Source organism: Cyclopterus lumpus, chromosome 21, assembly GCF_009769545.1.
Source record: "Cyclopterus lumpus isolate fCycLum1 chromosome 21, fCycLum1.pri, whole genome shotgun sequence".
Classification (NCBI taxonomy): domain Eukaryota; kingdom Metazoa; phylum Chordata; class Actinopteri; order Perciformes; family Cyclopteridae; genus Cyclopterus; species Cyclopterus lumpus.
In genome coordinates, this window is record NC_046986.1 from 12,527,031 (window position 1) to 12,979,455 (window position 452,425).

Consider the following 452,425-nt stretch of genomic DNA (forward strand, 5'->3'; position numbering starts at 1 on the left):
CACACAGATGTTGACACTTTAAGAGATAAAAGACAGAAATATGTGTACTAAGGGAGGAATTGTTGCAAATGTCAGGTCAGTTTTTGCAGCATACTGAATTCACTCCCAGTTATCCAAGTATGTGTGTGTGCTATAGACTGAGGAGTCCTTATTTTTGACTTCCTCCTTTGGGAAAGATAAACTGAGAAGGAAGAGGAAGACATGCCATTTTTGTCAAATATGTTTATCAAGTGCTGTGGTTCCCAGAGAGTCGGTTCATGTTTTGTTTTTATATAAATGCTATGCTATACATACATTTTGCGATAAAGGCTGAACGTTTTGAGACTGGTCCGATAGACGGGACACTGCCTGGGGTATTGTACTTAAATATGGTTCTAGCACCCAAGTACGCTATCAAATTGCCAAGTACTGGCAGATGGCATTAAATGCTTGGTGACAGATTTTTTACTAATTCATAAAAAATGTCAAACAATAGCCACCGCTAATCTTTGCAAACACAACATAGTAGTTTTGTACCGATAATACAAATTGACTATAGCTGGTGCGAAAACTGGGATTTCATTATGGTGTGGTCATGAATTTAAACTCCAAGAACTGACTGGAAAATAGCCCAATTCTGCAGCTGTTAGCTTTTAGCCATTTTTAGCCCATTCTGTTTTATTTTATTTATGTATTTGTTTATTTGCGAAGGACAAGTACAGGAAACCATAACAGTTGCAGAAGCAGTGTCCAATGTACTATATAACCAAATATAATGTCCAACACCAGTCCCTTAATGGGTATTTATAGTTTAAGTAATTATTACAATTTCCCACGACAGTTAAAATCAGTTAAAATCTTAAAATCAGTGCAGTAATCAAAATTACGTACGGCCATTCATGTCAACACACAAACAAACATTCAAAAAGACAAATGAGACAAACTAAACGCAAAACCTTTTTAGCATTGACTCAAGTACATAAAATGAATACATGCACAGTATCTTTGAGTCTAGTGGCTCATATAAAGACATACACAGCAGTTTCACGAGCTCACACAATAATATACAACATTTAACAGGAACAAAGAGAAAGAGATTTCAGCACCTAGGAAGCTAAAAAAGACCAAAACGGAGCTAAATAGAGAGGAAAGATTGGTCTCACATCTGTTGGGTCAAGGAGGCTGAGCACAACGTGCAAATTAAACTGGTGGACTATTGTGCAGTTTGCCTCAAGCAGTCAACGTATCATACTTTTGTTGAAGCTTGCTCAAGATTGACACATCAACTGGTGGAGAGTGGCCGTGTCTGAGACTAAATAAAAAACGTATGTGACTTTTGATTTTTTAAATAATATATCTAGTGAGGGTAATTGCATTGTAGCAAACAGTCGCGTTGGGGCATATAGATATTTGTGCACAAGCTAAACTAAACCGAGCTTTATTATTATTGTACGCGTTCCCCACAGTCACCAGATGGAATCTTACTGGTTGTCTTTTAAGCTTACAATCAATTCAGAGAAGAAAAAAAACACAAGCTTTTTAATCTGCACACTTATGCCAGTAAGATCAGCCACCCACTCATGACCTGGGGATAACAGTGGATAGACCGACACAAATTAATCTATATGCAATAGTCATGCAAGAAATCAGATTGGCAAATTGTGTCGCGTCCGTTATGTAATCACTGTTGATTGTGTGACAGCTAATAAAAGTGACATGGCAGAGTGCAGTCTCTGGAATTCCTTTGGTAAAGTTGGTTAGAGCTCCCAAAGCTCTTAGTGGCTTTTTTTGCATTTTGTTCTCCCATCTGGATAGTATTTTAAAACAGAAATGCTTCTTCTTCTCTTCTCCTCTATCAACTAGGTTGAAGTTCTTGGGATTTGTCTTCTGGGTGTATTGTAAAATGTGGGGATGTAGTTGTGTGGCTGTATTAACTATGGTTAGTGGCAGCTTTAATAAGAACAATACAATCATTGTTCTGTGTTCTTGTAAGGACTTTCAGAAAACAATATTTGAAACTACTTTTTCCATTGCCGAAGCTCAGTGACTGTTCGACTGTACTGAAAGGGGTCTTGTGCAGTCTATTTCAAAGAGTTTATACATGTTTGTTAGAAGGAAATTGTGTGGAGTGTTTTTTATTTGTAGTTACTATCTTCACAAGGGCTTAACGTTAGTTTTATTTATATATATTTATATTTTAGTTTCTTTTAACTTGTCTTGTTCTGTGTTTTTTGTTTGTAACTATCTGTTTCTTATGCTGCTGCCTGTCTTGGCCCGGTAACCCTTGAAAAAGAGATTTTTAATCTCAATGGGACTCACCTGGTTGAACAAAGATTTAAATAAAAAAAATAAAAAACCCACAACAGTTGATTACCGAAAGCATCCAGTGTGCTTAGAGAAAGTTGTAGGATGTGTGAGTGGTACTGTATTGAGCAGCATTAGTGTACTAAATAAACATTGTGGAGGAACTGTTTAATTAAATTATGTCTCAGGTGATTTATTGTTAATCATGAAATCGGGATGAATGTCAGCTGTGAGTGAGTCGTCAGACTGCTATTCAGGGTGGCATTATCCATTACACATTTGCCAAAACCAAACAATAGTGACAGAAGTGCTCTTTGAGTGAGTGACTAATTTCACCCCTGAATGTGAAAATGAGTAGATTTCGAGCAAAGGCTTTCTTTCACTCTACCTGAGAGGACAAAGAGAGCAAGAACAAAACATCCATTTGGTCATCAAGATCCCCAGAGGGACCGGGGGAGGGACGGGGATCATAAGACCTGCTGTCCTTGAGTCCTGCTATAGTTTTAAACCGGTCAACATTTGCTGGTTTTGTCTTTTGAGGAGATTAACTGTGGAGGTGAACAATATTCAATATTCAAAAACACGTGTGGACCATCGCAGCAGGACAATGTATCCCTACGTTAAAGAGGGAAACAACCTCATTTTGCTCACACAAGCACAACAGCAATAAACACTAAATAACATGTGTCTTTCCATCTACATAATTGTATTACATTGCGATCAGTGTCAGGGAGGAATTTTGAAAAGTGCATATGGAAAAGTGTATTTTTGCATTACGTTTAGCAACATGAGAATGTCAGGTCTGCAGGGTTGATACTGAACATTTGTGTTCAGCGTGAAATTGAAAATCATGAGCAGATGTGCTTTCATAATGGTTATCAGTCCTTCATCCTGCAGGAGCGACAAATGCAATAAGGAGGTCACATTTATATGAAGGGAAAAACAAGATATCGGAAGATGGAGTTGTAAGGCATATTTAATGGTTGTAGGAGCTATTTATTTAATGTTAGCATACCATTGTTTAATATTCTAGATGTTTGCTTTTTTAGGTTAGATTTGTCTTTTGATAGTTTTTAGTTTAGTTTAATGTTGTTGTTGTTGTCTTGGTATACTTAGTCTTTTGGTTGTTCCTTTGTTTAATAATTGGGTAATGCTGTGGGCACCTGGGGTTATATGTAGGAGTAGGCAGGTACAGGACCAGCATGCACCTGTGTTTTTTTTTTAACAGAGCATGAGAGGCAGCATTAGGAGTTTTTTTGTTCTTTTGTTTGTTTGCTTGTTTTGTTTAGTTAAATAAATCATGAGAAAAACGGAATCCTGTATGTAAAATGCATTATTTTACCTGCGTAAACCACAAACCATGGTGTGTCAGTGGGCCTTTGAATTATGTTTTTATTTTTTATTTATCTGACAAATTACCACTACAACGGTATCAAAATGTTGTTAAAAGCTTTCGAATGTTGCAATTTGTAAGCTGTAAAAGTAAGAGGCAGCACTAATATGGATCTAATTTACAATCGCTGCCCCCACTTTCTGCCCTTACAGCATGCAGTACATTTGTGAAAAGATCTGTGGCTCCAGAAATGGTCTCTGTGCCCACATGAAATGGCACCAACAAACAGAGCCAGGTGCTATATATGTTGATGGTCTACTCCAACCGAGGTACCAAGCCAGGGTTATGTGACCGTTTCAGATTAATTAAGCATGAATACAGAACACAAATTGTGTATGTGGAGGGCTGATGGAGTCTGTGATGACCCTCGTGTTAGCAGACAAGACCTCAGGCAAAGTCATTCGGGTCGGGTCTGCTTCAACACATGTGCTGGAGGTCCCACTGGCTGAGAGTGACTGTTTGATAAGTCGCTACACAGCCAAGAGCTGTTAGTCACATCCAGACCATGATAATCACTTAACTGGAGGTTTGATTATGTAAAAAAAATCCATGTATTGCTGGAACTCTGAGTGCCCTCTGAACAACCAGCACAAACATTGATCTATGCTCAGTTATATCATTATATCAGCGCCTGCTTTTAATGACATATGCTTCATGCAAAGTCAGTGGCAACATGTCAAATTCAATAAAGTACTGAAAATCCATACACACTTTCTTTGTATTTACAGTAGCTGAAAATATCAAATGTGTGATATGTCCGACCTGAAAATAATGGAGGTTGTGTTAACTAAGACAATGTTTGACATCTGTGACATGGACACAGTTAATCTGGAACACGAATGAATGTTTTGCAATATTGGAGTTGTCATTTCAATGACAGAGCTATTACTGTAATACAAATCTTGAAAACCCATTTCCTACCAAGACATTATATTTACCATTTGTTTGTTATATAGCAAAAAATCACAGAGGGCTTTACAATCTGTTCAACACACAACACCACTAACTAACCTTATATTCTCAATTCAGATAAGGAAAATTGCACAAAATTACCTTTAAATAGGAAAAGAATTAGAAACCTCAAGAGAATTAAATGACAATATTATGTAAATAAAGTAGATATATAATATGATATCTAACAAGTGTACAAAGATCATGCGTGAAGGTGAAGCTACACATTACACGTTTAGTCAAGCCATGATGAGAGTTTTTATGGAATGATATATTGTTGAATTACATTAATGAAATCGATGTTGTCATTGCTTATTCATCTTTTAGGATGGGGACCGCTGTGTCAGGGGAGCAGTGGTTTATTGGACACGCCCAGGAAACAAAGCAAACAAAGAAGAAGGGAGGGAGAGGGTATAACATTAATTGAAATAAATCTCGTTTATCTAAGATGGATGGCAAGAGAAGAGAAGAGAACGTGAACATTGAGATAAAAATGGAACATCTGACAATATCATTAGACAAAGGCGATTCAATCTTTATTGGATCACTCTCGCTGGCAGCATCACGTTAATGTGTAAATATGGTCGATGACAAATCCTGGTGCCACATTTATTAAATTACGTGGCTGATCCTGGAACACCAAAGAGCCAACAGGTCGCCAACTGAAAGCATTACTCACACCTTTGTCAACAATGTCTGCTGTTTCCATGATGGAGGCAACGAAAATATTCCATAAGTTTTAACGATTCAGTGGATTCAATTATAAGTGTTTTTATTTTTTTTAAATAAAATGTTGTTGTTTTCTCCATTTTTTTTCAGTTGCATATAACAGAAAATAAATTCCAGTTATTATTGAAAGCAAAACATCTAAATCTAATCTATAAAATCAAAACAAACTTTTATTTTGCTAAATAAAAATGTTAAAGACTAAAAGAAAAAAAGGAAATGATGATTATGTACATATAGCTATATTATTATTCTTTATTCTGTACTGCATAAATATATCAACAAAAAACAACTCTGCAATACATGTATTTGATTTAAGGTAACAGGAAAGCAAACACACATAATAAAATGATCTAAACAAATAAAATAACACGTGGACATGCTACAGCTCTGTGAGGCTGTTCTCATGAACAGTGGAAATTATTGTCAATACAGAATTCAACATTAACACACTTTAGAGTCCTGCTGCTGGTATGTAAAAATAAAGCTGCAAATAACTGAGAAAGTTTATGGATTGACAGATCAATTTATGACAAGGAAGGGAAAACATGGATAAGAAATACGTTCATCACTGTGACTAATTTGGCCTAATAAGCCTCTCCCTCAGCTTTGACAGGGAGCAACATTTCACAATATATCTCACCACGAACATTCCTCCTCAGACATGCTTGCACCCCAAATACATACCATACCTTCCTCGAGGCTGAGGAATGAGGCCCAGCTCACACGCTTCCCATGCTCCCCCACACTGTCAACTTCCTGTTTGTTTATAGAGCTTCATACGTATGTCTGTGCTCCCACAGTAAGATTGTATTTTACTCCCTATATCGGTTCCTATATGTGGATTAATTGCTTTTCAAAACCAGGAAAATTAAGCCAAGGATGCACACAACTGCTGAGTTAAATCTGTTATAAAATTTAAACACGCCACTGGGCCTTTGTCATGTTGCCGGGATGTTATTGTTTATTGTTTAGTTTCTTAGAACAATTTTCTCTCAGCGTTCAGAGTATCAGCATGAATGAGGCCAGCAGTGATTCACTGGCCATTCAGAGCCTGAGAAAACAGACAGGGTACATTCCTCGTTGTATCCTGAGCTCATGATTGATATGGAGAACGGTGGGGAATTCTGCAGCTCTGTCTCATATCATATGATTCAACTGTGTGAATCACATAACTTAACTACTATCACTTATTTGTCAGGATTGGCAAAGACAGATATTGATGTTCAACAGGTATATACATATCTCTAAAGGCCAAGACCTTGCATTGCATCTCTGCCACCGTCGATGAGTGCCCTTTTGACAGACCTTTGAGCAATTCCAAACAAACTGTATTTCCGAGAGGTGGAAGTATGTGGGAAATACACCTGCTTCCATCCGAAACAACAAAGGGGGCTTATCTCAGAGGTCGTGGGGGGAGGCTTCAATCTAATTACAGACTCTGGCTAGATGACCTCATTGAGGTGACTCCTGACCCTAGGGTTAGTGTTTTTCCGGGTCTCCCATCATATTAGGGACAGGTCTCTCCAAGTACTGTAGGCAAGACTGGTCCGTACCTTTACACAGTAATTAAAAGGCTAACAACAAGGTTTTGCAAGTCAAATAAGAAGTTGTTAAGCCATATGTAGTTCAGGGGCTCCAACCTGATCTTATCTCCCAGTGTCTGTGACTGTCTGTGACTGCAGCAATGAGAGTTAAGTAGTCACTGTGGTGTTTGTAATAGTCTCAGTCACTTCCTTTAGACTTCCAGTATTGCTATTGTATTTCAGTAAGTAGTATTGCCCTCAGTGCATTATTCAATTGGGTTTTGTGGTTTTTACATCCATTTTCCACAAGCTCAGGGGCTTCAAAGACAGGATACTAAAAAGCTATCCTCGGGCACTAACATGCTCATAACCAAATTACAAGCCCATGTATGTCGTTTATCCTCTCATTCCCAGGACAATTAACTCCGTCTGACAGTGGGTTAATGAGTCAAAGAGCCATAGCATTTGTCCTATCTGCAGTTGAGATCAGTTGCCATTAGCAATTGTGAGCACTCCTTTCAGTCTTCTTAAAGTAGAGATTGGCGAATAAAGAGGCAGTGTGCAGGAAATGACCTTATTGTATGGACAATCATTACTGTGAGTGGGTGAGAGTGGAAAAAGAGTAAACTAACAGGGAACAGTATGTGTACATATGACCACAATGACAGGCCAGCAGGCTAATACAGTCATTATTAACCCAAATTAACAAGATCAACTGTTTTTAGTTTACATGACAGAGATAAACTTGTTCCTATTCAACATCAGCCACTTCACTATCACTTAGGAGCTTTCTGCCATAAGTATGTGCCATGCAGCATAACATGTGTCCTGAAGCATGTTTCATTTTCTATGAATGGGTCATCACAGTCAGGACTTTTGAACATAAATGACTGCAACAGATGTAGTGAAAAGGTAGATTTGTTTGGGGTGGAAAGATGCAATGAAACAGGCTCAATACTTACCTTCAACAACACTTAAGTGAAGAAACAGTTTGACTGCTTAAGGATCACTACTCATTAATTCATAGCAGTTAGACATAAATCATTAGACATAAAAGGCATTTTGAAAATAAAGCTGAATATATACAACTCTACCTAAGAAACTATGAAATTGTCTCATCTCAATCAGGACTCACTTTAGTTCTCATGAAGGTATTGAAGCGCCATCTAGTGCTCTATGTGAAGTTATTACACATAGTTATTGTCATCAGAAGTCTAACTGCAAATGTTCTGAAACCATTACACCAACATTACCATCTCTTCACACAATTAGAGTTCTAGTATTAAGTGCCTTGAACCTTTGAATAAATATGCAAGTTTTATGATGAAAGGTTGCCATTTAACCATCATTCAAACAACATGTAAAGAAGGACGAGATAGAGCCATGTCCTGCAGCTTTGATAAAGCAAAAGCATTCCTGAACTGGCTGCTTTGTTATCTTGTCATGCCAAACACAATGGAAATGTTCTAAACCTACATAATGCATAGCTTGTTGTGACAGCATTACATCACTTGTTGGCTCTCCTTTTTTTCCTAACCCTATACAGTTACCTACTTTAATTTGATTTAATCTATTCATCATTATTTATTTGAAGTTGTTGACATGTATGGATACTCCATCCATCTTTAAACCATGTCTATACAATGCTGAACATATGCTGAACATAATCTAGTTTAAATTGATTGTGTCTCATAAAATGAACAGTTTAGCTTGAACAGTGACATCTAATAATCAAACTGTAAACACATTATTTTCATAGATTGGAGTCAAATTATTTTAATTATTATATTTCTTTGTTGTTTCTTTCTAAAATAGGGGACTATCTATGAAACTTATGTCTGGAATGGGGTCAACCATGCAGAGCAATGGGACCTTTTACAAGCAGCCAGGACAAGTCTGGAGGTGAACTTGTCAACCTTTAGGACCCTGCGGATGCCCAGTGACAATCACGTGATAGTGTTTGCCGCTTCCGCCTGCACTTAAGTGAATACTGGCTGCAACCTAACTTCACTAACAGACATGAAACTGGACGAGCGTGATGCTAATTGGTGATGTACTAGTTTAAGGTGAGGTCCTCTCGGGAAGTCAGCGGACATGGCTGCTGGGGTCTTACTCTTCGTTGCAGTGAACCTCGCTTGTTTATCTGTCAGTGGAAACTTGGTAAGGAAGAAACTAATAGTTACATTCATTATAGAAAAAGTCACCTGATCACCTCCGTATTTCCTGGAACATTTTTAATAAAAGTAAAGAAGAAACAGTTCTCCATTTCATCTGGGTTTTGAACTCGAGGCTGACCGATATAAAGTGTACAATCCTTTATAGTGCTAATATTATCCCATCATAGTGATAAATACCACCATATTTTACTTGAGTACAAAAAGCAATACCAGTGTACAAGTGCAATTCCTGCATTCAAAAGTGCCTACGTATTGGCATCAAATATATATATACTAGCTAGTACCAAAAGGAGACATTTCAGGATAATATATATAGCATACATCTGGATTGCATGGTCAATGTAAAGGGCTAATTTTAAATAATGTACTTAACCTACAATAATATACCATTGTTTATTGGTTGATTTTATATTTGGTATTAATAATCTAAATCTGCAAAGTAAGTCGTCACTAAAGCGTGAAAAGAAATGTAGTGGAGTAAAAAGTAGTACTTCCAAAATGTAGATGTGTATATAATACAATAAAATGGAACTACTATAGTAATATTATGTACACTTCAAGTGCCTCAACGTTTTACATTTGTACAGTACTACAGTAGTTACATTCCTTTACTGATTGAATGTAATAGAGATTACAGTGTTCAAGCTTCTAGAAACCATGGCATCTCTTGCAGGTCTCTGGAGAAAGATCATTCTCTATAGACCACAAAAACGACTGTTTCCTCAAAGATGGGAAGCCTTTTCAGTACATCTCAGGCAGTATTCACTACGCCAGAATCCCACGGTACTACTGGAAGGACCGCCTCGTAAAGATGTACATGACTGGACTCAATGCTATCCAAGTGTAAGTTCAAAACATTGCATATTTTGCATTAGGGATGCTCTTTTCTTTACAGGACATGTATTCTGCCTCCACACAGATATGTGCCCTGGAACTTCCATGAAGCAGTACAAGGGGTCCACAACTTCACAGGGGACCAAGATCTGGGGCACTTTTTGGATCTGGCCAATCAGACGGGTCTTCTGGTCATTCTGCGACCAGGACCGTACATCTGTGCAGAGTGGGAAATGGTGAGACATTGAGTTACAGTTATAGTAACAAGATTAGTTCATACAATCCCAGCCTACAGCACATAAGTGAAGAACGTGTCTTAAACCAAGAATTACAATGTGGAAATTGAGAAAATAACACTGGATATTACAGATTAAATCAAGAAATTTCCAAATGAAATGTTTACATTCTGTGACATGTAAGTTGAGATTTACAATCAAAGTGAGCATTACTGTTGTTGTTGAACAGTATTTGCTGCAGTCTTTCATTGATGTTTGGTCTTTCTACCCAGGGTGGATTGCCAGCGTGGCTACTTCAGAAACCAAGCATCATACTTCGCTCAGCTGACACAGGTATGACTACTGCTCCTACTGTATGTGTCTTTGGTTTAGTTTTTTTTTTAATACTATTATGCCATTGATTTGTTTTCCTCTGTTCCAGATTATATCCAAGCAGTCAGCAACTGGCTCGCTGTTCTTCTTCCCAAAATGAAGCCTTGGCTGTATATCAACGGGGGCAACATCATCACCGTCCAGGTAGAGCATGATGTAAGTTTGGGAAAAATGACTATTATAAAATTGGTTTTAATTATTCATCTTCTTGGCTACAGGTGGAGAATGAATATGGAAGTTACTTTGCTTGTGACTACAACTACATGCGTCACCTGCGGACTCTGTTCCGCCTCTTTCTGGGGGAAGACACAGTCTTGTTCACCACTGATGGAAACACAGACAAGGAAATGACGTGCGGGACTCTGGAGGGACTATATGCCACAGTGGACTTTGGCACAGGTTGGTATTGTATGAAAATTATTAACAAGAAAGCACCCTGTACTTTGTTATTTATACAGAGAGTTGCAATTTCTCCAAATTATCCCTTAATACAGACACCAACATAACTCAAGCCTTCAGCCGGCAAAGACAGTTTGAACCTCGAGGGCCCCTGGTTAGTCATATATTAATTCACTTTTCTTAAGAAGCAGTTATTACCGACTCCTTAAACCAAACATATGGTGGTAAAATGTTTTACATGATGTTATAGGTGAACTCTGAGTTCTACACTGGCTGGTTGGACCACTGGGGAGATCCGCATGCTGTGGTTGATGCTCAGAAGGTCAGCAGAGTGCTAGAAGAAATGCTAATCATGGGGGCCAACGTCAACATGTATGTCTCCCTGAACACTCGCAGACTCGCAAACATTTCCTGGCATTGCTCTAGATTTTCTTATCAACAAATCCCATGAATATAGAATATTGCCAGCTTTTTCTTTAGGACGCATCAACTGCCGGTTTGAGATGAAACTGCTCTTACAAGGTGAACAGCACCTGTTTACGTGATGAACAGTAAGTTTCCCCACTAAACAGCACATTCTTCCCCTCTCTTCTCAGGTACATGTTTGAAGGAGGCACTAACTTTGGCTACTGGAATGGTAAAGTCATTGGTTTCATCATTGGTACCTCAGTTGTAGATAAAGATAGACGCTCAGCTCATCGCACACTCGTTCCTTTAACTCCCCAAAGGTGCCGATCATGACACACGGTTCCGCTCAGTGGTGACTAGTTATGATTACGACGCCCCGCTGTCTGAGGCAGGAGACCCCACGGAGAAGCTGTTGGCCATCAGAGATGTCATTAAGCAGGTAGCATTGATTTAACTACCACCCACTGAGCCTGATGTCCTGATTACACTTGCTCGTATGTCTATGACATGATTAATGGGACACATGTTTCTCTACAGTTTAGAGATATTCCCTCTGGCCCCATGCCACCAGCAACTCCCAAGTTTGCCTATGGCTTTGTAACCCTGAAAAAGGTAAGATTATCTCAGCTTTTGAAGTATAAAGAGCCAGAGGTTTGACTGATGCCAATAAGGGACACTTTTTCAGGTTGGCGACATCAGCGGTCTGTTGAACACGCTCTCACCCCTCGGGCCGGTGAAATCCCAGTATCCTCTGACGTTTGAAGAGATGAAACAGGTATAGTGTGTCTGTCCAAAAGGCAACCACAGGGGAGGGGAACGTTGTTGTCGTGGAATTAATCCTTTTGAAACGTGGAGAACTTCTAGCCTGTTGTGTCTGCAACCTGTCATATCTATTGTGTTCAGTACTATGGATACATGCTTTATCGGACCACGTTGCCCCGGGACCTCTCGGAGCCTACGCCACTTATCTCGCCACTGAATGGGGTTCATGACCGTGCATATGTGTGCGTCAATGGGGTAAGCCTTCACAATGAACTGTTGTTGTCACACAAATCAGAGTTGTCATGTCAGGTATAGGGAAAACATCACAGGCATGATAGTTTCTAAAATGTCAGGTTGTGAAAATTCAAATTCTTCCTCAGTTATTTTTTTTAATGTCCATACTCATTGAGCGCGTCTGCGTGAACAGCTTTTCCAGGGTCTGTTGGAGAGAGACACTGTGCTGGTGATTAACGTGACTGGACAGCAGGGGGACACTGTGGACATCCTCGTTGAGAACATGGGCAGGGTGAACTTTGGCAGCAAGATCAACGACTACAAGGCAAGAGAACAAAGTCCAATCCTGTAGACAGTAAATTACTTCATTTTATACACACACAATCACATCTACAACTGCAAAGACATATATTCACATAAGAAAACTCATCTGTTCAATTACTTGTCCGATGGCAAAACTATGTATTATAACAAATATTGGCAAATCTTCTTTGGCTTTTTAAAAATGACCGTAAATATTGATAGAGCCATAGTTTCAGGGCCTGACAAACCACACACCCTGAAATGATTACAACAAATGAAGACTATTCCCATTGCTTGATTGCTACTGTGTGTATCCTGACCTACTCGCAAAGTATACGCTATAATTGAATGTATGTACTGTACCTCAGGGCCTCTTGAGCAACTTGATCCTGGGTAAAGATGTACTGTCTGACTGGACGATCTACCCTTTGGACATTGATGGAGCCATCGCGGGAGGATGGCCTCATTCAGACAGTCGAAAGTCGTTCCCCGTCCCTCAGAAAGACCCATCAGTTGGACCAGTCTTGTACATGGGGACCTTACAGCCCAATGGGCTGGCCTGGGACACCTTTCTCAAGCTCCATGAATGGACAAAGGTAATGTTAATTGTATTTTATCCGTTAATTCCTATGTGGGTTTACCTCATGATTTCAGGGGGTGGGGAATAATTGTAACCTCATCTTTTTTTTTTATATCAGGGTCAGATTTGGATTAATGGTATGAATCTGGGACGATACTGGCCAGCAAGGGGCCCTCAACAGACTCTTTATATCCCTGGACCCCTGCTCAGCACTACCCTACCCAACAACATCACAGTGCTTGAGCTGGAGAGGGCCCCAGCACACCTACGGGTTCTTTTCATGGACCGGCCTCAGCTCAATGTCATTGCTGAAAAGTCTTAACGGAGCTCACTGAGTTTTGTAGCACAACATTTTCCCAACATTCAGCTGAAATAATGTCACATGCCAATATCTGAGTAAAGCAAGTTTAACTGAAGCCACGTCGAAGCAGTCCTCTGAACAATTCACCCGACATGAGAAAATGGATTTTCCCAGCATTATTTCGGTGTCAACCTTATTCTTATTGTCTCATTTCATTTGTAGCCAATTCATAATCATAGCAATCCAATGTCAACCGCTTTAAAAAAAGCAGCCAATTAGTTAAACTGATTCAAATATGGTTTTGTCTTTAAAGGTTTAACATACACTGACACCTGTTGATTAAATAACATAACAATATTAGTTTTTTTTTTATTGCTTATTAACCATTTCCATTGTTGCAGATACTGTGAATAAATACATTTAATATGGTTTATTCTCCAAGTTGTCATTATCTGACATGATACAAATTATATTTCAGATCCATGTTTTGTGTTGAAAATGAAACTAGCACATTGGCAAGACAGCCATATTGGATCTATCAAGACTGCCCAATTTCACTTTAGTTTTAATGAGGTAGCTTCCTTTCAACCAAGATTTCCCACATGGAGTCAGACAAGAGAAATATATAAATCTATATATTGGTGTTAAGTCTTGCCTGGAAGAGTGTGGGTTTTTCGATGTGCTTGGACACAGCTAGGGGTGCAGAACGAATAATCCAGGTACTGAAATGGGATCTTCCCAAGCAGAGACTCTCCACACAACCAGCACCTCCTGGAGACGCACACAAAAAGCATTGTATTTCTGCATTAAAATAATAAAAAAGCATTTACATTATTCCCTGACCCCAAAGTCTTAAGTTACATTATGACTGCACTCAATGAGAGGATGACTCTTTGGGACTTACGTGACATTAGATAGGCCAACTCCTGTTGCAGCTACTTGCTCTGCTAACCTCCTCTCTGCTGCCAGAGCTCTCTTTAACAGAAAACAGTGAACATGTTCAAGATGTTTTAAAAAAACAAACATAACCTAATAGAGCTTAAATGCACATTAACTCACCTTTTCACGATCCGTCAGAGATGCAAACCTCTTCTTTTCCTCTGCATCCGACTCTCGTTTCCTCTTTTCCTCCCTCTGCTCTTTTTCTCGCTGTTTTCTTAATGCATTTTGCGCCCTTTTCTTCTCCGTCTTTTTGGCTTCAATCTCTGCCGTTAGGGGTCCAGGGATCTAGAAGTGCACAAGTGTAAACAATAAGTGCTGTGCTTGTATTTAATGACATACATGTAAAAGTTAGATTACAATCTTACCTGTGCCTTGATGTAGTCATATTTGTCAGGATTCTCGCCCATGTATTTACGAAAGACATTCCTTGTGTCTTTGTCAGGGCAGACAATATATGGCGTCTGTCTTTTGTTATCCCTGTAAAGGAATATTTCAGAGATAATGTTTAAGAGAGAGAATAGAATCGCTGCAAATTATCATTCTGAAATGTTGACCTTTACTACACTTGAATACATAATTTGTATACCTGCAGGCTGGGTCTGCTCCTGCATCCAGGAGAAACCTGACCACTGCCTTTTGTGCAGCAGCCGAGGCAACATGCAGCAAAGTGAACCCCGACGAGTCTATGGGCTGATTGAGGAGGATTAGAGGACTTGGGGCATCAGAAGGGTTGCTCTGCCACTGGTCCTGACTCTGTGACGTTTCTGCAGGTGGCTGAAGGAGTCCACGTAGAGCGTCCACATCCCCAACCTTACAGGCTGTGAACACTTCATCCCTCAGGCCATAACCTGACGACTCATCAACAATTCCTAGAGACACAGAAAGCTAAATAATAAGCATCTTAAACATTATATATCACAGGAAGTGAAGTTGCATGATTGAGTAACAGGTGCAACATAATGATCAATAGTGAGAAAGAAGCACTTCCTCACCTTCCAGTTGCTTCTTACTCTGTGCTTTCCTCTTCCTCTTGTGCTTTGATTGTGTCTCTTGAGGGGCATCTTCTGCTGGTGTAGCCTCTAGCACTTCTTCTTGATTGTCTGCTTCTGTGGGACTCAATTCTGTCGCACATGGATGGGACATTTCATAAATCTTGCACAACCTTTATGTGATAAATAAGCATTCCTTGGGGTTCTGTAATGTAGCTATAGCCACCTATGTGGCAACACCCTGGACCCGACCTACCCTCATTTTGCAGTTTGGATTCCTCCTCCTTTCTCCTCCTCCTTCTCCTGGGCCTAGAGGGATAGATTTCAAACTCCCTGAGGTCCAGAGTTCCTATGGTCATCTCCACCATCTCCAGCTGGATGTCTCCGCCTTCTTCACCAGAGCTATCATGGTTTTCATCTGCTGATGCCAAAAATAAAGAAAGTGGGCTGAAATACCAGAATTTACAGTAAATAAACGTAGTGTTGAACCAGCAATAATATGAACTCCTAAGTTTAGTCATTATATTTGACCCACATTGAGCTCAATATAATGTTAGCCCATAGTGTCCACACTGCATGATAACCTCTTAAGCTTACCTTTCTCTTGATCTGTATTTATTAGTGCTGCTGCTTTGACAGATTTTTTCCAGGCCTTCTTCGATGGAGCATAGATTGCAGACATGTCTGTGTCTTTCCCTGCAACAAGACATTTTGCACACAGTATTGATTATACCCTGGCTATACAACAATGATAACATGTCATTATTCCATGGATATATAATTCAGCTTACCGTAAACATGGACAGTGGAAAGCACCTCATGTGCCCTGCGTGCCTCCCGAAAGGTTGCCCTGCGTGTGGCAAAGGGAATTGTGTGGATCCTGGGATCTTTTCTGTCAAACGGAGCTGACTGGCCACCAAAAAGGATGCTTTTATTATAGCTGGGAGCTCGTACAAATATTGCAGAGGCTTCCTTTAAGTGCTCAGCCCAGCTGGCCAGAAGATCCTGAATCTCCTGCAAAACAGTATACAAGTGTTTTGAAAAACAAGCTACCTCGCCTTATAGTTGAATTGTTGAACATGTTTCACTTTGCATACCCCAACAGAAACCTATTTGGTACAAGAGAAACATGGATCATCTTTTGCCATGTGACAGTAGGTCGTAGCGAAATTAGTTTGTATTTGGTAACTACAAATTTGAAAAAGTACATCTAACTCATTGTAAAGGAAGAAATGACAATGAACTGAAACCTTGCCTTGACTAGCGCCGCCTCGTTGTGTCGCCTCAGAGCAGCTCCTGCGGACTTAGGAGTGTGACTGCGGTTCTGAGAGTCTTTGAGTCCTTGAGCCGTGCCGCGCTTCGCTCGCACCGTGTATCGGTGGAAGGTCTTGTGCTGAAGCACTTCTTTTCTGTAATTCAGCACATTGTGTCGGGCAGATGGCTTTTACAGGGTCGCCACACATTTGTATGGACAATATTTCTCTACATGACCGATTGCACTACCAGTGTATTCTTTATGCATTAAAGTAGTGCGATACAAAAATAGCTGTCAATAGTTACAGAGAATGTTTTCCATTATGTTCCAGAAAGTTATCCACAGAAGACTACTGTAATACTTATTATACAATATTTAATTCTTACTTATTCCATGACCAAACCAAAATACTGTTCCCTCACACTCACCCTTGAAATACAGCGCCAGCAAAGTGGCCTCCACCTGTCATGAGAACAACCCACACAGTCTTCTGACTTAAGGCTCTCAGGAAGGATCCTACTTCGAGCTCCTCGTCTGACTGAAATATTACAGGAACATGTAACAGAACGTAGAATAAAATACATGACATGTCCGTGAACATACACATCTCACACACACACACACACACACACACACACACACACACACACACACACACACACACACACACACACACACACACACACACACACACACACACACACACACACACACACACACACACACACACACACACACACACACACACACACACACACACACACACACACACACACACACACACACACACACACACACACACACACACACACACACACACACACACACAGCTGAGCCTCACCTGTCCCTGTAGAATGCAGCGGTACACAGATATATATTGGGCGGCTGAGTTCTGGAAAAACACCTTGTTGGAATGCCGGCCAGTAAATAAACTGCTTTCCACTGAGCTGTCATTATCAGTGCCAGTGACATTGCTGCTTGTTCCACCACTCTCACTCTCCGAGTCGTGGTCTTCTGAATCCGACTCCGAGCCCGAGATACTCGACATGTCTCCTGTGAAGCAATAAATGAAAATCAAAAACAAGTGTTACAAACTTTACAAATCTCTCGTGTTCAGTGTGCAGGACTCTGGGTTTCCTCACCGGCTCCAGTCTTCCTTTCAAACTCCTCAGCTGTGACGGGTGGCATCCCCGAAATCTTTAGTCTCAAGTTGAAGCGATGCCAGTCAAGCTTGTAGTGCTCCATCTGAAATGTAAAAGACAGCGTTTTACTCGACCCATGCTCGTGTACAGTCTTCAGCACATTAACAGATTTTATTTTATTAATAGAGCCACGTTTGAAGTTGTTTTGTCACCTGTTCCTCACGACTAACAAAGGTGCATCTGCAGGCTGAGCAGACCATCTTGTCTGACACCTCTCGAACCAGGCTGGACTCCCTCTGTCTGTCATTTTCTGAGGATTTGTCTTCCAACTCTATGAGGAAGGCTTTTATGGTCATCTTCAAATAGACAGAACATGACGGTATTTGCTACAGAAACCACAGCTACAATTCATACATACCGTCTGAGACTGGGTCAGTGTTTACAGCTTGCCCCGAGACGGGGTTTACTCCTCTCAGTCCGTGCAGAGCCTCATCGTTTGGGCACAAATGAAAGATGGAGCGGTACTCGACACCGGTCGTCATATTCTGGATCTCATTGGCCTGCCAAGTTAGGACATAAGAAACATAGAAGCCTACTGTAAGTTTTGATCGGAGTTATCCAACACAATACGTTATCGTTTCGGATATTGCCACAATAATTAACGCCTAGTCTGCAGTTAACAGCTTAGTCTAGCTCTTACAACATTGTTGTCACGAGCTGGCAACAGACTGCAAACCAATTGGACCCTTTTGTTAAAGCTAGCGTTATCTCAGCTGATGTAACATTCACTGCTCTTTGGACGCCACATGTAGCAGTGACGAATAGCCATTATCTTTAAATAAAAAGGTGTGCAGTCCATCGTTTTCTCAGACGTCATTTAGTATATTACAGCTAGTGTAAGTTACAATTAACTAACTTACAAATAGTAATCAACTTACCATACAAATATGTTTCGAAAAGCAGTGCTAACGTTGCATTACCTCGTTTCCGCATACTATATCTACGGAAGCCCGAAGGTGAAAATAACGCGTCAACGAGAGGGCGTCCACAGCAGTCTGTGTACTGCAAGGCGCAATGTAGAAGTACATTTACTTTGTAAGTAGGGGACAACTTTATCGTACTTTTACTCTTGAGTATTTCCATTACCCCACTACAATTCTGAACCAGATATTGTATACTGCATTACATTAAGTTGATCACTTTTAGCTATTTTACAGATTTTGATTATTATTTATTTTCTGGCCAATAAGACAGGGCACATTATGCACATATATTTTAACACTAACGATTCAGGCAAACCAACCAGGTGCATCAGTGACCCAATTATCCTTTTAGATGAAGGATATTCATATTTTTCAGTATTCAAGCCCCTTTTAATGCATTTACTTGGGTTGACAGTCACTGGGAGAGTTGAGTACCACCACTTGCTTTTTATTTATAACAAACCAAATATTCATATGCATATCCAAATATATATCCTGCTGGGCTATTAAATACAAGAGCTTCTGGGACAAGATCATTTTATTAGGTTAAACTGAAAATAGACAAAGATTTGTGAATATGAAATGCATTGAAAAATAAAACAAATACGCTTGTAATCTTTGAAAACAAACGTAACATTTTTGATTCACTTGGGTTTGCGTCGATGTCTCTTTGATTTGATAGTTGGTGCTTGGATCAAAGCTTGTGCTGTTGGCAAAGAAAGACAACCGATTACAAACTACTGTATTTAAAATCCAAGTTTATTATGCTCTAAGCTCCCCTTACCAGCCACAGTACGAGCCTTCATTTGTGCCAGATGCTCCTTCACCACCAGAATTTCAGCAGCAAGACTTCTAGCTTTGTTTGTGATGCTCTCACTCCTTTCCTGCAAATCATTCCTTTGTTTTCTGAAAGACAATAAGTATAGTGAAATAATTCTGAACGGGGCAACAAGTTTGGTTTATGCAAGGTTACACTCGCTCTCTATGCACGTAGCACAGCACAATAACCTGTCCACAGCGCCTTGTCCTTTCAGTTGTTCAGAAAAGTGCTTTTCCTCTTGCAGCAGATGACCCAGTTGCACCAATGCATCCAAAACGTCACCTTTTCCCATTATCAGATCCACTCTCCGCACAGTTTCTACTTCACTGCAAATGAGAATGGGACTCGTAAGACAAATAAGAATTGAAAAGTATTTCAGTCACAACTGTATGATATGATAGTCTATTATAGTAGTGTTTGGTCAACCTTGAGTGAAGCTACAAACTGTTGAGTAACAGGACACTAAGCAACATGGTTGATCATGTAAAAAGGAGCTATGGTCCGTTCGTTTAAGCATGAAACATTTCCAAAACATAATAAAATTGACATGCATCTGTGTCTTTACATTTGGTAAGCATGCTGCATTGTACCAGAGATAAGCACTAGAGCATGGGACTCACTCCTATCACACCAATTAGGCCACGGTTGTTCGTATGAACAAACTTAAATGTGTAATGTTTAACCTACATGCACCCATGGGCCAAACCAATTACTGCATAACGAAAAACTGAACATGAAAGCTAGAGTCAATAGTGTGTGTGTTATTTAAAGATGGAACAACGTTTTAATACCCATACGAATGACCATATGCAACAACGTCACAGAGAAGGCACAGATGGAGACAAAGCCGTGCTTCCACCCCCCCGCCCATTTTCATCCCAAGTTACTAAATCCAATACACCATAACCATACGCTAAATACGTGGACAAGAAAAGGTAAAAGTACCATTGACTTATCTCTTCTTCAATATGTAGTCTTCTTTGCTTGACCTCGGCCAGTTCATGAATGCGTTCTTCGATGGCATGCTGAAGCTCTTTGATCTGCTCTTGCAATTAAATGAGAGGGGAGTCACAGTGTTTCGTTACATACCGTAAATGAGTTTTCTGAGAAAGAGGGAACTAACACTAACACTCGCTATAATGTTGGCAAGTTGCCAAAGCTGCTCCTTTAGCTGTTACACGACTGTAATCTTCCTTGGTTCATTTGTAACTTTCACTTTAACGTATGTCGCTGTAGTCATGTACATCAAACAAATGTAACGATAAATGAGCTACGTTATCATTAACCTGTGCAAGTTACGTAGCTCACAGTCAACAAACATTTGCAACAACCTACCGTAGAATCACAATGCTGTGACTGAAATGTATGACCAAAAAAAGCGGGCATGATGTCATTGGCTACGTAAGTGATTCCTAAAATCTCTGCCACTATTTATAGACCTGTGGAACCTGTCTTTCTACTTTACTCACTTCATATCGAGTACTTCCGGATAAAATGACAGAGCCCGGATAGCTCAGTCGGTAGAGCATCAGACTTTTAATCTGAGGGTCCAGGGTTCAAGTCCCTGTTCGGGCGGTAATTTTTTCTTTTTATAACCTATTCAGAATGATGATATGTTATTAACTGGTGTGTTTTTGCAATAGCAATTTATCATCTGAAATTAGCAGCGCAGCATAGCACGTAAATGTTAGGGAGCTTAGCTTCAGTAGAGAGAACAGCTCTCCAGTAGACGTTAAGATACCCAAAGCCTAAAATTGCCCAAAAACCTGTGCCAAACATTAAACCATTTAATTTTAAGCTAGTCATTGAAGTGGAGCTGTAATTACCCACAGGGAGACCTTGCATTACCCTACTGTTGGAGTTGTATTTATGAAAGAATCAATCTAATATGGGGATTAAACTCACTCACAAACAAATAACAGTAACCTAGTAATTTAGCTGATATAATCATGGGTATTATCTCTGGACAGTGATTTGGAACACCTATAAAGCGTAGGTCTTTGTGCAGGTAAAATAGCAACACTGAAGACATATCTGACTGGCAAAGATGGAGCAGATTATCCTTTTGTGCCTGGTTTCCACCTTTCTATCGGCCGTTCATGCTCAGGTAAATATTCATGGGACTGCGATTTTAACAAGTTCAACAGCAGACTGCAACAGAATTGGAAACAACTTTGTCCGTCTTTTTGCAGAAATTTTTGTTCAGCCCAAAATGGGGTCCTGTTGGTTATAAAGGTAAATGCAATTTGGATTTGATCTTAATGTTTATCTGGATAGCAGTAAAAAACGACTTGCTGATTAAAAGCTTCTTTTTTTTAAAGAACGGGAAGAGAATGATAGGACAGCAATGGATGAAATCATTAAAGCTAATGAGTTCCAAGGTAAGTTTCACACAATGTACTTGAATTCTTTTGCAGTTTACACAATAAATGAGCTCCTGTTGTCAAGTCTAGAATTATTACACTTTCACTGATGTTTGTCTCAGCAACCCGAATTATAGACGGCACTACCAGTCTCAGAGAGGGAGACATTGCTGTTTCTTCTGGACGGCGCTCCAAAGTCTGCTTTGCTCGTAGCTGCCTTTGGAATAAGTCAGTGGATGGACACGTCTATGTCGCATATAGGCTCTCACCTGATTACTGTATGCTATTTAACTTTTCTACATGTAAACACATGTAACACATTGCAGTCTGATACATTTGTTTTATCTGATGATTTATAAATGTTCTGTTCCATACCACTCTGTCTATACAAATATACAGCTGAAATGGAGACAAAGCTCATAAAGAAAGGGATGGAAAGTGTAGAGAAAGGTACCTGTGTGCGATTTGTTCCTTGGACTCACCAACGAGACTACGTCGACATCCAGCCAAAGTCCGGGTGAGAGTCTTTGCTTGGAAAGTCTTTATTTTGCAAAATTAAGCAAAAAAAATGTTCTGTGAACTATAAGCTATAACCTTCAGTTAATATGGACTTCCCTGTTCTACGGTGCAGCACTAAACTCACTCCTTGAAGTTGATCAAATTGTGTGTGTGTGTGTGTGTGTGTTAATCCAGCTGTTGGTCCTACCTTGGTGCGCGTGGTGGAAGACAGACCGTGTCTCTTCAGAGTCCTGACTGCCTCCGTGTTGGAGTGATCTCCCATGAGTTCATGCATGCCCTGGGCTTTGTGCACGAGCAATCTCGCTTTGACCGGGACAACTATGTCACCATCATGTGGCCAAACATTTGGAGGGGTAATTTCAAAGAGGGCAGAAAGAGGGAGGGGGGGCGCTGGGGAATGAGATCTCCACAAATGGTAAAGTTAAGAACAATTGTGATCAACTGTATTTCTATAACAATTTTAAAAAACAAAATGAGGAATTGACATCGACAACAAAAAAAGATATCCAAATGAATGCTCACAAATATGAATTATGAAATATTTAACAACTTTCAACAGATCGGTTGAGGAACTTTGAGAAATTCAAGACTGACAGTCTGGACCTACCATATGACTATGGCTCAATCATGCACTTTGGGATGTAAGTAATAATTTGATGTAGCTCACTCAATATTATATTCCACTGTGGTGTATGTATTATGATGTAACACATGATATGTTTAGGTATGCCTACTCTCAGGACGGGCAGCCAACCATCATTCCAAAGAACAACCAAAACAGCAAGGACATCAGGCTGGGCAAGGGATCAGCTCTCAGCCGCATCGACAAGATGAAAATCAACAAGCTTTATAAATGTGGTTAGTAACAAACATCCTGAACTAACCTCAAGTAACTATTTCAGAGCCAATATTCATTTTGCAAAATGGACATATGATACCAACCATGTCATTTTTTTCTGTCTCTCTCTCTCCACAGGTGGCAAGGATGATTACTAACCGAACTGAGAGTTGAAACAGTAATTTGCTCAAAGCTCATACAATAAAACAATTCTAAATCATAGACCACTTCAATAAATATTAATTCAAGCTTTGCATTGGCATTTAACCTGTGCATGCAGTCGTGTGTGTTGAAACGAGACATGTCGCTGATGTTTAGAAGGCTGAGAAAGTGAGCGGGGGTGTAAACTATTGTTTTAGTATAGAGAGAGATAGTCATCCAAATGTCCATAAAATAATATATAGTATACAGCATGTCATTTCATGAATCAGTAACAGATGAATGTGAAGAAAATGTAATTCTACTTGCATTTGTAATACTGCAGTAAAATAAACTTTTTGAAAGCATAAAGCATGAGTCATGTGAAAAGGATCAAATGGAAGTGCATTTTAGTTTGAGGAAGACTGGAAAACAGATGCCTGGATTAATAAAGAACCAATTTGTGGGTTTCCAAGACACAAATACTTGAAACCACGCACTCTTAACTCAGATCCAGATATATTATAGTACCATAATGTTCTGCAGTGACGTATGATAAACGTCTCAGTCACTGCCTTTCGAATTGGCCACCTTGATTAAAAAAGAAACACTATTTGGAGATGGATAAGGGTTTGTTCTTATATATTTACCCAAAATGATTGTTGTCAAGACCGTTATCAAGTGATAGTTTATCGCTAAATCACTAGTTGCTGGTACAGTCAGACACAAATTGCTGGTCTGTTGGACTGGGTGGACAGTTATTCTCTGGATAGCAACTGCTGAGTTCAGTTGTAGCACATCCAACAGCAAAACACCTTTAAAGTATCTTCATTTCTGAAAGTGCTGAATCGTACATGCACTAAGTACAGAAGTACAGGGCACGAGTCAAGGTCAGCATCAGGACCACCTTTTAAGGATCAGCAGTGGACTTGAGTAAATTACACACACTGGATGATAAGGGGTCTTAATCATGCTTCATCACAGAACATTTGCCCAATCAGTACAGAGCAGAGGAGGAGAAGTGCCTATATAGATTCAGTGGAGGGGAGGAGTTCATTTAGCGCTCGCATCGGAAGACTGCAGACTGAAACTGGTCCACCAGTCTGAAACACAATAATGCATTCTACCATGATCCTTCTGGGTGCTTTGTTTGGCTTGCTGAGCCAGGCGTACACTCTACCCGTTAAGGTCAGTACTAGGTTTTAGAGCAAAAAAACCCTTTTAATCTCATCATGCTTTGCAACCAGAATGTACTATAATGCACCTTTGCATTACAGAATTCTACTGGAGTGCATGAGGGAAAAGTGAGGTTGAAAAGGAAATACTCAGGTGAGCTCTTTTGAAAAAGTTTTACATTCACGGTCATAGTAAATATAAATAATAACACTCTACATATTAGAAAACCGAGTAAGACTGTAAGATCTGTCTGTTTTTGTGTTCAGATGAAATTACAGACCGCGATGACATGAATGCAATGGATCAAATCCTGGAAGTCAACAGGAGTAAGTAAGCTGTGTATTGGGTAAAAGTTGTTTGGTACACCCTGGACTAATTCAATGCAATCTTTTCCCATCAGGATTGCGAGCCCCCCGAGGACTTTCCTTCAGAGACGGAGATATTGCCAGCTCATATGTACGGAGTGCCATAACCTGCCCAGGCAATGCCTGTCTGTGGCCAAAATCAGTTGATGGATTTGTTTATGTTCCCTTCATGCTCTCTCCAATATATGGTACGAATACACAGATCTAAAGAGGTGTTGAAAAGGCATTGGGAGTTCAAATCTTTCTGTTTAACTTTGGGTTTTTTTTTTTTTTTTTGCGGTAGACGACATGGACAGAATCACCATAGAAACTGGGATGCAAGACATTGCCTCTGGAACATGTGTTAAATTTGTTCCACGGACTCATGAAGCCAGCTTCCTCGACGTTCAGCCCAGATATGGGTGAGCACAACTGCTACGTGTGGCTTTTTCAAACGTGTATATGATTCTTACGTAGAGTGTGAGATGATGACACGTTTTGTTTTTTTGATTATGTACCCCAAGCTGTTGGTCGTTTCTGGGGCAGACTGGAGGAAGTCAGGTCCTGTCACTGCAATCTCCTGGGTGCATGTGGTCAGGAGTGGCTGCCCACGAGTTCATGCACGCCCTGGGCTTTGTACATGAGCAGTCTCGCTCGGACCGAGACCAGTACGTCTCAATTGTATGGAGAAACATCATGACAGGTTTGGATGAATGATAACCTCAACATTATGTTGTTACATTCATAAAGTCTCCTCTTTATCTACTTATTCATTTTCTTGGATCTTTTATCTTTTGACAGACCACATTCATAACTTCAGGAAACAGGTGACAAACAATCTCAATAGTCCATATGACTACAACTCTGTCATGCATTATGGAAGGTGAGCTGGTCTTTGAGGCAATGTAGTTATTGATTTGTGCATGTTTTGCTGCAGGGCATCGCAATATCATATACTTTATGTGTCCTTCATACAGATATGCCTTCTCTGAAGATGGTGGACCAACAATAATCCCCAGACCAGATCCTTACATTCCCATTGGCCAGCGAGATGGACCCAGTAACCTAGATCTTCATAAAATAAATGTCCTATATAACTGTGGTAGGTAAACTCACACATATTCTGACCGAAAGAAAACATTTCTTCCATTCAAAATGATTGATTGCATTTTCTCTCTACTCCCAACTCCAGGTGTCAATGAGTAACTGGATCCAGAGCGTTACATTCTGTAATATTCTGTTGTCAGATGTGTGAAGTGGTTCAATGTAACTTCTGGCCTTGAGTAGATAAGATGGGCAATATTACTTTCTAGCAATTACATTTTTCTATAATTTAATTATTATCATAATTATCAGTCTATACTTTTAGACTGCCTGTAGTCAGCTCTGAAGACAATCTACTAACCTGTGATAAAGATATGGATGAATAAAAGGAGCAATTAAGAATTGAAAGCTGCTTTTCTCTGACATATCAGCACTGTGATGTGCCTGCTGCTGCCAATTAGATCACTGCATCTGATCTTTAAATCCATGTGTTCCGTTGTCTGCCTCTTTCCCAGCATCTGCTTACCTAAAATAAAGAAAGTGCAACTGTCATGGAGTAAATGTCTGTTTTAGACATCTTTGGTCACTTCTCTTCTGTTCTCAATAAAGTTGTAGTGGAAGAGAAAAAAAAAGAAAATCAAAGATACACTAGCAGGAATAGACAGTGAGCAGTCTGATGCTAATGGTATGCATACCTTAGTGCAACAAATGTGAGAAAAACATTTTATTTTAGAAAACATGGTATTTTTAACTCCTGTGTGATATAACATTACATAATAACATATACCATTAGCTAAATGAACATTCAGTTAGATTCTCTTTGAAATAGTGCACATCAACATGGTCAATATGCTTGTTTTCATATGGTTTAATAAACCAGTACATTTCCTACTGAGTTTTAACAGTATACTAGCATTTAATGTTTTTATTTAGAAATTCCTCAAGGTAAAATATTTTGTACATTTCAATTTCCAGTACATTGCAATCTAAAAAAGAAATCCTTGTAACTATTATTCCCCAACAATGTTTTAGTAGTTTGCTATGTTATTAGATACACAGAGTCAAATAGGAAATATGGATATGACTCTTTAAGAGGCTGAAATTAGTTAAAGGAACTACAAGAGTATATTTAGGATGAAAGTAGCTTAATTGCTTATTATAGTCATGTGAATCCACCAGAGCTGCTCAGGAAGGGGAGGCAGTCGTTGCTGCAGCGCACACACACTCGCGCGCACACACAGGCGGCTGTAGCTAGCTGCTGGTTAGCACCGCGGCATAAAAACCTAGCATTGTAATATATTCAGCGGCACTAAAAAAAAAAAATGAGCGAAAACGACAAAGGTTACGCCGAGCGGGTACGTATGAAGACTTCCTGCCGTTTCGTTAATAACACGTCGCGTGGAACTGGTCACGTTAACAGTCTCCACATTGTGTGAACTTACGCTAGCTCACGAGCTCGTGGATCGACATCAGCTAGGCCTCAGACCACGCGTTACAATGCCAACCAAGCTAGTAAAATCCCAACCTGCGGGTTTGAGAGGGGTTCAATGTTACTCGTTCAGCATTAATAATTTGTAACCACGGATTTAACGTTACGTTGGCAAATGGCGTTATATAAGCAGTCGGACGCGTGAGCTGAATATCTTGACTAGCTAACGTTAATTATACAATGTGCAGGAATTGTAACGTCAAGGAATAATATGTTATATATTCTTCATCTCAAACTTGAATTGTGGGTTCACTCTCATTTCCGGCAGTATAAATATCTGTAAATCCAAATACATTTGAACCGTCTTCGACGAAAACAAACGGCCTCAAGATGTCTTCCTATTCGTTTGCATTAACTCGCACGTTCAGCTCTCGTCCAGTTGCAGTTGCATAATAATTGTCTTCATTTAATGTTTTAGTTAAAGTAAAGTAAATGGTCAATACGAGGTCACAATGTTGCGTTATGTGTTTTGTGTGTTTAACTGAAGCAGTTTATCTTGCAAGAAAATGTATGTTTACTGTGTTACTCCCAAGATGTCTGTCATATGTCTGTGCTGATGACGCAAGTTAACACATTTGCTTTGCAGAAGCATCTTGAGGTCGTTAGGGCTAACTTAAACCGAAATGTATTTATTTATTTGTGTTAAAGGAAATCACTGTTGGTGGGGTTTGATGTTTAGGAGGTATTATGCACATTCAGTGGTTTGATGTACACTTGATGTCTTGGAGTCCAGGTTAACGTTAAGAAATATGAGATAATCACAGCACACATTAATCTACAGGACAATGTTTGTTCTGTTTTGCTTGTTTGACTTAAAATCAAAACACCAAGATGCCTCTTAGAGTTCTGAATGAAAGTGGCCGATATGACTTGTGAGTAAACATAGAACCACTGCATGTGAAATATGTCTTTAACTTTACATTAAACGATTGTATTGTGTGATCTTAAACATTTCCATGCTTGTCACGAGATATAATAACACTAAGTTGAATGAGGGTGCCATTTTAATTGGAGTCCTATATTCTTCATCCTTTTCTTTTTCATAAAGGTGAAGAAGAAAGTGCGGAAGAAGTCCACTTAATTTTCAATAATATGAAGCTGTGATGTGTGAAGCTGAAATTGTTGAATGCATGCTAAAACAGGAGGAGGGAAGAAGTATGGGCAATGTGTGAGAGATGGGGGAAGTAAGAAGAAGTAAAACAATTGAAGAAAGAAGAATAATGTGAAGTAATGAAGTTACAGAAATGAAGTTAAGGAAGTAATCTGGATAAGGCCACAGCGCTAAGTAATTTTCTGGTCTGTTTGTCAAATGCGTGCATGTTTTTATTATTAAATACAACCAACAGTTTTAATCATTGCAATTTTTACACAACTGACAAATTCCTGTTATTTCACCATGTTGCCAATATAATTATATTGATTAATGTAATCCTGTTGATGTCATATTATCCACGACAACTAAATTACATTTACCAGCATTCCTAATCCACTATCCTAAATTCTGTATTTTTCACACAGGATAGTCTTAATTATTGCATAGAATGATTTAGGCACATTTCTCAGTTTGTCCTCTCATTGATGCTGATAAGAGGTGTGTTGGTGTGTGTGGTTCGTTCAGGAGTCTCGCTCTGCATCCCGGAGTGTGAGTCCAAGGGGCTCTGGGAAGTCGGCAAGTCGCTCCCCAGCCCGGTCACCTGCCCGTTCTAAAGAAGGCTCCCGCTCTAAGTCTCGGTCTCAGTCCAGGTCAAAATCAGGGTCAGTGACTTTTTTTCTTTTTTTTTTACGCACTCCACATGCATCTCTGTATCCTCTCTCTATGTCCATTTGATAAATTTGATCAAAACAGTAGATGCATGTCTGTCTTTTAAAGCAGCTGTAGGGAAATTAGATATGAATAACCACAGAACCAGTATGAATGTTGGAAGTGATTCTATCTACATAGGTCTCACTCCCATCGTGGCTCAAGGAGACACTATAGCCGATCTCGCTCCCGCTCAAGGTCCTATCGCCGCCGATCTCACAGTAGGTCCTACAGTGGAGAGCGCCGGCGCAGGAGTCATAGCCGCTCACCGATGTCCAACCGCCGCAGACATTGTGGCAATCGCGTAAGTGCTCAATATACCTTTTTTAAAGTCAGCGTTGTGCTCTTTTTGCATACTGTCTGACTATATTCATCTTGAATTCTAAACACGACTATGTATTAATTAAAGAAAGAAAAGAAACTCTAAAGGAGTTTAAAGAACTCCTCAGAATCTTAATATCTTTAAAATTGCAGGCTAATCCAGACCCAAACGGTTGCGTGGGAGTGTTTGGTCTGAGCTTGTACACCACAGAGAGGGATCTGAGGGACGTCTTCTCTAAATACGGCCCCCTGGCGGATGTCTCTATTGTGTATGACCAGCAGTCGAGGCGCTCTCGGGGCTTTGCTTTCGTCTACTTCGAGACCAAAGATGACGCTAATGAGGTATAAGAACATGAGTTGGCGAAAAGTCCCCTGGCTAACCTGTTCCTGGAAATATCTTCTGGGTTTAAAGAGGCAAATATGTTTGTTCACGGTCAGGCAAAGGAACGAGCTAATGGCATGGAGCTGGATGGTCGTAGGATCAGGGTGGACTTCTCCATTACGAAAAGACCTCACACACCAACCCCTGGAATCTACATGGGTCGGCCCACATAGTAAGGCATCTTAGTGTTTGTGTGGATTGATTTTATATATATATATATACATATATACACACACACACACACACACACACACACACACACACACACTTTTATTTACCAGTTAAGATATTGAGATCAGCCATCTCAAGGTACAAATATTTACAGAAAGACAAAGAATATTGTAAAGGTTTATATTGTGCCATATTGGAAGTGTATCATCAGAGGTGAGTAATCACTTCCTCAAGAACTGCATGTGACATGCCATAAACAAAATTAATTAATCTAAATCAAAGTTACAAAATAGACACAGACTACTGCCCATACAACCATATTTATAGAACTTCCGGCTGTATTGTTAGTTTGCTAAAACTACCAGATGCAGAGCTCGGTCAGGAAGAAATAACAGATTATGTGAAAAACGAGCACTTTAAATTTAGTTTATAAAAATTAAAATACACATTAGAATAACCTGAATGTACAATCTGACACTGAGTACCTGTCTTTTTAAATTTAAATGATATTGTATAGATAAAATATAAGTAGGAAATGGAATCTTATCTTTGCATTGTCTTCTGTATAGTGGTGGTGGTGGTGGCGGCGGCGGCAGCGGCAGCAGCAGTGGCGGCGGTGGAGGAGGAGGAGGAGGAGGCGGGGGTGGTGGCGGCGGCAGTAGCAGCAGCGGTGGAGGTGGCGGGAGTGGTCCAAGTGGTCCTCGCCGCAATTCTCGGGACTATGACCGTGGATACGACCGCGGGTACGACCGTGGATATGATAGAGGTGGCTGTGATCGCTATGATGACAGGGACCACTACAGATCATACAGGTGAATGTCAGGTTTTGAAAGATGGTCCCTCAGAATGACAATAGGAAATTAATTGTGTTTTTTTATTTTTTTTAATATATATATATATATATATATATATATATATATATATATATATATATATATATATATATATATATATATATATATTTTTTTTTTTTTCTACACCCTCTTAAAATGTCTTAATTTCTTGTTCATTTTGTCTTGTTCCAGAAGGCGCTCTCCGTCCCCTTACTACAGAGGGGCATACAGGTCTCGTTCCAGATCGCGATCCTATTCTCCTCGTGAGTCCTTTTTATTAAATGATCCACTCTTTTATTCAGGCATTAAACGGGTTGCAATGGGTCTAATCACTTTTTTGTTTCACAGGTCGCTATTGAACGTTGCTGTGAAGCCCGTCCAACTCCCACACAGGAACAAGAAATGTTTCTGAGTGGAATGACTGATTTCAGTATCCATCTTCTTTCTTAAGGGGATCTTCATACTTCTATTTGCTAACGTATATGAACAGTAAATGTATACTGGGATCAGTTTCTAAGCCGTGTCATTTGACATGACTAAGCTCTCCCCTCATGTTTCTAATTTTAAATGTAAAGGCAACAACTGCCATGAAAAATATATTAATGTTCTTATTAATGTATTTTTTGTATACAAGATCGAGTGAACGTTCATCTTTGAACAGATTAAAAGGACTCTTTTTTTTTTTTTTTTCACTTTGACTCATTTGACTCGTCCTTTCTTACAGCTTTTACTACACACCTGGAACGTTTTGTCACAGCATCTTGTTTGGTTGTGACACTCGGTGGCATAAACACCTGGCAAAGTTCCTGCTACAATAGGGGTCTCCAGAACCACATTTTTCCATGATTGCACGCATTAGACGACTACATATTCCATATCTTTGAATCTTTGCATGCATCTCAAATGATTTCAATAAGTCAAGTAATAATGAAGGGAAATGTAATGGCATTTTCTTCTAATTTTCAGACTAATACTCCTCGATCAGAAACTGTAAATCTGTTTTACTAAATGTCACTGCGTATCAGTAAGGGAATGCCCAAGTTAAAACTATATGTGGGTTCATTTATTGTCCCTTTTTTTATAGTCATTGATTATAGTTATTAGGAAGAGTAATCCATAAGTAAATGCAGCTAAACAAGTTAATTTCACCAAGTACAGTGTTTAAACTGCGGTCTCACGTCTACCCCTACTGGTCACACAGTGTACATGATACACTGACGGACTTGTTGACATCTCAGTTTATTGTAGTCTCTTGCTATAGTTAAAGGGTCTATTCAAAATAGTCATTAAAAGAAATATAATTTTTTATATAGTTTCATTTGTCCATGTGTTGAAATATTCAGACATTCTGCCACAACATAGAGGTGAATGGATTGTATTTGCGGCGCTCACAGTGAGCTAACACTAAAAGTCTGATATCTGCATTTTAAAATGAAAGAGGTATCCTGTAGTACACTAATGCACTAAGATGCCGTTCCAAGTCTCAATTATTCTTTTTCTGTTGTACTTTATAAGGTTTTAGCATATGTTTTGCATGTAACTTTCCTCCTGAAATACAGGCAAGGAAAGAAAGGTAACTGATAGTTCTGTTCAGTTTTGAGAACAGTTATTGTGTGCAATATGTGACTAAAGCCAGTAAATAGCTACTTTACATATTATATTGCACAACGAAGGAATGGACCTTTGAGACAGTCTAGCTATTAAAAGGAATGTGTAAACCGTTATTGCACCATGTTTTATCTCTCGGGATACCATAGTACAACCAGAAACATGTCAGGAAGATGTACACTGTAATATTAATTCCATTTCAATCCTAGTTATGGTGCTGTTCGGATTGTTCTTTTATCCAATCCACCCCCTCTTTTTTTTTAAACCATGTTTATGAATGTAACTGTTCTAGCAATTATTTTATTAATTGACATTTATGTCCTATGTTGTGGTTATCAGCATTGATTGATTAGAATGGGAGTTTTTTTCTGTTAAGACAGGAAAAGGTAGTTACATCATTAACACATGAAATGTAACACAGGGGTATGACAGAGGTCACACCTTTGAAACAGCATCAGCTCATTTCTTTCCCTCTAGTACCTTATGTCTAGACTACAGGTGTGCTATTTGTTTTGGTCAGCTGGTCGCTTTGTGTTATCGAATGTCACATCCTCTTCAGTTCTGGTTAATTTTCCTTTCTGGGTGGAAAACAATTTTAGGTGGTTGCAGGAGGAAAAGGGAAATGTTCAATGCAACTGTGTTTATTCATTTAGAAAACAATGAGTAACATGTAAATGCTATATAAATGGTTATGCAAAGGCAGGTATAGTTTAAATGTAAATATAACTAGACATTGTTTCATTTACAAATCATACATAAATATGGACATTTTAGGTGCAGTAAAGAAAATGATCGGGTCATTTATCTGAACTGAGTGAATCTCAGCTGACAGCAGAGAGGCCTGCAACAACTGTGTTAGCAGGTCATCGGGAAAGTAACTAAAGAGCTGTTTTGTAAATAGTTCACAGCTTGAACATTCCTCTGTTCACACACTGACGTAAACAAGGCGAGGAACGGTCACTCCTGCTGCTGGCACTCTCTCCACTACAGTCGGGTGGCAGTAATGTTCCAGGCAGGCCAGTCACATGTAGAAACACTCAAGCGCTGTCGGCAGAGGCTCCTCCCCTCGGTAACTGGTGAAGGTACACATCCATGCATGAGCACTGCAGCCTGTCCCCCGTCGCCATGCAGCTCCACAGCCCTTCCTCTTCCATTTCAGCTTCTCTTTTGAAATCCACCTTACTTACGTAGTAGCTGAGGTGCTTTGTTCCTTTCCCAAACACACACACACACACACATGCACACACCTATATCACAGAAAAAGAAGAAGAAGAAGAAAAAAAGATGCTATCCCATGTCTGTAGCCTGGAGTATGAGCTCAGACTGACTTAGTGACACTGCATAGAGGGCGCCTCCCCCATGCAAAGATAAAACTGAGGGCCAGGAATCCCCCCCCCCCATGTCTGCTTATCTGCATTTAAGGTAAATATTTGCTTAGTTTTACACTTCGCCATTGGAGCCATTATCACTATTCATAGGCTAAACGCAAAGCGAAAGTGGCATCATCTTTAATAACAGTGTGTAAAGATGCAGGTCGGAGGCCTTAATCCGTGGCCCCCGAAAAGCATGCAAAACAATATTGTTTATTTCACTGTTGTTTCTGCACGAGGACAGAATGTACAAGATTGTCTGGTTCAAGGTTTCACTTTCTGTATTGTTTTTAAAAGGATAGCCGTAATTGTCTGTTGTTATTTTTACAGTGTTATATATGTAGTACAATCCGAGAAGATCATACATATTTTCTCAGATGTTTTTATTCTAGGAGACTATCTCATGCAGGCATCCATGGCGAGGTTTGGACCTCCTGCGTTCATAGCGTCATAAATCTATATTTCTGTGTCTCTCATAAATAAATAAAAGGCAAACTGTGGGGATCAGTGACACTGTTTGGGTCGACAAGTACAGTGACAACGACTTGCTTTTCCACACAGTAGTCTTTTTTCAATCCCCCAGCCTGGAGGAACCCAAGGCACTGCCCTTATTATGATTTGATGAAATAACCCCTCTGCCTCCTTTAAGCCCATCCCTTCGCTGAATGTACCCAGTGATCATCATGCCACTTCCATACCCCAATGTAGGCTGCTTTCTATGCTGGAGAACCCGGAGTGATCCCACATGCACCTCCAAACATTTTTTCTTGTGATTTTTAAGGGAGATTTTATTTAGAGGCGGTGCTTGTTGGCTCCAGAGTAGCGTCGTAACGACACTTTTTTCCCCCCAGTCCCTGTTAAAAGAGTTAGACCGGGGCCAGAGTTGGTGCTGGGGGGTCGCCTATAGTTTAGTAATTTCCTGGGGGGTAATTGCTGCGTGTTTTGTTTTTTTATCCCATCAGATTTTCTATTTTATTTTTGTTTTTTTATTTTTCTACTTCTCTCAAATATCGCCACCTTCTCACTCTCAAGATCTGATACCCCTTCGAGAATTGTTCCTTTCAGATCATGAACAAACTATATGTTGGGAATTTAAGTCCTTCGGTTACTGTCGAGGACTTGAAGGAGCTCTTTGGGGAGAGGAAGCTGCCAGTGGCCGACCAGGTCCTGCTCAAATCCGGCTATGCTTTTGTGGACTTTCCCGACCAGAACTCGGCCATAAAGGCAATAGAGACTCTTTCTGGTAAGTGTAGATTTGATAAGTGATGCTTGGTGGTAACAGAAAAAAATTCACAGCGAGTCAAACTGCGAGATCGGGTTAAAAACACTAGCTCAGAGTGTCCACAATGTGAAATAGTGATCATAGATTGTGTTAATATCTTTTTTGTTGTTGCTCGGTACAGTGTTTGCGATCACATCCGTGTGCCATCAGAGTTTAGATGAACGCTCAGCCATGCACGCTCCAACAAAAAAATGGATAATGTATCGATCACTTGGGGCTTTAGTGCCCGTTTGCCTAAAGAAAACACGAGCCGTCGTAACGCTATAAACGCGCACAATAATCTATATTTTGGAGATTCCGATAGTCTGGTGCGCTACTTTGCAATCACCCGCTGGAATGTATGGGATGGTCTGATGGTTCGGGTAGGCATAATTATTTTTCACTTATTTTTTATCTTGATTTTATTGAGGAAAGCAGAGCGAAGCGACCGCGGAAAACTTGTCAGATCCATGTTCCTCTGATGTCTGGGTATGTTTTTACGAGGTGTCTTGGAGGTGGGTCATGGGGGTCCGGAGGAAAGAGCTAATAAACAGGTAGCTGAGGGGGGACGAGGTGAGACGCTAATTCCGTGCTGCGCCAGGCCACTCATAATAACGAAAACCCGTGTTCAAGCTCCGCCGAAGAGCGCTTCAAATTCACACCCGACTGGATCAACACGGAGAATTAAGAAGCACCTACCTAGAATAGAAAGAGTAGTACAAGTCATTCTCCTTTCAAATCATCGCTTCTTTGATGTTGCATTTTTTTTTATATATACAGAGAGCAGAAACAAATACCCCTCATTGCACTGTGAGGGTTGTGGGAGTGGAAAGCATGGCTGCCCATTTCCCCCTCATACTATATAAGCTTATCATGCTTCATTTTGGCGCCGATTCCCCTAAATTGTGACGCTCGTAATGTCCCTGTGTGGTGTTTTTAATGCAAACATACAGTTGACCAGATAGTACTTTTTCTTTTAGGGGTTAGCGGTTTGAATGGGGACGCACCTACTTGGTGAAGTGATTCAAAGTGTTGCTGTGTAGGCTAACCAGTTTGCATTGTGGCACACAGATAATGTTACACTGTCATTTTCGTCCCTACAGGTAAAGTTGAATTACACGGAAAGGTGATAGAGGTAGACTACTCAGTTCCCAAAAAACTAAGGTAGGCCTACAATCTCTCTCTCTCTCTCCCTCTGTCTCTCTCTCTCTCTCTCTCTCTCACACACACACACACACACACACACACACACACACACGCAAACACAAGCAAGTACACGTTGTGTCATACGTCTATACTGTGCCCCCATGGCAGGTTGTGTGACCTGTATGCTTCCGCTGTGAAATATAGCACGCGGATTTCCCTCTTCTCTCGGCTTCCATGTGTGCTTTTCAACCGGGCTGTTGTTGTTTGATTCCCGGGCGATGTAAACGTCAGTGCATGGCGATTGAACAAAAGAAAGACGGCGACAAAGAAACAATTTAGTCCCAACTATCGCAGAAAACACGGTTGCTGCTGCAGTATCGCGTGATCTGCAGAAAGGCCTATCCCACTGTAAAAACACACACACACACACACACACGCACACACACACACACACACACACATGTAATAACTGCATGTTAATTGAATCTCTCATACATATTTTGGTTTCCCCGTCATGTGAGCGATAAAGTTGGATTTCATTACTGACTGCAACACTGCAATGCACGATGAGTTGCATACCAATCAGCTGAGGCTCCTCTATGGATACTATGTGCACGCTTGTGTACGTGTGTGGGCGTGCGAGGAAAGACAAGAGTTTTTCTCGGAGTCAATCTGTCGGTCAACACTGAACTCCACGCCACCACTGTCACCTTGTTGTATCAGCTTGTCCACGCAGTGTGCACACAAAAGAAATCCACAAGCTTTTTAATTGCATGGAAATAATAATGAAACATGCCTCCCTCCCCCCACCGGCGCAATGCGTAATAAACTCCTCACGTTCGTGGCAGTTTGTGCAGCCTACACACTCAACACGTATAGTGGTTGTCAAAACAATGGCTTTGGCTTTAAGGAAAGACTACATTGCGTGACAGAAAGGTAAATATTCAAGCCCCTCGTGGAGGAACACGTGACCCATACTTTATGCGCCACCAGCACGGTTCCCCCCCCCCCCTTCAGTGCAAGCTACGCTTTCCTGCCTCGCAGCGTTCGCCTTCTTTCGCTGTGTTAAAGACTCTGTACGCCTGACGTGTTGAATGGTGGAGCCGCTGTGCAGTATTCTCCTTGAGTGGCTCGAGTTGAAGGCGTTTTTGTGAGCTGCAACATGCTATATGAGCTCGCGCCACTCCCCACAGTGAGCGTGCACGTAGGCCGTGGCAATGTTGAGCCTCATAATGGCTGCCATGATGGCCCTGCACTCTGCACACGGCTATAGGCGGAACCAGATGGAGCAAATGTCCATACATGTGCCCGCATGTGTCCAATCGGCAGCGCGTGTCTGCGAGGTGGACGTGAATGCAGCGTGTGCGCGTATCACGTACATACAGGTGCTCATTTTGAATCTGGAAACTGGGCGAAGTCACGTGGCGGTGGAACTCCATGTTATGATAAGGCTTTCCACCGTGATCATTTAATTGAATGCCATAGCCTCCCTACAGTTTTCAAGTCATTATCAGACATTATCAGAGACTGTGTCTAATATTTCAGAAATATTGACATTGATTTCAACTCTAAAGCTGTATATGCAAATTTGTTTGCTCCTGTAGTTAATACAATATTTACTAATTAGTCGTAGTTTATAGAGGTCGACCTGATTTGTGGAACATTTTCAATCTTAGTGATAAATAATTTAAATCTATTGGTTGTCTCAGGCATATTGATAAATCACTTTTATATTGAATAATACAGGTTTAGAATACCCTGTGGCTGTATTTCGTTTATTTAGATAATAATATAATAATTACATTGAGACTTTATTTTTTAATATAGTATGCATGGTTACTAGAGTGACTTTAGTGAACCAATCATACATTTTTGTTTGGTCATTTAGGAAGCAGTTTGGGAGTTCATCTTCAGGCCTAGTTATAGTTTTGTGAGATTGCTTAGTTTTAGCTGCTGTTTGCTGTGATTACTCTTTGTTTATATATCTGTGCTGTGTTTGGTTGTTTAATATTTGCTAATAGGCATACAGGATTAACTCTTCAATTATGTCTATTTTAAAGGCAAAACACGTGTGATTGTTTATTATACTTTATTTGTAATAACATTAAATTGGTTAGTGGGTTTATGAGAATATCGGGCCTTTTTAAATACAACTTGGAATTGTTGAAGTTTTGTTGTCCTATATGTTTTTTGAATGTTATTTCATTTAAATACATCTTATATTTTGATATTCCAAATTGGTTCAAAAGTGTCAGCTTTCATATTATTTCGATACAAGTATTAAAGCCGAAGTAAACTATCTTTTGGATTTTATTTAGTAAAACTTCTTGTTATGGAAATTAGTTGTACTTTTATAAAATAGTAATAATAGTAATATATTAAATAGATTCTTAGAAATTATCAGGGATATTTTTTATTAAAATTATTGTTTTGATAGTTATTGATAATAATAATGTAGGCTACTTAATGTTAAATGATTTTGTACTTCAGTGCTGAGACAACTGTTATCTAACATGAATAAAACATGTTATTTAATTATTGTAATTATTATAAGAACTTAAATTATTTGATGGTGAAATAACCAATACAATAAAACTCTTGAAACATTAAAGAAAATGAGTAGTTTCATGTCAAATTTAGATAACGTAGATAATATATGTAGATCATGAATACTACTCTAATTTATATAGTCTATGTTTAATTGTAATAATGACTTAGTTTAATAAGATAATTACATTTGTTTGCTCAAACCTAAACATCTTTTTGTTCAAGTAAAAAAAAAAGGTAGCTTATTTTAATATCAGAATGATTCTCACCCTTGTTAAGCTTCCTTGTTAAAGTAGCAGAGTCTCTGCAACACCAGGAAACGTGAGTGTGAGAGTGTGACTTGGTGCTTTATTCATACTGGTGCTATATAAATGATATGCAATGTTGTTTGACTAATAGACAAGGTGTTGAAGGTGTGGACAAAGCGACTAACATGATCCCTCTGTGAGCCTGATCAATGAGTAATATCAAGCATGTGAAGACAGCCTTGTTGTTGTGGGGTTAACGCATTTAAAGCTGTCTTCCTGAAAAGTATACACGTTTGTTTACTTGCTTGTTTAGCCCTTGATAGTAACACCACCAGAGCTTTCTGCTTCTAATTCTATATCTACAGCTTTGACTTAACCTGGATTCATAATTTGTTCAAAGAAACAGGTGATGGATACATTTGAGATTGAGTGCTAACGCGTGTGTTACTCTCGGATCGGCGGCATCCCAATAAACGCAGGTTGAACTCTCTGTGTTCTTCATATAAATACAAGTTTTGCAGCCTAACAGTGTTTGAGGAAGAGAAATTGATTACAAGATCCCTTTTTTCGCAAAAAGGACAGAAACCAAGACATGGGTGTAAACATCTGCAATGCACCACAGTGGCACACATGCACATGTGTGAGGTGGGTCATCAGTGCACATTGAGTCAAAACGGCGAAATACGTTAATCATCAGTCGATCCACTCTGAATCCATTAATACTCCCAGTTGATCCTGGGTGTAGGAAAAGCTCTCCAATTCATACTCTGGTTTGGTTCGGACTGATAGCAGGAGGCACTGCGCTGCTCCCCTCCAAAGCCACATCCGCTGCATCCTCCTCCTAACTCCTAACTCCTCATGCCTCCCCTCACCTGTCAGCGAGGAGGGATCGCGCAAAGCAATCTGTTCCGTGGAGTGAGGGGAGCTTATCCCCGAGTATCCCCCTCTCGCCACGATGTTATGCCTCAAAGAGCATTGTTGGTGTCTCTTTAACTTACGGTTTGTCTGACTCATTTAGAGTGAAGCAGACTTTCTGTTGCAGAACAAATTATCTTTGACTGAGCCCATGTTGTGTTAAATAATGCTCATGAGGTGTGAACAGAAAAGAAGCCAAATGAGAAAGTTCTTCCAGAAATAGTGAATATCTACTTCTCTGGTATTTTGGGTTTGTTCAAGCTGCTGAATTTAAATGTTAGTCCTTCTCCATAACGCTGCTAGATTTTTATAGCAATTATTCACTTTTTCATGAAAGTGGAGTAGTATATTTTCCCCCTGAATTGGGAAAAGACTTGAGCACATAGCTTAAGGGAGCGGCAAGAAAAGATGTGAGAGCATTGTAAATGTATTGTGTGTCTATCAGACCTGTGGGATCGCTGTTTTAGCTCCACGAGAGTTGGAATCTCCTGAACAGACACTTGCATGTGCATCACGGCAGCAACTGGAGAGACCATTTTCTCAATTATATTGAAGATATTCCCCTCCAACCTGTTGCACGAGTAATATCTTACTGCAGTTAAGTAGTCATCAAGAGGACTCATAGGAGCAGCAGCGAGATGTGGAAGGCGTGGTCGAGATGAGGAGGGTTTCTCCTGCTGACCGTTCCAAGTCTCGCATTTTTCTGTTAATACTAAATCCCGAAATGGAGGCGATGCTTCCTCTGTATGTTTTTATTTGTGACCTTACCTCTCAGTATTGAATTATGAGGGTAAAAAAGAGGCCCAAGAGATAAAATAAACACTCAATGATTAAAGATGAGAACGTGAATTGAACCACTGAGGCCATTCTTCATTCTCATTGACTTGTTGAAGTCAGCTTCTGTTAGTAGAAAATAAGATATAAAGTTTCCAATTCTGCACACATTTTGGTGACTTTCAGTGCTTCGTACATACCTGTCTGTGACAACCGTCCCGATCTTCCACCAAAAGGACCGACATTTGATTTGAGCAGATGTTTGACGATGCTGTTTGAGCTAAGCAGGGTTTGATGAATTCCTGGAATCTTAAATGTGCCTCATGTGAATATTTAATTAATTATAAATAATGATTATGCGTGTCGTCGCAGTTTGTACCCAAGTTCTTATTGAGGGAAGTCATTTAAAAATGTAACAGCTGTTCTGTCTCCTTTCTTTTTCTACATCCCTCTGTTGCTCACTCTGTCTGTGTGTGTGTGTGTGTGTGTGTATCTGTGTGTGTTTACGTGTGTCTGTGTGTGTTTGGGGGGGCACTAAAGAAACCGAAAAAACTGTAATATCCAACCTGAATGCTAAATGCTGGATGTGGACTTTAGTGTTACTCCCCTCTCAGTGTGCCAGTGCTCCCTATGGGCACTCATGGGTGTGGTTTCCATGGAAGGATGGGCAGCTGAGGCGGACAGCAGGTGGCATTTCTCACACAGCCAGACCCCGTCCTTGTCCCATATCAACACCATATAACCCTGCTGGAACATTATAGCTCTGATGGGTCTTGAGCAGGTGAAATGAATATGGCGAAAGCTTCCAATAGCCAATCAGAGTGAGCCACGGGCCGCAATGCTTACATGCAGCCAATCGTATGCAAGCAGGTTGAGTGGTATGGATCGAGGCCCATGAAGAGGCTCTGTTACACTGGCTTAGAGCCTCAAGCTGGGAATGCTGTTGGCCTGGATCTTCACCCAGGACCCTGCTTGACCTCATAGTTGTAATTTAACAAAGTAACTTGAATTTTTGCTATTTAACTGAGCTTCATTAATGTAACTTTCCAAAGTGAGATTTAAGGGTACCTACACCCTTACATTCCACAATAACCTTCTCTTACTGCATATTATTAAATATTTTATTTATATATATATATATATATATATATATATATATATTAGGGCTGGGCACGTTAACACGTTATAAATACGTTAACTCAGCAATCCATTAACGCCGACAATGATTCTATCATGCGTTAACAGCATTTTATTTTTACATTGGGAGGGGCTTCACACTGCTGCACACATTAACCGAGAACATGGAGAAAGGTACTTTTAAATGAACATTTCCATTTTAAATCTCTACCAGACGGCGTAGTTGATAAAAGCAAAGTTATTTGTAACCACTCAAACTGGAGTTATCTTATCACCAAAGTACTACGAGCATGAAGTACGTCTTAAAGGCGTTACACACCATTGATGCCAACCAAGACCCAAACAACCAGTGGAGCGAAACTTGGTCAGACTACTTTGCATGCGGCGTGCGGGAGAACTGTCGATAAACCAACGCAGGAACAATTAACAAATGCCTCGGCCAAGTGGAGAGCAACGGACTGCAGGCCGATTACTGCAGTGGAAGATGTTGGTCTGAGGCGCGTCCTTCGAATCGTAACGAAAGACGTATGAGCCTCAAGACGCACCGTTGATTTGTATGAAACGGAGTGGACTACAAACATGGCGGCGGGGTCAGTGTAACTGCTCAACCTGCATCACTGAAAGTGTTTATTTTTTGAGATGCTTTACAGACTAAAAAGTCCTCTGCATAGTAAATTCCAGCTGTGCTTTTTATTTTTTTTGCTAGACCTGTTCAGAATCTTTTTTTTTTAAAGATTTAAATACTGTATGTTAACTTGCTGTTGCTCTGAGAGGACCTGTTATTTTGTTCTGATAACATTACTTTAAAATAAAAGCGTGTAATACACTAGTTTTTAATTCATTCTTGATTTCTTGCGCATAATGTGATTACTCGCTGTTAATCATTTTGTTCATCTTTGCCCAGCACTAATATATATATATATATATATATATATATATATATATATATATATATATATATGATATATTATATCACGGTCAGCGAGGGGCCAACTAATTTGGCTGAACCAAACTTTGAAAAGCTGTTTGTATGTTTGTACACAGTATGAATTTGTTGGAAACAAATCACCTGTAATAATTAACATCATATGCCAACAAGAATCTATGTGATCATGTGTACAGTGAGATCATTTAACGTGTAATAGGCCCAACGGCAACATGCTCAAAGGGATTTGTTGCAAAGCAAAGCCCTATTCACAGAACTGTCACTTTTCTTATTCCACTGGAGTTTGCTGGCCTGACATTTCGACTCCTTTTACAAATGGGCCCTCCTTCTTTAAAACAATGCTTCAGTCTGGCTCCCCATTCAAATCTTGTTCAAGCTTCCCCTGGTTCCAGGAACATCTGGATATGGTGTAATAATATAAAATAATATGTATGCATGTATTGTTTTGTATACACCATTTCTTCCATATAGAGGTTTTTGCTCTCTGTGAAGTAGCAAATGTCCAAATAGATACAACAGAAAATGACACAGACATCTGACATTTACAGCACCTTGATTTTGGAGCAAAACTGCGGCATAGTTCTCGTGAATATGTGTGTCCTTGTGTGTTTACAGGTAGAACTGTATTCAGTTCCCCGACTGTTCCAGGTTAGGTTCTCCATGTTGCCATGGGAACCCGTTTTGAGTGTTTTGCTTGGTTATAGGAGGAGCGCTCTAATGATGAAGGTTTCAGAAATGAACCCAAAGACCTCCAGTGTACAGAACACCAAACAAAAGTTGAGTTTACTGCATGCAACACCCTAAGTGATCATTATAAAATCTTTTGATATGCCTGTCAGAATCCCACGATTACAGCTTAAATTTGCTATGAACTGCTGTCAGTTTTGGGACCCTGTAATTTTCACCCATTTCCCAAAGAGAGTGGCAATCGCCTACCGGTCATAACGGCAATTCAGCTGTGTGTTGGTGGCCGACGCTATGGGTCGGGCAGTGGTTAGAGGGCCTATTTTATATGACAGTAAATAAAGCTGTGCACAGCTATTGCTTCACAGGAACCTTCACATGATCCTTTTTTCCCCACAAGTGCTGCAGGGAAAACTGCTGAGTGGGCTGTCCATCTATGTCACCGCCGCAGCCCATTTGTGACCTTTCTTATTCATAAACCCACTTGGAGCCACCATTTTCATCCTTTTCCATATGTATGCAACGGAAGCTGGGAAAATCCCCCATCCCCCCTCCCTCTAACAGAACAGAACAATCTTCTACAGTATGGTCCACACACAGCTGAGCCTCCAACACAACCTGGAGCACAGTCTGACCATTGTGTTTCCTCTATTTCACACTGTCTCTGACGGAAGAGGAAGACACGGACAAGACTTCCGAGTGAAAGACGTGTGCATGACCCACACGCATGCTTTCCTCTCAGTGTGTGTGTGTGTGTGTGTGTGTGCGCGCTCCTGCGTGGGGGAGACATGAGCACTGCTGATAGAGGGCAGTATTTCTCCCCTGCCAGTGAGGCTGGCTGGATGGCTGTGTGAGGCTGCTTTTGTTCCCTCAATGAGTTTGTAGCCTAACTTTTATCCAGCCACCTGCTGGTAGTTTGTTTTAATATAACTTATGGATATTTCAACATTGTCCAGTCCCATTTAACTTTACTCTGTCTTGAAACTGTCGTGGTGAAGCTTTGTCTTAGTTTTAGACAAATACATTTTTTGTCAGGTGTCAGGTTCACTGCATTAAATCACAGGTCTGTCAGCAACGTCTTGCTATAAAATGTAAATATTACGCTAAAATAGGAAACAGGAAAGTTCAACATGCAAAAAAGATAAATACAAATGTATTTGTTTGATGTTACTATCATAAAACATGTGGGGCAGTCTCTTAAAATTGTCTTGTCAAGATTCAATAATGTATTACCTTATCAATCACAGAAAATTAGGAATATGTTTTGGTGTGCTTAACAATAAAACATATAATGACAAAATCACAACCCCCCCTGCCACAATTACTATACAGTAACCATACAATAATTGCAATGGCACATCAAGATGGTTCATGCTCTTGAAGTAACAAGCTAAATTGCATGTGCTCTTTCATATAACCGTTAAGGATAAATGATTGGAGGGACATCTTAATAATGCCTATTCTTTTACTTGAAAGTAGAAGACTGAAGAAGTCATTCCCAAAGTCCAGAATTGCAGGAGATTGTATTAGGGTTGCCAAATAAATTCACAAAATGTCTTCCATAGTCTTTTATTAACAATTTATATCTGCAGTACACACTTGAGGCTGAATGTTCCTATTGTTCTGATAACTGTAGCTAAGTATAACATTGAATCTAACATTAAAAACTTCACCTAATTAATTTATTTGTCTCAGGTATTTAACATGTGTTGTAAAAATACGCAGGAACATTGAATTACGCACACATTCCCTCTTCTCATTATTTGTAGATAAGGCCTGTTGGGAATTGGTTCGTCATATCATATTTTTTTAATATATTCTTCCTGCTCAGATGAGTTACTTGAGTATACTACTCTCAAATGTTTTTAGAATACAAATATGAGAGGGCTGTTGATTTTCTCATCTAACTCACGGCAATAAAGATAATTAGTGTACCATAACTGAGCTAATCTTAAAAAACATGTAAATCACTTTTTAAATTAAGTTGTTAGCATTTCTTTGAATCCTTGATTACATTTCCGTCTATTAGTGCACATTTCTGAACATCCAGCCAGCCCTTAAGTTTCATAGAACTGAGCTGTGGCAGTTTAGTTTCAGCAGAAGTAGTTTTCACATTGTGATATGCCGTAAAAGCCTGTTGTTTTACACAGCTGTGCTTGATCCCGCTATGATTTGCTGAGCCAGAGATGAGTTGGGTAATGTGGGCCAGGCAGGTGCTAGAGAGCAGAGAGTACAGCTCCATCTGCATCCCTGCCAAGTGACCCAGTACATGCCAATATCCAGTCAGTCGTGGTGTGAGAGAGAAAGCTATAGTGAGAGAGGGATGGACGGGCAGAAAGGGAAGAACATAGTTGCAGGGTAAAAAAGGCAAGACCTCATGGGAGTCCCTTCGATTGTCTCACACCAAACGTCAGGTTGCAGAGCGGAATGTTCTCAGACATCCGCTGCACACAGGGGCAGAATAAGGAAACAACCGTTTGTAAATAGTTGTTGTCTTAATGACCCTAATATTTCCTTGGAGGCGCAGAATGTTTTATCGTGAAGGGTTCAATCTGTGTGCATCTCACTAGACAGTCTATACTCGGGGGTTCCCGTGGGTGCAGTAGCTGCTGCGGTTAATTCTACTACAGCCTACACGAGGAGTGCGATGGCAAGCCTGAGGTTTTTAAAAGGGTCCCATTTTAAATGAGTAAATCAGCACGAATGAAACTGACACAATGTACATGAGCGCATATGTGTTTATCAATGAGTATTTTTTATTTTTGTTACCATCTGTCTTCAGCTGTTGCCTACACACTGGTTGCCCAGCCAGAAATGCAGGACCTCTGTCTCCCGCAAACAACATCATGACACTGACTGATGAATTGCCATCCCTGTCAGGTTAAATGAAGCACACGCGGACACAAATCCAATTGAAATTGATGAGTGCCCCTATATCCTTTCGGGTCGGCGTAGCTCATGGGGAGAGTTGTCGTCCCGCAACCACAAGGTACCCGGTTTGATCCCCGCTCTCCCCTTAGTTGCATGTCGAAGTGTCCTTGAGCAAGACACTGAACCCCCGCCCTACCCAGCTGCTCCCTGGGCACTTCCCTGCAGCCGACTGCTCCTTACGTAATAACTAAGGATGGGTCAAATGCAGAGAAGAATTTCCGCACTGTAGGATCAATAAAGTGTACATTATTATTATTATTATTAGCACGATCTTAATACAAAAATAAATACAAAATACCCACGGCAACAGCACAGATCTTCAGCTCACCAGGATTTTAAATATTTAATGTCAATGCAGCCATGCATGCATGAGTTCTTGTCGGATGGTTGCAAATGTTAATGGGGTCTTGTAAGATTGCTCTTTTCCCCCCATGTTTACTGAACATCAACATGCTCGTTCTGTGCATGTTCAGGTGATTTCTTTTTTAATTATTGCTGAATTACACAAGATGCAGCTGTCGTTTGCCTCCTTGCTCCAGGGAGTGTCACACTCTCTGCAGCATTTAGCGCTCGTCCATCGTCCTCCTCCTCCCAGCATGCGCATGTTTTGTGTCTGCGTACCATGTCATGTGAACCACCTAGAGTGCGTGCATTGTCTCTCAGCGCTTCCTTCCAGCTCACAATGTCACAGCTCCCGTGGCACATTGTAGCGGCGCAGAATGACGCCGGCTGTGTTCGAGCATGGCCGGGTGTTAGTAGCATAGCCTACAACTCTGTTATGTACTGTAAACTGAATGTGAGCCACCCTATCAGGGAGTGTAACAGACAGGCAGTTTATTCTGAGTAGAGTTACCACTGGAGGAATTATTTGACAGTAGAAGTTGTGTGTGTGTCTCTGTCATTGCATAATGTGTGTGTGTGTTTGTACAGTGCCTTTTTGTTCCTGCCATTCCCCTGAGTGGGAGGCACCAGTTCATTTCAGAGATGGTTGCTGAGATGATTTTGTTTTAAGTGGTGTGAGAAGTGACTCCAGGCAGGTCGCTTTCCGAACGCTCCGACGTTGCGGGAGAATAAATTATAGAGACATAGAATGACAGGCTTCAAAGGCAAGTTTGATGTCAAAGAGACAGCGGTTTGGATGTGGAGACGCTGAAGATGAGAGATTAGATATGCTGCACTTAAAGAATAGTAACCGTTAACAGGACTTGTGTTTGCTCTCCCTGTTTCAAGTGTAGTTGTTGCGCCCTTTGATGGATGCCCAGCCACCTCAGGCATTTGAGGAGCGTTTACAGTATTGCTTCTTTCTCCCCATCACCGCACATCATGGTAGGCTCAAGGCAGATGATTCCCCCCCTCACACACACACACACACACACAGATGGGCTCTGAATTGATCACAAAATGTCAGTGCAAATAACAGAAATGCCACCAGACACAACGCAGCTCTGATTTGCCTTTCAGAGCAGTTGTCTCATGCACAGGTTTTTAGGTCGCCCTCACTCCTTATAGCCCCTTTAATTTAGCGGAACCAGGAGGGGAATGAGCCTTGTATGTTTTCTGCCATGAATGATGAAAGCAGCCGACCTGTAAATGCTTACAGATTTGTTTCGGCGTTTCTGTATGGAGGAGAGTTGCAAGCCCAAGTAGGGCTGGACATAGTTATTAAATTAGTGAACTGCCCCCCTTGAATATCCTGTCTAGCAAAACAAAGACCGTCTCTAATTGTTATTAATCCTTTGATATTGAGCCTCAGGTGGTACACTGACATGTGTTTGGTTAGTTTTTAACCTCACTACTGTAATTGTGTAGTGTTGCATTCATACTGTTGGATTTTGTTCGAAAATCAAACCTGGAAGACAGACAATAAACAAACATAACCCCCGTCATGGCTTTTGTGAGTAGAAGAATCGCTCCGGCTCGTCAGACGTTTACCGAGTGCCTTATAGTCACATACAAGAGGTACGAACAACACACCTTTCCCACAATCACAAAGAATTCTCCCTCGCCTTCTCTGTCTCACTTTAAATGCTGCCCACACAACAGGCCGTTCCACCCGCTCCTCTCCTCAGTGGAGCTCAGGCTTCCTAACTTAAGATGTCGATGTGAACTCTAGATATTTACTCAATTATTTATCGCATATTGATCAGGGCTTTGAAACCCTTTGAGTGTGTCTCCGATAATGGAATTAGTCTACATATTACTTTCCCACACAGCATACAGGCGTCCTCCAAACTTGTCACCGAAACACACACACTGTGGCACCCCGGGGGACTGGGAGGCAAGATTCAGAACAAAATCAGGAGATTCAGAGACAGCGGTAGCGTAACAAAAAGTGTCCTTTAATAAATCGGAACGGGGTGATGGGGGTCCAACGTCAACAAATGATTCCTCCCGGTCGGGGCCTTTGTCCTTCGGTCTCACGCCTGTGAGGCGGTTCCTTAATCCTGTGTGGGCAGGGCAGGGCAGGGCCCTGAAGATGTTAAAGAAAATACTGGAAAAAAATGAAAAGTAAGGTTTCAAAGTTTTAAAAAATACTTTTATTAAATAAATAATTACAAACACAAACAGGCTAAAACAACTGTAACACACTCCATAATAGTATTGACAATGTGATTCAATAAAATAAAACAATAAACCAACTGAAACCAAATGAACTTAAATGATCAAAAGTGAACACACAGCTATAATTGAACTCATGCTCCACCACACACCCGTGTCAGCCTATGTCACCCGGCCTGGCACCGGTCCTCGACCCTGTGTTTGAGAAACAGTGTGTGTTTCGCTGTTTACAAAAGCTCTGTTCCTCCGCTGTTTGGAGAACGAGAACTCCTCAGTGACAGCAGCTCTGTCTGGCAGGACTGTTTAAAAAAATGCTGCTTATTGACCGGGTTTGTCAGTGTTTCTGATTCTCAGTGGATGAATCTTTGGCGGGGGGTAGTGCGTTCATGTGTGTGTGAACAACTAAAGCTTGCTAGCAGGAGGCATGCAGGGAAACAGTTTGAGGGCTTTCTTAATGTTGAGTAGTTTGCATGCGGTATTGATTCTGGTTAACCCTGCCGGGACCTACACCTATGGCGGGCGGGCTCATCCTCCCAGCTCCAGTATAATACCTCATGGCCGGCAGATTAAAGGATGAGACCTAAGAAGCAAGCTGCACAACTGAACATAAAGCAATGGAAGCAGCCATGAGGAGCAGCTAACAGCGGACCCACACTGCACCGACGCAGTATGAGCTGGTATCCCCCTGTCAGTAGCTCTTAGCACTGAGGTGTGTGAGAGAGACACAGAAAATGCATCAGTGTGTGCATGTGTGTGTGTGTGTGTGTGTGTGTGTGTTCGTGTTAGATGTGTGCGGTTGCGTGTCAGCTGTGTCCCTGTGGGCTCCTTGCGTGCCTGTCAGTGACAGTGCTGACTATGGGCTTTGTGACGGGGGACTCAGAGGAGTCCTCAGTTAGTGAAGGAGCAGTGTGAAGGAGCAGGCAAGTGTTTGATGTGCGCAGGACAGAGCAGCGTGGCACATGACTCTTGAATCATCTTTCTGCTTGTTTATTTATTTATTTAGTTTGACGCTTGTGGCTCAGTGGCGAGAGAAGTGGTTTTAGCACCAGTAAATTGAACCAAATGCCGTAATTGAAGCTCATTGAATGTTTGCTGTATTGTACATGGTTAACAGAAATGACTTCTGGACAGGAATGCACATGATGTTTCCTGTCCATCACATTTATGAGCTTGTGTTTTTTGAGGGCTGTTGGAACGTTGGTTGTTGGTGTATACATATATATATATATATATATATATATATATATATATGTATGTATATAGTCCCCTTCAACTCAAATATGTATTTTTCTTATTGTTTCTTCACTTCACTATTTGTTTTGCCAGAATGATTTATGTACAGTTTGACATAAGAAGGCTGTTTTCACACCTTAAATGTGAGTTTGAAAACCAATCACAACCCAATATGAAACTTAACACACACTTGATGTGGAAACCTCCAGTGCACGTATACTGATACACTGAGAATGGACTTTTGTGTGCAGTACACACTTTAAGTTGTTGTGGAAGAAATATATCAGACACAGACTAATTTTACCTTTGACTTTTAAATATTTTAACTGGACAAAGATCTGACTAGGATCAACATGTTTTAAATAGAAATCAGCTTCTTTTGACACAGTTGATAATGAGCAAAGAGGGTCTGCTTCTGAGTAAAACCGTGTCGTTGAACATCTATTGAGTCACTTGTAGGAACAACAGGAAGGCTGTGGCCTCCATTAGAGCAGCATGTGCCTCCCTGCCTCGGTGCCACAGAGAAAACTAATGTGTGAAGAGAAACAGGCAGGCAGGTGAGCCTGCTGAATTCTGATGAGTTCTCTCCCGCTGAGGGCTGGAAGGGGAAACAGAAGCAGGTACCTGAGCGCTACACATGCTGAGATGAGATGGTTAGCGGCACCGTGGAGCGGCAGCTTTGTTCATTCTGCAGTATCGGTGTGAACAATGTGAGGTTGGGGAACAATGAAGTAGAGCAGATACAATGGCTGTTTTCTCAGTTAGAGGATGGAGAGAGAGATCCTTGATTCATGCTAATGAAGGCCTGGAGGAATGAAAGGATTTAATGAGAATGAATGGAAGGAAACTGACCAGTGACAATTATTATTACTTTGGAAATATCGATAGGGTATATATATTTTTTATGCAATTTGAAGGAGCCGTGTGAAGGATTAAGGGGGATTTGTTTATTGGCAGAAATGGAATACAATATTCATACTTAAGCTTTATTTCATGTCTAATCACCTGAAACTGACCATCTGTTTGCTTTCGAGACCTTAGAATGAGTCTTTTATTTCTAAATAAAGAGCATAGAATACCTCAGAAGTCTGCCATATTGCACTGCCATGTTTCTACAGTAGCCCAGCATGGACAAACCAAATACTGGCTCTAGAGAAGGCCTTTATCTTATGTATGTCACCTTGAGGCCACCGTAGTACTCTGACATGCTTGGAAAGGGAGCGTACTTGTATTCAGTTGGATGCAATCTGCAACTTTACCACTAGATGCCACTAACTCTTAAACACTGCTCTTTTAAGAAGAAATAAGCAATTTTCTGTCTCTGAAGATTTGCATTCACCCTCAAATACAACCAATATGATGTGATATGTTTTGTTGTAGTAATTAGGGAGATCATTAATTCAGTTAGTTAAAGCTGCTATAATCAGTAATTTTTTACATTCAACGGTGGCTACATGTATGTGAAAGGTGTCGCTTGTTGTGATAAACCCACAGATAATTATCACCAGTCCTTTTAGCTTTAAGGAGCGTTTAGCGTTCTGGAGCTCCAGCCACCAATGTTTTCTCAAAAACCCAAAATCTTCTAGGTTTTTATAAAACCTTAAACGTTTTGTAATTTCCCCTCAGTTTTCTCTTGCGGGACCTGCAACTGAATAGAACAAAAGTTTTCAAGATTAATAATGGCGTTTTTGCTAAATTCCTACCCTACCTATGTATATTATGTAACTTAAACTTAATAGTAACATCCAACCTTGTTATCCTCTTTAGGTGACAGTAGAGAACATTAGTCACCCTCAACATTTGTTGTTCTATGGTTTCAGTATGATGTAGACAGAGAATAATTAGATCCAAAATAGGACTATAAAATAAGACTCTACATTTGTTTCTTTAACATCAACCAAATTGTTCTCAAACTATGTTTAAAAAAAAATCTAGCAAATGAAAATAGTGCATATAACTGCATGGTTCCTGCTGCTGGATCCTCCAGAGATCTTGAAGCACCGTCCTTGAATGAAAAGCTCTATTGAAACCCAGGTTACTAATACTTTATTATTGGAATAGTTATTTCAGAATGATTTACACTTTTGCAATTAATCAGAAGTGTAGAAATTGTACACTGTCCTAATGGTGCTTCATCAGTACCAAATGAGAGCATCTCTAAAGTAGAACTAAAATATAACATCATCTATAATACAATGATAAATTGTTTATATATGTTTAAATATAGATGTAGAGTCTCACTAGATCAACTACACTTCTCTCACTCAAGATGTGGGAAGTCTCAACATCTCAACAGACTCTGTCGGGTGCAGTATGTATAATAAATGAAATGCAACTTTACAAACAGCCACTGGTAACATGTGAGCTAAGGAATCGCTTCAGGGTTTGTTTGTCCTTCAAACAAACAGCAACACATCTTTGTGGCTGAAGGATGCACAGACACTTCTCTCATACGCATTCCTGTGATCTCTGCTCCACAACAATTGGATGGGCCTTAGAGAAGTGCTCATAGGAGCGCCACAAAGAAATGGCCTGAGCTTGTCTTAATCTAACAACACTATGGGGACACTGTGGGAGCGCCGCCAGAATTTGAAAAGAGGAGCAGAGGGACATCTCCCACCCAGTAGGGTCTACAGAATATTGTTGACTTGTTGCTTCCTCTCTGAGATTTCAGGGCATTTAAGCGCTTAAGAGCTTTACGGGTCAAAGCTAGAAATTGATTTAATTCAGATTAGATGAGGTTGTGGCTTGCGTATAAGGACCACCAGACTATTTCAAACAGAACCATATAAGATAGTGCTTTTTCACATCTAGACTAGCTATAAATTAGACCTTTTATCAGCACTAGTTGCAGTAAGATATAACATTGGTAAGATGTAGTAAGAGGAATAAGAACAGTGCTGACTTATTTGTCAGCTCTGAGCTTTACAGTCTTTACTATACTGATGGTGTCAGAGCTCACGTACATACACATGTAGCTGTAAATGCTGCTGATTGTCAGACAATCATATTATACTGCAGAAGCGGATACATGAGTACTTGGACAGTGCATTACACAGAATTTGTAATATGATCATGTAATAGGTGCATAATCACATGCCTCCAGTGTGATTTATGACCGCAGAGGTTTTCATTTCCTATTTTATCTTCACATAAATGGCTGTGATGAATGCCAGATCATCTTTGAGTTTGAAAGTCATCAATTATCTTGCATGTGATATCGAGTTTGATGTGGACTTCCTGTGTCTGTCATCCGCCAAAACGCTTTGGTGATATTGCTCACCATTTTATCACAAGGAATAAATAATGCGTTAAGCAGCAAATATGTGGCTGGTGTGAAACAACGGCGAGACAGGTTTTAATCTAAGACTTTTGCCGAGTCAGTCGGGGAGAGCAGTCAGTGACAGTTAAATGGACACAGGAGAAAGGAGAATTGAAGTTAAATGGAGAAAAAATATCATCAGTCAGGTGCATTTTCCATGTAGAAACAATTAGGTGTGAGTTTTCTACTGAAGGAGACTGTGTGTGCAGAAGTGTTTGTGAGGAAGTGTGCTCCACACTGCAAGGCCATTTAGGATGCCTTTTTTATTCGTCCAGAGATAGCGCTTCCCCGCTGGGCACAGGACAGCGTAGCGGGCCTCATGAGCCGATCTCCGACCGCATGGGTATCCGCACAGAGCAGGGAGAGAAATGTAAACAAGGCTTTTAAAAGGCCTCATTAGACCGAATTCTTGAGCGGAGAAGGAAATGTTTAATCATTCACTCCTGTGAGTTTCTATTAAAAATGAAAAAGATTTTGTCCTCAATCCAGGCACTCTAAAAGGTATCCGAAAAAGTGCTCTGACCTTTATGTGTTACAATTCCTCATGATGTGAGAGTTTATTATCTAAATAATAAATCAAGCGAGAAGTAGGATTATTATATCATAGACTTCTCTACAATCTGACTTATTTTTGCAACCAGAAGAGTCGATCTCAACTGGCCATTAGAAAGAATGCAAGGTGAAGGCACTTCTTCATTGGCTTCACTTCAGAGGTTGCTCATTAATATTATATAGCCCTCTAGTATCTCTAGTATCATTCTAAAGTAATTATAGATAATTGGGAACCGTATGTGTATACAATGTAAGCACAAATATTTTTACTAGCTTTTAACCGCAACTCGTCTTTTTTCGCAAATGGTTTCATCACATGGCTTAAGTTGTAGTATAAATTAACCACGTATATTTATACATAGAACATTATTTTATTAAAGGGCTATATTTTATAATATTCTGCACTTTTACTTGAGTCAGATTTTAAATGCAGGACTTTTAGTTGCATATTTTTTATAATATTGTTACTTCAATTCAAGTAACATATCTTAATATATCTTCTGCTGCTCATATGTGGTAGTTTGTAGTCTACATTTGATGGATCATGTCTCCCAAAACCTCACAGTATTTTGTAAATGCGTCCTATATTTTAGATTGGGTTATGTTTTATGTCTATCATTTGTGGTAGAATTCTTCCCAGACTGTCCTTAGCTGTGACGTCTCATCCCTCTACTTTTCTTTGCCTCCACCAAAGATAGTTTGCTTTCAAAGACAGACACACACTCTTTATTTAATCATCTCTCTCCACATCCCTCTGTGACTCATGTATGATGGACTGCAGTTGTAGATCATGTGGAAATGATTCAAAACTTTTGAAGTTGCTAATTCTTTCAGGCCATATGAATATGGAGAGATCATTGTTCCTTACGATAGGGTTGCAACTATAGCAATTTATTTACTAACTGATTAATCAGCTGTTAATTTACTTTCATTGTTTGAAAATAATATTAAAGCACAGTGAAAAAAAAAAGGCTAACACAATATCCTAGATCCCAAAGCGACGCCGTCAAACATTACACTTTATCCAACCAGCAATTCAAACCCAAAGACATAATTTTGCTTAATGGTAAGACCAAGAAAAGCAACATTGACCATCATAGCCCATTGGCCTTGAATTATGGTGACCAATCAAGTAAACATTCAAACTTGCTATGAGGCGACAGGGCTTACTACTGCGCCACTATGCTGCCCGGCTGAGACACTCATTTTTGTGGCTAAATATGTTTAATGTTTAAAGTAAAAACACTGCAGAAAACAAAAGTTTAGGAAAATGTTTTTTCAATGTATAATTCAGCACTTATGATGATCAGATGTTCATTTTTAGGAGCATTGCTAAATTCTGGCGAGGGATGAATACCCTCTTTCTCACCCCTCTGTCCGCCCGCCCTCTCAGAGGTTAAATTCCTATTACTTATGCATGTGTGTGTATTAGTGAGATTATTGAGACGCTTTCTCTTTTTTTCCTTTTCTTGGCTGGCTGCTCCAAATCAACAGCAGACAGCTCGGTCACATTAAACAAACATTAAGTAACCGTTGACTTCAATCTTTTACTGCAGCTCAGTTTTGACTTTGGGAAAGGAGGAGCTGAGAAAGGGCGCTGGGTTCACCTTGAATACAAACAAACAAATATTAGCAGAAGCCTGCTGCTTCATATAATGCTATAGGGTTATTCCCAGATTATAAAGCAATGCACATAACCTGAGAACAGCTGATGTATGTGGCTAGACCTAAACACTGCAGGCAGACAATAGTATATCTGCAGGGTGACATATATCATGGGCCTCTCCCTATCCTGGAGACAGACGGTGACGGAAAGCAGTGATCTTATGGTTAGCCTGCAGCCCCAGGCATGCTGAAAATGAGACCTTGAAGAACTGTCGGGAGAGACTGTCACTTTTTCCAAGGGATGTCCATTCAGGGAGCTCGCCATATTTCACGATGATATAAACATGTTTAAACATGTTCAAGCTACAGAGAAGAAACTACACACAAAGGTCTTGCTGATAGATAGTAGATAGATAGATGAGACAATATTGATAAAAAATCAAAATAACTCCCCGACAGCAAACCTTCTAACTTTCTTTACGAATCCAGAGGAGGTCATCACTGTGCTGCATTTCAGTGTCTAACGTCTAACGTTACATCAATTGGCAAATCAATTAGTAAAAACATAATAGAGAGCTGGGCCAAAAGAATCCAAGGGGCTATTGAAGCAGAGGATGCTGAATGAAAGGATCTTTTAGTTTCTTTATTCGGCGGCTTGGGGATGCCAGAGTTTAGGCTGTTTTGAGGTTTTGGAGTTGGCCAAATGCTTTTCAGCTACTGGCTGCTTTTGGACAGCAGGAGGTTGTTTACTATGTTTAAAAAAAAGGTGGTGTGTTTTTGTGGTACAGGCTGATTTTTATTGGTTCAGCCTTGTTTGGATACCGGTTGCCAAGAGAGATCTTTCATCGAGCCACTCGCTTTAAACCACCACCAGTGACAGAAAGCTTGCAGGCCACCGTACACTCAGGGAATAGTTTTGGTTTTCTGGGCTTTTGTGTCCGCTGTTAGTTTCTGTTGTAGGAGACACACGACGGAGGAAAAAACAGACTTATTTATTGAAGCGTTAACCTATTAGACACTGATACAGATGTCCAGAATCATTAATATAAATTCCATTTACATGTGGAATTGAACATTTTCCACTAGTTGTGTCTGACTTTTTTTGTGATTGCTTACCTTTTAATCAATATATATCATTTGAATATTATAACAGTCTATTCTTTTACTCAATGTTTTAACAATAGTTGGATGGTTAGTTTATGAGAGGAGAGAAGAGGTTATAAATCTTTGTGACTGTGTTTCTCTTTGTGTCTTTTTGTCCTCAAGCAGCACAATGAGAAAGAGTCATTCGTGTCCAGCTGCTGGCTCGGTCCTCTCGGCGGTTAGACGTAGTAATGCGTGTTAGTGTGTGAGCACGTGCATTTAATGCAGAGCGAAGATGCAGGAGCTAACTCAAAGTTTTATGCTTGCATCCGTGCGTTTATGTCTCCGTTAGAGAATCTTGCTGAACTCAGATCCACCTCCCTTTATCATTTTATTATGACCTTTTCTCTTCCACTTTATTTTTATTTCTGTACTCCGTCCTCCAGTCTTGCTCCTGTAATTCCGCCTAATTGTCCTTAAATCCGGGGGATACGGTTGCTCAGCAGTGTGACTTTTTCTCCGCCAGCCTCTCTGCTCTCTTAAATCAGCAGCTCTCATTGCGGAGCTGGACTCTCTCCCGTTAATGTAGTTGTTAACAGCCTGTGGTCAGCAGGCGGTTTGTGTGGCTGCGCTGTTTGAGCTGACACGCTCACAAGAGAGAGTGGAAGCCTGTGTGGAAGCTCCGGATTCCCAGAATGACTGGCCGGAGAGTGACGCTGTCGCATTTGTACGCCCATATTTCTGCCTTCTATCGCTGGCGTGTTTTAATAAATAAGTAATAATTGTTTTCATCTCGACAACTCAGGGTTTGATCATCTTTGTTGTCAATCACATATCAAATTCACTCAGTTGACAGGCTACAGAAAAGTAAGGTTTCATGGAAATTGATGTTATTTTGATTTTTAAGAAAATAAATGAAAATCTTGTTTATTTGTTGATATGAATATTTTTTCTTTTTTTTCTTTTGTTGCCTAATCTAAACACAAAATAATCAACTGAGACTTCATCTTCAGTTGATTATTCATCATGTAAAATTCCAGCATTTTTAATATATCTGTGAATTGTATGACTTCATTTTGGTGTTTGTTTTTGGACTTTGGTAACACTTATTATGACTTATATGTCTATAATGCATTATACACATTATGATCTGCTGATATCATTTATAATTATTATTATACAAACTTATACACATTCATAATGCTTTATAACAATAATCATTACTTCTAAGGTCAAGTATAACAATACTTAATTGCTTGTTGACTTTTTTTTGCAATGTTTTATAATTCCCATAGTTATCTTTTTTGTAATGGATCATAATCACTCTTATAATGTGATTATAGGATACTCTACGTGGTAATTGTTTCCTTTCAGTAACATAAAGATAATTTTTGTATTGATTATGATGCCATATAGAAATATTATAATGTATTATTACTATGAAGAATATACATATATAATAAACTATGATCTCAGAATTATTATGTCGTTTTTTTAATTGTTGAATTACCGATTGGGCCAATACATTATCAAACTTGCTGTTAAAAAAACTCTTGAAATTGGTTTTGATTTATGAAATTATGCTTCATCATTCTTGTTGTATTAATTACGACATATTTGATTAAAATCTGCTTATTCGCGTTTTGTGTGTAACTTCAACATCTCGTAGTGAGAGACTGATTAGCACAAGTAGGAGGGTGTTGCTGAGAGTCTAGCTGCAGAAAGAAACATCTTCACCTACACACCTACACACCTACACATCTACACGCCTACACGTCTACACGCCTACACATCTACACATCTACACATCTACACGCCTACACGTCTACACACCTACACATCTACACGCCTACACATCTACAAACCTACACATCTACAAATCTACAAACCTACGCACCTACAAGCCTACACATCTACACATCTACAAACCTACACATCTACAAATCTACAAACCTACGCACCTACAAGCCTACACATCTACACATCTACAAACCTACACATCTACACATCTACAAACCTACACATCTACAAACCTACACATCTACACGCCTACACACCTACACGCCTACACATCTACACATCTACAAACCTACACATCTACACATCTACAAACCTACACATCTACACGCCTACACACCTACACGCCTACACATCTACAAACCTACACATCTACACATCTACAAACCTACACACCTACACGCCTACACATCTACACATCTACAAACCTACACATCTATACGCCTACACATCTACACGCCTACACACCTACACGCCTACACACCTACACGCCTACACGTCTACAAACCTACACATCTACACATCTACAAACCTACACATCTACAAACCTACGCACCTACAAGCCTACACATCTACACATCTACATACCTACACATCTACACATCTACAAACCTACACATCTACACATCTACAAACCTACACATCTACACACCTACACACCTACACGCCTACACATCTACACATCTACACATCTATACGCCTACACATCTACAAACCTACTCATCTACAAACCTACACATCTACACGCCTACACATCTACACATCTACAAACCTACACACCTACACGCCTACACATCTACACATCTACAAACCTACACATCTATACGCCTACACATCTATACGCCTACACATCTACACGCCTACACATCTACAAACCTACACATCTACACACCTACACGCCTACACGTCTACACACCTACACACCTACACACCTACACGTCTACACGCCTACACATCTACAAACCTACACATCTACACATCTACAAACCTACACACCTACACATCTACACACCTACACATCTACAAACCTACACATCTACACACCTACACATCTACAAACCTACACATCTACAAATCTACAAACCTACACATCTACAAACCTACACATCTACAAACCTACACGCCTACACATCTACAAACCTACACATCTACACATCTATACGCCTACACATCTACAAACCTACTCATCTACAAACCTACACATCTACACGCCTACACATCTACACATCTACAAACCTACACACCTACACGCCTACACATCTACACATCTACAAACCTACACATCTATACGCCTACACATCTATACGCCTACACATCTACACATCTACAAACCTACACATCTACACACCTACACGCCTACACGTCTACACACCTACACACCTACACACCTACACGTCTACACGCCTACACATCTACAAACCTACACATCTACACATCTACAAACCTACACACCTACACATCTACACATCTACACACCTACACATCTACAAACCTACACATCTACAAATCTACAAACCTACACATCTACAAACCTACACATCTACAAACCTACAAACCTACACATCTACAAACCTACACATCTACAAACCTACACATCTACAAACCTACAAACCTACACATCTACAAACCTACAAACCTACACATCTACAAACCTACACATCTACAAACCTACACATCTACAAACCTACAAACCTACACATCTACAAACCTACAAACCTACACATCTACAAACCTACACATCTACAAACCTACACATCTACAAATCTACAAACCTACACATCTACAAACCTACACATCTACAAACCTACACGCCTACACATCTACAAACCTACACGCCTACACATCTACAAACCTACACATCTACAAACCTACACATCTACAAACCTACAAACCTACACATCTACACACCTACACATCTACACGCCTACACACCTACACGCCTACACACCTACACGCCTACACATCTACAAACCTACAAACCTACACATCTACAAACCTACACATCTACACGCCTACACATCTACACACATACATACCTACACACATATATATCTACACACATACATACCTACACATCTGCATATCTACATACCTACACACCTACACACCCACACACCTACACACCTACACACCTACACACCTACACACACACACACCCACACACCTACACACCTACACACCCACATACCTACACGCCTACATACCCACACACCTACATACCCACACACTTACACACCTACCTAAAGATGACACCGTTCTGACTGCACTTCTGCCCTCGTCACTGAAATATCTGCTTCTCAGCTGTTGAATGTCTATACTGTATATGAGTTTGGCTTTTCTGTATCCAACACAACCGATGACTGTAACTCTCAAACTTAAGAGTGTGTGGTTCAGGTCTGTTAAATCAACTTTGTCTATGTCTCTCATCTCTGCAGGAGTCGGAAGATCCAGATCCGGAACATTCCCCCTCATCTACAGTGGGAGGTCAGTAGTGTGTGTGTGTGTGTGTGTGTGTGTGTGATGCCCACTGAAGCACCAGGTAGCACATAAACTAGTCTCCCCACATGAGTCGACAGCTTTTATACTGTGTTCTCTGTAGCCTTGAGCATTTAGGTGCATTTTCGCTTCTACTTCAGTGTTTGTTACTTTTTGAATGAGACTGTGTCTGTCAATCAATATCTGCAACCTTGCTTGGTTTTTTTTCAGTGCGAATGTCTCTGTCGTCATGGATCGCTTACTCTTTGTGTGACAGATATAAAACGTTGTCATATATATGTATGTGTAGAAAATGGGGAGTAAACCCTTCCCTAATTCCAGATACTCTATCCAGGCAGATCTTTATAGATGAATGGATGGACCTATCTATATCTATCTATCTATCTATCTATCTATCTATCTATCTATCTATCTCAAATATAAGGTTTTATAAATGTACATAATTTCTCAGTTAGTAAAATCCAAGTTTGTGTAAATTGGTTGCTCGGAAACACCGCTAGAGACATCCAATCACAAGCAAGCAACTGTATTATATTATTATTTATTATTTTTCATCACAAATTTCAAAGGGATTTTGAACGAGTCTCTTAAGTTCTGTTTGCTTCCACTTGCTACATTGTTACTTGATGGGGTTGGCTGTAGCTCATGGGAATGAGTGGGCGTCCCGTAACCACAAGGTACCGATGCCCGCTCTCCTCATAGTTGCATGTTGTAGTGTCCTTGAGCAAGACACTGAACCCCCAGTTGCTCCCTGGGCGCTTCACTGCAGCCCACTGCTAATTAATAACTAAGGATGGGTCAAATGCAGAGACGAATTTCCCCACTGTGGGATTAATAAAAGTGTACATTATTATATTATGTTTGATCATTGGCCCACAAAAGCACCAGACGTGTGTCTGTGTTTGTGTGTATATGTATCCACGTGTGTTTTCAGTGGCTGTAGTTGTGTTTCTAACACACACTCTCATTTCTCCCTCAGGTTTTGGACAGCCTTCTAGCTCAGTATGGTACTGTAGAAAATGTGGAACAAGGTACAGAAAACTCTTCTTCTTGTTTTCTTCACATCATCATCTGGTTCCAGCTTTTCAATGCACATGTGTCTATTTAGCAACTTAAACACACGCGCACACACACACACACACACACACACACACACACACACACACACACACACACACACACACACACACACACACACACACACACACACACAAACAAACAAACACAGACCTCCCAGTGAGTCAAGTCTCCTGTGTGACTTGACTTCCTCGTTACCACCATCCCACACACCCATTAACTAAACATAACCCATCTTTGCATATAAACTCGCCTTTATGATCTTGTCTGTCTGTTAGAACATGTGTCATATTCGTTTGACGTAGGGGGAGCAGTGTTTGAATTACAGGCAGCATCTTTAATAAGCACTGTGTATTGTCACCGGTCCTTGGTCTCAGTGTATGGATTAAAGTGGGCAGACGTTCAGCATTAAAGTATATATATATATATATATATATATGTGTGTGTGTGTGTGTGTGTGTGTGTGTGTGTGTGTGTGTGTGCTTGCGTGTGTTTATGTCCGTACATGTTAGCATGAGCATCTGTTTTGTTTTCACACACACACACACACACACACACACACACACACACACACACACACACACACACACACACACACACACACACACACACACACACACACACACACACACACACACACACACACACACACACACACACTGTCTCTCTCTGTGTGTCAAAGCAGCCAACTCCAACTACCACCCACTGTAGTCATGACAGGTGCTAAAAGAAAACCCAGCAGAGAAATTACTCCACTCAGAGTTTCCCAGACGTCGCTGTAAAACATCCCCCTTCATCTGCACCGTAGCGGACACTAGCGCAGCATTTCATGCTTTCTTTTGAGTCCAGCGCCAGCACAGTAGCAATGTATGATCGACGCTTACAGAGAGCCAGCTCGTTCATGTATCTGTCCCCGTGGTTGTCGCTTTCTGTGTCTGTCCAACTTCCTGTCTGTCTGTCACTTTTTCTCTGCCCACGTCCGCGCGCTCTGGTTACGAGGAGAGGTTTTGGAGGAGTCCCATGGTCTTGTGTGGCAATTGTGAAGGCCGCCTGCGGCGGGGCAGGGCGGATGGGGCGGGGCAGAGCTGGCTGTGAACGATGGGGCCGGGCACCATGCCAGGCTCTGCCCACTCGCCCTCTCTAAGCCAGCTGGGCACTCTCACTGATTTTAACCCTTCAAAACCTGCTGCCCACCAGCACGCTCAAAGGTTTGGAAGTTTTTTTTTCACTGCGAGGGAGACTCGATCTGATTTTGATTATGATTTCCGGCACTTTTCAAAAAAAAATTCCACTTTTAAAACACACATTTCTATGGCTCGCGTGTCTCTTTTCTGAGAAATCTAAAGCATCGGCTGTGGATGTTTTTTCGAGCAGGCTGTGGTATCATTCCTGACCATCAAAGAACAGTGGCTTCTTTGTCGACTCATTTTACATTTTACAGTTACACAAACAGAAATTCTTCATTGACGTAGTAGAAATGTCGGTGTCTCCTCTGACAGAGGACTTGGAAGACCAAAAGGCATCTCTTCAATAAGACATACTGTGTTGGTGATGTGCTTATTTTTACCACACTACCCAGCGTTTAGTTATTGGCAGTCAACAGTCTAATTATATAATATTTACCATATCATAAGGGTGACAAAAAGGTGGAAATCCCTCTAATTGAGGAGCTGAAACTGGGAAATGTTTGTCATTTTGGCTTGAAAATGTATTTAAATTATTAATTGATTAATATGATTGCCAATAAATAATCTGTCAATCAATTAATGAATTAATTGACTCATTGCAAGCTTGTTCTAACATTGCATGTGCTGTACTGTGGACGCATAAGTCAAAGTCAACCCACAGTATAATCATTTACAGCATGTGTGGTCGCAGTAGGAATCAAACCCGTAACCGCAGCAGTGCAGAGCCACACGTCTTCCCAAGGTGTGACCCAGTGGTTAACCTTTATCACCGATAACTGGCTTTGTTTAGGCTGTCGTGTCTAACTTAAGTCTGTTATTGTGCAAGTGGCAGAGAGGCTATTGTGTTTAGCAGCTCCTGTCCATAGAGGCAGCTGCTCGGTCTGGAGGGAAGCCAGTGGGGTGATGGCTGTAATGGATTCACACAGAGAAGAGACTCTTTGGGTCACCGCGGGAACCTGGACACGTGTCTGACTCACCTATACAGCAACAACAAAGACCTACTGTTGGCATGTGTGAATGTGGCCCAAACGTTTTGTTAACTTCCTCTTGTGCTTTTCTCTCTCTCTCTCTCTCTGTCTTGTTTCACAGTGAACACGGACACAGAAACAGCGGTGGTGAATGTTACGTACGCAACCAAGGAGGAAGCTAAAGAGTAAGCAGCACAAATAAAGACTCTAATTCAGCCAGCCACTAAGAGCGAGGCTTGTGATGTGCCTGTGTGTGCACAGACAAGCAGCATTGTTTACCTACTTGTTTGTGTACTCTGTGTGTACCTGGAGAATGAAAAAGAACATCCACAAGGAGCAGGGTCAAGTCATTCAGAACTAATCAAACACGGTGACACCCAAAGGAAGTTGCTTCTTTGTTTATGGTTAAATGACGGCAGAAAGAATACAGCAGTGGCAACAACTTCTATTAGAGCGTACATCCACATGAAGCTGAATGTAACTTGTCCTCTCCATGCCAGTCCTCTGTTCTCTTTTCATCACCGAAGAACTCTTTTATAAGACAGTCGACGAATCTTAAAAATTGGGCTTTGCGTTTCAGTGTGTGAAGGTCAAATATATGTCAGAGAGAACAAATAGATGGTGAGTATGTCTGTATTAAAACACAGTATAGGTGATCACAAAGAGCAGCAAGAGACGTTATTCAATTAAAATCGATAACATTAACACTGCATGTCCCAGTAAGCTATTCCAGTGAGCCACAGCTACCATTTTTGTTATTTAATACAATTTTTCCAACTATGACAAGTCAAAATGTCAATAGCGAAAAGAAAAAGGTCTAACGAGCTGAGACTCAGAAGACAAACTGGGCTGCATCAGTGCCATTCCTTACCAGATGTTTTGCTGTCATGTGCTGTTTAATTATTTGACGAAAAAGAGAGTCGAAGAGGAAGAGTTTGAGCTGTTTTCCTCTTGTTAGGATGTTTCAGTGTCAATGCAAAACTTGAGAGAATTCCCTGAAACGCTAGTTATTTTTTACATGTGAGTTTTATTGAGTTGCGGAGTCTTTCTTTCTCTTCCACCTTTGCATCTTGCAGGTGGCTAGCGCAAAGGAAGGAGGTAGCATCATGTACACGTGTAGTTAAAAGCAAGTTTATCTTAAGAAGTTAGATTTCAGCATATTACATTTTTAAATATAGTAATGAACTTTTGCAAACTCAATATTGACAATGAGACCCACCGTTTTATTGTTATTTCCTCATCCCTCCGGCCCCCCCCCCCCCCCCCTAGAGCTATTGAGAAGTTAACGGGACACCAGTTCGAAGACTACTCTTTCAAGGTGTCATATATTGTGGACATGGATGCTGCTCCGCCCGACCAGGCTCCGCGCACGAGACGCGGGGGGCGGTCGTCCCGGGACCAGGGAAACTCTCAGCCCGGGCCCTCTGGAGACTTTGGCGCTCCACGCACCAGACAGCACGACTTTCCTTTGCGCATGCTCGTGCCTACACAGTTTGTGGGAGCCATCATTGGCAAGGAGGGCCTCACCATCAAGAATGTCACCAAACAGACACAGTCCAAGTAAGCGTATGAATTGGCATGGTTGCTGCTATTTCTTTGGCTTCCCTGTTTTTTATATATGATTTTTTTAACTTCTCAAACAGCTCTGCTCTTATTTTGCTTGGGCCTTGAATGAATTGGGCATTTTGGCACTGTTTATTAAAGTTTGCATTTGAAAACCAATAGTCTGAGATGTTATGCAAGATAGCACACAATAAAATAAAAGCTTTTAAGTTGTCAGATTTTGGAAATGGGAAGCCCAAATTATTCATGGCATGTTTACGGTCACCGTATATTTTTCTTTTGTGAATCAAACAACAATTCTTCAATTGTTTCCCTTCTTTATAACACCTGAAATTGTTTTTTTTATCTTCTTTTTATCGCATTCATCGCCAACATAATTAATTATAATTTATACACAATGCAAGCCAATTTGACTCCGATTGTCTGTCTCTCCCTGTCTCAGAGTGGACATCCATCGGAAGGAAAATGCAGGCGCGGCAGAGAAGCCCATCACCATCCACTCAACTCCCGATGGCTGCTCCTCCGCCTGTCGCATGATCCTGGACATCATGCAGAAGGAAGCCAGCGAGACCAAGACGTGAGTCTGCCATTTGACATACACAAACATGCATGAACACACGTAGATGTTGCTTATGCAGAGCATGTATACGCTCCGGCAGAGAGATTAGCCATAATGTCTGCAGGGCTGTAATCTTATCCTTTAACCTGCCTGTACACCTTTTAATCTCACTGTTTATTCTCTGGCTTGGACTAGTAACACAGTAAACACAGTGCACACAACACACTCACTTAGGCTAACACGTGATCACAGCTTAGCATTGAAGAAACAAGGCCAACTTGTCTAATTGAGCTTGACACTTTGAACAAGACACTGCACCTTTCAAACTATTGGATCTTAGTATCAACACACAGCTTGTGGTTGTCCATATTTGTTTTGAAGTGCGCTTTACATTGACCCCTGTGTTTGAAATGTAAGGACTAGATCTTACATTCAGAAAAATAAATGTTGCACTCATTTGAATACCAACATGTTGCCACAGACTTGCATTTCTAGGAAACGTTATGCTTGAGTCAACAGCTATTTATTTTGTAGGTTGTTTCCTGTGCCCAGTGTTTTTCTATCCTATTGAATCAGAATATTTGAGCATTGAGCATAGACACATATTTCATACTTCCTGCCAATCTCCTGACATCTAGAGGAAGTTAGGTCTTAAATCTTCTCCTTCTTTCGATTGCTAGGAAGACATCCAAGCTAGGTTTCATACTGTCAGAGGAACAGTTTGACATTTTGGGAAATATAAGGGGGAACACTTGGGGAAACAGCTAGTCTGCCTATATCTCTTGTTTCATCTGCAGAAAACTGAAATACAATTCACTGTTTTAATTAGCCAAGCCGAGTTAGCTGTGTTTCCCTGTTTCCAGCCTTTGTAAACTAATCGGATGCTGGCTATAGCTCCCTATTTAGTGCACAGTGCTATCGATCTTCGCATTTAATTTTCAGCAACACATTTAGAAATGAACACTTCACCTCGACTGCCTCACGCTCTATAATTGTGCGTGTAAGAAGTCCCAACACCCAGTGAAACCCGAACCACTAAACCTGATCTCTAAACGCACAACATTGTCATCTCTCCTTACTTGCCCCTCAGCTCATCCTAATTCCACTTTACAGAAAAGATCAACGTTTACAGATTATTACATGCCCTGGCCTGCCACCCCCTTCTCCTAAACACACACACACACACACACACACACACACATGCACGCACAAACCGCCATGAAAGAAAGCCCTTACCCTCCACAACCTAAATTCACACTCACATCTCACAATTGTCCCACAGAACAGAAATATAGATCATACAGAAAGTAAGCTCCTCCTGTCCCAATATTACACACACAGACACACTCATGTTTTATTTTCTGAGTCTGTTATTTTCTTTTAAACTCTTGAAAGTATCTTTGCGAGAAACATGTAATGTAATAAGGTATGAGAGCTGACGTGCTTTAGTTAGTTGTATTGCGTTTTAAAGCATTTCCAGAGAAATTCATTCGAAAATAAAGGCTACATTTATCCCAATTACAGTCAGAATTATTATTTCACAAACAAATCTTCAGGCCTTTCAGTGTCTACAAAACAATTCACAAATGACTGGAAACAAAACATTTACTATATAATAATGGAGAAATCTGAATCAATATTAGTCCAGGCTTCTGATACAAAATTAGAGACTTCTATTCGATTATCCAAACCGCTTATCCATCAAAATGAAACAACCGTTACAATATTTGCCTATGTGTGGACCAAAGAAATAAATATGTTTTTTTTCGAGCCATTTCATAGAAAATAAACTATGGTAAATCATTATAATTTGTGCAACATAATTACACTAAATTACACAGTTTACCTCCTGCATATTGTTTTTAATCTACCAACCTCAACAGTAAGAGGAATTTCTTAACTGTGACTTTGAAGATAAACCTTTGATACTCCATTAAGTGCTTAATATTGGATTTGACAAGCGGCATTATCTTTTATAAAACTTTATTATTCATTATGTTAAATTGCATGCTTGCCTAGAGTTAAAACTTCAATTTATTGAAAGTACATCAATTGAACACTGTCACAATGTAAGCAATATTTACTGGTTCTTTGCAGGAAACTTCCTCAGAATTAAACTAAATTATTCATCAGTTGATGAAATACAGATTAAAATTGAATAAAAACAACAAACAATACATCTGTAGCCTTGCTGTTTTCACATGCGTAGAGGGACTGCAGCACATTATCAGCAGATCATTTGGTTTCTGGTCTGTTCTTTTCTTTTCCTCCTATTACCAGAAGCTGTGGTTGTTGCAACAGTAGTTTGTTTAATTAACTGCAGTGAACACTGTCTTCTTGCAGTGATCTTCTTGCAGTGATCTTAAAAGCTACATTTAGTGATCTTCTTTCTTGTAAAAGCAAATCTTTAAAAGACATAAAGGAATAATTGCTCACTTCTTAACATAGTGCCTCATACCTTCACCAGCTGGTCAGCTGTCCAGATTCCTGTTTATCCTCATCACATCAAGACACATCTCACACCACATCAGTGACACTCAGCGACACTTATCTTCTATTATCTAACCTGATTGTCTGTGTGTGTGTGTTTTTTAATTTATTTTTATGTGTAGGACGGAGGACATCCCTCTGAAGATCCTCGCCCACAACAGCCTCGTGGGCCGACTGATTGGAAAGGAGGGCCGCAACCTGAAGAAGATCGAGGAGGAGACAGGGACCAAGATTGCCATCTCCTCGTAAGTCGCCTCTCTCGCTGCTCCCGCCCTCTGCTTTCACACACGCCTAGTGTGCTCTCTCACACACACACACACACACACACACACACACACTGGAGTGTTTGAACACTTTGTAGTGAGAGCTTGTGTGATTGTGGCATTTTGGCACAGCAGCAATTTCTGACTGCTATCAAAGCACACATTACAGGCAGCGATTCCAACTTCTTGGCGCCACACCTTTCTACAATCGTGCTAATTAGCCACTTGGCATGTGATTTCACTGAACTGATTTGTTAGAGACCAAATGTGAAGATTGCTTACACTCCAGATCATATTAGAGAGGCGGTGATTACACCCCATTTAACAGGCCGTGCTCACCGACCTCTGTTCATTTAGGGCTAATGAATTGCTCAGTCTCTGTGAGCTCTGAGGACCTAATGAGCCCACGAGAAGGAGAGATGAAGAGAGAAGGAGAGGGCCCTTTTAAAAAGAGGCAAACGGCACATTCAAGAGAATCGGTGATGTTATTGTTAGCTTCCTCCACGTCCACACCGATGAGATGTTTCCGAGGCACAAAGTCGTTATTGTTCACACAACCTCCAGGCTTTACGGAGCAGTCGCCTATTTGATTAATCTAACAATGGATTAAGTTTTGCTGCGCTATTTTCTCAGTTGTGATGCGGTCCGCTCACATGCTGTATAAGTGTCTTGTAAAGATGAGAAAAAGAAAACTTGGTAAGATGTTACCAGATAGTAATAGTTTCTCAATCAAACTTTTTCGGACCTAAATGATGGATGACTGGTTTAATTTCAGCCAGATTGGTCATTATTTGGCACAACACGTTACGATTAAATTAAATATCTTGCCGCAGTGCAGGGATAGATGAATCCATTTCATCTGTTCTCACGTGTGTCACTGTGCTAATATCCACATCCTGACCTTGAGAGGGTCAAAGTAGTTTGAAAGGGCGATCCACCAAGCCTTCACATAAAGATGTGTTTAATCAGGACTACAGTACTAAAACTGTGAAGAGAGTTGTATTATGTATTCTGTCTATCTGTGTCTTTGGAGGAGTATTGTCATCTTAGTCTGGAGAAGGACACTACAAATTGATGAGATAGGGTTCAAAAGATGTCTGTGTTTCCCAGACAGTAAACATATTTATATAATTAAGGGGACTTGTAAGTTGTGCTAACATCTAAGTTGTTAATTACGGCTGTGATAGTCAGATTGTTCTGAATGCTCTGATGATGATGTGACGTGGATGAACTCTATCGAGATGCATGATGGGAATTTGCTGCTTGACCCACACTAGGAAACTTAAAGTCAGACTATGATACTATCTCTGCTGCTTCAGTTTTTGTCATTCTTTTGTCTTCTTCGGTGTCCTCCAACTTTATGGAAATGCAACACTAAATTGCTTGTTAACTCGCAAAGAATGTACATTTTTTGTGGTGGTGACACAGCCTTCAACAACACTGAAGTTAGATAAACACAAAGACAGGAAATGCAATTAAAATCAGCTCAGTCAACTCTGAGGAAATGGTGAGCAGATTGTGAGTGTTCCTGTCCTCTGAATTTTTTGTTCCAAATACATATTGTTCAATTCAATTCAATTCAGTTTATTTTGTAAAGCCCAATATCAAACAATTTGCCTCAGAGGGCTTTACAATCTGTACACATACGACATCCCTGTCCCAGGACCTCACATCGGATCAGGAAAATATTCTTATGTTTATGTGTGTGTGATACTCTCTTGCAGGTTACAAGACTTAACCATTTACAACCCTGAGAGGACCATCATGGTGAAGGGCAGCTTGGAGGCGAGTTGTAAAGCCGAGGTGGAGATCATGAAGAAACTGAGGGAAGCCTACGAGAATGACATTGCTGCTATAAACGTAAGCCAAGCTTAAAGGTTACCATCTGCCGGCCTTCACTGTTTGTGTGTGTGTACGTGTGTGGTTATGATCTCAGGTTGAATCACATAGACTGACAGGTGAACAGCGTAGTGATGATATACAGCAGGACCATGTCGCCTCCCCTTTCAGTACATGTTACCAGCTTTAGTAACACCAGTTGGTAAATGGATACCAGTGAACGATAGCGGAATAGCTCATCAGTGAGTGTTTGACGACAGCGTACTGTGTGTGTGTGCCTGCCTATTCCATGCAGCCTCTGACTCACGCTCACCTCCCTGCTGTGTGTGTCTGTGTTCCTGCTGTAACACACTGCTTTTCCCAGCATCCATCTGATATCTGTAGGCTGCTCTCTCACCTTGCTCCTCTCTCGCACTGCCCCGATGACACCACCAGTGCTGCAGCCGGACGAAGAGGTCAACCTCTGAGGAGGAGAGATCGTGATGATATCTCATGCTGAACACTCCCTATAACACAAAGATGAGAGCTGTATTCACTGTGATGATGCTCTTCATGATGAGCAGCAGTTGCTCAGAATTGATGTCAAAGTATCTGCTTCTGGTCTCCGACGTTTTTGATCGGACAATTATTGGCTCAGAAATAACCATCAAGAAGTATCACGCTGCATGTGGTTGAATTGTACTGGCAGGGGAGAAAAGATCTGGCACCTGTCATTCTGAGCATGGACTCCAGTAATCGGTGAGGGCCATCTAGTGAGACACTGTGGATATTACACAAAGCGCACTCGGAACAAGGAAGTGAAAGCAGGCCGCGTGGAATGGACATGAAAACCAAAAGCATGCAACCCTGTTTTTTCGATGTTGTGACAATGCATTCTTCAGTCGTAGTCAAGTGGCTTTTAAAATGTTTTTTTCATCTTAAGAAGTGGGGCTATTTTTTTCCCACCCATTAAAGACCACTTTATCTGATACATGGTTTTTCCAGGACAGTGACAAAATACACAAATAAAATACACTTGATGGGTGTATATATATATATATAAATAAAAATAGGTGAGTTAGTAGAAGTAAAGAAACAGTTCACAAAACAAACAATTAGCTGTTGTTATTAACTTCATTAATCCGCTGATTATTTTCTCTTTATCAATTGAAAATATGAGCTTGTTTTGTCAATCAAAGCCCAATAATACATTTAATTTAATGTAACAGAAAACAAAGAAAAGCAGCATTTGCTTATATTTAAGAAACTATAAACCATTTTTGCTTCAGAAATAACTTAAATATTATTTGGTACATAATGAAGAGAAAACACATGAACAATAACAGTTGTTAACAATTTTTTGATTTCAAATAAATGTACTTACTTAAGAGATTTCCTCCTTATTTTTCTCTTACCATTTATTAGCAGTAGAAGTTGTGCTCACTGTAGAAGGATTTTCTTTTTCTGTTACCTGTATTAGTCGGTTTCCTCTCAGAGAAGGAAACAAAACTAAGTTTAAATTGATCTGCTCGTCATATCAGCATGCTTTTCTTGCCTTAATTTAATTCTACTTTGTTGTCTTTCTTCTAGCTTTCAACTTGTGGTTACAATTCTTCTTCTGCACAGCAACAGGCCAACCTTATCCCAGGCTTGAACCTGAATGCTCTGGGCATCTTCTCCTCTGGTCTGCCGGTTCTGCCCCATTCTGCTGGACCACGTGGTTTAGTGCCCCCTATGGCACCAGCTGGATACAACCCATTCATGGTGAGCTCTTTTTAACCTCTGCACACAGACATAAAAGGTGGTGAAAAAAGCTTTGTAAATGCTTCTTTTAGAATGACTTTACAACTGTTGGGTTTTACCCGCCCAGCTCAGCGATGCACAGCTCCTGCAGGGATACTTTTTGACTTGATAAAGCAATTGGTTTCCAACACATGGTAAACCAGGTTCTTCCTGGAGTGTTTTTTATAAAAATAACACAGTGTTGTTGACCGGAGTCAGTGTTGACTCAGGTCCTGCATGATGTTGTACACAACACGGTCAGAAACAACCAGAATCCCCCCATCTTTCCAGCGATGAGTCAGTTTGTCTGTAAAACAAAGTCTCCACTCATTGCCTGGTGGGGTTGAGTCAAAGTGGTGTGAGACAGAGTGTGAGAATGTATTTGCGTGCTTAGTAGTCTAGAAGCTTAATGTCTGAGTCACTGCGAGTTAATGCCTTAAAATTCCCCCTTAGAAAAGCTTGAGTAGAATATGAGCATGTGTCTGTAAATGTGAGTGTTTGTGTGCCATCTGACCGGTCTGCTTGTCACTTCACTTTCAGAGTCACTCTTCACATTTCAGTGGCCTGTACGGGGTTCCTCCAGCAAGTGCCATCACCCACCAGCACTCAGTATGTTCCTTAAAATCTGCACTACAGTGATCAGAGACTTAACCACTAATTTCTCATTTTTTGTGAAGCTAGATCAATATTTTAATGCACACAGAAAGCTTTTTAAAAAGCCTCAAGCTTAGCATGTTTTCTATAAAGTCTCTCTTTGCAAGTGACTTCTGGTATACATGAGAAGGACTGCTCCACAGTATGAAGAAAAAGAGGAAGGTATAAGACTAATGGGCAGGGGGACATAAATAAGAAACCATGACAACCTCTCAGTCAGCAGCTATGTTCAGTCTGGCATTCCTGCGCGCCATCACCACAAATATTTCTGGAAGGGGACTTTTCCCAGAGTTGTTCTGTGGCTCATAAATAAAAATCACTTAATAAACCTTGAGTACATGAGTGTTACCATGCTAAGAAAAACAAAAACATAGGGCAACCCTCGGCCCCAATAGGAAATATTCCGCTTAGACGCAGAGGGATGTTTACCCGAAGAGAAAACCCTCAAAGAGCGCTCAGTTTAGCTTTCCTTGCATGTGGTGTCATCGCTTTCAGTATTAAATAAAAAACACTTTGTAACAGTTTGAAGCGGTTTTGAAATGTTTTTCTCTGTCACAATCAGCAGCAGAGTTTAGTAAACATGTAGTGAAATTGATTTTTCTGTGTGGTTTTCAGCAACAGGCTCCAGAACAGGAGGTCGTCTACCTCTTTATTCCAACTCAGGCAGTCGGGGCCTTGATCGGCAAGAAGGGCCAGCACATCAAACAACTCGCCCACTTCGCTGGAGCTTCCATCAAGGTGGGTTTGTTTGTCAGCGTCAAATCGAGCACCGACTGTGATTCGGGGTCAAACCGTGTCTGATCAACATGCAACGCATTCTTAGAAGCGTTAGGGTGAAGTTGGCAGTCAGTGCTGGCTGAGTCAGCAGCATGTCATGGACCACAGCTGAGGATGTTAGTTAATTATGGTCAAAGAAGGAGATGACTAGTACGCTGAGCATCTCGGCCTGGAGACGTTGAACAGCTGGTCAATGAATGTCATAACGTAATACACAGCGAGAGATAGAGATAGAGAGATATATATATATATATATATATATATATATATATATATATATATATATATATATATATATATATATATATAGAGAGAGAGTGCAGACTTCTCAGATGATTCAGTGGTTACATGCATTGATGGCGTAAGATCACCAGCTTTTGGACACATTTTCCCCTGTTTGTCATAACAAATGTGTGTTTCTCAGATTGCCCCAGCGGAGAGCCCAGATGTTACTGAAAGGATGGTTATCATTACTGGAACCCCAGAGGCTCAGTTTAAGGTAAGAGCACAATAAATATGTATATGAATATGCATCACAATGTAATAATTTAACACTGGAATCTCCAGGATAAAATAGCTACTTTTACCGATTATTGAAATGGTCCTGTATCCTCGTTTCCCCCAGTTTCTCCTTGCCTCATTCCCTCCTCTGTATTCCAGGCCCAGGGTCGAATATTTGGGAAGCTGAAAGAGGAGAACTTCTTCTCAGCGAAGGAGGAGGTCAAACTGGAGACGCACATCAAGGTTCCCTCAACTGCAGCTGGAAGGGTCATCGGTAAAGGCGGCAAAACAGTGAGTTGCTTGAACTGAGTTAAATTATGGATGAGGATGGAAAGAAAAGTTGCATCTACTTACGTTACTTTAACATAAGCATCAAATAGCACCTGATTTGCTTGATTTTCTTAAAGGGTGTTTCAGTTTACTTCAGTGAGTAATGTGTGTAAGTGAGGCTAGAAGTGAAATTCAAAGCAAGATAACATAAAATAATCCTTTAATAATCCTGCTGTCGGGAAATGTACGGGATTACAGCAGCATAGACAACAAGACATGGTAAAAAAGAAACAAGATGCAAATAAGTATTATAAATAAGCAATAAAAGAATTTTTTTTTAAAAAGGTCACTGGAGTGTGTTTTTCTCTCTCAGGTAAACGAGCTGCAGAACCTTACGAGTGCTGAGGTCATCGTACCTCGGGACCAAACTCCAGACGAGAACGACGAGGTCTTTGTGAAAATCAGCGGTCATTTCTTTGCCAGCCAGGTACGTACCACAAGGTTTAAGAAGGCCCTGTAATCTGACACAGGTGTTGTTAGTCAATTGGACTGATTAATTAGCTAATGTCAATCACCTGTTACAAAAGAATGGCTGCTGTTATGTATCATGTAGGTGGCTCTTGCAGAGAGACGGTCCCTTATAAAGTGCAAAAGGCATCATGTAATCTTCAATAAACAAAGGAAGCAATGAAGTCATGCATGTGCTGATTAAACGTATGGTAGTCAAAGAATGTGAGTTTAGCTTGAGTAGAAAAGTCTTGATAAATTAAAGTAAATGGGGGCCACATTTAACAACAGCAAAACTATATGAAAACATCTTATTACAAACTAGTATAACAATTATAATCCAAGTCTCATTTATCCAGTCGTACACTACAATACAATTAATTCAACATTACAACCTGCCTATTTTGATGCTTTGCAATTCATAGAAATGTGATCTGTATATCAACAGTATCTCAGGTTTAACTAACTCATAATTACATATAGGTAATAATTAAGTCAGTCTTTTTTTAATTTCTCTTTTTTTTTGGAACGTAGAATGTACACCTAGTCAGGTATCAATTAACGCCTCGTCCTGCATGTGGTGTCTCTCCAACAGACTGCACAGAGAAAGATCCGGGAGATCATTCTGCAGGTCAAACAGCAGGAACAGAAGCACCAGCAGGCCGGCACTGTGTCACCGCACCACTCCAAGTGACCAGCGGGGTGGCTCCAGCGGGCGCCAGCCAATGAATGTAGCCCTCCCAAACAGACAGAGAACTACCCAGACAAAGGCCGAGGCCAAGGGGGACATGCAGGGCAGACCAGCAGCACCGGGATCAAAACCAAAGAACTTCACTAGGGTGGGAAACAAGGGAGAGCCAAAGGCTGAGGGCATTGTGTGCACTGCCAGCCCTGTGAGAGCAGATAGAGTGGGAGAAACCATACTGATAGAATATAATAATAAAAGACCAAAAAAAAAAAGAAAAGGTAGAAATGGCAGAGAATTTGGCACCTGTTGTTCTTACAGTTAAACAGGAAATAGTATGTTGCCCTGCATAACGTTATCTCTTTAGTTGGACTAACATAGGCCTAACAAACTGATAAAAGCATCGGTATTAACATGAGCATATCCGAGGCATTATGATTATTATTTTGGGTTAGAATGAAAGCGAGTGACAATGGACACCTTCTCTCACACGAGTTTGAGATATTCAGATTGCAAAATTAAATATCCTTAGCAGTATTAACACAGCGTAGATAAGTATATTGATACACACTGAGAGTATGCACTGTTATTTTGTGATTTTGCAGTGCAACTTGGTGTAGTTTTTAATATTTGTACTTGTTCTAGAGATTGATTAGGCTGTGACAGCCACATAGAGCAGTTTCCCTGGTTTGATCACATTATAGGCCACTGAAATCAAAAAGAAAAAATCCCTCTATAAGTAAATATGGTGAATGGGTCTTTGTAACAAGCCTGTGTGTGCCAACGTAAAAGATAACGTCCCTTTGAAATGTCTCTCACCATTCATATCTGATGCTTTACTTCTTTTTTTGTTTACTTTCTTTTCTGCTAATTTTTGCTTCACTTTCTAATCACTCTCTCTTTCATTTGGCATGTTTTTTTTTTAATAGGATGAAAATATTTGTTGTCAAGAAACAATTTTTTTTTTTTTACCCCATAGCCTTTTGATAACATTGAACTGACTGCCACTTTCACTCAGAGGTGACATACAACAGAGGGATTTGTATCACTCTTCCATAATGTGCAGTAGATTACATCTACATTCATGCTTGTTGTCCTGATGAATCTCTGAAGGCATTCTCCTCAGTGATCAGGGCAGAAAGTCTTTAAAAGAAATGGTATGCAACTTTGCTTGTTAACAGGTGACCAGTCATTTTGAATGTGTACTCCCACCCACCCTGCCTTATAAGGATGTCTCGAGGGCCGACACAAAATATGAACTGAGGGCCCAGAGAGGAGACGTGGGCTTAAGGGGGGCTGGGATGGCAGTGTGCAGACTCGGGGTGTGTGGAGTGGCAGTGAGGAAACGGTTTTGGCTAGAGGATGGGTGGTGGGTGGGGTTGGGGAGGCCCCGGGAGGAACTGTACGACCTGTGGTACACACACGGCCGCAAACGTGACCGTGGCCGCGTTTGGCTTCAACCCTCTCTCGTCAGGGAGCTTTCTAAAACGGCGTGACAGCTGTGAATGTACCATGCGCAGCCTTTTTAGAAGCATCACCCCTGCCGTGTCCAGAGGCACAGATTGTCATTGTCCTCATCACTCTCGCTATTTTTTGTTAACTTTTCTTTTGTGTTTCTTCTCTTTTGGCGAGCTGGAGCTGGACACGCAGGTCTTGGTGTCCCTTTGTGCTTTACTTTGGAGACCATGGAAGCTTGTTGCCTTATTTTGTCACCTTTCAGACATCACCCATCAGCTTCATCTTCCAGACGCAAGGTTATTGCCAATACGCACAGCTTCCTCTGTGTGTGTGCGTGTGTGCATGTGTGTGCGTGTGTGTGTATATATATATAAAAAGAGAGAGTAATATTTATGAATCTATTTTTTTCCTATTTTGTGATGAGAGCTATTGATAAGAAACAAAAAGAAAACAAAGTCCTTTTCTTTTTTTCCTCAGTGGGACACTGCCATATTATTTTGAAGGGAAGTGTTTATTTTCTTGAAAACTAGACTATGAATAATAATATAAATAAAAACCTGAAAAAATAGAACAGTGAAGTGAACCACCGCATTAACTTTGGTCAGGATGTGAACAGTGCGCATGTCAGTATTGTGATCTACCTCAGGCTTCAGGGTACCTCAGTCCAATCTTTCATTTCCCCCTTTTCCACATTTTGTATGCCTTGTTAACTGATCATTTGAGCGTTTTTAAATTTTCTTTTTTAATGAAAAAAAAAAAGAACGAGACAAAAGATCTACAGTAGGCTAATCACTAAACTCTTCAGGTCCAGCCAACTAGTAAAGCTTTGTAAACCGTAGTCAACTCTGTTGGACTGTCTTTGCCTGGACACCCTACAACCTCTTAATGATACACGTCAAAAGGATTTCCAAGTAAATCTTTGCTAGAAAGGAATGAAGAGCAGGATGTAAGGGCTTGCCCGAAGTGGTTCTGAATGTGGATGTTGTGTACTGATTTCACCATCAAAGAAAAACAAAAAAAGATACAAATCAGTTGATAGAAACAGAGACTAACCAACTGTACCTCCATGTTTTTTTTTTAGACATTTAAAAAAAAAGAATAATAAAAAAAAAAAGAAGTGTGTTCACTTGTGAAAAATAAATATTTTTTTTTAACAACCCAATTCAATCTTACCAGCTCTTTTTGATAACAGCATACTCTGGGGTTGATTTGACTAAAACATGACGCTGCAGAAATACACTGACTCTTAGTCTTCTGTGTAGAATGTAGAACAACTCTCGTCGTTATTATGTCACTGTGTACGACAAGATAACTGTATATCTGTAAACATGTACAATAGAGTCCCACATAAATGCATAATTTTCTGTCTCTCTATAACACTTATCAGTCTGCACCTGTGTTGTGAGAGATGACGGGAGAATTTTAAGAGCGTCACAGCTTCCCTCAAAACTGACCTCTAAATGGTTTTTCAACCTACGGAGTAGATGTTTTGTTGTGCTGTACATTTCAGAATTACCTCTCAGAATCCAAGGCTGACTTTAGTTACTAAAACCAATGTAGGGCAACATAATTAAATAAATGAATGATATAGTGAAATTTAGTGTTTGTCTTTGAAGTCCTTTTACCTGTTGAGAGCTGATTTAAAAATTTTCAAGGGCAGACTTTTGTCATCAGATGAGTTGGACCCTTTTCGTCCCAGTGAACACAAACTAGCAGTGCTGAAATAAACACAAAAGGTTCATCAACCTCACACAATGCCTCCGCCACAGCCGGGCACAGTACCTCATGCTGATGACGATAGCTCCCCAGACCTGGTTCAAATACCTGGACCGTAGCCACGCGAATGCAATACGGTGCTTCTACTGGAATGCGTGACTCCTGTGGTGGTCTGGTTGACTGGAGTAGGGCATGTCGAGGAGAAAACGGCTTTTCACGGTAGCACTGGAAATTGTAGTTTGTCCCTCGTAGCTTGTTTGACTTGTCGGGAGTAACTCTTTAGAGCAGTTTTGAAGTCGAGGCGCTTTTCTTGCATCGCAGAGGACTCTTCAGACCTCTGTCGCTCCTGTGTTTTTGGCTCTTTACACAGCAAGTGCAGGTTTTCCTCCAGCTGGTTTGGTTTCACTGTGGTGCTGTCAGCACAGCGTCCTAGTTGGTGAGACATCTGCAGGCCGATCGCAATCTGAGGAAACTTGTCAAAATGATAGTAACCTTTTTTTTTTTTTTTTTCTCCTCTTCTTTCATTTTACTTCCAAGGATTGGTATTTCTAGGTTTTGTGGGGTGTTGCTAGACATTAATATTCAGTACCAGTAAATCACAAATACACGCATCACTGTACTGTGTTGTTAGTCCTATCACATGGTGGTTTGATAGTTTAGTTTTTTTTCTCCTGTTGATCTGGTTTTCTCGTCATTTACACTGATTTAATAATATAGTCCGGAGCAGGAGCTGCGATTCTTTGATTTAATATTCATTCCTTTTAGATCTCTACCAATAATACTAGCTGTTAAAATGTGGTTGGAACATTTCCTAGCTGGGAGTTTTAACAGATTAGCAATTCAGAATGGCAAAATAAATTAATCTGTAAAATGCAAAGAAGGAAGGTTGAAATAGTATCCAAGTCTGATTATATTGGTAAAAAGCTGATAAAATCTTGTTCTGCAACTGAACAGAAAAAGAGGGCATTCAACAGCCATCTAAAAGTCACAGCTTTAGGGAGGAATTGAGTAAAGTCTGGTTGGATGTATGCAGAACCACAGCAGTGTTTTTGTACTGTCTTGTTGTTAAATGGGAAAACACAAAGCATTGCATGAAACTGTTGTAGGTGATCTAGTACGTACACTTCACATAGCACTAGACTTTCAGTAGTGGTTTTACATGGATCCATTTCTTAACTGCATTTCACCATTTGGGAGATTCCTTTTGTTACAACCCCTCAAGTCCTACATTTCCCACGGGCCTGAAGGTCCCAAACACCTCAAGGTAATTGGTGGCTGTGTGCTGGACAGACATATGATCCATTTTTTAATCCATCTTGTGGATCCATGCCTTTCTGCTAACAGCCATACTGTTGTTTTGAGTTGTGAGTGAACTGTATTGCTGAGCAACCTGGATCTGAGGAATAAAGAATATTTGAAAAAAAAGAAAATGCAGTTTCTTCATGTTTACCATTTAATTCTTTCAAAGTTTTTTCACCTGTAAAATAAAAGATGGCACGTCTTTTGTGATCTGAGACGCTATAAATGGCATTACATAAAAAATAAATGGACATCTTTGAATTTACAGAAGGCTGACATAACATTTTACCCAACACAAAGACATAATTTACAGTACTGTACAAATGACACACAGGCTGTGAAAAGAGGCAGCAAAGAGAAGCGATATTAAAGCTTGATTCAACAGAGGCCTCGCACGGCCTGAACTAACTGCAAATTAATTTTCAGAAGAATCCTGCTCGTTAGATATCATGACATTTAGTCACAATGAAGTAATTCAATTGCTTACTTAAAAAGACTGAGGCCAAATTACACAATTTACAAAACTTTGCGTTCATAGTTTAAAAAGAATAAAAATGGTCCAACACTGAATTATAATTTGTGCTGAAATTGCTAAATGTGATTGTCAAACAAGAAAAATACAAACCTCCAGTTGTATAATTTCTTCAACATGTTCTGTTATGAATAACATTATTCACACAAATATTTCGATGTTGTCGTCCATGTTGGAGGTAGAAGTTTGAAACTATCACTGCACAACAGGCACTTAAAACGTTAGCCGTTTACACTGAAACAGTATAATAATAGAGCAAGAGCAAAGTCTTCTTCAAATTCTTCCCTTTCTCCACATAACTGTACATTCATACATATAATGTGCCCATAAAAGTTGTGGCAGAGAAACACAAACATTTGGTTATACAAAATACTTGGCTTCAAATTCCAATGCGCCAGTCTTATTTTCCCAAAAGCTCTCCTGCTCCATAAACGTAAAGCACTCCAGATAAAAGAAAACTTTACGTGTTTGTGTATGTGGGCCACGTTTTTCTGAACACCCAACACTTCAAATACATTCACCCTTGAGGGTAAAGGGCCTCAAGGCACCAGGCAACAAACTCATTCCCATGAAAAGAAAATGTTTTTTTAAAAAAAATCACTGGACCTTCTTATCCGTGATGAGCCCATTCTGCGGTTGGACGTCCAGTTTGAGACGCTTCTGACTGAGCCGACGGATAAGAGCGCCGGGCAGCAGAGCCATGCAGGCGATGGCCAGCAGCTGAAGTAGTCTCTCCCAGCAGAACAAGTCATCCAACGACGCCACTTCAGACAGCATGACGCCCGTCTGGACACAGATGAAGTTGTACGGCAGGAGGCCTACGAAAGCAGACAGCAGAACGAAACTGTTGTTAGACAAAGCTTTATATCAGAACTTGCAGTTGCAGAAATGCTCAATGAATACTTTAAATCTGAAAGGCACGTAATAAAAACATGTCTTACAATCTGCATTTGAAGCATTAATTGTCAACTGTTGCTATGAAATTTATTAACAAACATTTGAAACATGACATTTTTAAACTAATAATTTGAAAGAGGGCATGTAACCTAATATGAACAAGTATTAAAGTGGCCTTTAGGTGTTAGATTTTAGCTGAGTGTTTACATTATTTATCTGTAGAAAAATAGAAACTGGTCGGTGTGGTTTTACTTTAGTGTGTGAGCTTCATGACGTACAGTATGATGAATATGTCGTCACATTGTTTAATAGTCAGGTGATACTGAGTGCTTACCAATGAAGACTGAGCAGAAGAAGAAGGTGATGGGGATGTTGACAATCGGGGCAGACATGTTCAGAAACCAGTTGGGAGTCATGGGAAAGAATCTCAGGAAGAGCAGAAAGAAAAACAAACAATCCCGGTTCTCCTCAATCTGGGAGATAAAGATGAGACGAGAGGTTGTAAGATGATGTAAGAGTCTATGAAGGGACAGCAGATACATGTGATTTGTTGTGTTATGCCACACTACAATCTGACACTGTAATTATCAAAGAAAATGGTATATACACACATTTGTAAATACTTGTTATTGTAGAATCAGATTTATTATTGTCAATATCAACACTGCATACCTGCATATTTACTTACACGTAACAATTACATGTGTAAGTAGAGCTCTCAGGTCAGGAACATATAACTTAATATTGTGGTTAACACAACATATCCTAAAAGGGATTTTAGAAGGATAATTGCATTTACCTTCCCTTGGAGCAAGGAGACTTTATCGGGGAAGAGGGTAGTGATGTAGCGCTTTCCGAAGGCCTTGGACAGGAGGTAGCACATGGTGGAGCCCACAGTGGTGAGCACAGAGACTAGCAGCAGTCCTTGATATGGTCCAAATATAGCTCCTGCTAAAATGTTCTGCACAATGACATGTGGATAGGGCCTGAGTTACTAGACATTCTCAATATGCATGTGTAATGATCAGCTCTGACACACACAGCTACTGTATTTCTTCCTGTGAAGGGAGAGAAATACTAACAGTGTTTTTTTTTTTAAGTGTAAGAAGTTGAGTTTCACGTTAACCAGCAGTGTGGTTGAGTTCTCCTTACTGTGCTGCACAGGAGGATTTAACTAATGCAAGTGGGGAAGAAAAGCGGTCACAAAAAGCCTCAGATTGCAGACACAAAAAGGAAGTCTGGCATCTCTTTGTTGTTTGAGCTAGCAGGATATTTTTATCTTCAGAGGAGAGACCCAGCCTTTTCATTTTTCCTTAAAATGGGCCTTCTATGCAAGCCTACTCTCTTTTAAACCTACCAGACATGGCATTTTTATGGCTAATTTTAAACCATGCGTCATATTTTCTGTCAACATGTAAAAAATAATAATACTATGACTAATTTGCATCCATGAAGATCAAATAAATTGCTTTAATCATATTTTATCTAACATAAGAAAGGTCAACGTCAACTGTTTTTGCCTTGTTCAGATTGTCTGCCTTATTAAACCAGCATCAGAGAGCATTTTAAACTGTTTGTATTTAGACCTTACCAGGAATGAGGATCCAGGAATGGCAAAGGACTGCTTGTAGAGATATGCACTGCAGAAGAGTAGCAGAACATATCCAGTGTGCTCGGTCTTGTAAAACTGCAGCAGCTCAGACAGTTCCCTCAGCTCCTCCAAGTCGGAGGGGAACTTCAACCTGCAGGAACAAGTTAGGCACATCATCCCCTTTTCTTCATTGACAGACAGGGTTGGGAAATATGCACACAAGCTATAATAGGAATCAACAGGTATTCAATGAATATCTCTTAACAAATACAAGGTTGTGTATCAAATAGTGATCATTTTAAAAACAGGTACACTAAGTTTTAAACTATTTCACACATATTGATTTAGATCCCATTGTTTACTGGCGATAAGACGAGTAGTTGATTAATCAATAGACAATAAATGGTCCGTAAGAGCCATTTTGTAATGATCTAGTTATCCGAGAGTGTGTGAAGGAGCTACCGGAAGAGACGGGAGCATGCGTACATTAGCTAACATAGCTAGTGAAAGTGTAAACCTCTTTTAATGAGAATAAAATAACTAATAACCTAGAGATGTACACTATCTTCTCTGGCTGAAAGCTACTAACGCGTCACTCGCCCGCTGGGTTCTCCGGAGCTGTCAGCGCGCTGCTGCTCGGACTCCGCCGTCTCCACATGTTTGCTCTCGGCAGAGTGAGGATGTCGCCGCGGGGCCGCAGGCAGGTACAACGACAACGAGTACAGGTACAAGCTGGCCGCAGCAACAACAGCGAGGAGTCCGACAAGTGAGCGCATGTTCCTCACTTTGTCAGCAGGAAACCCGAATTCGCTTCCTTGTTGACAGCGAGTCACAACCACTGCTTTTTCTTCTTCTTCTTCTTCTTTTTTTACGGCAACTGGCATCCCTGGTGTTGCGTCACTGCCCTCTTCTGGACGTAATAAGTGCCCAGCTCCTACGGTCTCCGGGTAACGGCTAATATTATAATATTTTAATTGAAATGTATTGTCCTATTGATCAATGATAACATACTAAATATAAAAAGGCAAGTTCACCGAATATTAGAAAAACAAGGGAATAATAAATAGACATAATTTAGTTTTCTGGTTAACTCCAGGCCAGATGGGGGCGGTAATGGTCCGAGTCGAATCCCATCAACGGCCAGTAGAAACCAGAAAAAGATACAACGAAGAAGACCGTGAGTCTCATGAAAGACCACAGGAAGAGCGCAGGTTTGTAAACACTTTATTAAAGACAATATAATATACAATACATATAGGGCACAAAAAGACACCCAATAAACAACACCAACAAATAAGCACAGGAGTACAGGCAAAAGTAACCAAGTGCAACAAAGCTCTTTTATTCAAAAGTCAACATCCTTGTACCAATGTCAGTCAAAGTCAATCAGTCCTGCGAAGTTTGACTATTTTATGGCATATAGCCATAGTTAACTCTTAAAAATGGAAAAGAACGTGTTGGAACCATTGCATTTAAATGTATTGATGTGCTACAAGATGTGTCAAACAACACAGACTTCTGATGATATAACTGTACAATGGCAGATTGAGTCTATACACGAGTTGTATGTTGCATCACAATATGTATCTGTGTGTTAATTGCTAAAAGTGTAGGACATTTTATATGGTATTCAAACAGTGGAATTACCATTATTCACGTGATGCCATGGGGCCCACACATACTTTCCCTCATCGACTTACATTGGGAACACTTTTAAGGTAAAATCAACTTCCCAGTACGAACACTTAAATGGTACTTATTTAAATCACAAGGTCCTAAAAGTTGTTCAATGTTATTCTCCTTCCTCCGTTTATGTGGAATAAGTCCGAGGGCGAGGCTGGGCCCCTGGACCCGCGGCTGGGAGGAATTAGGCTTAAGGGGAACGTTAGTGCGCGTTAGTCTTAAAGGGAACACTCGTGCGCGTTAGGTTTAAGGGGAACGCTAGTGCGCGTAAGTCTTAAGGGGAACGCTAGTGCGCGTAAGTCTTAAAGGGAACACTCGTGCGCGTTAGGCTTAAGGGGAACGCTAGTGCGCGTAAGTCTTAAGGGTAACGCTCGTGCGCGTAAGTCTTAAGGGGAACGCTCGTGCGCGTTAGGCTTAAGGGGAACCCTAGTGCGCTTGCTCTCTGGGTCCAGTGATCCGGGTATTTTCAAATGACTAATTACATTCACGGAAGTCCAACTTGTTTTGCATTAGGCGGCATTGAGCAACTTAATGTACGTGGCGCCGCCTCTGACGCTGTAAATAGTTCTGATGATGCGTCTCGTGGGCTAAACGTTTGTCAAAGTTAATGCAGCCTTGTCATCGGGGGTGGAGTTACAAAGTTCAGTCTCTGCACACCTAAAAGAAGTGCGATAGCTTGTAGTATTTGGTCGACAGGATCGATGGCTCAATATACTCGTGTTTCGGGGATTGTTGGCTTAATTACTCTCCAGAATCCGCCTGTCAACGCACTCAGGTGAGCTGAAGTCAACAACAAGGCTGCAGAGCCAGTTACACAAGATATTTATTTTGTTTTTATCGTGTTCGAAGAAAATGTGCCGCAAATCCATATGTTGGGTGTTAGAGATGCAATAACATTTCCAGACTTGCGCAACATTTGCACATATAACTGTCTGTGAAAGACAATAACTTAATTTGTCAAGACGAGAAAAAGATCAATATTGTGTCAGAGGGTGGCGTCAGAGGAAAGACCTTTCTTAAATAAATGGTGGAATGTAACTACATTTTGTGAAGCTCTGTATTCAATATTTGTCATAATGATAATGAGTACTTTAACCTTTAATACTTTAAGTATACTTTGCAGAGAATGTGTACTATGATATACGAGCAAAGTCTGATTTCCTGGTCAATGATCTACTGCAGCAGTTTAGGGTTTAAAGTTGTCCAAGGGCACCTAAGTTGTGTTTCCTCAGACAAATGTAAGGAAACATATTCCATATCAAATGTGTGCCATCTTCTAGATAATGCACATTATTAATAGGAGGAAAGGCTGTAGCAGAAAGCTCTGTCTTAAGCCGAGCTAAAAACAATTTAAAGGGTAACAAACAAAAAGGTACACTTCAGTATCATGTCAAAATGTGCCTCTTTTTTTTGCATACAGTGCAGCGGTGAGGCAGGGCATTGTTGACAAGGTGGAGACCGCACTCAGTGACCCAAAGGTGAAGTCTGTGGTCATCTGTGGCCAGAATGGAATCTTCTGTGGAGGTATGTGTTGTCTTTCTTTTCTATTTCCTGTAACTTCACAACTCTAATTCATGCTTATTGATACTGCCAGATGTCAGTGTGCTCTTATAGATTAAGAGAGAGAGTTTTTGAACATCTTTTCAAATGACAAAACTCCATGACATTTTGTTGTTTGGATGACTGTCATTGGTCTCAGACCACATACTTGATATCTTCCCTTCACTGATTTGTATCATCTACAATAAGCAAGCTAACAAGAGCTGTTGAATATATAATCAAATTGTTTTCTCAAGAAATACAAAAAAAGTATGCTATTGCAGGTAAAACCTTGAATTAGATTGAACTTTAATATCAGCTTCTATTACATTTGAAACACATTATTATTTTGGGAGCTTAAAATATGTTACGGCTGTGTTTTTCTTTACTACTTTTAATTGCTGTATAACAGATGTCACTAATTAAGCTAATGCAAATGCTTGAGGGCTTTTGTTTGGACTACAACTACCGATTTGTGAGGTGATTTATGGGATACGCTTCAGCCTGGATGCAACCATGGAGGGGAGAAACAAGAGAGGATATTACTATTGTTTCACATACACAGGATTTAATCAAAAACATGCAAGCACAGCATTCACAAACACCTTCACGGGTGCTGTTTAGAGCAAGAACCATATGACAAATATCACTAGATGTAAATAATCAGTTAAAAAAAAAACTTTAAAAAAACTACAACAGTTTGTGTTCATTAAATAAAAAGTGCACCTGTGTGTTATTTACCAAACTCGATAAACATGAACTAATGAAGACATTTTCGATGCGCCTCCTGATGATTCCCTCAAAGACGACATGCAGAAGCAAACATCTCTGTGGAATCAGATGCACTTCTTATTGCAATACTTTGTTTACATCATAACGTTTGAACCCCTGGTAACGACATTAATTAAATTGTGTCCAACAGGGGCGGACATCAAGGAGTTTGGGCCAAAAATGTCCGGACCTCCACTGATACCGATGATACACGCCATCGAGGCTGCGAACAAGCCGGTGGTGGCAGCCATAGAGGGGAGCGCTTTAGGCGGAGGCCTTGAGCTGGCACTTGGCTGTCATTATCGAATCGCGCACTCTAAAGTTAGTCCATGCTTCATATCTCTGTCTGTCTTTTCAGGTCAATATCGAGTTGCATCAGAACTGACAGTGTTGTCTTTCACTTTACTGAGTGACTTGTAATTGAATTGTTATGTTTCCAGTGTGTAGAAATAAGATCAGTTCAAAACACACCCCTGCTTAAGCATGACATCTTTTTTAGATGGTTTATTATTGTGACGTAAAAAAAAATAATTTCCATGTAATAACCAATGTAATGTACTTACTAAAGCTGTCTCTATGAATGTCATACAAAGCCCACACTGATCAGCACCTCCTATTCATCAAATGTTGTGTCCTTTCAGGCCAGACTGGGTCTTCCAGAGGTGACTCTGGGTCTGCTGCCAGCTGCAGGAGGATCCCAACGGCTGCCAAGGCTCATCGGGGTCCCAGCTGCCTTAGACCTCATCACCACAGGTAGAACAAACAGGTTCACCTTGCTGTTATAGAAGTTTAGACCATCTTTAAAGTACCAAACCAGGTACAAGGAAGTATCAATAAATATAAAGAAGGCATCATATAACTTGGTCTGTTTCTTCAAGGGTTCTGTTTGTGCACCCACATTTTTGTTGTATTTTAGTCGTGCTTGGTGCAGATGACACTGCAATTTATAGTTCAGAAAATCAATTATTGACATTAACTGCTCTGTTGGTTGCAGATGAGAGTACACCAGAGTTCAGCTGCTAATATGTAGAGATTGATAGTTTACTCTGATGACCAGCAGAGGTCAGCATGTGTTTAGTTTTACACCGCTCCACTGCTAGGTTCTGAAATGTTCTTAACAAATTATTTCAGATTTCTTCATCATTTTTAAGACTATTTTTGTGTTATCGTTTGATAAATGTCAGGCTAACAGGGGATTTGACAGTGCCTGGATGGCTTGTTATTACTTATCTAATCATTTGAAATGTCACCCTGATAGACCTTTGATGCCCTTCCTATCTCCCACAGGCCGTCATGTGACGGCTGCTGAGGCGCTGCAACTCGGCATCGTGGATCAGGTTACCGATAACAACACCGTTGACGCAGCTGTGAAGTTTGCCCTGAGTGTTGCAGGTGAGACGCAGGAAACAAATCGCACAAGGTATAAAATCCACTCCCTCTTCACGGGTTTAAAAATGTACTTGTGAAAAGGAAGAACAAATCTTCCCAGTGCAGTTATTTGGGGTAAGGCCGACATCAAGAAGTGTCAACGTGAGGATTTGTGGAAGTCAAAGGAATCATTACAAAGAAAATGTCTTTGTGCACGAGAATCTGACTCATTTACCCACTGAATGGATCTCTAAAGTGTGCCACATCTCTACAGTTTACCAGGAAACTGTGTAAAGGCTAACTCATTCAGATGTGCTACATGCTACGTCATAACACTGACAGATAACACTATTGGGCTCAACTGAAATGCAACCTTATTTTTTTATTACACTTTTTTATTTATCTTTTAGTTTCCTATTTAACCTACAGATATGAGAGTGCTTTTGACCATCTCATCCAACCCGTGGCAAGAAAATGAATACGCGTATTGCCCAAAATGTCAACTATTCCAGTAAGTGGTATTGTGAACTAATACACATCCCACCCACTCTGGTGTGATATGTTTACATGGTCAGATTAGGAGAGTAGTAGTAACTTGCTTACTCTTGTTTTAGCAGAGCCGTGGTTGTACAGACATGCATGACATGAACATGAGAGGATGTTTTTATACTATATTATATATAGTTAGCTTACTTGACAATGACGGCTCATTCCTAAGACATTTAAGTTATAATAAGACCTGTGAGCTTGTGCCTAATAGCAAATGATCGTACTACGTCTGTGCAAAATGTCAACAGTGAGCCTCCAGGATTGCCATTTCACAATCAAATGCTTTTTTCCCCCTACTCAACACTGCCAAGATGCCTTGAGTGGGTGAGCAAGTAAGTGTTTGTAACGCTGAGGCTTAGAGTGAGTTACACAGAGAAGCCAACAGTTTACACAATGGGAGATTTGAGGAGATGGGACTGAAATATGTCGAGACTTTACGGATACTCCGATACTGATTAGCAGGCGTGTTGAATTGGGAAGCGAAATGTGTCTGAATACACAAAATAAATGTGTGAAAGTTAGTGTCATTGAGATGCACGGCTGGTGAGTCAGCCAGCGCAGAATCATTTAGTCTGTCACATCGATACATGCAAACATAAAACACTACACAGTAGTAAAGCTGGCACATTGGTGTATGTAGGCAACAAGCATTTGGACGCATGCACGTGCAGGCTGATGCATGCACGCACCCCACACATTGACAGATTCAAGTCTCTGCTGATGACGAGATTAACGTTTATGCCCCAGTAGTTGCAACATCTGCCCGCTACATCTGTCAGGACGACCAGGCTTTCCACCCGCTGCACAACAAATCCATCGACACGGCTCAACCATTTACAGATTAACCGCTGCAATAATGCCCTCCTGAAGTATGTTGGTATCACATTGCTCTGCCACACAGCATCTTATTGACTTTTCGCAAATTAACTTTTAACTGACCATTCATTCTTCTTTCGGATATATTGATACTGACTTCTTTTGGCTAAATGATAAGTAATTGGACTAAGTAGAGACAACCGATCAGATGTGGCTGCTGTCCCCTTTAAGCTTTGCCATGGTGACCCAGATACTGGCCTAGACCCTCAGCTGAGTGTAATTCAGTGGAGCTGTGAAGGATTCTGACTACTGTCTCATGTAATCATGTCAGAGGAGACGGAAATGGTTATTAAGATGCGTTTAACAAGGTTTTAGCAGAGTGGCCTTCTTCATTCTCATTGTTTGCTGGCTTGAATCCCAGCAAGCAGGACGTTTGTGTTTGTTTTTAGGCTCTGATATTAATTCCCCTAATGTAGGTTCACTTAGAAAATTGCTCCAGTACTGTACCGATGCTCACAAATATCCAATACCCCGCCACCCCCCTCCCCCATTTGGTCTCAGAGTTAAAAATGGACCCGGAACCAAATTGTTTTTTAAGTTTCAGATCGGTGTTATTCAAAGTGAACTGTAACGGTGTAACTGTAGTTCCTCCAATTATGCTGGAAATGGTCTTTTGAATGATTTTGCTCTTATAAGCTACTGTGTATTTTGTGATTGAGTGACCCATTATACCCAGAGTGCTGGCTGACAAATTGGAAAAAAGCTATTTACTACTGGTAAACTAAGAAGCGCTTTTCAGTTTAGAAAATAAAATGATGCAGGTGAGCATGTAGAGAAAATGTTGTGATTTACTCCTTTTTGGAGTCACGTTTCTTCCACGTTTCTATTTCAGGTCAGTCACTGGATGCCCGTCGTATAAGCACTTATCCGTGTCCACAGCCGTCTCACTTGGATGCTCTGTTTGAGGAGGTCATGCAGAAGGTGCGTCAGAGTGCCCGTGGAGCTATGGCGCCAGTTGCATGTGTCCAGGCGGTGCGGGCGGCTGCCACCCTGCCGTACACTCAGGGCTTAGAGCGGGAGAAAGAGCTGATGGCCACTCTCTTCACTTCAGGCCAGGCCCGTGCCCTGCAGTACATATTCTTTGCTCAGAGAGCCGTTGGCAGGTGGAGGATGCCCAGTGGAGCCGGCTGGGACACAAGCAAGCACAGGCCTGTAAATAAAGCAGCTGTCATTGGTAAGAGCTTTGGACTTTTAATCTCTGTTTGTCCGAGCTTTCAAAAAGGACGAGCACATACACTCATCGAGCTATCTGTGTGGCTTTTCCAAATTCATGTTGCCTATGGAAACTAAGCCCTCGTTTATAGTTCAGCTGAGTGTAAATGGATGAACCCGCTCTTCCCTGCAGGGAGGATTGGCTGCATGACAATCTGGATATGTGAAGCTCTGCAGCTTGTGCATTAGTATTGCATGCTTTGGAAAAACTTTGTGCTCCCAGGCTAAAACTATTTACATTACAATAGCATAGCATTTTGCACTAAAGGTATAATTTCTGTAAGATAAACTTGTATATACTGTAATTTGCCTTGGTCAGACATGTCTGTTATATGTGCAACTGGTCATTCTGAGGTAATATTTCTGTCGTCGCCATGTGATTTTGTCTTCAAAGGTCTCGGCACCATGGGGCAAGGCATAACAGTGGCCCTGGCTCAGACAGGGTTGTCGGTGGTTGCCATTGAGACCCAGGAGAAGCAGTTGATGAAGGCAAAGCAGGCCGTATCTAGCACGTTGGAGCGAGGAGCTAAGAGACGTGGGGTGGCTCCTCCACTTGATAGGATCAGTTACAGCCAGAACATCCAGGCTGTAGCAGACGTCGACCTGGTCATCGAGGCTGTGTTTGAGGACATGGGCCTGAAGATGGAAGTATTCCAGCAGCTGTCTGCTGTATGTAAACCAGGAACTGTCCTGTGCACCAACACTTCTGCTCTAGACATGGACCAACTAGCTTCTGAAACTCCTAACCCGGAGCTAGTGGTCGGGATGCACTTCTTTTCCCCAGCCCATGTCATGAAGCTGCTGGAGGTGGTGTATGGACCCCGGTCCTCTCCTCAGGCCGTGGCCACTGCCATGCAATTGGGAAAGAAAATGGGCAAAGCCAGTGTGGTAGTTGGCAACTGCAGGGGCTTTGTGGGGAACCGCATGCTGATGCCATACAGCGAACAAGCTTTCTTCCTGTTGGAGGAGGGAGCTACACCTGAGTTGGTAGATCGAGCACTGGAGGAGTTTGGTTTTTCCATGGGTTTGTTCAGAATGTCCGACCTCGCTGGGCTCGACGTGGGCTGGAGAGTCAGGAAGAGTGCCGGGCTAGCGGAGCCTAGAGAGGCGTCCGGGCAATCGGCTAGAATCCGAAAAGGCTACAGGTACAGCCCCATTGCAGACCTGATCTGTGAGCAGGGACGGTTTGGCCAAAAAACAGGCAGTGGATGGTACCAGTATGATAAACCCGGCAGTCGGGTGGCCAGGTCGGACCCCTGGCTGCACAGCTTTCTGGAGCAGTACCGAGCCCGGCACGGCTTGGTGGCACGCAGCATAGACCACCAGGAGGTGCTGGAGCGCTGCCTCTATGCCATGATCAACGAGGGCTTCCGCATCCTGGAGGACGGAATAGCTGCAGGACCCGAAGACATCGATGTCATCTATGTGTTTGGCTACGGCTGGCCTCGGCACCGCGGAGGTCCCATGTTCTACGCCAGCATGGTGGGGCTGGCAAAGGTCCTGGAGAGGCTGGAGCACTACCACCAGGCTCACCCTGATGTGCCCTACCTGCAGCCCTGCAGCCTCCTCAAGAGGCTGGTGGCCAGTGGCAGCCCACCTGTCCACAGGTGGAGGGAAGTCATCAAGAAACTCCATAGCCAGCTTTAAATCTCTTTATTCACTTTAATAATAGGGGTCTTATACTGTGATGAGTGGTTAATGAACTGCACTTGTATTGTGTTTTATAATAATTCAGATATCTTTCTTGTATATGATGTGATTATGGATGCAATTGTCGCATCTGCCTTATCTGTTTAATTTTGTATCCTCCTGTATGTAAATAGTTGGTCCAAATAATGACACACCTTACAATAATTAATATACTTCAACATAAGCTTTACAACAATTAGATGTGTTGCATTATATTGGAATGAATTAGATTGTACAGATGTATCTAATAATCTGGAAATGCAGAGTGATTTAAAAAAACTACTGAAAGACAATGATGTAAATATATTTTCTAACTCTGAAATGACTGATCTGTTTAAAGATCCCTAAATGCGCTGAAATGTAGTCGCCATGACATTTCTCGATTAGGCTTGATTGGTTATTAATTAATCATGTTTAATAAATGTTGGTACAATATGTAATAATAATCTCAATCTACCTTGTGTGCCTCAATAAACACCTGTTATGGCCTCATGTATGTGTTGTGATTTAAACTGTCCTAATTGTGTAAATCTGGTACACATAAATTGGCTGGTTATTCAGGCACGTGTTTTTTCTTCTGTAATTTAAACTTTATCTTCATGTGGTGTGTGTCTCAGATTCCTGTTTTTTTTCTACTGACTCAACTGAAGTGGTGACACACAACAGCGTAACTGCTTTCATATAAATGAATGGCTCTCTATATATAAATCTCACACCTCAGCAATGAGTAGATGTTGGGGTTGCCATCTAGCGGCAGAAGGCCTCAAACTCAGCAGCTGGATTAAACATTATGATGCTCCATTTTATCTGAAAATACACTATTTCTGAACCTTTCGTTGTTTATAAGCAGGTCCGTGCATGAGCCGAACAAAGGATTTACGAATCGATATGATTATCAAATATGACCAAGATATATATATTATATATATAATAAGCCCCTATTTAGAAAATGTAACCTATTTGAGAATCGCATTCAGGTGAACTGGAGTCTTTCTTTCAGATAAAGCCCTTGCTGTTTTGAAGTTGCAAAGGGGCCGATGAAAGCCTGGGTGTGTGTTTGAAGTGCGCAGAGCAGCTAGGTTGGTGGACTCCTCCCGTTGTGCGATGAAGTTCAGATGCGCGCCGTAGTTCCGTACGCGCGTCACCAGCTTTGCATAGAGGAGCTTCCCGACGCGAGGGGGAGGATGGATAGATGCGTGGCTCACGACCACGGGAGTCTTTGAACGTCACATTACACGAAGCTAATTGACGCTCTTTTACTTTGACATGCGCTCCAACGCTTTTGCATGAGCGGTAACCCAGCTGCTCTGGATTCAGGGCTCCAGCGCCGCCTTTTCTCGTCTGTCCCCCCAGTGGAGAGAGGCTTCCTGGGCTGCGTGGACCGTAACGCCTCGACTCGGTTCCTTTGCAGTAATGTTGTAGTTTACTCGGACGAAGCCTTTTTTTTCAGGAGAGGGGGGGAGATACAGGAAATGTTGGCATGGCCGCCTCGCGAGCACGGAAGAGTCCGAAGAGTGAGAAGTTGGACGAGGCGCAGGCTTTGGCCAAGAGCTGCGCGGGGAGACCAGACTTCCTGCCCTGCGATGGGCTCTCCATCTGCGCGACCCACAGCCACGGGAAGTGCTTCAAGCTGCACTGGTGCTGCCACTTGGGCTGGTGTCACTGTGAGTTCGTTTACGTGCTTTCATAGCTGTCTGTATCGCCGACAATCTCACGGTCAGCGTGCTGGTTGACATTGCAGTGTTTCTAAAAAAAAAAGAAGAAGACTAAATGTAAAAAACATTTCACTTGATATAACTTCCAATGATCATTTACAGTCGTGTTTGTATTCTTTGCAATAATATCGAGGTCACACTTTTAGAGTCCCCATTATCCCTAATCAGAGACCTTCAAAGAGACGCCCTAGGATTTAATAGTTTATATAGTCTAAAACAGTGGAGGCTGCAACATTCAGAAGCAGGGCGTCAGAAGTAAACACCACAACCTTTACTTCTATTCCACTGGATTTGTTTTGACTATTTTATTTGTGTTTATTTGTGTATGCTGTAGTTCAGGGCAGGCCATTATAATATGATTAAAACCTTCCCCCTGTATCTATATTGTTTGCATATTTGGATTTAGTCAGCTGTAATGTTGTGTTAAAGTAAAAAAGCACAGATTATTATAAGTATCATGATGTTGAGTTTAATTATCTCTCTGGAAGTGCATGTATCTGCTGCCATTTATTTATGGCAAACACTTGAACAACTAAAATAATCGTACATTTTGATATTCCAGTGTCTTCCAATTAACTTTCTATTGTACTCCAACTAGGCCTACGGCTCTTACTGTAGCATATGCATGCCTGTTATGAATGGCTCTGTCTGTCTTGCGTCCTACATATAAGAGGGTATATTATGTAAAACCATCAAAAGGAGTGCACAGTGCCTTCCTTTACTTCACTGTGAATAGAGATACTTAGAAAAATGCACAGTGACATCACACTTTCATTTCTGCTTTTAAGAATGTCTTGTGATATCCTTCTTAATGTCTCAAACCCAGTAAAAGACCACAAAGCAACTATGACGTTATACTACTATAAGTGTTGCTTGTGTTGCCAAACCCTGATGTATCATATTCCTCTTGTATTTCAAACATAACTATGAACATGTAGTTTATTATGAGCAAATCCCACATACACAATCCAAGTACAGTGAACACACGCACCACATGTATTGATCCACAGCTGAATATACTCTCCAACAAATGCAATATGTATTCCTGTTTGAGTCATTTTTGCTAAAAACTACACTGCCCAGCTGTTTTAGTAAAATATTTTGTATGTATGTTTACAAATAATACTGCATAGTAGGGACCCAAATTTAAAGATTTACGAGTTCCGTATGAAGGACTGGGCTGGGGTGTTGACTGCTGCAGATAGTGTAGCAATGTTAGACTGAAAGGTTAACAAACATCCTGCTTTGGTCTTCTGATGGGACTTTGTCAACAAGAAAAGAAAAAGAATATCATCAGCATCATCCTTGAAAGTAAAATCATCCCATGTTCAGACAAAGTCAAGCCGTTAGTCAAGTTCATCAGCTGAGATGCTTCAGTTTCAGGACAAATATTTGATAATGTTAACTTAACTCAATAATATTACCATATTGTAATCAATATCATTTATATTGACTGTTGAATTGACTACTGACTACAGTAAACATGGCAGCAGCTCCACTCAAACAGAGAATTTTCTTTTCTCTCTGTGAAGTGTTAGTGGCATTTCTTCACCACCTATTAGACACTTTCTCTCCATTTGAGCCTTTCCCCGACCTGCCACTACCACACCACCGCAGAACCACAATAGCTGTGCCTGAACGTGACAGGATGTCCGTCTCTTTGTGCTGCCCTAATTTATCCCATATCTGGCTGCTCTGGAAATCCTCAGATCAGTGTGAAACACAATCACCCTCCACTCTGCACCGCTCAGTCGGGGCTTATAGTGTGCAACTGCACAAGTCACATTGTAATCTTTGCCATGTAATCATTGGATTTAGATGCCTGCCTCCGTCCAGAATGAGCCAAGTGATGTGAAATATCTGATGAGGCAGAAAAACCATGAATTCTTTCTGGTGTTTAGGATGAGCCACAACTGGGATTTATGTTTCTCAGCAAAGCCACTGTAGTGTTACGTCATTTGTAAACATTTAGTCTTGCGCCTCCTTTCTGCTTTGCAATATTCATCTCTCAAGTTGATAGTGTGCTGCACAATGGACATGGAGCACTTTGTCTCCATTATTTGACTCAGGCTTGTTATGAGGAAAATGCCAGCCACGCCATAAAGGAGAGTTTCACCTTCACATCTCTTTCCACTGTAATTAGCAGGTTCCCCTCACAGGACACCCATGAACCACAGTGAGAATAAACCAGCTTAGACTGCTGAATCAGGAAGAAACAGGGCACCCAGTGAGAAAAGTATAGCAGCATGAAATGCCCGCCCGCTCTCCTGAGCTCACACCCTTCTTTCTAGCTAATACATAATAACGCTAGATGCTAAAGAGTGAAATGTTTTAACGCCCCTTATCTTGTCAGTTTTTCATTTTATACGTTCCTATGATTGTCGTCTGGAGTATATACTTGTTCTGAGGCTAATAATTGTGCATTCACCACAGGGAGCCTCGCTAGACTGTTTTTTAAATTACATTTTTAATAGGTTTCCAGGCAAACAAATACAAAAGGTCAATGTGTCGAAAGACTTTGGCTCAGCCTTTGAATTCTCCAACACAAATTATTTCCATTATCGTACCTGTGGACTAGTGATTAACTGTGACTTAATTTCTGGTTTCTCCTTTTTTCTACGTGCCGTCGCAAGCGAAACACTTTCAGGTTGCCTCCCTCTCATTTTCTGCTCCCAGACGGCACTTATCGTCTTTACGGGCTATGGCAAGAAAGTGGTGCTTTGACGGCCTTCCAGTAGTTTCCACTCAGTTGTCGCTTTGGGAAACCTTTGGCAAAGGAAACTGGGAAAACTGGAATTGGATGTATGTGGAAGCAGCGTTCCCAGCTGGTGACAACATCAGTCCAAGCCTCTAAGTAGTAATTAGCTGTGTTTAGAGTCACCGCCAATATGTCATGTCTGATGAGAGCTTCTGCTCACAGCAACACTGGGAACCACCTGGTCTGAATATTTGTTTCTCTCTTTTTATCCTCAACTAACTGATTACAATTACCAGGCAGAGCAATGAATTACTCATTAAGAAAGTCTCACAGTCCAATGCGTCCTGAACAGTCTTGTCAGTCTGCTTGTTCTCTGCCAGCTCCAATTTTGTACATTACAATGTGTATTTCTCTCGGAGATGCAAGAAATAGGGATCGTTCTCTCTGACTTCTTCATTTCATCTGTCTCATTGAGCAGCTGTAGCTTGCAAATATTTCTACAGGGAATATGGAGGGTTATTGGGTAACGCTCTGCCTTACATTGATTGATTTGCTGACCAATTCAAAAATTGCTGCAGTGTTGAATCATAAAAAGCTTTAGCTATTATTAAAGGGTCGATACATTGTCGGCCCAGGCCAGGGGGGATGTTTTTTGATTGGTTGTTCATGTTTAGGAATCACTTTAACTGCTGGTCTGTCAATGTAGGAAACAGGGCAGCCCTAAACTAAAGTTCAACATGTTTTAAAGGATTATTGCAGAGTATTTCGGGTCTGTCTTAATACAAAATAATGTATTTGTTTGTGTTACAATCTCCTCATTGCGACTTGGCAAAAGGAAGCACACAAAGTGGAAGTAATGTAAAACTTAAAAGATACCCACTTGATTTCTTGAACATAAAGCCTCACAGTTTCCTTGAGTAGAGCTGTAGAATGCATATTCTCATTGCAACAAGGTATATTGATCTTATGGGTCTATTGATTTGAATATGAAACCCACGTCGCCTAATTATTGTTTTGTAAATCTTGGTGACTGCTAATATGAAACCCACGTCGCCTAATTATTGTTTTGTAAATCCTGGTGACTGCTACCTCACTGTGACACACTAACGGGTGACCAAGATCTTGTTGTTGTGGTCATGTCTTTGAAAAGGCAGCAAACAACTTCACCTTTATCCACAATTCTCTCTCTCTCTCTCTCTCTCTCTCTCTCTCTACATGCATGGTGTTGAATCCAAATGGTTTGGTGTATATGCTCACCCATTAATAATTTTCACAGGAGGACATTTTTTTTGACATGTCACAGTGTGTAAATGATAACAATGATGGTTGAATTACATTTAGCTGCCTCAGTTTCAGGGTCTTTTGTGCCTGCTGGCTCTCTGTCAGGGAAATTTGGGACACAATCAGAACAGAGCTATCAATGATGTTATTATTAACCCCTGTGCTTTTTTTACGATAAGTCAAAATGTCTGCCTTTTATGGAGTTGATTGATGTTGTAGATCCATAGAGCAGATCCCTGTGAAGGAAGTATACATTCTTTAAAAATACACGTGGCCATGTGAATATGGTATTGAGGCTTTAGGAAGTCCAATCTTTTAAGGCCTTTCCAGGAGCTGAAGCCTGCTCACTCTGCACAGGAGAAATCATCCACAGACTTGCATTTCTTCACCATGATGACATATATAACTGTGAATTCAAAGCTGGCTGCATGTCAGGAACAGCTTTTTTTGCCTCTGGATGCAGGAAACGGGAAACGGGAAAGGAGTTTCACATGATGCTGGGTCAGACCATCCCCTTCGCTGAAACCTGAAACTTATGTTGTTGCCTCGGCTGTAGGCTCTTGGACAGATTTAAACGCAAAGAGCTGCGGATGTGTGAGCGAACCGTATCCACCGGCCAAATGGGTGCAGCAGCTGTTGATGAATGAAAACAATCTGCTGAAATGATTTTGTTCACCTGCTTTTGCCAAGACGTTGCTTTGAACTGGTGTGTTGCATTTATAGTAGAAGATGTGCTCAGACTGCACATAAAGACTTCTGGCTTCCGCTCAAACACACCAACAATCTAATTGAGGGGGTTGTTCATGACTGAGTTACTACTAAGGCTTTGATATAAAATTATATTAACATGAAATAATCTCAGTGTCATGTTAATTCATCTTCACTATATGTTGGATTTGTCTACAATAAAAAAAAAACGTAAGTATTTTCCTTTCAGCTGCAATAGACAGTAGAGCTGAAATTTAGACAGAATGATGTTGAAGCTCTGTGTGAGAGAGAGATATTGATGAGCTGCACGCTGCATTATTCAGAGAGATTATCTCCTGTATTAAAGTAGACTGCAGCCATCGGCCAGCCACAGTCCAGAGAGAGAGCCGAGAAGGCAATTGTAAACGTTCAGAGAATCTCGAGCTACCTGGTGCTTGGAAGAAGAAGCTCCGAAGCCAGAGATATCCATCCATCCATCCATTATCACCCGCTTATCCGGGGTCGGGTCGCGGTGGCAGCAGGTTCAGCAGGCCGACCTAGGCCTCCCTCTCACCCGCAGCACTTTCCAGCTCATTCTGGGGGATCCCGAGGCGTTCCAAGGCCAGCCGGGAGATATAATCCCTCCAGCGTGTCCTCGGTCTTCCCCGGGGCCTCCTACCAGTTGGACGTGCCCGGAAAACCTCTAATGGGAGGCGTCCAGGAGGCATCCTAACTAGATGCCCGAACCACCTCAGCTGACTCCTTTCGACACGAAGGAGCAGCGACTCGACTCCAAGCTCCCCCCTGATGTCCGAGCTCCTTACCCTATCTCTAAGGCTGAGCCCGGCCACCCTACGGAGGAAGCTCATTTCGGCCGCTTGTATCCGAGATCTCGTTCTTTCGGTCACGACCCAGAGTTCGTGACCATAGGTGAGGGTTGGAACGTAGACCGACCAGTAAATGGAGAGCTTTGCCTTCCGGCTCAGCTCCCTCTTCACTAAGACGGACCGGTACAGCGCCTGTTTTACTGCTGCAGCCGCACCGATCCGCCTATCGATCTCCCGCTCCACCTTACCCTCACTCGTGAACAAGACCCCGAGATACTTGAACTCCTTCGCTTGGGGTAGGCAGTTTGCCCCCACCTGGAGGGAGCAATCCGCCGGTTTCCGGCAGAGCACCATGGCCTCAGATTTGGAGGTGCTAACTCTCATCCCTGCCGCTTCGCACTCGGCTGCAAAACGCCCCAGTGAATGCTGGAGGTCACGGTCCGAGGAGGCAAACAGGACCACATCATCCGCAAACAGCAGAGAGGCGATCCCGAGACTCCTGAACCGGATCCTCTCCGCCCCCTGGCTGCGCCTAGATATCCTGTCCGTGAAGGTCACGAACAGGACCGGTGATAAAGGGCAGCCCTGGCGGAGGCCAACACCCACCGAGAACGTGTCTGACTTACTACCGAGGAGACGAACACAGCTCCTACTGCAGGCATACAGAGACCGGATGGCCCGTGCCAACGGGTCCGGCACCCCATACTCCCGCAGCACCCCCCACAAAAACCCCCGAGGGACCCGGTCGAAAGCCTTCTCCAGGTCTACAAAGCACATGTAAACTGGTTGGGCAAACTCCCAGGACCCCTCCAGTAATCTTGCGAGGGTAAAGAGCTGGTCCACTGTTCCACGACCGGGACGGAATCCGCACTGTTCGTCCTGAATCTGAGGTTCGACAAGCGGTCGGAGCCTCCTCTCCAGCACCCTGGCATAAGCTTTTCCCGGGAGGCTGAGCAGTGTGATACCACGATAGTTCGAGCACACTCTCCGGTCCCCCTTCTTGAAGATGGGAACCACCACCCCGGTCTGCCAGTCCATGGGCACTGTTCCCGACCCCCATGCGACACTGAAAAGGCGTGTCAACCAAGACAGCCCAACAATGTCCAGCGCTTTCAGCATCTCAGGGCGGATCTCATCCACCCCTGGCGCCTTGCCGCCAAGGAGCTTTTTGACTACCTTAGCGACCTCTGCCAGGGATATGGGTGAATCCACCCCAAAGTCTTCCGGCGCTGCCCCCTCTCCGGGGGACATGTTGGCCGGGTTTAGGAGTTCCTCAAAGTGCTCTTTCCACCGCCCGACGATGTCCCCAGTCCGGGTCAGCAATTCCCCCCCCCTGCTGAGAACAGCCTGGGGTAGACCCTGCTTTCCCTTCCTGAGCCGTCGGATGGTTTGCCAGAACTTCCTTGAGGCCAACCGAAAGTCCTTCTCCATGGCCTCCCCGAACTCCTCCCATGCCCGAGTTTTAGCCTCCGCGACCATCGTCGCTGCAGCCCTTTTGGCCCGCCGGTACCCGTCAGCTGCTTCAGGAGACCCCTGGGCCAGCCAGGCCCGAAAGGCCTCCTTCTTCAGTTTGACGGCTACCCTCACCCCCGGTGTCCACCACCGGGTTCTAGGGTTGCCGCCACGACAGGCACCGATGACCTTCCGGCCACAGCCCCGAGCAGCCGCGTCCACAATAGAGGCTTTGAACAAGGTCCACTCGGATTCCATGTCCCCAGCCTCCCTCGGGATTTGTGAGAAGTTCTTCCGGAGGTGGGAGTTGAAGACCTCCCGGACAGGATCCTCTGCCAGACGTTCCCAGTTCACCCTCACTACACGTTTGGGCTTGCCAGGTCTCTCTAGCCGAGTCCCCCGCCATCTGATCCAACTCACCACCAGGTGGTGATCAGTTGACAGCTCTGCTCCTCTCTTCACCCGAGTGTCCAAGACATACGGCCGCAGATCAGATGATACGATTACAAAGTCGATCATTGATCTCCGGCCTAAGGTGTTCTGGTATCAGGTACACTTATGAGCCACCTTATGTTCGAACATGGTGTTCGTTATGGACAAACTGTGGCTAGCACAGAAGTCCAACAACAAAACACCATTCGGGTTCAGATCGGGCAAGCCGTTGCTCCCAATCACGCCCCGCCAGGTTTCTCTGTCATTGCCCACGTGAGCGTTGAAGTCTCCCAGGAGAACTATGGAGTCGGCAGGCGGCGCCCTTTCCAGGACCCCTCCCACCGACTCCAAGAAGGCCGGATACTCTGAAATGCTGTTCGGTGCATAAGCACAAACAACAGTCAGAGCCTTACTCTCCGCAACCCGTAGGCGCAGGGAGGCGACCCTCTCGTTCCCCGGGGAAAACTCCAACACAGCGGCGCTCAGCCGGGGGCTCGTGAGTATCCCCACTCCCGCCCGGCGCCTCTCACCCTGGGCAACTCCAGAAAAGGACAAAGTCCAACCCTTCTCCAGGAGCTTGGTTCCAGAGCCCATGCTGTGCGTGGAGGTGAGCCCAACTATATCTAGCTGGTACCGCTCCACCTCCTGCACCAGCTCCGGCTCTTTCCCCGCTAGTGAGGTGACGTTCCACGTCCCTAGAGCTAGTCTATGCTGCCGGCGATCGGCCCGCCCAGGTCTCCCGCCTGGCCCGCCGCCCGGTCTACATAGCACCCGACCCCGATAATTCTCCCTGCGGGTGGTGGGTCCACAGGGTGACTGCTGCTCCATGTTGTTCTTTCGGGCTGAGCCCCGACCGGGCCCCATGGGCGAAAGCCCGGCCACCAGACGCTCGCCGACGAGCTCCCCTCCTGGGTCTGGCTCCGGGAGGGTGCCCCGGTTTCCCTTGTCCGGGCAAGGTGGCTACAATCCGTGGGCTGCTTATCATCAGGGTTTGTTGAACCGCTCTTAGTCTGGGCTCTCCCCCGAGACCTGTTTGCCTTGGGAGACCCTACCAGGGGCTGACGCCCCGGACAACATAGCTCCCAGGATCACTGAGCCACTCAAACTCCTCCACCACGTTAAGGTGGCGATTCATAGGAAGAGCCAGAGATATATCATAATAATTATTTAATCATAACAAACAAGAGTCATCTGTATACATACATGGTCCAGGCCCGGACGCGCTCACATGGCTTCGCTTCCACAGTCTCCTGACGTAGCCAGCAGTTTCTGTCTGGCGTCACCGCGTAAGAGACCAAATTCGCGTCTTACAATTAGTTTTATTCGCAGTCCATTCACTGAGCTAAGCTCCAATTGGTTAGTGGAGGTATTCATGCAAATACCTTTCAGAGACACAGCATGCTACGCTGACCAGCGAATAAGACATAAGGTTCACACCTGAGGGTTAGTTCCATTGGCCACTTCAAAGAATGCCTCAAATCGATAAGCTAGCGGGGTCAAAGGTCACTCTTCCGGCCAAGGACAGGAAGTTCCTCTTCAGAATAAAACCCTATTATCCTGCCTTCAGAATAAAAGCAACATCTCAGGTTTCAATCGGCATCCCTTTTAACTATTGTCTAAACAATAAAACATCCATTCATTCTCATGCATCATACAATTAATCATTACATTTGTCATTAACAAACAGAACAATAAAACAGTGAGCCTCTCTTATGCTTCATAATACATTCCTCAGAATATTCCTCAAATGAATTATCATAACTTTCTTTATGTATTAATTTAAAACATAACCTCTCTTATCTACATGTGCAAATATATATAAAATCCACTACAACTCAACACATTCAAGATGGAGGCAGGTTGGAGCAGAGGAGTTGGAGCTACTCATACTTCAGCTTCTCCACTCCACCCGCTGTCTCATTAACCTGTTGAACTCTTGATGTTTACTAATTTACTTATTTATGAAACCCCTTTGGCTGTATATAACATTATCTAGCTTCTTGATTAATGAATCCAATATTTTGATTATAGACATTTTATGATATTTTGCTATTTTTAAACAATTTTCTTTGTATTTCCACTGACAACATTCACTCCTTAACTGTAAAAATAGGGGAAAGTGTCACCTCCACTGCTTTTAAAGGCACCTGGAATTATAATTACATTGTTGTTGCTGCCTCATTTACATATTGTCTAGTCCGTGATCTCCTACATCCACCAGAATGCCTTTCATCAGTCTCCAGTGAACTTGTTGCTTTCAGCGGCTCTGAATTATAATGTGATGAAAGACTTTCCAGTCAAGAAAACAAGTGCGGAGACATTTGCTTTACTCTAAGTGCAAAACACCCCGGGTCTGCATATTATTCTGGTCTATCGATACTGTCAGTGGAAAACAGTGTGCCTGTGTTTCCTCTGCAGTTGATTTTTCACAGTAAGATTGCAGGTGTAAAGTAGGTCTGCTTTTGATTCTGAAGCACTGACTCAAAAGCTCAGTGTTGATGGTTTCTTTCTTCTTTTCCTGTGCTGTGATATCGCTTTTCAATCTGTGCTATAGACCTCCATTGCTGTCCAGAAACTAATATATACACACTTCTTCACCGTGTGACATATTCCTTCATTGACATGAACATGGACATAGTAGTTTATTTTTTATTCAATCCCACACACACTGTCCTACTGCCATACATCACCAGCCCACTAAAGGTGTATTAATCCACAGAAAATGGTCCCCTACAATTCCGCCATCGACGGTTGCTGAACTAACATTTGCTGAAAGCCAAATTGCCCAGCTGTTTTAGAAAATAATTTAGCTGCTTTTTCTTTTATTTAATTGTGCTCAACAATTTACATCTTAGAAAATCCAATGAGAGGGTGGCTGAAAACCACGGACAGGGGAAGGAAGTCAGAAAGTGAGAAGAAAGAGGTAAAATACGTTGTTGCTTTTAGATTTTTATAGAATAATATAACTCCAGCCTCACCTTTTCATGTCTTGAACCTAAACTAAGTGAAGGGGTGGACAAATGTCCTCAGTATTGGTGAGGACATCTGGTCTTTGTTGGTATGGAAATACAAACGCACACAGAGAGGGCAGAGGCCACTTAACGACATTGTGATGCGAGGTTCCAGCACTGGAAAACACAGAAGGATGGAGTATAACTGAATATCAATAAAGCTGCATAGACAGTGTTCACTGGCTCTCAGTCAGTGTTTGTATATTTCTAGCAACAGTTTGACAGGAATTTTAAATAAAAGGTGCCCTTTTGAGTTTACTTGTAAACAAACCATCACAACTCACCAATAACTATTGTACATATGGTGTTACGGCCTGACATTTTCTTCCTCATACAACATTTGCAAAGTGTAAATTGTGCACCTTGTTCATTAATGTGCGCTGGCTTGTAGTCTTCATCTCTGCCGCTGTGGTAGCTTTGTTCCCGTTAGCGTGCATGTGAGCCTGATGCTAACAAAACCGGAACAAAATATCGCTCTGTAGGGCTACTAGTGTTCAAAACGTCACACAGTACCTTTTTAAATTATCAGTCAAAGAACGTGAAAGGAAATAATCCTATTAGGGCTAAAACAAACACATGTTTTTAATATTGATTAATCTTCCAAACATTCCCTTGATTAATCTTTGAATCATTTTGTCCATCATTTCTCAGAAAATGATAAAAGCGACATCCGTAAAATGTAATAATTGATTATCAAAATAGTCGCTGATTCATTTCCTGTCAATCGACTTAATTGTTGTAGTTCTACATGCCACTATTTGTTTTACTAATAATATTTATTAATGTACAGTATTTGTAATAATCCAACTCTGTGTATCTTAGAGCATGCAGTTCAAGTATTTGGAATCAGAAAGTTAATATTTATTTTGAACATTATGACTCTCCACTTCTCCTTTTCGCCAGACTAAGTAAGATTAGTCTCAAACATAAAAGTCTTCTGGGACTGATGGAAACAGTTATATTTCCGATTTATTGCAAACTAATTCTGCATTCTACACACAGCCTATAAATCTACAGACGGGCCGTGTTCCTTCTGTTAAGGACAACCAGTGTTGTGTTGCCCCATATGTCTGTTTTGATGTCTGCCCATGCATTTCTCTGTCCCCTAGTATTGCTCTCGGTATTTGCAACTCCAGATGGATGAATGCAATAAGTTGTAATATGCTAAAAACGGAATGCCAACACATTGCCGTCTAGAGCGTCAGCTCTCATTTGTTGCCGCTATCGTGTCTGCCTGAATGGCCTCATCTCAGTCTGAACATGGACCATTGAGTTTCTCTCATTAAATAGAGGCCTGCTACTGTTCCCCCTTTTGTCTGTATTGTTATAAGCTCCTGTGTTTTGTGTTTACAATGTTTACAAAGAATACAGATATTAAGCCTCTTTTAATTGTTTCCCATGGGTGGATGATGCAATTTTGTGTCCTTAATAAAGATGTGGTCACTTAAATTAAATTAACCATTCTTGTGGACAGTAAATAAAGATTTAAGTGGCAATCTTGAAGATTTTAATTTAAATAAATGTCTAAGTCACTGTCTATAGCTGAAAGAAATAACCCAATGATAATTGAACCGATGGCCCACTGATGAAAGTATTGCAATATTTATATATTTGCACTATAACGAAATTGAGTGTCTGTAGTAATATTGCTTGAAAAAATGCTGCATCAGTTTTTTCTCTATTTTCCCCAAAATATGAAAATATAAACAATTCTAAAAATAGCTTTTTAGTTTTCAGACGCAGCGCAAGACTCGACTGCTCAAAGCACAATTCCTTTGTTTTCACTCAAATTTAACTTCTGCATTAACGAGGATTGCCACTTTAATTAAACATAATATATTTTGTGTGCTACAATGTCTCCTCCTCTCGCCTCTCAAAACAAAGACATTTCAATAAAATGTAAGAAGTTTTCAATGTAACCTGGGGAAAGAGTTTGATTGAATGGTTCCCACCAGCCAGTGAGACAAAAGACAAGGACACAGAGTGAGAGGAAGTGATGCGTAGGCCTGTCATCTTCTGTAGTTCCTCTCTCTTCAGGGAGCAAGTTAAACACACATCGGAGCTGCATTATTCAGGCAGCACGGCTCAGAGTCAGAGGCAGTGGGCTGCAAACAATGAGTAACATTTAGGAGCAGTCATTTTGCACAATAACCACCAGTATATGGGTTGCCAAGATGGGAGGCATAACTCGCATGCAAGGAAGATTTTTTTTTTTATAAAAGTGGACAGTTTCCAGAAAGAAATTAGGGCCTTTATCTCTTCTAGGATTTATGTGGCACTATATTCCACCATTATAAGCCATTATGTTAGTAATACAGATGTAGATTAAGAACCACATTGTTGTGTATGTACAGTATATGGCCTTAATCCTACACACTATTTTTTTTAAGCCTTGTATCAGCTTCTTAGTAAAAAATGATCCTTCCCTGCAATTTAAATGATGTTACACTCTGGCTGCAGCTTCATTTCAGTAGTGGTGGCAAGGCAGGTAGTTTTGCCTTTGGCAGCACAGAATCCTTTGTGATGATAATTGCTGCTCCTATACCACTTAAAGAAAGCACAAATGATACGTTATCACAGACACACTATTCACTTGTGCCTCCCACACTTCTTGGCATCAAAAACGTTGTCCTTGTTTGAGACTGACTGAAAACACATGTTTATTAACGACTAATTTTACAATTATTGTTACTTCTTTGCGAGCTACAACGAACGATGTATGAGCAAAGGGTGAAGTGCAGTTCAATGTGATGGGAAGGCTTTACACTTGATTAGATGGATAATGTAGACGCTATCAAGTGTCATCTTTTTGGCCGATCCGTTTCCAGATGACTGGAGGAAAAAAGATAGAGATTTGATATGTAAATGCTCAAAAATGCGTTGTTTGTGACATGTATTTGGTGCAGTGAACAGAACAATTGAGGCTGAGGCACAAGATAACAAGTTTTGTATTTCCCTGTGTCTTCAGAAGCAAAGCTTGCATTAATTACAGTTCTCATAGTGCATTTCATGTTGCTGTTGGGATTCCTGCCAAATGTCTCCACAGTTGCCAGTTTGGAGTTTACTATTGTATTGATTTAAACCTGCTTTAAGTGTTTTTTAGTTGCCTTGAGGTGGTGGAAAACATCACTGACATATAATCACCCTTAAGTTGATGTGGTGAACATATTAGTAGGCAGTAATATATCCACTATTCATTCTTCTTTTACCTTTGTTTTGGTGTCTAAAACTCCAATAATATACGTCTATTGAGCTGCTAAATGCTAAAGTGCTCACTGTGTCAGTTTTCTGTAGCGTTCAGTAAATTAATCAAAGCATTTCATTTTTTCCCCTCCTTTAGGCAAGTATGTGTACCAGCCCATGACCAATGTGTGCAAGCTGCCCAGTACAACCGTGCCAGCTGTTGAGACAGAGTACAGTAACACCATGGACCTGTCCGTCTCTCTGGCTGAGCGCTTCCTGAAAGTCGCTCCCTGCTTCCAGTCCCCGCCTCACCTGGAGTCGCCCAAGTACTGCGTGATTGCGGATCTGTTTGTGGATGACTACATTGTCAAACGCATCAACGGAAAGATGTGCTACGTGCAGCGCCCCGCGCCTCCCTTACCAGAACCTCCTCATCCTCCCACCCCTCGCCCACCTGCTCCCTGTACACCTCAGATGCCCCAAAAGCCCGCTCAGCCTCGGCAACCAGTGAAGCCTGCACCGCCAACCCAACACGGACCTGCGCCTTTGCAGCAGGTCCAGCAAGTGTACAGTGAACACAAACATCCTACCCCTGTGGATAAGATAAAAGGCCCCAAAATGGACCACTGCTCCTCTCCGTCCAGCTCCGAGGACTCCGGCATCAACGCACTGGGTCTGCACTACGTGGAGTCCTGCGAGGAGGAGACAGAGGAGGAGGAGGACGACGAGTTGAGCACAGATGGGAACTCAAGCCCCGGCAGCCTCTGGGATCAGGACGACTGTTCTCTGCTCTCCCCCTCCAAGTCAATGATAGAGATCATCGAAAAGATTGAAACAACTGTGTAACTGACACAGCATCGACATGGACACCAGCTGTGAGGGAGTGTGAGCTACAGAGCAGAATTAATGAGAATACACAGAAGACCACTTGAGGATTTATTCTACATAGACTAATAGGACACAAACCCCTCTCTGACGCTTCAGCAGAGCTTTGCCTGGTTGTTTGGTTGAATTTGTTTTCCGGCAGGTGGGCGAGGACTGTGAGTCTGCGCTCGCACACATCATCTAATCTGTCCACATCCCCTGCATGGAGTGAATTTCTAGAATTTATTTCAATACAGAAGAAAGCCACAAGCACAATAATATTAAGCACATGCACAGTGGACCAAATAGACATCCTGTATGTCGTACTTCCGCACTGAAAAAAAAAAGAAATACAAAAGGACTCAAAAATAGATGCACTTCAGTCAGAGGAAAGTAAGAGAAAAAGTGAGACTTTCTTCTGCGATTTCACTTTAGGGATATATTACTGGAGCAAACATGTTCTATGAACAAAAGTTGTATAAGTAGGTTTCCTGATGATAATGAGCAGTTAGGCAATTCTTAGTGTTCTCCAGTCGTCAATCTGCCAGACAGACTTTATTCTAATTCAGCTTTTAACTGGCAGATCGTAAGTGTGCCAGTTCTTGTTTCTCTGATCAATGGCTCCACCCACACACATTAGTAATTCTGACACTTCAGCATAATAACTACAAGGCCTGCTTCTTTCACGTTAATGAAAAGATTCCCAGCATACAGTTTGTATGCACCTTACTGACACCAACACACGCCGTGTTGGTTGGTTGGTTGGTTGGTTGGTAGGTAGGTAGGTAGGTAGGTTAGTTGGTTGGTAGGTAAATTGCTTGGTAGGTAGGTAGGTCAGTGTTGGACAATCAAGGATTACACAGAAGCACATTCCTATACTGTTCCTGCCAGCGAGGGCTCTTATAAAACTAGTTATCAGACATTAACACATTGTTCTGACTACATATTCTAGTCATCCTGGTCTGAACTGCTGTGCTGTCCGAGGTTAAATGGGGCGCTAAGCAAAACATGACTTGTATTGACCTCTATTAGCAGCCAAGAAATTAAAAAGCACGGACGTGTCTCTGGCAGAGCTACAGTGACAAAGGTAGGAGTCGCGTTGTTAAAGCAGAAACTAGCACCTATGGAAGACGGAATATATCTAATATATACATATACATATAAACTTATATAACAATAAAATATGAATTGTTATTTGCTTTTTGGGCTTAAAAAATGTCCTGTGATGCCAGCTCAAAGGGGAGTCTGGTAAAGGTGTGCAGGTTAGACTTGTATGTACAGCTATTTTGTGTTATGGGGCAAAACAATGTCACTTAATGCGCCTTTAAAGGAGATTAAAGTATGGCATAGGATGCTGAGTATGTTTTGATGTTATAAGAAATGCACTCAAATATAATATTTGTGAGACAGCCCCTTATTAGTCACTTAGTAAAATGAAGATGGGCTGGGTCTTTACTTTTTTTTTTATGTTTCAAGGTTTATTTTCTGGAGAGTTAATTGCAAAAATCACTAAAATCTTCACTAATATGTATTGCCACAATGATACGCTAGATGTAAAATAATAATAATAATAATTTTGCATGGCTGCATTCATTTACAGAAGTACCTCAAGAAAAAAAACAATTTAACAAATGTGTGTTTCAAAGTGTTCAAAAAGTGAACTAATCCTATATCTGTTCTTCTTATTCAGGAACAGCCCTTGACATTACACTGAACACAGTCCCTCTTAATGCAGTTAAGACATGTTATGTTCTTATTATTGTTATATTATTTTCATATGAATAAATCCAAATGACACTCACACTTTCTCTCCCTCAATTTGTCTTCTGTAGTCAGTGTAAAGCATTTTCTGGAAAAAGAGTGTTTAAATCTTCTTTGAATAACTTTCTTCTCCTGTCACACATATGACTAATGCACTCCGGAGATTGAGTGGAAAATCAAAGTGAGAGATATAGTCAAATGTAGTCATTACTTTATCTGTGGTTGTTTTTTCTCCTCTGAAATGTCTTTACAAATGGTCTTTTGTTTTTGTTTCTTACATTCCGTCTTCTGTAACCTTTACTTTCTTTCACTGCGCCAGCGTGGCAAAATCACATTAGAGCAAAAGAAAAACAAAACTGAAGTGAGAGAAAGAGACGAGCTGGTAGAGTTATGATAACCTGTGCCTCAATATTATGGTGTATACTATGGTGTAAGAAATACAGTGCAGGTTAGAGTCGAGCCCCTCCACCTCTGACCCACATGCTTCCTGTTATTGATCCACACCAGGGATAGAGACAGTCCAGCCATGTCCTCTGCACCAGACAGTCTTCACCTAGCAGCTGGTTTTATGATGCAAGTACCTCTCTCACCTTGACTTTGAGCCCAGATTGATTTTTCCATACTTCTCTTTCCCGGTCTATCGATTATTTATACTTTGCCAGTGCAAAGAGAAAACTAAGGGATGAAATGTTCATCTTTTCTTATATTATGTATATACATTCATTAACCTGCTGGGTGATGAAAAAGAGGAGTGTGCTACTGGCTGGACGACAACACAGAGAGCAGAGGAGAAGTGGAGTGCATGGATGGAGTGCAGCGAGAGGCAGAGGAAGCTCAATTTAAAGGATGATGATGATGCAACCACATGTAAAGTCTTTGCATGGACTTGTGTGCGTGTGTGCCTGTGTGTGTGTGTGTGTGTGTGTGTGCGTGTGCCTGTGTGCGTGTGCGTGTGTGTGCGTGCGTGCGTGCGGGCAAACAGGGTGGCATGTAGTACAACATCTTGAAATATTTTTTTTCATGAGCTACAGACAGATTTCATGAAGAGATAGATCGCTGTTACTGTTAATCCCTCGCAGCAAAGTCATTCAATTGGCAGGCACCTTGAGCATTGGAGAACTTACAGACTCTCTCTCACACGCACATACACACACACACACACACACGCACAGTGATATACACGCCAAATCAAAAACGCCCTTGCTCAAGGACTGCTTTGGAAGCAGGGTTGGCACAGCATGAGTCACACAAGCAGTAGAGAGATGTTGTCAGCTTCACGTTTTCTTTTATTGTTTTCCTTTTGATGTGCTTACCAACAGATTACCTTCCTCAAGAGATTTCCTTTTAATTTCATATAATTGCGCTTTCTCTCCAGTGGCCGCTTATTAGACAAGCAGGAACCAAAATACTCAGAGGAGAATTAAGTGACAAAATCAAAACATGGAGCGCCAGCAGTGCATTACCTGAGTAAGAGGAGACGCTTTTATGTGAATTTGTTTTGTCGATATGTTACTTCTGAAATCTTTTCAGTTTCATTATGTTATTGGACTTTTTGTAATTTTAGGCTGCCTTTTAAAAGAATCTTGCCAGGGACAGCAGATGCAAATTAGCCTCTCTGGCTAACACAGTTTTAATGTTGATTGGTGTGCTTTGTCCCTGCAAAATATTCATTCAGTTTAAGTCCCTCTCTATTCCTTAAACTATATGTTTTTTAAATGTTATGGGATAGGCTCCAGCGCCCCCGCGACCCTAATGAGGATAAGCGGTATTGAAAATGGATGGATGGATGGATGGATGGATGGATGTTGTTAAAAATGATTCAATAACATTTCTTCTTACGCTTCTCTAAAGATTGGGTTTTACACAACAAAGGTATTTCAGAGAATATCATGCAGTTAGCAGATGACAGTCATCTTGGATTACTGTACTGACTAATTGTGTTTGATAGTGCATTAATTGAGAACATTACATTTTGTGTAAATATAATAACCTATGCTTACATATAATGTACATCTACTGTCAACTATATGCCAAATACTGTAAGTGTTAAAAATAAATGACCAAAACTTATTTTTACCCCAAGTATATATAGGCATAATGTTTTGTTAAAATCAACGGCACTTTATTTGGAATTCACAGTTTTTGGGGAAATCACAAGTTCATAAAACGGCGCACACAATATTCCATTAACATCACGTGAACGTCATGCAGCTTCAAAGAAGAGCTGGAATAAGCTGATACAGAAACAGAATGTAAATATGTCAAACAGGGCAATGTCAAAAAATAATTTCATTAACTTCAAAGTCACTCCAGGGAAAGTTAAACGCGGAAACCAGAAGTGAAGGGGTTCACATAATTTCTAATTTGAAAGTGCACCTCGTGAAAATCCATATCAGCTCCCTTCAGGGGACCTACACTATATTGCAGACATACAGCTTCCTCATACAGCCGCATCTCATTCAGAGCCGAACTTCAACAGCAGCACTCAATCAAATGGGTCATTTATATGTCCAATTTATACCATAGTGTCCCTGTGATTGGCCTGATGCAGGCAGTAAGCAGGTACCATGGGACCACCAACAGGCTGCTGATAAACAATCAGACACATGGCTTTGCCTTGGTCGTGCTCGATGGGCGATGGGTTTCTGATAAGCTCTATAAACGCGAGAGTGTCACCTGGAGTGCAGCTCCGCACTCCCTGCCTGTAAAATATTCATTACTTTCTTTCGTCACTGTCTGCCCTCGTCTTTGAAATGGATTTAGAGCACTTTTTCCTTTTACACACAGAGCGTGACTTTCTCCCTACAAACTCCAAACAACTGATTCAAGTTCTTGTGAGGATAGACAGGGCTGTGTTTGAAAGTATTCCACTTTTGTTGCTTAAAGCTACTTGGTGATTCATCCTTTCTGCTGAAGAGCCTGCACGTGTTTTTGTGAGAAGGCAGAATGGCTCACAGTGATATACCGTAATGCATTGATTAGTTGGCTTTGTTGCTGTGGATTAGTCCCTATTAGATGGTGATTCTGAAGTTAGAGCAAGTGCTTTATGAATGATCACATTTGCACATATAATTTTCAACAGCTTTACGTTTAAAATGGACAACTTTTCTGCAGGTTGCATTGATTTAATAGCTGCCATTGTCAGAGCAAATGTGTGTGTTTTTTTTAACACTGAGGGAAAGTCTGAATCCATCTTAATCTCATCAAAGAGTCAGAGGATGTCGACAAGGTCTACACTGGCTTTCAACTTGAAAGTGAGTGAAGTCAATATGGCCGCCTTCTATCGTGCCTACTTTTCAGTTTGTTCAATCTTTTCTCCCATAACATTTATTCTTTTTTGTGCTTTGGATTTGTAGAAACAGGAAAAAGGGAAAGTTAACTACCATCGTTACGAGTGGGCAGATGTATCTACTCTCTGTGCGCACTTATTTTACTCCCTTATCTGATTAATTTTATATGAACATTAAACATGATGACAAGAGACTCATTTTCTATCTTTTCATCCTCACACGGCACTGAAATAAAACACAAAGTACTTGTGGAGAGACCGTGTCCTCAATTCAAAGGTCAGTACAGCTAAACCCACTTGAGGAATTAATCAAAGCAGGTTGCCTGAGTGTGCAATGGGGGGCTTGCAATCACTTGAACTATGAGGACACAAAACTGCAGTATTTAATCATGTCAATTCAACCCTCATGCACACACAAAAAACTTTACATTCAGGAAATGATGGATTTACAGAGAAATTACAGATGTGACATCAACACACTGTAACATCATATAACTATTTCCTCTCAGTCTTCACCGGTTAAAGGTTGATTAGCATCACAGTTTACATTCACACGGTTGATGTTGCTCCAGTCCTCTCCCACAACACTTTGGACAGATGTTTCCCTCATCTGCGAGAGTATTTTATAATGCTGTCGCTCAAACATTGCATTGTTCTCCACTGTTTAATACTTTCTAAAAGGTTGCCCAGAATAGAGGGACAGAACTAGGCCAGCACTGGACCCAGATTGCTTCTAGCAGATATGACTGAAATAATATGGGAAGAAAGCTTTCTAAATCTAAATGCCTAGTGCCTGTCAACCTTAAAACACATTGGCTTCGGGGAAATTATTGCATTATGAGATCTTAGCCATTATAGCGCCCCAGGTTTGTGGATCCATTAATGTCCGTGGAGATCTTGAAGGAAAATCTTCTCAAAAATCCTCAAAAACACATCATCCTGTAACTCAAGTATGAAAAGCAATGATGACAGTTATAGAAACTTGAACAGGTTATTTATGTGTCTAAAATGTGTGTAACTTTCCAACTAACCACACGCAATAATCTGTTGTTTCCCAGCTGATTGGCGCTGATCAATGATTTTAGGAGTCTGTTCTTGCTTTAGGTGGTTTGAGTTACAGTACACCCACATCAACACATTTTTCCACACTGGCTGTAGACATTTGATCACATTATTTCATATTCTTCTTTCAGTCAACAGCTGCCCATATTGGTTTTGAAGAGTTATACAGAAATACAAAAAAGATAAGCACTAATCTCACAAATGAACACGTTTATATCTCACTGTTACGTGCTACACCCTTTCTTGCAAAGCAAAGCTAACCTGCTACTGCCTTTATATTTAGCCTACATGTGAGAGCTGTTTGGTGTGGTTACCAGTCCACTGCAATCATGGCTCTACTGTAGGAGGCTATTCTTGGGCTTTTTCATTTTTCTTTGGATGGCTTAAGTTGCAGTACACCCACATCAACCTTTGAATTGCATCTAAATAGAGGACATTACACCTACACCACACAGTGAGAGTGTGGGCGAAAAAATAAAGGTTGCTTGAATCCTGCTGTCAGTCACACAATATGTTCATGAAGACCTAGGTATATTACATAGAGGCAGAATTGCTGTATATTTCAACTCAAAACACACATGAATGTCCACAAAGAATAGCATATAGCTCAATGCTAACAATGAAAACAGACTTCTCTAAACTGCGAGACATTTAATGGTGGCCAAAGCCAGGTGCACAATGAGCAGTAGGAAATAAGACCGACTAATTTGTGTTTGAAAGAGGGCCGGGCAGTGTCTGTGTGCCAGGGAGAGAAGAGGAGGAGGCACATCTGATTAAGCAGTGTGTAAATGCACCTGCTGGCTGGACCAGATGAGGACCAGCAGATGGTTTTCCACACCACGGGTTTGTATCTGCTGGGCTGAGCTTTTTTGAATCAGGGCCCCTCAAAAAACGCCTCAACTTGCAGCACAGCGTGGCCCCCTGCCCCGGCCCCATTCTCATCGCCGCCACTAACACCATTAGCATGTAAATGAGAGCTGAGCCCCTACGCCTGTGGGTGCTGAGAGGCTCAACCAGACTTCCAGCTTCTCGGTGCATTAATATCATTTTCTTCATTGTTGTGGGATTATGTGTGGTTGGGTGTTAAATGGTCAGTTTGGCTTGATGCTTGAATATAAAAGGTTGTTGTGTTGTAGAGATTCACACCACTTCTAATGGATAAAGAGGCAGCAGTGTTGCTCCTTCAAGGAAAGCAGTTCTGGGCTGTCACTGGAAGACAAACAGTTAAAACAAAGACAGCTTCCTAAATGGGGTGCACACAAAAAAAAGAAAAGGAGTCAAAAAAGGCAGACATTTACACATACACATTATAATGTCTGATGTCTGATAGGTGTGCTTAATATAAGTGTATCTTAAATAAATAGTTTGACACACATATTTGCTGTATTGACGAGAGTTAGAGTGATACCACTCATACCATGTCTGTGCACTAAATAAGGACAGTCATCAACCGGTTAGCTTAGTTTAGCATGAGGAGTGGAAGCCGGGACAAAAGTTAAATATTCTGCTCTCCAGCTCCTCTTAAACACAAAATGTAACATGTTAGATCTTGTTGGTTTTTCTATGTTCATAAACAGAAATGTAAAATTATTATTAAGTGGTGGCTGTAACTTTATATCTACCGTACAGATGTGTCTTGGCATAGAATAAGCATACATCCCACAATATCAAACTATATTTTTGAGCAGTTCAAATAAACAGAAGGCTTACATTAAGCGAATCTTTGAGTGACACATCAATCAACATGCATTAGAGTCCTTGTCCTTTTGGATAAAATCAGTAAATCCAGTTTCCATTTTGCAGAAAGGTCAATGAGTAGGTTTATGCTTTATTATACTGCCATTTCAGTGATACGTTAAATAACAGTGACAGTAATTTCAAGTTTAGCCTAGATTATGCTTTAACTGAAATCCATTTTCTTGACGTAAAGATCCTTAAAGATGACACTAATCTACACTAATTAAGTGACCAAATTGTCCAAACTGATCATGTGACAACTTGTATAAAACCAGTATTAAGGCAACCACTTTGTTCTTGCCCTGATGAAGGTCTTAAAGGTTGAAGCTTGTATGCATGCTTTAACTGCCACTGTGACTAATCAGCATAGAAGGCCTTTGAAACACTACCGTGCCTCAACAACTTTTTGGATCCCCAAACTGAAGAGCACCAGGGAAACCTTGGTCACACACAAGCAGCTGCCTTTTTTTTATGACAAAGTCATACATCTTCACCATGCACCTATTGTTGATTCCTCTGCCTTCAATGTTGCTACTTTGTGTTTTTTCCCCCGCTCCATTTCCTGGCTTTGTTTCCCTCATTTTTGTGCAGCAGATTGAGGCTTGTGAACACAATTACAATCATTTTTGATTAATTGCCGACTGTTAGGCTGGTATTTTTAGCCGAAATAAAAGACATGGGGCTACTGAGGCGTATGCAAACATCCTACAGAGAACATCACATCCTGCTTCAACCCACCCCCATTAAATAAAAAAAACATTCACAAACACATAAAGTATTTAGAGCTGTACAGTAGTAAGTTACAGCTTCTTTTGATCAACTTCCTTTTTTATTGTCTCATCCTGACTGCTGCAGGAGTGCAGTTGCACCCTATCCTGTTGCCTGACTTCAGTCTGGCTTGTACATCTTAAACAAACCTTTAATTTGTCCAAGGTTAAAATAACTTGTACTCTCTATGAATTATCTTAGCATCCTGATCTGAATGTTTTTGCAGTCTGCATTCTTTGCTTTGGGAAACTGCCGGTGTTGACACAAAGTTACTTCAGTAAACTAAAGTAGACAATATCTCACCTTTGCTGTGCTTTCATTTGTTGTGATGTCTGCATATTTCAAGGTATAGTTCTTCAGCACTTTACTCACACAAACACACACAGATGTATGAAACGCCTCTTCCTTGCTGTAACAACACAATGCCAGTGGGTTTATATAGCTTCTATATACATAAGTTAGTGAATGCATGTGTCCTTCACTGCTCTGAGCTTTCTGTGGCAGCACTAAATTATTTAAGACTCAGCAGCCATCTCTGAGGAAAGCCAATAGCCTCTCCTCTGCGTCCCATGAGCCCAAGAAGAGGCAGACGGGTAGCTGGGGCACCGAAGCCGGAAATAACATGGCAGAGAAATTTGTCTGCAGTGGCTTTATCACAGGGCTAGAATCTGGTTCAGAGACTCCTGCTGCAAATGGATAGAGTCAAGGTTTCCAAGCAGATGTGTCGATGCCAGGCAGGAACAAATGCCTATTCTTTCAGAGGGTGCAGGATCACAGTGGAGAGGATGGCTGTGTGTCTAAAGACCATTTCAGTGGGGTGGGTGCAGCCAGGTCCAAACAAAAGCGGCTCAGTCCTCAACTCAACCTCTGCTGCCTTTTGTCTCTCTGCCAGCACCCCCACCTCCCCACACTGAGTCGCCTTTCTGAAAGTGACAGTCCATCTCTCCTCATCCTCATGCGTGACTAATCAACCCTGAGAAGGGTGATGGATGATAACGGAGTCCTCTCACTCCCAGCACCTCACCACTTCAATATTTTGTTACACCTACCACCCTGCAAAACCCTGCAATTTTTTTTCCTGCACTTACCTGGGGAAATACTACAGTGCATATTCAGATATTTGTACTTTAAATTGTTTAAATTGCTGCCCACACACAAACAGTAATGGCAAAGTGACAGTCACTAGACACTAGTAACAGACACTAGAAACAAACTAATGGTTTCCTGGTTTCCATTGCAACATTAGCTTCAGAGAAAAAATGTCAAGAGAGGACGCTCTTGATTCTACTTTCTTCAGCCCCCACTTGAAACCCATCCCAAGTACAAAATCTGCATGCTGCTCTGTATTTATCAGCACGCCTGACTCTGTTTCACACTTTGTCAAAGCTGTCTGCAGTTACATGCTGTGGTAAAGGCAGACAAGAACGCAAATAGTTTGAATTAATTTGGTATAATTAGATTTTTATTCAAAATGACAATGTGTAAGGTTTTACTCACCCTCGCACCTCCACATGCACATAACAACACACATACATAAAGTGTTGGCAGTGTGTCCTTTTAAACTGACAAAATGCCAAGTCAGGAGATGTCTGGTGATTGTCTGGGGCCTGCTGTCATCCTTCTCACTCCAGATAATCATCACCCATATCTCCTTCATGGTTTGGATCCATCCTGTCAAACCGTCTGTATTTCCATCACGCTCACCGTCTCAAGCTGCATCAATGCATGTTGCAAAGGTCACTGTGAAGCAATAATGTTAAGCAGCAGATATTGCCTCAGAATCGCTTCTGGCTGAAAAAAAGCACACAAAATGAAAACAAAACTGTTTCAGTCGTTGTTAAATGTCTTGAGAGTGTTTTATTGTCACTCTTTGCTTCCTCACATGGCCCAAGACACAGCTGCACTGGGAAGGAAACCTTTCGGACAAGAAAAAGAACTCACTGATTTTACGTTTCAATAATTTGACTTTTAATAAAACAACAGTAAGTTACTCTGCACATACATGCTGTGTTATTTCATTTCCTGAATACGGTCTTGATATTTGCTATCTTTACCCTCACACATCTTAACCTATTTACCAGAGATTGCAGTGAGGCTATTTTTTAAGATGTCAGGATCATTTTTAGACATCATGTGCTGACCAGAACTCCTTATACTATAGAAACAGGCGCAAAAGAATGTCATAAATGCCTAAAAACGTCTAAAAACTGAATTACATAATCAGATGAGGTAGTTCATCTGTAACATGATGCCCTTCCTTTTTATTCAAAAGACAAGGCAGGAGACTCAGAGATGAACATTTCAGACTCACAGCTGGACTTCTGTTGTTATTGTCATAGTTCTGCATGCATTTGATGCAAGCTTAATAGTTTATTCCTACACTCCATTACCCAATGTAATTTCCCATTGTCTTAAGCTGGATGTCTCTTTGATTTATGCTCCATTCTCCTCCATCCTAGACCATTACAGATGATGTTTTAAACCTCCAAGCATTGTCCTGCCTTGTATTTACTATCACATTTGTGGATTGTAAAAATATAAGTTTTTATCTTGTGCTGTTGACATTTTGAGCAAGACCAGCTGTTACTTTCTTACTTTCCTATGCGACCCACAGCTGTTTTTAATGCCCACTTACAAGAGAAAAAGAGACAAGGAGTAAACAAGGAGGTTCTAAAAGTGATGAGTCTCCGGGCTACTTTACCTTCAGCCTCTAATCTTGACACCTATACATGTGTGGGTGTGTGCTCCAATACTGTAAAAGTAATATATAAAGAAAGAAAGGAAAGAAATGTAAAATGTTATTGATCCCCGTGGGGAAATTCTTCTCTGCATTTAACCCATCCTTAGTTATTAATGAGCAGTGGGCTGCAGTGAAGCACCCAGGGAGCAACTGGGGGTTCAGTGTCATTATGGGACGACCACTCATCCCCATGAGCTACAGCTGACCCCAAACATCTGAACATGTAAACATGTGAACATGTAAGGAATTCAGAGAATATCTATGATTATGGGATTGCCTCCACACGTCTCTCAACATGCAGACGGCTGAGCCAGCAGCCATCTGCTAGCGGTGCTGACAAAACTAACAATGTTTGACTGAGAGGAAACCGGAGGGTGGGTGACAACATGACCGGTTCTCACTCATAGCCGTCAAGTTACACAGCTTGGTCAGTGCGTATTTTCACACATACACATTTGGTGTGTATGCGACTCACCCATTATGGGCAGAGTAACTGACGTAGTAAAGAGTGATATATTCCACCAAAGGTGGGAAATCAGGAGACAGGTGTTAATTTGCTGTGCTAAACTAACATTAAACATAGCCATTGTTGTCACATCAGTCCTTAGTTACCGAACAGTTGTCACGTGTCAGTTGACATCAACAACGTTCTGTTACTAAACCTAACTAAGAGGCTGTGTTGCCTAAACTGAACTTCCTGTGAAGGCAGAAGTTTAGCGCCATAGTTTGAAGCTTAATGCCACTGACCGTGGTGCGTTATCTGACGCAGCGGTCTGAGAATGTGTTGGATAACGGCATCAGTCGGGAAGAGCGTGATCAGTGATAACCGCCATATGAGTGCATGAGCTATTTGGGGCACACAAACAGGGACTCACACACATTAACAGGCACGCATGGCTGGACCTGCAATGCAAACAAAGCACAATGTGTTCAATATTTAAAAAGTCCTCAGGGCATGTTTACTTTATTAACATTTAACTGGAACTTTTTCCCTTTCTAAGACTCATCATAGTGGGTCTCCACTGTCAAATATTTCCTCTAACACAACTTCAGGAGAGAACATTTGAATAGTGCAAAGTCTTTGGCGATTGGATTCTATCTAGTTAGGATAAACAAGGGGCAGTGATGCTGAGTTCTGATAAGGCAGAATCCCCCTGGAGTCCAGACACTGGAGGTGAGGGTGAAGAAGGGAGGAGCAGGACTAAATGCTGACTGGCGGTGCCTGGGGGGGAGGAGGGACGCATCTGGTTTCGAGTTGAAATGACAACTGACAGCAGCAGAGCGGAGGACCTGTTTAAAAGTTTGACAGCAATGATATGATTGGAAACTGTGCAGCATATGGTTGGTTAATTTAAAGTGGACGCAGCCCCATCAGCTGTTAAGAGTAATCACAGGGAGAAATAGAGTCTGAGAGATTTATCAATGAAAAGGAGTGTAAAGAGAGTCTTTTTTTCTGAACTACCGCTTAAGCTTGATTTTTGAACTTCAAACATGTTATTTCAATTCCTGTCACCATTCCTTCAATATTTGGGATGTCAAATTCTCGAAAAAAGCACTACTGGCAACAGTTTGTTGGATGGAAATTCCTAGTTTAAAGATGCTGAGCACAGACACAGCTACAGTTCACTTTCTGTCATAACCTTCCTAATTCCTCCCTTGGGGAGTTGTAAATTGGCACGTCATTATAGCTTAGGTGTCAAGTGCTCCTATTCCTCCCTGGACAGACAGGTAAGGATTATGTTCTTCAACTTCTCCAGTGCCTTTAATATCATCCCGCCTAGACTGCTGAAGGACAAACTAAACTGGAGGATATGCAGGTGGATGCCTCCATGGTCTAATGGATCAAGGACTACCCGATAGGCAGTCTGTAGATTGTAAAGCTACAGAGCTGTGTGCCTGCACAGATTGTGAGTCACACTGGGACCCCCAGGGTACGGTGTTATCTCCCTCCTGTTCACCATCTACATGTCAAACTTAACGTACATCTCCGAATTGCGTCACCTGCAGAGGTTTTCGGTTGACACTGCCATTGTAGGGTTTGTGGAGGGTGGCCTGGAGGAGGAGTACATGGGCCTGGTGGACTGCTTTGATAAGTGGTGTTGGGAAGACCACTTACAGCTGAATGTGATAAAAAACGAAAGAGATCCTGGTAGATTTCAGGAAGAATAAAGTCCTACCTCCTCCAGTCCGCATCCGGTCTTTCAACGTCTGCAACAGGATGCTCCACATTTTTATCAGTCTGTTGTTGTGAGCACCATCTCCTATGTGTGCTGGGGAGAGTGCATCAAAACCAACACCCCAACAGGCTGAAGCAACTCATTAAGAAGGCTGGGTGTGTCATTGGCTCCAAGCTGCCCAGACTGGAGGAGGTGGCAAAACTGCTGATCATCATGGATAACACCTCCCACCCACAGGATGACAGCTGAGCCAAAGAGCACTTTAAGCAGCAGACTTATTGTGGAAAGGAGCGTTACAAAAAATTATTCATGCAGGATGCTATCAGTCTCTGCTTATTGCAAATCCAGAACACAACGCAATATTGTTCTTATTGGCCGGCTTAATATTTATGAACTTGTTTGTTTTATTGTTTGGTATTTTAATGTGTCTGGCTGCTTTGACATTAATAAAGTCAACTATCTATCTCTTTTCCTCTCGCTGGCTCGATCCAGGTGAAAACAGCCACAAAAAAAATAAAAATAAACTGAGCTGTCCTTCGGCAGAGGAATGACACATTTTTGCTGCTGAAGCTCTGCTCCCTGCCTCTTTGGAAGTTGCAAGTGACTAATCTTCACGTGTCAAAAAGACAGGCTGACTTGTTTAAAGCTAACACTTTGAAGGTCTCAACTCTCAGACTTTTTTCCTGCAGAGTTCGGATGTTGCTGATTTATCCTGTCCCCTGTAGAGAAAATAACTACCGTATGATTCTTGTACTTTAAAAGCAGGGCTCTGCCTTAAGGGACAACCGTCTCTGAGTCACAGACTAATCAAATTCTTGGAAGGATATTATTAGTTGCTGCTGCAAATGCCAGGATAAGATTGACATTGTGAGAAAAGACAGGGAAGCAGTTGATACAATGTCATGTACTGCAATGAAACTTTGTAAATAATAATATAATATGTGGTACTGTATATTTCAAAAATAATCAAATGTATATGACTTTTTACCTGTTGCATGTGATTTCTGCATGTGTTTTTCGGCACACAAGTTATTTGAAACGCACGAAAGTCATTCACTCAAGTTTGCTTCATTAACCCTTTCACCTCACACCACCTCTCCTCCATTACATCATCAAACAGTCCAAACACAAGGCTGACATTTTGGGGTGTGCAGAGAAGAACAGAAGAATGCAGATGAATTGGCCCAGAGGAACAGCAGGTCCCACACACCCCAGGCCCCTCAAATGGCTTTGTTCCTGCATCTTCTTTGCAACACTTTAAAAGCAGCTTGCACAAATTAGACCCACGGGAAGAGAGAACAGTCCAACGTGCAGCAAACTACTGTCACTCAGACAGCCTTCTGCTGAGGAGAGCGAGGAAGGGGACACTGGATACGCAACGTGCTCAAGCAGACGAATTGGCCACGAGGGACCAGATGTTTCTCTACAGTGTAGCTTTGTTTCTAACTAATATATACCTTTGGAATTTCACTGCAGCATATACCTACATCTTTTTGTCTTCCCTTCCAACCTTATTAATTTATAGGCGTGGTGGCCGAATCTATTGTGGAGCAGAGGAAGCCTTTATATGGAATAGATGCATTGTTTTCTGCTCCCGGCACCCACTCTCGGTGTCCTTTACACACACACACACACACACACACACACACACGCACACACACACACACACGCACACGCAGACACACACACACACACACACACACACACACACAGTTACAGATGGTGACAAATGATGACATAAAAGACACAGGAAGAAAGAGAGTAAGACGTGCAGAGAGAGAGAAACATCTCACCATGGGAGGAACTTGGCAGCTCCCTCAACTTTAGAGCGCAGGTGTTACGTTCACGATCGTGATCGAGTTTGGAAAGCCACACATCAGTGCAGGCTGGCAAGACGAGCTGGCAGGTGTTGTCTATGGAGAGATGCGCTGGGAAGCACAAGGTGTCATATGTGGAGTGGATTGTTGGAACAGAATAAACCCTTATTCTGTCAAAGCCAGACTTGTGATATTCATCATGGTTAGATCTGCTGAACTCATTCACCCACCATCTACAAGAAAGCTGCACAAGAGCGCCAGAAGACTGTGTTTAAGTGTGTGTGTGTGTGTGTGTGTGTGTGTGTGTGTGTGTGTGTGTGTGTGTGTGTGTGTGTGTGTGTGTGTACGTGTGTGTGTGTGTGTACATTACTTCCATGCAGCTTCAGCATGTTATTGCTTGAATTGGATTCTCCACACGGATTAGTGACATATTGTATTTTATCCAATTGAGGGAATTAAACATACTTACTTCAGCAATGCTGCCCAATATTATGGATGTGAAAACCCATGAAATTCTCAAGTAAAAATTTCTTTTTTTAAAGTGAACTAGAAGGATTTTGTATAACATTTTTACTGAAGAATTAAGTAGGCCTACAAACAGAATTAGATCAATGTTTTTAGACAGTAGCAGAAATTGTGCAATTGAATAAAGCAAACACCACATTAGAACCATGCTTATTTTCCTTTGCTCTTTGGAAGTTACGACGTTTCAAAAGATGGTAGAGGGAACATGTTTCTTTCATTTCTTTTCACTGCTATTGTCAAGGATGGCGTACATTTTGTAATAGCTGCCAATTACAGAAGCTTTTCATCCAGGAGGCAGCATCAAACGATTCAACTGTCAGCTTTTGTTGCTGGAGGCAGACAGGCAGACCAGCCTGGGGAGAAACTGAAGCACACAGCAGCACTTTCTTCAAGGCTAATCTCTACGTGAGAAACGGCGTTCCGAGTGATCGGTCAAACTTTGCAGCAATTACGACCTCTCACAGGTGAAATAGATGAACATACTTGCATTAAATAAGACAGACATTTTAGTTCCAGCTTCATCATCGGTAGAGCAAAAAATAAGCATGTGCTATTTAAAACTGAACAGGCATGAGTGTTTTGATTTGAGAGGACCTCACTTAACACTACCTGTTTGTCAGTCTACTGTATCACCCCGTTGCCACCTAAGGGGACTTTCCTGAGCACTGTAGCTGCCTCCCTCCTGGGACCTAATAGACATAACAGATGCAGTATCAGAGCAATAAAAAAGCTCTCAGTTCACACACACACACACACACACACACACACACACACACACACAATGTATGCATACACACACACGCTCACGCTCACACAATGCATGTATACACACAGACAGAGCACAGACGTGAAGGCAGCGAGGGACAAACGATTCCTGCCTGGGTGGGGGTATATTTAGAGTATTGCGTAATGTGCTTTTAACACAACACAGAGTGGATGAATTTTTAATGCCAGGCAAGAGAGAGGGTGGGAGAGAGAGAAAAAAATGAATAAAGTTAAGTATTTAATCTGTGCTGTTGCTTAGGGGTGAGACAGAGATCTGAGAGCAGCCTATAAGCATCGGGCATGGCACACAGGATAGCCACCAATGTACCAGCTACGGATGAATGGGTCCTCAAGAGAGGGGATGGAAAGCAGGAAAGAGAGCAACGTGAGGGAGGCAGAGAGCGAGAGTGAGAGAGAGAGGAATATTGTCAGATATGTAAGGCAAGAGGAAGAGAGAGCTTGCATGAATGAGCGAGCAGGAATAACTACGAGCCATGTCAACACTGTGCTGGGTAACCCGGGGGAAACAAAGAAGTGCACAGCCCTGTGGTTTCTCTGCAAAGCCCTTATGCTCGGATGTGAATGTTTACAATGCAAAGACATGTGCAGACATGTCTACCACACTGTTTAGCTGGCAGGGATACTCATCACCATGATTAAATAAAAGATAAATCATTGGCTAATAAAAATACATTTCTTCAGCTATTTCTATCTTTTATGTCTATTTCATTCTTTTATGTCATATTCATAACACAGTCTCCCATCACTATGAAGTGTAAATAAATCTGAATAAATCAGCTTCAGATAGTAGTGGTGGTCAACTTTTCCAATATTACAAAAAGGCCACCGAATGCGATACCAGAGATGACATTTTATACATAAAGGGCAGCGATAAGGTGGTGCGCAGTGCAGATCGCTCCCCCAATCCCCCCAGCTTGCAAAATTATTTAAATCTGAACCACAGTTTTTGCCCACCCAATGTTTCGAAACCATATGCTCCCAACCAAGTGATTAGCTAAACAGATGTTCAGTGTTAATGTGTTTTACAAATACATAATACTTTTGTGGAACTAAAGTTGTGATCCACCGTCGTCGGCAAGGAACACAGATTTTCTTATAGTGGTTTCCATCAATAGGCTTTCTTAAAATTGTCTATATTTTTCCTATTGTCAACAAATCAACCATTCACTCAAACCATTATTCTGTGTTTCTGAGACTTCTTTTTTATCCTACTGTAAGATGTAAAAATGTACAGCGTACATCGTGCTGGCTCTGCTTCTAACCGGAGGAGGAGACGCCGCTGGTGCAGGTCAAAGGCGGCAGCGAAGGTGGATCTTGATCTGTCAGCGGCGGGCTGTTCACTCCTGGAGGCATCGCTATAGAGCTGACGGAGTTTCTGCATAATTTCATCTGATTTTGCCAGAATCGGACCTGGTGGCACTGATGACAAGGAGTAAGAATAACTATACAGAAAACGCCATTCTTCTCGCTGATGGTCTTGTTTACTCATGTAGGTCATGTGGCATCACTATGAGACTGTTCCATAACTAGTTAAAAGTTCCTCATAGTAACTTAAAAGTCAACCATAAGCAGGCCACTGCTTCATACTTGAATTCAATTTTCATACCAGAGAGCTGCCTCATTTCCTTTAGCTGAACTTTTCCTGCAATGACAGGCTTTCAAATTGCTTGAGTTACAAGCTCCAGAGACGCAGCATGCAATTACACAAAACACTTCATCAGGGTTGGACTACCTGATTGACATAATGACTCACTTTACATACAGTATTTCATACTCTGTAACCAAAATAGATCAACATTTCAGACATACATTTGCAACACCTTTCCTTTTCTGCTGTCTTGAAAACCCAAAAAGAACATACAAAATATTTGAAACATTTTGAGATGTCTTGGAAACACCTGCTGTTAAAACCAGCTGGCTAGGCTAGTCCCACTGGGAGCTTCATCGCCTTCTGCTCGACTCACTACATGATTTTACTCTCAGCCGTACTGCTTTCTTTGCCTGAATACTACTTGAGAGACAACAAGATGACAGAAAACATACCACAGAGACTGCTTGGCCTTTGCTAGTCTTTGCCTAAAAACATTATGTCACTGAAATGCATGTGAAATAGCTTCTATATTCTCCACGAGCCCAGAGTGTTTGGTGTTGATGGCATCTGGAAATGACAGATGGCCCATGAGAAACTGAACAAGGAAATCTTTAATGGCAGAGGATTGGAAAACAACCAGGATCAGCTGACGTGTAGGATCACTGCTGCTAATCCTGCCTGTATGCTCAAAGAGGAAGAAGAATGGTGATCGTCAGATTGCATCAGCTATGGGTGACAGGGAAATAACCTCAGCGCATGCTGCAGCAATGCATAGGGAAAAGGTCAAACGAGGTGCACCACATTCAATCATTCTTTCAGGTCCACTGTATAATAGTTACCCTTTTTTCACCTCTTATATCGCTGTTTGTCATTAAGGTTTTCGCTCTCTCAATAACAGTTTATTAACCTGCAGCTCGTGGCCAAAAAAACATATTTTTAAACTGTTTTCACGCAGTGGAAAATAATGGTCTTCATCTAAAGATAGTATGTTAGAAAAATCCCTCAGAGGGTTTTTGCGCCTTATTGATATTCTGATTCTGACTTTCTGTCCTAATTAACTAATTTATTAATTATTAATTATTTCATCTCACATTTAATTGTGTGGCACAATAAACTGATAATTAGGTCAAACCGAGAAGTGGACCGTGTGGCAAAATCTCTTTCTGAAGCGTTGTTTTAAAGGTCAAGAATGAACGTTGAACTTCAGCTTGGCAAACTGGATGAGAAATTGTCCAACTCCCTATGTTAATGAAGATCATGTGATGTGATCAAAAGCTCCAGAACAGCTTTTAAGTAAGATTGTTTTCAAAACTCTTTCTTCCCAAGTGAATTAATCACATGTGGAGCACCATTTCACTGTTACGTAATTTAACTTCAAATATTTTCAATAACATATGTGTATTTTATTATGCTCTCTTTCTACTGGGACTATACTGGGACCAATACTTGTGCACAATTAATCCACTAAACAATAATTGCCATTCTCCTCATCTTCAGGCCTGCTCAAATGATCATTTTCATTATGAATTAATCTGCTGATATAAATATTCCCAATTAAGATATAACCGAGAGAAAGGGCCTAACAAAGATTTAAATATATATAATCATACAATCTTGAGAGGCTCAAAGCACAGAATGTAGCGTCAAACTCTTAAGTGAATGTTAAAAAAGAGCTGAATAACATTTCCATTCCATACTACATATGTTTATTCTTAAAAAAGGTTCCACCATCCTTTTCTCGCTGTCCCATTCGGCTGTGGCAGCATTATCCTGCAGCATCAAACATGTTTGTGTACACACTCAGGGGGCATCTCTTCATGCTGACTTTGCTGATAGCAGATATAAATTCAGAGGTCCATCAGTCAGAGAGGTAGGAGTGATCTCTCTTCCTCCACAGTTTCTCACTGAGGCTATAAACTGATCTCTGAACAAAGCAGCCGAAACAGACAGTACATAAGCAGCTGCAGCATATACAGGAGCAGGATTATTGCCACAGTGGAACTTTCTATTTGGATCTTATTCTGTCAGTATACTCAAAGCTGAAGCACCAGATGTGCTGGTGTGATTTCCTATTGGTTTTCCAATCCCTGTAATGTTTCATAAGATGGAGATAGAGAGAGAGAAGAGGAAAGAACAACACAGTATAAACATATACGACTGTTGGCTCAATACCATACATGATACTAGGTGCTATAGCTTACTGTCACATGGTCAAATTGACCTCCCACATTGATAAAAGGAAACATCAAAGTCATCCTTAAACAGCAGCAGCCTCTTAACTTTGTCCCTTCCTCTCTCTTACAGATAAGTTGTGATTGATGGAGCCCAGAGGTTTGTGAGCTGCCATCTGGGCTCATCTGGCCCATGACGGCCCTGAGGCGGTGGCTGTCACCGACAGAGCAGACCTCCTGCTCCCGGTCGTGGTTTCCGTTGGGCGAAGGCCGGCTAATGAGGAAGTTATCAGATCAGTGTCTTCAGCCTGACACAAGCCTGGCCGCAAGCACAACTGATTTGACCTTTTGCTTCCTACTCTCAAGATGAACAACCAGGAGCTTCACGCAATATAGTCACAGGAGGTGGGGGGTCATATAGATAACATGTATCATATCCAGGAAGTGAATAACTTTGGGGATGAATAAGAGAAGCAAATGTGATTTATGTGACACAATTCAATTTAAAAGTATCCGGATCATAGTGTTCACCTTAGTTTACTTCTGAATTTTAAATGGTCAAAGTCCCCACATCAACACACTCATTACAAAACTTTGCTTTTGTCATTTTGTTATTATTTTCATACATGTACATTAAAAGGGCAATATATGTGTAATGAATGACTATTTAAGCATGCTGATGTTCAGCATATATAAGGTGTATTTTGGTAGGGCCATCCAATCAATTTCAGCAAACATCCCAGTATGATTCAATGCAAAAAAAGTATCAAACACGCATTTCTACTTTGTAGTTAAATATTTAACATTTATTCCAACACTGACATATTAAGGACATCTTATTCATACAATTCACTATTAGGGCTGGCCACGTTAACCCGTTAAAAATATGTTAACGCACTAATTAATCATATATCATATTATACTGCATATTATTATATGATATATATATGATATAATAATATGCAGTATAATATGATATATAAATACCATATATCGATTAATCGCATGATTTTTCTGTGATTAACAGCGATTAATCGCATTATGCGCAAAATTCAATAATGAATTAAAAAGTAGTGTATTACACACTTTTATTTTAAAGTAATGTTATCAGAACAATATAACAGGTACTCTCGGAGCAACAGCAAGTTAACATACAGTATATACATTTGTTTTCTTTTTTTTCTGAAGGTACCAGAAGAAACAGTCTTTTATCAGGGAACAGCATTAACAGTGTATGTTCAGTAGTTAGGGTCCCTGTTAGAGTGACGTTAAGTGGTCTAGCACAAAAGAAAGTACACAGCTGGAATTTACTGTGCAGGGGACCCTTTAGTCTGTACAGCCTGTGGATTTCCTTTGTAGAATCTCAGTCAAAGAAAGAAAATTGCAGGTTGAGCAGTTACCCACAATTAGTTTAAGTGGCCCACAACCTTTCTGCATTTGGCCAGGATATTGTCAAACGCACTGCAATCATATTTCTTGCACTACTAAGTGTGCTGACTTTATTGTAAACGTTCCACTGCTGTGCAACTTGAATAAAATGTTCCGCCCACATCTCTGCTAAATGTCTGTCTTCTGTTGTCATGAAAGTCAAAGCACATGAATGCAGCTCCCACAGTTCATCAATATAATGAACTGTAACTCAGAGATAACTGTGTTACCCAGAGATGTCCAGTTGTCTCCAGTGAGAGCAACAGTTCGTGAACGTTGTAACACCGTCATTTGTGTAGTCCGCTCCGTCTCATACAAATCGACAGTGCGTCTTGAGACTCATACGCGCCTCATTCGTTGCAATTCTAAGGACGCTCCTCAGACGGTCATCTTCCACTACAGGAATCGGCCTGCAGTCCGTTGCTCTCCACTTGCTAAGGCATTTGTTTATTTTTCTTGCGTTGGCTTATCGACAGTTCTCCCGCACGCCGCATGCAAAGTAGTCTGCCGAGGTTTCACTCCACTGGTTGTTTGGGTAGCTATTGGCTGGTATCAATGGTGTGTAACGCCTTTAAGACGTACTTCATGCTCGTAGTACTTCGGTGATAAGATAACTCCAGTTTGAGTGGTTACAAATAACTTTGCTTTTATCAACTACGCCGTCTGGTAGAGATTTAAAATGAAAATGTCCATTTAAAAGTACCTTTCTACATGTGCTCGGTTAATGTGTGCTGCAGCATTAATCCCTCCCAATGCAAAACCAAAACTCTGTTAACGCATGAAAAAAATCATTGTCGGCATTAAGGTATTGCTACGTTAACGTATTTATAACGCGTTAACGTGCCCAGCCCTATTAAAGATATAAATGAGTGACATTACAATTTAGCCAATCAGCGTCCTAAAATAGATTCAGCTTTTGGGCCAGACTTCTGGCCCAAAAGCTGCGCGTTCTCGTCAGGCGCTTTTTTAACGGCATGACAATGGCCACTGCGAGCATGAGCACTTCTCTTCCAAGAAGACCCGACCCAGTATAATCTCTCCTCCAAGACCCGTTGAGAGAAGAACTTTGGCGAAGAAACTACAGGTAAAACAACTGGGCCCAGATCAACCAGACTTAATAAGATAACAGACTGGCTGAAAGGGAAGCAGCACAGGAAGCTTCTGTAGAGACCGGTGCACCTGGAAGGTTTGGCTAGCTGGATGCTGTCAAGCTAATGCCGTATTTTGCTTTATAAATCAACGGGAGTAAGGGACATAAAAACAGGCACACTTTAACCCTAACAAGGTTCATAATATATAAACATATTCTATTAGATTTTATATATATATATATGTGATTTATATTATACAATATTTATATTTTATTATAGGGCTGCACGGTGGTGTAGTGGCTAGCACTGTCGCCTCACAGCAAGAGGGCCGCGGGTTCAATTCCCGGTCGGAGCGGTCCTTCTGTGTGGAGTTTGCATGTTCTCCCCGTGGCAGCGTGGGTTCTCTCCGGGCTCTCCGGCTTCCTCCCACAGTCCAAAGACATGCTGCAGGTTAATTGATCTCTAAATGTCCCATAGGTGTGAATGTGAGAGTGAATGGTTGTATGTCCCTACATGTGCCCTCGATGGACTGGCAGCCTGTCCAGGGTGTCCCCTGCCTTCGCCCTATGTCAGCTGGGATAGGCTCCAGCGCCCCCGCGACCCTAATGAGGATAAGCGGTATTGAAAATGGATGGATGGATGGATGGATATTTTATTATAATATATTTATGATATTTATATTGTATATTTAATCAGTAATTGGCTAAACTGCTTCTTAGACCTGTCTCTTCTAGGCAAAATCAATTTGGCCCCAGCACTGCTGAGGCATGCAGACAGGCAGAGAGGACTGCAGGAAAAGCATATATTGTGCGCAGATATCCTATTTTACAAATATTACTGGGTATATTCCATATTTCCAAAATACAAATATTGACAATTTGTATAATTTATTAATATTATTAAATAAAGTATTGAACACATTAGAATTTGACCTGATGAGGATGTTTGTACAAAATGTCATTTCAAACCATTTAATAGTTGATGAGACATTTAGTCTGGACTAAAGATCGCCATCTTAATATATAAACACTAAACTAAAGACCAACATCGCCATCCCCTAAAACCTACATACTGCTGTGGCTAACAAGAGCTTTTTGTTGTTGAAATAGGTCATTTAATAGAACAATGCCTGAGATGAAGGCTTTATCAGATTTGCACATTTATGAACTCTTTCCTTAATAGAAAGGTGTTAATGTGGCACATAGTGTGAAGTGATTAAATAAGTGCTGCTGTTGTTTGAAAAACCTGCTCTGAATCCGAGCCACTTAGGCACTGCCCTTTGTATGCCTCCTTGGTGATGGGTAATTGTTGTGTTTGCATACGCGTGGCTACCTCACAATGTCTTACCCTGAAAACAGTGTTGCTGCCTGTAGATATCTGTGATTTTCAACAGGGCCCAAACTAACCCTAAAACAAAGCTCTGATTGCTGTGTCTATGCACTGCTGAACATTTGCTTGACAGGCTACGACAGATGAGAAATAAGCAACAGCAGAAAGCCATCTGTTTTACCCTTAGTCCGGAGATGACATTGAAAATCAGTGCCACTCACGGTGATTTATATAATGAGGAATGGAAAAGCAGCATTTTTTCCCCTGCTCTTTCAGAGCAAATAAAACCATTTTCATTTAAACATAAACTTACACCACCGGCTCTGCAGAAAAGCATGACTTTCTCCTACTGGAGACCCGAGAGCAAATTGTCTTTGTTTACTGTTTTATGCTAATACACCAACATAATTATAACCATTACGGTGGAAAAGATATGTCTATATGCTGAAACTATGAAACAAATGTTATCTTTGAAATGCCATCTCCAAAACAGAGCCATTCTATAATTTTAAAGGCCTTATGTGGGCCATTAGTATGCGCAATATGGTGCACTTCATCTTCGCAGACAGGAGCAAATTAACTTCAAGGGCTGGCGCTGTAGTGGTGTTGTGTAATGTTGGACTAGGAGGGTAGCTGTTGTTTTTCTGTGGTTGGTTGTAGTCAGCTAGGGACAGTAAGGTTGTAAACATCACATGACATAATTTTCATGTATTTTTCCCTCTATCCAGGCAGTTATGTGGGCAGAGAGACAACATAAATTGCATCTATTGCCATTTCCAAAATGCCATTTTGGGCAGCGACATTCACAGAGCATCTATATGCTGCGAACATGTTTGAGAAGATGACAGATTAATGTCCTCGGTGACAACTAATTTGGCTCTGTGGGAGTGAGAGGGAGCTGCCGGAGTGTTTATTTCCCTCAGAAAATAATCAACATATCTGATCTTGGGTGGGAGGGAGAGTCATTTTCCAGAGTGAATTTTCTTCCTCGCTGAGCGTACCGGCTGTCATAGGCTGCACAAGATCACTGCCTCCTATTTCCAACGGATGCCTATCTAAATTGAGATTAGTCACAGAGGTCGTGCTGTTACTAAATGCATGAATTCAACAGCTTTTTGCAGGCAACTTAATGAACCTAGTAGCCTTGAAAGAATATGTATGCAAGAAACAAATACACAATAAGATATTTACAGACATCTTAAGAGTTGATCCGACAGCATTACAGCTGGTAGCCTCCACAATGTGGTGTACTATTTCATTTTGGTACCAGTTAATTAGTAAAATTAGTAAAAGTCTCTTTTATTCAGTTAAATTATTCAGTCTGAATAAATTGTGGTGAGAGAAGAACTTGCTAATGTGATCAGTTAATCTTCTTTTACCATTTAATGTAAGATTGTAAGTGTAAGTGTTGCATCATCGGATGATTCAAAAGTTCTATTATGCTTTGACAAGCAAAAATGAACATACTGCGAGGGTTTTTCATGAATGAATGCATTGTGAGATCTAAAGAAGTAATGCTTTCTTTATTGTCTTTAGTGTCAAGCGCAGCATTAAGAGCAATGACACATATACCAACCTTTTCCCCCTAATTGTGAATTTAAGGAACATCCCCTGCACGTGTGACAAGTTTAAATGCTCAACAGGTTTGAATTATAATCCAATATCATCAATGTAATAACACTGCAGCAGCCTTCAGTGTGAGCCTGTCCTGGCGCCCAGAGGTAATAAAAAGGTGAACAGCTGCATTATTGTACTTGTTTGAAGCACTGAAACTGTGAATCGCTGTGTCCCGTGACAATTTGAGTGTCTGTCACATTTATTAACACTTCACACAAAGCCCAGTGTTGTTGCGGCCTCAGGTGAGAGTAGCTGGCCATCTGAAAGCCTCGGAGAGAAGAGGAATTGACAGGAAGACGGCCAAAAGAGCCAAGAAAACTATTGTATTCTCAGTGCATTGAAACAAAATGAATGTCTCGTTCAAATTCATAATGTTTTTATTTAATTTGATAATGAATACCTGGTACATTAACGCTACATTAATTAATCAACATTTTCATATAAACCATGGGTCCAATGACTACATGTAATGTAAATGAATTGCTTGTAGTAATGAACCCAGAGATAATTATCATCAACTGCGCCGCTCCCCTTTGCTCTATGGTGCATTTTACCTCCATCCATCCATCCATCCATCCATTATCACCCGCTTATCCGGGGTCGGGTCGCGGTGGCAGCAGGTTCAGCAGGCCGACCCAGGCTTCCCTCTCACCCGCAACACTTTCCAGCTCATTCTGGGGGATCCCGAGGCGTTCCAAGGCCAGCCGGGAGATATAATCCCTCCAGCGTGTCCTCGGTCTTCCCCGGGGCCTCCTACCAGTTGGACGTGCCCGGAAAACCTCTAATGGGAGGCGTCCAGGAGGCATCCTGACTAGATGCCCGAACCACCTCAGCTGACTCCTTTCGACACGAAGGAGCAGCGACTCGACTCCAAGCTCCCCCCTGATGTCCGAGCTCCTTAGCCTATCTCTAAGGCTGAGCCCGGCCACCCTACGGAGGAAGCTCATTTCGGCCGCTTGTATCCGAGATCTCGTTCTTTCGGTCACGAGCCAGAGTTCGTGACCATAGGTGAGGGTTGGAACGTAGACCGACCAGTAAATGGAGAGCTTTGCCTTCCGGCTCAGCTCCCTCTTCACTAAGACGGACCGGTACAGCGCCTGTTTTACTGCTGCAGCCGCACCGATCCGCCTGTCGATCTCCCGCTCCACCTTACCCTCACTCGTGAACAAGACCCCGAGATACTTGAACTCCTTCGCTTGGGGTAGGCAGTTTTCCCCCACCTGGAGGGAGCAATCCGCCGGTTTCCGGCAGAGCACCATGGTCTCAGATTTGGAGGTGCTAACTCTCATCCCTGCCACTTCGCACTCGGCTGCAAAACGCCCCAGTGAATGCTGGAGGTCACGGTCCGAGGAGGCAAACAGGACCACATCATCCGCAAACAGCAGAGAGGCGATCCCGAGACTCCCGAACCGGATCCTCTCCGCCCCCTGGCTGCGCCTAGATATCCTGTCCATGAAGGTCACGAACAGGACCGGTGATAAAGGGCATTTTACCTCCTTACAGCTTATTGTTTTGGTTTCACAGCCCACAACTCTATTATTTTGGTTCACTCTCACAGATCTAACAACCTACAATATGCTATCCACCCACAATCAAATGGTAGACAGATGAAGTTAGCAACTAGCTGGTGAACATTTAGCAGAATAAGAGCAAGAGTTGGTTGAGACCAAAAACAGAGCTAAAAGGAGGGTGAATATTGGACTTATATGACAACAATGTGTCTGCTGGATTTGTAAATAGGCAGTTGTTTGCTGACATGTTTGCCACATTGACTTGATAAGGTGATAATATGCCAATGCTATGCTAAGCAGTCAAAACAAGTATTAATAACATCTTAAAAAGTAGATAGTGTAATTTCAATATTCATTATGCTTGAACATAAATAATTAAATTCCTGTTGTCTTTTCTGGCATCTAATTTGTATTGCCCAAACCTGCTGTTTTTCAGGCCACTGGTTCAAACCTCTTCACTTCGACTGGAAGAGGCTGAGGACATTGTGAAGGTGATGAGAGAGGAGCATCTGATTCATGCAGCCTTTGCCTCTGTCTCCAGATGGTGAATTGGATCAGTGCCTTTAGATTAGATGTTATCTTCTCATCTGTGTCCGGTCTGTGGCAATCAACAGCTGCCTCTTGGGCAGTAAACATATTGATTACAGGTGGCACTGATCTCTAAACAGCCAAGCTCAGGCATCTGGGGCTCAGTGGTAGAAAGCAAGAACACAAGGAGGAGCTCACTGCTTTTCTACCAGAGAGGAGAACAATAATATCCAGATTTATCGCTCACATCAAGTGAGTCTTTAACAGTACTGGGGAAGTTAATGACAAAAAACCTTCTGCCTTTGTTGAAGAAAAGTTGTAAAGATGATGTTAATGCTGCATGGCTCACTAGATACAGGATGCCAATTACCTGGAAATTAGGTAACAAGTTTAATTAATGTCAGCGTTCATGACAGATACACACATGCACATGCCTCCCACGCACACAAACGCACAACAATTAGTCACAGAGTACTTGATAAATGATTCATGCAGGTCCTCTCTAGAGGAGTGATCAGATCTACAGGTGTTCTGTTTTCAAGTGTCCTAAGCTGTGTAGGAGGTTTTCTTCTTTAACTCTGATTAGATCCGTGATTACATTGGGTGGCATTATACTTGGTTTTTAATTATCTTTTCATATTCTGATGAATGATTAAGAACTGTGGTCCACAACACTTAATCAGCATCGAGAAAATGCATGTCACTGACCAAATGAAGATGTCTAAGCAAACAGTCAAAGCGTATGTGTTGATCGAGACCACCTTTTTTGAAAAGATTGACTGAAATACAGAACATTCATAATGTCAGTGAAGCTATCTGATTTAGATAATGTAATAGCACGAAAGAAATGATTTTGTGCATTACAAAGACATTTTTGACAGCAGTGTAGAACATATTTGTGGACGGTCATATGTCTTTTTTTTAGACTCAATTTAAGTATTCAAAATAAGGCTATTTGAAACAATGAGGAGTGGAGCTTCCCACACCTAAATCCAGGGCATCTGAATCTACAGAGCAACGACCAGACAACGGATATATCAATTGAAAATAAATTGTATTTTTACGATGACGTCAATGAAGAAACAAAGGTTACAATATTTCAACCCTATTTCTATAAGCACAGATAAAGCCCTCTGCTGGACTCTATGGGGCTGCCTTTGGGGCTGCTGGAAACATGACGTCTGCAGAGCTGGTTTGCAAGCCTCCGCTCAGATGCCAAGCAACACAAGTGGCGCTTGGTTACCATTCCCACTACTGGGGGGTCAACACCTGTTGAAAAAAGGTTAGGTGGAGGAGGATTTGTTTGCCTAACGACGCAATATCCTCTGCCGACTAAGATTCTCCCTGGAACAGCAGGATGGTCTAACCATTGGGGTAGACCTGTCCTGACCAATATAGCTGCTTTACACCTTTCCATTGCTCCGCCTCTCTCTTGCCTGTAACAAGTGGTCAGTGTTCCAAAGCGAGCTCAAGGTCCTGGTGAAAGGTCCCTTGAGGCTCAGTAGCACTTCTCTCTGAAAAAAGTGTCCCTCAAGACAGCTTTGAAAATGCTAAGAGAGAATTCAAGCTAACCACCCTGTCAGTGAGCCATATTTGATGGTTGCTTTGTGGCGACCGTAGCCTGGCTGCACTCGGTAGGGCTTTACCTGGACCAAATACGGTAAATCCTTATCCCAGAAAACAACCTATAGTCAAGCGGGGAGAGACCCTCCCACTGTAGACTGCACACACAGCCTACATGCAGCGTGGCAGTGTTGTCAGCTTTGTCTAGGTCTTTGATAGGGTTCTATCTCTTGGACAGGTTGGGCTCCTTTACAGGATCTGTGCGAACAACACATGACTTGTGAAAAGGGTAGGTGGGTGTTGCACCTGACACCCTAGGTACACCTACATCTTCCTGTGCTCCTTGATGATAACTGTATTTACAATTGCATTTGATGTGGATTGGTCACATCTGGCCAATTCCCTTATCTGGTTAATACGGTTAGTGCTATTACTGATCCAATTGATCAGAAATATGGTATATTGTTCTTATCAATCTTCTCATCTAACTCTCGACAAGAAAGCGATTGAGCTTATTTTTCCAAAATGAACTGTTCCTTTAATAAATGGTGAATTTAGGACCATCAGAGTGTTAAGATCTTTGTGGAAGATTTTGTGGAAAGACTTCGGTTAATATTCCTGAAGCATCCACACTGAACACTTTCCACCTTGAGAAATATGGGCTCAGACTGGGTTGGTGAGTAGAGTACATAGACAGTAGCCTTGCCTCTGGAGAACACAGGCAGCATGTTTTGTGTAGCAACTATGCCAGCATCATGTGAGGTTCATTGAGTACAAGTCAGCATGAAAACATAATGCACCCTGGAGCTAAAGAGAACAAAGCAGCAAAGATAGTCCTAATAAGAGTGACTTTTAGTCTTCAAAATGTCACAGCATACACTGATGCAGAATTTATTCAGACCCTCCATCTAAAATAAGCTTTCTTACCCAGACTCATTGAGGAGTGCTTAAGAACATCTGAAGGTAATTCTCCAAGGCTGTAGTAATAAAGTTAGGGCCTTGTGGATCACATTTTAATTACGTCGTCGTGACCAGGGTCCTGGGAGAAGAATTTTACCTTGCTCCCAAAATTCCCCACAGAGGCAGCAAGGTTAACAGACTTAAAACACCAAAATCAAAGAGTCCCTTCAGGTATCTCTCTTGATGAGCAAAGTCGTGCTTCATGTGTCCCACTTTGTTAGAAAGGATGCAGGGCACGGCTATATATGAATATCTAAATATGAACGACACTGAAAATCCTCCCCAGCCTACCTTTAACTCATTGAAACAGCGTGTTACAGCATCCTCATGAGCCTGATATTGTTGCTAAATGTCATGGTAACAACCTTGCAAAGCAGGGTGCAGGCTCCCACTGACACAGCCTCCTTCCTCCCTTTCATCATTAAACTGCACACATGGGCAAGAGGCTTTGAAAAGCCTGCCACTATTGAGCACTCTTGAAAGGAAGGCTCTTTTCATTTAGTGGTCTACTGAAGATGATTTGCATTCAGGGATTTTAATTGTGCTGTGTAATGTTCAACAGGCTAAGCTGATCCAGGGAGCCTGCTCTTCTCATCTGCATTAGTGATTGATGGTGGGCTGATTTTCCCTTGAACTCTCAGGGCTGTAGAGTTCAGAGCACGGGGGAGGGAGTGATGGTAAGGGAGAAGGAGGAGGATGGGAGGGAGGGGAGGCACGAAGCAGGGTGGGCTCAAGGAAGACAAGCACTTTAGTCAGCCCATATCTTCAAAAAAGGGCTTTTATCTATCACTGCACAAGTACTAAACAGATACACTATCATTAAATTCACAGTGAAGCAGCGCTTTGAGAGCAACTTGCATAATTTTACATATGTTTTCTTAAAATGGGATGTGAACTAACACATAATAGATTGCTCTTATACCTAGGGAAATTATTGGGGAAGGGTAATTTTACAAAGCGTGAAAACCCTGTTTCGTAGAAAATATGTTTATAAACTAATTTGCAACAGCAAATATGTCCTAAAATATTACACCCAAATGATGTTACACTGTGGGCAGTTTGAAAACTACAGTAGTGATATGGAGCAATGTTTTTTACGTATTGGTCCCTAATTCTTTTGTATTGTACTTATATGTACTTGCTCAACCACAACGCAATACTTCTTCCTGGCAATGGTTTCCTTCGCTGATGGACAGCTGGTGGTGGTGAAACAAGTGTGTATGTGTCTGATAACAATTTCACCATCTCAACTCAATTAATTTGGGTTTACAACTTATTTCTGCTGCTCCCAAGTGGCCAACAAATATGTTGTTGCAGGTTTAAAAACCACAATCTTTCAAAAACTAACCCAATACATAACAGTAACGCTTCCTAATAGAGGCAGTAATTAAAATGCCAGACTAACATCATTTTCTAAACAAATCAGTAGTATATACCCATAATGTATTGGAGACAGGAGATGAGATTAGATTTAATGAGTTGACAAAAAAATGTCAACTCAAGTCACTTATTCACTTTGCTCTGGAGCTTTTACTGACTTACACATCTTCATTGGGATGCTCTGTTGTTATGGAACTGTTGAACTATGATTCAGTATAGATTATTTTAGATTAGATTAGAAATGTATTGTCACATTTATAAAAAAATTGTCTTTTGTCTCAAGCATATACATTTAAACGGGAATTCATGTTTCATTGCATTCAGAAACAACTCAATCAATATCCTGCATTGATATCATAAAGTTACAGAGCGTTTGATTTCATTGACTCAGCATTTGGTGCAAAGCAACTGTTTGATAACAAACCGTTAGTCCAGCTCACTAAACCAGGGTTTCAATCTCTGTTTTAACAATATGCTCCACATTGGCCCACTTTGAGCCCAGTGTTGATTAACAGTTTGATCGATTGAATGAGCTCTGCTGCCTGTTCAGTCCATCTTGAGACATCATAGACTGTCTATCATACAGTTTACAGGCTGATAAAAGCCCAAATAAAAATTCCAGAGGAGTCATTCTTCTTTTATGGGTTGATGTTTTGTGTACCGTTTATTAGTGATTGTGTGTTGGGTAACACCTTATTGTACTTAATTAGTATACAGCTTGTGGACAAAAGTACAGGCAAATGCTTAAAGCTTAATCCATATTCCATATTAACATTGGATGAAATTACCACATGCAATGTTAAAGGGGTCACAAATAGTGAAGAACCCAAAAGCATACATTTTTACAACCAGCAGGCTTCAGTGAAAAACATCTGACAAACCCGATGCATACAACCTGCCCAGCAACAAACTGCACACACATGTGTGGAGCATTTAGCCGCTCAAGAGACAGATATTTCCTTTGGGACTTGATTGAGACGAACACAAAGCTATAATGAGTGTTAAAGTTGGACTTGCATTCACCACATGGAAAGAATATATGAATATAAATGTTGGTCTGTTAATCTATTTAGTCATTTTTGTCAAAACATCTTCAAAAACAAAACAAAATGTTTGATGAATAAATCTGTGTCATATAATCTCTGCTTGCATTCCTCTGATTTAATCCTTAATGTTGTTGTGTAAATGTAATATGCCAAGCTGAACCCCTATGTCATGTGCCGTCCTCTTTTTTTCTTTACGCCTCCATGCTTCTATTGGTGTTTTAACGTCACATTGCTATGAATTTTGGGTAATTCCATTGGTTTGCATCTAATGCTGACCTATAGAAATGCTTCATAGAGGGCTCAAAATATTTGCCAGAGAGCCCATAAAACACTCGAAGATAAAATTTCTGGATGTTACCATTTAAATGATCTTGCATTGAGAGTGTAATGCTGGAGTGGAGGCTAACTTTCAGCGGTGAAGCAAAAGAAGATTGGCTCAGCCTGCAGATGCTCGATGTTCTGCTAACACTTTTTGGTGATAAAAGCTGAACGAAATTGAATGTGACAATCAACTCCAAATCACTTTAAAGACAAGGCTAATTCAATGTGTACACCCTGAATGGTAGCTGACAACTGCTGAGAGTGGGAACAGATCCCCTCTGTTGTGAGATGAACGGAAAGCCAGCTGCATTTGTATTGCATCTATAGCAAGAAATAATAGCATCACAAAGGTTGTGTTGTTTTATACCTTTTCAGGGAATACATACCCATGCTGGAGGAATTTAGTTACCAATATTAATGCTGAATGAAAACCTTTCTAGCTGAATCATGAGCAGTCTTAAGGGAAACAGCTAACTATTAGGGCTTGTGGTGGCAGTCCATCCTCAAATGTGAGTCAAGCACATCATCTTTATTGCATTCCATCTTGAATAATGCATTCATTCAGCATGCATCAGCAGCAGATGCACAAGCATCTATGGTCTTGCTTCACAGCCAGAATCTAGGCACCCCATCTGCACCCATCAGCACTGAAAAAAACTGCAATAGTGCTACAGCATCCCCCAAAAGTTCAGGCTTCAATAGGCAATCTGCATAAAGGGAACACTGCCTTCCTGTCTGCAATGTGGACTATTTGTGTGTTAATTTAATTTGTATCGTTATTTTTTAGGACATTCATCTATTCTCTATAAAACAATCGGACCATCATCCCAACTTAGTCTTAAACAGCTCTTTTGCTTGTATATTGCTGTATGTGCATATGTCTGTTTGATTTTTGTCACTAGCAGGATCAAAAGGTCTTGGACGTAAGAGATGAAAGATGGAGGCAGAGCTAATTTGTGCGCACCTTAGCGCTCTCTGCAGCCCTCAGTTAGGACACACAGCTCATTTGAGAAGCTTTTCCATAAACTTACATAATCTCTGAGAAATCTCCCATACTCTCTTTGCATGTCTTCAAATGTATGCTGTCATCCATCAACAAAAGGAATCGGGAGCTGTGTTTCTTCGGTTTGACAATTGTGAAAAAGATGCAGAGGGCTCTATCTGTGCTTATAGAAATAGGGTTACAATATTGTAACCTTCATTTCTTCATTAACATCATCATAAAAATACAATTTAGTTTTCAATGCAGAACTTCTTGCAGCCTCCACAGATGCTTTGCATCTCTCAATTGTTGCAGCTTTGTATGATATGTTAGGATGATGTGCTTTTAGTTTGAGACAGAGGTATTTCTCAACTTTTATCCAAAGAGGTTTGGTAGTTGTAAATCAGCTGCTGCCATGTACAACCTGTGTGCCTAAAATCAAAAAACGTGGCCGTGTTTGGAGTCCATGCTCTCTGTGTGAATGCTCACTGTTATTTTCTAAACACTTGGATCACCAAGACACCTGTCAAGTAACAGACAGAACAATTGAATGTAATGAAAATAGCCATTCTGAGACAATGCTTGTCTCTATAGCTTTCAATAAAAGCCCCACAAAATAGATTGGAGGACTGCAGAGTTTGCTTGTTTTGCCTCATGACTCACAGAGGCCATCACACAGATTGTTTTTGTCTCGTACAGAATGCTGCTATTGTAAGAGCCCTGCCGAGCAATACAAAATTGCAGAAGAGTATGACACTACAAATACAATTTTATCTTCAGAATGAAACATATTGAACATATCATTACATCTACATTAAATTATATCATCATAAGACCTTGAGGCAAATTGAGGATGAAATCAGCAAAAAACTGGCAGGGGAATAACATCTAAACGAGCTGCAAGCTTCAAGTCTATTATCTATAATCATTTGGGAGGCTATCCGAAACAAGACCTTTAAACCACAAGCCAACCCTCTGAAGACTGTCTACCCACTAATAAACTGGCTTTTCAATTAGCACCTATCTGACGTTACAACAATAACACAAAACCAATTACACACTGTGCAGCAGATAACTCGTAATCCACTTAATAGGTCTGATTGTACTTCTTCTTTTTTCTTCTTCCCTCCCCCACTGCTGTGCCCCGGGGCTCTTCTTCTCCAACCAGGACAAGGTATCACTTTGAATTATCAGTATTGAGGGCACATCTGCGATAGCAGGCCAGCCAATCTCCTGGAGGTCCTGATAGTGTTTTCTCTGTGTAGGAGGTGTTGATGACAGCTTTGGAGGTGAGATGAACCAAGCTTAAGTTCTCAGATTCATAGTTCAGCAACACACCTTCACTACACCTCAGTGCTTCTTTCTTAGATAATGTTGTTAGTTAGCTTTAACCTTAACCCCAAACCTGCAAGAATAACCATCCTTTTTCTTTTCTTTGTGCATATTTTACATATAATGTATTTATCTTTAAGCCTTATGTTTATGGCTGCTTATTTTAATTATATATTAACAGTTGGTCTATTAAACACCATCTACATTTTTCAAAACCCAAGCTGAGGTTTTCCGGTGTCTTGTTTAATAGACTAGCGGTCCAAAACCAGAACATTGTCAGTTTACTGTCATGTGAAACAAAGAAAGAGCAACCATAAAATGTTTGGCATTCAATTATGAAAATACATTCCAATTAATTTTCTCAACATCTGTTACTGTTTTATCTTTGTTTCACTGTCAAGCACTTTGTCTTGTCATTATCATTAATTTCACAATATCAGAGACTGTATACAAAGAGATTGGTAAAGTATTTTTCACAGACAGAAAATATGACCCTGATATATATCTGCATGTCAATCCAATCAAAACGGTATGCTAAAGAAAGAGAGCAAGTGAGTTGTATATATCGAGGAGAGGAGGATCTCTGGAAGCAGCACAGCTGAATAAGTAGATGTTGTGACTGCAGCTATTAACCTACAGCTGTTTCAGTTGTGACAGACAACAGAGACCTGCCACAGAAATAATCCAGCACTTTAATTGAGAGGAGAAAGAACAAAGATTATATGCCTTAGATCAACATTAAAACTACAATGTGGAGCAACAAGCTGCACCTTTGCCACTCACAAACCAAAGATAGGTAAATAATGATGAATAATAATAATAGTGGCATCCATACAAAGGTAATCATGAATTTCCACATTTTAATCAAAACCGGTCTACTGTATATAGCCACAAGGGATTTTCTTTCTTTCCGCGCCTGATATGAGGCAACCCATAATACAATGCACAAATCATTAATGATTTGCATCAAAATAATATTTTAGAGGAATCCTTTCTCAAGTTTCATTGCATGTTCTCCCTTTTTAGGAAAGCAAAGAAAAGCCCTTTTTATTACTGCAGGCTGATTTGTACCAATGGGTGAAAAGAAACATGGTAGATGCATTTATCAAACATGGCAATTTGCTTAATGGACTCTGACAAAGCCATTGGCAGTCTTTATTTAGATGCAGATGACTTCCTCCATACTGGCTTTCTCCGTCACTGATAGAGCCGCCTGTCAGGGAAAAGAGAAGAAAGCTTGCTCCTGTTTCTGCAGACTGCCACTGTCTGCATATTATGAGACTGACTAGTCTACACTCCTCAACCCCATTTGGCTCACACTGTTTCCCCTTCACTTTGTATAAATTATCCATTAGTGCAGCGAAAAGAGAAAAAACCACCTCCCAGTTGGACTCCTTCATGTGTATGAATGCACATTGTCATGGTTGTCATGATGTAAAAGAAAAATGGGAAGTTGGTTGATGAAATATTAACAGCTCTAAAACTCTGTCTCGGCTTCGTTACATCCAGCACCATGTCACTGAAAAGCATAGCTGTCACACACCCTGGTTAAATTGTGTTTGTATTCAATTGCTGTATTGCTTATGGGATACGTTTTTGGCCTCGAAGAGCTGATAAGCATGTGACCAGCCTATTGAAAGCACAGGGCTTTCCTGCTATTAACAACTGTTGGGGAGGAGTGAGATGGGGAGGAGGAGGGGTTCAATGTTGAGACAACAGTGCCCTCTTGGGAAAAAAGAGCATCATTTATGCCGTTGGATGTTTGTTTGATCACATAATCTTGTTGTTCGATGTTGCATCGCGATCTTTGTACATAAAAATAGCATCAGTATTTGCAAATCTGTCAGGTAAACATGTCTGACATTTTCTCTTGTTTAATTTCACTGAGGTTAACAGTGAAAATAATATGCATTGTTGGCTTCTTCTTCATCTACTGAAGCTGTGATTTGGGAACTTGCACATTGACCATTACTCATCAATGCTTTTTGAACTTATTAGCACTTTTCTTTATACTGCAGCAATATAAAACGAAAACCTACAATCGCCAGAAAAAATCATTTGTACTTCACACATTTTTCAAACCGAAATAGTAGAAACTTTGGGACTGCAAAATTGTGTGTTTTGACCAGATAATCCAACAAATTATTGGCAGATTCATTGATGATGAAAATATGTGTTAACCGCTGTCCATTTAGTCTAATGTTTGTAAAATACTGTATCTCACAGAGAGAAGAAAAAAGTAAATAACAAGAAAACAAATAAAGATATTTTGTTTGTTTTGAACAATTCCTTAAAGGCAGGAAGCTACAGATCAACTGGGAGTTCTACAACATTTGTTTCTGAACAATTAGACTAAAGCCCTTTGGGCATTTAGTCTAATTGAAGATGGTAGAATGAAGCTAGCTTCTTACAAAAATAAACCCAACAAATGGAGTTCTGATAATTAGGCTTAAATATTACTTCTGTGTGTAAGATGCGCTAATGGAGATTAATCTTCAGAACTGCTGTAGTCTAAAATCCTTTGTGTCTTTCATCACTGCGGAGAGATTAACAGTTATCCACCAGAGAAATGATAAGTGGTCTCTTCAAGGCCACATGGGGACTGAAGGCTTGTAAACTGGGGAAGGACCTGCACTGTACCAATGAAACATATTACATTAGTATGTTAACCAGCCTCAAGCAAAGACCTTCAAAGTCTTTTAAACAAATGGCCCGTGGCAAAGCCTCTGACATCCTGCAGAATAATTTCCCCTGAATTCAGTAGAGGGTCAGTAGTAAAGTACTGTTGGATTTACATGTCTTTCATTCAAGTATTTAGTTTGATGTTTATAAAACACAATGTTTGAGGCCAAGATATATTTAAAAAGACTTTTCTTTAAGACACAATTGAAACAGACAAGTACACAGAAATATTTTGTCAGTAACTGCCCGAGGAACCTAAGACCTAAAACTAAGTTTCTCTGTTTTGTTGATGCATGCAGATTGTGGAGAATATTCATTACATAAAGGTACCTACCGAATATAGACAACACTGCATATTAATTTGAAGATAGTACAGCCATCCCTAGTCTGAACATGTGCCATACTGACTTAGAGTAGTGATTAATTCAGCTTCATCCCTTTGAATGAGATAGTGACATCTCATCTAAATACCCTCCAACTATCTTCTCCCAGTGCATTCCCCTGTGGCAGAGCAATCACAATTCAGTTTGCAGGAGCATATCTGTTCAATGTACAGTCAACCGCAAACACGCAGAAGCAGTCATTACTACTGACATTTGACCATACAAAGGCCAATATTTGAATTGGGCACGTGGGACAAAGGCATCAAATACATTTTTTTCATTGACTTGATATAACAAAAACATTCACTTCCTTGCAATTCTCTGATAAAAAGAAGTAGAACAATAACCTGGGCCTCAAAATTACACACTGTATAAATCTTATTTCTGAAGGCAAGGACCTTGTCACAGTTGCCGTGATGGAGGGGAGGTGATTCTAGTTTCAATCTGGCTGCATAATAAGCTCAGAGCAAGACAATGGCTTACTCATAGAAACATGCCATACAATACAGCACAGTGGGAGCAAAACAAACTGCGGAGCTGTTGTCAATAGCATAAAGGACCCTGCAATTTATTTTTTAGCGTCTCATTTTATGATGCTCGTACTCGCTTACTGTCGCAATGCACTGTGATTTGGTCTTTTACAAAATTAATCTAATTGTTCGACTTGTTTTTCTGGGCACTTTGTATGGGAGGAGGCGGTGTAGCTGAACCATTTAAGTGCAAGCAGTTCATTGAAATTCAGGCAGGGAGTGCATGCCGAATGGGTCTGATCTCTTTAGAGGACCTATTTCACTATTAAATAAAATGTTACAGTTTCTGGGAAACCTCCTTGAAGTGTCAGGATAACTCTGAGTGAGGAAGTAGAGTTTCAACACCAAAGGGAAGACGTAGGGTACTCTTATAGTGGGTTTGTTGGAGGAAATTACCCAAATAACTTATTGTAAACACCTGACCTGATTCACTATTCAATTCAATTCAATTCAGTTTATTTTGTATAGCCCAATATCACAAATTACTAATTTGCCTCAGAGGGCTATACAATCTGTACACATACGACATCCCTGTCCCAGGACCTCACATCGGATCAGGAAACACTCCCCAAAAATAACCTTTCACAGGGAAAAAAAGGAAGAAACCTTCAGGAGAGCAACAGAGGAGGATCCCTCTCCCCGGATGGACAGATGCAATAGATGTCACGTGTACAGAATGAACAGCATTTACAGAGTTACATAAACACATTACATGAATATGACAATGTATGAATGGAACTCCAATCCATGAAACAGAAGGAGGTAGAGAGGGGGGGGGGGGGGGGCGGGGCGCATCCGCAGGGCCAACGCGGGAGGCCGGCTCACCAGGCATCAGACACCTCCAGGTCCAATGGACCCTATGAGACATGAAGTCACAAAGACTCCGGGGAGGAAGCAGAGTTAATAAGGTGCAAAGGAGAGATGTAAATTCATCCATAAGGAGAGAGAGAAGAGGAGATAGGTGCTCAGTGTATCCTAAAACATCCCCCAGCAGCCTATAAGCCTATAGCAGCATATCAAGGGGCTGGACCAGGGCAAACCTGATTCAGCCCTAACTATAAGTACTATCAAACAGGAAAGTCTTAAGTCTATTCTTGAATGAGGTGACTGTCTGCCTCCCGGACTGAAAGTGGAAGCTGGTTCCATAAAAGAGGAGCTTGATAACTGAAGGCTCTTGCTCCCATCCTACTTTGTAGGACTCTAGGAACCACAAGTAGCCCCGCATTTAGTGAGCGCAGCTCTCTAGTGGGGCAATATGGTACTACAAGCTCCTTAAGATATGATGGTGCATCACCAATCAAGGCTTTGTAGGTGAGGAGAAGAATTTTAAATGTGATTCTTGATTTTACAGGGAGCCAGTGCAGAGCAGCTAATACAGGAGTAATGTGATCTCTTTTCTTAGTTTTTGTGAGTACACAAGCTGCAGCATTCTGGATCAACTGGAGGGATTTAAGAGACTTATTAGAGCAGCCTGATAATAAGGAGTTGCAGTAATCTAGTCTGGAAGTAACAAACGCGTGAAGCAGCTTTTCTGCATCTTTTTGGGACAAGATGTGCCTGATTTTTTAAATGTTACATAGATGAAAAAATGCAATCCTTGAGATTTGCTTAACGTGGGAGTTAAAGGACAAGTCTCAGTCAAAGATAACGCAGAGATTCTTTACAGTGGTGTTGGATGCCAGGGCAATGCCATCTACAGAAACCACATCACCAGATAATTGATCTCTGAGGTGTTCAGGGCCCAGTAAAATAACTTCAGTTTTGTCTGAGTTTAACATCAGGAAGTTGCAGGTCATCCATGTTTTTATGTCTTTAAGACATTCTTGAATTTTAGCGAGCTGGTTGGTCTCCTCTGGTTTGATCGATAGATATAATTGAGTATCGTCTGAATAGCAATGAAAGTTTATGCAGTGTTTCCTGATAAAATTGCCCAAAGGAAGCATATATAAGGTAAATAAAATGTGTCCAAGCACAGAACCTTGTGGAACTCAGTGATTAACGTTGGTGGTCATTGAGGCTTCATCGTTTACAAATACAAATTAAGATCGATCTGATAAATAGGATTTAAACCAACTTAGTGCGGTACCTGAAATGCCAATCGACTGATCCAATCTCTGTAATAGGATGTCATGATCAATGGTGTCGAACGCAGCACTAAGGTCTAATAATACCAGTACGGAGATGAGTCCTTTATCTGATGCAATTAGGAGGTCATTTGTAATTTTCACCAGTGCTGTCTCTGTGCTGTGGTGTTTTCTAAATCCTGACTGAAACTCCTCAAATAAACTATTCTGATGTAGAAAGTCACACAACTGATTTGCGATTACTTTCTCAAGGATCTTAGAGAGGAAGGGAAGGTTAGAGATCGGTCTGTAGTTAGCCAACACCTCTGGATTAAGAGTGGGCTTTTTCAGGAGAGGTTTAATTACAGCTACTTTGAAGGAATGTGGTACATGGCCTGTTAGCAAAGACACATTAATAATATCCAACAGAAAGGTGCCAATTAAAGGCAACACGTCTTTAAGCAGCCTCGTTGGGATGGGGTCTAAGAGACAGGTAGACGGTTTAGAAGTAGAAAACGTTGAGGACAATTGGTCTAGGTTAATGGGAGAAAAGCTATCCAAATATACACCAGGGTATACAGCCGTATATGGAAGCAACACAAACTATACATAATAAGAATAAATACTACATACAAAAAAAATTATGAAAAAGGAAGAAGGCGAGGATCTTTCTATGGGGGACTGTTTCAAAAGCTCATTTATTATCTCACTTGCATTGTGTGAAGACTCCTAAATAAATATGTGGTTAAAAGGGTACTCAAGTTATTTAGTACTGCACTCCCATAAAGTTTAGAGGATTACAGCAGAAAAATGAAATGGTCAACATTGATGCAGAAAGACCGAGAAAACCTAACTTTTAGTCTAAAAATGCTGAAATCCAAAATTTCTACGTCTTTCGTCTGAAAGTAAGTTTTATGGGGATTTCAGTAAAAGTGGCAATACCACACTAAATGATGTCCTGCATTTATGGGGATTTCAATACCACACTAAATGATGTCCTGCATTTAACAATTTACTGAAGTAAAAGTACAGAGGTATTTGCTACCCATTGCACTATGCCTGTAAGTATGAAGTATTCATTATGCATAATGACTCTTGGCAGTCCTATATTATTATATAATGGGATTATTATACTTGATTCATCGACATGTATGTTGTATACTCAAACGTTGTATGTTATAATGTTGGAAGGTTTAATATATAACAGCACATGTTATTTTCTGAAGTGATCATGCTTTGAATATAACATGTCTATATGAAAAGTTATTAGTAACTACAGCTGTTATATAAATGTAGCTGCATTAAAAGAACTAGAACCCTCTGATATGTAGTAGATTAAGTAGTATAGTAAGTGTCTAATGCTTTCTTCAAAACTGTAGGCTATTTAAATACTGCACTTGAGTAAATGTACTCTACTACTACAACCTTTAGATTACAAATACTAATGATATCAGTTGTCAGCACCCTCTATTGTAATAGTAACACTGCACAGCGTTGACAGCCTATTTTTAGCTAACATACTGCATTGACGCCCTTTAGGACGAACCCACAAATAAAGAATAAAGCAATGAGCCGAACAGCAATACAGGTAACACAGAGATGCGACGTTGTTTCCGGTTTCTAACGGGCTGTAAAGTAACAGCGAGCCATCCAGGAGTAGAAGAATAGTTCAGTTTGAATGACATGGTGCTATTTAAACTGCGTAGCCTATCAATGATAAAATATGACCTGTTTTGGGTTTAATTTATTGGCGACACACGAGCTTTAATCTGACGTCAGATCCCCGGGTATTGCTCCGGATGGCGCAAGACACCGTTGCTCAGCAACCGAGGTGCCCAAACAAGCGCGAGCAGAAACTCGTTTCATGTTAACGTTAACTTTCCTTTAAAACATTGACACATTTACATTTAAGTAATCGAATGGCAGGCAAGAAGAAAGAGGCGAGTCTGCAGGTTGGACAAACACAATGTATCTGTTTTTTATGTGAAATAACTTTATGAAGCTCTGACATTAATGCAGCTGTTGTTGTGTAGAACTCTGTCACAAACCAGGAGCAGTGGGAGGAGATGCTCGCAACCAAAGGTTTAACGGGTAAGAACTTAAAACAGTGCCCGTTATGTAAAAGTGAATACTGTAATCATCAGAACACTATGCATCTGTTCAATACCGTTGTGCAGTTGACATGTATTTAAAAATAAAAATAATATTTAAGTGTGAATGAGCTCCCGTCATTGTGAGTGTAGTTTATTGTATGTTGCTGCCCCACTGTGTTCATTGGGATTACTGCAGATTGAATTCTTGCACCAGTCCTCACACTGTCTCTATAGTTGTAGATGTGTACCAGCAGTGGTGTGGTCCCTGTCGAGCTGTGGTTAGTCTCTTACGCAAAATAAAGAACGAACTGGCTGATGACCTGTTACATTTTGCCACAGTAAGACACAAGTGAATTTAAAACGTGAACAATTTGATCTCAAACCATAATTTGCAGCAGCCCTTAATTCGTATGTGTGTGTGTGTGTGTGTGTGTGTGTGTGTGTGTGTGTGTGTGTGTGTGTGTGTGTGTGTGTGTGTGTGTGTGTGTGTGTGCGTGCTGCCGGTGTAGGCTGAGGCAGACAGCATTGATGCTTTGGAGAGGTATCGAGGGAAATGTGAGCCCACTTTCCTCTTCTATGGGGTGAGTGTGTTTGTGTATATACTGTGTGTGTGTTTGCATTCTTGTTCAATATACGTGTCTATTCATGCTTCAACATATTTGAGCCACCAGCTCTGTATGCATTGCATTTTTGTCCTTTGTATAGGACTGTCTTATATTATGGTTCACAATGTATAATATTCTGTCTTGTATTTATATGTTCAATGTCTAGTTATTTCACATGTTTTCTGTCTATATTTCGTTTCTCTTTTATCCTGGCTCTATAATGCTTAGAGGTGTAATGATGTAGGCCAAGAAATAGGGCTGTGAATAGAGTGCTGATCTCTATTCTTTATGCAATATGCTACCCATTCATCTTCTTTCAGTCCAATTTTCTGTTGTAGCCGACACATTTTATTTCTTTTTTTTTTCTTGCATCTTGCCTAAATGGGCCTGCTGTTGTCACAACATCTCTGTAGGTCACAGTATGTTAAATTAAATCTTTAAATGTCTTTCTGTTGAATGAGCAGGGCGGGGAACTGGTGGCTGTGCTGCGAGGGGCCAATGCTCCTCTCCTTCAGAGGATGATTGTGGAGGAACTGGCCAAGGAGAAGTTGGTCCTGGAGCAAGGTGGTGAACGCAAAACGGTGAGCAGTACGATGCACACACATTCAGTTTGTAGAGCTGAAACATTAGGCCTTTCTCACAGCAGACATTTTGACTTGTGATAAACGGAAAAATATATACTTGTGCCAATAACAGCATCACTCAAGCTTTTCCTACTTTGACATGTCAAAATAGTTTCTGCAACTAGTTAGACAATCTGGTTCACAAATGTGAGCATTTAGTGCTTCTCTTTGTCGTAAGAGACTGTTGATCGGACAAAGCAAGCAATTTGTAGAAATCTGTTTTGTTGTTTCTATCAGGTTAAAGATGATGGTCTGGTGGATGATGAGAAGAAAGATGAAGAGGAGACACCACAGCAGTCAGAAAATGAAGAAAGCATAATTGGTACTGTGGAAACTATCTAATCATATTAGTGGTTAGTTTATTGCTGGAAATGTTGTTAACGTGATTATCATTGTTGTTTACCAGCATCGTCATGATTGTGTTCAGTATTTTATCTGCATTACTGATCATGACTCAAGCTATTCTTTTCTCCTGTAGTTCCTACCAGTAAATCCTACACAGTTGCTATCGTCAAACCAGATGCTGTTGCTCACGGCAAGGCAAATGAGATCATTATGAAGGTACAGAGACTAATATCGCTCACAATCTGAGAAGATAAGATTGTCTCAAGCCTTCCTGCTGACATTAGTTCATTATCCTGACATTTCTCCCCTGGCTAGATTCAAAATGCTGGGTTTGAGATCCTGGCGCACGAGGAACGTACGCTGACTGAGGTTGAGGCTCAAGACTTTTACCGGCACAAAGCAGAAGAGGTACTGTGAGAGTAGAATAGAGTCGTAGCAAAAAGACACATCTCACACAGACAAGACAATTTGACAGATACAGACACTTGTTTGTATCTCACTGCAGAGGTTTACAGTCAAACTGTTATATGGTTCATTATATGTTTGTGTGGTTAGTCTAGCCTATTTAAATTCAGTCAACTTCCTAATGGGAGAGCAGTCACAACCAGTGCAAGATATATTTAAATTAGTTTCAATACATCACACTTCCATCTGCAATCCTGCACAAGGCTCAAAATAGATCTGCTGTGTAAGCAGCTTTTATTTTTGCTTATGGCGCTGTTTGTGATGAGACTATATGATTAGAGATTCAGAAATACAAAACATGTGAGGAAAGGTGGATAGGTAAAGCAATAATGTTCATGAAATAATATAATAGTATATATATATATATATATACAGTATTGTATCTGCCTCTTAAAATTATATCCATAGAAATGTTCTTCTCTCTTTCTCACCTTGTAAATGTACATGTGTATGCTTGTGTGTGTGTGTGTGTGTGTGTGTGTGTGTGTGTGTGTGATGGTGGTTTTAGGCTGGCTTTGAAGACTTGGTGCAGTTTATGTCCAGTGGTCCGTCCCATATTCTGGTACTCTCTCAGGTTGAGAGCTCAGCTAATGTTGTGCCAGCGTGGCGAGAGTTCATTGGCCCAGCTGACATCGAGGAAGCTAGGAGAGATAAACCAGAAAGGTTCGTTACTGAAAATTATACAAATGCTACATTCACAAAAAAAGTTTAGAAACCATCAACAATGGCATTGTAACTATAAAATATGATATGATGAAGAGCCCATTCCTATGTCTTTGCAAAGAAGAACATTTCTTTATAGTACAGACATTTATTCATGCACTTTTGATTGCGACAGTGTGAAACAAAATCTCAGGCTTAAGTCTGGAAAAAGCAAAGCAACAGCACATTCTCGCCTGCGCCGTCAGACACACCCAAACATTATGCTTCTTTCTGGTTGAGCACCAGCTGAGCAACCATCTGCTCTCCTCTCCTGTCCCCCCCCCCCTGGCTTCCTGCAGCTTGCGGGCACAATACGGCACACAGACACTGTTCAACGCAGTGCATGGTAGTGAGGACATGGACCAGGCCAGCAGGGAGCTCGCCTTCTTCTTCCCAAACTTTAGGACGACCTCAGTGACGGAGCAGGATGGGGAGGAAGAGCCTGTGGAGAGGACACTGGCTCTTATCCGGCCTGACGTTGCCAGAGATAACAGAGGTGGGGCCCGTGCCAAACACACAAGCAGTACACACGTCTGTGAGCACACACACACACACACACACACACACACACACACAATATATACAGCTATATAAAGCAAATAAATCAATTAGCATCAATAAAACTAAAACATTTTCAACAAAAACTGAACAGTATAACTTTCATGAAGGTGGGATTTATTGCAGGACTGTTGTATTTGACTGCATTAGCTAGCTGTACTTAATAAACTGACTCATTATTGTCTCTATATTATTAGCCAATTATACATCAGCCATGTCTTTTATATGTATTATTGTTTTACAGAGGAGATCTTGGCTCAAATCCACAAGTCAGGCTTCACCGTGGCTCTCCAAAGAGAGATGATGTTGACAGAAGAGCAGGTCAGGCAGTTTTACTTCCAACATGTTGAGGAAGACTACTTCCCTGCATTGCTCCAAAGCATGACCAGGTAACTTGCACATGGGCAAATACAATCTACAGAGTAGTGTGTGACTGCAGATGGGCATTTATCATGTGTGTATTTACAGTGGACCAGTGTTAGCTTTTGCTCTGGCCAGAACGGGGGCTGTCCATCACTGGAAGAACATCCTTGGTCCTTCTGATGTTAATAAAGCCAGAGAGGAGAGTCCTGAATGGTGAGTGATACATGGCTCTATTTCTTTACACAATTAAATGAGTTCTGGGATTACTTGAAAGACAATCTTATAAATGTGGAAAATCACGAGTTAAACTAGAAGCACACAAGGCACAGTGAAGAAAAGTAAAATACATTACACCCAGGGCTCAACAATAAGGATTGCCATATTGTTTGTAATTTGAAAGGGCACCATGTCTTGGTGTTCCGCCATCCTGTGTGATTATGCTAAATAAAAACATTTGATCGCAAAAAAAAACAATAAGGATTGCCCGCTTGCCCGTAGCAAGTAAAATGCCACTTTGGGCCCCTAAATCTAGCAACTCACTTGCCAGATTGGGCAAGAAGAAAGTAAATACTTGGATTTAAATAGCTGTGGCCTGAGCTATCTTGCTTCCTTCTCATCTGTGTTGAGAGTTGCACATGCGCAGTCCTTGCGAGAAAAGGCAAGTGTTTATAAGAGTGTATGAGACAAAGCCCAAGCGAGCAGTTATGCTGGAAATAGGAGTCTAGTTGTGTAGCATTCGAGGATGTGGGTGGAACTCCAGGTACTTAAATAAAGATTAAACAAGACAATTAACATTGGCATTTGTTCTTATTTGATAACCCCAAATAAATGGTACAGTTTAAGGCAAGTAGAAATTAACTTTGGGTCTACCAGTCTAGTCATACCTGTGATGATGACTTCTGTATCCCTCACCACTCAGTCTCAGGGCCCAGTTTGCTGTGGAGAACGAGCCTATCAACCAGCTGCATGGCAGTGAAAGTCATGAAGAGGCAAAACGAGAGATCAACTTCTTCTTCCCGAAACAGCACACACTGGCAGTGATCAAACCGGATGCCATCAATCAGCATGGAGGTCCTTTCTGGTCAATTAAAGCAATACAAATGTACGTGTGTTTCTTTAGATGTGCACAAATAATCACATCATTTCCCAAATGTAGTTTCTATTCACTGTAACAGAGAAGATTCTGGAGGAGATCAGAGGCAGCGGTTTCTCTGTAACGCAGCTGAAGGAGATGGTGCTATCGAGGGAGATGGCTGAGGAGTTTTACAAAGAGCACAGAGAGAAACCATTCTTTAGCCAACTGGTGGAATTCATGTGTCGGTAAGTCTTTACCTGAACACAGCCAAGGGAGAAGGGCAAAGTGAGCACAGCAGACCTGGCCTAATTCCTGTTGCCGCCCAAAGTTTCACCAGTACTTTTCACAGTAATCTTAGCTGCTTAAAATCAAGGCAGCCCCAGGCAAGTGGCTAGGAAGTCCATCTCAATTTCATCCTTCGTTCAACCGCACATCTAGATTTTAGAGTGATCTTCCGCTCCGATTAGTCCCTTCACTGGGTTGTTACACAACTGCTCAGACACAATGAGCAGAGATATGTGTGCAGCTACCTTTACTGGCACTGTCCCTCAAGATCAGCTCGGTTTTACCCTTAATTGTAGTTTTATATTCTTACCATTGCGGAATGTTTTATATTGATTTATGTTAGTTTTTTTAAACTAAGATACCACTTTATATCCTACAATGTATTCAAGGAGTAAATTAAGACCAGGCAGTGTTTTGCTGCCCTCTCTGGTTTGACGTTTCTAGCCTGTTTCACCTGCTGAGTGTAGTCGTAAGTGTGTAACCACGCCAAGCAGGGATGTCACGGGGTAATGGAGTACACCCAGTGGTGGAGGTAACTAAGAACCTTTACTCAAGTACTAGAATGTACAAATTCAAGGTAATTTCATGCTACTCTATACTTCTATTCCACTACATCTCAGAGGTGAATCTTGCACTTTATCAGCACTACAATTGTCTGACAGCTTTAGTTACTGTTCAGATAACAGTTTTTCATCCCCTTGCATATATTGCACTGATTTTTGATTTGTTATTGATCTAGATGTTTAAGTTAAAACTGGGCCACTTTAAGTTGAAAAGTGTTATCTGAACATCCTGTCTTGTTTGTTTCAGGGGCCCCTGTATGATGCTCGTACTGACCAAGGAAAATGCAGTGGAGGAGTGGAGGGCCACTATGGGCCCTTCAGACCCTGATCAAGCTAAGACGATATCCCCAAACTCCCTGAGAGCCCGCTTTGCCTCCGACATCCTCCATAACTCTGTGCACGGCTCCTCCAATCAGCAGCATGCTGAGGAAAAGATCCGTTTTATCTTCGGTGACATCTGCGCAGAGCTCACCGGTGATGGAGAGACTGACACAACCAGTTTAGGTAATCATATGATGTGTGTGACAGTCATTTCCATCTGGCACACCATCTGGTTCAAAATAAATAAAGTAGAAACAATATTTCATCAAGCTGTATTTCTTATGGGTGAAAAGAAAAATAATGCTTCAAATAAAGATCCATTTCTTGCAGAAAAAGAGCAAGACAATTCTACAGATGAAAACACAAGAATGTCCAGATCTCCAACTGAAGAAATGTCTGATAACCATCTAGAAGGTTAGCAATGAGTGAGAAGAATTTCACTGACATGTTAGTTATCCCAATTCAAGGGCTTGAGCCTTCAACGTTTGCATCTTTAGATCAGATATGTTAGAGACAAAGAAAAGCATGTTCCTGCCCAAAGGCTCTTAGTTGGGCTGCATATTCCAACGGATCAATCTTATGAATTAAGACACGCCATTTATTGCATTATGTCCTGGGATGTGAGAGTAACTAGCAAGTAGATACTTCTTTTGTCTGATAGCTTGATGATGAGCAAGGAGAGGCATCTCATCTGATTCGGAGAAAAATGAGGCCATTGATCTTCATGTCACTTAACATCAGCTGAAATAGAAATGAAAGCTTTTATAGTCGCTTCGTCTAGACTAGTGTGAAGTAGATCTTGACCAGCTGCATTGAGGATCCTTTCAATTCAAATGCTAAATATATTTTAATGGTTCCATTTAGTTAAAGTATTAATGGGTTTAAGTGACAAAATGTTTCTGTCCTGTAGCTGGTTAAAAATGCATTACTATCTAATACCATTGTATTGGTTGCAGGATCTTTCCTTATGCAGTTTATTAATATGTGGGCGTCATTCAGAATATTTCAGCTAATTTCCTCTTTACTTTCCAGGTGAGCCACCTAATTCGAATCCTTGCAGCCCACAGACAGAAGGAAGTGACGATCCAGAGCACTCGCACTGAATCGGCATACTTGGTAGTTTCTTTTGTATTGTGAGATAATTCTGTAACATTATGTGAACAATGTCTATCACTCCATGAATCATGAAATAAACAAGACAAGGGAGAAAACAAGGGCATCTGACGTTTACACACTTGTGTGTGCAATGTAGGTGGTGGATCGATAGTCAGTTATAGGGGGTACTTGTAGACTTGAGTTTTTTTAAATATTGCTGATGGTCAGAAACAGTTTATATGCATTGTTTATAGGCAACTGATCATTTCAGAGAAGCCTTTAGCTGAATCCAGACTGTTCAATCAGTCTATTTTGGATTGCCGACAACACACTTATCAAATTGAACTATTACATGCTGTGATTAGTGTTATTTCTTTTAGCTTGGTCGAGAACATTAAGTTATGAAAGCTATACCACAAAGTTCTCGGCATTATTAACAGCTTGCTGGTAGATAACTGGGGTTTATGAATTCAACTAAAGGTATAACCAGAGTAACTGTTTTAGGAAACTTGAACAGTACATCCAACATTACAATTTACAATTTCAGAGGGATTCTAAAAAAACCTTGAGTCAGATATTTATTTACTCTTAGCATCCCAAAAATATATGTAGGTTCGTTAGAATATTATTTTACATCTATTTAAATTCACTGATCCATTTACTAACTTTTCTCAAACAAAATAAGTTCACATCTGTCATCATGATGAGGTATAAACTGGGACTTGTTCCAATAAGCAAAACACAAATATAGTCAAATATATTTTGTCAACAAGTCATCTGCTGAAATGATCCCTGGTGCTGTTTTTGCTGAGGCTTTGTCCGGCCGCGCCGTGTTGTGGACCAGAACTGTTTTCAGGCGGCGTGTCCTCCCAGTCGTTGGCAGCCTCCAGTAGGATGGCTTCGTCTATGTCGTCGTCTTCAGTGAAAGACCTCTGGAACATCTCCATGATGCTCCTCTGGTTGGGGTCCTGCACAAATCCAATTAATTAGGTTCATCATTGAATCTACAGACACCATTCGTGATCTAGCTCGCTAGGTAAGCTCGGTGTGAATGCTGCTGAAAAACTGAACAGGCTAATACATTTATTCATATGCAGATGCTCACCTTAGAGTGAAAGTTGGCATTCACAGCTTTGTCTGAGAGGTTGGACTCAGAGAGGCCCACTTGCTCCAAGATATTCATTTTTTCCTGGATCATTGGCCTGGATCAATAAAGACATACATTGTAATAATAGAGCCGATACAATTCAATTCACTGCTTGCCACACATTAACTTGATCCTCTACTGTTTCAGTAGTGGAAGAATGATGAATTGGAGAAGAAAATGAAGTTTGATTATAAATGGGACATACTGCCCACTGATTGACACATACCACAAGTGGTCATCAGCAGTTCCCTTGGCAACCAGGTAGTGAATGTTCACATTGCTGGTTTGTCCAATACGGTGCACCCTATCCTCCGCCTGAACGAGAATCTGCAGAAGAAAAGCATTGCAAAAAAAGAGCATTTGAGTGTTCTTAGTATCACCAAATGTTTGCTGCATTTGTTGATTCATTGGTTGAGTGCTCTGTTTAAAAAAAGGTGGTCACTGCAAACTCCACAGCAAAAACTGGGAGTGGAGAATTCCAATAATGCCTGGATGAAAACTGGCAGTCCACAAAGTGAAACTAGGTCTGCATTTACATAAATGAATCAAACCCTCAGGAACAGCACTGGGCCTTGAAACCAATTTGACACAGTGGCCAAACCATGTGATTGCAACTTTCAGGTCCGTGATGATGCCATTGGGCCCCAAAAAAAACTTTTCCCCCTAGGAAAATTTTTTGTTCAATCAGCATATGGTTTTTTCTGAGTAAATCAAATTCCCAGGACAAAACAGCACTTTTTAAAAAGCATTATCTTTTTTTGTTATTCTTGTGCTGTTCATGCGAGCAAGCCCGAGACCGAGCGGTTGGGAGGTGGGGTTAAAGGAAGCGCTACTGTGCTGACTGTGGAAGATCCTGGTCATTTTATACAACGGTAGTCAAATGTTTTTGGCTGCATGCACCACTGAGCAACTATCATAGGAATGAACAGGGTCCCGCCTCTAACACTGTATCCAGTTCTCTTTATACATCCATGATATGGACAAGGACTTCAGGTTCATCTCTTTAGGTCTCGCCCAATGGCTGAGAAAGATATTTGTCTCTTTAGCTGCTAAATGTTTTACTTTCTTCACCAGCCACTCAGTAATCTTCTCTATCTATTATTTGGTGTTGGCAGATATGTTGGCATACAGTAAATATGTGGGTCTAAAAGCCAGGGTGAGCTAAAAGAAGCTGAGAGATGGGTTGGGCCAGGGCCAAACTGGAGTCCAAAAGGAAACTACAAAATAAAATGTGTTCCAGATAAAGCAGTCACAATAAGTACACAGTATTTTGTAGTAATAACTTTCCATTTCTTACCCCGGGGTTCCAGAAAAGCTCAGCGAAGACCACCAGGTCAGCAGCGTGCAGGGTGAGACCCATGTTAGCGGCGGTGATGGATAGTACAGCCACACAGGTCTTGGTCAAGAACTGGAACTTCTCACACAACTGCTGCCGTTCAGCTGAAGGAGTGGACCCATCAATACGGATGTAACAGACATTCTGTAGGAGAAAATAAAGGACAGGATGGGTTTAGGAAGCTGACCAATGCAAATCAACAACCCTTCCTTGATAAACTTATAATATGTCACAGTAGTAGTAGTAGTAGTAGTAGTAGTAGTAAGCTCATATGTGCTGCCCACACTTGCTCCCTGCAACTATTGATGAGTGTTGACTTAAGAGTCTGGTTGAAACAGTCAGTATCCTACGCACCTTTTTGACCAGTTCGGTGGTGATATGATCCAGGACCAATTTATGATGGGCGAACACTAGAAACTTCTCCCTCCCACACTCAAGCATGTCTGTGATGTACTCCCTGGCAGAGGTAGAAAAAATACATTGCCCTCAATTGCTTCAACGAAAGCAGGGAAATACTCGGTTCTCATTTGAATTTATTAAAACTCAAGTTATCTCAAATCCAGTGCAATCACAATGGCCTGACAAAAGGTTTGGATTCATTTTAATCTCAGTGCTCATCACATCTAATCTGAATTGACTAACTGATCTCAGACCATTTGAGGGTATTTGTACTTACATAATGGCTTGTAGCTTGGCTTCAGCTGTCTGGTTATAAAAGACGAGGAGGGCTTCTTTATCTTGCATTTTCTGATAAAGAGATAAGGAATAGCACAAGATAAGAAGAAACAGTATATTCTAATTGATTTGATAAGACGGCCATTACTCAGAGGAGCAGTGGTTACACGAACAATCCCACAAAGCCTCTCACTCTCTGAGTGTAAAAAAAGACTTCCTGGAGTATTCTAGGTCAGTTTAAAAGCACTTGTGTGCGTTTGTGGCCTGAAACGACTCCCCCGTGTGTAGCGGACAGAACTAACGTTACTTTCTTGTGCTGAACAAGGGTTTGAAATGTTATTTTAACTGTGATGCCTTTTTAATCACAGAAGCTCCATTTGAAGTAGAACATACTTGCATTCTGCTTTTAATCAAAAGGTTTGGGGAATGAATGATTCAAAAGTCAGAATAAACTATTTTCAGCCAACTTTGAGATTTTAAAATCATTTGGCAGTGATGGATTATAAAGAAACTTTTACAACATCTCTCAATTTCTGTTATCTTTGCAAAAGAAACTATGCGCTTTTCTGAAGAGCACTGTAAAGTTATTTCTTTAAATGTTATCACTTTTGGAAAGACTGATTTATTTCGTATTCATTCCTAACATAGAAAGGTTATTAAGTCCCCCTGAGATTTGAATACTTCTATTTAAAAAAAACTAAAGGTTCTGTGTCTTTTCCAGTTTGTCCTGGGACTGCGGGACGCATTTGTAACTTACATTGCGGTGTACATTGGCCAACTGCTTGGCAGCAGCGGACAGAGCAGCTTTTATGCGGGTGTTGACACCATCTATGGTCACTGTGACAACCTTGCGTTGTTTAGCAGGAAGCTGGGAGAGGACGTCGCACTTGAGGCGGCGCAACATCAGAGACTCGTCAAGGAGCAGTCTCAACTCCCCAAGGTTAGATGAGCCAGAGTAGTCCCACCCCCAAGTCGACTAGAGGAGAGGGATAGAGAAGGATACACAGGGCCGGAAATTAAGAAAAGAATTGAGGATGGTGGGAAGAAAGAATGGAAACAGAAATATGGAGGTCAATTTGACAGAAAAACATCAAGAGCAGGTAGTCAGATCCTTGAAGTGTCCAATGTCATGGTTCTTTTTCACCAAACATAGAGATTACTTTTATTGCAAGCTAGAGACTAACTGAAAGACTGAAAAGCTCACAGACTTCAATCACAGGAATCAAACGGTGATGATCCAGCTAGAGACTTCCATAGTGGGGAAAAAAATTGAAATTTACAAAATAGAGAAACTCTTCACAATCTTCAAAAATGAGTCATGGCAATCAAATTAGGGATGTAATTGGCCTTTAAATCATGTAGCCTGTTCGCTACTTGAACCCACTAAAATGAATTAGGAGATTAAGTGGCAAGAGTAGAGCAACAAAAGGAGAAAGAATCACAGTAGAGGAAATACGCACCTAAAATGCAGTTTTAATGTATACAATGTTCACCAAGATACACTGACTTTAAAATGCTCTAATTTCACCTGTATAATCCCATTGTTCTCAGCAGACCAGTAAAATGTCCCACCCCAATTCACTTGCTGGACATCCCATTTGAGGAGACACTGAACCCCAAGTAGCTCCTTAGGTGCTTTACAGCAGCCCACTGCTCTTAAATGATTAGAATGGGTTAAACACAGAGGTCATGCAATTTCATGTATGTACCTATATGTATGTGAGGCAGATAAATAAACATTCACTAATCCCGCACCAGAAGCCTTCTATGTTCTCTGAGGTGTATTATAATTACAGCCAAGTACAGAAGCATCACACTTTAACAAACCAGGCTTAAGCTACCTGTGTGGCATTGCAGTAGCGCATCCCAAACTCATGGAAGCGAGGGAAGAGTGTCGGTCTGACAGCCAGAATCTGGGTGTAGAGCTCAGAGGGTCTGGACATGGCAGGGGTGCCAGACAGAAGAACCACTCTCTTTGCTGCCTGAGGATTGAAAAAACACTCTGATCAAATGCTGCAATGTTATGGCTTCAACTGGTTTGTGGATCTGTGTTAGAGGTAAATATACATATACACTTCATATGCAAAACAGGATCTTATCGGAACCTGTCGGAGATGTATAATTAGAATACAAAATATCTGGTAGGTAAAATAGTTATTTAAAATGTTTGATTTTGACTGCAGTGTTTAAATTCCAAGTTGAAAAACTCGGCCCAAAGATAGCAGATCAGTAATACTGATGAGATAAATCACGTTTAATATATATATATATTCTTTGATCTGCTGCTTTCGATAATTTTATAAAATATATATTACAAATATAACCTCTTAGGTGAACATTACATAATTAGCAATCAAAATAAAACATGAAATGAAAAGAGAGGAAAAATAAGCACCTTTAGCAAAGGTAAGGCTGCTTTACAACGAGCAGTCTTCATGTTCTTCATAAAGTGACACTCATCCTGCACAGAATGACAAAATCATATATTTGGTTTATAACATACAGTAGTTGCTTTTAAGGACAAAATACAAGAACTTAAAACCCATAACTAACGAGCATAATTGAACTGAAAGCAGCCATTTCTAAATACTGCACAGTTGAATCACAGCGCTAACCATGATGAGAACATTGAAGGGATTTCCCAGCTGCAGCTTGTCCATCCTGCTCAGCAGGTCGTAGCTGGTGATGTTGACCAAACCAGACCGCAGATCGTCTTTGGCCTTCACCACCACGTTGATGCTGTCAGGACTCAGGGAGGGGAGCCAGCGTCTGAAGGCCTACAGGCAAAGATAATTACTTGTGTCAGAGAAGCAGAGGGGAGAAAAACTCCTCAGAATAACAGCACTGGGTTTCAGGCTGTAATTTTCCCCTACCACCGGGAATAAGTCAGACTCTGAAATTAGTAATGAGCACTATAGAAATATTCAATTAGAATATGTTTTACTGACAGCTTGTTTGAATGTTTCTAATTGCTAACAATTCATTTGAACTGCTATAACATGTTTCCATTTAGAAACAACCATCATGAAGTAAAGAAAGATGTCCCCTGTGGCACAAATGTTTTCGACGGTTACTGACTTGATCCCCATTCGCCTGTCAACCTGGCTTAAACTCACTAAGTTATAGCGCTCATGTTTTGCAGTATATTTGGCCAAATGCACAAGAAGAAAAGTGCAGATCAGATCCAACCTAGACAGAGTAACTGCCCTTTAATAGGTCAACGTCCTGTGACTAAACCCTCCTTGGCGATTCCAACTCCTGATTCGGAGACTGTGTTTTATCCAAGATATCTATTTGGAGAGCAGACTGTCTTGTCTTGTCAATAGACAGAAGGCCAAGTAAAGCTCCTCTGAAAATGTGCTGCTAGTGCAGCCTGGTAATGCTGCTGAGAGTTAAGCAGAGAATAGATGCTGCAGAAAAATCACACACCAATCTGAGAAAAAGGACACCTGGCATGAAAATAGAAAGTACTGAAATTGAAGAAGGAAAGTGGGGACAAAAAGAGGCTAAGATTGCAATGCGTCATAATGGCCTTGTGGTCTACCAGTCTACCTTTCTTCTGTACAAAATCAAATGAAATAGTATCTGTAAATAAATGTAAAGTTCAACCAATATCAGCAATATCAGATGAAGTGAATCTGTAGGAACAGGATTCAACAGAGCAAATACATTGGATCAAATTCAATAGTGCTATCTTCCCCACTGAAGATGCACAGAATACAAGCAGTTCTTGGTATTAAGATTCCTGAAATGCAGATGAGCTTTAAACAGAAACCAGCATTATAATGTATCAGACAGCACTTTTGTCAAAGGAGAGAAGAATATACTTAAGATGCTGTCTGCTGTCCTTATGCAGTCCCGATATTGGCACCATTAAATGGAAACAAAGTGATAAACTCTAAGCTCTAAAACGCACTGTGCAAAAGATTTTTTACCTCGGCCCAGGTGAATCGTACAGAGCTGGGAGCCACCACGAGCAAGGGCCACTCATTCCTGTAGTAGGCTGCAATACAGATGGCCTGCACAGTCTTTCCCAGGCCCATGTCATCAGCCAGGAGGAGGCGGCCTTGTTTAGACACTGCAAAACTACAAGGACACAAAAATGCAAAAAATTAAAGCTACAGCCGGACAGAAAGTACAAGTCATACTGTTCCAACCCTTTACATCTGCAAATCTAAGGTTACAGAATAATGGTACAGAAATACTGGCTTATTATGATAACGATCTCCTTATTTGCACAAGACTCAGCAAATAATAGATGAATAGCTGTCTCCTGGTATTTGGCTATGCAGAAATAGCACTATTGGCTTTCCAAAGATGCCTACTTTACTCCGTCCCTCTGGAAGGGCATGAGGCTGCAGGTGAGCGAGGGGTCGATCCTGGAGAGGTCTGCCTCAGGGACGTCTAAAGACCTGGCTTCAGTCCCGTCAAACCTGGCAAAGAAAGTCTGGACTATTGCCCTGGGCAGAGGCTCCACCTCCACTGCTGCTATCCCACTGAGGAGATCCACTGGGTGTGGAACACAGCACGGTCAGACAAGATGGCAAATGTACCAGACACAAACAGAACCACAGAGATAAACCAGCTAAATAAAGCAAATTCTGTTACTCACAAAGTCTCTTGTAATCCCCGAGTGAAAAGCTCCACTTTCTTGTTTTCATGTCTGCCCCACAACAATAAAAATAACACACAAGTTGTGAAATGCAAATACAACATGATAAAAGATTGTCAGTCAAGAAGACAGACAAATTATATACGTTGCATAATTTCCCTGTTACCATAGTTCTTTGTTGGCATCTGCTTGAATGCTGCAATGACATCGACGTTGTAACCAATGTCAACCTCAAACTTTGTCGGAGACACCATGATGCACTGGCCCTGCAGACTGGCTCCAGGTTTCTGCCAGCCGTTACACAGCTTCAGCAGTGCTCCCAGTGCCACACCATCATCGCAAGCTTGGCTGGTGGCTTCTGCAACATCCACTGCTTCCATTCCCTCCAGAGGCCTCAGAGACACAGAGGCAATAGCAGCCGCTTCTTTCACTGCAACACAGGGTAAAGACAGAGGCGATGCAGGCGCAGCCCAAAGAAGTCCAATACTCTATGATGCCTTTAATTTAGGCTACTTCTGCAGAAAATAAATAGAGTGCATGTTCCCATTCAAATTTCCCAGATGTTCATACTTAGCGGTTGATAGTCCTCCAGACTGAAGTTCCACATCTTTGTGGCAGGGTCTAAGGCAGAACAGAATACTCATTTATTCTAAAAGACAGTGCAGACGTTGAGATGAACATACAAAACCAGATACTGTATATGGTACATAATTACTAGTTTGGAAATTAGTATTCCTATTTATTTTAATCGATACTGGTGTGTATTTGGCTTCTTCTACAGTGGAGAGCTCTGAAGGTTTGGCCAGATGATAGCACTTTATATTATTTTAACAGCTGTGAGTTGTTCGGTTTATGTGAAAAGACGCAATCGGGCACTAATAATAATAATAATAATAATGCATTTAATTTATATAGCGTGGTACTCAAAGACACTTTACATAACATCCTAAAAGCTATAAAAAAATAAGAATAACTAAAATTACAGGTTGAGTGTTGCCATACCTGCTGCTACAGAACACAATACAAGTAGTCCGAACTTAGAAAACAATGGAGGATTGATACACAGACCTAACTGCCACATAATGGTGCATAAAGTATACTGTCTATTGAAGGTGTATTTACTTGGGAGTGATGAAACCCGATTAGCTCGAGAAATTTAATGACAGTTTTTGTTGTCCTGTCTGTCTTGAATATTGTTGAATATATGATTTTGCCCATGTATTTTTACATTTGTATACTACTTCTAAAAATGACCCTGAAGAGGCTAAAGGTTTATTTATATTTAAACAAAAGAAAATGTTGCTCATCTATTAATGATTCAATATGTATCCAGTGTTTCCCACTGGCACAAAATGTATTTGTGTCGGTGTCCCCCGCGCATGAGGAAGGGTGTGGGGCTGCCAAACAGCATAGTTGCGCGAGCAGATACTCACCATAGTTCTTTGAGGAGATGGATTTGAAAACAGCAATCAACCCTGCGTGGTAGCCCACTTCTACCCTGAAGCGGCCCTCTGTGTGAGGTACACATTTTCCTCTGATAGAGATGGCAGCCTTTTTAGCAGGTACAGCATTGCAAGTTGATGAATTGGAGGGAAGCTGTGCCACAGAGCTTTTGGCAGGTTTACTAGTTTGCTTGTAGAATGAAGGAACTGCACCACCAGAGATATTGGAGGGGAAGTTAGCCCCACCAGAGATATTGGTGGGGACATTAGGTTTGGAATGAGCTGGCTTCGCACCAGAGCTTCCTCCAATAGACAAAACAGGACTGCTCACATGTTGACTTCTTGCCTGAGGAAGTGGGTCAATGATTTGTATCTACAAGGAAAGACAATACAAGGAATTACTGAAAGTGTTTTTTTCTACCCTCAAAACAATAAATATTACAACACAAATCTCACCTGTGTGTTCGTGCTCTGTTTGATTTGGTTGCAAGTGATGGATGGCTGCTGATGCTTGTGGCTTTGCTTGAAGTTGTTGAAGCTCGTCGAGTCTGTTTTGGGTGAAACAAACTGTTCCCGTGCAGAAGCTGAGCCGAGTGTGTCTGGGTGTCTGTGACGAGCCAGGGCAGCATGATCCGAGGCACCGCTCTGTTTGGAGGAGTGTACCGGCCCCGAGGCGCCGCTGAAGCCGACTGACATCTGTGTGTTGCCGCTAGTGGTGGTGGTGGTCTGTCCTAGTCTTTGAGCTCTTCTCTCTAAGGCCCTCCGCCTGTTTTCCTCAATCTTTCGCTGCTGCTCCACAGTCAGCTGATTGGACATGATGATCAACTTTGCTGAAACTAATGCAAACTTTGAGGCAAGCACAGATTCAGAGGAGTATCAGTCATACTCCGGGAGAAGCCAAAACATCTAACGTGAGTTACCTACTGGACTATCAGTACAACTATGACCGCTGTTTTTTAAACTTCGCCTACTACTGAAGCCTCTCTTGCTAACGGTATCAGCTAACGTTGCTAGCGTGGTGACAGTGCCCCTTATCAACAAAAGTAACGCGACAATAATATCGACAGCGGTTTAAACATACGTGAGCATTAATTTGTGTAAGGGCAGAAGGCCAATAGTGCGATCTAAAGACGGCAAAGGTTGCAAAGAGTACACGAACAAAGTATCCGAAGCTAACAGCAGTCAAACCTTTGCTCGACCGGTTCGGAGACTGCCGCGCAGGAAGTGACGTAGCAAAACAAGCGGGCACGTGGAGATGGCGATTGCTTGGTGAGATAGACAGAGAGACAGCAAAAAATACACTGCTGTCACAATACAACAAAAGGTAGTTAGATAATAACGTGACATTATTTTGTTGTCGTTTCGATCAAATGTACGTGACATCGAGAGGTGTCTTTGAAATGCTAGCTTGAAAGATAAAGAATCAAGCGTGTTCACTTGTAATGGAGTTATAAGTGGGTCCAGTGGACGTGATCACGTCTGCATTCTTACCACGAGCAGTCTCACCTGTATTTTGATTTAAAAAGCCACATATGTGTTAATTTCAAATGTTTAATCAAAACACAGTTGCCCCGATGTCTCCCCTTTTGCAAATGTCTCCAACGTGAGCATCATTCATCAGTGGTGAAAATTAATCAAGCAAGAGTATTTTATAATTACTCCGCTATAATGTTGTACTTCACTGCGCTTACGATACGTGACACGTTAGCTTTCTAATTCCTTTCTCCAGATTCAAATGTATATCAATTATACTAAACAATATATACATGTTTTCGAAATGATTAGCTGAATTGCAACAACAGTGAAGCCCTTCTTATTTGTTAATGCATTAATAACAAGGATAGCCTACATATACGATATAGCAATATAATGATAGGGTATAGCACTTGTAAGGGGGGATTTCACGTTATGATTATACCCTCCTACTTTTCTTAATTTGAGTAGTATCTATATACCTTTGCTTAGCCTAAGCAAAGTGTTGAACTTCTTCCATTGCTGGGTTTGATTGTGTGATTTGGTTTCCTGGTCTTTTTAATATTGACGACCATGTGGGGAATTAAGTGCTCATGGTGTCATGCCTAATTTGTTTAGGTTTAAGTCTGTTTTCAACTTAGTTGATATTTGTGTTGAGCAAAATTACACATTTAACCGAGCAGCTATTTTGTGTTTGCCATGTGTTGCCTGATAATTGAATTGTTTATGAATAATTTGGGTCCAACTTATTTTGTCTGCTCTGTTTGCATGACGAAAGGTAATAAACATCACCTTCTTTGAACAAAAACACATTTCTCACATTTCACGTGTCTACTTCTATAATGATGGATGTCTCGGCTTAATGAACCATTGTCCTGTGCATTTGTCTCAATTCTATGAGTTGGCTGCTTGCATCACTGTGCGGTGGTGACGTGTGGCGTCTGGGAGCTGTCCCAGGAATCATGGTGCTGAAGCTGCAGCACCAATTCAGCAGCCAATGATCACCGGAGAATCCGGGGCTATACGGATGCTTTCACCCAGAGCAGGACAGTCCGACAATCGTGTTGGATTTTAACAGAGGGATTTCAACCCATCGACTTGTTCTTTGGACATGGAAATTCGGTAATTTGGGATGTAAGCTTCAAGCAGACTTGTCAGCGACCTACAGTCTGGCAGGAGATTTATGAAAGAAAGAAAATCCTGAAACTGCGAGTCGTATAGCAATCTGGGTAGCTCTCCAGGTAAGGCAGATTTTGCGTCGTGGCACGCCATTGATTGACTTGATTTGCTTTGAAAGCCCAAGACATCGACAGTAATCTGAGCTCTGGTGATTTAAAATGAGTCTTTCGATGTTGTAAAAGCCCATTTGAATTGTAAAGAATGAGCGCTGACATTGTGTTAGTCTGTATCAGTCCATTGTACCAAAGGCAGATTTGATTCTTGGTCTGTGCACTCGTGAATCTAGAGGGAAAAGCCTGTCTGGAGAGTTTATGTTGCACAGAGCAGGCAGACAATTAACTGAGTGAACGGGCCATAGGTTTATTACTTGAATGCATATTCCTGTCAATCTAACATGTGGCTTTCCTTTTTTATTTGATTTTTTAGCGGTTTCATTTATTGAACTTAATGGCTTCAGACACTTGTTTGCATCGATGGGATTTATTCGCCTTTTGGATTTACATTCTCGTGGCAAGACAATAAAATACTTTCAATTAGAATAGACCAATATCAAAATAGAACACTAAAAGGCTGCATGCTTTAAAAATCAACAAACACTGGAAATCGCATCCCCACGATCCATTCCACGACAGATGAAGAAGTGTTGTCTTCCAGCACTTTCGCATGGTGCTGTGAGTTTGTGGCCGGATACAGCCTGATGCTGCGCAGCCAGGGCATGCTGAAGAGCCGCTGTTGCGTCCTGCTCGGTGACCTGAGGGTGCTCCTTCTCGGGCCACCGACACCGCCGACACCACTGCCTCCGCTGACCCCCATGAGCGTCCAGGGCACGGACGGCCACGAAACAGGCGTCGCCGTCCCCGACAACAACAACACGTTAACGCGGAGCCATCAGCACGCAGGGGACCGGATTGCTCCACCTGCAGCGGGAGCCACCGGGACATCGGCTGGAGAGCGACCGTGCTGGGTCGACGCTGCGGAGCTATCGGCGGCCCTGCGCGGCTGTAGCAGCTCCTCTGATGACTGCTCGAAGGGGAAACTGGAGGAGAGGTTCTCCCTCACCAGCTACACGGAAAGTGGCTTCAGGACTCCGTTATGCAGGATCTGCTTCCAGGGACCAGAATACGTAAGTCATGCATTTCGCCCCATATGTTCAATGGTTAAAAATAAGATATTTATATCATGTAGGAAATGTGCATCTGATCCATGAAAGGATTATTTACGCAACTTATGTCTGAAATCTGAATTAAATCTGTTTGAGAATCTCTCAATACTTGCTCTCCAAAGAGTATATTAATATAAATATAAATCCCCAAATCATCCCTTCCTGGCAGAACTTCTACATGAGGGTCAAGCTTTTTGAGGAAAAACACTCTCCCTGTCTTATTAGGGCATCCGCACTGAGAACTCTCTGAGCAGGAATCACACTGCATCCTGCATTCATCCTTTTGCGGGCTTGAAAAGGCAGCTAGAGCAGTGGGAGGATAATAAAAGACCTTGGCCCCATGGTTGACAAGTGTGGAGAATACACAGAGATTCAGTACCAACTCATTAAAGCCAAACACTGTGAACTCATATGCATTACATGCATGAACAAATCGAATAATACCTCTCACTCTGCTGCTCACACGCACCACCTGGAAACAGCAAAAACAACAAAAGAAGAAGAATGTGCGCAGAACAGAAGGGAAGAGCCTTCACACTGTGTGCCTCCATCTTTGGGACTATATTGATGATAATGTCAATCTACATCAACCAGGAGAGGAAGACATCTGAAACAAGATGGCTAAGGTGTGCCACAATTAATATTAATAAATGATATCAGAGAAGCGAGCAGTTAACAATTTACCGAGACATTAGTTACAGTGTTTGACAGAGCCTTTGAGACCACATTGACGAAAATGTCACACCTCACCAATTGGTAATGGAGGTTACAAAAAGTGTAAAGCATGATAACTGAGGTGTAGAACATAACTCATTATCCGGTTGTCTGTGCTCATGGTTGCTTTTCCTTCAACCAAGCAGCAGGTATACTGTATCATTTCATGGCCATTGCACTGTGTATGGTCTCTATAAACTCTCAATGTTTCATCAACTAATTACTCCAACAGCAATTCTGTGCATCATCCCACCCCTGAGCACAGCCTTTCTAATTATTACTGACATGGGGTCTACCCGTGAGATTGGAAGACAAGGCCTCATCCTTGTAATTCTTTTTTCAAAAACTCCAGATAGTCAGCACACTCTGCACTGCATACAAAGTATCCGCTCTCGTAATTTGAAGTGTTTCCCATGGCCTCCTTCAACTCATCTCATCGATGCTTCCTTGAGACATTGCAGCTAGTCAATATAGCACTTGATTGTATGCCATCTTTTCATTATGCATGTTCTTATCTATCGCCGGCCTTCCCTGTCTGGTTAATTCTGCTGTTGGTTTGTGTGAAGTCCAGATATGAATCTACGGAGGTGTAAATGGGTTGAGCATGCCTCTCCATTTTAAAAAGAGAGATGAGTTGACTGTCTGTGTGTCACTGTGTGATACAGGCAGTGGACACATTAGTTATCCACGGTTCTCCCTTAGCCTCCAGGATGTCACGTAGACAGAAGCAGCCAGTATCTGATCTGACAATTCACCTCAAAAAACATTTCCATCCCCAAGGCTGAGATACTCAAGACAGAGTAAAGAAGGGAGCCAGAGACATTGCTTTCCTCAAGTAGCGCACTAGAAAAGGGCCTTGAGTGTTGATTTTGATTTAATATGACGCCAAACGATGTAATAAGTCTGTGTAATCGAATTCCTGTCAGTGTTTTTGGTGCCATTTTCTTTGAGGTGCCCTTTGTGATTCTCAACCAAAGTCCCTCTATTTTTTTAAGATAGGAAAGGTTTCTTTCTAAATATATATTAATACAATACTTGACAACATTGAAAGGTATTGGTATTTTCTACTATTTCCCAATAATTCAGCAAGAAAACACTGTACAAGGAAACACAAGTAGGGAATTTAATACTAACATACTTTGGATAATATCCACTTGATAGCAAACACACACTGTGGATTTTATACCTTCATCACCTTCAATAGATTCACACAATGGAGCAATATCTTCACGGCGGGGGAATGATTACAGAGAATCTTTTCAGTGTATACGGGACATGAGAGTTTTGTACTAAAATGTAAAAATATTCACAGATCGTTGAAGCCAGATTATTTCTGATGGACATTACATTCACAGACGCGCACAATGAACCGTTGAGACAATGTCACAAATGCATGCATTTTTTTACTCAATCCCAGAGGTTTTTTTATGTATTATTTTATATACAGCTAACATGAGACGTATTTCAATCTATTAAAGGTTCTGTTTGGCTAAAGGTCAGCAAAAAGAAAAGTAATGAAATATTTCAGTGTTTGGGGAATACTTTATTCCTGAATTGTCGTGCACAATTATATTGAAGTGGCCTTTGGGGCTAATGCTTTTTTTTTTTTACTGTCCTGACCTTACTTGAGCTGCATGTTGAAAATATGCGAGTCCCTACTGCTTCGAAATAATGTTGGCTTTCCATCCTAAATTATAACAGAGACAATGCACTTGCACAGTGTGCTTGTCTGACACACAATAAGAATCCTTGAGGGGTCAAGTTAGCATAATTCTTTCTATATGGCCCCGCAGTGCAGAGTCACTACGCCTCTGTACTCCATCATATGAACATAGGAAAGCTCCTCTTCCATTTGCTGGCAATAGGTCAAGTTACGCAAACATGCAACGTGACATTTTTGTCACTTCAAGTCTATAGACTTTAATTATAAACCATGGTTGCTCTTTTATTACTACTTTTAACAGTCTAAAACTGTAAGATAAACAATGAGTGGAACGTCACCCAGTATTTGTTTGCTGTTGTCATAACAGGTAAATATGTATAAATACTATAATATAATATATATAATGTAAAATAAAATGTTCAGTTATTATTTCCCCTCTAACTTGTTGAATATGGTTAAAATGTGCACATAAGATAGTTTTTACAAATAGGTACTTGTGGACTAAATGTCATTGGAAGAGTTTATTATTCCACAATTGACTTGCATTGATTCCAGACCCTAAAGAAATGTGAATAGCCATCTCTAATTTAGTTTCATGTCCTTATATACATTTGGAGTGGATCCAATTTTCTAATCAGAAAATGAGGTGCACCGAGGTGTTTTTAGGTTCATGCAGCACAGAGAAATGGAATAACACGGCCACAGCTATCTGACAAATCAACTTTTTAATACTTTGTTCTCCTGTGATGTTTTTGAATGACCATTGTGGTTTGATCAACAAAAGGACATTTAGCTGTCACTTTCTGTATGTGTGGGCTCTAATGCCACATTTGTTATCAGTCTCTCTTGCTCCCTCCAGCCTCAGTTGCACTGGAGTGATCCTGGTTTCAGCTCTTGGCTGCAATCAGGCCAGTCACAGTGAGCAGTCTGAGTCCCACTGGACACGGCAGAAGTGTTCTAGTGCTCCTGCCAATACACTCCCACCCTGGCCATCTGTAGATGGGCCTTTTCTCCTCTGACTCCCTCCCTTCTCCTCGGCCAGGGTGCTGCTCCGGCTGTCAGAGATGTCAGCACAATAATGCCTTGGAAAAATAATTTGGAAACTCACTACGTTTTGCATTTCTTCCCACAATCTCTGTGCCATATTGATGGTAGACAGTGACTGGGGATATTTCATATTTAATTAACAATACGATGGCTTAGGAATTGAATGCCTCAGCTTAGAGAGGTGGAGAGCTTTATGCAGCAGAGGTGGTTGACTAATTAATTTTTTCATTCACTACAGGCTTTTTGTTCAGTCCCATTAAGATTAACACATCTATAGAAGGTCTTGATTTGAGTGTTATGGATCCAAGGTACTTTATAGGTCAGGGCCTAAAAAGGGTGGCAGGCCTACATCTTTTGGCTCATCGTCTATATCCAATATGACAAGACTAATATATTTTAATGAGTTTGGGGCCCAGGGTGAGAGATTATAAATCTCACATCCTCAGGCTGGATACGGTAATCTGCGAGCAGAAAGTGGAGGAAAGAAGAGTAAAGGTGAACATTAAGAGTTTCTTTTCCAATTTTACCTCATTTTTTGATCTGAAGTTACTACAAAAGAATATTTATCTACAAGTGACAGCCACATTTAATTTAAGAGCTGCAGTAACAGTTTACGTTTAGGGCAGTATTTCTATACCTTTGTTGGGTTAATCCTCCACTTTTCTACTGTACAAGTAATCAAGCATTTTGCCTGTCAACTCAGTTCCCACCTGAACTGGTGTTCTGCTATTATGTGACTGTATTCTGAGTGTGTGTGTGTGTGTGTGTGTGTGTGTGTGTGTGTGTGTGTGTGTGTGTGTGTGTCTGTGCGGTGCGTACATGCTTTCCTGACTGTGTATGCAACGCTCTCAGAAAATCAATAAGCCAGCACAAAGAACTGCAAAAAATATGTATTTATGGAGTTTAACCTGCAGTATATTGCATATTGATGGTTATTTGCATAGAGTGACTACAGTGAGAAAACAAAGGATTATCAGAATGTCAATAATGGCTTTAGGGAGATATTTCTCCTGAATCACAAAGCACTTGGGCTGCTCTAAAGATCGAGTCCAGTATTACGAGGTGACAATGGTACCAATGTTCTTGTTGTAGTCTGCAGCAATTCATTGCATTCCATGTGCTTCTACTGACAAATGCAACCCAGTATGAGAGCAGGACTTTTCTTCATTTATGTCACAGTGCTGCACATGTAGCAAGGCTCATGTTTCACCAGCAGCAGCACATACTGTCTGAACAAGATATCCACTGAAATTACAAATACTAAATATATATGCATGCATTTAAATGAGCTGAATTATGAAAAACTCTTGTCCTGGGTTGCTGGTATTGATTAGCTCTCTCCTATAGGGGGAGCTCCTGAGCCCATGTCGGTGCAGTGGGTCAGTACGCTGCACCCACCATCCCTGCCTCATCAAATGGATCAGCGAGAGAGGATCCTGGGCCTGTGAGCTCTGCTACTACAAATATCAGGTCATTGCCATCAGCACCAAGAACCCACTTCAGGTGAGTTGTAGGTGTAAAGGGAAACGAGCTGGATCGGAAGTGATGGTTTTATCATTAAAATACAAAGCATGAAAATATTCACAAATTGTCGGTTTTTGAAAATAGGAGGTCCTGGCAAGTTAACAGTCCAATGAAAAACTCAAAACACTGAGTACCAACATTTCTGTTTTGCCATTTCATTAGGAGAATTGTTGGGGTTTATGAGCAAAGGGAATAGTCCCAGACCCATCTCCACTAAGACTCATTTGGATGCATTTTTGGTTTTCATATAAAAATGTATTTTGGACAAAGCATCCTTTTCAGGAATTACACTCTCTTGACAGTATGCTCTGATCATAAACCGAGGAACTCAAATAAAAATGAAAGTTTTTTTAATCAAAAAAGGTTTGCTTTCCCTCTGATCTCAAAGACAGAAATATAGCAGAAGCAGTCTCTCAGTTTTAGACTTTGGTGGTACGATAGGGGCTTCTGTGAGTGGACATTGAAACGCTAAACAAATTGACAGATATAAATAATTCATACGCTTTCATAGCTATGTACCTGCTGTCTGTGTCCTCACACCCCATGGCAGCATTTCCTTTTCGAGGAATAGTTTTGTCATTATCAGCCTTCTGAACTCATAGTGTGAATCTTTAAATGCGTTTTAATCAGTGATCGTATCCATTCATTTTATTTTTCTCTTGTTGGCACTTACTCTCTGTGTGTTTGTTCCTGTTTTTTGCCCATAGGGTTTTCCAAGTACTCACTAAAGTTAAAAGAGAATTGTACTGTGGTCTGTGTCTTCCTGCAGTGGCAGGCCATCTCCTTGACGGTGATAGAGAAAGTGCAGATAGCAGCAGCCATCTTGGGCTCCCTGTTTCTGATGGCCAGTATCTCCTGGCTGGTGTGGTCGTCTTTCAGCCCGTCAGCTCGATGGCAGAGACAAGATCTGCTATTCCAGATCTGCTATGGCATGTATGGCTTCATGGATATCGTCTGCATCGGTGAGGTGCTAGAATTCACATTGGTTATTTTTATTATTCTTGTTTAGTACAATTTGAATCTCACAATTCCTCTTGGAATTGATTTGTGCATTTTAAGACTGAGGATGATATTTAATGTTTTCAGTCAGGTACATTATGCATTCGACAGGGAAAGAAAACAACATGTCAAATGTAAACCATTTACATTATTTTTAATCAAATTATACCAAATACTTCTTCATATGAGTCTTATCATGGTACACTGGGCTTTATTTGAATTACACACATGATTGTTTGCCACTTTTATTAATACTGCTGTTCTATTACAGTTACTATATTAAATGTGATGAAATACTCAGTCAACATTTACAAGATTAATTCAATGTAAATTCAACTTTTGAGCAGTGTTTTTTATGGTATATATTGAAAAGTGTTTCACTCTTTAATTTTTTCTGATGACCATTGTGTGCTGAGATAACGCAACAGAAAGAAGGTGCATCTTTAACTATCTTCTGGATTTGTCTGGGTGTCCAGATTCAAACTTGTAGCATTCATTTTAAGCCTGCTGTCTTCCTCTTGATTGTTTTTCCCTGCTATGGCCATGGAATGAAACGCCCTACTCCAAAAGAAAACTCTTTACTGCCACTGCAGTATAGAAAGCAGGATAAGAGGAAGAGTAGATTGATTGTCTCCGGTTTGGTGGTGAGGGTTGACTGTGGAGTCATTAACTCTGCACTTTAAAGAGATTAGCTTGTCACCAGGCAGACACAAAGACCTGACTTTCATTTATCCACTAAGTTGGAGTGGGAGAGAAACAGAGCCGAAGCAGAGTGACAGGATTTTAACAATAGACTCTGTAAATATAGAAAAGGTTGGGACTTATTAAGCGTCCATTGTTAGCAGACTGCTACAGCACAGAGCGGTATGTAACTTCTTACATCAGAGGAACAAACTCTATCATAACTGTAATAAAACTGTAATAAAATACATTAAAAAACTCTGTCAGCTGTATGGTGATACAGTTCTCTGTACTGGCTGAAGTGGAAATTGTACAGAACATAATCAGCTCAGCTTAAGCAGGCAAAACATCTTATTCGTACAGTCTCTACATTACTTTCAAATAAAAAAGCAGTAAAATGTTGGGGTCCAAGCAGCTCTTGTTGTACATGGATTTCAATTTGCCAGATACTGAGTTCAATGAACATAAATCTATGAGCAATTATAAAGAGTGATACGATTTTATCAAACAACCCCAGAGACCAGATGCATCATGTTTGCTAACCTAAATCCAAAAGTGGTGAGGATTGCTGTGTCGTAAGTTGTGCCATGTCTACAATTTTTCTCAGAAATAAAGATCATATCTCAAGTTCTGGTGCAGAACTTGAAAGACACGTTGTTTTGTTCTGCTATTCCCTCAGTTAATACTTTACCCAGTGAATCTACCACTGCAGAGCTATATTTCACTCATTGAGACTGCTGCTTGTCTAATTGATGCTCTGATCTCCACAGCACTAATTATCCACGAGGGACCGTCTGTGTTTCGTATATTCCACCGCTGGCAGGCCGTGAACCAGCAGTGGAAGGTCCTGAACTATAGTAAGTCCATGGACAGTTATGACCTGAAGAAGACCACTGTGGACAGGACTGTGTCACAGCCCAGCCCAGGTTATCAGACTGGGGTAGGAGTGTCCACCTCCACCTCCTCACTGATGGTGGTGGCCTCCACAGCCGATGGCTCCACCTCTACAACCGTGGTGACGGCTGCAGGAGGACTGTCAACACATATGGACCCCAACAGCGGCAACACAGTGCCAGACCAACACTGTCCCTACAACATCCTCCACATCCTCAGCCACCTCAGGCAGCCAGAGGTCTGTAGCCAACCCAGCAATAGCACACGAGAGCTGGTCATGAGAGTCACTACAGTCTGAGGAGTCAGTTTGAGGCCTTATCTCACATGGAGGTGAACAATTTAGGAACCAGCTGACAGTTTAAAAAAAGTCTTATCTCAACTGCACTGGATTAATACCTTGTTCTTGTTCATCTCAAAATTAATCTCTGATGTCCTTACATGCATTGAATAAAAGTCAAAGTGGTTTGATTTGCACAATTTGTTGGAAATGTATTATTTTTTATATTTGGGGTAAAGAATATTTGCTAACATGTGCATAGATGTTCAATTCTGATCTTTGCAAAAAAAATACACGTTGAAGGAAAGGTCCCCTTACTATTGGTTGAGCGCTTTCCACTGCCCCTCTGGTGACACCTCAGCCGGCTGTTTGACAAATGAATGCTGGGTTGAAAACTCTAAATCCTTCATAAGAGGACTTTTGAGCTTAGAATCTCATCGGCATCACTTTTTAATTATTTATTTAATTATTTATTTATTTTTACATTGGAAAACCGTCATTCTTCTGCACTAACGCAATGCTAATTAGTGGGATCTCAGATTCAGATATGTGCTTTGATATTTCTACACAGCTCTTGTTTCATGTCCATGAAAGATCCATTTTATTCCAGGGGGCACTAGATCTATAAAGCATGTTGCATGAGGGAAAAACACAGTTACAAACTCAAATGGAGTGGAGTTATTAATGTTACCCATTCTTTCCCCAAACTTCAACAGACTGACAGTGTGACGCTGCACAGAAGACACTGTTCATTACTCATTCAGATGCAGTCTCCTAAAAAAAACAATAATCTCCATTATAAGCAAAAAGCCCAAAGCTGATCAAAGTGTGAAACATGTTTCAGGAGCTTTGCCTCTTTTTTTTCTCCAACGTGCATTACATTAAAACAAATCATTAGCTTAGAAATACATCTGATATTAATGAGAAGCTTAATGTCATGTAATTGATTTTTATTCCTGTGGGTTTCTATGCAAAGCAGCAGTCCACTGTAACCTTGTCTCATCAATATTAAGCCGTTAACTAGTTTAGCAAAGACTTTCATTGCTGTATTGAAGGGAAACAACGCATGATCATGAAATGCATTTCCTGCTTTCTGTTTAGCCTTTCGTGTTACTCCTAATTAATCTCCATTTTACCTGGTGGATGTGCTATTTTGCAGCTGCTGTTCCTTATCATAATCAAATGCCAGTAGTACAGTACCTGCAGAGATTCAGGGAGAGCGCCATGATTGTCTGCTGAATTATTTAAACCATGAAGTGCTGATATCAATGGGTGGGAGCTGCTGTATAGATCCAGCTTGCAAAGCGGGGAGGTTGCTGAGAGTTCATCATGATTTTGCTTGCCTCCGTTCTCTTCACACCTTGTCTCTTCGAACTCACACGTAGCTTTGATAAAACTCAGAAAACAACCAAATGCACAAGAATATATTACTTGAATGTTTTCTTTCAGGATTAAAATGTATTCATAAGTCTCCAGCAGTTTTAATATTTAACTGTGCTCAGTTGCACATGATGAGATCATATCTACATCATGCTTTGGAAATAACATACTTCATGTTGAAATGAATGTTGGAGCATGGAGTATGAAGACGCATTTGTAACTCTGTATTTTCAACTTTCTCTGTTTTTAAGGCCATCCTCTTCAAACAATTTATCAAACGGTGTGCTTTCCATTTCCATTTATGGTTCTCAGGTTTCATTTAATGACTGAATCACCTCAATGCTATTCTCCAATCATAAATAATATATAAATATTAAATGAGACCAAATTTAAAACAGAGCAGAACTACTGTTTTTTTGTAAATTATAAATTGATGTACATTTTAGCTTGACGCAAACATGACACAAAGTAATTCATGAAACTCTTCAATTAGATTTTCAATAAAATGTTAAAGCTTTTAATATTTCTAAGATCTCTGCCGAGGCAAATAATTGAGGCCATTTGCAGAGACTGAACATCTGAATTTCATACAAAGCAGTGGCTTCAGACAGATTGTCTTTCTCCTCGTTGGTTGTACAATATAATAAAACCATTGTATGAGCATTGCTTTCATCTGCAGAAAATTGACCCAAAAATGATTTTTGCAGACTCTATACAATACTGAACCTTTGAAACTGGGTAAATTGCATACAGCTAATGTGCTATTCAAGCTGAATCAGACAGGCAGAAAACACCGTATTCACTCTCTGCTACCTCTCCTTCCTTTGAAAGTGAGATGAAATGACAGTTTTTATAAAGAGGCTAGGATCTTTGATACTGCTGCAAGAAATTGCAACAGAGGCAGCCTTAAAACTTATGGTCAGGTGCTTCATCTTTTGAATCCATCCTTTTTCTGTCCAGACATATATATACCAGAGTCAGGGACCACTGAAGCCTGTGGATTAATTGTCACAGAAAAACAATACATATTGGCAATTTAGAGGCTCCAGTTCAATGCATCTGCATGTTTTTAGACTGGAAAGGAAACCTACATGCACACAGAAAGACACTCCAAACAGGAAGTCTACAGAGGAGATTCCCACCCACAACTTTCTTGCTGTGAGATGACAAAACTAACCACTAGCCACCGCTAAATAAATAATCATTTAGTAAAAATATACTTTGACAAGCCAGGAACCAATCAGTAATATACATGATTGTCAGTAAAATGTTTTGTAGCTTGTGTTCTCCCCCTGGTGGCCTATTGGTGAACTGCTCTCTCTGGCCCCTTTGAGTAAAGCCAGCTTTATATTTACACTTCAGAAGCAACATTTGTGGTGTGCACAGTGATTTACAGGTCTGGACCCAGCAAACTCATAGAATGCTCTTTCAACATTGCTACATACTTTGATGGACAGTTGCAGTAATACAATTCAAACTACAAGTATGCATTAATTGTCTTGGCATTTATTGTGGCATGTCTCTGCAAACAGTAGAGACCATACTGCTCACTGTAATAGATGTTGCTTGTCTGTGTGGAACCATGATAATATACAGTTTAGGTGTCACTAGTGGTGGAAAGTAACACATTATATGTACTCAAGAACTTCCTCCTCAAATATCCCCCACAGAAATTCACAAAGAAAAAACACACACACAAACACACGCACACACACACACACACACACACACACACACACACACACACACACACACACACACACACACAAAAGACATGAAATCAGTGTCCGTGATGGTAACTACAGCTCTTACTTTATAGATTCAGATATTTTACATCCAAAATATTTGACCAGCTCGTAAAATATGATGCAATGCTACTTACTAATTATATCAACCCAATAAAGTGTGTTCCACCTCCACGAGCTGTAACATGCTGTGTAGATATATCCAAATACATCAGTAATAATAATCAAACATTATAATATGGAGCCATTATTATAATGTTATAATTATTATTATACATCGTAGTAGGCTATCAAGAACGACTTTGTGGTGCTGCCCTGATCCCCAACCCCAATCATGACTGATTCATTTTAAATGTGCTAAATATGATATTAAGAGCATTTTCATTGCCATTAAATGGAAGACTTTCAACGTGGCAACAGCTGAGCCGACACCATCACTGACAAACCTGGCACTGGCAATGTCAATTATTATCCCTTGTGGTGGTATTGGTATTACAAAAAATGTATCTAGCCTTTATTTATTAAAGAAACAGTGAAGGACGTAATTTCTTTATTAATGTGTAAGATACTTGAGTGCTCTGTTTGAGGAGGTCATTCAACTTATTGTTCCTACTTCCTGCTCTTCGCGGTGCAAAGCCGCTCAACCTGTAAATGTCAATCTGGATGCAGCAAGCATTTAAAAAGAGTGAACCTCAGATTGCCTACCTCTCTCTTAATCGCTCACATGCTTCCTCAGCATCTCTTCAGCTGCACCCCCACCCAACACACACACACACACACACTATAAACAGCAGCAGCACTCTGTGAGCAGGTCAATAGCAGCAGCACATGCATTTCTCTAACTGAGCCACTGATGAGGGACTTCCTGAGCCTTTGAATGTCGATAAACAGACCGCCTAGAGCACTAATGCATTCCTGCTGATTGTCACGCTGTGTCAGAGTACAGTGTGACTTGATTAAAATACATCTCTCAAACTAGGGCACATTCCCTATATGCTCGATCCTTCTAAACAACATATGTTTACAGTGTCTGAATCAGCGATAAATAACATTATTTTCAGATTTGACTGGGATCTAGTCTGTCATCCTGCTTGCTGTTTTCCACATATTCTTATGTTTTTAAGTGTATTTTCTATATTTTCCTTTCTTTGCTTTGCTTTGAAGGTGAAGATAATACCATTCACTTGAGGATCATATTTTAAAGGTGATAAATATCTTGTCTTTAGCTTCATCCACAAATGAATGTGCATGATCAACGGATTAGATAAACAGCACATGGTTTATGTGAGGGTCAGGTAAATTCTCCTCTTTCCTTATTTGCCCTTGTCTCCAGGCGCACTGCTACCTCGCTCCTGGTATATTACTGGATTCATTTCAGTTGTCTGGCTTTATTTTTGTTCATTCATGTGCTGGTGGAAAAATACAATATCGTGATCTTAAGATGAAAAGAAGCAGTAATGCTTCCCAGTATGAAATTCATCTTAATGTTATGAGTCCTTGGTCAGCTATTGGAAAGCGTACAGTGATGTTTTATGCTACACTCCAGTCCTCAAGTACCTCACATTAGATGTTCATCAAAGCACATCTGCACTTGTTTTTAAATACCCTTGATGTATAATTAAAAAAAGAATAATGTCATAAAGGCATGAAAGGAGAGGCATGCCATTTGTGATCTGCAGAGTCCGAACCGAAAAATGTCCTTCAGGAGCAGACAATAAAGAATAGTAAATATGTCTGGCAGTGAGAACTAAGCTCATGCTGCAGTGTCTCCAGTGCCATCAAATTCAGAGCAACTGTGTATGTTTTTGTATGGCAAATACTCAGATTTAGTTTAATCAAATGCATGTATAATAATAAAAACATTTCTAAAAGGTGGTATTTCAAAGTAAAAAAATATTGAGTTACAGGTTGAAAAGCTGATCCCTTAAAGATATCCTGTTTTATACCCAGTTTTTGATCACAAGTAGCGATATGGAGCCGTACTTTTAAGAGTGGCCAATGGTTTCACATTATTCTCATCCACAGGATAACGAGAACATTAAGGAGAGAAAGACATTTTCAACCATAGCTTTTTGTGGAGCAATGGTTGCGACCTACATGTGCAAGTATGTGTGGGTGCAAAATTGGAGCCGGGGATTGGTGGGATTGGGATGTAAATGGATTCCAGTGCAGAAATGTGACAAATGTCGATCTAGAGTGACGGTAAAGTCTCGTGAATTCCAAAATGGCTTTTCTGACAGGTGGCATTGGAAAAGTTTGACCTGTATCTGATTTAGGACCACATACGAAAGCTGTTCACAGTGCAATGTGAACGCAGCCTATGAGGCCGGGCTGTAGGCTCATTTAGCAATAAACTGAATTCCGGATTGACCTATCATTATTTATTAATTTAAGATCAGCGACTGAATGTGCATGCCCAAAGCCGTCAGCAAAGGCAATGAATGGCCAATGGCACAACGTTGAACCTGTGTGGGACTGAATGCCTGTTGTCACCTGCTATTTGATTGACTCGTAACCAAATACTGCAGTTATTTGATAGAAGTATATTAAGGAGATATACTGCGGTCACCATGTAACGTGTGGATTATCTTCTGCAGAGTAAATATGAAATGGACTTTGAAGTCAAATGTGATGTTGTTATAAACCAAACCTCTGGTAAAAAGAAAAAGAAACAGATGTAAAGTAGATTGGTTGTCCAAGGACAAAATGTATTGGAAGTACACATTACAACAAATTGGTTCATTTTCTGGTTTTGTAACTGTCAAAAGTAATTGTTGCCCCACAATTAAAAGAGTGTTAATAATGAATGTAAACAGTAATGTTACACAAGACCACATTTACAAGAAAATTCCACAGGGAACTTTTGAGCAAAACTATTTATTAAATACTTCAGTATAACTCCTTCATTCAAATTATAAGTACAATACAGAAGAATGCACAGCAAAATGTAGGCTCTGTGAGTATTATTTAGTTTAGTTTGTTCTATTTCACATGAATGGATATTGATACATTAATGTGTAAATATGTTTCCCCTGTTTTAGGTAGTTCAAATGATGTTAACTAGGGCACAACATGTGAATACTGAAGAAGTCCATGAAAACTACACTCAGAGTAAACATACTTGTACTGTATGGATACAATGTGTACAATTTCCCACAACCTAAGGAGATGTATTTATATAGCTTATTTTATTTCACAAACGGCCCAAAACCCAAACAGAAAAACACTGTAACCTGCAAGCGGTTTGACATATTTGTGTAAACTGATTAAAATAAGCTGATGGAATTGTTTTCTTTTCATTGACCGATCGATTAATCAAATCCTTCTTTCATAAAGTATAATTTCTGGATAGTTGAAGCGGTTCAATTCCAACATGACATCTCTGGTGCAGTATAAACAGACCGGGAGCCTGCAGCTCTCTCCATGTAAGGATATGCAGCAGTGGGGTTGAAGTGTTTGTAAAGCTGCTATTTGGAGAGAATCAGTCTGTGACTCACATTTATTCTGTCAAATCGAGCAGATAAATAGATGACTAGAGCATCTTGTGTTTATTTAAAGCTGTTTTCTTTTTCAGAACTACGGCGACATTTTGGACACTGTGCTGCCTCTCTTGAATCCAGCTGCTCTGTCAAACAGCAGCCGATGGTCTAAACATCATCTCGCCAATGAAATTCCTCTCCGCGAGCGTGAGAGCGCGCGCACCGGGCGCGCTCGTGCGTCAATTGGAGATTAAAACTTTCCGTCTTCTTGATTTCGAGCTGACCCTGGGCCAGTCGACTGATATGGGAACTCTGATTGAGAAGATTATCTATAGTTTACATTCTTTGAAAACTGGATCAATTTCCCGGTAGTTTCTTGTCGCATCTTCAGAGCTTTGTCCGTACAGTCGGTGAGTACACTTTTATTTAACTTGTATAAAGGTTGAGTGAGCCGTAAAATTAGTCTTCTGCTTACTTTACTTAACAGCTGAGCGTGTTTTTGGTAGAAAACTAATTAAAGAGAGATACATTAAGGGGTCACTGACGTTGTTATAAGTGAAAGTCAAATTATTAGCAGCAATGTTCTCATCATAAGTAAAAGTATCCAGAATGGCCACCGTCAGAGTTTTATATTATTATATAATATACTGTAGCATTGGACCACAATAACTGATGCATTAATATATAAGCAGCAGTAGTGGAAAGTGACATACATTTACTCAAGTACTGTATTTAAATCCAATTTTGATTTACTTGACTATTTAAATCTTATGATACTTTATATTTCTCCTCCACTACATTTCAGAGGGAAATAGTGTACTTCTACTTCACTACATTTTTGTTAATAAGATTATTATCCATTAATTCAAAGTTTAATGCATGGCTTTTTACACTCTGGTGTCGCTATTACATTTTAATGGTAGCTGGTCCAGTGGAGCTAGTGTGATACTTTATATAGTAACTTTATATAGTAATGTGTAGTTTAATCAATATAACATTAAAAAAAATATAACATTTGAATGTGTGAAGCATAGCTGTGAAACTAATGTCATAAGCTAAAAAGTATAATACGGTATTTACTGCTGGGTTGTAGTAAAAGTATAAAGCACCAGTAAAAGGAAATACTCAAGATAACCTCAAAGTAGTACATCAGTAAATGACATTCTAGCAACAGCACAGCTGCCTGGCTTCGATTTCACTCGATAAAATAGTATCCCTCTGTTGTGCTCTTAGTAAAAGTTACACATAAAGTGAACCGCTGTCCAATCAGCCCCCACCAAACAGGCCCTCTTTAAACAAAATGTTATCTCGATCTTTTTTATGTTTTATCATGAATGCCAGGAAATAGTTTGTAAACCCCCAAAGTCGATGACTGTTTCATGGGATGCAACCAAAGAAATGTCCATTTTAGCCCCACATTTAAATATTATCCTTCTTTTTAACACAGTGCGGTTATTCACAGTGTTTAAAACAACGATAAACATTCCTAAACTCTGTGAAGATGCCTTCTGTGAAGACTCACTTGTTTGACAGGCTATTTCCTGCATTTAAAAGGGAGCGTTGGAGTGAAAAGTAAGCCTCAAACAACTGCCCTCTCTACTCTGTCTGTCTTTTTGCAGGAAAAATGGCGATGATTTCAGGGTTCATCTTTCTGTGCATGCTCCAAGCTGCAATCCCTCAAGGTCTGCCCTATCGTGGGCCCAGACCAATACCTGGAGGAGATCCAGATCCAACTGCACCTCCACTCCCGCCCAGACCTAAAGGTTGTAAGAGTGAGTTCTATCCAATTATATTGAGATCAGTCTATATGATCATGTCTTGTGTTTTTTAATCAAATCATTTAGGCCTTTTCATGTATTCAATGGTGAAATAAGTCTTCTTTTAAAGATTTAAGTATTGCAACGACATACAGTAAACTTAGAACTACAGTTGATAACAAATAAAAATAACTATTCTTTTCACATTTGCTCCAACACTACTATGCTGACAGTAGTACACAAGACTGATAATCTGTGTAAAAAAAACAAGATTCCTCTGCCTTCTTTTATTGCTCCTTATGGCTTTTGCGCCCAACAAAAAACAACCAATCAGAGCAGAGAAGTCTCTAACCTAGCTGTCAATTAATGCTTGTGAACTCAAATATTAATCAAGATGCTGTTGCTGACAACAAACTGGCATGAGATGTGCACGGCACACAACGGGAGGGCTCTATCATTGGCACCCTTCTACTGAGCACCAGTGATATTGGTGAGAAGAGGAGCCTGCGAAGAGCTAAGGGGATATTAATAAAAGACAAAACCCACCCCTGCCACAACCTGTTCACCCTGCTGCCCTCTGGAAAGAGAAAGTATCAGCTGCCAAACCACCAGACTTCAAAACAGCTTCTTTCCTCTGGCTGTGAGACTCCTTAATTCATCCTCTACCATCCATATAAAATATAATATATATATTTTTTTGTTTTCTTTCCTTTGTAGCAAATTGAGACTACAATCAACATGTAGTTGGTCAACCATGTTGTACAATGACAAATAAAAACCTGAGAATTTACTCAATACTTGAGTAAATGTACCAGTTACTTTTTACCACTGTATATGTTACATTTGTAACAACGCAGTAAAGATGTTAACACCTCCGTCAATGTTCTCTCCTCCAGCCGGGATAATTGACTGTCCCATCAAGCTGTTTTTCACCCTTGACACCTCTGAGACCATCGCCTTACAGGAGTCTCCACCTGGGAGCATGGTGAAAAAAGTTATGGAGTTCACCAAGATCTTTGCCCAGAGGCTGTCTGATGTGGAGTACAGGGGCCAGATCCAGATCTCCTGGTCTATAGGAGGCCTGAACTTCTCGGAGTCGCAACACGTCTTCAGTCCGTTCACAACCAAGGAGAACTTCATCAGGAACCTCAATGGGATTGTATATGAAGGCAAAGGCACCCACACCGACTGCGCCCTTAAAGAAATGACTCACCACATGACCCACCACTTCTCAGGGACGAAGGCCGTCCTCTTCTCTGTGGTCATCACTGACGGGCATGTGACAGCAGATCCATGTGGAGGGATAAAGGCAATGGCAGAGAGGGCCCGGGACAAAGGGATCCACATCTTCTCAGTGGCAGCGTCTCGGAGCATTGATGAATTAGGAATGAGGGAGATAGCCAGCTCTCTCCCTGGAGTGTACCGTGATGACTACATAGTTGTGGACATCGTTGAAGGGAAACCGGAAATAAAGACCGATTCCATCGATCGTATCATAAAAATTATGGTGATGCTTATATTCTAATTCAGATTTAACTTACAGTGTCATTATGAGGCACTTTTCACTTATTGTTGTTTTTCCCTTGCAGAAACATCAAGCCTATTTACAGGTAAGGAGACATTAACAATTACTATATCTATGTTATTTGATCAGACATGTTTTCATGTGTTGCTACAATTAATAAGATTGTGTTGTCATGTTTGATCATGTAGTGCTTTGAATACAAATGCTTGGAGACTCCTGGGATCCCCGGACCAATAGGGGCCCGAGGTTCAAAAGTGAGTAGCAAAAAACAAATTTAAAAACATGCTTAGTATGCATATTTCTGCTTGTACGAAATTATTTTTTGTATTTATTATTTCTAGGGTATGAAAGGAGGCAGAGGTAACACTGGGCCAAAAGGAGAAATGGGTCAACAGGTAGGTCGAAGATATCAACGTTATTCCACTTTGAAATTCTGTAAAAAGAAAACTAAAAAGAACAATATTGTATCGTTTTAATGCTGAGTATGATTTATTATATTACAGGGTGATCCTGGCATTGAAGGTCCAATCGGACATCCCGGTCCGAAGGTTTGCTGAGGCCCACTGGTTGATGATCTTGTGTGCTACACATTCATAGTTAACTAATGTGTCATTCTTTATCTCAGTAACGTGTGCTTCTGTGCTCATAGGGAGAGATTGGCTTGAACGGTGACAAGGTGAGAGAAATCTATCCCCCCCGTTTTTCTGTTCCATCTGTCAAATGTAATGACATTCTGTTAAATCGATGGCTATTCTTTATCTCATCAGGGTGAACTCGGATCAGGTGGAGTAAAGGTAAATAAGAGTTTTCATGTTTGCTTGCACGTATTGAATATCCTACGACATCCGACACCGTAAACGTTTGTTTACTGTAATTTTTCTGTCTTCACTGACGTCCGTATAACCAGGGTGTGGCAGGGCTCATTGGCAGGAATGGAACAGACGGTCAAAAGGTGAGTCCTCAAACGACAAAGTGAAATGTACAGCATACAGTGACTCTCAGTCTGTTCAGCACACTGATATGATGTCATTCACTCTAATGTTCAGGGTAAAATCGGCCGAATTGGCGCTCCTGGTTGCAAAGGTGATGCAGGTGACAAGGTAAGTCTAGTGGTCATGTTCAATGTTTGCTTACATGGTGCTCTCAAGTTGCGATTGTTGATATCTTAAATGTTTTGACCGAGGTGAGAGAGTTTATCTCTGGTAAGATCATTTGTGGGTGCAGTGCTATTCTAACCGTCTTATTTCATCATATTTATGAGGTGAAATGAAATGAGCGATAATAAGTATTAGTTTACTGGTTTAATGAACTACTGTATCTTTCTGTCTCATGTCTCTGAAAGGGACTAGATGGTTACCATGGAGATGCTGGTGACACTGGACCACCTGGCGGTAACGGAACAAAAGTCAGTGTCAAATCAAATCTAGGATCTCTCTCTACCCTGTAAATTATTGCCAGATAAAAACAAGCCTGAGAGACTACTATGCTCGTTTCATAATGCTATGAGCCCCGTTATGAGTCAGACGTCTCAAATGTGCAGTAGATAATTTCCTTTTGTTTATTTAGGGAGACCCAGGCCTCACCGGAAGGTCGGGTCCGTCTAGCATTCCTGGTGAACAAGGACCAAAGGTAAACCTTCAATAAAACACAACAGGAAACATTGTTTGAAAATGAAGATTATCCTTTGCTGAAAAACAAAATAAAAACTCTCTCATTAGGGTGAAGGAGGAAATCCTGGAAATCCAGGTCCACCGGGACAAAAGGGCCCTCTGGTACAGAACAACATTTATTTTCATCATAATTACTTCTGCTATATATTTCTGTTAGCGAGTTATAAAGCTGACTCAATTCGCTTAACTCTTGCAGGGGGGTCCTGGCCAACCTGGACAAAAAGGCGAAGAGGTATCTCAAAAACACTTTTATTTAAAAGAATTGTTATAATTTCGAGAAATATTGCCATAGTTTGTTATAAAGTATCATTAAATAAACATTAACAGGGAAGGAGAGGAGACTCTGGAACAAAGGGAGGACAAGGTCCTGATGGGCTAAAAGGAGGGAAGGTAAGTTCGGCGCTCAAAAGAAACTTTTTGAAGAGCAACTTGGCAAAGCTGCAGAAAATACAGTTCTACAGAAATATGACTCAACGTAATGTAATGTGCTTTAAAAATAACACGCAGATATAACATGAGATAATAACATGATGGGAAAGAGAGCTGGTGCTAAGAAATCTGAGAGCCAAATAACGACTTATTGTGAAACGCTAACAAATTGCAGTGGAATTTAACAGCATGACAGAGATGAGTCCCATGAGTTTCAAATCCCTCTGCAGGGATTTAATCTTGCAGAGAAAGATCACAAACACTTCCTGGCCCGGCCTAATTCAGCTAAGTGTTGCTATTGGGCATTTCGGAATCAGATTATCTGGATATTTACGCCCATATTCTACTGAAAATAATTATTGCCTTGCTGTTATGTTTTGTATACATTTGTTGATGACTAATGGCGTAATGCAAATCCTGACACTCATTTATTTTCTAGGGAGAACATGGGCCAGAGGGAGGCAGAGGCCGGCCTGGAGAAGATGGACTCAAGGGCGCAAAGGTGAGGGGATCATGCTGTGGGGGGATTTTGGCAGAGGGATGACTCAGCAGTTTCCTAAGATTCACCTTCATGTACTGGGTCCGCTGCCAAGATAGCCCGAGCTGAGCTTGTTATTGTAAACAACATCTTCCAGGGAAATTGGACTGCAAAATAATGCTGTTTTCTTTTAGTTGTTCAGCACTGTGCATTGTCAAATTCCCATCAGCCTGGATAGGTCTGTGTATGTGGGCTGGAGTGAAGGTCGTGTCCAGTAATGATGTTTTCCCTCGTACTTTCTCTTCCAGGGAGACCAAGGATTACCGGGCCCGAGGGCTCAGCCCGGAGAAACAGGGAGCCCTGGTGAAAATGTGTGTCGTTAATAACATCCTAAAACTGCTCATTGTCTGCGTGTGTTTTAAGTATATTCTTCACAAAATATTTGTGTGAAATGCACTGTTGATGATGAAACTTTTGTTGAGTTATTTCTGTGGTTGCAGGGCAGCATGGGAAATTCTGGGGATCCTGGACCGAGAGGAGACTCTGGGCCACCTGGACCAAAAGTGGGTAAAAAATGTCTGTCAATCACTTTCATCATGTAAAATGCTCCAACATTCTTTCTTTTTTTCTAATAAAGGGTGACAATGGAAGACCAGGATTCAACTATACTGGACCGAGGGGATCCACTGTAGGAGTTTCTGTTTACCTCACAAAATTCCTGCATATGTTGCATACTTGAATCTAAAGTAACTCTGCTCTTCCCAGGGGGACAGAGGTGATCCAGGTAGACTAGGACCCAGGGGGGGCAGAGGTGAATGTGGTGCCAAAGGAGAAGCCGGGGATAACGGAACACCAGGAGAGCCTGTAAGTTAAATAACAAAATGTTTAGGGTTTTAGTCAGAACAACCTGTGTTTTGACGAGTGATTGATGTTCACGATGCATGTGAAGAGAATGGTGTTTTGTTCAGTAATTCATAGCTCTAGTCGTTCTTAAGAAAAACCACCCACTACCACATGTTCTGGTAGTCTTCTACAGGAACCCAGATGCAGCCATCAATAAAGAAATGATTGAGAACGCAACTTTATGCTGAACAACTTCCACTGAAAAATGTTTTCTGTGCAGGGAGTTCAGGGTCTGCTTGGTGAGCCAGGAGCGAGAGGACCCAGAGGAGATCCTGGATCTGATGTAAGCAACAGCTCAACCACTCAGATAATGACTTGCCCATGCGTGCACATTTGAGATCCAATTACATTTCTCTCTTTGTGCGTGCAGGGGGACGCAGGACCAGTGGGCGATCCTGGGCTCAATGTGAGTCAACTTCATAAAGCAGTACAGTCTTGAAAATACTATATAGCAACTACAAGTCCTTGGTTGTATTACTTCTAACATGCACACCTGTCACTGCAGGACTGTGATGTCATGACTTACATCAGGGAGACGTGTGGTTGTTGTGGTAAATATTACCGATCAAACAGCTTCATCGGTCAGTGTCTTTCTACATACTGATCCAGTTCTTGTTCTTTGTCTCAGACTGTGAGAAGCGCTGTGGAGCTCTGGACATTGTATTTGTAATTGATAGCTCAGAGAGTGTTGGGCTGACAAACTTCACCCTGGAAAAGAACTTTGTTATCAACACCATCAACCGGTTGGGATCTATGGCCAGCGACCCTGCGTCATCAACCGGTACAGTCAAAACACAGCAAATCTTTTCGCAGACACAGTTTCAAGTGACGAGAAGTAGAGGTTGCCATAAGAGATTAACCATTTCCAAAGAGTGAATCACTTAATCCACGACAGTTAAGAGCCAACACATGTAGACAGGACCCCACTCATTAATCCTGTAACTGTACAGTAACAACAGATTTTCAGCATTGCATATTTTCAGCCACCTGGAGTGTTACCAGTTCATATTTCAACATCCTACTGTAAACAGTTTCTCATTCAAACTAATGTAAACATTAAGTCAAAACATCAGCAATGTTTTGGTTTTAATGTTTCAGTTAATTGCTGAAAACACATTTCTGAATAAGGTTTTTACTTTATCTTTCAACAAATCCAATGTAAAGACCAATACCAACAAATCATTTATGATAGGAATATTTTCCGTGCAGCCCAAGCACGATATAACTTATTTGTCACCTGCATGTCTAAAAACAATGAAAAACACATAAATGATCCATGGACACACACTGCATCTTACTGCCATTTCAAAAGACTCACAACAGCATCATGTTTGTATTAATACGTGACTCGTCTTTTTCTTGGGTTAAAGCATTCGTAAAGTATTGAGTCATAGAGTAAGGCCAGCCTCATCTGCACCACTTGACATGTCTAACTCTTCCAGGCACAAGAGTCGGAGTTGTTCAATTCAGTCACAACGGGACCTTTGAGGCCATTCGTCTCGACGACCCAAAAGTCAACTCCATGTCTGCCTTTAAAACAGCAGTGAAGAAGCTCCAGTGGATAGCCGGGGGCACCTTCACACCCTCAGCTCTCAAGTTTGCCTACGATAACCTCATCAGGGACGGCAAGAGAGCCCAAGCCAAAGTATCCGTGGTGGTGATAACAGACGGTCGCTTTGACCCACGTGACGATGAGGAGTTGCTCAATTACCTTTGCGACAACGATGTGGTGGTGAATGCCATCGGGATTGGTGATATGTTTCAAAAGGAACAGGATGACGAGATCCTGGTGTCGATCGCGTGCAAAAAGAAGGAGCGCGTCAGTGGGATGAAGCGTTACGTTGACTTGGTGGCCGAGGACTTCATAGAGAAGATGCAGACTGTTCTCTGTCCTGGTGAGCCTGTACCAGCAGTACACACACAGCAGGAGGACCATACATGTCCTTCTGAAACAGTTTGCTAACTTATGTCTATTCAATGTCCCTTCCAGATCCTGTGGTTGTGTGCCCTGATCTCCCCTGTAAACGTGGTAGGTGTTGTCCACGGCTAGGTCATTTGTTGAATAGTATAATGGAGTGCTGCTCAGTGATTGATTTGGTTCCCTTCATTACAGAGCCGGATGTAGCTGCATGTTCCCAGCGGCCGGTGGATTTGGTATTTCTGCTCGATGGCTCGGAGCGCCTTGGGATGGAGAATTTCCGGCACGTCAGTGAATTTGTGCAGAAGGTGGCAGACAGACTGGGACTGGCCAACAGCAAGACTGATCGTATGCGAGCCCGCTTGGCGTTAGTTGAATTTGGCAACGAGACAGAGAACCACATGGCTTTTCCTCTCACACACGACCCCGCCGTCATCGCCAAGGGCATCGCACACTTGACATATCACGATTCTTCTTCAAGCATAGGGCCTGCTATCGTATACACCATCGACAACATCTTAGGTAAAGGAAATGTTCGCAAGACGAGACGCAACGCAGAGGTTTCATTTGTTTTCATCACAGACGGCATCACTGACAGCAACAACCTGGACGAGGCCGTGAGTGCCATGCGTGGCGCACAGGTCGTTTCCACGGTGATAGCCACAAGAAGTGACGTTGACGAAAAAATCCTAATGAAGCTGGCCATGGATGACAAGGACGCCATCTTCAAAGGAAAAGACTTCTCTGATATGTCCATGTCCAGTTTGTTCGACCGTTTTATCAAGTGGGTATGTTAAAGAAAGGCCGCATGGATGTGGACATCACACTGTTGTTCATCTAGCATTTTAAACATCAGATACTGGTTTACTAAGATTCTACTTTACACTGTACAAGTTGCAAATGACACCACGGCATTGTGCTTTACTACATTTGTCAGGAAACTGTATTTATTTACAATGTTTTGTTATACAAATCAAAGTACAAGTCGAGCATTAAGCTTTAAGATAATAAACCTGCAGTTTCTTGAACATGGCAGAGATGTCTTGTGTAAAATGACAAAGGATTTTTCATTCAAAAACATAAATCTTAAGATTTAAAGCACTCACTTCCAACATTACTGAAAATTCCCAACGAATGAGAACAGGATAATTTTTTTAATCATTTGGACATTTAAGACAAAACACATCTAAAGCCCTAAACAAAGTCTTTCATGCAGTACTGGTATACACTTAAGCTAAATCAAACATTGGTCTATGCAGTATGTATGCAGTTACTCAGTGTTAGGTGTGTCATGGGTCCGAAAGTGGGAGGCAGAACAATGGACGGCTGGAATAATTTGGTCTGGTCGAGCTGAATGATTGCATTCTTCTTGTTTCTCTGCATGTCCACTGCAGACGCTCCCCTTACTTCCACTGTTACATCATGTCCAGCTGCATAGGAAGAGAGTCAAATAAAGTTGTAAGACTGGAGCGTTTATATGAAAGGTCTCAATAGGCCATCCTAAAAATACAGGAAATGGTCTAACTACAAGTTTTGGCAACTACAGTTAAATATTTTAAAGCTGAAGGTCGGAAAAAAAGAAATCCCACTTGCCAAGTCATCAACATCTCCAGTATCTTCAGCTGGTGGTGCAGCCGCCTCCTTTTTCTTCTCCTCAGTAACCAGAAACTGAGTACAAAATATGCTTCAGTCAGTAGAAGTACATTCTAAAGATCACCTTCATTTCCAATATCTGTTTCCTGAACAGCTCACAGTGGTTTAAAAGGGGGCGTCACCTGATCAGCATCGGTTTTGGATACAGTGCTTCCTTTAACCTCGTCCTTGCTGATCAGAGTTACAGCATCTGTCAATCAAACAGAAAGAAATACATTTAAAATGGCCTTCTAGCAAACTTGTGATTCAGACACATTTTCAGCTCCCACTTTTGCATTATTTACTTAATTTTTGCACCCAGAAAATGATGTGAAAATTCTCATCTCAAGGGAAAAATGATTTTGAGAAATCCTGCAGTAAAGAAGCTTATCATACCTTGAACAAGCAGGTCCCAGAAGACCTCCAGCCCTCTGTTTGGGATGCTTGTTTTCAGAGACTGAAGGTAGCCATTGTACAGATTGGCATCCCCCAGCTGAATGACAAACAATATGAAACATTCAAAATCCGTTTATGAGTCTCCTAAAAGCTAACTCCTATGTACAGACACATACGCATATACTCACACAAAAACTGGCCTTGGTTCAAGTCGCAAAAAATTAAACAGACTCATTTTAATCCTCTCAAATTGACTCATAATCTCCATTGCAAAACCAAAACCAAGCATTCCGATGTGACAGAATTCTGCAACAGAAACCCCCACATCATCATGCATTTGTCTAAATGAAAGATAGTGAATGTTTATTTACCTTAACAGACTGCTCTCTAAAAGCCTGGATACAGGTGATGCTTTTCATGAAGTACGCTGTGTTCTTGTTGCTAAGCAACTGCTCTAGCCTGCGAGTCAGTTGCTGGCAGACTGGGAAGGACACGGGGGTCACCACAACCAAACAAAGAGAAACACAATTTACAAGGGCTGAACATGAGTCATGATGTTTTACAATACAAATAGAAAAACTGTGCATCTCACCCTCTCCGAATGGAAGACTCTTCTTCTTGATCAGAGTCCTGAAGTCTCTGGCTGGATCCACGCTTCCCACCTGGACAAGAGTTTAAAATGAGTGAGAAATTAGGTAAAATGGAAGAGTAGGCCTGTTACAACAAGTGGCAAAGTACTTTATTTGGAATAGCTGACTTTTATAGAAAGTGGTTCTCTCTTTAGGACTTTTATGTAATCCATCTCCCCTGATTCTCACCGAAGTAACAGAGCCTTCGGCAATGTCAGCCAGGTTATAATCTTCCTCTTCGTCTCCTTTCGCCATCTTGGCATCTGGCTCACCAGAGCTGTGAATGGCAAAGAGGTCACTTACCAACAAATGTTTTATAAATCAGTAAAAGGTCCGTACTGACATTTATTAAACACTAATGTAAGATTATATATATTTTTTTAACTAATCTTCTACATGAACATTTTGGATACTACGTGACTAACAATCCTGTCTGTAATGTTCAAAGACCAACCACCACACTTAGTCAAACTTACTCTTTGCCAAAAATCTGTGCACTTGTCTTCAGCTTCTTTTTCTTCTCCACTTCTGTGAGAGGAAACTTCCTCTTCACCTCCTCGAGTGGACCCTGGCAACGTTCAGCAATGACATCAGGGCACTCAAGAGCAGCCTTCAGCCATGGCTCCATGGGGGGTAGAGGGGTAGAGGGGCTCACTGCCCGATGATGCAGACACTGAAAGAAAGGTTGGCTGAGACAGATAGTGACTGAGGAAGAAGCAATCCTGGTTGAACATGAACAGCCTCGAGCTGGTAAAGCTCCAGTCAGATAGATTAAAAAATGACAGCCCTGTCGCCTTAAAAACTTTACTATCTGCCTCAACTCAGAGTAAGTAAGTAAGTAATATAAGTACTGTATCTCTCAAATACAAACTGCAGTACCTGGAAGTGCCTCTGAAAGGCAGGGTTGGGAATGTGGTGGACCTTGAACATGTCCTTTTGGTCTCCATTATCATCTTCTTCTAACAACATCATGGAGTCAATGAGAGAGTCCACAGCAGACAGCTGAGTGTCTAGAGGAACCACATAACACACACAAGTCCAGTCCTGCATCTCTTAGTGAGCTCTTTTCATTGATGTTTCTCTTTAAATGATACACACAGTGTAGGTGACATTAGTTCAGAACTTGTGCCGCATATTAACTGCAAATGTTTGGTGTTTTGTACCCGACGGAGTGAACTTTTTGTTGTTTTCAAGAGAAGGAAATGTAAACTGCCTGAGGTCTTCCATGAAGGGCAGCTGGACGTAGATCAGACACTATTGAGAGGGAGAGACAGATCATTAACTATGTGCTACTTGACACAAATACAGTTAAAAAGGTCCAGTGTGTCGGATTTACGGCGATCTAATAGCAGAAATGGAACATATATTTAATCTGTCTACACAGATGCCGCTAATTCATACACACTGGCCGTTTAATAAACTTTAACAGTATGTTTAGTAGTCTGATCTCACCTCATGGTCCTTCTTGATGCAGGGGAAGGCTGCTCCCACCTGAGGGTTGCTACGCCGGTCATAGGCGTAACGTACAATGGCCACCATGTTGAGTTCATCTAACGCTCGGATGAGAGCGGACAGCGCAACTCCTGCATGCTGCTCAGAGAGAGAAACAGGTCAGTATCAACGCGTAGTCACCAGCAATGTGGCGGGTCTCTCCATTCTCACCTCATCATCCTTGCCAGAAAACACCTTGATGACTTGAGTCCCCATGAACTGATGGCGACGTACCTGCAGGCAGACGGGATAAAGAAACAGTCGGTGAATAAAGTAACCAGCAAAGTCTAAAAAGGTTCAGGTTTACTTGATCTGAGATTTGTTTTAGATCACAGGCACATCACACCAGCATAGAAATATAATACCGTGTGCTGTTTGGCGAAGCCAAGGACAGCAAAGCATTTCCCATCGTGCTTGTATTTCATCTGTTCTTGATCTACTTTGGAGAAGGGAACAATATCACTTCCATAACGAAAACCTGTGGACAAAAGATATTTGTAATAGAGTGTTATTGAGTGATAATTACAACATTAAGTAATCTAATCTCATACAATTTGTTCACCTTGGATGGTATCATCCTTCTCCACCTCTGTCTCATTGTCATCATCCAGACAATAGACAGTCTCCCTCTTCACGTCATCTTTCTTGTTGGATTGGGCATCAACTGTAGTCCACGATTTCTTAAGTTTCTCTTCTGTCACCTGGAAGCAGAGAATAAAGTCACACTCTGCGTGTGCGTGTGAGTTTCTCTGTGCTTTGTATATTAAGCCAGTCTGGAGGCGCATGCGTGAGTCCTTGTGTTTGCCCCACTGGCTACCTAACCACGGCCGCTCTGCACTGCACTCAGAAAGCACTGATAACATCGAGCCAACACACGGCTCCTCTGCGGAAGCGTAGGCGGGTTTAATATTGGGCTTGTTCGAGATGAACTGCACCTCGATTGGAAAGTGGATTTGGGTGAGAAAAGCTGCAGTCATGTCAGACAGCTTTCAGCAGCTTTCAAAGAATACACAGGAAGTTACAGAAATAGTTACAAACTATGCAACCTGTAGGTTACTTGTAGTAGACTACGTTCAGATGCATTTATATTTCTTTGTAAATGTGTGTGTGTGTGTGGTATTGTATTTTGTCTTATTCTATTTAGGTCTAGCTTGAAAAGCACTTTGTAATTAAGTCTTATTGTTACTATAATCCACACAGGGTGTTCGTGAACAGATTAAAAACTTCATTGGTTGACATTTATAACCTACAGAAAATTAGGATTTCCTCGAAAACACGGAGCCTGGCTCTAAAAACTGCAGCCTCCTCAATCTCGTGAGGTTATCGTCGCCTTTGTGTGCATAATGTCAGAGCAAATATATCTATATCATATGCAACAGACCTTTTTTCAGATGTGATGGAACTCAACATTCTTTCATTTAATGTAGCTTTGTAATATGCATGTAGTGTATGTTCATCCACTGTACTTCACAGTACACTTACTGCTTTGTATCCAACAATACGGATGGGCAGACAGCTGCCGATGGTCAGCTGACAGGGCCAGGCCATGGGTCTCCTCTCGATACGCTTGAACATGCACAGCTGCTCAATTGCATTCCTACAGTGGGAGTGAAGCACAGGGAAAGCAAAGTCATCATTCAATAACAGTTTTAATTACTTTTAGTGTGTATTAATTACTGTTAAGTGTAAAAAGTGCCATGTGATTCAGAGAGGAACACACATGTGAAGAAAGAAATTAGATATGAGAAATAAACCTGAAGGAGTAAATTTCATCCAGGCCGTTCTCCTCATCGAGGTTTAGCATGATGTGTTTCACTATGTCGACGCTGCTCTTCTGTTCCTCGGACAGACCTTTGCCCATGCCCGGGTGACCTGGGCTTCCTCTGTCCGCATCTCGTCCACTCTCTTCATCATCCTCCACAGGGAAAGGCAAGCTGAGATTGGTTTGGTGGAAGGAAGCATACATAGGAATGAGTAAATGCCATGAAACTCGACTCAAAGTACTTTAGAAGAGACCTATTTAACATTGTAGGTTTGATCAGAATCAGAATGCCTGTTTTATCCAGAGTGACTTCTAATAACTGTACAGTTAGTATTCGGTAAATCAAGAACAAGAGTGTGTGTTTGTATACCAATTAAAAAAAGATGTGCGTAGCATGCCAAGTTTCATCTGAAATAAAATATTTCCCACCAATAGCCTGATTTTGATGGATCAGAGTGGCTGTTCTGGATCTTTTAGTCATGCTGTCTTTCACAGCTCTGCTATAATTTATATTCTAATAATAATGAAATGGCTGCCATTTATTAAAAGAAGTACTGACGCACACAAATGCATTACTAATATCATTATTCTATAACTTTACTAGAAATATTTGTGGAGCTTCTGAATCATATTTGCTATAAAATGACAGATAGTGGATGTGTTTGACGCTTACAAAAACTGCAGGGTGATGCCAGCTTGTTTCAGGTTTTCAATGATAACGTCTATCTGCTCTGAGCTGGCCCGAGTGTTGAGGTCAGTCAGGAGGGAAATGTTGAGACGATCACACTTCTTCCCCCTAAAAAGAAACCCCAAACACAATGTCATATCATTGGAATAATCCCCTCAGCAAAATAACATGAAAGTGCATGGACATTAGTTTGTTTGTTTCTGTTATTCGTGAGAATCATGTGTGCGATCCAGGCGGCTCCTTACTTTGTTTCTGTCTGCAGGAGATCCATGCACACAACAAGAGCATCCAGCCCTGTTAAACAGGAGTTAAGGAGGAAACTGATTCTCGCACACCATCGAGGACAATGGGGCTAAACAAACAGGATCTGTACATGAATAAAGTCAAAGTGTGTATTCTTTACCTCACAACTCACACAGAATTGTCTGCTTTATTGTATTATTTTGCAAATATTTGATTTAAACTTTACTAAAGAGTAAAACATTGTTGGTTATAGCTCCACAAACAAAAAAAGTAGCTCTGATTGGTGTGACATAGCCAGAGTGAATTGCCGATATTGAGATTAGATAACTTTGTCCTGAAGATCTGCGTGTTTGATACTTTTTTTCCTTTGGTAATCCATGTTGTTACTTTCTAGTATATCTGATATCACTGTAATTACTGAAGAGCTACCTGTGGTATTACTGTCATATAACAACTGAATGTGAAAGGAAAGCCCTTCAAATTGCATAGCCTGAGGGGTTCTGTGAATGTATATCAAAATATCAATAACATGTAGTCATATAATAATTTTTTTGAGAAATAAATTAAGAAATTGTTAATGTATAAAATAACATACCATGATTGTCTGTTTTGGCCAAATATGCCACTGTAACATCTTTAGTAAATGCGGCATTTATACACCTATACCTGCAATGTTAACTAAAAAAAACTGTATTTAAAAAAAAGTTAGCATAAGGATACAATCAGCCTGATGACTCTCTGGATGGACCTGATGCTCTATTTCCTCAAGAAGCTCGAAATCCGGGATCATAAGGTTACGATGCACAGTGATGTTCTGGTACTGGCCGTCCTGGTCCAGTGAGTTCTTGGTGGAGTCTGTGCCAAACAGAACTAAAGCCAGTTCGTCCTTGGTCTCTGCAAAAACCTGTCAAAGGGCATTTTTTTAGTGTTGTATCAAAGATTACAGAGATCCTAAAAGGTGATTTGTTTTTTGTCAATGTGTGGTAGAAGTTTACCTGGCGCTGGACAAACTTCTGGATGACTTTTTTCGCAAGTTCAAAAGGAGGTTCTTCCCCCGGGGCAGAGTTGGACATGGAGAACCCAACATCCATACACAACACCGACGCTGACTACAAAAAACAAACAATACAAGTAGTTAAGTCTTTTACATGTTTTTAAAAATGCATAATTGAGGGCACCGATATGTTCTCATATTGTTAAAAACAATACAGATGTGTAATGTTCCGTATACATTCAATGGGGGACAATCAATCGGTCTTAACATGTCTCAACATGTCGCCAACGTGTAACGTCTGAAGCTCAATGACGGAGAACAATTGGTTTCCAACGTCTCGTAACTGCACAGCAAACACAGCAAACACACGCTTATAAACTGGACACAAGAGTCGGTACGTTCTTTATGAAATATGAAAGAAAGTCAACTTACTTTGGCACCTGCCATCTTCTTTTTTCCTTCTTTCAAACTCTGCGTTACTCTATTATGGCTCCGACGAGAAACTGTAACCGACAGAAACAAGGATGTCGTTCCGGTTTCCAGTGGTTTCCAATTTTACAGAGCACCGCCACATGATCTGTTACTGTTGGCCGCTCACCATAAATTAGTGTATACCTGTTTAACGAAACATACCAGACCTGTATCAGTCTGTGATTATGTCAGTTGCGGTGTTTTTGAGCTTGAGAGGAGTCAATGAAATGCAATGTAATGATGAGATGTAGGTCAAACGCCCTCCAGCGCTTCATACGGCACTGTGCACACAAGGAAATGATGGGTGTACGTAGTACGAGTCGACTGGTGGCTAATTTCATGGCTGTGGCCAGGATTTCAGAAATATTTAGGTCAAATGCTATGATAAATAAATAAATAAACACATAATAAATAAATACAAGTAATACAATGAATGTATTAATATACATACAAACTCAAATAATAACTCCTTAAATACTCAATCGTCTCAAAGCACCCTCTCCCAACCAAATGTAACATATTTAATAACTGGCTTGTTCATTTTCTATTATCTATCTATCTTATTTATTTGTATTACAAATTTGATTTCTCTACATATGGGTATGAATACAACCTTCTCCAAACGTAATACTACACAAAAGAAAGAATACTAAAACTTCCAGAAAGAAATACAGAGGACACAATACAGTTGCCATGGCCCTGTCTCATTTTCAAAGTTTTCTCCTATTAAAATGTTTCCAAATTACTAGTAAAATAGGCCAGTACAAGTTTGTAAAAAATTATTGACCCTGGCCGTGCTTGTGTCTATACTGTTTTGGGGCATTTGGATTTCCTTCAGTAAGCATCTCAGTGTAACACCAGGGTGCCAATAATCAGTTCGGAGAGCCATCTGTATCTGTTTGCATCATGAACGGATGTATGCTTTTCTAAAACATTAACCTACTGTTTGTTTCCCCCACAATTTAAATAAAAAATGTTCACAGTTGTGATGTAATGACATAACGCTTTATTTATTTGTGTAATTTTTTACTTTGCATCGTGTTTCACAACATGTAATTTTGTAATACAGACTCAATCCAAAACCACTGATCCACATCTCTTCCTCTATGAAAACAAAATTGAATTCCATCCAGTCAGGTCTAATCATAAACATCAGAATGAGCACATGTTTAATCTGATCCACCCAAACCAGCCCTATCAGCTATGCATTTCAACCATTGCATAATAGCTGTTTGCAATACATTTACTTCAAAATGCAGTAAAATACAGACTATAACTATTTCAGGAAGTGTACGAGACTTAAATATTAAAAAAATAATTTAAATCAACGTTAAAAAAAATGACTGTGTGTAAATGTAACAGGAACTCACAGGTGGAAAATTACAGTGAACTTGCTCATGTGTGAAACAAGATTGTGAGAACAGAACAAGTACTGTGAGATCACAAACATCTGTGTTGATGTTTGTGATTATAATGAAAAATGTTACTTCACCAAAGAAATGTTTCAACTTGTCCTGATTATGGCTTTAAATCTTGGCTGGATTAACCCCATGGGTCGCTGTTGATTCCTTTTCCTTCCTCTCCTTATGTACTCTGTCACCTACATATACAGATCAAGTACAGAAAACACAGCAGCAACACATGGCCGCTTAATTATAATCAGCCTAGAATGCCCAGACACCAACAAGTACTCAAATGGTGTACTTCTTGATGAAACACAATTCATTTCGGGATTATGTAACACGTAAGCACAATATCACCTAAAATAATAGTTATTATAGGATAAGGCCTTATCCTTAAAAACTAAATGATGTAACAGAATCGCTTCACAGGACATTGCCCATCTTAAGGTGCGTACATTGTTTCAGTCAATATTTTGCTCAATGGTGTATATTTACAATCAAATCTAATTTCCACCAAGTAATTGACCCATCAGGAGCCCTTGAGGCAGTTGCCCACTTTTTCCAGTTACTTCAACTACAACATCACAGAGGAATTAAGATGACTTCACATACAAGACAGGTTTGCCTTTTAAATGCATCTTCATTTGCAGCTCAGTGATCACACTAAATTACAGATATTTACAGATGAAATTAAACTTGGTTTGATTTCCAGGCCTCCAACAATGTGTGCGTCGGTGTCCACCGCCAGTTTATCTAAGTGTTACTACAGGAAGCACTCAGGCCTTCATGTGTCAAAAGGTCACGAGTATGATTCAGTGATTGGAGGATAACCAATGACAACCTAAATGTAATACCCAACATTACCACTCCCATGGTAAGAGGAATCATTTAGAGTGATCTGACTCCAATAATATTTTACAAAATTATACACAATATTTCAGCATTTCAGGACAATTCAGGCAGTGTTTGGTAAGTTTTCATTTACAGAAAAGTAAACAGCTTTTAAGTGCTTTCCTGTGACTGACTTGAACGTTCTAGCATGGGTGTCATATCACTTGAAAATAAGTCAACACCAACATGTGCCTTGGCCCCCCCCCCCCCCCGTCACACCGAGGACGTCTGTGCGAGTTCACTGGGGGCCTTGCTCTGCAGAGTGCCAGAAACAGTATCAGAGTCAAGCAGCTCCACGATGCTATAGGGGGAACAGTCCTCCAACCCCAGCTTCCCACAGGCCCAGCCGCAGAAGCCTTTCTCCAGGTCTCTCACATCCTGCCACCACTCGCTGAAGGCCCAGGACACCTGCACCAAGGCGGAGTACAGAGCCAGAGACAGTGCCATGGGCATGATGAGCATGGGGTAGAAGATGATGAGGAAGGGGCATATTGTAATCTTGTGCCAGAACGTCCGCTCCTCATTGTACACCAGGAAGACATTGTACCAGGTTAGAGTGCCGTAGTAGAAGGAAGTGATGAAGGAGAGGAGGAAAATCACGGGTGCACAAGAGAGGCTCCACAGGACGATATGGGGTCCATGGCACACACCTAAGCTGCAGTTGCGTTTAGCGCCGTCTCCTCCCTCGCACTCTGCATCAAGACGTTCCTTTGACTTAGCCAGATCCCTGAGTTCCCTCTCTGTCAAAGTGAGGTGAATGTCGACTACCTGGCCCTTCTTCTTCCCTCGGGTGATGGTGCCTGTCAGGGTCACGTAGCGGCTGTCTGGAGGAAGACTCCATCCTCCTCCTGTTGAGAGATAATACAAGAGACATTTATTGATGACAATACCTCAAAGCGTTCTGCATTTCTGTTAATATGCAGTTGGTTTGCAGTGTGTACATTGCACAGTAACTTTTCTTCGGGAATAAAAAAAGATGCGTGTGGCTTCTTAACATAAACACCCCTCTCACCTTCGCCTGTAGGTGTGCAGAGGAATTTAGCTCCCTCCTCTGAGCTCCTCTCCGCTCCCTCGTCACCACCTTGGTCCTCTCCAGGTGCCCTCTCCATTTCCGAGCGGTAAACAATAATGGACTCTGGACGCGGGTCTTTCTTCTTCCTCCTCTTCCTCCTTATGGAGGGCGCCACTTCTCCATCGTCCACATGGTTCCCTGATGTGTCTGATCTTAAGGAGATCATCTTGGGGCTGCCCTCTCCCTCTGTTTGAAACTCCTCTACCTGTGCCATGCTCTCACTTGATCCAGAAACACATTGACTCTTAGGCTACTTTTTGATGGGTTGTATGGAGACTAATAGGGTCGTCCTGTTAGCCTATGCCCATCCATTATGTGTGAGTGTTCAGTCTAAGGAAGATTTCCAACTGACAGCAAAGTGATAGAAGCACACAAACATACACAGAGAGAGAGAGAGAGAGAGAGAGAGAGAGAGAGAGAGAGAGAGAGAGAGAGAGAGAGAGAGACATTATATAGCAGCTTTGCTTTTCTACAGGCACAATATTGCACTCCTTACAGGATCCTGGCCTAGATTCTGCACAGTCGCTCACTTTGCTAAATATCACATTATCATTGTATCTAAGGCCAGTATGCATCTGAACGGGCAGAGACTAAATCACTCCAGAAAGATGACAAACAAAGCGTGATAGATTTGTTCAAAAAGGGGGTTGTCTCTCTTTTGCATGACAGCGCACCGATAGGCTCTACTCTCAGTGGAGATGCAGCGAGCTCAGTCTATTAACATCATCTCATCGCCTTTACTGACATATGGATAGAAAGACTACACAATTCATCAAAGGATTATAGTGCTTTCCCAAAAGAACGCATAATTTGATAGGAAGGGGTGAAATCGACAATGCAAACCATTCTTCACACAGCTGATCCCCTCCTATTTAAATCCCTCCCATGTCCGCTCTTTTGTCTGCAGACGCCAGCCGGCGAACAACATGCACTTCTAAATAGCGTAGAAATGGATTATTTAATCTTACCTTCAAGAGGTTGGGCGAGTCACTGGCAGTCAAACTACACGGTGTGCGGATAAATCACAAGATTTGTGTGGCACAATGCAGGAGCCCACACATCACAGCGCTGTGTGTTTTGCAGATACAGATGCGCTACGCAAAATGATTTCCAGAATAGCACTAACCCCGCCCCTCTAACCTCTGTACACCAATCCTGAACCATCCATGATTCTGACTGCCATTAAGTGGAAAAAATAATGGGGGGGAAGCACATCTGTCCTCGGGAATATTACGTGGGAACGAATATAAAGGCCAACAATGAAAATCACATAAATACATCAAAATAATCTATAATTTTTTAATGAAACCCCTTAGATAAATATTGAAATCAATTTACACATGATGCGTTTGTGAAATATGATGCATTAACAGATTAAACTACACAACAACGTATTTGTCGGTATTTGGTTTCACTAAATCTGAATGAAGCAGGATACTTTTTGGAGCAATTTTGCTTCAGATACTTCTGTATTAAATTATGAGTACAAATAATTTATTTAGCTACCCAGCTGTATACAAATATAATTTAAGTGACCGCCATTTCTAGCAGCTGCAACAATTAGTAATTAATTAGAATCCAATAATATAATATATTATCAATATCAATATCCTATTCACTGCCCACTGGAAAACCACATTATTTCAGTCCAATGGTTGATGTTTCTATCTGTTCTGGGCCCCGACAATCTGTTAAGTCGTTTTGGTTTTCTTTTTGTTCTTTTTCACCAGTAAACGTGATTTTTAATGTGAAGGGTCAACGTCTCCTCGTGTCTGACGTGACCATGAAAACCGCAGCCAGGGTTGCCAGATCTGGTAGCTTTCCGCCCAATTGCACCACTTTGATTAAGTTGGGCGGGAGAAAAATATCATTGTGCTGGTAGCATAGACTGCGTATAAGGACAGACAGATGACATTATGGTTGTTTTTGTCTGGGTTTTGAAATTATTGTGAAAACAATAAACAATGTCATTTTATAGTAAACAAAAATACAGACTCATTTCATTTGAATAATCTGTATTACATATTTGATTAGCATGAGTCACTCTGTGGGTTGCGACAGCCTAATTATCTAACATACTCGCTTTGGTTATTTGATTCAGATATAATATAATTGTATACTTATGATTTTACACGATTTGCTGACAAAGTTATGATTTGGGCCGGTTTTAAGTTGTGATTGGACACCTGTCGATCAGACCTGGCAACACGGACAGCAGCAGCCTGCCGGGAGCTGAGAGGTGAAGCTGGTGTGAAAATGAACGACCAATATTCACTTAATAACATCGACGGTCTGCTTTTTCAGTTTGGTGAGTTCAGTTACTGAGTTTATTGAACGTTTACTTCGGTTTTTCACTAGTTAGTTGTCAGTTAACGTTCGCTTGACGTGCAACGTGATGGTTTGACGCTAGTTGAGCGTTAGCTGGCTAACGGACAGTGGCTAACTACTTTTGGTGTGAAGCTAAAGGTTAACGTTAAATAACCTAAAACAATTAGCTAATGTCAGGAGATATATGCTATACTTATATCACTAATATGGATATGACTAGATGTTTGTTCTTTTAAACAAGATGACTGATGTTTGTATTTGATAGCTCTACAAACGAGGGAGCTTTCCCAAAAGAAGAATGAAGTCAACCAACAAGTTAAAGGTAACGTTGTCTTATTAACCTAACTAATGTTACTAATTATAAAAGAGCAGACAATTGTATCTAAAGCAGGCTACCGAACATATTGTTTGATGTAGTGTATGTTGTGAAATGGTGTCCATCACATTTTTGTCTCCAGTTTACAGAGTTGAGATCGCTGAGAGGAGGTCGTTCATTGAGGCAATCCACAGAAATATCAAAACACTTGAGGAACAAATCAGGGTGAAGCAGGGCACTGTGATACATAATAAGGAGAATTCTAAAAGGTAAAATGACTTGGCAATACATACTACAGATTTGACCTAACTTAACATAAGCAGTGCAGCAGTTCATTGATATTCATATATTACTGCTTTTCATCCATGTAACTTCAGCATGAAGGCGACTAACTGCCTGCTTCTTCAGTACGAGCAGACACTGAAAGAAGAACTGGAGAGCAGAAAAGCCAGCTACAACCAAGACGTGTAGGTTCAGATAGCTGTGATGTTGAATGGCGTTTATTTCTTAGCAATAATAAACAATGCTGAATTGTTCTTTATTTGTAACGTGAAAAGGGAAGTCTATGCAGAGAGAATTGCAAGCTGCAGGAAGACCTTCCAGTCGCACAAAGAATATTATTACCAAAATCCTCTTGCTCAAAAGCTCCTCACGCTGCAGGCTGAAAAAGAGGAGATTGAGTTTAGGATCAAGGCTTGTGATGATCAAATAACAATGAAACAGACGGAGCTGGACCAACTCACTGGTAATAAGCTTTTTATGTCCTCCTAACTTGCTCTGGTAGAGCTGCAATATTTACAACATGATATCATATTTTCTGCCTGACCAGGTGCAGCCATCGATTCTTCTTCCACTGAGAAACCACCAGACAGGTATCTTTCAGCGAATTTGATAGATATCAAAGAATATTGACACATAGACTCCAGTAAAACTTTGTCTTTCTCTGATTCAATTGACTTTTCTTTCTAGTGTTTCTGGCCAACAGCCCTTAGAAGAACCAGACAAACAATTAGATCCTCAGACAGAGGAGGAAAGTAATACTTCCATTGACATCGCTTCTCTTCATCTCAACCAGACAAAGGTACTCGGATACATTGAACAAGGCTAATGGAATCAAAAAGCTTGTTATGAAATGGCCTGACATTGATAGTGACCTCCTAGACAAACTCCATGAGTTATATGGGAGGCTTGAACAGTCTCCAGTCCCACATTACCCTCCCCGCATCCCCCTCCATTCCCCATTCAGCAGGAGGAGGTGAGTGCCACCTTCAGGAAAACAAACTGGAAGAAGGCAGCAAAGATTGTTTTTCCAAAGACAAAATTCAAAGTAAAGCAAAGTCTCTTCGGTTGTACCCAGCCATCATTGACAGCATACTCACTTCTTCCATAACAGTTTGCTACAGCAGCATGTAAAAAAAACTGCAGCTCATAGTCAATAAATTATCCATGATTATTGTCTTCCCCCCATCGGTTAAGTCACTATATCCTAAAATGGACAATCAAAAGAACAAAATAAAAAACAAAACCTGACCCTCTCTCCCTGCTCACCACCTCTTCCAGCTGATGCCCTGGAGGAGGCACTATAGGTCCCTGATCGCTTTTCCTCCACTATAATAAGAACTCTGAACACTTCTCACCAGCCCTGACGAATGCAGTGCTCCTAAAACCTTTTGTATCAAACCCTTTGTAAATACATCATGTAAATACTGTGTGAATTTCATCCTGTTATATGTGAATAATGTCTGTTGTATAATATATGTCTAATTGTATATATATAGTTGTATAGCCAATTCCACAGATGGTGTCCTTGTGGTTATTAATAAGTGTTTTGATTGATCTTTCAGAATGGTAATAAAACATCAGTAGAGGCAACTGATGCTGAAGAAATATGTGAGAGAAACCAGGTTCAGTATCCTACCGTCTGCGGCCCGTCCTCAGGAGAAGAACACAATGAGCTGTGGGCATGTCAGCCGTTGGATGGTGAGTAGAGGAAAGCTCACAATGTGTTTCAGTAAACACTTTGCCCGCACCAGACGTCAAGTTTGGATGTTTATGTTACATCAAACTTCATCAACCATTATTTATCCAGAGCAAAGACAGCCAGATGAGATGCACACCGATGAGCAGGGTCAGGAAACTGAACAAGAGGACCAAGTCCTGGTAATTGTTTTATTATACCTCGACTATATAGAAGGGTCACATTGTACCCCCAACAAACAACCTGCATTTTTATCGATCTGTCTCTACAAGTGTCCCAACTTTATGGGATTGAAATCAGTAAATCATGAGTACTACTGTATGACTCTCACAGCATCACATCTGAGAAAACCAGTAGCATTGTCTCTTTCCAGAATAAATCTCAAGTTACCGAGGGTTAGCCACAGATGTCTCTGTCAGTAAACTCTTTTCATTGAGAACAATTTTCCACCAAAGTATGACCGCAGATGAAGACTAACTAATTACATATTGTCTGTAAAGAGACGTTGCAGTTACATTTTTCAAATGTAAATTTAGCATTTGATTTGTGTAAATCTCTAGTATTGTGTATTTATTTATTATGGTCCATGATGTAAATGCTACTTTAGCCATTTCAACTTTTACTGTTGGAAATTTTTTAACATTCAAGGTGTTTTCTGCATATGAACAGAAATCCACTGTATCAGCGGTGGAGGTGGAGGAAAAAGAAGCTATGGATGAAGAGCAGGAGCTGAGCGAGGAAGACAATGAGGGACTCGCTGCTTTTCCTCAGCCGTCATCTCAAGACAACAATCCTCAGTCGACCCTGGTGGAAACGGCAGCTGTGCCTTCAACCCCAACATTCCCATTTAAGTAAGGCTTTATCTAACTTGTCCAACACTTATAATCACTGTCAAGACAGACACTGAGAGCGGTGTTATTTCTTCATTTCAGCTTTAGCCCCGCTGGCTCCCCATTTCAAGGCCCCTCCGATACCAAATCTCCAGCTTTCTTGTTCGCTCTGAACTCTGATCCTGGCACCCCGGGCTTCTCTGGGTTTGGATTTGACGTGGGCTCTTCACAGGATGAGGTGAGGAGTGAGCAAAAGGAATAAGTGATTTGACAGAAATTAGTTTCTCAGTTTTGGATTTACCTCTAAGCTTCTTTACAGGAGTCACCTTTCGCTTTTTCCTGCCCATTTTTCAACGATAAGGTATGGCCTTTGTATAGTCACCCCTTTCCATTTCATACAGTGCTACTAGAACAAAATATCAAACTACTGTATGTTCGTATCTTTTCAGAAAACTACAGAACCAAAGTCTTCAACCTGTACGTATCGAATCCAATCCCTCCTTTCTTGTGATGTGTATTACCTGATCAGAAAGACGGGTAAGTATATTATGTTGCAGGTCCTGAGTTCCTGTTTGGACAACCAGAGCAAAGTGACGCCTTCCAGTTTGCCTTTGCCTCCAAAAGCCCTCAAACACCTAACCAAGATAACACCAGGGAGGACTTTCCATTTTCATTCAATTTTTGAAAATCGGAAGACAAACATCTGAAATGTTGTAATGTTATCATACAGTGGTTAATGACAAATATCTTAGGTAAGGGTTCACTGTTTAAAATGGTTATAGAACGTAAGTTTTTTTTTAAGCTTTGTTCTGTTCAATGGTATTTGGCTGTCTGTTTAACTTAATATCTTATTTCAATATCTATTCACACATTTAGCTCCACTTTTGAATGACATTTAATAGAATACACAACATACATTCATATTTCTTTACAGATTTCTCTATTGTAAGTACAGTAGTTAAGTTTATTACACTGTATCAATTGTTGTTCATTTCCATTAATTAATGACAAAGCAGTATTTACTACATTGTATAAATAAAATGAAATTAACATCTCACTTGTCCCGTGAGTCAAAGTTACATTCTGACATTGAGTCAAAATTATGAATTCATAACTCAAACCAACCACTGGACCACTTTAATTGTTTTGTACATTATAGAAGGGCTGGATAACATGGATTATACACACACATCTTTTACTTAAAGTTCCATCTTGTTCAGTTCATTACATACATCTTTATTTAATACATTCCTAAAGTATGTAGTCTGCCTAGAAACAAAGGATGGACAACTAAGGGTCAGAAGTGCAGCGAGTGCACTGTAGTTTCAGAGAGCCTAGAACCCATGGTCAATGCTGATGGAGCGTCGAGTCACATGTTCAATCTCTCCAGGGACATATTCACAGAAGCTGGTTTGGTACCTGGCCAACATTCTTAGCATCGGCCGAAGATTAAACCACCACTGGACCCTGGGCATCCGGTGCCTGAAAAACAGGCAGAAATACGACTTTATTAAGACTTATTCATAATGAACTATTGTTGTTTGGCAAAAACTGTGACATTACTTACTCAAAATCCGTCACAGCCTTCAGTTCAGTGACGGGGCTGAATGAGATGACCTTCCTGTTGAGGCCAAGCACACATGCTGTACTCGGTGAGTTGGCGAACACGCGGCCTGGTGGGGAAGAAAGAAAAATCATGCTTTATTCATAAGGTTGCTGTGATTTAACTTTGGATTTCTGAGAAATGTATATATGTCAATGTCAACATTAAACAGTAACTACCTTGACGGAAGTTTTCAGTCATTCTCTCTGAAATCCACTGGATAGCCCTCACACCCAACTTGGTGCCAAAATTTCTATCAAAGGGAGAAGGTGCCCCTCCCTGGAGCGCAAACACACGCAGTTAATAAATATATTATGAGATTATGTCTCTTCACTTGTATAGCGACTAATTGAAAACATTTATGAATGGGCAGTCGACGACTCGCATGGCGGCTCCGTACCTGCTGAAGGTGCCCCAGCACATTGACTCTGCAGTCAAAGATGCCCTTCCCCTCGGACGAGTACAGCCTATGGATGAAATCTGTCGTGTAGTTTTCATGGCATTTTTCATTCCTGTTACGACAGAGAAAACGATCAACAATGTAAAAACTCAAATGGACAATGTTTAAAATATATACGGTGTGATATCTTCCATACATGTTGTAAGTAAGACTTTTTTAATTTGTTTTGTTGAAATTAAATAGTTTTCTTTTTTCATTCACCTCTAGTGTGGCTCTGAGATAAATGTCTATGAAACGTTATACAACAATAATGTTGCCCGGAAGATAAATCCTACTGACAAATGGTGCCATTATCTAGTCAAAATCTGTCTAATAATTTGGTTTATGACTTAAATATCAGCAAACTACAAACATTTCAGCAGTACTTTGTGAGAAGCAAATGTGAAAATGGTCACACGCTAAACTAAAAAGGTGGTGAAAACACGGATGTAACATAGATGAAAAGATCCACATTAGCTTTTGTCATGCACCTCAGTACGAGACCCCGCTGGACGTCCTTCTTCATCTTTTCCGTCAAATGATCCACATTGGTCTTTAGAAATGAAAAGGGACAGAAAGCTGTTACCACGATAGACTAAAGAAAAGAAACAGCAGAGGTTTGTCTTATGGTCTCACCTTCAGGTCCTGAATGTTGAAGGGGTCTTCAAAGATGTAGGCTGCGTCAGCACCCACAGCTATACCAGTGCAGGTCGCCAGGTATCCACAGAACCCACCCATCGTCTCCACCACAAACACTCGCCTCTTGGTCCCAGAGGCAGACTGCTTGATCTTGTCGCAACCCTGAGGAAGAAAGCAACAATGGCCGTGTGAATGTAGTAGTAGCTGGTGTGTTATGAGCTGTATCCAGGTGTGTTGCTTAATATAGAAGAACAGGGGTGAACTGAAAGTGCTGACCCAACTTCCTTCCTCTACATTTAACGATTAAAAACTAAAGCTCTAAATATTCACTGTCACCCCTGTTTTGACTTAGTATACCGAGTTCAAAGTGTACCTTCGTAATACGCAGCTGATATTACATGTCATGTTTTCTGGCCCTGGTTCAGTCTATTGGTGTTAATCCTGAAACATCAAAGTCACACCGGTAATTTGCCATCTGCTCAGCTTTACTACCTCCATGGCAGCATTGACAGCCGTGTCTGCTCCCAGGCTGAAGTCAGTTCCAGGGACGTTGTTGCTGACAGTCGCCGGGATGAGACACATAGGGATGCAGAGCTCATCATAGCGACCCCGGGCTTCAAACAGCTGCAGCACACCTGCGTACCCCTTTGAACGTCATCAAGAGATGAGGGAACCTCTTTGATGTAACATTGACACCAGAAAATGATATAAGACTACTGCAATTGTTGTTATTTGAGGTTGTGGCTCGTACCTCAAACCCTCCAATTACGAGCAGAGCTGAGATGTTGAACTTGCTGATGGTCTCCACAATCTTCTCCATGTGTTTCTCTGGAAGAGTTCTGAAATGGGACATAAATCAAAAATCCCTTCACGAGACACACGTGACTATTTTAAATGGCAATTTGCTTTTTTGTATCGCACAGCCTGTAATAAGTTGTTTAAATTATTCTGTGGCTCAAAATAAAGGTTTATTATTATGGTAAGTTAACACAATATTCATGAAATCCTTTATCACAGTATAGATTATTATGTATATTTGAAAAGCTAGGAATATATACACTACATTTAATAAAAAATCTGGGTACAAAAATGATATATGATTAATATAATTATAACTCCAATTTGGCTATAATACAGACCAGCTAATATATTTTACACATTACCTTCAACGGCCAGTACACCCAGGGACCCAAAACACAGTATAAATGGTGTGACAATAATTAATAAAATGGTACACCTTGTCATATTGCCCCTCTCCTGCCTCTCATCTAAAGTCGGTCTTCTGTCTGCATAACTTTATGGAAGTACAATACGAAACTGTTGAAGTAATCCTAAGATTACTTAAATACATGTCCGTACGATAGAAACCAAAGTGTTCCTCACCGCTTGGTCCCCAGCAGTGAGCCCCCTTGGCCCGTCCATCCCGCCACACTGTGCCATTCCATCTCAACAACCTGCAGACAGACGCGCGTCAGTACTGACCAGTGTCCTTGTTGCTGAAGTCTACTGCCTCGTGGTCGATGTAGAGGTAGAAGCCCTCACCTTTCCATCGGCGAGTCCTTGAAAGCCGTCGTGGACAGCGTAGACCTTCTGACCATGAGTGAGCGCTAGCCTCACAGCAGACCTCACCGCTGCGTTCATCCCTGCAGCCGGAGCGCCCACGTTCAGGACAGCCAAGGAGACCTTGCTCTGAGGGAACACGAGTGCGATATCAATAAACACATTTGAATTCAACATTGATGATTAATTTACACACGTTGGGGCTACTACCGCATGTGTGTGTTCATGTTAGTGATGGACCGACCTCCGACTGGACGGGCTTCTGGAAGGAAAGAAGCTTGTAGATTTTCCAGTTGTTCTCGAAACTCCTGCAAGAACATCAATACTTGTTTATTATTTGCACAGGAAAAAAAGAAAATATGATAAATTGTGGGCATGATGAAATGAATAAGAATGGATAATACATTTACAACAGACTATGTTGACATACATCAAGGACATTTTAATTTTAATGTAATGATGTCTATACATGAAAAATCATCTCAGCTCTCACCCTCCACGCAGTTTGATAGCTTCTTCAAACCTCTTCTCGTCCATGGCAATCTGCACCAATTTAGTCTGCAAATGACGGCACAGTCGAAAATTACAGCAACCTCCCACAAATATGTGCATTAAAAACAATTATAGGTGAGAGGAGAGCGTCTCACCATCTCCACACACTCCATTAGAGGCAGACGAACAGCCTGGTTACCCGACAGGCCGATGGCACACGGGGGAGTGTCGGGAGTGGCCTCCATCAGGGCAACCACCGCCTCCACACCCAGCTTACTGCTCTGAAAACACGAGAGAGCAATTACATGCATGGATAATGAATGTGGACGCATCAGTCAGATATTGTATTGGTTACGGGGATGATGACAATAATATGTCCAATTGAGAAGCATGTGATACATTGGGGTAGTATTATTGCTATAATACTATATTGCTGAATTAATAATTGTATGGCCTCAACATTTGTGTCATAGCAGCATTTTTCGCAGTATTAAAAATCAATATGTTGTCCAGCTCACCAGTATTCTGTCAAATGCTGAGGGAGTTCCTCCTCGCTGAACATGGCCGAGTACTGTCACTCTGGTATCATAGCCCAGTCTCTGTACCACCAGCTTCAAACACACAAGGGAGCATTTTAGTAGGAATACACAACAGAGCTACTAAGAGAGAAAAGTCCTCTACAAACACTGCTCTCTGCTAGTTCAGCCTTTGAATTATATTTCAACATCGCAGGCATCCGTTACATACAGAATAGACACCCATCAATCAGACCCTTCTTCTCGGATCTTTACACTTACATCTTTTACGTAGGTTGAGGAGATGGGTTTGCCATTTATGTCGATGGCTCCCTCTGCGATAATTATAATGTTGAGTCTCGACCCCGTTGTGCGGCTCTGGAGTGAAACAGATACATACATGTTAGCCATGAAATCAGTTAACACAATCCTGCTTCTAAGTACTGCATATTAACAGACGGAATTCAGCAATTAGTCCTAAAATGTTTCCAGACACAAAGCACGTCTATGTTTCTTCTACTTCAAAACAGAGCAACTTCTCTTGCGATTACAAATGTTTCGGGGGCAAATGAACTGTGCAGTCTTACTCCCTCTAGACGGTCGCACATACGGTCCTCCCAGCCCTCTTGAGGAGGAGCCTCTGGAATGAAGAGCCAGTCTGCTCCGGATGCCAGCGCGGACACCAAGGCCAGATATCTGGAGGAGCAGCACTTTTGTTTTATTCAGTGACAGAGGATGAAGGAGAGCGAAGTGTGTCGAAGTGGTACTCACCCACAGTGTCGACCCATGACCTCCAGAACAAAAGTGCGCTGGTGGCTGTGGGAGGTACACCACATTTGTATTGATTTGCAGAAAGTATGTGAGCATATAAAAACGGAGAACTTTCATAATGTAGCAACATGCCGAGATCAGAGGGAGCAAGTCCAGGCAAGATCACGGATATCATGCCAAACCTGCTTTGATGGGTGTATTGATTTACAACAAAACCTCAGGTATAAATACAAATTGGGTGTATATATATATATATATATATATATATATATATATATATATATATATATATATATATATATATATAGGCTGCAACTTGAAATTAATTTTCAATATCAATTAATCTGCAATCATTTATAATTTGAATTTGACAAATGAATATCATCATTGTCACAACAGCGCCGTAATTAAACACCAGCTGTGTTTGGTGTGCAATATCCCACGGTGTCTGACCTTTGTGCCGTGGTCATGATGGCATCAATGATCTCCATGATGCGGTGCAGCGCGGAGTCGGCGCCGATGGTCATGTCAGTACCACAGAAGTCATTGTCGATGGAGCCCACAAGCCCCACGATGTTCAGGTGGGCATGCTGCTTGGCCAGAGTGTCTGTGATCCTTCCTGAAGACACACACACACACACACACACATACACACACACACAGAGACACACACACACACACTCTAGAAACTTAATATTATACGCAAAAGGAAATAACCATCTTCTTACCACAAAATGTGCAGTTTATTAGTTAATGGCAATAGGCAACACCAGATTTTGATTTGTTTGTCTGTTTATTAATAACATAATATAAAACAAATACTTCTACAACTGATTCAGGACTAGACTGTTGTCAAGCAACACATCACATTTTCTCTGCACACTAGCTGGCTGCTTTGTGTAAGTAATGTTACCCCAGGCTAAATACTTTGTATCATTTATGTTTATCTGTGTACATTTCTTGTGCAACCTGTCACAGTCTTGGGTTTTTATTTAGTTTCTTCTTTTATTTTTCGAATTTCCCTGCCTCTTGGGTCCTGTGTTCACATCACTTCCTGCCTTTGTATGTTTTCCCGCCTGTGTGATTGTCTGCCCCACCCTGATTGAATCCTCCTGTGTTTAATCACCTGCACCTCACCGAAGCCCACACACTGCCATGATCCGCCTCGCTTTGAGTCCTACATCAGTTTCTGAATGACAGTCTCAGGCTGTGCTTGATGCGAGACGTGCGTGCCCACGCCTCTTTGCACATCCTTGGTGACATCTGTGTCAGGTGGTATACCAAAAGCTGTCTTCCTCAGCTGTTACCCCCCTGGGCTGCAGCTGGAGTGCTTTTGCACCAAGTAGAACTTTGCGCAAGCTTTTGAGGGCTGTGTACGCTTAATTTTTGCCCTCCTTTAAATTTGTGTAGGTCAACTGATGTCACATATGCACACCAGGAGGTTTGCAGTGAAACATTCCAGGCTTCTTTCCTTCCCTTCGTCCTCCTAACGACCATTCACAGTTTAAAATATGGTCAAACGTTCATCTGAGCGGTGCAAAATATGTTACAATCTAAGATACTTAATTGTGTTTAACTATTAAATGCCGTAAAGCGCGATGATACATCGTTAAAAGACCCAGTGGGTCTGAACAGTGAATCCAATAATGAAGTGCCTTAAACTTGTATCCTTTCTAATGGCCAGCAGTGGGCAACTACGACTGTAAACATGAGTTCATGGTCTTAATTGTTACCATCAATTCTTCTTCAAAACGGCATGATGTTAATTTAGTAAATTATGGTAACATTTAGAGTAAAATATAGGATGAAGCAGGATAGGCTTTAGGGCGTGGCTACCTTGTGTTTTCGTCTTACAACGTTAACCTTTTCACATTGTTTTCAGTTCATGAAAAGGTAATTGAAACCTTTCGGGTCAGCTAAACCAATGTATAATTCAACTTTTGGTTGTACTTGGTGACGGCGTCTATATGTTGTACTCTATATCGGCACTCATGGAATACTTCTTGTTCAATTAAATTACTTGGTTGAATAATCAAAAGTATAAACACTTTTAAAACACCTTTGTTTTATCTGTATTGTTGCCATGACACAAACTGGAAAATTAAATGATATCTTAACAGACTTTCAGCAAAGATTTTATTCACCGTATCGTTTTCACTACAGTATGAGAACATAATGAGGGTTGTGTATTTTTCAAGGCTCAACGACAAGTGAACAGTGAGAGCACCCTACCTTTCTGTACGAGCTCATCCAGCAGACTGCTCCACTCACAGCGAAAGATGTTGGCTCCGGTGAGGCTGCCGTCTCCACCACACACACACAGGTTGGTAATGCCTTTCTTCACCAGGTTAAAGGCGGCAGCAATCCTGCCCTCCCGAGTTGTGAAGGCCTTGCATCGAGCGCTACCTATCGCAGTCCCACCCTGCAGCAGAGACGTCATATCACAAGTGAGGAGATAAATAAAGACAAACGCGACAGTGTAAAATACCAAGCGAAGTGACAGAAATATGTATTTTTTCCTCTGGCTTTTGGTGGTATTGTTAGTTGGAACATCTGAGATGGAAGAGTCAGATTAGATGAAATTTGAGCAGGAATTGGAAACAGAGCCAGATCGCAAGTAGTCACTCAAAGCATGTTTGTGATTTGGTGAATTTTAACTGCCATCCATTACAGCAGTGGTTCCCAACATGTGGGTCGTGAACAATAGATTTTGTTTTAGAAATGATGTCACGTGCAATTCAACACATTTGCTCCAAAATTTACTTATGCAGAAAGTGCAACTTGCTGTTTCTACACCTGATATGGCTGAAACATGCAGCAAGGCCCCTTACCAGGTTATAACCAGTATAAGACAGGCAAGGAGAGAAGAGTTGAGAGGAGATGGATGAAATAATAAAATCCCTATTAAAACCATAAAAAAGAAAGAAATAGAGAATGAGATTAAAACAAGAAATTAAGAAAATTAAGACACAATATGAGATATTGACATGGGCCTGTGGCAAAAGCACAGTTTTAAATAAATGGTTCTGTTTATAGCATAGTTTGAATAGAACAAAGTAATTTGTAACACTTGTGCTTTTACTAGAATGACAAGACATAATGCCTTGAAAAAAGGCCTTTTAAGCTACTTTAAACCCTGCTGTGGGACTGACAGTAATATTGAACCTACCTGTTGGATGATGTTGGACACACTTTGCCAGTTGGCCAGTTTGATGTTGTCTCCCCCATCCACCATGCCCTGGTATCCCTGTTAAGTCATTTTCCAAATGATGTGTTAATTTAAAAAAATGATGCGGACTGGTCAAGCAGGAATACACTCTTAAGACCGTAACCCAATGTTTAATAGGGTCCTATTAATAGAAACGGTTTGTTTACCTCATATATAAGATAGACCTTGGCCCCCACATAGATGCCCATTCTGGTCACAGCTCGGACAGCAGCATTCATCCCTGGGTTGAGGATAGTTGCATAAAAATATTAGACTTGCCAATGAGTTTCAATACACACAAGCTGTTATACAATTACCCTGTAAATCAAACACTGTGGTGGAAATGACTTTGTTATTGGTTACTGGGCAAAGGTGCCATTGGCTTTCTGGTGACAGTAACCAGAGTCCTTGACGAGCATTAACGTTACTTTAACCTAATGTGTGACCAGTCGTGGACCTAATGTGTGACAGCCTCAAAATGATTTGAGGCTGTATCCTGGATGAAAACATAATGATTTGGCTCTGGCACAGTTTTAAATGTGGTTTTATGGTCCCCCTCTAATCCTTAATGTTTTTTAATACATGTAATTTGCCAGACTGAACGCCCTGATGTGCCCTCCTCTTTGTTTACCTTTTTTTGTTTTGTTTGCTTCCTCTGGTAACCGCTTGTTTCACGTCACATTGTTATGAATTGTGGGTAATTCCCTTGAGCAAAGTCTGCAGAAATGCGGATTTACGGAAAGGTCTCAACATGTCTGCAGGGCGCGCACCTGAGTGGGAAGATTGGGCCTAAACACAACGGTTGTCATTTCCTAACTCCTAAACCCGCATGCATTCTCCTTCACATCTTTCCTTGATCCGATGACGTGATCCATCGAGGTTAAGGTAAAAAGTTTAGTGATAGACGTCAGAGGGTCGTTTTTGGACTTTTCGACCGCAGCCAGAGATTGCATATGGCCCCACACACGACCTTTGACCAAAATGACGGTCTCTACAACTGTCATTTTTGATCAAATGGTATTCACTCCTCTCCATAAACAAACCACTGCTATTATTCCATGCTTATGTTGAGATATATTACATGAAGTACTAGCGTAATAGCTACACATATTTAAAGGCTACTCACTCTAACATAGCGTTCATTTGTGTGGGGTAAACGTCACCTTGTGCATCTCCACCGCTGGTCAGCACTGCCATAGCTCGACCAGCACCCGTCATCTTCAGCTTCTCCAAGTCTATCGAGGACATTTTGACCCCCCGAGTTCACGACAAGAAACCCGGGTGAAAACAAAACAATGACCGTAAAATAGTTAAGTGAAGTGGTTAGTGCGGTAAATCGGGGTTAATCCAGGTTTCCTTTCCTGGAGTAAAACTTGAGTGAACGGGCAGCAGTCACCAGGGTCTAGCTCCGCCCCGTTCGAGGAGTACAAGTGAGCGCTTATTTTATTACTCCGCACCGTCCGGCAGAACTGTGTTCTTTCAGCACGTCTTACGACGTTAACCCCGCCTCCTCCACGAGTTCTACAACGGCACGTACAACACGTACAACACGTCCACCGTATCAACAGGTTTTTTGACAACGACGCCAAAACTTCGACCAGAAAACCCGAACCGAGTTCAATTTATATTATGACTGTCTAAGATCGTCCTCCCAATTAATGTTTGCATATATATTAATCATGTATGGGGACATATGCGTGTGTGTGTGTGTATATATATATATATATATATATATATATATATATATATATATATATATATATATATATATACACACATATATATGTGTGTATATGTGTATATATACATATATGTGTGTGCATATATATGTGTATATATATATATATATATATATATATATATATATATATATATATATATATATATATATATATACACACACACACATATGCCCCCATACATGATTAATATATATATATATATGTAAACTATTGTAATTTGTCGCCGCTTTACCATATTACGCACAATGAGTACTGTGGATTCTATACACATGAAACAGGCATGGATTTAACTTCTAAAACTCGTGAGTCTATACATTAAGATACTATTCATATAAATTAGAATGAAAGAGCCGGACCACAGTGTCTTGGGTACAGTACATCAGCATTTATTCCATGCAGTTGTTTGCTCTGATTTTACACTCCCAGATACCCATTGCACTGTACACTGGATAATACAGGGAACTGACAGGATTGGTTGATCGTAATGCCATTCAACAGGAAAGGGAGTTGGAAATGAGAGTAACAAAGAAACAGATGTTTGATACATTGGATGAGGCAACATGACATCAACAGTTGGAGACAATTTCAGATGTGAGTAACTGGTATTTTGATTAAAAAAAGAGAGGAAAGGATCTCTGCAGAAGTACAGAAATCAGCAACACACATGCCTTCAGCCGTAACATCTCATTTACCCTGCTGCGACAGAGCACTGCCTGGCTTTTGGTTGCAATAGTGATTCCTTATAGCTTTTGTCGAGATAAAAAACAAAAACTTTAGGAATGCCTGACATTGCTAATTAAAGTCTGCTAAATCAATACTTCATGATCTCAATGATGAATGGAGACAAAGACAAAAATGATGCCAATGACATGTCTCCTGTACAAATACTGTCCCCTTCCCACACTAACGCATTGTGCTTCCTTTAAATAATACTTTTTAGGAGAAATCATAGATAATGACATTTCTAAAGCTGCCTGAAACCTTACCATTCATTCATAATAAATTAATTCAATAATCACGTAGGCCAGCTACAAAGAAAAAAACACAAAAACAAGAACTAAAATTCAATTAAAACTTTACAACAATCAAACTTCACAGGATATATGCATGAAAGACAATGTTATTAACAGCTTGATCGGACTAGCCAGTTATTACAATACACTAGGTTATTTCACACGTACGTAAACAGAGTGAAGGAGGTTGAAGGAGGCTCGAGGAAAGGCAGCAGCTGCTTTCAGTATCAGTTGTAAGCCTTCCCAAAGCAAGAGTAATTGATCCATCCGTACAGTTTTAGATTCACCTTGTGCTACTTAGTTCTCATGACTCACACCTTCCTGCAATGTTCAATACAGATTTGAATACAGATGTAATACAAATGAAAGAATGTTCTGCTCATTTTCAACTAGTCGGGCTCACCATCGGTGACAGAAGGCTGTCAGAGCTGTGCGATATGTTATAGGGAGGAGAAAAACATATTACAGTACATTTACAGATGTTTATATACACGAGTAACTTACACTGAGATGAGGTTGTTGAAAACCAAGAGCAGATGTATTGCTCTGTGGCCTTGTCTCTGGCTTTTATTCCTAATGTAGAATCTCAGCCGTCTGCGTACACATGAGCTGACATCTTGACATCGTTAACGTTAAATTCAACCCTGGCTGGCTAATTTTCAATCGCAGAATCAGGTGGATTAGACACTCAAATAGGGATAAAAAAAATATGTAAAAAGCTCTCACAGGTGCAGTATCCCCTTTCAGAGATAAGACAAACATAGTTATATTGCTGGGACTCTAGGATTTAGATTTCCAGATAAATGACCTTTGGGTAGATAGGAATGGAGCCAAGACATTTCTACAACACAAGTAAAAGTCAGTGTAACTTTCCCCATGTAGTGGCTGTTGATATATTACTCCTGCTCTCAATCAGCAACATAAAACCTGAGCATCAACCCCCCCAAAAGTTGAATTCATGACATTTGAAAAGATAGCGTCTATAATAAGCTGCTGAACACAGTCACTGTTTTGAGTCTAGCCAGCTAGACGTCTCAGATCCTGAGCAAGGGACTTTATTTCTCACCTGAGCGCCAACCCACATTATTGCTGTTTTATTCACGACAGCACAACAAATTATTATTATTTTTGGACATTATATATCAGCCAGTAGAAATTACCCTGCTAGAAAATGTTAAATGAGAGACGCTGCACCTAGTGATTTCAAGAAATGGGTTACTGCACCTGGATTTCAACTAAATGCTCTACATAACATTAATGTCTATTACAGCAACAAAGGGTTGAACACTAAGGCTATAAGACTTATTTTTTTATATTCCTGTATGGTCCATATTACGTACAATAATTGGTCCAGTCCAGTTTCTCACAGTCCTTTAACAATCCTGAGATGAGACTTGAAACTGTAATGTCTAATGGAGAGGACACGCACGTGCACATGCACACGCACGCCTGCACATGCACGTGCACGCACACACACAGAGAGAACAACTCTGGTCATGACATCTGATGGATGATGACATTGGCGTGTCTCAGAGTTGGAGGAGCTGGGTCACAGAGGAAGAGTCTCTTTTTTTGTGTGTTTTAATTTTTTCTTCGTTGTCAGCTGAGTCTTCATCTCTGTTGCTCTACTGGCTCGTCCGCTTCATGCAGTCTTCTGGCAGCGCTTGGCGATCTGCACAGGCATGCTTGGACAGTTCAGCGGGATCCTGATGACCGACTAGAGTTGTGTTGGTTTCTAGAAAGGAAGGGGGTCCGGTTGCGAGGCAAGTTGTTCATGCTGGTGTTCACACTGTTTTCAAAAGCTCCCTGTTCCCCACCCACCACGGTGGGTTTGGGATGGGAGTGGTGGAGGTAGGGTAATGGGGATCTGCACTGTAAACTCATGATAAAGCAGGTTGATCTTACTTTAGTAAGAAGGGGTCCTTGTTGGTTGGGGAATTTGGTCTAAAACAATAAGATGCTGAGAGCAATGACCAAAAGGCTTGTAGTGACACTTCTTGTCAGTGTCAGTCCCCTGAGAGACCAAATATCGCAGTTATGTAACTGACACTTCAACACATCCTCCTTCTCATCATCATCATCATCATCATCCTCACAACACACACTTAGCCCATGCTCAGTTTAAAAAAGTTTTTGAATGATCAGAGAATTTACAGTTTTACCTTCGAAACTCAGACAAAAATAAATAATGAATGTTACACAATCTACTGTACATTATCATTCAAAAGGGAATCCCTGCCATGGGTTGCCTGGATGCTGTGCAAGACGAGGGGAAATTAGGGTTTATGAAGGGATGGGTGTTTTTGGGGAAGGTTCTGGGAGAGATTGCATGGGGATTTGCTATAAGGAGCTTTGTTTACAATGTCGTCCTCTTATTGCTGTATTTTCTGCCGGGCTGTGTGGGACACAATGGCCTCCAGGCAAAAACAGAACCGAGCCCTAGGGCGGGTTTCACCACGAGGAAGGAGCCCCGACTTTGTTGTTTCTGATGGTGGCATCGGAACACTCCGCTTCTGATGTATCGCAGTCTGAATCCCCAAACTGCAGTGGATTCTGGGAGAAAAACAAGAGTGAAAAGACAGATTCAGTATCTGCCTTACGATATCGATTGTATTATTTGATCATCACGAGCGTGGCTAAGATTAAAGAGCTAACACGATGGCACCGCACACACCCACAGTACCAACCTCGTAGCTGTGTTCGTCGGAGCACAGTTTCCCCAGTGAGATCTGGGTCTTCACCCTGCGCACAGCGCACTCCTTGTCAGAGAGCCCATCTGACTGGGTGGAGATGTCGATGGGGATGTCCGGTGTGTGTGACAGCAGCTCATCCAGATGTTCCTCCTGACTGGTGCTCAGCCTCTCCAGGGGCCCGCTGTGGGAGTGGTCACTGGTGTTTCCCTCCTCTCCATCAGACACCGACAGGTTCTCTGAGCTGAATGTGGAGTAGGACTGGAAGCCGCTCATACAGCGATGAGGTCTGTGAGGGAGCAGAGGAAAATGTTGACGCCGTTTTAATTCAGTAGTTACCATAAAGACATGTCATTATTAATCAGACTATAATGATTATTTTGGTTTCTTTTCTTTCGTTGCATCACATTAGTCAAGCTAGGACAGGCAGTTTTCTGGAAACGGCAAAGAATTTGAAAATACAGCCCTCGTCCCGCAGCTCTCCCCTCTCTGCCCTAAGCCCCTCCCACCAGACGAGAATAGGTATATGCAGTTATTACAGTAATCTGTAAGACCACAAGTTATACAGTTCAAACTTAATTCCAATCATGAATGTGATACTATACCGTTATATAGTGGCAATTATATGAGAACTACAGTTCTGTTTTCTTTGAGCTACATAGCCGCAGTCGCAGCCATGAGCCTTTGCTACGGTCAGCAGAAGACGAAATATTAGCAACATTTTCTCTCCAAATCTGAAACATTTCGCCAATATTTATTGTCTTTATTGTCAAACTCTTTGATAAATTAGTCTTCCTTAGTTTTCTGTTGCTTTATAGTGTTAGCAGTTGTTGCCAATGCTGGAATAGCAACTTTTTCTGCAGGATATTCCTCCATTGAATTGAGGTTTCCCCATCTGAAGAGACGTGGCCACATTAGCGTTTGTAAAACAGCCTCTCTCTGAAATTGTTTTTGTGTTTTATCTTCTTAGTTGTCAGCTGAGTCTTCATCTTTGTTGCTCTGCTAGCTCAACCAAAGTGTCCTGTCGTAAGTCAGATTTTCATTTTTTAAAGATATCTTTTCAGCATTCCTGCTTTATTTGAGAGCCATAGTTTGTTGAGCTACTGGGAAACCACGGGCTTGCCCAATGATGGCTAAAAGAAAACGGCAGACCCCAGCTTTAACGAATTGTAACTGTATTTTACCTCTGTCTCCTTGGAAACTCCACTTCACTGTCAACCTCACCCTCTTCCTCTTCAGATGACTCGTCACCACCCTGTATGAGAAGCAATTAAAGCTGTTAATAAATCATCTTTCACAGTTTTCTTAAACACATACTAAATGATGGAAGGGTACCAGCTTTGCTCACCTTCCTGAGAGGTCTGAGGGTGCGGGGCAGTGCAGTGAGCAGAGTGTGAGTGCGCCGGGATGCCTCTAGTTGTTGTGGCTGAGCCTTCTTTGTGGCCTCTCCATTTGAGGCTGCATCTTTGCTGGGAGCCCCTAAAGAAGATGCAGTGCCTTCCTGGGTGTTGAGCAGGGAGTAGTGCGGCAACTCTGGATGGCTTGATGCAGGAGGGGTCTCCTGACAGTGTAGGCAGCCAGGGAAGGGGTGAGCCTGGCAGCAGGGACACAAAGTACCAGCACTAGCACCCGGAACAAGATTGGAGCTGGCGGACGAAGTCCGCTGTCGCGTATCTGCATCCACAGCAGTGGATATGAGGTCAGGGCTGGATCCAGAAACGCGGCGCTGGAGGTGGTCTGTCTGAGGGCTACGGAGGGCAGCAGCGGGGCCGAAGTAGCGCAGGTTGTTGGCACAGTTGACAACGGCCTCCTCCCGGCCCTTTAAGGGGAGGAAGGGCCCCTCGGTTTGTGGGTGGTGGTGGTGGTGATGGAGGAACGGCTGCTCCTGGAGAGACTGGGTGTCTTCTAAAGCACCAGCAAGAGGCTTCAGCAGCCCGGGGAACTCGCTGTGGCTTCCTTTACTGTTGGCCCGGCGGTGACGTGGCTTGCTTCGGTAACGGGCTTTGCCAGGAGGTGTGGAGACCTTCGGGCTGGCTGATAGAGGTGATGGGGAGGGGAGTGGGTCGAGGCTGGGGATGCCATCAGAACGGAGCAAGTCTGGTCTGAAAGAAATTAATTCGACAACTTTAACATGATGTATCTTCATTAATTTATTCTCCCAAACACTTATATCCTGGCTTTACCAGAACATATAATTCATACTACTTTAGTGATAATTGTCACTTATTTAATGGATATTAAATCAGAACCTGAACATGCTAATGGTTAGATGTATTTAATCAATGTAAAATCATTTATTTTACAATTAGCTGTTTAATTGCTATGATTCAGACCTTTTAGTGGGCGGCATCCCAGGCTTGTGAGACATGCTTCCTTTCTTCTTAATGAGCTTCTCGACAGCGTTGGTCCTGACGATGGGTCTGACAAGGTGACGCTTATAGGACCCAGGATATTTCTTCTCCACTGCCTGCTCTCTCCTACAGCGATGGAAGAATTATTAAGAAGTTATATGACGGTGAAAATCATTCACATTAAATTCTATGGAGAGTTGTACTTTCATTACTCCAAACTCTAGAAGACAGAAATCAAGTAAGGTATAACAATCTATATACATTTATCTGAAATCTAAACAGATTACCTGATCTATACTTTCTGTTTTGATTGCTTCCTTATTTGGGGGGGGGGGGGGGGGACAAGCTACACAGGATTTATTCAGAAGAGGAAGACACTTTTGACAGCTGACAAAAAATAGGTAAAAAGTAATTGTCAATTGTCAAGTTTCAAAAACGCCCTACTATTCTAGCTACTACAACATTAGGGTGTGACCCAAAACAATTACTTTTTTATTCTGTTCTTCTCACAAGCTAAATATACAGTCAGTTGTCTTGCCACTACTGGAAATGCCTTTTATAAAGAGCAAACGATTGTATATACACAAGTAACGCCTGATAATAAGGAAAGCTGAGATAAAGAATTTATTCACATACCTCATTAGTTCTTTCTCTCGGACCTCCAGCTGCAACATGATGGCACTGAGCTCCATATAGAGGTTGTTGGCTCTCTCCAGCTTCCTCTCATAGTGCTCCCGGATGTCCAGTGCGTGCCTGAGGTACATGCGAAAGTAATTAAACTGATTAAATTCCACTAGTCATTTTCAAATCAGGAGGAGCTATGAATTGCATAGCTTGCTTTTCTTGTAATTAGTCATATCTCCTTCTGGCTTTCCTTTGTTACACACCTGAGTTCATCCCGCCTGCGTCGGATCAGCTCCTCGTCCAGCCTGTGGATACAGGTGCCTTCACTTTTGATCTTCTCAAAATGTTTCCTCACTTCCTCTCTCCATTCTGACTGTAATGTGGAGGGATAAAAAGCTGACAATCCACTCTCAAACACAAATGCCATCAAATGACTCATCCTTGTACCTATAATATATAGAGAACAAGTAAATACTGTCTAAGGCTTGTGAACTATACTCAATGTTAGTGCATATCAAACTCATCATGAAAGCAGTAACAGTGCTGACCTGAGACTTGAAGTAGGTCTCTTGAGGAGCTCCTAAGACATCAGCAGAGGCAATGTCGAGGTGTAAGAGGATCTGACGAAATGAAGGCCTATTTCTGGGCTTGCTTTGCCTGCAATCAGCAAATAAGAGGGAAAGATATGATTGAATGACAATGCTAAAAATGTACTTTTAGGCAATCCTGTGTGGTGCATTATTAGCATTCATTTTGAAGTATAAATGCAGTAAAACAGCAATATTATAACAGATGTGCTGGACAAAGATGGTACTAACATAATATATGATCCACACTCACCATGTTTGTTTCATGAGGATTTTGAAGCCATCCGGGCAGGTTGAGGGGACAGGAAGGTGAAGACTGTTGCTGCCAACACCCCAAATGATGGCTGAGGAGTCCACATCTTTGTAGGGAATCTCTCCGGTCAGAAGTTCCCACAACACGACTCCAAATGACCTTCAACAGAAAAGTAAGTCAGCTCTAACTCAGCAACAATTATAGATGACTCTTAGTCTTAAATATTAGACTTTTATCCGAGATATACTAAAACAGTTGAACTGCCTTAATGTCTTTCTTAATTAATTAATAATGGTAATTTTAATACTCACCAGATGTCTACTTTTTCAGACACAGGCTCATTTCTTATCACTTCTGGGGCCATCCAGGCCACCGTACCCGCAAATGACATCTTTGTACTTTTGTCACTGAGCTCTTTGGACGTTCCAAAGTCTGAGATTTTCACAGTGTCGTTGTAGGTGACCAAAACACTAAAAACAGACACAAACCGAAAACACACAGACTTGTTAGCCATGTCAGACTGTTTGATTAAGAGGCCTAAAAAAGGCAGTATCTTCTACAGGTTGATGGTAGTCCTATAATAATCTATATAAACTGCACAGTAGATTCTAGAGTTATTATAAAAACCCATGTTCACCCTTTCATATTGAAGACAAAGTGTGTCACATCGGCATTAATCCAGATCCCATGACCGGGATTAAACATTCTGACCAATAGATTATAGTAAAAAACTGTTACAGGAGCACATTTCTGCATCTGAAACACACCATTAGCTGAATGAGACTGACCTTTTTTCAGCACATTCAGCCTGCTACCATTCTGCTGACTAATACAGTGTTTGACACTGCAGCAGCATGATGATATTGATTCGAGAAACTAGAGGGCTACAGTGTGCAAAGAATGAGACCGGAGGAGCAGGATGAGGTGGGACACTGTCTTAAATCAAGGCCTCTAGCTTTTAATTCTAAGAATGGCATTGGAGTTAATGTCCGATCACTCAGAGCTGAAAAGGATGAATTGTTGTTTCTGCTGTGGGCTAAGAAATCTTAAACTAGGCTGATCAGCTTTAAGAACGTGACCACAGCACCCGTGGACTGCTGCATAACAGTGACAAACCAAGAAAACAGACTCTACTCATCAGGTGGAAGTATCAAATTTGCTGATTTACAGACCGAAGTATTTGTATTTTATTTAGCTGTATTTTTTTTTAACACATTTGTAAATGAGGCTACTGCTCAATATTTTTTTAATCATTTTCAGAGTAGTGGAATACACCACACAAATCTAATTGAATAAATTATACGAGCATCTTACAATACATGGAAAAGAGGAAACTCACTTGGGAGACTTGAGATCTCTGTGAATGATCTTGTGCAGGTGAAGGTAGTTCATGCCGCTGGCGATGCCTGTGGCCCAGTCCACCAGCATCCTGGGAGTCACTTTCCTCCCCGCTCTCAGCACCTCATACAGCTGGCCCTGGGCACAGTACTCCATGATGATGCAGTAACAAGGCGCCTGGGTGCACACACCCCTGAAATAGACAAAACACATGAAACATATTTAGAGACCCACGGATCCTGATGATGATAAACTTGTGTTTAAAACTGTGTGTGTTAAACTTGTGTTTAAAACTGTGTATGTTAACTGGTAACATGCAAGATCAAGTGGTTGTAGTATTACCTGAAGCTGATGATATTTGGATGCTTGAGTTTTCGCAGGGGTTTAATGTCCGTCTCTTTCTGCTCGCGCACCTTCTTGATGGCCACCTCCTCAGACCGGAACTTGCCTAAAAAGACAGCTCCCTGTGCACCGCTGCCCAGCCACTGCAACTCAGAAATCTCCTCAAATGGCACCTCCCACATGTCTGCAAACAAGTAAATTACAGTTTGTCAAAATTAAAATATTTTTAAAATTGTACACAATTGTCTAATTTTGAGCTTTTGCATTGTTTTTGTACATCAATATTCTTTGAAAAACCCAGCCAACATGGCTTACACTAGATATCATATTTTAAAGCCATACTCAGCAATAACTGTCTAACAGTGAGTCATATGCTGTTCCATCCTCGTTATGTGGTTTTGAAACCAGCGAGCAGGAGAACATTTGGCTACATTTGGATTAGCTGACCGACAACGAGACCCAGCCCTGTTCTGTCTGACCGTGACTCGATCCTGCAGCATCCCTCTGCAGCCTGTGAAGGCAGCCCTGCAGCAAGGTTACTTAATCATGACCTCAATTCAAACCCACAACAGCAATATGGTGAATCTGGGGTTGGCTATTCAATTACAGGTTCAGACCATATCAGGAGAAACTGGATGGAAACTGAAGCTTTTTTTCAGAAGCCTGAAAGAGACATGAATTGAAGAACACTGCACTTAGTTTCCTAAATTGATTCCACGAAGAGAGATAAATGCCAGAACTAACCTTGCTGTTGTAGCTTGTATTCTGTCGAGTAGGTCTTCCCTATGATGTTCCAGACAGGCCGAAGACAACCAAACAGCCCCTCTAAGAACCCACCCGACCCAGGCCCCGCTCTCTGAAAGTGCAGCTTGATGTCATCAGGGTGATGGTGGTGGCACTGCCTCCCCTCTCCACTGTGGTCAATGGGACAGTTTCCTTCCCCCACCTGCTCCTCCATCCCGCTGCCACACCCGTGCTCACAGGAGGCCGGCGATCCAGCTTCCTCGTGGTCCTGCTCCTGCAGCTGGAGCACGCTGTTGTCAAAGTGCCCACCCTCACTTCGTGTTGAGTCCACACTCAAGGCTGTGTTTGGGGGACTTATACCCCCCAGCACTGAGTCCTCGTCCGGGCCAGGCGTCTGCAGAGTCTGCAGGGGAACAGGCAGCTGTGTTGGCGGCGCAAGGTCTGTGATAATCTGAGGAGGTAGGATGGACAGAGGGGCCTGAGGAGGCTGAGGTTGGGAGTTGGGCGAGCTTGATTTCTTCACGTTTTCCCCAACCACGGTGTGTTTGAGCTCCTCCTTCAGCTTGCCCACCAGCAGACTGGGGCAGGAAGTCCACGAGAGCACCTCAGGGGAACTACCCATTGTGTCGTGCATTTGCATGGACTACCCAGTGATAATGAGTCGGGCGCGTCCTAACACATTGGTTTGTCTTCTGAATGTTGAAAATCACCTACAGAGTGGGGAGATGGATACAGAACAAAAAAGAGTTTATCGTTAATAAAATCCATGGAAGATGCAGATTAAAATAAATCCATTTGGATGATTGTAGGTACATCAGATACAACATGAACAGGATTGTAACCGTTGCCATGGGGCTCTATTACTTCCACAAAGAGAAATGCAATCCTCTCATTTGCTCCCATAGATCTGGGATTGAGAGAGCTTACATTAATGATGATTATTTATAACTATGGAGTGCAAACACTGCAGGTTGGACGAGGTCAGAAAAATCAGATAGGCTTTAAATCAGAGCATTGCATTGAGTTGCTGAATGAAAGACATTGTGGAGTAGATACAAATAATGTAACATTTCTGGGAAACAGTTGGACTAAACCAATCACACACACAACCGGGGCTTTACCATGTTCTCAGCGAAGCAGTAACAGTAGCAGAGATTAAAAGTATTGCTGTGTATTAGGACCACTGAGAGCAAAACATCTGGCACGCACATCTAGGGTTGCAAAATTCCGGGAATATTCAAAGTTGGAAACTTTCCACGGGAATTAACGGGAATAAACGGGAATATACGGGAATTAACAGGAATAAACTGGGAATTTTGGGGTAATTTAACTGTATGTACCTTGTCATAAGCAGATATGCATGCAAATATTTATAATACAACTTTTAAAAATGACATTTTTGACTTTTTTGACATTTTGTGAGTAGAACTTTATTCTTTCATCGAACAACAAAACATGAACGTTGAATAAAAAAGGTGTATTCCCTATGATCACCACCCCCCAACACGAATTGTTTTTTGTGTGTTTTTCCCTGAATCCTTTCAGGTCTAAATGCTTTCTTCCTGGACCTCATCAACGTCCTCCTCACTGCTGTAAAAAGTTAGTCTACTGTATACAAATAAACTTGGTATTAAATTGAACATGGCTTCAGTTTACCAAGTAATCAATATGCTAGGTAATGACAAACAGTGTTGGGAAAGTTCACTTTCTACATGAACTAGTTCAGTTCATAGTTCACACATTTTAAAATGAACTAGTTCAGTTCATAGTTCATAATTCAACATTTTGAACTAAGCTCCAAAAAATTAACTAGTTCAGTTCATAGTTCACACATTTTAAAATGAACTAGTTCAGTTCATAATTCAAAATTTTGAACTAAGTTCACAGCTCCAAAAAATTAACTAGTTCAGTTATTTTGTTCAATATGTTGGGAGCTATAATTGAAATCTCTATCTCTCTGCAATACCGCTCTTGGCCTCTACGCAACTCGGCGCTCTCACACTTGCCAGGCAAAGGGCTGAAACGTTCAGACGCAACACTGATGACAAAGACGTTCAAAAACAACAGAAAGTTTTATGTTTCTGGCAGACAATGTTCCCAACCAGCTGCATTCAGGGTCCAGCTGAGCTCGGCGTGCATAGTCTTGTTCTCAACTACATTTAAGTTCCCTGTTATATGCTTTTGCAACAAAACTAAGTTTTGAACTATGAACTGAACTAGTTCATTTTAAAATGTGTGAACTATGAACTGAACTAGTTCATGTAGAAAGTGAACTTTCCCAACACTGTTTGTCATTACCTAGCATATTGATTACTTGGTAAACTGAAGCCATGTTCAATTTAATACCAAGTTTATTTGTATACAGTAGACTAACTTTTTACAGCAGTGAGGAGGACGTTGATGAGGTCCAGGAAGAAAGCATTTAGACCTGAAAGGATTCAGAGAAAAACACCCCAAAACCAATTTGGGTTGGGGGGTGGCGATCATAGGGAATACACCTTTTTTATTCAACGTTCATGTTTTTGTTGTTCAATGAAAGAATAAAGTTCTACTCACAAAATGTCATTTTTAAAAGTTGTATTATAAATGTTTGCATGCATGTCTGCTTATGACAAGGTACATACAGTTAAATTACCCCCAAATTCCCAGTTTATTCCTGTTTATTCCTGTGGAAAGTTTCCTACTTTGAATATTCCCGGAATTTTGCAACCCTAAATCCTACACAGGGGGGGCTTTAATTTGTTGCAACTGTAGTATTCACAGTGTTTTCAGACAAACAGATGGTCATTTATCCACAGTCTGACTGTGCTCGTTTTCCAAATCTTGGCAAAAAGAAATGTCCCAAATCTGTGAATCAATCTAAAACCTGTTTATTGTTTTACCCCCTTTAAACCCAGGAGGACATGCCCTTAGAAATCCAATCGACTTTGAAGGGGCCGTAGAAAACCGAGTGTCAGGGACACAGTGTGAGGGAGATAGCAAGAGGCTGTACAGCGTGTACAGTCGGGAACAGGAGATCAAAGTCCAGGAGGGAGGAGACAGAGAGGCAGTGAGTTGGCTCTGTGTTACGTGGAGGTTTCCTGAAGGGGACAGGCATGAAGTCCAACTGAAACACACTTTGTTTATGTTAAAGCTTTGATCCCATGGCCTCTGATGCAGATATCAACACCATGCCTTCATTTCAGAGCCAAACATGTGTGTGTTTATTGATGCATTTGTTATTTTTGCCTTTGTGGGTACTTTACAGAACAGAAAAGATGGGGAAAGCAAAAGGGGAGTAAAATAAATTCCTCAAAGTGGAGATGCTCTCATTTACATGGTATGCATCCTAATCCGTTGGTCCACGCAGATGCTTGTGCGAATGTATGTACTGTATCTGTGTGTATCTACTGGGGGGTAACCCGAGCGCTGTGAGAGTGTAGTGGCTGCCAGAAGCTCATCTATAATGCAGGCCTGTCTCTAAGCAGGTTGCTGAGAGTGCAGGGCAAGGAGAGAATGCTCTCAGGTATCCAATAAATCTGTCCCTTCCACAGCAGAGACAATCGAGCTGTGCGAGTCGAGGCCTGTTCTGAAATTCCACCCCACGAACGATTCTTGGAGCTGGGCTTCTGACGTGAGCCTCAGAGGGTCGGTTTGATAGAAACGCTCATGTTCAGACAGCAGCCTGCACACACAGCAACCCCGATAACCCAACTCAATCTGACTAAAGGATGAAGACAGAGCACAGTTTGACAGACAAACTGATGCCTTTCAACCTTTTATTATTTTCACTCATTTGTACTCTCTCTGCCCAGTCTCTTTCCTAACAGGGCTGAGCCTCTGCATCTATAATAGGAAACAAACCTCTTTCTCTCCCCCATTAATCTCTAATGGAAGATCTCTATGTGCATAGAAAACCATGAATAATGTCTGGGCCTCATTAAGAAAGGGCCCAGGGTTTCATTTACACAGTCATTTATTTACAGGACTTTCCGAAAGTGCCATGACTGGGCAAAAGAACACACTGACTGTCTCTCTCATGTTCAAATGTAATTGTGTTACATGTTTGCATAAAGTCCACAATGTGTCATAGTGAATGAAACAATGTCGATGCTCAGCAAAGAGGGTAAAAATAATAAAGAGGGAGAGAGAGAGCGCTAAAGAGAGAGATAAATTATCAAGGACTGATCCTTTAATCCCTCTGCGGGGCTCGAGAGACAAGCTTGTACAAACACAGACCCTATTCATCCCTCCCCCTCCATATATCCTCTAAACACTTCCTGTCATTTTCTTGCCTCTCTAAACACAACCTAATGTCAATGACCAATAGCACTGTGCATCACGACAAATACATCTTTAGCATATGAGCACACTTATAGACGTGGAGCCGTGTTGGCAGAGAAAGACCTCACTGATATTGTTACTGTCCATACTTTATGAGTGTGTGTGTTTACGTGGCAGCTGGTGGTGCAGGAGGATCAGGTTCTGAGACACACACACACACACACACACACACACACACACCAGGGGTGTGTCCGGCAGGATCCATTAATCCCACTACTCCTATCAATTCTCTGGGGAAAGGAGGTTTTTTTTGTGTGGCTCTCAGCAAACGGAAACATGGTTGTTTAGTTAGTGTGTAGACAAACTCTACCTTCACAAAAGCAGCACGACCGTCCACGTTATATTAATGCAGCAACAAACAGACCTTTAACAAACACAGAGGTGCACATTGCATTCATGCTCAACACAGTAGCAGCAGCATCATCTTTTACTCCATCACTCTGCTTCTCATTAAGGGAAGCCCTGCTGGGCCCCATAGGGGGAACCTCCCTTTAGGAGACAGCTGCACCACCAACAAAGAACCAATTTAGCCGCCATACCACCTCCTCATTCACACATTACCATGTCAACACAGCATCCATCCTGACCTTCTGCTAGCAGTCACACTCACTCTCATACAACACTCAGGTTTGGAGAGGCTAAAAGGAGCGATGGAGGATTTAAAGAACAACAACAAAGAGGTCTTCACTATCTTTAAAGTGAAGATTGGGTGAACTTGCATTAATCGGAATATATTGACCTTTTTTTAACAACAAACACATGTTATAGCTCTTTACCTCAAAAGAAGATATGTAGAAATCTCATAAGCAACCAACACCCCCAGCTGATTTATAATTCACCTGACTTCCATAATATTAGACAGCTAAGGCTCATAGAGACGTATGACTGCAGAGCACTGAGTCAGGATTTCTTTGTGTTTACTTCAAACAACCCAAACCGATTCCACTGAGCACCTCAAATGAGCAATAAAGGAACAGATTTAGAGTGAAAACTAAATAAACTGGACAAATACAAGAGTCTCTTACCATCAGTAGCTCTGGAGTCTCTACAGTCTGAACTACACGTGACATCTGTTATTCTGGGTCACAGTTGAACAGCTGAACTCTGGTATTTGTACTTATTTCCCTCGTCAGTGCTGACTATGGACTTTAATGGCCGGTGTTTATCGTGTGAGTAAACAATGTTATAAAACAGAAATCGCAAAACCTACGGCTCATAGTTAGTATTTCTTTGTCATTGGAGGCGGACAGAATTCGAACATATTTAGCAGTATCAACATTGAATTTAATTGAACCTCGGAAACAAAGACTGTGCCAACACAGCCACCCAGTTCTGATTTGATTGTCGGGATGTGGGCCGATGTTTAAATCAGCTTTCCCTTGCTACCATGGCCATGAGTCCTGCCAGAGGGGATTGAGCAGCCTTATGTAGGTGGGTGAAAGTAATCTGCTGGTGCGGGCACAGTGGTGGAGGGGAAAATAAACAAATTATTGCACAGCGTTCAGGCATCTGCCGTCACATGGCTGACATTTCCCTATAATCTCTCTTTCTTCATAGTTTGATTCCCTCTGGTGACTCACCTGAGCTGACTTAGAAACCTACGGGGAGAAGCAGGACACAGAGCAATAAACCCTGTCTGCCTACCTGCTCAGGGTTTGACTGGTGTTGCTGGGCAAAGAGGAACAAGGTCAAAGCTGCTCCTGCTAAGGCCACAGGGAAAGTGCCAGGTGGGATCACCTGGTTTGTTGTGAAGGAGAGATTTATCAGAGAGAGGAGGAGGCGGTCAGGTGGATGAATGAAACTGCCAGAGAGAGCCGACTGATAGGAGGATGAAAGTGCAAAAACAAAACAGTGACACCTCGCCTTTTCCTTCTGAAGTCCAAAACATCAAAGTCTGACTGTGCTGTTTCCTTGTTCGTCAGTGAGCTCAACAGAAATCAGCTGACCAACACATTCTAGAGAAAAACACTACAATCCAGGGTTAACGTGGCTGTGAATCATTAGCACTCCAAACAGACACGCATAACTTGTTCCTCAAATAGCCTCAGCCAGTGCCAGCCAGAACTGGAGAAAATAAATAACTGAAGGAAAGAGTGCACGCCATCGACATCGTCACATACTCTCCCTCCAGCTTCACTCTCCCAGCCTCTCAGTGAGGTTGCAGCCAGCATTGCAACCCTGACACACAGCCTCCTAAAATCTTCAACTTCACACATACTCTGCTCTGAAAAGCTCACAGGGCTTCAATATCTGCCTTTTGAGTAAAGCAGACTCTTTCTTCCCAGCAAAGATTGACGATACAGCTTTACAGAGCTCTACTGAATGCTAACCAGATCCATTCGGGAGATGATGAGTGCAAACACACAGAAAGGGACAGTGGGGCCAAGAAGATAGTGGAGGGACAGAACGGCTAAGAAAAAAGTAGAAGAAGAAAAGCAGATTGGGGGGTTATAAAGGAAGATAGCGAGGAAGATTTTGTTGCTGGAAACCGAAAAAAGAAATGAACGACGGACACAAAGGAGAAAGACAAACTGCTTTTCTGCTGCTGCTGTGGCTGCTTGCGGCATGATACCGTACTGACCACGCTCCAATGGGAAAGACACCCGGAGCGACAACAAAGGACACAAGAGGAGCCGGCTCCATGTGAACTGGGCCTGTCTGCCCTGCACGGCCAGGAGACAGCAGCACACACACATCGAAAGACAGAGGCAAGCACACACTCAACACTGCACACTAGAGCAGCTGCTGCCACAACAATCCCCCTTGTGCTCTTTTAATAGGGACGGCCTGCTTGCACCGCCAACAAGGGCCGAGGAGAGAGACAGACAAAAAGTGACACAACAGACAAACACCCATATTGCAGGAGACCGGCTGTGACTGACGCCATTTTAATGGTCGCAATATGGAAATACACAAAGCTACAGTGCAAAGAGAAATGGGGCATGTCAGGTTTAACAAGAGGAAGCGGGTGTTGTACTACATGTCCTTTCTTCTGCCTAAATACAGGCTGCCACAGCAGAAAGCCAGGAAATCAATACACATTAGTGCTTCTATTAAGCTCCTGGGTTCATACTATCCCTGCAACATGCACCTCATCTATGTTTTAATATTTAATCCAGTACCCTATGTTAGACACCCTAGAAATACAATCCAAATGGCAAACTCTACATGGATATGAATATATAGCCATTATTTTTAACGCTCTGTAGAGAATGGATGGATGAAGCTCTCCTCCTCCTCCTCCTCCTCCTCCTCCTCCTCGCTAGAGCCCGGCTGCCGCCGACTCATCCTGTGCAGTTATATAAACATGTTCAGTAGCAGAGGACAGAGGTGGGCATACACAGAGCTTTCCTCCAGCCAAGCAGACTAAAATAAAGAGACAGATGAATACGCATTTTGGGGGAGAAAAGTCAAATATGGGGAAGATGGACAAAAAGAGAGGCAGAGTTAAAGACAAAACCTGGAGAGTGAATGTGATTTGTTTATGACACATACTGAAACGCCTGTGGCTGTGTGCAATACATGTGTGTCCCAGAAAAGTCTGCCCTCTCTGACCACTATAATGCATTATAATGCCTCAGAGTATCATTTGGCTGCTCCGTCAGCAGGTAGAGGGCGGGGGTTCTGTTGGTGTATACCTTTACCTACATCTCAACCTGTCCTTCAGAGGGCACGGAGACGTACTGCATCAAAAAGCAGCAGCAGCAGCATCACTGCTGAGCCTAAAATAGCTCCTGCACGCACCGACGCACGAACGCTCAACACACTCCTGCAGCACTGCTACTGAACTAACACTGACACAGCTGATCCACGTACAGTACAAACAGTACACACACTTGAATGTCTCCTTGCACACGCACACAAACACACAAACACACACAAACTAAATAAGTACAATCAAAAGAAAACAATATATAAGACACGTTTGCAAGAAGAAGAACTTCCACATCACACTGTTTCTACTGAGATGTACGCCAAAGACACAACATCAGCAGATTACTCACAGCAGAAAGAGCTCAGATTCATAGTCCTCGCACAGCTCTGAGGCACGGTTGGAGAAAAGAAAAAAGCCGGGAGGAAGAGAGGCTAAACTGATGGTTAAGATGAAGAAAAAACGTCTAGAAAAGCATGGAGAGAGGGAGACAGAGGCTGGAGAGTGACATACATTCCTCTAACTCCCGCAGCACCTGGGATGTGAGTGGGTGGCTGGTAGCGTCACCCGGTTGCTGAAGACCTGCTCACGTCACACTTTTCATGAATGGAGCTGTCTGACGCAGAGAGGACGCAGCTCAAAGAGCAGAGGAGGGGGGACGGGAGGGGTGGAGCCTTCTGCACAGACTCTGAGAGGAGGAGTTAAGAGAGATGAAGAGGAGAGGGGAAGAAAAGGAGGGGGGGGGTTGTATTTTAAAGCAGCACCAGCTGGGAACAGCAGGTTAGGCTGCAGTGGCGTCTCTGTAAGTAGGACAGACGGTGTCTGCACAAGAGAAAATCCCTTTGTACAAAAATCAGTAACCACTTCTCTCCATGCCAGTTGCATTACAATCCCACATATGACTGCAGTTTATCTTGTATTCTAGCATGGACTGTACATTTGTAGTCAAATAAACTCTCCACAGGATGTAAATGCTCTGCACAGTTGTGCTTTCTCCTGGTAAGCGAAGACGTATTCAACTGCAAACTAAGACTTCAGTTTTCAATGTTTCTACAGAGCACGGAAAACAACATTTGATCTAATATCAGGTACATTTTACCGATTGGCCAAGTTTTTCATGATGCGGAGCACTCAAATCTCAAATACAGAAGTCCATACTCAGGAGGAATAAGAAAGTTCAAGCTTCATGGCTGAAGGACTATGGCAGTCAGAGAAACATTAAAAGGTCAGATACAGAAAGTCAGAAGAACCACTCTTTTATTCCCACAAAAGGTCATTTTATGCAACTCACGATGTACTGAAGTAAAACCACATCATTTAGCCATTTAGCTTTTGTGCATTTGTCTGCAGGTGTGTACACGCACTGACCCGTCAGGTGGTCTCTGAGCGTGTGGCGTCCGGTTTGGCTCTGTCTTGCTTCTCACTAACTGAGTGACTTGTTAATCAAGTACAGACAGAGGACTGGTATGAATGAAGGTGCATGAGTCCATACTATACAATGAAAGAGTTCACAAAGGTATCGCCAACTACAACATTTTCAAGGTGACATTAAGAAAAATGGTTGAGTCACCAGATAATCAAAAGACTGAAGCGAAAAGGCGGTGTAGCTCAGACGAAAGGGAGTGTGTCTGCATTATTTATATATATATATATATATATATATATATATATATATATATATATATATATATATATATATATATATATATATATATATCAGAAGAGACTGATTCTGATTGAGAGGGAGGGACTGTGGGTGGAAGGAAAGGCTTGGGGAACAGATGCTCCACCCCATCTTCTTTTTACAGGCCCAAACCTCTGGGGAAGATAAAGATGGGGAGGGAGTAGTGGGAATGTAATGATGCATGGTGGGTTGGGGGATTGGGAAATTGGAGCAGCATTGTCAAATCTCCATCCTCAGGCCACACCCCTGCGGAGCTGCCAGGGGAAGAGGTCCGGTATCCCGGGGTGAGGCTGAGGGGGAGACTTCCAAACACGGCCTATAAATGGCGTGAAATGACAGCCAAATGAGTCACGGTGCAGATGGCCGAGGACGCTGGCTCTAATGGGACTGACGTTAGGGAATGGCGAGTGTGTTAAGCTTATACTTGGACCTGTGAAAACTGCACCTTTGTGATGCAAAGTACACACTTAACACAATGTCGAGGATTCTCTTGACCTTGAGGAGAACACGAGTGGGTGTAAGCCAGAATTACTATTCTTGCCACGTTGCTGGACACATGCTCTTGTGAACACTGCATATATAAAAACACAGCAGGGGAACTCCCAAAAATACAGTTCTAGTTAAATATTAACAAAGAGAGATAGAGAGGCATTGGATATCCATAGGAGCATGGAATTAAAATACCTGAACTGTTTGCTTAGCGAGAACATCTAGCTCTGCTCAATGGCTGAAACTCCAAAGGTCAGCAGATCCCAAGCCTGTGGGCTCACAATGAAACAAGCAAAGCCACATTGTATTATGAAACCTTCCCCTTCAAGTCTTCTTCAATAGAAATTAAACACTTTTAAAGCCAAAACAGCTAATTCTGTTTTTATGTTTATATTGTATAACATTCCATGGCAAAATGATGCTCTATATTTCTGTTAATAATTTACCTGAATACCTACTCAAACTTCTCCTTCTGCCAATAAATGGTATCCTGTCTCATCACAAAAGCGGTAAAGCCTTTCTGACAATAGCAGTGCCATTAAAAGGTTGTTGTTGCCACTTAGCCTGAAGTTAAAGAGGCTTTCCAGTGTTTTAAATATGTAGTTCACTTTTCAAAATGTTAGCCGGCTTTGAACAAATATTTATAATGTTTACTCTAAACTCATCAAAGCCGTATTGATTTACTCATCTATCCATCAAATAATGCATAAACAGTCGTAAACTAAGGTAAAAAAACTCATTTAAAAAAAAAAAACAGAAGTTAAAGTGATCCATGAAAGCTTGATGAGACTTTGATCTCAAGGTCATTCTCTCATTTCCTCAAACCTTCATTATTAAAACATATTTGAATTTAATTTTAATTAAGAGTTTCAAATAACTTTCGATAGCAACAAGCAGGACATCTGACATCTGAGGGTCTCCATTGTCCACTTTGATTACAGCTTCCTCAGGAAAAATAACTGCCTTTTGGTATAATATCTCTTGATAAACCATCTGCCGTATTTACTTTTGCTGGAACAAAGAAAATGGACAAGCCACCCTGCCTGACTTCTTGAGGAGACGCTGTGCTTTGCTTCAAACTGCTTGTTATGCCACAGAGGTGGCACTAGCCAATCACTAGCCTCTCTGGATTTTGTTAAACTACAACATAAAACAAAATAAAATAAGTTAAATAACTAAATAGCACAGGCTCAGACATCTGTATTGATCAAAAATATAGGAAATTAGGACATTTGTGTAAAGTAAATCAGAATCCATTCCAAGCAAAGTGACGTTTATAATTTAAGGGTTGATATTCAAAAGGAAAGACGACAAACTAAAACTGAAATCCACACAGAGCTCAGTGTGGCATCTCCAAACTTCTCGTATTGTCAGACAAAGAATACACAATAATGAATCTACAATAAGAAAAAGCAGATAAAAGCACAGTCAGTGCTCCCTGGGCTCTGGCTCGCCTCCAAGTCTAACGGGGATGTAAACCACACTGGCTGAGCTCTGTTATACACACTCATTACTATTTCACCAGCAGTGGAACAACATCACTGACAGCTCCTGTGTCCTCCGCATTAATAAGAGAAAAAGCACCATCGCAGTTTACAGTGGTTTACCTTTACAATCTGCCATCGCATGCAGCGGCCAGGTATAGGCACTCTGGCGCACAAACACACCGAACACCTCTCATGAAAATATTAAGAAAGCAATGAAGTCTAGCTGTGTCACCACAAAAACATGTCCAATGCAAAGGGTTAAAAATGTCTCATAAGTAAAAAATTAAAGTATAAAAAAACACTATAAAAAATAAAATTATTCGCAATCTCTCTGAGATAGCTCCTCATTTTTGGAAACGTGCTAGGTTGTTTAAATGACCAGTTTTTGGAAGAAAATATCAGTTTAGGTAAATAGATTTTAAACATTTTATTTTATTTTGTCAATTACTCCAAAATATCATCCCTTTTGTGTGAAATTGTCATGCTTATGAACTCTTGAGTTCACGATAGGAAGGACATGACCTCGACCTTTGATAAGCAGAATCTAATCAGTTCAACCTCGAGTCCAACAGGATGTTTGTGCCAAATGTGCACGATAGTAAGATGGACAACCCGAAAACCTAATGACTCCGGCCACAGCTGTCGCATAAAAATCCTTGCGATTAGGTGGTGTTGTTGTTATTGAGACTGTTTACATACTTTTACCCAATACTTTTTTTTGTACCATCTTTAAATACAGTATATAAATCATGCATCCCAGAGCCAGCTTGTCAGCCGTTGGATAAAATTGGGTAATTGGAGACAGGAAGTATGATTAATCAGGGAAATGCCTAAACTAATGAGTATGGATTGGTCCTTAATATGTTGACTTCATGCACAAGGATAAACCTGTTTGGCTAAGATGGATGATAGAAACAGCCCGGCCTGGCTCATTGGTTGGTCTAACAAAGCAGGCATGGATGAGTGAGTCTTCCTCCCATAACAACCACTGATTCTGAGAGACAGATAATGCTTGTGAGATTATCGTGCTGAGCCCGCCAACAACCCCACAGCCTGACCAATCCACGCGGAGAGGAAATTACATAACAATGGATGTTCATCACTCCTGCAGGATTCTGCCCGCACCACAACATACCGTCTATCCTGGTTGCCTCTTTATCACAAGTTCAGGGAAGACTACAGGAGGATGCACTGGATACAGCTGCATGATTATCCCCCCAAAAATAATCTCAATTATTTTCCAAAAGTGGAGTAATGATGTTTTCTCGATTTCAGAAAAGGAGAACATCTGAAAATAGTAAATAGACAAATAAATGCATCCTTATCAAAAATGGTTGTTTAGCTGCAAATAACCTTTATGAGATTAAGTTAAAAACTGTTGAAAATATCAATCTTAAATTCCCAGTACCTATTTTGAAGTTACTTATTTTTAGTAACTGAAAGGAAAAAAAATACCATATTCTATTTTAAAGTGTTTAAAGCAAAGCAGATTTGAGATTTGTGCATGATAAATGACTTAAATAATTACCTAATTATCAATAATGTTGCCAATATATTTTCTGAATCAACTAATTGTAGCAGCTCTAGTTGTGTTTAAAAAAGAGTAAACTCTCCATTATCAATTTGATATTAAGATATAAAATAATCACCATCAGTCAGGCTACATATAAAGTACATACTTAGGCCTGTTGTTGCTCCAGTTTGTGTCATGTGGTGCATTATGCACATTGACACCTTGTCTTTGACGAGAGAAGTTATTGACGCATTATACTCGAGTAACAGTGTTTCCCTTTTATTCACATATTCTACAGATGTACACATCAGCGGTCAAAGATACTGACACACACACACACACACACACACACACACACACACACACACACACACACGCACACACACACCCTGTATGACGTGTGCGTGTGCTCTGGTTCTTGCTCCTCCACTCGTGTGTGTTAATATGCTCCCCATGAGGCGCTGCAGGCTGCGGTAATTATAGAAGCTCGGTTAGCAGACGCATCACAAGAGAGAAGTACATTTAAAGCCATGTGCAGTTGCGTGAATACAGTACACACACACACACACACGCAACCAAAACATTGTAGTTTATTGTATGGAAATGTATCATTGACGTTAACTGCATTTTAATAACATCTTCTCAGGTAAAAATGCTCTTTTGAGAGTGTCTTTCGTGGTTTTTGCACACTCTTTATATAAATAATGTATATTTTTTCCCTCATAACTAACCCAGAGACAGTAGACACAGAACACTCTCAAAATATATCAACCATTACTCCAGGAAGTAAAGCCTGCATAATATTAGTAGCAAAACTCAAGCCCATTTAGGGTTTAACCATGCTTAGTTAATCTACCCTCCCACCCCCCCTCCCCCCTCCCCCCCAGTAAAAACTGTGTAATACCCCAGCCCAAATATGAAGACATGTTGGACTTAACCCACTTCGAAACAGAACCCCAATCCTGAAACAGGCTGACCAGCACAGTGTCTACGAGTGTATCCATTAAACCCTTTTGGCAAACGACAACTCCTTCTCCGGGAGAGCCAACGAAACGGAGGGGCCCGGAAGATGGAGGATGCGTACAATACTTAATCTAGCCGAGTTGCATTATTGGCATTAAGTGGTCCGATATATAGATGTGAGGCGCGCCAGGCGTACTCTCAGTGTGACAAGCTGGCCCTGCGTGTGGCGCACAGTAAGCTAAGGATGGGATGGAGGCAGGAGCTCAGACAGTGTCATTACAGAAATGTCATTCAGAAGGAGGGAAGGGAGGGAGGAGAGGGCCAGAGGCAGCGGAGGAAGAGAGAGGGTGAGTGAGGATAAAGAGGGACAGAGAAGGAAGCGGGCTAGAAATTCATGTTCACATCCTTTGGCCCAACATTTATTGTTTGGTCAACTGCCCTTCAATGGCTGTGCTCCATGCCATGTGAACATTCAGCACATAAACCAATGTAATGTCTATCTTTAAAGCATTCATTGTAAATCGCACACTAAACCTGGGAGATTATGAATGATGCACTTTTACTTTGTATTTTATGAACCATTTGTTCTAGTTCAATTTGCTTAATTACAATCTTTCACAACGCATGTGAGAATGTTTAGGATTTCTGCTTGACAGACGGTTTATCATTTCAGAGCTTGTTGGGTTAACAACATAATGCAGAAAATAAAAGTGCATATTGCATTTCATAGAGTATCTCTGTGTACCACACTTTGTGTCACATCGTCTACTGGTTACTTGAAAATTACATTTGATGGAAAACATTGACCTGGGCTGCACGGTGGTGTAGTGGCTAGCACTGTCGCCTCACAGCAAGAGGGCCGCGGGTTCAATTCCCGGTCGGAGCGGTCCTTCTGTGTGGAGTTTGCATGTTCTCCCCGTGGCAGCGTGGGTTCTCTCCGGGCTCTCCGGCTTCCTCCCACAGTCCAAAGACATGCTGCAGGTTAATTGATCTCTAAATGTCCCATAGGTGTGAATGTGAGAGTGAATGGTTGTATGTCCCTACATGTGCCCTCGATGGACTGGCGGCCTGTCCAGGGTGTCCCCTGCCTTCGCCCTATGTCAGCTGGGATAGGCTCCAGCACCCCCGCGACCCTAATGAGGATTAAGCGGTATTGAAAATGGATGGATGGAAAACATTGACCAACACTGAGCTCAAATGTAGCAATCAATCAACATTATGGGTAATGTCAATGCCAATTAAAAATAAATAGAAAAAGATGACAAAATTGCATTTTGTTTTCCTGCACAGATACATCAATAAATTGAGTTATCAGGGCTGCAGAAACAAGCTGCAGACCCACAGAGGTGTTATTCTGCTGTTAGTAGTCCTGCTGTCACGATGCCAACCATTTTTTATGTGAATTCTCTAGATTTAGAAAAGCTGGGTGGACGCTACAATGCCAGCATAACTTTCCTCAGAACTGTCAAACACACTGCTGCACCCGAAGGGAGAACTGCCCTCACAGAGACCCGTTATCATCGCCTGTCTGTCATCATCTTCTTGCTTTGTAAGCAACACACACATGAGCTGTTATGAGCTCAAACAGAAGAACCTGCCCAACAGCAGAAAGGTCGAACCAGCCAAGCAGCTCTCTCTTTCTCCATGCTTTTATCTGGACATTGGAACCTCGTGCTCAGGTAGATGCTGTTTTTATCCAGCTGAAACGCACCGAATTCACTTTATATTTGTTCATAACACTGGCTTTAAATTCCCTCGATTGTGGAATCCAACGATTATGTAAAATGGCCAAAATAATCGAAATAAGGCGATTATTTAATAATTGCAACGAGCTGAGGAGTAACTAATGTAGAGAAAATCACTCTCTCAAACATAAACCTTTCAAATCAGACAGTGGACTACTTTCTTTCCACATTACAGCCATCGCAGTTGTAATATAATAATTGATCTTCATCTGGGGCAGCACACCACTGATGACACATAAGAACTTGACATGTTTATTGTGTCGTTTCATCTTATGAAACACAGAAACAAGCTTATTCATTAAGCCTGATGGGACATGTCACTGACTAGAGTCACTGCTGTATAAATGCGACCCAAAACAAACAAGCCGAGTCTCCGGGGCTGAGATTACCGAGATCAGACCAGCTGCGAGGCTACACATGTCAATTACATAAATACAGCTTCCTGTCTCCACGCCGGCATCAGGACCGCCCCCTATGATGCTCTACTCAAAGTGCATTTGCTCGGGACTACTTTCAGTCACGGATTAATACACATTTGGTTTGCTATTGAGTATTTTTGGCATGATGATGGTGTGGGCTGAGCAAAAATGAAGTACAATGCCCCTTTTTATGGTAATAAAGAAACCCTGTTTAACAATGTACAATTCTCCCTTTGGTGTTAAACGTCAATGCTCTCCCTGTATAAAAAAGTTCTTCCTACATAAAAAAAAAAAAGAACAAAAGAGCTTGAAAAGGCACAACTGGCCCCACTTGTCGTCGCTCATGTTTGCTGTAAACCTGGTGTGTCCGTGCCGTAGTTAAGAACCCCTGAGAGGTGTAGCTTTCAACACGCTGTTAGTGGGGGACCACATTTGGCTGATTCGGGTCCCGAGTGTGTGACCTGTAACTGCACCACAGATGGGCAGCAGTTACAAAAGAGGCGCCGTCATCAGTGACACACGTGGACACTTACTGGAAATGTCACCCTCAGCACAATGAGGGTGGAACACGATGCTGCCGGCGTGACAGTGCACAGCATCCACCGCTCAGACATGGAACGCTTTCCACCACTGAGTGACAAAAGTATGGGACAGAAATTAACTGTTGTGACATGAAAGACGGGTGAATGATTGTGTGAGATTTGTTTCAGATGTCGGCTAAGAGAGCTGCTCACGGAGAACAGGGTGAGAGGTTACTAGTCTCCCATCTGACACATCACCAGTTTATCAGGTACGCCTCTCGAAAAGTAATACTATAACAATAGTTCCGCAACACATCCCATCTGCATAGAAAGGTTGGATCTAAGGATCTGTTTTTGTTGAAATGGGTTTTATGTTGGAGTTGATTCAACTCTGCAGTTTCTGACAGAAGTCTCGAGGCAGACTCGACTCATGAATCTGGTGCTTTTAGAATAATCTTGATAAAAAAAACTAAATGTTGATATTGACTATCACACCACTGACTTCCACTTAGGTTTGAACTTGTTTTCTTTGTAAATGACTTGATATCCTCCCTAAGCCCAGGATATTATTAAAGTGTGCAGCCAATCAACTCCTTACAAACACATTAAGTTGGAAAGGAAGGAAACGGCAAATAATTGTGATTGCGTCACAGGAACAAAACAAACCTGATCATTTTGGTTTTAAACCTTATAAAGTGTATATAAAGTAATAACGACAACTTTTAAAGAGCGATCTTTCTATTATAATACAATCATTCTTTTTGTATTAGCATTCAATTTGATGATGGGTGCATAATTACTTGTTTATGACTTGGATTTGTCTCAGGACTTCATAAAGCAAGACTCAAGACCAACAGCATGCAGTTTAAATGTATTGGGGTGGACAAATTATTAGAAACACTGCTTATTGTGATGCAATCCAAACGACAGCCTCAAAAATGACCACAATGTTTAACATAAAACAGCTTAAAAAAAGAGCTGAACATTATGCCTTTAATGGAGGCAGGATTGTTGTGTTAGACTATATTAGTTCAAGCCAGGTGTAGCTAACAAACTGGCAAATGAGTGGAAACAAGTAATAGTGTAGTGCATGGAAAAAAAGCAGCATAATAACTAAAGGATAAGCCAAAGGATCCAGCATCTTTTTCACTCTCTTTTTTTTAGCCACGTAGTCAAAAAATACAAAACAAACATATATTCTGAGTAACACCCCCTTACTAAAAGATAAACACTTCTTCACCAAACACTATAATCTAGCCTCCTCTCCTGCAGCAGCACACCGCCTATAATTCCCTGCTTCTGGTTAAAACTTGGAAGGAAAGAATCTTTTTCTACTTCAATAATCAGCGAGATGATCCACTTGCTTGCACAATGGAGGCGAAAAACCACTCAAACCTATTAACGCGTGTATGCTCGAGACTTTATAGGCGCTGCTTGACTCCGAGTTACTCAAACGAGAGGTGTCGTCTTTCTTCATTGACAGCGAGGTGTCGAACAACTCGCTCATAAACTACACGAACAGTTGGTTTCAGTGGATAACGTTAGTATAGTTACCGGAGCGGCACTGGCAACACACTTAACGTTAGCCTCGTCGAGACGAAGCGTTTCTCGATAAACAGTGCACACGTATAAGAGTTATAATGTCACCGTCTCGCAATAAAAGTCACACAAAATTGAGAATATTACCGTTAAGCTCCGTTGAATCTCTCAGAGACGTCCGACTGCTGTCTCCCCATGTCTCTCTCTCTTTATCTCTCTCTCTCTCTCTCTCTGTCCATCGTGTGTTGTCCAATCCCATAGTATGCGCTTTTGAGTGTGCTACGTCACTTCCGGACACTCTCCGGCCCGTGCACCTGTAAATTGCTCACGTCATCGAAGATCGTGTATTAGAAAATGCAATGTGTATCTTTATATTATTGAAGTAGAAAATGTGTAAGTAATATGTAAGTAATATCATTATCATCAGTTGTTGGCTCTTTAGAAAACAGACCACGTAATATAAAAATAATTAGGACCTAATAAAAGACAAACAAAATCAATAAACAATAACTAAAATAAGGTATAATAAGCGTTAAATAGCGTTTTTCATGTTCGTATGTGATTCGCACTACAGTACCCGTTCTCTCAAAACAATCCATCAATAGTGACTTAATTCATGTATATTCATGGCTAAAAACCTCAAATGAATAAATTATTCAACAGAAATTAAATTTTCCAATCCTCCACTATAATAAAACGGGAGAGGAATGTTTTTTGACTCTGCCATATTACACCTGGAAGTGTTGCTGACAGAAAGAAAGATGTTTCTTGAATCTATAGAGAACCAAGTAAAGAGGAAGTACTCTACGTACGATTTTGAGGTACTTGTACCTGACCTTTTCAGCTACTTCATACTTCTTCTTCACTACATTTCAGAAGTTAAATATTTTACTTTATATTAAGTAACCTAGTTAAAATGATAACATAAATGCATCATTAATATGCCAATAATATATATATATATATATATATATATATATATATATATATATATATATATATATATATATATATAACACTCTGAGTGGGGTCATTTTGAGCGAGGAGTACTTTTATTCTGAATTCTTACTTGAGTAAGATTTTGAATGCAGGTATTTTACTTGTAGTATTTCAATACTGCGGTATTAGGCCTGCTGTACTTTTATTTGAGTAAAATATCTCAATGCTTCCTCCACCACTGCCATTAGATACACCTACTTGATAATACAATTATGTATCTCAGCATTTCTTTTAAAGGACCAGATTAATTACGTATCTGGCATTTAACTATACCTCCCATGATACTTTGAAATTGCACCTGTCAAACGGTGAAACTACAACTCCCTTGAGTTGTAGTTTCTTAACATGTGTGAAATGACTGACCCCGTGCAGCAGTTTGAAAGGTCTCTTAAAACCTTATCATCACATCTTAACCCGATTAATAAGGCAGGGTTTTCCTTGTGCAAATCATAGTGGGCATATTAGTGGTGTTGGATGCTATAAAGGTTGTATTTATGTAAACCACTAAGTTGCATTGGAGTCACTGTTTGATTTTGTAATTTTAACAAAAATTCTATTAAAATATATTTAAAGAATATTGCAGTATACATTACATACGTTGTTCACCGTGTATATTTTGGAAGTGTAGTATTAGTATAAAGAAATATTATATTTCTGGAGCATTATGAAATAGTTTATTTGAAAATTTAGTTTAATCTTTGCTGTCCATAGACATATAGATTTAATAAATACATTGCGATCTGAAATCTTTTTGGTATAAAAGGTGATCCACTTGAGGGCAGTGTCTCTGGTAAACTGCGCTTTGTGGCGCTGTTTGCTGTACCGTGGAATACGAACAGAGTGAGAGCTCTTCGTTTGTCTCTTCTCTGTCACTGGCTAAAAATAGCATCTGTATCTTTTCAATGGCGCCAGGCCGCAGGTGATTTACAGGATAAATAATAATAAAGGCAGGAATCTTGGAACAGATTAGACATGTTAATGTTAGTATGAAGAGAGTTGAAGCTTTACAAGAAAGTACTTAATTCAGGTGCAATCAGTTCACAAGGCAACATGTGGACTAAACTTTCACTTTAAAGGCACCGCTCTGTGGAATTTCACAGTTAATGATCAGATTTATCTGAAGGAAGAAAACCTGCAGCGGAATACAGAGGACGTGAAACCGATACCGCACTGTCCGGCCACGTCTTCCTGAGCTAATGAGCAAACCGCACGCGCTGCTCCGAAACTACTGCAAGGCTGCACGCTTGGCAGTTGGACAAAAACACTGTCGGATATTAGAAATGATAACAAAGGAATATAAATTCATTGTGCAGAAAATAAATCCCAAAGTGTTCAGTTTGAGTTTAATATCCCTGCAAGAACAATGTGAGACAACACATTATATTAAACACCAAAAGAAGCCAGACAATTTCAGAAGCTTTGTTAAATATGTATTAAGGCCAGGAGTGCTGATTATGTACTGCAATATACACAGATACCTTGATACACAGGAACATTTAGCAGATTAAGTATTTTAATAGTGGACCACTCCGTTACTTATAAAAGTATAAGCAACAGAAAGATACCACAAAACATTACAAATGAAACTCCTGTTTCAGTCCTCATTAGTGCACTTATAGTCCCTTTCAGAGATCTATTATTATAACATCATACTGTAAATGTTGTTGTTGCATTATTATTGATGGTTGAGCTAGTACTTAATATAGTGGATGGCATTTTGATCTGCAACAATGCATCATTTTATACACAGTAAGATGATGATTTGCATTTGTATGTTTTGTATGGAAAACTGTACTGTCATGTATACATGTAGGGAATGAAAAATAAGAACATTTGAAGTACAGCTACTTCAAAACTTAGGTATTTATTCTGAGTGTATGTAATAACTCCTTACACATGCAGGAAGTGTAAAGCAGAGTTGTCTTCACATTTAGTTTGCTGTCCTATAACATTTGTGCAAAAGCATACATTATGGCTTTATAATACATTGTTTCAAGTGCTTTCAGTGCAACTGAATTAAGACAAAGGCCACATGAACGGGAAGAAGAAACCCTGTTGGTGGAAAGGCATATTTAAAGCAGTGTTGAACATCAGAACTTCCTGTTGTGCAGCTCCGCAACCTGCCGCAGAGAGTCTCTTTGGTTTGCGCTCAGTCTGGTTTTGCCGCTCACCTCCTGCCACTGAAGAGCGCCATGGCTGCTCGCCACCTTAGACGGAGATAATCACAAAACAAGAAATATCACCCAAAACGCAGAGTAAACGAATAATCCATCAGTCATATCCTTCCTCTTACACAATAAAATGTAAAACCCTGAAATATTAATAATGTCCTCACCAAGCTGCTGACATCAGCCATCAACTGGCTCCTTCTGTCCAGGTGAATGTTTAGGACGGTGATTTCCACCCAGGCGTTATCTGTGTTCCTGCAGTCATCCACATAACCCTCAAACACCTAAAACAAGTCAGAATCAACAAGTTCCTCAAGAGCATGTTCATTAATTATCATTCATCTAATTCATTTCATTCTCAGGCAGTAATCAAATCAATAGGTTCAATGCCTCACAGTAGCCAGACTAATTTAAGATGAAAAGAGCCTAAATTAAATGCAAAACATGTTAATGGTAGAAGACTCTGGTGTGATCAAATGTCTTGCTTTTGTCCACCCCATTTACATCAACACGTTAAGGCTACATAACAGGAACACCTGTCGGAATCAGGCTAAACAGTTCAACAGCAACACAAACTGAGTCACCAAATGATCACAATTGAATCAGCACCTCTCAGTTTAATTGGATTTGGAAGGATTGATGGCAGGGCTGCTGTGTTAAGACTGCATTGGCTTTAGCGAGGTGGACCTACTAAACTGGTAACTGAGTTTGTTGCCTAGCAGAATTGGGTGATAGCAGGTTTACATTTGAACAAAATGTGCAATTTGATTATTCCATCCATCCATCCATCCATTATCACCCGCTTATCCGGGGTCGGGTCGCGGTGGCAGCAGGTTCAGCAGGCCGACCCAGGCCTCCCTCTCACCCGCAACACTTTCCAATTTGATTATTGTCACCGATTATTTGATTCTATTTTTATTACATCTTTGAATACATTGTTTTTGTGGGGGTAATTAGATTTGACCAATTCTAAATGACACATTTCTTATACTGTATATCAAAGTTACTCCTCTAAAGTTGCCGGATTTGTTGGTTTTTCCATGTCCATGGCCTTTTACTGCCATGACTTCCAATTAATTTCTCCCTCTGAAGGTCAGACGAGCAAACTATGTTGAGTGATTGAAACTCATCTCAAGACCTCATCATTAAAATTAATTTTCTAGACACCTCCTTGACTCGATTTGTTCATATTCTTTAACAATTCTTAACATCTTCTGTAAATATGATATTGAATGCATTTTGTTGTGGTTTTACTTACTTTCCTAAAAGGTTTTGGCTTTGTGGATGACATAATCTCTCATGGCAGCTGCAAATAGCACATGGCCGCCCCTAGAGACATCTTGCTGCTTTTTATTCACCTCTGCACTTAATTCCATGTCCGTCTGTCTGTAAACCAAATATCCCCTCTAGAACATTCAAGCCTCTCTAAAAGCAAACCAAAGTGTTGAACAGACATACCTTTGTTCCCTCTGAAACTTTAGCATTTATCTTCTCATACAGCGTCGTCCCCATGCTTCTCTTAAGAGTCACTGGCAAGTGATCAGCAGACTGGAGAGGTCCCTGAAGGTTTCACAGCCACAGAAGAAAGGTACATTTATTTGAACAGCTCCAAAAGTATTACAAAAAAAGAAGAAGCCGTTGAAGTGAACCAACAGCAGGACTCACCCCGGGTAAAGTCAAGGTTCCATGGCGCTCATCCCAAACCACCAGATGCTCCAGGATGGATCTCTCACTGTCTTGCATGCTAAAAATAAATAGTCAAAGTCATTGATCAGGCCATGTAATCCAACGGTGGTGAACGCCTTTTTAAAAAGTACTGCAAGGACATGAGGGGACCGACCGCGTGAGCACAAGGTCTTCACTTCGATTTGGACCGAGGCAGATTAGTGCACCTCGGCCCCTGATGCCAGTCCTTCCTCCTGGGTTTCTAATGACAGATCAGATACACATCAGGCATTAAGGCATGCTTGTAAAGTTACTTGTGTACTGTATGATGCCTTGTGTATCTTATCTAGTATCATACCTGTAATTATTTAATGCTTCTGATTCTGGTCTGGTAAGGATAAATAATAAATTAAACACAAGAGATTAGCAGGAAACTCTCTTGATATCTTCACCAAAACACCCATAATAATGTGTATTAACTGCACATATATACACCCACAAGGCCTGATAGGATCAAAACATCATGTACGGTCTTCTCTTGGTAGAAACATACCCATCCACATGGTCCCCACTGTCTTCAGAGGCATAATAAACTGGCATGTATGAGCTGAAGCTGACCTGTAGAAAAAAAAGGACACAAAATCAACCTGGATCCAATAAACCATCTTATTATGCTGTGGTGTTGTGGGGAACCAGCAGCTGGTGGTTTCTGGGTGGACGTGTATGTGAAATACCTCCCATGGCACCTTCTCCTCAGGCACAGGAAAGCGCGTGAGTTTGCTGTCCGGGTAGTAAAGCTGGCGGGCTTTCACGTGGAACCCGTCCTCCTTCTCTGATGTATTGGTCAAAGTGTCAGGGGACTCGTCTGGCGTGGTCAATGCTGCAGGGAAGGATAACGGTGTGAGGAGATCTATATATCATAACAATAATAATGAATGTGGAAGTTAGTTACTGACTTTGTGGTTGTGCTTCTTTTGCTGCATAACCCTGACATTTCAGACTGTCCATGATCCACTGCAGGGCTTTGGCTGACTGGATGACCTGGTGAGACAAAATAGAAGTGGGTTGAATACTTTTGATGACCGGTTTTTTTTTTCACCAGGGGACTTCTGGAGAGAAAAAATTGAACATGTTAAGAAGTGTGTCATCTCTTTTTGTGCATCGTGACCTGCTCCCACAGAAGAGTGTGTGACATGTTAAAGACGGGCGCAACATCAGCGATAACCAAATATCAGGTCCCAACCTGCTCCTCTAGTCGAGCCAGTCTCTGATCCACGGCAGGAGAGCTCGTCTCCTCTTCTCTCTCCAGTCGATCATTTATGGTGGTCACCCTATGGAAACAAACCAGCACAGTGTGGGTGGCTGGTATTCATTGGAATATCCCTCTCCCTGTTTAAACTTGTATACTCTTTATGTTTCGGCAAAGTAGAATTTCAGCATTTAACCTAAAACATACACGATGTTGCTGTATTAAAGCAATAGTTTGTCAAATATTGCTGAGAGTTAGATGACAAAATTGATACCACTCTCATGTGTGTTAAAGATTGAGCTACACTATCCACTATCCGCTCTGCCCAAAAATAACACATTCTTGGCCTTTTAGACAAACTAATCTGGTAGTTTCTTGGCTCTCACTCCATATTCAACATTACAGTGGCATTGATCTTTTCACCTAAGGCATGAGAGCAAATAAGCACATTTCCCAAAACGTTGAACTATTCTTTTGCAACTGATTTCAGCTGACGACTCCAGAACCAAAACAGTGTAACCAAAACAATGAGCTGAAAGACACTTAAACTCTGCTGAGGGGATCTGCAGAACTGGGTAGTCGCTCCTACACCTTCACACATTACACAAAGATATTTGACCCGTTATTCATACAAAAACATTGATTAGACCAGCTTTAAAGTTTACGTCCAACGTCAGGCCTTCGAAGGGCGTCGCAAGATAAATCTGAGGAGTCACAAGATGATTAATGGGATTCAGATGACCAAAAAAAATGCCACATATGTGATATACAATGGAGATATTTAAAGCGTGATGGGGGGGTCTCACATAGACGGGCTCTGGAGGATTGTCATGCAGATACACTGGACGCCATTTCTGTGGGATCTTTACTTTTGGGCCGTGTCCAGGATGCGTCGCTCCATGCTCTGGCTCTGCTCCTGCTTTATGGACAGCAGGTATCTGTCCTTCATCAAGGCCTCCCAGGACAACAGCTCCTCTTCCTCCATCTGAGGTAGCTCGCTCTCTGAAAAACAGCACCACGTGCATTGGATGGCTGGAGAACGGTCAGGGGTACTAAACAATAATAAATCCATATGTAGTTGACAGTAAACTAACCATCATCAACAATGCTGTATTCAAACCAAAGAAATATTAAGCTAAACATGTTAAGTAAATAGTAGATTACTTACGGATGAAGCCGATTTTCCCAATCACCACTAGGTGTAGCTAAAGGACATATACAATAAACAAATACTCTGGTGCCAACACAATGTCCTGGATGGCAGAGTAAACTTCACCTGCTGATGAAGGCCATGAGATGTGCCTGAAAGCTCAGGAACAGCTCCATAAAGGGAATGTTGTGCTTGAGATTTCTTTGTTCAAACTACTCAATAATGAACCTTCATGCTCTGAATAAAGACACAACTAATGCTTGTTTTAAACTATTAAATAGGACCACAGGTACATAAATATGGCTTATAAATGCATCATAGTAGTCTAAAAATCTGTAAGAGCTTTATTGTATGACACATAAAGCAAGTCTACTTTCAGAATAGGCGTATATAAATAAGTCAATGCTTACTAAACTCCTTGCTTATGATGGGGGGCCTGCACAGCACCATGTTCCTGATGAAGAGGTAAAAATGGCTGAAGATGATGAAAGGAGGCGGGGCAGCAGGGCGGCTGTGGTACTCCTTGATCAGCTCGTATCTTTGAAACTTCCAAATTCTGTCTGTGTTGTCCTGAACTGTCTGGAATGTAAAGCTGTGCGGGAACACAACGAGGATGACAAGGGTACACTGGGGGAGACTGGGAGAGGAAAAGCTCAAATGATGACTGACTTGAGACTCAAAGATGTGGAGGGGAACTCACTTGAAGATGGCTATGAGCAAGTTGAGCAGCAGTATGTTGGCAAAGAGCAAGTAAACACAGAGCATGATGATGGTGAGCCACTCGGGGAAGGCTGGTGTTTGGTTTTCATTCAGCACAGGACACTTGGGCTTCAGAGGATCGGTGCCATTCATGCTGCAGGAGTCTAAGTCAAACACAGCATCTGCACAGGGCAAAGAGATTGTTTTCTTCATCGTAATATTTTAATTAAACCACCAGGTCTGAGCCTCCTACGTGTTACTACTTATTTAGTAATTTTTCACTTGACAAAACTGCAGTCTTTCGACGACACTCACAATCAATATTTGTGGGGAAATTCCCAAATATGATGAGGTACGGCTCATAAATTGCCCCGCGGACAATCCAGTCCAGCCGATTGTCATTGTGGATGAGGATGCCTTGTTTGGCCACTCCGTACGCCACCACCCAGATACTCAGCAGGAACATGAAGAAGAACATATCCCTCATCTGAAGGACAAACACACATCAGTCACAGAAGAACGTGGACACATCTGAGCACTGTGACCTGTGGCATGTAATGCATGTACAGAGGAGACTTTTCAGGTGGGGGATTTTTACTGAGCTACGTTTAACTTCAGGTAGTTGGATCTGTCAGTCTGCACGCTGCCTAAAGCATCACACGTAGAACAGATTATTTATTTAACAGTGACAAGTTTCGGTATTTAAAAGGTTGCCGTGTTGCTCCACATGTAATCTCTGCACAAACAATAATGCAGTTTAACAGACCAGCTGCAAAGACATCTTTTATTTAGTATATAATCATCTGCAGACACCAGATGGAGGCAGAAGCCTCTCTTTGTATTAGATAAAAGGTGTTTTGGAGCGTAGCATTTCTCTGCACATTACATCAGGTCAGCATTCATCACATTTGTATGCAAGCCTCTCACCATCCTCCTAACTATGATGATTTTGGGTCCCAGGGTTCTACTGATAGTGAAGATGGCCATGAAACGGAGGCAGAAGACCACAAAGTCGACGCAGAGGAGGATTTTACCTGCGTAGAACAGCTCGGTTGTCAGCCTGAAATAGAAAAACTTGGTGATTTGTATATCCGAGAGGGTGGAGAGCACTTCCATTGCCTAAAGGGATTGTCTGGGGTGAAGGTAACATACCTAAATGCGAGGCCAACAATAAAGAGAAGGATTGACAGAACATCTAAAATATTCCACACTTCATTGATGTACATCCTGGCTTTCTTATGAAACCCAAAGCCATCAGGATCATAAAACAGCTGAGACAGAAAAGACACATTGAATTGGTCAGTGAAGTGATGATATACATATTTCTTAGAACAAGGCATACTCTGGAGGCAGCAACACCTCGTGTCCCAGGCTGCTGTCTCTCTCTCACCTGTCTGACCTCCTCACACACCAGAGAGAGCAGCCAGATGTAAAGCAGCACCTCCCCAGCAGAGGGCGTGGCCTGGAAGTCAATCATCAGCACCACAGCAAACAGGAAGAGGAAGGCAAAGTAAGCCACGATATTCCAGTAAAACTTGACCTGTGGAGAGCTGTACAGATGGACCAGCCGGTACCAGCTGCTCAGAGGCTTCAGCCGCTTCAGGTCGGAGAGGTCACTGTGGACAGAAAGGTCACTGTGGGTCAGAGACATTTAGGACACTCTTTACTTGCTTTCCCCTAACTGACCTGCACAATCACTTTTAGAATAACAAAAAAAGTAAAATATTAAGATGGGTATAAACAGTTTCTTGTAGTCAGGAAATTGTCAAGCAGATGGAAATAATCCAGTTTGATTCTCCAGTGCAGAGCTTAATTTGCTGTTAGTATATTAAAAGGCAACTGCCGACTTACAGGCTACGAGAATTCGTTCGAAGTGTACTTCCTGTTACGGTCTCCACTGTCTTGATCTCCTCCTTCTTCTCAGCTTCTCTATGAATGATTTCGTCACGTCTAGGGAGAATTATAATTAACAAAACATTATGCAGCAGTAGCACAAATATGTTAATACTTTCAGATATTAAAATGTAAAGAACTTGTATCAGTTATGGTTAGCAAAGAACACATTAAAATATGTCTTACTGCCAACTCAAATAAATACACATGCAAATAGGTGTGTGCATTTTTTAATTAAATGCATGCATCTATACTGAATGGTATTAATTTTGTATTAGTATACATTGACATGCTGTCATATAACTTAGTCCTAAAACTAAGTGAAGTAAAACATTCCAGCATGTTTCCAAAGAAGGAACTTTTTTTCTTTCAATGGTTTTTGGAATATGAAGGAGGTGGACTTGGACTATAGAAACTCCTTTATGACACTGATATGATTTGTATTCTAGTGATTATAGAGAGGCATATATTATAAATATTATAAAGCCACTGTCAATTGCATTGAGTGTCAATGGCGGCATTATTATCTCAAGTTAATACGGCAACATTATGTGGCTTTAGATGTAAAGTGTAGCCATGTAGAACAATCAAGATGGCTGCTCTCACAGTTTCATGTAACCGCTAGGACTCACCTGAAAACCAGAAAGCCAGTGTAGATGAGTGGGAAGAAGACCATGCAGACCAGCACTCTCCACACTGGGTTGTCCACTGAAAGCTCACCACACCAGATCTGTGTCAGAAGAGCCTTCAAGACAGACATTTTATCAGACTGAACCTGCAGCAATGCAACGACTCATATTTGGGTTTCATACTGACAGTTGGGTCAAATTCACTGATCACTGTTTTACTGCACCAGAACGTTTGGAATTCAACAGTGAATGTTCCGGGTTACGGTGCAAATAGATGGCAAAACATACAGTATAAGTCTCCTAATTAATCTGTTAAACAAATCTGAAAGTATGCTCAACCTGAACACCTGACTGCGCGACAAAGCTTTTATCATCGGCCTCCAGGGCCAGCCTCAGGCACGTCGTCCTTCCCCAAAACGGAGACACGCGAACCAACAACTTCCGAGCCCGCTCTTCATCGCAGTTGTGGCAGTCGCTGAACACACCTGTGAAACACACACACAATGAGGGCACGTGCTAAATGTGTAGCATCACTTGTGTTTCACATCAGTGGAGTCCGTAGCATTATACCAATGGCATGTTTCTCGTAGTGATTGGCGAGCTCTTGCATGTCCTCGGCCTCGTCTGCATCGCTTCCTTCCTCCGCCATTGTCTTCAGAATCTTACTGGCGGCCAGAGCGGCGGACATACAGTCTCTACACTGTGCACATGCAGATGCAGATACAGAGAGATGCAATACCATACATACACACACACATAACTATGTTCAAACTTGTGTAAGAGGGAGTGTTTTGATCACCAGCTCCCAGGCAATTTCAGCCAGCTCCTTATTGTTCTGGACGACAGCCCAAAGGAAAAGGTCTCTGCCTGGGTCCCTCTGGGCATCAGCATTGTCCTCCCCGAGTGGCTCTTGGGAACCCGTCAGACTTTTAGACAGCTAGATTAAAAGGGCAGTAATATGTTGCATTAAATATATAGTTTATGGATGGAGACATATATCTATAAGTCCAAATCCTCCTAAGGCATGTACAGATATCAATTTGGATTTTTCATACTGCATTATTTTTAGTTAATTGTTCAATTATACCTCCTCTAAATTCAATTTCCCAATATGAAGATCTAAACATCCTGTCCACAGTACTGAATTATAACATTAATAAAAAGTACAAATAAATTATAGCATGAAAATCCTCCCAGTGGAATAAACACAACCCCACAAAACCCTAAAATGGATTACAAGCTTTGTAAACAAACTCACTGATATAGACGTCGACAGGTCGAAGTGGTATGTCACGTTGGGGGGAGGGTAGAGGGCATGGGTGAAACTGCCCAGCAGGTGGCGCACCTCATCAGACACGTGAGTCATCGAGATCATTTCCCCTTGGTCCAGGTGAGCTCGACGCCTGATGCGTAACGCCTTCCTCCTGCTGCGGCAAGAGCTGTGGACCCGCTTGGCCAGCTTGCGGAGGAAGATGCCGCCGGGCAGCTGTTTGTAGAGCTCACGCAGAGTTTCCTCGTCCTGCAGGAAATCCCGGAGACTCACACCGTTCTCCAGCAGCAGACTAACAAACTGAGGCTTGTTGCCAACCAGGGCGGAGAACATGGCCGAGTGGAGGTCACAGGACTGGATGGGAACATGCCAGGAAAACACAACAGTTTTGATTTATTTTGGAGAGACATACTTCTCTAATTTTATGTAGAAAAAGTTGGATGTTGAGGTCATGCAGGAAGGATTGTTTAACATTAGACAATAATGTAAATGGTCTGTAATGGCAGTGTGAAGTAAAAGACAGTATTGTATGATACTATTCAAAGGATTTTATAATACAATAATAGGTTTATGATACAATAAATTGGCTTTGAAATCTCCAACTTTTTGCCCAAAGCTTTGTAAAAAGAGTATTACCATAGGATCACTTCCCATGTTTTCCCAGTCCGTCCATTACACTTTCTGATCTTAATAAAGATAAGATTGGTTGCAATACAGGGTCAAGTTCAGGCCTTTATTAGTCAAACCTGACGGTCTTACAAAGACTGCTGCTGGTGTTGGTGTTCCGGTATGTTGTATAACAGGCAAACCCACATTCCACTGGCTCTCCTCAGTGAAGATCTCCGTCTCAGCTATGTCCACCCGGTTCCAGGTTATAGCCAGCTCCAGCTGCCTCTTCCAGCTCTCGATTCCCAGTGTCTCGCTGGTCCTCGAAGCTGAGTGGACAATTTACAGTGATAAGATTTACGTGACAATGAATTCTGTTTTCAATTTCTATTATTCAAGTACAGCTATGTGGGCATATCAATGAAGTAATGTGGCAAATCATCACGTTTGAAAAACTGGAATGAGTTTGCAGTCTTTGCTTGATGATTGCCTTGCTGGTGATACATTTTAATCTCAATCAACAAATGAACTTACTCTTTGACAAACTTGGCCACAAACCAAAAAAGACAGGAGATGTCTTTGCTGAGTCAGCCGGAAATGAGTGACTGACAGTAAATACATTTCAATTCCTCCATCGATAATAGAGCTCAAAGATGGAAACTACAGGCAAAGCAGTTTAACTCGAATAATGAGTCATCACAATCAAATCTCCAAGTGAATGCAGAGTCACTTTTAGTGAACTTTGGCTCAGTATACATTTCTAAAAAATATGCATTAAGTGTGCTCTAAATGGGTTTCATCAATGTCCTAAGGACCAGTATTAGGAGGAATCTATTTTTTATTGTTTATGAATAGATTAAGTGTGGCAATCAGTGTCTCCTCGTATAGAAAATCTTATCTGTAAGATACCATTTGATACCACAGTCCATTCGATTAGTCTTCTGAGAAGCAACATTATACTTGCTAAGAGCTGGTCTGGCACCAAGCCTTTTCATCGTTATACTTATTGCTGTGGTCGTTATACCAGTCCAGCCTGTAGTCAGTCTGGTCTGGTACTGAGCATCTGCATGAACAACAGATCCCTACCTTTGAGTAGTGCTTGAAGTATAGCCACATCCACATCTCCGTGATTGTCCTCGCTTATTCTGAATATTGTCAACCAGTGAGACATCCTGATGATGTCCTGAATCTGGCACAGATGGGAGACAAAACGAGTCGGGTTTCACATCAAACCTGGAGTTGGGCCAGCCAGGAGACCCGTGCCAGTTTCATAAGGCATCAAGAGTCATCGCATGTATTATGGGGCTAGAATTTAAGCTATGTAAGTAATCAGTACATTTGTGAAATCAATCCAGAAATCAACCGGTACCCTGAGAAGGGAGGCTAAGACGGTGGCGATGTGATAACATCTCTTTTGTTAAGATCCTTAATCGAGGTGAGAGAAAGCAGGGCACAGCCGAGGCCCTAAAACTGAGCCTTGTGACAGGTGGAGTAAGAAAGAAACAGTAGCTTGGAAGTCGGTCTGTAATTGTTGAGGTCGTCAGTATGTTCACATACCTTCTTGGTCCATTCTATGATCTTGAGGTGGGGGAAGCTGTCATACTCTTTGCCAAAGAACTTTTTCATTAACTGGTGGATGAGGGCGATGGTGACCCGGGTCAATGGCAGTCCGGCCACCTGGGCAATCACGTCTGCTATTCTCCCAGAGCCCTCCATGACCACGCACGGTGTGCCATTCAGCATGGCATTGTAAATGGTCTGCGAGGAGACACACAAGACAAGTCAGGCAAAGACAGAGACAGCGAGGGACAGAAAACTGATGACTCACATGTAGAGTGCCTGGTCCTCCATCCAAAACCACACACACCACAGGGGTCGTTATGCCACCCTCTGGAAATAAGACGAGTTCAAAATCAATATTAAATAATCACATTTGAGACATTACCTGTGACATTGCATCAGCTATTTATTTATTTAACCTTTGTTTCCAAGACGCTTTCCGGAGATGCATTTCTCCAGACGGCTACGCAGTTCGATCTCCACTCCATAGTGTCCGTGGGTCCCATCGTCCACCAACAGGAAGTGGGTGTGGTTGTTATCGAGGCAAGAGAGTCGGCCCTGGCCCTTGGTGTCCATCTCATAATGGGCTGGGAAGCATCCCTGCAGACAAGAGGAGGAAGAGAGAGAGAGGAAGGAAAAAGAAGACTTCTGCTATGTAGTGATGAATCTCACTAAAAGAAAGAGTTACATGAGTGAATGTGTTCATCATACCTCTGAATGCACCAACGCGTCCCTGTTGTGAATTATTCCCCACGTTGCAACTCCAATAGCCACAATCTGGCCCTGCGTGGAGTTGCTCAGGGCGTGGTCCCTCACGGCCTGCCCCACATGCTTCATCACACCTGTGTGCGTACCACCAGTGATGATCCACGCTCCTGAGTACAAATAAAGGTCCCATCTTCACATACGTCTACATGTCGATAAAGTATATGTACAGTATGTGCAAATATTACATGGGTAAAATATGTGGATATACACCCAGAACTGATAAATGAAACGATGGGCATTAAAGGAATAGGTTGACATGTTTTCAAATCTGCTGGTTGATTACTGTTCACATGTATAGTGAACACACATAACCCCTCTTAAAACCTCCACTTGTCTTTGCAAGGAATCTTGTATTATCTTCTGAGAGAGCCAGTCTTTATGCTAAGCTAAGCTAACTGGCTGAAGCCGCATCTAAACAAATATGAGGGTTGTATCAATCATCTCATCCAATTCTCAGCAGGGAAGCGAATAAGCGTGTTTCCCAAAACAGCAAACTATTCCTTCAATATGCAGCTATAAAGCCCTAACTTTACACAATATTTTGGCAGCTACGGTAGAAACATGGATTTGCTCCCATTTAGTCACAAGAGCACGAGTGAGATCGGTCACTTATTGGATTGGGCGATATTTTGACACTGTATACTTAAGTATATGGTACATCTACTATATACCATATACTTAATCCAGTTAGAGTTTTAGCAGTATGAAATGGGATGGGTCAGTAAGATTAGTGAGCGGTAAAAGATGAACTTTAAATGGCACGAGGTCGGGCAGAAGGATTGGACCGTTGAGGCGTATACGTGCAGACACCCGCTCTCTATAAATACACATGTACACGTAAAACACATGCTTTATCACCTGTGGTCTGGGCCACTTTGATAAGACCTCTGTGGAACATGCTCTTGAGCCCAGCCTTCAGGTAGAAGTTCTTCGCTCCCCCGGTCACTGAGATCAGCAGGTTGGGAGGGGGAAGTTTCCACTGCTCGGTCAATAACTGGTACAAGGTTTCTGGGCTTGTGTCTGTGGACACTCGTGCATACTGAGAATGACAAACGCATGCAAAGGCGAGGGTGAAAACACACAGGCATGCCTTCACGTGTAATGCCATTAAAGTAGAAGAGAAGGAGGGTTTCACCTGGCCAGTCTTCTGTCCCAAACCACCAAAGCTGATGTCTCCAAAAGCATCCGTGGGCACTTCGTGGGCATGTCTGTGTTTGTCCCAAGACTCGCCCGTGAAATCCTCTGGCTTGATGGCTTCATCCACATGATCCGCCTTGGAGTAGCCACACTTACAGACGTCCTCGCTAGTGGAGAAACTTATACAGTAAATATATGTTCACGCAGACAGACAGTTTGAAGAAAGCGACAATGACCGGTGACAAACTGATTTAATATTTAATGAACTTAACATTGAGACAACTGCCCTCCCGAAGATTGTGGGCGATGCCTCTCGGCACATAAACACAGCAGAGGGCAAAGGACAGTATCTCTGTATTATTGAGCAGCAGCAGCCATCTACAAAGTCAGTTCGGGGACGTTCATCACCAACACAGCACGGAGCGACGTATCCTACCTGACTCCTTTCTCAAAGAAGCAGCATTCCCTCTTGTGGATGTTGTCCTTGGTCCAGGACGTGAAGGCGCATCGCTGGAAAGAAGGGGAGCGAGAAAGATGCTTAGAGGGTCGGACTGCGCTGATTGCCAGAGTGTGAAACCGCCGTGCCTTGACCATGTCTTCCCCCATCCTCAATGCAACATGGGAGGGTGGGGTGGGAGGGCTACAGTGCACAGATCTGGTTCAGGCTAAGAGCTCTCGACACAAGAGGAGAGAGGAGCCTCCGCAGTCAGTGCCGTGGGGGCTGGCTTACTCTGCACTGCATCAGTGATGTCAGAGCCGAGCTAAAGCCGAGCAGGAAGCTGAAACCAGACAAAACCTTCCACCTATGGGCCGGTTCTGGATCGATGGATGCAGATGGAACTGCATTAATCAGAGTGGATTAATTAGCCACCTGATTCAGGGAAACATGTGTTTTGTACATGATTTAACACATTACATAAATACAACTATTTGTTGTACTGGTAAGCGTATAGTTCAGTTTTTCCAGAAACTGACAAGTATCCAGTTGTGGAAAGTAGCGCAGTACACTCAGTACTGTAATTAAGTGGACTTTGAGGTGCTTTCCATTTAATGGTACCTTATTCCTCACAGGATATATTGTACACTTAAAACTGCAATAGTTACTTCTGCTTCGGCTACATATTAATCCATCACTAATTATGATCTAATAATATGATAACATAGCACTGACAGGGGTTATGTTATCTATAAGAAGTATAACACAGTACATAATATATATATATAAATTAAATTCTAAATTCAGGCCTTTTACTTGTAGTTAAAAGAGTCACCTTTTTAAAAGAATTAACCACTCGGTTCAGAACCAGTTTGTTCACCCGCAGCCGCTCAACTGTCTTCTGCGGATGAACCTTATTCTCTAGGCGAGGCAGCATCTCTGAAGAAGGGAGATAGAAAGGGTCCAGTTATAAGCACCCATGTGGAGGAAGTCTGAAGGGACAAGGGCAAGAGTGTAACATCTGGTCAGTTCTGGACTTAATCTAGAAAACCTGCAGATCCTGACAATGTAGTTTTCTGACATACTTTATCTTGCTAACATGTGACATGCATTGTCTTCCTCTACTGAGGCCCCTGGAAACCACCAGGAAACTCTCAAAAGAAATAATTGTTTTACCTGTCATACCAAATATTTAAAGTCCACACTAAGCCTTTGATTCAGTCGTCAGATCCTGCAGTGGCACTAAATCCTTTGAGAGCTCAAATGTCGCCCTGTTAAATGGCTCCACCCTCTCAAAACAACATTAACCTCCTCCCATCCAGATAAGCAGTCTAGTCAGGCCTCACATCACCACCAAAAGATTGTGATATATATTTTAATAAATGGGAGCTTAACACAGTTGAGTCACAATGCTGAGTTTTTCATTCACATACCTTAACACATTTCATGTTTTTGGACCGCAGGAGGAAGGAAACAAAGCGTACTCATTCTCAAACATTAGAACAAAACAGCACCAGAATGTATCATAGTTCACGTTACCCTTTTTATTGCCAACAGATCCTCCTTTCACTTGGATGGAGCGCAGCATGAAGTCAGCTCTGGTGTATAATTTGACATAACACACACTTTCCGGCGTGTGGACGAGATCTTTCATGCCCTTGTTGCCAGGTGACTTCTCCAGAGCATTCAACTGGGGATCTTGTTACTCAACGGAGTTCTGATTGGCTCTCGGTAGCTATAATATATATGCTTGTGTTTGTGGTTGTCATTCATTAAAACTTCACAGTTTGTGAGTTTAATAGCAACTGTGTTTGACAGTTCAGCCATTCACAGACTACTGGTCCACAGTTCATTCAGTACGAGTGCAATAAATCTGTTGTATTGTGAGGATAAACTAAGTTAGCAGTTATGACAACTACCTGGTTTTAGAAGCTAATCAGCAATAACCAGTAAGTGTGTTGTTAGAATATTTAAGAACATATTGTGAAGATGACATTGAAAGTTTATTCTCGACCTTGGAAACAGCAGTTAATTGAATAGATGCTGGTTGTCGTGGTTACACTTTGTTTAGTGCTAATTAGCTAATGACCTCTTCAATATACCTTTGAATTTATTGTATACAATAAATTAACATCTAATGTTCTAGGTAAAACTGTTTCCTTAGAGCAAAGCAATTATGTAGGTCTTCATTTTAACGTTTGGTCCTTGCTGTAAAAGCTTGAGAATATGTAACCACCAGTAAAAGGGGTCATGGGTCAGGGCCCAGCCCACTAAGTGCTGTGGGGGGTCAGAGGTGCACCGCAAGAAGTGAGCTGCTGTTTGTTTATGGGATATTTGAGGCAAAGTGCAGCTTTCAGGCATTTGAGCTTAAATGAATGTGTCAAAACACAATAAATTAAAGTAAATTAAAATCGCAGTCTGTGTAATCATGGGAATTATTCAAATGTGACTTATTTGAATATCAAACAAAAGTACATTTTGGATGAAGGGATCAATCCCTGAATTATTTTGGTTATTAAGTGTTATGTCATTTTCAGGTTCAATTGATTTACGTGCACATCGACTGTTGTTCTGAATTACCACCACTACGTGTCAGCAAATCACCACTGATCACAAGCTGGGAGCCAGCTGTACTCTTCAATTAAGCATTTATATTATCGTCTACTTTTCTCAGCTTTGATATCTTACAATACATTTTACTTGGTGTTGCACAACACCTTAAAATTGAACAGTAAATATCTTTGAGGCAAAATTAAAATAAATAAATAAATAAATAAATAATGTTTGACCAAAATATAAAGCTCAATTTATATATAATTGAGCTTATAATTGGTCAAATATAAATTCCATGCTTCTTGTTCTCACTTATATTATCAAATATACCATTATTATAATGAAGGTTGTAATGAACGATTATTTTCATTAATAATATGTGGGTTATTCTCCTGATTAATTGTTTGGTCCATGAAATGTTTATTATTCCAATAGACAATGAAGCAAATCATCATATTTGAGAAGCTGGAACAAGGCGATGTGTTGACGTTTTGCTTTAATTTGTATTCTTGTTAATTGGCTATAAATGGTTATAAGATAAAAATACATAAAAAATTAACATTATTATATTTCAACATGTATTGCATGCTCAGCTGCTATAGGAATTCTTAAAAATATATTAGATATATCAAATTGCATACTAAAATTCACAAGTTAGAAACAAATGAGCGCTTCTTTTTGTAATTCATCTCAACCCTTTTATATTTTTGGATAAGTCATCTAGTAAAACTACTTTTTTACTAAGCTTATTTAAAATGTAGCAGTAGTAGTCAAACTGAACTGTGCTGTGTTATTTCAAACCACTTCTACACAAGGAGACAGACACTCTTATCCCTTACGGCACAATATTTATTCAACAATATACAGATTAATTTCTCTCTACATCTCAGACTGATCTGCAGTTTTTATATTTATCTTGCTTTCACCTTTGTACATTTTCTATATACAAGATTTAAAATAAGTCTCTCTCCATTTATACAACATCAATAGTACAGTGTTATCACATCGCCCAGCAGCTTCCCTCGAAGCAACCAGATTAGATTCATTGTTGATAATCTGTTTATATTTCATACACCAACGAACGTCTTTGAGCCACAGAGCAGCAAACTGACAGAAGGGCTCGACATGCACCAAAGGCCCCAGTGTGGCTTTCTCTCTGGGAGGGCAGTCGGATGACAAATGGATGGTCCTTTTATTTCAGCCACATAAGCGGTCCTTCGCTCTGCAGCACCTTGACAGGGTGCATAAACAGAACCGCTGAATGGGGGCGCTGTTGAGGACTTGCACCTTCAAAATCAGCTTAAATGCATGTGCCCCGTCCCACCCGACACGGATCAATAAAAGCTGGTAACACCAAAAATAAAAAAAGAGGGGAAAACATGTTGCATAGAATCAATTCTGACTTTAAGAACAGAAATGTTGGTGCTGCCATTTTTAAAATGTGGCTTTTTGATAAACTCCTGAGACCTTCCAGACCCCCGTAACATTTTTTTTTGGTTTTGAAAATAAAAATAAATAAATAGCTGTACCCTTAGACTTTAACAAAAATAGCATTGTGTTGGATGTGACATCACATAGAATTACTACTTTAAAGAGACTAAAACCCTGCATTGAGTGTATACACGTTTGCACATATATAATAGATATACATATATGTATATATATTATTTCAATAACTATCTTGAGGAGAGAGGTGGATGGATTAAAGTGCATAAAACAAAGCCCACAGTTATCACATGCAGGACAGGAAATGAACTTTGTCCACCAGCGACAGTGGCTGACCAAGAGCAACCTTTTACTTTCATAGAGAGATGCTTTTTGAAATGTAATTGGACCTCATGAGAAGTCGTCTTTAGTCTATTAATGTACTAAATGAATAGCAGATAACACTTCCAGCCACAGTCAAGTTGTATCAACATTCACTGGCTGGTGTTCATTTCCCACCCTGATCACATGCAAATAACACCGGACACTGAGGAATAATTGTCTATCCGTTACTCTAAGTCCACATACAGTACCAACATGGCTGCTGGTCACCTTGGTCCGGGGCACTCATTAATGACATGAACACGTCACCAGTTTTAAAAACAGCAAAAAAAGGTGCCACTCAACTCACGGGCAAAAATACAGCAAATGGGAACACGGCTCAGGGATGACAGCAGAGGACCGGGCGAGTGTGAACTGTAGCTGCACTCCTCTCTTCTTCCTCCACAGTCCAGCGGGGGGAGGAGGAGGAGGAGGCGCATGAGAGTCCAAAGAGCCGAGGCTTCTTGGCCTGAAATGTTTAAGGCTAAAGCGCAAACAGGACTCACTCGGGACCAGGAGCAGCCGCTGAGAAGGTTTCCAGCACAGCAGGAGCTCGACTGTGTGGGATTTTCACTGCCGACTGAACTAACTTTTATATACATATATCACTCACTCTCAATTTCAAACCAGCACGTGAGCAAGACAGAGGGAAACGCAATACAACAGCAGACATCTACAGTACACGGACGCATAATATACCGCTTCTACATGTAAACAGCAAACAGTGAGTGTGTCACACACACACACACACACACACACACACACCTGTGACGAGCAAATTCATGGCAAAAAAAGTTGAAGCTGCTAAGGGCACGTTGAGCCATACGTCCAAACATCCCTTTTTTTTGTGTCCTGTAACTTTAAAATAAGACCAGTAAACAGAAAGAAAAATAGGCATTTGTAAGCTTAAGACACCCAAGCAAAACATGATTTCCTTAAGGACAGGATGTGTATTGGCACATCTGGCAAAGACGAGGACGAGACTTGGGTTTGGCTCGCTGGCTGTTTCACACATCTGAAACCGCCGTGCTTTGCAGGGCACTAAACATGCAGACAGCACGCCATGTTCAGTTCACTCAGCCGGGGCAGGGAGCACGACAGAAGGCTAGCTAGCACTGTTTGCAGATGCAGGCATTTAACAGCAGAGATTCCAACTCCCATGCACATGAGCATAAAAAAAAAAGAGAGAAAAGAAATTGCACTTCAAAAATTATATAAAGAAAATAATATATTACTAGGGAATAATTACTAGAATAATTACTAGGGAATTCAAATAATCAGGTTTCTCCCGATGTGGGTGTTTGTTATTTGACAGATCAAAACCTGGAGACAGTCGTGTTCTTGTTTTGCAGCCATTTGTAGTGCGTGGTGGGATTGAACTGAAATGCAAGGCCTTCAGTCACAACTCCTCACATGAACACACACACACACACGTACACTTACAGTTCTAGTGTGAAACCAGTTTGGTCCACAGTTTAATCCCCCAAACTGTTCGAGCGCTCCAGTTTCAAACCTAACGGGATCTTTAAATCCTGCGTCTGATTGGGAGACGAGTGTCTGAGTGGCAGGGTGAACACACAATGAGGTAGAACAAAATGTTTCATGAGCGTCCAATCGGAGCACAAAACGTGAGACGATCGCCACGGCGACTGCTGATGCGCATTGACTAGTACAAGCCTGCGGACGGCAGGACGGCCCCGGCTCAGTTATGACACCACACACAAGCGAGAGCCCGGAAAACACACAAGTGCTTTCAGATGGAAGGACCCATGAAATGGTTTAAACCATCATGACAATCAAATATAAAATACAGTCATTGCCTTTTAGCTTCAGACCCAAATCGGCAAAATCGTTTTAATCCAGTTCTTCTCAAATTCACCTTTGGGTATTAAATCAAGATTAACTCATTCCTCTTGTAGCTGCACAGTAGTGATTTTCTTCAGATTTGTCCAGCTAAAAGCTTGGGTTAAACAAACCGTAACCACATTTCAGTTTACAACCATTTTAAAAGTCGGAATTTACAGATCAAATGAGAATATTATAATTACAGAATAAATAAAAAAAGGTCATCGGCTGAAAACTAGAGAATCACTTTGGTCCGACTGATTTTTGCCAAATTCCTGTCGGACAAGTTACTTTCTTTGGATTGTGATTTTAAAAAAACAAACATTTAAAAGGATTTTTATTTATTAAAACCATTTATGCCTCATTAAAAAACAACAATTAACAAGGAAGATAAATCAGCTAGATCGATTGCACGTGAGCCCGGGAATGAAAGGGGAAGGAATGAAGAGAAAGAGCAATAATCCTCACTCTTCTCAAACATGAGCGACGGTAAGTTTTATTGCCGATTCATTTCTGACCGATTCAGTCAGGAACTAAACAATTCTGAAATGTCATACATAGATATCCTCTACAGCTAGCGTGGCATCCTTACGCATCTCCTCTCAACGCTTCCTCCTTTTGAGGCAAGTTTCTATGTGGAATGCTCAGCTTGGTCAGACGGGAGGACGCAGTGACATGCTGGACTGAAGTTACAACAGTCGTCATTTACTACACCCACCAGCAACGACTGCAGGTCAAGATTGGAATAGACTTTAAAAAGGGTGGAGACACAACTCTTGAGCACAAACAAACACACATGCGCGCACACACAGACACGCACACACACACCAATACAGATAGGTAGAGAGAAGTTGTCATAGTAGGATTGTTAAAAGTTGCAGAGAAGAACTGCACAAGGAACCGGTATTTTCCTGTCTGTGTGTGTGTGTGTGTGTGTGTGTGTGTGTGTGTGTGTGTGTCGTGCCCTGCATTGTGTTGTTAGACCTGTGATATGATCTGCATGTTGAAACTGGGGGAGCGGGACTGCTTGGTGAGAGGAGCTCCAGGAGACAGGAGTTCCTGGGCATCCTCTGGCCTGATGAGGGGCTCCTCCTGCAGGCTAATGGTGGAGCGGCGGTGGGAGCCGCCTGTTGGAGGCCCTCCTTCCTTTTCAGAGCCCCCCGCCGCCTCCTCCTTTCGCTCATCATCACCTCCATTCAGGTTGAAATTCATGCAGTCAAAGGACTTGCTGGATGAGGTGCTGCCAGTCCGCACCAACGTGGGCCCCACAGGGAAGCTCAGGTGCTTCTTTATGGGGCTCAGGTGGATGGCATCCAAGTTGATGCTAGCTGGAGGTGACTGCTGCTTCTGGTGCCTCCTCACATCAGCCTGGTGATCCGCTGCCAAATCTGCCTGTTTTTCCGCCTCCCTCTCCTGTTCCTTCTCTCGTTCCCTCTCCTGTTCCTTCTCTCGTTCCTTCTCTCGTTCCCTCTCACGGTCCTTCTCTCGATCCTTCTCCCGTTCCCTCTCCCGATCCTTCTCCCGAGACAGCCGGGCTGTGATGGCTTTCTTGATGCTGCTGCTACTGCTGTTCAGGCTGCCGCCCCTCGGCCCCATGCTGCCGCCCGCCTTGGTGCCGCAGGGCTGGCTGCTGTTAGACGCCCCGGAGGAGAAACCCTCGTCTGGGTCGTTGATGTTGAAAGAATCTTCCCCGCCGCTCATCCCATCAGCATCTGAACATGAACGAACACAAACAGACAGAAAGAAAGCATGATAGACAAAAAGAAAGATGAGCAAGGCAGGCGACTGAGGTTATGTTGACACATTTCAATCTGACCATAAACAAAACATTTCAATACTTCAGTTTTTTTTAAAGAAAATCTTGACACAGCATCTGCAAACAACTTACAAAATGACTATTAATCATCTCTGAATTTAGGCTCTTAACTATTGTTAAGAGCCCAAATTCAGAATCTAGACAATTTCATCTTAATCCAGAGAAACGCTTCTTTACATTATGATGTAAACAGGCCTGCGACATTCTCTGATTAATCTGGGCAATAGGACTAAAATGCTTAGGGTTTATACATAATGCATTATACATTAGCAGACTGGAGCCTTCTAGCAAGCCACCATGAACACACACACACACTAATTAACAGACCAGGCTACTTCATTAGCTCAGACATTAGGCACCAAAAAGAAGTACAAGTCAATACGGGACACGATAACCTTGACCTTTGCTCATCCGATGTAATTCAGATCGATTAAAATCGGACTAGTTGTTTGTTTAGGAAAAGTGAGCAATCAATAACCTGCAGGATAAGAGAGCGTCTAGCAAAAGGTGTCATATTCAAAATATATTGGATTCAAATATTTCCTGATAATTTGACATCCAAGCACAACATTGACATCCAAGCAATTAAACATTTAACAATCCATCTATGACATCATTGTTGGAAGGCTGAAAGGGAAAAGGATGATAAATTGAGTTAGAAAGAAATCATGTTATTGACATACAAGCCTGTTAATCAGAGGAGGCAGAGGATCAACCGTCTGTCTCCGTCATGCACTGTCGGGACAAGCACAATTGGACGACAGGGAACCGCAGGCAGCACCAGAAAAGAAATGGAGAAACCGAGAAGAAAAGGTCTGGACTGACATGCACATAACAGGAGGAGAAGACACATGCTCTCCCGCCCCATCCCTCGTTTCTCCTGCAGCACTGGCCCGGCGGTCAGTTGGCTGACCGGCCAGCAGAGTCGAGCCTGCCAATCTGCGGAGAGCAGCGAGAAGAATCCGTACACCTCATCAGATCAATAGCACTCCAGTAAGAGCTGACAGCACACAAGACTAAATGGGCCAGTCTGCAAGCCATTACAAGCCAACCCAATCCCAGATGAAGAGCTCAAAGTTCCTCAAAGTCTTGCAATTAAAGAATTGTGTTTTTGATGTTTTAGCCTGTTCAACTCATTTACTGTATATGCTTGCTATTGGTTTCTGGTCATGGCTACACAATTAATTAATATATAATCAGTCAGCAGAGCCCGATGTGTGCTTGAGACAGATATTGTCTGAAGCACATAACGAAGCAGCATGTGCAAAACTCATAACGTGCTGCTTTGTTCAAGTCATTAAGTTAAAAAGCCGTTATTAACGTGGCTACATTATCAACGCCATGCGTTGTTCTGTCATTAGAAACATGTTTGACAGCCAAATTAACTAAATTAAAAGATCCATACATCCTTAAACACACCAATAGTGAGAGTTTAAAATTTTCCCTTTTCTTAACAGCAAAACCAAAAATAAAGTGATGTAATATTCACTATTAGAGTAGCGAGTGTAAGTCTGCAGATGTTTTAGCTAGCTTGAGTCTGCACAATATCTTTATTTATACGGCGATGTAAAATTAATGTAAACCAGTGGCTTCCAAGAAGGATGTACTTCTAAATCATAAATGTATCGTATACCAGGATTTTTTTTTTGACATTTTCAATATCACTGCAATGCAGCCCCAAACTAAAGGACATATAGGACAGAATGTCCAGTAGTTACACAAACATTGAGTGATCGATCATCTTTACAATAATCACAGTTCTCTCTTAACTGGGTCGCCGATTTCTATGTACTGAAACAACTTTAAGGATTATTTCACCAGCCACACAGACTTTCATGAAGACAGGGTGGCACTCAGACAGACGCTGACCGTAAAGCCAGGAAATGAGCTGCTCTTCGGTCATGTCAAAAGGATCTCAATGATTTAAAGAAATGTAAACACATGTAGCAACCACACATGGATAAGGACACAAGACTAAATGGGCTGCATGACAGGCCCTGGCACTGTAGGAGGCTTTCCAGTTCAAAGTATTGTATTTGTAAACCGTGAAAATGTTCAGTCTGCTTGGCCTCGTCCTACGATACGTTAGTGTTCCAGGGTTCTGTGTTTTACTTGACATTTTTCGAAGCATTTTCATAGCGTGCACATGCATGATAAGAGGCTCGTTCCCACTTACTGAGCGGAGGAAAAGAAACGTGGCAGAACACAAAATGTGCATACAATAAAGCTGCCGGACTGAAACGCAAAATGGAAGGCCCTCTTCCTGCAGAATGGCGGCAGCAGATGGTCGCTGCTGGCCTGAGTGACCCAACACTTGTGGCCCTGTCAAACACTGCGAGGAGTACAACAGAAACAAGATGTCGGATGCCCGGTGCCAGTTTTGTAAAACGGATGTATTTTATAGAGAAAATTAATTTTTAAAACCAATTATCAGACATGGAGAGTTAAGAAAGCCCGGAGTAAAAGGTCAAGCTGCAGGCTGGGCACTTAACATGCTCAGTGAGTGACAAGGGCAGCAGTCTCAAATATGTTGGAGGCATGATGAGGAAAAAGAGAGGATATATGACATGACAGGCCCATGCAAAATGGCCACTGGCCACACTTCCTTCAAACCCAGAATAGGTGACTCTTCCTTTCTTGAGACGAAACATAGTAGTGGTCTAAAGTATGAGGGTTGTTGCCTGAGGGTCTTATAGACTGGATGAGTTAGTATACTCTGGGAAAGTGAAGAGGCAGCCAAAATAGGAACGGCATAGTTAACACCCTCAAGTTGAGGAGGAGAGGGAGGAGGAGGAGGGTGGGGAGGATACAGATCGAAGGGGCACCTCCTCCCGAGACCCTCTGCTCTGAGTGTCCGCCCCTGTCCCCTACCCTCAAATGTGATGGGGGGAATGACGCTGCTGCTGCTGTGGTGGCTGTGAGGCCGCCCTTCTCTCTCCTCTTTGGCTCTGGGGTCCCAGGGAGGGTGGTGGTGGTGGTGGTGGTGCTGAGCGAGGCTAGGAGGATTGACGATGAGGCTCAACTCTCCTGCGGCTGAGTAGTCAAAACAATCTGGGAGTCAACAACACAGATGGGGAAACGTGTTTCTTTAGTGGCAGCAAGCCTCAAGCGATTTGGGCCTCATCATGGGCACAGCAGGTCTAACAGCCGTTTGTAAATTCACTTGTAGAACACAATGATATTGTTTAAATTAACTGCGCCATCTATCGCTCGTCCATTGGGTAAAATGGGGTCAGTAGAATCTACAGGCACCATTTTGTCGTGGGTTTCTCATTAACTACAAGCCTTGAAGTTTAATGTTGATACAAAGATCAGCACACACTTGAGAGACAAGACAAGCAAATAAAGAGCAGTGAGTGGCACAAGCACTGCAACGCAGAGACTACATGACTACAATTACATACAATAACTGACATGAAACACCACTTGGACGATGCTAATGGTGTGACTGGTTTACACAGAAGCAGGGTTCCTTCTCACTGCTATGGACAAACAGCAGATATCAAATAGTTCCCTCTTGTGGCATTTCACTAATCGGGAAAAAAGTTTGTGAGTTTACAGCTTAAATCCTGACTGAATACTGGTGCTTTTTCTTGCATACAACATAAAAGATGATTGTAATGGATCTACTGTGCTGTCACATTTACTGTGATCTCTCCTGCACGGAGGCCCGGTTCACTTTGCTGTGTGCTGCGGTCATGATGGCAGGTCTTCCTGTTTCTAGGGCTGCTGCAGTCTTACCCTCTCTCTTCCAGCGGTGGCGTCGTATGGAGGCAGTAGTGATGGCTGAGATAGAGATGCGGCTGATGGTGGGTGTCACCTCCACCTGGAGCACTTTGCGCCCCCGCGGGTCATCGGGAGCGTTGGCTGGCAGCGAGTTCTTCATGGCATTCGCCAGCTGGAGGTGACACGTGCAGATTGATAAGCAATTACACGATTAAAGCAGGGTTGCTTTAGAACATTTGAAGTCTGATTTGGAACCCGATACAGCCATCATCACTGATTTTAAGGATTGCAGACAGCCTGTGCTGATTTGTGTGAAACATGGCAGAAGCATTGTTTTACGACATTGTTTGGTATTTGAGTCAAGCTCACAAAATAGTTGAAGACTATGTGATTGACTTAAAAAAAAAGGCACAGAGCTGTGGTTCTTACCAAGAGAGGCTGGGAGTAAAGCTCCAGCTGGGCTCTGTACAGAATGTCTTCCAAAGCTTCCCGTCCCATCGCCCACTCTCCATTGTATCTATAAATCACAAAACACAAACAAGCATGCACACCTACATTTAACAACGTCATGTTGTGAGCTTATTTAAATAAACACGAGTGTCTGACAAAATGCCTTGATGTCTGAGTCACATCCCTGTGAACTATTATTAGTAATGTAGTCATGTCTGCAGCTTCAGGGAGGGAGGAAAGGAGAAGTGTGTCTGTGTCCATGTCTGTTTAACCTGAGCTAAACCTAAAGGATTTTGGAAGAAAGGTTTTTATAGAAACCACATTAATTCCTTGGAAATTCTGTGAAAATCACTAAAAAGCATGCACAAAAATAATGAAATTGTTAAAACTGCTAATTTGTGTGAAGTCTATGAGTTCAAAAGATATGCAAATAGTGTGAATAAAGGATGATTGTAAGGGCATACAGAGGTCAATCTTTGTGTTCTTCCACTGGCACTCTGCTATAGATGAGGGATGTCTTTAGTGTTGCATAAAGTGTCACAACCTCGTAGTCAAGAGTGATTAAAGGAACAGCTACCAGAAATAAAGACAATACAAATTAAAAAATATAATTTAAAGAAGACCCGCACGGCTGAAGTATCTTTCATCCGGATAAATGCACAAGTTTCCCTTTAGACTCGAGATGAAAAGGATGGAATGAATGGGCAGGTAAAAACAGACTCTCTGATGTTGTTAAGGCTGGAAAATCAGTCCAGAATACATTTTAAACCTGATAATCACAATAAAAGTTGGCGTGTCCGTTTGTTCTGATATCCCTGCGTGTCTCTCCCTCTCTCTCTCTCTCTCTCCACGTCGTATTACTGCGCTGTAGCATTAGCAGACATATTCACCTAAATCCCTTAGGATCCATGTCAAGAGCCAAGGTCCCTCTGCTGCATGTGTGGCAAAGGGATGCGTGTTTATCTTTCATGTGCGCCTGCTCCAGCTAAGGGTGTATGCGAGAGCTCAGGCTGGCACTAAGGTGACCCATGGTCAGGATTACTAAAAAGGCTATTATTTTTGCACACACACACGCTGTACCGACTGCTTCAATCTCCAGATTGCTGCTCTGAACCCTGATGGGGGCGAAGAGGCAGAATGCATACTCAGTCTCCCCAGCCCTCTCCTTGCTCAAACATCCTCAACAGTGGTGATTCCAGTCACGACCATATCAGGGGATCCATCTACGAGGACGAGCTATCATCGAGGAGCCGTAATCAGCTTTGCAACGACTTTCCTCATAGTGGATGAAACACAATGCACTGCTGATGTAATCAGTCTGTACAGTAGGGAGCTTCTGTCCTTGGAGTGAGAGCATATGTTGTTCAGAGATTTTCTGCAGTAGATGGCAGCAAACTAGAATAGAGACTTGCTCATTAGTGATGTCCCACAGAGGCACAATAACAAAAAGAAACATTGTTTTATGTGGCTAAAAAAGGAACTCACTAGGGTTGTCCACCACTAAAAATCGACAATTTAAATCAACATATCTGTAAAACTGAGTTTCTCCATAAACAATTGAACAATAGCATCACTTTAAATTTTTCGTTTTTCCAGAGATGTGCTCATAAGTGTCTTGGAAATATGTCAGTCAGCATGAAAAAACATTTAAAAATGACTAATTGACTAAAGTCTTAGTCAACTAAGACCACAACGACTCTCGCATGTACATGATGATATCTGTAAAGGTAAGCAGTAAACACAAGATTATCTTCCTTCTAATTATGTGCTATTCCGAGTGGCGATGTGTAAGAACATGGATGAAAGGCACTTAAAGCAGCTGTAATTGATATATTTTGAATAACAATTTATCAAATGACAATGCAAAAAGAATGGAATTTGGAAGGGGTCGCCTGCACCTGCAGAGAATTATGTAGAACATAGATTTATAGCATCTTACAGCTCATTGTAAATCTGTCTGGCTGCAACTTTACTGTTTTGTTCTTTCAATGTCACCGCTCACATAACATTATATGATTAAACTGATTAAATCAACTTGATTCTGATCATAGAAGTCATAGAAAAAGCTCTAAAAAAATAAAAAATAAACACAGTAGACGACCAAAGAGCAGACAGAGGCAGTTACTGCTTAGCTGGTGAACATAGTGTAACATTTAGCAGCTAAAGGAGGCAGATATCTCTCTCAAGAGTTAGTAAAGCAGAGCTAACGGAGAGAATGTTCTACTTTTATCCATCAGGTGGTCCTAAACACAACTCCAAATCAATTACAATGTTGCTCCCATAAGTGCTGGATGCGTAAATGAGCACATGTTTGTGAACAAGTTGGACGCAACTATCAGGAATTGCAGCTTTAAAAATACATACATGGCGTGATAAATGGCAGTCAGCATCTGCACCATGAACTCGGGGTCCAGCAGCACACGGTTGCACGGTGCCCTCCAAAGCTTCTGCTGCTGCCGGGGGAAGCCACATACACACAGCCTGAAAAGGGAACACGCACACAGTCATGTAAGTAAAGTGAGTGACCTCATACAGCAAAGAGAGTATCAGATGAGGCTTGATGAGAAAAAAAACTAAAAAAGAGAACATCAGTCACCTGCAGAGTAAACTACAAAAAGAGCAAACGCATCAAACAGTGAGCCAGAGAAGCAACATTTACACTTGTAGAGGTCAGTCAAGGTTAGATGACGGGGTGTTTGGGGTCAACACATTGTGGCTTAACTCAAACACTGAGCGTTGTGCGTCGTGCTCTGAGAGCTTCACAGTCAGTTTATCGTCTGTCTAGACTGAGCTTGCTTCAGGCGTTGTCCGACTGCTCCGGCGCAGTAGGGAAGTCTTCATATCCTGAACAGTCTCCGGTGGAACAATCACTGGGCGGCAGCTCCACTACAGGGCCTCATATTGTGAATTCCACATTGATCCTTTCTCTTAACCCCTGGGCATCTCAGCGTTTCCCAGACGGACAGACTCAGGCACGTATCCAGCAGTGATGCTTTCATCTGGCCTTTCAACTGAGCCCTAATGAAATCATACTTCTCAAATCGTCCTGCAACCAGGACAGTCTGTATCAAGGTCAGTGTAGGGCTACAGGGTAGGGGAGGTGACTTAATGATTGGTTCAGTAGAGCAAATAATGGAGGAGGAGGAGTAGATGGTGGCCACTAATTAGGTACAGAAAGGACAAAACGGTTGGTGATACAAGTAAACAAATTAAAAAGGTGCATGGTTTTCACATGCTTGTGCCTCACCGTGAGCTCATTCTGCAGACCGACTGATAGGAAGATAGGGGCATGTACACCACAGCAGAGTTGTAGCAGAGCATGAGGAAACACAGCACTTCAAACCTGCAGACAGAAGAAAATATGAATCAAGCACAGTAATAGACTCCTATATGGGTCAAACTAACCAATTTAAAAAGGGAAAGCACCACTATCATGTACAACTTCAGCTTTAACCTGATTTCCACTAAACCCCATTCCATCCAATAATTTGTGACACCTTTGCTGAAGACAATTATGTTGAGCTGCTGAAGCAATGTATGAACTATGAACTGTAAAATAGTCTGTTAAGCAAATGCCTTGCCTCAGCAGTTTTGTTCATTGTAAACTACTGTAGTGAATGTAGATGCACACACATCCCACTATACTCACATCACCCCAAGACTCTCAACACACACACACACACACACCATGTCAGTGGTGTAGAGTCCGGCCAAATGCATGGTAAGTGATATTATAGTTGATTGGTGCAATATTTGGCAATAAGGAAGGGAATGGAATTGACATCCAAATTATGTGTGACATTGCAATTCATGGATATGATTCAACTGTTTATTATAAGTGTGCCCTTTTTAAACCCAGAATAGGCCATTTCCATATAAATGTTATGGGGTTAGGGTAAATGTAAAAAAAACAATTACATATTACATTTTAGTTGAAGTGATTTGTGATCATCTCTTTTGACAGACTCATTATACTTGAGAGCAGTGCATTGTTTAGAGATGTGTGTATGGTATCATACTGTAGACACCACTGGTGCCTTTGGTGAAAAGATAAATGGTCGTAGTGAGATGAAACTATCTACTTGAAATTATCAATTTTCAGATGGGTACAAATATCAGTATTGTCCATTCCTATTTGGTGCGTGTGCGTTTTAGAGTGCGTGTGTTGATGGTGGATAACCAGGGGGAGGACCTCGAGTTTAAGGGCCACAATTGACTGTGCGCTGGGGGAGGTAAATGTCCTGGTTATATATCAGTCGGGAGCTTCGGGCTTTCTTCTCATAAACACTACAGTATCTCAGGCTCAGAAATGGGTTTCCAGATAAGCTATGAGGCTTGGCCCTGCGGAAATCCATTCACTATATTGATGACGCTCGATGTTCATCATGGGCAAGCACCACACTGCTCTGGACAAACGTGCAGGATAACCAGAGCCATCTGTGCTGCTCTTACACTTTACATCGGAATTGTCAGAGCTGCTGATGCGTGTGCTCTCCGCATGCGTCCCTGCAAACAGCAGACCGTGTTCAGGCAGGGCTTCAGCTTGCTTCATTACTATGCTGATATTATCATTCAGCCACAGAAAGTAGAGAAAATGTGAGAGCCAAAAAAGCTTTCAGGCCTGCCGAGTCTGGCCAGAGGATGCTGAATGAGTGTCGAGGGTTACGCCCTGATCATCTCAAAAGGTCTTATTTATCTTATGGGGAAGGAACAGGAAAGGATGAGATGTGAGGTGAAAACAACACAAAAATAAGTAAGAGAAGGGTGACGGTCTGGCAGTGCCACCTGTGTTAGCTAAGGCTGAAAGGCCTTGAGCGCTGCCATTTCTCTGTATCCAAAAAGCAACAAAAGGTTTCACCTTCCGTTAAGTCATTCACTACGATAGACTGAGCATGGCGTCTCTAAACTGCCGCAATTTAATCCCTTTTGTGACGTTCCTGCGTCTCAGATTATTGCTTCTCTGGTGGAGTCAGAGTGGTACCTGTTCTGAGCTGTGAAGGTCTCTCTCTGTGGGTGGAGGCCGCTGTACACCACTCTGATCAGGTCATGTTGACAGAGGGCCCCCTCCGTCAATGCCATGGACCCCAGGCTAGAAGGCTACACAAACACAAAAAACGAAAACAAAGTTAATTTAACACTTTGGTGGCTTACTCCATGCTAGTAAACTGGCACTGATGATTTTGCAAACAAGCCATTATAAGTTTCTAAAAAGTCCTTCACGCAACATCAAGCTCAGAATGTCTTAGTTCCTTTCAACAAATAAATCCGCATTTATATTTCTGCACACCTATACTGACAGGTCATGGTTTCATACTCAAATATCAAAATAAACATTAACCTTTTCACACATCAAATGACATACCTTTATTGAGGTAGGCACCTAAGCAGCACTGAGCTGATTACGAGATGAAATTAGTCAACAACCCAGTGACTTACAACTTCTGCTAAACAACTTCCTGGGATTTTAACATTTCAAAAACGCGAAATCTTCTGCTTCTCTGGGCTTTCTTGATTGTGATTTTATGATATAATTAAAAAGGCAACAGGTATGTAGAGTACACCATACTTGTTGTCCTGCGTTGAGTCAATTTAGGGCAATCAGACACGTTACTAGCAAACTTTGTTAATACGGCAAACTAATCTTAAATATTCTCTTCGTTCATAAAATAGAAAGAGGAAATGGTGAAAAAAAAAAAAAAGGAACCAATGACGGATTTATGTGTATTGAGTGTCAAAAATACTATATTCTGACGGTGCGCAGAGCAACGGTCACTCCTAAATTGAATTGATATTCTGTGTCTCTTGGGCAGTTCTGAGCAGAGAAGGAGGAGAGGATGGATGAATTCACAAAGACAGACTAGAGTGTATGCTAATGCTGGAGGCCTGGAGATGAGGCCCCGTGATGTGTGGAGCCGTACGACTGCCTAGGATGCTTGCTGCGATTCACGCACACACAAGGCCAACAAGACACACACTCTTTCTGCCCTTAGTAAATAGTCCTAGTTCAGCATGTCCTCATGAATTCCAGTTCAACAAAATAGCCAATACTGTGCCCTGTTTTAGCAGTCAGGTCAGAAGTTGGGGAGTTTGCACAAACCAACCATGACAGAGTGAGTCACTAAAACTGAATAAAAATAACAAACGAAAGAGAAAAGAGGAAGAGGAAGAAGACACTGAGAGGAGGGGTAGATGCTACAGATAAGAGACCTACCTCGTGATATATTGATGGTTTGGACAGAGATGGGATAGTGAAGGAGAGGAGCTTGCTGTTGCCATCTTTGTCAACGATCTCCTGCAAAACCAAAGAGAGGGGGGGAAGAGACAGAAAAGCAGTGTCAATTATAATGAGTCAGTATAAGTTTTATTTGAAATCAGATTTGTACGCCCATAACTTTATTTCTAGAATGATTATAACTAGAGAGACGTTGAGTTGAGCATTCTTCATTTGGCAGAAAGCACTTGTTATTCCAACTTTGCTCTGTAAACCAATTATGTGCAGCTGAGGAGGATTCAAGTGGTGTGTAAGAGTTATCGAGGCAATGGTTTGTTTGTACTGCATGCCAGCATTATAGGTGTATAACTAAATGAGGCATATAGTGATATTCAATTTTTTTTTAAAATATAAAATATCATTAAATATGGATAAATGTGCTTTTAATGCAATTTCCACATGTGCTGATCAAAGTGGTCACAATTGTATTTCCTGGCTGTGTGTAAGTAATGATGAACAACAAACACCACATATCAATCCACCCGTTCAAGCATCCATAATCTAGTTTTTGGTGTGTGGTACCAAAAGGGCTTCATCCTTTAATCTCCCATTCTCCGCGGGTGTACAATCGGTTCAGGCCTTGTCGTGCCCTTCACTGCCTCACAGTATATCTCTGAATATCTGATGGGACTGCTGAGAGCAAAGCTGTTTATCAGATCTCAGTCATCAATGAGAGAGGTCTATGAGCATGCACAGCATGCACACGTGCATGCGTGTGTGATTGGTATAGACATAAGAATAAATTATTCATGTTATACCTTTAGCAGTGCTGGCTGACATGTAACTCCTATTGATATCTCAAGCTCTTAGGCTATTTCCCCAAGGGTGTTTTGTGGTGATGCAATCTATCCTGGGTCTGTCCATTAACCGGGGCTTTCCCTGTAGATCGTCTTTAATGTCAACCGATGTACAGCCTCACCATTGTTCTACCTGGATTTGGTTTAAAGGATAACCAGGTATTTGCATATGAACGGTTTGGTGCCGACAGTCACCTAGTCATCGTCACGGTTGTAGAAACAAATGTCAACAGATATGTTTCAAAGAAACGCACATCCTTTCTCCACAAATATCATAACTACCTATTATTCATTCATATTGATCGGTAAGAAAATGTGTACACTATTAAGCTGTCCTCAAAAAGTATGATACTGAGGCTCTTAATGAATCATGTACAAGTGGAATGACCTCTGGACAGAGTTTAGTTTGTCTTTGTTGACGGACAGTGATGTGGCAATACAACAGCCACACCATCCTGTTGAGACAATTATCGCATCATGTGTTTGAAGAGTAAAGTTCAACTGCAGGAATTTGGACACTGAGGCCATCCCTGCTGGCCATCGCCATAATGATGGTGATAAGAATGGTGTGATTCTCTGTCAGGGTCAGATACAGGGCAACATCCCTCAAGCTGCAGGCACTCAAAGTTTCCCAAAAGGATACTTTACCTGGATGACGTTTGCAGTCACATCTGCACACACAATCCATGTAAAGGACAATTATCCATGGGGGCAGTTGGAACAACACTCATGTTCTCATTCTTTACTGATCATGTGTTCTGTTGCGTATTAGCTCCTTGTCTGCAACCACCTTGCAGTTACTTTCTTACATTCCTCTTAGTAACCAAGAGCATACTTTGATTGGGTATACAAAATGGCTTGCAACAATGTATATCAAAGTCAGCATGTTAAAATTGATTGCCTCAAATGTACATATTATACAAGGTATTGCCTTTACCCCCTCAAGCCCCCACTACAGACACCCACCAGGTTATAGATGCCCAGGAGGAGGGCCTCAATGCACCCGTTGCTCTGGCGATCCCTGCTGGCTGTGACACGTAGATATACCCACACCAGCTCAGGCAGGAACTGCAGGGTGAAGCGGCGCAGGCGGTCTTCAGAGCTCCGGTACAGCTCAAACAGTTGGTGGCAGACAGGCTCCAGCAGCTGGATAGATAGGGGTGGGGGATAAGTGAATGCAAGTGCATACAAGTAAATGCAAATAGGTAAAGGTCTGAGACCCAAGTGGAAATAAAATATACATAAAATTAACATGAACGTATGCCTATGGTGATAGCAAAATCAAAAAAACCTGCCTGCGAATAACAGAACCACATTGAGACAGTGTCTTTGCTACTAAAGCTCTTATTTCGAAACATGAATGAATGTTATCCTGACTATATACGCTCAGATGACAGAGGGAAACTCCGGGACTGTGGACGATGCTAAAATGAGCGGCAACTCATTAATAAACTTGGCAAAGCATTTGGCCCTCCATGTCATCAGCAAAAAACATCCAAAGATGCAACAGTCAAGCACACTTTGCAACCTCTCTCTTGCTTTGTCCATTTTTACTTTTGAGGTATGGATTATTTTCTCACGCACGCACGCACGCACGCACGCACGCACGCACGCACGCACGCACGCACTCGCCCATGCACGCACACCTTGGCCAACCATTAATGGGATTATGCAGGCAGATTGACAACACTAATGGAATTTAGATCCCTGGGTGCTTGACACCCACATTCAACCATGACAGAGTGAAAAAGGGGGTGAAGAGAATTGCAGGCACCAACTATATCATTAGAGTGAAATTAAAGTCCCGTCTCAATGAGTGCCTCCGGTCTTTGCTAAAAAATTGTCATTAGGTCCTTCAAAGAGAACCTACGTGTCTGTGTATACAAGTGCCCGTCCATCATACGTGTGCACTTGTGTTTTAATGTGCATGTGTAGCTCGAAGAAACAGTTGTGTGTCAGCTTCTTGCTCACTGCCAAGAATTTCCTATGAGTCACAAGCAACAGCCATAGATGGGACTCTATCTCTGTGCCCTCTCACCTCATTGTTGGGGTCCTGGATGACTCTGTAGAGAGCTGGCACCAAGGACTTCTTTAGATGAAGGCTGCCGGCGTAGCTGGGGATGCGGGTTTCTGGTAAGGACTGGAACGAGGAGAGAGAAAAAAGGTTTGCTGAGCAATTGCAATTTTTCTGTTTTACATTTCTTTAGAATTGTGTGTGTGTGTGTGTGTGTGTGTGTGTGTGTGTGTGTGTGTGTGTGTGTGTGTGTGTGTGTGTGTGTGTGTAAAAAATAAACCTGTAAGGTAAGTGTCAGCCAGAGTGCTGCACTTCCTCATGTTTAAATAAACTTTGTTAGACCCAGCTATACTTTAGTATGAGCGAAATGTACTGGAGTGAAACGCAAAGCTTAAACCAACATGCAGATCACAGAGACTAATCCAGACCGTTTAAAAATTAAACCTGGGAGTCTCCTTAAGTAAATGCTGCCAGTAATATCAGATAGGTGAAAGAACAACCGAGTTTGTTTGTAAAGCATACATATGACTTCTCATGATGATAGTGAGCATGTAATGTAATCAAATGAAGTGCATCTCTTCTGTGAGAGAGTTCAGCTCACACTGAGGAAAGTAGAGCTCACCCTGAGTCTTAACTGTCCTAAATGCCTACAGTTCTTGCTTGCAGTCACTGAAATTTGTAACAGTTTAGGTGGTATGCGCAAACGTTCAATACCCTCTTTCATCACAGTTGAGACACACACACGCAAGCACACACGGTTTCTCTGTAAAAAAAAAAGAATGACCTTGAGGAGAACATTTCATTGACATGAGTCATGATGGACAACAGAGGAGAGGAGGGCCTTTTACCTTGAATTCTGAGAGCCATTCTTCGACAACACTGCGCTCTGAACCCAGCATCTTCCTCAGAGACCCCCCCTTGGCTGCCTGGAGGAGATAGACACCGGCAGAGGACAGGAAGAGAGGGGAGATGGAGATAGAGTGAGAGAAGGAGGAGAACAACAGCGATTGTGAGAGGGGAGGAGAACATGGGTGGTCAGAGTGGAAGAGAAGCAATGCAGACGATAGTTAGAGAACAGGGAGTACTCACTCTACTTCCATATCTGCTTGCAAATGACAGGAAGAGGGGCAATTGGGCTTTTCCATATTTGAGACCATTTGCTTTTTTCAAAGTAAATGCACTTCATATACACAACACAATTGCATTTTGCAGTTTTTTTGCAGTACTTCATTAAATCATCCATCTTCACTAACTACATCTTAGCATTTCTTACCCTCAGGTGAGCATAAACTACAGGTTAGAAACTGGTTTAAAATATAAGCATTTGGAATTATCGATTATCGTATTAGAATCCACCATGAAAAGCAGGCAATTATTTGTGTTGGCTCACAAAAAAAAAAAATCCATAGTGTGCATCCCTAATAAAATTTTTTTTAAAGTATAATAAAGGAAATTAAATATTCACCAACATGGATTACCTGTTTTAAGTCTTGCGCGTTAAAATAAATAAATAAAACCTTTCCTGCATGGTTAACAGTAATTATTAATCTATAAGAAACAATGGTATGCTTTGGAAAGTGGTCCACAGCTATTTTAATTGTAGTAAATGGGATACCACATGAGCGTGGAAGCTCTGATGCTGACCCCACTGTTACATAAGGAGTCCGAAGTGACCTCGCCTGTCACCATGGATAAGTGATGACATGAACATGAACCACTACAGGCAGTCAAATGGGCTTTCCCTTGACAAATTAAATCTGTGGTGGTCAAGTGAGTCTTTTTTGGTCCTCGGCTCATGTGCATTCTTATTCAATCTTGTATAACAGACACAAAACCCTGCAGCACAGCGAACCACTGATTTAACTAGGAATGATGTTAAAAACATAAAGCTAGAGATCTGAATTTTCTAAATAATCACACACATTTCATCCCCAGCACATCAGGAGAGATGCGATAAAATAAGACAGTTAGTCCCAAGTCTCTTTATATATATTCTGATCTTGAGCTACAGGCAGTGGCACACTGTTAACCTTGGTCTTGTTCTCTGTATCCAGCAGCTAAAATCAGCTTCAGCCAACTGCCCAAAATAAAAAAATAACTTTTCACCTTCAGAATTTATCCAATGGAAAATATATTTGCATTAATTATCCCATAAAAAAAGCCAGCTACTGTATGATGGAGGCACACGTCTCAGTCGGTGTGTGTAGATTGGTGGCGTGAGAGGTGGAGCAGTCAGACTCCAGCGACAGTTTGAAGACAGACTGTCGGCAATAACAAGAGACAACTGTGCCAAACTGCAAAAGTGACAGACATAAACCATGCTTCTGTAACTTTGGAGACGCCACAGCCTTGACAAAAGATAACTAGATACTCAACTGCTGTGCAATGAGCTATTTAATTAATGTATACGCCTTTCCATTATTAGAGGGATCACAAACTCAGATTTGACCGATTTACTTGTCTCTGTGCTTTCTCTTCCTCCCTTTGACACATGAATGTGCCCCCACAGTGTGCAACATGTGACAGAAGAGTGTTGTCAGTAAACTCATTGCCGTATCTGGGTCAGTGTCCTCGGTTAACTTTGTGACACATACAGAACTGAATAAAGTCAAAGCACAGAGATTATGCAGAGAGTTAAGACGTATGAAACAGTTCAGATTCAAGAGGCGAGAAAAGCTGTGTGGGCACAAAATGGGGGATATGCATATGCAGACTGACAGATTTAGCAACCCCTGCTTATAAGATGTTCGCGAGCTGTTCCTTTATGTAAGTACCAAACAATGTCAGGCTGTGTGCACAGTACTAATTTTCACTCCCACAGTAAGCCATAATGTTGACACACCCGTTTATTCATATTCGGTACACCCTAATCATTACAGGCCATTTCTCATGTTTCGCAAGAAAAGTTATGTAAACTTTCTTTCTTTTCTTTACTTTTTCTGGCAAATTAAATTCTTAAAATAAATAAATGCAACAATCAAAAATTCAAGGTCTGCGAAGTACGATTTCAGACACAATGTTGGTAAATGCAAGTAAAATGTCATTTAATTATTTGTTATAGCCATATTATACAGCAGTTTATATCTCAACTGATATAATGCAAGTTTTGTTTGAGAGGCAAGACACATTTTCTATAAACACATCCCCCTTCAAAATTCTACCTTGGACTACCTACTGTCTGTATCCTGTAAGAGTTTCAACACACTTCAGTGTTTGTAACCAGAATTTAGAGGTTATCGACTTAAACAAATCCAAAATAAAATGATGCACGGCTCTCTGAACTGTGCAGATAAGCCTGGAAATGTTACAAAGCAGGCTTAGGGGAGCAGAATATCCTATTTGCTGCGGGCCTGGAAGAGACAGAGATCATGTTCGCTGCTCAGAGCAGATGACTATCTGAACCAGTCAAATCTTTTTTTGTGAGCACAGTCCTTAAATCTGAGTGTGCGAATTGAAAAGGCTCCATTTAGTAAGCTTGTTCAGCTCTTCATGAAAGGCTGACTCATTCATTTCACAGGCTTGTCAAACTGTCAAAGACTCGCTGATGTGAAATTCTCCATTGGCAGGGCAGGCTCTTTAGTTACCATGGGAACTGTAGTCAAATGACTTTCAGGCAATGGCAAATATCCATCGAAAGGAAATGTCAGTTTTGTAAAATCGACTTGGATTATAATGCTCTCATTAGGTGTATAAAACGAGGGGTGTTGTAAGTGTCAAGTAAAAGATGAGCTGATACTCTACCCAATTAATATTGGACAATGTAAGAAACTTGAAAAATTGTGTTGTTATCTTTCACATTTCAGGAGCACCATGCTGTTCAATATTAAGGGCGAATTTTGTTCTTTTTTGGTTTAATTGCTAAAGAAGACATAGAAAAGAGAAAACATTAAACCAGAGTAAAAAAACCTTGATGAAAACATCTTTAACTGCAACATTAAAAGGGGGAATAAAAACCCATCAATGAGATCAAGAGCTTGTATTTTAATCTCATTTGCACTTTCTGGCCTCATGATTCAGATTGCTAAAGTCACGTTCAAGTGTAATGTTTTAAGTCATCGATAAGGACAATCTATTAATCCATATATAACTTGTGCACACTTTCGATTTCCACATTAAGAAAAATGAGCTTACCTCAGTGTCCCAGAACTCAGATCTCCACGAGGAGAGGCAAATGGTTCTCCACAGTGTCACACATCTGTCAATCACTGAGGGTCACCTACAACAACAAGGAAACATGATCAATTAAGCTAGAGTTGGTAATCTTTAGAAACTAAATTATCCAACCGAACAAATTCGAGCCCAGTATTGCACATTTTTTCCAATAAAAGATGCTGGCAGCATTAGGCCCAAAATTCACTCAAATTAATGAGAAAGTCGCCAAGTCGGCAACAAGGACAGCGTGTCCCTTCCATTTTTGGGCCAAGAGGCTAAAGCACTCCTCTTGTCACCCCGATCGAAGAGGTTGAATATTTGCTGTCGATTAAAATCGAAGCTTCGGAGCCCAAAATATGGTATTTGGGACAACCCAACATTTTTTACACTTTTCTGAAGTTTTATGGACCAAACAATTAATTGATTGTTTGGTAAAAGAAAGATTGAGGTCTTTGGAAAGTTATTACAAATAAACTTTAAACAATGCTTCGAAGAATGGTTTTAAATCTTATTGTGTTAAAAATAGAAAAATTGGCAGCAGTACACAACATACATGGCGGATACTGAGTGAAGACAATGTACAAAGCCACTCACAACATGGAGACTTGGAAACCAACAGATGGTTGCTACAACAGCACGGCCCTCAAGTAAACAATGCAGAGTTTTAACATTAAGGAACTAAGATGCAGAGAAGCCTTACTACATGCATTACGATTATTACCAATGACATGCATTTTGTTTCATAATAAAAAATGTGCACTTGTTCAACCAAATATTAAAATGGTATTTTGAGACACGTGGAGGAGACAGTTTTCCTATTGTTGCATAGCAACAGTCAGCTGGCCACATTGTTGTCCTCGCCGGCTAAAAGGGCATTTTGAGGATCCACACCCATAGTATTTACTGTACTTGGCAGAATGATTCAAGGCGTCAGTGGCACAAAAGACACAAGAGAGCCGGCTCTGCTCTGCTGCGGCCCCTGAGAAGCACTCCATCTGATGTTAAGCATTTTCAACAGAGCCTTGTGTTTATCTGAAGGACTCTTAAATTAGCAATTCATCACAAAAACTCAAGGAGATTACCATGCACAAGTCCCATCTGTCCAGAGTGATGTGGTATTTATTTTTGCTTTGCCAGATAAAGCGTACTTATTCTGTATGACTCATCAAAGCCGAGGGTAACAGTGACTCCAGGTCGAGTAAATACAGCAAAGGGAGGAATGAATAACACAACACAAACTTAGATATATTATGTATTTGATGACTCATTATGTTAAAGGTTTTGACAGGAACATATTTTGAGTTCTTTAGGAGATACCCATTAAATGTGGTCAAATTAATTTGAGGTATTCATCTCACTCCATACATTCAGTAGAATTTAGGTCTCAGAACTTGACAAACAGTCAGTGTCAGCAGTGGGCTCATGGTACAGTCTGTTTATATTGAGTTCTCTCTCCCTTTGATATCGCTGGGTATATAAGGCCATTGTGGGCACTGGGCCTCCAATGAGCACGGCTGTCATTTTTGCATCAGTGTAATGCAGTGCTTTCATTTATCAGGCATTTAAGTAGCTGGATTAGCCCAAACCTGTCAATCCATTTGGTTATTTTATTAAATACCTAAATTGAGTTAGCAACAAATGTATAATACAGTGTCACGGTTATATTGATGTTGCAATATAAAATGGCATATACTGAATAGAGGATTAAATCCATAATGCCAAACACTAGCACAAACAATTTAATGGGTGTTGTTTTTTCCCCCCCATTTTATAATAAATGTATTAGATATCTTTCATAAGTTTGTTCCATTGTCCATTTCCTCCCTGACTTTTCAAAAGCACAACTCTGTAACAATAATGCACAGAGTATACAGGAGGTGTCTCCACCAATAACATCTCTATGAGGACCTAAAGAAGAATAACAAGCGAAAGAAACCACCATCATTTGAGCTGCAGTGGATTGATCTTAGAATGGTTCCACAAGCCAGACAGCAAATGATACGATGTAAGATAAAACAGTATTGCGCCGTAACAAAATAACATGCATTTTCTTCGCTTCAACAATTTCAGTCTAAACAAAAAGGGCTGTTACCTTCAGCCTCGGCCATCGGGGAGGGTTCTCATGCAAACCAAAAGCCACAGTCAATGCAAAACTGCTGGAAGAATAAGCATCTAGCTAAGGCTGGGTAACAGGAATAATGACAACTACCCTCCCCTCCCCTCTGGTTACAGCAATACTTAAGCCGGAACCTTACCGTGGGACTACAGTGTAACTCCTCCCCCCCTCTGCATCCATCTCACCCAAGTATGTGTCTGTCTAGAAACAATAATGCTACCAGCTGTCACTGTTGGCTAAATATGTCATACACCTAACGAGCCCTGGCGAAATTACAATAAGCAAAGTTTCATGTCTCTATGAAGGACCTGCTTATTGTCCTGTGGCGAGGCTCACAAGGGAATAAGAGAGTGACAGCCCATCCTGTTTACGGCACTTCAAACCCAAAATCACAATGGCATTGCTAAACACGCTGCTTAACGGTGTAAACTAAGCCAACAAGTGTGTTTAGGGAATTGAGTTTGAAGGTAGAGCAGTTAAAACACAATATGAATTTGTGAATTTGCAGTCGGGCAGAGGTCTGTACAAATTGTGTGTCAATCCATCCAGCAGATTATGAAATATTTCACTGGATAGTAACCTGTTGCTGGCACTGAAGGAAAGGTTTACAGATCACCAAAATCAAATAAAAAAAAACAATCATATTAACATTTACAAATTACAAATAGCAGTTGCATTGTTTCTTTTTTTCCCTTTCAATCCATCACGGTGCAACGGCTTTCCTTTCTTAGCCTCTATTCTTATGTTAATCTTAAGGGGCTAAAATAGTTGAACCTTTCAAAAGGGCCACTGATTAATACATAACTGAGAAAGGGGCTAGCGAGCAGCCCAGTCAGGCAGATGTCACATGCTCCATGTTGCTCCAACTGCACTTATAAGGGAGGGGACAGCAGGGCTCACTGTTCACACACTGACTGAGATTGTTTTCATATTGGATCATGGAACCTCAGCACTCAGTAAGTACTTTATTTTGGAAGCTAAGCTGGTAAATAAAAAAATCCCTTTATGCAATCAGGCAAGCCAGAAAACAAAAACCTTTAAGATTAACATCTTTGAATGTTGGGGAAGGACTGCTGCGAGTTTACCATGACTCCACACAACACACAACGATCCACTCAGTCTCTGCCGGGGACACACAGGACTAACAGCTGCAGCATTAGTCGGCAGGCTCAAGTACAACTGATGAGTGTGCCGATAAAAGAACACATAACCAACAATGCACAGCATAAAACCATGCCGCGTTAGCCCACACGCTACCCCCTGAGGGGATAGCCTTTTTTTTAAGAGAGTATTGAAAGGAGGGCTACTCAAGCACCCAACAATGCTCATCATTCATTACAGGCGAGTATCCATGACTAAGTGACTCATTCAACCAATGTAAACATACACAAGGTCACTGCCCTTCAAAGTACAGAGAACTACTCTTAACCACTGCTGCACCCAGGACAGGCGAGAGGAGACGGACATGGATGATTTAAATAGTTGATCTGTCCAAACTGCCCTTATTTATGCAACGCCTCGTTCACGCTGCAGTACTTAAGCCCCGATTGTCAACTCGCGAACAGTTTTTGGAGCTCCCTAATTAAATTGGCCATTCAGAGGAAAGTTGTTGTTGCACCTAGGACAATAACAAAAAAAACAACAAAAAAAACACAATTTCCCTTTCAGCGTCAGCAGTTTTGGCTTCTGAATAAACCACTGACAGTCATGAACTGCCTTGAAAAACCCTAAAACATATGACATAATCACTGCTTATTATTGGTGATGTGTGTTACAGATGGCACGGTACTTGATCGAAAGAAAACAGACAAACATTTTATTTCGGCACAAAGTCAACTACTTTCACTACATGCGTCAGTTTCAAACATGAGCCTGCAAAGGTGAGTCATCGCAACAGCCATCAAAGCAGGGGCAAATTTAGAAAACATTTGGTAGAAAAATAAGTGTTGCATAGTTATTACAAATCCAAATGTGGCATGAGCCTTAGTCAGCATGTGTAATAATTTTCAGCATGACGTGTGTAGAAATGTCCTGCACACTCGAGCAAATGGTCATTGTTGTGTGCTGCAGACCTCCACAGTTGGTGCGATCACAGCAACAGTTTTTCTCTGCTGTGACAGTCAAAAAGCATTTGCGTTTTCATGTTTTGTTTGTTTATGTCGCACACAAAGCGCCACGTGTAATCAAAACTGAAATGAGTGCTAATATTTGGAAAACTGTCATGCCATGATGGGACTAGTGAGAGACTTTAGCAGAGGAAGAATGGAGGAACAAATATGATTCAGTCCCTGTTACTTTAGCAAAGCATAATGGTTCTGTGCTCATTGCCATTGTTCCTGATGTTTACACAGTACCAGGTGCTGTAACAACAAATGCTGAATATGAAAATATGTACAGACTGTAAAAGTGTTTGCTGGTCAAGATCCATTTCTTTCTATCCATAAAATGTCAGCTATTGCAATCTATTTTTAAGCTTTCTCACAATAAAATCTCTTCACATGTGAACTCAAATCTAGTGCAGATAAACAAAATGTTTTTAAGTAAAATAAAGACTACAGTAAAAACTACAGTGATGGAAATCCAATTAATGCTCTTTGTGACAATGACACATGCCATGGTTGATTCTCTTAACCTGCATCAATAAATGGAAAAAGAAAAAAACGTATATGAACTGAACTGTGAGTTTGTGTCCGTCTGTCTCAACTTCTCCTCTCTGCCCTAAATGAGCAGTGCCAGGTTTCAACGGTCCAACACTGGGGACTTTTCAAGGTCAACCAAGCTCAGTCAGCCATGAATTATTGAGCCTGAGCTCTGTGCCTGTTCTGTTCTGTTTGTGCCACTTCTGACGCTGTCCGTCTTCCTTCGAGTTTGTTTGCTGTGACCATGACAAACTAAATATCCAACAATGATGTGTGGCAATTTATTAATATTATCTTTGAGAAAATTCTCTGTTTAATCTCTTCAAGAGAAGGGTCAGATCTTGCTATTTCAATAGTGTTCTGCTGTTCTCATACAGCACATACACATATTATGATACATTAATATGTTTCTAAATCAGGGCCATTTGAGAAAATATAGTGAGACGACACAGGGCAAAAAGCCAGGTTTTACAAGAATCTGGGGCAGGTTCATGACCACTGTGAGTTAGTTACAGTCTGCTGATTTGGACATAAACACATAGCACAGCCCAAACGCATAAGCAAGCACAAAAACATACACTTCCATTCTCTGCCCAAGTATTCCTCTCACACATTAGGTAGCCATTCTTCATGATACACACAATCATACTACACACACACACACACACACACATATTATCCAGACACTTTCCCCTAGGTAGAGGATTAACTCTAATACCTGACCATAGTGAACCAGTCTGCTGTAATCTCCATCCCTGTTGCCTCTCATTCGTAACAAGAACCAGCTACTCACCAGTGAAGTAGGCTGTCTGCACAGGAATAGAATGAGGTTTATTAATAGCAAATACAGCACTATAAATTTCCCACTAGTGCCTGATTTTCTATACAGAATAATGGCTGACAGTTATGAAGAGAGTGAGGCTGACAGGTACACATCTCAGTGAAACAACAGCTGACTGAAAGGACTTGAAAGCCACAAACAGGCAGGCAACAGGGACTAGCATCAGTATGTTAAAATATATACCACAGGTAATAATACAGAAATAATGAAAGAGAGATAGGGACACAGAATAGAGGAGAGAAGGAGAGAGTGGAAGATTGGCTACTCTTCTCCCTCATCCTCTCCTCATCTCCGATAGGCCAGGCTAGGGGAACTGAGGCGTACGCACATCCTGAGCTAAAATTAGTTCTGCTGCAGCTGCAGGGCCAGACGTGTTGGGATGGGACTGTGTTGCGCACGCGCACACACACACACACACACACACACACACACACACAGACACGACAGGGTGAGCCACAACACACAACAGCACAGGTGAATGCCAACAGCCTCCTGCCTCCTTTTTCTCGGCTCCTCCATACAAATACTTTTGTAGCAAATGTTGCGTGTATACACATACAGGATATACACATGTCATCCACAGTGGCCCACACTAACCTCACTTACACATATATTAGCGCTGGGATCAAGGAGGAACAACACTTTTTTTCAAGCATTTAGTGTGTGATCTTGTCCAGCATAACATACAATGGGCTGTTGTGTACAACACCCTAATTTGTGTCATGATAAACAAGCAATTGTATCATTATTCTCCATTGTAATCTCATTCTCAAAGTAGTACATTTAGATTTATTGTGCATTTCTAATGTACAGCACATACAATGTCAATAATGCCCCCTTTTAAAATAGAGCAATTCTGGTAGGACCACTGGAGCAATACATCCTCATGATGGTTTTAATGTTCAGTTGTTGAAACTATGTCAAATAACTAAACTGTGGGAAGTGATGGAGTTTTATTAGAGTGCAATATATTGAAAAGTATTTAAAATATTTTGTTTCCCTCGTATATAGAAGGAGTAAACATTACCAACACCTTATCATAGTGATGCTGTCCAATATAGCACTACCACTCTACATCCTCAATGAATACTAGACAGGTTAATCATCGTTTGTCTAAAGGCGTCAAGAAAAACTGAACATTACAAGTTTCACGCGTAAGAAATAATAGCAGGGCTGTTGTACTGTTTTGCATAGGTTTGTACAGGTGTACATAATAAACACTGTAAATCAAGAGCCACGAGGTGGAGGGGATTGCTTCTTCTGTGAAAGCTTGGGCAGTCCCAGGTTCACTCGCTGAAAGTTCAAACTACGGACACATGACTAGAAATTCCACAGTACTTAGCACGGCTGCTGACTTGGTGCATGGTGTGTGGGGGAGCTGCTCAGCATTTAACTTCACTCCAGAGAAACGGAGGAAAATGATTTACTGCCAAATAAGACGCTCAGCAGTCTAACAATGGGCTACCTTGAGCTTTTGTGACATGCCAAGTCCACTGCACAGCCCACCGGCCTGAGACCGCAGTCTGCGTGACCAAAGGATCCACCAGTGGGAAAATAGAGGAGAGTGTGTGCACTATTACTCTACCAACTCAGATGGTGGGGGGGCTGCAAAACCGCTGAATAGCAAGAAAATGAAGACAGAGAACTAGGCCTTTCAACTTCCTTCCACCCCAGAGACTCATAATGGTTGTTAAATCAAATGTTTTCCTCCAGTATGAAAACAACAATAATGTGGGCGACATTTTGGCTCCATCTACAGCACTACAGCAGGCGTAAAGAGATTACACTAGCCGGACAATGACAGAGTTCTGGGAGAAACTTTACAGTTAATACATATAACCCATGGAGCTCTTGCCATACGTTTAGCTTGCCAATGAAACACGCTGACACCTACAAACATGAGTTTTAACTGTCTAGATTTGACCAAATTATGACCAGACAATGCTTTTGTTGACATGTGCCTCACTCTCCAGTAAACATGGATCACAGCTTGATCCAGCAAAAACACCCACCTTCCTTCCATTTCTTTCCCATCATATAATAACAACAACTAACAGGTGATAATTCAAAGGCTCCTGGAATCAACCGAGCTTTGGCACCTGTTCAACTTGTGACAGGCGCCGAGTCGTGACCAGCAAGCTGAGCAAGAGAGCAGAGAGCTGATAAACGGGAAGAAAACAGTGGCTCTGAGATGATGATGACCCATTATCTTGGCTTTTACAAATCGTCCGTGCTGCCACATTTATGATACAGGGCGTGTGTTTTCCCACTGGCATCCAGTACAACAATGGGAAAGATCAGGTGCCTTTTATTCTCTTGTGAATTGTGTTTAGGTCCACAGCAGGATAATTCATTTCCTTCGGTTCAGGAGTTGCCGTTAGCTTGTCAAATGAGCCCAACTAGCTGTAACTTTTTGGCAGAAAGCAGTCTTGAATAACAACATGACTCATTGAACGGTTTATGTGGTGACTTCTTTGTAAAAACATTATGTAAAAAAAGGAGAAAAAAAATTTAACTATTTAATATACTTGTGTGATGTTCAATAATGCAAGCCATTTTGACCTCTAGGTCACTACTACAGAGCAGCAGGGTTGGTCATTTATCAGCCAAAAATGTCAAACATTCACAGGCTCACAATGGGGAAGGGGCTGAGAGGAGAGAGTTTCTCAGTGCCATACCCTGGCTTCTGATTAGAGGCCATCAACATATTTTTATAAACATAAGATTCATAACATAAATTAGTTCCCACCTGTGTTTCATCACAGTACACTCACATAATAGTCTACAGCTAAAAAAAAATTAGGTCCAAGTGTGCAGTACCTCTAATAACAAGATTTATTTTTGCTGTTTATTATCCACTGTGTATCGAACATATTTGGCTTAAATACGTGCAGTAAATTAACAATTCACTGGGTCCAATCCAGAGTGCTGGATTTAAAGTTGTCCACTTGATCTGCAAACACAGCACTGTATTGATAATGGAGGGTTGTGAACATAGCTCCCACTGAAATGAACTGAAGGAGGTGAGAGTCGAACGGCAAACAACCGGTCATACTGTACAGCAGAACAATAACAAAGCCTTTCACCACTTCCATGGGAACTAGGCATTTCCCCAAAGGGCTAATACGGTTGATCTCACCTAATCAAAACATTCACACACGTCTAGCAAAACAGCACTCCGATGGTAGCATAGTTTAGCAGCACGGGCCACTTGCCACATATTATGCTGGATCGTTTTGTATATAATCCTCTGTCACATGTCAACCACAATGTGTTCTCTTTAAAGAGGTTATTGATACACGGCAAGGATGCTATATGCTATATAGATTTCCTATCCTAGTTTGCAATTGCTTTACTGTTCTTTGAAGCCTAATTATATAGCCAATATTATACAACAAGGTGTGGTAGAGGTGTATCAATCCTCTACTACACGTTTGATGCTGCCAAAACTTCTCCTTCTGGCAGTTCTGCAACACAGCAACTAGAGCTGTGGGGATTTGTGAATTGATGAATTAGTTGATTTACAAAAAAGTTAAATCAGCATCTATTGCATAATTAATTCAACACCTTTTCCTATCATTCGATTGTTCCGGTTTCTTAAATGAGAATGTTATGCTATTCATTGTAATGAAATGAAACTGATTATAATGGGTTTTGGACATTTGGGCAGACAAAACAAGCAATTTAATCCATTACCATTGAATGTGCAAAATGACAACAAGCATGTTCTACTATTATCAATTTTACAGCCTAATCAATTAATTGAGAAAAGAAATCTACAGCCTAATTGATAATGAAAATACAGTTTGATGCAAACCTAAACACAAGTGTTCACTCTTTGGACCGTATTGTAATACCATCATTTCCCTGGGCAATATATCCTGGGATTTCCAAAACTTGTTGCAATCAGTTTTGAAAGCATTGATTAATTTACAAACAAAACAGTACACACATTATGCTGCTCCACCTCTTTGGAGCCCCTAGAGAAACAGTATGAACTTGTGTTTGGCTTACAGAAAGACAAGTCTCTGAACAGGGAGGTGCTGGGTGAGAGACATATCATACATCATGCAGACAGCCAACTAAAAGACAGACCTCAAACCTGGCAGTGTGCAGTGAGTCAGCAACACCACAGCTCTCTCTGCATGCCAACCACATGTCCAGCTGATTCTCAAGGTTGTCTGCACGCAACACGACCAGAACTTATTAGTACTACAATCAACTTAAGAAATGCCCCAATATTCAAACTCTCCAAGCAGAATATTGATGTGTCTCCTTTGCTTGGCCCCAGGGGAACAACAACAAACAGGGCAATTCAGATTTTCTCTGGAAGAAGAGCAAGGACAGTGAGCTGGCTGCTTGTGTGATACTCTGGCTCCGTGGGAGCAAGTACAGTGGAAAATAGTCCCCACTGCTAATCCATGGCAAGCTAATTACAGCTTTGATCCCCTCGGCGTGTGCATCACCATAGGTGGGAGGGAGGTAACACACTCTCTGGCTCAATACACTTACGGTTAGATTTATTTTAGTTTAGAGATGTCTCAATAAGCTCACATCTGCTGCAGACAGGCAGGCAGAAAACGTCAATGTTGTGCATTATTAGTCAACTCAAAGTTCATAAGAGTTTAGCTCAGCTGGTAGTAAATCCGCTTTGACATTTGTAGGCAGGCTTAAGAGTTTTATGCAGTACATGACTTTGCAACCACAGTATACTAACTAAGAATATGATCCCATATTTTAGGGGCTTCTGTACATCAAAGAATACTTTCTGAATTGACCAGTTGTGAGCAATAGAAGGACCTCAATTCCTTGAGAAAGAAACAAGATTTAAGTGGGTACATTTTTATCTAAAATAGGCCACAGCTCTGATGATCGCCTCGTCCCAAAACACAGGGTGGAGTACGGAAGGAGGTGATGATGTTCGAGGGTGAGCAGAAGATGGCGAGGAATTATCTGGATCTTCAGCTCTATATCTTTGCCCATAATGGCAACAGTATTTGAGGGGTAGTTGAGTTATCATTAAATAAAATCATACCAAGCAGCATTCATGTCATCAATGGATGTTGTTTTCAAAAACACCAACATGGCCACAGCAAAGGATCAACAAGTCAGCAACTTGGCACAAGTACAAACTGGGACTGAGCAGAGAGCACAGTACAAATCAGCACTGGGGTATGAGCGAGACCCTGGCTTCAGACAAATTGTGTAGGTATAGGAGCCCGGCTTAAATAACAGCTCCCTGGAGGAAATGTTTCCAGGTGAAGAGCTCAAGCACCACCAGGCTGCCGGTCAGAGACTTTGATTTAGTTAACACATCTCCGGTATACATGTTATGTGTTCATACTGATAGGTATGTAGTGGTCATTCAATTAACATGGTGCCGATGCAACAAACGTGACGGTATGATGACGAACTACTAAAAACAGCACGAAATAAAACATTCAAGTCACAAAACCTCTCGGGCTAACTTGGCGGACAATGAAAAAGACGTTAGCTCTGTGCATGACTGATTTACGACGGTGCAAGTCGTTTGAGAGAATCCTCGTTAGGTTACGACATGTCGGTGTGTAATAAATCAACGTTTGTGCTGCTTTTACCACCAAAAAGTTAGGTAGTTATACTTCCGCTCACAATTTCAAAATAAACCCAACATGTTTTTCCTTGAATTCAACTTCAAGAAGCCACGGTGGAAATTATGTGGCTTATATTTTTCCTGTAGCTATACTACAGGATATAAATGTGCGGCGGCTGACAACAACGTGCCGTTTAACCTTTGACACTGTGCCGTTAGCTAGCTAACGTTTTATCTGGGTGTTTCTCCGCAGCTCTGTTCTCTCGGATAGTAAACTGCACACCAGCGGGCATTCATTATAACAAACTGCCACGACAGCCAGAACCTGTGCGTCAACGTTAGCTACCGTAGCTTGACTGGCGTGTCCGTTAGCGTGCCCGTTTCTAGTCAGCAGCTGGTGGACATCCTTTCTCACCAGTCGTGACCAAGGCCGAAGCGGCTGACTGCAACACACATTTACCCCGTTGCTCCTTAGCTTTAAGACAGTTAACACTCGTGTCGTCACCGGCCAGCCCGCTAGCATCAAACCGACACAACGGTGCCGATGATGTTCCAAGTCACCAGCAGCCCTTCACTGCGACTACCTGGGAAACAATTCGGCATGTTTTACCAAGAACCAGGTAATGAAGTACTCACCCGGACTGAAGCTGCTCGCGGCAATGTCACGCGGTGACTGTATCGGGGAAGTAGGGGTAGTGTTTGCTCGGGGCGGTCACCCAGGTCGAGTGTCTTTCTTCTAAATGGCCCCTCTCTTTCAGCAAGCTACACCTCCGTAAGATCTCTCCACACTGCAATGGTGCTGAAGCACAGCGCGACACGATTGGCCAGAGTGAGCGAAACTCGGTGCGCTTTGGTGAGCACAGAGCTCGCGCGACCTGCAGGGGGCGCAGAAGTGATGCCTTCGTGGTTATTGGAAAACTCAGCATCCGGGTTCAAGCGCATTGCTTCGGTGTTAAAAAGATAAATAATTATACTAGTTATTATGTTAAAAAAACAAAACAACTAACCATGTATTTGTCTTTACAAAACATAATTTGATTACAGACCCTAACCCTAACCCTATTATGTTGATTATTTCTTTGGTATGCTACTTAACTTTAACATAATCTAATGGTTTACTAATACTGTACAGATTATTAACAAACCATTAATACGAACAAATAGTGGATTGCTAGGTTGTGAAAAAGTCCACTGCTGGTGTTTATCTTTTCTATGTGTAGTAAAGTTATACATATAATAAATACATGTATAAATACTGATGGTTTCTCACTCTTCGGGAAATCATCGTATCTGCAGTTATACATCTTAATACGTTCTGAATAAAGGACTGAATCCATCAAGTCTGTAGTTTTAAGTGTTCATACGTAGTTTTAAGTGTTCATTTATGTTGTTCCGCAGCACCGGATGTGCTTTTTAAGGTGCCGCCTTGTGCTTTCACTTTCATTCTGTTGTCTTTGTAGCTTGTGCCGTTTTTGTTTTTTAACTGGAAGTATTAGAGTATTATCATGCACCTATCGCTTAATCAAGCGTGCAGACCCATATATGGCTTCCAGTAACTTTGCCGAAGTTGCAAGGGCAGGGTGGATTTCTGTTTAAGGTATGCGTTAAAGTGATACTTCCCCAGAAGCGGTTTTAATGGTGCGTCATCTTTCCTGTTCATACTTCAAATTCCTCTTCAGCTTGTTACTCTGTTGACCGATTTCGACGGTATGAGGTATCGTTATGTTGTTCAATAGTCTTTTCAAATCGTTATATTGTAATGTTAGTTTACATAGAACTAACACTGTATTTAATCGTATCTAGTGTATAGCCGTCGCGGTTGGCAAATTGCTACTTCTCGATCACTTTTTCGGTCTTCAGTGTTGTTAAAGATCTTCTTCTACAAAAGTCAATGGCTCTTCAGGACCAACATCAGGCCATTAATCAAACAGCAGAGGCTCTGAGCAGCTGTGAACGCAGGAGGATCTTCTACCTGTGTGAAATCTTGGACACAGACACCAGTGTGGCATGTATGAAGGACATGCTGAAATCTAAAGTGACGTGCCACGAGAGGGGACATCTGTTTCTGACAGAGCTGATGCTGCAATTGAGACGTTTTGATATCCTGAGGAAGGTGTATAACACCAGCAGGGATGAGGTGGAGCAGGCTCTGATACACAGAAAGGTTCTGCCACGATTCAGGTAAGATGTGTACCTGATCTACATGTGTAAAGTCATGATTGTTACATTCCAATTGGATATACTTCATTACACTACATTACATTACATGTCATTTAGCTGACGCTTTTATCCAAAGCGACTTACAATAAGTGCATTAAACCATGAGTCCAAACTCAGAACAACAAGAATCAAGCAAGTACAATTTCCTCAATAAAGTTAAACTACAAAGTGCTATCAGTAAGAGCCATTTAAGTGCTACTACGGCGCTACCTTCCCTATTCAAGGTATAGTCGAAAAAGATGTGTTTTTACTTCAGGTTCCTAACGTAATCATGATTTCCCTTGATCTAGAGTATTAATGGCTAATTTAAATGAGGATATGGCCAATGAAGATCTGAACAGTGTGAAATTCTTGTTGAGCAGCACGTTGCCCCGTGAGAAAATGGAAAAAGTGCAGGTGAAGTTTTGTTTTCACTGGGGATTTCCCATTCTCAAAATGTCAAATATGCATACCAGTCATTTGACTTCCTCAGAGAGAACAACTTCCCCATCTCTCCTTTGACAGAGTTTCCTGGATGTGATCATTGAACTTGAGAAGCTGGATATAGTTTCACCTGAAAGAGTCGACTTTGTAGAACAATGTTTTAGAAACATTGGCAGAGTCGACCTCGCCAAAAAAGTGACTGCATACAAGATGTCAGGTAAGACATGGCTCGTATTCGAAAAGTTTGTGATTTGTGAAAAACAAAATTCACCATGACAAAATGTAAGAAGGAAATTCTGAAGAAGTTTGAGGGTGGCAAGCTGCAAGTTGTTTTATATTTATACTGTGAGTTTCATGCAAAGTATGGAATGTTTACACGCTATTGAAACAGGCACATGCTGACAACTAGAGCTGAAAATGAATATTTTTGCCTCTCTCATCCCACTGAAATGGTCCATGGCGCTTATGAAGAAGAAAAAAATACCTCTTCCAAGTGCCAAAGAAATATACAATCCCTACATCACAGAAAAGAAAGTAAAACATTTTTTTTACACAGAACAGAAACCGAATATAAAAGCTGCCTCAGTGGTCAAAGTGGACATGCGTTGTCAAGACTGTTCAATAAAAAGTGTTAGATTCTGTTATGGGTGTAGCCGCAGGAACTGGACCCAAACAATTGATCAAAAAGGCAACTTTATTGCTCAATCCAAGAATTATTCCAAGCAGAAGAATCAAAAAGACGGACTCACACAAGTGATCTGTAGCGATCAAAACAAGAGGAACTGACAAAGGGGAATGACACAAACAGGGTTTAAATACAGAGGGCTGGTGCAGGTGATTAGACACAGGAGGAAACAATCAGGGACATGGCAGACAATCACAGGGACAGGAAGTGAAGGGAATCAAAGGACACGAGAGACGAGGACTTCAAAAATAAAACAGGAAACACGACACACAACTCCAGATCTTGACAGATTCAGTTTTTTTATGTATCGTATAGCATAAAACAAAATGTGTTTCATTTAACCCAAAGCAGACAAATCTTATCTTGTTCATTGATACCAGAAGAACATCAAGTTCACAAATGTTCTGTTAACATGCCTCAGTTGGACACACATTTTCTTCTGGGCACATGTTTACACATGTTTCAGTACTAAACTTTGTATTCATCAAACCAAATGTTAAAAGTTTGGGCATTTATGTGAAAGAACAATCACAAAGTACTTTGAATTATACTTTATTCTGTGTTTGTATTTCTGTCCAATCCTTTTACAGTAACATCTGAAGGGCATTCATCTCTGCAGCAAAGACACAGAGTAAGTAGTGTACAAAAGTTATTCAACGTTTGACATTTTTCCTCTATTATACAACTAATACTTATGAAAAAAACGTCTTCTCTTCAGTATCCATTCCCCAATCCAAATGGTTCCCATTCTCTACAGCAAACGAGTCAGGCATGCCCCTTCCACAATGGTAAGACAGCCACACATGATAGCAACTTCAGAAGATATGTAATTGCTAGAGATACTGTAAAGAATTTTTTTTTAAACTTTCAAACCAATGGAACAAGCATAAGCAAATACAATTGAACATTGGGTGCTATAGTTACACAGTCAAAAGAGCTAGAAAGCCCCATGTCTTACATTGAATTTCACTTTAATATTCACATCACCGTATGAATCTTTGTCACCAGCCACAGAAAACCTTCCGGTGCTTGTACCCACAGAGCAGAACCTTCAGGTAAGGTCTTCACTCACAATTGGTACAGTTTCTTCTCCCATATGTTTGAGTGTGTTTAATTAGTAAAGTGCATTTATAAAACTTGTTTGCTTGCTCCTTTGCACTACAGAGTCAACTAGATTGGTACAAATTGAACAGTAATCCCAGAGGAGTTTGTGTTATCATAGACTGCGTGGGTAATGACGGAGGTGAGACACAAAACACTTTGTACCTATAAGTCCAGTGCTGGAATATATATTCAGATCCTTTACTTAAGTACAAGTACCAATACCAGTGTCAAATTACTCCATTACAAGTGAAAGGCATGCATTTAAAAGCCTACTTTAGTAAAAATACAAAAGTATCATCACCAAAAGCTAAAGCTAAAGTATCAAAGTAAAAGTACACATTCTGCGGAAGATAATGGATACTGATGCATAAATATGTTAGCAGCATTTTACTGTTGTAGCTGGTCGAGGTGGAGCCACTTTTAATTACTTTATTTACAGTATTAGTTTTAAACCATGGGTCGGCCCTTCCAAAGGGTCACAAGATAAAGCTGAGGGTCCGTGCAATGCTTAAAGGTAGTGTTGGTTATCTTCTTCAAAAACAAGCTTGATATCTTGAATTAAATGCTTTTGACAAAAAAAAAGAAAATAAATTCTGTTTTAATCCTGTTTTAGGCTGTCGCAGGCCCATCTAATCATTTAATTTGGCCCTGAATGTAATGATTGGATGGGCACTCATTGCTCATCACAGTAGTCTGCTACCATGACAGCTGTGAGTACCAACAAGAGCCATGCTCGTTGTTTTACGTACGTAAGATGACCAACCCTGCCTTTAGTGGGAGAGGAAAGAAGGAAAAAAAACAGTTTGGACTTAATTTGTTTGTGAGGTAATAGATCATGTTTCTTTTGTTGGCTTCGAACATGTATTCAAATGAAACCATGTTGAGTGTTGTTTCATGAGATAGTAAACTGAATCCTGAATCACATCTCCTTACTTACTCAGACATGTTGGAACAGACATTCAAGGCTCTTCACTTCAACGTGTTCCTCTACAAATGGCTGTGTGTGGATGAAATCATCTCAGTTCTCAAAGAGCTATTCAGAAAGAGAGAGAACCATGAAGGCGACGGCTTTGTCTGCTGCATCATTAGCCGCGGTATGGCAAACCATCTCCTGGGTACAGACTCGTACGGCGCAGGTCTATATCTGGACAATGTCAGACGTCTTTTCACTGCTGACGCATGCCCCATGCTGGCGGGAAAGCCCAAACTCTTCTTCATCCAGAGGTACAGCGTCCCCAAGTTTCCGCCCCGTGCCAGGATGGAGCACCGGGATGAGGATCTAGAGACAGATGGCGGTTTTGGACTGTCCAGATGTGATTTCATCCCTACAGATGCCGATGTGTTCTGGAGTCACTGCTGGACAGATGAACGTCAACTGGAGCAAGGGCACCATCGCTCCACTTACCTGAAGGCTCTGACAGACGCTTTGCACAAAGGTCAAAGGAGGTAAAGGCAAACCCTCTTTCACACTTTAGCATCTGACACTTTTCATGTCAGCCTTAAGACTAAACAGTTGCTTGTGTCCCGACAGGAAAACACATCTTGTTGATGTTCATACGGAGGTGAACGGGGCCATTTTTGAACACAACGAGAGGAATCCTGGAGCACAATACAACATTGATCTGAAACATACTTTGAGGAAAGATCTTTACTTATAATAGAGGATTAATCACCATCACTAATCCCTCAAAACTGGCAGCCACATATTTATACAGCATTCATTGCCTGAGATGAACCTTTTTTTTTACTGTGTATACAGTGACACCTGCTGGTTGTAGTAACTTACAACACTAACACTTTTTGGGGTTTTGATGTGTATTTATTTCATGTTTAACAGTTTCATAACATGCATACAAATATACAGGCAGGACTAAACAATAATGACAACAATAACTCAAGAGCCTCACAATAGATGCAAATGTCTATTCATGCAAGACAAAATGAAGAGTAATAAAAAACACAATAAGACAATGTTTTAATCATACACAACTAGAATGTAATCAAATGTAACTGCTTTTGTTGTTTTGAAACATTAATGTGAAATGCCTTTTTCTTGCCTCATACAATGCAGCTGAAACTGTAGTGCTTGTATTGAATTATTTTAACTATACATTTGTTTAACCTGTGTATGTAATTGTGAAAAAATAACTATTACTACTATGACTGAAGTTATATATATGTTGTACTTTTAATATCTTTTTATACTTTGTATTGCATATTTTAACGTTATGCATTATCTAGGCGTGTGCAGTAGAACATACTTCAACGGACATTGTCTTTCACTTTATGCACTTGCATGTCCTTTTCAGGACTTTCATTTCAACTGACAGTTATTGCTCAATTCACCACCTTCACTTTGTCTGACATTTCAACTCCTTGATTGATAATTATATCCATACAATACAAAATATTGTTTGAGCTCAGTGACATCTGACTTCAGCCATTGAATCAAAAATCTGTTATGATTACCAGTTGAGACAAGCTAAGCCTTTATTGATCTCAAAAGGAAAGATCTGAAATGAGCATAAGTAAATAAATAAGAGTATTGTAAACACGAATAGAAGTAAAAATATAAACTATACACAAGAGCAGTACAAAATCACAATGCAAAAGTGACGGTGACAGTGAGATGACAAGTAGCATCACCGTCAGCAAGTGTGTCCAAACAGTGCACACCAGAATAATATATACTTTTATTAAAGAATGATACTTCGTTTTGCTGTATCAATATAGACATATAATGTACATAATGTTATACAACAATAGACCATGTGAACATCATAGAGTATGGGATATAAGGATGTTGTGTGACATCCAAGAAATGACCAAATAAATGCACACAGCAGTTTTTTTTTTCAATAATAGCCTACAATACTCCACGCTGCATTGTGATTGTGACAATAGGAGGCAGTCAAGTTACACGAGGAACGTAAAGGAGACACGCGCACAAGCGGGGCTCGTGAACGCGCACGGCCGGGGCTGCTGTTGCTGTGATGCAATGGCGACTGCGCCGTGGGAAGCGAGCGAGGAGTTGAATGAGTTCCCTCCACAGTTGGAGTGAAGCAGCCGCCGACAGCCAGGAGGACGCCGCCAGTGCCGAGGGACAGACAGCGGGCACGGAGACACTGGCAGGGCCCCGTCCTCGCCCACTCTACCTGCAAACACACGGCCAGGTGTGTCCGCTCGCCTCCACCGCTCTCCGTGTCATGCACGTCGGAGAGCTTTCTCACACATCTGTGCGACGTTGCAGCGAGAGGAGCACCAACACCCTGTTTTGCCCTCGTTAGCCAAAACCCAAGTCAGGAAGGGGCTTCTTTTAAAAAAAAAATTTTCCAGTCGCATTGTCCTCATTCAGCGGCGACTCGGTGGACCTATCTGTGCTTCTTACCATGGCGGAGAGAACCTCGACCGGGTTGCTGACGATGATGTTGGAGCCCACGCCGGTTGTCGCTATGACCCTGCCGGCGGAGGTCCGGGAGAAGCTGGCGGAGCTGGAGCTGGAGCTCTCTGAGGGTAAGTTGACAACACCATGGACATAAACTACAGCACCGTGTGGCTGCTGCATGCTGTTTTTCTCTCTCTCTCTCTCTTCCTAGATGGGGCTTTAAACGTGGTTCGTGCACATGACAGATATCAGAACCACCGCCCTTTATCTTGGCTTTGTGGCTCACGTTTGAGAACATGCCAGCATCACACTCTGCTAACACTCAAACCCCAAAACTCAACTTCTGCTCTAGTTTTATTCTCAAGTGTGTTACTTACTGCTGCACAGGGGGTCTCTAAACTAAGTTACATTAGTTAATAGGTTGCTCCGTTTTTCCTTTTCACCTCTAACGAAGACCAGATGTTCCTATTGTCCTGGAACTATAATAGACTCCAAATACCATATTTGATCAGAAGGCTATCTGAGCTGAGTCAGCTGACACACCCATGCTGCTGTTATGGCTCTGTTTTTCACAGAAGTTGTGTTTGCCTTTACTTGAAGTTAACGAAAAAGGAAAGTTAAGTAACTAATACCAATCCCCATATTACCAACGACCATTCTCACCCTGTCTGACCGGTGACCAGCTCTATAAAGGTTTCTGTCTCTGAGTCATGAAATTAAAAGTCATGAGAAATACTGAAACAGTGACAAACGTCCTCTCTTTGCTTCACAGGCTTTAGTTTTTTTTTTATGGGAATGAATATTAGGATCTGTATACTTTACATGTAGGTGTCGTCTTAGCGCTGTACAGAGTAAATGAAGCTGGGCTCATCCTCCCGCTTTCTTGAAATCCTGAAGAGTACATAATTAAAAGGTTTTTTTTTTTTTCCACAACACTTTTTTTTAATATGCTTGTTAAATGAGAGTCATTATTTAACTGCTCCTTTTTATATGAGCGGTACTCGCATGCTGAGCTGTGCTAAAGTCATAATTAGTGATCTGATTAGATTTGGGATATGACCCCCCCGGGTATGACCCTATTTCTTTCCAGAGAAAATGTTCACTCATTCTTTCTCCATGCTGTGTGTAGCAGCCCCACACCAAGGTTCGGAATAGACCAAAGGTGCATGCTTTGATAAGCACATTGACTGCCACTGAGGCCCCTAATGGGATAGACATGTTTTCAGGAGCGGCAACCAAATTAATCTATATCGGTCCAGTTTCCTCTTCCTGCTCTCCACATGTCACATCCTGCCATGTTGGAGCTCTGATAGCCGTATCTCCCTGACTCTGTTGCCTTCTGCTTCTCTGTCTGAGTTTTCTTCCACTGATATACTCTGTTGTCTCTCCCCTTCACTGCCTCTTTCCACGACTCTCCCAAACTCTATATTTCTTCTATTTTCTCCCTTATCAGAGAAGAAGGTGTAATTCTCTATCGGTTAAAATGAAATCAACCTCCCCTTTTTCTCTCTGAAATCCTATCCCTGTACGCTGCTGTGAACTCTTCACCTCGTGATGATGCCCTTTGGTTGCCTCCCTGGTACATCCTGTCTCAGGAAAGAATAGATGACTCGTTTTATTGAAATGAGATGAGATCTGTGGATCCTGCAGGTTTTCTATCCTTCTCACTGAGCTTGGCTTATAGGCATGTCTGTGTCACACTAAGTGATACATCTTTCAGCCTGAGTGTGCCAGTAGGTGTGCAGGAACACTGTATTATTCATGAAGTTGAATAGATGTGTCATGTATGTTTATTTTAGCAGTTTAGCAGCAGCAGCCATTGGAATAACATGAGTTTGAGACAATCCAGCAGCTCAGCTGGATAATATTCCATCGTCAGCAGTTTTGGGCTGCTGATGAGTGAAATAAACAACCTGTGCTCTCTTATTGTGGTTTTAATAAATGCATTTTCCTCCAGAGATGCATTTATTTTTAATTGATCTTGATCTAGTTTTATTTCTTAGTCAACATGTATCTTAAAATGTTTAGCTTACTTCACTCTACTGTCATTAGATTAGGTGTTATGCTATTGAGAATCCATTTTTTAATAAAATGTGCATTTGTTGTTTTTATTGACACTCAATGCTTCTCTTTTATTCAGTGTGTTTATGTTTAATAATATGAAAAGCACTTTAACGTGTACACTTGGGGCCGGCCTCATGAAGCAGGATTACTAAATAATCTGGATACCTTCACTGATTGAAACCTGGAATCGCTTTAAATGTGGAAAATGGACTTAATGTAAGTGAAAGAGCTTTACTAGGTTTGAAGTTGCTGTACATGTTTTTGAATCTTTAACTTTCCTCCATAACATTACAAATGCTTAACTAAAGAAGTAATTTATTATTTAAATTCTTAAATGTAATATGTCCTGCCGTGCTATTTTATTTAATTTTATTGTATTGTATGTAAACATGTTTGCGCTGCTTCAAAGAAATTTACCCCTGGGGATGAATAAAGTACATATCTTATCTTATCAACAATCAAAGTAAAAAAGCATTATTTATTAAAGGAATGGTCAAATGTGCTTGCTAGATCTCATCAATTAACATTTTGTATTTTGTGTGGATTAGATAAACAGAGCCAGGCTAGTTTTTCCAGTCTTTGTGCCATGCTAAGCTATCAGCTAACATACTTGCTGTACTGGGCACAGTGAGTGAGTGATGTTAATCTTCTAATTAAACTCTTGGAAAGACACATTTTTGTATTTACCAACATGTTTAACATTCCTTCAAGTGTTTAACAGTTTAACATTTCACCAATCTCCTTCATCTGGACCCTGTAGGCGTTTTTCAGAATGAATTGACAGTAACCAAACAACCCACCAACTGTCATCAGATTTTGAATATGGTGTTTCCAAATCCTGATTGGGCTGGTAAGATAGAAAAGCACTATTTAGATGCAGCCCATGTACTATTTGCTTTTCCCAAAAATTGTTACGATACTAAAATCTCCCTATCAAATTCTGCACATTAGTTATTGGAGAGGACATGTGGTATCTCTCTGACCTGGATCCAGATGAGTGGTCAAAAGATGCGTGTAAAGGAGGGCACGAAGAAGGATGATCCCCATTATCTCCTGCAGGGAGTAAAGAGGGAGAGACGTGGCTGCTGAGTAATTCATAGACTCACTCTATTCCATTCCCTGGTTTTCTTCCCTCTTCCTTTGTTTGCTCTCCAAACCCTCTGATTACAAAGTCATTTTTAGTCCAGTGCTGGTGTTTACTGGGAAACTGCCAAACCCCTGGTTGGTCATTGCGCTTGTTTTGCCTGATCCCATTCAGCAAACATTTACAGAGGTTATTTTTTTAGTTTATGTGGTGTCTGGCTTGTTTATGGTTGTTTGTTTTCATAGAGAAAATGTTTCCTTCAGGTTTGAGGTGTTTTGGAAGAAGATCCAGCAGCATAAATGTGACTATTTTGTTTGGCCAATCTTCTGCAAATGCATCATGAAAATCGTCTTTTTTATAAGTGAGATTATCCAGGCAGTCCGTTTAATGGTAGACACTGTCTTCATTTCTTCTTACTCTTATCTATATCCTGGCATCTGCTCGTGCTATGACCCAATTTCCCCATGGAAATCATTTTAAGTTCCATCTTATCTAATCGCTTAGATAAGGTGAAACTTTTTCTCACTGTAGACTTGTAAAGAGGTGACACAGTGCTGTCAGGTGCTTTGTACTGTAGTAACGCGATGGTGATTAGCTATTGTATTTGCAGGGAGAGCCGTTTCATCAAACAAGCGCTCTTAATTTCTCCCTAGTCTGAGATTACAAGACAGCAGTACACCATGGGAATTAGACGAGCAGAGAAGATAGAAAGAAAATGTAAATGTGTGTCAGAGAGAGAAATTTGTTGTTGTGTGGAACATTTTCAATTTAACACATGATGATTTTTCCTACATGTCATGAGTTTCTCATTAGTTGTAGTTTACAGTAGATCCACATTTATATGACCTGAGGTTGTCGCTGATCATTTTTGCAGAACAAGTGGGCAGCTGTCTGAGACCTCTACGGCAACAGGACCTTCGGCATCATCTAGTATCCATCTACTGCTGTGATAACCTCTTTTGTAACTTATACCACAATAAGTGGAAAATAATTCCCTTTCTATTTAATTAATGTAATTTGCTGTATAGCCCAATTCCCAATTTGCATGGGCATTAATGGCATAGTTTACCCAGATCCTTAAGTAAGGATTATATTGGTCCGTTATACAATCAAGCCAAGGTCATAGACCTGTGTACAAGGTGGCACTAGTGAATAGCTTTGTTGGCCGGAGTTTCACAAAACCTCTTTTTGGAAAGTATGAGTGTACAGAAAACCCGAGCGACTTGGACTATAGAGTTTGTGAAGGAAAGACCACACCACGCAGAGAACGACTCATTCCTCTCTCTAGTCACTCCCACCACCAACTTGTGTAGAAAGAACATCCAGCGGGGTCACCCAGTGAGTCCAGTCCATTGTTATGCAAAACCAAGCATTTGATGAATGTAGAATCACATTCTGCTTTGAGAACCGGTAGGATTTGGGACTATAACTGAAGGGACTTTGTACATGGCTGCTGGGTCCGCTCTGTAATCGGATCCAAAAGAGAAGAATGTTGAGCCTTGGAGCGAGCTAGCTGGCTGCTGTGGCTGCTGTGAAGTCCAGTTCGGAGATAAAGAGGCAGCTATGCCATGCCCCTGCCACAGTAGAGGACAGAATGCGGAGGGTCATAAATATTTCAAGGGTGTGCCTCAGAGCAGAGTTGAGCCTCAGATTCTTGTGCTGCTCTCATATGCTTCTAACAGTATATGAGAGTCCGTGCACATGGAAGTGTGTGCGTGTTTGGCCTATTTACTTTTTGCTTGTGGATTGTTAAAGTGCTCCTTACGGACCACAGCGCTGTTTTATTTTAGCCTGACAATTATCCACACCGCCAGTTATTGTCCTGGTGCTTCCACGACATTTTGTAGCTCCAGCTGCCTGTTTGTTTTCTTTAGTGCTGTGAATATTTAGAAATATGTCTGTTCTTTCTTTGTTTATTCATTGTGGATGAGTTGACAGAATGAAATGTATGCCAGCATTGGGATTGTGTTGTCCCTGTGATTTTCCTCATTAGAATTTAAGGTTTTCAATATTGGTTATTATTATCACTCTATCTATTGTTTTACCCCATTTTAAGTATTTATTTAATAAAGCAGCATTTAAAATTGAAAAAATAATACCACAATCTTGTCAAGGAACCCAAAGGTTTTTATGCATTGGTTATATTAAATGGAGAACACAAGGCATCTTATTTCTGAAGCAGTTAAGATTTGCCACCACAATGTTGCTTGACAACTGAAAATATCGTTTTTTTTCTCGAGTTACATTTTTACATGATGAGCATGAGTATTAAGTAATTGTTTCTGTAATGATTCATTTAATTTCCAAGCTACTTTGTACATCCCTATGTAAGTATCGTAAAGGTTTTTGGCTAACATTATTTTTAAAGTTTGTTCTGAAACTTGAGATACAAAAAGGTTTTCCTGTGTGGGCATGCCAAAAATATGACATTTCATTCTCTCTCAACTGACTCAACCATAAAGTGACTTGCTGGGGCTATTTCAGCAGTGTTTATTGCATATAGCGTTTTATTGCTGTGTCACAAATCGCTACACAATTTGATTACAGTGCCACCCTCCTCCAGTCACCATCCAGTGACAAACAATGTACCGAGTAAGAAAGAACAAACGTTCTAAGTTCCAGTGAAAGAGTATCTTACGTTTACTATCAGTGAAGCTTGATTGACATCTAATACATTTATTACTCTGGTCGGACATGGACCTGTGTTCACGGTCTAAGACAGCAAGCTGAAAAATAAACAGCATTTGTTTCAATATTTCATAGATAAATGCAGTGTCTATACATAAAGTGCTGAAAATGCATGCTGGCTAAACAATCTTCCAACTGTTCATTCATGTGTCGGAAAAACAAATAAACGGATATAATTGCAATCCATATTTATTTTGATGTGCATTGTCAATTAACAAATACTGCTGACTCTATATCAAAGCTTCTGTCAGTATTATAATAAATACATTATAGGCTCTGTCTAACACCCAATATGTGGCTCCTACTGTATTAAATCAGATGGCTGTATACAACCAGGAAGTTTGTCTTTTTAAAGCCAACCGGAGACTTGGCCCTTTTGATACGACAGCAGTAGAAAGATGGTGCCAGCCTCCTGCCAGGTTGCCATACTGTCCATCCTGCTACAGAGAGACCAACTATGTGATTGGCCAGAAAGTGCATTTGATAGCACTCAACCAGAGATTGTTTTTAAACGAATAAAGGGGTTGAGCACCATTTCGCACAACTTTATAAAAATATTTCCTCAGTTTCAGAATCCTTTTTATGTCACAATGGCTGCCAGGTACTATGCCCATGGTGACACTGTGGGTGTCCTTGCTGCAAGAGAGATGGCATATGCAGTGCAGTGCAGCGGGCACTGACGCAGGGAGATCTGCTGACCAAACGAGCTGCATGACCCAATTCAAGGACACGTTGCAGAATTCACTCTGCACTCTGCACTACATCCGTCTGCCCAGCAAGGCTTTTGTTCTGCCTCCATCAGCTCTCTGATGGAAACTCTTTGGTGTTCATTCTCCTACCTGTAAGTGTGTATCTGTGATGCCAACTATGGAGCCCCCCTTCAGCTCACACCATATGGAGCTTTTTCCTATCTTTATTCCAGAGTATGGTTGTCAATTTGAGATGAGATGACACTCATTGTTGACGTTCAGATTTTCTAATGCGTTCCCTTCACACCCTGTCTTCACATTAAAATATTCCTTGCTTTCGTCTGGATTTGGGGTGCTTCTGGTCAAACTGTATGCTTGCACATGTATATATTGTTGCTTGCACAGATTTCCTGCACTCCAGTGTCAACACCTAATGATGTCCTATCTTTACATTTCTTGATTATATAATCTCAACTTTTCTCATTTAATATTACATTTGTGCATTTCATGATGAAACGTGTTCCACTTTGCCACACTGACATCTTACCCATATGCCCTTCCCCACATTAATTATGTAAATGATTGCGTTGACTGTACAGCCTCCAATACACTCATCAACTCCTGAATACTTTAATAATACATTTTACATTTATTTGTATAGCAATTTGTGATTGTATTGCACATGTAAGCACAAGAGTGAGTTGTCAGAGCTGATGTTGTGTATTCCTGTACTGTTCACGTTGTAAAATTATGACGTGAACAGTACCGGAATACAGAACACTTTATCACTAAAGAGTTTAACTTTAGTGATCATTTTACAACCTCTTGAACCATCAAGCTGCTCTTACTGGTTTTACTTCCTTTGTGTATTGGCTCCTTATTCAAATAATACCAGTCAGGTTTATAATAAATGCTGCACATGTAAAAACAACACGAGACATCACAGAAGCTTCTGATTTTCTATCAAATAATCTGCTGTGCCTTGACAGAGAGCGTTGATAATAGTGCTGTTTGGAATCCCAGTCAAATAGGCTGCCAATGACAGGAGCAGGCAGTTTAATTAAAATAAGTGATAAGTCATTCCAGAGAGGCGGTGCAATTATGTACTGGTCAGTGGCATCAACACCTAGACCTTCTCTGGCCGGGTGCTAACAGAGGTCAGCTTGCACAGTATGACAGGACCATGGCGTCTATGAACTTAGCTCCATCAACAACTGGCCAACAAGCAGCACCAATGAAAGTGAAGAGGAAGCACTACAAAGGGGAACCTTTTGAGAAACCCAATGGGTTAATTCTTGCTGCTTTACTTCCCTCAGATTTCTTTTGCCTGGAAATGTATAATTCAAGTCAGTTGCCGATAGTGATGGCAACATCACATTTCTCTGACTATAGTGCAACATCCCTAGAACAAGGATGGACTTATTATTCTTTTTTATTTTTATTTGATGAAATAACTGAGAAGATCATAAACATGTTTTGAATCAACGTCCAGGCCTACTCAGGTGTGATGTGCAGATCAAAGACAAACGGAGCCCTTTGTAAACGCAGCAGGCTGCATTGTGAGCCTTCCTGGTGGAAAACAAACAGACATAAACTGTCTGGAATGTGCTGTGACCTATCAACTTAACCATGAGGAGAGGGTTTTCCAAATCCCCATCACTGCTGGAGGGCACGACTACACACAACAGGCACATGGCATAGCAGGTCGTCCCAGCATTTTAAAAGAACAAGGCCAAGTTGCCCCTCCCCCCAGCCTCCTCTTTCCCCGAGGTGTCCCAGTAGAATATAGGAGAGAAGGAATAAAATAAAAGGTCTTCTTTTAGATCTAAAACTTAAGTCATCTAACAAACCAGAAAATGTGCTTTGAGCCTGTGTGAGCATACGGTTTTAAGCAAGCTGAGCTGCTGAGCCAAGTGTGTTATTCATAGTGTACCTGTGCAGCCAGAAAGATGGGAGGGCAAGTCAGGACTGTATTTAAAGGCATAGTGTTGAGTCTCTTTCTCCAATCGACAAATTGTTACTAACTAATGTCACAAGTTGCAAATCATCTCATTAAGCATCCAAGCTGTTTTTCATGCATTTCGTGCTGCTGCATATTCAATTGAATTTAATTCAGTTTATTTAGTATAGCCCAAAATCACCAATGACAAATTTGCCTGAGCGGAGCTCGGCCACGGCAGGAGGCAGGCCCAATGAGGCCAGGCCCTTAAGGCAGGAGGCCAAAGAAGGAAGCAGGGCCATTGGGAAGGAGGCCAGGTCCAGGCCAGGGGTTGGATGCTGGAAGCAGGGGCAAGGAGTCAGGACCGGCTTCAGACACAGCCAATGGACCATGTGAGGCGAGAAGGCACAAAGAGTCCGGGGAAGAAGTAGAGTTAGTAATGTGCAATGAAGAGACACAAATTCGTCCATAAGGAAAGAGAGAAGAGGAGAGAGGAGCTCAGTGTATCCTAAAACATCCCCCAGCATCCTATAAGCCTATAACAGCATATCTAGGGGCTGGACCAGGGCAAACCTGAGCCAGCCTGAACTATAAGCAATAGAAAGTCTTAAGTCTACTCTTAAATGTGGTAACTGTCTGCCCCCCGGACTGAAAGTGGAAGCTGGTTCCATAAAAGAGGAGCTTGATAACTGAAGGCTCTTGCTCCCATCCTACTTTTTAGGACTCTAGGAACCACAAGTAGCCCCACATTTAGTGAGCGCAGCACTCTAGTGGGTCAATATGGTACTGCAATGTAGATGAAAAAATGCAGTCCTTGAGATTTGCTTCACCTGGGAGTTAAAGGACATGTTTTGATCAAAGATAACGCAGAGATTCTTTACAGTGGTGTTTGATGCCAGGGCAATGCCATCTACAGAAACCACATCACCAGATAATTGATCTCTGAGGAGTTCTGTGCCGAGTAAAATAACTCAGACTGCCATGAAGCAGTAACACCTCACCTCTCTTGATAACGTTGTCTTTGATTTGGATACAGCTGTTTCTATATAATAGCACAGTTGCAGGTTTTACTGAGCAGGTTAATGTTATTTCACATGGCTTCTGAGTACCCCAAGGCCTTTCTCTTATATTCTTTGTATTTGTCTGTAATTATTATGAGATAACTAAAACATATTTTTTTCTTAAAACACACTTTTATTGTCAGCTAGGACTTAGTATCCAAAGATATAGCTTTGATCCAATCTCCATTCCTGTCTGATAATGTACGTATGTACTCGGTCTGAAGTAATGATTGTAATGTTTTTCCTGGCACCTCCACGAACACACCAGATGTTTTCACTGATAAGGAGTTCAAAGAGGACTCTAGACTGCAGCTGGACACATTTTCTGAACTATACTTCTTACCTGTTAATTGCATTTAACTTTTACTTGAGGAGTTTTTATACCCATTGTCCATGTTAATTCATAGCCACGTCACATGGGTGCTGAGCAGTATTAAAAATGACCCCCCTAACATTAGGGCAGCGAGTAAACCTTGATAATCACTAGTGGTCTGTGTACAGTATTTGGCTAATGAATACTTTGATGAAATACACCCTTTTGTCACTGCACTAAGCAGAGTTGTGCTGCTTGTCCACACACCCTAAAGTTTTTGAATAACCTTTTTACAGAGTGCTACTTGTGGAATTCCAGGCGCTTGGGGAGGAACAATGACATGGATACAACTTTAAACTGACCTGTAATCCAATATAATGCACACGTCACGTCTCAGTGCTGTTACTCACAACATTCTTGAAATAGAGGTCACAGGCCTCTGCAGCCTGCGGTTGATCCTCATGGCTGTGGTTCCATAACACGTGTGCGACTCGCCTCATGATGACAGTTGGAGCTCAGTTGTTGAATCTCAGAAGTCTGTTCCTCATTCCTCGTGTCCCCCCTCTCCGTCGTCTTTATTGCCCCCACCCGAGAAACTCATTAGACATTTCAGGCATGGCGTTCTGTGCGGGTGGGATGTGATTCTTAACATAATGTAAGTGTTTAAGAATGTAGACTGTTGTGTGTTGTCTGTGTGTGTTCTGCTGGGAGGTGTATTTGTGTGTGCTACGGAACCAATGATCATTCATATGTTCAAATGATTCCCAAATGATGCTTTGTTTTAAAGTTGCCTGAGGGCATGTCATGCTAAACTGTCTCTCAGCCGTAACAGTGAGATATTAAAGGTTCATAATAATAATTTTGAGCCCAAATGTACATTACTGTGACTCCACCCTGTCGGGACGGGGAAGCAGTCTGAAATGTCAACAAGTGGCAGATATCTGCTCGGAGGTCAGCTTGCATGTCATGCCCTGCCCTGATGGCACGCACGCACACGCAAACACACAAACACACGCACGCTTAAGTGAAAACTTAACTTTCTCCTGAGGCTTACTACTGCAGCCTCCAATTCGCAGCGTAATTGTGACAATTGTATGGTGTGAGTGGGTAAGCCATGTGACCTCAAAATCAGAAGGCAAACCCATGACCGATTTGCTGCTTTCTGGCCTCCCTCCCTGTTTTCTAATTTGATGAGACAAACTGAATTGAATTGTACTGTTGTCGAGGTCAGGCCAGGCTTATATTTAGCCGGCAGGACTTTAAATCATAGTACTCTGATAACCAATGTAGAGAGAAGAGAGTAGTAAGAAGAGGATGAATTCCTGCTTAACTGCTATGTCTGATGAAGGTCTGATCAATCAGACTTAAATGAGAAGAATTTACACAACAAAGGCTTGCTTAATGAAGACTACACACATCCTACATATATTACAACTGAATCCGTTCTCGTCTTGTGCAACTCTTTTGATCATTTCATAGTGCTTTGTATACATTTTATTTTTCTACTTGCCTTTTGTGTAAGGAGTAAACTCATGTTTGTGGGAAATGTTTGAATTAATGTCATGTTGACCAAGCTATTGAAAATGACATCAAGTTCACTCCAGACTTGCAGTTTGGTCTGGTTTGCTGAGGTGAAAGTCAGGTCGTCCAAGTCAAGTCTATAAAGATCATTGTATACACATCTATGTCCAGAGAGTCAGCTGAAGGAGTGAACAAAAGGGAGGAAGAGTGGGAGGAAATGTGAGGCCTGGATTTAAGAGTTCCCTAACACAGAAACAGCTGGAGCACGCCGGACATCAGGAAAAATCAACATTGTCCAATTATTAATATTTCTTGTTTGTAATCAGTTGCATGTGCCTCTCCACATCGACTAAAACAGTGAATCTAGTAACAAACACAGAAAACTATTTAAAGTCTATCTTTTTTTGGGACGATTTACTTCTGATTATCATCCCGATGCAGTAAATGCAGTGTTGAAACAAATGCTGAGAATTAGGGCTTTGATTTACAAATGCTTGATGGCTTGTATAGTGATTTCACTCAGCTGGAACAGTAAGTGTCTGCAGTAAAAAGTGTGTGTGTGTCTGTGTGTGTTCAACTGCCTGTTTAGCAGTCTTTGAGAAGGAGTTTGCGATCACTGTGCATTTAGTAGATGCATATTGGTCTGGCCTTGTAGAGTAGTACAAATACATTCTTTCTGGGTCATTATGGCAACAGTAGAGCGGACACACCTCATCCCCTTCATCAGACTACAGGAAATATTATGCTTTATCAAAAGCACATAAAATGTGTGTTTTCCTGAATTTGTTGATTTGATCTTTTGTCTTTAATTACTCAAGAGATTTTTAAAGGTCTTTGCTTATAAAAGTGTAACTAGGTTGGAGTTAAGCCTAACTCCAACATCTGCGTCATGCATCAGTGCCCTTTGGTCTTCTTGGAGTACCGCGAGGATGAACTGTCTGCAGGCCTCTGCAGTGTCGTCCTCAAGGCTTTGACCTCTGACCCACTGTTACTGATGCTGCATCAGGATGAGCGCTGTATCCCCTGCAGGTCATAGAAGACGAATGATGGGTTAATGCTGAGCTTCAGCAGGGCTGCCATCAATCTGCACTTTCTCTTGAGGGCAAAAGGAATGGGCCGCTGGCTGGAGACCATGTGTTATCTCCGACAATCATCTGGGACTTCGTTCTGTATTCTTTTTGCCGTCGTCAGGCTTTGCGCGTGTGTGCGTGTGTGTGTGTGTGCGTGTGTGTGTGTGTGTGTGTGTGTGTGTGTGTGTGTGTGTGTGTGTGTGTGTGTGTGTGTGTGTGTGTGTGTGTGTGTGTGTGTGTGTGTGTGTGTGTGTGTGTGTGTGTGTGTGTGTGTGTGTGTGTGTGTGTGTGTGTGTGTGTGTGTGTGTGTGCGCGCGCCCATAAATACACACAGATACTCCTTCCCCCTTCCTTTGTGTCACCGCCTGTTTGTTGAGTTAGGCTGTGGGTTTGGCCCTTTGCTTCATGTGTGTGAGGATAAGTGCAAAAGCAGACCCTGTGCTGGCTTCCCTGTCTCTCTCTCTCTCTCTCTCTCTCTCTCTCTCTCTCTCTCTCTCGAGAACTGACCATCTATTCTGGTCTTTTTTCTTTAAGGAGTGGTGGAGGGGTTTAAAGCACTGAATGCCTCGCTCTGTGAAAAAATGCTATTACAAGACTTAGCCGGGACAAAAGTTTGTTTTTGTCTTGGAATCCGCTGCACTTGTTTTTGAAGTATCGTCTAACAAGTTAAACCCCACCCTTAGCAATCTAACACTGGTTCCATAAATATGGGATATTTTGCCTGGTGTAATGGACTTGTATTTATTAATTACATTTTTGGAGATGATTATTTTAAAACAATAGGTTACAGAAGTTCATGCATTCCTGCGGCGAAACTTTTTGACGAGATCCTCAAGAAGGGCCAATAATTCCTGAGGTTGAACTAATAACCTTTTTTTATTTCGAAGCTTGCACTTTGTTTACTGCTTTAACAGTTCACACAGTGTAAGCCACACTAAAGTGTTACTTTATTTACTTTGAAACAGCCCATTTCTCTGTCACTCATTAAACTTCAACCATCTTTCGCTCCAAGCAGGTTGAAACTAATGCAATTAATTAATTGCAAATATTATACACCTGTTTGTTTTTAAAATGCAACTTCACTTAATGAACTCCAAAGTCGAGGTGCTTGAAACTTTTATTTCCCGAGCGAGGCTTACCCAAGCAGAGGCTCCACCGCCTCAGCTAATAGAGGCCGATTAGCCCGACAGTATCAGCTGGCTGGTGTTGCTGAACAAGAATAATATCACCACAGCTGACTCTGTCTTATCTTCCACATGTCCTGGAGGACGGTGAGCAGCCGTGCCGCAGCCTGGTCCACAGGCTGCCTGACTTTGAATTGTGGGCGTATGTGGAATGTGTAGCTGGAAAAAAGGCCTGGGAGGGATTTGAGAATTTTTTTTTTTAAACAAGCATATTATTCAGTATTTTTTCCCCCATGTATTGTATGTAGCAGTGAGAGCTGGCAAAATACCTCAGGAAGCTGATGAAATGGACCTCAGGCTGTTGTCTGTTTGGCAGACATGAGCAAACAAGCCCCCGTGGCTGCTGCTGTTCTGTTTGTGTGCATGATATAACGCCAATTATCTATCATACATCTGTGTTGTTGTTCACATACAAAATTAGGAGTTATTGCTCTTAAATTAAAGGTAAAGCTTTGAAGTGCCATGTTGGTCAGAATGACGGGTTCCCTTTAGTTTAGCTTTAGGACAGGTTGCGTTTCTCTGAAGCACATTACTGCATGTTACTGCAGCACAGACGTTCCAAAACTCTCCGCTATCCACCCCTCTCTTTCTTCTCTCCCTCACAGAGTTTACATATCATGTGGCTAACCTCAGCTCACCTCAGGCTGGAGTCTCTTCTGGGTAAATTTCTTTCTGTCTTCCTGTCAGTTTCCTCACTGTGAGACTCACCCAGGGCTTTGCGCGCTGACAATAACGCCTTGAGATTTCAGCAGGGAGGCTATTGATTGAGGAGCAGGAGGATGGAGAATGAATGAGGGAGACTGTGAAAAGGGGAGTAATGGCAGTCAGAGAGAGGGAGCATGGGTGTAAAAGATAGAGGGAAGATAACAAGAGCTGCTGAGATAAAGTTGAACAAACGATGGGAATGTGATGGTTGGAATAAGAGTAGAATGTCTCATCAATATGGTACAAAATTAAAACATGCCATTGGGGGAATCATTGCTTATTGATGACCAGGGCTATTTTATGTATAATAATTTGAATTGGATTCATGTTGTCCTCACACCCCAAAACTAGCTGAGAGAGAGGGACATTTTAATCTAAAATCAGGAAAAAGCATCTAAAACACGAAAATGTTTCAACAGGCAGAAGTAATATCCTACATAACTGCCTGGAAGACTCATGAACTACTGTACATTGTGTAGATAGAGGCGTGTAAGTGTTACAGACCAGGACTTCAGGCTATGTCAGCTATGGGATCGGCCTGTCAATGTCTCACTTTCAGCTCAGATACAGTATTTCCCATGAAAGAATATGAGAAAGATGGTCTGAAAGCAATGCTGAGAAGCTCCAAATCACTTCACTGTAAAATGATCAGGCTGTAAAAAAAAAAGCTCTCCACTGCATGGTTAAATTACCTCAGCCAGCAGGTGAACTAGAGATAGTTTCAGTTTGCACACGGAGAGGATCCAACAGGTTCTTTTGACATCACTAGAGGAGTAAGATGTTAATCTGATACTCTGCCCTTCTGAGTATTGTAAAAATATTTGTGGTTAACTTGAATGCAGTTGTTGATGACATTTCTTTTGAGGTCTCCTGAAGCGGTTCATAGTGGATTTCATTCTTACATTTTTAAGATGGGACGGGCACGAGATCGTAATCATCAATTGTACACAGCACATTGTAGTGTCGGGAAAAAAATAAAGCCTTCTGAGTTTTTGCAAAGTAGAGACAAACAGATGAACGATAAAATAACCGCACTGCAGGTTAGACACCACCCGGCTGAAGTCAGATTGATGATCCCCACTTAGAACATGTTTGGCCCAATAGACTCGCTAGTGAGTTGAAGTCAGTTTAAAGTTTGTATTCACCAGCTGGCCTTGGTTCATCAGTACTAGCTGTGATCAACTGAGGGATGGGGGGTGTTGACACTTAGCAGCCCCAATAACCAATTTCCTGACCTGTTCAGGGTGTACACTTTAAGCCTTTTGGCATTTTGTAATGCATGCTGGGATCGATTCCAGTCCACCACAACCCTGCACTGGATGAGTGGGATTAGATAATGGATTGATAAAGTCTGTGTGGCGTAGATCTGACATACATGCTGCATCAGAAAACATAACGAAAGTGTAGCTGTCATCTCAAGCACTCTAGTTTAAGCCAAATTTAACTCAATATATTAAAGTGAGCCAGCTAGGTTCCATTGCGCAGCACTTAGTCCCATAGCACTAGTTCTCCTCTAAATGTAATGAGCCTCCAGGTCACAGGGGACCACTTTCACTCTGATTTTCTTTGGCCATTCGGGCCATTTGTGTGCTTCCTGTCTCCAGATAAGGGCTTCAGATGTGGCTTTATCCCAGCGCGGATGCGTGACTGAGCAGCCAGGCATCCCTAGCTTGTGTGTGTGTGTGTCGGCTGTCCTATTCAATGTCTCCTTGTGTGCTGGATTGTTTCCTCTTTGGGTGTTTTTTGCTGATGACATGTCCTGTGATCGCAAACTTGAATGTGCGTTACGTTAGCATCTGCAAGCAAAGCACAGTCACGGGTCAGCAAGGACCTCAGTCACACACTTCCTCCTTCTCCCCCCTCCTTCTTCTCCCTCTCTTTTCTTTCCAGGAACTGGGCAGCTTGCCTGAAGAGGGTAGTGGTTAACACCATCCTCCAAAGAATCACTGCACTCTTGTCCTCATTGTCCTTCAATATGTAGCAAGGTCCTTCTGATTATCTGATGAGTCAGTGTGTGGCTCTGTTGTTTTCATTAAATAATCAAGCAAAGGACATTTCCACTGACTCTCAAGGAGGCAGATGATTTCTTTCTTTTCCGTCACTAGGTCTCTCTCTTCTTGAATGTGAGGGTATATCATGTAATAGTCCCCATATGTATATTTTGTACTCATGGCTGTGGTCATAAGTTTGTTTTTAGAGTCATTGCTTTTTAGATTTTGTGGTATAAACTGGCATGATAAAAAGAGTGTGAGACCTCTTTCCAAATGTGATGTAGGAGTAATCTTCTGTTCCACCACAGGACTCTGGATTGTCTTCTGGTTGTCGTGTAGTGTTCAGTCAACCAAAAGAACCGTCCTGGGGCCTAAACAAAACACACAAGTTTCATTCACAAATTATATTTCACCTCCTTGAAATGGTTGTTGTCTACGGGCATTAAACACGAGTAAAACACATCATTAAATCCTATAAGTCATGAAATTCAGTGCCACTTTCCTCAAAGTGTTGTGCTTTCACAGAACATATTTGGTTTTCACCTGTTCGAGTGGTTGCTAATGCAGTAAAGTCTTTTTGGATGAGGAGTTTGCTGTGAGGTACCCAAAGTAAACAGTGTTATCAGGCAGACTGCAGAAGGAGGTGTCCATCATCAGCTGACCGATCAAACCTAAGGCTCTCCTTGACGCTGGTATTTCTGACTTTTGCGGTCACACACTGATGAGCATGTGTTTGTCTTTAAAAACACTGAAATAATTAAATTTCCTTTAGTGTAGGACTGAAAAAATGACAGTCTACTACTCTATACTTATCCAGATGTATGTCTTTATTTCCCTTTTTAAATTAATCTTTAAAAAGATCTATTGTCTGAAGCATTTAAAAGGCATGTTAATGAGGCTTTCCTTATTGTTCTGTAAAAACAATGTATTTAATACGAATGCCAAATCAATGCATCATTCAATCAAATTGAAATATGTTGGGTTTGTTTACAGTGATGCACTTTGAGCCGCTTGTTTCCTTACTTTGAACTCTTGGGTCAGCCGGCCAGGATGGATTCAGATGTTCACTTTGTAGCTTTGTAGGCTCTGTTCACATCCTAAGTTCATGTGTCACAAACACTTTGCTGCGGGCTTTCAGCCTCAGTCAGGGGCCATCAGCTTCAAAAGAGTCTGGCCTGAGGTTGACCTTTTTAATGCTTTGCCTACACAATTATACCTCCAAGTTGCGTTCGCCTGAGTCCTCTCATAGCTGCTGAATTAAAGGCCACTCAGATGAGCCATTGCAGCTTTGATTCACCACTAAATTAACCAAAGGTCAATGAGGTCACACCTGGCAGGCAACATCAGTTGTGTAGTGCGTGGTGTATCAGTGAGTGCTTGGAATTAATGTTATTGAATACTGGTGGGAGACATTTCATTAGGATCAAGAGCATCAATCTGTATCACTGTATCCTCCACTTGAGAGAGTGGGAGACTGCAGTGCTGTATTAGATCCTCTGATCGTCTTCCCTTATATCTTTTCTGTCGTTGTTTTTTTTCACGTGTCATATAGCCGAGCCCAAACAAAAGACAGTTTCCATTTTCTCACTTTTAGCTCGGGGAGGTTGAGATGGAGGTTAGACTTCTGAAAGATGAGACAAAGTTACACAACTTCCTTCAGGACAACATGAATGCAGATCCTCATTTTAATTTGAGAAAGGCATAAAGGATAGACATGAAGACAGATGGCAACATGCACAAAAGCCGGCAGGCTGAGAGAGAGAAAGGACACAGAGGGAAACAAGGAGTCAGACAAGAAATACAGCCCAGTGTTCCTCGTCTATTCTTGGAAGATGTACGTGGCAGATCTCCAGCCTGCCTTTACCGTGATGTCATCTAACATACCTCTGACCTCAGCAAGCATCTTGCCTGGCAGCGTAGCAGCAAATGGTGTGGCAACCAGATGACTGATTTTTAGCCAATTATGTAGTGCTTTTCTTTTTTCTTAAAAAAAAAAAAAAAGGAGAAAAAAAAGATTTCTCACCATATACGGTCACAGTGAATTATTTGTTGCCTACAGATAGTGAAAGGAGGAAGGAACTAAAACTATTTTTTCCTGTAGTTTGTATCAGACCCAGAAAATATGATTCAGTTGTTCATCCTGAGAGAAATTCAATTTAAGGCCAGCATAAAACAGCAGAGCATCAAATAAATGCAAATGTATAAAATGTTGTACATCCTGCTTCTACAGGTGAACAACTTTGCCATGTAGCAGCACTTAGTTAGTTAAAAACAAAGGATTTGACACACAGTGACGCACACGGCCATTTGTCAATCCAAAACACAATGCACTCGATAAAACAATCTCATCAGATGGCACATTTTTTTAGCTGTTCTGGAGCTTTTCACAAGTTTACCTACTTTCAGGACTTCTCGTTCATGTCTGTTTTAAAATCTGTTTAAAATGTCAATGCGTTCCCTGGAAACAGAAATAAGAAACCTCCATCAGCAGATCATATATGATCAAATGCGTTAGAACGGCAACAAATGCACTTTGAACATCAGCTCATTACTGCTGTACTGAGAGTTGAATGATATACTTTATGTGCAGTTTTTGCTTCACACAATGTTTTGATCGTGCAGGTGCTTTTACTTTGAAATCCAAATGTTTTTTGGGATGTAAACAAGAATGTTGTTAGCGTCCGTTACTTAGTTTTGTTCGCATGTCTGGTGTGCACGTGCAGTGAAGTGTTTTTTTAATCTTATTTGTGTCGGTTTTAAATGGGGGCGAGTGCAGTGTGTCTTGTTCAACCTGAAAGTGGTCGACTGGTCACGACTTGTGTTTCCTGCTGTGGGCCGACTTTGCTGTGCCTGCTGTCAGTGTGTGTGTGTTTATCTTTATCTAGCTGTGCTCTCATTCACTTTTCCCGGTCTGTCAACCACATGATTTCCTTGTCATAGTTATTTCTTTGTCTCCATTTTCTTTGTCTCCACACTTGCTTCCTTTCATCTTACACACCCCTCATTCTTCCTACCTCCTGTCCTCGCCGCTCTCTGTCCACTCCTATTCAAGTCAAATTTCCTGCTCGATGAAAGGCACAGCAGTTTTGCTTTACCTACAGCAGACCGGCTGTATTGCTGCATCACCAATCCATTGGTCCTTATAAGGATATGATCCAAAGCGCTCAAGATGTTTAGCTGGTGATCTATTGTAAAGCCTCCTCCATCTCATTTCTGGTCCTCCCTTTAGCCGGCACATAACACACCTCCATGAAATGTGTCAGCATATGTGTTTAGAGACAGCTGTGGAGTTGCTTGAGATATGGGCCCAGGTTTATTAACATGTTAACGCATAGCGTGGATCTTTGTGGATCTCTGTGAAATGTCGGATTTTAATTTTTTATAGCTATAATAACACACCTCATTAAACAACCCGGACAGTTGAGTTAGACGGATGAAATAATCAAGTATGTCGGTGAAGCTGCTCGACCGTGTCCCGAGTCAGAGAGCACATGTTTACATTAGTAATCCTTCCAGCACAATGGATCTGTGTCATTAATGTCATTCATTAGACCTGGAAAGTGTGCTGGAAAAGGAGATAATACCAGCTGAGTGGCAACATGTCAGGTTTAAATAGGGATTCATGAGGTAAGCTGCACATTATTTAGGTTATGTCTGCATATCATGAGAACCCGGGTGGATTAGGGGTAAGGATTAAGCTATTGTACGTTTTTATTTTTGTGCACTCATTTCTGTGTTATGGTATTCATTGAGCGTGTGTGTGTGTGTGTGTGTGTGTGTGTGTGTGTGTGTGAGCAGAGCAATGAAGCATTGCATGCTTGCATGTCTGTACAGTAATGCATGCATGTATTAGCATGTGTCCGTATGGATCCGTTGCAAAGCATGTTCGCGTGCATGTGTTTTTTTTTTTTTTTCCCCAACCGGCACATAAAGAAATGATGGTGTGATGTTGAAGGCCAAGTAGGGGAGTTGATCTGACAGCACTTGGCTGTAAACTCACTTAGCTGGTTTCACTCTCTGCTAGGAGTGGAGATATGAGGGCTCCAGGACAAACACACTGCCGAGTTCACAGGTTCACAAAAACAAACACAACCCACTTTGATATCTGGCGTCAACGGATGGCTGCAAGGTGGGGGTTTGTAAAAACGACACACAGCACTCCACCACTGTATATACACAAAAACACAGATGTATGAGTGCTTATAGAAATAAGGGGTTCAGGATGTGTTTTGGAAGGGAATCCAAGCTTGAAACAAAGGGTGTGTGTGTGTGTGTGTGTGTGTGTGTGTGTGTGTGTGTGTGTGTGTGTGTGTGTGTGTGTGTGTGTGTGTGTGTGTGTGTGTGTGTGTGTGTGTGTGTGTGTGTGTGTGTGTGTGTGTGTGTGTGTGTGTGTGTGTGTGTGTGTGTGTGTGTGTGTGTGTGTGTGTGTGTGTGTGTGTGTACTCTAAAAGAGTTGAGGATGTGCATAAACATCTTTTAGGGGTCAAAGTAAGAACCCAAAATAGAATCAACATTCATTTTGATTTTAAGATACAGAGAAATGTAATTCACACAAAAACTGCGTTCATACTGTATATAATTACTGATGCTCGTGTGTCTGCAATTTGTGTGTGTGTGTGGTCCTGCAGTCTTTAAGCCTTCGGTGTCGATGTTCCTTTTATCTCACATTCTGCTTCTCTGTCTTATGTTTAGGTGTTTCCTATAGCATGTGCTAGCATATGGGTTTACCTGTGTGTACATGTGTATTAACCGGTTTGTTTAGGCTTCCCGTGGGTTTTTAGTATGCAAAGCTTTATGTCATCATGTGGGATCATGTTTCTGAAGGCATTCTCGTGTGTGTGTGTGTGTGTGTGTGTGTGTGTGTGTGTGTGTGTGTGTGTGTGTGTGTGTGTGTGTGTGTGTGTGTGTGTGTGTGTGTGTGTGTGTGTGTGTGTGTGTGTGTGTGTGTGTGTGTGTGTGTGTGTGTGTGTGTGTGTGTGTGTGTGTCATAGCCAACGGGGCAGGTGTGAGGTGGAGTGGCAGCTGGGAAATGGGAGGATTTCCTCTTTTTAGCAACGGCTGATTAACTCCCTGCACTGTGCATTCACAGAGACTATTCCAGAGGTTTCGAGCACAGTCAAACTTATGATTTGGGATTTTTAGTTTCTACAGTTTACAATTGTAGTCAAATAAAGTTTAGAAAGCTTACATTTAGGATGACGGCTTTATACTTCAAAATAGTGGGGATACAATTCTCACTCTTGAGAAGCTATAAACAGAATACCTTTTGGTATGACTTAAATTATTTTATAAATAATGAGTTTTTTGTTGATCAAATATTCGATCAATTGACTAATTGTTGTTCATTTAGACACAGAGGTCATGTGACGAGAAGAGGAAGGGAGAGAGACGGACGATGAAAGGGAGAAGTAGAATGGATAATGGAGGGTTAAAATAAGCTCACAGAGAAAAGGAGGGCGGATAACACGGTTGTTTGTTTTCCACGTCATTCCTGTCGGAAGGGGATTGCCACTGTGGGAAAAGACATCAAAAGAGCAGACAAACACTGTACAACTACCACTCTGTCTCCTCACCGTGTTGTTCCGCAGCTTTCCTCATCGCCCCCTTCTTTTCATGGTCACTTTTTTTGAAAACTGATTGTTATTGTACTCTGTGGTTGTGTGTGCTGCTTCAGGATAAATGGATCGGATTCAGTTACAGATCAATATTATCTCCTGGTGTGATATTGTTTGTGATGTTTTAAAAGGTGGCACACACACATGCTCTCTCCCTTTCTTCTCATCCTGCATTGACCCCAAGTCAATCAGGGTTCTCTTGACCTCACACCACCCCCCTCAGATTAGTTGCCATTATTATCACGCTCCATTAAACTCCCATGAACGGCTGGGATGGCCAGAAGTCAAGAGCCCAGCTGTCTCCTCTGTCCTCTAATCTACGGATCCTCATCATCTTAGTGTGTGCCTCAGGTCACAATACGCACACGCGCACACACACACACACACACACACACACACACACACACACACACACATAGATGGACAAACGTGCATCAGGAAGAAAAAAAACGAACACACAAACATAAACACATGGGAATAGAGCGCTTGAAGTGACTTCAACATTGAGCAAAGCCGGTCAGTGGAAGGATGGTTCATCTCATTTGTTCAGTTTTCTTAGACTATTTGCTTTGAGGGAGGATGAAACAGGACTTGATGTGTGTCACACTGTGAGGTTTTGGGGTGGAGATGGACCTATAACGGCTGATGGGTGGCGGTCAGCTCAACTGTAGTTAAATGGGACCTTTTGTTTGAGTTTCAAGCTTGATTTGTTTGAGAAAGGAAAGAAAAAATAAAACAAGACACAGTTCAATGAAATCATATCTCAGATTTTAGTTGCTCAATGTCATTATGATGAGCCATTTTACCAGCACAGCTTCATGGTTGGCAGTGTCAGACTTTTGGTTAGGTGATCCACCACTTTGGCACCGACTGAAATATCTCAACAACTGCTGGAAGAAAGTCCATGACATTTGGAACGCTCTTATCCCCTTCAGGATAAATTGTCAAAACTTTTATGGATCCCATAACTTTTCCTCCATCATCATGCTAATTCGCCAATACTTTGTTTTCTTTCCTCCAAAACTAATTCCCACCAGTCTCAGTTTTTCTTTGTGTGTTGCACAAGCAAATGTTAGGATGCTAACATGCCAAAATTAGAAGATGAACACTTGCTAAACATCAACATGTTGGCATTGTCAGAGTGCGCATGTTAGCATGCTGACCTTAGCATTTAGCTCAAAGCACTGCTGTGCGGCTTCACAAAGCTGCCAGCATGTCTGTAGATTCTTGTTATAGAACTCACTAAACAGTAAAGAGGGAGATTATATTGGTGAGAGAGATCTGCTGAATATGTTTTATTGCATATCCTAACGTTTTAGACCCGTTGGGCTTGAAGGAACCCAAAGATAGATGGACAGAGAAGCACCCTCTTATTGAAAACTCCATTGATTTTCTAACTTCTTCCTCTGCGTCCTCCATTATTGTTATTGCTACTCAAAGATGTGCTACAGCCTAAACTAACAGAGACATCTGACAGCACAACAGAACACCCCAGGTTTCCTCTCACCTCCTCCTTTCTTTTGTATTTTTTTCCTCAGAGAATGTACCATGCAGACACACACACACACTCTTGCCCCGCTCTGTCAGCCTTGTGAAACAAGGGTCTGATTAGATGATGCCGAGCTGTCGTTACTCTGCTCTCTTTAAATCAATCTTTCCGACAGCAGCTCTCTCGTCCTCCTCTCTGCTCCTCTGCCTCGTTGTCCTCATCCCTCCATTTATTTCCTGTCTGTCCGGTGGAACTAGTTTCTCAGGTTGTTGTTGGACACCTCTTGACCTCTTTCTCTCTGCTCTACGCTCCGTAGAGAGGGACTGTACAGATTTGTCATTAAAGATTTAATGCAAATTTGAAGGTGCACAGCAAAGTATTATCTCTAAAAAATTCAAATGAAAGTGGGGCATTGCAGTGGTGAAGAGGAGCATGTATCAGAATACAACAAACAGCCCAACTACAATTAATGGAACAGCAGAACAAACTGAAAATAAAGCATATTGTAAATACAGATATGCCATATTGGCCATGTCTGTTAGATTGAATGAGTTCTCCCTTTGCTGGCTGCTGGCAGATTTACAGATAGCAAATTACTGTTACCCTGTGCAAAAACGTGTGTAAATGGAGTGTAAACGTGTGCAATCACACTGAAATCCAACATATTCTTTAAAGAACCACACAGATTCCAGACTCTGAGCCGAGTTGAGTGTTTTCCATTCAAAACATCCTCTAAATGTGTTGTGAGAAGGGAATTTGGAACTGATGAGGTGCTTTTATCACAGACTACGGAGTGGTCTCTTTGGCTTATTAACAGGATCTACTGTCAACCTTGTTTTCCTTCAGTGAAGAGAGAAGTGGAGCTGAGCATCACAGCATGCTGTCTCTGCGTCTGCAAGATTTGGGGCCACATCCTTAGCTTTCAATCTTTTTGATGGAGCGTTGCGATAAATCACCTCTTTTCTTGGCTATCCGCCATGCAGGGTATTAAGAGGTGGATGGGTGGGATATTTCACACCAAAAGGAGCTCCACTCTTCCAGAGGCCATTGTGTAGGCATGAATCAATAAAGAGTAGTACATAGAGTTGGCTGACATGACATGTTCTTGCCTGCCATTGATGATTCATTTCATTCCCTGATGAGTCATGGAATTGATCACATTAATCAGCAGGCATCAGGTGTCTAATCAGACAAGTTTTAATGTTCGGCATGTGGCCGTCTGCCTGTTTGCCTGCGTTAAATGTCTGCATATTAAGTATCGGGTATCGCCCCATCTGTGCATCAACTGAACAGGCCTCCCTCCTCCTGTTTATTGGTGTCACCTTATGTTTGAAGTACAGCCTCACACTCTGCTTTGGGGGTGTGTGTATCCAAGTAAAAAAGTGTTCACCAGGAGCTGCTTCCTGGTGACTTGCAAACACAGCGTGTGTGTCCCTTCCTCCCAGATCCACTCGCATTCCTCTCTTCAGTGTGCTCGACACCAACAGGAAGGAGAGTGGAAACAAAGAGCCCACTTCCTGTACGTACAGCCAGCATCCTACACACAATGAAACAGGAAGTGCCTGGCAACTGTAAGGAGTGTGAAGGAAAGATAAAGTGGTCCCTCCGTCCTATAAAGTGTTTTTTTCTTTCCCTGCTCACTCTCTCATGCCTGCCTGTCATTTTCCAACACCTTATCTCAGGGTTTGACACTTGTCTGTTTATTTTCTCTTCATGTCCTTTTCTGAAAGGATAAAGAACATTATTTTACTTCTGCCGACAGTTTTCTTTCATTTTTTTCGGATTTCAGTGATGCGCAGTTTTACCGCTTTACAGAATTTGAGAAACTGCGTTTGCTTGGTCTAGTTTCTGTTAATTTGGTGTTTTCTCACAGAGTGGAACCATTAATCTTTTTCAGCAAATTCACCTCCTGTGTCTGCCGACCCTGGGTAGCACCGCTGCTGTCACCATGGCGACTTTTGGTTGGGACAGACAATCTTGGACAGCAGAGCGCTCTGGACTAGTGCTGCAGATGCTGAAAGCCTCGCGGTAAATCAACACTGCTGGCCTGGCAGACTCCGACGAGCACGCTGCCAAAGTCTGTAAAAAGCAAAGAGAAAGCCGTCTTAACGTCATGCAAGTAAATGGCAGTAAAGACATCAAAGAAGAAAGTTGTTCAGGTTTTTGCCATTGCTCCCTTGTTTTATGTCTTTTGACAGATGTGCAGAGACAAACAGAAATATGGAGACTGAGAGAGGTCCACTCTTATCGAGCCCATCATTATTCATCACCTTTCTCTTTCCTCCGACCATCCACTCTTTACGATTTACGATCCAAGCCTCCCCGGGCGTTACTCTAGAGAGGCAGATCTGTAGTCGGCTCATAACTTCAAAGCACACGCCCCCTCCTCGTCTACCAACTCGCTCCCTCTCTTCCTTTTATTTGTATTCTCTCTCTCCTTTTATATTGTTCAATCGATATCTTTCCCCTTTTCTGCCTTTTTTTCTCTCTCTCTTTGCCTTTGTCCTCAATCTCACACCGCATCTTCCTTTTCCTGCTCCTTCCCTCCTTTTTTTTTCTCTTTCCTGCTCTCTACAAGTGAATGCCATATTTGGCCCCCTCCTGTTGCCCGGACGGGCAGGCACGTTTCATGCCAAGGCCAGGTACCCTCAGAGGAGGGTCCAGAGCAGCGTGGAAACACACGGCACCTTATCTGACAAAGAGTCCCTGACGGCCCTTATAAGGAATTAATTCATACTTGGTGGAACGTATAGACAAATGGCGGTGAAATGTATACGAGGCATCCTCAGGCTGCGTGAGGATGAAAGAAAGCTCTTTCTGAGAACAACCAGGATATAATCTGCAATGACCAACATTTTTTTTCTTCTGTTTCTTAGTTTCCATCTCCAAAACTATTTTTAGAGGAGCTTCCTATTTTCCAGGAAAACGGCATAAAGCCACGTGTCGAAGCGCAAAATATATGCAAAACAGGCAGCACTGAGAGGCACTGTATGGCATCTATTTTAATAGCAGCTGCACTTTGTACCACATAATATCTCCCTTCAGATGGGATTGTATAGCAGGCCTAACTATGCTTCTTTACAATGACATGCCTCTTAAAATATCAGATTTCCTGCTACTCTGTTATTCTTCTAACAAGTTTATCTGATCTCAGCATTTGTTCTAAACATTTGCATATGTATATCATCTTTGAATGTAGCTCTTAAATTCACAGAGCTGTTATTTATTGCAGGCCAAAAATAATGTCAGACCACATGTACAGCATTCACACTGCACATATCCAACATCAGGATAATATTGATAATATAAGCATGTATTCAGTGTGTGATCAAATAAATGTAAGTTTGCTCTTTTCATGTTGTCATGTTCAGCTGCTGCAGTACGTACATCCTCTGCTATGCTTTGACATCCTGGGCGATGATGGAGCCCCTTGATGCGTAAGGATTACTCTTATCTGATAGCTCTTAGTCACCAGAAATCTCCCACCTTTTGGCACACCTTAATCGTATGCAGCTATTTTTAATATTAGCATTTACCGACATGTGTGCATGACAAAAAGCTTAATGAATACATACTTTCAAAATTGTTAATGGGGGTGACACAAGTGTCTATGTTGCAAACTCTAGACTCCTCCTGATAACGTTTGCATGTTCTTAGTTGATCCAGTTTGTAAAACACTTGAAGAAAAGGGGAATGGAACAAAGTGTTATTGGTACAGTTTTGTTCAAATAAAACAGAAAACAACAATTCAATTCAGTTTATTTTGTATTGCCCAATATCACAAATTACAAATTTGCCTCAGCGGGCTTTACAATCTGTACACATACGACATCCCTATCCCAGGACCTCACATCGGATCAGGGAAAACGCCCAAATAATAGAAAAAACCTACTAAATAAAGTGTATCTACTTTTCACACAATTCAATATCAACAAACTTTGAATAAACAAGAAAACTCTTCTTCACTTCCCTGATCATTGAGCCCTTCAGGAATATATACATAGAATGGACAACATTTTTTCTAAAGGGAAACCCTATCAGTTTCATTCACAGGGACCGCAAAAGTCAAAACAAAATAAAAACGTTTTTGCTTTAGCTTTAAGAAGCACACCTGTTTGATATATTTTTCTAGCAAAATTATTCTTTCTGAATTTTCAGACTTGTTATTGAAGCAGTGATGTTAATATTGTGAAGGGATGGCTGAGAGGCTATATATACTCAGGCCAATATGGGTTGGATTTTAGTGTAATGTATGTTCTGCATATCTTTAAATTAATAAAAAGTGTTTAATAGAAGATTAATAGTGTTTCTAAACACAAATTAATCGTGAGATAGGAAGAATTTTAAGTTTAGGGAACAATTTTAAGATGTATTTAAAATACAATACAATGTAAAACGTATATTCAATACAATATAATAGAATGTAATATGTATTTACAATATAATGTCAAATGTATCTTTACAATACAATGTAAGATGTATTTAAAATACAATACAGTACAATATAATAGAATGTACGATGTATTTAAAATACAATACAGTACAATACAATACAATACACAATATACATCCACTTTGATTCAGGGTCATGTTGCAGTGGCAGCAGGCCCAGCAGGCTGACCCAGACTTCCTTCCCTTTACTAAGGCTGGAGCCCGGCCACCCGGAGGAAACTCATTTTGGCCAAAAGCAGTTTTCTCCATGGGGGGGGGGTCTCTGTGATCTTCTGTGATTTTCCATCCTAGGAGTTGATGTTTTTTCTTATTGCTCTTCTCCTGTCAGGTCCTGGGCTGTTTGGGCTGTTGCATAAAACAAAAAGTAGTTTGAATCTTCAGACTATCGCAGTAAATCATCAATACAGGGAAGTGACACTTGCCTTCTAGTATACTTCTTTGAAAGCCCTCTTCCTCCCGCGTCTTTTTTGTGGCTGATGTGCAGTGTTGACTGGCCGTGAAAGGCTGATGACCAGCCTTCTGATTCTACATCAGAATAGTTTATTTGAGGAGTTTCAGTCAGGATTTAGAAAACACCACAGCACAGAGACAGCACTGGTGAAAATTACTCATCTCTGTACTTGTTTTGTTAAACCTTAGTGCTGCGTTCGACACCATTGACCATGTCATCCTATTACAGAGATTGGATCAGTCGATAGGCATTTCAGGTACCGCGCTAAGTTGGTTTAAATCCTATTTATCAGATCGATCTCAATTTGTATTTGTAAACGATGAAGCCTCAATGACCACCAACGTTAATCACGGAGTTCCACAAGGTTCTGTGCTTGGACCAATTTATTTACCTTTTTATATATGCTTCCTTTGGGCAACATTATCAGGAAACACTCCATAAACTTTCATTGCTATGCAGATGATACTCAATTATATCTATCGTTCAAACCAGACAAGACCAACCAGCTCGCTAAAATTCAAGAATGTCTTAAAGACATAAAAACATGAATGACCTGCAACTTCCTGATGTTAAACTCAGACAAAACTGAAGTTATTTTACTGGGCCCTGAACACCTCAGAGATCAATTATCTGGTGATGTGGTTTATGTAGATGGCATTGCCCTGGCATCCAACACCACTGTAAAGAATCTCGGCGTTATCTTTGACCGAGACTTGTCCTTTAACTCCCACGTTAAGCAAATCTCAAGGATTGCATTTTTTCATCTACGTAACATTTCAAAAATCAGGCACATCTTGTCCCAAAAAGATGCAGAAAAGCTGCTTCACGCGTTTGTTACTTCCAGACTAGATTACTGCAACTCCTTATTATCAGGCTGCTCTAATAAGTCTCTTAAATCTCTCCAGTTGATCCAGAATGCTGCAGCTCGTGTACTCACAAAAACTAAGAAAAGAGATCTCATTACTCCAGTATTAGCTGCTCTGCACTGGCTCCCTGTAAAATCAAGAATCACATTTAAAATTCTTCTCCTCACCTACAAAGCCTTGATTGGTGATGCACCATCATATCTTAAGGAGCTTGTAGTACCATATTGCCCCACTAGAGAGCTGCGCTCACTAAATACGGGGCTACTTGTGGTTCCTAGAGTCCTACAAAGTAGGATGGGAGCAAGAGCCTTCAGTTATCAAGCTCCTCTTTTATGGAACCAGCTTCCACTTTCAGTCCGGGAGGCAGACACAGTCACCTCATTTAAGAATAGACTTAACCCTTTCCTGTTTGATAGTGTTTATAGTTAGGGCTGAATCAGGTTTGCCCTGGTCGAGCCCCTTGATATGCTGCTATAGGCTTATAGGCTGCTGGGGGATGTTTTAGGATACACTGAGCACCTATCTCCTCTTCTCTCTCTCCTTATGGATGAATTTACATCTCTCCATTGCACCTTATTAACTCTGCTTCCTCCCCGGAGTCTTTGTGACTTCACATCTCATAGGGCCCATTGGACCTGGAGGTGTTTGATGCCTGGTGAGCCGGCCTCCCGCGTTGGCCCTGCTGATGCGCCCCCCCCCCCCCCCCCCCCCCCGCCCTACCTCCTTCTGTTTCATGGATTGGAGTTCCATTCATACATTGTCATATTCATGTAATGTGTTTATGTAACTCTGTAAATGCTGTTCATTCTGTACACGTGACATCTATTGCTTCTGTCCATCCGGGGAGAGGGGTCCTCCTCTGTTGCTCTCCTGAAGGTTTCTTCCCTTTTTTCCATGTGAAAGGTTATTTTTGGGGAGTTTTTCCTGATCTGATGTGAGGTCCTGGGACAGGGATGTCGTATGTGTGCAGATTGTAAAGCCCTCTGAGGCAAATTTGTAATTTGTGATATTGGGCTATACAAAATAAACTGATTTGAATTGAAAATTATTCTGAAAGAGGGAATTTTTTGATACATTTTTAGACCATCTTTTATTTAACCTTAAACAACTGCCAAACACAAAACATACACCCAAATAACACGTAAATTAAATCTATTATTTAGTCTAATCAAAGGATATTCAAATCCCCATGTGTAGAATGAATAAACTTGGTTAAATAATGTGTAGAAATGTCACTGCCCCTGATTTCAAATGAAGTGGCATATATACTGTATATATAAGTTAGTTTGCCATACAGGTACATATTTAGCATGTATAGTAATGTGTGAGTGTGGTTCAGAGGTGGATTTTAGGTGAGACTTGTTCTCCCTCCAACACACACACACACACACACAATGTCCTTCCTTTCTAAATTAGTCCAAGTTATAATCCCAAAAATACAAAGTCACGTCTGAATAATTTTTTTAATTGTTCCAAAACACCACAAAAACGTGCACATCTGCTGTTGTTACTAAACACAAATCTGCTGGGTTCAGTATATGTACAGCATTTCTTGTTCTTCACCCCAGTAATACCTACAGTATCTTGTCTGAGGGCAACCATGTGTGCTAGACAGCCCTGGTCTTGTTAACAAGGGCAAGGGCAGTTTTGAGCTGTGGTGTTAAATTTAAAAGGCTTAGTCCAGCCTTGAGAGCGCTATCACTGCTCCACTTAATTGCCAGAGCAGGACAGTTCAGCTGGTTGTGTGGTGGAGAAAGTGAAAGTGCCACACTACTGAATTATAGATTATCAATCGCGTGCATGACATGAGCTACAACGTGCTTGCATACGCACAGAAACATGACAAAAAACGCTGAGTGTTCGACAGTCTGGTTCTCGAGGATTGCGGCAGCTATTTCATTTAGAATTTCCCTCAGAATTTTAAGTTTTTAACATCCAACTTTGTCTCTATTTCTTGCAAATTTATACTTTGGTATATGATCTGTGCCAGAGCATCACCAATGTATTGATGGTGAATGATGTAAAACTAAATAAGCAGCGCAGGAGGAAAAAGGCAGAGAGAAGAGAGGAAAAACAAAACAGTGAGGTGGAAGAGGAGAAAAAGTAACCATGGAAGAGAAAGAACAAAGGAAAATAACATGATTCATTAAGGTGTTGGTTTGCTGCAAAGTGACGGGATTTGTCGATGCAGACAGTCATGGTAGTTTTAAAAAATAAATTAAATGTTTGTAGAAGTTTTTGTTTGATTCATCTATAACACCACTGTATAGAAACCCATGGTCCAGCATATGTTGGAGCCTATGGTATGTTTTGTGTAGAAAAAGGATAAATACACACACACAAGCTTTCATGTAATCAGCACACTGGTGGACTGGGCTCCCCATCCAAGACCTGGTCATGAATCACAGATGGAAGGGGCGGGGGCGGGGGGACTTTGCCAAATGGCTTTTTAGAATTGGAGAGCTAGTTAGCTGCTGACATGTAGATACGGATACACAAACGCACAGTTGGGGGCAATAGCCTGCATCTCTCAAACCCCTGAGGGTATCTGTGTGTGCACCGTTTAATCGGATTGCCACGGTGCCCCTGTGTAGATGTTTAGCTGTTTTGTGTGTTCATGCAAAGACACTCGGCTTTCTCCCGCCCCACTGTCCCTCACTATAGCACATAGGTGTGTGTGTGTGTGCAAGGGGCTTAATGGCTAAGCTTGTGTCAGGCTGGTGAAAACATGGTCATTCATATGGAAATAACCAGGCAAAGAAGGAGACAATAAATCTCCCCACATCCTCTGAGACCGTACAGAGAAGTGAGCAGATCCCACAGAGCCGGGAGCTTCAGACGGGACACCATCCCACTCGTATAACGCAAACGTCTGGGACGCATGGTTTCTCTCCCCAAAGGTACATGCTGGAAGCTGCCTCCGCCAAGTATGTGGGAGCCATCGTCGGAAGTGTGACTTATTCATCGGGGTAGTAGGCTAAAAGAACGAAGGGGAAGTAAAGATGATCTGGGTTTGCCTTGCGCAGAAAGCATTGGCTTCCTGCTCGTGTTATCGAACAGGTCCCATGAGGAATGCAAAACAGTCGGACTGCATGCAGCACATTGAATAGCGTCGGGACAATGGCACACGACTTCCCATCGGTGTCGGCCATTCTGTGTTTTAGACTCTTTTTTAAATCGCGGCAGATTAGTTTGTCGAGTTTGAGACTGGAGCTTTGATGCCCTGAATGGAGGGCATTAGTACAGTTTAGTTTGACTTGGTTTGACTTGATTTCTTACTTCTCAAAATTGCTCACAATGAGAAACGGAACCACCTGGTACATAGTCTGATTCCAGCCTCATAATCATGTCACTTACCAGCGGGGGTCGATGGGTGTGTGAAGGCTGCTTTCAGCTCAAGTGAAAACTGCTGAACACTCGCACATGAAGCAGTTTTTGAATGAGGACAGGTTGGATAGAGCTCCTGTTTTCGACTGAGATATTCATTAGCAGCTAGTTAAGCTCTAGTCTTGCTTTTTGTGCTGATCACTGCAGCTCTGCTCACTCTGTGACTGGTGTGTTGGCCAAATGGCATACACACATTTTTCTGAAGCTGTCGCCACCAGCAGATCTGATTTATATGCATGCCATCGAATAACTGAAGCGGCGGGGAGTACAGTTATGTTGCCACTCGTAAGCTAAGCATGTAAAATACAGGAGTTATTTCTTTACAGTTTAGCTTCAGGAAGACTTGTGCTTGTTGGCTGTGAACAGATTCTTGTGTTTCATGGAGTATTTACCCGGAGGCTCCCACACTGGTCACGCCTGTCACATAGATGACTTGCTCCACAAATCACACACATACTCTGTAGAGACACACACACTAACACATAGGCGACATGAAAGGACTCAGAAAATGCGAGAGTCTAGTCTGTAATACCATTTCTACATCACATTTCTCAACTCCGTCAAGCTGGTTTGAAAAGTTTAAAAAAAAAGACATTACACTTCCTAAAAAGATCCTGTATATCTGATAAGCTCAACCTTATTACAGTTTAGGCCTGTTTCGTCCTGCACTGGCACTCTTCACTGTGATTGGTCTGGATGCTTTTAGTGAGCCGTATGTTCAGAATCACAGTGGGATGTTGAATAAAACAGTTTCTGCTGCTGTCAATGCAGGTGAGACGCATGTTTACACATCATGAAACTCTGGCTGAGAGCCAGAATAGCAGCACATTGCTCAGTGGCTGTGATAGTTCAGTTTGGACTGCAGCCAGCTCTCTCTCTCTCTCTCTCACGCACGCACACACACGCACACACACACACACACACACACACACACACACACACACACACACTTGATTTGTGAGGATAACAATTGACACAATGTGTTCCTTTGCCCATTTCCCTCACCTTAACCATCATAATTAACTCAAACCAAAAATGTCCTAACCCTGTAAGAACCCTTTGATTAAATGAGGCAAAAATGTCCCTACAAAAATGTCCCTACTTATCCAAAATCACCATTTCCCCCCCCCCCCCCCCACACACACTCACAAACACACACACACACACACACACACTTACACACACACAGGTATTTATATATATATATATATATATATATATATATATATATATATATATATATATATATATACATATACATATACATAAATACGTGTGTGTGTGTGTTCTGCATCTATCTCTTTGAGAGCTGGAACAAGCATCGCACATGTGTGCGTGTGTTCCTTTTTGATGTGAGTGCGTACAGTATCGGTGTTTATTTGTGACTGTTAATTACGCCCCCCGCTCCCCAAATCAGTGCACAGCTGCAGGGCCCCCTGAGTAAGGCAGCGCTGCATCTAATGTCTTATTATTCACGCTTTCTGTCTGCTCACCAGCCATACAGAGCCTGGGGGATGGAGGGGATTTTGGGGACTGTGTGTGCATACAAGATGAGGGGGTTATGTATTAGCAACGTGGCAATGGAGGGTTCATTCAGTCTCCTAATTCGCTGGCACTACTTAATTAAAAGCGACATGATGGTGTGATTGGAGCAGTTGATGGATGGAGACTGAGAGCGCTTTAGGAGAAGGCAAATACGTGTATGCGTATGTGTGTGTCAGCGTGTCCAGAGAAAGAAAGAGGAAGTCATTACCTTTTAATCATATCCTCCTTTATTCCTTATCCTTTTGCCACCCTTCTCTCCATTTTCTTTCCTCATCCCCCCCTTCTGTCTCCAAATTCTCCCTAAAGCCCCTCAAGTTACCCCCCTCCGTTTCTCCAGCTGGCTCTCAGTGTCAAGCTCCTTGTCATCTTCAATCAACCCCTCTTTTCTGCAGCACTTACCCTTTTTCCTCTCGTCCCTGGCTGTCTTTAACCTTCCAGTAGGATATGTGTCGCATAAATGATCCTAGATGGGCATTCATGTTATTCAGTATGACTTGAGCTGTACAAAAGAATAAACCTTCACATCTTTGTTACGTTCTTGAGGTTTGATGACATCTCTAGGCTTTATTGAAAGGCACTGCTACATTCAGTACACGACTTTGAAGGAATACTTCAACATTAAAACAACTATTTGTTTATCAATTACTCACCACATTACCTTGAATTCTTGCATTCTTGCCTGTCTCCACGGTGAACAGAGAATCCACATTTTGACTAAAATTATGAATTGTTTATCAAACTAGATGTTATTAACTACTCAAGTGACTAAAAGTTCAGCAAAGGTAGTATTGCAGTGCCTTTCTATTGGAATCATTTCATTGTACAGGGGTTTTCCTATTTCCACTGTGAGTGTAAGCCAACATACAGAAGGTGACTAAACCACTAGTCCAAGGTGACATGTAGTTCAACACATTCTTTAGATGAGAAGAGATGATCTATTGTGGGCACGAGGAGTCTTTGTGCATGTCCATTATGTGCGTGCATGCTAGCAAGCAGTAATTGAGCCTAATTATATGCAGCTATTCATTGAAATTTACTGCTGCAGGGTAAATGGGTCTAATTTCTCAAATGAAATAGTAATGCTCACACACACACACACACACACACACACACACTTGGGCGATAAGCCTGCTGGGACTGCTGTAGTACTCCATGTCTGGTTTAAACACAGGGAAGGGTTTTCCTCCACATCAAAAGGCTCCTTATCCCAAAAAGGCCAATGTTATCTCAGCTTCTCCTTCAGTCTACTATACAGGCTCAAATTTTCACAAAGCAATTTCGTGGTGGAAATTATAGAATCAACGCAGCGGTTGCCGTTGTATTGTCAGGCAGGTTGCCCACGTGGTTATTATGTCCTTCGTGTCCACATCTATATTTTTCACCAGTGGTCTTTGTCACATTGTACAGTAAACATAAACTATAATGCTGTGGTCAACTACGTCAGTATGGAAGCTTCTTCTTGACAGTGAAACAAGGTTTGCATGCGCTGTAACTTGACCTGTATAAACAAAAGTGGTCAAACGGGCAAACAAAGCCTCTTCTTTAGTTATTGGTGTGTGTGTGTGTGTGTCTGTGTGTGTGTGTGTGTGTGTGTGTGAGCGATTGGAATGTGGGAAGGTGGGGGGCAGGGGTCTGCTTTGACACCCTAATCCTGCAGCCTAGTTTGGCTTTGTGTGGAGACCTTAGCTGGGAGGAGAGAGGGATGGAAAGAGTGAGAGCGAGAGAGGCATCGGGAGAAGGAGGGAGGTGATGGGGGCAGTCGATTGGAGGGGGGGGGGGCGTGGAGTTTGAGAGAGGGCGAGACAGGGAGGGGAGTGATGGGAAGGCAGATCCAGGGAGATGGGGTTTGCTCATTCTCCGGCTCTCACTATGAAAGGAAACAAAGGATGCTAAAGGGCCTGACTTATGTCAGCAGGACTTTATATAGTTCGCCTGTTAGCTGGTTCGCCTTCGCTGACCTGACTGCCCGTATTCAGCCGCTGGCATCTTCTTCCCCCTCCATCCATCCGTGCATCTCTCTCTCTCTCTGTCTCTCTGTTGAAGACGTCTCATCGCTGCTCTGTGTGCTTCCCTGGCTCCTGCATGTGAGTTATTCTGCCTCAGTTTGCATGTGTGTGTTGTAACATTTTCATAGGGGTCTGATGTGGTCATGGCACACTGTGTTTTTTCCTGCAGCTTGGTTAGAGTGTTGTGTCAAGTAGACAGATAAGTGAGCTAGACATGTGGTTGGATCTGTGGTGGGGATCTGCTTCCTCTCTTCGCCTCGTGTTCATATCTCTGCTTCTTTTACTCTGCATTAACGGGTACATTTTCTGCATCTGTCAGACATAAGTGAGGAAGAAGTTGTGAGTAGACCATTACCTCTGGACTGGAACAATTAGAGGAATCATAGTTGACCGTACACACCTGATATAGATCTCAGCTGGTCCTCAAATAAACTGGCCACAGCAAGTATGCACTGGCAGAGACAGATTTCAGCGCCTGTCCAGGGTAAAGCTTAATCCAAATACGTAAAACTAATATTTGTATGCCGGAGAGCTATTGCTAAATGACAGCAGGCAACATCTGCTTTTGTTGGAGGTAACACACAATCATAGAGAGAAAATATTCTGCCCTGCCTTAATATTACTTGTGTTGTGGCTGAAGGGCAGACGGCTTGGTTGCTGATTTGGCAGCAGTGTCGGCACAATGTGGGTCAGCATGGTGAAGGAACTGACATTAAGGGTGGGTGGGGCCACCTCTCTGATGTCTGTCACTGTGGAAGAGAGGTTGGCAGCGGGGCAAAGACAGGAGGGTTTCTCATTTCAGGGTAAAGCTGAATGTCGAAATTGATCATTATTAATTGCGTTTTTTAGAGAAAGATGCCACAAATTTCTGGGTTCCACCTTGTCAAATTAGATGTTTTTTATGTTTTCTATAAAAAAATAAGCTGAAAATGTTTGGACAGTAGGGTTGAACGAAAAAATCAATTTGAATATGTCATTATGGGCTTGAGGAGATTAAGAGACATTGACTTTTTTGAGAAAGTAATTGGCAGATTTCACACACACACAAACACTCTGGCTGTGGGTTCTCATTCTGAATAGGCAGTCAGCAGTAGAGAAAATCACACTTTTAGCAGAACTTTAGACATCGGAAGTGTGTGTGTGTGTGTGTGTGTGTGTGTGTGTGTGTGTGAGAGATACCCAAGGAAACAGTTGAGAGTCGACATCCCTGTCTGGCTATTTACATCTTAAAGAAGAGAGGCAATGTGTGTGATTGTGCGAATGTCTAAATCTTGTCCTGTTCCAGATTCCTTTTTCACTGGTCTTGTTAAGAAAAGTCTCACACCATTTTAAGTAAAGCCAATCTCACCATCTTCATTCAGCGCTCCATTATCCACCCTTAATGTGTTTGTTCTGGCTTGTATAGGAATGTGCTGTGTTTCACTGTTTCCCTCCCAATTGAAGAGCTCCGTCCGGGCAGATGCAAGGTAATTCTCTAATGGGCCTCAGCGCCCCTCGATAGGCATCAGTCAATTATACTCAATAGCCATCAGTCAATAATACTCAATTAGACAAAGCAGGGACAGCGGGCGCTTTTTCTGTCACTCTTCAGAGTGTCACAAGATTGACCGTCTCTTATTCTAAATTGGATTCAGTGCAGGGTGAGCGGAATATTTACCCTAACAACATTAGATGTTGTGCCAGATAAAAACGTCTCTGGTCTCTGGAATGAAATCTGGCCACTTCAGATGGATGGAGGATAATATCCAAAGACTACAGAGGTTAGAGTGGAGGGATAAAGACCACATAGGAGGTTGGTTTTGATGAAGGTAGATGCAGGTTGAGGAAAGAGAACCCAGTTTTCCAGATGGTGATCTCTAACCATCACGGCATGAGAAATGCCTCCTCTCTCGCTCACCCCTCCCTCTCATGCTTTGGTTCACCTCCCTCTTTGACACATTTGTTCTCAGTTTTTATTTACTCGGCCCCCCACACCTGCTCTCCCAATTCAATTTCAATTCAGTTTATTTTGTATAGCCCAATATCACAAATTACAAATTTGCCTCAGAGGGCTTTACAATCTGTACACATACGACATCCCTGTCCCAGGACCTCACATCGGATCAGGAAAAACTTCCCAAAAATAACCTTTGACAGGGAAAAAAGGGAAGAAACCTTCAGGAGAGCAACAGAGGAGGATCCCTCTCCCCGGATGGACAGATGCAATAGATGTCATGTGTACAGAATGAACAGCATTTACAAAGTTACATAAACACATTACATGAATATGACAATGTATGAATGGAACTCCAATGCATGAAACAGAAGGAGGTAGAGAGGAGGGGGGGGCGCATCAGCAGGGCCAACGCGGGAGGCCGGCTCATCAGGCATCAGACACCTCCAGGTCCAATGGGCCCTATGAGACGTGAAGTCACAACGACTCCGGGGAGGAAGCAGAGTTAATAAGGTGCAATACAGAGATGTAAATTCATCCATAAGGAGAGAGAGAAGAGGAGATAGGTGCTCAGTGTATCCTAAAACATCCCCCAGCAGCCTATAAGCCTATAGCAGCATATCAAGGGGCTGGACCAGGGCAAACCTGATTCAGCCCTAACTATAAGCACTATCAAACAGGAAAGTCTTAAGTCTATTCTTGAATGAGGTGACTGTGTCTGCCTCCCGGACTGAAAGTGGAAGCTGGTTCCATAAAAGAGGAGCTTGATAACTGAAGGCTCTTGCTCCCATCCTACTTTTTAGGACCCTAGGAACCACAAGTAGCCCCGCATTTAGTGAGCGCAGCTCTCTAGTGGGGCAATATGGTACTACAAGCTCCTTAAGATATGATGGTGCATCACCAATCAAGGCTTTGTAGGTGAGGAGAAGAATTTTAAATGTGATTCTTGATTTTACAGGGAGCCAGTGCAGAGCAGCTAATACTGGAGTAATGAGATCTCTTTTCTTAGTTTTTGTGAGTACACGAGCTGCAGCATTCTGGATCAACTGGAGGGATTTAAGAGACTTATTAGAGCAGCCTGATATTAAGCAGTAATCTAGTCTGGAAGTAACAAACGCGTGAAGCAGCTTTTCTGCATCTTTTTGGGACAAGATGTGCCTGATTTTTGAAATGTTATGTAGATGAAAAAATGCAGTCCTTGAGATTTGCTTAACGTGGGAGTTAAAGGACAAGTCTCGGTCAAAGATAACGCCGAGATTCTTTACAGTGGTGTTGGATGCCAGGGAAATGCCATCTACAGAAACCACATCACCAGATAATTGATCTCTGAGGTGTTCAGGGCCCAGTAAAAATAACTTCAGTTTTGTCTGAGTTTAACATCAGGAAGTTGCAGGTCATCCATGTTTTTATGTCTTTAAGACATGCTTTAATTTTAGTGAGCTGGTTGGTCTCCCCTCGTTTGATCAATAGATATAATTGAGTATCGTCTGCATAGCAATGAAAGTTTATGCAGTGTTTCCTGATAATATTGCCCAAAGGAAGCATATATAAGGTAAATAAAATTGGTCCAAGCACAGAACCTTGTGGAACTCCGTGATTAACGTTGGTGGTCATTGAGGCTTCATCGTTTACAAATACAAATTGAGATTGATCTGATAAATAGGATTTAAACCAACTTAGTGCGGTACCTGAAATGCCAATCGACTGATCCAGTCTCTGTAATAGGATGTCATGATCAATGGTGTCGAACGCAGCACTAAGGTCTAATAATACCAGTACGGAGATGAGTCCTTTATCTGATCCCACTAGGCGCTTGTTTGGTGATACCCTTTCCCTTTTTCTTTACAGCTCAATTATGTGGTAAAGCCTGTATTCAGTGCAGAATGGTGAGGGGGGGGGGGGGTCAAATGAAGTGTTTCCCACTCTGCTGTAAATACACTGTTAGCTACAGCGTGTCCCTTGTGACTGTGCAATGTGGTGTTTGTGCGAAGCTTCCCTCCATCCATCGCTCCATCGTTCTCTCCTCTGCATCCCACTACCCTTTCCCCCCTCAGCTATTCCCCAGGCAGCAGGCCACATATTGACCTTTGAATCCTCCCATTTTGTTGCTTATGGAGGCCCTCAAAGCTCGAAATTCAGCATCTGTCTGTGAATTTTGTAAACATGCACACACAAATATAAGTGCAAGCATATGCAAACACACACTTGTTCATACACACTGGCATGATAAATATTGTAATCCTTTGAATCCTCAGTTTTGCATTTGAAGACTTGGGTGTGGGTCATTTTTTACCATTGCATGCTTGAGTCCATTCCTCCATATTTATTGACAAAGCTGTTTGTGCTCAGATGAAAAGATTAGCTTCCCTGAGACATAACTTGATGGATCAGTGTGTACTAGGGGCCACTTGGTCACCAAGGCTGCCACCCAGAATTTGGAGCCGCCGCAGAGAATAGCCCTCTATTGTGTGGTTGTCAGGCTAGTTGGCTGCTGTAGTGCGCACACTCAGACATGCTGGCATGCACACAAACATATACTGATGTACACGCATACAAACAGAGACACTTATCACCAGAAAGAGTCAGTGTCAGGTCAGCCGGCCCGGCCTGGCCTGTGAACAGCACTGTATTGTTGCGAGCCTCCAGCTCTCCTGGACGTTTAACAGTGTGGGCATTCAGCTGTTACTGGTGACTCAGGATCAGTGCGGCAACCAGTGTCACCAACAACACCTGCCTTCACACTACCACACTGTTGGGTTCAAGAGGCCTGAGGAGAAAAGATAAATTCAGAATATTTTGTTTAGGAATGGTTGGAAATAATACATGATCATTCATTTTTGTAAAAAAGTATACCTTTTATGAATTAATATCGGTTAAACACATCAATAAGGAGCAAGTCAAATTTATTTTGGGTTTTAATCAATTTCTTCTGTTTTCGATAGCCCTATTGAACTTATTGCTTTTTCACTTGACCTGCACCCCAATGGCCCCCACTGAGAGCCTACAGAAATTAATATAAAGCACAGAGAGATTCCTATTCATTGGACTTAGTATTAACATCCAATGGGAAATCTTGCGTTGATTGTGAGCAGTTCTAGCTTCCTGCCAAAACTATGCATATGTCACGTCAAGTGTCTGTTGTCTTTGACACTCCTTCCAGCCCGACGGTTTGACTGGCATATTTTCCACAAGACCCTTCCTCCTTGTTTTTCTTTTTTCTTGTTTCATCCTTCGGGGTGCTGGGGGTTTCTTTGAGAGGTCTTGTGTTTATGTACATTCTCATGGTTTGTGTGTTAGAGGTGCTGTCAGTCAGCCCTCTCTCAGTGAATCAATAACTCTTTTGTCTGCAAAAGCGCGAGCCTCCACCCCATCAGCCTCATCCCACTCTGCCTGATATGCAGAACCAATGTGACATCTCACGTCCCCAAACAACCACAAGCAGCCAAGACACTCAAATCAGTGACTCAAGTCTCAGCCTTTTGAACAGGTGGACATTGAATTTTGGTGACGCTGTCATTTAGTGATGAGTTCAGTACTTTATTTTATGTCGCACCGAAAATATGTTGTATTTCACTGGTTTAGAACGCCTTGGAAGAAAGGCAATTGAATCTGCCGTTACGGTTACCGATCCGATTTTATTTCCTGTCAGATTATAATATGATATGGTATGAACTTAGATCAGTAACAATACAAGCAGCCAATACAGAAGCAGTGTTTGGGTCGATACAATTAGCAAAGTGAAGTTGTATACCCTGCTGCAGAGAGTCATTATATCACTTTGCCTTGTATCTTTACCCTCTCGCTCTGTCTCTATCTGCCCTCATTTTTCTCTTTCTTTATTTACTCTATTTACATTCTAGGTTTGAAAAGGCTTGTAAATTGACATTTCTTTCAAATAAGGCTATTCAAAATACGATGCAGCTAGATCTTATTTAACAGACTGCCTTAATTCTGTGTGGCGAGACAACTGAGTGGGATTCAGTTTCTGCTGACATCAGCAGTATTTTTTACTTCTGGTAAAAGCACTGCGAGGGAAAATGTTCCCGTTGCCTCAGACAAATTATCTTTTAAATGTCTCTTGCCTTGTCGATGTTATCATTCAAGTATTCGGTCGGAAATTCTTCACGCTACCATATCTGTCAGCTTAAACATCTGTCTGTGTGTGTGTGCGCGTGTGTGTGCGTGTGTGCGTGTGTGCGTGTGTGTGTGTGTGTGTGTGTGTGTGTGTGTGTGTGTGTGTGTGTGTGTGTGTGTGTGTGTGTGTGTGTGTGTGTGTGTGTGTGTGTGTGTGCTGATAATCTGCTACTGCAACCCTCCTCTGGTGCCCCGTGGTGCCAGTGTAACCAGCCTGGCAGTGTGATCCATGGACACTTGTGTGTGCGCGCATGGACACACACACACACACACACACACACCACCAGGGCACGGCAGAGCTAATGACTCATCTCTCTTCTTCTCTCTCTGTCTGTTCCTCTGTATTTCTCTGTCTCTATCTGTACAGGGGACATCACTCAAAAGGGCTATGAGAAGAAAAGAGGCAAGCTGTTGGCACCATACGTCCCACAGATCCAAGGTAAGGCACACAGACCTGCAGGGAATTTACTGTCCAGAGCCGGTTTATATTTGTCCCCTGGCTGCCTGTTAGCATAGCAGTTAGCAACGTGTCCTTGCAAGACCAAACAGAATGGGCAAAAAAAATCTTATGACTTTAATAATGATGATTATTGGTGTATCTTTGTTCACATACAGCACGTTTTAAAAAGAAAGAAATCTAAAATAAAATCCCCAGACTGTTTGTTGTATGACTTCAGCATACAACAAATCTAAAACTAGTTGGGAAGTTTATTTTATTTTATTTGTTAATGGATTTAATTGAGTATTTTGAATATTAGAGATCCCAGATTTTACAACACATTAAGGATGATATGGAGGCTTTTGACACATCTATGTAATTCATCTTGTTAGATTTGATACATCTGCTGCTGTGTCCTTAATTCTTTAACTGTGGTTCTGTTATCCTTTTGTCATTATTATAGTAGGTGTCTCTGCTAGAATAACTGGTCTAGATTTTATCTCAATTAATTGTTCTTTATGTGCGGCTTTCATTATGCAAATTGTAAGCTCATGTCTTACAGAATGCTAATTATTTATTTAATTATTTCATTTATTTATTTAATGCATGTTTGTGCATATTAGTGCCTGCCTTCCTGTCTTAAGCTGTAGGTGTTTAAGAAGAATGAACTGTGAAAAAAAAGATTATCGGTCACTGGCTTTTGACTGTGTACATACATTTATATATCAATGCAATGTATTTGTAGCCCCAGTTGAGCAGTCACTCACTCACTCACTCACTCAGTGAGTCAGTCAGTCCGAACCCAGAGAGGAGTCGCTGTCTTCCCCGTTCTTTAACCTGGCTCCATGGCAGTCATCGGTTTGGCCTGCTATCAGAATGGCAAGCCTCAGTGGAAACCAGTCGGTTGTGGGACACTCACTCAAGGCTTTCCACTGGAGTTGGCCTGTCATTGAGCTTGTGCGGATCATCTCCTTCTATGTCTTTCTCTTGCTCCCTCTCCCTTCTTGTTATCGTGGCTTCATATGTTTTCTTTCCGTCTTTCGTTGTTAGATCCACTAAGTCTGGAGCCTAACACTTAAAAAATGGAAGTGATAGATCTAGGGCAGAAATAGATGCGCTTTGGTAGGGTGACATTCTTTCAGCGGGCTGAATGGATGTGTTGGGAGATAATGACACATCCATCCAGCATGGTGAAGTAAGGGTTTAACAGCTGCCGGGTAGAAATAGGAGACCAATAGACTGAGATCCATGCTAAGTTTCACAACGTTTACTGCCTTATATTTCACTGTAGTCACAGGACTGTATATATGCAATGAAGTAGGGTACAAAGCCAGATTGTTAAGATCTATGAGAAAGTATATTTATTTCCTTTGTTTTTATTTGAGTGTTTTTGGAGCTGCACTGTGAGCTTTGAGAGTAAATAATTAAACCATAAACCAGACTGAAGTCAAATATTTAGGAAAAGTTGTGATTGTAAGTGTATCAGCGTCAAATTGAGCTCTGGGGGAATTGTTTGTCCATCCTCAGTAAGAATGCAGGTATGTGTTGTCTTATCTTGAGTGACATCTGGTTTAAATTGTCCGTTTTTATTTAGATTAAGCACATGTAATTCCAAACATTTATTAATGTCTGTGATTCTAAAATACAATCGGGTACTGGATACAAGTCATTCTATTAGCCAAGCGGATTTGCTCAAGTGAGACACACCACTTATGTCATCAGCCGCCACACCTGTAAGTGTAGGCATCACACCGATGCAAAAAAATCATCAGAGAGCCCTATGGGCCAATAACAACATCTGCTGTGACGGAGCAAGCCTCTGATTGGCTCTGTGCCGTGTGTCTCAGAAGTGTGTTCTTCCCAGCAACCGGGTCTGGTGGCCTGGCTTGTTTTTATAGACCTGTTTCCTCCAGGGTTTGGGGAAAGGGTGACGTGTGACTTGGCTTTCAGAGCGATATAAGGGACCAGCATAATATATCGATGTGTCTATCCATGCCCAGGGGATGCTGTGTTTGTATGCGTGTGTGTCAGACTTCATGCATTATGTGTCCTTAAGTGACCTCGGGCATAATGAGGCCTGTCTAAAATTCGAAAGCGTTATTGAATAGATTCAGTCAAAGAGTGTGTGAATGTTGCTCAGCATTTCTGTGTGTGTGCTGCTGCTGTACGAGAGTTGCTGACAGTGTGAAGCTTGCTTATCCCCACTAAGCTGCTGCTGAAAAGCCCGGCGGGCTGATGGCTGTCTGGCCGGCCGGGTGTCTGACCGGCCAGCCAGCTAAGTGTTGGATCTAGCTGGGTGAATATGGCATGGAAGAGGGTTCTGTCCTCAAAAGGCTGTTTTATGATGGTTACACTTGTAAAGACAGACATATATACACAACTGTCAATCACTAGCTTTGACTACATACACCTTGGACTGAAGTACATGATTATAGCTGGAATGTCAATGCCAGTCCCTCATGTTGTGTCATTAGGTTGAATGTGTTGGAACTTTTCTTTCTATAAATTACTCATCTTTGTAGCGATTCAAAACACTTCCTCTGGGGATGTAAGCCTCCAAAAGTGGTAGGCATCAAATTAAATTGGTAGTGGTAGTTGTACCTGGCCGGCTTGCTTTTGTATTGCAATGAACTGAGTTGGCTATGTTTGCATATTAGGATTTGCAAGAGTTAATGTCTCCGTTACTGCATATCTTAGCATCCAGTTAGCAGGTTTCATTACATGGAATAAAAGACATGTCTGTAGCTATAAACCTGACTATATAATGTTTTAAGTTTGTGTTTGACACCTCCACAAGGGTTATAGTATTCACACAACAAATGTAATGTCTTTGTTTTTTGTTTTTCTGCTATTTTCATATATCTGTAAGTAAAAAAACATACAGTGTTTAGGTAGCTGGAAGTAGACTAAAAAATAGATGGGAACCGGCAGGAGGATGTGGAAACATGGCACTAGTTGGTATTGCATATGGAGATGGAGCTACAGAACTACAGGAGCATCGTTTTAAAATGTATTTTACTCTCTGTACCATTGTCGGGAAAACATATGTTATATAGCTGTCGGCTGTATTGCTGAGTTTTAGTACAGAAGCTGTTATTTTGACGGCTTCCTGTTCCACTGTTTGTAAAGTTGTCCCTCAACTCTGCCTAAAACAACTGCTAAGGCCTTTAATTACTCAACACGGAAATACAAGCAAGTTGTGGGACATTTCTTTTGTTGGTGTGTTCCTATAATATATTAGCACTACATATGAGTGCATTTAGATCTGTAATATGCAGAACATAATATTCCATATTAGGGGTAAGTTGAAGATTTTGCTGTGAATAATTAAAGTTTTTTGAATTTATCTGGATCAAACTTGTGAAAATAATTTAATTTCATCATATTTTACATCGTCTGATGTATTTGAAGTATGTATACTTACATACATCAAACACATCAGTATTAGAGCATTAGAAGAAGTTCAATTAATTTGATATAGCCCAATATCACAAATTACAAATTTGCTTCAGAGGGCTTTACAATCTGAACACATACGACATCCCTGTCCCAGGACCTCACATCGGATCAGGAAAAACTCCCAAGAAATAGAAAAACCCTTTCACAGGGAAAAAAAGGGAAGAAACCTTCAGGAGAGCAACAGAGGAGGATCCCTCTCCCCGGATGGACAGAAGCAATAGATGTCATGTGTACAGATGAACAGCGCTACAGAGTTATAACACATTCAATGAATATGACAGAATGTATGAATAATTCGTAGCAGGCATGGACCACGATCCACACCTCCACAATCCATGAAACAGAAGGGGGTATAGAGGAGGGGGGGCGGGGCGAATCAGCAGGTCAGAAGTGAAGTCAAGACTACAAACAGCTCGCATCACAACCTTTCTGCAGGCGCTAGTCTCGGGTTTCCCCTCTGATGTTAACCACTAGTAACTTAATGTGGCTCAAATGTGAATTGCATAATCAAAAGGATGAATCACTGCCTGCGTCACGCAGAGCACAGAGAGGTTGACGAGTTAGAGTGTTTGATAGTATTAGAATGCTCTCGTTAGAAAATGTTGTCTCTTTGACATTCATGGTGCTTAATCACCTCATGTCTGTTACTCCTGTGTAATTTGCATTTGATTGCCTTGAAAAGCTGGAAGGCAGCTGGAAAGCTGCGGGAGAGGGTGGATTAATTTAAGTGAAGACTTTCTCAACTACAAGCTACTGTATTAGAAGAAAGCAGCCTAAATGGGGATTACCATTAAGCTTGTGGATACTGGATCTAGTCGAGCAATATTCAGAAGTGTTACTCTACGTCCAAGGCACATTCTGCAAAGAGTGTATATGCTCATATTTCTGATGGTGATATTTCTGCTTTTGATCATTAGAGGAAGGTATACATATTGTTTCTGTCCTGTTACCAACTGCTTTGTCTCTCTAGGTGTAGATCCTTCTCTGCAAATTGACAACAGGATCCAGGCCTCCTCCCAATCTGTTCTCCCAGGTTCCAAACACAACAGGTCCCGGGCAGCCAACACCCGGGATGAACGCTTCAGATCTGGTAATCATGTCTCCCATACTGGCTGAGAATTTTAAATGCCTGGTGCTCTTCTTTTATGCTGGAGCTTAACTGTGTTGATGTGTTCTCTTAGATTTGCACACAGAAGCCGTCCAAGCAGCTTTGGCAAAGTACAAGGAGAGGAAGATGCCAATGCCCTCCAAGAGGAGATCTGTGTTAGTTCAGTCTTCTGTTGAGGCATGCACCCCCCCAGGTGAGACCTCTGTTCCTGTAACACTGTTCACCAAGGGCAAGCCTTATCCTGTAAACACACAACCTAGGTTAATGCTTCCAATAGGTTGTGTCCATGTGCTCGCGTGAGCATTGGAGTGTAGGATGCTGACACTCTGTTCTGTCCAGTGGTGGAAGATGATGTTGTCAAGATTTTGCTACTGGAAAGAAATATGCAATTTGATGAATGTGTCCATTCTGTGTGACTCAAAGGGGCTCAGTTCTCACTGTTGTATTCCCAGGCAGACATCCCACATGTGTTGCATAATGGATGCATAATCAGATTTTTAACATAGTCTCAAAATGACGACCTTTTGTCTGCTTCTATAACAGCTTGAATTGTGTGGGCCTGTTCATTTTAATGTAATTTCACTGCCTTCTGCAGCTTTTTTTTTTATTGGGAACTTCAAGGCCGAAAAAACTATTTTTGTATTGTTTGTTTTGCACAATTGTTTCCAAAAAAGGTATTAAATCAATCTTTAATTGGTAAGATATTAGTGCAAGATTTGATGACTGCAAACTTCCCAGTCTCACACTGCTGTGTCTTTGTCATTGGTGTTTAAGAGTTAATTGGTGGGGGGGCCTTAGAGCCTCATGTCTTGGGTAAAGAGAGAGGACACAGAGTGAGTAAACGGATTAAGAGCTCAGACATTGGGGTTTAAACAGGAGAAGGAGGGGTCTCTTCATGGTCACTCTGACTGATATACTGAGATGAAGTACATAGGCATACACATTGGCTAACAGATCCACAAAATCATATACTGAACATACAATATCATTGTTGGGCTCTGCTAGGTTTTCAACGTAAATTGACGGTATTAGTGGACAGACAGTATCATGGTTGTACTACTTACTTTGACATTTGATCTGAGATTTGAATTTAAATGGTTTCATTAGACTGCATTATCAACATTTCACGAGGAGGTAATAAGGTGGTGGATGTTTTGGCCACTAATGGTGCTATTAACTAATATTTAGATGAACAGGTCCCCCTATTGTTGGTATCTGTATTTAACGCTCATGCACATTGATTAACCTTTTCCTTTTCCATCTCTTATCTTGCTACTCTACAGTGGCTGGTTTACATCTGGTCACACTACGTGTCTGAACACTCCATGTCTGATTGTAAAGAACCAGTAGGAATGTGAGCAAAATAAAATAAATCTGGGTTGAGGGAATAAAAAGGTTGCAGGGGCTATTGACGGTAGCTTTGGTATTTAAAAAAAAAGAAGTGTTTGTGCAGGATGTCCCATGTCACGCAAGTGACAACTTTGGTGGCAATCCTCTCTGACCAATCAGTGGTCTGCAGTGTTTTAACTCCACATTCCAATATATTTTGTGCTAAAAAAGTACCAGGTACTATCCACACATTTTGCCAATGGAAAACCAAAGAAAAAAAGAACAGTTCAAAGGGAGTCAAGCAAGCTGTGCCGTACCATGCAGTGGAAGTTCGTCAGTTTGTGATCTCTTGACTTCTTCTTTAGCACCACCATGAGGTGTATATTTGTGCTTTTGACAACTATTGAAAGAGTTTGCCATGACATTTTTTTGAGACATCAATGTTCCCCTTGGCATGAATTATAATCATTTTTGTATCTGTCCAGCACTTAGGTTTAGAACCAAATCCCCACAAAGCAAAGGACATTCCCATTAGGCTCAGCTATACTTTGTATTTAGAGCCTATTAGCAAATGTTAGCATGAACATGGAGCCCATTGTATCTGCTTAATGTTAGCAAGCTGGTGTCAGCATTTAGCTCAAAGCACTACCACTTTAGTCTTATTTTCACGACTAGTTGGCAATCAGTAACAGTGATTTATCTTTTATTCTACATAGCTGAAGCAAAGATCGATCCTGGAGACTCTGAGTAGTGGTGTTGTACATCCTAAGGAGTAGTATAACACCACTACTCTCTTTTATATTCCCCCCTACCTCCAAATCTTACATCCCTGACTGCCTTTCTCTAACTCACTCTTTACCATCTATTCTTGTTTGTGTCTGTTTATCTGTGACCAATACCTCTTTTACAGATTGCTTCCCATTCTTGCCACCTCTCTATTTCTACTTTGCATTTGTTCTCTGGCCTCCTGTGTCACTCTCCCTCTGTGTAACTGTGTCAAGGTTACTGAGATTGGGAGAGAGATTGGACAGAGACAGAGGAATAACAAACGGACTCATAAATGCGAGATAACCCCCATGAGTACGCTGGTTGTAGAGACATTACATTCTAGCTTGTTATGATCAAACCTCCTCCAGCCTTCCTTTGAAAGCCTCAGTTGATGGACTTTACTTGTAACTATATACTGTGAGTGATTAGGAGGCAGATTGATTGCAAGAAGGCATATTACTTTAGAGAATATCCTCAGGCATGTGCTGATCACACACAGGCGTACTCTCTGTTTTCTAAATCTCTCATCCTCTCATACCCCCTTACTCCCAACTCAAACCTAGTTCTGGTTCTGGGCTGGTGCTGGTGCCAGTTCACAGTTGGTTCAACTAGAGAATCTTCTAAGAACCAGCTTGCTTTCCCACAGGCTAGAGACCCAAGTCATTACATCACCGTCTAGGCCAACTGAAAGCAGAACAATAACACTGATGTACTACATCGTCCCTTTACAAGTGTTGCTTCTGGCTTTGCGAGCCTACCTCGGCATCCAAACACCCGATTGTCCTTCAAGTGTATCTTGATATCATATGGATTACTACAGTGCAAGGAGACTGTTTGTCTCTTCCAAGGTCCACTGGTTTTGATTTTATGTCCAGAGTGGAGCTCTGGGTTTTGTTGGTGCCGCTGCAAAGCCAGTTTTTTTTACGGTCCGAGAGCTGTTGTATTCTTTTCTTTTTTGCTGCCGAAACACCACATTCTGTAGCACAAACTGCCTTGGTGGTATCAGTAAAGGGGTATCAGTGGACTTGAATTTCTCCAATTTTGTTTAAGACTTTGTTCTGTAAAGTATGCTGTGTGTCATATTTTGAGACATGTGAACGAGTTTTGTTCTTTATATGGGTTGCTGCTGTTTACTGTTATTCCTGAATAATGTGGGAGAAGTGTGACCTTTCTTGGTGATTTTTGACAACAGTTTCATTTTCTCAAGAGGGCGATGCCGAAGCCTGTTTAGCCGTTTCATTACACTCAGTTCTCTGCAGAATGCAAATCTCAGACTGGCCCGCTTTTGTGTAACTTCAGTGGTTCTGTCAAAAGAGCAGACGTTTCTGGGTTTTCTGGCAGATGAAATGGAATGTGTTTTTGAATGATCCTGAATTTGCTTTGAAGTTGTTCCTGTTTGGGCTATTTTTGCTGAGACCAACCGCTCACAGCTTTCTCAAGGGACAGACGGTAAAATCATCAGTGACTGTGTTTGAGTCCAAGCAATAAATTAAGCCTACACCATTATTCAAAAGTCTCATACCACATTATAAAGAAAATTTGGTCAGGCTATTTTAGGTGGAGTATTTATTGGAAGTACAGTGTACATATTTTTTTTCAAAACCCCTTCAAACAAGAATACCACTTTTGGTTAAGTCAGAAAGTTCTTATAACTGCCTCTTATAGCGACTGTATACTTACTATACCTTTGTATAGTTTGCACCGTAAATATTTATCTTAAAAAGCTGCCTTTGTTCCATAGTTATTATTAATATTCTTTTTTCATTCTGTCGTCGTTTATGAAACACTCTAGTCTGTTTGTTGCCAATCTCTATGACACTTTATCATTCATATAGGCAATACAATAGAGCCATCCCTAAGCTCAACATCTTCCATCTCCATTGAACTCATCTGGCCATTGCACTTGCTTATATGTACTCTCTCCAGTATGTATAAGTAAAATGATGTATCATCAGCATATCTAAAGCCTGCAGCCCCATATCTTTGTCCACTGTTGTGACGTTGCCCTGTCTTGACCTGTCAAACACAGACACCTCCTCAGCGTCGGAAGACGAGGGCTCACTCCGCCGGCAGGGACGTCTGGCCACCTCTACGCCCTACCAGGGCCACGGCCACCCATCCGTTGAGCACTGGTTTAACCGTGTCATCCAGGGTTCGTCCACCTCATCCTCCGCGTCATCCACCTCATCCCACCCAGGAGGGAGATCCGTCACCACCACCACCAACACCACTTCCCACGCAGCCCTCAACGCCAACGCTGCAGCTACCGCGCTGGCTGACTTTATGGCACACACCCAGCTAGGTCAGTGACACACACGCAGTCTAACACACCATCAAATGACGGCTGGTCAATCTGTATGTTCTTATCGCTCGGCATTCTTGTAGTCCAGAGATGGTTGTGAGTTGAAGTAGGAAAGTATTGTGTAAGTAGACTGAGATAACTTTTTCATGCCACGATAGGAACCAGTATTCAATGTTTCGAATTGTTTTTATTCTCACTGCTCAGGTGTGGAATAATTCAGATTTTAAGTTTCATTGCCTTCACAGTAGAATTACATTAGTCCTTTAACAAGGCTGCCGGTACTACTGTTTACCTGTATAGGTTTGAATTCCTTCATCTACAATATATATATATATATATATATATATATATATATATATATATATATATATATATATACACACACAGTATACAGGTGTCCCAGATTCTGCAGACTTTATTTCTGCTTTTTCTGTTTGGTGTGTTCTCTTATTGAGAGCCATTCCGACCTTTTCTTATCAAAGGTGACATCTTAATGTATTATGATGTTGTATTATGTTGCTTAGACAGTTTCTTAAACTGTAGCTTGATCTCAGATAGGAATGTCTATCGCATCTGCTACTGCCAAAGCCATATCTCCCAACAGTTCTTCAAAAGCACTTGATGAGGCATGACAAAGGATACCTGTGACAGAGTTTTCAGGTCGTCTCACACAGCTAATTTGGTTCATTTGGTCTGGACCAAGAAACACAAATTATACATTTTAGTTGCATTTTAGTTTTGGTCCAGTTCCTGTTCACACTGATTTTTTTACATATGAACCAAGAGGATTAAACATGAAGCTATGCTGTCTGATAGGTAACGTGTTGATTGGACGGTTTTGGAGTCTAACATCCTGCATTATCAGGATTATTTTTTTTTCTTCTTCTTCAATTGTGCCAAACAGGTTGGGTATGAAAGCACCATCATGCCTAATCAGTTTTGCAAAATTCCGGGAATATTTAAAGTTGGAAACTTTCCACGGGAATAAACGTGAATCAACGGGAATAAACTGGAATAAACTGGAAATGTTGGGGTAATTTAACTGTATTTACCTTGTCATAAGCAGACATGCATGCAAACATTTATAATACAACTTTTAAAAATGACATTTTTTACATTTTGTGAGTAGAACTTTATTCTTTCATCGGACAACAAAAACATGAACGATGAATAAAAAAGGTGTATTCCCTATGATCACCACCCCCCAAACCTCATCAACGTCCTCCTCACTGCTGTAAAAAGTTAGTCTACTGTGTACAAATAAACTTGGTATTAAATTGAACATGGCTTCAGTTTACCAAGTAATCAATATGCTAGGTAATGACAGTGTTGGGAAAGTTCACTTTCTACATGAACTAGTTCAGTTCATAGTTCACACATTTTAAAATGAACTAGTTCAGTTCATAATTCAAAATGTTGAACTAAGTTCACAGCTCCAAAAAATTAACTAGTTCAGTTATTTTTTTCAATATGTTGGGAGCTATAATTTAAATCTCTATCTGTCTGCAATACCGCTTTTGGCCTCTACGCAACTCGGCGCTCTCACACTTGCCAGGCATAGGGCTGAAACGTTCAGACGCAACACTGATGACAAAGACGTTCAAAAACGTTTATGTTTCTGGCAGACAATGTTCCCAACCAGCTGCATTCAGGGTCCAGCTGAGCTAGGCGTGCATAGTCTTGTTCTCAACTACATTTAAGTTCCCTGTTATATGCTTTTGCAAATAAACTTTTTTTTTTCAAAATTCCCGTGGAAACTTTCCGCCCCTTTGCAACCCTATGCCTAATTTATACTTCTGCGGAAACTTGCAGATGGTTTGTGGAGCTGGCAGAGAGTGGCAGAGACAAACCACAGGAGTATAAATCAGGCATAAGGCTGGGCAGGTGTGAAAGCTGTCAATTGCACCTTTGGTGCTGACCAAACACCCAAACTGCTTTCAAGCGCACTCAGTTGCAGTTTGTTTTATTTAGCATGATTTCAAAAGCTAAACTATTAATAAATCCATCTGCTGGTTGTGAAATATGTCCCTCTGACCTTTTTAAATGTATCTGTAAAAGGCCATCTATATATCCTATTTATGCAAATAACGTGGTAACCATGATAACACATACGCACACCAGCCCAGATGTTTTCCCCTGTGACAAGACCCCTCTTTTCTCTCGGGTTTAGTCATTATTTATAACATGCGGTCAATTTGCTACCTAATAATACAAATATTGCTAATAATCATTTATTTCTTTGTGACACCAAAGAACATAAATATACACAATAGAAGCATTGAAGTGCTGCATAAAGTAACCAGAATTGTATTTCCCCATGTGGGTCCTGATGATGCAGGATGACAAACACCAAAACTGTCAGATCAACTTAGTGTCTCTAAGTGTTTTCTCCTCTTAGCGTGAACAGGAACTGGACTAGAACTAAAATGCAACAATATATAATTTTTTCCCCTTGGTCCCAACCAAATGAACCTTACTACAGCTGTAAAAACACTCATAATTTAAAACTCTCTAAATCAGCCGTCTCGATCTGCCATCTTACTGTCATTCCGTCATGTGAAAGGGCTCACAGTCACTTCCCGCGTCACCGCCGCAGTGCGAAGCCAGTTAATGAGATTCAGTGGCTTCATCTTCATTCGTCTCTCTTAGCAGCAGCAACGTGAGATGGCGTCTTGCTTGTGTATGTGTGTGCGTGTGTTCATGTGTGTCTGCTGGCAGAACGATACCCTGTTAGGATGGAGCTGTCAGATTTCTGTCCAGCCTGTCTCCCCTCAAGGTTGCTGTCATAAAGTAGCAGCAGTGACTGCTGCTGAATGAAGCTGCAAATACATCTCCCGTATTATCCTGTTCCTTGACCCCTCAAACTATGATTCTGTCTGTCTTTCACTTCAGCAAAAAATTATGACTCGAAGGCCAAGACACTTTTTCAAATCACACATGTCTGCTGTGCACATGGTATATTTAATTAATACAGAAACTGTAAAAATCTTTACATTTAATATTTCTTTGGGGTTGTAGTTTGCAGTGGGGTTGAACATCATATTGAGAAGTTTTATCCAAAAGTGTAATGTTTTGGCCACCCCATATACAAACATGAGGGGGGATAAATATCAGAAACCCATTTCACTATAATGCAGTCCAGTACAACACCACTACTCACTGTGACATCAATAATACAATACAGTTGAAGTTACACCTCACCTGGCAGATCTGTATTATTGAATTGCTTTCAGTATTAATGGTGGACTTATATAGTAGACAGGGAGTGTGAAAGCTGTGAAACTTTATTCCTTTTCTGGGTTAAGCACAAAAAGAGGTCGTCAGAATGTCCCAAGACTTTCCTGTTAATCATACCACTTAGACGTCTTGTTCTCTGTGGATATGGTATGCACTGAGGGGAATGTTTCTTCTCAATAGAAACATTCATTCATTATCACGGCAAGTCATTAAAATGGATGTGTAACGTGAGAGTAAAACGTATGAAAAAAAACGTATGTTAAAACACCGATGACAAAAAGCTTTAAGCCTCTCACTCCAATTCCTAAGCTGCCAGATCAGTTTGTTTGTAGATTTTCATTTGTTAACAATAGCCAAAAATAGACTTGGCATTTGACCTTTTAACCCCCGACGCCCCACTCATCACAGATAACCACTCGGCGCCCCCCGATGTGACGGGGCTGTCAGAGCGCTCCTCGCTTCATACGGAGCGTCCCCAGGTGGCCTCGGTGCGAGGCGTTTCCCGGGGCTACAACCACCACACCAGCGTCATGGAGACTGCAGATGGTGAGTTTCCTACTCTCACGCATACACACAAACAAACACACACAGGAACCTGGTCACCTCCCTATCTCCCCTGCTGTCGCTCCCTCTGTCTTCTCTGCTTCGCAAGTCTGCCTCTCAGCCTGGCACAAGCTGCTGACTGACCCTTGTATGTTGCCATGGCAACACTGCCCCACTAATAAAAACACACAGTTGGTAATGATTTGTCCAGGAACATTGATTCACGCGATTCAGTTCTTGTCATGTTGTTAGAGATTGAGTGCATAGAATTAACAGCCTCCAAACATCATCCATCATTTAAACGGCACCGTCTAATATGTGCCCATCATTGCCAGCAGTTTGGCTATTGAATATATTGGCAATTGAATGCTGTGCAGTGTAGAGATGGGTAGCAAGTGAAATCAAACCAAGAGGGTGTGTCATTACAATGTTTAAAGTATACATCTGAACTCAATATTTCTTTGTGGTATTAGGTCAACTTGTGTCATTCGTTAAGATGTTTTTACTCATTCAACGTCAGAGCTGAATGCAGCTTTGAATTAATGTCCAATGTATGAGCTTTTTGCGAGAAAACTGGAACAGTGCTTCAGCAGATCTATTTGTCCATCCGTCCTCTGTCATCAAGAATGTGTGCGTTGTCTGGGTTTTCACCGCTAACAAATGCATAACCAGACCACCTGGCTGACACATAAAGGGGAAAGGAATTAAAAGAGATGTGAACAGTTACATTTTTTTCCCTTCTGTGTGAAGGTTTGGTTTTCAAGATGTTTCAAAGCCACGCTGCAAAAAGTCATTCATAAAAATTGTGAAAAATCCCATCTTTGTTGTTAATGCTAGCACAATGGCAGTATGTGTCTTGGCGCTTTATAAAGCCTGCTCTCACCTTTGTCTGGCTGCAGGTAGATTTTTCTATCACGCATTCACACGTTCACAATCGCACAGAACGCAAGCAGGACTGTTTCATTGACATCCTGATGTGTCTCTCCTCCAGGCTGTGAGTGGAGAAGTGAAGGATCCCTCAGTTTAATGGATGGTATTTATAACCGGTCTTCCAACTCTATGGCAGTCTTCTATATGTGCACTCTGCTGCGTGTGCATTTGTGTTTGTGTGTGTTTCTGCCTTTGCCTCCACTGTCAGGTCTAGCACTTACCAAACTGTGTGTGTTTTCCAGAAATATAGGCAAAGCTGCAGTGAGTTCAGTCATTGGTTGTGTGCGTGTGTGTGTGCGCGTGTGTGTGCGCGCATTGCAAAGGCTTCAGCATTCCTAGCATCTCCAAGCAATGTCTAACCATGCTCTGCAAATTGATGATGTTAAAGCAGGTTCACTAGGGAAAAGGTATTGTCCATGACAGGTGCAACGATTCATTCGGGTTTATGAATAATGTGTCAATTTATGTTTCTCACTGTTGCCATTTTGATAATGGCACATAGTTGGTCAGAGGAAGCATTCCACACTTTGGTTCCATCGGGACTCTGTTATTGACACTGTTTGTGTTGGTTTCCTGATGGATTATGCATACTGTGGTGCTTTTTTTCGGGCACAAATCCCAAGAAAAGACCGAAACAGACAATTAATTCTACTAACAAGCATTGTCTGTGTATCCAAAGTCTGATCTACCATATTGTTCTGTGCAAAAACAGTTAAAAACAAAACAGTTGAGCCACTCTTTTCTCCTGGGTGACATGTTCCCTCATTATGATAAACATATGCACTGTAGTTCATTATATATCAATCAAACACACACACCGTCCTTGTAAATACTCACTAGAGCACCAAATGTCCATTAATCCACAGCTGAAAATGGTCGTAAAAATGCTCCTCCGTTCTGAGTAACGTTTGATAAAGAACTTCAATGCCCCGCTCTTTTAGGAAACCACTTACTATGAATGAAACGGTATATAGGGAGACACTTTTAAATAATTATGGCTTCGGTGGTAACAAATGAGCTTTAAGCTTAGAGCGATGGACAGGGTAAGGGTAAAGTCAAACATATTAAGAGATGGACAAACGCATATTTGGTTTTGGTCTATCAGAGGGATCCATTAACAATAAGAAACATGTAGGATATTTTGATCATATATGCACATTACTGCGATGACCTGGTGTGCCATTTAAAAAATAAACAAGAGCCAGTGTTTGCTACAGTATTCTAATGATGTGGGTGGATATATTATGAAAATGTTAATTATAGTCATCATCACATGCAGGTCCTTGTTGGCTGTGATATTATTGATCAAGGCACTCGAGTGGGTGGGGTTCAGGGCCCTCGGATGCAGTCCTGTGTGCCTAGGGCTTTCTAATTGGCCCATCAGGTGCAGCGCTGACCCCCACACGTCTGCTCCCTGTGCATCTGTCCCTTCATGAGGAGGCAGAGTCTGTCTGAGCCAGGCTTATTATAGTGAGATAGATCAGGCAAGCTACGTGCAGCTGTGGCCTTCGTCTCCTGCGGCTGTCTGGAATGTCTGACACAGACCATCCCTCCTCAACTAAGTATGAATTCATGTGGAGGAAATGATGTCCGATGATGATTATAGACATCCATGTGTAAAATGTGAGCGAAATCTAACCCTACACCTCTCCTCCTCTCAGGCTCCTTTGTGTATGTTCTGATGTGTTTACAAAGCTCCATGGCTCTGCGCTTAGGCTTTTTTGAGTATTGCATTTATGTTCTGCATTTCTAACACTCTTTACCACTTCAAATGACTTTCATATCTTTTGACTTGACTGTGGTATGGTTGGTTTTAGCCTCCACAATTATGGATTTTGCAGAGCGTATGTGAAACAGACACCTTTTTTAGACACCTCATGAATCACTTAATACAGGGAGGATATCTTTGTTGCTAGGCAGCAGGCGAGGAGGCTCCTCACTTTCTGTTTTATTTAGCCTGTGAGGTTTGTGGGTCATTCTGGAGAGTATCTGGACTGAGTGACTGTAACCCTTTGACCTCCAGGTGACTGTAGAGGACCTTGTGGTCCCCTGTTTTGTTGTCTTGCTACATTGTGAGTGACAGCTGGTTGTCCTCCAGAGCACCACATTGACATGTTTTGCTTTTTTTTTCTTCCTTTCCCTCCCCTCATCCATCTTCTTCTCTATTCATCCATCTCTCAATAATTGTTGCTACATTTCCATCTATTTCCACCCCACAATATTCTTCCTCTCTTTCTTTTCATCACCTCCAATATCATTGTGTAGGTGTTCCAGTCAACAGTCGCGTCTCCTCCAAAATCCAGCAGTTGCTTAATACTCTGAAGAGACCAAAGCGGCCGCCGTTGCGAGAGTTCTTTGTCGACGACTTTGAGGAGCTTTTGGATGGTAAGCTGTCCTGAAACTAATTACATGGCTTCTATTAAATCAATAATTCATGAAAAAAAGCATCCATCTTTCTGTGGTGTGATCAGCATACTGATCGGAAATTTCAGCAGTTAAAAGCTGTATTTGATTAAAACACTCTTGCTCTCTTGAGTGTGTCAGCTTTCAGATGTTGTCAAATTTCTTTGTAGCTTTCAGTGGAGTTTTTCAGCTTCAGCTGAGATATAAATGTCATGTTGACCTCACCACGCCTCACAAATACACAATCCAGGAACACTTTTAGATCAGTGGTTGTCATTTTGTCTTTTTATGGAGCTTAGACCACCAGGTGTGTTAAGGGAGTGGTTAGGGAATACAGAAACGCACACACGGTGGACCGGCCCTGTCGAACCATTTCCTCCATTCCAACCAGCCCATCGTGGGTTTTGGGTGGCTCTCTGCCAGGCTGAATAAACACTATGAAAATAAAAAAGCGGCAGGAATAGTCATACATCAGCAGTTAATTGTAAAGCCTCCCTGAGTTTGGCACAGAAACTGACGTGGCAAGCCTCTGTTTGGTGGTCTGCTTGGTGCGAGCAGAAAAACAGGCTGAACACTATTTGTTCCTGATACAGGTGTTTTATTTGGCAGGGGACATTTTGCCAGCTCAGTTAAGCATTTCTGAATTCCTTTTACCGGAGTTCAGGAGAGTTTGAGGGGAGAATAGTGATGGAGTGGTGGAAGTCAAATCAAAATGCAAGTATGGTGCACGGAGGGACGGAAGGTGAAGGATAAAGGGAGCTGCAGTTAATTGAAAGGCGCAAGGTTGCTCTAAGTTGATCAGGAATTGATATCTGAGGCGCCCTCGATGGACTGGCGGCCTGTCCAGGGTGTCCCCTGCCTTCGCCCTATGTCAGCTGGGATAGGCTCCAGCGCCCCCCGCGACCCTAATGAGGATAAGCAGTATTGGAAATGGATGGATGGATGATATCTGAGGCAGCTATGACCGATGAGGAAAGAACCCAGCTCACACTTAATCCTCCAGGTTTCGGTGTCTTTCAATCCTCACACTCCTTTTATTGCCCTGCCTTCCTTTAACAGAGTTAAAGTTCCATTTATTTGTAAATCACTCAACCAAAAACGGACATACTTTGAACCACCCTCACACTAATTCCCCATTATCTTCCCTATTTAGTTCAGCAGCCAGATCCCAACCAGCCAAAGCCAGAAGGCCAGCACATGAGTCCCCTGGAAGGAGAGCCTCTCGGGGTGGTCAACAACTGGCCTCCCTCCTTGCCAGCAGCCTTACATCGGTGGGGCACGACTCAGCCCAAGAGCCCCTGTCTAACGGCACTCGACAATGGTGGCAAGGCGGTCTACACACTCACCTATGGTAGGTATCAACCTGTGAATGAGTGGCTCACGATTTACACAAGCAATATCACCTCTTGTCATGCTTGCTATCTGGGTTTTCTCTGTACAAATAATGGACAAGGAAGTGCCTGCGTCAGTCTCCACACACATTATTTTTTAATCTGCTGTTATTATCAGCTATTGAGTGTGTGTGTGCGTGTTTTTATGTGGATTTGGGGGTCTGGGGTTGTTGTATCAAAATACATATGTGACACTGGACATTCACATCTGTAGGTAAACTCTGGACCCGGAGTCAGAAACTGGCCTACACTCTTCTTAACAAGCTGAGTACCAGGAATGAGCCTTTGCTCGTGCCCGGCGACCGGGTAAGTGATGAGATAACACTGTTCAGTGGTGGTTAGTTTTATGTTACATTCCTTGGTGCATTTTAGGTATTTAGCTGAGGCTCCTCAAACAATATTTGTATTTCCCTGAACATGAAGTAGTGTTGAAAATTAAATGGGGAAATGTTGATGGCTAGAAGATCAGCTTACTTGAAATCTTGATATTTCTGATTACCCCCTTCCAAAAGGCTGCATTGCATCTCAGTACTCAGATTTCCACCACCAAGGTCTTATTATATTTATTTATAATATCACAACCCCATTACTTGTGAAGGGAAGCACATGTTTGCTTTCAGATCTTGTTCATGAGTCATTCTACACACCATGCGCTTGCTTCTTATACTTAAACTTAAAACGGGAACTGCATAACAACCTCCTGTAACATACTGTGTGTGTGCTCCACCTGTAGGTCGCACTTGTTTTCCCCAACAACGACCCTGTGATGTTCATGGTGGCCTTCTACGGCTGTCTCTTGGCAGAGCTAGTACCTGTGCCTATCGAAGTGCCGCTGACCAGAAAGGTAAAGGCAAATACGATCTCCTAGGAATGTGTGGACATTTTTACTACGAGCTGTTCTACATAAACACTAAAGAGCAGTAGTGACCCCTGCTGGACAATTGACCCCTAATGAGAGCATTAAAAGTTGTGCACAGTTGCTTCATTGTAGATATCTACAATTTCTTCCAATATCCCAGAAAGTCTTACATGATAACCACCCCAGCAGCAGCGGTATCTTTTAAATGTTGTCATTATGTTATGATGCATCCCAGTTTCCAGCACACCATCAGCTCAAACTGAACCAAATTCACCCACATTAGTTCGACAGTCTGAATATTTATGCCTGTTCTTGTTTGCTCTTTATAAGCCTGCTGCTGAAAGACGCTGTGCTGTAATTCTTGAGATTTAATTGAGGTGAAATGATGTGTAATTCCAGTCAAAATATTAGATTACACGTCAACTGTTCTCGGGAGTGAGACTCATTTTTCTTCTCTCTTTCAGTTCTTTTTTCTGTCCCATTTTTCCTCCTCTTACTGTTTTGATGCTCTCATCAAGTATCTCACATTTGTTCATGCTTTTGTGCACAGTGTGGTTTGTTCAGCATGAATCTGTCTGGAAGCTAATTTCCACAGCCAATCAAATATGAGTGACTGTCAGATCCTGGGCTTCATTCCTGCTATGATTGGGCTTTGATGCTCCGCGGTATATTTTTTAATGGTTATTCGCCGTCAATCTTCGTTCTTACCTGCTGCTTCTCTGATGTGCAGTGTTCTGAGGTTTCTTCTTCAGTCATCGTCCTTCCGTCTCTCCAGCACACAATTCCCACATTCCCTCAGAGCATCTTTTCTCAAAGCCTTCCTGTTTTGAATTTTTTTTGTTCTTGATGATTGTTATGTGCCAATATGTTTGCCAGTATGAACTTTCATCCTCTTTTGTCCCCCAGGATGCAGGAAGTCAACAGATTGGCTTTCTGTTGGGCAGCTGTGGCGTCACGTTGGCATTGACCACTGACGCATGTCAGAAGGGCTTGCCCAAAGCACAAACGGGGGAGGTAGCCACTTTCAAAGGTACGCTCTCATTCTGACTGTCTGTCTGTCTAGTTCTATTTGGTTTGAACTCACTTCATGCCTCCGTCTCTGCAGGCTGGCCACGGTTGCTGTGGTTTGTGACAGATGGAAAACATGTTGTGAAGCCTCCGAAAGACTGGCATCCACCGATACGGGAAGCCAGTAATGACATAGCTTACATAGAGGTTAGTGTGATTTCATTGATGTTAGAGAAAATAGAGATTGGCTATGTTTTAATTTACATTTTATGTATTTTTAAAAAATCTTAATCTTTAGCTCTTTTTTAAAAATAAAATTGCTGTCTCCTGTTTGGAATGAAACTGTTCAAATGTGTTTCCTTGTTTCCTACATCCAGTATAAAACCAGCAAGGAAGGAAGCACCATGGGGATCACTGTGTCCCATTCAGCCATGCTGGTCCACTGTCACGCCCTCACACAGGCCTGCGGCTACACTGAAGGTGAGGAGGCCAGACTGCATGTTCTTCTCAAGTACCCATACTTCATTTGGCTCCTTGTCTTCTCCATCATCTGTTCATTCTACTGACATGGAGAAGGGCCTCCAGTTGAGAGAGAGAGAGAGAGAGAGAGAGGGAGAATTTAAAAAAGGAGTCTATATATACATTTTTTAAAAATGAATTGCTGTGATCTTTCCTTTTTATGTATATTGCATAGTAAACAATGCAGAGCAAATTCATCGCATACACCTACTTTATAATCTATCGTATGATAGAATCTCTCCTTCACGTTGCTCACACATCTCATCAGAGTGTAATTACAGTCTAGTTTGATAAATGCGGCCGCTCAGTTGGTTGTGTTTTTTTCTGAGAATGTAAGGCACTTCCTCTCCTCCAGTGTCCCAGTTTTGCTCTAAATAAGTCCTGACCGCATTCCTGACCAATTTATTCATCATTACGGAGCTTGTTTTGTATTAAAAGTAATTGGTTGATGTGCAATTGCTTTAGTAAAGAATATGAATGTCAAATTAAATGTCTCAAATCTTAATCTTGGTAAAAATATTCTTTTTGAATTGCAGCTGAGACGATAACCAACGTCCTGGACTTCAAGAGAGAAGCAGGATTATGGCACGGAGTTCTCACTGTGAGTGGTGTTGATCCATCTGGTAAAGCAAATGGGAGGTTTACATAATATTGAATTATTATATAATCCTGAAACATAACTCAAGAGTTTGAGACCTGTACAGATATTCGGTTTCTTCTAACACATCCTCAAACCAGCTCTGGTTGTGGAATTTTCATGGCGCTCATATCCATCACCTGCAGTTACACGTTTAATCTCCTGAAAATGAAACGGTTGAGCAAACAATCTTTTCTTTATACACTTTGCACTAAGAGATCACATCTTGTCGTGACTCGCAGCTAGTTTACAGTGTCATCATGTAGTTATGATACTCTTCAGACATATTTTGGTGCTTAAGTGTTGCTCTTCTGTTCTCATGGCAGAGTGTCATGAATCGGATGCACGTGATCAGCATTCCCTACTCCCTGATGAAAGTCAACCCCCTCTCCTGGATACAGAAGGTTCACACATACAAAGGTGAGGACCAATCCACTTTGACATCTGTCTCTTTTCACCGTCACTCTGCCTCTCAGCCTAATGAAGAGGGAATTAATACAGCACAACTGCAGGGTGAACCCATCTATTTCTTGCTATTTACTTTTGGAAATTTCTAGTATTTATTAAAGTGCATTGTGTCACACTTACAAAGTATGTACAGGTTAGTCAAAAGAAAATGCTTCATGAGTTTGCTTCATGGTGAAATGGTAGTTTACCCAACACATTATGGTTTTTAGTATCTGTGAGACCACATTTGACTTTCAGAGAGAGTCTGTTTTGATTCTCACTGCACGCTTGACAGGAGAGGATGGATCAGCAATAGTTTGGGCTGTGTTGTACCGCTCCAGTGGAGGGTTAGGACAGGAGTCCTGCTGCGCTGAATAAAATGCATCTCCTTTCTGGTCCAAGCCTCAGACCCAGCTTTGCTGAGTCACCTGTTGGCAACTGAGTCAGACTGTGCTTCTATTTGCTGTCACATTTTGTGATCTGCGATTGGCTGTCTAGCTGAACGACAAGTGTTGATTGGATGATTTATGTTGCGAGCCTGTCTCTTTGTCTGTGTGTCCCCTCACACAGCGAGGGTTGCGGTGGTGAAGTCGAGGGACATGCACTGGTCTCTTCTGGCCCAGAGAGACCAAAGAGACATCAGCCTGAGCTCCCTGCGCATGCTCATCGTAGCCGACGGAGCTAACCCATGTGAGTCCCCTTGCAGATTCTCATTTAACAAACCCACAACGGATGATCATTGATTAGTTGTATTTGTGTTTGACTGTCTCTATGTTTGTATCTACGTGTTGTCACAGGGTCGATTTCCTCCTGCGACGCCTTCCTCAACGTGTTTCAGGCACGTGGGCTGCGACCTGAGGTGATCTGTCCATGTGCCAGCTCTTCAGAAGCCATGACTGTCGCCATCCGCAGGTGAGCTGCCGCTATTGCACCTGTATCAGAACAACTGCAACCTGCCACCGCGTGACGTCCTTCCCGTGCGTTTAAATCCCACTGCATTCGCAACATGAGCTGCATGCTGCAGGGAGAGGAGGGGGATTTGTGACGAAGCCTCCGCTGATCCCAGAGCTTAGTCATGGAAAAGGATTAGGGTGACAGGCAGACTAAAAAACACATGCTTCGAATAAGCTATTTTTAAAATAAGAAATGCCTGTTTTTGCAAAATATGTGAGAGTCTAGAAATGTTCTAATGGAGCCAATGGTTTTCCTATTTTACCAAAACCATATGCCTCTTGAAGGTATTGGTACGGCTGCAATGGAGACCATATACTAGCAGCAGATGGATCAGTTAAACATAAACAAACTAAGATATAACTGGCATCATATGTTTTGTTTGCTAAAAAGTCAAAGGAAATGAAGAGGACATAAGTCTTTCACTTTATGTTCACTAATAATGAGTGTAATTTAAATAATGTCGATGTCTTGCAGACCTCCAGAAATGGGAGTTCCTCCTCCAGGGAAGGCGGTGCTGTCTATGGGCGGGCTGAGCCACAGTGTGATCCGTGTGGACACAGAGGAGAAACTCTCTGTCCTTACAGTGCAGGATGTGGGACAGGTCATGCCTGGAGGTAAGTACACTGCGCTGCTCCTTAACATTTTGCTGCTGTAAATTAGTTTATTGCTGGAGATTACGATGAAATATGGAATTTTGATATTGATACAACCGTGTGTCTCAAGAGGTGACCAGATCAGATTGTAAAGATTATTATTGAAAAGCAAAACTAAACTGAAGGGTTCTTACTTTTACCTTTCTAAATGTTGACTTTGAACTATTAAACAATAATGCTTTAACTATCTTCTACATTGTCATCATTAGTATTGATGTCTGTCTGCTAATGTTGAGGTATCACAGTGTTTGTAACAGAACAGCTCAACGGCTTCTTGTTTTTACTGTAATATTGTAAGTATTGTAAAATTTAAAACACAATTACCAAAAAACAATAACAATGGGCAATGATTAAGAGATTCTTCCAATAAAAACACTCTAATCAATAACTAACTTTTACTTATGAAACGTTATATCTCGTTAGTTATTTTTTGTTTTTGAAGGTAAGACATAAGTAATTCCAAATGTACATGTTATTGTTCCTGATGTCCCGCCCTCCTGTCATCATTGCGTGTCTCCAGCTCTGGTTTGTGTGGTGCGGGTGGAGGGGACTCCCTACATCTGTCAGACGGACGAGGTTGGAGAGATCTGCGTGAGCTCAGGCTGCACGGGCGTAGCTTACTACGGCCTCCCGGGCATGACCAAGAACCTCTTTGAGGTCAGTGTCTTATTTTTGGAACTGTGTACTTCCACCTGTAGTTATTTCAAGTCGAGGCAATTCTTCTACTTTGTTCACTAATTTTAATAGAGCGATGTCTATTTGCAGACCATCCCAGTAACATCATCTGGGATTCCCATCAGCGACCGGCCGTTTACCAGGACGTCACTGCTGGGCTTTGTGGGGCCAGTAAGTTCCACCTCATTGTTGTGCAGTTTTTTCAACTTTACTTTAATGTCTGTCTTATAGCATTAAGATAACCCTGTTTAACATATGAATTGGGATATGTTGTTTTGGCAGCACATGCTACTAAAAGCAACTACAAGTAACTTTCATTTTGTGTGGATTTGTGCGGCTCCTGTGGACATCAGCGGCCATGAGCACCACCCCAGCTCTATCACTGTCTTTTTTAACTTTCTTTTGTTCTTTGCTTAATTTCTTTGGTTAATCTTTTCTTTTTCTCTAACCACAAAGGATACAATATAAAATGTAAAGGCTTCCTTTTTAATAGGATAACATACTACACACTGCCAAAATCTGCCTGTGAAAATGTAAATATAGGCTCTCACTGAATTATTTTTTTAATTTTTTATTATTATTTAACTGCATTGTGTCTTTCCAAAAAAAAACCTCCCAGTCACTTAGGATCATTCACCTCACAGTGGACAATTTTCATGGGTACTAACTATTTATGTAGTAGTTCCAATGAAAACTGTTTCCAGTTTACTGAGAAACTTTATTCTTCACTTTCTTTACACTTTAAAATCCGAGACAATCTGCGATGAGATCTGCTACAAGCTAAATTCATCCGTGGCCAGTACATAATAAGGGAAGCAAGCATTGGGTATAAAATAGTCGACATCATGAGTCATCAAGTGTTGCTGGTTTTTATTCCTGACCTGAAGCAGAGTTCTTTTCCATTTTAGAAACCTTTCGACGTCTTCAATTTCAAATGTACTGTTACGTCCCGTGCTAGTTGTATAAATGCACAGTGTACTTTAGATTGGGGTAAATGTCCAGATCTAACCATCTAATGTTATGTTCTTTGTGTTTCCATCCAGGACAGCCTTGTGTTTGTCGTGGGGAAGATGGATGGGCTGATGGTGGTCAGTGGGCGGAGACACAATGCCGATGATGTGGTTGCCACAGCACTGGCAGTGGAGCCCATGAAGTTTGTGTACAGGGGGAGGTAAAAGTGGAAGAAAACTTCACACGTTCTAACTCTTGCAGGACAGCAGCAAATGTGCAGTTTGAGTGCATGAGTACAATCCAGCTTTGACCGTTTTTTTTATGTTGTGTGTTGCAGGATAGCAGTGTTTTCTGTGTCTGTGCTGCACGACGAGAGGATCGTTGTTGTGGCAGAGCAGAGGCCAGACGCCTCTGAGGAAGACAGCTTCCAGTGGATGAGCCGCGTGCTTCAGGTGCCCACTGTCTTACACATCTTATCACTTGGTCACAGATAATTGTACAATACCTGCAGGATTGCAATTTGTCAGGTTTGTTTAGTTAATATCACTACTTACTTTCCACAGCATGCGACAAGGCTTAAGCTAGATTATACCTTCAAGGAAATCAGCATTAGTTTTCATGTCAGTTCCCGATAAAAAATGTACTTGAAAAACCTTCAAACATCCCTAAAAAGGGCTGAACAAATAATCTAAATGTATTTGCAAACACAATAGGCCCAATATTTGTGTACAGCAAAATGTGTCTCATGTTGCAGAGATGTCCTGGCCTACACATCATGATCTACAAGCTATAATTGGGCCGCTTGATTTGAAGACGTTGTTAATCTCCAGCCCGCTTCTGTTTTCGCATGTATTATCTGTCTGTTTCCAGGCCATAGACAGCATCCACCAGGTCGGGGTGTACTGTCTGGCTCTGGTGCCTGCCAACACGCTCCCTAAGGCTCCTCTGGGCGGCATCCATATATCTGAGACCAAACAGCGCTTCCTGGAGGGCGCCTTGCACCCCTGCAATGTCCTCATGTGCCCGCACACATGCGTCACCAACCTGCCCAAGCCCAGACAAAAACAGCCAGGTAGTCCACCAGATGTCCCAGCATGGATTGAGTTTCAAAATAAATGTATCATAAAACTTGTTCACCTAAATCAATAACTAACTTTATAGAATATATAGATATGAATGTAAGACCTAACTTCACTGTGGATGTGTTTGACAGAGGTTGGTCCTGCTTCTATGATAGTGGGCAACCTGGTGGCAGGCAAGAGGATAGCACAGGCCTGTGGGAGAGATGTGACCCAACTCGAGGACAATGACCAGGCACGTAAGGTAGAGATTCATCCTCATTTCACCCGCTCATCACCTCCTCACTTGCACTGCAGACACAGGTAAGGATCCGTACTGGAGGGAGTGGAATCTGAAATACATACAGCTGATGGAGAGGACATGGTCTTGCCTACCTGCTGACTGAGCTATCTATATGAAAACAGGTGTTGTGTAACTTAGATACCACTTCCATCATGTGCTACACCCATTACTCCTTTAAGCTTCACATACATCTGTCATCCTTTCACAAAAACCCACCTTGTGCCACCATGCTCTATGCATTCTACATTATTTGTGTATTGATCATTGTCTCAGTTTGTATTGGTCTTTGCTGTGTGTTATTCCATGTGGTTAAACGTGTGTGTCTATCTCCTCTATAGTTCCTGTACATACAAGATGTGCTGCAATGGAGAGCTCAGGCCACTCCTGACCATCCTCTGTTCCTGGTTCTCAATGCTAAGGTCATTTAGGTGTATGTAGTTTTGGCATGGCAATGTGTATTGTGATGTAGTTAATGTACTTAAAATTCAGTTGACAAACTGTTTATAGATAAAACAGTTAGATAGTTCTATTTTGGCTAATAACTGATAAAACAATGCATTGCATTGACTTTCAAACAACTTACTTTTCAAACGCCCTAGAACATATTTAAGTGGAAGCTTAATAGAAGTCTCGACTGGTTGATGAATCATAAGGATAATGCACACTCGCCATTTTCTTAAACTTACAACTTGTATGTCTGTTAAGTAAAGATTAGCATAGCAGTATAACTTAATGTATGTTCTTATCTTTTGCTCCTCAGGGCACGGTGGCTAGTACAGCTTCCTGTTTGCAGCTGCACAAGCGGGCAGAGCGGGTGGCTGCAGCCCTGATGGGACGCCTCAACACTGGAGACCATGTAGCACTCGTCTACCCACCAGGTACGAGGTGTTACTGCTACTGTGCTACTCATCCTTTCAGGTCTGTTCTTTAATGTCACAGCTGTGCCTTCACTATCCCTGTCTTGAGTTTCTAATTGTGTCTGTCAATCATAATCACACACCAGAAGAGACTCAATAGATTTCTTCATATTATTGTAAAGTTTTTTCGACTGTCATTTCATCAGTTACGAGGTGTAAAATGCTCATGACTGAAAGTATAAACATTTATGTGTAGGAATCGAGCTGATTGCCACTTTCTACGGCTGCCTGTACGCTGGCTGTGTGCCGGTCACTGTCAGACCCCCCCATCCCCAGAACCTGGCGACCACGCTGCCCACCGTCAAGATGATTGTTGAGGTAACAGAGTCAGCTGTCCTGCATCAAAATACATATGTAATCCCTCCCGCACAGTTGTAACAACCATTAAACCCGGTCAGTTCTGCTCTGTTAGTGATGCAAATTGTGTGAATTGAAGTGATGGTATGTATGTATATATGTATGTATGTATGTATGTATGTGTGCTAATACTGCAGCGTCTGTGTGTTAAAGGTCAGTAAGTCGGTGTGTATCCTGACCACTCAAGCAATAATGAAGCTGCTTAAATCCAAGGAGGCTGCTGCTGCTGTGGACGTCAAGAGCTGGCCCATGGTGCTGGACACAGGTGAATAATAATAATAATAATAATAATAATAATAATAACAACACACATAACGAGCACAGTTTATGTTGTTCATGTTGCCACCAAGGAGTAGATTATTAAGTAAAGAAACAACAGGGTCTGGGATTTCCATGCTTGCTTCAGGCTCTTCTTCCTCTCCCTCTGTTCATCCTCCAGACGACCTCCCCAGGAAGAAGAGTCCCCAGATGTACAAGCCCCCGACCCCGGAGATGTTGGCTTACCTGGACTTCAGTGTGTCCACAACAGGCATTTTAGCGGGGGTCAAAGTAAGTTGAATGTTGATGGACTCACGTGAGCCACTTGGGTTCTTAATTGCATGTAGCGGTCATGTTGGGATGCTGCCAGTCTTCCAGACAGAGATCATTAATATAACAACAACAGGGTTGCTGTCATTACAAGCTTACGCATAACATAATAAAAGCTGTAAATTGGGTAAAACTCACATCTAAGTCCACAGTCTCCATCTGTTGTTTATCCAAAGAGTGGGTTGTTTTACTGGTCAACATTCACACACTGTTGAGGTGTCCGTCAGTCATATAATGGATCCCCAAATGTTCAAGGAGTGGTTTTGTGGTACCTAAAGCTCCAGTTTTGTCTCTGTGTGTCACGTCACCTCCTAGATGTCTCACACTGCCACCAGTGCCTTGTGTCGCTCCATCAAACTGCAGTGTGAGCTCTACCCGTCCCGGCAGATCGCCATCTGTCTGGACCCCTACTGCGGCCTGGGCTTCGCTCTCTGGTGCCTGTGCAGGTAAACCAGCATCTCTGAACAAATGAATGACCTAACCTGTGCTCTTGAAGAACCCTTCTTTTTGTTCTTTCTGTCGTCCCACTCAGCCTCTCTATCTGCATGTGTGTTTCTGGTTTCAGTGTGTACTCGGGCCACCAGTCAATCCTTGTCCCCCCTCTGGAGCTGGAGAGCAACGCGTCTCTGTGGCTTGCGGCAGTCAGCCAGTACAAAGTGCGCGTCACCTTCTGCTCGTATTCAGTCATGGAGATGTGCACCAAGGGCCTGGGTTCACAGACCGAAGCACTGCGGGTCAGTTTGTCTCTTCGGCTCTTGAGTGGTGTCACTGGGGGAGCAACAAACTGCAGCATTTTCTTTCAGAAAAATTAAGGGTTTTTCTTCAATTACTATATTTATATTTCCCTGTGGTGCTCTTGCTACAGCGCTGTGATTATCAACACATAGTGGGCTAAAACACTTCACTCCTATCGGTGTGCTGATTACTGCCTGCAGCACTTGAGAAAGGGATTTTTTTTTATGAATCATGTCTGTGGTTTAATGAGTAGAATCAAATCTAATAAAGTTATATTATATTAATATAACCATTTAATTTCCCTCATCAGCTCCTAGTTTACATGCACCCACAGTCGTCTTTGCAAATTGAGAAAGAATGTGACATTATTAAAATAATTGCAGTGGGTTCACACTTTTAGTTTCTGCTAAACAAACTTATTTTTCTTTTTTTTTTGTTCATCTCCAGTTACGAAATGTGAACCTGTCTTGCGTGCGTACGTGCATGGTGGTAGCCGAGGAGAGGCCCCGCATAGCACTCACGCAGTCCTTCTCAAAGATCTTCAAGGACTTGGGGCTTTCACCGCGCGCCGTCAGCACCACCTTCGGCTGCAGGGTGAACGTGGCTATCTGTTTGCAGGTAAGCTGCTGGGGAAGCATGAAGGGAGGAAGAGGAGGAGAAACATTTGAGGTGGAGGGAAATGTATTGAGCTTTATATTTCTTAGATATAAGATTTATTTTTAACGATTACAAAGACACCAGTTGCTTCTCAGTCTGACATTTTTCTTTTCTCTTGTGGCCCTTTTTGATGTTCTGTTTTATTTGTTTATTCCTGTCCCTGGAGATTCTGTGTGTGCATGTGGATTCAAGTATATAAATGCATATCTTTATTTATCTGTCCTGCATTGTCCCGTCAGCCCAACAGGTTAGGGAAACTGGCTGAGCAGGTAACTGTAGGATAAGAGCGTATGTGCGTGCGTGTATGTGTGTTGCATGACTTTTGAATACACTTATCCTTCATTGACAGATTTCTTCTTTTTTTTTAATCTCTTTACTTTATTGCTACTAATTAGAGTCTTGATTGTAGCGGCTGGCTCTCAACCATTGCTTTAAGAGTATATGTTTTTATGTGGTGTGCTACGACATCACACGATGAGCGCGCAGCATGAACTCTGCTCTGATTAGTTTAATAAACATAATGTTTTTGAACCAGTGAAAGGACATTTTTAGTATATTTTTCTTTTCATTTACAACAATTTACCAAACTTAGTTTTCATGTGAGTTGCAGTGGGTAGAATAATTAATTGGTTATTTATATTAAATATATATTGTGTTTCTATCTTGCCTTTTCTGTCACATAGTCATTTAGTGAGTGAAAGTCGTTTTATTTGTTTGGCAAAGATTAATGTCTGGACTGCGTCTCGTTGATATTTTCCAAAAACGTTTGCGTTGCTCGACAAACTGAATCCGCTCTGTTTGGCTCTGACCTCGCAGATCTACGGCGACTCGACGCTAGCTTGTGCTCCGGCTACACTCTGGAAAACGAGGGATGGATAATCATAATGGTGTGACTAGTCTTAGAGCAGTGATGTGGACAAATCCCAAAGCGGAAGGAATCAATATCTGACGACCAGAGTCAGTAATTCAGAAATGATTCAATTAGAATGCAGGTGCATGGCAAAGCTAGTGACGTTTGGTCAAAACAAATGGTGCTCAGGTGGAAATGTTCAGACATCGCAGTGCATTCTTTTTGTCACAGAAGATAAACATCTGAAGGAAATGGTCTGTCGTTTATTCAGAAAAGTCTTAACTATCGTAGCCTGGCTGGTTGGCTTCTGGCTGCCCCCCCCCCTGCTTTGTATGATACAGTTGTATCATAAGTAGCTTCCACCTCCCCTCCACTCAACGACCAGCATTCATGTCGAGGTTGGAGAAGTTCCATTATCAACTCATGTTGCTCTCTGCTTGTTTTCCTCCAGGGCACCGCCGGACCAGACCCCACTACGGTTTATGTTGACATGAGAGCTCTACGGCATGACAGGTAGGGGGCGCTGCTGCAGCTCTGTGGACTCTAAAGAGTTGTCTTTGAGATATCAAGGTGGACTTCTGTCTCCTGACAGTCTGAGACAGTGTAGTTATAATGCTGGTAACATAATTGTATAGCATATTAATACACAGTCTTGTTAAACTGTTTTAACCTTTTTTTGTCGTAATTATCAAGAAATGGAGATGTGAAATTTTGTCCTTTTATTTCTTTAGGGTTCGCTTGGTAGAGAGAGGGTCGCCACACAGCTTGCCACTGATGGAGTCTGGGAAGGTACGTCATCGTGCAAAAACAAACTAAAACAACTGTGACCTCGTGCTGCAGGAGGGTTGTTTTTTGCTCCGGCTTTAAGATCTGATGTCTGTCTGCTGTTGTAGATCCTCCCGGGGGTGAAGGTGATCATTGCCAACACAGAGACTAAAGGACCCTTGGGAGACTCCCATCTGGGAGAGGTAAGTCTCTACAGGTTTTACAGAGCCAACTCGTTTCAGCGTCGCCTAGTTTTAACCCAATATTTACGTGCACTAGTTATCAGGTTACTCTAAAACATTATATAAATGAAAACAAGAGAACAACCTGGTTTAGACTTCTCCAGTAGAGAGCCAGTCCCTCTGAACGTACGCACATAAACACGTCTCTAATCAGACGTCTGCATGTACGAAAAGTCAAGTTTTCAAAGCAGAAAAGAAACAACTATTTGTAATTTTTATTGCAGATGAAGACGAGTGAATACATTATGTTCTTTTTATATAAAGGTTGGATAATGCCACAATAGATCCATTACTTTTATGAAAAGAGCAACATATTTGTATGAACATGTGTGTGCGTGTGCGTGTGCGTGTGTGTGTATGCGTGTTTAGATCTGGGTGAGCAGTCCCCACAATGCCACGGGCTACTACACAGTCTACGGTGAGGAGGCACTGCACGCTGACCACTTCAACACCAAGCTCAGCTTTGGCGACACCCAGACTGTCTGGGCGAGGACGGGCTACCTGGGCTTCCTGCGGCGCACGGAGCTGACGGATGCCAGTGGAGGTGAGAATCAACAGTGTTCGCTCTAACTCGGTACATCGCTTATGATGTGAGCTGGACTCTTTATTACTCTTTTCCACCTTCTGTTTTTTCTCTCAAACATCATCACCCATATAAAAAGTTATATATTTAACTCATGAGACATTAACTTACATATCTGAGATTGTGTGTGTGTGTGTGTGTGTGTGCCTCAGAGCGCCATGACGCCCTCTATGTGGTGGGCTCTCTTGATGAGACTCTGGAGCTGAGGGGAATGAGGTATCACCCAATTGACATCGAGACCTCCGTTATCCGTTCTCACAAGAGCATAGCTGAATGGTAAGAAATGTACAAAAATACTTGTATTACTGTTTGGTTTATATTATTTATTATGTAGTCAGATGTCTATTCGTTTTATATTCAAAGTATATTTGAGCAACATGAATTCTGACTACTAACTTTTCTCATCTGCCCTTTTTCTCTTCTTTACCTCATTTTTCTTTTTCCTCTCGACTTCCTTCTTTCCTTCCCTCCATGCACCCTCCACCTCCTCCTCCCTCCAGTGCGGTCTTCACTTGGACCAACCTCCTCGTGGTGGTTGTGGAGCTTGAGGGATCAGAGCAGGAGGCCCTGGACCTGGTGGCCCTGGTCACCAACGTTGTCCTGGAGGAGCACTACCTCATCGTAGGAGTGGTGGTGGTGGTCGATCCCGGCGTCATCCCCATCAACTCTAGAGGGGAGAAGCAACGCATGCACCTCAGAGACGGGTTCCTGGCCGACCAGCTGGACCCCATCTATGTGGCTTACAACATGTGAGGGCCCTACAGCAGGAGGGCTACCCCTCCACATGACTTATCACACAAGAAGAAGAAGCAGGGGCAGGAAATGTGGGGCACACAATTGTAGCATGCCCGGGGGGTCCCGTATGGCTTCTGCTGAAAGAATCATGCGCTTCTTTCTCTCTCTCAAAGAGGGGAACTATGAAAGAAACGTGGATGCAAAACTTCACAGCAAAATGGAAAGACATTTCAAGAGGAATAAGATCAACACAAACCTTATGTTTTTTGTCTTTTTTCCACCCTGTGATTTCCAGCCTCAACAATTGTTGGAGAGTTTTGTATGTATGTATGTACGTATGAATGATAGCGCGTCTGACTCCTCAAACCCGGGACACTCACTAGCAGTACAGCAGGTGGCTAAGGTATGAGACGACACTGTGCCATTGACATCATTTACTTTGCCACTCTCCAATATTATGAATGTTAGTTGTATCTGCGATACACTTGTGCCATAGAACTGGACTGACACCAGTACGCTCACCCTGGTTCAAACTGGCTCGAACGTGTTTCATGTTCACGGAGCCTCCTGTGCCATTGCAGGTCGTATGCTTTTCATAGAAAGATTCTATCCCACGTACATTAAATTGTCACTTCCACTGTGGGAGCAGCTCCTTAGATTACAGCTGCACCCTGAAGGGAACCCTGATATTTGTGTTCGGGCTCAGTCAGATTGGCGTTGCATCAACAAAGAGTCACACAGCTGTGCAGTGGGAGGGGCAGGCGGCGTTATTCGTTACTCATCCCAGCAGAGGTTACTTTAGTTTGTGGTGTCGGTAACAGAACGTGTAGAATAATGTTGTGGTTTGACTTAATCTTTTTCCTTTCTAAATCTAAAATGTGTAATAGTTATTGTTTTATCTGAACAAAATGCAATATGAGTGATGCGAAAAATGAATTTTGAATGACTGCAGACAATAAGTGCCGATCGCTTGAAGTCTTGAGAAGGCGAGGAATATGATCGTTGCTTACTTAGCAACGTGCCAAATGATATGAATTAAGCCTTAAGTGTTTTTCAGACGCCTGATCCTATTCCAGCTCCTGTCTAACTTTAATTTTGTGATCAGCTGTTGGATAGGAAGGGCAAATGCAGAGGGAGGTTAGGTATGGTAAATCCTGCTCTTATTGCACCCAAAGTCTTTCATCCTTTTGGCTAAGATGAATATACTTAATCATAACATCAGCCATTACAAACACACATACTCTATAAATATGTTTCATAATGTCTGTCCCAGTTGAATGTGTGCTTTATAGCAAAAGCCTGGAATAAATTGCAGTTGGTATATGTTTGATGCAGAATGTCGTGGCCTCATATCGAGGGCCATAAGTCGAATGAGAGATGAAGTGTTGTGAGTTGCATGTACCATATGAAGGCAGGTGTCTAATATGCTAGTAACACCTTGACCTCTCACCTTATCCCATTGACTCGGCAAAGATTCACGTCACTGTATGTTGCTTCTTTTTTCTACGTGCACATCCCGTCAGAAACAGGCTCCGGCCGCTGTAAGTATGTACAGGTTTTATGTAAATTATTAATGGATGGAGGAGACGACGGGAAGCATAACAAAGACTGAATCTGGTATATATGTGAACTTCTCCTTTACAGACAAACATATTTTAAACTTATTCTTGTGTAAGGACATTGGGAAGAGACATGAAAAGCCTTGGAAACATTTTTATAGTCAGAAAGAACAGTGGGAACTTGCCACTTCCGCGAGGAGGCGAAGCACAAGGAGACGCCAGTTATGCTGAGTCGTCACATCCTCCAGAGCAAACGTTTGTCGTTAACATATGAAAAGAAACATTTGTCTGATATATGGTTAGTTGTCATTATTTTCATAACATGATTTCTTAATGAATAAAAAAAAAGTGCTTTTAACTTGAAATGTTTGTCTTCACTGAACATTCAGATTCAACATTTTCAAAGTTAGGTTTTCTAAATGCAACAATCTACGGTCGTAGTGAACTCATTTCGGCTCAAGCTTCTTGTAGAAAACAAACGAGTCCACACTATCTAATCAAAATAATTAAAATCTTCTGCATGGGTTTACCATGGATGCTTTACAGCTGATTATGAAAATATTACCACAATCTCATACAGAGCTTTTCTGACTTTTACAGAGTCTATATTACTTTGACACATTCTGTCACTATAGCCTTCAGATTTAATAATATATTTTACTATTGGCAGCAATTAATATTGTAAAGGTCTCCCTCAAACGGGTTGGCTGTAACCCAACTACCAATTCACCTACCCAGTAAAAAAAACAAAAAGCAATGGATTATACTTTTTCAGAGCGGTAATAAAAAAGGACGAGGAAGTAAACTCTAGTGATAGTGTGAGTGTTTATAAATGATAACAAACAATAATATACCATTAAACTTATTTATTCATAAAAAGACGACATGCACTCATTTCTGGATGTGCCAGTGAAACAGTCCTTTGAAGTTTTGAAACCAATAAGTAACAAAGTCATACAGAGATTATATTGGTCCTCAATGCATGTAATTAAATCATTGCTTTGAAAAAAAGGTGTACATTGATTATATTTATCCTCAATAAGTAGACAATATTGCAAAAATATTTTCAGGATAACATTTTTGTAGAGTAAGTACATTAAGTCTAAGTGAGTAATAAAAATGCTAACATTGCAAAAAAATAAATTGCCATATACATTTTAATAATAAGGTCATAACGTGATTATATTGGTACTTAATGTTTAGAAAAATCTTTCATATTTTCATTTTCAGGACAAAGTTGTACAGTTAGTAAATTGGTCCTCAGAGTTGTAACATTGCAAAAATAATCAAAATCACATTTTCATTTTCATAACAAATTCCCATAGTGAAACTAGTCTTCAGTAAAGACAATAAAAAACATCTTTCATTTCAGAATGTTTACAACATAAGCATGTCTGTGATACCGTTCCTTTGTTTCTAGCATTTGGACATCTTCAACGGGTTTGTCTCCAATACCTAATTCACATAAGCCTCCACTCTACGGAGAAGCTCCGACGCTTTGTTCAGCGCTACCATTTCATTCTCGGATTTGAAGTGATCATTTGGAATGTGGGGAGATTGATGAAAGTGTGGATACTGAGTCTTTTTGGCATCCACTCCCAGACTCTTCAGAGTCTCAACGATTTCAGGCAGAACTCTCAGCTGGAGGTTGTAGAGTGAAACCTTCGCAGCGAGCGCTGAAATGGAGCTGCCGGTGGCATGTTGGCCATCTCTTTTAAACTGTGCAGCCGTGAGAGACTTTTCCACGGCTTGGTGGATTTTGAACAGACACCACTCTGTGCTCGCCCCACCAACGTCTGTGTGAGCTGCGTTGAGATCACAGCGAGCTTGTCGACACCAGCGTTGGGCCTCCTCTTTGTTTGGACTCGGGACATTTTCATTGTGGGTCCAAAAGTTGTAGGAATTGTTGGCTCTGGAGAAACTCTCTCGACCACGTCTGTGATGCCGGGCCTCCCGATTCCAATCGTCATAGAAGTTGTGATAGAAATTTGAGTTTCTGCTTGAATGCGAGGAGCCTGCAGCTTTGCCTTTGCCTTTGCTGAGCTCATTAATTTGATTCTGTAAGTACTTGAATGCCTCAGTCGCGAGAAGTTGGCAGTCTGGATTTTTGTCAGGATGCCATCTCAGGTACAGTCGTTTGATGGCCTTCTGCCTCTCCTCCTCAGGAAGCATCCAGATATCTGTCAAACATTTGTCAATTTCTCTTTTGGCTTCGTCAATAGTTTCTGGTGAGGATCTTGCAGATGAGGAACTCGCAGATGAGGAACTTGTAGCTGATGGTTGGGAAGAATGGGGCACAGATCCTGCTAGTGGCTCCAGCTCCATGCAAGAAGAAGCTTCAGCAGATGTGCAAGTCCTCCCTCCACGTTCTGGCTTCTTTGGTCGTTTAAACTGATACAGGTCAAGACAACTGACTTCAATTGGCTCCTCTTCTCCAACTTCTATTTTGTACCTTAGTGAATAGGGTCCAAAGTGACCAGGCAGTTCTTCAACAACAACTGCATAAATGTACTTGTTGTTAGTGTTGTAGCCAACATATTCCCCCTCTTCAAAGTTATTGAGACTGTTCATGTCTAAGGAATCATGCCATTCCTCGTGAATTTCTGATCCCGGGGCTGGTGGATTGAGGGCACTTTCAGTTTCAGCACTGTCAAGGATCCCACTTTTAGCCAGACATTTCAGAACCTCTTGATGACTGTCACACATGAGAAGTTGTGGGAGGACTAGGAGTTGAGTTGCTTCCATTATGTTACCTAAAAGACCGTTTATCTCTTTTGTCAATGCCACATTGATATCACTTATCACCTTGTGGTCCATGGCATTGTTGTGTTTCAAGTAAAAGAGGCAACTTTGTTGACCTTGTTTGACAAAAACATCGGTTTCAGTGGCAGTTTTGTTTAGTGGGTGTTTATTCACCCAAAGCATTGTTTTGAGACCTTTGCAGCAAACGATCTGAATACTGCCAAAAATCTTCTTGCACATGTCAGTGGCACCCTCTTGTGTTATTTCTCCCTTTGACTGTTCTCTGATCAGGCAAATGAGTCCATATTTAAAGGCTTGTGAGGACAGATGTTTGTCAAACCATCCACTAAATTCACAGTTAGTTTCAAGCTCACAAAGCTGCATGTGTGTGTCCACTACTTTCTCCTCTGTGAACTGAGACAACATTTTAGGCTTGAATTTCTGAGGCAGCAATTGCAGCAATCGATGATGCTTATATTTGTCACTGCCCAAATGACATTCACCGATTTTCTCGAGCAACAGGAACTTATTCTCCAGCGCTTCTTCTAACCTTTTGACCTCAAACACTGTGTCATTGTAGTAGAGTGTGCATGATGGGTATAACTTACCATCTACTGCAGGAAGATACAAAGTCTTCACATCGTCAAGGGACTGGTTTCCTTCAGCTTTGATTAACGTGAAAAACTGTCCAACAGCACGTTTCACGGTTTTCTGTTGGTTTGGGTCTAGTTGTGACATATCACAGGAGTCAGCATCAACTGCTGCCAGAACATTACAATACTGAGCTGCAGTGGGTGTGTCCTTCACACCATTTTTCCTGAAGAAGTCTGCGAACATGACATCCTGCGTAGAAATGTTATACAAATACGGTCTGAACTCGAGGTCATGAGGGAGTGAAAAAAAAGCATAATCAGTCCTCACAAGTCCTTTGTCTTTTTCAACCAACACAACTGGAAGACCAGCCATTGGTTGTCCTTCAAACTTGTTTGCTTGCAGGTAAGCATACGCACTTCGAAACACTTTAGCGCGGGTTTGGATCAACTGGTCAGTTTTACATGGCGACTGACAGATGTTGCTCATGTTCGTGGTTACACAGTGTGAAGGTGGTTGTTCAAACGCCCCTGCATTTTTCAGACTTTTCAGGAGCGTCTGTGACATATAAACCGGTACATGTATAATTGCCATTGAAGACCAAATCAATTCTGGATGCCTAGGATCGCCATCAATCAAAGACCCTCTTATTCCAACAGTTCTCTCAGAAGCAAATGGTTGGTGATAGTGGCACAGTTCTTTTTTAATTTCCTCAGGGAAAATGAACTTGATGTCAGCTATGTGCTCCAGCAGCGTTTCCTCTTTGGGTTTGTCGTAACTATTCAAGGCTGCTTTGAAAACTAGTAATGATTTCTGTTTCAACTCTTTAAGTTGTCCTTTGTCTTTTGCTTCTGATTCTAGCTGTCGTGCAAACTTCACAATGTCATCTTTTGACACAACATGGTTCATTCCAAGGTCTCTGAGTAAGTCTTTTGGTCTGACTTGTAGATTTTCTTCACACATCTCAGTCCAAAATGTCTTAGGCACAAATCTGTCTTGTGGCAACATTTTCTTGTATAGCTCGACACTCTCATCAAAGTAGTATGATGCCGTCTCCAATCTGCCTTGAGAATTGCGAATCAATCTCACTGTCTTCAATGAGGGGATGATTTTGTCCTTATGCTTAGAGTAACCGAAATGTGGTGACAGCAACAGTTTGAGGCAGTAAAGCATCTGCACCTCTGTGAGTGTGTGTACAATGGGCAGAATGAACTTCATGAAATATTCCAAATCAGTCAGGGTTTTGATGTTCAATGTTTCTGACAGAAAGCAGTTCTCTAGATTATGTTGGAGAAAAATGCTGTTGCTTTTGGACAGCATGAACAAATCTGGAAATGTATTTAAATACATGCTGTTGAGGATGAATACCTCTCCAGGCCCATCAATCCTCACTCTGTCACCATGGATTGTTTTAAATAAGGGCAATGATTTGAGTTTTCTCTGATACTCTTGTTTGTCTTTGGACTTGGATACTCCAGACTGCAGGAAACGCTGTAGCTCAATCATCTCGTCAACAGAAAGCTTGGAAAACTCTGAGTGGTTAATGCTGACGACCTGGTCCAAAACAGAGCTTGTATCATTCACATCCATAAGTTCTGAGGATAGAAGTGAAATATAATGTCGGTCCACGAGTATCTTTGTGAAGAATACACTGTCAAGCTTCATGAAACCAAGTTTAAAGAGGATGCCTGATGTGTTATTTTCTGAGGCAAACTGAATTATACTTGGCATGTCTTTCATTGATTGCAGGAAGAGCTTGTCGCTGAACCTTGGACACACAACAGGTAAAATGCAGCAGTCATTGAAGAGTTTCCTTACATCACTTAATGTCAGGCTTTGTTCAACACTCCTAGGTATTGCAGATTGCATTTCACTCATTAAGAACCGCCAAAGTGATTTTAACCACTTTAATGTATTGTTGTTTGGGACATGAAGACCACTGTGTTGATCAACTTCACAGATCTGGAGAAGCTGCTGAATTAACGGCTTCAGATATTTCTCTGCACAAGGAACCGTCAAATTTTTGACAATGCTGCAACTTTTTAGAGCTAGCATGTGAGGCATGTTGGTCTGATAATCAGCAAATTGGGCCTCGTAGCCAAAGAACAGATCTTCATATCTTGATATCATCTTGGTAGATTTGGAGTTAAACACTCTCAACACTTTATCTTTTGTGAGAAGAAGTGGAAGCCCATTGAGTAAACTGGAGTTGTCCTTGGTGACCTCACATTTGTAATCATTTAAGCAGAAACTCAAGAGCTTTGACAATCTTTTTTCATCTCTGATTAGAGTGGCAGTTATGGGCAACGGTAATTGCTTGTCCGTTTGGGTTGGGTCATTGAGGGGTTTTTCTCTCAGGAAAGTCTGGACAGTTGAAGGATTAACATCTTTCAATTTAATGTCAGCGGATCTAAAACTTTTCCAAACATTTTGCATGGCAAATGGAACCAATATCATTCCAAGATCTTCCAAAATGGGTTGGATCTCACTTTTTGCCGGGTGTGTCAGGTAAGGTGCCTTAGTTGTTTCAGTTTCTCTGATGTTACACCAGTCAAAAGAGTACTGCAAACATTCTCTGCCTGCAATTATTTTTGTGGAACTCCTCATCACTGGAATCACATTCAGGCCTCTTTCTTTGATTGACCTGTATACCTCGTGTATCATTTCATGCCAATCTTGGGCAACCTCTTTGGACACAGTTGGCCAGAAACATACGTAGCATTGCTCTATATGATGATAAAGGACTTTTTTCTCTTTTGCAAGGCCACAGCTGATGTAATGAAGGAGATCTGCATACAATGGAGCAATGACATTCTGTTTCAAAGATTCATTCCAGTTAGATTTATGACTTTGCCCATCTTCTTTCCAAAGGCTTCTCCTGGCAGAATCTACTTCAAAGTTTGCATTGACATGTACTGGCAGTCCAGTTTTCCCTGGCAAAGGAAGTGAACAAAAGGCTTGTCCATTAAAAGCCATCGGGCTGGATGGTTTTGGATCTGAACTCTTGCAGATCGTTGAGCTCACACGTGCCGCAATGGCTACTTGGGGAAGTTTGTCTGATAGTGTTAGCTCTGTGTCACCATTGTTTTTAAATGAGCCAAACTGTTCCGCAATGATCCATCTAGTTTGTTGTTTCTCGGAGGTTGAAATCAAGGTTCCATAAATAACCTTGTCTGCTGTTGTTGCTTTGTCAGATTGCAGCGCATTTTGTTGAAGTTTTACAAAGGCATCTTTTATTTCTCTGCATTTCTCTGGTACACTTTTTTCAACCACAAAGATGCTTTCAAGTTTCCCTGAATGTTCATTGATTTCATGCACTTGTATTTTGCAGATGTTTTTCAGAAACAGAATTAGTCCTTCAGGATCTTCAGAGAGTGCAGAGCATAGTTCTTCCATATCCTGGTCAGTTACACCCTTCTGGGATATTTTAGAGTTGTTTGCCATGGTACCCATCCTTAGAGGTAGTCTGAACATGGTGCCTTCTTTGAGTGAAAATAGCTCTGGAAGAAAAGATTTGTAGACATCGATGTACATGTTTTTGAAGGTGTCAGCTAGTTTATAGCCAGTGCCAGCTGGTGGTTTGTCCGAATAACTTTCAATGTATTTTTGATTGGGATCAGAAATGCAAAGTATGTCATCTCCAGTGAGGATTGAGGGGCAGTCAGTCAGATGGTAAACAGAGTTGAATCCTACTCCGTATTTGCCTATCTTCCCTGGAGAGTTGTGCTTTCCTCCTTCTCCCAGCTGTTGAATGCCAGCGAGGTCAGTATCAGAAAATACTTTGTTGTTGAACACACACAGTGCTGGACCCTGCAGGTGGTTCCATTTCTTCCCAAATGTTTTTTCTTTGCCATGCTGTCGTTTGTCCCAAACAAAGTGAATTTCTGTTGCCTCTGCATCGTCAGCATTTTGAATAAGCTCTTTAAGGATATCCTTCTTTGCTGGGTAGGCTGAGATTATATTTTTAATTCGAACAGTTAGTTGTTCCTGCTGTTCAAACTGAAAAGCAAATGGTGAAATGTTCTCAACTTCGTAGTTTTGGAGGGTATGATGCCTGGTTGTTTTGATTCCAAAGTGGCGTGCCATAACTCGGGGGATAAGCTCGTGGCATAATGACACACCTGAAGCGACTGGCATCCATGGACTGTCATTGTAAAATATCTCACTCGCAGGTTGCAAAACACCATGTTCGTTGGGTATGAGGTAGTCAATAGTTGTTTTCTCTTTTGACTCAAATATCCCATCTTTGAGAATTCTGAGGCAAATTGTGAGTTCACTGTTTGGCAGGGTCTTGTTGCCATGTTGAGAGTGCAGTTCCTGGAGCACATGTTGAAACTGACTGGTTGTAAAACATTTTTCAACACCTACACTTTCCCAGAGCATCTTGAAACCATTGAAGGCAGTTGGAAGAATGTAGAGATGGGGTTTCGCTTCAAATTGCCCATTTTCAGCAACACAATTCACATTTACAAATGTACTGCCAACGAGAATGGATGGGAATGAATTTGCCCTCTGTGAAATGAAAGTGGAATCCCCAGAATCACTGAGGAACTGATCCAGGAACTTATAGCATTGAGATGCTATTTTATGAAGTATGGATGTCTCAATGGATTCAGATTGTGCACATGCTTCTTGCAGCTGCTGAAGCACTTCATCAGGCCCTGGGCTGTCATGAACCCCCAACATTTGCAGGACTGGATCAGCATTGTGTATTTTCAAATTGGTATGATCAAGCACATGGTGTGTCATGTTAACGAGTGAGGAGCATTTGTCAATAAAAATATCTGAGGGTTTTTGAAATGCTACATTGCCTTTCATTTCGGTGTCACCGGGGGAAAATGCTGGGAGAAATTTCGTCATCCTCAGTGTTCCCCAGTGGGGGGAGACTTTGTCATTCATGTGACTCTTCATAAGTTCAAGAAGGCAATTCAAATGCCCATATGCCTTCTTTTTGTCTGTGCTCCAGGTTTTGGGGATTGTGCCTGCTTTCTGTGTGATGTCTTCTAGTGGAAGATTATCATTTGCCATTCCAAGTTCCAGCAAGCGTTGAATCCTTTTCGGGGAGCAAAAGTCATTTTTGGTGCCACCAAGCAGGTGTTCCTCTTCTGTTTCAAAAAGACAGGCCACTTTCCCATACGGATTCACAAGTTTCCTGATATGTTGGAGCTGTCCATTTTTTGTGGGGATGCATGGATAGCAGACCAGTAGTTTGTCAATGTCTGTGTTATTCAGGTCAATAGCATGCAGCACAAGAGTATCTCTACTCATAGGATCCATGGTACCAAGGTTGTTAAATACTACTTCTTGGTAAAACGTTTCCCAGTTCCATGTTCTCTCCTGTAAAACCGTCTGGAGGCCGGACTGTTTGAAGCCATTTCGCAACCACAGTGGAAGCGAAATAACAAGGTTGGGTTCTTTTACATGTTTCTTGCATACCTGCATTGCAAGTGCACTTATGTGCTTATCCTCTTCAATGTTCTCATGTAGAAATATGGCACTGTTAATTGAGCACCAATGTTCTCCATCACTAAAGAGCTCTGGGCCAATGGAGTGCTGAGCAATGGTGGAGTACAATGCATCAACCAAAGGCTTGAAAGTTTCACTCACTTTCTCTCTGTCGGGCCAAAATGTGTGATAGCAGTAAGGTTCTAGTTGCTTGTTTTCAGACATTTTCTTTAGTGCTGAAAGTGCAGTAACATATGCTGTCACTACTGGATCCTGAAGAAGGGCTTTGTTCCAGTCCTGTTTCACCCCACTCTCCCACAGACCTTTGCGGTTACTTGTCACAGCAAATGTTCCATTTACATTGACTGGAAGTCCTGTGTGAATGGAAAGAGGAAGGAAGCAAAATGCCTGTCCAACAAGATCTGTTTGTAATGAGGCCAGTTTCCCAGTTTTTGGATCATTTTGCAAAGGCACAGCAATCCCCCCAATGGGCAAAGAGAACCTGGCGTGCTTGTTTTCTTGAAGGGCCATTTGCAAAGACTGGCCTGTCCCAAAGCAGTTGTACAGGAGCCAGGACTGGATACCAGTTACACCAGATTGCTGACTGGTTATTTGGACAATGTTGACTGTGCCGCAGTCGATGAGTTCTTTGCATTTTCCATCAAGTTTAATCAAGGATTTCTCAGCGTTACGTTGCTTTGACATATTGGTTTCATCAGGAGTCCTCATTGTACTCACAAGGGTTTTGGAGACAGTGAGGATAGTTTCTATTTCGTCATCTCTTGGAGGAGTTGACACATTGTCTGAGATCCGTTGTAGCGACAATGTATTGATGTTCTTCAAAAACAGCAGGTGTGTTTTTGAATTGTTAGTAAGGTTCTGTTGAAAAGTGATGATATTGTGTTTGTGATACACCTTTGAACTTATTTCTGATTTTAAAGCCTCTTCTTCAGTTCGGAAAGGTAGTCTGATCAGAGTGCCCGGATAGGGCTCAAGGGTTTGTCTGCTGAAGTTACAATCAAAAATGCGTTCATATGGTCCAAACTGACCAGGAAAGCAATGAAAAAGTCTTTTCTGAGAGAGATCCAGCTTGATTCCAGGATTTGTATTAAGTTTGATGTGCTTCTTGAGGTGTGTCACATTTGGATCAAGTATGAGAAGACTGTTGCCACTGAGGATAGAAGGAACATCCGTCACGTGATACACAGTATTGAATCCAAGTCCAAACTTTCCAATTTTCTCCACCTTGTTTTCCTTCGAGGCAGAACCAACTCTGACAATATTTTTCCAATCCTCAGCTGTGAACTGCTCATTATTAAATGCCCAAAGGCAAGGTCCTTGACAAAGAGTCATGTCAGGGTCAATGAGACTTTCAGGGCTATCTTTGTGTACTCTGAAATCCACCATGAATTTGCAGGCGTCTGCTCCAGCATCCTCTGCATTTTGAATGAGCTCTTTGAAGATGTCACTTTCTTCGTCATACTCTTTAAGAATGTTTTTTATCCTCATTGTTATCGGTTCAGATTGTCCACACTGTTCTATTCCCACCAACTCTGGATCAAGGATGTGGGTACTGAGAAATCTGATCTTAAACCATTCAGCAGCTGCTTTTGGGATTTCCTCATGTACAACATAAATTTCATCCTGGCTGTACTTAAGCTCTTTCAACCCATTTCTGCTGACATCACAGAAGACTGCGGTTGACAGTGGTTTTAGGGTATGTTGTTCACCCTCTATGAGGACTGGCACTGGGATGTCATCCTGAACTGTCTTCTTCTCTCTCCACAGCCAGTTAAGAATTTCTATTGACACTTTTACCTCAGAGGATTTTGCAATTGGCTGTTGCCTTTCGCCAATGTTTTGCTGGATAGAAATAAGAATACCAATAATTTCTTCATCTGAAAGCAACATTCTCAGGCCAAACTCCCGGAGCAGGATCTTGTAGGGCCGAAATTCATTTGGCACCTTCCCAATGTAAGAGCTTAGATCAAGATTGGGTGGGTAGTCTAGAACCAGATCCTTAAGTGATACAAACTGGTTGTTGCTCCACAGCCAGGGTGTGTCCTTGTTCATCATTGTTGAAAATTCAGAGATGTGGTCTTGCATGTGTTTGTAAATGCTGTGCAACTCCCTTTTGAAATCCACATTTGTGTCAGGATCAACCATTTCCTGCGCTTCTGATGTCAAGACTGACAGATTATCCATCACTTTTTCAGGTGGGGGCAGGCGTTTGAGACCAAGTTGGATGCTCACACTGTCACGGAACTTTCCCACGAGAGGCATCACATGCCCAACAATGTCCTCGAACACAGAATGTCTTATTTCATCTGGGCAGAAGAAACAACTCGTCAGAAATTTGTCATTGTTGTGGGTTTTTTTATTACCAGGTTTAGGACATGGGATCCATTTTAGCATCTTGAGGCGATGAAGCTGCTCATGAGAAAACTTTGAGAGTAGATCATTAGTATCCAACATCTTCAAGAGCACCTGAGCTCGATTGAGAGCTTCAAATTGAGAAGCGGCATGGGTTCTGTCAATCAGTGTGGCGGCTTGAAGCAAGTGGTCAGGTGACACATCTACGTCTTTAGATAGCAATCCGAGATCCGTTAGGCTTTGAAGCATCTGTGATGTGCTGGTGTATAAAGGTGGAGGGAAGAAGTCAGACTCAAAAATAACTTTAAAGTTTTCAATTCTTGGATCAAAAAAGCTTGAGATCTTTCTCAGCTTTCCATTCACTTCAATGAAGCTCAAGTCCTTACATTTGCGTTTCAAGGTCTGATTTTGAGAGAAAAGGCTATCACCATGCTGTAAAATCCATGTCATGATTTTCTCAGTGTCTTCTTTTCTGCAGGCCCCCATCTTAATACAATCAATTAGGAGGTTGGTTGCTTCAGCGGTGTCCAGGATATTAACTTTGAGCAGCTTTAACAGTATGCCATCAGCTTCAGTTGCACACTGCACAACAGAATCGGGCATAGGGAACTCTGCTGGTATTGTTAGACCAGAAATGAGAAGCACAGCCTGTTTTGATTGAGCTGCAACACAGGAACCTTTCATGGTCTGAAACAGTGGCAACTTTGAGAGTAAATCTTTCTCAGTGGTTGAGAGAGAATCCATACGAGAATCCAGATGAGAGAGATACTCTTTCAGTTCTTCTCGTGTTTTGAAAGAGGCAGTCTTGATTTCTCTGATGAGATCCTGAGAATCTAAATTCACCAAGACTTTCATGACATTTCTTGGAGATGGGCACAGCACATACGAGTCGAGGTCTTTGTGTGTGAGCCAATCGTTTCCCTTCACCACTTTGCCACCGACTTTGTTCACCAACTGAGCGATTTGTTCCGGCAAGTTCACCTGATTGCTTTTCTGAAAAATGAGGGTTGTGTTCTGCTCTAGCCTTGCTAGTGATACAGGCTGACTGGCCAACAGGGGGCTGAGTGGTATTAATGGCATTCCAGTGAAACTACTTAACTCTTTGAAGTGAGTGTTGAGAAATTTCCAGAATTCTTGGAGCCAGTCTAAAGGTGGATGTTGGCTGCTGCTGGTGTCCCAGGTAACGAGCCCCGTCATCTGCTTCCAGTCCTGTGGAAAATACCTCCTTGTATATTCGGCAACATGGTCTGCTTTAATGTTGATGACCTTGAATAAATCTGAAAAATAAAAAAATATGTACATACAGTACATGTTTGTATAGTATAAAAACATGCAGCAACAGATGTAAATAACTTTCAAATCACTTTTCTATAAAAATTACATTCCTACCTTTTCTAGCCAGTTCTTTCAGGTGCGCACTGCAGGCTGGATTGAGATCATCTGGGATGAAGCGGTCTTTGCAGCATGGTAGCAAGACTCTGCACAGAGGATACATTTGTTCATTGTGCATGTTACAAAAATGAGAACATTGGCATATAGTATTGTGTACTTTTAGTGACCAAAACAATATGTATTATTTTACAATCTAAACAGGAATAAATAGTAATTGTCGAATAATATACGGAAGCGAGTGTGAGCCAATCAGTACTACTGATCCTAGCTTAGTATGTAATAGCTTTAGTAGCTTAGGATGTAATTGCTTTAAAAAGGACAGTTCATTATTATAAACTTCTGTTAATGTATTTAATATCTAGTGTCAAGAGAATAACACATTAAAAACATACCTTGGAAATTCATTGCTGTCAATTAAAGCAGTGTCCTCCTCTCGGTTTGAGAAAGATCTGAAAGAGCCATCGTTGAGTGGAAGTAGCTGAAGATCCTTAAGTTCTCTGTATTTTCCATCACTTAAGACGTATTCCAAAAGACAGAGTTTGTCGTCTTTAGAGATGACATGCACATTAATCCTACGGAGAATGTCCCGTAGGAAAGTTGGAGTCACATGTTTTAGGGTGTTGAAGTGTGGATAGGCCTCCTTTATAGCTCTTTCAACACTACCTGGTAAAGTGACAACATTTTCTCCACATGAAACCAAAGTCCTTTTAACGGCGGCCAATATATCAGCGCTTGTTGGACCATTACAGGGGAACACGGCTTCTGATGGCGTGATGAACTTTTTTTCATCTTTGGCAAGAGAAAGGACAGCTACATTCTGTCTAAATAAGTGATGAAAAACATCCAGAGCAACGGCATGCCATTTATCTTTGTGCTTTATCTGGGCGATATCTGGCCACAGATCGTACATGGAAGAGACCGGCAGATTAGATTCTTTAGCAAGTTTGATGGCATCTTGAATGATCATGAGGTAGGCCTGTGGGAGCACCTCCTTCATCAGCAATTCATTCCACACAGCATGCTTGTCATGTTTCTGGTCTTCCTCTTGCCACTTGATGTCTCTTCTGTTGTCTGTGAGGCCGAAGCACGCGTTGACATAAACTGGGAGTCCGGTCTTGTTGGAGTCATTGTTTGGGAGAGGAAGAAAGCAGCTCAGTCTACTCTCACTACAGTCTCTCTTCTCACCACATGGGAATGCCAAGTCAACTTGAGGGAAAAAGCTCAACTTTTTTGCAAGTAAATCAAGATTTTCTACATTGCCTTCCTTCATGGTACATGTTGTCACAAGCCACTTTGTTTCTTTTCGGTTCTTTTCGGTTTTCGGTTCTTTAAGGGTTATCCATTTGAACCTTGTTGAACCCTCAACGATTGACTTGTTGTCAGTCTCCAGAATGACATCTGTGGGGAGTGAGTTCACTTCAAGTCTGGTGTTAACACGGCCATGTACATCGATATGTTTTAAGGACACAGAAGTCACATTTTTCAGGAACAGAAGGCTCAACTCTGCATCCATAATGAAGCTATTAAAAAGCTCAACCACCTTGTTAGAGTCATATAGATTATCGGAAATATTCGATGCCTTATTGCGCAAGGGGAACCTGAAAATTGTCCCGGCAAAGTGCTGATCCTCCATAATGACTGTTGACCATTCTTGCCCGCTTACAAGGGAAACTATATCTCGAAAAGGTTGAAACTGATCATGCATAGTAGTTAGAGCTTCTTGGTGTTCTGCATCATCCAGAGACCACCGAAACCCCCCGTTCCTTTCTCCAAATGTTTGTTCTTGGGGGTCCATCATGGCAAGGTGCTCTGAACTGAATATACTTGGCACATCTGTGAATGAAGTAAAACAGATATTAATAATAATAATAATAATAATAATGCATTTAATTTATATAGCGCTTTTCATAGTACTCAATGACACTTCACATAATTAAAACATCCTAAAAGCTAAAAATAAATCAATAAGAATAGCTAAAATAAAGTAAAACAAATAAATAGGGACTTTGAGTCGCTCGGACCCTGATAAGAAAACAAAAACAAAAACAAACAATCACGCATTAAAAGCAGTTCTGAACAGGTGGGTTTTGATTTGCGATTTGAATGAGGAAAGATCAGTGCAGTCTCGGATGAGTTTGGGGAGAGAGTTCCAGAGGGAGGGGGCAGATATGGAGAAGGCTCTGTCACCCCACGTCCGGTGCTTGGTCCTATGTGGGATGGACAGGAGATCGGCATCAGAGGAGCGGAGCTGACGGGATGGAGTGTGGTGGTGGAGCAGGTCGGTGAGGTAGGAGGGGGCCTGATTATGGAGGGCTTTGTGAGTGAGGAGAAGGATTTTGTATTGGATCCGTTGTGGGACGGGGAGCCAGTGAAGGCTCTGGAGAACAGGGGTGATGTGATCACGGGAACGGGAGTGGGTGAGCAGGCGAGCAGCAGAGTTCTGAATATTGCCCCATTAATTTCCGATGGATGTTCTCTAAGGATGAACAATGAAACTAAGGCTATTTGGTACACAGTGTATCTGTACATAGCTTCACCTGTTATGTGGTAAACAGAGTTGAAGCCGATTCCAAACCTCCCGACTTTGTTTGGGTCATTGCGCTTGACACTCCGCCCAGCCTTCTGAATTCCATTCCAGTCATCCTCAGTGAACGCTGCATTGTTATAGGCGTAGAGAGCAGGACCTTTGCAAACACAAAAACAAATGAATTGCTCTATAGAAAAGTGCTAATATAATAATTTATTGCATTTGTGTGTTTACTAATAGTCTCCGTAGACCGTTTCAATGGAAATTAATTGTTGGGCAACAGCTCAGGACCATGTTTACTTCCTGTCAACTGATGTCATTCAGAAGGGTAAACAAATGAAGGGTCAGTACATTATTGTGACACCATTCTCATTTTGGAAGTACCAGCATAAAGGTCAAGATGTATGGTGGCATATCAAATTTGGTGATTCCTGACAATTCTTGGAAACATTAGCCCTGCTGAATATTAAATATCATAATTTTGTTAATGTTTTTTTAATTATTGACAACAAAAAAGCTCTACTACAGTCAAATACATAGAATGTTAACGGCTGGGCACCGATGTAAATTCAGTGACATAATGACTTATTCCTTCTTATTTCGGTTACTTGCACTACAGCTGGAAGTAAAGAACACATTAAGAATGTTCACGTTAACAACCGTGAAATGTTCTGTAGCTGATTATTTGGAAGTCGATCCCAGCTTGCATTGAGTGAGGTAGAATGGTTTAATTAAGAGGCTGAATTGTAAACAGGCACACCGTAAGTTCTTTTGATATCACAATATGGTGACCACAGTCATGTAAATGTAGAGAAATGTAAAAAAGACTTCCTTCCATCTGCTCAATATAAATGATTAAGCATATTAGACCCTAATGCCATCTCATCAAGTAATACTGAGAACTATGTTTGTGTTAAGTTGCCAGAAAACTACACTTATTGTCAAGATAAAAAATGATTTAGTGGTAATGAATAACACGTTAGACTTTTCCTATTTGGCAAAACAACCAGGACTATGGGAGGAAACCCACATGACAACAATCACATACAAACTCCATGGTTGACATTTGATTACTGGCTCACAATATTTGCTTTGATTTTACTCCTTTTATCAATTTTCTTATATAGATTTTTGTTGAAAAATACATCACGACTGTTGTTGAAAACAACCCTAGAGCATGGCTTTCCTCTGAAGATGCTGCATACCTTGGTATTCTCCCAATTCATTGGTCCAAAGGCTCTCAGTTCCATAGCTTCTCTCATCATGGATGAAGACCACTTCTGTGGCTTTAGCATCGTCTGCATTTTGAATCAGCTCCTGTTGCCAGATAAAAACATACACAAAATAACCATTAGAGCTTAGCAGACAAAATCTAACTCAAGGATTGCCACATGTTAGAGTTTAGAGCATGTGTTTTCAATTTGCATTAAAGAATGTATGCCCTATGAATGTAATTACTGTAGCTAACAGAAGAAGAGTAATACGTTGTTGTTTTACTTATTCTATACCGTTCACCCTGAGGACAAGAGGTCAACAGGTTTAATGTGCAGGCACAAAACTAGGTTTGTTTTGTGTCTCCCCACATACCTCACACACCCGCGCACCACACATGCCTCAGGGTCATCTCAGACTGATAAGGAACTAGACAAACTGTTTCCTCATTCTGTGTGGGATAACCACTTGCTTCAATAAAAAGGACTGTCTGGAGAATGGCGAGCGAGAGTGTTTTGCAGACGTGTAGAGGCACAGCTCAACATTCTCCTTGCAGCAAGTAAAACCAAGAGCTCGAGTCTGTCATCTGTGGTCATTGGAGTGTGGGTCTGATAATTGAACTAGCAGGGCTTTATCTTTATGGTAAAAACCCCGCACCACGTTCCTCTGCACAACTGCCACTGTGCCAAGCTCCAAATCTGGGCAACACAAGAGTATAGTTTGAGCCCCAGCCCACCATAAGTCAGACTAAACAGGTGTTTTCACTGAAAGTATGTTGCCTAATTAGACCTTTGTGGGCATGCAGAGTGCGACTTTAAAAGTGAGAAATTGATAGACTATAAATATTATCAGTTGATTTTTTTACACGGTGGTGTAGTGGCTAGCACTGTCGCCTCACAGCAAGAGGGCTGCGGGTTCAATTCCCGGTCGGAGCGGTCCTTCTGTGTGGAGTTTGCATGTTCTCCCCGTGGCAGCGTGGGTTCTCTCCGGGCTCTCCGGCTTCCTCCCACAGTCCAAAGACATGCTGCAGGTTAATTGATCTCTAAATTGCCCATAGGTGTGAGAGTGAATGGTTGTATGTCCCTACATGTGCCCTCGATGGACTGGCGGCCTGTCCAGGGTGTCCCCTGCCTTCGCCCTATGTCAGCTGGGATAGGCTCCAGCGCCCCCGCGACCCTAATGAGGATAAGCGGTATTGAAAATGGATGGATGGATGGATTTTTTTACACCCACCAAGGCTAAATCTAAAATAAAAATAAAATTGAATGGCTGTCAGTTTTGTTGATATTGCCTTTGAAAGTTGTTGATTCAAGTCGTAATTTTTAAGGGTGTAGTTTGCAGTGTTGTTGAATTATATTGACAAAGTAAAACAAACAATCTCCCACCTTAAAAATAGTTGGAAGATCGAAGGCAGGATACACATTTGCCCATTTGTTTTGTAATCATTTGTGATTTGAACCAAACAAATCAAAAAATAATATTAAAACAAATTGGCAGATTAGTCAGTGTGACACTAATATTGATTAATTTCTGTTGCGCAGCCAGCGTGTCTTAAACAGGCTCCCACAGTTAGTGGTGTTACATGTAGTAATTTACCTCCATCACGAAGGACCGCTTTGCTGATTAATTAACCCAAATTATATTTCTATTGTGGGGAATACAGCCATTATGTCAACATTTGTTTATTATTATTGTTGAACAGGGACAAGGCAGAATACATTCATTGCATAAAGACATTGCCAAAAGCTCACTTGCTCACAAAAAAAATGCAATTTGAATACTTTGTTTGTACAGGATTCAAAATAAATTCAGTTTGGCAACCACGGAGGTAATAATGAAAGAAATAGACTTGCAAAGTTCATGTGTATGACCTAGATCTAAAGAATAATGCTATCTGTTAGAAAATATGTAATGCTATACAAAGAAATTATTATAAATCAGTATTTGACAGAGCATTGTACCCACCTTCAAAATTTGTCCACCATCTGGATATCGACGAAGAATATCTTGCAGGTAGTCAATGAAGGGTGGAGCTGTTGCCCCAAAGGACGTTCTATTAAAGAGTAACACAACTAGAGTTAAAACTAAAACCAACACAGAGGGAGTCCTCCGGAAGCAATTAAGGAAGGAAGAGATGGGATTTGAGTCAAGTTCAACCAGCATGTATAATTGATTTGTATGTTTAGTTATTAAGTGCTTTACTTACTTCCTTGTTGATCAATACAAATTTATTCATAGCCATAATGTTAAGTATATCATAGTGACATTCCACTCTTATAGACAAGGAATTAAAACAACACTCTTGCTATACTTAATGTTCACTTATAACAGGACTGATATGGACATGGATTTTGAGTCGTACAGCAGTTTACAAGTTTAATTAATGTATGTAATACATACAGGTGGGTGCTCCAAGAATACAACCATATCCTGAATAGGGGATTGTTAGTGGTTAAGAAATTATCATATACTGTTATTGTGTATAATCAGTCATGCAATCCATCTCTCATTTATACACCAACACACATTACTTGCCTTCACTTACCATGAGTAGTATAAATATGAGCTTGATTTAACAGCTTTTACAGTGAGTCTCTAGGTTGTAAGATTCGTGTTCAAAGCTCCGGGTCCCGTGGCCGCAGGAAATTCAGGATTCAATGAGTTAAAGTTTAACAATATTTAATGGCAAAGATAATACTCATGTAGCGTTCACGATTGTGGGGCCAGAAAGGATGAACTCTCCACAGACGGACTGCAGCTCCCAAGGAGCAACAGACCGGGGCTGTCTCGAGTCTCCAGACCAGTAGAACCATGTCTCCCCAGAACAAATGCTCGGTCTTTAGTATGGTCATGCAAATGAATTCACACCTAAAGGTTAGTTCCATTGGTCAGTTCAAAGGATGCCGCAGTTCTGTTCGCTAAGCCAATTGATAAGCTGGCGAGGTCAAAGCTCACACTTCCGGTCAAGGACAGGAAGTTCCCCATCAGAATAAAACCTACTATCCTGCCTTCAGAATAAAAGCAACACATTAGGTTTCAATCTGCATCCATTTTAACTATTGTCTAAACAATAAAACATTCATTCATTCTCATGCATCATACAGTTAATCATTACATTTGTCATTAAAACAGAATAATAAAACAGTGATCCTCTCTTATGTTTCATAATACATTCCTCCAGAATATTCCTCATAATATCCAAAATTAATTATAATATCTTTCTTTATGAATTAATTTAAAACATAAACTTCTCTTATCTACATGTGCAAATATATATAAAATCCACTACAACCTAACAAGGTCCACTGGTTAATGTTATTGTAACAGGCTCCTGTCACATTCCTATGGGTTTCCCCCCCAGCACCAATGAATGAGCATCATATATTTCGTAATATTCTTTATTCTCTAGCAGACTGTGCCTCTGCTCTCCTCACCCGCACCTCAATCCCTATCAAACCTAATATAGGGACGAGACACACATCATCTGATCCCCTGCCGCTGAGGCCAATTAGGCCTCTTCCCGGCACCTGTTCCCTGAGCCACTCCCCTCCGCAGCTGAGCTTAACCACTCCCCAGCCACCACAGTTAAATTGTTCCATCCGTCCGATACAATAATAATGTTCTGTACAATACAACAGTGCTTAGTAAGGTAAAAACTAAAAGAAAGCTTCCCCCAAAAAGCAATATATGCACTCCTAGGTCTGGGGGTGACATGATTTCTTAACAAATCAGTGTCAACACAAATGTTGCTTCACTGCACTTTTGTTCAAAACAGTTTGCACATAAAACATAAAAACAGAGGTGCAACTCACTTTTTCTTGGTCTTAGAACTCATCCCTTCAGGCTTGGATGCTGTAAGAGAGTCAGAGTACATGGCTTTACATTGCAGAACATTCCATGTGATGGCTGCACCTATATTGCCACACGGCGATTGAAATGTCAGTAACACTCCTGCAAATTTTCTAAATGAATAGACCTTTTTTGTAGTTTAGTTGGTGGTCTTTGTTATATCTGTGTTTAAAAAATGTGTTTGATCAGCCATTATTTATGTTTCCACTTTTGGGTCAGATAAACTCCTTTCTAGTCTTCTGACCACTCTAAACGCTTTACATTACATGTCAATATTCACCCCGTATCACACACATTCAAACAGAAAGCAGAAGCTGCCATGCAAGGTGCCACCTGACCATCAGGTTTTAAACTAATCCAACTAATCCACACCTACTCACATAGCCTTCTTCAGATTAGAGGATGGCCTGCTCCACCACAGCTGCCCTTTGTTAGGTATGAGTTGCATTCTGGCTTCTTCTATAGGCCCAGCACTTGGTTGCTAATCTTGTAAATTGTTTGGTTAGTTTTTGGTTAAATAGAACACAATTTCTTGAAAGCCCACCTATGACTCCTCCATCCTGCCACCTCAGCCCCTTACAGTGAGTCTAACTACTTAAGTTCAAGTTGTTTTCGAAATGAGAGCAAACAAAAAGAAATGGGGAGAAAAGTATTTTTATTTCCGGTTATTAATGTATTTATTTTGTTCTGTATTTGGAGTTTCCTCATGTATATTTACTTCCGTTTGTTTGGCCATATAAAAACTATGGGCATGGCTCAGACATTTAAAAGACATCAAAAATAGCAGCTGTCGTACAACAAGGAGCCCATTGATGTTTATAACAGTGAACTTATTGAATATTCTTTCTAATAAAGTTCACCATTATTCATAATAATTCATCAAAAGCAAATTTCATCAAACTAACAGCTGTAGTAGAACAGGGGGTGAGTCCATTGATGTATGAAAGGATTTGGTCATTTTACATTTTAACAGTGAGGTTATTTAATATTTTTTAGGTATATTTCAGCATTGCACTTTGCAGACGGACTGCGCACTCGTCTCACAGCCAATGCTATTCGTCCAGCTCGGAGAACGGCCCGTTATGGTAAAACGAAGGTTAATTAAGATTGTAGCTTGTTGTCAGCATCACTGCGGTTACAGAGGTGTCGTTTGTGTTTCATCACTGTTTCCCTAACGAGTTATTGATCCGGGAAGTCCGACCTGTGAATATCTTTCCAACTTTACCAAACAGCAATTTGCATAGACTTTATACAAAATAAAAACACCCATTAGCTTTCAATGGCATTTGAAATAAAAGTATTATTTCGCGTATACATTTGCCATTAAAATAGTTTCCTCTTAATGTTGGCTATTGTTGTATGCAGTTTCCTCTGGTAATTAGCTTAGTTATGTTTTACTCTAATGCTGATAAAAACGCTCATAACTATAAGTACACATTGGTTAAATTCATCAAAAACAAAAATAAAAAAAGTTACCTCAGTCATATTTGTGAAGATTCGCGTCAGTTCTTCTGCTGTTGTCAAATAAACTAATGCTGTGACATCACTTCTGCCTTTTATATGGGCTGCCGAAAAAAACACAAGCTCTGTTCCTTTCGTTTTCCGACGAAGTCGACGTCCTTTTGTATGAAACGAAACTTAAGAAGGACGAAACATCAAAGCGTACGACCGACAGTTTATTCGTATATTCCCAGTGAAACGAAACTATTTAGTTACGAGGCAGACTCGTCACAAGTCTTGGGAAAGTAATTGAATACAGCTCATTGCCAAAGACAACCAAGCACACAGCTACAATACACTAAAGACAATAAAATCATGTGTCGGTTGTATCTGTGCACACTGTAATGCTGGACATTCAGTTTAGCTCAGGTTGTGCCTGTACTGACATTATCCCAGAGAAGACAGTTCCTCCTCCTCTCGCGAGAGGACGCTGCAGGCTGCAGCCAGTCGTCGCTGCGAACCCGGCAGCTTCTTGCAGGAAAACGCAGGGCATGAACAACGAAACCCTCGCTGTAATCTGGTTGTGTTGTTTGGATTGTTGAACTGCGTCTACTAAACTACTACTTTTCAGCACATGCACATTTTCTGATAAAGGAAGAAACACGGTAAGTACAATCTTTGTTTAATGGGCTCGTACTCGTGCCGAGGAGCCCAATTGTTCCGGGCCACGCCAGGCCTCCAGTTGATCTGGTTGGTGCCAGTGGCGTTCACCGAGTGGTTTTCTGGTTTGCATGTTACGATCTCCTGGTTCGGCCGGTTCAACAACCCTCGTAAACGGGACATCTTTTGTTCCACACAACACTGAACTAATAAAAATAGATTATGTAATCGACAAAGTCAATAAATCTGATAAAGAGATTACAATGTGAAGATTAAATGTGTGCCTGGCAGTTGTCTGTTTCCTCTGTGCTGCTGTGAATGCTCCAGTGCATAACTGTCATGTGGCGTCTCCAGACCAGTCTGCTTCCAGTGTGTGGGCCTAAAAAGAACTTTATTTTAGACACTCAGATTCATGAGTAGAACAACATTATGTGCAGCCTGTAACAGATACACTCAGATATTTGCATGTTACATTCTTCTGGTTCAGCCAGTTCATCAACCCTCGTAAACGGGACATCTTTTGTTCCACACAACACTGAAATAATAAAAAGAGATCATGTAATCCGCGGTTCAGCCCTCAATCTGTTGTGATTCATGCTTTGAATATTGCGTGTCTGCCCTCAGCTATGCCACTATAAAGCTTATTAACCAGTATGTGTTCATTACTTTCAGATGTGTCGAACAGTGGCAACCACTCCCCTCCCACTCTGGATGTAGATTGCACCATGTTGGATAAAACCAGTGATGAAGACCAACCGACTGGGCACTGCTCACGCTGTGGCTGCAGCCTACCACAGCCTGACTCTGATTCAACCGACTCTCCAGCCCCTCCTAATGTGGACAAAGCAGCCAGTACTTCCAAATGTCCAGCCTGCCAGGCGGGCAGCCGTCTCCCTAATGGCCGACGTCTCCCTAATGGGCGCCGCCGCCAACGCCTGGACCCTCACAGCTGCAGCCTGTGCTCCAAAACCTTCATCTCCTCCACCCACTTGACCCTTCACCTCGCCTCTCACAACAAAGAAAGGAAGTTCAAATGTAGCACCTGTGGCAAGTACTTCCATCAGGCCTCCCACCTGATGGCACACAAGATAATCCACAGCGGGGACAGGCCATTTAAATGCCCCGATTGCGGCAAGACCTTTGGACGCGCCTCGCATCTGAAGACCCACCAGCGTCTCCACACAGGTGAAAAGCCCTTCAAGTGCACCTATTGTGACAAGTCGTTCACGCAGAAGGCCGGGCTCCTGGCACATGTTCGACTACACACAGGGGAGCGGCCATACAAGTGTGAGCAGTGTGGCAAGGGCTTTCGCTCTGTGTCACTCCTGCTCTCACACAAGGCCGAGGAGTCAGCGGCCAAACCAGCGTCAGCACCGGCACTGAACCAGCCTCAGAGTGGCCCCAACAATCTGAACTGTGGCGTCTGCTGCCGTACCTTTGTACGGTCATCATACATCAGGCTGCACATACGCCTCAACAAAGGACTACGGCCTTATCACTGCAAAGTGTGCAACAAGACTTTTGTGAAGCTGGACACGTTTGTGAACCACTGTGATAAACACTTGAGGCAGAAAAGGGAAAAAAGTGTGGTAAAGGAGGTTGAAGACAAAGTTGTTAAACCTCCCCTGTTTGTTCCACTCTCCAGGGCTCCTCCTCCTGAACCCTTACCCGCTCAATCTTTAGCCTCGGAGGTCAACACACGCTCCAGAGCGAAAGCAAAGAGCAAAACAGAGCCATGACCAAGAGGAGTGTCATGTTGATGCAATAAAAGTTAGGTTCACACATGATTTGAGAACGGGTCAAAGAACAAATTTGAAACTCTCCAAAATACTGTAATGTGATTTATATCGACACATTTTCCACTTAATTTGTTTAGAATTTATAAATTTATTGTGAATGATTGATTATCTCTAAGTACAACAATGTTGTTTTTTAATGCCTATTTCAGCTCGTAAAGCTAATTGACATTTGTGACCGTAGCAATTCAGTAGTTTACATTTTCACTCAAAGCTTTGAAAATAGAAAAAATATCTCAAACCATTATATTCATGCTTAATGTTTTAAACATACAAGCCAAATGTCATGTACTGTATAGTACTCAAACAAATGACTGTCAATTTAATGCCTACATGTAAAACAATATGCAAAAAGAGTACAAATACTGATAAAAGCCTAGCGTGGAAGACTAAATGATTTATTTGGTTACACCATGAGACCATAAATCTGTTAATTTGTTGTCAGTTATCATTCATTTTCTTCTATAAAAGCTATTTTTTTCCTACTTAGCCAATGAGCATTTAAGGCAAAGTTACAGAAACACTCCACAGTTCAGTCTTTGCTTGAAACCCATGTGTTAATATGCTCTTAAGACATGGTTCACAGTATGCTGTATGTATCACCTGGGCCTGTAGTTAGATAGATATACTTTATTCATCCCCGGGGGGAAACTTCTTATGCTGCTTAACACCACAGGACTACATGTCGTTTCACATGAGCCTCACACGCCATTCAGGTCACCTCACTGACCCTAAACTCAACAGAAGATGTTTTTGGACTCTCCACATGGGGAAACTCTTTGTCCCAACCTATGGACAGAGAGGAAAATACAAGCGAGCAAATCCAAGGACACCATTTAAAAGTTAAAGGTCAAGTTAGTACTCTTGGGAGGCTGATGTATGTAAGAGTCACATCGCATGAATCGGAAATGTGAATGAGAATAAAACACTTAACCACCACTTCATGGACAAAGTCAATAAATCTGATCAAGAGATTACAATGTGAAGATTAAATGTGTGCCTGGCAGTTGTCTGTTTCCTCTGTGCTGCTGTGAATGCTCCAGTGCATAACCCTCATGTCTCCAGACCAGTCTGCTTCTAGTGTGTGGGCCTAAAGAGAACCTTAGATTCATGAGTAGAACAACATTATGTGCAGCCTGTAAGAGATACACTCAAGATATTGTTTACAAAGCCCGAAGTATTAGCATGTTTGCCACTCACAGGTTTTAATTATTTTAATTATCTGTATGGCCTGCAGACACATGAGGTTGCTGCCACATATAACTTCTATGACTAACAGGGAAAAGGACAGATATAATCTAAACACACGAAGATAACTAAGAACAATAAAAGATGTGTATGCAATAGTCATTTGATGGGTAAACAGTATATATTATAAATACCTAGCATATCTAGCCTACTTGGAACCACAGATACCAAATGTTTTAACTTCACATCTGAGATCAAGATCTTTACCAAATCTAAATTAAATGATATTCATTATAATGACCTTCTTAGTGGTAGTACAAGTGAGACTGGACAGTGTTTAGTGAGAACAGCTGACTAAAGGCCTTTACTGAAGAGGAGTTAAGTCCAGGCCACAAGGCTGCTCCCAGAAGGCCTTCTTCTCTGCATAATAGCTGTTGGCCGGACATGGCACTAGGGAGAGGGCTGCAGATGAGGGCCACATGACGCTGCCTTCTTTCAGCCAGCAGTCCCTGGCCAGCAGTACTGACTCCACCATGAACTCAAACGAGACCAGAGGAAGGAGAGACAGACACACGATGTGGTATATTCAAACCTGAATGGGACTGACTGGAAGAGCACCACGGGATCCAATAAAACGGTGATAACACGGAGTCAAAGCAAGTAGAACAAATCTTCACACAATAACTTGTATGATTAGTATTGACATTGTCAGTATTACCAGCAGGCAGTTTCCCATCCACTCAGACACCAGGACGTCCGCCTGCTCATGTAGCTCGATCTCCTCAGCTCGTCCCTGGAGCACCGTGAACACCTCCTCACAGCCGTTCTGCTTCACCAGCTGTCTGGTGTACTCTGTCATGGAGCTGGTCTCCACAGCATACAGACACACTGAGACAATGTACACGCCATGCTGTATACCATGTAGCAACACACCTTGTCCAGCAGATGGGAGTATAGGTACACAAATATTTACAGTTTACAGAGACTTGAGATTCTGACTTTCCACATTTATTGGAAATTGTGTTTTCATTTGAGATGCGCTTCAAACTACGTTTTGTATTAAGATATCAAATACCAAATGTTTTCTGATATTTTTAGGGTTTGGGGTTAAACACCCCAAACATTGGAATTATTTAACTGTTTTGCCAGGTGGGCTGAGAAATTGTTGATTCATAAAAAGGGGAAAATTCTCCAATTTTACACTTCAAGGTATATTTACAAGTCTTGGGGAGTACTACTGCATATGTGGAAAAAGTAGTATAACTGGCTACATTAGCTGCTAATAGCATAGCACACTCAAATCTCTAATAGAACCGTCGCCGGTGAAGTTGCATTGTGGGTAATGCAGGCACCAGATTTGGACATGGAGGAATTAAAAAAGACGATATCTCTGGTTCTGTTTTTTACTGTCCATCCAGCAACACCTTTATATGTGTGAACCTGTGTATGCACATGCCAGATGCAGGAAAGGAACGCTTTAATTCATTCCCTGAATGCTTTAGGTTAATATACATCTCGGGATCTGAGCCTGTCTGTAGACTCACTGCCTTGCTGACCCCTCAACTACAGCCTTGACATTGAATTCACATATCTGTTCTGGGTTTGAATGCAAGTTGGCCTTAAACACACCACCGAATAATAGTGCCTCGCAGCAACTGCATTACATTATAGGATATACATAACTTTGACGATAGAAATGGATTTCCAAACTCACGTCGGTTTCAGGTTTCTGCATGTTATAGCTACCATCCTGAAAAACATGGCTGCTGAAAATCAGTATACTAAAGCTTTGTATTGTCACCATATGCAACTTGTAAATAATTAGGCTGTGACAGTGTGTTCCTGAACAGGCTCTAACCAGTTTCCCATAAATGCCAAAATACTCTTTATCTTGCCATTGGTCCTCCCCCTCCTCCTCCTCTTCCTAAGCAGCAGCATCCTGGTGCAGGTAGCTGGCAACATAGTAACATGACCTGTGACCCCACGCAGCTCTGCCCACCACCACTCTGGTGACGGCTTGGACAAAAACAGCAGTTAGAACAAACCACCCGACCCTCAACTTCCCGGTAGACACACAAAAAAAAAATATATATATATAAATAAATAAATATATATATATATATATATATATATATATATATATATATATATATATATATATATATATATATAAATGTACATACACACAAATAAATAAATGTGACTTAAGCACCCCCTGGTTGTTCCGTGTGGTAAACAAAGTAATAAAGGATTAAGGTACACTGCACAATAAACAAATATTACAACATATTTATTTTCATTTTTTTTTAAATCAAGCAATGAACAAATTAGATCAAATATGAACTCATTACAGCATCGAATCAGCGTACAGCTCTACTAAGTCGCATTTCTTTCTTCACTTTAAGTAAATCAAGAGTATTCTTAGCATTTAATTCAGTCCTCTGAAGAGTGTGTGTGTGCGTGTCTTCGCATGCCGTTTACATTTATCAAGTTTTTTTCAGGGGCACGTCACACATCCTTGGTATGAAATTTCAGCCGTCTTTTGTCTTCGACTTGAGGAAGGGCTTATGGAGCACATCATAGAGTCGCCGTGCCTGCAAGCACAAAAAGTCAACATGGCAATTTAAGAAATGTTCCATATACTTTCTGTATATTCATATGGTGCACTTGTGTTTTCACTCACTTTTTGTGGTCCGAGGCCTGGACAGAGAACCAAGTCTTCCTTTGAGGCATTGATGATCCCTTCTACACACTGAAAAAAATCATTTCAGTATGAAAAATGTATTCAGAGTACACCATAAAATCAGTCTGTGCATATCAACTGATTGCAGGATAGCGGCAATCTGAGGAATAATTTTCGCTGTAGTGGTACTCACTGAGAAAGTGGACAGCAAGGTAATGGCATCGGTCTTGTTCACAGACTTCACAGTGGTCAGGCAATCAGTAACCTGAAAGCAAACCAATCCAATCATGCTTGCATTGTTCAAAGACTTAAAAGCACTGCACGGCTTTGGCAAAAACTCCAATTACATAACATTTTCCTTGACATTCTATGTGAGTGCATCATATTCATTTAAATTCATTTTCAAATTGTCAAAATGTTCACATTAAAAATAGCAATAACGTCACAATATTTACATTAAAAAAGGAAGTCCACACACTTTTGACAGGTAGTTTTTCTCAACTTGCTCCTTCAGCATGTCTGCCGGTTTCTTTTCGTATGACTTATACGTTTCCAGGTAACGCCCTGCCTCCTCTGGACTGTCAAATCAACATGAAGAAAATATTAGTTATGACTTTCTTTGGTTTATTATCAAGCACAATGTTCCCCATCTGTTGATCCTGGCCAGAATGAAACAACATAATAAAACAACATATTGTGAATGTTACAATTGAAGTAAAGGCATTACAAACTCATTCGAAATCCAAAGAGGCATTACATAACACATTCATCTTTTGATTGCACACTTTCTAAGGTGGATCATTATGAACATATATATATATATTTTTTTTTTAAGAGTTTCCAAATACACTCTCCTTTACATCTGTGACCTGTTAGTAACTGTTTAGTCCACTTGGCAATCTATTGAAAGTCTTACCTCCAAGCCAAGATGAGAGTGCAGTCAGCCATGATGCAGATGCGAGCCAGCTCCTTCAACGTATGATGAGGATCTTTCTGTGACGAAAAAACAATATCAGTGATTGTTTTGGGAAGTAAACAGCTGACCAGATATTCCCATGTGTGAGTCAGGAGTGTACCACAATAAGACAAACAGAAAACACAGCAGGTTAAATAAACAATCAATTAAAATACATCTCCTTTGGATCTGATAATTATCGGAATGATTGGGTCTGGACTCTACTACCTGTGAAGTTTGATAAATACAGTACTAACAACCAGAATATTGCTTTGCAGGAGTTAAAACAATGAAGCAATGTTCTACTTACCACGTCTACTTGTACCAGTAACACTCGCAGGGTAAAAGTCTTTCCAAGCAGCTTCAGACGGTCGTGGATATAATTTGGATTGAGATGGTGATATCTCAAACTTTGAACCAGGCCCCAACACAAAATTGCAGCAAAATAATACACAAGACAAAAAAAAACATGAAAAATAACATTTTGCACATCAATATATATATACATTTTTTTTTGGGACAACAGGAAATATGTGTCTGTCACAAAAACTCACCTGAGGTAGAGAGCACAAGTTGTCTGACCCAAGACATAGTCTGGTACAACATCTCCAAACTCCCAAGGGACACTCCTCACAAACTTCAGGATGGGATTCCCCCTCTGAATGAGACAACACATATGCAATTAGATACAGGTACCTACTTTTGAGAAAGCCAGCAAACAAGCTTGAAAAGAGTCCAACTATAGCCAAGCTGATAAAGAAACACGGGTAGTAGTATCAACTAACGTATTATCACGTAAACCTGGTGACTCTGAATGGGAATACGAATATGCAGAGGATGGATGAATAGATGGAGAGTGTTGGCGAGTTCCTGCTGTAGCCCAAGTCTAGAGGGACATACAGTACATGTTGATGCATACCTGTCGAGGACTGACGATAATGCTGCTCCCAGACCCCACTGGTTTTGGGCCCAGGCTTAGGATTGGATCTGACCTTTGACAGTTCCCCTCTTTCTGGTGTGTGCCAGCCACCTGCCGGTCCTCGCTCTTTTTGACCCCTCCAGATCCACCTTCACCCCCTTCAGGAAGGCCCTGAAGGGTTTCACATCCGCCTGCAGCAGAGGACCCTGAATCGGACGCACTTTGCTTCCTATTGGTCACTCCAGCACCGTCAGTGTTGAGCAGTTTGGAGGAACCCTCCAATGCAGCCGCATTGCTTTTACTCTGGACGATATATTCCGCATAGGAAAGATGCTGCTCCACGGGCTCAGAAGGAGGCTTTGCTGAAGATGAAGTAGAACCCGAGGTGTGTTGTCCTACTTTGGATGAAGGTTGAAATTGCGGCTTTGGCTGCAATACAAATATCACATGGAAATCCTGCATGAGAGTCTACATTTATTAAATTGCATCATGTAAAACCAACACTGGCGTATATTCAGACCAAAACCTTGTGTTGCAAAGTTCAAATTATGAATGTATCGTAGCAGTTGCAAGCTGGAAAGCAACGCTAGCTGAAGTAAAAAGTTAGAGGTAATTCTTGCAAAATGCCGACCGGTGTTCTTTCTTTGGCGAAAGCAGTGTCGTCCAGGTTGATGTTAAACCTCTTCTTCATGGTCGTTTAGTTGATGAGGACTTTCCAAGTAAACATAATCACCTCTTGACTTGACTCAGGCACTCGTGCCAGAGATACACCATGGATGTCTAAAGAGCTTCATCAACAACACGTTACCACTTCCGACCCGAATCCTTCAGAATAAAAGCACCGTCTCTAAAATCTTTTATTCTGCACAAATTATATTGTACTTGTATATTTTCACGTTGCCATTTGATCTGATTCTGAAATTCAGGCTATGAATAACATTTTGAGACTTCCCTTAATTTAAGTAATTACTTTCTGTCGAAAAACAATATCAGATACTACTTATTATTCATATGTTTCTAAACATGCCTGGAAGGAATATGTAACTGTTTACTGTATCTGGGCATGCCAATTGAGTGCCAAAATGACAGTACTTTAACATTACAGTTGCTACCTAACACGTTTTTTTTCAAGCTAAAACAAGAATAACACAAAAGAGTGTTATAATTCACACAGCCCTCCAAAATACAGGGTCAATTTTCTCCTCAAATAATCTAATTAACTGTTGCACAACATTATGCTGGAAAATAATTATATTGTCCATGTCTCAGCTTCAAGAACAAATTATTGAGTGAATGCTTAATACAGACATGAAAGCCATAGGCCTCCAGCAATGTGCTCAATGGCTGTACCAATCCCAAAGTGATCTTCATGAGAATGTGTTAGGTTCAAATTATGTTCAAATCGGATCACTCATGGCAAAAGCCAAAAAAGTATGCCAACTGGTTCAGAATTAATGAGACAAACAGATCAGAAAACATGGCGAGGTTGTAAACTGTCTAGGTGATCGGTTGTACTGGACAAGGTCACATCCACAGCAGAGAAAGTAAGTCACAGGGAGAATAAATATGCTTTGCTTGTGCATATCACTTTGTTATTATGTGATTCATACGCGGCAACTTTCATACCATAGCCTAATGCATGTGAGAAAGTATCAGACAGCTGCATGTTTAGAGAAATGTGACACTGAGAAGAGAAACATTTTCAACATATACAGTCTAGAATACAATTACCATACTAATGTCATTGGTTCCATCTTTGCACTACAGTTGTGTTAGTTCATTTAATAGTATTATTTTCATAGTTTTTTTAGATATATTGTGCATTTTTTATATTGAATATTGCTTTACCTAGGTGTATAAATGCTGCTGTAGCAAAAATATTTTCCCTTGCAGGATTCATAAAGTAACTATCTAACTAAGGGTTTCACATTTTTATTTGTATATATTTGAATATAGAAAATGCAGCTGAAATGAAATGTGCTTCTTCCTGGACCAGGGCATGCATAATAGCCATAACGATAATGTATGCCTTTATAAGAAAATATCAAAAGTGTATGGCATCCAAATCTGACATAGATATGCACCCATGTAGGCATACAATAGGCTCTTTTTAAATTGTTCAGCATTGCATTAAATAACAGATAGACAATGCACACCGGGACAGCTTGCTAGTTTGCTACAAAGACGTAAAATAGCTTTGCTACCACAGAGCATGTAGTTGCCTAGGAGACAATAACGCCGCCATTGAAACCGCGCAGCATGGCATTTTGGGATACTTGTCCCCATCATGGCGGATGAGGTAGTTGGCTAACGTGAGCGGTTAGCACATTCAGCGATTATTTGGTGTCACACATTGAATGACTGTAGCCATCCTGCACTTTCTACACAAGGACCGCATCCACGGGACATACACCGGGTAATTATGTGCAGGAGAACCGACAGATGTGACGAGCGAGCGGGCTTGCTTTGTTGAAACGAGTAACGGCTAAACGTCCGAGCCAGCTAGCTTAGCTTGGTGAACAGACGGGCGCGGAGCTGCGGGGCTAGCGGTAACGAGGCCGCATGTGAGACTATTACAGCTTACACGACTTGTAAAACATGCTAAACCATTTACGTTTAATGGGATACCCGGTTTATAAACCCCCCGAAGCCCTTGATGTATTAACTTAGTATTAACTAAGTTACCCAAAGATAGCTGGGTAACTTATCATTGAATGCACGTTAACGCTTGTCACGGCAGTGAAGGCCCGACTGAGAGCAGGCGTTATCTAACGTTTTAACGTGCGTTGCCGCTTGAAACTTTGTGGTCCCTCTTTTCGTATCTTTACTGGGCAGCTTTGACACGACGACACGTATTAGTTGTGTTTATTGTAACCACACGCTGTGTCGTAATTTACGGGGAACAAGCGGGCAAACTAATCGTGCTAACGCGACTTGAAATCCTAAGTAACATGTCGGCGACCTCGTCTTTGATGGCTGACGGTAGCTTTAGCATCAAATAAAGCGGCGCCCGTAACTAAATGCATGTTTTGGCTACATAAGCGCTTTAGTGACGTAACGTTAGCTATTGTTCAGTGTAAGTAAATTGTTGCAAATATTTTTTACGCCGTTTGAGTTGCTTAACTGAGATTGTGGCTTCATTGCCAATGTTTACGAGTTAACGTTACGTCGCGTTGGGTTTGTAAGACCAGTTTTATGTTAAAGATCTACGATTATAGGACGACTGTCGTTAAAGTGCAGACTTGGGGCAATCTCCTACTTTTAAATTTGTCACTACATTTTTAAACCTGGTTTTGGTGTCAAGAAATATGGACCAACTTTATTTACGAGCTTTCTTTGCGTTAGCGATCCAGTCTTAATGTAGTCTGGAAGAGGATGCAAGGTCGCACACACTTTGTTGGGTTCGGGGGTCTGGTCGTTGGGTCCTAGATGGTAATTCCATGACTCGATTGTGTCTTCACGTTTCAGTCAGTGATTTAGGCAGTTTTTTGCCTTTTTCTGCATTGTTTATTGTAGTCACAGAGGATATACAACATCAATTCAGCTTCAATTTAGGTGACTGTTTTGGCGTGGCATGTTGTGCCCAAAGTGGACCTATTCAGGCCCATGCAAAACCCTATTGCTATTCATAGTATGATGGTATTACTTGCATTTTACGGCAGCATGGATGTAAAATGCATCCTCTTGTGTTGGTGCTGCAGTCTTGTTGCTTAAGTTTCAATACATTTGTTTTTGTTTTCCTTGCCAGTGTTGAGTGAGAGAGCAGCAAGGCTGTGACATTAAGAGAGCATTTAAGGAAATCAGGGGCACCAGCACAATGGACTGTGCAGTGGATATCCCCTCAGGTGAGTAGTGGATAAAACACATACATTTTTGTAATTTCAACTTTGTCCCAATTTGATAAAAATAAAAAAAAGTTACTTCTGGATTCCTTGGATTTCAGATACACGATGTTGGTCTATCATACAAGTCGACATAAATGCTGCATTTTATTGACAGTCAGTGACGTTTTCCCCCCTAAAACAACCCTACAGCTGTATTTTTGCTGGGAGGAATAAACTACATTATCCAGGTTCACCATTTTTATAGAAAAAAAGTCACACACAATTAACTGTGTAGTTTTTCATGCCATGGCTTATCAGTATTCCATTTATATGGCAAAAATGCTTCATGCTGCATTGTCAAGTGTAAAGGCTAAACAATATCTGCCAAAGGTCTTGTGGCTATTCATCACTCTACTCTTTGTCCACCGTGACCATTTTACACAGGAACATGAATAAAATCATCAACACAAGCCTTCAGTTCAAGCAGCATTAACTTTACTCATTTAAAGTGCAGCACTAATAAAATAAATTACTCGAGGTTTTCTATATGTCATGGATTTGCCAAATACTTGTCTAATCAGAAATATTGACTCCCCGGTGCAGGTGAAGATGAGGCACCTGCGAAAGACGATATGCATGTGAAGGAAGTGAATGAGCCACCTCCCAAGAAAAACAAGAAGCACAGAAAACACAAGAGCAAAAAGAAGAAGAAAAAGAGGAAGGGGGATAAGGAGAGCAGTTCAGAGACCGGTGCTGAGTCAGATGTAGAGACACCATCAACTCCAAATCCTGTCAGGACCACCAGAGCCAGGTCAGAAGATGATTTTAATAAAATACATTGCGTAAACTAAATGTTCTGTCTGCTGGGACTTGGCAGATGTATTCTATCAACCTAAATTCAAATTGGTTAACAAATAGTTTTGTAATTAAGCACATCTTGTTTCAATGTGTTTTTCATAATTTTTGCTGTTTAGAGTTCATATTCAGTTTTTAAAATTTACTATCATTACAAAATGTGTTCTTGTTGGAGATGCACTGATTGCAATTTTCTTTGCTGATTCTGACTTTTTCACAAGTCTGACTTGTTGATTCCAAATTGCGCTGATTTTGATTTCCTTTCTAAGAACAATCATTGACAGTCAAGTTCCAGACTTACACTTTTTTTCACCATTGTCCAGGAACCTCCCCGAAAATGAATTGCTAGCCGTTAGCCTCGTTATAAACAGAACTGAACTAGGGTAAGACCCCGTACTGTCAGCAAACACACTTTGATTACTCTGATGGGAATGAATTACAATATAAGAAGTGTGTGTTAGTTGTTCCAGATGCTTTAAGGTTGATCCTCCACACCTTACTTTAGACTTGCAGTTGTGCCAAAGTGTGAGCTTTCTATCTTTACTCATCGCGACATGTGGTGTGTGTGGCTGTGAAGTTACTGTCTGTGCCCGGCAAAAATATGACACCTGGCCTGGTTTCAAAGGGCAACTAATTGATTGTGTATCTGAAATTATTATCCCAGTAATACACTGACGATACACCGTAGCGGAGGCTTTGTGGGTTTTATGTGACTGATATACAGAACACATTAAAGTAGTGTGGAATATGAGGTGTGAGAAACACTAGGAACCAATCCACATTTTGACATGTAAATGTCTTGAAAACCAAATATTGTATTATCTGGGGAGATTTGTCAGAGAAAAGCAACCAGTCCCACTGAATGGATTTTTTTAATGCCTAACAAGATTTTGTACCCTTACACAAAATTAAAAGGTTTCCTAATTGTATTTTGTTTGTATTGGGAATCTTAAGTTTGACACATAACCAAATAAAACTGCAATGTTTTCTTTTCTTGGTGTTTTTAGTGCTAGACTGGCAGCATCTGTAGGAAGTGAAGACCAAGCTGGACTGAAGGAGGAGGGAAAAAGGGATGCAATTACAGGTAGGAGACCCTCACATGCAAACATAATACATGTTTTCTTTAAAAGTAAAGTAAGCATTATTTCCTTTTAATTATTATTATTTTTGTAAAAGTACTTTGTCACTTCTCAGATCGCGCAGATACAGAGGGAGATGCAAAATCCAAAAAACACAAAAGACACGCTGCCAAGAAGAAGAAAAAGAAGAAGAAGAAAGACGAAAAGAAATCTCCATCTCGCTCCCCATCTGAAAGCAGCTCGGCTTCAGGCTCTGACTCTGAAGGTGAAGGGGGGAAAGTGGCTGCTGATGGAAAATACTCTCCAGCTGCAGCATCTGACCAACAAGAACCAGTGTCTAAACTTGTTTTAAAAAGTAAACGTGGTGATAAATCTGAATTGCTTGGAGTGAAGAAAAAGGAGATATCAGATATGGATGCGTCTCCAGCTGGAGAGAAAGGCAGCAATACCAATCAAACAGAAAAGGATATGAGATCACCCTCTGCGGGCCAGGATGAGATAATTGAAACGGCAATAGTTAAGACGGAGGGTAGTCAAGAGGGTACATTCAGCCATGCCCAGGAACTCCCTGACATCATCCCTAAACTGGAAGGTGCTACCCCAAGAGATGAGCCAGGCCTGAAAGATCAGTCCAATTCAGTTCAGAGGGCTCAGCTGATAGAGCGTGATTCTTCCAGATGCAGGTCTCCTTCCCCTCCCAAGGGCCTAGAAATGAAGAGGTCTGGTTCAAGTCATAGTCGCTCACCAACACCTAGTCCTACTCGGGAGCAGTCTGGGCAAACAGCAGCAGCAGCAGCAGCAACAAAAGAACGGTCAAGAACCCATTCCCGGTCAACCTCTAAAGAAAAACGGTCTATAACTCCTCTAAAAAATCGGCAGCTATCCCGCTCTCAGTCTCCTAGATCTAAGAGGAAGTCACTCTCCCAGTCCCCAAAAAGAGATATCTGTCAGTCCCGGTCCACCTCTCGCTCCCTCACTCCCAAGAAGAAGGTGTCAAAGTCTCCAAGGAAGTCCAAGTCTCCTAAACGTCGGAGGAGTTCATTGTCTGTTTCTCCCAAGCGACGCAGAAGTTCCCACTCTCCTAAAAGAAAGTTGTCACGATCCCCTAAACGGGGTGGCCGCAGGTCTCCCTCTCTATCTCGGTCTCCAAGGAGAAGTCAAAGGCACTCCAGGGCCCACTCACCAAGGCGAGGTGGGGCAGTTGGTAGGCGTTCAAGGTCACGTTCTGTCGCTAGAAAGCGCCGCTCCAGTTCTAGAACAAGACGTCCTGTTCGTCGCTCCAGGACACCGGCAAGACGCGCAGGAGGGAGGCGCTCCAGGAGTCGATCCGTGTCTCGGCGTAAGAGGTCACCTCCGCCCAGATCCCGCCGCTCACGTTCTCGGTCGCTCCGCAGGGGCAGGCGTACTCGGTCACGTTCTGTTGTTGTCCTTAAGCGCAACCGGCACTCCAAATCCAAGAGTCCTCGCAAACGGACCAAATCCAGAACCCCTCCCTCCGGACGGCGCTCCGGTTCCCCCGCCAGGAGAAATCGCTCTCCACCACGGTCTGGTAAACGCTCAAAATCTCGCTCGTTGTCTCTACTCCGTCAGTCAAAGTCCCACTCACCTCCACCTGTCAAGAAGAGGTCAGAATCTCCTAGGAGGAGTGAAAGAAGATCAAAGTCTAAATCCGTTTCGGCGGGCTTAAACAGATCTAGATCCAGGTCGCAGTCGAGTGATGGGCAGTCTAACAACTCCTCCCCAGCCAGATCCACATCATCCTCTCCTGTTAAAGAGGTGAAGCCTTCCACCCCTGAAGTTGAGACAGCTGTGGAAAGTGGAGGATTTTCAGCTACACCAGGTCAGGGTTTTTATTTTTCTAGTTGGGTGTAGAAGTAAATTACAAAAACTGTATTTTGTTCCTAAACCTTTTTCATCTGCTCAGTTACCAAGAGTGGCAGCCTTCTATTGGAAAAACTAAAGTGAAATTCCTATTCTCCACAAACTGGCAAATATTATTTGTAAGTCAATTTGATGAGTAACATTGACATGAGTGTAATATTACAACTCAACCGTACACATGTCAAGTTATCGTGCACCCTCCAAGATGATCAGAATTGCTGGATATTATCTTGCTCTTTTTAATAAGCAGTTAATTATTATTGATTACTTGTAGGTTTAAAGTATAGACCCCAACATGTCAGCGCTAAAATCTCCAGTAATTAGTTTTACTGTTGTAGTGAAATGACCTAACATGTCTTCACGTACCATGCAGGTGCTTGGAAACCCATGCCCGCAGCAGCCGCTGCCCCCAGCCCCCAAGCTGAGAGCTCCTCAGATACGTTGCCAGAGCAGCCTCAGGCGCTTTCTCCCAACAAGGACAAGGAAGAGAGGGAGTGTGCCGACTCATCCAATGAACAAGAGGTTTCCAGGTCCAGGTCTGGTTCCAGAGAGCCCGTCGCTGGTCCAGATCGGTCAGATCTTTCGGAAGGATCAGATGAAGAAGAGGATCCTCCCTCTCCAGTTAAGCAGCTGTCCAAGTCACCCTCACCTCCGGATGGAAGGAAACTGTCCCGCTCAATTTCTCCACCACAACGATCAACATCCAAGTCCACATCCCGAAGGAAGCCGTCAAGGTTTGTAGAGTGTGTGTGTGTGTACCCATCCCACATCCCTTTTCTCTGGGTCTTCAAATTGAACATTATGTTGCATTAGTTGTTGTAAGTAAGAAGTCGGTATTGTGCGTATGTATAATATATCGGTAGTGGTGTAACTCACCGTAGTTGATCTGTGATATGTAATGTTCCCCCTCGCGGATCGGCATGCATGTGAACTGCTGATAAATTGTGCAGTTTGACATCATAGTGTGAAATAAAGTTTTATGGTCAGTCGTTAACGGCCAATATTTATCAAAGATATGCGATCCGGAGTTTGGGATAAATATTTTCTCATCGCTGATCCCTGATGATGCTACATTATGAAAAACGGTTGCTCAAAGTCGAAAGGTGGAGAACAGCTAATGTATGTATGTTCCATTCAGTGACATTATGATGCGTTCTGGCTATGTTCAGTAAACCTTTGTATTGGACGAATATAAATTATGAATCATCATGATGTGTTAAAATGTAATCTTGTCAAATGTAGTTTTTTGGCAAGACACTTGATGAAATGGTTAATTGAAGGAGATGTTTTTACAGAAGAATGACGACCTGATAAACGGCCTAACAATAGCTCGAAGCAGCTTATGATACCTAATTAAAACAGCTAATTCCAATATTTTGCTTATCAATAAAAAATACATCTTTTATGATCTAATCATTGCGAAAAACGATCTCTATTGGCCAATATGCATCATCAATGATCGGCAATTGGTATCAGCGGAAAACAATGTGCTTCTCCATGACTTTGTAAAGTGATACGAACTGAGTTTTTATGATCCCTTGCACCCCTTTTCATCAGTCTTATCATTCACCCTTTCTCAGGTCTAAGTCTCCTGTGAGGAAAAGAGAATCTGTCTCTCCACCGGAAAGGAAGAAACGGCGGTCCAAATCTCGAACTCCTGCCCGGCGGAAGAAGTCCCGCTCCCCTGCAAGGCGGAAGAGGTCACACTCCAAGTCACGGACCAGAATCCGGCGTTCCAAGTCCCGCTCGCCAACCCGAAAGAGACGATCCCGCTCACCCAATCCTCGTGGAAGGAGGAGGTCCAAGTCCACCGACAGGAACAAGCGATCCAAGAGCCGCTCCACTGGCCGCAGAAAAAGATCAGTAGACAGAAGCAGGCGCTCGCGGTCTCGTTCTGTTGATCGCAGACGCAGGTCTAGGTCAAGGGGTCGAGGCAGGCGCCCGGTATTCCGCAGTCGTTCGTTCGATAGGCGGGACAGGTGGAAACGAGAACCCAGCCACTCTCCAGTTCTCATTCTCCGCAAACAGCGCCGCTCAGGGTCCCGAGCACGACGCAGCACCAGCAAGACTCCTCCACGCCTCACTGAACTGGGTAAATCATTTTGATAGTAACTAAGGACACATATTACATTCATGGTTTAAATTTTGTAATGAATTGTTTTTAGAGTTTTTAGACTTAAGTTTTACACTTGCTCGTATGCTTAATCTTGCCTTTCCCCCCTCTCTATGCCCTGTTGTTGCATTAACCCTCCTTCTCTTTCTTCAGATAAGGACCAGTTACTGGAGATAGCCAAAGCTAATGCTGCTGCAATGTGTGCTAAGGCGGGGGTGCCCATTCCTGAGAGTCTTCGACCGAAAGCCATCCTCCAGCTCCCTCTACCCACTCCGTCTCCTGCTCCTCTCTCCTTACCACTACCTTTACCTCTCCCAATGGGGATGGGCATGGGGATGGGCATGGGAATGGGGATGGGGATGGGGATGCCCAACATGCCCAATATGCCTAATATGGGTCAGATGGGGATGTCCAATATTCCAGGAATGCCCAGCATGTCAAACATCACCATGAGTGCCGCTATGGCAAGTATGACAGCAGCTACTATGACGGCTGCCTTGACCAACATGGGTGCCCTCGCGTCCATGCCTCCCCTTGCCCCGCTTCCTACCATCACTAACAAGCCTCCACCGTGTCTTGCTCCCCCAACGCCAACCCTCAACCTGGACCACATCGAGGAAGCAAAGAGAAAGGTCACCCAGCAAGCGAACATACACACCATAAAGGAGCTTACTGAGGTAAATGGGGAACTGTGTTAATGTGCATTTTTGTTTGAGAGGGATTATACTGGAACAATAACAATGTGCACATGTTTGATAGTAACAATGTTGAATTAAAGCATGTGGAAGAGTGAGTAATGAAGTTGTGTTTTTAAGGGTATTTTGTGCAAGATGTACCAACGCAAAGGAACTGATTGTTTGTTTTCTGTGTTTTTGTAGAAGTGTAAGATGATTGCTAATAGCAAGGAGGAGATGGCCATCGCTAAACCCCATGTCTCAGATGATGAAAGCTAAAATCGCCACGCCACTCAAGGTAATATTGACAATCTTTATTCTTCCATTTTCTTTGTTGGTCTGTGTCTTTGTTTAAATTTTTCCATTATGGATGCATGTTGTAAATAAAAGCCTATTACACACTAGGGCTCTCATTTACAGATGTAATATATCAATATTTGAGTGCAATATTTTTCAGCAACTGAATTACACACTTGTCTTTACAATACATTTTTATCCTCAACCATGTCCAATTGATCACTTATCGTTCCACGTTTGTCTGTCTTGTAAAAACATGTCATGCTTGTCATATGAAATAGTCTTTCTTTTTCCTTCATACCTTTTCCCTTTGGCTAAGCATTATTATTGTTACCCCATTTTTTTTGGTTGTCCATCCCTACATCCTTCATTGTTTATATTCCCGTTTAGTAATATGTTGTCTAGTACTGTATGTTTAATACTGCACTGTAGTATCCAGCATAAAAATGGCCTTGCCAAGTTATTTAGCTACATAGAAAAATTAGCCAAACTCACTAAACTGCAGTTCTTTTTTTTTTTTTTTTAACTTTTCTGTTGAGTCTCCCTAGCATGTGTTAACAAGGGAAATGCCATCAGCTTTCCCCTCATTGTGTTGTAGTAAAAGTCATAGTTAAAATGAAACGTAATGTTTTTCCCTGTAGATGTTAAATGGTGAACCAACTTTGACCGTTCTCTCTCTTTGTACACAGCCGCTTCCCTCAAAGGACTGAAGGAAAGCATAACAAACGCTTTACAGGAGGACCTACCTTCCCACAGTTCCCTTTGGCAGCCAGATGACCTGACTGAGCCTCATAAACCACCACCACCAAGAAGAAGAGCATCCACGTTGTCACACTCAGGCATACGGGCACCAGCCACTGCCCCACCCAGCTCCCCAGTTTGTTTCTGTCGGTGTGCGAGAGAGAGAGACTGGCAGACTGTCAACTGTGATACCACTGAGTAAACTGGACACACTGACGTGTGCACAGTTGTATGACTGTATAGTGTGTGTGTGTGTGTGTGTATGTATGTGTGTGTGTATATATATAGTGACTTTCACCACCTCAATGTTGCTGCTCATTTAAGCGGTCACTGACGAAAGAGGAAACCAACCAAACTAACAAGTGGCGCAAGTGATTTTGTAAAAGATTAGTTTCTCTAAATTTGATTTACTTTTATGCTTTCTAAAAATAATTGTTAAGTGGAGACTGCTTCCTTGTTCTTCTGTATTCCCCTTGGTTATCTTTAGTCCCCGGTTTTATAAACAAATAATGCAGACAAAGTGTTGGTAGATACTCAAAAATGTCATTTGTTGTCAAAAGCCTGGCTGCCCAGGGCGAGAGAGTGGCCACATGTGAATCCTGGAACAGGGTACCAGATTTGATTATTTTGAAGGAATGGCATATTGGCTTCAAAAAGCATTTGGCTACGACAACTAAATGTAACTAATTCAGTTAGCACTGCCCTGGGTGTTTTCGTTCCCTTTATTTTAAACGGCGCCAACCTAGTCTTGACTCTGTCATGGTCTTTCTTTTGGGCTTTGTTGGGATTTTTACCAACCTGGAAACGTGTTTGCTGTAGATTTACATGGACATTTCATCCGCTCCTCTTTTAACACCAACATGCAGTGTTGTGTGTTTAGCAGAACGCTATAATGCATAGTATAATTTAAGATTCACAAAAAGCACACCATTGGTATTTGTTGGGAATTTCCATAATGGCATTTTAGAACGAGAAGACATTTGGGCGAGTAAAAAACATTTGAAAGATCTGTTTCTATCTTTTGTCATCTGAGTTTGAGTTTGAAAGCAATGCTGGTTGATGACTGTTGTGTAGATGCCAGACGGTGGGACCGTGCCAACAGAACCTACCATAATACCCAAAACCTCAGATTCAGATCTCAACTAAGATTTGATTGGACCTTCAGCTGAATGAGTTTAGCTATTTTTGGTTATCCTGATAAAATGGATGGGTAAAAATGTAACTTCCTTTAAACTTTACACTGTAAATGGTAATTACTATTCATGTATAAGATCATTTTTAGTTCACTATTATGATACATGATAAACAATAGGTATTTAATAAAAATACGCTTTAGATATGCTTTTGCCTTTTTCTTGCTGTTTACATTATTGAAACACAATTTCTATTGTTGACTTTTATAGAGGCGCACACACAGAACATAATTCATTTTGTGCTAGGGGTGACAAATTAGTTATAGAGTTGAGTATGTAGGTTTTGTGTAGTAGACAATCAATTTCTCGGTCTCAAGATGCTTTTCTTGAAAGAACTAACCAAATTAAATGTCTGGCAGCATTGTCTTCAGGTGGCAAATAGAGAATTATTAAGATGACTGCAAACATCACAAATAAACCCAACAAGCCCTTTCCATTATTCGATTGGCGAATTTAATATCTGCTTGACTCGTAAATGTTTCTCTGGCCCAGAGTAGGTCTTCTGTGTGAGCTGCATCTTGGTAAGCGGGGTCCATGTTTCAGTGAATGCGTTTGTCCCATTGGATAACTGAAGAACAAAAATGTACTTGGTGCTTTTGGGGAAACTGGCAGGGGTGTGGTTTTTAAGGAATCTTCCACTCATAACTCTTTTCTTTGGAGGGGGAAATAAATCTGGATCCATTCTCCTTTTGTTGACCTCCCACACCCGGGGCTGTTTAACTATGGAAGATAATCTGTCACGGTTTTGCCGAACTGTACCAAAAGTGTAGTTGGGCAGTTGAATGGATTCCCTGGGGTAATCTTTAACTATTTTAATGACAGAAAAAAAGAAGAAAATGCATTTTAGGATTCTTTTTTTTTGGGAGGGGGGGGTCATTTGAATATGACATTGCCTGCTTTGTACATAAATGTGTTGATTATTAAAAACCTCAATGATCTATATGTACTTGTGTCCTGTGTTCACTTTAGTCAGGCTCGTAGTGTATCGCATCACATTTACCACTTGAACATAGGAGACAGATAAACTGTATTAAAAACCAAACCTTTTTCAGCATGATTAAAATACAGATGAATTGCTACATTGCTTCAAGCCATACGTTAGGTTATCGATCTGTGCAATCGACATTCTATGAATAGGAATTTAGTAGAAGCCTAGATCATTGATTGGACCGGACCAAATTATAATAGCTGTTTCTCACACTGAGATGACAAGGCAATTGTTAAGGAAAGGGACATTGGCCCAGTTGTGCATAGCTAAGCGGTGAGTGACCAGCCTTCACAGCAGAGGTGGAGCCCAACAGGGAAACTTGAGTGTACAATGTGTTGATTGGTTCACAAGACTGCATCCTAGTGTGTGGGCAGTTTGTGTGAGAAAGATAAACAGGTAAGTATGAGTACATGTTTTTGAAGGGGGCTCATGCCAGCAAATCATTTTTTGTGTGCTTGGATAATTAAAATGTTCCAGGCTGGAAAACACCTGCAGTTATAAAATCCTCCTACGAGTGGTGCACTTTCTCTTTGTTTGCACTGGTATGAAGAGGTCAGAGACAATCTCTATCAACAGAATGGGCCTTTAAACACTATTATGTAAAGCTCTAACAGATAGTGAAGGAACAGTGGTAAGGTAAGTTAAGTATAAGGGCTTTAAAGACTTTATTTTCAGTTTGGAAGTTGTCTGATTTTCTCCGATAACGAAGAGGAGCGACCCAGGGCGGTCTTCATGAAGAAAGCTTAAAATGCTTTAATCTGTGGATTTGCACACTGACTTGGATAAAAAGTTTCCAAACCTCCAGAGTTAGAGTTTCCGCCTGAGTCTTCATCATAGGGTTTGAAATACTAACCACGGAGATGAAAAATACAATCATTATCATAGTCATGGATTCAGGGCGAAACCGTTGTTCCTCTTCAAATGAGGCAAACACCAAAGAAAAGGAACACAATAGGCCGGAGTCCTTTTTGTATCTTACATTTGTTTCAAGAGCTTGCTTGCTTTGATGTCAATTAACAGTTAAACATTCTGCTGTTGAAACCAGGATAAGATTCCATTTAGTGCCTTTTTGCACTTATGTTTGAACGATTTTGGATTTATCATTATGTAATATTAATAGGAGAATGCATGTTTTCCTGCATGTCTCCTGCTGTAAATGTTATCTTGTACTGTGGTATTATAGTAATATAGAGACAAGTAAGGGGCTGTATATGTTAGTGGGGTGGGGAGGGGGCTTGTATATAGAGTCAATTAAAGTGAAAGAAGTTGAGAAATGTGCCCTCATTTTGATCTAACTATTTGACTTTCTTCATCTATGAAATATAAATCCAGGATGAGGAAAAATTGAGAGACCTTCACTGCTCTCTGTACACAAAAAAACCAACAGCAACCAATGTCTTAATTAGAAATGCAGAGCCGGCATTTTAATTCCACTCTCAGTTTCCAATATTATTTTCTTAATTACTACGTTCGGGTCAGTAATCTGCATCAACTGCAATCTCGGAAAGAGTAACTGTGAACGCATTCTTATCAGCCAATTATCCTCATTTAATGTGTGTTATATTACATCAGTAATTACAGTTAAAGGCCTTGCTGTCATTGTCTGCATGTTTGCTTGTTTATACACGGCAGTCCCGTTTACACGGAGGTGGGTTGCATGCGGAGAAGCTATGAGTCATTGGATCTTGCAGATCAGGTAGCAGGAAGGAGGTCACATGCACAAATATCCTCAATCCCACTTTCTAGTATTACGACACACTCTCACAACATTGCTTCAGACTCCACTCATGCTCACACACACACACACACACACACAAACACACACACACACATACACACACAAACACACACACACACACACACACAAACACACACACCCTCCCTAATTTTACTGAGGAGGATTTGGAGTGCTGGCTTACAGAACCAAGTGAGCTGTGCCTGTAACTGTGAGGGTCCATGCACTGGTCAGAGGAGGAGAATAAAGGTTGTGACTTTGACTGTACTTGTCGCTTCATTGTACTGTCACAACTGTCTGTGTGCACATTTCAGTTCAAGTGTGTGTGTGTGTGTGTGTGTGTCACTGTCGTCCACAGGAAAGAGTCATACCACAACTAAATTGTATGAAAGCCGGAGAGCCTGCTGTAACAACAGTATGTGAAACAGCACATCTATGATTGAAGGCCCACATGTTGCATTTGTGCATCAATATTTCATGAGGGCAGTGGATCTTAATTTATGGATGAGTGAAGTTAACCCAATTGAAATATTCATGAGACCTGTAATAAAATTCATTTTCTAAATATTTTTTTCATTTTCCATTTCAGATTGAAAATGTGAATATGTATACGTTAACACATTTGCAAAGGATATTGAAATGTTCAGGAGAACTTTGTCAAAGACATCTCCTAATTTATGGTTAATAAAATGAACATTCGCCAGCTTGAATGCTCTATAACACTTTGCACTAAGAAGATACGCAAAATCTTTGAACTTGCTAATTTGAATGTGATTGTGCCGTATGTGGATGCCCTGCTGTTCTGTCATTGTTTTTGCATTGAAGAGTCGGCTTTATTTTACGAGTGCATGACGGCTGATGTCGTCTTGGTGTGAAACGTCAGGCAGGTGATTCTCCGTCGGGGAAAGGTTTCCCATGTGACCTTTGACACAACACTTCTTTAAGAAAATGGACAAAAACAACCCATCTCCTAAGGTTGCCCTGCTGGGTAGCAGAGACAATGTTGTCTTGCATTTGTATTCTAATATGTGTGTGTTGTGTATCTAATTTTCCCAAATTGAGTGCTGAAGTGTGGCTTCTTGTCATCCTAGATGGACTTGGGCCATCAAACACCCTCCACAAGGGCGGAAGACATGCTGGCCACTGTCGTAGAGTTGACCTATGAAGTCAGCCACAGAGACGGATGCCTCCCGACTTTAGCAAGCGTTGGTGTGAATGATGAGAACATCGAGGTAGTACACTAGTGTGTGTGTGTGTGTGTGTGTGTGTGTTTGTGTGTGTGTGTGTGTGTGTGTGTGTGTGTGTCTGGCTCAAGAGACTCAAAGTGATTCATTTCTATAGGGAGAGATTGTGTGAGTCAGAGATCATAGTGTGTGTGTGTGTGTGTGTGCGTGTGTGTGTGTGTGTGAAGTTGTGTATATTTTGTGCATTCAACAAACACAGCAGCAAGGTTGTTTGCATGTATTTGTGCACATGTCCTGTTTGTCTCTCTTCCTCTGTGTGTGTATGTGTGTGTATGTGAGTGTGTGTGTTTTTTTGACAGCCGCAGGAATGTGTATGTTAGTTCCACTTGATTGCTCGAGAATGAGAGCAGCGTTAGTGCTCTCTCTGTGTGTGTGTGTGTGTGTGTGTGTGTGTGTGTGTGTGTTGTTTGTCACAGGAATGGAGGGAGTACCCATAAGGACGTCCACAAAGATCAAGGTAGATCAAGGTTAATCTATGATTGTGTGTGTATATGAGCTGCAGGGAAGGAAAGTGTCTCCTCTGATTAACTTAGCATGTGTTCCAACATCACAGGTGAGACTCAGTGAAACCTCTGTGGCAACACGTTCATGTTTTACTGATGGTGAGCGGCACAATTGTATTCTCTTCATATACATTCCATAAAATCTCTAGTAACCTTAAATAATGAGATTCCAATGAGGTAATTTGTGTACTCAGACAGTTATATATGTGTGTTTGTGTATGCGTGTGCTTGTATGTGTGTATTTCTGGGAGGTTTCAGGGATCACGTGTGAGAACCTAACCCGACTGCTGAGCCGTGTGCATTACAGAGTCATGGGCGTTCCAGTCCATCGCCCATGTTAGGGCTCACAGTGAGAATATCAGGAGTGTGTCACAGTCACAAAACGATGTGTGGTCATGATACAACAAGGTAGAGAGGCGCAGCAGTGTGAATGTGTGTGTGTGCTTTGCACTTGTGTGGTAGCAATATCTGGTTTATCGCTGACTTAAACAACAAAAGCATCTAGTTAGAGGGGTGTTGGCGTTTGTGTGTGCGTGTGTGTGTGTGTGTGTGTGTGAGAGTGTGTGTGTGAGCATGCACATGCTTCAGGAGGAACAACATACTGTTTAAGTGGCTGCCATTTCATGTTGGTGCTTTAACAGTTACCTGCATGCGTTTCCTTCCCACAACCAGTATATTCACATGTTTACAAAACAGGCTGCCAAAAAATAGCCTCTTATATAAAAACAGCTCTATTCATTGGCGTTTGTTAGATATTCAGGTCAAGGAAAAGTTTGCGTGGTAAGCCTACAGGCTGCTACAACAATATTGAACATTGTAAAAGTAAATGCCGCATGGGGACTCTTCCGTCTGTGATTAAAATATCAAGGTTTCACATCTTACCCACCTGCAACAGGCTAATCAAATATTGAAATCTGCAACTGGCTGATGAAATATTCATACTTGCCACAGGGCTGGAAGGTACTCACATTAGTAAGTTGAGTGGTCTCCCTGGCTTACTTTGAGATAATAAGTTCTATTCCGGGACAAAGTGGTGTGATCTTTAATTATAAACATGATCCTTTTGGCTGTATTCATTTGTCACTCCCTCCAGTAGTGGTTAAATGCACCGTCATGTTTATTTGTCTTTTCATCAAAAGAGATTTCTAAACTTTCAGTGGAAAAATGATCGCTAGTGTATTGATCATCTTAATTTCCTAAATATTTCTGGGCAATGCCAATAATGAAGTAATAATAGTAACACGGGTGTCGAAAGGAGATACAAAGAAGATGAGAGCGACAGAGGAGGAGACGTCTACTGAGCCAGACTTGAACCCATTTAATGAATTCAAAGTGACTGACTTGCATGTTCTATTCATCCCGGTCGTTTACATGTAAACTGGATGACTCTTGAGAGAGCTCTTTGTTGAAGTCACAGTCACATCTTACTCTTTTACAGGTGGTACGCCAGAAAGCGCCCACAACTGTCTCGGGGGTCTTATTTGTTGCCGTCTGTCTGGAAAGCTGTGTTGTAATTAGACACGCAGCATGAACTGGACGCAAATGGGGACAAAAGTATTGAAGTGTTTTCTACGAGCAGCAAAAACCACCAATGTCTCTTCACTATCCCTGACGCTTCTCTTAACTGCACTCAGTACATTTTATTCATGCAAAGGTGTTAAACGCTGACTCACTTTCACCGACAGCAACACACATTTTCCCTCTTGCTGCCGTCCAAAGAATTTTACCTCTGACTGTACTCGTACACATTTTTATACATGACAGCTCTTTCAAAGTTCACTCACTATTTCCTGACAGACAAGAAATGTATGTTTTTTTATCCCGCTTGCTGCATGCATTAATTATGGCTTCCATGCTAAATAGATTAGATCTGCAACTTCATTGAGTGGCTGAGGCAGTTGTGAAATTTTCATGGCTCACGTGACTAGGCCTCCGACTCCAATCCGACCCACAATCTCCCACATCAATCTGAGACATTCAAATCAGGCAATTTATGACATTGTGCCCCTTGTTTTAGTTGCTTATAGGTGGATATTGCATCCCTTATCAGAAGGAGATCAAGTCAGTTCTGCTGAGACACTGGACTGCCATTAAATATCAGAAACATCCTATAGCATGCATTTTGTGTATTTAAGTATGTGCTGTGTAAACGATCAAATACAATGCAATGCCTTGTTGTTTCTCACAGTTTAACACAAAGAAAAACTCCTATGTCTATTTTCAGTCTGTAACATTGTGCTGTAATACAGAAAGGACAGGAAGTGTGATGTGTCATTGTTTTGGTTATTTTTCTACTTGTCCTGCAGGACATGGTTGACTTTGAGAATACATGGAGCTGTCTGTTGGCCTGTCGTCTCCCAGTTTGCCACTATTTAATGCTTGTTGTACGACAACACTGACCCGTATTTGTTCTCCTCGATGCAAACTCACAGTGAGTCTTATCTCTAGTGTTTTCTTTACCGCTATTTGCCAGAAAAGATGCATCAGTATGCCTCTGGAATGAAGTACCTAGAGAGGACAGAGGTTTGAAGTGTGACGTGATTTGATGAATTTGATGACGGCATTTGCATTGGTACTTTAATGCATACAATAAAACAGAACAAATACCTCTCTGTAGGCAAAGTATCTCTAAATCCATAGGGAGGCATTTGTAAATATGTCAGTCCTTCTGATATGGAACATCTTTTTTTGTCAATGGCTGTTTCCACAAGTTAAGACATTTAGTCAGGGCTTTTAATTTGAGAGCTCTTATCTGTATCTGTGGAAAGAGTGCTTTGCTTTAGAGGCTGTTATCGACTTTCTTTGCCCCTAAGCTGTTGTTCTTATTAGCCAACTGACAAACAATCTATGGCAAATGGACTCAGTGTGGTGCAGCAAATAGACTATAGCAGGAATTCTTTGCATCTCATTTTGAATTGAGTTTTTTCTACTTTATATTCACCATATCCTCTTCTGCATCTTCTTATCTTTCTTTCTTTCACACTTGTGTGCCTCTATGCGTACATGTAAGCCATCTGCAGGCTGCTCCTCTCTTTCTCACTTCAGTTTAATTCCAAGACGCTTTATTGGTATGAATGTGGATGACACATTATTGCCAAAGCTGCGCTATTGAATTCATTTTTATATGAAATACAAAGATACATTGTCAGACAGATTTTTTTAAACACTAAAGCAGCGTTTCTCCCTCCCCAAATTCTGATCTTATGCTGCTTTCTGCCGTTCCACTTCAGGGGTTGCTAGGTTACCACAAGCATATGACACATCTTTGTCCCTTTTATTAATGCACTGCTGTTTTGCACTATTTGTAATTTCTTGCATTTTTCAGAGTATCATTTTACAGTAAAACTGGAGTTTATTAATAAAATGTTCTCATCTTCTTGGCAAGACCAACACGTCTTAATACATGCATGACAAAATAGATTGTTTGCAAAAAAGACTCATGAAAGTGTTTTCTGATCTGCAACTGAAACTTTGTTATTGTTGGAGAAAGACCACCATAATGGGGTCTCCACCGTTAGCAGCAGCCCCTCCTGGTTTGGAAGAATGTATAATAAAACTGCTGTTCACGGTTTATTAATCTTTAAATTACAACCATTTCATTAGCTTCTTCTATCTAATTCCCATTATAATAATCCATGTGTGGAAGGAGGGCGACATTTTTCCAGTTATGCTAATCAGCCTGTTTCTGGAATGTGCTGCCGCCGTAAAGGTCACAGTTCACTTGGGTCTGTGACTTCATTAATGTGGGAAACAAGCATAGATTGTATATAAGAAGGAAATATGGGACTGGCCAGAGTTGTAGCTCTATTAGACAGCTATGTTGGTGGAAATCCATTTGACTTGGATGCACATGATGGATAACTTGTGCAGAAAATGTAAGAACAGCAAGCATTTTACACCATGTGAGCAGTCCAATTTTATTATTTCTCTTTTGATGATTAATGTATCTACCTATACCAAAAATGTTCTTCCTAATGGTTCAAGAAATGTAGAATGACATAACAGAATGTCTGATCCCATGGGTTATTATTTTCAAGCAAGTACACTATATGACTAAATAACTAACACCATCTCAGGGTACAACGTGGTGCATTGTTTTATTATTAGAATAGTGTTTTTGTTTGCAAGTGTCCTGACCATAGACTATTTTATTTCAATGGTCCTGACTATAAAAAAAAAACATACTTCTCTGTGTATATATATATGTATGAGCTTTCTTTCCTCCACGTGTTTGCAGAAGAACAAGACATGCAACATGCAAAAAGCCATTTAGTACATTATATACACATACATATTGTATATTTTAAATCTGGACTCTGTGTAATCATGTGTGTCTGTGCTGTAGTGCTCCTGAATATTTGTGTTTGTGTGTAAGAGACAGAAGAGAAGGCATGCCTTCGAAAGGAGGTTGCCACAGAACCATCTGTGGGTTTGATAGCGGCAGTGCTCAGAGCCACGTTAGGGACGATCAACCATTGGACAGAAAAAGCCCGACAGCCTTGTTTACTTCAGTGCAAGCTATGCTCAGAGTCTGCCTGCACCACCAAGGTTGGTTTGCACACAATCACACACACACACACACACACACACACACACACACACACACACACACACACACACACACACACACACACACACACTCACGAATACATTAAATCGAGGTCAACAGTCACAGGAGCATCGATCACTGAGCCTTCTCTCCCTAGAAAGACTCTGAACACAACCCCGGTGTTCAGTATCACAGTTTAAACCAACTTCTGTTTAAAAAAAAAAGAATTTTAAACTTTTTTACTTGTTCAGGTTCTGCATGCCTCTGATTTAGAAAAGTCATAAATAAATCATCGTATTATTATCATATTATAATTGATTCATTTTGTGGTACATTGTCCTGCAAAAAAATGCTTGCTGTCAACAGGTATTAATCAGTTATTAATCAAATCGCTATGATCATAGGTATGATATTTATATGTTAATATGATCCTTGGTGTATGCATGATTACTTTTGTGACCTCCCACACATTCACAAGACCTTAACAAAGTCTTCCTGGTTGACAATGAGCAGTCACTCTAATGAAAAGGCTTTTCACAACAATAATTTAAATTATAATGGTAATTCTGTTGGAACACTGCTTAAATAAACACAGCAGGAACTTCTGCATGAATTAATACTGATTTAACAAATTGGAGTTGATGCACTTATTTCTACACAGGCACTTTAAGCAGAGACTCGTGCACAGTCGCAACACAAAGCTGACAGAGGGATGAGACAGGCGGTAGAGAATATAGGGATCTTCAAGTTAAACAACAGGATTTCACCAGCACTCCTGGAGGCTTTGTCGCCTAGCAGTACCCACATGGCTCTTGATTGAGCAGCTGCCGTATCAATTCATGGGCTATTTGTAGCTCAGAGGTACCTTCCACAATAAAGGACACATATAAAGAGGAAGACACATGTACACGTAGCACACTCAGTAACACAACCCTCTCACATTGCGCTCACTGCTTCAATCCAGTCTTTCCGTTGGACGAACCAGAGCTTTAACTCACACACATTTGTGGCTACACAAATACATATTTTGAAATACAGAAGCTCTGGTCCCTGAACACTGAGAGTTTCTTTTTCTATTGGATGTGAGATGACAGCAGGAAACCCCTTTAGGGCTGCGATACATGGACATCAATTTCAGGCACTGTGGATTTACATGAGCAGTGCTTCCTGCAACACGCCGGGACAAAGGCAAAAGTACCAACATTGGGTTATGAGATACACATATAACATGATCAGATGCTATAAGCGTCAGGTGTGAGACCAACAGTCTAACACTCTGCACCACAGTGGTTCTGTGTTTTAGATAAATTGGTGAATGTGTTACAAAAGAAAAGCCATTTATTTGTTTTTCCTCATATCTGCTTTCTAATCTCAGACCATTATACAAGACACCAATCAACCAGTCCAGTCAGTCAGTCAGTCAGCCAGTCAGTCAGTGAGTCAGTCAGTCAGTGAGTCAGCCAGTCAGTCAATCAATACAATGATCATAGGGTCAGAATTCTGAAACTACTCGAGGTAATAGGCTGGTCCCAGACATCTGAATCAATGCTCATATCTCCGATTAGGTCAGTCATTCAATTATAAAAGTAAAACCAAATGGAAATTTGATCTGATTATTAGGATTAGTCTCTGCTTATCTCATGGTGAAATGATAAAGGTCCCGTGAACAATCAATTTCCCCATAGTGGTCTGGAGCTTTTTATTAGTTGTACCTCTAACCAAAAAGTCCACAGAATAACAAATTATAGGACTTTTATTCCCCCTCCCACCACACAAGTATCTGGCATGTCAATTCTCCGCCTCTCAGCCTCTGCATGTATGTACAAAGTAAATCCATACTCATCTTCACCTGTGTAATACTGTATCCATATCCGTTGCACTGCGTCACAGCAGATTCACAAAACTGTTATTTATAGATGGATAAAACACCCTTCTCAACACCTTAATGTTTTTTTGTTGTCTCTGCATCACTCTCACCTTTTCTAATTGCTTTTCACATTTTTTTTACACCCTCAGCCCCCTCTATTAACTCAATCTTCCCACCCTCCCACCCTCTTCTTTTTACCTCTCTCAATCATTTGTCTCCTTTGTCTCTTCTGCACCACCAATTTTCCTTTGCCTACCCTGCTTTGAGCTTTTATCTCTCCTCCGGGTCTCCTAATCTTCTTCTTTTTCATGCCTTTTTCTCATTCAACCTTCCATTACTTGCTCCCTTTCCCCCTTGGTTCTATCTGACATCTGCCATTTACTGCCCAATCGCCATCCTCCCCTCCCCCTCTAACGTTGTGAGAAATACCAATAAGGACTGCGCCTGCTTGTAGCCGGTGCACATGCACCACTACTTCATAAGCTCCTACAACCTGCAAGAGCGAAGCAGCTGATCTGAGCTGGCCCTTACCACGCAGAGAACCACTGACTTTATAGCCCACAACTGCCTACACATGCAACCCACATGCAACACGGCGTGGGTGTGTGGGGGTGGCATTTTGGAAATGAACAAAAACTAAATCCAGAGTAAATCAAAATTTGGCTTATAAACTACCTGCCAATGTGAGCCAAAAACAAAGGTTTGAGTTGCTGGAAACAATAGTTTGGATAGTGACTAATATGTGGGTGATATATTTAACATAGTAGTAATATCTTATATATGAAATCAAATCAGGCTGAATGTTGAATACTTATTATAGCCATAGACACCACTCAGTATATGCCTGTTGTATCAAGTGACACACAACAGCTGATGAGGCAGAATCCTCAGCCAATCTAAAAAAATGCTGAAGAGCCAATAACTCAATTAACCTGTGATCCCTTTGTTTGAACTTTCATTACATTATTTTCAATAACAATTACAGGTTATTTAATGTTATTGTAACTTCCAAAGATTTTGCATTAACAGAAGTGTTGATATCCTGCACATGTGACTAAACTGGTTAGATGAACTCATGTGAGTATCTGTTAAGTACTTGAGAGAGAGAGAGAGAGAAAGAGAGAGAGAGAGAGAGGCATAGACATGCTTCTAGTCTGAACTGCACAATTAGATTCACAACATCTATAATAATAATAATCCATTTAATTTATATAGCGCTTTTCAAGATACTCAAAGACACTTTACATGTTACGTTATACACCGTAGACACAGCTACGGGGAGCAATGCAGGGTTAAGTGTCTTGCTCAAGGACATCGACTAGGGCGGGGATTGAACTGCCAACCCCCTGATTGAAAGATGGGCATGTTAACCACTGACCCACAGTCGCCCCATCGTCTATTGCCATAGCTTGAAGATGTTTTATAATGCAGATATTGTGCTGTAATTTCCTCTCACAGTATGCATATCTCCATGTCAGTCCACCCGTTTAATCGTTTCAGAGAATGTGTCAGACAACACGGCCATTAAGTACTACAAGCTTCCTACAAGAAGAGCAGCGTTATCTCTATCCATCTCTCTGTGGCTTCTTTCTAACAGTTTGTGTTACGTCTCCTGACGACTCTGTTTGCTTCTCCATGTCATACGAACCGTTGTATGAGGATACCTTGTGAAAGACACATTTGCATAGACAAACTGTGCTGTGTGTGTTCTTGCTTCTGCCTTTTATTGGCCCTTGTTTTAATATCTGTTTGTGTGCCTTTGGTTGGTGTTCTTTGTGACAAAGCCCTGTGTGACAAGTGCTTTATAAATAAATCGTACTTGATTTGACTGCCCGGCAAATAATACGATGGCTGGGATAAAAATACTTCTCAAAGCACGGCTACACCAGTGAACCATGGTCAGGGAGAAGGGCAGGACGAGAGAGGCTTTCAGACAGCGTTATGCAGGTTGACTGAAAATTTAATTGGAACACTCATGAATTAAATGAGCTTTCATGTTAAGAATGTATGCCGGGAATGCAGAGACCATTGATGGAGCACTTGTTTTTATTTCAATCACGTTGTCTGAATAAGAGAAGATGGCTCTAATGAAGATGGCTTCATGTGTAAATTGTGTTCATCGTTGTGTGTGAGTAAGTGTTTGCATTTTCGTGGACAGTAGACTGCAATAAGAAAAGGTTTTCTCAGTAACTTTGAGCTTTGATAACTGTCCATTAAAAACAGGTTTAAAATGTGGTTTAAGAGGAGCATCTTTAAGCGATATGCAACAGATTTAAGTAATCAAATGACAGGAGAAAACTTGATTACTTAAATCAATGTTTACGTAATCAAATTAAATGAAATCAAAATTGTAATTATTTCTCCATTTCATACTTGTTCTGCTTTTCCCTGTTGCACAGTTTTGGTGAGGTTCTATTGAGATTACAGCAGTGCTAACATCCACTTGTTTTTATGATTTTACTATACAGATTTGAAAATAACTCAAATGAACCACCAATCTGTTGCTCAGTAGTCACCAGAGTCGTCCTTCAATCAGAAGATGGGCGGTTCGATCCCCGGCTTCGCTAGCTCATGACGATGTGTCCATGGGCAAGACACTTAACCCCAAAATTGCTCCCGTAGCTATGTCTACTGTGTATGAATGAGTGTGAATGTTAGTTACTGCTGATGTGCAGGTGGAACCTTAGCTCCTCCCATCAGTGTATGAATGGGTGTGAATGGTGAATGATGTCATGTAGTGTTAAAGCACTTTGAGTGGTCAGAAGACTAGAAAAGCTCTATAAAAGTCAAATCATGACATCATGATGCCAGTATCAATCACAGAAAAAAATAAATCACGGAATATATTGACTCTAGATATTGCTGTTATAATACAAACAATATACTATTATATTACAGTAAGGCATCACATTACAAAGCATTTTCAGAATAATAAGTTCTAATTATGTTAATATACATGGGAATTAATGTAAATTAATTGTCCTTGCTAGTGTGTCCCAAACATGTCTAATGTTATCTAATGTATGAGGGTTACACACAGCAGGGAAAGAGTTAAGGATTGCTAGTGTGTGTCGAGGAGACAGAAAAAGTGTTTAAGACATCAATGAATATTTTAAGAGAAAGCGGGAGCTGTGGGAGTAATGGGTGAACTGAAAGAGAGTTGGGCTGCTGAGCGACAGAGAGATAATTTAATAGATGAACAGAGCAAATGTGTTGGAGGAGAGACAGAAAAGCTGTAGGGATGGGAGATGAATGAATGGCGGACTAATCTGGACTAAGCGATGGAGAGAAGAACTGACGTTAATTTAATAAAATGGATGAACGAACAAATAGATGCATTGTGCAATGTGAAAATAAAAATCCCCAAACCTGGACAGGCTTGTGACTAACTTAAAGTGTGTGTGTGTGTGTGTGTGTGTGTGTGTGTGTGTGTGTGTGTGTGTGTCTGTGTGTGTGTGTGTGGTTTTACAGATGAAATGAAATGGTTTAGAGGTCAGCAAAACTTGGAGAAAACATGTGCCTCAAACATGTTTTAGACAGATGAGGTTTGGAGAAGAAAACAGAGAAATAAGAATTCTAGGACAGGAAACATCAGCAATGTTTCTATCAGGCAATAGTGAAATTGAACAGGGGCCCCTCTCCAGTGGGTCAAGGGTTTTTGCGCCGGTGTCACACAAGAGCAGCCCTTGAGCTAAGCACAGACCAGAGGGCACGTGAGGGCACTTAAAATGACCAAAGGGGGTGTAGGGCATTCAGACTGACCAGAGGGGCTTTTAGAAGCACTGACCAGAGGAGCACTTGGGTCACTCATTTGTCTCTCTGCTGTGAAATTAGGGCACAAAGTTAAGTAGATAGAGGCAGTTAGTCAAAATTTGCCCTCAAGTCCGGGCACAAAAAAGGCAATAAGAGCATCAACAATGCTTAGTCCCTCAGTTTCTCTGGTTGCAACTTATTTCAAAGTTGACACTTTTCTTTTCAGATATAGCATAAAGGCGTTACATTTATACAAAAAGGAAGCATAGAAGTGTCGCAATATGTAGAAAAGTGGCTCAGAATACTCTGGAATAATTTGTCTTGCATTTTGAATAGAAATACCCTTCTTTTAATTAGTGATTATATTTACTTCATAACTTTAACTGATTTCTTTAGACCATTTCATCCCATTCCATTATCCAAATCGCTTGTCCTGGAGCCAATCCCAGCTAACATTGGACAAAGTCAGTTTCACCCTGGACAGGTCGCCAGTTCATCACAGGGCACACATATAGAGACAGACAACCATTCACACTCACGGGCTATTTAGAGTCTCCAATTAACTTATGCTGCATGTCTTTGGACTGTGGGAGGGAACCCACACAGAAGGCCCGCCCGGGATCAGGGAGGTGATAGGATTCAGTTTTAGGTGCAGTTTTCCTCTCACTTTATGAGACCATTTGGCTACCTCATCTACCAGAATGACACTGAGCTCAATTACTATGCTGATGATTGGTCACTGTTTCTCCTAAATGCACATCATGCTTTATCAGAGTAATTTAAGATACTGGCAGTGATTTAAAACCCAACATTAAATTGAATTGAAGCTTGTCAGAGACGTGTTGAGCTCCACTTATCTCCATCCAAATTACTTCCACCTGCAGCTCAGCTCCAGCTTCTGGTTGTAGTGACATAATGGCTCAAACAGGAGAGGTCTCTTCAAAAGATGACATTAAAGATAGACTATCCACAGGGGTTTGGGTAATCTGCATAGGCCCTATTCAATTGGTGCTATTTTCATCTCCTGAAAACAAAACATATACACACAGACCAGCATGCTTTGTTTGGAAGAACAGTTGGTCTTATATGGTTGCTTGAATCATTAAGAAAATAAAAAATATTCTAGAATAAACAGGAAGTTTCACTCAACCATGGAGCATAAAATCATGGGCCCTGTTGCATATATTTGACCATTATTAGCACACTAGGACACAGTGTTCACCTGCCAGATAAATGCCAGTGGGTGGCTCACTTATAGTGCATTTCAGTCTTTCACTACCCTCTCTTACTAAGAATCATAATGTGCATTTAGAGGTTCTTAATATTGATAATGCGTGATTGACATTAGACTTTGACAAAATACTTAAAGTCAGTAACTAATTGTTCAACGCTGCACAATTTGTAATCTTGTCGAAGGGGCAATTAACTGAAAAGTACAATCCAGGCAAGAATATCCTTTATCCCATTTTCTACCAATCTACTCAATGCCACAGAGCTCCATTCTTTTATGTATCTAGTTTAATTAAAGAAAAGATATAAGATAAATAAATGTGATTATAGCCCAGGTTGACCCTCATAGATACCATGGGCATACACATTGACAACAAACTGACATGGAGGGTTCAAGTAGAACATGTCTGCACTTGGGTACAACAGCAGCTACACTTCCATCTTTCATAGGCAGAGGTTGTTTGGTGTCAACCAGGAAGTGTTGCTTCTCTTCTACCATGGCATAGTTAAGAGAACATGGCATCTCTGCCTGGTTTGGCAACCTCAGTGTACAGCTGAAAGTCCTTATTACCTGGCATGCACAAAGGGCCATGGGAATCAGCATCCCACTCCCGCTGTCTTTGATGAACTATAATCAGACAGGCTCAGAAGATCATTTCAGACCCCACCCATGTCATACACCTGGAGTACCAGCATCTTCCCTCAGGCAGTCCCCTTCCTTCAAGCTTTCCCTTCCTTTGTCCCTTCAGAGTCCTCCATTGCAGACTTAACCTCTTAAAAATGCCCATGTCCATCAAAGCTCTAAAAGGTAAGCTAGCTAGAGCATAACTCCTGTAACGCTGCCTTTTAATCTTAACTGTAATGAATTGTTGTACATTTACGGATGATTTACAACAGTATCCTACATTATCTCATAATCACTAACATACAGTGAAATATTCATCCTTTGCATGTAAATTAACATTTAATGCCGTTGGTTAACCATAGCGGCAGATGACTGTAATTGATCAGTATTTTCTGTGAAGTGGTGGAAATACGCATTCCTAAATTCAGTGAGTCACTATCTATTCACATCTTACTGTTGATTGTAGGCTAATATTTCTGCTATGATGATGGCACATTTCTAGAAATCAAACTGCTCATAATGCCCACTAATAATCTTTGAGTGACCGTGATCGGCTGTTCGTGAACGTGACTTTGGATAGAGCAGCTTCGGTAGTCATCCTTCTGTGCATGGCCATGTGGAGATCAACCAAGGAGCCGAGGAGTTAGATTTATCCCCGGAACTTGACAGTGTCCATTATGGTTTTGTCTTCATGATTATTGAACTGTTAACATCTCAGAAAGTGTTTTTGGTCTGTTTCATTACATCAGGTTGCTTAAATTGGCGAAGGAAACTCTGTAACGTTAGCTAGCTCAAGTCCAAGTAGCTGTAGTAACATTAGCTCCAACATAGCCAGCAAAGTTATTCCCAAATTATAGTGTGAAGATGCAACGTAAACTGTGTTTATTTGTTCTATCATAGAGCCGACTGTAGAACTGCAAACCAGAAGGAACGTTCAAAAGGGAGTGGGGACCTGAAATGGCCAAACGTCTATCTCCTTAACTTTACACTGTCATGTTGTTCATGTAGGTCACATTTACATGTGTAAAATGTGTGTGTAATTATTTATTTTTCTTAAAAACATGCAGTACCTCCTTTAGCTTTGAAAAACAAATGTCCCTAATATTATTACAAATTTAGCTGCATAAATGATTGAGGACCAGTAATAAAGTACAGTAATATTTTATTGAATGTGAATTCCTGTGTTTTTTAGTTATGGGGAATTAATTCCAAAAGTAGCAGATTTTATTATGCTTCGTAAATAAACGGTAACATGGTGGTATATATACTGTAAAATGACCAGAAAACCCAGTTATTCTACTATCACATACTGTAATCCAATATACGTATAAGATAAATTACAGTAGCTGCACTGTAAAATAACAGTAAATTACTGGCGTATCTGCGGCCAGTATTTTCACTGGTTATTTTACATTGTTATGTGTGGATGAGGCTGTTCTACTCTCAGTACACATATTATGTACACTAGTATGATGAATACTGGTGCGTCGAACGTGAGGCAGTATTCAGTTTGTGACAGTTTGTGCATGTACTGTAAGAAGGCTATTGTGTTTGTGTGTGTGTGTGTGTGTGTTTGATTGTGTGCGCTCATGTGGACTGATGACAGTCTGTGTATGTACTTAATGTATGCAACATTTTTTTCTCAGATACTGTATGTGTCCAAGACAAATATCCTTTTGAACAATAAAGTATTTCTTGTCTTAACTTATCTTAAAGAAAGAAAAATAGATACATAATAATAATCAGAGAACTATAACATGCTTCCATACAAGTGCACTATATGCTACAATTACGCAGTCGACCTTCTATCATACTCAATAACATTTATGAAAATACTCAGCAGGCTCAGTTGACAAAAGGTAAATGAACCTCTAAGAAACTTTGAAATCATTTGGACATAGATGGCAGGAGCTTCAGTCATAAAGTCATAATATGGAAAAGACATCAGTAAATAAACTTTGGTTTAATAACCCTTGTGCTTCTGCATTAGTGCTGCATATAAGAAAGAAATGAAGATAACTCTTCCTTATGTGACTAAGAATGTCAATGGAGGACGTGATCAGTTTGTGTCAGCAACTAGAGCCTGCTGACAACTACACCGAGAGGACTATTGTAGGGTTGCAGTGCATAAATCCATGATTACACAACAAGTCCTCCAAATTATAACAATAAAATAAAAAAGGACACACAGAAGAGTTTTCTGATCTGACACCCTTATCAGCAGGACAACGTTATTTGTCTGTCTCTTCCAAAACCAAATCACTGTTCAATCTGTTTTGTTTTGTCACCACTCTATGGGGTAAGGTTTGATTAGGTTTAATCACAAAAACAAGTTTGTCAATGTTAGGGAAAGAGATCGTGGTTTGGGTTAAAATGACTTTGTCAAGATTCGGGTACCTTTGTTGTCATGGTTACAATAATAAACACATGATTAAGGTTAGATTTTGGTCATGCTTAAAGAGCCCCAGTGCCGACTGTCAGTGGGAAACGGGAAGCAAATGGCTGCTGAGCCATCCATCCATCCCAAACGCCTGCCAACATGCACTCTGTGAATGGAATGAGGCTTTATTGTGATAATTAGGTTAATCAGGTATTGATTATCTTGTTATGAAGGCTATCATCAAATTTAAACAGACCTAATTACGTATATGTATGCATACATCTTCTTTCTGCAAATGTATTACATTTATTTTGCAAAATGCACGTTATTGACAAGGGATGCTGCCTCATGATTTTGTCTATTTTATAATTTCCTCAGGGATGGCAAGAACAGTATGTGATGACAAACGGGACGTTCTGCCCCTTAAAATCCCAAAGCTCAAGTACGAGGACTCGTTGTCCTAACAGATCCAGGTCTCTGTTTACATCGGACAGTTTGGGTCCAGGTTCAGATCCTGTTAGCTGCTCACATTACTGCACATTAACACTGCAAAAGGAAATGTACTCTGAAAAATTCTATACTCTGACTAATTGTTTTGTTGCAAGCAACTTATCATTGAATAAACATATTTACATCAAACTCAGTCTATTTAGGTTGTTTACCCAGATAATAAAGTTTTGGTATCATACTTTATCCAAGTTCCACCAACTCATCCTGTTAACAGACGGGTAATATTTCCAACACAATCAATGACTTGATCAAGCATGCTTTCTACACAGCTTGTCTCACATTCTGTGACACCTTATTTATCCCTCTCAACTGAGAAGACGTGCTGTGTCTTCAGATTGTGCAAATTACTGTAGTTTATTTTTACGTCCTTACATTCATAGCTTAGCGTGTTTTAGAGTTATTCCACGGATTTTATTGATAACCTCTTTGGGTTTTTCGGGGCTGACCTCTGGCTACAACCCTAACCTTTTAATCTCATATGAGCCTGAGCACAGCCTCAGATACTCATGCAGTGTTTTTTATTGAGTGTAATACCTTGTGGCTTTGTAAAGTTTAGACTATAGGTCAGTGTCATCCTTCTAAATCACATCTCAAACCCTACCCTGAACAAATAAAGCCTTTCCGCAAATTGACCTGCAAGTTTTTATTTTGCCTTATTAAAAAGATACTTGTACAACCTGCTTTAAAAGAGGGGAAAGGAGAGAGGGATGAGACTCAGGAGACAGCGTGAGTAGAGGGCATCACAGAGGAAAAAGCAAACCAGTGCACGGGCAGACAGAGAGGCAGACAAAGAGATGGATGGGTGGATGGAAGATTGTTGAAGAGAGGAATAGAAAGTTCTGAATGCTGCTGCGGCAGGCTGTGCTGACATGAGGAGTGTTCCCAAACAGTTAGTAGCAACTGCAGACCCCCCCCCCCACACACACACACACACACCTAAGGGAGAAATCTGCGTGCAGGCAGAGCTGAATAGAGATAGAATCACCTGTTCTGGTCCTGAAGAGGTCACATGTGCACTCCAGCACCATTTGTGTTAAAATGTGCGTGTGGCCACGTGTTTGCTACAGGTTTGTGTGAGCATGCATTGAGTGTTCTTCTTAATAAGATGTTTCATTTGTCTGTGTATTCTTAAAAAAAAAAAATATATATATATATATACCTGTAACAAGACCTTCCACAGGTGTGTGTAAAATGTGTGTAGCCATGAGTGTTTATACACTAATGCGCTCTGTGTAATGGTGTGCACTTGAGTGAGTGTGTGTATGTGTGTACGTTTTCCTGCACAGGTCGGTCCTCTCCATTCTCTCCAGTCCGCGCTTCCTCATGGAGCCATAGGTGCGTATCATTGGATCAGTAGCTGCTGCCTGCCACACTGTCCAATCGCATCTAGGGAGAAG

The 452,425-nt window shown here is 41.4% G+C and overlaps 26 protein-coding genes, 1 long non-coding RNA gene and 1 other non-coding gene across 56 annotated transcripts; 15 read left to right on the forward strand and 13 right to left on the reverse strand.

The window, feature by feature from the left end:
* The first annotated feature begins 8,859 nt into the window (after positions 1-8,859).
* Positions 8,860-13,914, forward strand: glb1l (galactosidase, beta 1-like). Of its 2 annotated transcripts, none has more exons than XM_034561095.1 (16): positions 8,860-9,039; positions 9,730-9,899; positions 9,976-10,126; positions 10,399-10,459; positions 10,548-10,642; positions 10,717-10,897; positions 10,993-11,051; positions 11,148-11,269; positions 11,494-11,534; positions 11,626-11,744; positions 11,843-11,917; positions 11,991-12,080; positions 12,209-12,322; positions 12,495-12,626; positions 12,973-13,200; positions 13,303-13,914. In XM_034561095.1, exons 1-16 carry the CDS (start codon positions 8,974-8,976, stop codon positions 13,504-13,506), a joined length of 1,908 nt encoding a protein of 635 aa, XP_034416986.1. In that variant the 5' UTR covers positions 8,860-8,973; the 3' UTR covers positions 13,507-13,914. The 2 variants fall into 2 exon arrangements, with proteins under 2 accessions (XP_034416986.1, XP_034416988.1); XM_034561097.1 differs by having other exon boundaries at positions 8,876-8,945.
* Positions 10,190-18,862, reverse strand: ankzf1 (ankyrin repeat and zinc finger peptidyl tRNA hydrolase 1). Of its 5 annotated transcripts, none has more exons than XR_004611770.1 (17): positions 18,752-18,862; positions 18,232-18,373; positions 18,026-18,144; positions 17,814-17,916; positions 17,513-17,724; positions 17,100-17,209; positions 16,672-16,825; positions 16,208-16,430; positions 16,014-16,112; positions 15,673-15,834; positions 15,420-15,548; positions 15,014-15,296; positions 14,793-14,904; positions 14,545-14,712; positions 14,390-14,460; positions 12,968-14,256; positions 10,190-12,647 (listed from the first exon to the last, which is right to left on the reverse strand). XR_004611770.1 is itself a non-coding variant. In XM_034561094.1 (16 exons), the coding sequence occupies exons 1-16, from the start codon at positions 18,752-18,754 to the stop codon at positions 14,130-14,132; spliced, it is 2,220 nt and encodes a 739-aa protein (XP_034416985.1). In that variant the 5' UTR covers positions 18,755-18,862; the 3' UTR covers positions 12,653-14,129. The 5 variants fall into 5 exon arrangements, 1 of the variants encoding a protein (XP_034416985.1); XR_004611769.1 differs by having other exon boundaries at positions 10,190-12,619; positions 15,673-15,837; XR_004611768.1 differs by having other exon boundaries at positions 15,673-15,837.
* Positions 18,863-20,506: 1,644 nt separating this feature from the next.
* Positions 20,507-23,717, forward strand: LOC117750347 (low choriolytic enzyme). The gene is made up of 10 exons (XM_034561520.1): positions 20,507-20,551; positions 21,625-21,723; positions 21,809-21,851; positions 21,938-21,997; positions 22,102-22,257; positions 22,379-22,496; positions 22,673-22,851; positions 23,058-23,139; positions 23,223-23,356; positions 23,475-23,717. The coding sequence occupies exons 2-10, from the start codon at positions 21,664-21,666 to the stop codon at positions 23,492-23,494; spliced, it is 852 nt and encodes a 283-aa protein (XP_034417411.1). The 5' UTR covers positions 20,507-20,551; positions 21,625-21,663; the 3' UTR covers positions 23,495-23,717.
* trnak-uuu lies at positions 21,119-21,191 on the forward strand. The gene has a single exon. It is a non-coding gene; the product is annotated as a tRNA-Lys (tRNA).
* Positions 23,718-24,550: 833 nt separating the features above from the next.
* Positions 24,551-26,104, forward strand: LOC117750348 (high choriolytic enzyme 2). The gene is made up of 8 exons (XM_034561521.1): positions 24,551-24,662; positions 24,752-24,803; positions 24,917-24,976; positions 25,051-25,203; positions 25,299-25,416; positions 25,519-25,697; positions 25,796-25,877; positions 25,972-26,104. Exons 1-8 carry the CDS (start codon positions 24,591-24,593, stop codon positions 26,102-26,104), a joined length of 849 nt encoding a protein of 282 aa, XP_034417412.1. The 5' UTR covers positions 24,551-24,590.
* A 1,128-nt stretch (positions 26,105-27,232) lies between these two features.
* On the forward strand, positions 27,233-31,724 carry tra2b (transformer 2 beta homolog). Of its 3 annotated transcripts, none has more exons than XM_034562048.1 (8): positions 27,233-27,393; positions 29,146-29,282; positions 29,470-29,632; positions 29,803-29,991; positions 30,088-30,203; positions 30,772-31,014; positions 31,231-31,298; positions 31,384-31,724. In XM_034562048.1, exons 1-8 carry the CDS (start codon positions 27,361-27,363, stop codon positions 31,392-31,394), a joined length of 960 nt encoding a protein of 319 aa, XP_034417939.1. In that variant the 5' UTR covers positions 27,233-27,360; the 3' UTR covers positions 31,395-31,724. The 3 variants fall into 3 exon arrangements, with proteins under 3 accessions (XP_034417939.1, XP_034417937.1, XP_034417940.1); XM_034562046.1 differs by having other exon boundaries at positions 27,234-27,393; positions 31,228-31,298; XM_034562049.1 differs by having other exon boundaries at positions 27,260-27,393; positions 28,576-29,282.
* A 1,544-nt stretch (positions 31,725-33,268) lies between these two features.
* On the reverse strand, positions 33,269-36,154 carry LOC117750941. Its single transcript, XR_004611833.1, has 2 exons — positions 35,974-36,154; positions 33,269-33,890 (listed from the first exon to the last, which is right to left on the reverse strand). It is a non-coding gene; the product is annotated as an uncharacterized LOC117750941 (long non-coding RNA).
* On the forward strand, positions 34,682-78,960 carry igf2bp2a (insulin-like growth factor 2 mRNA binding protein 2a). Of its 2 annotated transcripts, none has more exons than XM_034562402.1 (16): positions 34,682-35,256; positions 36,378-36,438; positions 61,189-61,237; positions 62,229-62,280; positions 64,603-64,666; positions 65,751-66,041; positions 66,487-66,621; positions 69,216-69,338; positions 71,081-71,216; positions 72,765-72,938; positions 73,497-73,565; positions 74,226-74,348; positions 74,812-74,886; positions 75,048-75,179; positions 75,532-75,645; positions 76,261-78,960. In XM_034562402.1, the coding sequence occupies exons 1-16, from the start codon at positions 35,082-35,084 to the stop codon at positions 76,357-76,359; spliced, it is 1,872 nt and encodes a 623-aa protein (XP_034418293.1). In that variant the 5' UTR covers positions 34,682-35,081; the 3' UTR covers positions 76,360-78,960. The 2 variants fall into 2 exon arrangements, with proteins under 2 accessions (XP_034418293.1, XP_034418294.1); XM_034562403.1 differs by having other exon boundaries at positions 34,683-35,256; positions 72,801-72,938.
* A 1,996-nt stretch (positions 78,961-80,956) lies between these two features.
* On the reverse strand, positions 80,957-84,724 carry tmem41aa (transmembrane protein 41aa). The gene is made up of 5 exons (XM_034562404.1): positions 84,444-84,724; positions 83,844-83,994; positions 83,052-83,213; positions 82,587-82,725; positions 80,957-82,173 (listed from the first exon to the last, which is right to left on the reverse strand). The coding sequence occupies exons 1-5, from the start codon at positions 84,617-84,619 to the stop codon at positions 81,953-81,955; spliced, it is 849 nt and encodes a 282-aa protein (XP_034418295.1). The 5' UTR covers positions 84,620-84,724; the 3' UTR covers positions 80,957-81,952.
* A 43-nt stretch (positions 84,725-84,767) lies between these two features.
* On the forward strand, positions 84,768-94,022 carry ehhadh (enoyl-CoA, hydratase/3-hydroxyacyl CoA dehydrogenase). Of its 2 annotated transcripts, XM_034562322.1 has the most exons (8): positions 84,768-84,790; positions 84,945-85,054; positions 86,947-87,050; positions 87,988-88,157; positions 88,478-88,589; positions 89,124-89,228; positions 91,462-91,803; positions 92,236-94,022. In XM_034562322.1, exons 2-8 carry the CDS (start codon positions 84,945-84,947, stop codon positions 93,486-93,488), a joined length of 2,196 nt encoding a protein of 731 aa, XP_034418213.1. In that variant the 5' UTR covers positions 84,768-84,790; the 3' UTR covers positions 93,489-94,022. The 2 variants fall into 2 exon arrangements, with proteins under 2 accessions (XP_034418213.1, XP_034418214.1); XM_034562323.1 differs by lacking the exons at positions 84,768-84,790; positions 84,945-85,054 and adding an exon at positions 85,995-86,301.
* Positions 94,023-94,577: 555 nt separating this feature from the next.
* On the forward strand, positions 94,578-111,481 carry zgc:162707 (UPF0524 protein C3orf70 homolog B). The gene is made up of 2 exons (XM_034561471.1): positions 94,578-95,194; positions 108,974-111,481. Exons 1-2 carry the CDS (start codon positions 95,011-95,013, stop codon positions 109,660-109,662), a joined length of 873 nt encoding a protein of 290 aa, XP_034417362.1. The 5' UTR covers positions 94,578-95,010; the 3' UTR covers positions 109,663-111,481.
* Positions 111,482-152,684: 41,203 nt separating this feature from the next.
* nme9 (NME/NM23 family member 9) lies at positions 152,685-159,999 on the forward strand. Its single transcript, XM_034561469.1, has 17 exons — positions 152,685-152,802; positions 152,884-152,941; positions 153,178-153,281; positions 153,453-153,524; positions 154,013-154,129; positions 154,409-154,493; positions 154,650-154,732; positions 154,832-154,924; positions 155,490-155,644; positions 155,983-156,179; positions 156,486-156,630; positions 156,710-156,817; positions 157,524-157,675; positions 157,780-157,924; positions 158,775-159,031; positions 159,179-159,262; positions 159,881-159,999. Exons 1-17 carry the CDS (start codon positions 152,770-152,772, stop codon positions 159,949-159,951), a joined length of 1,959 nt encoding a protein of 652 aa, XP_034417360.1. The 5' UTR covers positions 152,685-152,769; the 3' UTR covers positions 159,952-159,999.
* Positions 160,000-160,506: 507 nt separating this feature from the next.
* Positions 160,507-170,378, reverse strand: smarcal1 (SWI/SNF related, matrix associated, actin dependent regulator of chromatin, subfamily a-like 1). The gene is made up of 17 exons (XM_034561468.1): positions 169,612-170,378; positions 169,147-169,528; positions 168,284-168,334; positions 167,880-168,143; positions 167,714-167,764; positions 167,427-167,610; positions 167,037-167,187; positions 165,717-165,878; positions 165,497-165,562; positions 164,943-165,083; positions 163,859-164,077; positions 163,103-163,173; positions 162,781-162,883; positions 162,388-162,570; positions 161,317-161,417; positions 161,049-161,145; positions 160,507-160,911 (listed from the first exon to the last, which is right to left on the reverse strand). The coding sequence occupies exons 1-17, from the start codon at positions 169,969-169,971 to the stop codon at positions 160,717-160,719; spliced, it is 2,781 nt and encodes a 926-aa protein (XP_034417359.1). The 5' UTR covers positions 169,972-170,378; the 3' UTR covers positions 160,507-160,716.
* Positions 170,379-172,489: 2,111 nt separating this feature from the next.
* Positions 172,490-180,789, forward strand: march4 (membrane-associated ring finger (C3HC4) 4). The gene is made up of 4 exons (XM_034561472.1): positions 172,490-172,930; positions 177,741-177,896; positions 178,687-178,879; positions 180,368-180,789. Exons 1-4 carry the CDS (start codon positions 172,505-172,507, stop codon positions 180,787-180,789), a joined length of 1,197 nt encoding a protein of 398 aa, XP_034417363.1. The 5' UTR covers positions 172,490-172,504.
* Positions 180,790-187,589: 6,800 nt separating this feature from the next.
* Positions 187,590-197,086, forward strand: LOC117750654 (collagen alpha-2(VI) chain-like). 2 transcript variants are annotated; one of them, XM_034561930.1, is made up of 28 exons: positions 187,590-187,782; positions 188,992-189,144; positions 190,026-190,636; positions 190,719-190,739; positions 190,843-190,908; positions 190,996-191,049; positions 191,158-191,202; positions 191,304-191,330; positions 191,422-191,448; positions 191,562-191,606; positions 191,701-191,754; positions 191,997-192,059; positions 192,221-192,283; positions 192,373-192,426; positions 192,521-192,556; positions 192,652-192,714; positions 193,193-193,255; positions 193,540-193,602; positions 193,732-193,794; positions 193,869-193,919; positions 193,997-194,095; positions 194,355-194,417; positions 194,505-194,540; positions 194,640-194,685; positions 194,763-194,915; positions 195,577-196,029; positions 196,125-196,163; positions 196,248-197,086. In XM_034561930.1, the coding sequence occupies exons 2-28, from the start codon at positions 188,997-188,999 to the stop codon at positions 196,847-196,849; spliced, it is 3,108 nt and encodes a 1,035-aa protein (XP_034417821.1). In that variant the 5' UTR covers positions 187,590-187,782; positions 188,992-188,996; the 3' UTR covers positions 196,850-197,086. The 2 variants fall into 2 exon arrangements, with proteins under 2 accessions (XP_034417821.1, XP_034417822.1); XM_034561931.1 differs by having other exon boundaries at positions 187,674-187,782; positions 188,992-189,135; positions 196,248-197,078.
* xrcc5 (X-ray repair complementing defective repair in Chinese hamster cells 5) lies at positions 196,978-204,606 on the reverse strand. Its single transcript, XM_034561932.1, has 22 exons — positions 204,503-204,606; positions 204,320-204,390; positions 203,889-204,002; positions 203,614-203,797; positions 202,896-202,944; positions 202,636-202,758; positions 201,955-202,134; positions 201,683-201,797; positions 200,763-200,901; positions 200,566-200,678; positions 200,372-200,434; positions 200,162-200,299; positions 199,873-199,963; positions 199,589-199,719; positions 199,186-199,382; positions 198,899-198,986; positions 198,673-198,742; positions 198,452-198,561; positions 198,081-198,177; positions 197,828-197,895; positions 197,646-197,720; positions 196,978-197,482 (listed from the first exon to the last, which is right to left on the reverse strand). Exons 2-22 carry the CDS (start codon positions 204,332-204,334, stop codon positions 197,468-197,470), a joined length of 2,175 nt encoding a protein of 724 aa, XP_034417823.1. The 5' UTR covers positions 204,335-204,390; positions 204,503-204,606; the 3' UTR covers positions 196,978-197,467.
* Positions 204,607-206,330: 1,724 nt separating this feature from the next.
* Positions 206,331-208,807, reverse strand: tmem169b (transmembrane protein 169b). Of its 2 annotated transcripts, none has more exons than XM_034561936.1 (3): positions 208,693-208,807; positions 207,665-208,071; positions 206,331-207,500 (listed from the first exon to the last, which is right to left on the reverse strand). In XM_034561936.1, exons 2-3 carry the CDS (start codon positions 207,936-207,938, stop codon positions 206,866-206,868), a joined length of 909 nt encoding a protein of 302 aa, XP_034417827.1. In that variant the 5' UTR covers positions 207,939-208,071; positions 208,693-208,807; the 3' UTR covers positions 206,331-206,865. The 2 variants fall into 2 exon arrangements, with proteins under 2 accessions (XP_034417827.1, XP_034417828.1); XM_034561937.1 differs by having other exon boundaries at positions 207,665-208,054; positions 208,693-208,786.
* A 5,292-nt stretch (positions 208,808-214,099) lies between these two features.
* Positions 214,100-223,845, reverse strand: pfkla (phosphofructokinase, liver a). Its single transcript, XM_034561474.1, has 22 exons — positions 223,567-223,845; positions 222,571-222,644; positions 222,365-222,442; positions 221,428-221,617; positions 219,649-219,814; positions 219,196-219,240; positions 219,012-219,120; positions 218,707-218,802; positions 218,428-218,520; positions 218,065-218,190; positions 217,911-217,975; positions 217,662-217,725; positions 217,400-217,546; positions 217,241-217,311; positions 216,609-216,696; positions 216,350-216,502; positions 215,855-216,019; positions 215,710-215,771; positions 215,180-215,291; positions 214,959-215,058; positions 214,744-214,849; positions 214,100-214,658 (listed from the first exon to the last, which is right to left on the reverse strand). The coding sequence occupies exons 1-22, from the start codon at positions 223,649-223,651 to the stop codon at positions 214,511-214,513; spliced, it is 2,343 nt and encodes a 780-aa protein (XP_034417365.1). The 5' UTR covers positions 223,652-223,845; the 3' UTR covers positions 214,100-214,510.
* A 666-nt stretch (positions 223,846-224,511) lies between these two features.
* si:ch211-45c16.2 (mitogen-activated protein kinase kinase kinase 13) lies at positions 224,512-252,678 on the reverse strand. Of its 2 annotated transcripts, none has more exons than XM_034562167.1 (14): positions 252,570-252,678; positions 234,088-234,797; positions 233,344-233,527; positions 233,003-233,194; positions 231,975-232,133; positions 231,664-231,822; positions 231,372-231,480; positions 231,087-231,196; positions 230,836-230,952; positions 230,182-230,325; positions 229,197-229,950; positions 229,033-229,103; positions 227,846-228,137; positions 224,512-227,711 (listed from the first exon to the last, which is right to left on the reverse strand). In XM_034562167.1, exons 2-14 carry the CDS (start codon positions 234,725-234,727, stop codon positions 227,610-227,612), a joined length of 3,033 nt encoding a protein of 1,010 aa, XP_034418058.1. In that variant the 5' UTR covers positions 234,728-234,797; positions 252,570-252,678; the 3' UTR covers positions 224,512-227,609. The 2 variants fall into 2 exon arrangements, with proteins under 2 accessions (XP_034418058.1, XP_034418059.1); XM_034562168.1 differs by lacking the exon at positions 252,570-252,678 and adding an exon at positions 249,006-249,051 and having other exon boundaries at positions 224,518-227,711.
* A 2,833-nt stretch (positions 252,679-255,511) lies between these two features.
* trpm2 (transient receptor potential cation channel, subfamily M, member 2) lies at positions 255,512-269,588 on the reverse strand. The gene is given in 33 exon segments (XM_034561564.1): positions 255,512-255,628; positions 255,757-255,873; positions 257,048-257,149; positions 257,255-257,333; positions 257,430-257,516; positions 257,613-257,642; positions 257,808-257,872; positions 257,989-258,134; positions 258,211-258,295; positions 258,498-258,585; positions 259,373-259,505; positions 260,064-260,245; positions 260,354-260,534; positions 260,668-260,839; positions 261,280-261,412; positions 261,505-261,623; positions 261,743-261,949; positions 262,200-262,302; positions 262,878-262,990; positions 263,214-263,359; positions 263,445-263,574; positions 263,674-263,811; positions 264,133-264,498; positions 264,958-265,079; positions 265,837-265,939; positions 266,308-266,508; positions 266,579-266,640; positions 266,730-266,910; positions 267,022-267,185; positions 267,937-268,117; positions 268,214-268,394; positions 268,652-268,725; positions 269,487-269,588. Coding segments are annotated over 33 exon segments (4,410 nt in total).
* A 2,448-nt stretch (positions 269,589-272,036) lies between these two features.
* On the reverse strand, positions 272,037-306,346 carry LOC117750144 (protein FAM126B-like). Of its 3 annotated transcripts, none has more exons than XM_034561144.1 (13): positions 305,886-306,346; positions 294,061-294,145; positions 290,778-290,855; positions 289,954-290,055; positions 288,882-289,061; positions 287,059-287,139; positions 285,829-285,944; positions 284,095-284,190; positions 283,212-283,328; positions 280,827-280,914; positions 280,413-280,569; positions 279,543-279,704; positions 272,043-276,567 (listed from the first exon to the last, which is right to left on the reverse strand). In XM_034561144.1, the coding sequence occupies exons 3-13, from the start codon at positions 290,826-290,828 to the stop codon at positions 275,834-275,836; spliced, it is 1,884 nt and encodes a 627-aa protein (XP_034417035.1). In that variant the 5' UTR covers positions 290,829-290,855; positions 294,061-294,145; positions 305,886-306,346; the 3' UTR covers positions 272,043-275,833. The 3 variants fall into 3 exon arrangements, with proteins under 3 accessions (XP_034417036.1, XP_034417035.1, XP_034417034.1); XM_034561143.1 differs by having other exon boundaries at positions 279,543-279,722; positions 305,886-306,345; XM_034561145.1 differs by lacking the exon at positions 279,543-279,704 and having other exon boundaries at positions 272,037-276,567; positions 305,886-306,340.
* Positions 306,347-306,654: 308 nt separating this feature from the next.
* LOC117750145 (CASP8 and FADD-like apoptosis regulator) lies at positions 306,655-312,108 on the forward strand. 9 transcript variants are annotated; one of them, XM_034561146.1, is made up of 10 exons: positions 306,655-306,963; positions 307,110-307,430; positions 307,760-307,865; positions 307,974-308,109; positions 309,168-309,208; positions 309,296-309,365; positions 309,586-309,632; positions 309,742-309,820; positions 310,623-311,127; positions 311,213-312,108. In XM_034561146.1, exons 1-10 carry the CDS (start codon positions 306,959-306,961, stop codon positions 311,337-311,339), a joined length of 1,437 nt encoding a protein of 478 aa, XP_034417037.1. In that variant the 5' UTR covers positions 306,655-306,958; the 3' UTR covers positions 311,340-312,108. The 9 variants fall into 9 exon arrangements, with proteins under 9 accessions (XP_034417037.1, XP_034417044.1, XP_034417040.1 ...); XM_034561153.1 differs by lacking the exon at positions 309,742-309,820 and having other exon boundaries at positions 310,623-310,905; positions 311,013-311,127; XM_034561149.1 differs by having other exon boundaries at positions 307,138-307,430; positions 311,213-311,762.
* A 117-nt stretch (positions 312,109-312,225) lies between these two features.
* dip2a (disco-interacting protein 2 homolog A) lies at positions 312,226-389,580 on the forward strand. Of its 5 annotated transcripts, none has more exons than XM_034561137.1 (39): positions 312,226-313,194; positions 355,621-355,692; positions 360,122-360,241; positions 360,333-360,452; positions 364,386-364,658; positions 368,304-368,441; positions 369,430-369,471; positions 371,634-371,753; positions 372,925-373,122; positions 373,377-373,468; positions 373,896-374,006; positions 374,928-375,051; positions 375,127-375,236; positions 375,407-375,509; positions 376,085-376,149; positions 376,512-376,605; positions 377,203-377,322; positions 377,430-377,544; positions 378,061-378,200; positions 378,760-378,896; positions 379,005-379,085; positions 379,958-380,085; positions 380,203-380,317; positions 380,736-380,937; positions 381,079-381,188; positions 381,566-381,646; positions 381,988-382,105; positions 382,341-382,462; positions 382,655-382,766; positions 382,941-383,050; positions 383,405-383,535; positions 383,655-383,823; positions 384,272-384,442; positions 385,783-385,844; positions 386,063-386,120; positions 386,225-386,299; positions 386,708-386,882; positions 387,074-387,197; positions 387,422-389,580. In XM_034561137.1, the coding sequence occupies exons 1-39, from the start codon at positions 313,071-313,073 to the stop codon at positions 387,672-387,674; spliced, it is 4,815 nt and encodes a 1,604-aa protein (XP_034417028.1). In that variant the 5' UTR covers positions 312,226-313,070; the 3' UTR covers positions 387,675-389,580. The 5 variants fall into 5 exon arrangements, with proteins under 5 accessions (XP_034417028.1, XP_034417029.1, XP_034417030.1 ...); XM_034561138.1 differs by having other exon boundaries at positions 381,079-381,179; XM_034561139.1 differs by lacking the exon at positions 369,430-369,471.
* Positions 389,581-390,066: 486 nt separating this feature from the next.
* On the reverse strand, positions 390,067-411,194 carry si:dkeyp-118h9.7 (sacsin). The gene is made up of 8 exons (XM_034562115.1): positions 410,823-411,194; positions 409,310-409,349; positions 407,463-407,550; positions 405,491-405,602; positions 404,296-404,442; positions 402,151-403,591; positions 401,756-401,844; positions 390,067-401,643 (listed from the first exon to the last, which is right to left on the reverse strand). The coding sequence occupies exons 2-8, from the start codon at positions 409,330-409,332 to the stop codon at positions 390,671-390,673; spliced, it is 12,873 nt and encodes a 4,290-aa protein (XP_034418006.1). The 5' UTR covers positions 409,333-409,349; positions 410,823-411,194; the 3' UTR covers positions 390,067-390,670.
* Positions 411,195-411,245: 51 nt separating this feature from the next.
* On the forward strand, positions 411,246-414,055 carry LOC117750768 (zinc finger protein 239). Its single transcript, XM_034562116.1, has 2 exons — positions 411,246-411,451; positions 412,119-414,055. Exon 2 carries the CDS (start codon positions 412,172-412,174, stop codon positions 413,183-413,185), a length of 1,014 nt encoding a protein of 337 aa, XP_034418007.1. The 5' UTR covers positions 411,246-411,451; positions 412,119-412,171; the 3' UTR covers positions 413,186-414,055.
* On the reverse strand, positions 411,719-416,817 carry LOC117750584 (protein arginine N-methyltransferase 2-like). The gene is given in 9 exon segments (XM_034561849.1): positions 411,719-411,825; positions 412,303-412,519; positions 412,616-412,705; positions 412,809-412,881; positions 414,799-414,975; positions 415,150-415,340; positions 416,289-416,387; positions 416,390-416,446; positions 416,800-416,817. Coding segments are annotated over 9 exon segments (1,029 nt in total).
* ercc1 (excision repair cross-complementation group 1) lies at positions 416,704-419,816 on the reverse strand. 2 transcript variants are annotated; one of them, XM_034561584.1, is made up of 9 exons: positions 419,619-419,816; positions 418,988-419,416; positions 418,623-418,726; positions 418,379-418,478; positions 418,030-418,106; positions 417,592-417,691; positions 417,307-417,378; positions 417,114-417,182; positions 416,704-417,024 (listed from the first exon to the last, which is right to left on the reverse strand). In XM_034561584.1, the coding sequence occupies exons 1-9, from the start codon at positions 419,676-419,678 to the stop codon at positions 416,962-416,964; spliced, it is 1,074 nt and encodes a 357-aa protein (XP_034417475.1). In that variant the 5' UTR covers positions 419,679-419,816; the 3' UTR covers positions 416,704-416,961. The 2 variants fall into 2 exon arrangements, 1 of the variants encoding a protein (XP_034417475.1); XR_004611803.1 differs by lacking the exon at positions 416,704-417,024 and having other exon boundaries at positions 417,569-417,691; positions 419,619-419,773.
* Positions 419,817-421,218: 1,402 nt separating this feature from the next.
* Positions 421,219-432,582, forward strand: si:dkey-67c22.2 (uncharacterized protein LOC792544 homolog). 2 transcript variants are annotated; one of them, XM_034561156.1, is made up of 11 exons: positions 421,244-421,403; positions 422,736-422,832; positions 423,415-423,622; positions 423,990-424,049; positions 424,674-424,750; positions 424,861-426,585; positions 427,000-427,360; positions 428,207-428,718; positions 428,893-429,416; positions 429,618-429,711; positions 430,400-432,582. In XM_034561156.1, exons 2-10 carry the CDS (start codon positions 422,805-422,807, stop codon positions 429,690-429,692), a joined length of 3,570 nt encoding a protein of 1,189 aa, XP_034417047.1. In that variant the 5' UTR covers positions 421,244-421,403; positions 422,736-422,804; the 3' UTR covers positions 429,693-429,711; positions 430,400-432,582. The 2 variants fall into 2 exon arrangements, with proteins under 2 accessions (XP_034417048.1, XP_034417047.1); XM_034561157.1 differs by lacking the exon at positions 423,990-424,049 and having other exon boundaries at positions 421,219-421,403.
* Positions 432,583-452,425: the final 19,843 nt, after the last annotated feature.

Bases quoted from the DNA above. Each gene is read 5' to 3' on its own strand.
- glb1l (XM_034561095.1), top strand. From the start codon at position 8,974: ATGGCTGCTGGGGTCTTACTCTTCGTTGCAGTGAACCTCGCTTGTTTA. The intron at 10,460-10,547 runs GTATGACTACTG...CCTCTGTTCCAG, and splicing joins ACTTCGCTCAGCTGACACAG to ATTATATCCAAGCAGTCAGC. The intron at 12,323-12,494 runs GTAAGCCTTCAC...CTGCGTGAACAG, and splicing joins CATATGTGTGCGTCAATGGG to CTTTTCCAGGGTCTGTTGGA.
- ankzf1 (XM_034561094.1), bottom strand. The intron at 17,917-18,025 runs GTGACAAAACAA...TTTACATTTCAG, and splicing joins TTGTTAGTCGTGAGGAACAG to ATGGAGCACTACAAGCTTGA. The intron at 17,725-17,813 runs GTGAGGAAACCC...ATTGCTTCACAG, and splicing joins TGAAAGGAAGACTGGAGCCG to GAGACATGTCGAGTATCTCG.
- LOC117750347 (XM_034561520.1), top strand. From the start codon at position 21,664: ATGGAGCAGATTATCCTTTTGTGCCTGGTTTCCACCTTTCTATCGGCC. The intron at 23,140-23,222 runs GTAAGTAATAAT...TGATATGTTTAG, and splicing joins TCAATCATGCACTTTGGGAT to GTATGCCTACTCTCAGGACG. The intron at 23,357-23,474 runs GTTAGTAACAAA...CTCTCTCCACAG, and splicing joins CAACAAGCTTTATAAATGTG to GTGGCAAGGATGATTACTAA.
- LOC117750348 (XM_034561521.1), top strand. From the start codon at position 24,591: ATGCATTCTACCATGATCCTTCTGGGTGCTTTGTTTGGCTTGCTGAGC. The intron at 25,417-25,518 runs GTGAGCACAACT...ATGTACCCCAAG, and splicing joins GACGTTCAGCCCAGATATGG to CTGTTGGTCGTTTCTGGGGC. The intron at 25,698-25,795 runs GTTTGGATGAAT...ATCTTTTGACAG, and splicing joins ATGGAGAAACATCATGACAG to ACCACATTCATAACTTCAGG.
- tra2b (XM_034562046.1), top strand. From the start codon at position 27,361: ATGAGCGAAAACGACAAAGGTTACGCCGAGCGG. The intron at 29,283-29,469 runs GTCAGTGACTTT...CTATCTACATAG, and splicing joins CAGTCCAGGTCAAAATCAGG to GTCTCACTCCCATCGTGGCT. The intron at 29,633-29,802 runs GTAAGTGCTCAA...TTAAAATTGCAG, and splicing joins GCAGACATTGTGGCAATCGC to GCTAATCCAGACCCAAACGG.
- igf2bp2a (XM_034562402.1), top strand. From the start codon at position 35,082: ATGAACAAACTATATGTTGGGAATTTAAGTCCTTCGGTTACTGTCGAG. The intron at 35,257-36,377 runs GTAAGTGTAGAT...TCGTCCCTACAG, and splicing joins GGCAATAGAGACTCTTTCTG to GTAAAGTTGAATTACACGGA. The intron at 66,622-69,215 runs GTGAGTCTGCCA...TTTTATGTGTAG, and splicing joins GAAGCCAGCGAGACCAAGAC to GACGGAGGACATCCCTCTGA.
- tmem41aa (XM_034562404.1), bottom strand. From the start codon at position 84,619: ATGCGCTCACTTGTCGGACTCCTCGCTGTTGTTGCTGCGGCCAGCTTG. The intron at 83,214-83,843 runs GTAAGGTCTAAA...GTCATTGTGCAG, and splicing joins TTCCTGGATCCTCATTCCTG to AACATTTTAGCAGGAGCTAT. The intron at 82,174-82,586 runs GTAAGCACTCAG...CTGCTTTCGTAG, and splicing joins CTTCTGCTCAGTCTTCATTG to GCCTCCTGCCGTACAACTTC.
- ehhadh (XM_034562322.1), top strand. From the start codon at position 84,945: ATGGGGGCGGTAATGGTCCGAGTCGAATCCCATCAACGGCCAGTAGAA. The intron at 85,055-86,946 runs GTTTGTAAACAC...TTTTGCATACAG, and splicing joins AGACCACAGGAAGAGCGCAG to TGCAGCGGTGAGGCAGGGCA. The intron at 89,229-91,461 runs GTGAGACGCAGG...TTTCTATTTCAG, and splicing joins GTTTGCCCTGAGTGTTGCAG to GTCAGTCACTGGATGCCCGT.
- zgc:162707 (XM_034561471.1), top strand. From the start codon at position 95,011: ATGGCCGCCTCGCGAGCACGGAAGAGTCCGAAGAGTGAGAAGTTGGAC. The intron at 95,195-108,973 runs GTGAGTTCGTTT...CCCCTCCTTTAG, and splicing joins CCACTTGGGCTGGTGTCACT to GCAAGTATGTGTACCAGCCC.
- nme9 (XM_034561469.1), top strand. From the start codon at position 152,770: ATGGCAGGCAAGAAGAAAGAGGCGAGTCTGCAG. The intron at 152,803-152,883 runs GTTGGACAAACA...GTTGTTGTGTAG, and splicing joins AGAAAGAGGCGAGTCTGCAG to AACTCTGTCACAAACCAGGA. The intron at 153,525-154,012 runs GTGAGTGTGTTT...TTGAATGAGCAG, and splicing joins CCACTTTCCTCTTCTATGGG to GGCGGGGAACTGGTGGCTGT.
- smarcal1 (XM_034561468.1), bottom strand. From the start codon at position 169,971: ATGTCCAATCAGCTGACTGTGGAGCAGCAGCGAAAGATTGAGGAAAAC. The intron at 164,078-164,942 runs GTAGCTTAAGCC...CCTCTCCTCTAG, and splicing joins GCTACTGCAATGCCACACAG to TCGACTTGGGGGTGGGACTA. The intron at 162,884-163,102 runs GTAAGTACAAAT...TACCTCTGCCAG, and splicing joins GCCAAGCTACAAGCCATTAT to GGAGTACATCACAGACATGC.
- march4 (XM_034561472.1), top strand. From the start codon at position 172,505: ATGCTGCGCAGCCAGGGCATGCTGAAGAGCCGCTGTTGCGTCCTGCTC. The intron at 172,931-177,740 runs GTAAGTCATGCA...TCTCTCCTATAG, and splicing joins GCTTCCAGGGACCAGAATAC to GGGGAGCTCCTGAGCCCATG. The intron at 178,880-180,367 runs GTGAGGTGCTAG...TGATCTCCACAG, and splicing joins CATGGATATCGTCTGCATCG to CACTAATTATCCACGAGGGA.
- LOC117750654 (XM_034561930.1), top strand. From the start codon at position 188,997: ATGGCGATGATTTCAGGGTTCATCTTTCTGTGCATGCTCCAAGCTGCA. The intron at 192,427-192,520 runs GTACAGAACAAC...TAACTCTTGCAG, and splicing joins CGGGACAAAAGGGCCCTCTG to GGGGGTCCTGGCCAACCTGG. The intron at 194,686-194,762 runs GTAAATATTACC...TCTTTGTCTCAG, and splicing joins GGAGACGTGTGGTTGTTGTG to ACTGTGAGAAGCGCTGTGGA.
- xrcc5 (XM_034561932.1), bottom strand. The intron at 200,435-200,565 runs GTATTATATTTC...GTCTGCCTGCAG, and splicing joins GCTTCGCCAAACAGCACACG to GTACGTCGCCATCAGTTCAT. The intron at 199,964-200,161 runs GTGAGATCAGAC...CCCTCTCAATAG, and splicing joins GCATCAAGAAGGACCATGAG to TGTCTGATCTACGTCCAGCT.
- tmem169b (XM_034561936.1), bottom strand. From the start codon at position 207,938: ATGGCACAGGTAGAGGAGTTTCAAACAGAGGGAGAGGGCAGCCCCAAG. The intron at 207,501-207,664 runs GTGAGAGGGGTG...ATCTCTCAACAG, and splicing joins CTGCACACCTACAGGCGAAG to GAGGAGGATGGAGTCTTCCT.
- pfkla (XM_034561474.1), bottom strand. From the start codon at position 223,651: ATGTCCTCGATAGACTTGGAGAAGCTGAAGATGACGGGTGCTGGTCGA. The intron at 222,443-222,570 runs GTAAACAAACCG...ATGACTTAACAG, and splicing joins AGGTCTATCTTATATATGAG to GGATACCAGGGCATGGTGGA. The intron at 217,726-217,910 runs GTGAGAGCTGAG...ATGTTCTTGCAG, and splicing joins GCTATCAAACTGCGTGGAGG to GAGTTTCGAGAACAACTGGA.
- si:ch211-45c16.2 (XM_034562167.1), bottom strand. From the start codon at position 234,727: ATGCAAATGCACGACACAATGGGTAGTTCCCCTGAGGTGCTCTCGTGG. The intron at 231,481-231,663 runs GTGAGTGTGGAT...TGCTGATTGCAG, and splicing joins ATCCTCATGAAACAAACATG to GCAAAGCAAGCCCAGAAATA. The intron at 230,953-231,086 runs GTGTGTAACAAA...CATGTACCTCAG, and splicing joins CGCAGGCGGGATGAACTCAG to GCACGCACTGGACATCCGGG.
- LOC117750144 (XM_034561143.1), bottom strand. From the start codon at position 290,828: ATGCTGGGTTCAGAGCGCAGTGTTGTCGAAGAATGGCTCTCAGAATTC. The intron at 290,056-290,777 runs GTAAAAGGCCCT...TCCTCGTTCCAG, and splicing joins AATGGCTCTCAGAATTCAAG to TCCTTACCAGAAACCCGCAT. The intron at 289,062-289,953 runs GTGAGAGGGCAC...CTATCTATCCAG, and splicing joins TCCAGGACCCCAACAATGAG to CTGCTGGAGCCTGTCTGCCA.
- LOC117750145 (XM_034561146.1), top strand. The intron at 308,110-309,167 runs GTAAGACATGGC...ATCCTTTTACAG, and splicing joins GACTGCATACAAGATGTCAG to TAACATCTGAAGGGCATTCA. The intron at 309,366-309,585 runs GTAAGACAGCCA...CTTTGTCACCAG, and splicing joins GGCATGCCCCTTCCACAATG to CCACAGAAAACCTTCCGGTG.
- dip2a (XM_034561137.1), top strand. From the start codon at position 313,071: ATGGCGGAGAGAACCTCGACCGGGTTGCTGACGATGATGTTGGAGCCC. The intron at 371,754-372,924 runs GTAAGCTGTCCT...TTCCCTATTTAG, and splicing joins CTTTGAGGAGCTTTTGGATG to TTCAGCAGCCAGATCCCAAC. The intron at 380,938-381,078 runs GTAGTCCACCAG...TGTGTTTGACAG, and splicing joins GCCCAGACAAAAACAGCCAG to AGGTTGGTCCTGCTTCTATG.
- si:dkeyp-118h9.7 (XM_034562115.1), bottom strand. From the start codon at position 409,332: ATGAGTTCTAAGACCAAGAAAAA. The intron at 403,592-404,295 runs GTGAAGCTATGT...CTTCATTCACAG, and splicing joins CTCTGTTTACCACATAACAG to ATGTGCCAAGTATATTCAGT. The intron at 401,845-402,150 runs GTATGTTTTTAA...TCCTCTGTGCAG, and splicing joins GACAGCAATGAATTTCCAAG to AGTCTTGCTACCATGCTGCA.
- LOC117750768 (XM_034562116.1), top strand. From the start codon at position 412,172: ATGTTGGATAAAACCAGTGATGAAGACCAACCGACTGGGCACTGCTCA.
- ercc1 (XM_034561584.1), bottom strand. From the start codon at position 419,678: ATGAAGAAGAGGTTTAACATCAACCTGGACGACACTGCTTTCGCCAAA. The intron at 418,107-418,378 runs GTAAGTAGAACA...TTTTCGTCACAG, and splicing joins TACTGGTACAAGTAGACGTG to AAAGATCCTCATCATACGTT. The intron at 417,183-417,306 runs GTGAGTACCACT...GATTTTTTTCAG, and splicing joins CCTTGCTGTCCACTTTCTCA to TGTGTAGAAGGGATCATCAA.
- si:dkey-67c22.2 (XM_034561156.1), top strand. From the start codon at position 422,805: ATGGACTGTGCAGTGGATATCCCCTCAG. The intron at 422,833-423,414 runs GTGAGTAGTGGA...TCCCCGGTGCAG, and splicing joins TGCAGTGGATATCCCCTCAG to GTGAAGATGAGGCACCTGCG. The intron at 424,050-424,673 runs GTAAGACCCCGT...TGGTGTTTTTAG, and splicing joins ATAAACAGAACTGAACTAGG to TGCTAGACTGGCAGCATCTG.